This window comes from Lissotriton vulgaris, chromosome 4_1 (assembly GCF_964263255.1).
Source record: "Lissotriton vulgaris chromosome 4_1, aLisVul1.2, whole genome shotgun sequence".
NCBI lineage: Eukaryota > Metazoa > Chordata > Amphibia > Caudata > Salamandridae > Lissotriton > Lissotriton vulgaris.
This window is the reverse complement of record NC_141691.1, coordinates 124,142,762-124,719,477: the sequence shown is the minus strand read 5'-3', so window position 1 is coordinate 124,719,477 and position 576,716 is coordinate 124,142,762. Positions and strand designations below refer to the sequence as shown.

The 576,716-nt window shown below is 45.6% G+C and overlaps 1 protein-coding gene and 1 pseudogene across 1 annotated transcript; one reads left to right on the top strand and one right to left on the bottom strand.

Moving 5' to 3' along the window:
• Positions 1–68,792: 68,792 nt before the first annotated feature.
• On the bottom strand, positions 68,793–69,641 carry LOC147718454 (centromere protein P pseudogene; annotated as a pseudogene).
• A 100,103-nt stretch (positions 69,642–169,744) lies between these two features.
• On the top strand, positions 169,745–420,817 carry C4_1H8orf48 (chromosome 4_1 C8orf48 homolog). The gene is made up of 6 exons (XM_086918374.1): positions 169,745–169,876; positions 220,375–220,604; positions 259,306–259,428; positions 295,084–295,307; positions 376,236–376,388; positions 415,583–420,817. The coding sequence occupies exons 2-6, from the start codon at positions 220,379–220,381 to the stop codon at positions 415,682–415,684; spliced, it is 828 nt and encodes a 275-aa protein (XP_086774500.1). The 5' UTR covers positions 169,745–169,876; positions 220,375–220,378; the 3' UTR covers positions 415,685–420,817.
• The last annotated feature ends 155,899 nt before the right edge of the window (positions 420,818–576,716 follow it).

Below are 576,716 nucleotides of genomic sequence, written 5' to 3'. Positions count from 1 at the left end.
CGTTGGATTTTACCGAAATCACAATCGGAGAAACCCAAGGCGACGACTCAATGGGCTCAATAATATCTTTGTCACACAAATCCTTGAGCAAAATTTTAAATTTATCCCTATATGTAAGGGGAACATTTCTGACTCTGTGCCGAACAGGAACAACACCATCATTGAGTTTAATAGTATGTTTAAAACCCTGATACTGACCAAGTTTCCCACTGAAAACATTTGAAAATTCAGATTTCAATTGACTAAGCATGAGATTCCCATCCGAATCATTGGTATTTGCAATGGAATAGACTGGAGGATTGGCTCTAGGATCTATCTTAATGCCCAATTGATCTTGGTGTGGCCATCCTAACAACGATTGTCCAGATTTTGCCACATAGATCTTTCCATATGTAGATTCACTAGCAAATGTGATTTTCCCCCCAAAAAAACCTACCAACTCAATGTTATGTCCTGTGTAACCCCCTGGAGAAATGTCAGATTCAAGTAGATTTTTGTTTGGCCAATTTTTCTCTACGACATCTAAACCTAGTAAGGTATACCATGCACAAGTGTCAACAAATACATTTATCGTTTTTCCATCTATAATCACATCACAAGATGGAAATTTACTTACACCCTCACTACCACAAATATTGATAACAGTATTAATATCATTTTCATTTAGCGAATCATAATCATCAACATCATGAACGATATTCACTTTCCTGGTAGTAGATTTGCAAAACTTAGTTAAATGCCCTTTCTTATTACATTTTAAACATATTTTATCAAGGGCAGAGCAAGATTTAGAGTTTGCTAAGTGGTTTGGACTTCCACATCTGAAGCAAATCCATTGAGTGTTCTTCCTCTCATTTTTAGTATATTTAAATTTCGAATCACTCTTATTGTTAGAATAATCGTTTTTTTAAATAAAAGGTTTCTTCGATTTTTCTCCTTTTTTAGAGACACTAAAAACATCTCCTTTTTCACTTCCTCTTATTTCCTTCACAAACTTCTCAGAATGTTCAATTGACCTTGCAATATCGATAGCTGCATTTAAAGACATATCTGAAGTTGTCCAAAGTCTTTCCTGGACTTTTTTATTATTTGTTCTCATCAGTATTTGATCTCTTAATACTTGTTCATAAGTTATGTGTTCAAAGTCACAAGTGACGGCAAGTGATCTGAGAGAAGATACAAAGTCATCAATTGGTTCATCTGCAGATTGTTTACGGGAATAGAAAATAAATCTCTCCATAACAATGTTCTTTTTTGTTCCAAATCTTATTTTTAATTGCTCCGCTGCGCCTTCATAAACATCCTTCTCACCGGGATTGGTTAAGGCAGGAAGAGTGAGGAATTCTTTTAATCCAATTCCCCCAAGCCAATGTTTTAGAAGAGAAAATTTCCTCTCAGGTTCACATTCTGTACCTTCCATAACTTCTACATAGGCCAAGAAAACTGGTTCCCATATTTCCCAGTCCATAGGAGGATCACCTTTGTTTGCCAAGAATGAAGGAGGAGGAACAATGCCACTCATTGTAAAATATAATAAGTTAACTTAATAACTTGTTCAAACAATTAATGAATTCTTTTTTTTTTTTTAAATATATTTTCTTTAACTAAAACGAAACAAAAATCCAGAATAATACCTTAGGTCACTGCTCAATGGTGAAACAAATCGTAATTCGAGGATTCCACGACCATGAAGTTGAAAGAAATAAAAGAAACGGTGAAAATCACTGAAAAAAAAACCGAAGATCACCTATTCAAAATGGCCGCCGTGGAAGTCACGTTGTTTCTAAAGGCAGTAGACCTTGTTTCGCTCCCGGCCGCTGTGGAAATCACGTTGTTTCTAAAGGCAGTAGACCTTGTTTCGGGAGCGTTTGACGTCACACGCAAGCTGTGAGGAAACCTCGCGCTACACTCGCAATCGCGCTGGAGAAGATTTGCGCTGGTGAAGACTCGCGCTGGAGAAGACTCGTGCTGGAGAAGGCTCGCGCTGGAGAAATCTTCGAGGTAAAACGATAATTTAAAATAAATACCTCAGAAGATGAAAGCAATTCTTCTATAGATCAGCAGGTTTCCAAAAGCTTTGACAGTGTACTCCGAACTCGGGTATCTTTTTTTTTTTTTTAATCCGATAAAATTAAAGTTGATGAAATCCTTCTTCATGAGTAGAATAGAAAATAAGAAGTTCTTTTCCCCTCGTCAGTGTAGGAAAGATACAAGGTCGCAGGAAGTTTGTTGATGAAGGAGTTTATTGGAACACGTCTTGGATTAAGTCCAGTAGAAGAAGTTATGACCACATCATTCCAAACTACTCCCAACTCCCACCTTCAAAAGATGCAGTAGCATGTGCACCGACCAATAACAACTGACACGAGATAGACACGAGTCATACCTCGTGCTATCTCGTGTTATACACGTGATACAATATACAACAATAATAATGCGCTTGGTGCTGGTAACAAGGGTAAAAAGACTCACCTGGTCTAACCTTCAAATGTGGCCATGTACTTAACACACAAGGACAGCAGAGAAGCAATGAAGAAAGACCTGCACTGTACCGCTATAAGAATCTGCTCATTAATTCAGAGCAAGGTGAAGAAAGCCCCGGAAGGACTTCGTCTTGGGATCCGGTGCTTTCCAGTGCTCGGCACCAGCACTTAATTGTCAGCACCAGTGCTTGTGGCAGACTGCCACAAGGTGGCGCTGTCTGACTATGTAGAGATGCTCACAACAACAGTTAAGTATTGATTACATATATTTAAAAAAATGACTTTTACCTGCCACCCAAGTCATTCTTATAGCTGGGGGCAGGAAATAGTCCAAATTGTTACACTTGTAGAAGTGCGATGGTTAATAGTTTTTTTTTTTTGTATGTTCTTATATAGCGCTCGAATCACCGGGAGGCATCTCGGCGCTTGCCTTGGGAACCCGTCCTGGCTTTTCCCTGTGAGATAGCCCCTACAGGGCATCCCCAAGATGAAAGCCAGGCATCCCGCCGCAGGGGGGGTGCGGGGGGGGCCGTTGTGGAGATTAAGCAAGCTTAATGCCCGGAGTTGCAGAGTGTGAACCCATGATTAGGTCAGGCACCGAAGCGAGTATTATCGAGTCCGTGGACATTTGAGCTCAATACCCTGCCGCATCGGGAATTGAACCCTGGTCCCGGGTCGGACCTCTGCTTCAGGGTCTGCCTGCTCTAACCAGTGAGCCACACTTCTCCATAGTGAGCCACACTTCTCCTCATAGTTGAGTTGTTACCATCACTGGCAGTGCTGGCAGGGGCAAATTGTGGTGCAAGGTGCAGTAGACTCCTGGCGAGAGCCACGTCACTTAATTCTTTTTTTTACAAATTAAGCACTGATATCACAAGGCATTTATTCCATCCAGGTCATTGTGTCAGTCAGTGATGTCACACTCCCCAGTGGAATGATGATTAACAGCTGGCTGACAAGCTCTGACGTGGTGAGGATATTGATTCTGCTTGAACACAAGAGCGCGGCTTCAGTTCGGAAATTATAAAGGGTAAAAATGCTCTGCCTGAGCGATCTCTGCTCAAATTCACTATCAAGAACACAGCTAAATCTATATCATCAGAAAGATTTTTTCCAATAAATGCTTTCAACCATCAAACCAACCAATTCTATATTTCACACTTAAGCAGCATTGGCAAAGCCAATAGGCCTGAATTTAATTTGCTGAAACGTGCAAACACGAGATTGCACAGATGCTTCTTTCTGAGTCTCCTATGTTCCTCTTTTTTATTTTTCAAGCCAGCAGTGCTGCATCACACCAGCATTATAATCTTGCAGAACATATGTGTATGCATATGTTTGCATGAATAAGCACATTAACGATAATGCTACGCACCGTATTATAATTGTTCTCCTTTACATTACATATTGCATGATGATACATATTAGCCAAAGGGAAACCAATCTACAGATCTGTTCGACACATTAGCATATATCAGTGTTTAGATTATTAACATGCAGTACAATGGCATAATTATTTCCGATCTGAACTCCCATATGTGAACTCGACAAATGGCCTGCTATGCACTCTACCAATGCTTGTATGTTCATGCCAAACCTTTGGCAGAGGGCTAAGGCTGTCTTTAGCTGATGTCAAATTTTATATATATATATATATATATATATATATATATATATATATATATATATATATATATATATCGTCGCTCCAACTCGCTTCTGTTATGAAAACGTTACACGCACTCCAGGGGTATAAGCAGCAAAGATTTATTTAGCCCACAAACAAAGTGTAACAAACGCGTTTCGGACAGAAGTCCTTCGTCAGTGTTTACAGTTTTGACCGCCTAGCAGCATTATATATACGTCTTTCTGAGGCCTCTAGTTAAAACTATGCCTACATACCTCCAAGATACCAAGGACGTTCTTCGGCTAATACCAGAGGTTGAGTTCAACACCGAGACTGACATCCTTGTCAGTTTCGATGTAGAATCTCTATACACTTGCATACCGAAAGAAGAAACTCTACAGGCTGTGCGGGAACTCTTAGAAACCACCTCCCATGAGAGCATAACACCCATCCATTTCATCATGGAACTGGCGAGGCTCGCAATGACCCAAAACTTTTTCAAATTCGAAGACTCGATCTATCTCCAGATATCGGGAACTTCGATGGGCAGTAAATTTGCGCTGAGTCTGGCGAACTTATACGTCCATCTTTTCGAAACCCATCATGTCCTCAACCACAACAACCCGTACTACCAACAAACGGTGTTGTGGAAGAGGTACATAGATGACGTCTTTGTGGTGTGGCGTGGAGACAGTCAGTCTGTACTTGCTTTCCAAACCTGGCTTAACAATCAAAACCAGTTTCTAAGATTCACTGTGGAATACAGCAAAACAGAACTCCCATTCCTGGATCTATTAATCATTCCCAAAGAAGGTCACCTTACTAGCAATTTGTACCGGAAGCCAATGTCTCGCAACTCCTTGCTCAGGTTCGATAGTCATCATCCCCGTTCCCTGAGAGAGAACTTACCGTTCGGACAATTTCTCAGTGTTCGAAGAAATTGCTCTGAGAAATCCGACTTTCAAGAACAAGCCGGAGATTTGTCCATCAAACTAAAACAACGACTTTACCCAAGTTCGTTGATTAAAAAATCATGCAAAAGGGCCTCTAACAATCACGAGAGGCGCTACTTACAGTCCCTGTGGAAAAACCGCCCCTTGATAGACTAACTTGTGTCACCACTTTTAGCACGGTCTCATCATCGGTCCAAAAGATCATTCGGCACAATTGGCGCATACTCAACACTGCGGGTGAAAACATTCCATTGCCACTTTTTTTCTTTCAAAAGAGGTTCGAATTTGAGAGATGAAATTGTGCACACTAGACCGCGCTATATCTCAAACGACACACCAACAACATTGTGGAATCTTCCCCCTGTGCAAGGACACCACCCATGTGGTAACTGTTCTGTGTGCCCACAGACCAAAAAAACACTATCCGTGAACATTAGCACATCACGCCCATGGGTTTTAAAACGACACACGAACTGCAATAGCGAAAAGGTTATTTATCAAATTACCTGCCCCTGTGCCCTTCGGTATATAGGCATGACGACGAGAAAAATCAAACTAGGAATACAAGAACATAAAAGCACCATCAGACGTAACAAACAAGCGACCCGGATGACAAATCACTTTCTCACTATGAAACACTCAGTTGAAGACATGGAATGGTTAGTGCTCGAACAGCCATTCATACCCCCGCATGTCAGCGATATCTCCCATTTTCTGTTCGTCAAAGAACAGAAATGGGTTTTCAAACTTAAATGCGATACTGAGGGGTTAAACGACGAAATATCGTGGATCCAGCTCTGACACCACAAAACACATTGAAACACCAGCTCACATCAGAGCATCCCGGCAACCACTTTTGAAAATCTAGGATTTCACCTTTCGCTGAACTCTGATCGGCCCTTAAAAACTTTTCGATGGACAGTTTTCCTACTTTTTTCTATCCCCAGGATGATGTATATCTCTGGAAGGACAAAACATTTCAGTTACGATATGTTTTCATCTATAAACTGATACAGGCTTTGTTTATCAAACTCCAAAACCTGTTCGTCCGCCAAACACATGGTCTTAGGTACACAGAGTGGCATCCGGTTTTCGGTCTTTACGAAACAACCAATCATCATGTACCATACCTGTCAAGCGTTTTTCAATCCGGTCCGCCTCCGTCTGACTCTCACCAGACGTAGCAGCAGCGTTTCCGGTTCTTGTAATGAACCAATCATCGTCGGACATTTCCGGCAACACCCAAATAAGCGGCTCCTCTCTGGTCCGCAAAAGGTCGTCTTAGCCCGCCTAAACGGATATGCTCACCACCTTCCCCTCAGCTCAGATGACAGACCGAGGCAACAACGGACAGGTTGGTGATACATTATCCAGACTCTTCAAAACCTAGCTCAAGATCTCCCCCTTGTTGAGCTCCATAATAACGAATTTCCAACATGCGAGACATGCTTCTCGAGACACAGTTTCTTAAGATCAAAGCATTTGTGTCCCTCTCTTCCACACGTTTTACGCTACAATCGTACACACTCGTGAAGAGAGGTGTATGAGAATCGTTCTCATCACATCCGAGCGCCCTTAAGTCACATCAATCAGAGGCGCCATGTGTTTGTCTCTATCTCTGTGCCTTTGCTGCAATCCTGCCAGCAGCATTTGCCTACATTGAGTTACATCATGAGTATCGCACTTTTTGGCGGGATTTATACATGTTATTTTTTCATGTTATTTTTTCATGTTTTTCACCCTTGTTTAGAGCGTGGCCTCTTTGCCCTGAGCGAGCGCCAGGCGAGGTGAGGTCTTCTCCTTAACGTTTAAGGGTGAGTTAAATCAAACCGTACCGTGGTACACTGTTTTACACACATTTGATGTTTTCTATTATGCTGACATCTGTTTTGTTCTGTGTGTATTCTTTTCTTTCTCTTTTCCTTAGGAGAGTTTGTGTTACAACGATATGAGACTACCATAGAGTAAAAGTTTACCGGTAGGTCTACATCATTATCACTAATCACTGTTGCAGTAGTGTAAATCATAGGTCCTGATGAAAGCCTGTCAAGGCTGAAACATGTCGACCATTAAACATCTATGACAGATAGTAATTCCTTTCATACTATCCTCACTCTGCTTTTAATCATGCCGTTATGATTGTCACACCCAATAAAGTAGTTTTTTGTCATCATAACAGGTATTTTTAAGTATTACCACATTCACTTTCCACGCTGTCTTGAGCACTGCAACCTTTCCCTTCAGCCTACTAATTCTACCTACTGGCTGTCCTTCTCACTGGAGGATCCGACACTAGCACTCCTCGAAAGAGATCTGATGAGGTGGCTAGCGGATACCAGTTTCTAATTTCCAACCCAGATGACGAGGCTCCGCCAATGGGTGGGCTGATGGGTATTTTCACACTCCTTTCTCTCCTTTGGACTATCTCTTTTACACACTAAAACTGAGTGTTTAGTATCCTTACAGGATTTCTTGAGACCCTTAGCATCCTTCTTGTGTTGTTTATATGTAGAGATGCTCACAACACCAGTTAAGTATTGATTAAATATATTTAAAAAAAATGACTATTACCTGCCACCCAAGTCATACTTATAGCTCTGGGGGCAGGAAATAGTCCAAATTGTTACACTTGTAGAAGTGCGATGGTTAATAGTTGAGTTGTTACCATCACTGGCAGTGCTGGCAGGGGCAAATTGTGGTGCAAGGTGTAGTAGACTCCTGGCGAGAGCCACGGCACTTAATTATTTTTTTTACAAATTAAGCACTGATATCACAAGGCATTTATTCCATCCAGGTCATTGTGTCAGTCAGTGATGTCACACTCCCCAGAGGAATGATGATTAACAGCTGGCTGACAAGCTCTGACGTGGTGAGGATATTGATTCTGCTTGAACACAAGAGCGCTGCTTCAGTTTGGAAATTATAAAGGGTAAAAATGCTCTACCTGAGCGATCTGCGCTCAAATTCACTATCAAGAACACAGCTAAATCTATATCATCAGAAAGATTTTTTCCAATAAATGCGTTCAACCATCAAACCAACCAATTCTATATTTCACACTTAAGCAGCATTGGCAAAGCCAATAGGCCTGAATTTATTTTGCTGAAACGTGCAAACACGAGATTGCACAGATGCTTCTTTCTGAGTCTCCTATGTTCCTCTATTTTATTTTTCAAGCCAGCAGTGCTGCATCACACCAGCATTATAATCTTGCAGAACATATGTGTATGCATATGTTTGCATGAATAAGCACATTAACGATAATGCTACGCACCGTATTATAATTGTTCTCCTTTACATTACATATTGCATGATGATACATATTAGCCAAAGGGAAACCAATCTACAGATCTGTTCGACACATTAGCATATATCAGTGTTTAGATTATTAACATGCAGTACAATGGCATAATTATTTCCGATCTGAACTCCCATATGTAAAATCGACAAATGGCCTGCTATGCACTCTACCAATGCTTGTATGTTCATGCCAAACCTTTGGCAGACGGCTAAAGCTGTCTTTAGCTGATGTCAAATTTAATATATATATATATATATATTCACTGAAAAAACCATAGGTTATAGACCATATATAGTTAGGGATTAGCATTTACAAAACCTTATTTTACTCACACAAAACCATTGAAATTCGCATATATAGTTAGTTGCACTAACTATATATCGCGCACCCGCAATCCACTGCTGATGATGTCACATATTACATCATTCATGACATGGTCAGTGACATCACTGATGACATCACTGATGACATCATCCAGTGACTGTATGTTTCTCTAAAGTTAAAATATGTCTTATATATTTAAGAATGAGTGGATGTATAAGTGTCTGGATGAAGGATTTAGTAGGTGCGTGACAGACTGTATGAGTGAGTGATTAAATGTGTCTCACTGAGTGCATGGGTTAGTGACTAAACTGTCTTAATTTGTGCATCATTATGTCTGTTGTTCTGTAAACTGCTGCATGTGTTGATCAGTAGCTATATGATTAACTATATGGGTTATTGATTGGTTGCCCAAGTATTTGTATGGGAGACTGAGTGTGTGTGTGGGTGGCTGGGAGGTGTATGACTCTGTGCATAGATGTGTGAGCAGTTGATTCACTAGATGTATGGGTTCAAAAGTGCATGTGGAAACAGCTGTATGGGCGGTTGACTGTGTGCATGAGTGTATTGGTGATTGAATGGATATCTCAGTGCTACATGTCAAAGTAAGTACATATGTAAAACACAGTACATGTGAGAGTTGACATATATTAATAACTGTGCATAAGAGCCAGTAAATGTGTGAGTGGCTGTATGGATCATTGTGAACTTGTATCAGTGATTGTATAAGAGAGTAAATATGTGTTAGTATATGTTTGAATAAGTAAAATGTGTATAACTGTATAGTTGAGGAAATGGAGGTGTGATTGATTCTTGGCATGACTGACTAGGTGTGTGAGTAACTCCATGGATGAGTGACAGTCTGTAAGTGTCTGTTTACACTGATTGTATCTAAGGTTATATAAGAGTCTGAAGAGGTTCATTGTATTATCACATAAATGATATCATCAGTGATGTGATCAGTAATGTCAAATGAAATGTCATCAGTGATGTCACCAGTGATGTCACTGACCATGTCATGAATGATGTAATATGTGACATCATCAGCAGTGGATTGCGGGTGCGCGATATATAGTTAGTGCAACTAACTATATATGTGAATTTCAATGGTTTTGTGTGAGTAAAATAAGGTTTTGTAAATGGTAATCCCTAACTATATATGGTCTATAACCTATGGTTTTTTCAGTGAATTTTCAAGGTTTTGTAAATGCTAATTCCTAACTATATATGGTCTATAACCTATGGTTTTTTCAGTGAATTTCAATGGTTTTTTAATAGCAAATATCAAAAGCTGTAAAATGTATTCTTCTTTTAAATGAAAAATATATTTTATATGTTTTTATTATAATTGTTTTATGCATCTGCCAAACCCTGACCTCTTAATAGTGCACGGTGGTGGAAATGATTTGGGCACTATGACTGGGGTTGGTCTGGAAATGCTTTTAAAGGACACCTTTCATCAATTGATGACACTTTTTCCCCAAACTGCCTTGGTATATTCAAATATATGCCAAAGACAGAAATGGAACTGGTCCAACCAATTTTGTCCACAATTTGAGAAAGCACGGAAACATGTGAATAAATCTCTTTCTGCTTACATGAGAGACTTTAGAATGGGTTCAATATACAACAATAACTTTCGTTACAACATGCAAGACATCTACAGAGGAGATGGTGTGCACTTCTCAGATGAAGGGAATAGAATATTCCTCCTGAATTTAAAACTGTGCATTGGAACCTACTTGTAGGTATCTAAATCAGCCACAGAACCCAATAGCTCTTTTTCAGAGCTACCCTACCTCTGATCATTGTAAACGTTTTTCTTTTTCTAACTTTTTTCACTATTTTTCACCAAAGTACGCTCCCCGGTTCGCTTACCGGTGCGCGTACCGGGCGCTCCCCCGCGAAATTTTTCAAATTTTTATTTTTTATTTTTGCATATATCACCGTCCTAAGCCCCCCTCAGAAAACCTAGAGGGTCACAAAGTGTCTACCGTGCCCCCTTCTACCCATTCCGAACATTGTTTCCCCTCCATCTTGTGTCTCAATTCTACCGAGGTGTATACAAAACAATATCCCAAAGGGTATAATTAAATAAAACAGTAAACAATACCTGGTAAGGATATCTATACAGTATTATCCTAAAAAGATCTACCGATACACAAAATGGAGGACTCCCGTAACGCTGCCGGTTCGCGTACCGGTTCGTGAACCGGTAAGCGCTCGATAAAAAAAGGTGGGAAAGTAATTTACAGAACAACCACTGGAGACACTTTCATCAAATATAGAATAGGCCCTACTACATAGCAGTCCCTACCATTTACCCAAATTTGATGGAATTCCATTGAGAAAATTATGCTGTAGGACTGACTAAATATCCTGAGGTAAATTACATGACAGAAACACATATGAAGTGTTAGAATTGACAACCAATTAAAATATTACTTTCATTTTCTACTATTATTTCATGACATTTGATTGGTTATGTACCTGAATATATATAAAGAAAGAGAGAGAAACACAGCCATTTTGACTAATGCTTCCTGAAGTACATTTCAAGAGCATTTTGACTGTGAACTTTAACTTCTTTTTCAAAGGTAAGATATAATTTTAAAAATTTGAAAGGAGAACTATGTAATGCACTTTAAATTAAATAAGGAAAACGTTTTCAGATAGTTACATACTGTCCCTCTATAAGAGTTAGTCATTGAGAAAGACTTAATTATTTAAATTATTGATTGAGTTAGGCTTCTGTGGTATAATTATGAATTTACTTAGGCTTCATCACAGGCACTTTTTAATAGTTTTACTTCCTGCCTGAAACCATGCACTGCCCAAAGATTACTTCACTGTTAAAAACTCACAAGCACCTGTCTGAACTTAAACCCAACAGTGCCCTATCTCCACTGATATATTTTTTTATGCAATTTACAGCAAGAAAATGGAAGCACAGCCAAAAGAAAATACAATTTCATTTGAAATTAAGATTGAAAGAAATCCAAACCAAGAAAAAGAAGAACTAGACTTTATGGATGAATCAGTAGACCAAGAATTATTAAAATGTGCTGAAGAATGTGAATGTGATTCTTGGAATGAAAAGGAGGACATTCCTGATGATTTAATGCTACAAATTCTCTTAGATTATGAAAAATCAGAACAATAAATTTAAATTTTAAAAGTTAAAATTGTTTGAGACATTATTCTTTTTAATATGAAAATTATGAAATAGTACCCAAAAAGATAAAATATAAACTGAGACTTAAAATATACTGTGCAACTTTTTTTGTGTTACATAGTAAGTTTGCTAATAGTTACTTCCTTTCTCCCACTATATTATCTCCAATGTGTATTTAACATCTCTTTATCATCTCCTGCCTCCATGTTCTTTCTGCTTTCCTGACAGACTATGCTATGAATTCCATATACCACAATAACTTCTGAAACAACATGCAAGATATCTACAAAGAAAACGGTGTTTATTTATTTTTAGACTCTGCATTGGTACCTACATGTTGGTACTTAAATAAAAAAATAAAAAAATACAACAAAAAGAACAATCAATAAACATACAATATTTGAACATTCTTTCATTCTTTTTTCCGTATATTACGCTCCCCGGACCGCTTCCCGGTGCGCGTACCGGGCACTCCCCCCGCAAAAAAAACGATAATAACATTTTATTTTTTTTGCCCCGCGGGGCCCTTTTAAAGCCCCCTCATCAAACCTAGGGGGTCTGGGAGGATGTACTCTGCCCCCTTATGCTCATTTCCCACTTTGTTTTTTCCACCTCTTGTGTCTCGATCCTACCGAGACACAAGATGGCGGCCGCTCCGGACTGTTTAGAATGCTGACAGACACCGGAGAGCCAATCAGCTTCGCTTCGCGAAGTTCCGTTACGCATCAGGTACGCGAACCGGGGCGCTAACCGGAAAGGCATGTCGGGCAAACCATATCTACAATTTTGCCAAGTTTCGTGTAAATCCATTAAGCCATTCGAGCTAAAAGTGATTCCAACCGCCCTATGGAAAAATGAATGGGAAAAACGCGTTTTGGGACCCCCCTTTTTTCTCGGCCCCCCCTTGACAAAACCCCCCCAAATTTTAAGGGGCTGCTCAGAAACAAAATGTGCCATTTCCCTGAAAATTTCAGCCAATTCCGTCCACAAACGCCAAAGTTATTCGACATAGAATTTTCAGAAATCCCATAGGAAAAAAATCCTAACTATATATACCTACTGGCGACCGCCAGTAGGTAATATATATATGTATATATATATATATATATATATATATATATATATATATATATATATATATGTATATCGTCGCTCCAACTCGCTTCCGTTATGAAAACATTACACGCACTCCAGGGGTATAAGTGGCAAAGATTTATTTAGCTCACAAACAAAGTGTAACAAACGCGTTTCGGACAGAAGTCCTTCATCAGTCTTTACAGTTTTGACCGCCTAGCAGCATTATATATACGTCATCTGAATGTAACTGACAACGGACTAATGCAATAGTACATGTGAATATGGCGGCCATTTCTAAATGGTTCACAATTCCTTTCATACCATGTCAGATATGAGAACCACCATTGCCGGTGCATGTTTATCAATGTTGCCGTGTATCGGCATTTCACCGGCATTATGCATGTACATCATTAGTTAGCCCGTTAATAAATACAGTCATTGAATCAGCACCCACACAAATGATTAAGCATATATATATGCAACAGCAACAAGCATTAAGTGGCTAAGAATATTTTGTAAATCACAGTCACAGTGCATTTCCTTTTTGTTGTGTACTGTTGGCTTCATGCCACTCAGCCAAAGAGATAAATAATGCCGTATATAGGCTTTTTGAGAAAATTGTGCCATAGTGCCTTCATCTTGATCATAATTACAAAATATTAAAATCAATAGAAATTCTTATCACCACTCCCTACAGGGCTGGAGAGAAAGGAAAAAAGGGGGTTAGCACGATTCTTTTCATAGATTATGACATCATACAATTCAAACCAAGTCTGAAATCCAAATCATAACCTTCCACACCATACCAAATTAACATAGGTTAAACTAGATCGAACATGAGTTCATCATTTGAAGTATACATTCCCCTTTAAATGTATGCTGATTCTACCTCCCTAGGTGGGCAGTGAGTTCTTACCCACTGTTAAGACCTAGTGGGTACTTTGTCTGTATGTCAATAATATAACGGCAGAAGAATGCATCATGAGATTTCGCATAAGGGGATATGATCAGGCAGAGTTAGAGAAGACCCGCATGAAGGTAGCTAGGATACCCAGAAAACAACTAATAGAGAGTAAGAATAAGAGAGATCAATCCTCTGAGATTAGCAACAAATTTCGTATGATCACGACTTTCTCAGATCAAGCTAACAACTTAAGAAATTTACTCTAAAAAAACTGGCATATCCTCCGTACTGATCCAGTAATTGGGAATTATGTTCCCCAGAAACCATTAATAACCTTTAGAAAATTAAGATCTATCAAAGACAAAATTGTTCATTGCCATCTTGCACCAGTAAAACCAAAAGTGAGTGGGACACTTGAGGACATGAAGGGGTTCTTTCCATGTGGGAAATGCCGTGCTTGCGAAAATAGCAAGCGGGTACTCTCATATAAGATTCCAGGAATGGCCCAACTGAAGCCCATTAAGGAGTTTATTACGTGCACAACACCCTATGTTGTATATTGTCCCCCTTTCAAATACAGCGCGCTGAAGACTTGCTACCAGCCGGCTGAGGACTCGGTCCACAAAAACCCCTCCCATAGGTAAATTTTGAGAAATGCTGTCCTACGCCATTTAGATATTGGTTTGATATAAATACGCCCTGCTGACATACCCTCTTTTTCTTTTTCTATTTTTTCTTTTTCTCATTTTTTTTTAGGGGTACACAGTTCTGAAATATGACCAATTGGCTAAAGACAAACTGGTAAGCTGTGGTGGTGCTTAGGTGTAGTAGCGTTCATCAGTTTTCTTGACTTTATATATCAGATACATGGTTCCACTTGTTTTTCTTGTCTTTTTCACAGAGTTTGGCCCTGAAGAGAATCCTGAGATTGATAGGGATTCGAAACGCGTAGGTCGTTGGGTCTGCTAGTTGCATTTTGATGTTAATTTGTTTTTTACATCTTTAGTTGTGTTTATACACTGAAAATGTGATGATTATGTTTAAAACCTTATGATTTAACTGAATTTTTTTATAGTGTATTGTTGAGAATATCAGTGATTATTTTAGATCATATAGCAGATCCAGTACTTCACCTACTGGTTTATTGTTTCTCCAGAGTGTGTGAGGTACCTAGGTTGATTGTTTGAATGTAAGTGGTTTGACTGTGATATGTGTGATGAGTAATGAGTGATGGTATATATGAGGTTTTATTCCACTGGCTGTGTCCTCACTTTCAGTATTGTTATATAAAATTGGTTGACCTGTTTACACTAATTCCAAAATGTGTATTATCAAATTATTTTTGAATAAACAGCTATTGAATAGCACATCAAAGTATTGAACTGTGGTCTTTACTTTGGCTATAAATTTGAGGTAAATGGAGTATCAGTATTGGCAATTCTCTCTTGTTTCTTGGTTTTAGGCTCAGCCTTACTGATTAGAGCCAGCCCTTAATGTTATTAGTATCACTTATACAGAGCATAAACATTGGATTTGTGTATCGTCCATGTGGGCCTACATGTCATCGATAATAGTTGGATGTAAATTGCTCAACCAAAATCTACATCAGAGTGCTAGGTAAAGCTGTCACTCACGATGGAAAATATAAACCATCCCCATTAACTATACTAATATAAGGTAATGTGTTGCTCCCAGCCTACAACATACAACAGACATTAGCGTATTGTCCGTGTCCCACGCCACAGACCATAAAACATCTAGCCCATGTGGGGCTTTGTGATATCTTAGATGTTGTTAAAAAACATAGAAGGATGCGATGCTCATTGTGCTTTTCTTCAATACCATTTAGTGCTCAAAACATGTGAATATATTAAAAATAGACTAAAAAAGCAGCTCAGTAATAACTGATACAGAAGCTTCCAAAGAGATTACAAAAAAGACACAATTTTATTTACAAATACTTAGACGACCTATCGTCTGGAGGAGACTAAGGGCCAGATGTAGGTGGCTAAATACCGGTCGGTAACGCCAAAATTCGGTAAATTTCAGCATTACCGACCGGTATTTAGCCATTCCTAATGTAGGTAAGGAATCTGTAAATAAGGAATCGGTAAATACTGATTCCTTAATACCGATTCCTTTTTGCTCTTGCATCTTTTTTTATGTTCAGAATGATTTTATTGAATTTTCAAAAAGTGACAGAAATGGACAATACAGAAAAATATAATGAAGAGCATTAAAGTACTGTTGAATAACTAAGATAAAATACATCAAGCTATCATAGACCCAAAAAATACAATAAGAGAATAATCAATCAAGGAAAAATAAAATCAGGGAATGGAGGAGGGAAGGGAGGAAGGGGGGAAGGACAGAACATATCATAGTACATGAAATGTAGAGTTACTATTAACATAACAAAATTGGTCATAAGCAATTTATGAATAACAACAAATTACAATGAACAACAAAAATCATAACAGTAAATGTGAATCAATAGGAGACCAAAAAGATTGAATAGACAGTGAATTATGATTAACTCCTTGTAAAGACAATTGAGCACCTCATCTTGTAAAGATGATCCATGACCACCAAGCATGAACAGAAAGAGAAGTAGCATCTTTCCAACAAAAAGTGATTGATTTTAACGCAGCTGAAATCAAGAAATTAAACAATTTTGCTTCAATGTCATTAAGAGGATGCGTAAGTACAACTGATTTACAAATTAATAATTTATAAGAAAGAACATATTGAATCGGTAGAATCTTCAATATTATGTCCCAAACTTCAGACCAAAATTTGAAAATTATAGGGCAATCAAATAACATGTGACGTAATAATCCAGGACTTAAATTACAGTGCCAACAAACGTCTGATGGGAGCATTTTAGCACGAAACAGACATAATGGAGTCCATGATAAATTAAACAAAATGTATGCATTTGTTTGATAAAGAGACACTGGTAACCAACCAGAGATACTATTGATCCAAATAATCGACCAAGAGTCATCAGATAGTGAAATTGTCAGTTCAGTATTCCAAAATTGTTGAAATCGTAGTGATGTTTGTACCCATTGAAGCGGTAAATTTTTTATAAAACATAGAAACAGCCTTGGAGGACGAAGAAACAACATTGAGATACATCATCAAATCAGTTGTGATCGTAGATGGGATACCATGTGGAAAAGAATCTAAAACTGAATTACATAGAAATTGATATTTTAACAAATCAGTATCTGGTAAGTTAAATTTCAATTGTAGCATATCAAAGGGGATAAATGCATCATTACTAAAAACATCTTTAAGATAGAAAATGCCTTTTTTAATCCATGAGGTCCAGAAATTGACATTTCTATTTAATTTAATAAGGGCACTATGCCATAAGGATAAATGCACCGTAGAAAGTAAGGGTGAGGCAAAATTAGAATCTAAATCATTAAGGATTAATCTTGAAGATTTGATTATAGAAGAATGATGAAAAACCTTAGAAGTATGAGACATTGTCAATAAGGAGGGCAGTGGGAAAGGATCCACAAGTGATTTTTCTATATCAAACCAAATAGAGGGCTTAACAACAGGAGAGGTATTAAACCATAAGGAACTCTGTTTTATTATAAAAGCTTTATGGTAAAGATAAAAATCAGGGAGGGCAAATCCTGCAAGGCATTTAGGGAGTTTCAATTTTTTGTAAGCAATACGAGGGGGCTTATTGTTTCAAAGAAATTGGGATAGCAGTTTATCAATATCTTTATAACATTTTTGCTGAAATTGAGTGGGGATCATTGCAAGGGAATAAAAGATTTTCTGAGCAATATTCATTTTTATAGATTCCATTCTCCCCCACCAGGTAAGATGAAGGGAAGACCATCTAGAGGTTTTATTCTTGACATACTCAGATATAAAATTACAATTCAATTTTAAAGTAGCAGGCAAAGATGATGAAAATAAAATGCCAAGGTATTTCAGCTTGTGTTTTTGCCAAATAATATCTGTGGTAGGTAGCATATCGGGGGTACAAAGAACATTTAAAGAAAAGAATTCTGTTTTACTAACATTTAATTTATAGCCAGAGACTACAGAATATTTGGCAGTAATGTCTAATAAGGACGGAACAGAAGAAAGTGGGTTATTAATAAACAATAAAACATCATCTGCATAAGCTAAAGTTTTGATAGTGACATCTTTAATTGTGATACCTTGAATGTACTCACAACGACGTATGTAGTTGAGAAAAGGTTCAATTCCTAGCTGGAATAAAAGAGGGGAAAGGGGACAACCCTGTTGTGTTCCTCTAAAAAGGGAGAATTGAGTAGAAATGTGGCCATTTATAAACAGACGGGCAGTGGGAGCATAATATACAGCCGAAATCCTACGAATAAAAGAGGGACCAAAATTAAATGACAATAGAGTTTTAAATAAAAATTGCCAATGAATTTTATCAAAAGCTTTTTCTGCATCTAAAGCCATAACTCCTGCAGGGACAAGAAGGGTAGGGCTCTGTTCGATAACATGTAGTAGTGTTCTTGTATTATTAGCAGAGTATCTATTTTTCATAAAACACGATTGATCAGGATGAATACCAGAATGAAGGACAGGAGCTAATCTAGAGGCAAGGATTTTGGCATATAGTTTACAGTCTTGGTTTATTAGGGAAATAGGACGGTAATTAGAGACTAGTGTAGGATCTTTATCAGGTTTGGGGAGCACAATAATTAAAGCATCCGTAAAGCCAGATATGGTTCCCGAGGAGCCAAAATGTGAAAAAAGTTGTAATAAATAAGGTAAGAGGTAAGGTTGAAATTCTTTATAGAATTCAGCAGGAATCCCATCAGGACCTGGAGATTTATTCTTTGGGAGTGATTTGATGGCATTCAGGATTTCATCAATAGTGATTGGCAAATCTAATCCAAGTCTATCTGAAGGAGAAATTTGGTATTTAAAAAAGCATCAATTAATGAACTATCACAAAGATCTGGTTTGTTATATAAGTCGGAATAAAAATGTAAACATATTTGGACAATATCATTATGGGACACTGCAACCTTACCTTGAGGACCATGAATGGAGGTTATTTGTGTTTTATCCCTTTTAATGCGTAATTAGTTTGCCAGGAGTTTCCTAGACCTATTTGAGTTAAAACGGAATCTAGCGTTTGACTTAGCAAGTTGAACCCCAGCCCTTTTACTGAGGATAGCATTAAATTCATAGCAAAGCTTTTGAAGTTTAATTTTGTATTGAGGATCACTGGAAGTAATAAACAATCGCTCATATTTCGCTATTTGTTTCTCTAGGAGTTTAATATTAGAATTGAATTGTTTGTTCTCATGAGCCATAATAGAAATTGTAGTACCTCTAATATAAGTTTTAAAGCGTCCCATCTATTGACTACAGAAGTAGAATTTTCTGGATTAAACAAAAAGTAATCTTGAATAGCTTGTAATAATTTAGGTTTATGAGTTTCATTGAGAACAATACCAGCATTCATACGCCATCTAGTTTGTTTAGTGAAAGTGGATGATACATTCAAAACAAAAGATATTAAAGCATGGTCTGATATATCAATCGTACCAATGAGAAAACTGGGGCGGACGTCAAGAATCTAAAGAACTTTAGGCCTATCTCCCAATTACCATTCTTGGCCAAAGTCTTGGAGCAGCACGTCCTCACCTATCTCTCAAATCATCTGGAGAACAATGCCTTACTCGAACAGAACCAGGCAGGGTTTAGTGCGAATCACAGCACGGAGCTAGTGATGCTGTCCGTCTTGGACGAGTTAAGGTGTCGAGCAGGCAAGAAAATTCCCGGTGCCCTGGTGCTATTAGACCTCTCCGCGGCATTTGACACAGTTTGTCACAGTCAATTGTTGTCGCGGTTGAGGGACTTTGGCATCCAGGGCACAGCACATGTCTGGCTCTCCTCCTTTCTCCAAGGGAGAACTCAGAGAGTTCAGCTTGCAGACCTAGTCTCAACCACAGCGTCCATTACTTGTGGTGTGCCGCAGGGCTCTGCCCTCTCCCCTCTTTCATTTAATATTTATTTACAGCCCCTGATTTCGGCCCTCAACCAGATGGACTGCCAAATTTACAACTACGCCGACGACACCCAGATCGTCATCCAAATGGAAGATTGTCCGGGTGCACATGCGAGACTGCAAAACATCCTAAAATATACAGCTAATTGGATGTCTGTGAATTCCCTGAAAATTAACCCAGACAAGACCGAGGTGTTGCCAATCACCATCGCTGGCAACCCTTGGAATGATTTGTTCTGGCCAAGAGAACTAGGGGCGCCCCCAGAACCTGCAGCAGCAGTAAAAAGCCTGGGCATCCATGTGGATGGTAATTTGACAATGCAGAAGCAAGTTTCTGCGGTGGTGGGCACCTGCGTGGACCTCCTTTGACAACTAAGGAAAATCTCCTTGCTTTTGTCCTTTTCTACCTTGAGGCGAGCAGTATCTGCCGTGATCCTAGCCAGGATGGACTATGGCAACTCGCTATATGCAGGGCTCCCTCAAAAACATCTGAATAGACTGCAAATCGTCATGAATGACGCTGCAAGATTGATTTTTAAAAAACAGAGGAGAACGCATGCCTCCCCTCTCTTGCGCGAACTTCATTGGCTGCCAGTCAAACAGAGGGTAATGTTTAAAGGGCTTTGCATTACGTATAAAGCTCTGTATGGAAAGGCGCCAAGCTATATGAAAGCTCGCTTGGCCCCATACAGGCCTGGTAGGGTGTTGCGCTCATGGGAAGCCACCCTTTTAACCAAACCGTGCTTTAGATTGTCCACACTGGGTGGTCGTGCTTTCTCTAATGTCTTTCCAGCAGTCTGGAATAGCTTACCAATCGAACTGCGCAAAGAATCCAATTTGTTGCCTTTTCGTAGAAAATTTAAAACAGTGCTTTTCCAGCAAGCATGGGGTGTGTTGGAATTTGATGATTGGCTGTATGAATTCTGGTATGTACCCGACAAAGCGCTTAGAGACCCCGGGGTGATAATGCGCTATATAAGTCAAAATAAATAAATAAAAATAAATAAATAAATGAGTGGGCTAGTTGCAAATTGAATAAGAGACGGGGAGAGCAAAAAGTAATCAATCCTGGAATGGGACTTATGAGGTTGGAAAAAAAAGAAAAACATTTGTCAGTGGGAAAGTGTAATCTCCAAATGTCAGCTCATTTGGTGGTATGAAGAAAAGCTTTAAAAGCATGAAAAACCTTGGGAGGACGGAATCTAGTAGTAGATAACCTATCTAACAATGGGTCAACAATAACATTAAAATCCCCCCAACAATCAATGGAACTTTACCCAACTTCAAAATTTCAGTAGTGATAGTGGACCAGAAAGCGGGATCATCCGCTGTAGGACTATAAATATTAAGTAAAAAGAAAGTAGAGTCATGAATTTTAATTTTGACTATAATATATCTGCCTTCAGAATCTGAAATTTTACTGAGAATCTGACAGTGTAATCTTTTCGCAAAGAAAATAGCGACCCCATTTTTCTTTCCCTTGGCAGGAGAAGAAACAATAGTGTCAAACCACTTTTTACTCATATATTGCAGAATCTTATCTTCAACATGCGTTTCCTGAACAAAACAAATATCAGCTTTGCAACTACCAAGATAATCCAAATTTTTTGTGCGTTTAACTGGGTGTCTCAAACCTTTCACAATAAGAGAAACAATTTTAATAATGTGAATTTTAGCCATGAGAAAGAAGAAGGAGAGAGAAAAAAGATTTGAGACAAGAAGAGATAAGAAAAAGCATAGTAGAGATATAGATGAAAACAGCAACCCTATATGATAGAAGGGAATAGAAGGAAAAGAAAAGAAGGAGAAAGGAACAAACAAGAAATATAAATAGAAACATAGAGACGCACACCCGTTCCACAAGCATGACTAGAACCGTTGAAGCCCATGAATATAAGAAGAATGCGAATATGTGTGTCAAATAATCTCAGATTTGAAAGAGTCAAGTGTTAGGGTCGGGAGTATCCATCGATGGTGGAACTTGCTGTTCAAGAAAATGCCTCAGTTCTTCAGGACGTTGAAATGATTTGGAAACGTTATCTTTCCAAATGCGCATCGTGGAAGGATCAAACAGTCCATATTTGAAGCCAAGACTTCGAAGCTGTGGACGACAAGCAGAGAATTCCTTACGTATAGCAACAGTCTCTTTAGCAAAGTCTTGGTGAATAAAAATGTTGTTACCATTCACCATTAGTGAGGGGATTTCTCTCGCAGCTTTCCTTATTAAGATGAGGTGATGGTGCCTGGGTTTCGTATGTCGAGGGTTACGGTGTGAAGGGATTCTATGAGCTCTATCCACTTCAAATTTGTCAGAAAACTTGATATTTAAAAGGCCAGGAAGCAGAGATTCCAGATATAGACGACAATTAGAACCCTCAACTTCTTCAGGCAAATTGAAAATGCGTAGGTTATACTGTCTATTTCGATTTTCCGATTCAAGAAGCTGAGCAAGTATAGGAAGAATTTTAGCCACTAAAGGTGTGAGAGCGTCCACTTTAGTCTTATTATCTTGAATTTTGATGGAATTATCAGAAATTTTCATTGATAAAGAGGCCATATCTTTACGAACATTTTTAACTTCTGAGGCAATAGCGTCAGTATTGAGACGTAAAGCTTGAATTTCTTCTAGAATTAAAGAAAGAGAAGGCTCAGAAGACTCCACTACTTTAGACTTAACAGGAGGAGGAGAGACCTGTTGCCTCCTTTTATTGGTGGCTGGAGGTTTTGTTTCCATTTTGAGGTAAAAAATCGATAAGTAATTGTGAATACTTCACAAATGAGAAAATAATTCACAAATGTGAAGAAAAAGAGTCAATAAGCAAAGAAAACGCTGAAAAAGGCTATAAAACTGCAAGTGCAGCAGCTAAAATGAGCTGTGGGTGTGGTTAGGCCCAAGCCAGGCCCTTTCCTGGAAGACACTCCTCCCCTCAGTCACACAGAGCAGGCAGTACCTCAGAGAGCAGCTTGGAGCAGGAACCAGGAGGCAAGAAATAAGGCTTCCAGCGATGAGTAACGCCAAAAAATCGCCACACAGGTAAGGAAAAAAAGCAGCAGTAAAGCGCTCTCCTTTGCGCAAAGAATTTGACAGGAAAATCGTCGTTAAGAAGGAAAACGGGCCGTTTTATTCACGGAGCTCCGACAGCGGCGGCCATCTTGGTTGACGCGCTCGCGCGTCTCCTTTGCTCTTGCATTTAAGGAATCGGTACAACCGATTCCTTAAATGCAATGCAAGAAGCACATTAAAGAGTGCTTTTGAGCCTTAAGAAATCGGTAATTACCACCAACTTCAAGTTGGTGGTAATTACTGATTTCCCTTAAAAAAGCACTTTTTTGCTTTTTTAAAGTGCCATGTGGCGCACATCCAAGCCTTTAGGGCATGTATGTGCGCCAAATGTGCACACATGCACATTTCAGGGGTGCAACAGTCCGTTGGACACCTTGGCACCCTTGAAATATCTCCTGGTATTACCGATTTTGTAATACGGAATCGCTAATACTGAATGTCTTCACATTCATTCCTATGTGCCTCCAAGCCCATAGAAATGAATGGGTAGGTATTCCTTATTACCGAATCTCAATTACCGATTCGGTTGTAGTGTAGTTCCTAGTTTCCCACTAGGCCCTGCGCATTGGAATAACATAAACAGTAGTATCGACGTGGAACTGCTTATATTCCAGGCCTCCACTGACTATGCTAAACTTAATTGGGTTGTGTTACCAACTAGCTCAGAGGTCACTGGAAACTTTCTTCTCTGCATAGGAAGTGATCAGCTTCCTTGGCACAGACAAGAAGGGATTCAGTTTTCCAACAACCGTGCAACATGACAACTTTGCTCCTCAGATCAAGAGTCGATCTCTAGGGTCGTGTGAAACAATAGACATGTATTTCACTCAGTCAGTCTAGTGCAGTTTACTTTCACAAGATGTAGAGAATAGAGAGACGGGCGTTTGTCAATAAAGGGTTAACATTTATTGAACAGTCTTTCTTCTCGTACAAGAGAAATGTATTGCCACAATTGCAATAATTGTTATTATAAAAAGTACGTACAGTAAGATAAGTATTGCGAAATAGAACTGTAAAAGCATTGATATGGTTTCTTAGCCATACAATGGTTTAAAAGTAATAAAACATATATACAGTCATATATACATTTGGCTAACGTACTCAACTGGTGCTTCTAACTAAGCCTACCCCAGTGTGCCTGACCTAAGCCTAACACGTGAGAAGGGGAGTAAGTAAGTAGCTTTAAGTTAAGTTGGTTTTGCCAAGGTTTGTTTCAAGAATTCTCGTCTAAGGGTTTAGTCAACACCATACCTCTGAATAGAATGATGGAGGATTGGTATCTCCTTCAGGGGTCTCTCTCGATATCCCAGTCACCTGCGAGGGTAGACCGGAAGCGCCGGGACTGGATTTCTCTGCACGAGAAAGGCAGCGGCTTCTCTTCAGCGCGTCGAGGAAGGAGGGGGGACAGCGTCCGCGGGCAGCTGGAATCTGCTGGATGTCTTCGCAGAGGACGGCTGTTCAGCTCCTTAAGCGTACTGCACCATAGTTCGCGCTGTAGCGGCGATAATGGTAATCAGCAGCTTCACCACCACAGGATAGCAGGCTGCAGCGACAGAGTGCTAGTTTTTACCAACACAGGGTCATGCAGGCAGCTGGCATCAGCAACAGGCAACGAACTCACAGCTCACTTGCTTAAGGCAACGTTGGTAATATTTATACCTGACAGGTGCCGGGTTTGACGCAAGTTTGCTGGACATAAGACGTCAATTAAAGATGTCACTAGGAAGTGACAGTTATCAGTTGCTCATTAGAGTTCCATTACTAATCAAAACATAGCAAGCGGGGATTTCCAGGTTTGCTAAGTTTTTATCTTGTTGAAGAACTCGGAGTGTTATCTAGGAATATCAGATAGTGACTGCTGCTCTGTCATTGCACTAATTGGTCGCAAAGGAAGTAGCAGAGAGTCATGCTGGAATGTGGCTCTGTTCGTGTGAGGCCAGAGATGACTTTTCAGAAAATCGCACTTGAACGGTTATGCCAATATAGGGAATAAATGGATTTATAGCCGAATAGGGGCATAAGGTCACAGTATCGATCAGGAACCTAGATAAGCACGCAACACCCACTCCACGTTTTCATGTCCATCAAAATTACTAAAACTAAGCAATAAGATGCATGTGTAACATTGCCCACCCCAAAATACATAAATGCATTCGAAATAGGCGTACTTGTAATACATGGAATTTAGGTACTGTACGTTTTTTAAAGCATATTAATCATTCAAAAAATTATTGCATATGAAGTCAATGAACGATTATGCAAAAGGAATTACACATGAAGTATCTCTGACAGAAGAAAGGCGAGATAAATCATCACATAAAAATGCATTGTAATAACATGTGTGCTAGAGGCTGGTGTAATGTTGTTATGTCTCTAGATGTGTTTAGAAATAGAAGTGTGAAGCTTCTGTTCTCTAAGAATAGTTTTTACGTTAAGCAAAGAATTGTTCGTGCCAAAAAGGGTCAATATTAAAAAAATTGTCCAATTCAAAGAAAATAGATTTCCAAAGCTCCTGGCAGTTTTTGTTGATCAAAACTGAAGGCCGAATTCAGAGTTCATGGGAACGCTGTGTTGTCGGAAAGCTTCTCAAAAGTTATTGTTTCTCTGTGGGTGAGAACATCGTATCAGACAGGCTCTCAAAGAATTGGTCTACAAATTCAGGTGATAGTTCAACCAAATTAGATAGCGCTGTAACTTGGCAGGTGTGAGAATGATTGCTGTCATCGAAGGCAGGATCAGCAATGCTCACAGAACGTTGTACCTGGATGATGTTGCTTTTGTCACTCGCTCCACTGATACCACTTGGCTGTAGTACAGGAGTCTCCACAAATGCCGTCATCAGGATTGGTAGCCGCTGGGGACAACACAATGCGTGAGCCGTTATTGGACTGAGCAAAGTATCGACGTCCATTGGTACTGCTGATGGAAGTGAAAGACAGATGTCCAACACGCATTCATCGCCGCAAAGCATACACCGTAGCACAGGTAAAATGCAATTTTGCCATATCGGTCTGAATGAAAGGAACCAGGTCATGTTTAGATCTCTCAGCCTGGCCAATCCGAGGACGTTAGTTATCCTGTCCCTGTAGCGCATTGCTAGGATTGTCTCTTCCATTCCCATGGGAGCTATGTCTGAGCCGAGGCTTGCCATAACGTAGCAGGATGGTCAAAAATAGAATCCCTGCAACGAGTCCCAAAAATAGTGGAATGCCGCCAAAAATGGAGTGCACAAAATTAGGAAAGATTCCCAAAATTGCCTGGAAGGGTGTTAGCAGTCCCGTAAAGACTGTCTTAAATATGCCTGGGATGCTTGTAGCACTAGACATGTTAAGGAGTTGGCTGAACATTTCTACGAAATGCACGGGGCAATTTGTTGATAAAAGGTCATGAACTTCAGTAGCCGTCCTTGCGACTAGAAGATCATACGTCTCTTTAGATGACGTTATAGGCACTGTTGTCTGTAAAAGTACAGATTTCATTTTGCTTAATGTATCAATTCGTATAGAATAGAGATTCAGACGAGGCCAGAGGGGAGTCACTATGTCTGGAGGCCCGCTCGGAAACAATGCTTGCATACAACATTTGACCATGGACGTTACTTGTATTAGATAACTTTTCCCTGGCGTCAGGCCACAACATCTGTGATCCGTTCTAAGAATGTAACTCCCGTTTGCGAGTTGCATAAAGAAGGGCTCTATCTGAGTTGCAGGTGTGACTAGCTGGTGGCATGAAAGGTTGTTTGAATTTCCATCACATGCTCCGTGTAAATTAATACCCTGACACAAAAGTATACCGCTTAGTGAGTGTTTACAGTTGTCACCACTAAGAAATACATTTTTGTCGCTGTCACTGTAGCAAGAATGTGTGTATGGTAATTTCCATTCGGATTTTACATATCCCTTACCCAATTGTTCATATTGGCCAGCAGGTATGTACTCAAGGCACTTTTTAAATCGGAAAGTTGTTATCGGAATTGTGATAATTCCGTGTATTATCCATTCAATGACAGGACTCTCTGACATTGTCAATGATAATCTCTCGAGTTTTTCGATGCTCAGGATTGTATAGTCTGCTCCTTTCTGTGCCAAACTGATCTGTTTATCAGTAAGGTTAAAACTGGAAAATAATGACGTTGTGTTGATTAAACGCCAAGGCACATAGCCTGAACGAAGATTTTGCAGCGTCCAGCCTAATTCTATAATAGAGCGTAATTGAGATTGGCCATGTTGTAACATTAGCAAATCTCTGTCTATCACATCAAAGGCAGAGGATACAATATTGTCCAAAGAATATATTCTGGAAGACAGAGTCATTAACCCATTGTCTACTACAGAAAGTGATTTCTCCAAATTAATACGGTCAATTTCTCGTATTTTTTCAGCAGTTTCAATTTGCTTTACTTTCCAAGCCTCGTTGTAAGCAGCATAGATACTGGTCGCTATGAAACGCTTTTGACGCTGTTTGCGTGGTCCAAGAATGAAATCGCGCAAATCAGCACCATCTTTTAGTAAAGACAAGTGTTGCTTAATTTCAGCCAGTGTGGATGAAGTTAGCCATTCAAGGCAGAGTTTCCCTACACTGTATGTTGTTATAATCCCTGGATGTTGTCTCTGGGAGTATCTAGGGTCTAATCTGGTCATTTTTAACCCCTGTGTTTTATTCAGGAATCTATCTTGGCAGCTATTTGTGTCTGTAGGCCAGATTAACCACTTTTTCCAATCAGGATTCGTTCTGTTGAAATGTAAAATTTGTGACACGTCTAACTCAATATCAGCTGTTGTATTCTCAGGTATTGGCTTTGGTATAGACGGTGTTTTAAGGTCTTTGATCTTAGCTAGGCCAAGACAAGATGTTTGGTGTATAGTGTCATTTAAAAATAACATTTGTTCTGGTATCATGCAGGTTCTAAATAGTGCTTCTATGCCTTGCACCTGCCAATCTTTTGTACCCCAAATTGTTGTCGTTTCAATATTATTTTTCCAATAATCAAAACCAAATGTCATCATTTTGTCATAAAATGCTTCTGAATATATCAATTTAGAATTTGTCAGCATTGTTTTCATTCCTGTTTTATCTAACAGTTTATAATAAAACGTTTCTGCATCACTGGTGTTAAACCCTGAGAAGTATTTGAATTTCTCAAAAAATGCTTTAGAACTGCTTTTAGGTGGTGTAGCACAATGTTCCTATTGATTATACATAAAAACATTTCTAGGCTGTGCAGATTTATGCAAGTAATGATCCCCATAGTGGGTGTAACAGAATAACTGTTCATAACTAGATGAACCTTGTAAATAATCATGATCTGTGAATCTAGCTGACATTACTAAATCAGACATCATGTCATTAATACTGTTAAAGTCCCAATCATCAGAGAATGTACTAGGTGTCACAAAGTCACTTAAGGAAACCTTTAGTTGATGAGGATACTTCAGGATTTCGACCGGACCATATATCTCATAGTCTGTTTTCTCCCATACTACCCCACCAGGTATTGGAATTGCTGTGACATTTACTGTTGACAGTTCTCTTTTCTTCACGTGGGATGATCTGTGTGGTTTCAGGACTAGGTTGATGTTCTGACTTGCTGTGTCCATTGTAATATATTTTCCTTCAATGAATTTTCCCAAACACAGTACCATGATGAGCCAAAGCAGGAGGAAAAATACACCTAGACCAAACCAGAACTCTAGCCAAGGGGAAATTAAGTAGATTTCCTTCAGTTGATGAAAGAGTTCCGTTGCTTTTTCTTTAAAAGACTTTTTTGTTTCTGGCATTACTTCGGGGTCGTTAAAATCTTCAGAGAAGTTGTCGAAGTTGATGAAATAACCAGAGGCAGTTCTGTCAATTGATGGGATTGTTCTTTCAATCTGTCTCTCGGTAGCACTTTCTGATGCCACATCATTGTAGACTGGTGTTGTTTCTTGACGAACTGTTTCAATCTGTGTTTCAAGAGGCACGAGTTCCATGGCATTATTGCATAGTCCTTCATTGTGCACTGCAGGCTGATCGAATGTGATGAGTCTTTCAGTTTGAACCTCTTGGATTGTTGCAAGTTTGGGTATTCTGTTGTTTCTTGGGAGTCCACTGGGCCTACTGTTGATTATAGGCCACATGCTTGTGGTTTTACCAGATCGATAGACACGACTCTGTTCTCCTTTTTACCAGCAAGGGGCGGTAGCACAACTGATCTTGTTCCGGTGACTGCTAAGACAGGTACTGCTTTTCTGTAAGAAGGCCCAAATTCCTTCTTAACCGCGATCTTTTCTCTGACTAGATCCCCAATCTTTGGAATCCAGACAGGCCTTGCTGGGGCTGTTGCGGGTGGTGCCTCGTCAGTGGTACTTGGCTGTTGCTTTAACTTTATGTTGCTTAATGATTTTCTGGTTTCATTCAGTTCCTGTAAAACAGCCAAACGGTCTTTTACATCAAACTGCGTTTTTTCTTCTTGTACCACTGACATCTGACTATCGAGGTCCTGAACGCGCATTCTAATTCCGAACAATAGTTCGTATGGGCTGAAACCTTTTAGAGAATTTCTTGGCATGTTGTTAAGACTAGTCTGGACACTTATTAAATGTTTGACCCACCCAGCGCCTGAACCTAATACCTTCGCTGTTATAGATTGCTTTATGTCACGGTTTTTCTTTCTACCACACTATTCCCTTCGGGGTGCGACGGACAAGAATACCGCAACCCAATTCCCATGCTGGCCATGGCCTCCTTATAGGCTCGAGAGCTGAAAGCAGGACCCTGGTCAGAATGGAACGTGGTAATTGCGTATGTGCCGATAAAGACTCGCAAATCTTTTATAACCGTTCTAGCGTCAGCCGAGCGCTGGGGGCCTCATTTTTTTAGTGCTTTTCGTCTTAACTGTTAATAGGACGCAGGATGGGGTGTAGGCAGCGTTACGCTCTTTCTGACTGGTAGCCGGTAGCAAGGTTCGCTACTGCGATCCCTACTGCACTTTTCACAGTTGTTTGCATATATTTGGTGTTCTACACTCATTCCCGGCCACCAGAATACTGATTGTAATTCAGTCAGTGATTCCTTGATCTCTCTGTGCCTTAGACCCAAACCCATGTGTGCGTCTGCTATTAAAAATATTCTCCTGTTCATGTTTGGAATTACTCTGTCCCCCACTCCAGGGATTCGAGCAAAAGGAACGGAGTTTGCATCGATTATGTATGCATAATTGAGTGGATAGTTCACGGGTAGTGCTGCACAGTCGCCTTTTACGGTCAATTTTACTGCCAGCATGGTTTCCCCGTCTATGTATTTATCTGTACGCTTTTTTGTGGCTACGGAAGCCGGGTTAGTTGCTTCCGCTTTGGCTGTATTAGCCAATGAATTCCCTGCAACGTGAACGCCATCACGTTGAAGACTCTGTGCGTGAATCACGTGAGTCTTTTGTAGTTCTTTGAGTAAAAGAGCTACCTGTTTCCAGAGCATTTTATGCTTTATTGTGGCACCTGTGTCATCTTTGTAGTCGTTTTTGATCCAACTCTGCAGTTTATTGTTGTAAGAGTTGACGCAAAAATGAGAATCGCACACTATAAGTGTCGGGAATTCACGTTCTGCATTTTCGAGCGCCATCTTTAAACATCTGATTTCAGTTCTTTGAACCGAACAGTTTCTTACAGATTCGGTTTTTGTTACCTTCGGTCTAATTTTACCGCACAGCCAACGACATTTAATGATCGCACACGCTGCATTGTAGGATTTGCTCTCTACGTTGAAATGCTGTACAGAGCTATCTGTATAGATTATACAGGCGTATTGTGGGAGAGGCAGAATTTCGATTGGCAGAGGATATTCTTCTTCATATTCTAAATCATTCAGTTCTTCAAATTGCGGGGCGAAATAGTATTTCACATCTTCCGTTCCTAGAGAATCTATGCACTGTATCCATTTCGGATCCAGTGACACTGTAGGCAGGTTTACTGGGCTGAATAGCGCCTCAAAGGCGGATTCCGCTGTAAGGATATTAATCCGTTTGCCGTGTGCTAATTCTCGTTCATTTGCTAATGCGATTTGCACTGCGTTCACAGTTCTTTCTGTGCGACTGAATGTTTTTTCTGCTTGTGTGTACAAGTGAGATTTAATTGAAATTGGTACCTTTTCTCCCTCATTAGAGGTTAGGTATGTGAATCCGTATCTTCCTGGGATGACTCGGATTACAAGATCACGTGTGTTGTCACGTGTATCTAATTTAGTTTTTGCTAACATGTCTGTTTGCAGTGATCTCAAAATTTCTGTGTGTTTTTGAGTCTAATTGATTTGTTTTAAATCAGGTTTTATTAGTTCGTAGAGAGGTTTAACCCTCTCTGCGTAATTTAGTATGTAAGTTCTTCCGAAATTCAGAAAACCTAGTATGGATTGTAAATTCTTCAGCGTTTTTGGAGCTTGGAGTACAGCGCACTTCTCTAAGAAGTTGTCCGCTAGGCTTTTCCCTTCACTTGATAATTCGTACCCTAAGAACAGTACTGTCAGATGGGCAATTCGGGACTTTTTAAAGTTGAATTTGTAACCCTCTGCTGCGAACCCAAGTATAATGGTGTTCACTCTTTTCAAGTGAGTATCCAAGTCGTCGTCTGTGAGATAAATATCATCTACGTAAGATAATGCTTCATCATCATAGATTTGTAGTAACTCTGTTACCCTAGCTGAGAATAGTCCTGGGCTGTTCTTGAACCCCTGTGGGAGTCGACAGAATTTTTTCTGTGACCCAAATGCGGAGAAAGCGGTCAAATATCTGCTTTCTGGTGCAATGTTTTGACAAAAGAAACCATTAGAAATGTCTAATGTCGTTTTATATTTTTTCCTAACTATGTTATTCATTAGGGCTGCACTATGCGAGTTTTGTACTGCAAAAGTTTTGCAACACGTATTAAGATGTCTGTAGTCCAAAACTAGACGATATGAATTGTCTGGCTTGGAGACAGGAAACAAAGGATTGTTCATTTGAGAGGTGCATGTTTCAATCACCCCCTGGTACTCAAGTTGATCTAAGATCTCCCTGACTTGTTTTTTAGCTTCTTGCTTTATGGGATACTGCCGTTGGGCAGTTGGTTCACTTTTTAGTTGGATTTTGTGAGGAGGAGAATCCTCATCCCATCCTACATGATTTTTATATAATGCAGGTGCCTGGGCTACTGCCCATTTCCTTGCATATGTATATTTTTTATGAATCGGTATGTGATTCGAGAAGGCAGGCATAATCACTTCTTCGCCACGAGGGCACTCCCTGACAAACTCTGGGGGCCAATCTTTTTCAGCTAACAGAATATCATAGCCTTTTGAGAGCTTATCCCAAAATAGACCCTTAATTTTCCTAGTCTTATCACCCTCTATACGCAATGTTATTTTGTATATTTTATGGGGCTCGCTAAGTCTGGCGTCGGCAGTTTCAACCTGAATGAATTCATTCGTGTCCACTGTCTCCAGATGACTCATCAAGATCTTGCGCGCTATACTGATCTCTGCTGCACTGTCCAACATTGTCAATGCCCACTCCCCGTTTTTCAACTGTGTCCTCAGTATTCTCGGCATGGTTGATTACTCTAATACTGGCTACCTTCTTTTTCTGAAATTGAGATTTCTTATTTTGAGCAGGTTCCTTGTCTTTGGACTTGGTGTGCTCTCCTGGGTCTGACCGTCCTCTTCTTTCCGAATTCTGTGGAAAAGATCGAGAGGGACGTGTATCAATACTTTGATATCTATCAGGTTTTTTTATATTATCCCTATTTCTAAGGTTATATCTTTTCTCAGAGGGCTCCCGTTGGGGAGACTGGCGTTCTCGAGTCGGAGTTCTCTCCCTCCGTCAAGGAGACCTTCCTCTGGACTGGAAAACTTTTTCCTTGGGAGTGGATTGTTTATTTCCATCCCAGCTCTTTTTAGGAGTGTTTAAATTATTTTTAATAAATAATTTTTCAGGATTTTCGAGCAGTTGGGGCTTAACTGGTTTCCCACCCAAGCTGTCTCTACCTAATTCTTCATAGCATTTTTCTATGATTTTTGCAAGCTCAACAGGATCTTTTATATCTGTTTCCCTCAACTTCTGGCGGATCGCCACAGATGCTGCTTCTCCCTTTATGTTGGCTAATAATATAGCCGTGACCTGCTTGAAGTCTTTCAGTAATTTCATACCTAGATTTAAAGCGGGCTCTGGACCGAATTCATTTTGAATCTGTTTTAGCACTTCTGGTATTACCGCCATAGACGGAACACCGTGTGTTTTTGTGTAAATGGAAGCAAAGACTGTACCCCAAGTGTCGCAGTCCTCCACGTGTGGTGCGATTCCCATAGGAAGGCAGATGGTCAAGATTCTGTGTTTCTCAATAGGGGTAGTATCAGGAAATACTGCCTCTATTTGAGTGATTTTCTGGGCTAACCAGAAAGGAATTTGTTCCCGTTTTGCGGGTGTTTTACCAAGACATGACTGTATGTTCTGTGGTGTAATTTTATTTGTGTTCCCCTGGTGAGGGGTCAGCTGGTGTGAATTAACAGCTGGCTGGACTGTTGCAGTCCGCATTACATATTGGACTAATTGCCTATGTATTTTTATTAATGTGTTTAGCTGTGCTAACAGCTCTTCCTTAGACATTTTTGCAATGTCAGGATGTGGTGTGTAGCTGGCTAGAACCGGCCACGTGGCTCCTGGTCTACCTAGTGGACCGAGCCTAGTTATTTGATCAGTGTGTTTTAGGGCGCCATTAAACCAGAGCAGGTGCTCTTGAAATCTAAGTGGAATTTCAATCTCCTCGAAAGGAGCGTACTCTTCCGGAGGTTCCTCTATTTTGTAATAGTGAAACTCTTTTGTTATAGCGTTTACCGCTGGAAAGTTTATCCATGAATAGAATACCTCTGTCTGCCGATACTCGTGAGCCTCTATCACGAAAATTACTGTACCACCTTGTGGTGTCAGCCCGTTATCTATAAGTTTTAAAGTTATAGATCTTCTTAAGTGGACCGGGATGTTAATAGCATCCGGGTCTGACTGTAGGAGACTCGAGTCCTCCTCTATTAGTATGGAAGCCAGCCTAGCTGCTTCCCTTTCTTCTTCACTGTCTGTCATTTTTAGAAATGCAGGCTTTGCAGAGTAGGTCTCCAAGGAGACAAAGATTAGGTGCACAATATTTTGGAACACTGTATCCTTCAACGTTGAATAAACCAGAGCTTTACATAGGAATCTCTTCCTACTAAGGTCGGGCGGATTTAAACCTTTCACCCACTCCAGACGTCTATTGGAGTATTTACGGGAGAAAAGGGTGTGAAATATGCACGACTGAGTTACTCTACAAGTCTTGCGTTAGTTTATCGCCTTACCAAACGTTGGGCGCCATGTAGTGTAGTTCCTAGTTTCCCACTAGGCCCTGCGCATTGGAATAACATAAACAGTAGTATCGACGTGGAACTGCTTATATTCCAGGCCTCCACTGACTATGCTAAACTTAATTGGGTTGTGTTACCAACTAGCTCAGAGGTCACTGGAAACTTTCTTCTCTGCATAGGAAGTGATCAGCTTCCTTGGCACAGACAAGAAGGGATTCAGTTTTCCAACAACCGTGCAACATGACAACTTTGCTCCTCAGATCAAGAGTCGATCTCTAGGGTCGTGTGAAACAATAGACATGTATTTCACTCAGTCAGTCTAGTGCAGTTTACTTTCACAAGATGTAGAGAATAGAGAGACGGGCGTTTGTCAATAAAGGGTTAACATTTATTGAACAGTCTTTCTTCTCGTACAAGAGAAATGTATTGCCACAATTGCAATAATTGTTATTATAAAAAGTACGTACAGTAAGATAAGTATTGCGAAATAGAACTGTAAAAGCATTGATATGGTTTCTTAGCCATACAATGGTTTAAAAGTAATAAAACATATATACAGTCATATATATATTTGGCTAACGTACTCAACTGGTGCTTCTAACTAAGCCTACCCCAGTGTGCCTGACCTAAGCCTAACACGTGAGAAGGGGAGTAAGTAAGTAGCTTTAAGTTAAGTTGGTTTTGCCAAGGTTTGTTTCAAGAATTCTCGTCTAAGGGTTTAGTCAACACCATACCTCTGAATAGAATGATGGAGGATTGGTATCTCCTTCAGGGGTCTCTCTCGATATCCCAGTCACCTGCGAGGGTAGACCGGAAGCGCCGGGACTGGATTTCTCTGCACGAGAAAGGCAGCGGCTTCTCTTCAGCGCGTCGAGGAAGGAGGGGGGACAGCGTCCGCGGGCAGCTGGAATCTGCTGGATGTCTTCGCAGAGGACAGCTGTTCAGCTCCTTAAGCGTACTGCACCATAGTTCGCGCTGTAGCGGCGATAATGGTAATCAGCAGCTTCACCACCACAGGATAGCAGGCTGCAGCGACAGAGTGCTAGTTTTTACCAACACAGGGTCATGCAGGCAGCTGGCATCAGCAACAGGCAACAAACTCACAGCTCACTTGCTTAAGGCAACGTTGGTAATATTTATACCTGACAGGTGCCGGGTTTGACGCAAGTTTGCTGGACATAAGACGTCAATTAAAGATGTCACTAGGAAGTGACAGTTATCAGTTGCTCATTAGAGTTCCATTACTAATCAAAACATAGCAAGCGGGGATTTCCAGGTTTGCTAAGTTTTTATCTTGTTGAAGAACTCGGAGTGTTATCTAGGAATATCAGATAGTGACTGCTGCTCTGTCATTGCACTAATTGGTCGCAAAGGAAGTAGCAGAGAGTCATGCTGGAATGTGGCTCTGTTCGTGTGAGGCCAGAGATGACTTTTCAGAAAATCGCACTTGAACGGTTATGCCAATATAGGGAATAAATGGATTTATAGCCGAATAGGGGCATAAGGTCACAGTATCGATCAGGAACCTAGATAAGCACGCAACACGGTAATAAGGAATATTAAGGATTCTGTATTTTTTACCGAATCTTTACCTACATAGGAAATACTGATTTCTTAATAGCGAATCTGTAAAATTCGCTATTAATAAATTTGTATTTCTGATTTACCTACATCTGGCCCCTTATGAGTAATGCATGTTTCTATTAGCACTCCTGCATTACATTATTCGCCCAGGTGTACTGATAGTTCTTCACTGGAGTTCAGGCCCATAGGTCTAAGTCTTTCAAAATCAATGACAAACCGAGACTAAAGAATTCTCAGTTTCAGTTCTCCGTGGCCACCCCTCTCTTGTGATAGTACAGCATCCAAAACCACAAATGTCAACAGTTTGTCATTTTAAAAGTGTACTTCTTTAAAATGACGAGCCACTGGGTAGTGTTCATCATTCCGTTTGTTAGCTCATTTGTGTTCCAGAACTCTTTTCTTTGCCTTATGGATAGTACTGTCAATATTGTATTTCCCACATGAACAAATAAGGCAATAAACATAGAAATCCGTGTTACAATCAAAGTTCCCTTTGATTTTGTATTCTCTGCTGCTATTCGGACCTTGATTTTTACACAATTAAGTAATTGATACATGCTTACATCTCATACAACATGTAAATCCAGTCCAGTCTCTACTCATACTGCCTCTGACATCAGTAGATGTACTCCCAGTATGGCTGAGGTCATCCTTGAAAACTGTGCTCCTTCTGAGTGTTATCTGGGGTGTAACTTGTATATATTTGTCCAGGACCTGGTCAATTTTTAAAATATTCCAGTTTTTGTTAAAAATCTTTCTGATTTTATACGACTGGTTGGAGTATGCGGAGTATGTAAGAGTGAATCTAATCTGGCCATGTTCTGCAGGCTGAATCTTATTGCTGGGATGGAGGAGGCTGGTCCTAGACAAGGTATCCACCTTTGTACTGGCTTGTAGAATGGTTATAGTTCTACATCCCCGCTCCCTGAATCTGCTTGTCATCACCCCCTTCTCCAGTTCGTACTCTTCTTGGGCACTACCCATCCATTTGGCCCTTAACAGCTTTACAGTATGAAATGTAAAGCATGCATTAATTGCTTTAAAGGCTGTTCATCTTTGTTGCTGTGATGTGAATTTCCAGATGTCAGCTCGAGAGTATACCTGCAGTTTTTAAGAGAAAGTCCCATAAAAATCCTTAGTCTTTGTCAGAGGATTAAACTGTGCTCCTTTGATTCCACCAGCAAAGTATCCCAGCCACACTGGTCTCCATCCTCATGAAACCACAACTGAAACTGCAACAGTTCCTGCTCCTCCCAGAACCCCATCGTTTGCATCATAAACAGGGCAGGTGATCATTGCACTGTTAGCTCCATGCAGTTAGAATATGTATCTCATTCACCTTCCACATAAAACTGAAGGCCTCAGCTCACCAGGGGTTTTATCAGCGCAGAAAGAAAGATTTAACAAGCCGCAGAAACGCCGCCGACTGAATATCCCTGAGTGCACCTAAATTGTTATAAAAATACATAATTTAAAAGATTATTTGTTTCTTGTGAGGGCTCTCACTGGCGTCACATTGGCACAGAAAGGATTGTGGAAAAGGTAGAAAACAAGCCTTACTATGGAAACAGAGCCTGCTCAGAATATTTACAGCCTATAATGATTTTCATGCAAACATGAACTCATTTTTGACAGACCTTCAACTCTGTGAGAGCTACACAATTAGAGCCAGGACCATTTCTGTACATAGACAATCTGTTTCAATTTAAAAATGTGTCCTTGTGAACTTACCGTAACATAGTGAAGCAGAACTGCGCACCCACCCCCACTGCTACTGTTTTTATTAATACTAGTGCACCTTAGGATATGAAAGCGTCCCGCTTGTGCTCACTCTTTTTCACAGAGGATGGAGGCATAGACACAACAATCTGCTTCTCAGAGCTGCTGTGAGAGGTTAGCAGTCAGTCAAGATTCTTTATTTCGGTTAATAAAAACCATAAAAGCAATGCAAAATTCAATGTTACACATGTTAAACTTATAAAAATTATGCACATGATTACAATTCAATATTTACAAGAATAGAATAATAAAAATCTTTTATACAAAAACAGAATAAAATGGGTATCATAAAACCATAAACCAACCGCAATTTAAGACCGTCCACAGTGCATTATTAAATAAATAGGTTTGGTTTTTGGGCGATTTCACCCTACAAATGATTTCAGCTAGGGGAGTCTCTTTTTGTTTAGGCGCGCTGCCGCTACCAAAAAACTGGCTACACTGTAGGTGACCTGGACAGGCTACACTGTAGGTGACCTGGACATAGAGAGAGGTTAGCATTCTTTGATCCTGAGATGGAGCTTCTCACACAGACCCTGCCTTGCAGATGTTAGCAGAGCAGGGATTGCAGTGGCAGTTGTTGTTATGTGCTCTCCTGATGGCTTCCCACAGATTGGGAGCAAGCCCTGATGCAGCCAATCACCATTCACCATTGGCTCACTGCTTTCCTGGCAATGATCCAATTCAGCTCCCTATTTTCACACTAGTGATCAGTGGGGGTGAAGGTGCCTCTTACATCTGGGTCATCCCTGCCTGCAACCTGAAGATGCTGTCAGCTCTGCCTGCCAGGAGTCCAGCCGAACGAGAAGCAACGGGGCCAAAACTCATGGTTCCAGCCATATCTACAATCAGGGGTGGGGGTATGATAGTGATTCAGCTAGCCACAATATTGTACTTGTAATTGCAATCATATAGCTCTTACTACCCCATGCGAGGCACTGACGAAGGTTATGGTGAGTAGCACGCTACTCTGGAATCCAAGGTTAACGGTGAATCTAATTGTTATAGGGATTTGTCTTGTGCTCTCAAGGAAACCATTCCATGCACTTACTCTAGTCTCACTGTTGTAGAATAAATGTAAGTAGGTGTGATCATTAGCATGTGACTTTATGTACATGACGGATGGAATACATAAATGGCCTAGACTAGATTACGCATTGTTAGGTGGCAGAGGTATAGTTTAAAAGAAAAATGGGTCGTGATCTATGAAATGAGGTGTGGACAATTTGGGAAAGTTAAAATTAAGGCAGAGAGGCACACTATTAAGAATAGGCTAGATCCGAAAGAGGACACATGCAGGGGATGGAAGGTAAAGAGAGGGTCATAGGAAAGAAAGGAGAAGCAACAATAGGTCAAGATAGTTCTATACTTAGTACTTTTGATAAGCAGCAGAATCAGGAGAACAGTCTTTCTGATGCTAGGCCTTCACTTCTGCAAGGTCGGCTGATCAGCTCAGGGGTTGGAAGCCTGAACCTTTAGATGCTGGGTGCAACTAAAGAGAAACTGGCAAAGTGTTACCCTGCACTCGAAGGAACACTCAACCTTGTGATGATAGCAATGTGAGAGAATATACATGGTAAACAATACACACATCCGAAGAGGATTCTACAAAGAGTGGATGTCTTCTGATGTTCACCCTTAAAGTCTGGCCAACAGTGATCGTCACAAAAGCAGCCATGCAGTATACTTTTCTGTAAGGTCCTGGCTTCATAGAAGATTCTGATCTTAGGCAAAAGCTGGCCCTGGTTTCAGATTCTTCACTACACCAGTGTTTCTGCCACATTGTTTTCTCTCCCTATATGTCAGGGCTCTCATCCACTACAATTTTAATTGAATGGTAAGATATTTAGAATGAGAGGAACTCAAGATATGTACACACATATGCAGTCTAGAGTTCACGGCTACGAGGTACATTTTAGCGTGTTTTCTATATAGTAGGGACGGTTTTGTAAATAACAAGACAAGCTGGCTCCCCTTACTATGACCATATAGTTTTCAATAAAGGCTACAATGAGGGCTAATGGTTGTCTTTGTTGGCCATGCCTTATTTTTGTGACATTCTCTCTGCACAGATGTTGGTAGCGACATGACTCTTGGGCCCTGGATAGGATTTCGTTGAGAAATATAGAACTGACAGTCCAGAAATAAATGCACACGGCGGTTTCCAAATGCATACACCATGAAAGAGAGTTAGTTGCTAAATAGGTATGAATCGTCCACTGTTCACACCAGTGAAGCTCCAATACATTTAATTAACTGCAACGGGGGTGAGTAATAATCATGTAGTTAAATTGCCACCTGCTTAACTAGTTGGTTTAATCCTGGCCTTTGTTTGGAAAGCAATGCATCACTGTGGCCACATCACATATGTATGTTTGTATGTGGTATTTGTAATACGCAAACCTAGCCAAATAGGCAGTGGAAAATTGTTTAGGGTCAACGGCAAGTGTGCAGCCAATGAGTGACAGAGGTAGCTAGCTGGTTATTGGATTGTTACTGCATTGTGATGTAGTGTTCTGTGAAGAAACTCTTCAACCCTGTCCTAAATTGGATCAGCGTTTAGGTCATGGTTATGGGAACAGGGATGCTTTTCTATACCGTGACTGCATAGATGGAAATGACCTGATGCCTTAGTTTTCCTTTTTTACTCATCATAGTTTTCCAGTATGATGGTGGACTGGCTGCAGATGTGCCAAGAACTACCAGAGATGGTGAGCATGTCTGCAAGATATGCAGAAGAACTGGTCATGATGGCTTTGTAGGCGATGGTGCGCGCCGGCAAGCAAAGGCAATGGGGTTCCATCAGGATGAGGATGATGTTATCATATTTATTCTGGCCCTGGGTGAGGCCTGCTGTGGCCACAAAGATGTTTTAGAGTATGTCGCCATGGAATCTGGCAAGCCATAGGGCATGGTGTTACCACAATCCAGATGTGAGAGTACAAGGTCATTGACATCAATGTTGAAGTCACTTTCTGGAACAAACGGTGTCATTCTCTTTAGAAAAGAGCTAGGGCCAGGCAGCCTTTGTTTTTCTTTAATATGTACCTGGGAGTAACTTTGGTGTCCAAGGAGAATGCAACTGACTTTGCATATGGGAAAGTCCAGGTTCAAAATCATCAATGTTCATATCATTGAGCCTTCTTTTCACTACTTCTTGCTGTTGCTTGGCAAATACAATCAATTCTGTCTTGGTTGGGTTGAGCCTCTGATAGGCACTCGACATCCAGGTCTGGATAAGGTGCAGGCAGTGATTTATTCAAGAGGTACAAGGGCCATCCTACTCACAAGGAACCAGGGTATATATTATATAACAAAAAAACAATGGTACCTGTGGAAACAATGCAACAGTAAGAATATTTTTGATAATGATAACACATGTATATTGATTAGAAGGTCATTTTCTGTTTTTCTTGGAAAACCTCAGTGTATGTCACAATGTGTCACTTGTATATATAAGGTTCTAACTTCACTTGGGACACCTTAAACCTTTTTTCATTTGCCATATCAATTTTCAATATAAATAATTTTGCATTCTACTCATTGAGCAGTTTGAGGTTTATTTTGTGTGTACGCATCTCCTCTCATAAGTATTGCCATTGTGCTCAACGATTATCATTATCAGAAATAATACTGTTACTGTTGCATTGTATCCACAGGCACTATTGTTTTTTTGATATACAGGCAGTGTTTTAGGCATTGGCTCTCAGGAGCAGAGTGACTTTCAGCTACATCTGTGCAGATTTTGGTAAATCTTGATGCTCTTATCTATGAGTTCAGTCTCAAGGGGCTACATGTAGAAGTTGAAGATGATAGAAGACACTAAAGAACCCTGGGAGACTCTGAAGGTGATAGGGATCGTTTGGGACCTGGGTGTGCTTATTTGAATGAACTGGTGTTGGTTAGAAAGGTAGGAGGAGAACCAGTGAAGGACAATGCCAGAGAATCTCATTTGAGACTCCAGGGTGTTTATGAGGTTTGGATGGTGACCTTGTTGAAGGCAACTTAAGGGATCCAGCAAGCTAAGAAGGCAGGGTTCATCCTCATCTGTGGTCAAGAGGGCATTGTCTACCATGTGCAATGTTGCAGTTTCTGTGCAGCAGCATGGTCCGAAGCCAGATTAGTAGTCATGCAGGAGATGATTAGAATCGATGTGATCTTGGAGTTTAGCATAGACTGCGTATTCATTGCTCTTGCCGATCAAGGGTGTGTGAGTGATGGGCGGAAATTGTTTACGAGTGGGAAAATTTGACAACAGCCAGGGCAGAGTTCCCCATATAATAAAATAAGGGGTAAGTTCCCCATACTTTTACATAGAGAGATCTCCATCTCTGCAATGGAGTTCCCACCCTTTTTATTTTATACTAGCAGCCGGTCCCGACGTTGTCCGGGTATGAATTGCTGCCGGCCAGTAGTATATTGTTTTGTAGGATTTTGTTTTGATAGCATTTCTTATCTGTGACAGGCCTGTGAAACGCTCCGATTTGGGTTTTGGGGTACCGGGATTATTTTTTAGGGTTCAGGGCTAGGTTTGGGTTTTGGGGTACAGGGGTATTTTAGGGTTTGGGGGTAGGTTTGGGGTTTGGGGTACAGGGGTATTTTTAGGGTTCAGGGCTAGGTTTGGGTTTTGGAGTACAGGGGTATTTTTAGGGTTCAGGGGTAGGTTTGGGTTTTGAGGTACAGGAGTATTTTTAGGGTTCAGGGATAGGTTTGGGCTTTTGGGGTACAGGGTATATTTATAGGGTTAAGATGGGTTAGTGTTTAAGGGTGTTGGGGTATTTTAAGGAGTAAGGGTGGGTTATGATTATGGGGTACAGGGGTATTTAAAGGGAGCAGGGTGGAATTCGTTTTTAGGGTGTAAAGGGGAGCGCGGGGCAAGCACACCCGGAGCTGGAATGTACAGAACTTGGGATGAAAAAACAATGAAATATTGGTCACAATTCTCGCTTTTTTTCCGTAATCCCACGCCCCGCACACGCCAACGCCCCCCAGCACACACCCACAGCACACGATTTGAGACATGGCATGAAGGGGGGAACATACCACACGCCCCCAGCGTTTGTCAAGCCCCCAGCACACGCCCACAGCACAACGCAGACACGCCCACAAGGGACTACTTTGCTGGCACGGTTCTTTTACCTTTTAAATATATATGGTGGGCGTCTGCACAGCCTATGTCCTTCTGCTGCAACGGCCCTTTCCAACGCTGTATTGGGTGTTGTGATTGGTGCTGTGGTTCCTGAGATTACCCGCCTCAAATGTTTGGGCTCTCTCTTTATTATATTAGTATGGATTGTGTTAAGTACTTTTATGTACTATAGATATTTTAACAATTACTGCCAGATTTCAAACCAAAGCAGCCCAAGCCTTTAAAGTTACTGTGACAAGCAGTAAATTTACTATTTAACCCCTTCGCTGCCAGGCCTTTTCCCCCATGCCATTCTCTTTTTTTTTAGCTATTTGGGGTAGTTGGCGCTTAGGCCTTCATAACGTTTTGTCAACGTAAGGTATCCACACCAAATTTGAGTCCTTTTCATCGAACATCCAGTGGAATCAATAGGTACACAGGATTTGTAGATACCCCAGGAGTCGAAATTAGACAAAATAACGCTACATTTTGGGTTTTTGGAAGAAAATGGGAAAAAAGTGATGATGAAGAAAGCCTCTGTTTTTCCTTGTAAATAGTGTCAATGAAAGGTTTGTGGTGCTAAAATCACCATCTTCCCAGCTTTCGGTAACAGGCATACTTTTGTCAGAAAACCAACATTTTCTACACAGTTTTGGCATTTTACTAGGACATAGCCTATTTTTCCTATGTTATGTGCTTTCAACCTTCTCCAGTTAGTGGTAGAAATAGGTGTGAAACCAATAATGGATTTTAGAATGCTATGCATTTCTCAAAACATAGACAACATTCTGAATTCAGCAAGAGGTCATTTGTGCAGATTCTTCAAGGTTTTACTATAGAAAGTAACAGTTGAACCCAAACAATGTTGACATTTAAACAGCCTTTTGTGCCTTCATTTCACCTGTAACTTCTTCTAACTAAGGTAGGTTTTTGAAAGCAATAAACCATTAAGTCCATGGGACCCTTCTGGTTGCGGGGATAAATGAAGTTTGTAGGTTTACCAAGAACTTGAGATACCAAGATACAATAACTGAGTTGCACCTTGCAAATAGGTATCAAGGAGACATACATATTTCTGAAATGGGAACAAGATAGGAAGTCTAGAAGCAGTAAATGTAAATTGATACTTGTATAGCGCACTACTCACCCGCAAGGGTCTCAAGGCGCTTGTACGAATACCGCTGTGGAACCCATCCTGGCTTTCCCTGTGAGGCGTCCACTCCTGGGCACCCCCAAGGTGGAGGCCAGGCATCCTTAGCGTTGTGGGGGCCGTTGTGGAGATTAAACAAGCTATTGCCCAGAGTTGCAGAATGGGACTCCATGATTGGAATAGGCACCGAGGCGAGAATTATCAGGTCCGTGGAATTTTGAGCCCAAGACCCGCCGAGGCGGGGAATTGAACCCTGGTCCCGGGCTAGACCTCTGCATCAGGGTCTGCCGCTCTAATCATTGAGCCACACTTCTCCAGTGTGGCTCAATGTGCATCTCTGAATTTGTGGGTACCCATATCAGCATGTGAATTAGAGGGTATTGTTCAAAAGGATTTCTTTTTTACACACAGTTTTATATTTGGATGACAGAAATGCATAAAAAGACAAATGGTAATAACACTTGTTCTACTATTCTGTGTTCCCCTAATTTTCCTGATCAAAATGGTACATCAAATTTTGTAAAAACAAAGCACATTTTCCTAACATTTCTGTGATGGAAAGTTCTGGAATCTGTGGGAGCCAAAAACTTCCACCCACCCAGGATCCCCCAAAGTCTACTGATAGAAATGGTACCTCACTTGTGTAGGCAGGCTTAGTGCCAGTGGCAGGAAACAGCCAAAAACACAACATGGACACATCACATTTTTTCAGTGCAAACTGACCCTTTTTTTGCAATGTCCCTCGCTGTGAATTTCAGTCCTTAGCTCAGCCAGCACCTTGGGAATCCTAGCAAACCTGTGCATTTTTGAAATATAGACACCAAGGGGAATTCAGGATGGGGTGGGTATTGTGGCTCACATCAGGTTCTGTTACCCAGAATCCCTTGCACATCTCAACCTTTGTAAAAATAAAAAAAAAATTCCTCACATTTCTGTGATAGAAAGTTCTGGAATCTGTGGGGAGCCATAAACTTCCATGCACTCAGCATTCCCCCAAGTCTCCTGATAAAAATTGTACCTCACTTGTTTGGGTAGGACTAGTGCCTGTGACAGGAAATGGCCCAAAATGCAATGTGGACACATCACATTTTACCAGTGGAAACTGACCCTTTATTTGAAATGTACCTACTTGTGGATGTTGGGCCCTAGCTCAGTCGGCACCTAGGGAAACCTAGCAAACTTGTACATTTTTTAAAACAAAACACCTAAAGGAATCCTCGATGGGGTGACTTGTATGGCTCTCATCAGGTTCTGTTACCCAGAATCCCTTGCAAACCTCAAACGTTGTAAAAAAAACCATTTTCTTCACATTTCTGTGACGGAGAGTTCTGGAATCTGGGGGAGCCACAAAATTCCACCCACCCAGCATTTTCCCAAGTCTGCCAATAAAAATGGTACCTCATTTGTGTTCAACAGGAAATGGCCCGAAACTTATTGTGGAGACAGAAAATTATTTATCACAAAACAACCTGGTTTTGCAAGGAAGTCTCCTGGGTTTTTTGGATCCCGGCTCGATGGCCATCTAGGGAGACCTATCAAACACAGGCATTTCTGAAAACTAGACACCCAGGGCAGTCCAGGGAAGTGTAGCTTGCATGGACCCACAAATGTTTTCTTACCCATAACCCCTGCAAATGTTTTCTTACCCATAACCCCTGCAAACCTCATATTTAGCTTAAAAAATCAACTTTTCCTCACATTTCTGTGTGAGAAAGTTGTGGGATCACTGGTCCATTGCAAATTTCCTACCATGCAGCGTTCCTCTAGGTCTCCCAATAAAAATGATACCTCATTTGTGTGGGTAGGCCAAGTACCCGTGACAGGAAAGGGCCCAAAACGTATTGAGGAGACATCAAAATTATGTATCACAAAACAACCTGGTTTTGCAAGCGGTGCACCAGCGTTTTTGGTCCAGGGCTAAGCGGCCTTCTTGGTAAACCTACCAAACCCACACATTTCTGAAAAATAGACCCCTGGGAGGAGTCCAGGGAGGTGTGGCTTGTGAGGATCAAATTTTCCCTACATTTCTGGCTGAGATCAGCGCACCAGCACAAATTTAATACCACCCAGCATTCTCCTCGGTCTCCCAATAAAAATGGTACATCACTTGTGTGGGTGTCCAATGCCTAAAACATATATTAAACAAAATATAACCCTTAGAGCTCATTTTGCTATCCCTGAATCTCTATGTTTTTGGCCTTTCCCAGTCCCAGGCCCTTAACACATTAAATAAAATAAAATAAATAAACCACTGGACTTACAAATAGAACAACTGGTAGCAACTATTCTGAACATTCAGTTTGCTTGATAACCCCACACTCACATAAACGTTCAACCCATGTTTGTCACTCGACCCAAGGACGGCATTTTGGACTACGTCTATTGTGTACATGTGGCTTCAATCAATCAATAAACAATCAATCAGTGATTTATATAGCGCGCTACTCACCCCAAAGGGTCTCAAGGCGCTGGGGAGAGGGGTCCGTTACTGCTTCACATTTTCGTTTGGCAACATTTTATGTCAGAACCACTTTAGTTCATCCAATTTCTCAATAAAAATCTTGAGAAACTTCCTTCCCAATTCATGCTATATCCAAAATTACTACCTCTCCCTTCACTAGCTATGCTGCAATGGGATATTTTTCTTACCTCTTTGCTACACAATGCCTGATATGTGTGATTGAGACTCCTTTTGTTCACCCCATCCAAGGAGACAGGGGTGATCCATGGCAATGTAAAGTACCCCATCAAGATTTTACATTTCCTCTTCTCAACAAATATGTTTGGTGAATTGAGTCTGCCATCACTTGTAATTCCAACCTGATGCCCAAACTGCAACATAATAGTGCTTTACTCCTGCCACTTCCCAATGCCACCAACAAAGATTGCAAATGTCCTGTATCCTCTTCTACACTTCTAGGTGTTTCTCCCATAACTACTTTTCCTATAAATCCAGTCTGCATACTTATGCAGTGATCTTTTCCCCATATTGGAAACAGACAAACTTGGCATTGCCCAGGTGTTGTTTACTTTAACACCAGAACCACTCTATTGTGACTGTTCTCATTCTTCTTATTTCATTTCTAATATTCTTGTTTGGTTCCCTAAATTTACATTGTGATGTCATCCTTTCTTTACTCACACCTGGTCACACCAGAGACTGTCATTTAATCATTATATTTGCTGCTTGTTCAATGCCTCCAGTTACCTCTACAGTTAAGTGAGACTTGGATCCTCACTGAACAGTAGTCTTTCCTGAACTTTTTTCTGATTGTCTTCAATATTAGTTGATAACATATCATTTCCTCCTTAAATTCCATGTAGCTGTATAGGACCAATAGGGATTTAAAGCTGTCAAGTTGTCCCTCCATGGTTCACCAGACAATTGCACCCTCTAAAAAATATATCCCTCCCTAATACAAGATTCCTATGAGCATTGATTCTTTTGTCGATGATCTTTAACTCTGTGGAATTTTTGTCTATTACATCACTACCCCTTCTCTTATAGACACCTTTTCTCTAGGAAGGTGTTAGAATAGGTTCCTGCCTTTGGAACTCACACTGGTTCAGAAGCGTTATTTCTCTTTGGTATATGACCCTCAAACTCCTTTAGGTGCACCTCAAATCCCTCTTTCAATTGCTCTCAGGCCAGGGGTGCGGAAGTGGTGCTTCTAGAAAGCATGCTGATAGTACCACCTCTTCCTTGTTGAGTTTGCACAGTGTGTGGTCAAACCACCTGCAGGCTAAGTGAGGGTTTCTGCCCTCACCTCTGTCAGTCATACAACCTGCCCAATGTGCCATTCGTGCATGAGCACTCCAGTTGTATTATAATAACAAACATATGTACAGGAATACATCTCACTTTAATAGTGAAAGTTTTACAAGGCTATACCCACCATCTTCAAATTTGGCATTCAAATCATTAAACTCAGGAGCCTCCTCAATCCACATAATGTTCGCCAGGCACCAAAAGGTAACCACTGTTTCACCTACAAGGCCCAGGACCACCAACAGCGGTATCCTAAAGGTCACTATCCAGCTGTTCACAGCAGCCTCAACGTGCCACACATCTGTCCCACAGTGTGCGACTGCCCTGCCTTATCCTGGCCATGGTGTGAAAGTAACAGTTCCTGACCTGCTCATCATCATGTCTGATCGCCAATGACCTTCCCTTTTTGACCCAGAAATATTGATGCCTCTGGTGGTTTTGGTTTGGTCCTTACACAACCTCTGGGCATACGCCTTTACGTTAATGAGTCCAGGAAATGTAATATGATTAATTCAGGGAACACAACACTAAAAGCACCCTGAGTCAGGCATGTGCCAACAGCTGGGAACCAGCTGGCCTTCACTGAAGTGGTGACCACTGCATCCCCTAGGCAAGCCAGCGAAGAGTTATTCAGCAACAAAGAATTCCAGCTGCACACAACACCCAACAAGCAGCAACTGCCAAGCCTAGTATCACCAGCATAGAACCCCCACAATGTACCACAGCTTCAGACAGTCGGCGCCATCTTATAATCAGGCACATGTGCCTTTTTTCCATTACACACTGAAGAATTAAAGTGTTTTAAAGGTGAAGAGGTCATAGTTGAGTCAGACCTTGCTGGCGGTCTATATTGTCAGTGATGAATGATAACAAACATGCAATAACACTTACAGGTCATTATTGCCATACGTGTGTGGTTCCAGATGGGGCTGGTGATATCATAACTTGGAAGTATGAGGTCTGCGGACCCCTCATGTTTTCCTCAGAGATTTCAGCAGCCAAAATATGAAAAGAATGAGGAATTACACCAATCAGACCCAAAATGATCAATTCCCTCATTAATTCCACATTAGTCAGAAAATTATCACGGATCCACCCAAAATCCTTATTAATTCCGTTCCCTCAGAGTTAACAAGACAAGCAGAATTGTTAACTCCAGGGGAGCAGAATATACACCCCTCTCCATCCCGGGGACCTTGAAAGGAGGTCCTAAGTATATAGCTGAAAGTTCACTAGAGACTCCAAAACAAGAGAGGAAGCGTAGAGGTACTGATAGAATCACCCTCCTAGCAGAATTGTATAAACAATGAGATTCTATCAATGTGAAGAGGTGATAATTTTTATGATGTTTTTATTCTTATGGGGTCCGGTGAGGTACTAGGCTCTCTCTTAGGAATAGAAAGATGAGAGCACAGTGTGCTTGTTAAAATACCCCTCACACACTAAAAAGTCCTTTAGTGTCATGCTTCATCATAGGGGTCTTCCCGTCCCTATAACGGGGCGGGGCGGGCGTGCTGCGACCAAACGAACTACGCGGGAGCACTTAAGTTGTGACAGAAGCTATGTGTAGGTGTAGGGGTGTCAGTGAAAGTGTAGGGACCTAACAAGTGAGTGCAAGAAAAGATACAAAAAGGTTAAAAGTTCCCTGGCTTAGTAGAAAAATATATTTTATTCACTTCTCTAGCTGGGAACGTTAAAAAGGGGATTGTGAGGTAGAGCAATAGCTTGCTACCTAGTCGACATGTTTCGTAAGCAGTCCCCTACTGCTTACTCATCAGGACCATATAGTGATCCCTACTACTAATAGCTCAGTTCTACAGAGGTATGCCTACTGTCCTACAAACAATGCAGCAAAAATAGGCTGACTGTTTGGGCTTCAGGGCATGAGCTGGCCCGAGTGAAGCATGGTGATTTGCAATGAATACCAAAAATATTGACCTATTGCGGTCTTCTTTTCATTAGTTTTCAATACCCCATGAGCTTGCAGGCGAAGGGTGCTCAGCGCGGTTGAATCACCGGCAGGAGAACGTTTCCTTATTCCTACCCCCGTGCTGAGTCCTGCTTACGAAACATGTCGACTAGGTAGCAAGCTATTGCTCTACCTCACAATCCCCTTTTTAACGTTCCCAGCTAGAGAAGTGAATAAAATATATTTTTCTACTAAGCCAGGGAACTTTTAACCTTTTTGTATCTTTTCTTGCACTCACTTGTTAGGTCCCTACACTTTCACTGACACCCCTACACCTACACATAGCCTCCGTCACAAATTAAGTGCTCCCGCGTAGTTCGTTTGGTCGCAGCACGCCCCGCCCCGTTATAGGGACGGGAAGACCCCTATGATGAAGCATGACACTAAAGGACTTTTTAGTGTGTGAGGGGTATTTTAACAAGCACACTGTGCTCTCATCTTTCTATTCCTAAGAGAGAGCCTAGTACCTCACCGGACCCCATAAGAATAAAAACATCATAAAAATTATCACCTCTTCACATTGATAGAATCTCATTGTTTATACAGTTCACTAGAGACACCATCTTTCAAGCCCAGGGAACCCACACTGTTCATCTCCCAAATGAAGCATAGAAGCTAGTGAGGCAAAGTGCAAAAAACAATGCACTGGAATGTGGCCCATGCGATTGCCACTGACCCAGACCTTTGCAATCAATCCACCCATCATCATTTGTTGCTTTAGTGCGGAGCTGGAAGTGTGATGGGTGTTTATAATCAAGTGGGGGAAAGGATCACTAGTCCTGCGTAAACCAAGGTCTGCAGGTACGTAACGGGGTGTCTCCCAATAAAAAGACCCACATACACGTGTTTTAAAGTTCTTGGGTTCTCGTAGCGGTATATGATGTGTCCCCGCTCTTGTTTTACATGTGCGTGCGTAATCCTTGGGTCAATTCTTTGTGTGCACCCTCCGCCAGGAGGTTTTACCTTCGGGTACAAATTATTGTACCCGAATCCAGACCGATTAAAGTACTTTATCTGGCTGTCCGGGTTTTTTAAAAAACTGTCACCACTACCCCACCAGCCACCTTTCCACGATCACTACTGCCTTAAACCAAAGGTAAAACCTCCTGGCGGAGGGTGCACACAAAGAATTGACCCAAGGATTACGCACGCACGTGTAAAACAAGAGCGGGGACACATCATATACTGCTACGAGAACCCAAGAACTTTAAAACACGTGTATGAGGGTCTTTTTATTGGGAGACACCCCGTTACGTACCTGCAGACCTTGCTTTACGCAGGACTAGTGATCCTTTCCTCCACTTGATTATAAGTATCCAAACGGGGACTGAAAGGATCCTGACTCTCTCTCCTCAAATTGATCATAAGTGTGATGGGTGTGCCAGATGTGGGTTCTGTGCTTGATGTAGAAACCAAGTAGGTACATGAGGCACAAGGAGGCTGAAACTAGTCTGGGGTTGGTTGTGATCCCATTCTGAGGGGACAGTGGCATGCTACTTCAGGCTGGACTGTTCCTACTGGACAGTTCTCAAGATGTAAAATAAACAAGCATTGGAAATGCAACCGGTCGAACATTTGAGTTAGAGCTATTGGCATTGTAAATGGCAATGTATTTGACATACGTGTTATGGAGTGTTTGTATGTGGTGTGTAGTGGAATTGTGTGGGTTGGACCAGAATAGCTAGTTGTGGAATTGTGTGGCGTGGAATTGTGTGATGTTGAGTGGATTTGTGCTGTGGAGTTATGTGGCATGGTGTGTTGTGGAATTATATGGATAGTAATTATTTGTATTAGGTGTACTGGAATTATGTGGACTGGGATTGTGTGTTATGGGGTGTAATTATGTGGAATGGGATTTTGGGGTGTGGAGTGGTGTGTTGTAGAGTTTAATTATGTGGTGTGCTGTTGAATTTGTGGCACAATGTCTAATTGTGTGGTGTGGATTGGATGTATGTGGTGTGTTGTGTAATTGTGTTGTTGAGTTGTATTATGTGGTTTGGTGTTGACAGCTATTGGCATTGTCAATGTTAATGTGTTTTAACCATGTGTTAAGGAGTGGATTAGATGTATGTGGGTTGGATTGGAATTGTTTGTTGTGTAACAGTGTGGTTTGGAACTGTGGGGAGTTAACTGGAGTTGTGTGTAATGGAATTATGTGGCATTGAGTGTATTGGAATTATGTTGAGTGGGATTGTGTACTATAGCCTGTAAACATGTGGAGTAGTACTGTGTGTCGTGGAGTGGAATTTTCTGATGTTGAATTTTGTAGCATGATGTGGAAATTTTTTGAACTGTATATATGTGGTGTGTAGTACAATTGTGTTGTGTAGTTGAATTATGTGGTTTGGTGCAGAATTATGTAGTGTGGAATGGGATTTTGTGGAGCTGAATTGTGTGGCATGGAACTGTATGCTGTTGAGTAAAATTATGTTGAGTACAATTATGTGGTATGGTGTGGAGTTTATTTATGTGGATTGTTATGTGACACAGAGTGGATTTATGTGGGGTGTATTTATGTGGTATTAATTAGAGTGTAACTAGGTGGGGTTGAATTGTGCTGTTGAGTGGTATTATGTGGTGTAAATATGTTGCGTGGTTATACGGTTGTCTGATTGAATCATGGTTGTATTGTCACTTTGCCGGTATCCAAGTCAATACCTATACAAAACTGCTCAAGAATGCCAATTCGGGTACCGATCGCCATGCAGAGTTAAAAGACAGCCATTAGAACGTACAGCAAATTATGAAAGGAACAAACAGAAAAATAAAGGCTAGAGTATTTATATTCTGTGTGAAAGTAGGGGATTTGTCTTGTTATTGCACTATTTTCAAAGAAAAGCAGGCCACTGCAGTTTTATAGTAAGTGAAAAAAATAATGTGCATAAAGTCTCAGCACATGATTTATCATTCAAAAGTCACCTTTAAATATATTTTGGAAATTCAACCATTTTTCTCCAAACATCAGCTTACAAGTTCAGAAAATACACACATTTTCATCTTTGAATAAATAATTTTCACACATATGTTAATTTAAACAAACAAACAGTTCCAATTTAAAAGGCTGGGTTGCACACAGGAAATCTACTGACAGGTAGCTGGAGAGCTATCAATAGCTCACTGAGCTACTTGTTGGAAAAGCCTGAGGTTAAACCTTCAAAAAACAGTTCAACAAAAGTGGTTGGATACAGTATTTTACAGATGGGAAAAAGAATTGGTAAATGCAGGTAAACATGCTACATAGGAAAAACAGTGGTTCCTGTGGAATGATATACTATGAGATGATGATACATAAGCACAATCGAATATAGAGGGTTAGATAATGGCAGAGCGCGAAGGAACCACTAACCCGGTGTGACGAGGAGGACCCGGACTCGGGCCCTCCAGGCTTACCTTTACCTGTGTCCCCTCTTTTTGCACAGCATACCGAGACCTGGAAGACGGCTGAGGACTGGTACAACCCCGCACTGGACCCTGAGGAGCCGTGTTTTTTTAATTGGGCGGAGCTGGACCCTGGTCCCGCCCACCAGCAGGAGGTAAAACTACGCCCAGAGCACACTCAGGTGTGTATTACACCCGGAGGGAGTGGAGAGTGGTGGCGTGAGGAAGGAGCGGACTGGCGGACGGAGGAAGGAGAGTCAAGGAAGGAGATTGCGAGCGAAGGAGAGGCAGGAGGACAGCGGAGGACGGGAGAGGAGAGTGTAGAACATCGGCAGGAGGAGGCAGGAGAGGAACAGCGGAGGAGGACGGGAGAGAAGAGCGTAGAACATCGGCAGGAGGAGGCAGGAGAGGAACAGCGGAGGACGGAGGCAAGAGAAGAGGAAGACAGCGAACCACGGACCCGCGGAGCGGAAGGGAGAGGGAACCGCGACAACTGCGACAAGCCGGGAGGCCAACGAGGAGGCGCATCGCCCAGCCACACTTCCCACGAAGTGTGGCTCGAGCAGGTACGGTCAAGGTTCACGGGGTGGGCGGGATGTAAGTGGGGAAAACCACCTTGAGACGGAGCACCCGACCCTCTGTGCACCGAAACCCCACCCTTCACTTTATCGGCACCATAATCTTTGAGAGCACGTATGGTCCCTCACTCCCCAACCCTAAACAAGCATCATAGCCTGTGCCTAAATATTGGTTTCTTTCCTTCTGAGTGGCGTTCCGGACGGGAGTCGAGACGGCAGAAGCAAGACCTACAACTCCCAGGAGGCACCGGGAATCTCTGCGGTTTGGAACTGCAAAACCCGGGGCAGAAGACGCCGAAAGCCCGCTTCCCTTTTACAGAGTGCCTGTACAGAAGAGACGGCAATATAAAACAATAAAACCCTCGCTACCCAGAGCCCCTTTGTCAGTGAGTTTATTCGACAATCCGCCCAAAATCCCACAAGTGGTGGAGAATGCGGGCAAACCATTAACCATCCAGGACACAAAGATGGAAGAAATGCTCCAAGCATTGGTTAAAGGACAGGAACAGTTGGGATGGGCAGTGGAACAGCAACTCGCGGCTGCCCAACTGGACAGAGATACGTTCCGTAATACAGTGGTGGCGCAATTGGAGGGATTACATCAGGCTACCGACCCGGCAAGTAACCCCGTTAGGGAGACACGACCACCGCATACCCCTGCCGGCATTTCCCTGCAGAAATATAACGCCGGCGAGGATCCAGACGCCTTCTTACTGAACTTCGAAAGGGTGGCCTTAGCATGCGGATGGCCGTTGGAAAAATGGCCATTCTTTCTTGCCCCCCTATTAACAGGGGAAGCACAGGCCGCCTACCAAGTGGCCAACAGCAACGGACAGACCCCCTATGGACAGATCAAAGCGATCATACTGGATCATCTAGGGTTAGATGCGGAAGCCTACCGCGTTCGCTTCCGCAAGGAGAGAGAGCAGGCGGGGGACAACCCTAAAACCCTGTTCTTCCGCTTGAAAGCAGCGGCCGATAAATGGCTAACCCCTACCTCCAGCTCAAAAGAGGAGATCATGGACAAGATCTACCTGGAACAATTCCTTGAGGCACTCCCATATGGGACACAACGGTGGCTGAGACAACATTCCAACCTGACAACTAAACAGGCCATGGAGATGGCAGCTATGTTTGTCCGTGCCCAGCCCCGTCTACACTCCAGTGAACCCGAAAAACCAAACAGAGCGCCACTGAGACCGGACCGCAGGCCCAGAGCCCCTCCTGGACTACCAGCCCCCCACTTCGCCGGCCCCGAGGTTCCCCCATTCCGGGGTCCACAGTGTTTCGATTGCGGGGCCTGGGGTCATATCGCTCGCTTTTGTCCACAAAAACGCAACAGTGAAGAACCCATGGAAGTCAGGTACATACCGAAAGCAGTCATGTTTTCTGCTGAACTCGGAGGCGCCTATCACGTGAGTGTGAAAGTCAATGGGGCTATAATCAGGGCCCTTTTGGATTCAGGGTGTAAACAGTCTGTAATGCGGGATGAATATGTGAGGCCTCCCCAGGTAATGCCCGACTCCCTAGTGTTTATTAAATGTGTCCATGGGGATGTTAAGGGTTACCCGGTGGCGTATGTTCCCATTTGTTTAGAGGGTAAGAACACGTTGGTAGTAAAGGTAGGCGTGATGAGGACCCTTCCAGAACAGCTCATATTAGGGACTGACAACCCACATTTTTTAGACTTATTCGAGGGACAGGTGTTGAAGAGCAAAACCCCAGTTAATACCACTTCCCCTGCCATGCTATCCACGGATCCCTGGGAGGGAGACCGATGTTTCCGATTTGCCCAAGCCAATGATTCCAATCTGTTCAACGCGTGGGAACAAGCACATGCTGACCAGGATGGACCCCAGGTGAGATACCCCCGGTTTCTGATAAAAGAGGACCTCCTTTACCGACAAGCGAAAGCAGAAGACCCCCTACAGCTTTTGGTACCGACATGCTTCAGGGAACAGATCATGTTCTACGCCCATACCCATTTACTGGCGGGCCACTCAGGCAGTGAGAAAACAACACAAAATGTGCTCCGCAGCTTCTATTGGCCGGGTGTATATCAGGATATAAAGGCGCATTGTCAGACCTGCGACATCTGCCAACGGAAGAACACCCACCGACCCCCAGCAGTGCCCCTGCAACCCCTCCCAATCATTGGTACTCCTTTCGAGAGGGTCGACATGGACCTCATTGGGCCACTCCCAAAAACGCGGAGAGGGCAACAGTATGCCCTAGTGATTGTGGATTATGCCACACGCTTCCCCGAAGCGTTCCCCTTGAAAACCCCCACCTCGAAAAACATTGCTGAAAACTTTTGGAGCTATTTTCCAGGGTGGGCTTCCCTAAAGAGGTCCTGACGGACCAGGGCACACCCTTCATGTCAAGAGTCATGAAAGAAGTCTGCCAGCTTTTAAACCTCCACCAGATCCGGACGTCTGTTTATCACCCCCAGACGGACGGACTGGTGGAGCGGTACAACGGGACCCTGAAATCAGTGCTAAAGAAAATGCTCACGGTAAACGGAAGCGACTGGGACCTATTGCTACCTTTGGCCTTATATGTCATCCGAGGGCAAACCCAGAGCAGTTTATGTTGCTCATCCTTTGAGATGCTGTACGGCCGCCAACCCCGAAGTCTACTGGAAATGACCAAAGAGGTATGGGAGATCGAGAGAACCGGCGAAACCCGAACCCTACTTGAATACAGCCAGAACTTGAGAAATAAATTGGGAAAGATACGTGAGTTAGCCTTTACTCAGTTGGAATCCAGTCAGAAAAAGCAACAGACGTACTACGATAAAGGGAAGAAATGGCGTCATCTTCTTGTAGATGATTGGGCACTGGTGTTAATACCTTCTACTACGAAAAAATTCCAAAACGAATGGCAAGGGCCATTCCGAGTCATTGAAACGATCGGAAAAACGACATATAGACTACAATTGAGCAAGAAGAAGACACATGTTTTCCACATAAACCTTCTTAAGAAGTCTTTGGGTAAGCCCCCTTTAACACACGTACTGGCAACCACAACAGAAGCCGCACCAGAAACTACAGTGAGCGAGTTAGTAGTCAATGACGAATTGTTCCAAATCGAACAAGAGGGACTACAGAAAACCCTTCGTCCCTTTGAACATATCTTCTCCAACCTTCCAGGGATAACGACGTTAACGGAACACCGGATAGAGACCCCGGTGGGGGTCACAGTGAAGCAACAACCCTATTGAATACCGGCGGCCAAGAGAGAGGCCATAAGCAAGGAAATAGAAGAAATGTTAAAGCTAGGAGTCATACGACCCTCCAGAAGTGAATGGTCATCGCCCATCGTGATGGTACCTAAACCAGACGGAAGCAGTAGATTCTGCATGGACTTCAGAGCGCTAAACGCTGTGTCTTCATTTGACGCCTACCCCATCCCCAGAATAGACGAACTGATTGAGAAATTGGGGGACTCCAAATACATCAGCACCCTGGACCTTACAAAAGGATACTGGCAGGTCCCTCTGAGAGAGGAGGACCGAAAAAAAACAGCCTTCGCCACACCTGACGGGCTCTACGAATTCAACATGCTCTCCTTCGGCCTACATGGTGCCCCGGCCACCTTCCAGAGGCTAATGAACGAAGTCCTAAAAGAGCATCAAGGATATAGCTCGGCGTACCTGGATGACATTATCATATTTAGTCCCTCATGGGAAGAACACCTGAAACACCTACACAACATCCTACATCAACTAGACCAAGCAGGTCTGCACATAAACTCAAAGAAATCCGGAGTGGGTTATCAAAAAGTCAAATATCTAGGATATGTCCTGGGACATGGGGTCATCGAGCCTCAGATCGAGAAAGTCAGGGCGATAGCAGACACCCCTTTCCCTACCAGCCAGAAGGAAATGAGAGCATTCCTGGGGCTGGTCGGATACTATCGGAGATTTATCCCCTCATTCTCGGACGTTGCCGCCCCCTTGACGGATACCTTGAAAACCCGAGCCAAGAGTCAGGACCTACAAAAACCAACCCCAGCGATGTGGAACGCCTTTCAGACCCTTAAACGTGCTATCACGACAAGCCCTGCCCTAACCTCCCCTGACTTCGGGAAGCCCTTCATACTACATACAGACGCTTCCGATTTTGGCATAGGAGCTGTACTGTCCCAAGAAACCGAAGCCGGAGTTGAACGTCCCATACTGTATATCAGTCGCAAACTGTTCCCTAGAGAGGTGAAATACCCAACCATAGAAAAAGAATGTTTGGCTATCAGATGGGCTTTCGACAAATTACGCTATTACCTGGAGGGGCATCCCTTTGTCCTGTATACAGACCACGCCCCGCTCACGTGGATGAGCCGGAACATCTCGAACAATCCAAGGGTCATGAGGTGGTTCCTGGCTTTACAACCCTTTAGGTTCCACGTTAGACACAGAAAGGGGAAGGACAATGCCAATGCGGACTTTCTATCCCGTTATCCTCTCTCCGATCAGGGGAAACGTAGGGGGAGGGGTGTGACGAGGAGGACCCGGACTCGGGCCCTCCAGGCTTACCTTTACCTGTGTCCCCTCTTTTTGCACAGCATACCGAGACCTGGAAGACGGCTGAGGACTGGTACAACCCCGCACTGGACCCAGAGGAGCCGTGTTTTTTTAATTCGGCGGAGCTGGACCCTGGTCCCGCCCACCAGCAGGAGGTAAAACTACGCCCAGAGCACACTCAGGTGTGTATTACACCCGGAGGGAGTGGAGAGTGATGGCGTGAGGAAGGAGCGGACTGGCGGACGGAGGAAGGAGAGTCAAGGAAGGAGATTGCGAGCGAAGGAGAGGCAGGAGGACAGCGGAGGACGGGAGAGGAGAGCGTAGAACATCGCCAGGAGGAGGCAGGAGAGGAACAGCGGAGGAGGACGGGAGAGGAGAGCGTAGAACATCGGCAGGAGGAGGCAGGAGAGGAACAGCGGAGGACGGAGGCAAGAGAAGAGGAAGACAGCGAACCACGGACCAGCGGAGCGGAAGGGAGAGGGAACCGCGTCAACTGCGACAAGCCGGGAGGCTAACGAGGAGGCGCATCGCCCAGCCACACTTCCCATGAAGTGTGGCTCGAGCAGGTACGGTCAAGGTTCACGGGGTGGGCGGGACGTAAGTGGGGAAAACCACCTTGAGACGGAGCACCCGACCCTCTGTGCACCGAAACCCCACCCTTCACTTTATCGGCACCATAATCTTTGAGAGCATGTGTGGTCCCTCACTCCCCAACCCTAAACAAGCATCATAGCCTGTGCCTAAATATTGGTTTCTTTCCTTCTGAGCGGCGTTCCGGACGGGAGTCGAGACGGCAGAAGCAAGACCTACAACTCCCAGGAGGCACCGGGAATCTCGGCGGTTTGGAACTGCAAAACCCGGGGCAGAAGACGCTGAAAGCCCGCTTCCCTTTTACAGAGTGCCTGTACAGAAGAGACGGCAATATAAAACAATAAAACCCTCGCTACCCAGAATCCCTTTGTCAGTGAGTTTATTCGACAATCCGCCCAAAATCCCACACCCACCAATTCCAGTGTAGTATATTTTATGTATTTTTTAAACAATAAAGTTAGGAGTAAACATTATACATCAAAACAACATTTGTGCATAGTGTCCCAAGTGACAAAGGGAACCTAAACCTAAGTGGCAATGTGAATATTATATACAAGGTTTCCACAGTTTGTACAAGTCGACCATTATCAAAATAATTCCATGTGAACAGCAGCTATATACAATGATACGTGCTGGAAAAATGGTTTGCTTCTTCTGTTTGTCGACGGCGTTTCGACCCTCAAAACAATGTAGGGTCTCTTCAGGACTATTGATGAAGGGACATCTGAATTTATGATTGTGCAACCTTGTGAAAATGATGTGCTACACGTGAGGAATAGAGGAAAAGGGTTTACTCACATGAGGACCCGTCCTGATACTCAATGTGAGGACAGGCTGTCAATCCACGAAACGTCATCGACAAACAGAAGAAGCGAACCGTTTTCCCAGGACATATCATTGTAGATAGCTGATGTTCACATGTAATTCTTTTGATAATGGTCGACTTGTACAAACTGTGGAACCCTTGTATATAATATTCACAATGTCACTTCGGTTTAGGTTCCCTTTGTCATTTGGGACACTATGCACAAATGCTGTTTTGATGTATAATGTTTACTTCTAACTTAAAATATAATATACTGGAATCGGTGTATTAGTGGTTCCTTTGCGCTCAGCCATTATCTAACCCTCTATATTACGAGTGTGCTTATGTATCATAATCTCATAGTATATCATTCCACAGGAACCACTGTTTTTCCTATATAACTATTGCCCTGGTTCCTTAGTGAGTAGGGTTCCCCTGTTTCTCTCGAAGGTAAACATGCTACAGCAACTGAACACATTCACTTTACTCACCAGCATATTAAAAAAGCAATGCTACACAACCATGCAATCATCCTCCAGAAAACATCATCATACAAACAAGCCATTACACAGCCTTTTTGGCCTTGTAAGGCTTCAAACAAGTTACCATACACACATCCTTCCAGCTGTACAGCAAAAGTTCCAGCTATGCGAGGAAGAAATAAAAAAATCACCACACAGTGGGAAAGGTGATTATTTTAACTTAGGGCTAGGACACAGAAGATGACACAGAAAGGAAAGCATGCCGTGCTGAATGATTTGGTGGAGGTTCCGTCACACTTTTTATGGGCAAAAATGTGTTTTGAATAAAGAGCCTGGCAAAGCATTAGGGGATAAGTTTACATTGTGTAGTGAATAATAGAGTATCAGTTCCCCCGTTGATCCGGGAGAGCCCCAGTACATTTTTCCTTGTGTGTGCTTTGCTTTCTGCGGGCTCGTGCTGCGTTTTCCTTTTTTAATGGGCGCACTACTGCTTGCTGCTGTGAAAGCCGGCAGCCTTTTCTGGTGCCTGCTGCTCCAGCAGAAGCACACGAGGTCGGAGATGGGGTCCAGGCACCCTTAAACATAAATCCACCGGGAAGCGCCTATATCACATACAAGATGATGACAGTGTAATGAGGCAGAGGTGGTGAAATGGTCTTTGAAGTGGTGCGTGAGAGGAGGGGAAAATAGGTGGGAAAGCAACATGAAGGATGGGACACAATGCTCAAAACTCAAGAGTCCAAAGAGCATGTCCCTAGGGATGCATTTTAAGTAAGATGTGGACTAAGAAACCTATCTGCCAACTTTGAGCCTGGGGAACTGGGTTTGAGTCTCAGGTCGCATGGTAACATATTTTTTTTTATCTCATCACAAATAGAATTAAACAATGTTTGAACAGTTACAGGATTGGGTGAACGAATGGGAGCAATAGAAACAAGCATTGGCATAGCCAATAGATCTCGCCTTTGGGACCTTATAAGTATGTAGTTATGCAGCAGGTCCCAAAGGCGAGACCTATTGGCTATGCCAATGCTTGTTACGTCTGTTTGGGCCTCTGATTTATGTGTATGATATATATGTTCACTGCTTTCTGTATTGCTTTTTGTTTTCTGTACTTCCCAAAAACATAATAACATATTTTGGAACAGAACACAAAAATAACAACCGTTTGTTTTCGAGCAAAGCTTTTATTCAAGGTAAAATATTAATTCTACAGCGGGCAGTTTTCTAGAGCTGATAAGCGGTTGTGTTCTGGAGTCCTACCTTGCCAGAAGGTAGTCTGTCGGGAAACGAAGGTAGAAACCCAGTTCCGGATTTAGTAGGCGGCCTCCTCGGGGAGAAGTTGTTGAACTTTTGTTACTCCGAGGCCCTCCCTCCCTCCTTTACAGCGCATGATGGGCTTCTTGGGACGCGAAACAGCATGGCTGCCAATCTCTCTCTGACACAGGTAACCTTTCCCTATCGCTCGGACCCTCTGCCCATTGGGGGACCGCTGAGAGTGAGGGGCCTGATGCCCCATCCGAGCCGGGGACTCGCGTAGGCGGTGCGCCCTGTGCCGCTGCGGCTACCCCGGGGCGCACAGTTAGCTCCTATTGGAGTGACTTTCGCGTTGGGCGTTAGTCTCAGTACTCTTTTGCTGCTTGAACCGTCCTTGCCACATTATCCTTCTTGTCAGCCGACGGGAGCCTGACCCCAGGAGCAGGAGGGGCACTTGGTGAGGGGGCTTGTTTTGACCCCAAGATGTGGGCGGTTAATTTGTATATTTGTATTCCCCTGGTGGAGTAGGACGAGCACCTGCTGTGTTGGACACCTAGCGAGGATTTTGAAGGGGACAGGGGGTAGATTAGGGACTGAAAACTTGCATGTGGTTTATTATTATTATTTTTTGTAAACCCTGCATTCACGCTGGCCAAGACTGCTCTGTTAGAGCCAGGCGTTGGCTCGAAGATCTAACGCTGAAACAGAAGCGCGGCCCTGCGGCAGCGAAAGTTAACGAGTACTTGTGCATGCAGAGCGTTTGCCTTGCGGGAACGAGCAGCTGCAGGTGCGATAATTACACACAGATGGCGCCGCTGCTCGCTCCCGCAAGGCAAACGCTCTGCAAGCACGAGTACTCATTGGAAACAGTGCAAAACATGCACAAGTTTCCAAAAAGTACAGTGTGATAGCAAGAGGTCCCTCCTAAGCAGCGCTTGCGCGCTGCATAGACGAGACCTAAAAAAGGGGGGATGGAGGGTGATTGCATGGAACAGGTGCCTGCCTGATGAGCAAGAAACTAAGAAATGCAAATTCTGTGTGTGTTTGCTGGAAAGACAGAATTCAACAACAAAAATAGTGCCCACAGGACCGCAGGAACACAATGGCAGGGGAAATCCTCAAGCCCATATTCTGTGTACAGCACAACAGATTGTCACTATGTGCATAGTATCGTCTATGGAAGCATTATCACACATACATAGAGATAAGCCAGATTCTTTATAGCAGCTACGAATGGGAGCTAGGAGCAGTGGAAACAAATTGAGCCTAAAAGGGTCAACAGTCTATGATGGTAGCTAGACAGATCTATCTTTAGGTAAGGTTCCATGCCACTCACTGTTTTGACCAGCATAAAGTGATGCAATGAATGCTTAGTCAAATCAAGAGCCTCCCATTCCGCTAAGGCCTGTTTATCCCATGTAACATCAGTTGTGCTGTTGTATATCATTTCAAAACTAGGCACAAGATTACCAATTTTTTTTTCATGATGCACTCAGCACACTTTTATGCACAACAAAAATAATACAAATGAATTCTCTAGTGTCTGGTTAAGTAACCACTAGTGTGGCCGTTTTCTTGGTTTGGAGGTTGTAGAGGTCCATGCTGCAGCTAATGAATCCAATGAATGCCATGTCATTAATTGACACTGAGCAACTAGTTCAGATTACATTCCTGATTTTGTCATCCCGACAGACTGACTGTCTGAGTGACTGCATAACTCCATTTAAATAACACACGTTACCAAAGGACTCTATACATTGTTTAGACAATGTATAAACGTGAGGCACTTGTTACAACAATAAACACTTTGAGCCTAGTACAGCGTTCAATGCAGGAGTGGAATCGTGTTGTTTTATTGTTCAGTGCTTCGACCTCTTCTTAAGACAATTCCATAAGCCAACACGTTTTGTCGTAAACGGGGAAGTAGCCCCATGTCTTTCTTAAGGCTCTTATATTCCTGAGACCGTGAGCGAGGTGGTCCTCAGCGTCCTGTTGAAATGTCATCAACAATATGGCAAGTAAAGCCTTAATGTATCCCACGGAAAATGTAGTCAACGCAAAATGCTGAGAAAGCTGCTCTATTTACATCTATTTATAGGTTGGCACAGAAATATTGCCGAGTAACAGTGATATTCGCCTCTTCATAAACCACTCAAAATCACGTATAGCTCTTGCACTGAGTTGTCCAGAAATCTTTAATCAATGCGGTGTACAGAAATTTTTTGTGAGCATAGTCCCCAGAACGTAACACAGTATCCCTTTTCCCATAACCAGTGGACAGACACTGATCCGTCCTGCATGGAGTCCTGTGACTTGCGTCCGAGCGAGTGTGCTGCAGAATGGTGTTCTAGCAGATGCAAATAGGGCAGCTTTCTCAGCCGTGTGTCTCAGCCCGGGCTGCTGTGGATTCGGCTGGGCAGTGTCTGGGTCTTATCTCCAGCACTCGAGTTTTTCACAGGTCTTTGAAAAAGACCATTTCCATATTTACATACCTTTGTAAACTGGTTAACAGGGGATAGTTTGTTTTCTGGTTCTAGTACCCCATGGTCCCACACTCTACCTATTCCTTACATTTGAATTTTGCTTTTACTGTGGTAGTGTGAGAATGCATTTCATAAAAAGGAATATAAAGTAGGATTACCAAATGAAAAATGCCAGCCATTTTGTTGGTTTATGAGCCTGCAAAGGCCTCGTCTTGACAATGATAGGGTTATAAATAAAATTGTACGTACTCATTTGTAATGTCACTTTTCTGTCTTTGTTCCCTTTAATTATCAGTCATGGATAATTCAGGCAGCCCTAAAACACAATTAAAAATGCTTTTATGTATTTTTGCTGTTCCTAGTATGCGCAAATAAGTGCTGAAAATAAGCTTTAGATAATTGCTGCTTATTTTTGTCCAGTCTGGGACATCATTATTATGAGCTGGCAACCCTAATCACAAGACTGGAAGTTTGTTGCAGGATGAGCACAATATTTATTTCCTTCGCCCTCGATCCCTGAACAGGCCCAGACTGGGAACGGAATGCAAACCAGCCCTGGCAATTGAGTCGACCAGGAGTGACAAAAACGGACCGCAATAGTTAAAAAAAAAATGCCCCTGACCTTCCAGCCCACCGAGAAAACACCTGGTGCCCGCTGTGGCTAGTCCAGCCCTGTCCCTAAATAATGCCATAATAGAAAATAGTTAAACTTGTATCTGAAACCCCACGCCAGCCCTCAATAACATGCGGAGGTACTTCTCTGTCTGGGAATTCACCCTGCATTCTGACAACTCACTCCTCATTCTCACCCTTCACTTTTACACTCGTCAAGCACTCACAATGCACTCACACTGATCACCATGCACTCGCACCATTCACCCAGCACTCGCAGTTACCACACTGCACTTATGCCACTCGCCATGAACTCACACAGTTCTCCCTCCACTTACCCAGAGGTCACATGAGCACACAGCTCACTCTGCACTCAGTGATCACTGTGCACTCACCATGCACTTGGACTGTTCACCCTGTACATCAACCTGCAGCCATACAAGCACACTACTCACCCTGCACTCATGTGACACTTCACTCACCTGTCCCCTCACTGCTCACTCTGTAATCTCACTCAAACAAGCCCATCACTAACCATACATATATTCGTCCCACTCTGCACTTACATCCGCACCCAAATTCATATGGGGCCATATGCATTGTCCTGTCCAGGACAAGGGCACTAGGACCCTGGGACAGCGCAGGGGCGATGGGACACCGGACACCACATCCGGTAAAGGGGCGGGGAGGGGAAACATTCCTGAAGCTGGACCTCGAGGAAGGAGGTCGTGATACAGGCATGATGTAAGCCAACCAATAAAGAGAATACCTGTAATATTCACATCGTGTCCCGTGTGAGTTCCTGGGCGGTAGGACACGACATCTGGCGACGAAGGACGGATCCGGTCCCTGCGTGCAGAAATCGCGATTTGAGACCAGGAGCCCACCCTGGATCGCGTCGTGGCCAAAAGGAAGAGGGAAGAGTGAAGCGCCATCAAGAAATCAGCAGCGACGTGGGAGCCCACCCCGACCGCCGCAAAAAGGAAAAGCAACAAAGCCGGTAAACGCCAGCAACAGAAGCGCGAAGTTCGAAGAGCTGAAAAGTCAGCGCGAGCTCTCGCGAGAGTCTCGGCGGCCATTTTGGGGCCAGACGTGAGAGCCAATAGAAACGAAGAATAAGCGCGGCGGCCATCTTAAAGTCAGGCGGCATTGTAATTGGACAGGAAGTCTCACGAGAAGATCGGCGGCCATCTTAAGGTCGGGCAAAATGAACCAATAGGAGCGGAGAACAGCGTGGCGGCCATTTTGGAGTCAGGCAAAGGGCGAAAAACATTAGAAAGTGCCGATCAAAGAGGAGAAAAGGCACAAAGAATGATAAATAAGGACAACAAGTGGGCATAAGAGAAACACCAGAAGAAAAGGGGCAAATAAAAGGACAAAAGAAAGAAAAGAAAGGAAATTAAGAAAAAGGCACAAACAAGCACAAGCAAAGGCAAAAAGAGAAAAAATAAGAAAATAAGGGTCGAACAAGCAGCAATAGAGCAAGGAACAGAAAAGAAGGTGACAGCACAACGAACAGGTGCAAATAAAGAAGATACAAGAGAACAAAGCACAGACAAAGAAGAAAATAAAGAAAGAACAAAGGGTGACAAGGACGAATAAGAGAATCGAACTAAGGGAATTGAGCGCTAATAAAGAACAACCAAAGACAAAAACAGTAAATAAGAGAAAAAGACAACAAATAAAAAGAAAGAAAGGAAAATAAAGACACATAAGAGAAAATAAAGAAGAGTGCCGAGTTGAGCACCAGGAAAAGAAACAAGCACAGGAGATAAAGAAAAGAGGACAAAAGAAAGAAGATAACAGAAGAAATAACAAAAGAGTGCCAGGAAGAGCACAGAGAATAGAAGAGTGCCGGAAGAGCACGGAGAATAGAAGAGTAGAAAAGAGGACAAAAGAAAAAGATAACAGAAGAAATAACAAAAGAGTGCCAGGAAGAGCACAGAGAATAGAAGAGTGCCGGAAGAGCACGGAGAATAGAAGAGTGCCAAGAAGAACACAGAAAACAGAAGAGTGCCAGAAAGAGCACCTAGAAAAGAGAAATAAAGAAAAGGAGAAGACAAAGAAATAAAACAAAGAGACAAAGAAATAATACAAGTGCATACCAGAAAAAAAAGGAGAATATAAGGAAAAAGGACTAAGAAACCCCAGAAGAGGCCAAATAAAGTAAAACAAAGGAAGAAAAAGGGACAAAAGATCACAAAGAGAAAAGGAGAATATAAGAAAAAAGGACTAAGAAAGCCCAGAAGAGGCGAAATAAAGTAAAACAAAGGAAGAAAATAAGTGCCAAAAAGAGCAAAAGGACAAAATAAATGACAGAAAGCACGAAGAGTCAGTGAACAAGTGCTAGAAATAGAAAAGAAGAACAGGTGGGGCCCCACAAAGCGAGGCTCGTGCTCGACAGCGGCGCCACGAACATCTCAAGAGAATATCAGAAACAAATAAGAGGACTAGGAAAGCTGAAAGGGAGAAAATCACTAATGAGTCAAGAAATCATCGAGCCGGCAGACGGACCGACAGCGTGGGTAACACCAATGGTAGATCACCTGGAGTACAAAGCAGAAAAAGAATCACCAAGATCACCAGTAGTGACGGACCACCAATCGCTAAGAAAGATTTATGGCAACCGAAAAGCAAATATACCACCAAGGACAGAAAGGTGGGGAAGAAGGATGATGGACTACGAAGTGAAAATAATTAACAAGCATGAAAGAGAACAAAATCTAGCAGACTACATGTCCAGACATCCACGGCCATACAAAAAAAAAAGACGCAAGAATAAGGGCAGAAGATCACCTAAACTACATCCTAGAGAACAACGCACCGATATCAGCAACAACGTCAGAGCTAGAACAAGAGACAAAGAAAGACACCACCATGGAAGAGGCATGGATAGTAACACCCGACAGACTGAACAAGACTAGACGGCCACCAGTGGAAGACAAAATAAGTGCAGACCGAAGAGACTTACCAATAAAAGAAAGGAAATATCGCGATGGTCAAAGAAGGACAAGCGAGGAAATGTGGCAACGAGATCCCGGAGGCAAATTGAAGATGACAAAAGCAAAAGAACGGATGGCAAAGGCGGCAGCTTGGCCAGTGTCACGTCACAGGGCACCTGTCGTATGTCAGCAAGGCAGAAGCAAGAGAAGCGGAAAGGTCAAAGCAAGAACTGTAGAAAGACACACAAAAGGAAGAAGCTCAAGCGGACATCAGAAAACAGCGATCAAGAAGGAAACAAATGGAACCAAAGAGACTAATTGAGGAGGTGTAAATGAAGAGGCCTATGGGCCATCGAGCAACATCTCTATCTCTCTCTCTCTATCTCTCTCTTTCAAAAAGAAAAATGTTTGTTTTGCAACAAGGGGGAGATGTCCTGTCCAGGACAAGGGCACTAGGACCCTGGGACAGCGCAGGGGCGATGGGACACCGGACACCACATCCGGTCAAGGGGCGGGGAGGGGAAACCTTCCTGAAGCTGGACCTCGAGGAAGGAGGTCGTGATACAGGCATGATGTAAGCCAACCAATAAAGAGAATACCTGTAATATTCACATCGTGTCCCGTGTGAGTTCCTGGGCGGTAGGACACGACATGCATCACCACATTTTCCCATAGACACAGAATGGGCAAACTCCTTTGATGCAATGTGGCACTAAGTCACCTGACTCCCCCTGCAGTCACTCCTCTCACCTCTGTGTCACACTATTGCACGGCTCACTGTGCACTCACATGGGCACTCCTGCCACCCACACAGACCAGAGGGTTAATGTGCTTGCTACACAGAACATGTATCATTGAGATGAAAGAACGGAGTGTGAGTAAACTATGAGTAGCCCTGTAAAAAAATTAAATGTGTGTCAGAAAGGGGCTATTGAGAGATGAGGTGCATTGCAGTCGAGTGGTAGTGAGGGAATTTGTGGAGAAGGAAATGGGGGAGGGGCTCCAAAATAAACTGTTGCAGTGTGCGTAACCAGTGCTAGGGCCAGCCCTGGCTGGGAGTTTTAGCCCCCTTTTCCCCCCTCTAAGTTCGGGTCTAGCTGCGCCCCTGGGTCTCAGCAACCACTATCTGATATGAACCACCAGTAAACACCATGCACAATGTTCTCAATCCACACAGTCTCTGGTCAATAGTAGACTCCAAGCAATTAATGGGTGTCTCGATGACTAAAGGGCTAAGAGGCGAGATAGATAGTAAAAATGTACTACACTGATGGTCGTATCACAACAGAAAATTCAAACAGAATTCATTTTAGCAAAATCACAAGATATTGAAAATCTGCTGCCGGTTTTAAAACTCTATTTATAATTTTACATTAATAACTGTATTTATTGGTTTTGCCATAAATGTTATTGTTTTAACTGTGCGAGGCTAGTAGGGGGTGCCACAGTTGTAGATATAAACTGTTAAAGAGGGGGGGGGGAGGGGAGTAAATATTTGAAATGAGGATTCCAAAACGCGTTTATTCCAACAAAGCGAATGCTTGTATGAGTTTTTCAATGGCTGTGTCAATCCCGTGGACTTTCAACAGAGTTCTGAAAGCTGCAGGGGCGCGTTCTACAACTTTCTTCTTGTCAAATGCAAGCGCTTGCTCGGGGATTTTAGTCAGAAGGTGCAACACTGGAGTCACTGTCCCCTCTTCACTGACAAGGATTTGCCAGACAATTATCAATTCACTCCCGGGTAACTGTGGATTGGATATTACCATGTGATCTGCTGAAGAACCTTCTGGCAGCCGGATAAGGACAGGATACCGTTCCTTGAAACGACGAAAGGTGTTTTTACGATGCATACAACTTTCAGAGAATGCCGAGGAAGCACGAAAGAAAAGCAATAGGTTTTTCTTCTCTTCTATTCTGGATACAAATGTCCTTAGCTCGGAATCGCCCTCCGGTTCAATAATTACGATGTTTAAATCTGTAACAACAGCCGCAGAGTCATTTTGCAGATTGCAAAGGAGCTCAAACTCAAGGGTAAAAGACAGGCAGCCGCAGTTCCCTGCGAGCGTGTACTTGTACAGGGTTTGGTTGTCGTTTCTTTCCGCTGATTTCCTCGAGTACTCCGTGAATTCGGTGCCTGTCAGCTCTTTGAGATACTCCAGTTCGAATTCCAACACTTTAAACTCTCCCTCCAGATCTGTTGCATTTTCATTCGTTTCAAGCGGAGTCAACGGGAGGTGTTCACCCTTGGGATGCGTGAATTCCCCTTGGCTGCGGAACTTATCTGTCAGCAGCAGATGGATTTCCTCCTCCAAGGACCGGATTTCCTCCTCATACTGGCGCAACATTCCAAAGGGCAATTCTAAAGCGCAAATATTTCGGAGCCTGCACTTAACTCGTGGGCTTTCACGTACAATGGCGCTGCTTTCAAAAAGTGAGGGAAACACAACAGTCATAGATAAAGACAAGGGACTGCGAGAGAAAAAAACATAAAAGAAGGACAATGAAATAAACGTGCGTGCGTGCAACAAAGCACGAAGGGGGTGGGGGGCGGCCGCGAGAAGGCATATGGCTGCAGGGGGGGGGGGGCACGAGAGGAAAGCATAGCTGCCAAGGTTTCAGATTGCTGTGAGTGACATTTTCATCATTTCAGTGTAATTATGAGTGACATTTCAACGACTATGAGTGACACTTTATCGCAAGCAAAATCAAGCAAGGAAGACAAGGGTTACATATAAATAGCAGAAATTGCATCCATTTGAGGAACAAGAAAGTCTAAGAAGAACTTAAAACTGCTGAAAAGCACCAGAAATGGAAGGACACTGCCTGGAGACAGACTGCTGTTATAAATTAAAGAGGGCAGGTTGGCACTGCAGCTGGTCTGAATATGATCTTATTAATCTGATCGTTCATAACGGTGCATCAGGCCATCCTTCCTTGAAGCCACCCCGCGCCAACTGGGTCCCCTGGCTCCTACTCTGGCATTGGCTTCAATAATAATGGCATGATAATGCATTACAGCACTTTGAACTCGAGGCCGCTCTCTTGACAATCGAGTTTCCACTCCAAGAAGATATTAAAGGCCCCAAGTAAACTGAAATTATGAAAATGTCACACAGCAATCTGGAACCTTGGCAACTATGACCACGGTCTGATCTAATCATCAGCTGCTGTCTAATTAGAATCAGACTAAGTCAAATGAGTAACTCGAGCCGCCCAGTGCTGCATAAGACACCTGACATTAAGTATCGGAGAGCCCTTGTCAACGAGGTTAAGACACACCATCACTAAATTACATTATAGGTCACAGCTTAGGCTGGCTGTATTTCAAAAACTCCGAAATTGTTGCTCATGGCTGCACGGCTCAGGCGGTCAGCCAGACACAGAGGCCCGGCCTAAACTGCACCAGATCACACAAGCTGCACAGTGCCACCAGCTTGCTCGCCTCTGCTAAACTTTAGTGACGGGCGCAAATGCATTCATTAACCAGCAGCAACTGACACTAAACGTCGTTGACACTCGCGAGACACTCAGTTCTTAGCAGCGAGGCGAGAGGAGCAATTTGGTGAAGCAGGCGCCGCGCGACTTTCCTCCTCACAATAAAATCTATAAAGAAGTTAACTTGTAATGTGACTTTAAATGGAGAAATCACATTCAAACTAATTTTACTAGCAAGCCTTCTTACTACGAATTGGGCACATAACAATCATTTGAAAAAGTACTATTCGTTGTGCTTTGTTTATTTTATGTACATATCGTAATCTGCAGTAAAATAACCCAAAATTTTATAAAGAGTATCGTAAATCTTATTGCAGTCAGATTTCTGGTTTACCTGACTGGAAAGTGGCGTTGAAACGGCTAATGACACTGTGCGTCCTTGGCACATGGTTTGGGCCAGTGTAGTGTACTTGGCAGGCAGTCCCTCGCTTATAATCCCAGTGTCCTCTATAGACTTCTCCCCAGGGTCCAACTCTGCCCATGCAGTCCCGGCGGTGCTACGTTTTACTGCCCCCTGCACCTCCAGGGCCTCCTGGGACTGAATAACTGTGTCTCTGCAGCCTCAGGGTTTCTAGAGTTGGGCTGCTCACCACACTTATCACTGTGCTCTGATTTCCGACAAATGAGCAAGGAGGCCGAGGGGCGATGACTGTGACGATCCAAAGCGGGATGCATATCGGTGACTGCGAGGGCAGGTGAGAATTAGGCCGCGCTCTTCACAGCTGGGGCCTAATTGCTGGTGAAGTGATGCAGATGCCCTGCAGGCCTGGGGTGGCGCGGGATAAGGGGTGTCTCGAAACCTAGCTTAGGGGGGTGAGTGCTCCTGCCACGTGCTCTTCCAGCCAAGTATCAATAAACAGCACGGCTTCAGCAGGAGGGCTCCATATTGCGCAGTGTGATTTTGCAGTACAATAGCTTTTGTCCTCCCGATCTCAGCCTACACTTTCTAATCCTCCGCCGCTTTTCTGCACTTCCTAGTTCCGGACGTGACGACACTACCGCAGCCGGCACCTCCGGATTTAATCCCGGCCCCCTCGTGTGCCACACAATGATTGACAGCTCTGAGCTGCTGCCTGCAGTATCGAGAGAGCAGCCGGCCCCCCCTGCAGACACTCTGAGGAGTCTGGGAGTAGCCGCGCCGGCGCCGCACCATTGATTTCGCACCTTCTGTTTCCATGGCATTGGCAACAGGAGTCGGACAGCAGGCAGCTCCGACCTGGCAGAGACTAAGATACTTTGTAGCGCGCCGCTCTCAGCTACACAGAGCTGAGAGCTGCGGCAGTCTCAGTTAACTGTTAGGCACTCGGGCTCTCTCAGAACAGCAGAGAGAGCCCGGGCATAGGAGCGCCGCTGGCGCGCCGGCCCTGGCACAGGTCAAAAATGCGTGACAATGCATTTCAGTGCGGTGATGCGGATCACCGCACTGAAATGCGTGAGCGTCACACCTGTTGCGTGACTCTTGGCAGGACTGGGAAAGTAGGCTACCCAGTAAAGGCAGAGACATTTTAAGGTATGGGCAAGTGGGCTCTGGCCCAGGGCCCCAGCCTTTCAGGGGGGCCCCAAATAGATCTGCCTCTGTTCTCCGCACAGTCCTGCTCTAAAGCTTTTGAATGATTTTTGAACATAGATTGTTAGTAACATTTTCCTCTAATTTATGTTTAATATGCGTAATGTGTTGGAGTCTATTACAGACATTTTGCAGAGAAATTTTGTGTTTGTTTTTCAACACCAGTGGTCGAAGTGGGCAGGATCGGAAGGGCACGGTGTGCCCCTACTTCTTAAAATTGAAGCAATCCGTTCCCCTACTTTTCTGTTTTTAGAAAAGTGTCCCAGGACGCCAGAAATAGCAAAAACATCTAGATAAGTTTCGGCCATGCGGGGACGGTCGGGTGGGCATAGAAGGAAATGGACTCCGTCTCCCTTCTTGTCCGGGGAAGACCAGGACAGTGTCCGCTTCCGTGGTGCTGCTGCTCCCATCTCTCTCACTTCTTCCTCTTATTGCCTCTCTTTCTGCGTGGCTCCTTCTCTATTACTGAAAACCGTGACTTTTACTCTCTCTTCCCTTTATTTGTTCCTCTGTGAAATGGATCCAAAAAAAGAAGGAAACTCCTTTGCTGCAAATGTCTGTAATGTATTGAAGACGCTTCTCATAAAGAATTGAATAGGTTGATGATAAGCTGCGGGTACCAAGGGCCCTGGAGCACGAAGACCGATAGAGTTTCTATGAACACAACAGAGTTCCGAACTAGGACATGAAGGGATCCAATAGCCTTATTAATTCCAATTTACATAAAAATAGACCCAACAGAGAAGAAATAGTGACATAGCATGGCACAATGTCTTTTTCTGACATTTTTCTATTCCAAAGGGCACCCTCAGGGTGGAGAAGCAAATGATTCAAAATACAAAAAATAACTATATAAAGCAAGTCAGAGTGGTCACAAAGTGGCCAGATTGGTTTTATTCACAACAAAACACATTAGGGCCCCTTTACAGAGTTTGCTAGTGAAGCACCACTTTTGTTTTGTCATCTTTCTTTAGACAACGGGGCAAATTTACAAAGAAGTGACAGAGCGCAGCATTAGCCTTCTTAGCTTAAGGCCGCACTCCGTCACTTCTAAAATGCAGGGCTGCACTGTATTTACAACCATACGTTGCAGCCCTGCATTTCCCCCTGCGCTGGTGATAATTTCAGCTTCCTATCGCCAACGCAGTCACCCTTGCACCGTAGTGAAAGGGTTCTTGTGTTGCTGTGGAATGATTGTTTATGTGCAGGAAGGTGTCCCTTCCTGCACATAAACAATCTTAAATGGACACCTTACTGTACATAAACAATCATGGATGGGGTTTTGCTGTTTTCATGTGTGCTGCATAATACAGCACACATGAGAACAGCAAAAACAATTAGAAATTTAGCATTTCTCCTTGTTGGGCCCTGTTAAGACCACGTTGTTCCTGCTTACATTTCAAATGTTTCACTTAATCTTGCATTCCCTATGAGAAATTGTTTTTCCCAAGATGTTATTACTTTTTTTTCAGGCAGCATATTACTTGTCTAGTGCATCATTTGAATTGAGTCACATCCAGGTGTTTCTAGCGCAGCACAACTGGTTTATAGCTTAAGGCAGTGCAAGTTTCTCTCAGTGGGGCGGTATGATGTTCAGTGTGGGAGAGAATGTGGCACTATGACCAGAGCTGCCAAATTTGGGTCTGGGGAACCAAGTTCAGCCTTCGTGACCACTCCACCAAACCACTCTCCAGAGGGAGCACATTCCCATGCTAGACCTTAGAAGGCCCAGCTAAACAGTAGCAGTCCGGGTGTCTTAGCACCAGAAGGTGGGCCCTAGCAGTGGCAAGTGTGGACTAACCTTGAAGACCTATCCACCACAATCCATGCTGAAGTTCACCTCCAGTCTTTGCGGGCAGGTTTATAAAGCAACACACCAGAGAGTGACAGTGACTTGGTCACTGAGGTCACAGGACCCTTGAAGTCAGTCTACCTCACCCACTGGTACCTCAATTGGCCTTGTTTCAGCAATAGTAGTGCAACTCACCAGAGATCAGCAATGCACGATTTGCACGCACACGAAACTAAGTTCGCAAACTTCACGGCCTCTCTGATCCATGCACACGCACTTTTAACATGTGCTGCCTGCTTTGGGGCCAGTAAAATTATGCAGCAAGAGAGAACAAAATTATGCCACAAATACTTTATTATTTTTGCATTTTTCAACATACTAAAAGTCTCTGCAAATATTTTGCCTCACTAGTACCAGTGTAACAGTCAAATGCAGCAGTGAGAAAGGTTATGAGTCGACCTTTGCCAAGGCCCTCCACTTCGCAGCAATGCAAGTCAATTTTTTTTGTAATTTTTGATCCATTTGAGCTACAAACAATTTATTAGTAAAAATCATTATATTATGCAGCGGATGGTGTATTATGTGGCAAATATGGCAGAGCCTTAATTAGGTGGAAAACATTTGCAAAATGGGATATTTTGTCATTCATGTTTGTACTGCTATTGTGGAAAAAGGGAGGAGAAGTGCTGATGACAGAAACTGCATGGCCTGGAGACAAATGGCTTGTACTTCTACATTTAAGTGTATTTGCGACATTCTGTGATTGGAAACGTATCCCACTTTGTGAATAAATTTTATTGTCAATAACTCATATTCAACCTTTAATAAAAATGTGTATCCCTTGGTTGAATTAATTAATGTGATACATTGTAAATGATCAGTGACATACCCAAAAAATACTAAAAATTGGGATGTTTTGCTCTTTCTGGCCACACCTCTGACTCCGCCCACTGACCCAGTCCATGGGTTATTCCCGCCCTCTGATTCTCCACCCAGAGTTCCCCTACTTTCTTTCCCCACTTTGACTACTGTTCAACACCATGCAACATCAATAAAACGAAATCTTTTAGATCAAAACAGGACCTTACCTACAGAAATGGCTGTGGGTCGCAGAAGTCTATGTCAGGACAGGAGGCTCCGATTATGCTTTCTCATTTCTTTATTAGAAATGCTCAGCACCCAATTAGAAAACAGTAAGTAAAAAACAAACTACAGTACCCAAAAACACCAGGGTATCACATGACCAACCATAGAGACCATAGTATAAAAGGTCATGTAGATAGTATCACATCCTCTTTCTTTGCTGCTCCGCAGCCAGTTAAGTGTTTTCTACTTACTTGTTACTGTTGTGACTTACTGCCTTTTTGTGCTTTTGATGTTAATGCCATCTAGCGCTTCCACGCGCGCCTTCCTATTGCGCATTGTTGTTGCTTTGCTTTGCCTCTTTGCACGGTTGTATTGTTGCCGCTTTTTTTATTCACGCCGCTTCATTCGCGTGCGTGTTACCGGAAGCGTGTGTGCACCTCCCCGAGTCCGGGGGCCTTGCGCCCGCGTCTATTTTCCGGTGGAGCGGGAGACGGGGACTAGAGGGCTCTCGTGCTGTGCGCGAGAGCTCCTCTTTCCTGATTCTGAGGCGGCCGTTACCGCGCATGCGCGGCGGCCATTTTTGTTGCTTTATTTCCGTGTTTACACAGACTTTCTGACAGACGAAGGACGTTTCTACACGCCCACAGCCTCCATTTTTCAGCCCCAGTGACGCCTGTTGTTGTGGTTTTTTACAGCAAGCCCTCCCTCCACATTCTACTATTTGCAGTGTGTTCAGGTTCTGCCTGTGCTGCTGGCTTGCTGTCGGGTGCTTCACTCCCCCTGCATTGTGCTTTTGGCCATTATTGATTGTGTCATCTTGTGGGCATTACTGGTGCACTTTGTGTCACTATGGAAGAATACTATGAGGAAGATGACTATTATTACGACGATGACGCCTCTGGCTCCTTGGAGCACGATTTGGTTGAGGCTTTGGACCAAGGTGTGCAACATTCTGTTAATAAAGCGCTTGTGCGTGCCATAAACCCTTTAAAACATCATTTGTCGCAGTATGCACAGCAACAGAGTTGGTTGCCTTCTTCACGTAAGTCCTCTAAGTCCCCTGTGAAACCACATAGGGCAGATTTTCAGAAATTGGCCAAAAGTCTGGCCTCTGACAAGTCTTCCAATAAACCGTCGGTTGGCGCTTCGGCATCCACCAACCCTCCTACAGATACTGATGACACTCATTCCTCTACTACCACTGATCGGGATGACCCTCCACCACGCAAAAGAAGGCGTGTAAGGAGCATTTTGTTGATGCACCCACTCATCCTCCTGTACTAACTTTTGACCCTTCGGATATCATTTATCCTCACTCCACTTCCTGGCTTCCAACCTCTGCTGTGGTGGAGTATGTACAAGCACACATTCACCAACCCTTTGAGAAGCATGTGAGGGCCCGCCTTCGATCCGAATGTCCATGTCCGGATTTCGCTGACCATTTAGCTGATACTCCAGAAGTTGATCCGACGATGGTTACATACCTCAAAAAATATGCCAAGGACCCGAAGAAGGCTCTTGACAGATCTTGGCGCTCCTGTCAAGACAAGTTGCTCGATTTACTAGGTCCTCTCACGAAGATTTTGGATCTCGGCTTTCAGGCCAAAGAGTCTTCGGCCCTTGTTGACCCCCATGAACTTATTGAGTGGTTTCAGAGAGCTATTTGCCAGTTGGGGAATGCCAACTGCGCTATATCTTGTGAGCGACATCGCTCTATTCTTCTTAAGCTGGATCCCAAGCTAGCGGAGCTTTCTTCTTTCGAGTCAGGTCCTGTGGCTCAAGGTCTGTTGTTTGGCCAGCCATTCCTGAAAGAACTTACGAAGTTTGTGGCTACATTCAGTGGCCTTGACAAAGCTCAGGCTTCCCTGCGCCGAGCGTTTCGACCGGTTTTTGCCAAGGCCGGACGAAACAGGGGACGCTCGTTCGGCCGCGGCTCTCAGCAACAATCCCAGAGAGGATTCCAGTTCCAAAGAGGTGGTGGTCATGATACCGGCTACAACTCCCGTTCCAACTTCTATCCCTCTCGCAAAGGGAGAGGGCAGTATAAGAAAGGACGTTCCGATGGAATTCAAGGTGGCTACCAGGACTCCAACACTTCAGGTGAGCTTGATTTCAGCTTGCGATGTGATTCTGGGGGGCAGGATCCAATTTTTTCTGCACAATTGGCGTCTAATCTCCAGCGATGCTTGGGTGCAGGAAACTGTTCAAGGTTACAAAATAGAGTTTTATTAGCCTCAGCATCAAACCCATCTTCCCACTCCTCTACCCTTTTCCCTTCAGGATCAAGAGTTAATTTCCGCGGAAATCAACTCTCTCCTGGGAAAAGGAGCCATAATTCAGACTGTCCGCCATCCCAGCGGGTTCGTGAGCACGTTTTTTCTGGTTCAGAAAAAGGGAGGCGGATCCCGGTTGGTTCTCAATCTAAAGGACTTCAACGGAGGGGTGGTTTATCGGCACTTCAAGATGGAGGGAATCCATCTGTTGCGCGATCTTCTTCGGGAAGGGAACTGGATGGTTCGACTCGACCTCAAGAATGCATACTTGTCGATTCCCATCTTCGAGCCATATCGTCGGTTCCTGCAATTCCAATGGCAGGGGACCTGGTTGGAATACAAGGTTCTCCCGTTCGGCCTCTCGTCAGCACCTTGGTGCTTCACGAAACTTTTGAGGCCCGTCGTGGAATGTTTGCGCGCTCAGGGTGTGCATTTGATTATATACCTGGACAACATTCTGATCATGGCAGAACGTCCCCTCAAACTCCAGACGCACCTGGAGTGGGCTATCGACCTCTTACAATCTCTGGGATTTCTGGTGAATCCTCAGAAATTGGTCTTAACTCCGTCGCAGTTCATGGATTTTCTAGGCTTCCAGGTCAATTCTCTTTCATGTCAATTTCTCTTACCCAATCAAAAGATTTGTTACATCAAGAGGGAATTGACTTCGGTTATTTCCAGACAGACTGTGTCATTGAGATCGTTAGCACGAGTTGTAGGTCTGTTGGCGTCCACCATTCAGTCGAATTTCCCGGGCCCCCTACACTACAGGGCGCTTCAACGTTTGAGATCCGTCATCTCCAGAGAGGTCTTCGCTATTCCGATCTGATCCCTCTTTCCGAGGAAGCGAGGTGGAAGATGCAATGGTGGCTGGACCACATGGGTGCCTGGAATGGGCGAGCCCTGTTCGGCTCATCTCCGGAACTGGTGATAGAGTCCGATGCCAGCCTGTGGGGTTGGGGAGCCCGGTGCGGTCCCGTCTCGACGGGGGATCGATGGTCCTCCCAAGAGTTGTCTCTCCATATCAATTGCCTGGAACTCCTGGCAGGGTTCTTTGCGATCCGTTGTTTCACTCCTCTTCGCTCCCAATGCTGCATACTTTTCGGCATGGACAATATTTCGGCGGCACGAAGTTTAAGATATTGGCGGAGATCGTCAAGGATTTTTGGCATTTTTGTCTGCAACAGAAGATCACTGTTATTGCCGAGTATCTCCCGGTCGCAACAATCGGATTGCGGACTGGAATTCGCGCCACCTTCGGGACTTCAGCGATTGGAGGCTTCATCCTCGCGTTTTACGCTCTCTCCTACTGATCTGGGGTCGGTGTCAGATCGATCTGTTCGCCTCTCGCCTCAACACTCAACTTCCTCGGTTCTTCAGCTGGAGGCCGGATCCGGAAGCCCTGGCCACGGATGCATTTCTGCAGACTTGGCCGTCGGTCCTGTGCTATGCCTTTCCCCCGTTCATGATGATTCCCAGAGTCTTGGCCTACACAAAGCGTTTTCAGTCGGAATTGATTCTGATTGCTCCTCTGTGGAGGGCTCAAGCATGGTTCCCGGATCTCCTGGAGATGTTTTGTGCTGTGCCGCTCCTTCTTCCCCAGAAGTGGAATCTCTTGCTGGACCCTCTCGGCAATCCACATCCCCTGATTCTGTCAGGCAATCTCCTTCTGCTGGCATGGCGAATTTCGAGGATCGTTGGACGGTCCCAGGCCTTTCACGCGACGCTAGCAAGTTTATCAGTGAAGCCTGGTCACCCAATACTCATAAACGCTACAGAGGGTCCTGGAAACGTTGGTGTGACTGGTGTGTTCAACATGAGGTTGATCCCACTTCAGCAGATATCTCCCTGATCATTCATTTTCTGGCTTCTCTCGCTTCCTCTGGTTTGGCTTATTGGACTGTTAATAATTTCCGTTCCGCCATCTCGGCGGGCCATCTTCATATTGCTGGTAAGCCGGTGGGTGAACACGCTCTGATTTCCAAATTACTTAAGGGCATTCGTCTAGCGAAGCCTCCGTGTCCTAAGTACGTGTCTTTATGGGATGTTTCCGTTGTTTTGCGGTTTTTAGATGCCTGGCCTTCTAATTACTTGTTATCCCGTAAACAACTGTCAGCCAAACTGACTATGTTATTATCCTTGTTTCATGCAAACGGGTCTCTGATGTTCGGGCTTTAGACTTGGCAGGTCACAGTTTTATCCCTGAAGGGGTTACTTTTCTTCTTTCCAGACGTACCAAAACAAATACTACTTCGATTTCCTACCCTTCTTTTCCCAACCATCCCAACTTTTGCGTTGTTCAATGTGTCAAAGATTATGAGGTAAGTACTGCTGCTTTCCGTTCAGATATGCGAGGTCAGTTGTTGATTGCTTTACAAAAGCCTTTTCGCCCTGTTACGCCAGCTACATTGGCTCGCTGGGTTCGATGGCTCATGTCAGAAGCTGGCATTGATGTTTCAATTTTTGGTGCGCATTCCGCACGTGTGGCTATGGCTTCTAAGGTATTATCGGTGGGTGTCACTTTGTTTGACATCATGAAGGCAGCAGATTGGTCTTCTGATTCTGTGTTCAAAACCTTTTATTACAAGCCGATTGATCATATTGCTTCTGTGGTGGTGGATCAGCTTTGAACAAGCATAATCGGAGCCTCCTGTCCTGACATAGAATTCAAAATTTGAGAACATACGTGACAAGAATTTTCAATTCTATTAAGGACAAGGAGGCGAGGATTATCCCACCCGTTGTTATTATTGTTTTCTGCATATGTTATATGAATATAAACTATTGCTATTTGCATATGGACTTTGTTTATTGCAAATCCTTGTTTTTTCTAACCTTCCCCCCCCTATTTCTGATTTCATTATATACTGGGTGTGTATTACGGCTCTATGTCTCTTTTCAGGTTCTGACCCGAAGTAGAGGTTTCTATGCAACCTGGCTTATCCTGCTTTGTGATGGTCTTCTGTTTCCGGTGCTCTACGACTGCAAGCATCTTTTCTTCTTCAGCATAGATTTCCGTTGCCGCTGATTGCTTCTTTCTCCTGATGTTCTAAGTTTTGGACTTCCTGTTTTCAATCTGAACTGTTTATTCCTCACCAAAGAAAGAGGATGTGATACTCTCTACATGACCTTTTATACTATGGTCTCTATGGTTGGTCATGTGATACCCTGGTGTTTATGGGTACTGTAGTTTGTTTTTTACTTACTGTTTTCTAATTGGCTGCTGAGCATTTCTAATAAAGTAATTAGAAAGCATAATCCTCGCCTCCTTGTCCTTAAAAGAATTGAAAATTCTTGTCACGTATGTTCGCAAATTTTGAATTGATTTCCAATAATATTTGTGAGCTGCTGCTGTATTACGGTATTGAAAACACACATAATTATCCCTAGATATTAGATGGAAAGACATTAAGAAGTTGGACCAGTGTGCCTGTGCAATGTCTGTGACCTGGACAAAGAGGGCACGGAAAAGTTCAAATTGTTTTGTATATTCAAAGCTGTTCCGAACAGGGGCCCCCAAAATATGTTTGGCCTAGAACCCCCCAAATCCTTAAGATGTCCCTGAGTAAAGGGGCTGAAAGCCATGGAAGAACACAAATGATGAAATGGTCGTCATAAGCAGGGACTTAGAAGCCTACAACCAATAGGAAGGCAGCATTTTGAAACACAAGCCAATGAAAAAAGATGGGTGGGGAGTGGGCGGAGCCTCCACAAAGCTTCCAGCTATACCATATACTGCATGACTCGCAAAGCGAGCAGCACATGGCATGCGCTGCAAGCTGGTCGAGACCTAAATAGGTGCCAAAGCCCTTGTCAGGAAGCTACTGCAGCTTGCACAACCTGTTGCCCCCACCAATGCCACCAATTACAGCTACTAACTACTAACTACTAACCACTAACCATCAAAAACCTACAAGTGTGACAATTCAGACTGTTCCAGGCTCCCAAAGCTATATGAATGGAGTGGGTGGCATATATTAGTCCTTTTCAATGTATACTGAATTAATTAATAAGACTTCTGTATCGCTCGATTCTAAATTAGACAGACAGCGCCACCATGTGGCAGATGGTCAAAAGTGCAGTGTTGACAATTAAGTGCCGGTGTCGAGCACCGGAAACCACCGGTTCAAATTAAGTACTGCTACTGGAGCAGGCTAAGATTGATTGGCTTTTGGTTGCTCCATGTCTGGAGCGGTGCCGAGGCAAAAAAAAGATGAGTTTTATTGACTACCAGTGGCTGAGCCTTCTGCAATTATTCTATCTATAAATGTTTGCTGTTTTAATGAGCTCTCCCTGCGTAGTAGAATAGTACATTCACATTGGATGCATCTAGTACATTCATATTGGATACCTCTATTAAAGGAAAACGTGTATTCTTATTATCTAATATTCTCAGACCTTGCCAAGCGCTGACTCTGGATAGAGCCCATAACCATGACTTGACAGTGCCACAAAGGTGCCCTATTCTTGCAGCGCAGATATATCGGGATGGAGAGGCTCCCAGATAGATGAATTTCCCACTCTTGAGCTCACTTATCAGAATGCAGCTTACTTTGAGTGACACCCTGAACCAGCCAGACAGATGGACCACTGGTTCTTCTGAGTCACTTCAGTAATAATGTTGGAAAGGGCTTGAGCTTCAAGCAAAATGCTAAAGGGAGGAATGAGATGACTGAGTGCTTGCACACAACAGTAGTAGTCTCACTTTGTGACTGCATTTATGTGCCAAAGCAAAACAAACAAGTCTGCTAACAATAAACTTTTGTAAACATTGTAAATACATCTTTTCTGTCCAACAATTTTAGAAGTGTCAAAATAAGTGCTAATCTTTTACGTAAATGACAACGTTCTAGTACATGTTTGACCCTTTTCAAGAAAGTTTCACTTTTAGAAAGGTTGCAGCCTATCAGTCAAGTCACTTTTTCAAGATGGCTGCATCATTTTGAATAATAAAACAGCTGTCAGGAGGGCCCATCAACTTACAGACAAGCAGAGCACCAAATGTGCGCTGCAGTAGGTACCACAATGGAAGCCCTTCTCTTTGAAAGACGAAAACAAGCAAAGTGCTATGAAGTCACTACCTGTGTCCCTTTGCTGTCATACTATTGCAAATGTTGGCTCGTGAAGTGGCCCTATATCAAAACTACCTAGATTGAATGAGTGTGTTTGGTTCAAGCAAAGGAACTGCCTGGAAACTCCAAAGGAAAAACTTGTTCTTCTGAGTCACTTCAGTAATAATGTTGGAAAGGGCTTGAGCTTCAAGCAAAATGCTAAAGGGATGAATGAGATGACTGAGTGCTTGCACACAACAGTAGTAGTCTCACTTTGTGACTGCATTTATGTGCCAAAGCAAAACAAACAAGTCTGCTAACAATAAACTTATTTCACTGGAGTTTTTTCTCTCCCCATCCTGCCCCTCCATTCGTAATGGATATGTGATTACTTTCTGTAGCAGAAGAACTCTTGGGCGGGTTGATACAGATGGCTGATGAAAAAAACTTGCGTCAGTACCAACGTGAAGTCTCGGCTGGGACAAGTGATGGAGCCAGGAGTTATGCAAGAATAAGAACTCTGGGAGAACCAGGAGATGGGATTCAGACCCAGTAACAGCACTGGAGACATTGTCAACCAGCACTTGCAGGTACGTCGACATAGGACCGGGCAAGGAACATCCAGGGTAACATCCATCAGGATATTACTCAGGAGTAATATCCTGAAGATGAAAATAGAAAAAAATCTCCTCATTCGAATCAGACTGATCCCTGACAGTGAGGAGATTTCAAAAGTTGATTTGCAAAAGCATCACCCGGAAGTAACTCGGGCTACACTTCCGGGGTAAGAAGCACTGAGTAGCTCATTGACCTCAACTTGCATCACACCCCAGAGTAGGTCCCAAATTCCCTCCAAACTGAGGTCCTGTGTCCCATAGGAAGATGGTTTTGATTCCTACAAGGAGACTGGCCTGTAGGGAAATTAGCAGATTCATACATGTCCATGGGTGCGAACCTGGCTACTTGAGGAAAATGATCTTCTCACGTCCAGAAACACAGAATCATGCACTCTGCTTTCCTTTGCATTTGCTGGATACTTTAGAAGGAATTCAAAGTAGCAACACAATATCTGGGCACAACAAAATAATGATGGATGGAAATGCTTGTCCAAATGTCCAAGAAATGCTTGATTGGCAGTTCCTTTGGATAACATTCCATTCCATCTTCTCTTCAGTTCTGCACGTGGAGCAAGCCTATGCATAATATTCTTGCTGTTCAAGGGGTGGGAGTGCACCAGACACGTTCCAACGTAATTACCTCAAGCATGATGGTTCATGTAGTTCATTCGCTCAATTCATTTCAAAGTATTCATAGCCAGTGCTGTATTATTAGTTTCAATTCGTATCCCTAGACACGTGTTTCATGATTCCTCAATCGTCAGTAGGGAAAAAAAGGCAAAGTTCATAGGTTGCAGGGCGTGCTGCCTCGTCTCTCAGGACCAGTTCCACTCACAGCATGAAGGTGCAGGCTCCCGAGCTCGTCAGCTCACAAAATTTAAACTGTTCAAGGGGTGGGAGCGCACCAGACACGTCCCAACGTAATTACCTCAAGCATGATGGTTCATGTAGTTCATTATTTCTCGCTCAATTCATTTCAAAGTGTTCATGGCCAGTGCTATATTATTAGTTTCAATTCGTATCCCTAGACACGTGTTTCATGATTCCTCAATCGTCAGTAGGAAAAAAAAGGCAAAGTTCATAGGTTGCAGGGCGTGCTGCCTAGGGATACGAATTGAAACTAATAATACAGCACTGGCCATGAACACTTTGAAATGAATTGAGCGAGAAATAATGAACTACATGAACCATCATGCTTGAGGTAATTGCGTTGGGACGTGTCTGGTGCGCTCCCACCCCTTGAACAGCATAATATTCTTGACCTGCCCAAAAAAAGGGAACTTCAGCCTGTGTCCCAGGACACCCCCACGCCGCACGGCCCACCAGCTGTAGGCGCGGCTCTCCCCCAGGGCCACAGGTCCTTCCCTTACCTCGATGCCCCCTCGCTGCTGCTCGCTCTTTTCGCCCATTTTTCCGTTTTCTTTTCCCCTCTGTGCCCAGTTCTCAGTGTTCTGCATTTCTGCTGTCCATTACTGTTTATTCTGCTTATTTTTTGTATAGCTGGTGTATAGTTGGTTCATTGCGCCTTGTATTTTTGTCACTGTCCCCCTGGTGTGATTCCCCCCTCTGCTCCCCGCTCCTGCAGCTGCCCCCTCGAGGCCCCGCCCCTTTTCCTTCTGTCAACCCCATTGCCCCCCCCACTCCCCCCTCCCAGCTGCTCCACCCTCCCACTTGGCCTTAAATGGAATCCGCGCGTACGCGCAGCGTTCGCCCGCAGGGGGCGCGCCAATGGTGCGCCGAAGGCGCGCCAAAGGCAAGCCCGTCTGCGCCCGTCCATGGCTGGACCGCGCCCAGAGCCAGGATCCCTGGCTCCCGACGACGCCAGCCCACACGATGGACCTACGACGCCGCCACCCTCAACGCACTCAAACGCGACCTACACCCCGCCTGCTACCGAGCTACCCCGATTCGCAACTACGGACCCTTCAGCTGCCAAGCCTGCAAATTTACCTGCCTCCGGACCTGCACCGCACCCAAAAGACCAGGCACCAGCAGCAACCACCTCAAGTGCATCCTGCTCAACACCCGCTCCGTCCACAGACACGCCGTCGAATTCTGGAACCTGCTCGACACAACATCACCTGACGTCGCCTTCCTCACGGAAACCTGGATGAACGCCTCCTCAGCGCCCGACATCGCCATAGCCATCCCGGACGGATACAAGATCACCCGGAGGGACCGGGTCAACCAGAAAGGAGAAGTCATCGCCATCGTCCACAGGAACACCATCCGCATCACGACCGACTCCAACGACACCCGCACCGCCGTCGAGCACCTCCACTTCCAGATACACACCGATGCCAAGACCACCCTCAGAGGCACCCTCATCTACAGACCCCCGGGACCACGCATCCAATTCAGCGAAGACATCGCAGACTTCATCAGCCCGCACGCCCTCCCCTCCGCTGACTACATCCTCCTAGGGGACCTCAACTTCCACCTGGAGAACACCAAGGACCGCAACACCACCAGCCTGCTGGACAACCTCGCCAACCTCGGACTCAAGCAACTGGTGAACACCCCCACCCACTACGCCGGCCACATGCTTGATCCCGTCTTCTCCTCCAGCAAGCACATCTCCTTCAGCCACTCCACCGGACTTCTTTGGACGGATCACAGCTGCGTCCACTTCAGCTTCAGAAGAACCACAAATCACCACCACCCGCAACAGGCTCCTCGCAGGAGCTGGAGCAAGCTCACCACCGACCAGCTCACCACCTCCCTCAGCCTAACCCTCCCGCCAGCGCAACGGACCCCAACGAAGCAGCCCTCACCTTCACACAGTGCCTCGCCATCTGCGCCGACGACCTCGCTCCACTGAATAACCCTCCCAGCCGACCCGGCAGCAAGAAAGCCTCCTGGTACACCGACAAACTCAAAACATCCAAGAAAAACTGCTGCACCCTCGAAAAAGCCTGGCGCCACGACCAGAACACAGAAAACATGACTGCCCTCAAGAGCGTCACCCGCAAACACCACCAGCTGATCCGCACCACCAAAAGGACAAGATTTTAAAGAACGAATGGACAACAACACCCACAACAGCAAGGAACTCTTCAGTATCGTCAAAGAGTTCTCCAACCCCAACGCCGGAAACAACGACATCACACCCTCGCAAGACCTCTGCGACTCACTCGCCACCTTCTTCCACCGCAAGATCGCCGACATACACAACAGCTTCGGAGCACAGACCACGCACCCTACCACCGAACCAACGCCCCCCACCACCACCCTCTGCAACTGGACCCTCGTCAGCACCGAAGACACCACCCGCACGATGAACACCATCCACTCTGGATCACCAACCGACCCCTGCCCCCACCACGTCTTAAACAAGGCCGACTCCATCATCGCACCCCAACTCCGGGACATCATCAACATCTCCTTCAACACCGCCACCTTCCCGGAGAGCTGGAAGCACGCCGAGCTCAGCGCCCTCCTGAAGAAACCAACAGCAGACCCCACCGACCTCAAGAACTTTCGCCCCTCCGTTTTTCTGCCAAAGTCATCGAGAAGACCGTCAACAGACAGCTCGCCGCCTTCCTCGAAACAAACGGATCCCTCGACCCTTCGCAATCCGGCTTCCGAGCCAACCACAGAACCGAGACCACCCTCATTGCAGCCACCGACGACATCAGATCCCTACTCGACAACGGTGAAACAGCGGCCCTCATCCTCCTGGACCTATCTGCGGCATTCGACACTGTCTGCCACCGCACCCTAGCACAACGCCTCAGCAACATCGGTATCCAAGGGAAGGCCCTGGAATGGATCATCTCGTTCCTCGCCGGAAGAACCCAGAGAGTCCGCCTCCCCCGTTCAGATCCGAGGCCACCGAAGTCATCTGCGGCATACCACAAGGATCCTCACTCAGCCCCACCCTCTTCAACGTCTACATGAGCCCCCTCGCAACCATCACACGCCAACACAACCTCAACATCATCTCCTACGCCGACGACACCCAGCTGATCCTCTCCCTCACCAACGACACCGCCACCGCCAGAGCCAGCGTACACGAAGGGATGAAAGACGTAGCAGAGTGGATGAAGAACAGCCGCCTGAAACTGAACTCAGACAAGACGGAACGCCTCATCCTGGGATCATCGCCCTCCGCCTGGACGACTCCTGGTGGCCCCTTGCCCTGGGCACCACCCCCAAGCCAACGGACCACGCAAGAACCCGGGGCTTCATCCTGGACTCCTCCCTCACGATGACCAGAGAAGTCAACGCCGTGTCGTCATCGTGCTTCAACACCCTGCACATGCTCCGTAAGATCTTCCGATGGATCCCCACCGAAACCAGGAAGACGGTCACTCAGGCTCTCGTCACCAGCCGACTGGACTACGGGAACACCCTCTACGCTGGAACCTCTGCCAAACTACAGAAAAGACTCCAGCGCATTCAGAACGCCTCCGCACGACTCATCCTGAACATCTCTCGCCACAGCCACATCTCGACCCACCTGAGAGACCTGCACTGACTCCCCATCAACAAGAGGATCACGTTCAGACTCCTCACCCACGCACACAAGGCTCTCCACGACATGGGCCCAAAGTACCTCAACAACCGCCTCACTTTCTACACGCCCACCTGCCAGCTACGATCGGCCAGCCTCGCCGCCGTACCACACATCCGCAGAGCCACCGCTGGAGGAAGATCCTTCTCCTACCTGGCGGCCAAGACATGGAACTCCCTCCCCATCCACCTACGGCTGACCCAGGACCACCTCTCCTTCAGGAAACAACTCAAGACCTGGCTTTTCGAGCAGTAACGGACCCCCCCCAAGCGCCTTGAGACCCTTCCGGGTGAGTAGCGCGCTATACCAATTGCTGATTGATTGATTGTGTTTGTAAGGGAACTAATATCTAGGCCCATATGATGCTTTTTGAGTGTTTCATGTTGCATGTAGGGCTGGTGCTACAGTGAGGCAACAAGAGGTGGCTATTTAGTGTTTCAACAGGAAAGAGGTGCAATGGAAGGCTCAAATGTAGCCCTGGCCAGGTGTGCATAGTGTTTGAATGGCACTTGGCTTAGGATGTCACAGATCCTTGCAGCATCCCTTTGCAGACAGGAGTAGTTTCTCCATTGGGGTGTCTGGACTGGTATACACCCGTTACAACGCATCTTTTACTCCGCACTACCATTACAACGCGACTTTTACAACGCATACCATTACAACGCATTGCGCTGGGGGGGGCTCTAGGATAGGGAATAAGTATAATTTACTATCCAACACCTTCCCTAGGGTCCACGGGGACTGGAGTTAGAATAGTAAATTATACTTACCACTATCCAGCACCTCAAAGCGCTATGCGTTGTAATGGTATGCGTTGTAATGGTCGCGTTGTAACGGTAGGTAGTTGTAATAGTATGCGTTGTAACATGGTACATCCGTCTGGACTCCTCCCCACCACTGAATAGCTGGCCTCCACTGATGCTTGGGTCTTCCTGGGGAATTGTGAGTCAGAGGAGAAGCTTTTGTCCACTCATCTTAGCTGCCTGTAAGATCACAAGTCAGCAGACCATGAGCTGATGTACTAGCTCCCTTGCTCCAGGACACAGAGACAGAGCCAACACAGGAACATTTTACGAGTGTAAGTGACAAGTATGTACTAAAAGTCCCTATGTCTGGGGTCTCGGATGAGAAGTGTGTCTGTGTGAACGTATGTGTGGGTGTGCTTGTGCATGCCAGTGTACCGGCGAGTGTGAGTCTGCCTCATGTCTCTAGTGTGTCTCCGTAGGTCTTGTCATTTGACCCCTACTATCCTACCGTCATGGATTTGGCCCCAGTAATTCCATCCCCAGAATTATCGACAACAGGGGTACAGGTAATGCTGGGAGATAGATTTAAATAAACTCTTAGGTTCCCCTGAGAACTGAGGAATTACCGATGAGTCAGTAAATACGAATGTGATTTATCTGAGTTCCCCCCAATTCCATCTAGAGATTTTGTTTTCTTTCTGCAATCACATTTTAGAAGAAATGCGGCATTCTTGCCTGGGTGGTGCTTACTCCTGGCCCAATCCTGGCCCAGCTATGAGGATGGAAATTCTGCCTTTGGAAATGTTGTTGCGCATTTGTGACATAAAGCCGGCCCCGGCACAATGATGCACATTCTAGAGATGCTGTGTCATCTGTTGTGTGTGATAACATCCCTGGCAAGGGATGGCGATACAAGAGCAAGTAATTCAGAATCTGTCCACATGAGGAAGTAGTGCACGTGAGCATCTGATAAACATGACAAGTTAATATTCGAGGTTGCTACATGTAGTTACTAAAAATGAAAGGTGATCATTCAAAGACAAAATAGCATTCTTTCATTAAATTGATAATCTGGGGGAAATGGGTTTATTTACATAAAATGAAAAGTTTGTGCCCAACAGCAAACATGTGTATCCAGGCTGACTTCGGGACATTTACTAGTGTTGTTTTTTGGTGCCAGAGCTTGGCCGTCATTCCAAGACTTATGTCTTCTAAATTGACAGAGTGTATGCCCATTACTGCAGTATGAGCCTGTATAAATGGTTTAATTTTTCAGCTGATTTAAATTGTACGGTTTCTGTAAACTGAGTGATGCTCTAATTGTCCTAAAGCATCTCTCTTGCTCTTCTCATTGGTCTTCAGATAATGAGAGCTGTGTAAAGTCTAGTTTCCTACCCTGGCCCTTTCAAATAGACTGCCAGCCATAACATGTAACTAAGACTATTTGTCCTCGACCACTCCCAATCCGGATTCCGAAGCAAAAACAGCACAGAGACTGCCGTACTAGCTGCCACAGACGACATCCGCACCCTCCTGGATCAAGGCCACTCCACACCCCTCATCCTACTCGACCTACCAGCGGCCTTTGACACCGTCTCCCACCGCACACTAGTCGCCAGACTACACGACCCAGGCAAGGAACAGCCCTGGACTGGATCCAATCATTCCTCACCAGAAGAAGGCAAGGGATCAGACTCCCACCCTTCCTCTTTGACCCCACAAAATCACCTGCGGAGTCCCTCAGGGTTCATCCCTGAGCCCCACCCTCTTCAACATCTACATGGCCCCCCTTGCAGCCATCGTCCGACAACACAGCCTCAACGTCGTATCCTACGCCAAAGACACCCAGCTCATCCCCTCACCTAAGACCCCACTACTGCCAAACTCAACTTCCAGATAGGAATGCAGGATGTCGCGGTTCGGATGACCAACAGCTGCCTGAAGCTGAACGCCGAGAAGACAGAAGTCCTCGTCCTCTGTGCCACCCCTTCTGCATGGGACAGCACCTGGAGGGCGACTGCCCTCGGAAACCCACCTGCCCCCTCAGACCACGCCAAGAACCTTGGCATCGTACTCTATTCATCACTCACCCGTCACCTCCAGCTGCTTCAACACCCTCTGCATCCTCCACAAGACCTTCAAGTGGATCTCCCCTGAGTCAAGGAAGACAGTCACCCATGCACTCATCACCAGCAGACTGGACTATGGAAATGCACTCTACGCTGGCATCAACAAGTCCCTACTCCGCAAACTCCAGACAATACAGAGCACCCCCACCAGACTTGTCCTCGGCATCCCCCGACACAAACACATCAGTCAACACATACGAAGTCTCCACTGGCTCCCCGTGGAAAAAAGAGTCACTTTCAAAATCCTCACTCACGCCTACAAATGCATACACAAGAACGGACCCAAATACCTCAATGACAGAATCAACTTCCACGTACCCAAAAGAAACCTCCAATCTTCCAACCTCGCACTGGCCGAAACCCCGCGCATCCTCAGAGCCAGAGCAGGCGGAAGATCCTACTCTCACATTGCAGCCAAGACCTTGAACGAGCTACTGGCAGGCATCAGACGCGCCCCCTCCCTGAATTCCTTCAGGAAGACCCTCATGACCTGGCTCATTTTTAGAAAAACAAATTTTTTGGAAAATTGTACTGAATAATGCACAAGTTTTCATAGTTTTGTTGGGGGATATGACCCAACAGCGTTCCTTGGGAGGGCAAGGCATGTTTGGAATCTCATGACATATTTGGGATAGCTCATGAGTGCCGCTCCGGAGCAGGCAGCCTTTAAGGCACTTTGATGAAAAATGATACACTAAATGCACCATTTAGCTTCGATTTAAATATTTTCTCTAGAGATATAAAGGGTGTTACGCCCAACCACTTTGAAGTTTCACCAATTGCCACTGGTAAAACTGGCAAAATATTTCCCTAGGACACTTTTAATACATCTGTGTATGTGTTCGATTTTTATAGTCTGTTTCAGATTCTTTTATAACTGTGGCTTGGCAAGGTTTGATGGCAAGGTCTTTCGGGCTTTGCCTCACAAGGAGAACCCATATGTTCAATGTTGCGCTCTCTCTTTTCCCCATGAAGTGCAGTGACTCGCTCAATACCTGGTTTACCGTAAATCTCGTATCATTAAATTAGAGTCCTAGCTCTATATATAACTATGCACCAAGGTCTTTCTGCCATTAGAGTTTGGTTTAATCAGTTCTTCGCAGTTTTCATATTTATTAAAAGAAGCATCAATTCTCATTAAACGCTCACATTACTTGCATTGCCCGCGATTTCAAGGTGACGCTATAATGCCCATGAAATTAAATTTAATTCCCAGAAATGGCCAATGAATCCCTGTGTGAGCACTCAGTTATCCTATCCTATAGCCATAGCAATGTAAAATGATTACACAGGGCTGCACTAATGGCAGACTTCCAGCGCCCGCAAACCTACATTGAAATGTCCTGTTTCGACAGCATTTATCTGCACATTTACTAGTTCTTGAATTGCCAGTAATTTAATGTCTCTCATCTGTCAGCAGTTTCCCCTACAGGCCCAATTTACAAAGCTTTTTATGCAGTTAAATATATCCTGGGGGTGCAAACAATATTAAAAAAAAAACAGAAAATAATCTGAACTTAAATTGCCAATCTGAACACACAATTGCAAGGAGGAAATATTTCAAAAAGCTACTTCGGAAAGACAAAATTAACATTTTTATACCCTGAAAACACATTCATTCTTTCTTCTATCAAAATCAGGAGTAAATATGTTTCCAGGGTCGCAAGGGGAGAGGGGGGAGAGGGGGGAGGAAAAACCTCCATATGTAATTGGGTTGTTGCACAAGGGGTGTGTTTTCAAGGGGAAAAATATCACATTTAGGCATGGGCCTCGATTCACCAAGATGTCTGAGGTAGCGGAAGTGACATCACATGACCTTTGACCCCAAATGTTGTCCCAGCAGTGACATATCAAGACCTCTGGCCTGCTGATATCATAGCATGTGACAGCATGTGACCTTTGGACCTCCATGACTTCACAGAAAGAGTCAATTGTCTTTTTGCCACAGATGGGAATATAAAACCGGACTTGCCCTCTCCACAATCCCACTCTGCAGCATGCTCATTCGGGCTGGTGACCTAACTAGCGTATATTGCCACTGACTTGCATCAGGTAGTCACCAATGTATACATGTATATGCATCAGTGCATGCTGTGACCTGTAGTCCTGATAAACAAGTTACTTACCTTCAGTAATGCATTATCTGGTAGAGACTGTTTCTACCCGCAGATTCCTTATCATAGAATATCCACAGGTGTCAGACTGGATCCAGAAGATTTTTGAGAAGCACCCCTGCATGCCAGTAGGTGCATTGCTCAGCTCTGCATTGTCTGTGTCGTTAGCATCAGATATGATGTGGGCAGTACCTATATAGGTTCCACCTCAGTATGCTGATGTTGGATTAACGATTAACCGGTTCGAACTGCGGGGAAGATGGGAGGGTCGGTAAGGAATCTGCAGCTAGATAGCGTCTCTACCAGATAAAGCTTACCGAGGGTAAGTAACTTGTTCATCTGGTAGAGACTTCTAGCCACAGATCCCTTACCTTAGAATAGATACCCAAGCAATAGCTCCCTAGATGAAGGTCTGTGAACCCGATTAAACCAAATAGTCCTGCAGGACCGAATGTGCAAAAGTGCATGTCATGAAGGACCTGACTGTCCTAGCAGTAATGTTTTGTGAACTCTTTACCCCCCAACATAAGATCCACCGACAACCACCTTGTCTTCAGAAAACTACTCAAGATCTGGCTCTTCCCCACATAAGCACCATACGGAAATAGAAATTTACAGCATATCCCTCTGTATATAAGCATTTGTTTTCACTATAGATATGTACCTATCTTTGTGTATTACTTTATAAAACATGTAAAACAATTATGTTGTTAAGAGAAGAAAAAAAAAATAATAATAATAATCATCATCATCAATAAATAAAAATCATTTTTGGTCTCCATGTACATACTTCCATTGTACATCTATGTACCTTCCATGTACTTGGATCTGTGTGTCCGTTACTTTTCTCCTGAAAAAGCATATCCAATGCACTACCCTATCTTTCATCCTGTGCCTCTATCAATATATTTCATCTAAATATACTTACTTTTTTATGTATCTATATACTTTTAATGTACTTATGGATCTATATACTTATCTCTTTCTTCTAATTTAGCATTTCCAATGCACTAGCCTATTTCTCAGCCTATACCTCACTCATATCTTCTACCCCAACCTTCTGACTCCTCTTAAACTTCTTTCTACTACTCCTTCTAATGCAACACCCTATCTCTCATCCTATAGATCTATCAACATATCATCTACATCCACTCTCTCATTTAGCCCAAACCCCACACCACTACTATGATCGCCAAAATAACCTTTTCTAGACTCTCTCCTGCTCTACACCTCCTTGCATCATCTGACACCTCTTTTTTACAAACTCTCCCCTCTGACCCCTTCCCTCCAAAACTCCTTTTTACTCATCCAAAAGCTTCTTCCTACTGCTAAGACTTTTAAAAAAAAAAAATCCTTCACTCTTTTATCCCTCCACTATTCTTTTTCAATAGAAATTAACAGACTAACATGTTTCACTTCTCAAATTCCATATTCCATATTCAACTATACTAATATACTGCCCAAATAACTGAATAACATATCTACTACTCAAATTACTTCATATTTATACTATACTAATTTTCAACACTAACCCTTTATGGGTTCCGGAGTGGCGTGCTACTCGCCAGAAAAGCGCTTCAACGCCCAGCAGGGGTAACAAGTGCTATATGAATGCAAATCTTTCTTCCCCTTTTATCCATCCGCTATCCTTCTCACTCCAAGTAACAGACTAATATCCACCACTGAAATTACCTCATATTTCACCATATCAATTCACCACTAATCCTCTATACGCTCCCTGAATAGCATGCGTCAACAAGCGAGCGATAAATAAATACAAACCTTTGTCCTACTCTATCCTTCTGCTATCATTCCAAATCCAAATAACTGATTAACCTATCCACCACTTAAAATGTACTTGCATGTTTCACTATACTAATTCAACACTAATTTCTCTGTGGGTCCCGGAGTAGCGTGCTACCCGCCGAAAAAGCGCTTCGACGCCTCGTCAGGGGTAGTAAGCGCTATATAAATGCAATTACAATACAATACAATACAATAAAGCCGGCCCCGGCACAATGATGCACATTCTAGAGATGCTGTGTCATCTGTTGTGTGTGATAACATCCCTGGCAAGGGATGGTGATACAAGAGCAAGTAATTCAGAATCTGTCCACATGAGGAAGTAGTGCACGTGAGCATCTGATAAACATGACAAGTTAATATTCGAGGTTGCTACATGAGTTACTAAAAATGAAAGGTGCTCATTCAAAGACAAAATAGCATTCTTTCATTAAATTGATAATCTGGGGGAATGGGTTTATTTACATAAAATGAAAAGTTTGTGCCCAACAGCAAACGTGTATCCAGGCTGACTTCAAGACATTTACTAGTGTTGTTTTTTGGTGCCAGAGCTTGGCCGTCATTCCAAGACTTATGTCTTCTAAATTGACAGAGTTTATGCCCATTACTGCAGTATGAGCCTGTATAAATGGTTTAATTTTTCAGCTGATTTAAATTGTACGGTTTCTGTAAACTGAGTGATGATCTAATTGTTCTAAAGCATCTCTCTTGCTCTTCTCATTGGTCTTCGGATAATGAGAGCTGACTGGATCCAGAAGATTTTTGAGAAGCACCCCTGCATGCCAGTAGGTGCATTGCTCAGCTCTGCATTGTCTGTGTCGTTAGCATCAGATATGATGTGGGCAGTACCTATATAGGTGCCACCTCAGTATGCTGATGTTGGATTAACGATTAACCGGTTCGAACTGCGGGGAAGATGGGAGGGTCGGTAAGGAATCTGCAGCTAGATAGCGTCTCTACCAGATAAAGCTTACCGAGGGTAAGTAACTTGTTCATCTGGTAGAGACTTCTAGCCACAGATCCCTTACCTTAGAATAGATACCCAAGCAATAGCTCCCTAGATGAAGGTCTGTGAACCCGATTAAACCAAATAGTCCTGCAGGACCGAATGTGCAAAAGTGCATGTCATGAAGGACCTGACTGTCCTAGCAGTAATGTTTTGTGAACATGTGCAGTGATGCCCACGCAGCCGCATGACAGATGTCCAGGAGAGGAACTCAAACCTCTAACGCGATGATCACAGCCCTGGCTCTTGTTGAGTGAGCCCGCAAGCTCTCAGAGGGCTGTTTCTTGGTCAAAGAGTAGCAGATCTTAATGCACAGGACGATCCATCGTGAGATGGTCTGCTTCTCCAAAGCCTTCCCATTTTTGGCTCTGCCAAAGCCCACGAAGAGTTGATTATCCACCCAGAGCTCTTTAGTGCGATCAAGGTAGAACGTCAAAGCTCTTTGTGTGTCCTGGCGGTGAAATCTATCCTCCTCTTTTGAGGGTCAAGGCAGATCAAAGAAGGTAGGCAGGGTAATGCTCTTGCCTACATGGAAGGAAGTGACAACCTTCGGAAGGAAGCAGGCATGTGTATGGAGGACTAGCTTGTCAAGGTAAAAGGAGGAATATTGAGGGTGCGCAAAGAGGCCTGCAGTTCACTGACCCTCCTGGCTGATGTAATGGCCATTAAAAAGTGAATTTTAATTGTTAGCAGCTGAAGAGGGCAATTGTGCAAATGTTTGAATGGAACACTCATCAGGAAAGTGAGAACAATGTTATGGAGAGAAACATGTGCTGCAGACCTTTAAGGAAACTGGCTTCAACTGAGTATTTGAAAAGAGAAGGTTGGTCCGATAACCTCAGAAATGAAGCGATTGCAGAGAGATACTCCTTGACAGTGCCAATAGCAGAGCCCTCTGGTCCAAAGATAGGGCAAACAAAAGAACCTTGGATAAAGGTGCAGAAAGAGGTTCAAAGTTGTGGAAAGCACACCATGACACAAGCTGATCCCAAATGTAGGCGTATACCTACTTGGTGGATAGACGCATGGCTGCCAGAATAACATCAAAGACTTCGGGTGTAAGGTCAAAAGCTGTCAACTATCGCTGCTCAATCTCCACCCATGCAGGTGAAGAATGCACAGGTTCACGTGGTGAGAGGTGTGAAGCAGCGGCCATGGAAGCTGACTTCAAAGCACAGGGCACATGATTCAATCCCCGGCGGCAGATCAGCTCAGCACCATGTGACTCTGGGCAATAGCTCACTTAATCATTTCCACAATGGCCCTCAGCGCCTTGAGACCCATAAGGGTGAGTAGTTCACGTTTTACAAATACCGGATTTACGATTTACGATTTTACGTGCAGAACCATGCCCTGTTGCTGCGACAGACGATCCGTTCGAAGAGGCAGCCTTACCGTAGGATCAATGGCCATGCTGAACAGCTTTGTGTACTAGACTCTCCATGCCCAATCCGAAGCCACGAGAATTAATCAACCAATCAGGGATTTGTGAAGCGCACTACTCACCTGTGAGGGTCTCAAGACACTGGCGGTAGGGGGTATTTCGGGCAGCTCTGGCTCACCTGAAGAGCCCAGGTCTTGAGGCTCTTCCTACATGCTTGCAGAGTGGGGGTTCATCTGATGCTCAGGGGGAGTTTGTTCCAGGTCTTAGCCGTGATGTAGAAGAAGGATCTCCTCCCGTTCTGGCTCTGCAGATGTGTGGGATTTTAGCCAGGGCAAGATCGACAGAGTGGAGGGGACTTGGGTCTGGTCGTTCCGGATCTTGACAACTCTGGGCAGGAGTGGTATTGGCGGAAAGTCATACTGAGAGATAGTCACATTGAAAAATCCAGTGTGCAAAACTGCTGACGTTGCGTGTTCTAGGCAGCGGTGAAGAGATCTAACCTCGGATGGATATGCCTTTCTTCAGCTGTGTTTGTCTGCTCTGGCATTCAGAGATCCCGACAGATGCTGAACCACCAGGGAAATGCCCTGATGTTCTATTCATGTCCAGAGGCACAGGATCAATAACCCCACCCTGCCCTGTTTGTTGCAGTACCACATGGTGGTTGTGTTGTTTGTGAAAACCTGCACCCACCTTTCCTTGATCCCTTATATTAACTTGTCCCTTTTAATCAAGCAAATCACCTGAAGCTCCAAAAGGTATATGTGGAAGTTGGACTCTGCTTGAGACCAGAGTCCTCTGATCCACACCTATTCAGATAGCTGCCCCAGCCCGGAGTGATACATATGTCACTTCCATTAGATCTGGTTGGAGAATGGGCAGGGGCCTGTCACTGACCAAATCGTGGTTTGTCAGCCACCACTGCAGGTCTTTTGCAGTTCCCTCTGAGATCTGGACCATGTTAAAGATATTCCCCTGATGCTGCAACCACTGGAACTTCAGGTCCCACTGTAGAGCCTGCACATGCCATCCGGTGTGTGTTACCAGCAGGAGGCCATGAGCCTCAACAGCCTCAGAGTCATTCTCACCAAAATCCAGGATAAAGGCTGAAACATCAGAATCAGAGCCTGAATATCCTGGACTTGCTGCTCAGAAGCATAGGCCTGAACAGCTCCTATGAAAGGAAGCATCTGAGAGGAAGTCAAGTGTGACTTCAGTACATTGATAGTGAACTTCAGCAAGTGTAGGAGGTTCACTGTGGTCTGAAGGTGGGTGGCAATAGCCTGTGGTGATCCCGCCTTCAATAGCCAGTCGGGGGAAGACTGAAATCACCCACCTCCCCAGAAGAGCTGCAACAACCACCACCATCACCTTGATGAACACCATAGTGCCGTTAGATAGGCCGAATAGTAGCACATCAAACTGAAGGTGTCCTTGGCCCACCGCTATTCGCAGATAGTGTCTGTGGGCCGGCAGGACAGGTATGTGGAAATATGCGTCCTGCAAGTCCGTCGCTACAATCCAGTCTCCCAAGTCTGGGGCAAACAAAACTTTGACGAGCGTGCACATTTTGATCTTCTCCTTTTTAGGTCTCGTAGACCTATTGTCACCGAGTTCGCTCTCAAGGGAGCTAGAGCGGTGCACGAGCGGACCAGAGTCTGTGAACGCGCTTATGCAGGCCGGCCGACTGAAGGCACGCACACACACACACGAGCAGACACACACACATGCAGACACACACACAATCACACACGCGCACACACACACACACACGTACCAAGCCCCACTTACCACATCAGCGGCCTCAGCCACCACTCCCGACTTCTGCTGCCACCTGCCGCCACTCCTGCTCCCGCCTCACAAGAAGCCGTGAGCGTGCACATCCCGAAACCGGAAGTTCGGGGGTGTGCACGCTCACGGCTTGTTTAGGTCTCGGCCTGCGTAGACTGAGTAGGCTGCGGGAGTTCAGATTTCACTGAATCTGGTTGCAGCCCGTCTCCGCCCTCATGTTTAAATTTTCTCTGGCTTGCTTGGGTTTGGCAGATTTAAAAGTCCCACTCTGCTTCAGACCACCCGACTCACGGAGCACCCATCGTGTCCCACGTTGTTATGCAGCAGAGTTATGTTTATTATTATGCATCTGCGCTTCGGCTCACCTCCCAGAGATAAAACAAAATTGTTCAAGATTTGAACCCGATCGGGAGACGAGAGGATAGAGGTCGAAGCAAGTGAGCTGTTCAATCAGAGCTCGCACACATACCTTCTCGTTTGTGTTATTCGGTAGGTTTTCAATGGGGTCTTTGAAATAAGCTAGGTAATATTGGCAAGTTATTTTTTGTGTCAAAAGCATGTGAAATATATTCAGACATTGTTGTACACGAGGAGCTAGCACCATTTTTGTAATGTAAACAGTTGAGTCCAAAACACATCTCCTCCCTACCGAAATCAAACGTGTCTAGAAGTAAACTTAGGAGAAAATATTTTCAAAGAAATATATAAAATAAATCATAAAACAGACCCTGGCTCCAGTCTATTCTCCACACTTCTTATTGATACATACTGCCCAATGCGTACAGGCACGAAAGTAGTGAGAACCTTTTGCTCATTAAGCACAAACATGCGTAAACGTGTGTGACTGTTTAGCGCCTACAGTAGCCACAACAACAGCAAAGGCGCCTGTTCCCTTCACGCACAAACCTGAAAACCACGTGTGCCCACGCTTCGTTTCACAGTATCACAGCTCCACAGGGGGCACGACACACCCAGAGTCCGACCCAATAAAACACAACGAAGAGCGCCTTACAAATATCGGGCAGTCTTCATGGCCCGCTGTGACGTGTAAACCCAGCAGGAGGCATTGGATATTATTGTGGCTTGAAGTTTAGTTACAGCCTCATCCACTGGCAACCTCCCTAGGACTATCATTAAAAAAAAAAAAACTCTCGCACTGGAGCGGGGGTGACTGACCACATAAAATGACAGTCTTTGTTCCACACGTACTTGCTCCACTGAGACTTCCGGAAAATCTACAAATAAAACAAACATTGGCAAACACAATGGTCTTGGTCTGCTGGTGTGATGGTTATTATTATTATTATTTTGGAATTGCAAGCACATGCTGAAAAAATAAAAATAGAAAACAAAAATAAAACATAAATCCGTACAAGCCATATGCTTGCAAAACACATTCAATGTTACAACGAAATAACCTACGTATATAAGCTTAATAGAAGGATGTTCCGTTGGGGCCAGAGCTGCAGACTTTGAAGCTGGGGAACAACTTGGTTCGAGTCTCGGCGTCACCTGAACGTGATCCTGAGCAAATCACTTAAACCGCCCCGTATCTAAAAAAAAATGAATGTAGCCTTGTCTAATGTAACTGGTGCTCATGTAAAATACTCCAATAAATTCGAATCGAGTTCCCGCTACATAAAACTGCAACAACAAAAAAAAACACAACTGTAAAGGTGCTTCGTTGCTTAAAGGTGTATTTTTACACGCATTTATAATGATACCCTTTTAAGTTTTAATAAACAACTCATGGAAATATTATTTTTATTGCACAAACACTAGTAGCTTTGAATTACTGTAACCTGGAGACATAGGTTTGAAACACAATCATGCCTACACAAATGAGAATAAAGAATTGAACGGAAATACGTTTTCAACACATAGTATTGTCTCAAGGGGCCCGGCACTGAGTGTATGTCTTTTTGAGAAATAGGTCACCGTGTGATCGGGTAACATAAAAGCTGTCACTCAAAGTGCAAGAGAGCCAATGGCTGGAGTGTGCTGACCATTGTCCCATTCTTTACGCTTTGGTTGATAGAAGCAAAACGTGTATGCATTTGACAGACCAATGGATGAAGAGGGCTGACTCAAAGCCCCACGAGGTACGATATTTGTTTACGATTTTTGTTTTTGATTACACGAGAGTGGAGAGCGAGAAGTGTTTGTTGCCTTATTTGAAACCAGGATGCTTGGAGTCTGATCTGTATTTGAAAATGGAGATCCCTGGCTTGTTCAATGTCACATCTGGGATTACTAAACTGATTTCATGTTTGGCTTTTCACGGCAGACACAGGCTAATTATCCGGTAAAAAGAATGTACTCTTATTTTATACATATTCCGTATAGGTAAAGGAATATTTGAAATATACTGGGAGTTTCAGAGAAGTAATTCTCGTAAACAGCTTTTCTAGAGTTCACCGTTGAGACACCGTTGAAACACGGTTTTTCATTTTAGTAACAATGTGCATTACCACTGTAAGCTTAACTATTTTCGTTTCGAATTTCACGCTTGTTAAAATTCTGATTTAAAATTCCCTAGTTCTAAAATCCGGGTTTGATTAGATTTGAGGTGCTAATTCGTGGTTCTTAAAATTCGGGTTTCAAAACAATGATTACTATATTTCAAGCTGGAGAAAATTCACTTTTGAAAAAAATATATTGTTTTATAACTACTAAAGTTCGTGTTTGTTACAATTCACGTTTAGAAAAACTCGCGTTTTAAATTGATACCAACTATAGTTAATGAAATATTATTCAGGTTTGTAATTTATGATTATAAAAATTTGTACATGAACGATATAATTGTACATTTTTTGCAGTTACTTATACATTGGCGGCCTTTCCCAGACTCTGTCCGCTAGCCCCGGATCCACTAGGAGAAATCTCACCATGTTCCCGCTAAGCGGCCGCCCGGGAGCTTCCTTAAACCTCTCATTACAACGCCTTCCCTCCATTGGGCATAGTGTGTGTGTGTGTGTGTGGAGGTGGGGGGGGGGGGGGGGGTTCCACGTAGAAACCCTCACAGACTTTCAGGGTCGCCACTTGTGACACATTTACATACAAAGATTCGGTGTGGGAGTAATTTGCATACTCACCGTCCTCCTAATTGTCTGACAGGTTCTCGACCCTTGTGGACTGAAGTTGGACACCCCGGAAACATTTATCGACATACTTTTGAACCTAGAATTGCTCTTCAACAGCCACGAAGGGGTAGGGTAGCAACCTGGCTCAATGCCCTAAGAACACTAAGGGCCATAATAAATGGCCAAGTCACCCAGTGCAGCGCAGCAAGTAACCTTGGTGCGCTGCATTGTGTGAGAGTATTTAAGTCAATAGGATGCATTCATGCCTTTTCTGCTGCCCTGGTGCCCTTCTGGCAGCTTAGTGCCAATGCAGACACCCTTGCACCAAGGTGCGAGGGTGCCTGTGTTGTAAGGAGGATTGTTTTTGTGCAGAAGGCACACATTTCTGCACAAAAACAATTCCATTAGGCTTTTTTCTCTCTCTTTCTAGGAGTGCTGTAGAATGCAAAATGCAGCATATATAGAACGAGGAAAATACTGAGCAGAACATATCTCACCTCGTTATGCCTCTCCAGGGGAGGTGTAGGTTTTTGGGGCATTACCAGGTCTACCACTTCTGGTAAATCTGGGAATACATCAAAATCTATGGATGTTGCATGGGAACACACATGCAACACCCACGAAAATGTCTCTCTGGCGCAGAGTAATGCAACACAGCAATTTGCACTGTGTTGCATTACTCGAGATTTATAATGTCACTCAGGGCCACACAAGGTGGCCTTGCGTAGCTTCCTAAATCTCATTTTTAAGTTGCGGCACGCTTGCACCACAGTCTTTGGTGCAAGATCGACGCTAAAGGGCTCATAAATTTGGTCCGTAGGGGGCCTATTTCCGAGCCACTTTGCATTGCTCTTGCACCACACAACATGGAGTAAGGTTGATGCAAACCTGACGTGAGATTCATAAAGCCAAGCAAGGCCACTTTGCATGGCCCTGAGTGGCTCCATAAATCTGGAGTAAAGCATTGCTGTGCAAAACGCTTCATTGCCTTACTCTGCGCAAGGGAGGTGCTCCATGGGCATTGTGTTGGTGTTCCCACACCGCTCCCATGGTTTTTGACGTAATGCACCAAAAAGATACACCTTCCCAGAAGGGCATAATGAGGAGAAATAGCTTTATTTCTCCATGTTACTTCCGCTTTTAATGTGTGCTGAATTCTAAGGATTTGTTTTGTGCTGGGAGGTTCCCCTTCCTTCACAAAAACAATCCTGCATGCAACGCAGGCACTCTTGCGCCATGGCGCAACGTTGCCAGCATTAGCGCTAGGCTGCAAAAAGGACGACAGCGCAGGTAGTGCAGTGCTTTAAAGGGGAAAAAATAAGTGCAGGTACTCAGCAAATTGAGCTAGGGGTGTGGCTAGTGGGCGGGCTGTGGGCCGGGCTAGCGGTGGGACATAATGCAAAGGAACTTCTGCCATTTGTTGAGTATTCATTTTGCACGTGCATTGTCCTTGTTCGTACTTTCTACTTTCCCATATGTGCAGATTCCCTGTGAACATGTGGCAAAGCACATGAATAGTCATTAGTAGTCAGGTTGCTGCTAAGATACACTAAAATATGTATGAGCTCATTGCACTTAAAGTGATCTTAACCTATGCTGTGTGGTCTTTGGCAAGAATTGTGTGCTCTTGGCTCAGCACTTTGTGTTTTAAAGTCATCCTTGTCTGATCTTGAGCCATTACTGTGGTTTAGGCCAGCACTGAGTGATATTGGATCACCAATGTACTATCTTGTGCCATAGATGTGGGGTCTTGGTTCAGCCCTGTCTGACTTTGCCTCTGCCATTTCAGATCTTTGCTCAGTGCCTTATTCCTCACAGAGGACAAAGACTACGAAAAGATCAGGATGCGCTCACGAAGAGAAGCACTTAGCTCCTAATGGCATGCATGCAAAACCATGCGAAGTAGGAAGGAGATTTTACCTTAAATTATACTTTAACTCTCTGACCCTTTTTAGGTCTCGGCAGCGAGACCTATTGTCGCCGAGTTTGCTCTCAAGGGAGATAGAGCGGTGCACGAGCCGACCAGGGTCTGTGGACGCGCTTACGCAGGCTGGCCGAAGGCACGCACACACACGCGCAGACACACACACAAACACACTCACACACGCGCACACACACACACACGTACCAAGCCCCACTTACCGCATCAGCGGCCTCAGCCGCCACTCCCGACTTCTGCTGCCACCTGCCGCCACTCCTGCTGCCACGCTCCCGCCTCACGAGAAGCCGTGAGCGCGCACATCCCGAAACCGGAAGTTCGGGGGCGTGCACGCTCACGGCTTGTTTAGGTCTCTGCCTGCGTAGACTGAGTAGGCCGCGGGAGTTCAGATTTCACTGAATCTGGTTGCAGCCCGTCTCCGCCCTCATGTTTAAATTTTTTCTGGCTTGCTTGGGTTTGGCAGATTTAAAAGTCCCACCAGAGCTCGGCACGGCAAGGCACGGCCAGCAGCAGCTTCCCTCTGAGGGCGGCGGAGAGCGCACCAGTTACACAGTCTGCCTCCCTCCCTCCCCCTTGGACCCTCGCGCCAGGCACGTTAATGCACATCAGCTTAATGTTCAGTGTTTTCTGCAGGCTGAGGAGGCCGCCGCGCAGTGCCTTCGCTTCTCTGGGAAGGTAGGTGGCTTTCATGGTGGACTGAGAGGGGGGGATCTGAACACGCCGGGGTAACGTGGAGGCAATGCAGCCACAAGGCGCATGTTCACGGGAAATAGAAAAACATGTGCATCTTATTCTTGACACCAAGTTGCACGAATGTTTGACGCTCCATTGCTTGCACGTGTGCAAATTAAATAGGCAGCCTCTGATTTCCTAACAATGCGCTTTCCCGGACTTGGTGCTTGTAGCTGCGACTTAGGCTGCGAGTGCAGGGGATAACGCGCGCGAGAAGTGGCGGGGGCAGAGGGGAGAAATGTCACAGACTCGCAGAGGAAGGAATGCAGCCCGGGGCTTGTCCGGAGCTGCCCGAGAGGAGCGTTTATTTGTAAAATAGGAAGGTAATCCGCCGCCTGAGATAGAGCCATGGTGCCCACAGTAGGTGTTTTGGCTTGATTTGAACGTAACATTTTTTTCGCCTGGTAGTTGTGCAGACCGGCCTTGGTTCCCTGGCTTGTTTACCTAGCTGGTTTTGGTTTGCCTCCGTTTTTTCACGAGTGGTGAATGGTCTGGAAAGGGGATAGCTGTGGGACGGGGAGTTCGGCTGAAAGAAAGAAATGCCTTTTTTTCCCCTCTTGGACTCTGTACTCGGGTATTTGAATTTCAAGGCAGGAAATGCTGTGGGGGTTGGGGGATTGGAAAGCGCACATTCTGCAGCGACATCTCTTTGGGGTAGATTATCCTTTGCCTGGTGTTGTTATTTGCATGTAAATTAATCCAGGTCCCCTCACCTCTGTAGTGAGGTAGCTGAAGGGCGTTTTTGACATGAACCTGTCCTGTTGCTTCTAGACTCTCTCTCCTTTAATAGCTCTTTAATTAGGGTTTTGCTGTACTTATACCAAGTTGCGTATACATGAATCTGCTCTTCTCAGCAGCATCCTTCTGCAGGAGTCCCAGGCTTTATACTTTATTTTCAGCATTTAATGCAGCGTTCAATCCCCATTAACGCTCCTGAGGTGTATTATTTGTTTGTTAATGATGTCTGTATGATCTTAAAGAAGTTCAAATAACATGTTGTGCAAAAGCCATAAGTATGAACAGATATAACACAAGTCTCGCTCACTGGGGCCAGTTTCATACCTTACAATAGTTGTATCGCTTTTTTGCCGCCGCCATGGCCCTGAGGACTTTGAAGGAGTTTTGCAGTGTTCTGTTAAAATTTGACGTTTGGACTAACAGCCTGTAACCTCCCTCCTGTGTACCTCTGAGCCTTGAGATCACATTACAGTTCCTGGAGCATGCTGCTTTCAAAAGTCAGCCGGTGGAAGTGAGGATGATGACATTGATATGTTGTTCCAACTTGAAATGTCCTCTGAAGTACATTTTACCTTATGATTATTATTTAGATTCATAGCTGTATTCAATCAATTTTAATTCCCTTTTCTATTCAAAACGAGGACTGGATCCTTTATAATGTCTCACTGTACTAATACACCTATTCTCAGGATCTAGGTTCCAATTCGTGGTCACAGATTCAGTTCTTAGTTGGTCTGCTCATCCTGTCATCTTTCCAATGTTGATAATCTGACCATGAAAGTAGGGGAGGGGCTTGGAGAGGCAAAGCCTCGAGAGGGTCATGATGTCCCTCCCTTCCCTGAACTGTGGTAGTGAATAACGCTCTACACCTAGGGCCACTGCAAATATAGTTTTTGCCATGACATTTTTAGGTCTCAGCTAGCGTAGGCTGGCTCTGTGTGTGTGTGGCTCTGTGTGTGTGTGTGTGGGTGTGTGTGTGTGTCTCTGTGTGTGTGTATGTGTCTCTGTGTGTGTGTATGTGGCTCTGAGTGTGTGTGTGGCTCTGAGTGTGTGTGTGGCTCTGTGTGTGACTGTGTGTGTGTGTTGGGCTCTGTGTGTGTTGGGCTCTGTGTGTGTGTGTGTGTGGCTCTGTCTGTGTGTGTGTGGGTGGCTCTGTGTGTGTGGGTGGGTGCGTGTGGCTCTGTGTGTGTGTGGGTGTGTGTGGCTCTGTGTGTGTGTGTGTGTGGGTGCAAATGCAATAGGTCTCGCATTTGCGAGAGATTAAGCTATTGGCTTTGTAAATGACAATGCCATTTATTTATATGTTTTAAAAATAAAAATAATGTCATGAGCAATGCCAATAGCTCTAACTTTAACAAAGACGAGACCCTTGCATTGTAAATGCTTGCTCAAGAAGAGGTTGAGAAGGCTCAGATCCAGGATAGGACGAAGTCCTCCGTCATCCTTTGGCACCAGAAAGTAGCAGGAATAACAACCACGACCTTCTTCATATGCACACACCCTCTCTATGACTCCGTTGGCCAATAGGACCTGCACTTCTTGACGAAGAAAGGAGAGATGTGCCACCATTAACCAATCTTAAGTGGGTGGCATGGGGGGTGGGGTTGTCACAAAGGGGAGGGAGTAGCCCCTTTGGACTATCTTGATTATGCAATAGTCTGATGTTACTGAGAATGTGATGGCATGTCCTGCCTCCCACTGGATGCCCATGATGGTCTCAGGGCGGTTTAAAGAGGCTTGGCTGCAGCGACTGTCAGGGGTGGGCTGGCTGCCTGTCCCACGTGATCAATGGGACTCGTGCCCTCAGCCATAAAAAGACTGGGAAGCCAGCTGGCCGAGGAGGCTGGGAGGGTATGACCATGGTTGAAGTCCTCTTCGGTGGCCACGAAAGGTGCAGAAGGTGAATTGGAGGTTGACAAGGGACCACAGACAAGCCCAATGACAAGGCTGAAGCAATGCTGTCATTGAAGTGCTCCAGCACTGAAACCACCTTGTCTCCAAACAGGCAAGAGCCATCAAAGGACATGTCCCTGAGGGAAGTCTGAACATCCCCTGAAAAGTCAGAAGTTCTCAGCCAGGACTGGCGCGCAAGGCTATCGACAATTAAATTGCTCTGCTCATAAAGTCCATTGTGTCAAGTCCACATCAGATGGTGAATTCAGCTGCACCCCTCCCATCAGGGACAGCCTGAGAGAGTATGGTCCGGGCCTCCTCTGGGACAATGGACAGCACATGTGCAACCAAATCCCATAGTATATGAGAATAACGGCCCAATCGGCACTCAGTGTTCACCGACCACAGTGCCGGATGCTGGAAGAGAACATTCTCTTACTGAAGGTGTCCAGCCTCTTAGATTCCCTATCCGGTGGAGTGGTATGGAACGTACCGGGGTGGATACAGGATGAGGAGCCTTGAACCACCAAGCTCTCTGGGGTGGGGTGCATAGCACTGTAATGTGATGCAACTGATATTTGGCAGGTCAGTTGATAATGCACATGCAGACCACGTGGACCAAGCCCTACTCCACCATTCAGCTAATCCCCACTACCCTACACCCATGGGCTGGAAAAAAAGAAACTGAAATAGAGGCGACAGGATGCACACCTTTCTAATACTTTAATTCTGCATTGCTTTGAATCAAAAATGTTTTTAGCTTTTGCGTGTAGCCTGGACCCGTGTGCTCTGCCCTTGCAACACGCATGTATAGATGCATCCGAACTGGAGCATGATTGCGCTCCACTGCTAGGCGCACTGCTGAATTCATAACTGTTCACAAAAATAGCGTACACTTGCTTGACAATTTTGATTCCATTTACTCCAAAATGTGTTTTCTCATTCTCTTTCTCCATTCACATGAAAGATGGTTATGTTATCCCAATATTTCTGATGCAACAGATATGCCGGGGCTTTCTCTGGGGCAGGAGGGAATACATACTTCATCCATAGCAGTGTATCTTGTTTTACCCAATGCATTTCGGGCTTCCCCAGCCCTTCTTCAGGGGTTCACTATAACGTTACAAAATTGCCATTAGATTTCTATTCAGACCTAAATACATCAGAATTGATTATACCATCATTACAAAATGTAAAATCTTATGCCATGTTTTACAATCTTTCAATGAACAGCATTACCCCTCTAGATAAAGAAAACCTTCCCCCTTTATACTAGGCCGATCGCAGTCGGAGTCTCACTTAGTCAGGGTCCCAGGGAAAAAGGTTGGGGTAGGTAGCAGGGATAATTTGGCGCCTGTCAACAAATGTAGGTTTGGCCAGTACTCAGGAAGCTCACCCATAGTAGGAAGAGCAGAATCAGGCTCCACACTGTGCATTCCGGCACCAGCCCAGTTCTGTGAAGCACAGGGGAGGTCACGCAGTCTCTTGACCCTCTTCTGAACATTCTCAGAAGTGTTCCTAAGCCCAGTCAATTATTCTCACCACCCAGGCCTGGTCTGAGCAATACTACCTGGCAACACAAAGTCATTGGGTCCTGGTGAGGAGACGGCAGTTGGTCCGCCGCACAGCAGGCACCAAAGGAGCAATTGATGAATGGGGAATGAAGCAGGGGAACCTCTCAGAAGAAGGAGGCACCCCGTTAGACACTTATCAATCAAAGTAGTACCCAGGCAATCCTTGCACCACGGAACACTAATCCGCTTCTCAGCACCACAACATCTGGTGCTCATTGACGAGTCGCATCAGACAATTCAAGTTACACACAACCAAGAGTTGCAAATTCCGTACCTCCCTGGAAATGAGGCACAACATCTGGTGCATGTTGATTTGAATCACACCAGACAATTAGGGTCACACACACAGGTGCAAGTTCAGCAGAGGTAGAATGAGGACCTACTCTGGGGATGCCCTCACCTCCAAGGGTCACAACCTGTGAATCAGACACTGTACGCAATGAGCATGCTGTCGGTGTGTTACTCGAGAGAGTTGCAGCAAGATCGACGCAGTGGGCCACCCTAGGTCCTGCAACTGGTGAATCTGCTCACTACCAACAGGAGCTTATGCGCATTGAGGCCCCATGATGATGAATTATGGCACCAGTATTTATATAGTAGTGTGCCTTTGAAGTTTGGTGTGTTTCAGAGGGTTTCCCTTTGAACTATATAGGTCTCCCCTAAACTTCAGTCCTGTCTGCCATGGGGCCATGTAATGCAGATCTTAATCATTAGTGGGGCCATTATCTGACTTCCCAGAAGTCACGTGCCAAAACCCCTCCCTCAAATCTGTCATTCCAGTAGCATGCCCAATGTTTATAGATGTCTATGGGGACTGCACAGATGTGCTCCTCCACCCTCCAGTGTGGACTGGAGTCAAATGTAAAGGCACACAAAGAGTTTTAGAGAAATACCCACTTTCTAGAAGTGGCATTTCTAAGCTATTAATGACAATTCACTCTTTACAACAAGAGAGGGTTTTTCATTGTGAACCTAATGATAGGAAACATTGTGAGGCTGCTCCACTGTAAGCCACTCTTGCAGCTTAAAGTAATTTCAAACATTCCCCCATGGTAACTGTTATAATGTGCTTATTGCCATTTTCTTGTCTCTCCTCTTTGGTTCTCTCTCTGCCTGCTCAGCCTGCTATGATGTCATGTGGAATGTTAGGGTGGCTTTGTATGTGAGAAGAGCAGTTGGTGAGATGGGCTGAGCAGAGTGGACCTTGCTCCTGGTGGGGCTTTACCTGGGCTTTACCAGAGACTACCTGACTTATATAGGATCTCCTTGTAACTATATACCTGCTGACTTCTACCTGATTAAACCTACTTATACCACCTACAAGAGATGTCTGCCCCTTTACTTCATTTTAACACTGGCGACGACTTGAAGAACCTACTTTATCTACATTAATTGGGAATCTACATTGATTGGGCTTGTATATATGGAATTAAAGAATCACAAGGAAAAAGAAGCTGAAACTCCTGAAACTGAGGAAGAATTGGAACATGAAGTAACTCATCAAGAATAAGCTAACTGGCTCTCCACTTGCCCCACCAGTGACCAAAGATCGCTCGGCCCCAACGTGGATGTGCCAGTGCTTGTTGTATTTGGGTGAGTGCTAAATGTTTGTGACTTTACTTATTGACTTTGCTGCACTGGGCTGACTGTTTCCCTATGACATCAGACAACAATCTGCAAACTCTAACATGTGGAAAGCTATTCTTTAAAGTTGACTGGGAAAGCACCTCATCGGTTTTTTTTTTTGTTGTAAAGACTTAAACTGCATATGTTACCCTTTTTGGAAATTACACGCAGCAGTCTAAAAGTAGTGCATGAGGAGTACTTTTCCAGGTGTACCAACGCATGCAGGGCGTTTTCGCTATAAAGAGATTTTAGCGCGTTCTGGCTCAAGTGACTTTCTTATTATCTTTCAAAATCGAGCCAACAAGTGTACAACATGCAGCGCTGTGGGAGGAGACGCTTTTGTGCACCACTGTTTTAATTTGCCGATGGAGCGTTGGGTCTGACTAACAACGCGCTCGCAGAGCGTCTTGGCAGTAAAGTGACCCTCATTTTTTTTGTAGCGCTCATGTTTTAGAGTGGTTGGGCTCAAGAGCGCAGTGTCAACGCTGGAAAAACAAAGTATGTACAATATATATAGCGCGAACTGCAGCTCGTGACATCTATTTAACAAATCGACTCTCTGCGCGCAGGAAAGACTTTTCCTCATTTTTGCTCACCGTTTAATTCCTGCGCGTTTCCTGCCATTGGCGCTTCATGTTTCTTCGTGGACTCACCAGTGACGGTTGGTCTCTGGAGCTCTTCCCTGTTCGCCTGCCTGCCTTGCTGTGATGACGTTGCTGGAATCCTTCGTGGGGTTGGTGAAGGTTTCCTTTGACCTTTGCGACGTTAAGCGCCTAAGTGTGCCCTATCTCCTCCAGAAAGCGACGCCGAACGACGCTGTGGCGGCCATTTTGGCTCGTTGGGAAGAATCCCTTTGTTGTGATGAGAACCACGACGTTCAGTATTGGAATTTTAAGATCGTGATGTTTTTGTTTTTCACTTTTATTCTCGAGTTCAATTTAGTCACTTTTCATTTGGATTTACCTACTTGCAGGAACTCTGGATTTTCTGGGTCTTCATCTTGTGGGCCAAAGCGAGCTCCTTACAAAAACTTCTTATGGTATCATCTCAAGTTGTTTATGCTACATATGACGCTATTCTTTACACTTACTGGATTTAACCTGCACCACCTGGACTATGGATGAAGGATTATTGACTGGATTTTCGGGTGAGGTATCGCTCATCTACCCTAGACTACGGTGACCACGTTTATTGTTTTAGTTTGTTATGTTAATATTACCTTGTCTTACTTTTGCATATTCACAACTTTGTATTGGGGGCATGTTACTGTCATTGATTTGTGTGTAACTTTTAAGTGTGTTTTGTCTGAATAATGTTGTTTTGCGGAAGACGTCGCGAATCTTCCTGTTTTTACAACATTCTTTATTTGAGACAGCTCACCGGAGCTTGAGACATTTTTATCATTGCTGGTCATTTGTATTTTTGTCTCTTGTTCTCTGGGGTGGTGCTGATGAGTATGAGTGGTTTTTCCTTGACTTTGGTGGTGTGTCCCTTGTACGGTTGTGCGTGACTGTCATCTGTTTTGTGGTTTTCCTGGGTTTTGTCGTGGAGTGTCTTGTCTGCACGCTTGTGCTTGGTTTTTTCTGAATTTTTAAGTTTTGGTCAATTTTGTCTAGGATTTTTGACATTTGAGTTAGGGTTTACCTATAGTTTTTCGTGTGTGTGGCGTGGGTTTAAGCTTGCCCATAGTTTTACGAGAGTGTCTTTGGATTTAAGTTACCCTTGGTTTTTGATTAGTGTGTACATGCTGTGTGTGATTGCTTCACACATGGGGTTAAGGGTTACCCTAGGTTTTTGGTTTTGGGGTTAAGGGTTACCCTAGGTTTTTGGTTTTTTGGTTATGCTATTTGGCTACACAGTCTGTGTGTGACGGGTACACACTTGTTACCTTTCTTTTGGCATTTGTGCAGTTTTGGGTTGTAGATCCCTGTTGCCCCAGTCTATCCGGTTTTAGTTTTGTGCTTGTTTTGTTTTATTGCAGTTTTTGTGTATGGCATATTAGGTTTTGTGTGGGGTTTTGGATTTATTGGTTTTTAGGTTGGTTTTTCTTGTTTTGTTTTTCGTTTGTTTTTGATCATTTTCAGGGAGAAGGAGGTATTGTATTGTGTTGATACTGTGTCTTCTTCTTCCTGTCGGAAATGCGTTTTCCACCTGTGCATTTCTTTTTGTGCTTATGATCACTATCCAGGGGGAGGGTTGAGTTTGTTGCATTTAGTAATGCATTCTCTTCTTCTCCTTTTGGTTTTATATTAGTATATTCTCTCTTCTTCCTGTTGTTGCATGTATTTATGCATTCTCTTCTTCTCCTTTTTCTTTTGTATGGTTAGGGGATGTTTTGGTTCTATATTTTAATACATTCTCTGTTTCTTCTCTTCCTTTGTTTGTTCAGTTATTAAGGAGGGGGATGTGTTATAATGTGCTTATTGCCATTTTCTTGTCTCTCCTCTTTGGTTCTCTCTCTGCCTGCTCAGCCTGCTATGATGTCATGTGGAATGTTAGGGTGGCTTTGTATGTGAGAAGAGCAGTTGGTGAGATGGGCTGAGCAGAGTGGACCTTGCTCCTGGTGGGGCTTTACCTGGGCTTTACCAGAGACTACCTGACTTATATAGGATCTCCTTGTAACTATATACCTGCTGACTTCTACCTGATTAAACCTACTTATACCACCTACAAGAGATGTCTGCCCCTTTACTTCATTTTAACAGTAACCTATGAGAAGGGCAAACCTCATAGGTAGTGAAAACACACATGGGTATTGTTGGACTTGGCCATTTTTGCAGGGTTATCACCAAACCTTTTGCTTCCTCCTCCTATTTTTTTCTGACCTGTGTTTGTTGGTTGTAGGACTCTGGGCACTTTACCACTGCTAATCAGTGCTAAAGTGCATATGCTCTTTGTGTAAATTGTTTTCATGATTGGTTAACCATGATTGGCATCTTTGATTTACTGGTAAGCCCCTAGTAAAGTGCACTGAGTATGCCAGGGCCTGTAAATCAAATGCTACTAGTGGGCTTGCAGCACTGATTGTGCCACCCACATGAGCAGCTCTGAAAAGGTAACTCAGGCCTGCCACTGCAGTGTCTGTGTGCCGTTGTTAACTGCAATGTTGACTTGGTAAATGCACCCACTTGCCAAGCCCTAACCTTCCCTTTTTCCACATGTAGGACACCCCTGTGGTAGGCCCAAGGTACCCCTTTGGGTAAGGTGCAGTGTATGTGAAAGGTAGGGCATGTACTGGTGTGTGTGACATGTCCTGATAGTGAAATACTGCCAGTTTCGTTTTTCACTATTGAAAGACTATCTTGCCCCATAGGACAGAATGGGAGTTTATTTATAACATCTTATAAATGTAACTTCCGATTGGAACAAGATAAAAAACGAAAGTTTAGGCTCTCTGAACTCAGAATTTAATAACACATCTTTTAGTAAAAATGGTTTTTAATTTGTGTGTTTGAAAATGCCACTTTTAGAAAGTAAAAGACACACAATTGATGGAGGACGGAATGCAGAACAAATCAAAACATCACCCCCAGTCAAGAGATCTGAGTTAAAGCAATCATTTCTTTTCTCACCTTGCCACCCCAGTTTAGACCTGGCCATATGCAAATCAGTCTTGACCCTGTGCCTCATGGGAACAGTCCAGCCCGTACTGCCAAGCCAGGTCCTCTCTGGACCAGAAACAACCATCCTAGGACCGGTTTTGGGGTTTCACCCCTCATCAGCCAGGATAGCTTGAATCCAGTGGCACAGTGAGCCTGGGACCCACGTCTGGGCATAGCCAGAGCACTAGGATGAGAAAGCAAAAGACACACAATTGATGGACGGAATTCAGAACAAATCAAAACATTCAACCCCAGTCAAGAGATCTGGGTTAAATCCGTCATTCTTTTCCTCACCATGCCACCCCAGTTTAGACCTGGCCATATGCAAATCAGTCTTGACCCTGTGCCTCATGGGAACAGTCCAGTCTGAACTGCCAAGCCAGGTCTTCTCTGACCCTTTTTCGTGGATTGAATAGATCTCCATTTGTTTTTTAATTTCAAATTTGTTTTATAGGTTTCATAAGCAACAGTAGACAATACATTGCAAGGGAGGCATAGTAGGCATAAGAGGCAATCAAAACAGAGAAATATGCAGCGTCCAATAGGTGTATAAATAATCAGTCGCAAATGGTATGACAATGGTTTAGTGCCAGGATTGCAGATGTCCCCTATAATGAAGCAATGAAATCGTAGAAGGAAAAGCCCCAACCGAAACCCCCCGCTCCACCCACCCCCTCCCAGTTCCCACCCCACCCAGTGTGCCGAACCTGTGGGACAAACATAGCTATAGTCGTATAGTAGATGATACAATCACTCATATGGACACAAGGAGTCCTGTGTATTCGCAGTGAGTCGTAGAATGCGCAGGCACTTAGGGCACGTGATCTCATTAAATTCTTTGGATAGGAGGGAAAGCAGTGGAAGCCAGACCTTTTGATAGGCAGCCGTGGAGTGTGTGAGCGTGGCGTGAATACGTTCCATTCCCAAAGTGAACCATATTTTATGTAGCCAACCCGTGTGAGTGGGTCTGGTGGTGGAACCCCAGAGGGACAGGACATGTTGTGTTGCAGCCTGCATGGCGATCCCCATCTGGCGACCTCTAAGAGATTTCAGGGGGAAGGTGAGTGCATTGGGTAGGCCTAAAATGGAGTATGCCGGGAATCTGGGTATTTCAGTATCAAATGTGGAGTCAATGTCGTCTAGGACTGTCTTCCAGTATTCTTGGACTTCACGGCATTCCCAGAGAAGGCGAGTCAGGGTGCCCCTTTCCCTGCAGCCCCTCCAGCATAGCGCACTACGTGTGGGGTTGCCCTTATTGAGACGGACTGGGGTGAGGTGCCAGTATATGACTAGCTTCGTTGCCGCTTCCCTGGAGGCGGTGTTGCGAGTGGTGTAGGCGGCTCAATAATAGACATAGCTCCATTCCTTGGGTGATAAGGTCCTCCCCAATTCTGCCTCCCAACGTCTCTGACCCACTGTCTTGCCTGAAGGGGTGGGGGGGCGTAAGCATTTTGTAGAGGTCCGTGATAAGATATCTGTCCGAATCCTTTGTCACTAGCCATTTCTCAAAGGTTGTCATGGGCCTGCCAACTAGGGTGACGATGTCCGAGTGCGTAAGCCAGTGTCTAAGTTGGAAGTATTGAAATAAGTGAGGGGAGACTACATCATAGCCCTGGATTATGTCCTTAAAGGGGAGGAAACCCCTCAGGTCAAAGAGGTGGCCGGCCGAAAAGCTACTAATGCCGCGCCATTGCGGGAAGGCCCGAGGAGCGTTTCCCGGCGGGAACTCTGGGTTATCCAGAACAGGTGTGAGTGGAGAGGGGAAGGTGGTGAGCCCCCTCTTGACCGCAACCGCATTCCAGACCTGCATGACAGTGCGAGTAATAGGGGATCGCAGGAGGTAGCGCGGTTGGTGCTGTCGAGGAAGGAACAGAATTTTCCAGAGGAAGGTACCAGCCATTGCCCTGTCCTGAAATAACCAGAGCTTCTCGGATTCCGGCCTGAACCACTCTACCAGATATCGAAGTTGCGCAGCTTGGAAGTATTGTAGAAGATTGGGGACACCAAGACCCCCTTCGTCTCCGTTCCGATAGGCTAGACGTTTATGTAGGCGCGCCCGTTTGCCCTCCCAGATGAAATGATGGAGGGCGGCCTGTAGGGTTGGGATGGTGCCCGCCAGGGGGAGCACTGGGAGAGTCTGGAAAATATACAGAATTTTCGGCAGAGCTGACATCTTGACCGCCGCAACGCGTCCCAGTAGGGAGAGAGGCTGTTTGGCCCAGCGTGCAAGATCGGACCTGATTTGGGAAGAAAGGGCTGTATAGTTGAGAGTCAGCGTGGACTCCGTGGAAGCTGTAAGTGTAACACCTAGGTAGGGGAGATGCGTGGCCGAGGAGACTCCTCCCCCATAAGCAGGTGGAAGCGCCTGCTGTCTGGCGTTCCTGCCCAAGGGTAATATGAGGGATTTCCCTTTATTGATTTTGAAGCCGGAAATGGCTCCAAAGGATTCTAGCTCCATGAGAAAGGCAGGGATAGACCGGTCCGGGCGCTCCAGAGCAGCGATGATATCATCAGCATAGAGGCCGATCACATGGGGTTCCCGACCAAAGGTCATGCCTTGGATGGCAGGGTTGTCACGGATCCTCTGCGCAAGAGGCTCGACGTAAAGGGCAAATAGAAGGGGCGAAAGAGGGCAACCCTGTCTCGTGCCTCGTTGGATCTCAAAAGGGTCAGAGCGTAGACCACCCATGTAGACACGAGCCTGAGGGCGGTGGTAGCAACTCGCTATCCAGGCCTGAAACCGATCTCCCACTCGAAAGCGCCATAGGACTTGCTGGAGGTAGGTCCAGTCTACCCGGTCAAACGCTTTCTCCGCGTCAATAGCCAGCAGCGCAGAATCTGAGTTCTGGAAGTGAGCTTTATCGATCAAGTGAAGTATACGTTTAGTGTTATCGCTGCATTGGCGATTCGGGACGAAGCCTGACTGATCAGGCTCCAGGATCGCAGGTAGACACGGACCGAGACGCGCAGCTAGGATCCCCGTAAAAAAATTTAAGTCCAGGTTAAGTAAGGATATGGGTCGGAATGCGGAGCAGCATGTGTTTTTTTTGCCTGGTTTGGGCAGTACTATAATTTCGGCAGCCAGCATATCTGGGGGGATGGAGCTCGGGCCCTCGAAAGAGTTGAAGAGTCGGGTGAGGACCGGGGCCAACAGCTGGCTAAAGGTTTTATAGAACCCGGCTGAAAAGACGTCAGGTCCTGGGGCTTTAAGAGGCGTAGGCGAGAGATAGCGGCAAGGACTTCGTCCAGGTGGATAGGGGCGTCTAGGGAGTCCACGTTGTCCTGAGACAGCTCCGTGACATTCGCCGATGCTAAGTAATTATGAGCATCCTCCGGCGAGACAGAGTCGGCCTTATATAGTGTGGCATAAACCGTCCTGAATCCCTCCGCGATCTGGGTCTCGCCAGAAATGTCCACACCAGAGTCATCTGTAAGGCTGGTGATTTTGGAACGTTGGGTCTTCGCTCTCAGGGAGCTAGCAAGTAAGCGGCCCGTCTTGTTCCTCCCGACATAATAAGAATGCCGGAGGCGCAGAGTGGCAAATTCCGCTCGGTCCGTGTCTAGGCTGGCTAGTTGGGCTCTGGCGGCCTTCAATTGTCTCCAGGCCCGAGGAGCACCAGTACGACTATGGACCCTCTCGAGCTCCGAGACTTGGGTCGTGAGGTCATCCCTCTTCGCCTTGCGGTCCTTGGCTTCCGCCGCTGCAATTGCAATAAGCTCGCCGCAGGCCACCGCTTTCAAGGCCCCCCAGAGGGCGGACGCAGACGTCCCAGGCGTGTCATTATTAGCCAAGTAGTCAGTGAGGCAGACGTGTAGTTGCTTGGTGAACTCCGGCCTCTGTAAGAGGGTCTCACGCAACCGCCATGTCCCAGGGGGGTGGACGGACCTGGGGACCTGTAGCGTCAGTTCCACAGCATGGTGGTCAGACAATGCCGCTGGGGTGATGCTTACATCTTTGAGGGTGGCGAGCAGTTCAGAAGAACCTAAGTAGAGGTTTAACCTGGCGTATGTGCGGTGGACGTGGGAGTAGAACGTGAACTGAGATGTGTTGGGATGCGCAGATCTCCATAGATCCATCATGCCCCTGTCACGTAACCAGTTCTTACCGGCCGCGGTTATGACGCCAGTGTCCCCGTACCGATGACCCGATCTGTCCATGTTCATGTCCATCACTAGGTTAAGGTCCCCCCCGATAAGCAGAAGAGGGGCAGGGGAGTGAAGGGACTCGGAGATGGCCTGTTTTAAGAAGGTTTCCTGACCTGAGTTCGGGGCATATAGTGAAACAATTGTGAAGCGTTTCCCCCTATTGAGAAGGTGTGTCCTAACAGCCTACCATTAATTTTCCCCTCACTTTGTCCCCAACGCAGCCGCGGAAGCGCCTGGAGACCAAAATAGCCACCCCCCACCTTCTTTTCTGGGAGCGAGGAAAAGAATTGCTGGGGGAAAGCGCGCGATCGCATCCTACGCCAGTCTTTAGGTAAGAGATGGGTTTCTTGCAGTAAACATATATCGGCTCCCGAGTTCTCCAGGTAGGATATCACAGCTCTCCTTTCAATCGGGTTATTTAAGCCCTTGACGTTAAGAGTTAGTACCTTCAGATTAGACTCCATCATAGGAAGTCACGTGGGTCACCAGCTGTGGAAGTGCGAACCCCCTGATGGAGTTGATAACGACTCGGAGAGCATGTCAGTCCCGCTTAACCCCTCGGCACACTGGGTCCCTCCCGCAACCCCACCCCCAATACCCTGTCCCCACCGCACCCCCCCAAACATCCCCCTACCAACTGATGCCCATCCCCCCCTCCAGGACCCACCCCCCCCAACTGTGGACCCTCCCCCAGTAACCTCCTCCCTCCCACCTCCCCCCACAACAACAACTGGAACCCCAACTTCATCATAGTCCTGGGCCTATCCAGACACAGTTCAGGCCCACAGAGTCTTCACGTGGAGGAGTGTGTGGCAGTGGAACCCCCGTCGGCCCCCCGTCTCCCCCTGACCTGCTAATCCTGAAGCAGATAAACCCCCTTACACAGCTTCAGCCAAAACTGAATCCTCAAGGCTGTGTGAAGAACCCATGGGGTCACTCCGACGACGCTATGTGCCTGGATACTTCTTGGATGGCCGCTGCCTGTTCCTGCGCCATCAGCTGAGGGCCGGCTTCAGGGATTTCTTAGGTCCGCCCAGGCGCTTGACTCGCTGCCAGCCATCGACCGAGGTACGTGGGGAGGACTTGGGCGAGGGCCGCCCTGCCTGCTCATCTCCCTCCGCGGTATCGTCAAGAGTGATTCTCAGGAGTGTGCATGTATCCTGCAAGGATCGGAGCTGGTGCAAAGTCCCGTTCCATTTGAAGATTATTCGAAAGGGATGGCCCCACGAGTAAGGAACCCCATTCTCCCGCAGGAAGGCAGTGACTGGTTTGAAAGTTTTTCTCTTCTGCAGGGTAATTGCCGAAAGATCCTGGAATAATGACACTGGGTGGCTTTGGTAGAGGAGGGGTTGCTTCTTACGGGCTTCTTGTAATATAAGCTCTTTCAACGGAAAGTCCGGGAGGAACGCCAGGATATCCGGAGGAGGAGCAGGTGCACGACTGTCAATGCGTATGACAAAGCCTTCATTTTCTCCCAAAATGTCTCTGAACAGGCCCTGCAAAAAGAGAGCGACATCCGACCCTTCTGTTTTGAGTGGCACACCCCGGACCCGTATATTATTCCTTCGGGACCGGTTTTCAAGGTCCTCTGCGTGTGCTTGTAAATATACCTGCTGCTCTTTGAGGCGCACCACCTCCTGCTGTAGTTGCTCTATCTCTTCGCCTCTGGAAAGGTCGACCTCCTCCACCGCAGCCACTCGTTCCCCGAGTCCGTCCACGTCCCTGTGCAGTTCCCTGAACTCTCCGGCCATATCCTGTTTCAATGTCTGGAAATCTTCCCTTAAGGTGTTAAAGAGAGTCTCTAGGAAGGATTTGGTGATGGGGGTGCTGGCATCGTCCGGCCCTGGGATGGTCTTCGGGGTCCCCGAGGGTACGGGGCTTTTGTCTCCCTTGGGGCGCCTTTCCCCAACATATCAGTGATCGTGCGCCCCGCTCTGCGGTGTCCCGTAGCCATGATGCCCGGAGATATCGGTGGCGGAGGGTCACAAACCGTGCCCGCTGTAATGGAAGCCGAGCCAGTATGTGGCGACTCGGCGATAGCCAAGGGAGGGCTCTGCCCACCTGTCCGGGCCCTGCGAATGAGTATAGGCCGTCCCTCTCACTGCGACTTGCAGGTGCACCGGGCCAGGTTCGCAGTGCAACTTCGAGCGGTGTTCCACACCCCTGTTGCCTGTCTCTCAGCCGGTTCCCCCAGTGCTTTGGACCCTCCATACTTCCCTCTCGGGGCAGCACCGCAAATGTCTCTGCCGCCGGCCCCCGCCGCCTCCAAGTCCACGGCCTCAGGCTCTGGTGCAGCGCTATCAGTTCTGCGCAGGGGCTCACACCTCAGGTTGTGGTCTTTGTCGGGAAAGGCCTGGGACCACTTCTTCTCCCCCTCAGTCGCTGCCGCTTCCAGGCGCCTGCCGCTTTCAGCCCGACTCTCCGACAGCAGTGCTAGGTCCCCAAGCCGGGGGCTCCATTTTCACGCCCCAGGCAGCCAGGCGCAACCCCCGGCCCGGAGCAGCACACACTCACCGGGTCAACGGCGCTGGTTGCCGCCGCGCTCCTTGTTGCAGGTAAATCCGCTCCGTCTCCCGGGCCGTCAGGGCCCCGCCGGTGCAAGGAAGGTCACCACCCCAGAGCGGGCCTCAGGGCAGGCCCCAGGGGCCCGGGTATCGCGGCAGTCCGGCGGAGGTGCCCTCGGTGCGCTGTCACTCTTCACGGCGGCGGCGAGCCCCCAGTGATCGCCACAGTTCAGCGACGCCTCCTGGGCCGCCGTATATCGGGACCCAGTCTCCTCCGCGGCAGAAGCTCAAACGCCGCCGGCGGTAGCCGCCCGCTACGTCCAACAAAATGGCGGGCAGGACTCCGCTGGGGAGGAAAGTCCGCTCAAGGATGCTGCGGGACGTCGCCAGCCACAGGAGACAGCTGGAACCGGCCCTCGGGGTCTCGGGCCACAGGTGCCTACTGTCTGGGGGCTACTGTGAGGGGTAAGGGCTACTGAGAGGTCAGGACGGGGGAATTAAGCCGGGAGCTTCACTCGGCAGCGTCTATCCCGGCCGCCATCTTGACCACGCCCCCCCATTTGTTTTTTTTAGCCTCTAATCACTGTAGACGGGAATAAATCATCGAGTCTCCTTTCCATCCCTCTGCGTTCTTCTCCAGACCCACACCTGTAACCAATAGGACCCCTGTCTAAGTTACATCCTACGAGCTCCCCTCAGCTTAGGGTAGTAGCCCACATCTCTATCTTCCACTGAATGAGGTCCCAGGGATGAAGCATCCTACCAGAGGGTGGTTGAGTGCCTTTGTCCTTTAAAATAAAGGACCTGCTACCTACAGCAAAGGAAAGTATTAAAACAAGGATCTTTAACCAATAAGTGGGGCTCTTAGTGACTTATTCTCTTAGTTTAATCATCCTTACTCAATAAAGCGCCAAGACACCTTTGAGTATTCGAGCGCTATATAAACCGAATAACATAACCTAACATACAAGTACACATTCCCAGGCCCTGGTTCCTGCCTTTCTGTATACACCTCTTTTTCCTCTCCACCCATCGTGGGTTTCTCTTACCATTAGCACTATTTGTCACTAGATGATTCCATTACAGCATCTCCTGAAGCCAGTACCTCAGAAACAATGTACTGATGTAGACACTGTCTTGGGTCTAGGCTGTAATCAAAGTTCTTCCCGGTGATTTGTCTTGCAACAGCTCTTCGATCCGGTTTGACCACCTGTAAAGATTATCCCACTGATGTCCCTGTGAGAGATCAAACCTACTTACGATGTATGGACTATTACTTCTCAATACACACCTACTTGGCCATTTGGTATTTCCTCCTCTCTGTGGTAGAGAGAGATCATGGTCATTAGTTCCTCTGGTTTTAGATAAGCACTGGTCCTCTGGGCCAGTACCTTGAAGAATGACTTAAGAGAGTAGGACACCCAGTTTTGCTGTTTCTCTGAGACTGAGAAGAAGCTTTCTTCAGTCAAAGGCACAGTCAATAAAGGAAGTATTTTTATACTGTCTTTGGAGATAAGGGTGTACAGAGGGCGCATTTTCCACGCTTGCATTACAGCCCCCATGTACCCCGGCTACATCACTACACTACAACTAAATAATTTCCTTTGCCTGATGACCAGCACCTGCGTGCATCATCATCATCACTGAATATATATTGCTAATGCTGTTACCCCTTAGGCTTAGCTATTTCCCTTTCATGGTGTGGGTTTCTGCCATCCTGCCTGCATAGCAACTTTTGAAAAACAGTCATAACCAAGGTATTTCGGGAAGGCTAAAATAATCAGAAAGATTTAGAGATACCCAACTTTGATCTGGGCTCAGTCACCTTCATCACCTACCTGCAGTTGATGCCTGCACCAGCCCTTCTTATGCCACTGCTGGAGCAGCTTCTTTGGGCTGAATGCCATGCCTGTCTCTACGTTATGCACTCCTATCTGCACGAATGTGAAGACATGGCCAGGCGCCACGTCCATGGGCAAAGGTATCAAGACGGTACCAGGTGCAGTGGCACATTGGACTTGTATATTTTTTCAAACTGATTTGGCTTAAAGATCGATTTCGTTGGTTTTGGGGAAGCCCCAATATAGTTTATTGTTGTGGAAAATGTACCATTTTAAAATATATTGGGTGAGAAACATTGGACACAACTGACATGGCTTACATGGTACCCTACATGGGTTCAGAGGTCTCCAACAGGAACATTTTGTAACTGTTTGGGAAATGGTATAGTATTGCCTTATTTTCTGTAACTCATATATATTCTTGCTCCTCTTTATAATTCCCCTAGACCTATGCCAGTATCCTATTTGACTTTGCCAGAAAGCACTCTGCCTTTTCCAGAAAACAGATAAGGAATCATCACCCCTCGCCCAGATCAGTGAGAGGAGGGTGTTTGCTGCACAGGCTGGAGAATGCCATTGAACAGCATCTGTGCTGCTCACTTTAAAATGTTATTCAGATTTTGGTCATCCTAAAATGCACCAAGACTCTGGTGGCAGTTGGAGCCTATTTCTTGCAGGGTAGGAGGTCCTGTGCCCATAGAGAATTAGTTTGAGGCCACCCACTCTCTGTAGACTCTGGCTGATGGGCAGCCAAGGGGGGTCCCAGTGAGGAGGATGTGCAAGGTCTGGCAAAGATAAGGACCAAGTTATAAATGGAGGAGATGTGGCTTAAGTACAGTGTTGTGGAGAGAGTCTTGTAAGGACAGCCCTGTGGAGACAATGCTTCAGATACACAGGAAAGAGGCAGAAAATCTCATTTACAGTCATCAGAATTCTGAAATGCCTCATGGAGCTTCTGGTAGTAATAGATTCAGTGGTGATGGTGACATAAGTGCAATGTTGGTGAGTGCACCAAGCCATCTGAGAGGAATTATGAAGTCAGGTGATGTGCTCCAGTGTATAGTCCTGAGCTCAGGCGCAATGCTATGGAGACATGTTATAGGGATAGCGTTCTGGAGACAGTGCTATGAAGAAAACTCTTTGGAGACAACAGGAAGAGAAATAACTCTGACATGGCCCATGGAGCTGCAGGCAGTAGTAACACATTCATGCTGACAGAGAAATACTGGTGAGTGCACAATATGATTAATAAATTAAGTTGACCTGTGGCACAGGCTAGTCCAAACCTTTAGAGGGTCATACTTTATGGCACTGGATGGAATGTGACCAGAGAAGATGACGCGTCTCCTGCTAGGGCTGTGGTCAAGGTGATGGACAGAAGTCTTGTTACAATAAGCGGCACCAGGTAAATAGGAATTTTCCTCTTCGGTGTTAGTCAGTTTGCACTGAAAGAAGAGTGTGTGGTGTTTGGGGGCACACCAGTGTAACTTGAGAAGGCCTCATGGGAATGCTTTTCCAATATCTTGGATTTTAGATCGGGTGTCGAAGTAGAGACCCTGGCTATGTAGACATCAACATCGTGAAATAGGGTAGTGAGCACATCTTTCATTAGAGCAGGTCTTGACATGTTGAAGAAAGGCTAACCAAGGCCTCTTGGTTAATTTAGAAAGAGGAGTTGCAATATCTCCAAGGAAATTGGAGAAAACAGTGCCTGCCACATAGTGCAGGGACATGCAGGACATGCTTTCTTGGACATTGCGGCGGTGATGCGGCAGCAGTAACCGCCGCAATGTTAAATGCCGCGATCCGACCTCCGCGGTCGGATTTCACCTGCGGAGCATACTAATTGGACTGGCGGTTTTCCCGAGGTCCTAGCGGGAGGTGTTTTCCGGCTACCATGGCGGTCGGAGTAATTTTCCTAACGCCATCCTAATAAACCCCTAAGTTGTTCAATGGTGTACTGTGTCCTGAACTCATGGGAAATCAACATATCACCAGCTTATTATTTTCCCAATTACAATGTTAAATTATGGCATTCAGTTAATTAATCAGGGGGGTTATTTGACATTTATGTTGTCCGTATTATTATTCTATGTACTTTTGTTAAGAAATGTGCTTTCCTCCCTCTTACACCGAGGCTCATTAGATTGGGGAACAGTATGGTTAGGGATTCTTTGATATTAACATGTGCCATATATATGTTATCGGTAATCCATGGGTAGTTTATAAATTGATTCCTATTGTTTGCGAATTGCAGTGTATGGAAATGGTTGTGGTGTGCTGAATGCTTACTACTGCAAAACAGGTTGAGAACTTTTAAATCATCCATCTGTTAGGTGATTTTGTAGTAAAGTGTGAGCATTTACTTTCAACTCCATATGGAATCTAGTTAGCAATATGTGTTGTTTTTTAGATAGTTGCTGATTGATTTTGACATTCTACTACCACAGGAAAAGTGGGCCGTGTCTCCTACGCCAATCATGCATCAAGTAGTACCATCAACAAGCGATTAAAACCAAATATTCGGGCAGAGCCTCCGGGGGACTTTCAATATTTATTGCATCCCACCTACGGCGGCCAGGGCCGGTTCTAGGATTTGCGAGGCCCTGGGCTAAAAGGGAATGTGCGAGGCCCCTCTAATGTAGATAAGTGGCCCCTTGCAAGGAGACCATTCACAGACACTGTGGGAGGCCTATTGTCCAGCATTTTGTCGCCCCCCCACAGTTTTAACTTTGAGCCCACAAGCATTTCTCACACCTTTAGTAAAATAGGTGTGAGAATTGCTTGTGGGCTAAAAGTTAAAACTATGGGGGCGCCAAAATGATGGACAATGGGCCTCCCAAAGTGTCTGTGAATGGGTCTCCTTTCAATTGAAGGGAGCGTCTCCCTCCCTTATGTATCCAGATAACATCCCTGAGAGGCCAAGGGGAAGTGGGGGGGCTCAATTTCAAAGAAAGGTGACACCTTTCTTTGAAATGGATCGCCAGGGAATCGACAGGACACATCAGCAGTGTGTGGCCCCATGCTGGTGGGCTGAGTGCGAGGCCCTGGGCAGCTGCCCACGCTGCCCATGCCTAGCGCCGGCCTTGACGGTGGCAACAAGTTCTGATCGATTTAGGCCAAACATAGGTTCAATGTGTCCAACTCTCAATTTCGCAAGATCCAAAAACACCAAGTACATTTCACAAACACATTTCAAAATAGAGTCTTAAATTACTTTACTAAAATCATTGCAATTCACCTTTCCCAAAGCATGCATTATATGTCATGAGACTTTAACATATCATTACTCCAAACTGGTATGAATCATGCTGCTCAATTTTCCAATCTTGTCGAAAACAGCAAACCCCAGTAATTACCAATTTGAAAAGGCTCACTTGGAATGGAACAGAGTCATCTTCAATTATGGATTTCATAACCACGTTTACTACTCATTCGCCTGACCGACCGTTGAATTCCTGGCAAAGATGGGAGTCCTTGCTAACGGCACTTATTTTTAATTTCTCACACAACAGTTCACACTATCTCAACAGTTCAAGCAAAGGAGCATTGTGGTTCACATATTCGCTTTTATGGGAAAAAAGAAATCAAAACAAGGAGATTAGAAAACTCCAGAATAGAGACTCAATGCATAGTCCAGATATGAAACCACAAATTAACATTTTAAGGCACCTGTACAAAAAGGCAATCTGGTCAGTAATTTTTTTTTACTAATCAACTACCTGGACAAAGCTCCTGCACATGGGCAAAAGAAGCAATAAACCGTTTTGGGCAGAAATTAACATCATAGCCAATGGCAGCCTCTGCCTCATACCGCGGAAATTTCCGAGGCAGAGTGGATAGCACACCTGGAAATGATCAATGCAAGCCCAAAAAACCACCAAGGTTCCATTAAAATGACAACCCGCCTCTCAAAAATCTGCCTGATGGACAACAGCTGAATGAAACATCGACAATCCTGACTCTCGAAAATCAGACTGAGGGACAATGGTTAAATGAAACCCAAGTCCGTAAAGTCCAAAAAAATTGATAGCAGACAGGGCTCCAGGCCCAAACGTTCTTCCAAATGCGCTATTCAAGCTCGATCAATCTTTCTGGGCCTTGTATTTCACTCCACTGTTTAATTCTGAGTTTACTAGCAACTGCATAGCTGCACCATGGAGAGGCAGCATCCTCCACCAAATGTTCAAAGCTGGCGGCAGATTAAACCCAGTGAACTACAGACTGATTGCGCTTATTAACGTTGAGGCCAAACTGTACGCTTCCAGAATCTTCCCAGATCTGGAGGCTTGGACCACAGCTAGAAACATCATTCCAACTACTGAAACTGGCTTTAGGCCAGGCACAAGTACAATGAGGAACCTTTTCACCCTGAGCTTCCTCGTTGAAAAAGCCTGTCACAAGACTACCAAATTGTACACCTGTTTTGTGGACCTAAAAGCGGCTTTTGACATGGTGAGGTATTTACAAATGCGGATGACGAAGTCCTATGCAGACAAACCCCAATCAGTCTCTAGCGCCTGATAACAAAATTACTTGAATATACAAAGGTGCTTGGATTGAAACTAAATTACAACAAAACAAAGGTCATTTGTTTTTCCCGTAAACGCACACCTCCATAACAAAAAAAATTCTGGTAAACAGAAGGAGGGAACAAATTAGAGCTGAATCTTATAAATACGTAGGGGTGGTTCTGGACTCCAAACTAAAATTCAAAGACTATCTAGTTGAGACGAACCCAGGCGTACAAATTGCGCTTTGCACTCAACATACTAAGAACAAAGCTGGGATGTCTGCCCAAATCCCATCTATTACAAGTAATCGCAGCTAAGTTTCTTCCCACAGTAACTTATGGTTCAGAACTTTTAAAGGGAAAGGAGGCATCTACCTTGAAACCAACAACAGTCCACCCTATTTAAATTCATTTTTCACCGTCCGCAATTTACCTCCCAAGCTTAGGTTCGATTGGAATTCGGTTTATTCCATCAATCCACAATCAGCTTTTCTTCATTCAAAATATTCGCCAATAAAGCCGCCAAACTGCAAGCTTGGTCCCTCGACAAAACCGAGATGGCGCGGACGAAACATGGATGGATGGTCCTGCAATCCTCTACGAACTGGGGTCCGCAACCCTACCTCATAAGTTACATATCCCCATTAATAAAGTACTCTCTCCTCCTTATTCGTTTGGAAGCTTTTACATTAAAAGACCAGGTCGTGGAAACAAACCTTGTTGAATCCCAATTGTCGCTTATGCAGTAGCTACAATAAGGCTCTATTACATTTTCTGTGAATCTACCCTGCTGTCAGCCCGCTGAGACGGAAACTGGGCTCTTCAGATAAGATCTTGCTGACTCGACACTTTTGAACAGTCAGTCGCTACAGTTCTGCTGTAGGGCAGCACAGTTCCTCCAACAAGTGAACAAACAGCTACAAGTGTAGTGGGGTCAGAGTACCTAATCAGAGAGAGGTAGCTTGGCATGTGGGATGAAATTTTAAGCTACCATTGCACAGCCTTCAGCCAAGCTACAGGAGTACTGTATCGCGGTAGCAATTGGGAAACTTTTTAAAATGTAGTTTTAACTGCATTGATACACACTTGTAAGCGCTCTGTATAAACCAATTTGGTGCCATATCTCGTGCAGAGTTGCCGGGGAGCCCTTCCTAGTCTCAGGGTATCGTCAAGACTGAGCCTGGCTTAACAGCGAGAGCACCTCAGCAAGCTGAGTCACTAAGCGATTTCACTTTATGTGGATTCTTTTGAAATTTGCCAGATAGCTTCACTCATGTTACGATTGGCTGTTATCCTGAGAGCTTTGAGTGCCCCCAAATAGGGGATTAATGTTTATTAAGCCATTATTGAGTTTTTTTTGTTTACACTTAATGAATTGGCTGTTTTAGCATACAGTTATAGCCAAGCACTTTGCTGGCAATCAAGGTCCTTTATCTTTTTAATCAGGATTTGTTCCATGCTATGGTAGACAGCATTTTTACCCTGTGATGGGTACTATTGCATTAATTCTTTTGCCCAAGAACTTTGATGGTGACCTAGATAGGCCACTTTTAGTGGACTCAAAATCACTTGCATTGTCATGGCAGTTTCTCCTTTTGGGACACCTTTCTCCTTCTGTCTCCGTTAATGATAATTTTCTCCCTTTATTTGCTAGGATATGCTTTCACTCCAGCCAGGAGATCGATACTAATAGTACTGCCTACATTTTGTCGTTCACTATATCTTTTTACCCTTTTAAATTTGTGTGTCATTCCTCCTTTTGTAATGTGATTTAAATGCCGCTACCACATATAGGTTATTTATATGTATTTGTAAAGGTTTTAATTAACCGAACAATAAAGATATTTTGCTTGTGAATGCCCAAGTGTTGCGGATGTTGTGAAGAGTAGCACCCTCTCGCAATAGATATGAGTGTCGGACACATTTGTGTGTTGTTGCGAATATGGAAAAGAGCAGTGCCGTGTCTCTAGAGTTTGTATGTGGGAGTACACCATGGCATGTAAAATTAGAGAGGCGTTGTCGCATGTTGTGAGAAGTAGCATTGGGGCAGCAACCTGTGGTCTGATAATTTTGAGAAGAGCTGTTGAGAGAAGTAGCATGGGGAAGTACCCCATGTGTACTCCATATGTGGAAAGTAGGAGAAAAGAAGTACCATGTCCTGAGAGGTTGCTAGGGGAAGTACCCCAAGGAACAAAAATGTGGGGAAGTGTAGTACCCCATGGTGTTGTCGGTGATAGCCACAGGTTTCGCCTGAGTGTTGTGGGTGATTGTCACAGGTTTTGGCTATGTTAGAATTCTGGATACATGCAAAGGTGTGCTGTTCAGGAGGCAGAGTTGGTCTATGATTGTCTTGTGGTGAATTTTTCCACATTGCATTCAATGGAGTCAGTTGGTGTCATATTTGAATGATAATGTTTGATGTAACTCTAGTGTCTTGTATGTGAGTACTCCTTTACCTGCTAACATAGTCTGGAGTTAATGGTTGTGATAGAGCGCGGGACCACTAGCTCAATTTACCACACTCACCTGGGCCCATAAACATTCACACTCAGGGGCGTAATACATGCCCCTGCAGCCCCTGCGGTGCGGGGGGCCCTCACCCTCCAGGAGGCCCTGTCAGCACCGCACTTCTGCTGGGGAGCTCTAGATTGAGTCAGGAGGGGGCCCCTTCACGTACCCTGCAGGGGGGCCCCCTCAAGGTTTGTTACGCCACTGCTCACACTTTGAACTAGTAGTCCTGCTTAATACTATTTTTACAGCCTATCAGAACGTTGAGTCCTTTTAGGACTTATATCTATAAACCATGTCTTACCAATCTTTGGCACTTTTGCTATAAGTCCTAGGGATGGAAAAAGGAGTTAGAATAAATAAGTAGTATTAAACAATTTTACCTTTCCTGTAATAACCACAGACTCTGGAGACGTTTTAAATGCTTTATCTATGCAAGTTTAAGTAAGTCTTCATCCAAATTACAGAGACCATCAATTTCATAAGAAAGAAAATGATTAATAAGATATAAAGTTTGCAAGAAATCATGGTAGCACCTTTAGACATTGGTACCTGGGAAGGGTGAGAAAGGGAAATAGCACAAGGACATACCACATGGATTATATTTACCTAGAATGATGTGAGGACCAACCCTGGCCAAGGGCAAGGACAAACGCAGGGACTCGCGACTAGTCACGTGCCCTCTGGACAAGACAGATGAAAATAAGGACAAGGGACCTCAGCTAAGTGCAACGCCAGCGTCACGCCCCTCTCTAGCCAAATTTATTACCCCGACTGGGTAATCAATAATTCTCCTCCAGCAACACCCCGATTCTTCTGACAGAGTGCTCCGCCAGCACCTCTGCTTTCGATCTCCTATAGCATGCGTTGGGTCAGTGACAGGTCAGCTACTCGGACAATTCTCTAACTAAACCTACCTTAGTTATGCCATTTTCAGGGCAAATGTACCACCCCTAAATGTTGCAAATCTGCATGTTCCCCTTCAGAGATTGGTTAGAAAGACGAGGAAAGGTCATCACACCATGCTAAAATGAGGTCATTTCAATTGACTTATATTAATCAAGTTCCCGAGTGAGTGAGACTTGAAGCAGCCATCTTAGCAATAGTGCGCAGAAGCAATAAATTCCCACCAAAGCACAGATACTTCACCCAACGTAGATGTGGCGAACGCATGCGCAGAAAGGTTTCCGGGTTTTCGGTGGCCATCTTAGGACACTCTGGTTACTGTTAGTAAAAGCCCATAGAAAAGCTTCCCCTGGATGCTAAATATGTTGTGTAATGCAAATATTAATAGACAAAATATGTTGATTAATATGTTAAATGTTGTTTCTAGAGAACTGAGTCCAAGCAAGTTTCTGTTTGTGTGAAACCTTGCTTCATCAGTTGTATTGCTGCACTGCTCTACTATTTGGCTGTTGTATTGTGTCAATATTTTTTCAACATGTGTCTACTGGAGGCAGTCCTCTTTCTATTTTAAAAACAAATTGCTCTGGTGCAATCGCCAGTGGGCGCAGATTAAGTGCTTTCTTCAGCCTGGATCTTGGTTATGTTGGTCTGACCAGCTAGTGCGACTGGGTGTTGGGCGTGTTGGAGTGCTGGGTTGCTCTTTAGTGTGTGAGTGTCTGGTGGAGTGTTTTTTCTGTCTGGGGTTGTGTTTGTTGCTCGAAAGATGAAGAAAGTGTAAGAATGTATTGTGTCTGCCAGGGCCGGCGGTAGGCATGGGCAGTGTGTGCAGCTGCCCATGGCCTCGCGCTCAGCTCAATAACAGGGGGCCCTGCTGTCACACTTTCACAGTCAGCTCAGCTACTCCCCCAGGCCCCCTCCCCAACCCAATCACATTGCTAATGTCTTTTATAAGCGAGGTGTCTTGATCTCGCAGATCAGGGCATGGTGGCATTCCTGGGTGTGAAAGGTGGGGGAGGGTAGAGGACATGAGAGCAGCAAAGTCAGCAATTAAATCGGCTCTCAGAGACAAGGGCGGGGCAGCACCTCTGTTTCAAACCTGTGGCAAAGAACTTGTCTGCCCTTTGTGTATTCCGTTTCCAGGCGACAGAAGCCTCTTTTGTTTCAAAGAAGAGCCGGACATTAACAGGTAAGGAGAGGTTGATGAGGGGAGGAGGGAGCATCCAGCTCAGACTGCCACCGTAAGGCAATGTTTAGTAAAGTGTCTCCCTACCGCTTTGAGGCACAGGGGAGGTGGTCCTTTTCCCCTGGGCCTCGAAGCAGTGAATCAGGCTGCAGAGTTAGGTGTGGGGCCCTTTTCACTGGGACGTGTGCCAGTATCTACTGCTGTGAAGCCTAGGGCAGGTGGGCCTCACAGCTCTTCATCAGGCTGAAAGGGCCAGAGGTGAGGCCCCCCGAGACAGGGGGGCCTGTCCTCTGCCTCACACCGCTATACTGCTAGATCATTACATTTTATTTCACAAAGAGACTAGAATGCTTGTTTCCCAGCCTAGGCCACAAGTGATAAACCTAGAGGGCTGTAAATGCAGCTAAGTGCATAAAATTGATTACCACCCAATTTCCCCAGGAGAGAACTCCGTGGCCCCTCTTATCATGAATGAAGCAGATTTACTGCTTTGTGACACACTATGAGTCCCTCACTTATTTCCGAGGGGCTGTGAATTTATTGTCCATTTAATTGCTTGTAGGGGATTTCATAGATACTGTTTTGAGCCCATGATTGTGCTGTCTTGTTTAACAGGGCAGGGATGGTGGGGTGTGGTGGAAGGCAGAAGGGAAGTACTGTAGCAAGACTATGCTTTAACACATAATCATTCAGTACACCTCCAATCGGCCCCACTCTAATACACACCACCTCACCCCACACCGCTCCACCCCCACTTAATCCAATCGAACCTAGACCAATCCAAACCACCCCACTGCACCACACTCCAATCCTCCCACCCCATATCCCAATTTGCCCCACTCTAATATGCCCCAAACCAATACAATCTGCCCCACACCAATCCAATCTGCCCTACACCAATCCCATCTGCCACACACTAATCCAATCTGCCCCAAAACAAACTGCCCCTCCAAAACTATCTGCCCCACACCAAAGAAATCTGCCCCACTCCAAAACAATCTGCCCCACTCCAAAACAATCTGCCCCACACCCCAATCCCCGCCACATCCCAAATCCATGCCACACCCCAATCCACGCCACACTCCAATCCACGCCACATTTCAATCCACGCCACAATCCAATCCACGCCACACTCCAATCCACGCCACACTCCAATCCACGCCATACTCCAATCCACCACAGTCCACTCCAATCCACCCCACACCAATTTAATACACCTCAAACCAGCCCAATCCAAACGACACACTCCAATCCAATCCTCCTCACCTCACCTCACCTCCTGAACCCAATCCAATCCATCCCACTCCCTCCCCAATCCATCCCACTCCATTCAAATCCACCCCACTCCAATCCCCCAAAAATCTGCTCACAACAATCTGCCCCCTACACTCCAAAACAATCTCACCCACTCAATATAAAACAATTTGCTCCAACCCAATCCAAAAAAATCTGCCCCACTCCAATCCAAAACTATCCGCCCCACTCCAATCTGCCCCACTCCAACCCAAAATAATTTGCCCCACTCAATCCAAAACAATTTGCCCCACTCCAATCCAAAACACAAAACAATTTCACCCACTCAATCCAAAACAATTTGCCCCACCCCAATACATAAACCATTTGCCCTATTCCAATCCAAAGCAATCTGCCCCACTCCAATCCAAAACAATCTGCCCCACTACAAACCAAAACAGTTTGCCAACTCCCACCCAAAACAATCTGCCCCACTCCAATCCACTCCACCTCACATCCATCCAATCCCCCCACTTCAATCCAATCCACCCAAATTGAATCAACCCAACTAATCCAAACCTCCGTACTCCAATCCAACCCACTCCAATTCAATCCAACCCCCTCACCCCAATCCAACCAACCTCACCCAATCCAGTTCACCCCACCCCAATCCAATTCCCCCAATCCAATCCACCCCACTGCAATTCTATCTACTCCAATCCACTCTAACGCACCCCAATCCAATTCACCCAAATTCAATTGACCCCAATCCATTCCCCCATCTCACTACAATCGCCCCACTCTAGGGCACCCCCTCCACTCCAGTACACCACACTCCTGTTCACTCCAATCCACCCCACCTTAATCCAGCCCTCCCTCCCCATTTTAATCCATCCACTCCAGTCTAATCCACCACATTCAGTGCACCCCACTCCAACCCAACCCACTCCACTGCAGTTCAATCCACTCCACTTTACTCCAAACCACCCAACTCTACCCCAATCCAATCCCCCACAGTTCCAACCACCCCCCTTAGCCCAATCCCTCCAATCCACCAAACTCCAATCCACCCCACCCCAAACCAATCTAATACACCCTACTCCAATCCACCTCACCCCATTTCAATCCATCCCACCTCAATCCACCCCAACCACCCAGTCCACCTCACTCCACTCACTCCATCTCTCTCTATCCCAATTCAACCCAATCCACCCCAATCCACCCACTACCTCAGTCCACCCCACTCCAATCTATGACACTCCACTCTACGACTCTGCACTTGATAACACTGCACTCCGCGACACTCTCTGCCACTGAACCACTGAACTCTACTCCCCTCTACTCAACTGTAGGACACTCTACACCCCCTATTCCACTCTACAACTACTACTCCAACAAATCCAGTCAATGACACCCTACTCCTATCACTCCGCTCAAGGACACTCCATCCCACTAACTTTTAACCATGCTGAACAGCAGCCACACTGGTGTACAACACGGCAACTCAACATTGTCAAAGCCAATATTTTTTATAGGCGAGATCTATTGGATTTGCCAATTCTTGTTAATGGTGATTTGATTCTGAGCTTTTGCCTATAATATTTAGCATGAAAAGAGGCACACAACACATTGGATATTAACGCAGTGGTGAAATGCACAATACCCATGTGGTAGTGTGACAAAACTATTTTTAGCTGTCATTTGAATTATCAAGTACATATAAAGGTGTTTCATTCCACTTTTTCTAAGGAGTTACTATTGTACTATTTAATTACGCTCAGATAATGGATCTTGGAAGGACGATTGTGCTATGAATAGATTCAAGATGGACATTGTGCAAGGGGGTTCCTAGTGGCCTCGCATGTAAGTATGGCATTAAAGCTCACTGACTCATTCCTTAATCCCCTTCTTCTGCCTTTGGTTTTGGTACATTGGCAAGATGGCAGCCATTTGGAGCTTTCCTTTTCAAAGGTTTATCCTTGAGAAACGTAATACGTAGTGTTGTGAAAAGCAAACATTACTGTTACCCAGTTTAAGGATTCGTAGGCAGGATAGCCTGTTAAGTTAGCAATTAAATAGGTACACTTATTAAATTCTACATGAAAGATGAGAGGTCTGAACTTTCATGCCAACCTTATATCAGCTAGACTGCTCGAGGTTGCACATTGATCACAACAGAAATGACGTCCCATTCCCCCCCCATCCCCCTACCCCCCAAAGGCAGCCTTATAGACTCATATTCAATGCGGTGTAACCCACAGCAGCAATTTGGAAGCATTTCTAATTCATTTTAATGGAATGTTAGCTTTTCAAGTGTGTTTTACTTGGATGTGTCCAATTAAGATAGTGTATGGTATTGTAGCATTTGTTTAGCACTTACTACCCATATGTGAGGCGCTGAAGCACTTACCAACATAGATAGCAAGCTATAACATTTAGTTGGAAGTATGTGGTTGGGAGGGTGTTGTGCTGTTTTGATCATATGTGTAATGTTTTTTATGTCATGCATGATGGGCAACGAGGTTCAGCTTACGTTATGGAAAGCAACACCAGGCGTTGAGATGGGTGAGGGTATGTGAGAGGGAGACTCACAAACTGTAATTATAATAACGAAGTTCCCGCTTAGCCACAGTGATAGCGGAATGATGTGTGCCTGTACCTCAAAAAGGGTGATAATCACTGAAGGCCCAGTAATCCACATGAAGACATGTGCCTGGCAGAAAATAGCTAGAATGGTAATTGGTGACATAAGCTGTAGCCATGCACTATTGTATTTATTTATTTATTTAGAGGCAGAGATATGGCCTAATGATAAAAAAGTACACCTGATGACGTAGGAAGGAAGCCGAAGAGAAATCAAGGCTGACAACCTCAGCAGAAACAACACAAACTTTAAAACATCCAAATTTCACCTACTTCTACAGACCTAATGGAAGCCAACATTTTTATCAGGACTTCACACAAGCCTCGCTCAAGCTGCAGAATGCTGTCAAAAGCAGACAATCACCAGTCGGACGGGTCTTATTCGGATTTTGGTTTAGACCCCAGCCTCACTGATGCCCTGCAAGTGGAAAGGTGAGTGACAAAGCGCTTGATAGGTTTTTGCCCTGACAGCACAAGAGCAAATTGTGCTGCCTAGTGTTTTCTTGCTGGCATCACCCCTCCATCCAAGCCCAATATTTTACCTGGAGCCCCAGGGACACTTGTTCATTCTAGCTAACATGAGGAAACATTCTCCTGACCTTTAGGAATTTCCTCCCAGAAATGTTCACCTTCATTATTAGTAGTGAATGACATATCAGGGTAAAAAAGACACAACTGAAGAAATAAGACGTACCCTGCTTCCATTATTTTGTCTAGGAGAGCATAATGACACAGATTTGTATTTCTCAATTTTTTCAATCTTGGCACAGCTCATCTCTGATCCAACAAGAGTATGCAGTTCCTTTTAAAGATTGTGGAATAAGGGTGTAGAAATACTGTTTATCAGAGGGGGAATATGCTGCAAGAGGAGCAAGTGCCCCCACACACCTGTATGCGGGTCATGCTTCATCATCGGTCAAGCTCCTTCTCGGGCCAGCACTGCAATGCCCAATGGGCACCTACAAGGGGGCACTTTACCGGAGATCTGTTCATCGAACTGTTGGACCATTATATATTGTAAGGAGCTTATATGCTGGACCTAACGACTTCTGGTCCCCCCTTTTGATATACCAGCTCTTCTCTAACCTGAGAGCCTTATGAAAAACACTTTTTGTGTTTCTCCACAAGTTAACTTTACTTCTGATCTCCAATGTCCTGAGTAATATCCTGATCGGCTCAGAAGATCGTCACCACCTAATCATTGAAGGAGAAGGTAAGTATAATACTCATTTTGTTGCCTTGTATTATTTCCCTGTCAGTTATGAATGAGCTTTCTGATAACCTGTCATATGTATATGTTTGTATTAGGATGTAGGTGAAACAGGGTACATTCTACCAATAACTTCCAGATGTGTACAGGACATACTACGAAGATGGCAATTTCTTTTATTTTCACATTCCTGACCTACCCCATATTTTTCTCAAGTTTGACGACCACATAAAGTTGTGAATATAAAGATGAATACGACCATCTTTTGGGGCGATTGATGGATTTTCATCAGGATAATGCCATTCTGCCACTACCACTTTCAACTGACCTGACACTAAATGAAAAACCTTGGTATGAAAAACCACTAAAATCTGCAGCATACCTTTACTTTACACACACAGACACTAAACTTTACGTAATTAATCAATACCTGGGAGCCACCCAATGAGAATAAGCTAGAACTTTGAAGTTATTTTATTTATGTTTCACTGGAATTGTCTTTTTATGTACATATCAATTTACTTATCTCCTCATTGTTAGAGTGGAATGTTTCCTTTTACCTGCTTTTTATAGGTATTGTATATATTCCTCACATGGCTTACATCCCCTGTGTGGAGTATATAATCATTCTGAATCCTAAATCTGAAAGCTTTTTTTCAACAGAACTTTGCCGTCCTTTTTTGTTCTAGTATGATTTATGAAACTCTCAGAAAGAAAGAATGTATTTGTATCTGAATTCAACTTCATCTCGCTATACCCTGTTGCATAATTTTTACCAGGGATGCCATTCAATTAATTTTTGTCAATGCTCTCTAATTATTACTATGCACTAATTTGGTAACACACAGTTAACTAGGAGTTAGACTTACCACCTTTGTGAGACATGTGTCTAGATTTCCCATCCAATGTGACTGTGTAAACCACTTAATACAGTTTCAAAATAGATAGCCGTATTTCATTTGGATATTTATCTTTTAATTCATGTTACTGTTATCAACACTATGTCTCTTAGCAATGACAAAGATCAATCGTCTTGTGATGTTGGTTTTCTATGATGTCACTTCTTGTGACGTTGCATGCAAATTAGAGGGGCTTCACATCTTCCCTTCCGCCCAGGGCCCCACAAGTCCTAGGACCGGTCCTGGTGTCTGCCTCACCTGGGCTTTAGTTGCGTGATGTGGTAGTCTGGGAGGCATTATACCTGAGCATTGTTGTGAGGTCAAGTTTTGTGCTGGAGTCTGTTCAAGGGAGTTTTGATTTAAGGACATATATGGTTAAACGTTGCCTTTTTTGTCTGTGCATTGAATGTGAAAATTAAGGCATGATGGGTAATCTCTATGTTGATGGAAGCCAGTGAGTTCCATGCCCTGGTTGTCACATGGCTGTGCATCTGTGACTACATGTCCTTCATGCATAAATGTTGCATGGTGTCATTGTGAGTGTGAAGACCTGTGACGGCTACTAGTATCAGGCCGTTCCAATTAGACTGCCTGCAGAGGCGCAACTACACCAGAACTTGGACCGGGGTGCTAACAGGTCCGCCAGTGAAGGCAGGGCTAACATTTCAAGAAGTGGGGGATAGTAATCATTACCAGCAATACAAAACAAAAAGACTGATAAATTGAGAATTTCAAACCTTGGTCAAACGATTACAACAAACATGTTTCAGTGGATTTGATAAAGCTTACAGGCTATTGAAAGATCTTTAAACGGTGAATTAGTGATTTGGCAACTAAACAGCATCTGCTACAGATTTCAATACAAAGCACTTACCCCCACATGCATCAACCTATTTAGGAAGTGCAAACGGTGCGAATCTATAAATTCAGCCGTTTGCACTTCCTAAATAAGTTTTTGGAATGCATCATGCATTTTTGTGAAATTCGCAATTTTTAGCGATTTCCAAAAATGCGATTGCTTTTAAGGAATCGCAAATTTACGATTCCTTAAAAGCAATGCATGATTGTTTTTCTAATTGCAAATTAGCAATTAGGAGGTGCAAATTACCACGAGGTTGAACCTCGTGGTAATTTGCGAAAAGTTTTGAAAATGCTCAAAAATGCATTTTTTTACCTTTCATGTTTCAGACACACATGTCCTTAGGACATGTGTGTGTGAAACATGCACTTCAAATTACATTTCTGGGGTACAGGGGGGGGTCCTTTGGACCCCCCTCTGCACCCTTGGAATGCATTAACAAATTGCGATTTTCAAAAAGAAAATCGCAATTTGTTAAAGCCTTCCCATTGATCCCTATGGGCCTTTTGGCCCATAGGAATCACTGGGAATTGCGAATTCGCACTTTGGAATTCGCACAATATTTGCGATTCGGTAAAAATTGCGATTTTTACAGAATCGCAAATATTTTGCGAAAATATACATGCATCCCATTTTGCGAATTCCAAATTGCGATTCCCTATTTTTCGCAATTTGGAATTCGCAAAAGGCCGGGATGATGCATGTGGCCATTAGGACCTAGTCTGTGCAAAGGTTTTTCAAGACGAGGAACCTTTTTTGCCAATTCTGCAAAAATCCCTTCTGTGAAATGGCATTGAGCTCATAAAATATTTTTAATTCCATCTTCAGAAATATGCTACTGTCTGACTGTGAACCAAAGGTACATTTTCAGTCTGCTCATTGGACATTGCAACATAAGGTAATTTGAGCCCACATACATATGCAGGTCTCAGAATATTGATTCTAGTCAGTTAACACACCTGAATTCGGGATATGTGACTGGCAAGTCTTAGGTTTGATTCCTAATGCATCTTCCATTCCTCCTGATATTGAATACGTGAGTGCCAATCAGTTGTTAATAACTATGCCAAGAAATTGAGCCATTCTAGATCAAAATAAAATCTTTGTTTTTTGCACCCTACAATAAACAGTTCTCACATGAGATGACGGCGTCATAACCATGCAGGAAGCCACCAGGCATAACGAACTGGCAAAAAAGTTACTTGTGTTGAAATAAGGTTACAGCAAATGATGTTCTGGTGTGTAAATAATATAACTGTTCCTTAAAGCTCCAGGAACACATAGAATGTGTGCCTGATGTCCTGCAAAGAAAGAGTGGCTCTTAATAGCATATGTGATAAGAACAACCTTGCTTTCAATTCTGGTCTGAAGCCCCAGGCACTAATCTTGAATTCCACTAAAATATAAATGTTTATATATCCAAAATGTACATTACAAAATGCAACACTTGTTACAAATTTCTCAAAAAGCCCTTTGAGAAGAATGACCATAGTCTCTATAATACTTGTTCCTAAAGGTTAATTTTACTTTCAGCAATTAGCCTGACTTAGGGACAGAAAGGGACAATCTTGAATGGGAAGCAAGACAGGCATCAGACGGACAACATGGTTACCAGTTGTCATTGTAACACCTGAACAAGTAGTGAACAAAGTAATGTTTCATTGTGCAATACTTCTAAATTGGATCGTCATCTATACTGTATAAGGAGTATGCAGCTTTTGACAGACCCAGGCTAAGTTTGATAACAGAATAAGATTTTAACAGCATTTTGCTGACAAAAACAGGACACAGTGAGGCAATGCCAACACAAAGGGGGTGTAGATGTAGTGTGTCTGCATATATACCTTTCTGGTGACAAGCTACACAAGCCAAACATTAAAGCAAATGTTACATCTATTTACAATGCAATCTGAGAACCTGATGATAGAAGTGTTTGCTTTGGGCCACAGAGATCGCCTCTGGTTAGACATACACTTGTTCAGGCTTCACATGGTTGAGCTGTCTCTCAGTTTACCCAAAGGTCAGTCAGGAGACACCTATGCTATCCCCCAGGTTAAAATGCTCCATCATCAAAGAACAAGAGTCACACACCTTCATTTCTGGCCTATTTCTTCTAAAGTTGCCACTTGCCCTGTGTTTAAGGCCTTAGGGCACTCATTAAACATTTTGAAAACCTACATATGCAAGATACGAGTTGAGTTGTTGCTTATAAAGTGCAATGAATGCCCTAAGGCATCTTTGCATTGGACTGACTAATATAAGAATAGATATGACGATAATCGATAAAACAAATTAGACAACATACAGCCACATGCCTCATTAGAAGGAACTGCGATTCCGTCTCGCTTAGTTGGCAAGATGAAAGCGGGTCAGACACAGGAGTACGTCGCTCCTGCCTCCCTCTCCCATTGTAAGAGGAGAAAGAACAAACGCATAGGGAGAAAATGAAAAATAAAGAATGACGAGCAAAAGATGGCTTAAGAACACCCTACGAAGTGTGCTACCGTTGATGCGGACGAAGACACTCAGCAATATTCTTCATATTACGCTTGTCGAGTTTAAGGACAGTGTGATACACCCAATATCTGATACCTTGAGACTGAATTGGAGCTTCAGGATGCCACCACGAGTAAAAACTAAAGACTCCAAAGACTGCGCAAGTGAGGTGGACACCAGTATCCCGTCGGATACTCACACCATTAAGAGAATGTAGGCAGCAAAAATGAGCAGTGCCAACTCTGATACAGCCCACCAAGCTACTAAAGCGAAAGAAAAGGAGAAAACAAAAGACAAAGCTCGAGACGCTGAGATGAAAGCGGAACTAAGAGCTGAAAGGGTTGAGAGAAAAGCGGCTGCCGCCATGAAAGGAAAACAGCTGACAGCAACCCCAAAGGTTATAAGAAATAAAACTTCAAAAGTGGGTAACATGCAGCAACCTACCCTACAGGAAGCCTTCACAGGATCCACGTCACCTGCAGCGGGTAATGGAATGGGAGTCGGAACCGGGGCCGGAGATCTCGTGGTCCATGGCGGCGAGGCTGAGAGGCTGCACACCACGGAGTCATCTCTACATGCATCTCTCCCCGCAGCAGAGGTGCGCGCGCAGGGAGTACCGCACAGGTCCCTCACGGATGTGGCGACCTCAGAGCAAGACGAGCAGGACACAGGGAAACTACCGATTCCTGGAAACGGGGGAGAAGCAGCAAATGTGGCCGTAGAGACTGGAAAAGCGCCGGGAGAGCTAGAAGATGCAGAGCAACTAGAGTCGCCAGAGGTTAGCTGCACAAAGGACATGGTGCAAATAATGGAGATTCCAAGAACATCGCTAGATGCACAAAGTAAACATTTGGCTGAAACCCTGTTGGAAGGGGATAGTGATGATGGAATTGCAGTTAGTGGTGCTCTCAATATAGACTCCCCAGGGCCCCCCCTGATTGGGGATACCGAGGAAGGAGCTCAAGCTGACCCGGTAATCCATACTGTGCCAGCAAATTCAGAGGGGGGACAGCAGGTCCCAGGGTCCCCAAATGAGGATTGTTTTTTCTCAGTAAATGATGAGACAGGCACCTCAGAAGGGGCTATAACTGGAAGCGAGTCAGGGAGTGAGTCTGCTGAAAGCTCTGAAGTAAGCCAATCTATAAGAAAAGACACAGAATTGGAGTCATCGGGCTCAGGGTCGGAGGAATCAATCCAGCAGATTTCCATAACGCAAAAAAGAAACAGCAGCAGAGGAGTCGACGACGCCATAAGAGACAGGTGCCCGTTAGCCCAACACAAACACAAACTGAGGTGACAAAGAAGCTAGTATGGGATTACTCGACTACCTGAAGTCTATATCAGAAAGATGATCCGGCCCAGGGGAGCTCTATAGACCAGCATAGTTATCAGCACAGTGACACCCCCACATTGAACTTGCTGTACTCTACCCTAAAGCAGATGCAGGGAGAAGCGAGGGCAGAAAGTAAGAGGACAAAGCAAGTGAACAAGAAAATTCAAAGCTCGCTCAGTAAATTGAACAAGCTATATGCTGAGATGGCAGGCAGGGTCACAGAGGTGGAGGAAAGAACCCAGAAATTGGAGGATGAGGTTTCTAGCTGGCAGGAGTTCCAGGAGGCACAAGCAAAGGCTACTGAGGATATGAACTGGAAACTTGAGGACTTTGAAACCAGACAGAGGAGAAACAACATCAGACTTTTGGGAATTCCAGAGGGGGCAGAAAAGCAAGACCCAAGATCCTATGTAGTTATGCTTCTCAAGGGAGAATTTCCCGAGATGGATAGATGGAACTGGGATATAGAGGAGCAGAGGGGCTCACAGGTTCCCTTTAACACAAAGGAAAACATATAGCGGCTTTCAGAAAGATAAACCAAGAGCCATGCTGGTGTCCATAGGGAATTTCCTGGCTAGGCAAGAAGTTATGGATAGAGCTAAACCTCAGGATCGCTGTACATTTAACGGAATAACCTTTTTCGCACGCCCAGACTTCTGTCATGTCACCGTCGAAAGGAGATGGAGGTTACGCCAGTTGATTGACCCATTTCAGAAACTAGGATGTGAGGCATATCTGCTATTTCCAGCCAGATTCAAAATAATAGTAGATGGGCAGACAAGGATTCTCTTCTCTGAGATTAAGGCACAGGCCTTTCTGGATGAATTGAAGGAGAAAAAGAGACGCAGAGATCCCTGAACTCGGATAATAAGTTGGACATAAGGGGACACAAACTGTGTTTGATCAGATGGGGTGAGGGTGGTTCTTTTTGTTGATTTTGGGATTGATGTGAGGGTAGGAAGGACACACTTTAAAAATGCGCTAAGGCTTTGTAAACGGGAGGGGGGAGGGATGCGACACTCTGAGGGTCTAGGAAGCAACCATGCATAGGTCAGGACTGACCTATTTGCCTGTAAGGGGGGGGGGGTTGGTGACAGGGGAGCACAGGACGAGGGACAGTGGTAGGTTTAATCAGGGGCAAGCGGATGCATTTGATTGCCATGTGGAACTCCAATAGAGTTGTTAAGGGTGCGCCAGGAGCAGGAAGGAAAGGTATGACCGGTGTGATTATATCTAGCTGGAATGTGCACTAATACTAACGCTAACGTCAATATTAAGATATTGACACTCAATGTGTGTGGCCTTAATGATAAGGGCAAAAGGCAGAAAGTTGCACTGATGCTTAAGGATACGCGGGCAGATTAAATTTTTTTGCAGGAGACTCATATAGAGGGGAATAAGCCATTTCTGCTTGAACAATTAGGGTTCTGGGTGTTAGCTTACTCCAAGCAGGGCGCAAAGAATAGGGGGGTGGCCATTTTAACTAAGAGGTTTGACACACTGACAAGGAAAAAGCTAGAAGACCAATGGGGGAGATGGGCTCTGATAGAATGCTGGATCGGTGAGGAGTGGGTTACACTAGGGTTACACTCTTACCGAAGACCCGACAGAGTCACCACAGGGTAGCTCTCTTACTTTCCCCCCGATCACATTAGAGCAACTCAACGGGTACTTGGATAGGCTTAAATCAGGTTCTTGATCCCTGCCCTCTGAAGGTCTTCAAAGAGTGTAGAGATGTTCTACTCCCTGTATTCCTGGAAGTCATCAATCTGGCCATCCATCAAGGTGTTTTCCCGACCCTCTGGAAAATGGCCATAGTTAAGCCCCTTCTTAAAAAGGCCTCACTTGATCCTAGGATCCTTAAAAACTTTCGGCCTATCTCACTACTCCCAGCACCCGCAAAAATGCTAGAGGCCCATTTAAACCACCATCTGAGTGCCTTCCTGGAGAACTCCAGCCTTCTCGATCCCTCTCAGCACGGCTTTCGCAAGTCTCACAGCACTGAGTCCGCCCTGACTGTCGTCACCAATAACATCCGTGCTAAGGTCGACAGTGGCCAGGCTACACTTCAGGTCCTGCTCGTCCTTACTGCCGCTTTCGACACCCTATCCCCCTCCATCTTAGACGAACGGCTCAAGGAGATAGGAGTGGACGGACCTGCACTCAGTCTCTTAAAATCTTTCCTGGATGGCCGTGCACAGAGGGTCAAGCAGGGTGACTTTCTTTCCCCAGCCAAGCCTGTGCAGTGCGGGGTGCCTCAGGGTTCGTCCCTGAGCCCCACGCTCTATAACATTTACGTTACACCTCTTGCCAGGCTTGTAAGATCGTTTGGGCTGGAAGTTCTCTCCTATGCTGACGACACTCAGATTATGGTCTCCCTTTCTCAAACGGTTGAAACTACATCTCGAAACTTCAGGAATTGCATGGAATCGGTTGCAAACTGGATGGTGAGGAATTCCCTTAAATTGAATGGGGAAAAAACGGAGGTGTTGATTTTCGGAGGCAAGGAGGAGATCTGGTCTATGAATTGGTGGCCTTCTTCTCTAGGAACCTGTCCACTGCCCTCTCAATCTGCACGGAACCTAGGCGTCATCTTTGATACCAAACTCTCCTTTCAAAAACAAGTCAGCAGAACGACCTCCACCTGCTGTGGTGTTCTCAGAACCTTGAGGAGATTAGTTCATTATCTTTCCACCGATGCCCGTAAACTGGTTACGACGGCCCTAATCTCCTCAAGGCTAGACTATTGTAACTCACTGTACCTGGGAATTAACAAATCCCAGACACAGCGTTTGCAAACAGTTCAAAACGCAGCAGCTCGGTTTGTCACTGATGCCCCAAAACTCGCCTCAGCCACTTTTATTAGGAAGGACCTAATCCAGAATAGAGTTCAAGGTCTTATGTCTCACCCATCGTGCCTTGCACGGGCTTGGCTCTGAAGACATTAAACCCCTGGTAACTCCGTATGTCCCCGGCAGGGCACTTCGGTCAGCCAATAAACACCTTTTGCTTGTTCCTAAAACCAGCAAAGCCAGATGGGGCGACAGAGCCTTCAGCTCTTGTGCTACTAAAATTTGGAATATTCTTCCGGCTGAGATCAAGGAATTCACCTCCCACCCCCTCTTCCGAAAGGCTCTGAAGACCTGGCTCTTCAGGCAGGCCTACAACTGATCTTCCCTCCCGTCTTTCACCAGACAGCTCTTTATTCCATCTCTAGCGCCTTGACGCCCTTGAGCAAAGTAGCGCTCTACAAATTCTCTCTCAACTCAACTCAACTCAGGTTCAGTATACGGCTCTACACAGGATGATCCAGAAGTAATAGACTTTTTGGACACAGAGTTAGCAACTTGGGCACCAAAAATAATTTTAGCCGGCGACTTTAACATAAATGGAGCTATGGGGCTAGGACTAGATTTGAACGGACAGTACATAGGCAGGAAAAAAAGAGTTTGCCGGGCAATTCAGAGGATGGCTAGTAATACCTCCTTAAGTGATGTATGGGGAAGTTAAAGCCAGTGGAACCTGGATATACCTATTACTCTGCGCCACACAAGATCTGTGTTAGGTTAGATTACTATTTCACATCTGGTTTCTCTTTTTCTAAACTGCACATAGGGAGACTTCCATGTACAGTATCGGACCACAACCCACTCACCCTCACAGTTAGCGGAGAAGGCTTTAAGAGACAAGAAAGGGCCTGGACATTTGAAAAGGAGCTCTTGGTAGATCCAAGTTATGTAAACCACATGAACGAATGGATAAAAGAATTCTGGGACAATAATAGGGGTAGTACCACGTCAGGAAATGCTTGGGACGCTTTCAAGGCAGGGGTCCGCGGTGAGACGCTGAGCTATAGCCTGGCTAAGCAGAAAAAGGAAAGGGATTTATCAGAACAGTTAAAGAGAGCAGTGGTAGAGGCAGAGCGGGAGCTCGAGCGGGCTACTATGGATAGACTAGACATAGAGCAACAGGTCCTAAGGGTTATGGTAGTAAAGATGGCGGCAGAAGAAAGAATAGCAAAAAAGGCAGCTAAAATCTTTGATACGAGACGGGAGAACTACTATGAATATAATGAAAAGGTGAGCCATACTCTCGCAGTAAGAACTAGACAGAGAGTAGCTAGGGGAGTAATTAGGGAAATACGAGATACAGGAGGCAATATTTTTTCGGATGAGCAGGAGATTTTGGAGGTCTTTAGACAGTTTTATCATAAATTATATACAGCGGACCAGGACATACTACCGGGGGGAATAAACAGATATCTTCAGGATATATTAATCAAACAAATAGCGGAGGAAGATAGGGATGAGTTGGGGGCACCGCTGAGCGAAGATGAAGTTCAGGAGGCCATGTTGAGTCTGCCTTCGGGTAAAGCTTCTGGGCCAGATATGATACCAGGAGAATTCTACAAAGTGTTCTTTAAGACAATGAAATCTGATTTAATGAATACAATACATGAGGCACAGAAAGGAGCATCAATCCCAGCAAGTTGGGCGGGGGCTGATATAATAGTTATCCTTAAGAAGGGTAAGCCACTGACTGATCCAGGCTCATATCGACCAATCACTCTAATAAACTCGGATGTTAAAATATTCTCTAAATCCTTAGCAACTAGACTTTCTGGGGTAATTGAAGGATTGGTCAGTAAGAACCAGCATGGGTTTATTCCAAATAGGAGTACTACACAACATATCAGAAAAGTAATTACTCTATTTGATGCCCAGGGGATGGCACGGGGGGTGCAGGGGTCCCATGGCAGTTCTCCTTTTAGAAGCCGAGAAGGCTTTCGACCGCGTGGTTTGGGAGTTCTTATGGGCAGTAATGAGAAAATCAGGGTGCAGTGAACATTTTGTGAAAGCAGTACAATCACTATACAGGGCTCCAACGGCACACATAAGGGTGAACGCGGGACGCTCAAGCCCAATTGAAATCTCGTGTAGCACAAAGCTGGGCTGTCCGTGTACACCCTTATTGTTTGCAATGTATATAGATCAGCTAATCTCTAAACTAGAACAAAATGAGTGTATACGCCAATAATCACAAAGATGGGCCCGAGCAAAGTCTTAGCGTACGCTGATGACGTGGCAGTTATTTCATCCACACCCACTGAGGCTATAAGAGAGATAGAAATAGAAGCAGACCAATTTGGTCAGGTGGCAGGGTACGCTCTGAATAAAGCTAAAACACAAATCATACACAATGCACATGCAGAATGCACAGATCCACGGGTGGTGGCAGAGGGGGTATATCTGGGAGTCTCTATCACTGCAGACCTGGATGAACTGGTGGAACTGAATAAAAACCCGATAATAAGCAAGTTTAAACGAGACTTAGACAGGGTACATAATATCCATATGTCTATAGTGGGACGAGTGAATTTTGTGAAAATGAATCTTCTTCCAAAGTTTTTATATTTATTTAGATCAATCCCCTTATTTTTTAATGCTGGCTGGTTTAACATAATAGAACAAATATTTAATTGTTTTATCTGGTCCCACAGCAAAACAAGAAGAGCTCTCAGATTCTTGTCACTACCACGGGAACCGGGGGCTGGCCCATGCCTGATTTAAAACTATATTATTGGGAAGCAGCGGTACAACAAATGTCAGGCCTTTTGGTGAGGGGGGCAAAAAAGGAGGAAGAACACCACACGGGTTCCACAGAAATCTATGGACTGGTTTTAGGAGTGGAGGCAGAGAATGTGCTTTTGAAACACACTGAACCAGCTTCTTTAATAAAACCAAATCTAAAACAGTCGAGGCAGCCTACAAGATCTGGAGGACCTTCAAGAAGAGTTTTGGCTTGGGTAGATTTAATGCTCACACTAGATTGCCTAATAGCCCTACAATACCGCAGGATATCTTCGGGATGCAATTTTTGGGGAGTGGGAAAGATTGGGGTTTAAGAAGGGGGGGGATCGCATAGGTCCAGAGGGTATATGTCAATTCTCTGTAATTCACGAGGTATTTGGAATGAATTCAAGAAGCTTTTTAAAATATCTACAGGCAAGAGGTTTCTTGTCGGGCAAAATAGGGGGTGCACGTGGATTTGAAATTAACACGATATTGCAGGTCATTGAAGAGGGGCAAGGTTGCACAATCAGAAGGTTGTATGCAGAGCTAATTAAGAACAGAGAAGATGATCTGGAAAAGATTGAATTGAAATGGATGAACAGAATAGGGATACCACGGGGGATATTCAGGAGATCACTACAGCTGGGGCATGAAATCCTCTGCTCATCAGCTCTGCAAGCACAACATTTTAAAACCTTGTATACATTGTATTATACACCTGCTAAAATAGCTCAATGGGGGGGAACACAGGGGATAGCATGCCCTAGATGTGACAGCACGGAGGGTGATACAACCCATATGTTTGCTACTTGCCCAGCTTTACTGCCCCTTCTAGAAGCCATGGAGGTATTTATGGACAAGTCTTTAAATGTGAAAGTTAAGCTAGCAACAGAACTGATTATGCTGGGGTTCTTAAGTGAGAATTCTTGCTGCAATCAGGAATACTTTCTATTTGTAGCGATGGCAGTATTTCGTCTGTGTATTGCTACGGCCTGAAATGATAGAATACCCCCTACATTGCAACAATGGTTAGCCAGGCTGTTACACAGCTGTAATTTAGAAACTCGATTTATGCTAGGAGAGGGAAAAAGGGTAGAGTAAAGGGGCAGCAAATCTGGTCTCCGATAAATAAATGGAGGGAAGGGATGGGGTAGTGTCTGCAATACATATATGTTTTATCTTTACTTGGCCCTCTCTTTCCGGCTCATTAACGACATAAACGTCTATATTCTTTTGCTCTTTTCCCTTCTATTTCTAGATAGCTTACATTTATTTTTATAGAAATTTACTTTGCAAAATGCATTGGGAATGTAATGAAATGCAATGAAATGTTTTTTGCTTACTCCTGACCTGAGGTTTAATGGATTTGTCCTGTGGGGGAGGGGGGTGGGGAGGTTAAAAAATTGCTGTAAAAACTTCAATAAAAGCATTTTTTTTAAAAGGAATTGCGATTCCTAAATAGCGATTTTTAAGGAATCGCTATTTAGGAATCGCAAAGGCGTATGCATGTAGGAATCGCTATAAAAATAGTGATTCCTACACATTCCTTAATTGCTACTCGCAAATTGCGAGTCGCACTTAAGGAATGCTGTCCCATTCATTCCTATGGGCCTCCAGTCCCATAGGAATGAATTGGAGATTGCATGAGCAATTTGCGAATATCAGTAGGTACTAGCAAATTGCTCATGCAATTTCAAGGGTACAAGGGTGTCAAAATGACACCCTGTTGCACCCCTGAACTGGATCTGTGCACATATGTTGCACACTCACATGCCCTAAGGGCATGTGCGTACGCAACTTGAAACTAAAAAATGCACAAAAGGGCATTTTTCAAAGTTTTTGCAAATTACCATGAAGTTCAACTTCATGGTAATTTGCTACTCATATTAGTGAACTCGCTAATTTTTTTACTTTGATGCATTCCATTTAAGGAATCTCAATTTGGGATTCCTTAAATGCAATCGCAATTTAAGGAATTGCAATTTAGAGATTCCTTAAATTGCGATTTTTGCATTTGGGATGATGCATCCCAAATGCAAAAATAACGGTCGCAAAGGTCTGCCCGTTTGCGACCGGTTTTTAGCTTGATGCATGCGGCTGTTAGAACGGTCCTTTACTTTGCGCAGGCCAAGATGGAGTACATTCCAAACAGATGAAGTAACAAAAGAAAAGAACATCTCCCTCTACCCCTACTGAGTTTCTAAAAATTAGGGGACTGAAAGTAGGAGGGAAGAACCACAATAAAGAGATTGTTTAGACTTCAAAGCAAACACATATGCATCATTGGAATTGTTTCATAATGGACTCCATGTGCAAATTTGACTTAGGCGCCTTGACGCCCATTGGGCTAAGTTCGCGCATGATAAGATTCGGTTCATTCATTCATTCATTCAAAGCAGAGTGTCCTATAATGAATCATATGTGTCAGTATGGGTATCATTGTGTTAGAAGCACAAATTGGGATTATTGCCATAATTTCAAGTTATGTAGTATTTGGGCTATACTTAGTGCACCTAGTGATTACCACTAACCTAGTGAGGGATAACTAATGGGCAACACATCTAACTTCTCCTTAGTTCCCCACATTAGAATGAAGCCTACCAAGTGGAGTTGGTGTTTCCCACACCATTTTTTGAAGGTTTTGCATTTAAGTCTTAGCATTCATCCTGATATAACTTTCTCCGCTTTTTCTGGGGAAATCTGTCAAGAGAAAATTGCGCAACGTTGTAACTGATGAACGTCTCTGGAGTCAGACTTTAGTGCAAACATTCATCTGCCTGGATCAGAATATAAAACCCAGCTTTAAATCACTGTTTAAGTAAAAGGCGAGGCTAGATTAAGTCAAAAGTAATTTGTCTAGCTCTGTAAACCCCTTATTAGGATTGACAGTGCTGTAGGATTCGAGTTTGTTGTAATCTATCGTACTTGTATTTACACAGTACTTCATACTCCTAACCAGGCGCCAAAGCGTATTTGTGAAAGGGTAGCATGCTACTCAGTAGAGTGCCATAGATGGAACAGTGAGTGTTTGTTGTGTGGCCTATATGGGTAGGTTTTTGATGTCATGCATCAGGACCAGATTTCTGCTGTTATTAAGGTTTGTTGCTACATCTTTGCATTAATATGAAGAGAAAATGAGTGACAAATAGGTAGCAGTGATTTTACCTGCTGGGATTTACTGGATAGTAAAATCTGGTTTGTTGTTCCTGCATCTAGTAAATCCCACAGCAGGAATGCTGGACCTCTTACAATTGTGCTACATGGAATTCCACATGGGAATTCTACTCCCAAATGTTCCCAATCTGGGTCCATGGGCCTTATGCAGATGGACGTATTAGGCAAAAGACCCTGAAAACATGAGGCATGGGAAGCAGGAAATGAAATGAAATTAAATGAATAAAAACTTATATAGCGCGACTTAGCCCGAAGGCATCAAGGCGCCTATCAAAAGAATCATAAAAGGCAGATTCTAAAAACTAAGGGTAAGCTTTGGCAAAAAGCCATGTCTTCAGGGCCTTTCGAAAGGCTTGCATCGATGGCAGGGACCTACTTTCACAGGGTAATGTATTCCACCATCTAGGAGCCAAGCTAGAAAAAGCCCTGCCTCCCCACTTGGCTCTTCTGACTCGGGGCACTGATAGGAAAAGCTTATTGGAGGAACAGAGGTTTCTGGAAGGAGCATATGGAACCAACAAATCTTTAATTCCTCCCACCTCCTTTCTAGTCAGGGCTCCATAAACCAGACAGAGAACCTTAAAGGAGATCCTGGCTTCAATCGGAAGCCAGTGCAAGGATTTCCTAGCGACAGTGGCTGATGACCTCCTCGGCAAGTCCAACACAAACTTAGCCGCGGCATTCTGCACAGTTTGTAATCGCTGTAATAAACACTTATTTATTCCTGCATATAAGGCATTGCAGTAATCAAGCCGAGAAGCTATTAGTGCAACCACAATTTGTTTCCGGGCTTGCAGGGACAGATGGTGCTTAATCTTTCGGAGAATCTTAATGATGCCCCAACAAGTGGAGATTGTCCTGTTCACTTGTTGACCCATCGCAGGGGCCGGGTCAATCATGACCCCCAGGTTACGGGCCAGGAGCGTGGGTACAGGGCAGGAATAAAATAAAGCCTCCTATACCTGTAAATGTATTTTGATCACCTCAGTTTCTGAAGTGGGTCGGATCCATTAAAAACAACATTCCCAATCTTTTTTTAATGTTTACAATAACAACTGGCATACTTTAAAAACCAACACCATGCCAGAACAGATAATGCTGACCTTAAGGTGTCTCCAGCTGAAAAGGAATAGAGGTGGTCTCGTGTGCTGTAAGGCCAAGGAAGAGGGAGATAGCAAAAGAAGAAGCAAGCCCTCTCACCAGGGTGCCTTCTACCTGAAATAAATGTAAATACATGCAATTGGTTAATCAGCAAATCCGAAGGCTGAGTGAGAGCCAGTATACAGCTTTAAAGTCATTTGAGGCTTTTTGGTGACAAAGGATTATTCTTTTTGAGAGGTAATGTAAGGGTGTTATCTACTGTGTTTTGTAGTGTGGCTTTTGGAAACTCATTAAAAAGGCTTATTTATTTATTTATTTATTTAAGGAGTTTTATATAGCGCTAGCCTGACCGGAGGATATCGGAGCGCTTCACATTGATTACATAACATAGGAATAGGTAGCAGCACAAAGTACAGTAAGGCAAGACAGTTCAGCAATAAAAGTCACAGTGCCGAAGCGGTGGAGGATCCATATCAAGATCCTGGCTAACATCGGAACCAGGGAGGGAAGTGTGAATCTCAAGGCTCCAGCTGCTCCTATCTGTCAGTCAGAGATCGGTCAAGGAAAAGGATTTTGAGTTGACTTTTGAATTTTGCAAAGGGTGGAATAGTTCTGATGTGAGGGGGAATAGAGTTCCAGATTTTAGGTGCGTTGCTGGCGAAGGACCTGGTGGCGGATTTCTGTTTTCGTGATTTTTGCGGGATGAGAAGTAAGGTGTTGGAGCTTCTGGGGGTCCTGTTCTGGCCAGCTTTTTCGAGTTTGGCAACTAGATATTCGGGTTTGCCTGTGTGAAGGCCTTTGTGGGTGAGGCAGGCTATTTTGAAGTTCGCCCGCAGTTCTATAGGAAGCCACTTGAGTTCTTTGAGAGCAGGAGAGATATGATCAAATTTCTTAACTCCAGTGACCACTCTGGCAGCCGCATTGAGAGTTGTTTTCAGGGGAGCAAGGTGTGTTTTAGCTGTTCCGGAAAGGGCTGCGTTTCCATAGTCTAGTCTTGACAGCACCAATGCTTGGGTGGCTTGTTTGAGATCTTTGGGTGGGATAAAAGGTTTTATTTTGTTTAGAAGCTTAAGGTTGAGGAAGGCACTGTTCTCTGATATCTTAATGTGCTTGGTCTTATCCAGTTTTGAGTCTAGAGTAATGCCTAAGGATTTAACAGAGTCAGCCATGGTGAGGTTCCCGTTGAGCGCTTCAATGGCTTTTATCCACTCGACCATTTGTGCTACATATAGTCTAATTGTGTAATACTACAAATTTATATTTTAACACACTTGTTTTATTTTAAACTCAAAGTGCCTGGTGTACCAAATATAAGTGGCTGAAAATTGAGCACTGAATGTTTGCAATTAGGAAAGAACTTTGCGAGGTGACCCATGTTCTTATAGCTCTTTCACAAAATTGCAAATTATAGCGGGTCACAATATTTCCTACCTCATCAATATTCTTGAGGTAGGGAAGAAATGGCAACTTATTACAATTGGAGGCCATCCCAGGGATGCAGTGGTGCAACACAGGCCCCACAACCCTGTGGTGTGGGGGCCCCACCAAGCTCCAGGGGGCCCCCCTCAGAACAGTACTCTGGCCGTAGAGCTCCTGAATGAGTTTGGATGGGGGACCCTGCACGTATCTTGCAGGGGGGCCTCCTCAAGTTTTGTTCGGCCAGTGCAGGGATGGATAGTAGTCTGCTGGGGCCAGTAGATCACTATCTGGCAGATGCATCAACGGAAATACCTCCTGGTAAAACTGCGAATCGGTAAAACAGGCCGATACCGAACGCAAAACCAGAAAATGCTATGCATCAAACAATGAATCGCTAAAAAATAAAGAATCGCTAATAACCCCCCGCGGTAAAATACCGAATCGCAAAACAGACAATCGGAATTACCGACCCCTAAAGCGGCCATCGGAAATACCGAATCGGTAATAACGAATCGCAATGGTATGCATGAAAAATCGCAAATACCGAAAAACCCAAAAATCGCTATTTAGCATGAGCAAATTAAGGGGAATCGCAATCAGGAGGTAAAGTAAACGGAAGGACAGAAAAAAAAATTATAACCCCCTACTGCAGGTGCTCTCAATCAGTAACCCTTCAAAAAAGCCCTGGGAAACCCCACATGTCTTCCAAAATGGCTGCCCTGTACGTGCTTGCTAGGAGGAGGAGGATCAACGCCCAGGGCCAGCGCAGGAGGATGATCCAGGACAGGATCTTCAGGGTGCGCATCACTTTGCTGGGGCAGACCGAGGAACAGGTCTATGACAAGATAGACTGAACCGTGCCATGATAATGCGCCTAATAGCAGACCTGGTACCATTACTGCAGCACGAGACCCGTAGGACCCACGCCATACCAGCCCATGTGCAGGTCCTATGCTGCCTGCACCTGCTTGCGTCTGGAAGCTTCCAGGGGTAATAGCAGAGACTGGAGGCGTGTCGCAAAGCGCTTTATCACGCTTCTTCCACCGGTTCCTAGAGGCCATGCTGACATCACCTTCCCCACAACCCCCCAGCAGCTGACCCGCACCAAACGGGAATTCTACCAGGTGGCACAATTCCCCCATGTCATAGGGTGTGTTGACTGCACGCATGTCCCCATCTGTCCTCCATCAGCCACCGAATACATTTTCCGCAACTGCAAGTCATATCACTCTCTAAATGTGCAGGTGGTGTGCAATGCCAAGTACATCATTACGGACCTTGTAGCACAATTCCCCGGGAGCACACACGACGCTTATATATTCCGTCACTGTGGCCTCCACAGGCGGCTGATCAACGGTGAATTTCGAGAGGGGCACCTACTAGGTACATATTGATGCATCATCGTACTCTCCACCCACTCCATCCCCACATGTATATGTTCAATCATGTCCATTCTCTCCCCATCCTGCAGGTGACAGCGCATACGCATTGCGTGAATATCTACTCACTCCCTACCTGAACCCAGCGACACCACAAGAGCAGCGCTACAACAGAGCACACATCAGCACAAGGAATGTGGTTGAGCGTACATTCGGCATCCTCAAGAGCCGCTTCCGTATACTGCACAAGACTGGAGGTGCCTTGCAGTACGACCCAGTGACCTGCTGCCAGATCATTGCTGTGTGTGCCATCCTGCACAACATCGCCACACGCAGGGGGATACCCATAGAGGTGGACGGAGAGGATGAACTGCGTGCACAGCAACCACCCCCCCAACACCGACAGGCGCATGTGCCCAACATAGCTAAAGGGCAACGGAGGCGGACATACATCACACGGAATCATTTCTGAGACAGGTAAGAGAGAGATTTGACAACAGGGCTCGATTTGCAAGGGTTTAATGGGCATGGACACCTGAGTGGTGCAGAGAAACAAAAACAATAACATGCTGCTGCTGCAGTTAAAGTCAAACTTAAATTGCACGTCCTCAGAACGGGTGATGCGTGCGGCACTTAAGTCTGGCCATGGTTACGTCACCAAGGACAGTGTAACTCAGTCACATGTTCACTTGCGTTTGCCGCGTACCCCCAGTCTCTTGTCCTGTGACTCCTCGGCTTCTACTCGATGGGAGTCTGTGGCAGTTGCATTGCGGCCACTGCGCCTCCTCCCGCTGGTGTCCGATAGGGAGACGCTGCTGACACTGGAGGCTGCCTCACTACCCTCTTCCGCCCCCACCTTTGCCACATCCCCACAGTAATGACCTAGGTCCACTTGCAGGGACACGGACCTGCGGGACAGCACAGCCGTGGTGTTGCAGAGCTTCTCGATGGCCTTGTTGGTTGAAGTCACTGCCAGCATGATCTGCCTGTGGCGACGCCGCTCACTCTGTTGGCCTGCCACTACGGCACGTGTGAGTTCTTGCAGGCACAGCTTTATGTCATTGTTGCCGGCAGCTACGGCAGTGGTGTGCTCACGCATAGCGTCTGTCATCTTGCTAAGTTTGTTGCATAGCTTGGTCATGGAGAGTTTCATGGCACCCATGTGTCTCCCCTGCAGGGGCTGGACACGCAGCATCCGGGTCTCCACAACTCCGTACCCTCCGGACAGATCGACTGGTCTTGCAGCACCATGAGCCGGGGTCACAGCCCTCTGCCTGATGCGCTGTCGTGATGATGTTTGACTGGTTGGAGTGACAACAGCCTGGCGTGGAACATTTGGGGGTGCTGAACTGTGATCAGATTCCATCAGGGGCAGGGAGGGAACATCAGCTCTGCGGCTCTGCGGAGTGGCCCGCACTGGTGGTGGTTGTGTTGGTGGTGGTGGTGTCTTGGACTGCGAGGTTGGTGGTGGTGGTGTCTTGGACTGCGAGGTTGGTGCTGGTGGTGGTGGTGGTGCCTTGGACTGCAGGGATGGTGGAGGTGTCGACCGCCGTGGTGGTGAAGGGGAGGACATGTCTTCAGCTCTATGTGAGCACTCGGCTTCTGACAACACTGGCGTCTCAGAGATGACGAGGCGGGCACTGTCTTCTGAATCGTAGGGGGATGCATCTGTGTGTGAAACAGTGCATAGTTATAATCATGGTATATTATGTGGAAATAGCAGTGGCATCTCACAATAAATAACATTTGCAGTCTGACAATTGGCCCTTAGCTGCTGTATTCATCTCTGTGCTCTGGCATGCACCCATTCATGTATGGACTACAACTCCCATGGTGCAACACTTTGGTGAGGGTATGTGTTTAGGGCTACACTACATGGGCACTGGGTCTGGCATGGGGGATTGGGCAGGGACTTACTACACGCTGCATTGTTACGCTGCCATGCTTCTTACCTTGTCCTCCTTCCGCAGCACCAGAGGTGTCCAGACGTGTGACCCCCACAACAGCTTCCCGTTCTATGGTGGACTCCATTAGATCCTCCAGGACAGTGTTTGGCGTCACGTTGGATGTGCCCCCTCCTGTGCCATCAGCATCCTTGACCCTCTGCGCAATCTTCTCCTTGGCCCTCTTCCTTAGGTCATACCACCGTTTTTTAGGTCGTCGATGCTGCGGTGGGTGACTCCGCAGGCATTTACCTTGTCCTTGATGCGCAGCCACATCTTGCGCTTTTCTGCCTCTGGCACCTTCAGGGACAATTTGCCAAACAGTCTATCATTATTGCTGGTCACACACTCGATGAGGATTTCCAGCTCCTTATCAGAAAACTTCCTTTTGCGCTTTCGGTGTGTGTCCTTTCCCTGCTGGGGGGCCTCCTTCTCCATCTTATCCTGCTTGCCTTGTCCTGCTTGCTACAGGTTCACTCTTGGTGCTCAGCTCCTGTGCTCTACCTCCTCCTCAGTGCAACTCCGAACATAGAATGCAGCGTGGCTGTCCTACTTCCTGGTTGTGATGTCATCGGGCTGCATCCGAAGCGTTGCGTAATTTGCCCGTTTTCGCTATTACCTAATTCGCTAATACCAGATTCACTAATACCGAATCGGTATTAGCTAACTCGGTATTTGCTACTCAAGCGGGTGAACTTTCGCTATTTAATAGCTATTTTTACCGAATCGGTAAATTTTACCGATTTGTTTGATGCATCGCGGTTTGCATGTCCTTAATTGCGATTCGTTATTTTTCGCTATTACCGACGTGTATTACCGAATGTTGATGCATATGCCTGTATGTGTATAATTGCATTTACATAAAGTAAACCTTTTTTTAATGCAGCCTGGCTTTCTTAGAGAAAACAGGCTGAATTTAAAAAAGACACTTTTTTAAGTTTGAGAGTTGGTGGTGGTCTCTAGGACCACTGCCTACTTCCCAGCGAACGTTGTCTTTTACAGTCATATTTGCTAATGTATTCTCATTTTAACTCATGAGTTGGTAAACTTTTGAAACTGCATTTCAGTTGCAAAACATTGATAAATACCATAACAAATAGCTATTTAGAATGGAATTAATTATGCCTTTGTAAACCCATTTTGCTATTCAGTAACTTGTTACTGATCACAAAATGGGTTTATTGCATTAGAAAACCCATTTAGTGGTTGTATATCCCGTGAGTTTGTACTTTCAAGGCTTTCTGAGCATAAAATAGCTTTGTACATCAGTCCCAAATTATCTTTCCACATTTTGCTGCAGCCTATCTTATACAGTGTATAAAGCATTGTTTTTAGTCGCAGGTTGGTGTAAAGGGTTAGGACTCTAGGGACCCCATGCACATATAATGATTACACAGACACAGTGCTATGGTATCGGGAAGTGACCCAGGGCACGTTTTCCCGGCCCCTTTTATTTACATCGTCACATGTCCTGTGACACCTGTGATGGATGTGTGTGGGGTGATGGTGTAGGCCAGCCCGCGGGGAGTGGCTGGTACAAGCACACAATTAGAAACAATAGAACAGTGACCAGCTGGTTACTACATCCCTTCCAACCTTTATAAAAAATGGGGCAAGTCCAACCTGTGGCAGAGAACAAAATAACAAACAACAACTCCACTGAGTTCCTTCAAGTTGCTGGCAGGACAGGACATGTGGAAAAGTGCAGCAGGAATCACCAGGCATCATGGTATGCCTCCGCCATTTTGTCCAGACTGCTCTGGGCACGAATGGCAGTGTAGATGAATTCTGGATTTCACGCTCACCAGTTTGAATTGTCACAGTTCAGCTGGGCATTGTGGAAGATGTCACACCTAGACGTGGAAGTCTATATACAATGTTTATTTACATTGCTTGCTGTGAGGGTGCATGTGGAGCAATAGTAAAGTCTGTGGAGGCTACATTTTCAAAAGACGCCCAGGCACCATCAACGGCAGGCCTCCCAAGATGGATAACCTCTTGGTCCCTGTTAACAAATCTTCCTCAGATGCTGCAGTACTTCACGCTGCCCAATGGTGGATCAATTTCAGACATGCTTCTCTTTCCAGGATTTTCCTCTCATACCAGGATTCCCATCTTTCGGGCGTCCCTTGAGGTCCTCTTCATAAGGCTTCCCGGGGACTGTGTGGAATATGCCGTGTTGTTCCAATGCCGTATTTAGGAATTGCTACGAATCCCACCTTCAAGTCACTTGCTCCGCCTCGAGACTAGTTGTTTCCAGATCGGCTCCTGCCATCCAGACTCTGGTGCACTGGCATTGACAGGGCATCATTTTGGGTAGCCAACCTTGGACCAAAATCTTCGTGCTTCCTTGTACCTTCTGGGGGAGCTGCTGAAGACCCATCTCTTGTGTCAGGATTCCTCTCTCACTGGTAACCTCTGAGGCCTTTATCGTTGGATTGCCATGGGCTGGTGTGAAATGCTCAGATCCTCTTTACGCCCCATGACAGAGGTCACTCAGTATGTCTGAACAGGACCACAACCCCGTCTCATGTGCAACCCCAAAGGTGGATGTTACAGATGGTCCAGCTTGCTCTCTTCCGTAGGCATCAGGTTCACTTGGTCTAACTGAGGATTTCTGGGCGGACAGCCTCTCATGGTGCCAAAGATGTCTCACTGACCTCTGGGTGTGTAATGGGTACAGTGCTTCACTCTAGATGTCCACAGCTCCTGAGATGTTCTTGGAGTTGCATTTGAATTTAACAACACTCTTGTGCCAGCTGTCTACTACACACCCTTCTCTTCTTTTTTCTTTGGACTCTAGTGTTGTGGCCTCATGCCAACGTTTCTTCTCCTCTTCCATCTTCCTTTCTTCTACTCTTTCTCTGATTTAAACCTGTGGCCTCATGCCACTTCTACCCTCTTCACGAAGTAGTCTGGTCCCATCTTGCCATACACTCTTTCTTTGGACATGCACTTCACATAGGTCTCCCTGGCCATGTCTTACCCCTAGGACTGAACCTTCTCCCCGTCCACTGACCAGACCTCTCGTCGTAACCTTCTTCATTTCACGTCCTCTCATAGGTCTTCTTCCTTCGACTTCTTGCAAGTCTTCTTATCTGACCTCTCACAGGTCTTCTTCTCTGACCTCTTACAGGTCATCTTCTCAGAACTCTCACAGGTCTCCTCTTTGACCTCTAACCAGTGAGCCACACTTCTCCACACTTCTGTTGTAAACCTCCTTTACTTGCAAGGGTGCACTGAACTTGCTGTCACCCTTTCTTCTCAATTGGGCCAATTTGACTCTGACCCACTCTCCTCTCTCTAACGCCATCTCCTTCACGTTCCCCCGTTTGCTAAAGTGTTCTGTGTATACTCTTTGTGCTCTTTCCAGATTGCGGTGGACTACCGCAGGGGACCATTTGCTCGTGATGGTGCGTTCCTTCCATGCGGCATTGTCCTTAGTGAAAGGGTTCCGACCCCTTAGGATTTTGAAGGGACTGTGTCATGTGCTGGTTGGGGTGATCCTGTAGGCCAGAGCTTTCCAAACTCTGTGTCCCGACACAGTAGTGTGTCGCCTGCAAGTGGTGGGTGTGTCGCAGGATGAGGCACTTAGCACGTAATTGCTAATTAGGAGGCATTCCTTTGAAAGAGTGTCTCGGAGTCAGCCACAGCAGCACAGACTCCGAGACACTCTGCTCTAGGGGGGCCGGGAGATTCACAACAAAGCCCCATTAACAAGTAAATGGTCCTTTAAAGACGCCTTTAACTTCTCAAAAACGAGAGATCCTTAGATTTTTTTAATTACCTGTTCCCTCAATGTTTAAAATATAAAGTACAAACATCTGAAAGGAGAGTGCGCAGTAGTCAATCGATGCAAACATGTCCCAAAACGAATTTACTGAAAAGCAAAAATAAAAAAAACAATCTCTGTCAATAAATGTGGGCCAATTTAAAAACTGCCTGTCTGTCCTTGGTAAGAGAAATGCATTGCTGGCTCGGCATTTACTCAATTTCCTCAGTCAAATTTCAATGTAAAAATTGCTTCTTTCTATAACTGCGGCGCATTTAATTCTATGTTCCTCACTGGTCCATTTCGTATTTAAACTAGGAAGAGTATTTTTTTAAATGTGATCTTTTGTTCCGTTCCTACTTTATAAATATAAAGTAAAGCAGTCTGCAGAGGCGAGGCAGCACTGAGAGCTGTGCTCACAGATTGGTGTCACCCCCCACTGATGGGGTCATCCGGTGTGGTCCGCACCTCGCCCCCCCAAATCCCCCCCCCGCACCCCTCTAGTGACGCCTAAAAGACCTGCATGCCCGGGAGGCTGGGGTGAGGTGCCAGAGGGTGACAGGCAGAGGGGGGGAGACAGTGAGGGAGAGGGAAAATAGAGAGAGGGAGACCGAGACAGGGAGGGAGACAGAGAGACGGATACAGAGGGATTGAGACAGAGGGAAGGATACAGAGAGAAGGATACAGAGGGGGACAGAGAGGGAGACAGAGAGAGGGAGATAGAGGGAGGGAGACAGACAGAGGGAGGGAGATGGAGAGAGAGAGAGAGGGAAATCGATGGAGAGAGGCAGATGGAGAGAGAGAGGAAAATATAGAGAGAGAGGGAGATGGAGAGAGAGAGATGGAGAGCGAGAGGGAGATGGAGAGAGAGTGGGAGTGGGAGAGAGCGAGACAGAGGGAGATAGATAGAGAGAGAGAGAGCGAGGGAGATGGAGAGAGAGAGGGAGAGAGAGAGGGAGATGGAGAGAGGGAGATGGAGAGAGAGAGGGAGAGGGAGATGGAGAGGGAGGTAGAGAGGGAGGGAGATAGAGAGAGAGAAAGAGGGAGAGGGAGAGAGAGAAAGAGGGAGAGAGAGAGAGGGAGAGAGATGGAAAGAGAGAGGGAGATGGAAAGAGAGAGGGAGATGGAAAGAGAGAGGGAGAGGGAGATGGAGAGGGAGGTAGAGAGGGAGGGAGATAGAGAGAGAGAAAGAGGGAGAGGGAGAGAGAGAAAGAGGGAGAGAGAGAGAGGGAGAGAGATGGAAAGAGAGAGGGAGATGGAAAGAGAGAGGGAGATGGAAAGAGAGAGGGAGATGGAGAGAGAGAGGGAGATGGAGAGAGAGGGAGATAGAGAGAGAGGGAGAGAGATAGAGAGAGGGAGAGAGATGGAGAGAGAGAGGGAGATGAAAGAGAGAGGGAGATGAAAGAGAGAGGGAGATGGAGCGAAAGAGGGAGATGGAGAGAGAGGGAGATGGAGAGAGAGAGGGAGATGGAGAGAGAGAGGGAGATGGAGAGAGGGATGGAGAGGGAGAGAGAGAGGGAGATCGATAGAGAGAGGGAGATGGAGATGGAGGGAGATGGAGAGGGAGGGAGATATGGGGGAGATAGAGAGGGAGGGAGATAGAGAGAGGGGGGGAGATAGAGAGAGGGGGGAGATAGTGAGGGAGATAGAGAGGGAGGGAGACAGAGGGAGTGAGACAGAGGGAGGGAGAGAGAGGTAGAGAAAGGGAGAGAGTTAGAGAGGGAGGGAGACAGAGAGAGGGAGGGAGACACAGACAGACAGATGCAGACAGAGACGGGGACAGACAGAGATGCAGAGACGGGTACAGACAGAGATGCAGATAGAGGGAGACAGACAGAGACAGACAGACAGACACAGGCAGAGACAGACACAGGCAGAGACAGACAGACAGGGAGAGAGACAGACAGAGGGAGAGAGACAGAGGGAGAGAGACAGACATAGGGAGACAGACAGAGATAGACCGACAGAGGGAGAGAGACAGACAGAGGGAGAGAGACAGACACAGACAGCAGACAGACAGACACAGACAGACAGACAGACAGACAGACAGAGATAGACAGACAGACAGACAGAGATAGACAGACAGACAGAGACAGACAGAGGGAGATAGACAGACAGACGGAGGGAGATAGACAGACAGACGGAGGGAGACAGAGGGAGAGAGAGGGAGGGAGACAGAGGGAGAGAGAGGGAGGGAGGGAGACAGACAGAGTGGGAGACAGAGGAAGGGAGACAGAGGGCAACAGACACAGGGAGGGAGACAGAGGGCAACAGACAGAGGGATGGAGGGAGACAGAGGAAGCGAGACAGACAGAGGGAGGGAGACAGAGGAAGCAAGACAGACAGAGAGAGACAGAGGGAGGTAGACAGACAGAGAAAGACAGAGGGAGAGAAAGGGGGAGGGAGACAGTTACAGAAAGAGGGCGAGAGAGAGGGAGACAGACAGAGTGAGTGAGAACCCCCCCCCCCCAGCATCACCCTTAGGTAGTTTGGGCTCGATACGCTATGTTCGCTCGCTACACTGCCTTACTGTGTCCCAAAATTATGCACCTCTAAAAAGTGTGTCCCCAACATAAAAAGTTTGGAAAGCTGTGCTGTAGGCCCACAATGTGTTTCTCAATTCCTTTTCCCAGTTCTTTCCTGCTCCGATTGCACAGAGGCCATGATTACTCTATTAAACCTTTCGGCTAAGCCATTACCGGCAGGATGGTATACCGATGGGTGCTTGATCTTGATGCCGTTCCTTCCCATGTAGGTGTTCCACTTTTCCGACGTGAACTAGAGCCCATTGTCACTTAGAATGAAGCGTGGAATACCTTACCGTAAGAAAGTGGATGTAAGAAATCTCAACACATTCTCCGTATCCATGTCCTCTTGTATGTCTATCTCCGGCCAATTGGAATACCTGTCCATAAGTACCACCACATATTTCGGTATTCCTTGTGAATCTAGCACCGGACCGAGAATGTCTATCGATAACTCCTCCCACGGGTTAGCTGGGTTGTCGAACTTTCCCAAGGATGGGTGCATCAAGCTTTGCGACTTGTCCGCATTTGGACATTGAGTGCACTCTCGTACATGCCTTCATATCTGGTCATCCATTGCCGGCCACCAGTACATTTGTTTCACCCGTAGTTTCGTTTTCACAATGCCTAAGTGCCCTTCATGTAGGATGGTGAGAAGGTTTGGCACCAAGGACGTGGGAGAAACCACTGTATCTTCTCTTAGCAGGAAGGTCCCATGGTCTCCAATGGATAACTCCTCCCCCACTTCAAAGAACTTCCAGTGCTCTGCCTTCAAATGTGTCTTTTCCGGCCATCCTTGTAGCATGAACTGCTTAACCGTCATGATGTCTGAGTCGTTCTCATAGGCTTCCTTCCATTCCTGCACGCTTATCACTTTTTCGAGATCCTCCATGAAGGCTACACTGACATCCTCTTCCTCAGCACAGAGTGGAGCATCCTCCATGGCTGACACCCTGCTGAGATAATCAGCTACTTTGTTTTTTGTTCCTGGGATATATTCAACATCGTACCTGTAGTCCAACAATTTTAATGTCATCTTTGCTATGCGTGAGGTTGCGTTCGCATGTCCGCAAGACGTGAGTACTTTAACAAGTGGCTTGTGGACCGTCCTGAGCCTGAACCTCGTGCCCCAGATGAATTGGCGAAACTTCACCATGGCCCGGACTGTCGCCAGCATCTCTTTTTCCACTACGCTGAACTTCTGCTCCGTGGGTGACAAGGATCTGGACGGGAAGCTGATGGTGGACACTTTCCCTTCTTTTGTCTCCTGCATTAGGACTGCTCCCAGTCCCCTCTCACTCGCATCCGTAGTTAGTATGGACTTTGCTTGTTGATCAAACCCATGTAGAGGGACTGCTGTTCCGATGTCCGCTTTAACCCTCTGAAATTCTTCTTGCGTCTCCTCCATCCACACGAAGGATGTTCTGCCTCGTCGGAGTTGGCGCAGGTGGTGCGTCTCGGTGGCGAAGTGCAGCACAAATTTACTATAAAACTCGGCCATCCCTAAGAACGAGCAAACCTCTCCCTTGCTTTTCGGTGGTGGCGCATCACATATGGCTTTGGCGTTGGCTTGTTTGGGTGTGATGTCATGATCGCTGATCTCATGGCCCAAGTAAGTGATGGACGACATTCCAAAATGACACTTTTCCCATTCTGCCGTGAGTCCATTACGTTCCAAGACATGCAACCCAGGGGACAGCTTTGCATCGTGGTCTGCCTTGTCCTTGCCCATTATCAGGATGTCATCTTGAAAGTAATGTACCCCTTCAGTGTTCTTGAACAGCTTGTGCATAAGCTTCTGAAATACGGCCGCCGCAGATGCTAGTCCGAACGCCATCCTGCAAAATTGGTAGCACCCGAACGGGGTTATGAAAGAAGTCAGCTTGCCGCACGTATGGTGCAAGGCTATTTGATGGTATGCTGAGGTGAGGTCGATGGTGGAAAACCATTTCACCCCCTGAGTCTTGGCCAGCATTTCGTCTATTCTTGGTAGAGGGAACTTTTCGACTATGATGTTCTTGTTCAGTTCCCTCAGGTCCCCGCACAGTTGGACCTTGCCGTTGGCTTTCCTCGCTACCACCAGCAGTGCCAACCACTCTGCACTATTTATCGGCTCAATGATTCCATTATCCTCCAGCCTCTGTAATTCCAATTGTACCGTCTCTCTGGATGCTAACGGGATGTTTCTCACTTTGTGGCACACGGGCTTGGCGTTTGCTCTGAGCTCGATCTTGTGCGTGAATTTTCTCAATTTTCCAACTTTGTCTCTGAACACTGTGGGAAAGTCCTCCTTCATACTGGTGACATCTGGCTGTCGCTCTGGGCTGGTCATCAGAACCTGTGTGGTGCCTCCCGGATCCAGCTGTATGCCTAAATCGCCTTGGTCGACCCATCCTAGGACTGAAGGCCCTTTTTCAGCCACGTATAGCTTGCATTCTGCACTACGATCCTTAAACTCAAATTTCAAGACTCAATACCCCACCATGGGGATGGGCTCCCCTGTAAACGTGACTGATCAAATGTCTGGAGGTTCCAGGTGAGGTCCTAGGTGTTGCATTATGGTATACGGGGATCCTGAGTCTGCCACCATCTTTATTTGTACTCCTCCAATGGCCAGGTCACACTATGGTTTCTTGGAGCAGGTGCAGTCGATGCCCAGTATGTGTTCTTTTATGCATAACACTTTCTCTTCCTCTTCCTCACCATCTCCTTCAGTGTCAGGCTCTTGTGCGACATACTTGACTGCCGGTCTCCTCTGCTTGCGGTGACACACTTTCTCATAGTGCCCCATGATTCCACAGAACATGCATTTGGCACGGAAAGCCGGGCAACGTTTGTCATGGGCCGCATGGGAATGGCTGCCGCACCTGTAGCACATATTCTTGCCGTCACTGGTGTTTTTTTTTGCTGACGATGGTCTGGGCACCTATCTAGTCTGTGTCTTCGTGTCCCCTGCCTCTCCCTTGCTCCTGTCTGGTGGGTTTGCTTCGGTAACCTTGTTGACCATGGGCCTTGTGGTGGTTTGCTTCTTAGCTGCCTCAGCGCACCTTTTGGATAGTTCCGCTTTCTTCACCATGGCTATGACTTCCTTCAGGGATGCATCTCCATTGACCCACAGCTAGTCTTGGATTGCCGAGTTCGTGGTGTGCATGACGATTTGGTCTTTAATGAACTCATCGTGCAAGACGCCGAACTTACACGGGACTGCCAGTTTCTTTATTGCTGCTACATATTCGTCTATAGACTCCCCCGCTGCATGTTTTCTCTATTGGAAGTTGTACCTATCTATGGACGTGCACACCGCTGGTCTATAGTGGTTATTCAGGTCATTGATCGCATGTTGGAACACGTTGTCGTCATCTGCCTGTCATGGTGTAGGAACTAGATTTTGGAAAACTCCGATGCCTTCCGGGCCTAGGTTATGGAGCAATATCCTCTTCCTTCTCTTGCTGGGAAATGCTTCACCATTCTCATCTTCTATCGCCTCTAGATAGTTCATGAAATAGTCTCTCCAATCTTCCCACTTCATTGAGGGATCCCATGGACTGGGTAGGAAGGGGACCGGTGTTGTGAGCGAGGAGGCTTGGGCGCCGGAAACATCCTTTACAACGCAACTTTTACAACGCACTACCATTACGACGCAACTTTTACAACACAAGTCATTACAACGAATTGCGCTGGAGGGCGCTCTAGGATAGGGAATAGCTTAATTACTATCCAACACCTTCCCTACTATCCACTGGGACTGTAGTTGGAATGGTAAATGAAACTATTCACTATCCAGCGCCCCCAACGCAAGTCGTTGTAACGACTTGCGTTGTAAAAGTTGCGTTGTAATGGCATGCGTTGTAAAAACATGCGTTGTAATGACATACCTCCCTTGGGCGCACATCTCTGCTCGTCTTTCGGGTAGTTCTTCCTCCCCTCTGGGACTTCCTGGCACACTAGGTCTGTGTTGGCGTGTGGGGCTCTGTTGGGACGCAGATTCGCCCCCCCCGTGCTGTGCTGTGATTGCTCCGCCAGGGCCCCAGTGGGAAGGCTGGCTGCCTGGAGCGTGGTGCCTAGTGCTGCCGTGAGCAGACGGGTGTCTTGCCGCCCCGTCCTTCTACCCCGTTCTGGGCCACCTTACTCACAGTGGATGCTGCCCCCTGATGTCCGGGTGTGCACGTGGAGTCTGTGCTTGGCGCGTAGTCCTGGTGGTTGGTCGTCTCTACCTCGCTTGCTGTTGGGTACGTCTATCCACCCACAGTCTGCTTTGTGTTCTGCCCCCCCTGTTCATGGGATAGACAACTCTGTGTGGTGGAGCCGTGATGGTGGTTGCGGCCACCCTCCTCTGCCTTGCTCTCTCTTCTACGCTGTGCCTGCCTTGTGGCCTGTTGCTGCCTCGTGGCCGTGTACGGTGGTGGGTTTCGGGCGAGAAATACCGGTCTCGGTCGCTTACGGTCCCGTTTCTGACCTTGTCGCCAATTTGTAGTGTGGTGGTTACCCCCAAATGAGAGGCTAAGGCAAGGTAGCTGGTAATTACTTAATTTAATTAACGCATAGAAAGAGCGTCAGGAGCCACGTCCGCACTGTTCGTGGGCTCCGCGCTCACTGCCAACATGGCGGTCACGCTCTGCGACGTTACGTCACAGCGTAACGACTAGAGCGCAACACTACACTATCCCCGGGGCACTACATGCCTGGATGTCTCACGGGGGCTTGGAGTGTACTGCTTTCCTCCAATGCCTCTGCTTTTGCCCTCACCTCACCGCCATATTCCCAGCACTTATAGCCTCACCTCAACAAGCTGATGTTTGCTGGCAGGATTGCTAATGGGCGTCACAGCATGAATGTACACTGGGCTTTGGACACTTTCAAGATCCTGGGTTCCACATGCTTCCACAGGCACCGGCTCTACTTAGCTGCGTTGCCCCCTCTCGCCTTCCTCACAGCATCATGCTACCATCACTGGGGATCACCTTAAGCCTGAAGACTCAGCAGGCACTTTGGATGCAGGGTAGGCTCAAGCTCAGCACCTTCTTCAGGGTCTGCGTGCCGGACCTGCCACTTCACCCCTTGTTTTGCCATGGGATCACCACAGCTCTGCAAATATTTTTCACCCTGTGGGCTCACCTCACACCCTGTGGGGAACCAGGCGCTGCTTATGTTGCTCACATGTTTTTACCTTTGATACTTGCACAAGTGCCACCTTGCCTACGTAACGCCTGTTCTTGTGCCTAGCACTTATTGCAGTATTATACCTCAAATTATACTCTGTTTTCTCTTATAACTGCCCACTTGTCACTTTTCCTCTTGTGCACTTTTGACTACCTCATGTATTTTTGGTTGTTCACAATTTTTACTACCTCAAGTATTTTGTTTGCTCACAATTGTCACTATTACCTTTACTACCTCATGTATTTTTGGTTGCTCACAATTTTTACTACCTCAAGTATTTTGTTTGCTCACAATTGTCATTATTACCTTTACTACCTCATGTATTTTTGGTTGCTCACAATTTTTACTACCTCATGTTTTTTGTTTGCTCACAATTGTCACTATTACCTTATGTAAGTAACGTATGTTTTAGTAATCTGCTCTTCTGTAATGTTTCTCATTATGTTTCATTTCTGTTCCTAATGTGAAGCGCTCTGACGCCTTCGGGTAAAGTCCGCGCTATATAAAAATGCATAAATAAATAAATAAATAAATATGACTACTGGCAGGAGGTGCCCTCAACACAGGCTACTCTCCCCCCTTTTCCTCCATCAAGACAACGGCACACGCAGGTCCACCCACTCATTGCCAATGTAAAGGATTGGGGCCTCAGACCCCCCCCCCTCCCTCCCTCCCCCGCACATATGATCACACAGACACAGCATTAAAGTATCTGGAACTGGCCCAGGACCCTTTTATTGACAGGGTCACATGTTCTGTGACACCTGTTAACCTCATGGCTGCTTCTGGCGGCCAACGGCCGTCGCGTGCACTACCTTTGTAGTGCTGCGCACGTCCGTTGGCCGTCGCGACCCCTCCCGCTCAATAGAACGTTCCGCACTGGCGCGTAACCTTGCGGAGCAGTTAAGGGGTTAAGGATGGGTGTGGGGTGATGGTGTAAGCTAGCCCTCGGGAGTGGCTGGTACAAGCACACAATTAGAAACACTAGAAAAGTGCCCAGCCGGTCACTACACCCGCTTACCTCGTAAAACTATAAATACATGACTATTTCCTGGCGCAACCAATAGGATTGAATTGTGCGACTGTCTGGTTACACACATAGGTATCTGCAGTGAGCAAATTAACCAATGGAGCTTTCACCACCAGTTCATTTAAGTTGCATTTATTTTTCATCACAGGTGTGTGCGTTATATTTATTTACAGGAAGGTGAAAGGCCAACGAAATAGTTGTAGAATATTTTGTTCTTTTCTAGCGAAATCTCTGGCCGGTCCGTGGTACTCAGGTTTATAGTTCCAATAATTCTTTTATGCACTGCAGCCCAAGGAAACCGGTGACATACTTAGTACGAGGCTGCTCATGAAGCCCCAACTCAGACGCAGCCCGGAATACAGCAGCTGATGAAGCGGGCCTGTCCTTTCAACCGCGGCGACTCGTGCGAGCGCACACGAAGGGGGCGGGCTAAAGCCCTTTACGCCCAATGGGCGTTGCGTTTCTTACTCTCAACCCGTGCCTTGTCCTTCTTTTCTGTTTACGCAGGGGACTCGACGCTATTCATTGGCTGTACGTCAGTTGGACGGCGGGTCTTTCGGAACCGGAGCCGTGATCTGCGTAGTGGGAAGTCAATAATAGGGAGTGCGTCGCGGTTGTCTTGGTTACCGGGGAAACGGAAGCTTCAGCTGGTGCTGCTATGACTGCCGAACAGGTGAGAGACGCGATTGACCAAAACACACTTTCCGTAGCGCCCTCTTACTTTAGATCTTCTTCACTGGGGCCCGGTTGTGCCAGCTTTGGGCCTGGGACCGATCATGTGCTGTGTACGGGCTGTCGGCTAGCAGGAGATTATGGGGAGAGGATGTGGCGTCTTTGGAAGCGTGGAACTAGCTTCCACTCTCGGCGTCGGCTCATCATCATCCTGTGATCCAGGGCAAAGCAGTCGCATGTTTGATTGACAGGGCTTTAGGTGGGATGAAAAAACAGAGGGGTCTCTCAAAGGGGCGTGGTCAATGTAATTAAGGGCGTGGCTTAAACACCTTTAAACTAAAAATCTGTGTTTAGCAGTGTGCCGCCCGACTTGTATTTTGCTGCTCCTGTCATTGCGTCCAAATATATGATACAAGTCACATCATAAATACAAGTCAGGACTATTGGCTTTGTCAATGGTTGGTAGTTGCATAAGATAAATAAACAGCAACTATGGCTTGTATATAATATTGAAAACACTTCCACTTAAGGCCCTGGTGGTGACACCACGACAATGTTGCTGCTCCTGAGATTCAAAAAGAGAAGGGAAAAATTCAGAGAGAAAATAACTCTCTTTGAAGGATTTCCCTTCCCCTACAAAGCTCACCAAGTGCACATCGATGTGCCTGTTGTCACTGCAGTCTGGGAAAAAAACGGACCGATTGTGCCAGGGCACAAAACAGAGCCCGATAGAGACCCGTTTTGAGGCCCCCTTAAAAAAACTGCTGGTGCTCAGACCCAGTGAGACCCGGCCCACTTAAAGCCCTGGTGGTTGGTCACCTGCAGAAGACGACCTGCGGAAGCTTGGCTGATGTGATAATGTTAAAGTGTTTTTTTTCCTCAGTTCTGAGGAATACAAAGTTTAGACCCGAGTTGCTAGGCTTTAACTCTACAAGTCTAGACGGGGATTGAAATTGAAAAATGTTCTGCTGTGACAAGGTGTCTGTCTCAGAAAGATCCTGTTGTAATTATGGACCAAACTCTCAGGGTCGGGGATAGACCATTCTGCAGTACCCTGGTCCCGAGCCGGCAAATTTCTCTGGGCTGCTGTAAGAAATTGGTTTGTTGGTTGACTTACATGTGAGCCCTGGTCCAGCAACAACCACAGTCCTTGTCAGGCACAAACGAACCCCAAATTTAACGTTACTCGCCCCCTTTGTGGCTTGGCATAGAACTATCCGGCTTAACTCAGGGGCAATGTGTAACATATTTATGTAACACTTAAATCAGGAAAACAGTGAAAACCCGTCACAAAAAGAGCAATAAAAAGGTCAGGAATGAAAACAAGACCAACACAACGAAAATCCAATTAGGACCGAAGTTATGAATTTTTAAAGATTTCAGTAAAAATAACACAAAGCTCCAACTGTGGCTATCTGGTTGCACTGTACCAGGACAAAGTCACAAGTTCAGGCGGACTCAGTTAGGCCTGCTGAACAAAGTACCTTAAATCCTAGTTCAGAAGTGCTCCGAGGCTCTGCGTTGAAGAAGCAGCTAAAGCAATGCATCTGTTTTGAGATGTGGCAAGGTTGTAGTATGAGGTCCTGTTGCATTGTCGTCGAGGATCCCGTTGAGGGGCTTGCAAAGCGCAGTCGGGCTTTGGAGATGCGGTGCACAGCCAGCCGATGCACTGTTTCCGAGCAGCTGGGAGGCTGCAATGTGGATTCCGTTGATGTCGAGGCTTCCATCAATGAGAGACGTAAGGACGTGGGCTGTGGATGCTCCATGCTGTCAGGGCGATGCGCCAGTACCGAGAGCCTCAGAGGCGATGTGGATTTTTGAGACTGGCTCAGTCCACGCAGCTATCGAACCCGGGCAAAGCTGACTCACACGCCGTTGCTGTTCGCCGGTGCATCATCCCAAGCCCATGAGGAACTCTGACCTTATAAGGACCTTTTTAGTAAAATTATCAGCAACACCAATGGCGGCTCTTTGGCTATTTAATGCCAATAGGGCAATCAAGTAAAGAAGTACATATCCCTCGCCTCATCTGGTGACACAAGAGCCTCGCAGGCCTGTTCATATTGCCATCAGAGGGCCCCTTCACAATAGTAGCCCACCAACGCTATAGTGTGCCATCTTCTCATCGCAATGCTGTGCTATCCTTGACGAGCAGCCTCTCCCTTCATCTCACTATTGGGTACCCGGTTGGGTCCCATTGTGAGTATTTCTTTTCTATTCTTTCACTCACATGTGGCACACGCTACTCACGCGGCTGCAAGGCCTCACTATCAGATGTCCCTACAACCCTAGGTCCTGATGAGACCCCACACTGCACAGAGGGTTGAAACTTCGTCGACACAAAGCAAAAGCGAACCATTAACAAGCGCATATCACTGTATATAGCTGCTGCTCAACTTGTATACATTTATGGTTGACTTTTTTTTTAACGCCTTTCTTGTGGTGCTAATTACGCTGCGGTGTGGAGTTTTAATTAGGGGGAGTAAACCCTTGCGTGCTCAGGACGGCCCCTGGCCGTCCTACGTCACGCTGGGCGTGTGCTCAGGAAGGCCGGGGGCCGTCCGAACTCAGCCCACGAATTAATTCTTCCGCCTAGGCGGGGAATTTGCGCTGCTCTCAGGAATCGGCGGCGTTCGGATGGCCCCCGGCCGTCCTGAGCACACATCCGGTGTGACGTAGGACGGCCAGGGGCCGTCCTGAGCACACAAGGAGTTAATGACATTTTATTTGTCAAGTTGAACATATGTTGCAGGGCTCTGTACTCCAGAGATAACTGCACAATCGTACCATAACAGAATAAGGACTTTGACAGTTTACAATTGGATATAAAAAAATGGCGTAAATAACCATATAAAGATTGTACCACCCCCTCTTCTCCCCCCACCCCCACCTCCCCCATCGCACTAAGTCCTCATAATCCTGACCAAAGCTTGTGAATAAGCAGGGGTCTACCCCTCCGGGCACCCCCACACACAGCACTTCCGCACTCCTAACATGTAAATAGGAATTATCCCAAAGGGTGGGTCTCTGTTGCTGAAGCCGGTTTCTACAGCAGACCCCGATAATCTGCCCATCGTTTCCAAATCTTGTAGTTTTTGCGGGCACCCCTAGCAACAAAGATGGGTTGCTCCAGCCCTGTACAAAAATCCAGGCCATTCTTCCATGCAGCCACTGAGGGGGCCCTCGGCGCCTTCCATGTCTTGGCTATGTTCCTTTTCACTAGAGTAAAGCCCAATTGCATTAGGTGCCGCTTGTAAATATTGTCTCCAATCCCCTCCATAACATGAAGCAGAGCCAGCAGCGGTGGGGAATTCCCACCCCAAGACCTCTGAAAGACAGGTAAATACCCCCCTCCAGAAACGGTCTAGGGAAAGACAATGCCAGACTGTGTGAATAAATGTACCTTCCTCCTGGCTGCATTGAAGACACCTAGGAGAGGCTATCAGCCCTTCCTTCCACAGGCGCACTCGTGTTAAATATACCCTGTGTAGAAACTTGAACTGGACGAGGCAAAGTCGTACTGCAGTGGCTGCCCCCCACGGAGCAGCTAGGGCCTCGGTCCAGTCATCCTCCTCCAGCGGACCTACATCTCCCTCCCAGTCCCCCCCCCCCAGAGTTTCTCTAGCGTGGGGGAGCAATGGGTAACCAGGGATTAATACATCTGGGAGATTTTGCGGTCTTTAAGGTCCCCTATAAAAACGTTTGCCTCCAGCGGGCTAAATTTCGGCGAGTATTCCCAGCCCTCCAGGCTAGGGGACAAGGCGTGCCAATGGTCAACTTTTTAAATGAGGAAACCTTGTAAAAATACTGTCATAATTTACCACCACTATTTTTGGTTCCTGTTTTCACTTGGGACACTGCTCACAATTGTTTTGCATTGTTTCATTTTCTGATTTTGTATATATTAGTTCCTTAGTTCTATATTCTAAAATCTATTTGTGATATACTTAATCATTGGTATTGGTGGTTTCTTTGCCTTCTGATTCTACATTGCTATTACGCATATTGTTAATATCAGAATATATAGTATAATTCCACAGGAACGATTGTTTCTGGAAACACTTTACCTACCCTGGTTCCTTAGTGAGTAGGGTCCCCTTCTTCTTGGTCTCGTCAGTCCACACAGCAGCAAAGTGTTGGTTCTGCTCGGGCATGTGCCGCTGGGCAGAGAAGATGCGTTGGTTCCACTGGCAAACACCTTAGGCTCCCTTCCAAAGTTCCAGGATTGTGGTGGCACCACTTGGCAGGATAGATTCCCACAAGGCAGAGTCCAGGTGCAGGTGGAAGGGTGTTGGAAGCCTGAGACTTCAGATAGCTTTGGAGTCAATTTGGGTTATGGATTCAAGAGATGCAACTCCAGTTCTTCTTGCCCATGCAAGCAGGCAGCAGGTCTACACAGCAGGGTAGCAGTTTATTCAGAACAGCAGGCCAGCGGAGTGACATTCTTCAGCAGCACAGCAGCCCTTCTTCCTGGCAGAGTATCCACTGGTCCAGTAGAGTTGGTGTCTGAGGTCCCCTTTTTTATACCATATTGTGCTGGTTCTGGAAGTTCGGAGAAGCTTCTAAATAGTGTCTTTGAAGTGCATGGGGTTCCCTACCTCCTCTGCCCGGGCTCCTAGCTGGCTGAAGTGACAATGCACGGTCTTTAGGCACTTAATGTGAAGACAGGATGCAGCCTATTTGAGTATAAGTGAGACATGGCCCACCTCCTCCCTCCCATCTAACCAGTGATGTCCCTACCAGTCACACGTAAGCTCCCATTGTGTGTGGCTGTCTAGACGAATACTCTTAGCCCAACTGCCAGCTACACTCAGTGATGTGACCAGACACAGACTCCAGGGACCAAATGGCTAAAGCAAGAAAATGCCAACTTTCTAAAAGTAGCATTTTCAGAATTGTAATTCAAAATCTGACTTGACCATCAGTTAGGATTTTTAATTAAGATTCCAGAGACCCCTGACATGAATCATTTATCTCTTCCCATTTGGAAATGACACTTATGAAATGTAATAAGGCAACTCCTAAGTTATCCAACAGGAGAGATGGGCCTTGCAGTAGTAACAAATGATTTTAAGAGTTTTTAACTACCAATACATGTAAAACTTAAAAATAAATGTCCTGCTTTTTAAATACATTGCACGCTACTTTCTGTTGTCTGCGGTTGGGTATGCAAGGGTACCTCTGGTGGTTGTCTTGTCTTTGTGGAGCTTGAAGTTGAGATGTTCCATGGGAGTGTTGGTGTTGGTGGTGGTGGTGCACTGCATGGTCTCTTTGTGGATGATATTGAATTGGTGGAGGGTTATGAATAAGGACAGGAAGAAATGGCGCTCTAGCAAGTATGGAACAGAGTCTAGGATGCGGACGAATGAGCACGGTGCTGACCGGTAAGGGGGAGCAAACCCAAACAAAACAACCCCTGCGAGTGTGTAGGTAAAGACTCACACTGTAAATATAGAACCAAGTCCTATGCACACGTATAAGGTTGATGGTTTTTGTGTGAAAACCAAAATTGCAGAAATTATGAAGGTCGACGTCAAGAGTATCTTAATGGGGATTTTTTATATCTCAATCCAGAATGAAAAACCAGCCGACACGTGTTTCTTCACAACGTGGTACAATTGTGACTCTTCAGGGCTGGGAAGGACATAAAGCATAACATAAAACAAAAGAAGCCACATTCAAGCAAGCCGGGCCGAGGACGGCTGAAATGCCAGAAACCGGTCCCCGGTAGCTTGTTTCCTTCCCAGTGAAAGAATTGGCTTGGTAGTTTGGTTTGCCCTGTTCCCATGATGCACTGGGCCAGGGACAGACTAATTTGCATATAGCCAGGTTCTGAGCTGGGATGGTGCAGTGAGCTAAAAAACGGTGTTGGATTAAGCCCTGATCTCTTGACTGGGTGAGAGTATTCTGCTTAATTCAGAAAACTCTGTCCTTCACCACCCCCTGTTGTTTAATAATTTTCTAAAAGTAGCATTTTCAGAATTGGTATTCAAAATCTGACTTGACCATCAGTTAGGATTTTTAATTAAGATTCCAGAGACCCCAAACATGAATCATTTATCTCTTCCCATTTGGAAATGACACTTATGAAATGTAATAAGGCAACTCCTAAGTTATCCAACAGGAGAGATGGGCCTTGCAGTAGTGACAAATGATTTTAAGAGTTTTTAACTACCAAGACATGTAAAACTTAAAAATAAATGTCCTGCTTTTTAAATACATTGCACGCTACTTTCTGTTGTCTGAGGTTGGGTATGCAAGGGTACCTCTGGTGGTTGTCTTGTCTTTGTGGAGCTTGAAGTTGAGATGTTCCATGGGAGTACACGTATAAGGTTGATGGTTTTTGTGTGAAAACCAAAATTGCAGAAATTATGAAGGTTGACATCAAGAGTATCTTAATGGGGATTTTTTATATCTCAATCCAGAATGAAAAAATAGCCGACACGTTTTTCCTCACAACGTGGTACAATTGTGACTCTTCAGGGCTGGGAAGGACATAAAATAAAACAAAAGAAGCCACATTGTGGCGCATAAAACAAAAAAAAATATGAATGTTTGTGGAAAAAGGACACACCTCTGATCAGCGTAGTAGGCGAGAAATGGAAGAGTCTGAAAGTCAAAATAGATAGAAAAAATAGAAAATTGTCCAGGAGCAGCGGAAATAACAGCTGTAACTAAAAGTCAGCCCGGTTCACTGGCCTGTATTTGTTTTCAATTTGATGAATATGTATCACAGAATTTAAAGAATATACATTGACACTGAAATGCTTGTTTCAAGCTAGCTAATGTGATTAAACACTGTTCTAATATACATTGCCATTGTGATGCTTGCTAGGATTATTATTTTACCTTTACCTTTATGGGGCCTATCTCCTCTGGTCTCTTATGGAGTATGTAGGTACTTTCTCTTGTACTTTCCACAGCATAGGGTTTCCATGTAATCGGAGGCGTTTCCTTTTTCCACAAATATTCATATTTGTTTTTGTTTTATGTGCCACAATGTGGCTTCTTTTGTCTTATTTTATGCTTTGTGTCCTTCCCAGCCCTGAAGAGTCACAATTGTACCACGTTGTGACGGAACACGTGTCGGCTGGTTTTTCTTTCTATATTGATCTGGATTGAGATATAAAAAATCCCCATTAAGATACTCTTGACGTCAACCTTCATAATTTCTGCAATTTTCGTTTTCACACTAAAACCATCAACCAAATACGTGTGCACAGGACTTGGTTCTATCTTTGTGGATGATGGCTGTTCTACATTCCAGCTTGTTGGTGTAGTCTTGGTGAGTGATTTTATATCTCTCGACGATCGCTTTGGCAATGTCTGGGGCGGATATGGGGTTTAGCCAGGTCTTGTGAGGAACACGATGTCTGTTGTGAGGGTGGCGATGAGGTCTCAAAATTCTAGGGGATACTTGCATAGTGAGCGTCTGTTGAGAAGGGCTCACGCGAGTTGGTGTTTTTGTTCAGGTGGCAGTGGGTGCAGGTGAAAGGTGCTTCCGTGGAGCTTGACAGTGTTTATCACAGCATCAGGAGTCGAAGACATAGAGCTTGGGATGGTGTGTCTTCGGGGGGTGGGTGAGGGGGGGTGGGCGGGAAAGGGGTTGAGGTGCTGGGTGCTTTCCAGACGTGGATAGGTGAGGTGAATAAGAGCATGCCTGTGGTGCACCAGCAGAGCGCGTCTGCCGCACGCACGTGCTGCAGCCGGCATAATGTAGGTCCTGAGGTGGGTGGGGCTTCTGATGGCAGGAAGAACGGTCAGGGGATAACTCGCTGCCTGTGAGTCTGTGTGCTTCATCATACATTTCCTTCCCAAATTCGAGCTGAAATAGCAGTGTTGTGCACCATCTAAGCTCATGACACAAATTATTAAAATCTGGCACTGAGGCAAGGCTTTCTAGGGGATATTGGAATCCTTTTGCCTGCTTGCGAAGTTGACTGCTTGTGGGCATGCTCTAGCTGGGATCAATTGATGGCTTGTCCTCTGATGGTGGCGAAGGGAGGCCCTCCACCCATAAGGATGGGAAAGGTGGCATTTCTTGGGTGCTCGATGTTCCCTCTTAGACAAATGATCCATTATTTTGAGGCCCTAGAGTTAACCAGTCAAACTCCTCTTCAGTGTTCTCCTTAATCACTTGGATGGGCCTTTACATTTTTTATATATAATGCATTACGAGTTGGGTGCTTGTTACTGTTGGAGTCTATTAAGAGGGTGCTTTAGTGGGGAGTTCTTGGTAGTTCCGGTTCTGAATAGTAGCAGATAATTTCACCTGCAGCGAGAGTTCGTATCAAAATGGGTCAGTTTTCTGGTGGTCTGATTCACCAGCATGCTGCTTCTTGCTTTTCTCTGTTCTTTTATGTGCTCTGTGATGTAATTGCCCACTCTTGGTAAAGCCCAGGTGTCTTGAAGATATTTTTCAGCATCCTTCCAAATGGCTGGTCAACAGGCGAGCATTCCATGAGCAATAGCGTGTGCATCTTTATTACCGATTGAAAAGGTAGATCTCAGTTTGAGTGTTTTGCATATCGTTAGCAGTAACAATTTTCATGAAATGGCTGGTAGTACCATTCACTTTGTATTAGGATTTGCTTGCTTAGTCCACATTTTTTCGATTCCACATTTGAGTACCGCAAGTGTTTATCAAGTATCTTGAACAGGTGCTTTTCATTTGGTAGGTTGCAAAAGTGGTCAATCTGCAGCTACCGTGGCTTTGTGTTTCTGGATGTTGACTTTGACTGCTGCCCTAGCTGTGAGCAAGGCTGCTTGACAAAGGAAGTATTAAGGTAATACAATTTCCTCCATCCACTGTTCGAGCCTTGCAAAGAGCACTGTTTGGCCTGAGCACTGTGGTTTGAAAAATACCTTCATGTCCTTTATGAACCCTGGCAGCCAGCGAGCTAAGCAGAGAGCGTCAAAGTATTATGCTTATTCCTTAGCAGTAGGTCTTTAACACAGTCCTCTCTTGTGAATCTTTTCTTTCAGGATGCTGTGTCTAGGCATTTTGTTCACTTTCTCATGGTAGGCCATATTCACATCTTGTGACAGACATTATTTTGTTGATGTCCATGATCATGGACTTGGCTACTACCACTCACGTCTGCTTTTTCACAATCACTCATTTTCCCTGCCTGTGTCTGGACAGATAATCATGGCCATCTGGATTGCCCATTTTAGGCTAAAACTCCATGTTGAATTGTAAGAGCCGGTTCACAGTTCTTGCTGGTGGGTAGGATACCAACCTGATGACTATGTGAATCAATCTTTTTTGGTTGCTGTGAGAAGTTAGCCTGGCAAATGAAGTTCCCTATTCTAGTGGGCACCTTGCACTTGTCTAATCGACCCTTATTGATGGTGGTTGTAAAGTCAACCTTATAGAAAGCTATCCTAGTGGTAGCATGGACCAGCAGTCTCCCTTGAATACCAAATGAAAGGACACCACACAAGGTATATATAAAATATATATGTATTTATTCTAAACCCAACCCTCTGCACTCTTTATGAGGTCAGAGGTAATAGAACATCACAAGTTACTCAATTAGCATACGATAAGTTGCACAAATACAGTTATGCCCTAGGGGCCTCACAAACCATATACTAAAGAAGTGGTATAAGAACCACGTGAGAGTTAGACAGCAGGCCTAGGTCCTGTAGAATCGCTGGGACTACACTAAACAACCAAGGGTTAGAAGTAGGAGGCCCACGGGAGACATGTGCAGTGTCTAAACACAGTCGCAAGTTATCATTGACTTATAATGGGAAACAAAGAAGTTACAAAGTTACTGTTTAAGGACACTTCCGGATGGACTACGATCGAACCCCTTTAGACCAGTAGCAGCTGGTGACATTTGAAAGCAGTGGGGCGTACAATTTTTTGCCGTACTGCACTAAGGCAAGGGAAGGTTTTTAGATACTAAGCCAGAGCTCAAACGCTTAACTTCACAATTGTCCTAAACTTCACAATTGTCCTAAACTTTTTTTATGCTTTAAGGGCATATTTACACACATTTCTAAAACACTACTGCGGCCTGATGCTGATTTACATGACACTGCTTAAGAATGCATGCTTTCAAGAAATTGTACAGTGCTTATTTTCACAGCACAGGTTTCACCTTTTTACACATTAACTGCAACAGAAAATGTCTTTGTTCAGGAGCAACAGACCAAGAATTTAATCCGAGTTGGGGAGGATGAACTTGCGGGTTTGACCATGTATTATTAGAATAAAATACCTCCTACTGTATGTAAAAAGGATATTGCAACTCGCTGCAGTGTTACGCGCCAGAACTCATGCGTGACTTGCACTACGCTTTTAAAATACTGAATGGGTACTTTTTCCATATATTATTTAAGAACTAACACTATGACCGTATTGAATGATAATCCTAGATCTGCGCTAATTGTGTCATGACCGCACATAAAAATGCCTGATAAAGACCATCATGTGTGTTCTGGATCGTGCCTCAGGGCTGTTAATTACCCACAGTACATCATGACAGTTAAACGAGAGGCCACAAAAACTAAAAGCCACATGACCCAATGAGTGAAATCTTCCAGATCACATTTATCTGTCCTCTTCCCAAATGCAGGCAGCAGTTTGAGAATATTGGACTGAACCCTCGCGGCGCCGATTTGGCTCGAACCCCTCCCCCATCACTTCAATATACAGATTTTTACTCACTTGCGCAATACTCCAAACAACGAAAAGCAACTCTTAATAAAAATATAATAATATGAATAAATAAATAAACACTGTTCTCAAGCAACCCTGTAATCTCAGGCGTTCTCATTTCACCCTGCCATTACCACAGACCGCTTCCATACATTTAAGAGCACTTAAACGGTCAGCAGTTGTAAACACCGATTAGAAAACAAACAGATGAAAGACACCATGAAATGCATTTTCATTGAAAACAGCAGAAGCACTTGCCACATAGTATGCAGAAAGATGAGCGCTTCTACCTGAATGTGCATTTTCTGTCTGCAGTACCTGCCTTCAAGTTCAACTGCCGACTCCCCGACTCCCGCCGTCCTGTTCTGAATTGATTCCCATGGTGCTCGTCGTCGTCACGCTCAGGCAGGAAGGCTGCAGGCAGCCTCCCTCCCCTCCACCACAGCACAGCGCTGTGATTGGTTCGGCCGGCTGCCCCAACACCACGTAATTTCTCTGTATGCTGCAGCATACAGAGAACAGGGAGAGTGGGAGGGGTTACTCGAGGGCAGGGGAGAGCGGCTTGCCCGCTGTTATTAATACAGTTAACACTGTCTGTTTTGACAGCCTCTCAGGCTGCCCTAACAGACAGTATTAACAACAGTGGGAAAGCCACTCCCCCCTGCCCTCGGGTAATGCCCACTCTCTCAACCAGGAACTTAATCTGCTTTCTCGCCGTGCGAGAAGGCAGAAACAAATGGTAGTATTCTACTATTTGCTTCTGCCTTCTCGCATGGCGAGAAAGCAGTGGGGCGGCGCCCAAACGCCCCCATGGAGGATCCGCCACTGCTTTAGACTGACACTGCGAGAGTCAAGACCCACGGGAGCACCGGAGTACTCGTGTTACCTCACCCAGGAAATCCGGGTGCATAGGTGCCTTTTGGTGTCTGGTTTCGTTGTCGTTTTCTATGGAGATCTGAAAAGAAGTGCTGCAGGGGACCAGAGGAAAAGTGTCCGGGTGGATCCAAGGTTGGACCGACGATGTGAAGAACCTGAAAGCAGAGGGGACAGAGTCTGGGTCCCAGGAAGGAACCAGGCGGTCGCGTGCTTGAAGGTGAAGAAGGTGAGCTTGTCTCTTCAGCCACAATGACCAGGCGCTGGATTCGAGCTGTCCCACAAAGGATCTAGTTGACTGCGGTGTCGGTATCCGGATTGGACCCAACAAGCCTTTGCAACCGCAACCCACGCAGGATGTCGAGATTGGCTCTGTTGCAGACCAGCAAGGTCTGTGGCGCTTCTCCTTTGAAGGGAAGCTGGAGCAAGCCTGGAGCAACCAGGAAAGCAGTTTAGTTCAAAAGAAAAGTCTTCAGGGGGCTCACTAGCCAACAGGCAAGGAACCAGGAAGACGCGTCGAGCTGAAATGCAAGAGCGGGCCCCACTCGGCACTCGTGGAGTGTGGAGGGCTGAGCTTCGGTGCAAATGTTGCTCGGGTCTGGGGCTTCTCGTACCACAATGCACAACTGCGAGTGTACCTTGGTAGTCGCGCAGTTAGCAAAATGCAGGGTGTCCGGTCCCACATCTCTCATGTCCGCCACAGGTCTCCGCTTTGCTGTGGATGTGGGTCGGAGTTAGAGAAGTCTGAGAGTCCAGTTCCTGTGTCGCTGACTCTTCGGGTTCCGGCGGGAAGTCGACAAAGCAGATCGGCAAGTTACTGGGGGTGCCTGTTTGCACAGGGTGGTCACTCCTTGACCACAAGGGAGATGTCTTCCGTCTTCTAGTCAGAATAGAATCTCGAAGGTCCAAGAGTTCGGTTTCAAAGTTTCTTTCCAGGATAATCTAAAGTCCTGGGGACACAGCTCCTATACTTATACTAAGCTAAGGGGCTGGATTACCTGCCTAGGTCCCTCCTATGGGTGGACCTGGGAAGAGGGGTGGTTACACCCCTTTTCCTTTGTCCAGTTTCGCGCCAGAGCTGGGGCTGGAGTGCCCCAGCAACTGGTTTGAACCAGGCTATGCATGGAGCACCTTGTGTGCCCCAGGCAGTGTCTCAAAAAGCATCTGCTGATGCAGCCCTCCCTGTCCCAATACACATCTGCCTGTCTGGGGAGGTGCTGGCACCTCTTTGGACAGGAAACCTATTGGCTCTGTTTAACTTTAACCGGGTAAAGCAGTAACATACATGTCTTTTTCCCTCTAGAAGGGTGGAATGCTACCCCCGCCGCCAACATGGGGCGGGGGAGTGGGGGGGTAGTATTCCAAAGTGTTTGACACCTTACACAACATGTTTTGATAAAGCCAAACCAAAGTTAGCATTAACCGCGAAGATTATAATGCACTTAAGAGTATATGGTATAGCTATATAATAAAACAGCTATAAGGAGATGGCTCCGAAAGCTGCAGAGGGGCTCAGGTAATGCTAGGGCACCCTCTCACATAAAACAAAGCACTCTGCCTCCAGGATTGTCAAGGTCTACTATAGGAGTGACTTATAGGTGCACATATGTGTCTATATATAAGGTAGATATAGGTATACTATATCTAAGTAAGGGGTGATTACACCACCTTACCCAAGCTAAGTGATCAGCCTGTGTTGTCAGTTTGGAGGGCCAGCCAGGGGTGGCATAATACATGCTGCAGCCCCTGGTAGGCCTTGGATGCACCTATGCCCTGGGTACTTATGGTACACTATCCAGGGGCTGCTTCAACAGGAGGAGAGGTAGGGAGAGTTAAGCATCACTCTTATTCCCCTGTTGTAATCAGTAAACAAGAAAAGAGTCTCAAATGGTTATACCAGACCACAGTCAGGAGCAGCTAAGAAAGGGGTTGACGGCCTCACTCAGGATGTTAAGGAAAGCCCTCACTGGTGATGACATGTTTCATCATCTGGCCCCACCAAAGAGACCGAGTGCCTCTTTGGCGTGCTACAACGCCAGATCTATTGCGGAGCAGGATAGTGAGATTCAGACGTGTTGTGCAAAGTAAAGTAAACTAATGAGTGGTGAGGGTTTAAAAAGTCAGTAGTGTATCAGAAATAATTTTATTATTTGATCACTAAGGACCAGTTATTAAAATGATTTGTGTTTGGAAAAGAGTCCACAATTAATTGAGTGGTAGTTTCCTTACAAATCAGTCACCCCTTTCTTAGCTGCTCCTGACTGTGGTCTGGTATAACCATTTGACACTCTTTTCTTGTTTACTGATCACACTATACAGGGGCTCACAAAGGTGACCCAATACCCAATCTGGTATGTACCTAAATCACATGGTATCATTTTAGAGAGAGAACAGCTGGGCTATGGGTATGATTAGCAGGCCCACAGCCACACTAAAGTCGAAAAACCGGACAATTACAGCAAAAAGTGGGGGCGACCATAGGAAGCAGACCCTACTCTCCTACAGTTGGTGCCTAACAATATTGGCTATCCGTCCTGGTCAGGGCCTGTGAATACTTATGCAGGAGCAGAATGCTACCACCCTCTATCTACTCCTTGCTTCTGCAGCCACGGATAAAATCACAAGGCGCTCTGACCGAGAGTGTGAAGGGAGGGGGGGATAGGAAGGGGACACTATTGAGTAGATCCTGTTGAAGACAATGGACTGTTAGCATTTAGTCTTAGGAGAATGGGCCCAACAAGTATATGCTGTCTATTATTAAAGATTCTTCCTGCCTAATGAATGACCTCCAGCAGAGAATGAACTCACTAACTTTTTCCAGTGAGCAGATGAGGTTAAGGACCAGTTGGATCATACCGTTATGTAGCCGGTCTGAAAAGAGTTCAACAACCTGGTTACTTTTCACTACTTTCTACCATGTGTGACTGCCAACCAGGACACAAAGCATGCCCATGTTACTAATATTAGCCAACTCCGATCAACATAAATATTAGACCTGTGAGTCTCTCGTAATATTTCTAACTTGGTCTTTGCATGGATGTGGTTGCTCTCCGCTTTTACACACTCTCCTTTGATTTTGTAATTTTACCAAAGTTCCTGGGGTTTGAAGAAAAATTTAGTCTTTCCCTTCAGCAGTTAAAATATTTACAGCTTTATCCCATTTGAAATACAGTTTCTTTATCCTTAAAAAAACGTTGATTTACCTTTGCAATACAAGAACCGAAGCAAAAAGCTTTAAGATTTAGTTGCTCATAACAAAGTTTTTCTGTCTTTTTTCTGTAACTCATGTTCTTCCTTTACATGAGTTCTCAGCGCTAAGCATTTCTTAGGGTAATGTTTCAAATTTGTAAACACGTTCTCTATGGGGCTTCTTATCTGGACCTTCTCAGCATTAAGCATCAAAAGTCAGTTTCTTTTTCTGTAAAAAAGGATTCTATTCCCATGAGTGGCTTACCTTTAAGACAAAGGATCCTTCTTGTTTCTTTTCTCTTCTGTCCGGCATGTAGAGACTTCTGTCTTGGTAGGCGGTAATTCAATAATCCGCATTGGAGGCAGGGTGTGGTCTCCTTTTACTATGAGAAACCCTCTCAAATTTTGCTAGATTCAAGATGGCCACTGAGGCCAGCGAGTCCAGAACCAGGCCTCTGCAGAGGGACTGAAAGTTCTGTAAGCCGCACTGCAGCCTTAAACAAAGATAGCGGAAGGCAGTGATTCTACCATACCATCAAGAACATAGTAGTCACTGGAGACTTTAATCTACACTGGGACAAGGACCAGCAGCTAGCTCTTTGGAGACAACAATGTGTTTGCTTGGTTTCAGGCAACTGGTAGACTCCCCTACGCACATAAAGGGCCATATCCTTGACCTAGTCTGGGTGTTAGATCCCAAGATCACCTCAGTAAAAGTCCTCCCTTGTATCTGGTCAGACCATCACCTGATATATTGCGATGTCCCTATTGGCGCAAAACCCCCACAGCCCCCACCAAAAATTAAAAAGACTCGTCAATGGAAAAATGTTGATGCACAAACATTGACTCTGTCGCTCAGGGAATTCACTCGACCCATGGCGCCAGTCGCCGACATAGACCAAGAGTGTAGAGATCTAATGGGTGATCTAACAAGGGCAATTGATCAGATTGCACCAGTGAAATCCCAGAAAATGAACAGCGGTGGGAAGGGAGCCCCCTGGTTTACACCAGCTCTAAGAGAGCATAGGAAAACTTTGCGAAATGCTGAGAGAAACTGGAGGAGAAAAAAAGATCCCGAATCCTGTGAACAATACAGGCAGTTTCTTCGAGCCTATAAAAAACATATACAGGAATCTAAAGCGACATTCTATGAAACTCGCATTAACAAGGCAGATAACGTTCAGAAGGAAACTTTTAAAATCCTCACGGAACTAAGTAAAAGAACTCAACCTATAGAGACCACCCTCAATTGCGACACCTTTCAGAAATACTTCCTAGAAAAGGTTGAAGTTATTTTACAAGAAATAACAAGTACCAGAGTTGGCTCCACTGAACTACATCCTGCTAAAACTCCAGGTGGAATGTACTTGTCTAGTTTTCCCCCGATTGATTCATTGAGCCTAGACACCTTAATGAGGAAAACAAAGTCAGGCTCTCCAGCCGACCCATGTCCCCCTAGTGTGTTTCGCCTAGCCCGCCTCAGCCTAGAAGAACGCATTCTGTCCATGCTAAATAGGTCATTGAACACGGGACAGCTGCCAGCTAGCTTTAAAGAGGCCCGAGTGAAGCCCCTAATCAAGAAAGCTGGGGCCGATCCCAAAGTATTAAAAAAAATATCGGCCCATCTCCCAGCTTCCATTTCTATCCAAGGTGCTTGAGCAGCATGTTTTGAAGTCCCTGGCTGCGTTCCTGGAGTCTAACCATCTGCTCCATGAGATGCAGGCAGGGTTCCGTGCCCACCATAGCACCGAGTTAGTCATGCTCTCGGTGCTGGATGACCTTAGAGGGTTGGCTGACCAAAAGAAATCAAGCGCCCTGATACTTTTAGACCTATCAGCGGCGTTTGATACCGTCAGCCATACCATACTCCTGGATAGGTTGGCCGGGTTTGGGTTTCGGGGCTCTGCTTACCTCTGGCTGGAATCCTTCCTGTCTGGGCGAACCCAGAGGATTCAGCTGGGAGAGGAGGTATCAGGAGCAGGAGACCTGACATGTGGGGTACCCCAAGGCTCCGCCTTGTCCCCCTTATTGTTCAACCTATACCTGCAACCACTAATAAGCACCTTGGCTGAGATGGGCTGTCGGGTGTTCAACTATGCAGACGACACCCAGTTGTTGCTGAGCATAGATGACACCGTACGGGCCCAGTCACTGGCACACGAGATTCTTAGGTACACAGTCAACTGGATGTCCAGGAATCTCCTGAAGATTAACCCCGAGAAAACAGAGGTGTTAATTGTGTCATCCACCTGTTCCCCCTGGTGTGACCTCTACTGGCCCCAGGAATTAGGGCCCACCCCTAAGCCAGCAATCATGGTCAAAAGTCTTGGCATTAGAATAGACGGCACCCTCTCAATGACCAATCAAATCTCTGCAGTAGTAGGTACCTGTAACGGCATTATAAGACAACTGCGCAAACTTGTTCCACTTCTTTCCCAGTCCACGATCCGCACGATAGTTTCTGCCACCATACTGTCGAGGCTGGACTACGGAAATGCGCTCTACCTGGGCTTACCTAAAGCCTTAACAAACAGACTGCAGGTAGTCTTAAATGACGCGGCAAGATTAATCTTCAGACTTCCAAGGAGATCACATGCATCCCCGCTGTTGCTGAATCTTCACTGGCTACCAGTGACGCAAAGGTCGGCTTTCAAGAGCCTCTGCATAGCCCACAAGGCCATCTATGGGCAAGCCCCTTCCTATATCAAGGAAAGACTAGTCATATACAGGCCCGAAAGAAGCCTAAGGTCCTCCGAGGCTCAGTTGCTTGTATGTCCTCGGTTCAGGCTAGCAACAAAAGGAAGGAGATCCTTTTCGGTCCTATTGCCCAAAATGTGGAACGAGCTGCCAGAAGCTCTTCGCAAGGAAGGAAACCTGTTTCGCTTTAGGAAAGCCCTAAAGACAATCCTATTTAGAACAGCGTTGAGCTCAGTATAGACCTAGCTCGCCTCCTGTTGCTGCCCGAGCTGTGATGTCATTGCGGTCAAAAGCGCCCTGAGACCTGTCGGTGACTTGGCGCTATATAAACCGACATAAACATAAACATACTTATCCACAACTAGGCTGGTTTCTGGGCCTCTTCGGCTGTCGCGTCCTGGGCCATTTTGGCAAAGTTGTTACTCTCTCAGGCCCTCATGAGCAGGTCCTGACAGTCACTCTACAACTGAAAGTGTCTAAATCTCCACAGGCTGGTTATCGTCTAGCATTCAATTTGGCATGAACACTTTTATGCCAGTGTGGGCATCATGCTGGCCAAGGTGATTGTTTGGCTTTTTCATTGTGGATACTCTTGGGTGTTAATCAGAGAAGCTGCCGGCGGATGGTTTCCCCAGTGAAGTCCTGTTCCATTTTTGCTTGAAGTGTACCATTGCAGAGTTGGCTTGTAATACATATTTCAACCGCTGGAAGGCCTCTTAAAACCTTTATGTAGATTTCCACTCGATGCTTCTTTTCAACAGGTCTCTCATGGACTCAAGGCAGAAGATTCCATGCCTGGAATAGTTCAGATTGGTTCTCCCCATTGGAATAACTTTGAATCTGAGTTGAACTTTGGTTGAAGACTAATTGCTTCTAGACTGCCAGGTGGAGACCGCTTCCCATTATGATCGGTTACCAGCTCCTTTTAGGTGTTACTAACTGTTTATTGGTCTGCAACCCACCTTAGGTTACCAACCATTGCTTTATCTCATTGTGAACTGCAAATAAAAGGATGCCCCCTTCTAATTGAACTCGAAACAAGTTGCAAAACTTCTTTTGCGGTTCGGAAAGACTTTTTCGAATCGCAAAAGGGATTTAGTATATTTCAAAAAATCATCTTATGTTTGCATGTCCTCTGATTTTACAATCCGCAGAGTTAACAACTTCAAAAGGGATTCGTACATCAAGGCCTCAGTTTCACAATTATACCAATTGATGAAATACATTAAAAGCATATGACGTAAAACATTCAAAAACAATATTTGAAGAAAGAAATTTATAATTAGTACACATATTATGTAATCTATGTTGGCCATGTTGTGACTAACTCTAGATTGATGCTTTATACAGAATCTCCCCAGTTTCTTTATTTTTTAACAATACAATAAGAAGTTACAAGGAAATAAGTTACAAATGTACCTTGAGAGACTTATGTCTCTCTGGGTCTAGTGCTTGCGATTTTGCAAAACAATATAAATTAAGGTAGAAATGAGCCCCCTCCCCCGCGTCTAGGGGAGGGGGTCTTTAGTGGCATTTCGTGCGTGAGGCGGCAAAAAGGGAGGCTGGGCCAGTGCACAGGGTAGTGGGAGGAGCGTCCAACAGAAAATATGAGGAGGTAGGGTAGGCTCGTAGTGCGTCACCTAGGTGCGCAGGATGCCCCCCATCCCCAGAGAAAAGGATAAGAGCCCTGAACACGAGGTAGAAGCCCTCTTTGTCCTCTTGCCGCGGGTCGCAGCTAGAAGCAAGTTGCCCACCCACCCATCCCTGTTGTTAAAGGTAGAACTGGCGGAGTCCCGGGCAAGAAAAATGGCGGGGACTCCTTTTTTGGCAGGGACTGGCTCATCCTGGAAAAGGGAGGGCAGTCAATGGGGCTCCGGGCTGGCGGGGGAGGGGGCTGTCCTGCTGGTGGTCCTGGACTCTCCGGCCCTTTCCGGTGCTGGTGCTTGGAAGAAGCAATTTGGTGAAAGCGGGTTGAAAGCTGGTGCGCAAGGAAAATCGCAAAGCAATACCAGGTGGCCGCATCTAGGGGGTAGACGATGGGTAGTTACCTGGAATGGAAGTGAAGCCTCCCACCATTCAAGTCCGAGGCCTCTGAAATCATCTGCGGCGTACCACAAGGATCCTCACTCAGTCCCACCCTCTTCAACGTATACATGAGCCCCCTCGCGGCCATAGCCCGCCAACACAACCTCAACATCATCTCTTACGCGGATGACACTCAACTGATCCTATCTCTCACCAAGGACCCCAGCACCGCCAAAACTAACCTACACGAAAAAATGAAAGAAGTCGCCGAATGGATGAAACAAAGCCGTCTGAAACTGAACTCAGACAAAACAGAAGTCCTCATCTTAGGTAAATCCCCCTCTGCATGGGACGACTCCTGGTGGCCGGAAGCCCTCGGAAATGCACCCATCCCGACAGACCACGCACGGAACCTTGGCGTCATCCTGGATTCTTCACTCTCAATGAACAGACAAGTCAGCGCCGTATCCTCTTCCTGCTTTAACATTCTTCGCATGCTCAGAAAAACATTTCGCTGGATCCCCTCCGAAACAAGGAAAACAGTCACCCACGCTCTAGTCACGAGCCGACTGGACTACGGAAACACCCTCTACGCAGGCACCACCGCTAAACTCCAGAAGAAACTACAACGAATCCAAAACGCCTCAGCCAGGCTCATATTAGACATCCCACGCAACGAACACATCTCTGGTCACCTTAAAGACCTCCACTGGCTACCCGTCAATAAGAGGATTACTTTCCGACTGCTTACCCACGCACACAAATCACTCTACGACATCGGACCAGATTGCCTCAACTCTCGACTGTCCTTCTACACCCCCTCCCGCCAACTTCGCTCTTCCAGCCAAGCCTTCGCCACTGTACCTCGCATCAACAAGACCACCATGGGAGGCAGATCCTTCTCATACCTGGCTGCCAAAACATGGAACTCACTCCCCGCTTACCTTCGCCTCACCCAGAATCACCTAGCGTTCAGAAAGCAGCTTAAAACGTGGATATTTGACAAATAATCCTCCTCCCCTTCCTAAGCGCCTTGAAACCCTCTGGGTATGTAGTGCGCTATATAAATGTTTTGACTTGACTTGATTGTGGCCTGCTATTACAGCCCACATCCAAGGTGGCTCTGGAGATCCTGGATTGTAAATTCAATTGTAACCTGTGGTGCAAACGAATACTGCACAACCCAATGTTCATCAATGTATGTTGATTGGTTTAATAAAGTTGGTCTAATGTTGACAATGCATTAACAAATAAAGAGGGCGTTATCTGAGAATTAATAAAGACTACGCAGTGAAGACCAGACACTTTGTATGGTGTTTTTTGTGGTGGGCAAAAAGGAGGGCAAAGTATGGTGGGGACGAATCGCACGTTACATGCCTACTATAAGCCTTTAAACTCCATGGAAACAATAGAGCGTCTGAATTTCTGTTGAACGCTAATAAAATATTAGAGGATGAATATATTGCTGTATCCTCGTGGGAGGGATAATATTACAAAAGATCGAAATGCAAACAAAAGAGTAGTTACCATTATTTCTCATTCTTCATGGATAATATATGCTGCCAGGTAAGGTTTGAGTAAAACAACAATTTAAACGGAAGGTTGAAAGCGCCAATCTGCTGTGGAATGTGCAATCCACTTATGTAAAGAAAGACTCTTGAAACAGTTTGAGGCTTATATTGTGCTTTGTCTACAGTGAAATGGCGCCACAGCATTCATTTTCCTTTAATCAGTCCTAAAGAGCTCTGCAATCTAAACGCCATATTCGCCCCTTCGTGTTTGTTTCAGTGAGGTGTATTAGAATAGTGCTGTGTCGCTTCGTCGTCGTCTTTTTAACAAAAGCGTCCTCCAGCAGAGATATTTGGAACATAAACCGCTGTTAACGCAGAGGTCGCTGTGCCCTGGGTAGGCCCGCTGTGCAGGACTCGTTAATGACAGCGGGCCCCCGGTTCTGATTCCATTATGCAGTGAATCTGAAAAGACTGCTCCAGGCACCCTCGCTCCTTTGGGATCCGCCTGCGTGGCTCGGGACCTGCAATGATCGTGGTCACGTGAGCAGAGCGCCTCGCGCAGGCAAACGCTGAACTGTTTGCACAACAACCGTGGGGATGTGTGGGCCGGGGTGGGGTAGTGAGGAGTCTCACACAAAATAGCTTTGCCTAAGGTAAATGCGACAGCAGCCATTTGATGATCGGAATGGTGAACGTTTGTCTATGAATAGCTGCAGTATTAACACCAGTGTTGCGGTAAAACCGCATCGCTTACAGTGAAGGCTTTAAGTGCAATGAAAAAACTGGGGGGTCTCTCAAAAAGGGGCGCAGCCATCGTAATTGGGGCTTGGCATAAAATACGTAAACTAAAAATCTGTGCTTAGCATAGTGTGCCGCCCGACTTGTATTTTGCGCTTCCTGTCATTGCATCCAGATACATGATACAAGTAACACAATACCTGCAAGTGAGGACAATTGGCTTTGATAATTGCTGTTAGTTGCATAAAATAAATAGGCAGCAGCGATGGCTTGTATATATTATTGAAAAAGCTTCCACTTAGAGCACAGGTGACATCACAACAATGTTGCTGCTCATGAGTTTCAAAAAGAGAAGAGAAATCCAGAGAGAAAATGAATCTCTTTAAAAGATTTCTCTTTGCTCTTCTCCTAAAACGCTCACCTGGCATGTCATCATGCCGTAACTTCTCCACTAGTGAGAAGTGAGCAGTGTGAGCACGCACACACCGATGTGCAGAGGCGCAACTAGAGCCAAATTCGGGGGGGTGGGGAGGGGGGTAAGAAAAAATGTCAGGGGCGGCTGAACCTTTAATCAGTAGCCAGAGTGGAGCTGCAGGGGCTCTTAGAAGGGGTGAAACAACTGCAAGGCCTAATTAACATTCAGATGGACTTTTAAAGACCTGTGAAACGTTCGGTGCGGCTCTGTGTGTGCTCGGGATCTGTCCCATCCCGGGCTGCCACACACGACGGGGGGTAGGGGCTGAAGCCTGGTGAGTTCAATGGGTGTTGCGCGCCTGCCGATGTACCTACGGTCACTGCAGTCCCCCCCAAAAAACGGACTGCCTGTGCCAGGCACAAAAGAGCCCGATTGAGACCCATTTCGAGGCCCCCTCTAAAAAACTGCTGGTGCCCAGCACCGAGGAAACCCGTCCCACTTAAAGCCCTGGGTTTACTACTAAACTTTAAATATAACTAGAGGGTAAAATGGTCAGTTTTTAGTTCTCACCTACTACACAGCACATGCGCTGTCTGTTGCGAGATGTGGGCTTATCAAGAACATATTAGGAGGGCTTGAACCTGTCAATTTCTTACAATTGGTTGACTTTTCTGTCACTCTCACTTGCCTGCTTCTTATTTGTGTCTCAGCTTGTCAGTTGCGTGTTTGTGCCTATCAACAAGCATGGCATCTTTACCATAACCTTTGATTGACTGACTGGCTTCTATGCTTCCACTGCTTGCTTTTCAAGCACTATTTTCAGTTAAGCGCTCTAAGAGAGTGCATGTCTTTCAACTGTCTCCCTCATGGCCTTCTCTCCTGCTCGCTACACTTAGCTTTTCTGCTTGTTGCTTCCCCCTTACCACTGCCCTCCTCTCTCGCCTGTTGCTTCTCCTCTCCACCCGCTCCCTTGTTTGTCATCACCCTCTCCACGTTGCACTACCCAATGCTAGAATTAATATGAACAAAACAGATGATATTTCACGAAAATATTTTCTTTTTAAAAATATACAAACAGCTTTTGAGTGACTGTCAAACCATGTGTGGATTGCCCAAATCATTTCCAGCTTGTCCTATCTTAATCAAAAGAAGTACTTTCAACAGAGATACCTGTTCATATATTATGGGTGGTATTATTTGGGATTTTTTTTATTTCCTGTGCATTGCACAAGTGAACATCTGCACAGGATGAACTAAAGAGACCTGTCTAGTTTTAACACACTGTTTTTTAAATGGAAACGAAGGTTCATCAGTTGGGGAAAACATTAAAAGAAATGTAACTGATGTAATTTTGTAACTTGTGACTCGCTGATCCTCATGTAAATCGCTCTGATACCTCTGGGTCTAGCCAGCGCTATATAAAACTCTGCAAATAAATTCTCCTCCTCTCACCCATGCCCTCTGTGTTGCTTCTCTGCAGTGGCTTCTGCCCGTGCTGCTGCGCCTACCTTATTTTTTCATTTTCTTTTTTCAAAATGCTTTTTTTCCTTTTTATTCAGTGATCTAAGGCAGATCAGTAACTAGACAGTGAAGAAAGCACCCCATGTCCTTTTTGTAGGCATGACTACAAAATCATGTGAGCAAAAGACACACAGTTGATGAACGGAATGCAGAAGAAATCAAAACGTTCACCCCTAGTCAAGAGATCTGGGTTAAATCCATGATTCTTTTGCTCACCATGCCACCCCAAATTAGAACTGGCCATATGCAAATCAGTCCTGACCCTGTGCCTCATGGGAACAGTCCAGCCCGAACTGCCAAGCCAGGTACTCCCTGGACCGGAAGCAAGCATCCTAGGACCAGCTTCAGGGTTTCACCTCCCATCAGCCAGGATAGCTTGAATCCAGTGGTACAGTGAGCCCAGGACTCACTTCTGGGCATACCGGGCGCTCTTAGGGCGAGAAAGCAAAAGACACACAATTGAGGGACTGAATGCAGAATGCAGACGGAATGGAGAACTGGGGGTGAATGTTTTGAATTGTTCTGCATTTCGTCCAACAATTGTGTGCCCCTCTGCCTTTAAGGACAGGCCGCTCCTGACAAAATATATAATAGACTTCTGACTTTTCTACACACCATTTGTGAGTAGGACCCATAATCTTAAACTGACGGTTTAGGCGTCTCTTTTTCGTGTGCCACTTTTTTTGGGAAATTCTCCCCAAATTCTCCTGTGCTTAAATACAGGGACGGCTTTAGGGCGGTGTTGGACCTGCGATGGGCAAGCCCAGCACAAAGGGGGTAGCTTGGCTCAAGTGTCAAGGCAAGTGAAGGCTGTCGTGTTAAGCCGGCTTTGACCCAATAATATCTCCTTGAACAACCACCAAAAAGGACACCACACCACTGTTGTAGAAAAATACGATTCCTTTATGTAAAAATTCTCTGTTGTGAATGGGGGATCAATTAGGAAAGCACATTTACATTTCTTTTGGTCACAATTTGCTGGGTTTCGATTTCGGGTTGAATACAGTAGATATCTCAGGAATAAATATCATCAATAAATAGAATAAATATCAGGAATAAATATCATCAATAAATAGAATAAATATCACTTTTTGTTCAGCAGAATAAATACTGGTTCATTTAAATAAACAACCACATGTTCATTCTGGTATCGCTGCCACCAATTAATTATTTCAGGAACTTTAACTTGCAATACGTTTCAGGATGGAAAGATTACTCTTACAGTTTATGATGACTTCACTGCTAATGAATACAGGCTTCTCTGGGCACAAAAGAGTGTTGGGACTCTTTGAGAATCTCTCGGGGGATAAGTGCGTATATCTACAATGCAAGGAAACACAGTGAGCACTTCATTTATACTCGGCTGCCACCGGGTTGAGTTCTCTGTTTGCCGGTGGGGTTTAAGCGCGCCTAGGGGCTTTGTTACCGCTAGCACTCAGGCGGCACCAGTTCAAAGTCTTTAGACTGACGAACGGGGCTGCCGAAGAGGTCACACAATCTTCGCGCTCAGTCAAGTAAATGCCGGTTCACAGTTCCATTATATCACCGCTTCCCACATGAAGAAACGGGCCCACCTCACATCGGCTGCAATCGAAAAGCGATTCAGTCGGGTTCAGTACTTTTCTCTCGTCAGCGACTGGTTCTTAAGGGCTCCACGGACCTCCCTTCGACTTCCTCAAACAGGGATGGTTCCCGCCCACAGCTACAGCCGCCGATTCACTGGGGAGGGGCAGAGCCAGTAGTCCCGCCCAACGAAGGCCGGCCTTTCCCCGCCCCGGCGCACCACCTCACCTCAGTCTGCGCAGGAAGCACTCTACGCCGGTGGAGCTCGGAGACGTCCGAGCTCCTCGCTGGAGGCGTCTGTCACACAAGGGGCACAGAAGACGCTCGCGGCGAACTTGCTCTCGCCTCGTGACCCGAGTTGGTCGTAATTTACCACCGGGGGGGGGGGGGGGGGGGGGCGGGGAAGGCACACGAAAAACGGCCACAGTCTTTTGGGGGTGACGAGGCACTCGCTGGGCAGGCGCTGTAGGCGCGAGGTCACCGCACACATGGCTTACTGGAACGCCAGTCCGGATCCACGCCAGTGACTCTTGCTTGCTCTACTGCCCGCGCTACCAGCTGCCTCAGGGGTCACCAGGGCAGGTGTCAATCTGGTGTCAAGTCTGGAATCTCCTTCTTCACCTAGATCTGGAACATCATTATCCTATCTAGTTTCTGGTCATCTAAAATGGCTGCCAGGGACTGCGCGCCAAATAAAAGGGCGCCAAAACCTTGAAAGGTCAAGGTTCATGGAGGCTCCAAGGGGAATCACTCACATGAGGGAAATGGATGGCCACCATTTTGAGGTCATTCATACAGGTTGCCAATCCCAGTCTATAATGTCACAGGTTTCGCTAGGTGTCTTGTAAATAGGTGCCAAAAACCTTGTGAACAACTGGGCGTCAAGGAACATCTAGCCCCATGAAACAGCACACAAAAGGTCCTGGTAGACAAAGAAAAGCGACAAATTTTGGGAGGTACAGGGGAACAAAAGAAATCATAGTGGTGAGGGGACTCTCAGAAGCAGACGGGTCTAACAGGCGGTGTGACCCGTGCTACTGTACTGGGCACCGAGCTCGGGGGGAGGGGTATATCTGTGTTTATGCTTTTAAAAATACCTGCTGCAGAGTTTCTTGTGTGTCCATCATTTTTGAGGATACAATTAAAATGTCATGGTAAAGGGATAGTGTTTTGTCTAGTAGCAATTTTGATTCTTAATAAAGTAGCGCAGAGGGTTTGTATGCCTGCTTAAAAGTACGCATACCAACTAGATCACAGAATTGTTTTTTATGTAAATAACCCAGTGGGTTGCTGCTTTTGTCACAGACCTCCTTTTGTTACTTGCAGTTCATAATTTGCAATCCTTATATAGCATCATGAGCTATGAACTGTCACTAATAAACTGCTTTCAAACTGTAAGATATGTTAGTGATATGTTTTTTCCTTAGTCTTTGATTATCCCAATAATGTTGCTAAAAAAAGTAGATAAATTATTAGTAAAGCCAATCCTAACCATTGTGTTATATTTTAAAACCGGAGTTTATGCTTCTCCAAACCTAGCAATCATAAAGTATACTGCCAACTAGTGTGAATGACATGTGACTCCTACAAACTGTAGTCCTCTTTGTCTTGGGAAACATTTCCTGTACACTAATTTACACACGTTTCATTCATTGTTTAATACCCTATCTGAAATTTTAAGTGTTCTGCGCAACACACACACACAGCAGCAACATACTAGGCACACGACAAAAAGGAAGTCCAAAGAAGGTTATATATAAAAATAGCCTTTGTATTACCATAAACACATTAGATCATAATCACACAATTGCTCTGTGCCAACTGGCACTGGGCAGTATTTATAGGGGATTATTTACACCAGACAGGGCCACGTGGGCCACTGTCAGAAATAGCACTTAGTAGAAATAGCACTTAGTAGAAATAGCACTTCTAGAACATAGAATAATTGTAGCACAAAATAACAAGTGTAGGACACAACCAGTAATCACTGGTAAAAGGTAGGAACACACTACGCAATATTAATCATTTTAGGCATAGGTCACGCAGTAAAACATAAACTGACTAGCATAAACTATACTAGGCAAAACAACCTCCTAAGCATGAAAACACAGTTAGTGGTGTCAAAGGCATAAAGGCATTGCACATTACGCATAAATCACATTAGGTCTAACCAGGGTACCGCAAGCGAGGGCACCATACATGAGGACTGTCCCCCTGGCCAACTGGCCTTCCACAGGGGCTCAAATGCCCGATGTCCAGAATGTCCCCGCTGGCTGCGCACCAGCAAAAGCAACAAAGGAAAAGAGCAGCCTAAACATGGCAGCTGCCCACTAATTGCTGGGCAGCTGTAGAATCACCAAGAGATGGGCATGGGCTCTCAATGCGCCCTAAGAACAAATGACGACAAAGAAGCACTGGCACTACTGTGCCTCTGGGTCCCACTGGGACTCCACAACAAATGGGCCCTGAAACAACTGTGGCCTTGTTGGAACCACGGAGGCCCTGGGGGCAAGGGTACAAAAATGCAGGCAAGGATCTGAGCCCCTCGGGACACGTTAAACAATGATGTGCCCCCTCTGTGGAACCACATAGGCTCTGACGACAATTGCCCAACGTTGGAGTGGCCCGCTGCCAGGTGGGGCTGCTCAGAACCTACGCACCGGCCGGGTGCTTCTTATGCGGCCCCTCTCGGGGGCTCTTTAAATGGAGGTCCCCAGGTAGAGCACAGGGGCTCTCAGGCAAATATGGCCCCAAACTTTGCCGGTGCCCACTGTCCAGCAGGGCAGCGGGACGTAGAGATGAGAACTCTGACACAGGGGCGGGCACCGAAAGCGTGCCCCAACACACCCCGAACCACCTCACTCTGAGCCCCACTCACCGGCTCTTTCTTGGCGCCTCCTCACTGCAGGTCAGCCCAGCAGGCAGGGACTCTCCGCTTTGCGCTGCTCTGTCCCTCGCATCTCCCGGCGGTTCTCCACTCGCTCATGGCCTCGCACTGGCACAGCGCGGCTGGGAGCGTTCACTTCGGCTGTCCTTGCGGCGTCTCCCCTTTCAGCACCGCGGACAGGATCACGAAGGCGGGGTGGGCTCCCGCTGGGCCCACACGCTCCTGCTTGCGGCCACAACCGGGCTCTTCTCCAGGCACCTGGACGTCCTGGGAGGCAGGGTAGGCCGCGTCCTCCCTCTCCTCACCGCCAACTTCCTCCTGGTCACGTAGCCCCGCCCACAACCAGGCAGGGCCGCCTAGCTTCCGGGTTGCGACGGCAGCAGCCCTGCAACATTTTTGATACTCCTGGGCTGCGGCGGTGATACGGAGTAGGCACCCGTTCGAATGCAAAGTCCCTGGAGGGGTGGGCACCCGCTAGGGAGATATATCCCACAGCACAAAGCCCCTGGCGAGGTGGGCACCCGCTAGGGGTATTTAAAGTAGCACAAGGTCCCTGGCGGGGTGGGCACCCGCTAGGGATATTTAAAAAAGCAAATCTGCGGGGTGGGCAACCGGGCCGAAATCGGCCAGAATGCAGGGATCCCACGTGGTGTAGCTTCGCGCTGCAGGCCGCAGCAGTCCTCACAGCACTCCTCAGGACAATGAAGCGCCTTGCACCCAACAATGAAGCGCCTTCAAGGCGCTAAGATTGAAAAGTCCCCCAAAGTCCAGGGTAAATCCTTCAGAGTGCAGTGGGGGCAAAGGCTGGGCCCAGGGGCCAGCTCACAGGGCCCTCCAGCAGGGAGGCAGTCCCCAGTGGCGGTTCCTCCTGGAGCCCAGCAGCAGCAATAGGCCCCCCCTTTAGTTGGAACAAGAGCGAACAACAAACATGGGGTCACAGCCCCTTCTTATACAGACATTTCCTTTGTCTAAGGCTGTAGGGCAGGGGGGAAACCAGATGCAACTGGTTCTGGAGCACTTTGTTGTGCTCAGCCCCTCTCCCTATTAACAGGACAGACTAGGGACATCTGACGCACCACAGGGGGCTGAGCCAGCATTGTGGAGGGAAGGCACAGCCCTATTCAGGTCCCAGGTACAACTCCTCTCTCCCATCAACATGCGGATCTCCCCATTCACCACCGGGCAGACCCATCCTGACTCCTGGAGCCAGGCACACCAGCCAGCTCCAACCAATCACAAGCCAGACAGTCAATTCACATTCACTGCACAGACATGCCAACTTCTAAAAGTGGCACTTCTACACTAGTCTGCGCACACCGTCGCGCAGCATTTAATCTCACGAGTTCGCACATACCAAACTCGCCCCTGCACTCCTCTCACATCAGGAGCTGCCATGGACACACATATCCCCATGCATTCCTATGGGAGGGCAGGCCAGTCTCACCACACGCACTCACTGTGCACACACTTTACACTGGGACACAGTGTTAAAGTGAGCAGAAGCCAAAAACAACTAACATCAGGTCAATTTTAAAAGCAAAAAGTTTAGGGGTGAACCTGCCAAAAGGGGCCAAGCCCAACAAGTGGTAACATAATCCCCCAACACCGAAACATTTTGCAAATGGTGAAGGTTAAGCATAACATAGGTGCAAGAGTTAGGCCTTTTATCTTTAGCCAGATAATCCAATGTTTATATACAATTTCACCAGTAATTGTTGTGTGTATTGTCACAAACATTACATTTATTGAACTATAAATACAAAATGACCCGGTCGGCCCCAAACCTCTGGACTTGAATTTACAAGAACAGACCACAGAGCAGCTCCCATTAAGTACCCAAACCATTGCCATCAGCCAGGGCTCTACCAAAGAGAGTTGAGCGGGCCACTCCCTTTGGTACGAAGGGTAGGGCAGCAATTTGTGGCCTCCCCTCTCATGATCCATCCAAAGGGGAATGGCCTTTTGAAGTAGAAGTCTTTTCTTTGGAAAGTGCCAAGGGAGTTAGGGTCCCTCAGTCATTTGCCAAAAAGAAAGATATAGGAGGTAATTCAGGGACAAGAAAAGGAAAGGGGGTTTGGAACACCTACACAAGGCATCAGGAATGTTCATAGTTCGAATAACCTTACAATTGACACACTCAGTAAATGCCCAGTTAAGCACAACAGTACAGAGAATTTGATATTACCAAGAAGCACATTACATTTGTGCTTTGCCGTGGTTGAACATTAGGTTTTTGAACTCTTTGTATGGAGTTCAGACCCCAACCAAGTTTACTGAAGACCAGCTCATCCCATTTAAATATAGAGCGCGCAATAACCGAATGAAAGGTGGGGACCACAGGTGGTGGCGCTACTAGCAGCGGGTCCCAAAAGTGCTTTACAAAAATCTAGATAGTCGTGGAAAGCGCAGACATTTTGCACTTCATACTGGCTCATTGTGTCAGTCCTGGCCTGGAGTCTGTCCTGGAGGGGCTGATGAGGCTGGTTAAGAGGAAAAGCCCTCATGATTCCTGCCACCACCACCATGCCTAGGATGTATATATTGCAAAGGAGCTAAATTGTACCAAGTGAACCATTTTATTGATGACTCAAATTTTCAGCAGTTGTAAATATCTCTGAACATTGCTTGAAAAGTGTTTCTAGTCATAGAACCCCCTTCAGTATAATATTTAATAAGTGTTGTCTCAAAATATTGTGACCAGGAATACAAAATGGAATTTGGATTTATATTACTAAATTAATTGTGACATCTGCAAATGAAGCTAACATTGGTAATATGGGATCAGAAAAAAATGGAAAATTTAAACTATTTTGAATATTGTACAGGGCTGGGGTCTGGGGATATTGTACCGTAAATGACATTCAGAAAGTGGAGAAGCCTTTTTAAGATACCTATTGGCGGTCCCACGAGCTACTTCATCACATGTTTGTCACACAGAGTTGGGGGTACCCTATATTACAGACCTGATAAAAGTCCAAGCGGTATTATTATGGTACCGGATTTGGACGTCCCCAAGATCAGCATTAAATCAAAAAGTCTTGAGGCCTTTGTTTGAAAAATGCCTTAAAAATTGCATGGCTTAAGTATATAAAAGATTTTTTGACTGATCTGGGTGTATCTGATTATTTAAAAAAAAACAAAAAAACATCGATAGGCTCTATCCCTGGAAAAACTTTCAAAAAGATCTGTTTGACCCAAATGGAGGAGAATAGATTTGCCTCAGAAGCCAATAAACTTACGGTACAATATAACCAAATGATGCTGACTACAATAGGCACAGAACCGTATTGAATCAATCAATCAAGAGTATTTGTTAAGCGCGCTACTCACCCGCTAGGGTCTAAGGGCGCTGAGGGGAGTGAGGGGGGATGCTACTGCTCGAAAAGCCAGGTCTTGAGTTGCTTCCTGAAGTAGAGATGGTCCTCGGTGAGTCGTAGGTGGGTTGGGAGGGTGTTCCAGGTCTTGGCCGCCAGGTAGGTGAAGGATCTTCCTCCGGTGGTGGTTCTGCGGATCCGTGGGATGGTGGCGAGGGCGAGGCTGGTGGAGCGGAGCTAGCGGGTTGGCGTGTAGAACGTGAGGCGGTTGTTGATGTATTCGGGCCCAAGTCGTGGAGAGCCTTGTGTGCTTGGGTGAGGAGTCTGAACGTGATCCTTTTGCTGATGGTGAGCCAGTGCAGGTCCCTCAGGTGGGCAGAGATGTGGCTGTGTCGGGGAATGTCCAAGACGAGTCGTGCTGAGGCGTTCTGGATGTGCTGGAGTCTTTTCGGTAGTTTGGCGGTGGTCCCAGCGTAGAGGGTGTTCCCGTAGTCCAGACGGCTGGTGACGAGGGCCTGGGTGACCGTTTTCCTGATTCCAGTGGGGATCCAGCGGAAGATCTTACAGAGCATGTGGAGAGTGTTGAAGCAGGAGGAGGTAACGGCGTTAACTTGCTTGGCCATCGTGAGGGAGGAGTCAAGGATGAAGCCCAGGTTGCGTGCTTGGTCCGTGGGCTTGGGTGGGGGGCCCAGAGCAGGGGGCCACCAGTAGTCGTCCCAGGCGGAGATGGATGGGCGGAGGATGAGGACTTCCGTCTTGTCTGAGTTCAGTTTCAGGCGGCTGAGCTTCATCCAGTCTGCGATGTCTTTCATTCCGTCCTGGAAGCTGGCTCTGGCGGAGGTGGGGTCGTTGGTGATGGAGAGGATCAGTTGGGTATCGTCGGCATAGGAGATGAGGTTGAGGTTGTGCTTGCGTGCGATGGCTGCAAGGGGGCTCATGTAGACGTTGAAGAGGGTGGGGCTGAGCGAGGAGCCTTGAGGTACGCCGCAGATGATCTTGGTGGCTTCTGCGAGGAAGGGCGGGAGACGGACTCTTTTTGGGTTCTGTCGGAGAGGAAGGAGGTGATCCATTCCAGGGCCTTTCCTTGGATCCCGGCGTGGCGGAGGCGGGTTGTCAGGGTGCGGTGGCAGACCGTGTCGAACGCAGCCGAAAGGTCGAGCAGGATGAGGGCGGCGGTTTCTCCGTTGTCCAGCAGGGTCCGGATGTAGATGACGGCGGTCTCGGTGCTGTGGTTCGCTCTGAATCCGGACTGCAATGGGAATATACACTTTAAGCAGGCTTGATAGATTTGTTTTAACACGTTTTAGACTTGATATATTTCACAGCTTGGTAAGATTTCCCACAACGAATGACTGGGCAAAAATCCTGCCAAACTGCCCTTGCGATATGGTCTCGCCCCAAACATCTATGCATACAATCTTGTTTTGTAAATATTTTGAGGAACAAAGGAAATAGTGGATAAAACCAATACTCAAAATATGGGGCTTAAGACCATGTCGTCCAGCTTACCTCGCACTGCAATTGTTAGATACAGACTGTTTTACGAGATAAATCGCACAATTTTTAAAAAGTATTATTAGACACAAAAAGCTCCTTTGAGGATTGTCTGATACCGAAATTTGCTGCTTGGCTTTTGTCACCTTTTTAACTAGTTATTAGTTTTATAAATTATGTGATTACTGTTAAAAAAAGTTTTACATCATTTATGTTGTATAATGGAGATGAAACTGAAATATCAATTCATTCTAATAATTTAAATGTCTCAGAAAATTCCTTGATAAGTTGAAAATTGTTACTGTAAAATTGGGCTTTTGTGGTTTTTAAAGGAAATCGAATAAAGCTGAATTGATTGATTGTATGAGTGTTACACCCTCACCAAAGCAAAAGAGTCAAAGAGATCTTGTCAAACAAGTCAGTGGCTTACCCCAAAAACTTGGGAGTTAAAACAGTGCGCCTTAATTTGATAACTTAATTTAGAGTGAATGAATTGGAAGTGGCTGCAATAGTCATGATATTGTCTTCTGCATCCTGTTGCAATTTATGGGAAAGTCTGGGACTTCATGTGCAAGTGGGGCCCTCTCTCAAAACCCAAGAGGTAGACTTGGCGAGTGGTTCTGCATGAGTGACACCCAAGTGACCAGTGTTGCCCCATCCGTTATTCTCCGCTGACAATACTTTTAAGGATCTCTTTATGGCTACTAATTCTGAGACTGACTCCTTGTACTCTGTATCCAAGATGTTTTCGTAACTTCCATTGAGATTGTTTTTAGTCAACGTGTGTTGTGTTTTCTTGGACAGAAAAAGGTTTGACTTTTGTCCCAGTGTTCTTGCCTGCAAATATTCTTCCAAGCAATTGTTGTTAGGTTGGATTGCTTTTTCTGTCTTTGTGTGAAAGATTCCAAGCCTTCCTCCCTTCTTACAAGGTTGAATATTGCATTCTACAACTAAAAGAATTCTACCATCCAAGTGCGCATACTCTGATGCAATCTCAAGGTTACAGCCTTTATTATCAATCGCCAAGACAAAATTATGAGCTTCCAAAATACATCCACGGCTCAACTACTTTTTTGTGGAGTTCGATTTGTTTAAATCATTTGTAGCATCTAAAAATGCAAACTAACGGTTTTCCAGGGAAATTTGTTTTCGTGGGTCTTGTGCTGTGAGGTTGAGTTTGAATTTTGAAAAGAGAGCATGTAACTCGATTATCTTGCTTTAGCACTGGGTTTTGCATGTTTAATGTATTAATGCTAATTGCATTCTGTATGTTTGCTGGTCTTTACCTGTAGAAGTGAGGGGCAGGTTTTCGATACACCTCAGATAGACTGTTGGATCAGCTATTCATATGAAAGTCCATCCTGTAGCTTGCTTGGGTCTGACCGTCTGCAACCAGAGGAGCACTACTTTGAAATCTATGCCCCAGATCCACGCAGTGGATGAAGAACACTAGGAGATTTTGAGAAGACCGTCTAACTGATTGCAAGAGTCTTCTGGATCTAAAGTAGATTCCTACGGATCCTGCTAGTAGCTATAATTCTGAATAATGCAATGAACCATGTAGGATGGCTAAATGAGATTACATGCTGTTTGTTCCAACGGAATGTACTCTGTATACTAACACAGAAAGCAACCACTACCCTGAGTGACCAGTTAGTTGCATAATATCTGGGAAGCAGACATTATTCTTTTAGCAAAGTGTGTACGACCATCGAGTGGTACTCTCTGACCTATTTGATCTTGTAGTTTGTGAGACTTAGCCTGGCTCTGTGGACTGGAGGGGTGCACTCAATTTCCAGAAGATTACTACTGTTTGTGTCCTGGGGTATACCGATTAAGTGATGGTTGTAGTGTACAATATGCTTTTGAATTGATAGTCATAAGCAGGTCTTACTATTGTGTAGGTTGACTACCGTCACTCCCTCATGTAAAGTTCCATTTCAATGTTGTCCAGACCTGCACTGACATCCAGAGTGAATGTGATTATGTACTATGTGGTGCTGTTAGCATAGGTCCATGTTAATTGTGGGTGTATAGTTGACCAGGCTAGTGGATCCATTTTGTATGCCCACTGGTGCAACATAGCACAAATTCGAGGTTGTGGCTTAGCCTACCCAAATAAGGAAGTGTATTGCCAGCATTCCTGGGATGGAGGGAACTGCTCCCGACACTGAAGTGTGGAGGTACAGACGCCGGGCTGCTTTAGAAATGTAGCAGATTATATCTCTCAAAGTACTACTACGAAGGCTAATTGTGGAGAGGGGGGGGTGAGTCAGGTGTAAAAGTACTCTTTGAGACCGTGCCTCACCTTTTGTCTTCCTCACGTTTGATTTCCAAAAGGGCTGTTGACAGCGAGGTGCAGAGCATCACACTTGATTTATTGCTATTGTGGGTGCTTTAATTAAAGCCACCCCTCTTTTTAGTGCCTGCTGAGAAGATGTTCACCAGAGACAAAGTTTTTGAGTTTGCTTTAGAATTTGACAGGCGGGTTACTACCTGATAACGTGACTGATATTCCCTCCATCCGATTACAAGTACATTACATCTTCTGGCACTTGAATTAAGTGGATGCTATGCGGGATATTCGTCGCCTTGTGATAGTGACCCTAAATTAGAAAAGAAACAATACCCCCACTGTGTTATGTATATATATTTTCACTTAAAATAAATATTTTGAGTTGTATCACGTATATTTGTTGTGTTATGTTTTTCAATATACTTAAGGTTAAAGCTTAACTTGAGTACTTATAATTACTTCCAAAACAATTTAAAAGAAATATGTTTATATATTGATTCAACTTCATGTGTAGATTAATAATTTATGGCTAAAAATATGGCTTTCAAACCAGTTCCAGGCATTAGACAATGAGATTCACATCCAGTGTCTGGAAAATTACCATAAAAGTGAGAACCAAAATTTCCCACTTAGTTTTATCATCTTCGTTGACCAAGGGATAGATCTGCTCCTTCCCGGCTGGGAGGACCCAATCAGTCAGCATGGCACTGTACTCCTCAGATGCCTGCGACCTCCTCTGCGGAGTTCAGCAAGAATCCTCCCTCAGTCAGACCCTCTTCAATGCATACATGATCCCTGTAGCCAGCATAATCTACTCTCACAACATCAGTGTCCTTTTCTATGCTGACCACTTGCAACTCAGCATCTCCCTCACTGACAAGACGCCCAGTACCCAGATCAAGTACAATGCCGGAATGACTGAAATCGCCCACTAGATTAAGACAAGCTGTCTAAAGCTGAACACTGAACAGACCAAAATCGTGATCTTCAAGAAGAGCACATCACCGGAGACTGCTGGCCCACAAAGCTAGGACAACACCCACCACCCACGCCAAGAACCTCAGGATCATCAATGACAGCAAACGTGATATGACTGCCCAAGTCAATGCCATCACTGCCTCATTACCCTACCCTGTAGATGCGGAGTAAGATTTTCAAATTGCTCATGCCAGCTGAACCACAGTAACACCTTCTATGCTGGGATCAATAAAGAGCTTACCAGAAGGCTTCAGACCATTCAGAACTCTGCAGCCAGAATCGCTCTCAACCTCCCAAGCGGCATTCACATCACATCACACTTGGAGCGCCACTTGCTCCCTATTCAGAAACTAGCACAATTCATACTCTTCACCCACACTTTCAAGGCACTCCATACCACTAGCCCAGCATACCTCAACAATCTCATTCGCTTTCCCAAACCTTCCAGACACCTCTGCTTATTTGGACTCCTACGTGTACAGACTCCACGCATGCGGAAAACTAGATCTGGTGGTCGAGCCTTCTCTTACATGGCTTCTAAAGTGTGTAACGACCTCCCGCTACTCATAAGGGCCTCCTCAGTTTTTGGATTCTGCAAGAAGCTGAAGACCTGGCTTTTCAAGTAGTTTCACTAGGCCCTAAGTGTGGCTAAACTCACACCTGCTCAGCACCAGGATACCCTCCCCAGTGATAGTGCGTGCTACAAATCTGCATAACATAACAAGGGATGGGGTACTTCACAGAGTACTTCAAGAAATTCTGAGATGTATGGCTGATGTCTTTTAATGTCAGTCTTCCAGATGTGAAGGAATATCACCTAAACCTGTGGTTTTGATTAGAGGAGCTGGAGTTTCAGCTTTGGCCTTTGATCTGCTGAGACTGGGGTAGGGCCACCACAGGGAGACCACTATCAAGAAGATGCCCAGCTGCTGTGCCCAGAGGCATTGGAGCAGCCTCAGAAATCAGACTGCCATGGGTAGTCTAACCGGGACTGACCTGAAGACCTCTTTCAGCAAACATTTTGACTGCTGCTGTAACAATTTTTCCAAGTACATGCCGCTACAAGTGACGGTGACCTGAGACTTACTATTACAAGCTAAGAGAGACTGCTCCGACCCCTCACCCGCCCCCTCCCTAGAGTGGCTGGTGCTGACTCTGCTGACAGGCAACACTACCACACACAAGCAGAGTTTTGGAGCAGATCCGAAGCAGACCTGTGATCTGCCGACCAGCGTACTGGCATGCTGAGAGTATCCAAAGAAAACGGGGCTGCCCCTGTGCCTATCTCAAGAACCTCGGGCACATGCTCATCATAGCCATGCATCCATAGCCAAGTAAACTGTTAAAGTTTAACACGTTGAACCAAATTGGTTTGGGACAGCATCGTATCTTTCAAGATTCTGTGCTTTGACGTTTGTAAGAATTGTCCTATCGGCCACAAAACCGGGGAAGCTGTTTACACATTCAGTAGTGAATCTGGCCCTTTTCCTATGGTAAACCTGTTCATATCCGGTGTAGAAATGCCCACAGAACATGTGTAGGACCTTTGGTTATGTGTAGTAGAACTGCGTTTGAAGTGTTATCGTACTTCTATTCACCGCAAAAAGAATTGGACTGGACAGTAATTATTGTGTCTGTTGTATAGCTGCTGAGTTCTGAGTCTCTTCCCCTACTCTGCCTACCTGATTATCCTTGAACGATCACCTCACTAACTCTGAAAGTCAGGTGTAGAAAGTGTGTTCTTGGCACTCAGTTGTAGGAGCACAGTAGACCAGTCCCCCGGCAACAAAGGTAAAAGACCCTAAACCACCATAGTTGGAGGCCAATTAATTACCCCTGCTTGCTCTGTGACCCCCAAAGGGGCTCTGCACTGTTATATAGCTTGAGAGGGAAACTACCCTTACAACGCGACTATTACAACGCACTACCATTACAACGCTACTTTTACAACGCAGGATCCATTACATCGCATGCCTTTACAACGCATGACATTACATAGCAGATGCTATTACAACGCATGCCATTACAACGCATGCCATTACAACGTAAGTATAGGTAAGTATTTAATTTTATTTTATATTTTATTTAACATTATTTATTTAATTTAATTAATGTTAAAAAAATTATATATTAATTTATGTATTTTATTATAATAAATTAAATATACTTATTTTTAAAAATTACTTAAATTAATATGAGTATATGTTTTGGGGTACTGAGGTATATGTTTTGGGGTGTTTGGGTAGTTTTAGGGTTCAGGGCTAGGTTTGGGTTATGGGGTACAGGGGTATTTTTAGGGTTCAGGGCTAGGTTTGGGTTATGGGGTACAGGGGTATTTTTAGGTTTCAGGGCTGGGTTTGGGTTTTGGGGTACAGGGGTATTTTTAGGTTTCAGGGTTGGGTTTGGGTTTTGGGGTACAGGGGTATTTTTAGGGTTCAGGGCTGGGTTTCTTTTTTGGGGTACAGGGGTATTTTTAGGTTTCAGGGTTGGGTTTTGGGGTACAGGGGTATTTTTAGGTTTTAGGGCTGGGTTTGGTTTTTGGGGTACAGGGGCATTATTAGGTTTTAGGGCTGGATTTGTTTTTGGGGTTCAGGGTTTATTTTTAGGTTTCAGGGCTGGGTTTGGTTTTTGGGGTACAGGGGTATTTTTAGGTTTCAGGGCTGGGTTTGGTTTTTGGGGTACAGTGGTATTTTTAGGTTTCAGAGTTGGGTTTGGGTTTTGGGGTACAGGGGTATTTTTAGGGTTCAGGGCTGGGTTTGGGTTTTGGGGTACAGGGGTATTTTTAGGGTTCAGGGCTGGGTTTCTTTTTTGGGGTACAGGGGTATTTTTAGGTTTCAGGGTTGGGTTTTGGGGTACAGGGGTATTTTTAGGTTTTAGGGCTGGGTTTGGTTTTTGGGGTACAGGGGCATTATTAGGTTTTAGGGCTGGATTTGTTTTTGGGGTTCAGGGTTTTTTTTTAGGTTTCAGGGCTGGGTTTGGTTTTTGGGGTACAGGGGTATTTTTAGGTTTCAGGGCTGGGTTTGGTTTTTGGGGTACAGTGGTATTTTTAGGTTTCAGAGTTGGGTTTGGGTTTTGGGGTACAGGGGTATTTTTAGGGTTCAGGGCTGGGTTTGGGGGTACAGGGGTATTAGGTTTCAGGGCTGGGTTTGGTGTTTGGGGTACAGGGGTATTTTTAGGTTTTAGGGCTGGGTTTGGTTTTTGGGGTACAGGGGTATTTTTAGGTTTCAGGGCTGGGTTTGGTTTTTGGGGTACAGGGGTATTTTTAGGTTTCAGAGTTGGGTTTGGGTTTTGGGGTACAGGGGTATTTTTAGGGTTCAGGGCTGGGTTTGGGTTTTGGGGTACAGGGGTATTTTCTAGGTTTCAGGGCTGGGTTTGGGTTTTGGGGTACAGGAGTATTTTTAGGGTTTAGTTTTAAAATACATCTTTTAATTTAATTTTAAAAATTAATTTTATTATTTATTAATAATAGTTCTTTATTAATAATAGTTCTTTTAAAAATAAACTTAAAGTAATTTATGTACAAAATAATTATTTAAAAATAATTTAATTTATTAAATTAATTAAATTTAAATTAATTACATTTTTAAAAACAATAATATACTTACGTTGTAATGGTATGCGTTGTAATAGCATCTGCTATGTAATGTCATGCGTTGTAAAGCCATGTGATGTAATGGATCCTGCGTTGTAAAAAAATGCGTTGTAACGGTGTGCGTTGTAAAATTTCGCGTTGTAATGTCATACATCCAGCTTGAGACATTGGATGAGATCTAGATCCTTTATTAACATATGCTATAACAAAAATGTTCTGGTTCTGTTAACATCATGTAGAATGGAGCAATAAGCCTGCATAGGCCAATGAGAATTGCTTTTGGATTAGATGAAGCGTATTTTCTAAAGTTCATTTGGCATACAATGACATTATCTTAATGCTACTAATACCAGATGAGACAGACCTTCTGGTTGTTGAGAAAAAAAGGTGTCTTTTATTATCAAAAACATTTTTATTTTGTCACAGAACTACTAGAGGGTCACTTCTGTCCCGACATAGAACTGCTAGAGAATCGTTTCTGCCCATCATAGGACTGCTAGAGGATTAGTCAGTGTAGTCAAACCTGGGTTAAAGTAGCTTTGTATCCTCCACTATGGTCTTCATGGGTAAGTACAATGCCAGAATTAATTATAAATAAAGGCCAAAGTCTTTATTCTAGCAATTCCAGCTTTTCAACTTAGTCACGTATGTGTGCTGTAGAAATCTGTTATTGAAATGTGGTTGTCCGAAAATGTTTTCGGTAGTAGTCGTGTAAAAGTAAGTAGTTTGACCTCAGTCATTGTGATCATGTCATATGTTAAACTGAAATGCTATTGATACGTTTACATAAGTCTCACTTTTTATGATGGGTGACTTTGATGCGATGTAAAATATAATGTCTAAATTGCTTATCTGAAGCCCTAGTAATTTGTACTGTACCTTATGTGACCCCCTTCTTTCATTTTAATATGTGATTCTGTCCAGACCTATATTTTCAAAGATCTGCAATCCTATTTTTATATCACTCAAATATTTTTTACTTGAATTATAAACTGGTGCATGACCACATCATCCCTGTTCTGTAGCCCAAATTACTTCTGTAAAGCGTTGTACTGCTGAGGACTGAAGAAAGCATACACAAGAGATGTGGCGAACATAACTCTTGACTAAAAGTTCATACCTGGTGCTCAATGCATATTAATATGCCATGTGTTGTATAGATATATTGTGTCCCTCTGTGTCCTCATCTACCGGCCTTTAACCTCCTGCTCTCACTTGCAGGAGGTCTTTAAATCATTTAATCGGCTTTGTTACATCTATTGTTCTAATGCAAGTAATTGCATAATACTTCGTCTGACTTTTGTACCTGATCTTTCTTAAACTCGAAGTGCTCATAGCCACACATGTTGGTGCTCTTGATAACGCTATTTTACACTAATGAGAACACAAACTCTGGCTAACCTAGACATTTTAGCCCTCAGACTCCATCTTGTTGTGACGTTCATTGCACCACTTGGATGCATATGTATTTTATGTCTCATTAGAATAAAGTGTAAACGCGCTTCATGTGCAGTGACAGATAGCTTCATACACTGTTCTGAATAACGTGTGTCCTCTTCACGGTTGCAGCTAGCTGTTTGGCAGAATCGCACATGATGTAGCAATATTTCTACCAGCACAGGTGGTGTCCGTGAAAAGCTTCATGTCGAATTATGAGAAACTTTCCATATGTCTTCATCTGCAATTGTTTCTCTTTGCTTAATTCTGATTGGGTTTATGCGCAAGTGTAATCCATGTGTACAATCCTTTGTGTAGAACCCTATAAAAGTGTTCTCTTTTGCCCGTGTAGGAAGACCCCCTTTCATTGTCCCTAGGCGGCGAATCCACACCGGATCGATCACCCAATTTGTGCTCTTTATTTCACTGACCTGGACGCTACTGACCTCTTTGACAAATTTCTTTACTCTACCTGAGCTTTTCACTCTGATTTATTTGATTAACTGATTTTGCCTATTTTGACCAAGACTTCCCCGTCTGTCATTTTTGTAGGACACAATGGGTTCTACGTGCTGATTTGAAATTGTCAGTCAGATGCTTCAAATCGAGACCTAGGTTCAGCGAGGAGCCGTAAAATTCGTATAAGTATTACACTGCTCCCAGTCCATCAATCATGCAAAGGTTAGACCTGTAGAGCGCAACGTCACTCTCACCTCTGTTGATAAAGAAAACTTGATTTCAGCTTTGCCAAGATGGCATTGTAGGTAGAGCGGCAAATAAGTGCCCAAGGGGTCTGACTTTCGCTCTCTATTCCATAGTAGAGGTTCTGAGGATAACAGGGTTCAGCTGCTCTGGGGAGCATTTGCTTCTAGTACTTTGAGACCATCATCATTCGCCTGGAACATAAGAGGCAAGATGGCGGCCGTGACACAGGCTGTGTAAGCAGCTTAGCCTCTCGCTCCGAGTGTTTCTGGAGGAAAACCTGCTTTTGGTTCGTTTCTCGGCGGTTACATTGCTTACAATTCCAAGGAGATGTCAGCAATCATGTCTGAGGTCTTACTAGTTATCTGAGCTGTTTTTTTGTGACGCTGATCCAGGCGTTAATATGCGGTGACATTTATTTCCGTGCTGGATCGTACAGGTCAGGAGAGTGCCGGCTGATCAAAGGCATATGAACTTATCGAAAACATCTCTTTCCGGTGCACCTAGTCTGAATGCTGATTGACTTGTTTCGTGCTCGGCGGTGCGCTCCCTTTTGGCGTTTTCCGCTATTTCTGCTGCCGTTACGGAATACTATGGTCCGAGGTCGCGGAGGCTCCCGCACAAAGAAAATGCCACCAAAGAACCAAACCCAGACCACCACTACCCGAAGTAACAAAACTAAAGCGGATGCGTGTGAAAATGCTGAGGATACTGATAACGCCAGTGGGCACACTGAAGGTGAGAGCTCCGCTATCAATGCTAAGCTAAATCCAGCGAGGGAAGTTAATGGTGGTCAGAAGGGGGGAGCACCTGCATTAAATTTTACTGTATCGTTATCCGCACCAGTCTCTGTAAGCTCCTCGAAGCAAACTCCTATCTCTCTTACCCTTCCTGCAATGTTTGAAAAACAATCGTCGAAAAAGAGAATTGAAGCTGTGACACTTGAAGGGGTTGTAAAAAATCCCGGGCTCCCAGCACTGGATTCTGAGCGTACGAGCAGAGGCATTATGGGAGATAGTCTCCGGACAAACACAACAGCAGGCTCAAGTTCTTCAAAACTCTGATGCTGCCATAGTGACTGGCACTATTCCTGAATCTGCACCCTTAGGCTCCCAGGAAGCTCTTGAAAACTTTTATTCTTTATCAGACCTTTCCTCAGATGAAAGCACAAACATTAGTAAAGACTGGGCTTAATATTGTAATAAAAGTAGTTCCATCGAAGCTGAAATCGAAGGGGAACTTAACTCTAATTTGAATATTAATTCACCAAACTCAAGTGCATCTACGGTCAAGAAACGTAAAAAAAGGGATCTCAGCTACCTGCCGGTACAGACTCTGAATTTCGTCTAGAGGGTACTGTGGGTTCATCGCAAGAGGGGTATGCTCCTAGAAAATTGAAAGAAGCAGACAAGATGGCTATTAGTTCAGAACCCGTAGCCCAAGGGCACGGTATCACAAACAATAACGAGATTACTTTAACCACCATTTACAACACTATGATGAGCCTCTGTACCGAAAGTAAGGCAGAAAATTCACGCACTCAGGCAACTTGTGCTAAAGTAAAGAGCATAGTCCGACGAGCTATCAAATTTTGCTCTGAAACAGCAGCCAGAGTGACAGAAACGGAGGCAAGAATCTCAGCCCTGGAGGATTTGACCATAGCACAGAAACAAGAACTTGAGAATGTTAAAGCCCAGAAAGATGATTTTATGTATAAACTGGCAGGTCTGGAAAACCAGTCCCATAGACACAACTTACGCTTTCTCGGTATACCTGAGAGAAAAAGGAGGGGTCAGATGTAAGAATGTTTATCTTTGAGCTACTAAACGAGGCCTTTCCTGACATGGTATCCTGGGACTGGTCCAAAGAAGTGCAGAGAGCACACAGATTTCCGTTTGTTATAAGGAAACAACATCAAGCGACGGCAGAATATCCTAGGGCGATACTAGTTTCCTTTAATAACTTTCTTGCTAGGGAAGAAATTTATGCACAAGCCGGACCTGACAAAAAAGCTGAAGCCAAGAACTGTGAATTCTTCGTGAGACCAGACTTTTGTCAAGCTACGGTATCCCAGCGTTGGCATTTGCGTCAACTTATTCCAGACTTTCAGAAAAAAGGGGCTACTGTCTTCATGCAAAATCCAGCCAAATTGAAAATATTGTTTAAAGGGCAGACAAAAGTTTTTCAATCTGAAGTGAAAGCTAAGGAATACCTACAATCCTTATGAATCTGTCATTAGAATAGGAAAAGTAATACGAATATTAAGAAAATGGAGATGATGTGCTCTCCTTTTCTTCTTTTTCGTTTTTTTTTCTCTTTATTGCTAGCTTAGATGTTTCCGCTTTTTTTCCTTTTTCTGTTTCTTTTCTCTTTTGTTTGGTTTGTTTTTTCTTCCAGGATACTTGAGGGCGGGAGGACACGGCACTCCATATTCATCAGGAACTGGTTGTTCCTGAGCCTCATATGGTGGGGAGGGTGGGGGGAGGGCTCCAGGTGGGGTGTGGGTGGGTGGCACAAGGGTGGTGGTGGGGGTGTAAGGCAGAGGCAGTTGCTAGGACATATACAGCATACACAGCTTCTCTTATGATTTTTCTGTATGAATCTCCAGAAAAGAGTATCATTTTGTCAAATTTAGATCCGAATTTGGACTTGGGTTTACCTCAAAATGGATAGGAAGATTAAAGTATGTACAATGAATGTTAATGGCCTGAACGATGTTAAAAAAGTAGGGGTTTTATCCAGATTCATTCAGCTGCTTTGCCTCAACATCTTATGTATACAAGAAACCCATGTTTCTTGGGATAAACAAAATATATGGAAGAATTTGGGTCTTGAACTTTTAGTGTGCTCGAAACAAACCGTGATCAAAAGAGGAGTCCCAATTTGTATGAAACTAGGGGTTGGTAAATGCCTTAAAACATTTGCTGATAAATGGGGCAGATGGGCGATGGCTGAAATTATTGTCGAAGGTCATAAATTTACTGTCTGTTTATACGTTTCTAACTTAGACGATAAAGAGGTATTTAATACGGTTAATTCGGAGCTGGCGGTCTTTTGTCAACCCATAATATTATGCGGGGATCTAAATGTTCATGTTGATTCTAATTGTAATATTAGGACTACTAGGAAGTATATAGGTCGCAAGTATAGGACATATAGTGCGCTAAGAGAACTGGTATTAATTAGCAAATGGGATGATTGATGTATGGTATAATTAGGGCTCCCGGTTTTCCGTTTAAACTGATTTTTACATATAAATACAGACGGAAAACAAGTTTTCCTTTATCTGTATTTATATATAAAAACGGGAAAATACTAGTATATTTGTTATTGACTTCAATAAATCACACCCCCGGCCATCTGGTGTCTCCCCCCCCCCCCCCCCCCCCCCCCCCCCCCCCCCCCCTTAGAGGGTTAAGAGGTGTCAGCACAGCTGAGACAGCTTCCCGGCGTGCACACGGCGCACACGAGTACTTCACAGGTCTTTGAAAGACCGTTTACATCTTAATGAGGCTTTGTTATTCACCCCTCGGCCCCCTGCCTCTTGACTCTGCAGATTGCTGCAGCACCCGTCTTTTTCTCTCATACTGGACTACAGTGGATCTCGGGCCCGAGGCGGGGCTCGCTTCCGAGGTGGGTGGCGAGGGGTGAGAGCAGCCCCTTGGTAAAAAAGACAAGAACGAGAATACAAACTACAGAACCCAGAACTAGATGAAAGATTTACACTTGATGTAAGAAATCGTCAGGCTGGAGCAGGTTTGTAAAGCAAGCCTAAAAAGGTCTGGAACTGGCTCATCTTCAATTTAACTGCATGTGGGTCATTTCGTCAACAAAAAACTCAGAGCAGATAAGGCATTTATCACCCAAAACACCATTACAGAACAGCATAGTGCACGTAGTTTTTACACTCCAGCTGTGTGCAATACTTGCATTTGGAGTCTTGCTGATGCTTTCATAAAATCAGGACTACAACTCCCAGAATGCAAATCATAAAAGTGGACTGAAGGAGCGATTCATAAATGGGCTTGGGCAGCTTGGAACTCTGGAACAATCTATGACGTTTGCATAAAATACCCTCAAACACCTGTCCAAAGAATAACTGACATTCCGTAGTATTCTGGGGTAACTGGGAGAACTGTGAGTGGCCATGATTAAGTTGTCTTTTATCATTGAGGCCCTGAAATTGTTCTCAAATCCATCAGACTTGGGAGGGCTCAGAGCCCCCCTTCAAGTTTAGGTATCTAAATGCCTTTTCTCGCAGAGATACTGAATCTCCTGGAAATTGTGACACATCGTTTTGTGCATGTTTTTCATTTTCCTTTCAGCTTGTTAATTTCACTTTGGCATAGGTGCAATTAAAGCAAACCTCCGTGATGAAGGACATTCTTCCACAATGCATATGGGATTAGGGACTGAGTGAAAATAATTATGTGAACACTGTTCACAGAGTTTTCATTAAGAATGAGGGTACTGTTTTGCAACAGCTAGCATTAACAGTCATAAATGCTCACTCTTTCGAATAGTGTGCTGCCAGATAGCACGGCAGGTGGTTCAATGCTAGCATTTATGATTTTGAAACTGCAAGGCTCTGAGACAAATGGCTTGTGATAGCACTTTTAAGCATATTTGGGACATTCTGCAAATGGCAACGTTTTCAGACGAATGTATAGTATTGACCAATAACAACCGAGTGCATGTGTGCATCCACAATTTAAATAAATATGGAAAAATACTAGCTGTAGCGTCTTTTGCTTGTGACAAAAATAAATGTGGATAAATACAGAAAAAATGCCCAAAAAATAAATATGGATAAATACAGACGGAAATGGCAAAAAAATAAATACCATAAAACCGGGAGCCCTAGGTATAATTTACAGCCTACTGATCCTGGCCATACCTTTTTCTCGATCCCTCACAAGAAGTTTGTTCGTTTAGATTATTTTTTCATTTCCTCATGTTTGTTGGAAAATGCGAATATCGAGCTGTTACCTCAATTAGTTTCGGATCATAACCCTCTTATACTTGAACTATAATTTTCCTTCAAACTTGTGAACCTGAATAGTCAGTGGTCTTTTCAAAGGAGTCTGCTGCTCGATGAAAGCTATCTTCGCTATATGGCTGAAATTATCAAAGATTTTTTTGATCGTAATAATGAGACCGCCTCAGTTCAAGCTGTTTGGGATACTTTTAAATCTATAGTCAGGGGTGAAACTATCAGCTATTCTAATTTTCAGCGTAAAAAGATGCAAGCTGAATTTAAGAATAAAATCGATTAAAGTTGAGAACGCAGAGGTAAAATTAGCTATCAGTCTTAAACATGGTCATGCTGAGGAGGCGCAACGACTTTTGACTATTGAACGAGCTGCGGTATACTCTCATTTGGCCGACCAGGTTGCGCTTAAATATAAACAATATAAGGCGGAACGCTATGAATTAAGCGAACAAACAGGAAAAATATTGGCACAAAGGTTAAGACAGAAGGCCACTTCGAATGATATTCTGAAAATTAAAGGTCTGGAGGGAATATTGCAAGAATCTAAAACAAATGTATTGAAGGCTTTTAGTGACTTCTATAAGGTCCTATATAATAAAGCCACTAATGAAATTAATGATGATAAAAACCCCATGGAATATCTGAATAATATTGACAACGTTCAGCTAACGGAAACTGAAAATAATTTGTTAGCCGCTCCTATAACCTGGGAGGAGATTGAATTAGCCATACTCCGCCTGGCTCCAGGTAAGCTATGGGGCCAGATCAAATTCCTTTAGAATGTTATCGTACTTTCGGGAATATTCTTAAATCAGAATTGCTCAAGATATTTCATCAAGCTTACCTAGGATATCCACCTGACTCATGGTCCCTGGCTACCATTGTAGTATTTAAAAAGAAAGGGAAAAATGCTGACGAATTAGGGTCTTATCGGCCAATATCTCTCATAACCGCAGATAGCAAAATCTTTTCTAAAGTAATGTCCAATAGATTAATAGATTAAATGATTTAATGCCAGTTTTAGTCTCAAAGATCCAACATGGTTTTATAAAGAAAAGGGATACTACGGATCATATTAGACGTATAATCACCCTATTGGATTGGGCGCAGGCCACAGGATCCCCAGTCGGCGTCCTATTGCTGGACGCTGAAAAAGCTTTTGACAGGGTCAGCTGGGGATTTCTGTGGTCTGTTCTTACATGGAGGGGGTTCCTCTTAGAATATATTACTGCCATTCAGGCGTTATACACCAATCCTAAGGCAGTCATTCAAATAGGAACTGATACATCTACATCTTTCCCGATTACTAGGGGAACAAGGCAGGGGTGTCCCTGCTCCCCTATGTTATTCGCGCTATACATCGAACCATATCTGAATACTCTAATAAAAGAAACTGGAATTCCCCCTGTTGTGTTGCATCAGAACATAAAATCCTTGCATACGCTGATGACGTGGCTATTGTCACCACTGATGTCGCTTTATCTATACCCAAAATTACAGAATTAGCCAATGAATTTGACGAACTATCAGGTTATAAATTAAATATTGCAAAAACACAGATAATCCATTCGTCTGTAGGCAGACCAGAAGGTGTTATACTGGCTCCTTCTGCCACCTATCTCGGCATTACAATTTCTGCCAAAGTGGAGGATATTGTAGGGCTTAATATAGATCCTTTATTATTGACCACTAACAACACACTTGAAAGACTGAATAATTTGCATCTATCTTTGTGGGGACGTACTAATGTAGTCAAAATGATTATTTTTCCCAAATTTCTTTACGTTTTTCGTACTATTCCTCCTTTTTTCTTCGGCTTTTTTTAGCAAATTAGACCGAATTATCTCTAGGTTTTTATGGGGATACCGGAGAACTAGGAAGTCCCTTAAGTGGTGTACTCTTCCGAAATTAAGAGGAGGTCTGGGGGTTCCGAATTTCCGTTTATATTACTGGGCAATCACTCTAAGACTAATGGGTATCCTATTACTCCAAGATTTCGGTTTAGACATAGCCACGTCACCATCAATTTACGAAATGCTTCTGGGAACAGAAGCCCGACAATGTCTTGTCAGATTTTCAGAACCAAGTTACTACAAAAAACAAAATTTTAAATTATGATTGCAGCACAAGAGGTATTAATAAGAGATTTCATTTTCTGTCCACACTTAATTTTTATACACCCCTTCTGAAGAATCCGCTATTGCCCAAAAATTTTAACGATTCGGTGATGATTAGATGGAATAACCTTAAGATCTGCTCTCTTGGGTCGATGTATCGGGACAATCAATTTGTACCATTTATTGAGCTTCAGAAAAAATATAGCATCAACCAAGCTGATTTCTTCAAATTCCTTCAGATTCGTAGTTTTTCGGAGTCAAAAAACTTGTTATACACCGATTCTATGAATAAAATAGATGTGTTAGAAAGCATCAAGAAAAAAGAACGAATTGGTGTATTGTAGCAAATGATGCTAGACAAATGTCTGGATGATCTCGAAACATTTACAGATAAATGGCAAAGAAGTCTAGGGATCGATAGAATCGATATATCAAGATCTCTAGAGGTTGGTTGTAAAGTGCTATTTAACGGATCACTTAAGAGCCAGCAGTATGTCTATTTTCGATCTGTACTATACACCTTCGAAATTATTGAAATGGAAAGCTTTGAAGGGTACTAATTGTAGTCGCTGTGGTTTTTGGGCTGCCAACTTAACCCATATGTTTTTTTCCCGTCCGAAATTAATCCAATTTGTAACTAAAGTGCAAGAATTTTTAAATATTATTTTGGAATCAACCATATTTTTTTTTCACCTGATCTGGTAATATTTGGAATTCAAACTGATCCAATAGAAAGGATGATTGATGAAGAAGGTTTTATATTTATTGCTATGTCTGCATTTCGTTTTTGTATAACCTCACGATGGTTAGAAGTCCACCCATCAATGTTTCATGACTGGCAATCCAAATTATTAAGTATTTATCGATTAGAAAATGCAGTTTACAAACTTAAGGGTAAAAAAAAAGATTTTTGGTCAAAAATGATGGTCACCTATAACAAATTGGACATAATTAGGTTAGATATAAATCATTGTTTACCTTTCTCTTTTGTTTGTGATTTATCGATGAACTGCCATTTGGCAATATACGTAATACTTTTGTTTGTTTTATTCTTTATTATGCAATTTTCCTCTGCCATAAAATCAATAAAAAAATAATAAAAAAAATAGAGACTATCATTCGGCAGCTCAGTATTCACAAGAGTATAAATGCTACGGTGTCAGGAGGACATACCCTCACCTATCATGACATTTTTAGTATGGTTAGAAGACTTACATTAAACCATTCTTTTCAAATTAGGGCATTAGAAAAGACCTATTTCCCTGAAAAAGTATTTAGACATCAGTTCACCACAGAAAGGGATGTTTGAAATGATCTTTTTTTTTATCATCTCAAGAGAAAGAAACTGCACCTTTGATGGTGCTTATTTTTCAAGCAATAGAATGCATAAAGGGCTAATATTTGAGGACGAGAAATGAGTCATGTCTAGTTGTATTTATTCAGTAAAGAAAGCTGAATAGTTATATCTTTTTTCACTTCTTGCAGTGTCATGGCTGACCGGGAAAGTCGCTTTGTGGATTCTGATGTAGAGTCGATAAAGACGGACCCAAATTCCAGGAGCTCAGAGTCAAATTATTCAGATGATACATTTGAATCCATCACCAATGAAAGTGACGCTAGTCATTCATACAAGAGTGAATCCTTTGAATCATACACTTATGCGGAAGAAACAGATTCACGATCTTCCAGCATCCCTCAAGTACACCCCACTAAAGGTATGATACTTTTTGGATAGTTTACTACTTTTGTTATTATGATCATTTTTAATATTCTAATTCTTCTACGTTTACAACCAAAAAAGTTAGTAGTGTTCAGAACAGTAAAGTGTAGAAGACTTTTCTTGAAGGTACTTGATTTTGGTCTTTGGTTCTTCAGTCTGTAGAATTTCTGTGAGGCGTGGAAAAGAGAAGGTTGAGTTTGCGGCAGCATGCTGTACTTTGGGGATTGTGCGTATGGCAAGTTGCACTTGAGATTACCCTTTGGGGCATGTATATCCTTACTGCCCCTGTGAGGCGGAGAGCTATGTGAAATGAAAAGGTGATTTCTAGAAGGTTTAAAGTGATGGTCACTTTTCCCTTCTAGACAAGATGGACTATCCATGCTTGGGACCACTGAGCAAATCATGGCGCTCCAGGGAAGGGAAATAAATGAATAGCCTAAACACATTGGAATTAATCTCAAACAAAACAATCTCCCATTTTGGGAGCTTGTTTGTGTAAAAGTCAGAAATTACAAGGAGGGCAAAAACAAAATGGCATCCTGATTGCATTTCACTAAGTCAGCAGTGGAGCCACTGTTTCGGCTTCTCTAATACAGGCATAGAACCCTCTGTCAGAGAGAATGGGATCTCTAAATTTGATGGGCTATCTTGCGTCAGGAGAACAGAGGCCATCACCTGTGCTGCCAATGTGGGCTGGTAGGACATTTACTGTGATCTAATTATCTCTCCAATTCTTCTTTTTCAGTGCTATGATAGAGATGGTATGGTAATAAAGTGTTACAGGAGAATTACTGATGTGTTAAAATCACCTCAGGGAAGAATATTCTCTTTCTTCTTAGTCCCTACAATCAAGAACTCTGAGGTAGTGGTTGTGTTAATTTGTGCATTTATTCATCTAGTGATCCTGCCATGCAGTAGCATCCCCACCAAGATTTAGTGCCCGCTCACGCTGATGCCCAAATACTCTTGTGATCATACTATTTAATGTTCAGTTGCCTATGTCAGTGACATCATGAAAAGCGGGTTCATGTTATGCCTCTGGCTAGTAGTAAAGAGAGCTCTAGAAGGGAAGAATAAGGCACCAAGTCCACCAGCCTGTGCAACAATCTGATTTATTTTTCCTTTGTACGTTTACTTATGATCTATAATGGGTGCTTATCTCCACTTTTCAGTTGCATGTATTCTCTCTTCTTTGTTTAATGTTCCTTCCCTTGTGGAGGAAAAGGAGGGCACTGGCATGCTAGCTAATGTGGTTGCAGCCGCACCCTAAAAATATTGTTATCAATGTTTTCATCAGGTCACTTTTGCTAAAGTTCCCTCGTTTCTTTTTAGGGCTCATGAGTTTGCTGTTGTGCTGTATGGCTTTCAAATGCACCAGTTCACACTTCCCACGTCTGTATAATATTTTCGTACTGGGACGGCTAACTCAAACCTGCTTTTAGTATTCCTGGAAGTCTTCAATCATCTTTTGCATATGTGCTCTGCAGGAAAGATAGTAATTTTCTCATGACCTGCTTAATAGGGGACATTCAGCAGTGCCATGCCAGTTGTGTTATACTAGAAATGTGGGGATGTTCTGAAAGCAGACGACCCGATTAGGGTGTAGCCAATAACGAATAGCCGTTTCTGTTTTGTCCGATTTATAGGACACCTAATGAGTGCTTTCTGCCAAGTTCAACAGGATACATGCGCTTTTTCCAATGGTCATTAGAGGAATCATTTTGAAAATCAGAATAGCCAACCATACCAATTCTAAGTTTTCTGGTCCCTGAGGTAAATGAATACCCACCACTTTGAATAGAAATTCTGGTTTTGGTACATTTTACAATATATAAACCGTGACAAATATCTTTTGCTAGTTCTGCTAATTTTCCTGGCCTTTTTCCACTGGCCAGTTTATTTACTGGACTACATATAACAATGTACCAGTTAACCAAATGTAATCTGTTGATCTTTTTGCCTGAACCCACAAAGTAAACAGTCTAAAGTTCTAGGCAATGTATAGGGAAAGACTTTGGGTCGGGAGACCCGTTTTCAATTAAAATATTTCCTGGCTACATAATCTACCTGAGTTGCATCTTTTCCTACGACAAATTCTGGTTTAAATACAAAAATAGTCCTGCCATTCCGGAATTCCATTTTCTGCAACCATGACTCAAGCATTTTACCCACCTTTTAGTTTTCTGTACCATCCATATGCTAGCAAGCTTTTTCAATATGGCGGACTGTAAACCTTGGAAGAGTCATTTTGCAACCATGACTCAAGCATTTTTCCCACCTTTTAGTTTTCTGTACCATCCATATGCTAGCAAGCTTTTTCAATATAGCGGACTGTAAACCTTGGAAGAGTCATTTAAAATCACAAGTTTGAGATTATCAAGCGGATACAGACTGACAGCAGACCTACTGCTCTAATCTGTCAAGGGGATAATCACTTTATTTTCTAGTTACTATCTCTTATCTTTTCCTCTGGCAGATGGAATACTAAAGTGTTTGAGTCCATCACAAATCCTAAAAATTCTACGATTTCTTCTGAAGTTCATGTAGATAAACCTGGCTGTATAGTGACAAACTGACACTACAACTACGCTGTCTGAACCAGCTGTAAATTGAATTTGAGATGATCCTGAGACATAGTTCAGCTGAAGTATCTGAATGATTACATCTTTTCCGGGCAAACAACCAAATCAACTAGACTAAATAACTTTGTAAAGCACCTTGAAGTAGATGGCAAACCAAATTAAGACACTCCCCTCTATCATACTTACCCTGCAAATGCAGCTGATGCTGATGACTTATGCGGATAAAGAAATCTGAATTCTATATATCTGACCTTGCTATTCAGTCCTGTAGATTTGCATGTTGCATATCCTTCTTTCTGCCCTCACCAGGTATTTTGTTGCCTAATTTTTTTTACTGTTTTTGGACTTTTTAGGTCTCACCTAGAAGCGCATGTGTGGTCTCTTCGAGACATGCTGTATTCACTCTCAGGGCTTTTAGTCCACCCACCGCAGTTTATTTGTTAATGAGAGCGTCGTTTGTAAAAGTTTGCTTTCATGTGATTTATTTTTGGTATACGTCCCTCTTTTCTCGTCTCTTGCTCCCTCCCCTCAGCCTACTACTGCATCTTGGCAATTTTTTCTTTTTTCTTTATTTGTTGAGGCACACTTATTTTTTTGTTGCTTCCAGCCTGAGCCCAAATCCGGCGCATGATTTTGGAAGGTTCCCATTTTGTAATTTTTTTTTTTTTCATGCTACAGTGGCCCTTCATCTCCCAGAAAGGCTTTCCTGTCTTCTCATGTTTGTAATTAATGTGCTTATTTTTGCACGCTACCATGGCCTGTTCCCCGCCTCCCCTCCCCCCCCTCCCCCCCCCCCATCTGCAAAGCTTTTCTGTATTCATGTATTTGTAAATTTTGTGCTTTTAAAGATATTTTTTTTTTTCACATAGTGTAAACTTTAACCCAAGGTATTAGTATCAGTTCAATTACTCATGGGGACACAAGCATGGAGAATTAACAGAGATTTACTCAGAAACAGAGGATGTTTAGCCTCCCGCTGATACTCAAACCAATCTAGCCCTTATGTCATAACCTCTCCCATTTTGATCAAGATTTTAGATGGTTGGCACTACTTTGGAATGCGCGATTATAATGCGATCCAAAGCAGTGCCACCCATCTTGTCTCCTAATGCTGCAGCCGAGTTCTTTCTAATGTGCTGCTTCATAATGAAATGAATTATCTTGCTCCGTTGCCATTTTACAAAACGAAAGGCAACCCGCACAATGCCTATGTGGAGATTCCAGTTCAGTAGTTGTACATATGTTTCTGCTGTTCCTGGATGTGGTGCCATCTTTTTGATTCCGCCTTCTTTATTCCCGGCAGAAAAAAAGAACGATTTGTACTGGTTAAATGCACAGGTCAGCTCACACCTAATCTACACCGTGAGATAGAAATACATGGATGTGACTTGCGCCTCCAGAAATTTTGCCTAGAACAGTTTATTATTGTTGAAAACCCATACACTGCTAGAGGATTCAGGGGAAACTAGTGCTGACTGGTCAAAAAGAATTCATACTAGTATAGGCAGTGTGTGACGCGTAATTTAAATGTTAATGCTTTTGTCAGAGCGTTTGTGCAATGCGAATTTATTGTGCTACAAGATTTTTACAATTTTAACAGGTTTCACTATTTAATAACCATTTTGCATCACTCTGTACTACAAATAGAATGTCCTTCCAAAAGGCTTGCACACTAGCTTGGTTCTTTCACCTGGTCACTCACGTGCACTGCAGATTATAGGAACAGATTTTGTTGACAAGAAGGCAAACACGGGAATTAATGAACTGACTCACTTCGTTCTTGTCTCGTATCGAAGTGACTCCAAGCGTGTTCCAATTATTTGCCCTCTCCAGCTCACTTGTTTTTCCAAAATAACCATCTCGACTGCTGTCAAGATATTAGTTTCACACAGTGCCAAAAGCTTACGGGAGAGGCCATTGAATCACAGCCCTGTTCAGATTGCTGGTTATGGAAGGGACATCTTAACCCGCGCAGCCTCCTTTATTTCTGTATTTTCTTCAGACCACATATGTACTTGTTTATCCTCCTTGTTTGTCCTTATTTTACTGTTATTCAGAACAATTCATCCATGTGCTTTGTTCAGTGAAATGTCCGATGAAATGTCACTTAGAATTCCCTGCCAACCAGAACCAGCTTCTCTCCTTATTTATGATGCTATATCCTTTGAATTATTGTCCCATTTGTGCTGAAGCTAACGCTGTGTAATATAAATTTGACATATCTGGAAAGGCCCAAGCACATTCTTATAGACAACGCCAATAGCTCTCTGGTTGCCAAAACCTATTAGCTTTGCACCCAGGATAATGTGCTGAAAGGCTAAACACTTATAAAGTCCAAAAGGCGAGACATATTGGCCATGCCAATGCTTGTTGTTTCTGGTGTTGGCCCATAGATTTTGATAATATTATATGTGTAATATATTTACATAAATGGGCTCTTAGCCAGCCTTATAGCCTTTGGTCTATTGTCGTACCATTAAAATACTTCTCCTGCCCACTACAGTATACAGAGTGGGCCAGCCCACTCCTGCTGTTGGCTAATTTTACTGCCTGTTCACAAGGAGCATATCTGCATAGAAAGTAGTTTTATTCAGTGCCCCTACTATGACCAGGATTGTTGTTGGTTTTTTTTCCCACTAAAATAGTTTGCTTTCATACAATTATTTTCATATATGTATGTTGGCAGGAGCCCTGCAGATCTCCAACAAAGTTTTGCAAAAACCACGAAAAAATCAAAAAAGGATTGGCGAAGCCCAAAGACTGACAGCCAGCACCAGACCTGCTAGTTCTGCCAATGCTTGTTTCTTATTTTTTTTTATTGGAAGTATATTGCTCACCACATTTTCTATGTCATATAGGCGTGTTTCAGTTTGCTGTTTACAAAAACCACTTTGGTTTCACAATAATTTATTCTTCGGATTGAGAACTATGTAGGTAGCACTGGCGTTGAATCAAATTCTGGAAGGTGCCACAAAATGTTCATGCTGGTTAGAGAGAAGAGTTAACAGTTATATGATACATGCTTATATTAAAGCACAAAACGTCACGTTGTCACTATGCACATATAACCAGGGAACGTATAATTAAAATGTAGTCACAACCACTGCTTCTAGCAAGATGCTGTTTTTATTCCCAGGTTCATGTCTTGACATGCCACAAAGAAGGAGTCTGCTTCATTTTCAGCAGTTGCCCACAAATTGAATAAGTAAAGTTGTTGACGGAATTTGCCTGTTAGCTTAATTTTGTTGCAGCTTTTCCTAGATCAGACACTTGCACATCATGCCCGCACCAACCGGCACGAAGGTGGTATCGCCATACTACACAAGAAATCAATCCTCTGCACCACCACTGACGACTAACTCACACCAATCATGGACCACCTCAACTTCCAACTCCACACTGACAAGAATGCTACCATCAAAGGCACCATTGCATGCAGATCTCCAGGACCTCAAACCAGCTCTAGTGACGCCATCCTAGAATTCATCAGACCACTCGCCATCAAATCCCATCACTACTTCTTCCTGGGAGACCTCCATTTCCACCTGGATGACCCCACAGACACCAATCCACTGACTTGGAACAACCTTGGCCTCATGCAGAAGAGGACACATCCTAGGCCCTTGTCTTCAAGTGCAGCGAATCGACAGAACAAACCTGGTCCGATCACTCCATCCTCCACTTCACTATCACTGGACCACCCCGCAGAGCCAAATAACCACCACAGCCCCCCTTCCACAGCTGAGACAAAGTCACTCAGCAACAATGGGCAATGCCTTCGGTATCACCCAGCCTGACGTCTCTACCAACCTGAATCTAACATTAGAGAACTTCAACGGCTGGATCACCTGGACCGCCGACCGAGTTGCCCATACCAAACTAGCCAAAATGCACAGACCCACCAAACAAGGCTGCTGGTACACCCCAGAAATCAGCACGTTGAAACGCAGATGCAAACACCTAGAAAGAAGATGGCGCACCAGCAGAAGTGACCCCGTGATCGAGCCACCTTCAAGTCGGCCCTCAACAACTACCATCACCAACTCGGAGACATGAAACCTCATCGAGGCCAGTGCCAACCAGACCAAGAAACTTTTCACCATCGTCACCTGCCCATCAGCTATTGAGAACTCGATCACCACCTCACAGGAACTCTGCGACTCTGTAGCAGGCCACACTTCCACAACACCGAACACTACTGCCCTAATGAACTCCATCCATTTGGGAGCACCCTCTGACCCATGCCCACACCGACTCTTCAACCTTGGAAGCAACAAGATCAGCCACCAGCTCACCACCATCCTCTATGCTTCCTTCGACACAGCCACCTTCGCAAAAACCTGGTAACACTTGGAGGTCAGACCCCGTCCTCAAGAAACCCTCACCAGAGCACAGCAATATCCAAAACTACTACCCCATCTCGCTACTCCCATTCCCTGTCAAAGTTCTGGAGAAAGCAATCAACCTACAACTCACTGAACAGCTGGAGAGAAACAACCTGCTACACCACTCCACATCAGGATTCAGAGCCAACCAGTACTGAGCCTGATCGCCGTGACAGATGACATCCGCACCCTAATCGGCAGAGTAGAATCTGCCGTCCTGATCCTCAACTTCTCTGCATTCTTTGACACTGTCTACCACCTCACACTAATCAAACGACTACACCAGATTGAAATTGAAAAAGACACCTCATAGGTCGATGGCATCTTTCCTCAGGTGGCGCACCCATAAGATACGTCAACCCCTTTCCCCCCACAGCCCCCTTCACCGCACAACCCAAACGCTCAATGAGCGATGTCCCTCAAGGTTCATCCCTCAGTCCTACCCCATTCAACATCTACATGATCCCGCTAGCAGACATTGCCAGAGCGCACAGCATCAATATAATTTCCTACATTCACGACATCCACCTCATCCTCTTGCTCGCTTTGGACCAAACCGTTCTGAAGTCCAACTTCTAAAACTGCGCGAAAGATTTCTCCTCCTGGATGAAGGGCTACTGCCTGAAACTCAACACCGGCAAAACCGAAGTGCAGATTTTTCAGGCAGCCACACCTCTCCCTGGAACGACACCTGGTGGCCATCAGATCTCTGACCCACTGCCACACCGAAAGATCACTCCCGGAGCCTCCGCATCATCCTGTACAGCGAACTCTCCATGAAACGACGGGTCAACACCATCTCCTCAGCCCGCTTCCGCACTGTCAGGATGCTCTGCTGAATCTTCAAATGGCTCAACATTGGCTCCAGAAAAAAAGTGACGCAGGCCCTCCTCACCAGCTGTCTTGACTACGGTGACGTACTTTATACAGGCACCACCAGAAAACTCACGAGAAGACTCCAGACGATACAGAACGCAGCTGCCAGACTCATCCTGAACCTGCCCAAAAGGTCCCACATCATCTAGCACTGGAGAGACATCCACTGGCTCACCATTCAGAAGACATGCCAGTTCAAGCTACTGACTACAAAGCCCTCCATGACCAGGGGCCTGCATACATAAACCACCACCTGAGTTTCCACGAACCATCCAGAAATCTCTGCTCCGCACACCTTGCCCTCCCACAGACTCCACACTTCTGCCGTTCTGGAGGACGCTCCTTCACCCACCTCACCGCCAAGCTCTTGAACACCCACCACCTCCAAACATCACCCTCACTTACAGACTTCAGGAAGAAACTCAAGCTTTTTCCACTGAAACCTGCAGCCAAGTGCCTATTTACTCTTACGGGTGATAAGCCAAGTACCATTTGATCCGATGAACATATAAACATGAAAGAATTTGTTTTGAGCCTAGCTTGTACCTGCATTTTCATCCTTAACCCCTTCCCCGCTGGGCTGATTCCCCTGCTGTGCTGGGGGGGGGGAGGAAGAGGGGCATGCGGAGCGGCACGGTGCTTGTGACGAGCTCAGCTCGTCATGACCACACCCATTTTAATAGAACGCTCAGCACAGCGGGGGAAATTAGCTGAGCGCGTGTCATGACGAGCTCAGCTCGTCATGAGCACAGAAGAGGTTAAATATTATTGATATAGCAACCCACTTAGTACATGTGTGAAAATGAAATATCAATCAATCAATCATAACACTTGTATAGCGCGCTACTCACCCGGGAGGGTCTCAAGGCGCTTGGGGGATGGGGACTGCTATTGCTCGAACAGCCAGGTCTTGAGTTGTCTCCTGAAGTCGAGATGGTCCTGGGTCAGCCGAAGATGGATGGGGAGAGAGTTCCATGTCTTGGCCGCCAGGTAGGAGAAGGATCTGCCACCAGCGGTGGCTCTTCGGATGCGTGGTACGGCGGCGAGGGCGAGGCTTGTTGATCGTAGCTGGCGGGTGGGCGTGTAGAAGGTCAGGCGGTCGTTGAGGTACTTGGGGCCCAGGTCGTGGAGAGATTTGTGTGCGTGGGTGAGGAGTCTGAACGTGATCCTCTTGCTGACGGGGAGCCAGTGCAGGTCCTTCAGGTGGCCGGAGATGTGGCTGCGTCGGGGGATGTTCAGGATGAATCGGGCGGAGGCGTTCTGGATGCGTTGGAGTCTTTTCTGTAGCTTGGCTGTGGTTCCGGCGTAGAGGGCGTTTCCGTAATCCAGTCGGCTGGTGACGAGTGCTTGGGTGACCGTCTTCCTGGTTTCGGTCGGGATCCATCGGAAGATATTGCGGAGCATACGTAGGGTGTTGAAGCATGATGAGGAGACGGCGTTGACTTGTCTGGTCATCGAGAGGGAGGAGTCCAGGATGAAGCCCAGGTTGCGTGCGTGGTCTGTTGGCTTGGGGGTGGCGCCCAGGGCGGGGGGCCACCAGGAGTCGTCCCAGGCGGAGGGCGATGGTCCCAGGAGGAGGACTTCCGTCTTGTCTGAGTTCAGTTTCAGTCGGCTGTTCTTCATCCATTCGGCTACGTCTTTCATCCCTTCGTGTAGGTTCGTTCTGGCGGTGGCGGGGTCTCTGGTGAGGGAGAGGATTAGTTGGGTGTCGTCGGCGTAGGAGATGATGTTGAGGTTGTGCTGGCGTACGATGGCTGCAAGAGGTTTCATGTAGATGTTGAAGAGGATGGGGCTGAGTGATGATCCTTGCGGGACGCCGCAGATGACTTCGGTGGCTTCGGATTGAAACGGGGGGAGGCGGACTCTCTGAGTTCTTCCGGTGAGGAATGAGATGATCCACTCCAGTGCCTTCTCTTGGATACCGATGTTGCTGAGGCGTTGAACTAGGGTGCGGTGGCAGTTGGTGTCGAACGCTGCGGAGAGGTCCAGGAGGATGAGGACCGCTGTTTCCCCGTTGTCGAGCAGGGTTCTGATGTCGTCGGTGGCTGCGATGAGGGCGGTCTCTGTGCTGTGGTTGGCTCAAAAGCCAGACTGCGATGGGTCGAGGGATCAGTTCGTCTCGAGGAAGGCTGCCAGCTGTCTGTTGACGGTCTTCTCAATGACTTTGGCAGGGAAGGGGAGGAGCGAGATGGGGCGAAAGTTCTTGAGGTCGGTGGGGTCAGCTGTTGGTTTCTTCAGTAGGGCGCTGAGCTCGGCGTGCTTCCAGCTCTCCGGGAAGGTGGCGGTGTTGAAGGAGGCGTTGATGATGTCCCGTAGTTTGGGTGCGATGATGGAGTTGGCCTTGTTGAAGACTTGGTGGGGGCAGGGGTCAGTCGGAGATCCGGAGTGGATGGTGTTTATCGTGCGGGCTGTGTCTTCGGTGGTCACTGTGGTCCAGGAGCGGAGGGTGGTGGTGGAGGTCGTTGATTCGGTGGTTGGGTGCGTTGAAGATGCGCCGAAGGTGCGCCAAAGCTGTTGTGGATGTCTGCGATCTTGCGGTGGAAGAATGAGGCTAGGGAGTCGCAGAGGTCTTGTGAGGGGGTGATGTCGTTGTTGCCGGTGCTGGGGTTCGAGAAATCCTTGACGATGCTGAAGAGTTCCTTGCTGTCATGGGCGTTGTTGTCCAGTCGTTCCTTCAGTGATTTCTTCTTAGTAGTGCGGATGAGCTGGTGGTGTTTGCGGGTGGCGTGTTTGAGGGCGGTCATGTTGTCTGTGGTCTGGTGGAGGAGCCAGGCTTTCTCGAGGGTGCGGCAGTTTTCTTGGAGTCCTTGAGTTCGTCGGTGAACTAGGAGGCTTTCTTGCTTCTGGGTCTGCTGGTAGGGCTCTTTAATGGCGCAAGGTCGCCGGCGCAGTCGGTCAGCCACTTCGTGAGGTTGCGTGCTGCTTCGGTGGGGTCCGTTGTGCTGGAGGGTGGGTTCTGACTGAGGGAGGTGGTGAGCTGTTCGGCGGTGATCTTGCTCCAGTTCCTGTGGGGAACCTGTTGTGGGTGGTGGTGGGTCGTGGTTCTTTTGAAGCTGAAGTGTACGCAGCTGTGGTCGGTCCAGGGAAGTCCTGTGGAGTGGCTGAAGGTGATGTGCTTGCTGGATGAGAAGACTGGATCAAGCGTGTGGCCGGCGTAGTGGGTGGGGGTGTTCACCAGTTGCTTGAGTCCGAGGTTGGCGAGGTTGTCCAGCAGGGTGGTGGTGTTGCGGTCGTTGTTGTTCTCCAGGTGGAAGTTGAGGTCCCCGAGGAGGATGTAGTCGGCGGAGGGGAGGGCGTGCGGGCTGATGAAGTCGGCGATGTCTTCGCTGAATTGTGTGCGGGGTCCTGGGGGTCTGTAGATGAGGGTGCCTCTGAGGGTGGTCTTGGGGTCGGTGTGGATCTGGAAGTGAAGATGTTCGGCCGCCGTGAAGGTGTCGTCGGAGTAGGTCGTGATGCGGATGGTGTTCTTGTGGACGATGGCGATACCTCCTCCAGTCTGGTTGACGCGCTCCTTCCGGCTGATCTTGTATCCGTCTGGAATGGCGATGGCGATGTCGGGCGCTGAGGAGGCGTTCATCCAGGTTTCTGTCAGGAAGGCGACGTCAGGAGATGCGGTGTCGAGGAGGTTCCAGAGTTCCACGGCGTGCCTGTGGATGGAGCGGGTGTTGAGCAGGATGCACTTCAGGTGGTTGCTGCTGGTGATCGTCTTGGTGGGTGCGGTGCAGGTTCGGGTGCAGGAGAAGTTGCAGGATCGACAGCAGAAGGGTCCGTGGGTGCGTCTCGGGGTGGCTCGGTAGCATCCGGGGGTTCGGCCGGCGTTGAGTGTTGCAGCGTCGTAAGTCCGGCGGATGGGCTGACATCCTCGGGGGCCAGGGGTTCTGGCGCTGGGCGCGGTCCAGGTGCGGACGGGAGCAGACGGGCTTGCCTTTGGCGCACAATCGGCGCGCCCGCGGAGGCGTCATAAGAAGGGAGCCGGGAGGGAGGGTCCGCTGGGTGGCAGGAGCGGGGTGCCCAATCGGCTGGCGGGGGGCGGGCCGCAGGGAGGCAGCGGCGGGAAAGCGGGAACACGAGTGCGGGCGGCTCAGCGGCGGCTGGGTCGTCTGCAGCGGAGAAAAAATACAGCAGGAGGCAGGCGGCAGAACTGGCAGCAGCAGCAGCAGCAGGAGGAGCGTGGGGGCGGCCCGGCCTAGGAAGGCAGTGGTCGCTGTGGAAATCTGAAACTGTGGAAATAATATCTCCATTAATATATGCAAGCCTCTTCATTTATAATTCTGAAATCAAGTCAAGAAGTCCAGCGGTTTCATGGCACGTTGTCCAGATTTATCACTAATTGTTTTTCTGGTCATACCCTTGTGATTGAGCTGACCCTACCTAAACAGCTCCAAGGTAGTGCTACTGATTTAGGCTAAATGTGGCATAATGGTTAACATGGATATTGCCTATGTGCTGCTATGGATGCACTCATATGTCCCAGTGCAAAAATGTCATGTTGTGCTGCATTACTAGTAACAATTACTAGTAATGCGGCTGGATTCCATTTGCAATTTTTGTGACTGTCTTGGAAAGCAGGGATTGAGGCCTGCAAGAGATATCGGGTATTTATACTTGCATTCACATTTGCTAAAATGCCATTAGTGCAGCCTCTGTCCCACAGTGGGATGGGCGCTGCAATGAAAAAACGACAAGCATTGGCAAAATGTAAATGTATGTGTCTTGTAAAGCGCGCTGCTGCCCTGAGGCGTCGTGGCGCTGTAGACCGCTGGGGAACCCGTCCTGGCTATTCCCGTGAGATGGTCCCTACTGGGTATCTCCAAGGTGAAACCAGGCATCCCCGGCGAATGTGGGGGGCCGTTGTAGAGATGAGGCAAGCTAATGCCAATAGTTGCCGAGTGTGATCCCTGGTTAGAGTAGGCACCGAGGCGAGAATTATCGAGTCCGCTGACCCTGGTCCACGACCCTGTTGCGTCGGGAATTAAACGCTGGTCCCGGGCCGTTATCTGCTTCCGGGTCTGCCGCCTCTAACCAGTGAGCCACACTACTCCACTAAGCCAATCAGTCTCGTTTATTTTAACATCCAACTGTGACCGATTGGCATGGTCATTGCTTGTTTAAAGTAGTCTTCAATGTCTCAATCTCAATCTATCACATTTCTGCTGCAGTTTTTCTAGTGACCACTAGGTGGCAACAAAAGGCAACACACTGGAGTTGTTTAAAAGAGGAATTGTTTGAATGTTTTGTGTCGATCAGGACAAAAGAAGAATCTACCGACTACAAAACCAAAAGATCAAACTCAGAAAGGGTGGGAAGCATAACATGATCATGGCATCTGAGACTGGCACAAAAGTCATACAAAATGGAGCAAGGATTGACTCTGTGGAATATTGTATTCAGTGCTGGTTCTCGACAGAGAGGTGGAGCTGTCTGTAGCGAGAAGGGATCGCAAAAAAGAGTCCACCCTCGCAGGCATGGGAGAAGATTGTCACCTGTCAAATGATAATACTGGAACGTAACCACGTTTTAAAAATGATGACCAGAACCAAGCTAGGTACAACTTCAGGGAGAATGCGACACAAGATGGATACAAAAATTATAATACAAAAAAGCAGTATTTATCAGAAAAACAATAAATACAGCCAATTTAATTTGTCGAGGGATGCATCAAAAAGCAAAATAAACATGCAATGAAGGGGATGCCATGGTCCCTTTGACGGCCTGTCCACCAGCGGCGGCTCCTCCGCTAAGGCAGAAGAGCGTCGCCCCACTGCTTTGTGAGCAGTTGAAAAAAGAAAATGATAATAAAGCGTTGTTATTATCATTTTATTTTTCCTTTGTGGCTCAGCTGGTATGGGGCGGTGCGGGCTGGGCTGTCCCAGGAGATGGAGGAGGAGTGGTGGGCATTCTCTTAAGTGCGCATGACGTTTTGGCTGGCCGTTTTGGACTGGCCAGCATTCATGCCTACTCAGCATGTTCTCCACCAGGCTGTATTACACCGCCTGGGTGGAGAACATGCACACGCTCAGTCTGTCTGAGCACAGAACCACGGCACTCAGTCCAATCACAATGCTGCTGTCATGCAGTGTTGTCATTGGCTAGGGGAATCTGGGAGCCTGTGCGTTTCCTGCTCCGTGCTCCTGGTGTCGACTGAAGAGCCGAAGAGGACCGAGGTAAGTGATGTTTGAAAACATTTTTATCCCCACCACCCATGTCAAGCGACAGCTGCCACTGCTGTCTACCCCAATGCCTAAAACTGTCATTCACAAAGCGAGCTCCGTTTCTCATGGTCAGCTTCCACTTCGCAAGTAGAGACCTCCCTTTTGAGGGTTTGGTATCTAATTAACCGTTTGCAACTTTTTTAACTATTGCTTAGTATTGCTGCATGCCATTTTAAACGTCTAGGAAAGGGGTGTCCCTTTCACGCACTCTTTTTCTTCCAGTTCTAAGGTCTCCCAATATTGACATTATGACCAACAATTACTTTCGCAACTGTCCCTTTGGTACATTGCAATTCTGTTTTTGCACTAGCAAAGCGCACTTTTTTAAACACCACCAGTTTTGCATGTGCAAAAAATTATTAGTACATCTGGCCTCTGTTTAATGCTAATAACTAAAAACGATTTTGGTATGAGACTCAGTTGTGAGCTGAGAAACACTGGAGATATAGGGTGGACTATGTTGTTTTAAATATAAATCTGCATTGCATTCAGTATTTGGTTGTGAGATTTTTAGTTGGACAGAGCATATTCAATGATATCAAAGGTATTGTTATTACTCCTGATCAAGAGCCGATTTTAGGTTGGAAATGCTTTGGGATTTCAAAGTTTAACCCATCATTGAATGCAGGGATGGATTTACTAAATGGGTATATAGACTATTTTAACTAAAATGGATTTTTTCAGCTATGGGTATGATATGGGTGTTCACTACTTTTTCTAGTTATTGTCCCCACCCACCCCCTTCCACCATCTCCCATCATGGAAAAACCCATTGTTCCACCTCTAATATAGCTTATAACTGTGGGAATCAAGGCGCCTTGCGTATTGTATATTCATATGGTGGAATGTCTGTATTTACAAATCTACTAATCGATAAGTATAAAGACACTCACTCTTGTGAAGTGGGTTCACCAGCAAAAGTTGGTAAGCATCCACAAACTTTGAGGTTTGTGAAAATGCATCAATAATTTGTAGGGAGGTTTCCACCCTGAAAACGCTTGTTGAATTATTTAAGCTATCAGATGGGGCAAATGTGTTTTCGGGTGGGAATGGGGAAGGAACAATACAAACATTTAAGTGGATGTAGATCCTGCGATTCCTCTGGGGATAGAAAGATAGTTTTACTCGTGGAAACAATTGGAAAAAGTTTTCACATCTGAATGCACTTTGTCACATTTCCATATATGAAAATGTAGGCCAGTTACAGGCGCATGTGTGGAAATAGTTACGATTGTGATTACTCAGCAGAATCTCGATGATTCTGATCGTGTGAATAGGGGAAAAAGCCTTCTATGTGTGCAAAGCTAATAAAACAAAACCGTTAGTAAAATAAGCACAACTTTATTCATTTACAACCAATGTGGTAACTACAGTCGCAGCTAGATGATCCAGGGTGCAGCAATGATGTGCTAGAAGTTCAGCCAGCAGGGGGCAGTTTTCACAGCCCTCACAATGTTAAATAAAAGATGCTATGCTTATTAATGCCCCAGTAATCTAGTCACTGCCCAGACGGCCCAATTAGAATCCTAAATCTATAGCCGGAGCCCAATTAGTGTCCTACATGTCCACCAAGATGCATAGAGTGCCAAATGACCAGCCACAGCTTCGCATGTACAGGCGCGCCCCCAGAGGTGGAGGCAGTGCCTACTCTGCAGGTCTCCTGCTCTCTGTGCAGCATATGCAAGATCTGACCCAATGGAGCGAATATTACACCTAAATACAGTTCACATCCTCTAAATCCTTTCAATTTCGAGTTCGGTAATAAATATTGCTCTGAGAGGCCGCTTCATATTGAGTTCTAGGTCCTCAATCGCAACATACTCTTACTCTTTAGAATATCTGTAAGGCTCACAGTGATGTTGTCTGCTTATCCTCGATCACACATGCTGCCAGTTCTACTCTTCCAAGGGCTGAAGCAGCACTCTTCAGCGGGCCGGCTTTAGCACTGGTGGCGCCTTGTGCGACCATGTTTGTTTTGCGCCGCCAATGACCACCTCCCCCGCGGATTCCCTCCTTACCACCCTTTAATAGTGCCCCTTAATTCTCCCTAACCACTGGCTATCACATGTATTTCTTTTGTTTTATAGCGCCACTCATACTAGTGTAGGGTGTCTTAACACTTTACATCACTCACAATTTACACCAGAGACAATGAATCATAAGTTTGTAAATCGGTTTGTAGGCAATGTTACATTAGACAGGACTACAAGGTATAGGCGTCACAAGTCATCCATACTGGTAGACGGTGTACATGAAGAGTGCTTGGCCTGGAGAAGCACAAACAGAATTTAAAATGGAACACCATGAATGGGGTGGTCTTTACTAATAAAACAGATTTATACCAATTAACCCTTTTTACAACATTGGGTTCCATCAGGGCATCTGCCGGAGAGTGTGTTGGAACAGGCCTGGCTCGGATGGACTAGTATCTTCTTTTAACAAAAGTGATCAGCACCCACTGTTTACTCCTTTACAAATTGATAGTACATTCTAGATGACCTGAGTCAAGTAGTGCACACACTCCATTCAAATGTGTTTAAAATCTTTCTTTATAATCCTTTATTAATATGTTCTCACATAAAATCCAGGAAGCGAGCTCCTTCGTTCACTGTTAACCTTTGTTTGAACACGTGACGTTCCTATCGTTTATTCAGGGATGTTCTTCAATACATCCATTTCAGGCCCATGTTGGCATCACAATCTCGGTTACTTTTAGTTCCATCTCCCGCGGTATGTCCGACATCAGTTTGAAAAACTTCTTTGTCAGTGTGTGGAAGCAATTAGCACTTCTACACGAAACATAAGCTTAAATAGTTCAATGTCTTTGCACACTCGATCGGGAACCACCTAAGGAGTGCTAGTCACGTTTTAGCACATTTTAAAACGAATTCATGAGATGATTTAAAGGGTTGACAGCGACCCTGTGAGTAAAATAATAATCCCTCAAGTGTGTTTTTCTGCTATAACGTGCCTCGGCAGTGTTTTTGTGGTGCACATGTTCTAGTGGTTTCACTATAGCTGGATCTGTCCCCAGTGTGGTTCAATGTACTGTAACAATGGTGTGATGCTTCCAGTGAAACCAAGGGAAAGCCCATGCATGGAAGGACTCCATCCATCTACCATCTCGTCATTTCAGCAGCTTTCACCAGCTGCTCCACACACAACTTCCACCTTCTCCATCCTCTGTAAACATTCAGACAACCACAGTAAGAAATTGTTTTGTAAGTCATTTATTTATGGTTCGCATGGTTAATTAAAACCTATGCATCAATAAAACCGCAACATTATACCGACATATAAAATCGTTCAGCAGAACAATGGACATAGGATAACATTTAGGAGTGTCATTACAACTAGATTAAGAAAAGGATTTTTATGCACAAAGTTGTGACAGACCCATAGTGCAGTGATCCCAGCACTCACAAAACTGCATTAACATTACAGAATGGGTTAAAATTACTTGTATCCAAAGTCATATTTTTTTCCGAATTAAAGAGTGGAACAAGAAGGTGACTTGACACTTGAAGTGCCATTTGTGCAGTATAATTACCAAATTGCATATATGCAGGCTATTCCCTGTTTCGAGTCTTAAATATACAGGTATGCATCCATTTTTTCCTTGTCCTTATGTATCAGTTTATGTTCCACCTTGATGGGAAATCTCATGAACCGGCAGTTCAACTGGAAGTCCGTTAGGGAAAAACAGGACAATGCCGCCTGCCTGCATTATCTAATTCCTCTTTGGTTGAGCAGTGGGTGTAACATTATTTTTGTCTCAGCCAATAATTCGTTACAAGTGCATACCAAGTGCAACATGTCTTCTTTCCCCTTTCCACAAAGCCGGCAGTCGGCTGCGGTCGAGTTGCATATCCAAGCTGGTAGGTGTAGGAGTGATAGTAGGATGCCCAGTTGAGATCTCCGGATTTTTTAAAAATAAGTTTGAAAAGCCTGTAAGTAAATAGGGTTGAGGTACAGCTTTGCCCTAGCTTTGCAGCTCAAGCCAACCATCTGCTCTACCCCCCACTGCTGCCTTGTCCTGGTTCGAAAGACAAGTTTGATGGTTTTATTTACTGCCTATTTGAAGCTGGAGTGGGTTGCAGTTGTGGCCCAGAGATCTTGGTGGCCAAGTTGAGCTATTGATTCATTGAGATGGGCCTGAGTGGGTGACCTGCTTCTGGTTATCAGTTCCAGCCAGAAGTGCGAGTTTAGTGTATTTGGTTCTGCGTTCTTAATTTTGTGCCAACCGTTAATATGTGCACCTCTCCTGGTGAGGGATTGTTTCTGAAGCCAAAATTCCAGCCTTATCTGAGCTGGAGAGGTGTATTTACGGTAGCCAAAGACCATTCTATGGGCCATGGACAGAAGCCCGTCCAGCGTTGATGCATCCCTTTCACATAGCGGCTCCCTACCGTAAGTTATTGTAGGAATCAATTTTGCTTGAATTACTTTGAGCAGTAGAGTTAGGTTGGCGCCCTCCACTTTCCACTTTAAATAACTTAATACCAAGGGAAGGGCGATGTCCTTTTTTAGGTTGAGCCTGGCAGCGCATGCGCTGCTCTGCGGGGCATGCTGTATTGGAGTACGTACTTGAAGCCCTGCCCACTCTCCGCCCATATTTGTCATTGCCCTTTGTAAATGCTGGCTTCTGATTCGCTATTTAGGCTTGTTAGAACCTCATTAGTACTGCTTTGTCTTCATTTGTAACCTCCCATGAGGACTTGCCCTTTTACTTCAGTTGTTGCAGAGTACTCTTCTTTAGTCTGTAAGCACTATTTTCTTTAATGAGTTTCTCTCACTGCAGGAGGGTCTCTCGTGCACAGTTGTGACCACCAGCTTGTTTGTTTAACTCGTAGCAAATGACAAGCTCTTCAGGGGCCGTGAGAGACAAAAGGCAGCAACTCAGCGATGCCTTAAACTATTTGGAATGCAAAAGTGAGGTGGGGCCCCAACGGTGAGCTTACCAAGAACATACCAATTGAGCGTGGCGTCCGCCAAGGCTGCGTTTTGGCCCAACATTATTCTCGCTTTTTGTGAATGAGATTCCCGATCATTTAGATGGTTGCTTGAATGATTCACCGAAATTGAATGGAGAGAGGGTGCCTGCGTTACTCTTTGCGGATGACACCATTCAAATTTCGCAAACCAAGAAAGGTCTCCAGGCACTACTCCATTCTTTTAGTGACTGTTGCAGTAGGAAAGGGTTAGAAATTAATGCAAAAAAACGAAATGCATGCCTCTAAATCCCATTAAATCTGATAAAGGATCCTTATTCCTAATTAGCCAAAGGTTGGAATCAGTTGAATCCTTTTCTTATCTGGGGGTTTCGCTTGACTCTAAGTTCACGTGGAACCCACAGATCGAAAAAAGCAAGGTCATATTTGTGCAGAATACAAAACTCATTCTCACAAAGCATAATTCAAGCACCAGTAAAGCGGTATCACCAGCCCTAGAGCATTTTAAATATAAAGTACAACCAGCAGCTCTTTATGGCGCCGAAATCTTGGGGCCGATGTCAAAGGGCGCTTTTGATATTTTGGATAGTAAATTTATGCGCAGCATTGTAAGGGCTCCGAAAGGCACGCCCTTGGTACCCCTCCAGTTAGACTTGGACTTCAAGAGGACAGATCATTACACTATCGTACACCCGCTGATGTTCTGGGTCAGACTATGGCAGACTCCAGATCTGCTTGATTATAGGAATGGGTTAAAAGAGTTACTGCGCTTAGATGTATCCAACTCCAATGCTTGGCTAAAACATATCAGAATGTGGTTCATTAAAATAGGTCTTCCACAATTTTGGAAAAGCCCTGAAAGGCTGCCCCCGAACCCAAAAAACGTTGTAAAAAAGGCTTTTAGGAGTTTTATAAATAATCAAATATTCAATAGCAATAGTGGTGGGTCACTGGTTAGCAACTTCTTAATCCTCCCTCTGAGAACGCTGAGTGAGTACTAATCACACCAAAACGGAGGCTTGCAGGCGAAATACGCAAGGGCACCTAACGTCCAAGCGGACTACCAGCACTCACCACAACGACAGCTCGAGGGCGACCACGCACGCAGTGGGGAGAGTGGATGGGGACCCACACCCCCACAGCACCACGACTGAGTCCAGCACGGAGAGGCTCATGCTGCACCCAACGTCCAAGGCCTAGCTTAGGGCCTGCATATAAACGAGCGAGCCTGCCGTTATCCACGCACGGTGCGAGAGGAGAGACTGTGACACCAGTGACCCGTGCCGATAGCACCTCGAGCCCATTATAGGGCAGCGACCCCAGCTCAACTGAGTGACACAAAGCAAAGCGACGTCTCGAAATGGGGAAGCCCGACCGGAACCAACCCAAGCTCCAATTCGAGAAGCGAAGCCAAGGGAAAAACAACCCTGCGGAATCGGAGGCGGAAGGGGGCCGGGAAACACCAGAGGGCACGGGCATGGAATCAGTGCTGAGGGCGATACAGCAGAGTTTACAAGAAATGAACGGCAAGCTGGATAATGTGGTGCAGAGGGTCGACAACATGGCGGCGAAAATTGAGCAGCACGAAGGGCGCCACGCGGAAGCAGAACAGCGAATCTCGAAGCTCGAAGACAAACAGAGCACCACAGCCAAGACATGCGAAGCCCTGGTGAAAACGGTGGAGGTCCTGAGAGCAAGAGTGGAGGACCAGGAAGCTAGGTCCAGGCGGAACAACGTTCGAATTTCTGGCCTTCCGGAGTCCACGAACACAGGGAAGATGGAGACCTACATAGAAAACCTACTCAAAGAACTGTTCGGAGCAGATCATCTCTCTCAGGTGTTCCTTGTGGAGCGAGCACACCGATCCCTGGCCCCAGTGCCGAAACCCGGAGCCGCCCCGCGAATGATCATCGCACGTATGCTGAATTACAGGGACAGGGACGCGGTCCTGCGGATGGCGAGAGAGCTGGGGAAGATCACGCACCAGGGGAACACTTTGGAGTTCTACCCGGACCACACCATGGCGGTACAGCTGGCTCGAAAAGAATTTGCCCCCGTCAAGAAGAAGCTGAGGGATTTGGGCATGGAATATGCCATGCTGTATCCGGCAAAACTCAAAGTCCTTACTGGCGGGAAACCTGTAATACTGCCAACGGTACAAGCGGCGCAAGACTTCATCAAGCTACAGGGAAAGCGGAGGAAACAACAAGACCGCAATGAATCGACCAGCGATGTGGAATGAGTACATTAGAACGTTGGCAGGCTGGCGACAAGTTGGTACTACATATACGTGACACAGACCTTTCTATACACGGACACCTGCAGATAACCGCATGGACAGTGCACGCAACGTGGGTGGTAGACAATGGACCGGAAAAGCACTTACAAACATGCAATGTGTACTATCTCGGAACGTGGGAAGCCGAGGAGGTGCTGCTCCGGCCGTGAGTATAAGCAGTGCGCTTGCGGGCAGGTTGGGCTGGATACTGGGCCGAGTGGCAGGGGGTGGATGGCCATGGCCCTGACCGGCCTTCTTGCTTGACAACTGGCGGTGAAAGGAACACTGCATACTTTGCTGGGTATCACCTCGAGTTCAAGTTAGGACTAGAGACAAAGGGGATGACAGCGTAACGGAGAACGGATGCTTAAGCGATGCCGGAAAGGCCGGCGGGAGAAACGGGGTTGGAGGAAAGAGCAAGTACACTATTCACTAGTACAGCGCATGTGCGACCGTCCACATCCACTATGTGGATGGAGATGTGTGAACCTGGTGACACCCCCAGGAGGGTGTACCCCGAACTATGTTGGATACCGACATTTCTGTTAAAGTTAAAGTTAATACAGGGATGGCTTTGGCAAAGTTTGGGCGCTAAAGTGGGTGGGGGGAGATTGAAACGGCTAAGCTCTAATAGACTAAAACCTCTGTATCTGAGAAGCATGGCGAACTCCTTTGGGGCGCACAGTCCGGTGAATACTGTTCCATTCATATGTTTAGCATTGTCAATTCCACATGTTGCAAGGTACGGCGACACAAGCAAGCAACTCAGCAGGCACGCGGGGTACCCGCTGTGGTTAATACATTTCCTTACGCGTATGTATGTCTCGTAGGGGCACACTTAAGCTGATCACTTGGAATGTGAGGGGGCTAGGCAACCCGAAAAAGATTAGGCGGCTGTTTGCGTATTTTGATAGACTACACATTGATATTGTTTTTTTACAGGAAACGCACCTGGGGCGAGATGGCTCCTCAGCACTAGGGGCACGTTGGGCGGAAACAGTGGTTCACTCTAGCTACTCGACATATTCCAGGGGCGTCAGTATATTGGTCAGGAAGGGTACGGGCCTGGAAGTTACAGACATACAGCGAGACACTGCAGGGAGATGCGTAATGCTGGCCGGAAGGCTCATGCGCCAACAGATCCTACTGGTGAACACTTATGGCCCCAATGTGGACGACCCAGGGTTTTACAGCAAAGTATGGCACAATATTGCAAGCACGGCAGCACATCAAATACTGTGGGGAGGGGATTTCAATGTTGCACTACAGGACGCACTAGATAGAGCAGCGCACACTTCAGAACAACATGGGAATGCTAGGACGATGGTGGGGGACGCTATGGACGATCTACATTTGGTGGACTTCTGGAGAGTGCGTAACCCCGGGGCGACAGCAGCGACACACGTAAATGCGGCGAACAATAGTTGGTCCAGGATAGACTACTGGCTGGGCTCACAAGATATACTCTCATGGGTGTCAGATGTTACACACTTACCGCGCACACTCTCAGACCACAGTCCGGTGCTGTTAGAACTAGACATCCCTCACTACGACCCACCCCCCTTCGCCTGGCGCTTTCAAGCGTCGGCATTGAGAGACCCAGTGTATGTCGACACCATACATAATGCAATAAAGGAATATTTTGCTCTTAACAGCCCGACGACGGAGGACCCAGGCCTGCTATGGGAGGCCTTCAAGGCCACCATCCGGGGAGTATGCATAAGTACAACCTCTGGAATCCTCAGAGACATTAGGCAACAATTACGCACACGTGAACGAGCCATACAAACCCTAGAGCAGGCATACACACAAACAGGAGACACTAAACTCTTGGGGGATATCCAAGTCCTGCTAACGGAACATGCCAGCTTTGCGACAGACGAATTGAACTACGTGACTAAACGAGCAACTGCAAGGAGGTATGGCGAAGGGGGTAGACCGGGCAGGGAGCTGGCCGCTAAGATCTGCGCAGGCAGGACACCACAAAATGTCACAAATATCACCACCAACACCGGGGAGGTAATCACTGACACTAAAGGCATACTAAGAGAATTTATGAACACATACGGTACACTATATGAAGCACGCCCCTCACCGTCACAGACGGACCTATTGAAATATATGGAGGACATAGAGATGGCTTGGCTAGCAGATGGTCATAGAAAGTATCTGGAGCGCCCAATAACGATTGAGGAAGTCACGGACGCCATCAGACGATTACCAAATAACAAAGCACCCGGGCCGGATGGATTTGTGGCGGAATTCTATAAGGCATACGCTGACACACTTGCACCGCACTTAGTACGGATGTACGGATCAGCACACGAAGCCCAAACTCTGCCGGCGTCTCTAAGGGAGGCCCTGCTCATCACACTACTAAAGCCTGGCAAGGATGCTGATAAATGTGACTCCTACCGTCCGCTGTCTTTGTTAAACGTAGATACCAAGATCATAGCTAGTCTGCTGGCAGACAGGCTAAAACCTCTCATGCCAATGTTAATCCGACCAGATCAGTCGGGATTTATCCCGGACAGGGCCACCACACACAACACCCGCACGCTGTTCGCGTTAGCGCACTATCTGACACCAGAGACGAAGGCAGTGGCCGTCCTGCTAGACGCGGCCAAGGCGTTCGACACCATCGGCTGGCCGTTTATCCGCGCGGTGCTGGTGCGCATGGGATTCCCATGGATATTTCAGGGATGGATAGCGATGCTCTACACAAACTTGACGGCACGCGTCAGAGTAAACAAATATATATCAGAACCCATACCAATCTGCAGAGGCACTAGACAGGGATGCCCGCTTTCTCCAATGCTTTTTGCTTTGGTGCTGGAGCCTCTAGCCTGCAAAATTCGACAGCACTATCATCACTCAGCGTTACAAATGCCCTCCCGTCCCATACACATTTCACTGTACGCGGACGACATGGTGCTGTATGTCAAAAACCCTGAACAACACCTGAATCCTCTCCTGAGGGAATATATAAAGTTTGGTCAACAGGCCGGCTTACAAATTAACTGGGATAAATCCTTGATACTAGCGCTCACAGACAGCACGCAACCGACTCCCCTGGATTATCCGTTAGAGTGGCAGGAGGAACCCACAAAATACCTGGGTATATGGTTCCACAGAGACCCAGAGGTAGTCGTCAGGACAAATTATGGGCGGACGATAGCGTCCCTAGAGGATAAAATTAGAAAATGGAACAGACTCCCTCTATCGTTGGCTGACAGGGCGGCGATAGTGAAAATGGTACTCTTACCGAAATTTCTCTATCTATTCAATAACATCCCTATAAAACCTCCCGCTGCTGTCTTCCGAAACATCAAGACGCTTGTGCTCAACTTGCTATGGGCGGGCAAACAAGCAAGAATGGAACTGCGTACCATGACCTTACCATACGCTAGAGGGGGGTTCAAAGTGCCAGACTTTTATCTCTATTATTTATGTGCGCAGGCACAATACGCACATTTCTGGTTTCATGAAGTGCCCTTTCTGACGCACGTTGCGGTAGAAAAGGGAGACGCAGACCCAATCCCTCTGACTAGTATGCTCACGCACAAACGCACCAAACTACATGACCGTGATATTAACACAGTAGACGCAACTGTAGAAGCATGGAGGCTCCTGGGCAAAGAAGCGAACTGTCTGCCAGTATATGCACCTACACTACCACTGGCGCACCACCCAGCCATCTCGGTGACACAGGAACAGGTGGGGATGGATCTGTTCAGGCGGGCCGGAATAGACGCATTGGGGGACCTATACAGGGATGGTGTATTCCAAACACTCGATAAACTGCACTACATCACGAACCCTTCTCAGCTGTTTACTTTCAATTTTTTCAGGCTGCATAGAGCAATTCGTGAACACTACCCATCATATCCGGAGGAGCCACCTACACTTGCACCTTTACAACTACTTCTGACCACACCCAAGGCATCTCATATGGTGTCTAAACTTTATGCTAGTGCACAAGGGGCAGTGGGACATACCACACTCAAGGCAAGGGACAGGTGGAGCGCGGGGCTCGTGGAGCCTCTGACGGAGGAAGAATGGGACTCCGCATGCATGCTAACGGGCATGCTCACCCCTAACGGGAACTTGAAAATAATTCATTACAAGTATCTGCATCAGGTGTACCACACCCCACACAGACTGCACAAACACGGGTTAAGAGAAGACTCCAACTGCTGCAGGTGCAACCAAGCAGGGGCTGACTTCATGCATCTGGCCTGGCACTGTAGAAAGGTAGCGGGCTATTGGGAACAAGTTGTGCAAGTCATGAATGAGATGTTGGGGGTTGACATGTCCTGTGATGTAAAGACCTGCCTGTTGGGTATCACTCCACACCTGAGAGCATTGAAACGTAAATTCTGTGCGGTCGCACTCCTGTTGGCTAAAAGAAGAGTGTCAATCCACTGGAACAGTAAGAAAGCACCAGAGGTGAAGCGCTGGATTGAGGACATGGTGTACTGCCGAGACACGCTTAATACATATGAGGAGGAACTGCCGATCGGCTCTAGGCCCAAAGATTACTGGGGATACCTGCGAGATTACTTACTTATACATGGCGCAGCAAATTCTGTGGCGTAAGCTGTGTGAATGAACACAGGTGGATGACAACAAAAGACGATCAGTTATACAGGGCAGGCTCCTAGGGGGGAGGATGCTGTGATGCAGAGGAAGGGTTACAGAGGTGAAACTACAAGTTGGGGACTGTACAGTTAAGTTAAAGTTTTAGTTGACTATACAAAAAAAACCGAGAAAAGTAAGATTATTGATGTATAAGGTCGCGAACATAGCACTGCTACGAGACGGACTTCTATCTACTAATGCGCCGCCGGTCCGCTGGATGTCGGCTGATGGGCTGTGTAGTTCAGGAACAGTTGCTCGTAACCATGGTTGCAGGGGGCCGGCCCGATGTGGTTGTAGGCAAGTGCACCATGGATGGTAAACGATTTGTATTCTGTATGATAAAAAAGTGCAATAAAATTCTTACACCAAAAAAAAAAAAAAAAAAAAAAAAAAAAACTTCTTAATCCTCAAAGATGTACCCCTATTTGAGAGTTTCCTTGATGAAATTGAGCCCCCGCTCGCTAAAACTCTTTTTATGAAATTTAGATATGGCAACCTCATGACTAATTCAACTCTTGCACGTTGGTCTAGGAAAAACGCTAGTGATATTCCAACTGTAGGAGATTTATGCACCTTGTGCGAGGGCAATCACAAGGAGTATGACATGCATATCCTTTTCTTCTGCCCAGCATATATGCTGGCCAGAAGAAAGTAGATTAAACTTTTGTGTAATCTTTTAGGAATCAGGTCAGGTATGACGGCACTTAGAATAATCAAATCTGATACATCACAGACCATCGTATTCAGTGCCAGTAGATACCTCTACTCCATCTACTTTGTTCGTAGGAAAAAAGGCTTAAAGTTGTAATGTCACGGGGTGTTTCTATGTATTTTAAGAGTTGGTTGAGTTATTCGAATTAGACAGCAATGTTGCAATATTTATGTTACTTAACTTATTCATTTTATATATGACAACTATTATTGCTATATTTGTATGTAAATTGGATTTTGGATTGTTTTAAAAATGTAATGTTTGCTGCTCAAATCTTTTATGGCAAAAGAGTGCCGAAACAAGGAATAATGAATGAATTGAATTTGCAATGCAATAGGTCTCTCATTTGTGAGAGTTTAAGCTATTGGCATTGTAAATCACCATGCCTTTTATTATGTTTTGAAAACCAAAACATCAATAAAAGCCATTGTCATTTACAATGCCGCTAGCTCAAACTCTAGTAAATGCGAAACCTATTGCATTGAAGATGCTTGTTCTTCAGGGAATCATTCTGCGGCTTGAATAATCCCTTTCTATCAATGATAATTCTTAAGTATTTATAGTCAGACACAGAATGTAAGCATTGAGAGGCGATGTACCAGCTTGATACTTTTCTTTTCACGCTGTTTACAGACATTCCTTTTGTTTAATGCAGTTGATTTCTAAGCCATTTTCTATTGAATAGGCATTGGTGGTGTCAATAAGGCGCTGCAGACCAACCGGGGTGCAGCTTATTAGCTCCATGTCATCGCTGTAGAAGAGATTGGTGATGGCTAATCCGCCCAGCTTTGGGGCGTAAGAATTCCAGCAGTTCAATTTTATTGTTCGGTCATCAAGAAAGAGGTTGCCCCCCTGCTTCAGGCCTTTAGCGGTTGGTATCCGCCTTGAGAGATGCGTCCCAATCCCTAACTTGACCTGCACCCAGGTTTCTGTGTATAACCTGATCAGTAGCTTCAAGGGGGTAGGTAGAATATTACATTCGGCCAATTTCGTCCACAATTTACCACGATGAATGTGGTTGAATTCAGCCGGGAAGTCGATAAAGCAAAAATATAGAGCAGACTTTGCTCCTTTGGGCCCGTCTAGTAGCTAGGACAGGGCCATTATCTTAGTTGTAGTCCCCACATGCTTGCTGAAACTGGACTGATTTAACAGGATAATGTGGTTGGCTGAGGCCCAGGATGTTAGCTCCTCTAAAATGGTGCCGGCAAAAATCATTTTTGATCAGTGCCACAAGCCAATAGTTTTTTTTGCGCTGCTTTTGTCTCTGTGTTTGACGCATGAGATTATGGACCCTCTCCATGAGGCTGGAATCGCGGCGTCCTCTGAAATCTGCTGGAGTAACTGCTCCAGTTTCTCTGACCAATAACCAACGTCCCGCTTGAAAAGTGATGGTTGAATGAATGAATGAAGGAACATTTGTAAAGCGCGTGGTTACCCAGAGGCCTCCCAGCGCTAAGACGTCAAGTGAACTACGAGGAAACTAAGCTACCATGAGAATAAGGAAAAAAAAGTTTTCAGAATTCTTCTGAACTTGAGATATTCGGGTTCAGCACGAATGTGGAGCGGAATGCTGTTCCAGAGTCTTGAAGCATTGTATATGAACAGTCGGCCTCCACTACTTGCACGTTTAATCTTCGGGACACAGATAAATCCTTTTTTCCCGGACCTAAGGGCTCTGTTAAGTACGTAAGGTTTACTCCAGGAACGAATCGGGGTGGACAATTTCCTGAAAATGACTTATGGATAATACAGAGGGCCTTAAATTGAATTCTTTCCTGGATAGGCAGCCAATGTAGAGTAGCATGGGTAGGCCTTGCCGAGGAACGTTTGGGAGTGTTCAGAAGCATGTGAGCCGCACAGTTCTGTACTGTTTGTGTTCTTTTAATGGTAGCCAGAGGGGCTCCCAGGTATATAGCATTGGCGTAGTCGAGCCGTGAGAGTACAAGGGCCTGCACCAGCAGCCGTCTTGCAACAAACTGGAGTATGGGGAGTATCTTCCTAAATCTTCTTAGTATGCCATAGCAACTCGCCGCCACTATACGTGATTTCTCCCTAAATTCAAGATTGCAATCAATCCATACTCCTAGACTCTTTACTCGTTTTTTTGGAGAAGGAGGGGGGCCTAGGCATTTGGTCCACAGATGGTCCAAGTTTAAGGGAGCAGACTTCCCCAGGAGCAGAAGTTCAGTCTTGGAACCATTAAGTTTCAGAAAAGAGCTGCTCATCCAGTTAGAAACTTCCTGCAAGCAAGTGGCTAAATCAGGGTCGAGTTGGTTAGATTGCTTCAAAGAGACAATAAGTTGTGTGTCGTCAGCATAGGTAACAATCTGTACTCCAAATGGGAGTACTAATTCAGCCAACAAACTCATATACACGTTGAACAACGTGGGGCTCAGGGAAGAACCCTGTGGAACCCCACTTGTCAACGAAATGGGTTTTGAAGAGCATTCCCCTTCGAAAACCGAATAAACCCTGTTTTGAAGGAAGGACTGTAGCCACTTGAGTGCCAGCCCAGTCACTCCAGCATCACTCAGTCTTTGTACAAGGAGCTGGTGATTGATAGTATCGAAGGCTGAGCTGAGATCCAACTGGCACAGTCAAGTATAACTGGTGACACCACCTCAGAAATTTTATGGAGAATGGTAGGGGTAGCAACATCTATGGGGGAAACCTGATTTAAGTTCTCGGTCTTTGCAGAGTGTTAAGATCCAGAGAATCCAATTCTTCCAGTGAAATAGGGAGGTCAGGAGTGATTGTATCACTTGTTTCACGCCTTTGTAGGACGATAACAGGCGGGAAAGAATTATAGATGGTTTGTATCTTTTCTGAAAAGAAATTGGCAATATGCTCACACTGTGATTGAACATTATTGGTATAAATAGGGGGGGTAGGGAGGGTAAGAAGAGCGTTGGTGATTTTAAAAATCTCACAGGAGGAGTTTGCAGATAGAATCTTTCCTTGATAATAGAGGGCTTAAGTGTTTCTAATTTCATTTTTATATATTTTAATAGCTTCTCTGTATTTAATTGTACTGGCGACCGAGAAGTCCTTCCTCCAACTTCTTTCATGCGTTTTACATGTCTGTTTAAGCTGGTGTAGTTTTTTAGAATACCAAGGGTTCTTCCCCCCCCATCTTTTCTGAGATGAACTTTTTCAGGAGTACACAATTAAGTGCAAGATCAAGCCAATTGTTAAAATGATCATTGGCAACAATAGGGTTAGGGTGAGAAAGGGGAACGGTGTCCTTGAGATTACTAATAAAGGTTTCTAAGGGGAGTTTCGACCATTTGCGAGCCATTTTTGTTGGGGGTTGCAGTTGTTCTGCAGATGAAGTTGTCCTTGTGTATTATGGCTAGACCGCCTCCACGGCCTATATTGCGGTCAAGCCTTTGAATAGCATAATTTGGGGGAAGTGATTGAACAATATCCTATTGGGTGCTGGAGCAGGAGCCCCCTCTCATCTCCCCATCATCTATCTCTTTATTAACTGTCTAGTTACTGTAACAGCATCTACAGTCAGATACTGGGGACACCGTTGACCTTAGGCTGACCTTAACTCTTCCATCTTTGATGTTCTGTTAAAAGGGACTGGTGATTTCCTCTGGCTCACCCTGTGTGGCTTTGCACCTCCTAGAGAAGATTGAAGTGCTCCTGCAGGAACTTTGCCCTGGTTTAGTAGGTCAGGTAAGAGCTGATATCTTGGTAAGTGGGGCGTTGTAACGGGTTTACTTTGTGCCTGAACTGTGCTTGGTCATTGCCTTTTATGTCAAAGAGCTTTTCCCAGAGCGTGTCTTCTTCTCTTTTGAATGTCCAGCTTAGCTTTTTTAGCGCTGCCTTGTCCTGTCTCAGTTCTTGTTGCAAGTTGTCACACGGGTACCAAAAAGCTTCCTGAGGGTTATGTTTATGATTCTCTTGTGTGACTATACATGCTGTAATTGTGGCAGAGTGAGATGGCCCCTTCCTTGCTGTGGAGTGTTCCTCCCCTTCACTGTAGTGGCAAATGTGTCTCCTAGCTCTTTAGTGAAAGCATCCCATGCGGCTAACTGATTTGAAGACCTATCTTGCTGTTCTTGTATGATGATCTTCACCGACTTCAATAGTCTGTCTGTCTGTGGAAGTGATGTTATATGTTGTTCTTGTGTGGTTGATGGTATATGGGCGGCTGCAAGCCTTATTTTTATTTGTGATTACCTGTGGGAGAATATCGCTGGATTCTCCCTGTACCAGTTGATAAGTAGAAACTTTGATACAATGACAATGTAGCCCAAGTATAGTCCACGGTTGAGGTGGCCCTCCTGGAGAGAAATGTTGCTGGGGGGGAAGTGGGGGAGGGGGGCGGGAAGAGTTATTCTCCGGCAAGCGGCCATTTAGTGCCCGAAAGTGCAAAGAACAGCCTCAGCAAGGCATAGCTAGAATGCTGAGCTTGGATACCACAAATAGCATTTAACTGAGTGAAATGTAGCTTTAAGGTCAATAAAGATCAAGGCCCTGATTACTATTTGGTAGTTACATTCCGACGCAGGAATAAACCCCTATTTACGCATGGGTTGGAATTATGAGTTTGAAGATATTTACCGCATCTGATAATTATCGAATGCGTTTAATAACTCCATCTTCATTAAAGTTTGACAGGTCAAACCTGCTGAAATTTAATCGAGGAAAGGCATACGGTATTTACTGTATCATGCTGATTTTGGTGCTTTTAACTCCAAAATCCGCATGTTATTCCCCACAAACTTGTAATAGCTGTTCTTTATAGCACCCGATAAATAACATACTCGATGATATCGTTATTTACCAGGTGGGTTAAATAACATATAATCTCATAATCAGGCCCACAAGTATTTTTCTCTTGTAAAGCGGTATTTGTTGATAATGAGAAATTTCCTAGCTTTCGGAACAGGAAGTTTCAATTTTATGTCAGGATTAGGATTCGGCACCTCTTTCTACTTTTAATCCAACAGCAGGCATTACAAGAAAGACCAAACAACAAGAGGACTTCATATCCAATGAAGCCTCAGCAAAACCATCAAGTTCAAAGACGACAGTGACTGTCCCATCAAGAGGCTTCCGCCTCATTAACTGGTGTTGATCCTCGCTGGACTCCCTCTTTTTTCCTGCGTCTAGGCCGACAGTGGAAGTTTATCACTCCTGCTTCGAGTTCTCTGAACCTATGAACAGAACAGGAGCCATAAAACACTGTTTGTGTTGTGAAAAATTACCAACACAGCATCTATGTTTGAGAACAGGCGAGTAAAACCAGGGAAAGGCATTACTTGCATGCAGACGTAGATGCAATAAACTGCGTTAGTCATGATTAATCCTCGCCTCTGTGTCCCTAATAGAATAAAAACTTTCTGTTACGAAAGCTCTGAAGTTTTTCATTCTCTGTCGGGACACGGAGGCGAGGATTAGGCTAGTTTAAAGCTTCTCCACCACTAGAGACAAATTGGAGGAGACTGGTTTAAAATAAAACCTCTTAAAGTTTGAATCTGATGACCAATCAGCTGCATTAAGGATATCTTCCAAGTGGGCTCCTAACACAAAGGCCCTTGAAGACATTGCACCCCTCGTTGAGTGCACTTCAAAGATCTTCTTATCGATGCCTACTTTCAGCATCACCCCTCGGACCCATTTTGCAATTATCAAGGATGAGACTGCCCTAAAGGGCTTTCCTCAAGGCGATAAGCAACTGTCTTTCTCCATGAGGTCTCGATTCCACTGTCATGGCGTCATTGGCCTTGATACATCTTAATACACAGAGTTTGGGTACCTCCGGAAATGCCGGGTAGGATATCACCTTATACTGGCATTTGGTGTGCCGAGTCACATGGAAGGTGAAATATCCAGGTCTCTGACATCCGAAAACCTGTCTGCAGGACCCCAGTCACAATAACATGGCCAGCTTAGCTGACCGCTGTTTACGAAACCGATATTTATTGCTCGGCCATCCAGACAGTAACTTCAAGACCTTATTGACGTCCCAGAGGACTGAGTACCTTGGTTCCGGAGGGAGAGATAAGCGTACGACATTCCAAAGCTTCCTGACCAATGGATGTTCTCCCACCAGGAGATTTGCCATGGATTCATGGGCAGCCGAGATCAGGGACTGAAATGTATTGACGTCCTGTATGCGAGTCCCTCTGAGGCCTGAAAGCCTAAAAAATTGAAGATGTAGACAACGTCTACCCCCACGGGATCCAGACTCCGTTGCAGGCACAAACCCATCCAATGAGACCAAACCGTTCGGTACCGCTTAACTGTAGCGTACGCCCAAGCGCAGGAGAGGTGGTCCGCATCGTCTCTCAAAAGGCCGTGACTTGCACGGTAATCCTCCACGCCATGAGCGGGAGAGAGCCGTTTGCCACAAGAGGGTGAGGATTGCCTGCCAGATTGCTCAGGAGATGAGGCAACAGGCGTAGACAGATTAAAGAAGCCCAAAAAAGGTCCATCAGAACTGAAAACCAAACTTGCGATCTCCAAACTGGGGTGTTCACCACCAAATCCGCGTCCTGTCATCGCACCTGCATCATCAGCCTCATCGTCATGGCAAAGGGGGGGAAAGACATTGCCCCATTCCGCCGCCCAATCCTGCTGGAAGGCATCTTTGTCTCCAGCTAAAGTACCGGGTAAGCTGGTGATCGAGGCAAGATGCTAACAGATCGACCGTGTTAAGAGCCCAAAGTGCCTACAGGGACTGGAACATCGTGGGAAACTATTTACATAGGCTCGAGTCCCGCAAGTGATGTGAATGCCAGTCTGCTACCTAGTTGGACACTACCGGGAGATGTTCCGCCGTCACTGAAACCTGATGCTCCAGCAGTACTCGCAGAAATTCTTGGCGAGATCCGGCAAAGACTTTGAACGACTGTAGCTATATTGTCCATCTCCAAAAGAACGCAGGACTGGGCTCAGACTCTTGTCCAACATCGGACCACGAAGGTACCCGGCATCAACTCTAGAGAGTTGATATGCATTGACCGTTTCTCTGCAGACCAGCCGCCGCCTGTGGTGAACTCTCGACAACAGGCTCCCCAGCCATGACCGCTCATGTCCAATTCAATCGCCTGTTCCAGTTGGGACCCAAATATAGCCTGTCCCTTCCACGTGTCCATATGCGAGAGCCACCAACGAAGGTCGTCTATTACTTACTCGCTGAGGGGAACCTGTTAGGCATACGTTAAACCCCAACGCTGGTGTGATGCCTTGAGTCTCTAAATGGCTCAAACGGAGGGGACCTAAAAGATAGCTTGTATCTAAGTCTACAAGAGGCCTACCACTCTGGCAGTGCTGCGCTATGAGGTGTGAGGTTTCCGCAAAGTCTACTGTACCTCGTGACTGATCTTCACCATCTTCCTGGAATTGATCACTTTATCCTAGGAATGTGATCGAACGAACTGCTAGGAGTTTGGACTTTGCTTGGTTGATCATGAATCCCATAGACTTAGGGAGCTCTACTGCGAACTGCAGCTGCTGTGAAAACGTCCAGGGCATTGGTTCATAAACAGCATATTGTCCACATATACAATAATTCAAATTCCTGAGCTCTGTCCCTCCACTACCGAGTGTAAGACCTTGGTGAAGCACCAAGGCGCTGACGACAGGTCGAACGGAAGAGAGGTGAACTAAAAGGTCTGGCTTTGCCACTGAAACTTGAGAGAAAGCAGCTTAAAAATGGGGACCAGGAGATACACATCCTTGAGGTCTAGCCCGATCATCCAGTCGTTGGGACGCAAGAGGTCACCCTCCATCTTGAAGTGGCAGTAGACCAACCACTCATTGAATTACCAGAGATTTATCACTGGCCGCTGCCCCTTCCTGTTTTTGTACCAAAAAGAACAAATTGCTTAAAAATCCCCCGGGGTGAAGAGAACAGCGGCGACTAGCCAGTTTCTCCAAGAGTTATTCCAACTCCCGCTGAATAAGGGCAGACTCCCTGCAGGAAAAATGAAGCGGAGTCAAAGGGTTAACCTGGAAGGGAGAGCCATAGAACTCCACAAAAAACCCTTGCACCATTTGTAGGGAGTTATCAGATTATCAGAGGGCTGAGGAAAGGCAGCCTAGACCTGTCAACCGGGGGCCTTTAGGTCCTGCGGGGTGTCCGCTGGCGGGGAGTTGGCTTGGTCCCCAAGAACGCCTGTTTTAATGTATCAAAGGCGTCTTGGTCCACCCCTTCTGGGTGTGGGCGCCTACGATGGGTCTCATCAGGGGGAGCAGTGACCTGCTCTGGAGGTTTGGGGACCCCGGCGCGAGAGGTTGCAGGCATCGCTGTGCCAGGACCATTAATCTCTTCTCCAGAGGTGCCACTGCCTCTGAGATCGCAAAAGTAATCTGTGACCGGGAAATATTGCATGTCCTCCTCCTCCTCCTCATAGTAGTCAAAGTCTTCCATGAGGTAAGTATCCCAGGGCTTAGAGAACCAGAGGTAGGTATAGGGTAATTATATCTTGGTGGTCACCCACCAAGTAAGAGGGAATATATGGCTTGGCCTGGGTCCAAAAATCAGTATCCCCATAGAAGGGGAGAAATTATAGAAGGGGGGGGTGGAGGGCTAGCCAAGTCCACGCGCGGGCCTTAAGGGAGGCAACATTAGTTTCCTGCACAAGCAGGGTTAAGGGGTCTAGATGACTAAAGCAGACATACGCACTTTATTTCACGTGGGCTAGGGGAGTGACCGTCTGGTATTGTCTGCTAAAACAAGGCACAGACAGCCTGCAGCCTTACCCAGGCCCAAGTCTAACTCCAGGCTGGCCAGGGAGAGATGTACTCATTTGATTAACGTGGGACGAGGCGCTCTGCTATGGCCTTAACTGACGCGGTCTCCGCCCCGCATTAGAGCGGAGACCGAATGTCCTAGAAGGATGAAGGAGGCGCGCCATCTGGTGGCCGGCAGACCACCGCGTACTCTGCCTTGGGCTTTATCAGAAATCAGTTTGAGGCTGCGTAGAAGTGACAAAGTGTTCCTGCGGCCGCTGAAGGGAGCACGAGCACCAACTTCGCTTTACCTGTAAATCAATGATGGTAACAGTGAAACCAAAAAACAAGCCCTGAGGAAATAATAACATGAGTGCACTACACCACTTAACTGACATCGACTGCAGCAGCGAAGAAAGGAGTCCGGTGAGGGTCAACACCAGTTAATAAGGCGGGAGCCTCCTGTTTGGACAGATTGTTGTCTTTGAACTTGATGGTTTTGCTGAGACTTCATGAGATATGAAGTCCTCTTGTTGTTTGTTCTTTCTTGTAATGGCTGCCGTTGGATTAAAAGAAGAAATATATGCCTAATCCTCGCCTCTGTGTCCTGACATAGAATTGAATACAACTTGAAGCAATGATCTACGGTACGCTTTCCTTTTTGGAATCCCGTGTTTCTGGCAGATAGCACCTTACCCTCCCCACTCCATGTATAGATATTATTCAGAATAACCCCCCCCCCCCAAATACTTAAGATAAAGTATCCATTCAAGTGTTAAGGCAGAAGTTGCTTGATTTTTTTTTTTTTTGATTTGACCATTATTTTGCGCAATTGAACGGTTATCACGCAGCTGTAGTTATCTGGGTTACTGTAGTCCTCTACAAACTTGAAACTGTTAGACACCGATAAAAAACCTGAATCTGAAAAGAAGAGATCAGCTGTTTGGAATCAGGCCCCAGTTTTTGCTCAGCTGTTTAATGCTAGTCCTACCTCTAATTCTATGATTCCAACCCAGTCCAAGAAGTGTTTGCTACCTTATTTGGGCAAACCATTGTGCTATTAAAAAAAAAAATTGTTTTCTTTCTGTTAATATGGAAAAAGTTGTTGCTAATTCATTTATGAGAACGAAATTGAGTCTTTATTAACGAATTCGCCCATGTGAACTCTACATCAACCCGGCTCGCAAATACATAGTCAGGCAAGCACTAAGACCTAGGCCTGAGGTTATTGATTGATAGGTCAAGGGTGGGATGGCACGTAGCCGGCAAACAAACGCACAAACAGAAACCTTAGATCAATACCGCAGATAGGCGCAGCGACAATACAATAGTCAAGGGAGATTGGCCTCAGTAAAGCACAGATGGCCGGATGTGGTCCGTGCGCTCCTATAACACCACAAAGTCAGATGTCACATGAGTTAGGAACCTCTAGCCAATCAGGACACAGCACACAGAGTGATCACGCTCTCCCCATGCCGGACATCTGGACACATTACCTATCGGCCGCATTGTGTCCACGCAAGGTCGAGCCCCATCTGTTTTTTCCATTAGACAATTTATGGCTCCAAAGGCAGCAACTTACATTCCTCACCATGGATAACCGGAAACCTTTTATTATCTACGATGAACTTTATAAAAGGAGGCCATAGACCGATTGTAAATTGGGACAGTCCTCAGACCCTCTGCCTGGAACTGTTCTCCCGGCCACTACATTTAATTAAGCAAACTATTCCTGTTTTGCCAAGCGCTTCTTGTCTCTCCTTTCCTTAAACAACGCTAAATTGATAGCCTCCATGCTCCCTCAGCAGTTCTCAGTTACGCTGTATTTACATTGATTAGGTATTCAATTTAGGATCTGCAATACACCGACATGTGTCCTTTTGTACATCTCTTATGCAGCTGAAAATAAATAACATATCCCATTATGAACAAATCGGGGCCATCTCCTCGCCCTATCATATAGTCCTTTCTTCACGGTGGTCTGCTATTCAGGGGGGTCTAGTACTTTAGATCTCAACCCACTCCACCAGGTCTTCAGTTAGATTTTTTGTCTCTTCATGTTGTCTTAATATGTTGCTCATCCGCCAGAGTCCATTTTTGGAAATCTTTTTCCACTTCCTATACTCCGGAAGTCCTGTGAATTGCTATGCGTAATTTCGCTAACCCTGTCATTAAAGATATTCATATTCTTTCATTTTTTTACATTTACATGAAATATACCTATAGGCATTTCTTAACATATGCATCTAGCTCTACTCCAGTCATATGTGACAGGCACCTACACACCTGTCCTCAAAAGGTCTCCCGCCTCAGGCAGCTCCAAGTTACATGCAGAAAGCCTGCCCTCTCTTCCTCACATTTCCCACACATGGTCCATTTAGCTGGATAAATCTGTGTCTGTCTTTGGGTTTAATTAAGTTTTATTCAATAAGTGGAACCGAATCAATTTGAAGAGGGCATTAGCGGAGATTCTCTTGGCTTGTTCACAAGCCTTTTTCCTGTCACTGAGGGGAAAGGAATCTGGGACACCCTCCTCATTTACTTTATGCTTTTTTCCATATTTCCCCCTCTATCTTCTATTAATGTTGTAGACAGTAGTGTAATCAGTCTCCTACAGCCTCCTAATTCCAGGATTTGTGGTATAATTGCCTCAGGAAAACAATTTCATGTTCCCTAAACTGTGTGTGCTGTCTTTGCATATTACAAAAAGTGCATGGGCCTATGCCAAACAGTTCTTTACTTTGGGCAAAAGACATACATTTACAGTTGAGGTATAACTCTCTCACCCAGATGCCAGTTCCGGAAGGACATGCCACTCTTCTAATCTGACATTGTGTTAGCGTCCACAGTGGGATATTCAATGTAAACGGGGACTTCTTCAAAAACATTTCTGGTAAGATGTAGTCTCTGCAGGTTCCCGCTAAAAGGGACTTTCCCCAGATTGGGCTTTTGTGTTATTTAAAGTCTAAGCACTATTCTGTTTGTAGCGGGGCTTCTTCCAGGAGCATTATCCGTAGCAGTAAAGTGTTGCACCCAGCAGACATTGAGACCACGCATTGGATAATTGTAGAGCTGTGTCCTTCAAGCTCTGTTACACTCTTTGCCAGTTATTGCTCGTTTCGTTATTTGCTTTTTTCCAGACTGACACATGCTCTGGTTTGATTCATCCTTGTTATGCTTTTAGTATGATTGCCTTGCAGCTGTGAGTTTGTGCTTGCAGTTGACATACCCCTTTGCCCTGGTGCTGCTTTCTTTTTGTAATACGGCAGTACTCAACAAACCAGTCTGGTGATGACTGCTTTGGATTAAGTTTACAAGTTCTGTCTCTGAGTGGCTTATTGGTTTATTTTTGTTATTGTAGATGAACACTCTGGTTTTGGGGATGCTCCATCCGTTGAAAAAGAAAGGATCACTAAATGGATTGGAACTTTGCAGGAGAAAACTGGCAATAGACAGTCCAAAGAAGTTATTAAGTCACTCTCAGGTGAGCCAAGAATCATGTTGAAGTCTTTTACTAGTTACTCAAAGATGCATGACCTTCCTTTTGCTGCGCTACTTTTGTAACATATCTATATCGTTATGGCCTTTGCAACTAATCATTATAGCTTATATGTACCCTTTTATAAGTATGTTTCATTTGGGGGTACTTCTTGTTGACCACTTTTATTCAAACCTTTGCCTCCTCTAAAGGATATGTTTGTAAACTATCGATGTTCCTAAAATGATTATTGTTTGTATCTAATTCGTCCTTGTAGACCTGCGTTGTAGTGCTCGTGCGCTGCTCGCTCTGCGAGGCTTCGAGTAGATTTCAGAAGTGGACTTGAAGCCCTGCCCATCATTCCTATTGGCTGGTGTCATCGTTTATGCTAAATGCTGGCTTCCGGACTGGATTTTCACTTGCGGCGTTACACAGTCTCCTTCATTAGTCGGGACGCACTATAGTCACAATGCCGACAGCTTGTTTAAAATGCGCCTCAAGCGGGCTTTCTTACCTCATCCTCGGACCCCAGGCGGCGCAGCGCCCTCTACCCACACCGCTCTCCTTCCTTCGCACAGCTCGCCAATGATCTCTTGATAAGCGAGGCTCCTCGGGTGTCTGCAGTTCTCAGGCCCTCTCCCTCAGGGAGAGGGCCCTATTGTTGAGACACCCACCCTTCCTGGCAGCCCCTGGTTGGCTTGCTGCCTGCGCTGGCCTGGCTCCAGGTGCCAGCTTTGCTGCATTCCGTCGTGTGAGCTGCCTCCTCACTGGCGGAGAGGGCCTCTGTGCGCAGACAGGGAGAAAGAAGGCTGCAGCCTGGGGTAACCGGGGCCCGCCATGCATGTTCCAGGTGAGAAGAGTACCGGACCTACACCCGTCCGAACCGTTCCGCACCTGCTGGGTCAGCGGATTTGGGGCATTTGGTCGTGGTTACTGCATCCCGAGCGACCTCTGGGTCCCCGCTTCGCCTGAGGTTTCCTGTTGCATTGTGGGGTCTCATTGGAACCCCTACTGTGAGCTGGGATCTCCTCAGATTCCGCGAGGCACGCTATGGGATCTTTAATGGACTTTCCTTGTCCCTGAGGCACCTTAGGGTATCTATTCTGCCGAGGCATTGTGATAACTTCATGATGCCTTATGTCACGATTGCCTTCTGAAGGCATATTTATCAGCACAGCACATTGGCGCTTCTCCTGGGCCTTGAAGGCGTCTTGCTGCCTCTTCTCAGTGCCACGTGCACTTTGGATTTTCATCTGTGATATGAGGGTACCTTGGTTAGTCCACAGGCGCATTTGTTGTCCCCTCCTTCAGCAGTGGTTACCTTGATGTCTCTTCTGTATCTTCGGAGTGCCTTGCGTTATAAACCCTTTTACAAACCAGAGACACCTTGGTGAAACCGGTCACCATGCAGACGCCCGGAGACCCAAATAATACTCATTCTCTGCACTTAAAGCAGTGTGAGGGTGGTGTAAAGGAGGCTCACTGGTCCACGAGGAAATGTCCCTACTGACCATACTTACAAATGCCCATACATCACCATTGGGGCTGGGGTGGAATCAGTCACTCATCAAGGCGCCTAAGCATTAAGCCGAGAAAATTAGTACCTTTGACTAACCGCACTTGTAAGACGTTCACATTCTGTTTGTGCTGCTTGGCGCAGGTGTCACAAGGTCTACCTAGCCAAACACCATAGGCTGGTTTTCAAATGCTAGCGCAAAGGGCCCACTGGGGTACTGCACGTGTTACAAGTTAGTCAACGCCACCGGTACTCATTTTCTTGGCGTCGAGTTGAACCAAGTTAAAACACGGAGAATAATTAAGCAGGTCGGTATCTGAAGGACGTCTGTTTTAGGTGCTCATAGGCCAGCAGCTCTGTCCAGAATCTCACCGAGCAACCACCGGCATACCACAACCGAGCTCTGCCTGATTGTTTCTGTGGTGCATGCACTCCCAGTGCGTCCATGCGTGTTCTCTGTTGGCTCACATGTGTGTTTGTGTGTGCACATGTGGTGCACTTATGCATACTTTGCTGCTCCTTATGAATGTGCTTTCATACCTGCGCTTTTTATACTGTCTCACCCAGGACTTCAAGTGGGAAGAAAAACCCTCAAAGGGGTGCGGCCTATGTAATTAAGGGCACGGCTTTAAAACCCGTAAGCTTAAAATCTGTGCTTGCCATAGTGTGCCCCCCACTGATATTTTGCTGCTACTGTCATTGCATCCAGACTTATAATACAATAAGTAATACTACACCCACAACAAGCCATCTTTGTCAGTGGTTGTTAGTTGCATAAGATGAATAAGCAACAACTGTTGCTTAGTTGCTCATAATATTGAAAATGCTTCCGTTCTGAAAGTACTTTAACCCTTTCGCTGTGGCGGCTATTCCGCCGCAGCGCTAAAGGGGCGGGGCGGCCGCGCGGCCGCCGCATGCTGGTGACAGAACCGCTCCGTCACCAGCTACAGTTGAGCTGTGCTGGTGACGGAGCGGTTCCGTCATGACCCGCCCGCTCATTAAACCTGCCGCGCAGGCGCGAAATCAGCGCCGCGCAGGCGCGGCGGCCGGGCCATGACGGAACCGCTCCGTCATCAGCACAGCTCAACTGTAGCTGATGACTGAGCGGTTCCGTCATCAGCAGGGGAGGGGTTAATGAGTCTCTTTGAAAAGACATCGGAGCCAGTGAAGGGTGGCACTGCTGCAGAGTTAAGATTTGTATTTCACCCTGATGGTGAGGGAAACAAGCATTTGCAACGCAATAGGTCTCATATTTACTAGAGTTTAAGCTATTGGCATTGTAGATTACATTGCCTTTTATTTATGTTTTAAAAATGAAAACAAAAATAAGAGGCATTGTTATTTGCAATGTCAATAGCTGAAACTCGTATAAATGTGAGACCTATTGCATTGCAAATGCTTGTTTTTATGATGTGCTCTTTATTTCTTTGCATAATCTTAGCTTAATTGAATGTCCTCTTAGAGAAGATGAAGTTTAAGCACTTAAAATATGCAGTCACATACACATGAGTTGACGTGACTAGCAGCACCCAGTGTAAAATCCTTCTGTACAGTTTGCGAGATGGCTCTGAGTTTATGCAATGGTGGGATCTTGATGGTTGTGTAGCAATACAGGCGGGGGTAACACAGCCATTCTTCTTAGTTCAATACATTGAATAGCATTACATTGGATGATAGTAACATCTGGTTCGAGGCATTTGGGCTGCAGATGGTACATTTATGAGTAGTACGCCATCTGGTGTTGGGCTCGGATGATTGCACTTGTTTTTCTCTTGGAGAAGTCTTTTGTCGTCATAAGACTGATGACTCCTCATTTGGTTGCTAGTGCGCATGGGCATCGGCTCCATCCTTAGATTGTTTTTTTCCGCCATCGTGTTCGGATGAGGATCGAAGCGCTCCAGATCGACTTCGGGAGAAAGTGATATTTCGGCACGTATTCCCTTTCCAATTCGACGGTATTGTTATTGAACGCGAGTTCATTTCCATTTCGACGCGTTTCGACGTCCACAACAAAAGTTACAACTTCTACGTTGACAAGACCGGGAGGCCTATCTCGACGTAGTCCAGCCCGGAGTCCATGGAAAGGACTCCATTCAAGAGATGTCCAACGTGTGGTGCTAAGTTCCCACACAAGGACCTACACGAGGTGTGCAATCTCTGCCTCTGAACACGAATCCAGGGACTGTGAAGCCTGCGCAGCATTCTCCTCCAAGTCGACGATTAGAAACCATCGAGCCCGAAGATACGAGGTGTCGAGAATGCAGTCCGAGGCAATCCCGGAGCTGTTCAAGGCCCAGCACCCTGAAGAAGAAGAGGAGGACGAGTTGGGGTCGGAAGTGGACGAGTCTGATGTCGAAGAAATCGACGCTCATCAAACCGTGAGTGACAACGCCCCCTTACCAAAAAACCGACCCCGTTTGGTGTCGACCCCACCTTCGAGCCCGGTCAGACTACCGAAAAAAGTTTCCGACGCCCCGCCTTCGGGCCCGGCAACGAAACCGAAACTGAAACACTCGGCCTCCCACCCTGTCGGATCCGAGAAGCGATCGACATCGACACCGAAGCTCCATACGAAGGAAGGCTCGCAGTCGAAACATTCCATGTCGAAACCAAAACATACTTCGACGTCGAAGACTTACTCACCACCGAAAAAATCTGAATCGAGCAAATTCTCGGTACCGAAAACACAGAACACTGATAGTCAGAAGCAAAGGCACCTTTCGGAACCAAAAATTTCGGTACCGACATAGGAGCATCAGACAGATCCAAAACAAAAGACTTTGTTTATCGATCCGCAAACTGGCAAAGTGGTGACAAAACTACCTAAAAAGAGGAAGAATGAACAGTTGGACGACAAAGCTCTTCCTCCTAAAAAGAGAACAATGGGGACAAATAAGACTCCTCCCCTTTCTCCTCAACCTAGAGACACACCCTCTTCTCCTCTTCCTCACACTCTGCCAGCTATTCCTACATCAAGACCATCACACCTCAAACAGATGTAGAAAGTGATACAGGGGAGGGAGAACTTCATGGGGATGACAACACTGCCCCAGATGAAGCAGACCCATGGGAGGATTATAACGCAGGGTCAGATAATGATAACGACCCCAAACTATATCCCTCAAAACCTTCACCACCTGATAATACAGGTTTTGCACAGTTAATTAATAGGGCAGCAAAATACCACAAGGTAGACTTACACACGGAACCTCAAATAGAGGATTTCCTTTTAGAAACACTACCTGCTGCCCAAAGAACATCAGGAACACTACCAATGCTTAAGGGTCTTCTCAATCACACATCAGACATATTCAAAGACCCTGTGAGGGCTAGGGTATTAAACACAAGAATTGATCAAAAATATAAGGCAGCCCCAAAGGACCCAATCTTCATCAAAGGACAGGTTCCTCTGGACTCGCTAGTTGTCACAAACGCTCGTAAGAGAGCAAACTCATTAACTACAGGAGAAGCTCCTACTCCTGACAAGGGGTCCAAGTTAATAGATGCCTCTGGCAAGAGAGTAGCATCCCAAGCGGCAAACAGCTGGCGCATAGCTAATACACAAGCGCTACTTGCATGCTATGATAGAGCTCATTATGATGAGTTAGAAAAACTCATTACACATCTCCCTAAAGAACATCAAAAAAGGGCAGACCAGCTCATACAAGAAGGGAAGATAATAACTAACACTTCCATTAAGTGCGCCTTAGACGCAGCAGACACTGCAGCAAGATCCATCAACACCAGTATCATGTTAAGAAGACATGCATAGCTCAGAGTCTCAGGGTTCAAACAAGAAGTACAAACATCCTTATTGAACCAGCCTTTTGATGAAAAAACACTTTTCGGCTCAGGTACAGATGAGACGTTAGAAAAGATGAAAAAAGACACAGAAACGGCTAAATCAATGGGAGCATTGCAACAGCCAACTCAAAGGGGTTCCCTTCGTAGGTCCACCTATAGAGGCGGGTCAAAGAATACAGGCACAAGCCAGCAATCTACCTCTTTTACACCAACATCACCCAGAGGTAATTCAAGAGGCAGTTACAGAGGTAAAAACAACAAGGGTAGAGGTCGCAGAAATAACAACAACCGCAACTCCCCAACCCCAAAACAGTGACTTCATACAGCTCCCCCCAGACCATATAACACCGGTCGGGGGACGTCTATCACAGTTCCTACCTGTCTGGGAAAACATCACATCAGACAGGTGGGTGAGACAAATTATCCAACATGGTTATTGCCTAGAACTCACAGCTACCCCACCAAACATCCCCCCCAAACAGCGTCCAATGAGTCAATATCATCTAACATTGTTAAAACAGGAAGTACTATCACTGCTACAAAAGCATGCTATAGAGTAGGTTCCACAACATCAACAAGGAACAGGGGTATACTCTCTATACTTCCTAATTCCCAAAAAAGACGGGTCTCTAAGGCCAATACTAGACCTCAGACCTCTCAATGCATACATAAATTAAGAACATTTCCACATGGACACGCTCCAACAAGTAATTCCTTTACTGAAGAAAGGGGACTTTCTTTCTACACTGGATCTAAAAGACGCTTACTTTCACATCCCAATTCACAAAGCCCACAGGAAATACCTCAGGGGTGGTGATGGACAGAGTATCTGAATTAAACAGAACACTCGTACCCAGTCAACAGATCAGGGCTTGATCCATCACCGTTTTTTAGCTCACTGCACCATCCCAGCTCAGAACCTGGATACATGCAAATTAGTCTGTCCCTGGCCCAGTGCATCATGGGAACAGGGCAGACCAAACTACCAAGCCAATTCTTTTACTGGAAAGGAAACAAGCTTCCGGGGACCGGTTTCTGGCTTTACAGCCGTCTTCGGCCCGGCTTGCTTGAATCCTGATGGTGCAGTGAGAAAGGGACTCACATCTGAGAATACCCTTCCACGCTTATGGTGGACAAAACGGGCCAGGGACAGACTAATTTGCATGTAGCCAGGTTCTGAGCTGGGATGGTGCAGTGAGCTAAAAAACGGTGATGGATCAAGCCCTGATCTCTTGACTGTGTACGAGTGTTCTGTTTAATTCAGATACTCTGTCCATCACCACCCCCTTTTCTGAATCGTTTTGTCCACCATAAGCGTGGTAGGGTATGCTCAGACATGAGTCCCTTGTTCACTGCACCATCAGGATTCAAGCGAGCCGGGCCGATGACGGCTGTAATGCCAGAAACCGGTCCCCGGAAGATTGTTTCCTTTCCAGTAAAAGAATTGGCTTGGTAGTTTGGTCTCCCCTGTTCCCATGATGCACTGTGCCAGGGACAGATTAATTTGCATGTAGCCAGGTTCTGAGCTGGGATGGTGCAGTGAGATAAAAAATGGTGATGGATCAAGCCCTGATCTCTTGACTGGGTACGAGTGTTCTGTTTAATTCAGATACTCTGTCCATCACCGCCCCCTTTTCTGAATAGCAGTGGTTGCAGCGCACCTAAGAAGACAACAAATACATGTCTTCCCTTACTTGGACGATAGGCTAATAAAAGCCAATTCACAAGAAGAATGTCTTCAAAACACACAAAAGACCATTCAGTTGCTGCACCAACTAGGGTTTACGGTGAACTACACAAAATCCCACCTGCAACCAAACAAAGTTCAACAATATCTAGGGGCTACTATAGACACAGAAAAAGCCAAAGTATACCCCAATCCAATCGGGATCCAAACAATGCTCACGTTGATCCAAAGATTTCAACCACAACACTCACTAACAGCTCGAGTGTTCATGCAGCTATTAGGGATGATGTCCTCTTGCATACTGCTAATACCATATGCCAGACTACAAATGCGTCCGCTGCAAGAATGTCTAGCAACACAGTGGAATCAGGCTCAAGGGCAGATTACAGATCTGGTGTTGGTAGACGACCGCACACATCGCTCTCTGAAGTGGTAGAACACAACAAACATTTCCAAGGGGCGGTCGTTCCTAGAACCAATTCCACAAGTGATACTAAAAGCGGATGCATCGCTCACCGGATGGGGAGCGCATATGGAGAAATATACTGTGCAGGGAAGATGGAGTGTACAGCAAAAAAGACTGAACATCAATTATCTTGAACTACTAGCAGTATTTCTAGCATTAAAAGCTTTTCAAATGCAGATTCTCAACAAAGCAGTCCTGATCAGAACAAACCACATGACAGCAATGTATTATATTCAAAAACAGGGGGGGACACACTCTCTCCAACTATCCAGACTAGCGCAGGACATTTGGAGATGGGCCATTCCTCAATAGATCTATCTGTTAGCCGAACACCTACCAGGAGTTCAAAATCAGATAGCAGACATCTTAAGCAGAGAGTCAGAACAAATACACAAATGGGAACTGCACGACCAAATACTGCAGCCATTCTTCCAAAGATGGGGACAACCAGAGATAGGTCTCTTTGCCACTCATCAGAACGCAAAATGCCAAACCTTCGCATCCAGGTACCCACACCACCTGTCGCAGGGCAATGCGTTATGGATAAATTGGTCCAACAAATTTGCATACGCTTTTCCCCCTCTCCCACTAATTCCATTAGTGGTTCGAAAACTGCAACAACATTCAATGACAATGATACTAGTAGCACCCACGTGGGCACGACAGCCGTGGTTCACCACGCTACTGCAACTCACAGGTGCCACATCAAGTTAGAAGTATTACCCATGTACCTTACAGAGAACCATGGAGAAATAATGCACCCAGATCCCAAACAATTGAACCTAGCGATCTGGCTCCTGAGGTCCTAGCATTTGGATACTTAAATTTACCTCCAAACTGTATGGAAATCATTAAGCAAGCAAGACGTCCTACCACCAGAGCATGCTATGCAGCAAAGTGGAAAAGGTTTGCTGTATACTGTAACAGTAACAACATCAACCCTCTGGACGCATCCACTAAAGAGATTATTTGCTATTTACTACACTTACAGCAATGTAACCTTGCTTACACCTCTATTAGAGTACATCTTGCAGCTATAGCCGCGTACCTGCAAAACAGGCAACATCTATCCCTGTTTAAAGTGCCAGCAATAAAAGCTTTCATGGAAGGCCTCAAAAGAGTCATTCCACCAAGACTACCGCCTTCCCCGGTCTGGAATCTCAACATAGTACTTACCAGACTAATGGGACCACCTTTCGAACCTATGCATAGGTGTGAAATACAATTCCTTACATGGAAGGTAGCTTTTCTTATAGCCATTACTTCACTCAGAAGAGTAAGTGAATTACAGGCATTTACAATACAAGAACCATTCCTACAGTTACACCAAAATAAAGTGGTTCTTAGAACAAACCCAAAATTCTTGCCTAAAGTTATTTCAGCATTTCACATCAATCAACCAGTGGAACTACCAGTCTTCTTTCCAAAACTACAGATGGTAGCAGAAAGGGCCCTACATACATTAGATGTCAAAAGGGCAATTTTGTACTACATAGAAAGAACACAAACTTTCAGAAAAACCAAACAACTATTTGTAGCGTTTTCTCCAACACATAAGGGCAATCCTATCTCTAAAGCAGGCATTGCCGGGTGGATTGTAAAATGTATACAAATATGTTACATAAAAGCAAAAAGGACATTAACTGTTCCTCCTAGAGCTCACTCGACACGTAAACTAGGGGCATCTATGGCATTCTTAGGAAACATTCCTCTAGATGACATATGTAAAGCAGCAACCTGGGTTACACCGCATACCTTCACAAAACACTACTGTGTCGATGTGCAGGCAGCACAACAGGCTAGAGTGGGCCAAGCTGTACTAAAAACTTTATTTCAAACTGTTGCAACAGACACTGGTGACCACCGCTAGGGAGGTAACTGCTGTATAGTCTATTCATAAATGTACCATCTGCAGCCCATATGCCTCGAACGGAGTATGCTACTTACCAGTATGCATCTGTTCTTGGCATAGAGGGCTGCAGAGTGGTACATGCCCTCCCAGCCTCCCCGGAAACCTGTGTCTGTTCCAACACTATCTTATTTAGATACACTTACATGGGCATTTCTCTCTGTATTCTATCATACTTCTCCATCTAACCCTACTATGGCAAAACAGTCTAAGGATGTAGCCGATGCCCATGCGCACTAGCAACCAAAGGAGGAGTCATCAGTCTTGTGACGACAAAAGACTTCTCCAAGAGAAAAACAAGTGCAATCATCCGAGCCCAATCGCCAGATGGCGATCTATTCATAAATGTACCACTTTGCAGCCCTCTATGCCAAGAACAGATGCATACTGGTAAGTAGCATATTCCTTATTTACAATACGTACAAAAACCTTATTGTTCTGACACACATTATTTGAAATCTTGGAGGGAAGGAGGTTACTTAACAGATTATGGACCAAAAGTCAGTTCTGATTTGTTGTCTTTTTTTATTAACGTTATCTGACATTACAATGCAACCGCCACTGTGGTGGTCGCATTGTGCATGTTTACCATTGCGGCGGGTGCTGCTGGCTGCAGCACCCGCCGTAATGGTAAAATTGCTTGTTGTGCATATCCCTGCACTACGTGGCAGGCACCATGAGGTGCCTGCTGCCTGGTGCAGGGAACTGTAAGGGGCACCATAGGTGTCCCCCAAGTGCAAATTCCCCATGCCCCTGCACAATGGGGACCCGCAACTGGCCCCCACGTACATCCCCGCCAGCCTTTCAATGGCTGTTGAACCGCCATAGACAAGCTGGCGGAGATGCAGCATCCAAATCTGGCGGGCACCACCACCATTTTGTGGATGCGGGGTGGTTCAGACAGGCAATCGTAATGATTTCCTCTGTCGGACCAGTGGCGGACTGGCTTTCTGCCTGCCAGGCACACCGCCCGCCATCCTGATCTGGCGGGCGGAAAAAGGCCTTACAATGACGGTGAAACTGCCACCTGCAGAATCAGGCCCTATATTTCTATAATTCAACACAACTTTTTTTAATTGCTTTTATGATACTACTGCAGAAATTATTGGGGTACCTAAAGCAACAGTTAAAACTGTAAGGGCAAAGCTGAAACAAGTCATCTTTCACCTTACCAGAAGCATGAACTTGTACTGCATGGCTGGTATATCTCTGTCAGCTGAAGGAATGGCTGCACACAAGAACTGAAACCTATGTCGCATAGTGGATGCAGGATGGCACAGTTATGGCCCAACCAGTATGGCGACTTTTGAAGGCGCCCTCCTGTCCATTTAATATGACCAACCATCTTAGTGTTTTCTCTGAGGTTGTATTATGCTGCACCAACATACACCTCCTGTTACACTTAAAAATGTAACTCAGTACGGAAAAACTAAGCATACCCACAGTATACCCAAATGCGCCTTACATGTTTACAATGTACGCCAGAACTCTAGAATATGTATCAGCATACATAGATGGCCTTCTTCAGGAGTATAAGCAGGAGAAAGAGGGCAGTGTTGGAGGAGTGATCAAGGAGTTGCATAACCAATTTAGACTTACAAAATCTTTGGTGTTTGGAAAATCATGGGTGTTTGCTAAATCATCTGCTGGATGGAGATCAGTGCAGGTCTTTGAGGCAGGAGACTCTGGTCTCTGGCGGAATCCGGACTCCACATCAACTTGCTCGAACTCCGAGTGATTTGCTTGGCATTGAAAGCTTTTCTTCCATCAAGGGAAATCTGGTTCAGTTATTCACGGACAATACCACTGCCATGTGGTACTACAATAGACAGGGCTGGGTGGGGTCGTGGATCCTTTGTCAAGAGGCCCTGCATCTCTGAATGTGGCTGGAACAGCAAGGCATATCCCTGGTGGTTCAACACCTGGAAGGTTCCCTGAATGCCAGGGCAGACTAACTCAGCCGTTGATGCCAAGTGGATCATGTACAGTGTCTCCATCCAGAGGTGAAGCAAGGTGTCTTTCAAAAAAGGGGAGAGGCTTGTTAAGATCTGCTTGCCTCTGCCGAGAGCACATAATGCCAGCCGGGTTTCCAAGGCGGCACATGCACGGAGACACTTTTTATTTCACGTGGAGCTCAAGCCTCCTGTATGCCTTTCCGCCAATACCACTCCTATCCACAGTGCTCCAGAACATCAGGAGCGACTGGGCCCAAGTCATTCTTTTGGCTCCGAACTGGGCATGGAAATTCCAATATCCCAAGCTTCTCCAACTGAGCATTGATCCTCCGATCAGGCTGCCCCTTTAGGAGGATCTTCTGTCGCAGCAGGGGAGGGTCGTCCACCAGTACCTGTCAACTCTACTGTGGAGATTAAGCGGCAGCAGTTGACAGCATTCGACCTTCTCTCTGAAGTTTGTGATGTGATTTTGGCAGCTAGACGTCCCTATACCAAGACCATGTATGCCTGCCGGTGGCAGAAATTTGTAAAATAATGTACAGAAAGGTCTGTTGATCCTCCCTTTTTTTTCTTTTTTTTTTTCTTCCCTCTCTCAAGTCCTTCTCTTTATTTTGACCATTGTCCAGCTGGGCTCTGCACTGGACACTCCTAAAGGGTACCTTTCGACCTTGCCTGCCTTGAGGCTGCCAGACCAACCTTCTTTTTTTCAATCCCCTATTGCAAATCAATTTCTTAAGGGGCTTGTACACATGTTCCCACCTGCCCCATTCATCATGCATCAGTGGGACCTTAATTTGGTTCTCACCTTCCTGATGTGCAGTCCGTTTGAGCTTCTGCACAACTGCCCACTCCGGCTGGTTCCCATCAAAACAGCCTTTTTAGTGGCAACAACTTCTTGCAGGAGGGTGAACGAATTGCAGGCTCTGTTATCCAAGCCTTCTTACTTGACCATCTTCCATGATAACTTAGTACTTTGTACTAGAGCCTCTTTCTTACCGAAAGTGATAACCCCGTTCCATGTGGGGCAATCCGTCACCTTCTCCACTTTCCATGCTCCTCTGCTCCCCTCCAACACCGTCTGGACCCAAAAAGAACATTGTTATTCGACCTTGACCGTACTAAAGCATTTCAGGTGGACGTCCCACTCTTTACGGGGTACGGTGGATCTAAGAAAGGTCATGCAGCTTAGAAGAGGACTATATTGCGATGGGTAGTCTTCTGCATCAAAATTTGCTACGCCATGACCAAGTAACAGCTCCTGAATGCTTAAGAGCTCATTCTTACAGAACTACAACCACAGCATTGCAACGTAGTGTTCCAATACTTGACATTTGTCAGGCAGCAATGTGGGCATCACTGCACACGTTCACTAAGCACGGCTGTCCGCAGGTATTTGCTTGTTGGCCGCTCTGTCATGCAGGACTTCCTGGTCTAAACCTAATGGTATCGCTTGGGCATCTATTCTAGGGTAAGGAACCGGAGGCTAGATGTTTATCAGATGGACAAGTTACTAACCTTTAGTAACGCCTTATCTGGTAGAGAGATAATCTAGCTGCAGATTACTTACCGACCGACCCATCCTCCCTAGATTGCAGACATGTTTTTAGGATCAGGACTGGTCCCTTTTCAGGGCCTTACTTGTTCGAAACACACAACTGTCTTGGCACTTCATGGCTCAGCGCTCCTGGCGTTGAAAGTCGTGAAAAGTAACTGACGTCAGCGCACTGAGGTGGGTGCGGTTGTCACGTCTGGCGCCAAGCTGAGCTAAGCGACCCCATCTACTAGCACACAAGCAAAAGTCTTCCAAATACAACCTTACACCTGGGATATTCTAAGGTAAGGAATCTGCAGCTAAATTATGTCTCTACCAGATAAGGCATTACCGAAGGGAAATATCTTGTCCATCTCTAACTATACATTCTTGACACTCCTGAAACTTTTTCACCTCATGAAAGTCAAGACCAAGCCACCAAAATTACAACATAATCCTTTCCCTGGTCTTGCAAATTCAAACACAAGGAGATGATGGACGGAGAGCTGAAACCTTTCAGACACTCACCCCCACTCACAGATCTAGGTTGAATCCATCATCTTTCTTTAGCGCACTTCGCCACCCCAGTACCGACCCAGCCATATGCGAATCAGTCTTGACCCTGTGCCTCAAGACCGGTCTTCCCTAGACTGGAAACAAGCATCATGGGCCGCAACATAAACCGGTAGTTATCGATATATGGAAGGAGGTCACCCGGTTTCTGGGCTGGAAAGGGAAGCTCACTGGCCTGACACCGCTGTGATGCAGCCAGAGGTCAGAGGGTTGAAAGGATTCCAAAAATGGAAACTCATTGGGATAGAACATTTGGGAGACGTTTGAAGAAATAAGGCTTGTATAACATTCCTGACGTGCAGGGGTAGTTTGACCTACCAGAGAAGGAGGTTTCTATGTATGTGCAGTTAGGACACACCCTATGGTGATTCCTCTTGCATGCAGAGTCTTTGCTGACTCTGAAGATGCATGGCCACAGAGCTGGACAAACTTGGAAGAGCACAGATACCAAGTTGCAGCAGAAGTCTTCCAACCAAAAGCAGCATTGTCTTTGGTCCTAGCTCGATCCAGCAGCCGAGTTCCAGTGTCCAACAGCAGAAGTGTCTTCAGACAGGTCTTGACAAATCTTGACGAAGTCCAGGACGTATTTAAGGACACACCCACAGGGGAGCCCTTAAGCAACCCTAAAAGGTGGAAGGACGTCTTCTGTGGTGACCCACCTATCCGCAGCGGCCAAGAACACTACTCAGCTGGCCTAGCCAGTCAGAAGCTTCCAGGGGCCAAGATTCAAGATGGCAGAATCAAGTGGTCACCTGGAGGAGCTCTAGGCACGTCCATATGGAGGAGCTGGACAGGGGGGTGGAGAACTCTCCCCTATCCTTTGCGTAGTCTGGCACCAGAGTTGAAGCCAAGGGCTCCTGAACAAGGAAAAACTGGTTTATACAAGGAGGGCACCAAATGTGCCCTTCTATGCGGTCTGGTGGCACTCTACGTGCCCCCACCCTACCTAATTCTAAAGGAGAGGTGATCACACCTCTCCGTGGCATAAAATCCTTTGTTCAGCTTCCGCTGCCAGAGTTAAGCTGATCAGCAGATGGGTAGAACAGTGTCTGGGGTCAGCAGCAGCACGGAGCTGGCAGGCAGACCCTGTAAGCTGACACAGGTAGGTATAGGGAGAGTCTTCTAAGGAGCCCCCAGTACATGGTATCGTGCAGCTAACACTGAAATCAGTGTAGTTGGATGATTCCAGCACGTTTGTTACCAAACTACCAGGTTCCGAGCAGCTGTTCTGTAGTTGATCTTCTTGACCTAGTCAGTGTTTACTACATACCTTCAGATGGCAGAGAATGGGCTCCGGGGTTTAAAGTGAAGTGACAAGGGTATAAGGAAAGCCTTATATCTAAAGCAAAAGGTGCATGCACCATTTTATGTCCACTGCGATAGCCGCTCTGCAGACACAGTATACAGGGTCTCCCATGGGTGGCTTAATACATACTGCAGCTCATGAGCGAACCCTTTTGTACCAATGCCTTGGGTACCTTAGTACCATATACTATAGGGGTACACAGTATGCCAGTTGTGGGGTATACAAAGTACTTACCAGGAAATTTAGAGGTGAGAACACTGCCTCTGGGATCCTGGTTAGCCGATTCAAGTGTAATAGAGTCCAAACACACTTGACACCAGGCAAAAAGTGGGGGTATGTAGGCATGATAAATTATGTCAAATTCATGGACTCAAAGTCTCATTTGATGATAAATGATGCCCTGACCTAAAGTGAAAAAAAAACTTGCACAATCCAATTGTGTCCACATTTCTGCTATGTTGGGGAGTGGGTGTCTATCAACTACAACTGCCTTGTTTAGTACTATCTGAAAGAAACACGTTAGTTATAGATTCCTTACGCTAGAATTATCCCCAGGTGTCAGACTGGATCCGGAAAGTAGCAGCAGTATCTCTGCGCATCAGAAGGTTGTGTTGGTCTGTTCCGCGCTAGTCGTTGGCGTCGTGTTGCTGGGATGACGTCACAGCAGATTCTGACACCGCCCTCGCGCGCTGACGTCAGTTTTTTCTTGTTCCGCACCAGTCAGCACAGATCCGGGAAGAGCGGTACCTCCAGTCACTTTTTGACTGACTTTGTCTCGACTTTTGTTGCCTTCTTTTTTGAGTCCGTTGACTCGTGGTGCACGAGGGATGCCCGGCTTCAAGGCATGCTGTTCCTGTAACCGACTGATGTCGATGACAAATCCGCACCGCGTGTACCTCTTTTGCCTGGAGAACAACCACAACCCCAAGTCGTGCTCCGACTGCCGGTAGATGGCGCCGAAGGCTTTGCAGGAGTGGTCCCAAAAGCTACTTGAGCGCCTGGCGTCTGCTCCGCGCCATTCGAGATACTGGTCTCAAGAGAGAGGTCAATGGACCGGTCGCGGAGCCCCCACCATTCGTCCAAGTCATCGAAGTCTTCGCACTCTGGGTCAGGTAAGTCGAAGCATAAGAAGAAGTCGAAGAAGCATCATCGCTCTTCGACTTCTCCTTGTCGGTCGGCTGACCCGATGAGGGATGCGCGTGGTGCTCAAAGAGTAGACTCCACGTTTCCCTACCTTCCCGGGACCCGGAGCGACTTCCGCCCAGCTTCGTATGTTCTACGAGGTGATGCATGCCATCTTTGGGTGGCACGAACCCGCTGGTGCGCCTTCGGGCCCGCGGAATCGGTTGGAGGGCCCAGGCCTTCTCCGCCAACGGCGCCGCAGGCCTCCTCCTCAGATGGTGCCGCAGGCCTCCCTTGAATCTGGGTCTACATCCGTATCGGCACTAGTTGGCATGATTATACCTCCACCAGCAACGCTTCCTCTGGTACCATTACCGCATTAGACGCCGGTCGGCACCCCAGTCGCCTTCAGCTCAAGTCTCCAACCCGACTTGGACCCAAAGTCAGACCGGCGTCGCCCGACGCCTGACCCAGCGCAGAGAGGGGTTTTTGTGCCCCTGTTCACTCATGGGGTCCCTTTTCGACCTGATTGGCACCCACAGGATGAGGAGGAGGACTGGGAGGGGTCAGGTCACCCTCTGACTGAACATTTGGACAGTGAACAGGACTGGAGAGAGGAACTGGGGGACGCCAGTGGTCTGGACACCTCCCCTGACCTTGGCATGTTGTCTCCTCCTACCGTGGCTACGAAGGAGGGAGCTTTGTACGCAGTGGTGCTACTTAGGGTAGCCGAGGTTCTCGACCTCGAACTCCCTAACGTGGCAGTCTGGACTAACCTCCTGACAGAGGTGCTTCAGTCGGCGGCGAGCTCTTTGGAGCCTCTGCTTCTGTTCAACGAAGTCCTTACTGACGTCCTTTTGGTTACCTGGCCCAGGCCCAACACGGGGGCTCCCGTGGAAAGGATGATTGCCCTACACCACAGCCTGGCTCCGGGAGACCCAACTTTCCTTTCCCAACACCCCACCCCTAAGAGCTTGGTGGTCCAAGCTTCTACTTCCAAAAGTGCGTTGCCTATCGCTACTGCGGAAAGGGAATCCAAGAAGCTGGATCATCTTGGAAAGAAGATGTTCTCTTCCGCCAGCTTGGGACTGCGGTTGATAAACACCGCATGACTGTTGGGCCGTTATTACCACTCTGTGTGGGACTCGGTTGCGCAGGTGCTGCCTCAGTGTCCGCAGGAGGCCCGGACAGTGCTCTCCGAGACTATTGCCGCCGGGAGGGATGCGGCCAAGTTTACCATCCGTTGTTGGCTGGATACTGCTGACTCTGGGTAGAACGATGAGATCCACTGGCTTTTCTGGGGATGTCCAGAATACCCTCATGGACATGCCCTTTGATGGCTGTCCCCTTTTCGGTGACAAAGCGGATAACGCTTTAGAGCTTTTCAAGGCCTCACGAGCTACGGCCAAGTCCATGGGACTCTCCATGTACCCCGCGCAGTCTGCTTTTCGCCCCTTTCGTGGCTACAGAAGGGGTGCCCCTCTACATCCCGCCCAGAGCCACAGGCCACAAGTTACCCAACCTTTGCGCGGCCGGGAACGTGGGAACAACCGTTGTGGTTCCGGGTACCAGCATGCCAGTCCGCCAACCCCCCCCCCCCCCCCCCCCCCCCCTGCAGCAGCCTCCAAACCTTCCTAGTCCGACATTTCAGGGCCATCAAATGCCAGTAAGCGGCAGGATATGCCATCACCTCCCCCACTGACGCACCATCACGTCGGACAGGTGGGTTTTGCAGATAATCCGAAAGGGCTACTCCCTCCCCTTTGACGTGCGGTCGTATTGCGGTGGCATGGCTGGAGGGGTAGCCTCAGAGGATCACCTGACCCTTCTACAGCAGGAAGTTATGGCTCTCTTGGCCAAGGGAGCCATTGAGCCCGTTCCTGTCCCAGAAGTAGGTTGTGGTTGTTATTCCCACTACTTTCTGGTTCCCAAGAAGGACAAGGGCCTGCGTCCTATCTTGGATCTCAGGAACGTCAATTGCTTCCTCCGGAAGGAGAAGTTCAAGCTGTTGACGCTTGCTCAGGTCTTGTCTGCCCTCGATCCGCAAGACTGGATGGTAGCGTTGGACTTGCAGGACGTCTATTTTTACTTCCCCCAACCCTGCCAGCTCACCGGCGTTACCTGAGGTTCACGGTAGGCCACAAGCATTTTCACTTCACCGTGCTCCTCTTTGGCCTTACCTGCGCCCCTCTGGTGTTCACGAAAGTGATGGTGGTGGTTGCAGCTCATCTGCGCAGATCAGGAGTTTGTCTTCCCCTATCTCGCCCCAGGCAGTCGTCTCCCACCTCCAGACTATGGCCTACCTCTTCCATTTGCTGGGGTTCTCCATCAATGTGCCAAAGTCACACCTGAGTCCCTCTCAGAAGCTCCTCTTCATCTGAGTGGTTCTGGAAACAACGCTGTTTCGGGTCTATCCTCCCGAAAAACGTGTCTGGGATATTCAGGCTATGATTCCGATCTTTCAGCCCTTATCTCGGGTTTCAGTCAGACTGACCCTGAGGCTGCTGGGTCTCATGGCCTGCTGCATCTTGCTGGTAGATCATGCCAGGTGACAAATGCTGGCTCTGCAGTGGGACCTGAAGTTCCAGTGGGCGAAGCATCAGGGGAATCTGTCCAATTGCGTTCAGATCTCGGAGGGCACTGCGCGACAACTGCAGTGGTGGCTCACAAACCTGGATTGGGTCAATAGCATATCCCTCTCCTTTCCAGAACCAGAACACAGTAGTGACGTACGCATCCCTTCTGGGATGCGGCGGCCACATGGGAGAAGCGGAGATCAGAGGCCTCTGGTCTCCAGCGGAGTTCAGGCTCCACATCAACTTTCTGGAGCTCCGGGCGATCCGTCTTGCACTGAAAGAATTCCTTTCCTCTGTCCGGGGAAGAGTAGTGCAGGTGTTCATGGACAACACCACTGCAATTTGGTACTCCAACAAACAGGGCGGGGTGGAGTCATGGACCCTGTGTCGGGAGGCCCTCCGCCTCTGGACATGGCTGGAAAATCAGGGCGGGTCAGCACCTGGCGGGTTCCTTGAACACCAGGGCGCACAAACTCAGCCGCAGGTGCATGATGGATCACAAATGGCGTCTTCACTCGGAGGTGGTGCAAGTTCTCTTTCAACAGTGGGGAGAGCCTTGGTTAGATCTATTCGCCACCGAAGAGAACGCGCAATGTCAGCAATTCTGCATGTTGGAATTTCCAAGGTGGCACTCGCTCTGCGACGCTTTTAGTCGCTAGTGGAGTTGCGGTCTGTTGTACGCCTTTCCGCCTATACCACTTCTGCCCAGAGTGCTGAAGAAGATCCGGCGCGACCGGGCCCAAGTCATCCTGGTGGCTCCCAATTGGGAACGAAGACTCTGGTATACCGAGCTGCTCAACATGGCCATCGATCCTCAGACCCGTCTGCCTCTTTGGGAGGATCTTCTGTTGCAGCAGCAGGGGACGTTCCTCCATCTGAACCTGTCCAGCCTCCACCTCCTTGCGTGGAGATTGAGCAGAGGCAGTTGACTTCATTCGACCTACCCCCCGAAGTCTGCGATGTAATCTTGGCAGCCAGGCGTCCCTCCACTAAAACTGTATACGCCTGTCGGTGGGACAAATTTGTGGCATGGTGCACCATAAAGGCTGTGGATCCCCTTGCTGCCCCTCTTTCTGAGGTTCTCTTGTTCTTTCTTTGGCCCAGCATAGCTCTGCTCTGGGCACTATCAATGGCTATCTCTCAGCCATCTCTGCTTAGCTTTGGCTTCCAGATCAGCCGTCCCTTTTCAAGCCTCTGGTTGTAAATCGCTTCTTAAAAGGCATAACTCCTCTCTTTCCTCCTATTCCTTTCGTTATGCCTCAGTGGGACTTGGACCTGATTCTAACTTATTTAATGTGTGCTCCCTTTGAGCTGCTTCACAACTGTCCTTTAAGGCTCTTAACATTCAAAACTGCTTTCCTGGTGGCTCTCATGTCTGCCAGACGAGTGAGTGAGCTCCAGGCGCTTTCTTCAAAGCCTCCTTTTCTGTCTGTGCATCCGGACAAAGTTGTTCTTACGACCCGTCCATCCTTCCTGCCCAAGGTTGTCACTGCCTTCCACATTGGGCAGACCATCACTTTGCCCACCTTCTTTCCACCTCCACATCCTTTGAAGGAAGAAGGGAGGCTCCAGCGTCTGGACCCAAACCATGCGCTCTCCTTTTATCTGGATTTCACAAAACTGTTTTGGGTGTATGGCCAGCTCTTTGTTGGGAACGTGGGCGCCAAGAAAGGTTGGGCCGTACACAAGCGGCTATCTCCCGATGGGTGGTTTTATGTATCAAAGCCTGCTATTCTTTGGCAAAGAAGGAGCCTCCAGTGGGGCTGCACGCCCATTCCACCAGGGCGACGGCAGCAACTACTGCTCTGGGACAAGGCGTTCCTCTGAATGATATCTGGCAGGCAGCTACGTGGGCATCGCTGCCACGTTCACCAAACACTACTGCCTGAACAGTCAAATCCGGAGAGATGGCTTCTTTGGTTCTCCGGACTTCCTGGTGTGATCTAGGTTCGCAGACCCACCTCCTGGAATTGCTGGGGTATCTATTCTAAGGTAAGGAATCTATAACTAATATGTTTATTTCAGATGAACAAGTTACTTACCTTTGGTAACTATATATCTGTAAGGAACATTAGTTAGTTATAGATTCCTTACCGCCCCAACAATCCTCCCCGTTCTGCGAACTGATTTCTAGGGTTAAGGTTCTCCTTTCAGGGCCCTAGTTTTGTTTGTTTGTTTTTGTTTGTTTCTGTACTTGTATAGCGCACAGCTACCCGCAGTGGGTTTCCCGGCGCTTGTACGAATACCGCAAGGGAACCCCTCCTGGCTTTCCCTGTAAGGGTCCACTCCTGGGCACCCCATGGTGCAGACCAGGCATCCCTCGCGTTGTGGGGGCCGTTGTGGAGGCTAAGCAAGCTATTGCCCAGAGTTGCAACGTGGGACCCATGATCAGAATAGGCACTGAGACGAGAATATCCGGTCAGGGGAATTAATGAGCCCGAGACCTGCCGGGGCAGGAATCGAACCCTGGTCCCTGGCCAGAGCTCTGCATCGAGGTCTGCCTGCTCTAACCATTGAGCCACACTTCTCCACTTTTGTGCACTAGTGGTCAGTGTCTTGTATGGCTCTGCGTTTCTGGTGCGGAAAGTCGTGTACAGAACTGATGCCTGCATGCGAGGGCGCTTCTAAGTAGCTGCTGCGACGTCATACCGGTGACACAATGCCAACAACGAACGTGAAGGCGACCGATGCCAACTTCCGACCCGCAGAGGTACTGCTGATGCAAAACTTTCCTGATCCAGTCGGACCCCTGGGGGTAATTATAAGGTAAGGAATCTATAGCTAACTAATGTTCCCTACAGATATATCGTTACCGAAGGTAAGTAACTTGTTCCTCAAGGCCATGCATAATCTAACATCCCAATGCCTTACGTGCTAACACAACTGGAGCCACCTTCTCTTTCATTTCTATGTCCTCTATAAACCCCTCCTTTTTATTTTTTTTATTTTTTTTTTTAGATTCTCAATTTGATCATACATTGCATGTCTCCTCGCTAACGGAACACCTCTCACCTTACTCACACGGGGATTTACATTTTATGTTAGGACCAGGAGGCGAGGATTAGGCAATTCTTTCTTCTAATAATTAAACAGCAGCCATTTTAATACTTTAACATTTCAAGAAAAACACTTCCTTTCCCATAACCACAGGGAACATGGAGTGTAAAGTCATAACCACAGTCCACCTATCAGGAGTCAGCCTCGCTGATAACCAATATTTTCCCTCGTCTGAATCCCTCTTTCTTTGCTGTTGCAGCCTCCAAGTGTTGAGTTCACTCCTCCTGTTTGTTTTTTCATGATGATTGTTTAATTGGGTATTTTTACTGGTCAATTGAGATGTTTCAGTAATTGGAGGCTTCAGCTTCGTGTCAACGGCCGTAGGAACTCTGTCATCCCTTCGCGGCCGTCTCTGTGGTGTTTGTGTGACGGGATCTAGAGGCGTGGCAGTCCGCCGGCCGCTAGAGAGCGTGCCTCCCTGCTGTCAAAATTTCCTCAGAGAAGTGGGAGGAGAGCGCATCAGTTACGGCCTCCATCCGAACGCCTCCAGCCGTGTTCTTTCCTCTCTAGTCCCGGCCGGCCTGGAGCTTGACACCCCTCGGGGTACGACTACAGCTAGGAAGCTGCATTAGTGTGCAGACACGCCCAGGCTGGTTTCCCTAACCCGTGTAATTCTGAGGGTGCTAGTCTGCCTTTTCACTGTCTGCAGCCAAGCTTTTCCTAACCCTTGGGGGTGCCCATATTGGCTGGGTTTCGCCCAGTGTTTGCTGACTCCCTCTTACCTGGTGGTTTCTCCACCCTTGCCTTACCCTCCTCAGTACTGCCTAATCTGCCCATGGAGGAGGAGAATTATTATGAGGTGAAGGATGTCCAGTATTTCCCTGTCACCGATGACTTCTGTGATGCGGTGGACGCCTCTATAGTGAGGGCAGTTTCGGAGGCAGTGGCCCCCCTTGAGAAGCGGCTCATTGAGCTGTCAGAAAGGTGCCCTCCACCCCTCCCTCAGAGGGAAGATCTTCCGGGGCCTTCTGCCCAAAACCTCCGGAGCGGACCACGGATGCTTTCCCAGAGAATTCCCGCAAACGAGCCCATTCGGAAGGGGTTGAACTGGACGCATTTGCCAGATTTAAACAAGCCTATCTGAACACTAGAACCCCCCTCCCCCTCAGGTGGACATACAGGCAGAACCTCCTGTATTGGAAACCACCCCCACCCTTCTGACCACTCACCTTAGGGTTGGACGGAGTCTGACCATCAGCGGTCATGCCGCCCCGCTCCCGCATCAGAGCCCCCCGTGAGGGCCAATCGGATCTTCTGAATCCAGAAGAACTTCTGCACCCCTGCTCTTTGGAGTGGGTCCCTTCTGATATGGTGGTGAAGTACGTGGCCAGTAGGCTGCTCAAGCCTTTCGACCAGGAAATTCGTTCTAGGTTGAGGGCGGAGTGTCTTGGTCTCTTTTTGGATGGCAAGGTAGCAGTGGCACCAGAATTCGAAACCCGGATGGCAACCTTCTTGACTAGATACAGCAAGGATCCCAAGAAGGGCATCAACTGGTCTTGGCGGGCTTACCAAGACAAGCTCCTTGACATTACAGGTCCGTTAGTCAAGATATTTGACATGCCGGAAGACACCAAGGCCTCTGGAACCCTGATTCAGCCTGACATCCTATCCAGATGGGCCCAGAGAGCAACTATATTTCTGGGAAACCCCAATTGCGTGATTTAGACCGAAAGGCACTGGTCCATGCTTATTAAGTTGGACCCCAAATTAGGCGAGTTAGCCACTTCGCAGGCAGGCCAGGTAGCTAGCTGAAGGGGGATTTTTTGGAGATCGTTTTGTTAAGGAGCTCAGTAAATTTGTGTTCACATTTAATTCATTAGATCAGGCCCAATCGCCGGTCAAGCTCATTTTTAATGCGCGTTTTCCTCCGGGGCGGCCGTGGTAGGGGACCTCAGCTGGCCATTCCTTTCAAGGCGCCTCCAGCAGAGGACAACCATCTCAGAGAGGGCAATGACCAGACTCCTCATGATTCGGAGACTTCTATCTGACCAGGGGACGTGGTCAACAGAGAAGACAGCAGGACAACCCCTGTGGGAGTGGGGTGGGGGGTGGAGAAACAGCAACTCTTCCCTAGGTGAGTTCTTTAATTCTCCCAAGTGTCTCCTTGAGGGGGGTTGTGGGGGGGTTGATTGGCTCAGTTTCTCTACAGTTGGCGGTCCCTTACCACCGACACATGGGTCTTACAGACAGTACAGGGCTTCCACATAGATTTTTATGGGTCGCCCTTTCAACCAGTACCTCCCAGGTAAATTCCCTTCTCGGGACGGGAAGCTTGCCTGATTCAGCGGGAGGTAGAAGAGTTGCTGAGGAAAGGAGCAGTTTGCAGGTCTTCCCCTTGTTTACAATATATGCATTCACTGTAAGAATGTCAGATGTGTTGGTCATTCCCTGTATTTATACAAAATAAATGTATTTTATATAGTGCTTACTACCCCTGAGGAGGCATTGAAATAATTTAAGCATCACTATTTTTTTCTTGTGAAGCACTATGGGTAGAGGAAGTTTATGCTGACAAAAGGCAACATTGTTTTATGTGTAGCTTACGAAAGTGAATCTTCTTCCCAAATCAGGAGGGGTTGCTTGTATCCTCGAAATGTGCTCATGATAGACCCGCTAAACATATATGTGAGGGCTTAAGATCTGATGACACTTCCTGTGATGTCACGCGCCGCAATGTCACACGCCACAATGTCACACGCCGTGATGCCATACGCCGTGATGCCATTTGCATTCTGATTAACTAGGTCTGTCACCCCACTTCTTTTTAGGTCGAGCCTGCGTGGGCTGCGCATGTGCAGTCTTGCTGGTGAGATTTTAGGTTTTAAAGGTAGCTTCAGTAGCCGGCTTTAAGCCCCGCCCCTCTTTCCCATTGGCCGAGTCACCGTTTATGCTAAGCGATGGCCAGCCATTGGGAAAGAGGTTTGTGTGATGTACACTTTTCTCTTTCACAGACGGCCCAAATGGACGGGCTCGCCTGATTTACGTTTGTTGCAAAAGGTTTCTTATCTTTATGGGGCCAAACACATGGCCCCATAAGGATAAGAAACATTTTACTTCAGAAGAGAAGTCTACGTCACAAACAGCTTGCTGATTTCGATTACTGGCACTTTTATATATTGTGTTACTCAGTACGGCCTTCAGAAGCAGTCCACATAGCATGTTATTGCGCTTTGTAATCCACTACTTTAAATAAAATAACAAAAAGATGTAATAAGTTCATACATTTTTGTGAACGGAACTTATGTCCCGTAAGAACTTGGACAGATTCCTAACTCAATAAATTGCTGCAAAAGGGGCTAAGCCTTAGTGATGGGGTGAAAGAATAACAAAAATCATCTAATCATCGAAGAAGGCCAGAGTTTTCTAGTGTTTTAAACCGTAGGCAACAAATATACTCTTGTTAGCAAACCTATTTGAAAGCAAATACGAGCCTCAAATTTAGCGCATCGATTGAATTTAAAAACAAAGCGCAGAATTTTAATTGGAGATCTTTTCATACGTAACAGGAAGCACAACTTTAGTGCAAACCGTTTTACAGGAGAAAAAGATATTGTTAGTGGGAAGTAGAATATGGCTAATGGCTCTAGTACATAAACCACGAAGGAAGCAGTTGGAGCGCCCAGGAGCCAAAGCTGTGGGATATCATCCGGCTCCAGGGACCACTAGCGATGACCTGCTGTAGTGCAGTCAGTGATAGCGTTCGGCTCCAGGGACCTCTAGTGACGACCTGCTGTACGGCAGTCATTGATGGTGTATAATTCTGTGGACCTCTAGTGATGGCGGGTGACACTGCAATTTATTGCAATCAGTGCTAGCGTCTGGCTCCAGGGACTAGAGGTGGGCGAGCCGGCAAATTAATAGCTAGAGCGGAGCTAAGGGGTTGGTTTATGTTTAAACACAACAGTTTGGCTCTAAGAGCGGTACATGAGATCAGCCACGAAAATGTTTAGCATGTAAACCATTGCAACAAAATTCATGTAAACGTAGTCTTAAGAGGCCATGGACCGTGTCACTTTAGTACATTAGATAATATAGTACGTGGTGTGGCAATTATTAGAAGTGAGTTTCAAAAGATTAATTTAGAAATAGGACCTCTAATAGCAGCCTGTGGTACTGCAGTAACTAATAATCAATGCTACTAATAATGCCTGTCACTAGAAACCATGTTGCACTGATTACAAATCTTTTATTCCCTCTGTCTGTTTTTGCCTTTTCTCATTTATAGCCCCTGGGTGTGCGCTCTATATTTGGGTGCTGTCCGCATGTGTTCTGTACTGTCAGGTGTTATGAAAGGTGGAAGGCGCTATTTAATAACCTTTAATCTTCACTCGCAGCGCATTGACGTAACCCTGGTAAATTACATAACTTTTATAACAGTGATGAATTTCCAAGTTTCCTCAATTTCTTTTTTGTGGTGTCTTGTTATATTCGGAGCTTTTGACTGCAACTTGACACTTGGGTACATTGCTTGAGCATAGAGGCAAGCGTGCAGACGGATGCTGGGCCATGCTGACACTATGCAGTGCTGGCGTCCGGCTCTACTGATCTCTTGCAACTCGCGCCCCCTGACGCACAAGTGCTGCACTTCCAACGTGGGTTTCTTGCTTGACGCACAAACGGGAACTTTGTGGAAGATCGATAGAATCCCCTTCTTAAGCCCTCACAACTCTGAAAAGAAAGAATAGCACTGAAGTCAAAGCACTAACCGGGCTGTACGGTGGCAGGTCAGAGCATGTCTTTGCCTTCAAAAACTCAGCAGTCCTGAGATACGTCGCTGTCTCTGTAAAGAATGAACCCACTTTGGTATTGTTAGAAATGGGATTTCTGGTTGGCTGAGGCTTGCGCCAAAGCCAGGCAGAAACCACCATTCTAAGTCAGGGCAAGGAAGTCACCCGCCAAGACCACCCCTGCTCACCCTCTTGGTAGCTTGGCACAAGCAGTCAGGCTTATCTCAAAGGCGATGTGTAAAGCATTTGCGCACGCACCCACCAGCAACAACATTCAAGGCCCCCCACAAAAGGAACTCCACTCAAGGTATATGTAAAAATAGACTTTGTATTGCAAAACACATTAGATAGAAACACACACCTTACAATGTGCCAATAGGAACGGGCAGAATTTACAGTGGATTATGTACAGGACAGGGCCACACGGACCACTGTCAGGAATATGCACTTGTGGATTTTAGAATAATAATCACAGTAGGACAAAAATGAAACCGAGCACACAACCAGTAACTACTGGTAACCGGTAAGTACCACCTACGCAACCCTAACCACCTTAGGAGAATATTACGCAGGGAACCTGGACTTCGCTAGCAACACCTGTACTAGGAAGAACAACCACCTAAGTATCACCATACATCTAGGGGTATAAGCATGAACATATTACACAGGATGCTTCACAACATTCAGAGGTGTAGGTAAGGAAAACACATGATGCATAAACATACATTCAGCGGTGTAAGAACAAGGCACATGACGCATCAAAAATACATTCAGAGGTGCAGCAAAAGAACAATTGCGCGGAACTCACATTAGCCACAACCTTTGACGGTTCCTAGGCCAACTGGCCTCTCTGGGGCTAGGATGCCCTGTGTCCCTATGTCGGGGGGCCTAAACAGAGCAGCTGCCCACTAAGTGCTGGGCAGCTGTGTAAGACCATGCTGGGGCCAATGCTGGAGCCTTGCAGGCTCTGCCCAACTGTGACTGTCCCCTGAGCCTCTCTGGCTCAACCAACAAGCTGATTGCCCCCTAGAGCCTCCGTGGCTCTGAGCAACTCTGTGGGGCAAGGTGGGAGCGGCCCACTGCCTTCCGGGCCCGCTCTACCACTGAAAACAAAGGTGCCCCCCCGAGCCTCTATGGGCTCTAAACCAATGGGGCCTTCTTGAGCCTCTCGTGGGCTCCGAGCAAACAAATTGCCCCCTGATAGGTGGAGTCCCCCCCCCCCCTCTGGGGACTCTAGAACAAATGGCGCCTTGAGCCTCTCGTGGGCTCAGAAAACAAATGTGGCACCTCTGGTAGGTGGAGTCCCCCCCTCTGGGGACTCGGGAACAGCGGAGTGCCCTGAAGCCCTCGTGGGCTTAGCAACACTGCGGAAGGAGTGGGGGCTGGCACCGGCAATGTGCCCTGACGCCCCCTTTCTCTCTAGTACAGCCCTGGGCCCCACTCACCGGTACTTGGCGTGGGGTTTCCTCTCCCTTGGCTGCGGGGCTCTCTTCACAGCCCGGGGGCCTCGCGGCTCTTGCGGCTGGACTTCTCTCTCTCCCCGGGGCTCTCCCTTCAATCGGGAGCACGGGCAGGACACAGCAGGCTGCTTCCGGCTTCCTGCTTCTTCTGTGGGCAGCGCGGGGCTCTCCTTCCCACAACTGAGCCCCGCCTGCACCTTCAGCCGCCTCTGCTATGCTCGTGCTGCCCTGCGAGGGCGGGACTTCTGGTCCTGGCCCCAGAACTTCCGGGTCGCCTCGGGCAGCGCGGCGGCCCGTCCAGGCACTGCAGGCAGCTGGGGGATAAATCAACCGAGGGGTAGGCTAATGGAGGGCAGGCCTATCTCACCACACGCACTCAGAGTGCACACGCACTTTCCACTGGGACACAGTGAAAGTGCGCAGAAACCAAGAATCGCCATCCCTAGGTCACATGTAAAAAGCAAAAAGTTCAGGGGTGAACCTGCCAGAATGGCCAAGTCCAACACTACCGCCTTCCAGCCAAAACGCAGGGTAGACCAATCACCACTGTGATGGACTTCCCTGCTTTGGGCGATAGAACACGGATTCAGGCCCGCACTGCAGGGACACCCTCCGGTTCTACGCCACATTGATCCATAAGACAAGCACATACTTAAAATAAAAACCGGCCCAACTAGGCTACCCCACTGGTACTCCTTAGTTGTCCACGGCTAGGACCAGGCCCTAGGCCACCCAGATACCACTGGTCCCTGCCAATCCACAGAGTGGGGGATTGTAACCCCTGGCATACAATAGCCATTCTCCACCCTTCTTCTCAGTGTAGTTCCAAACTACCACTGATCCTTCAACCTAGGGTCCGCACCCTCAGGCTGACCAGAGGTCACAGGCAAGAATGCCCCACCCTACCTCTACTTCTGCAGCACCCTCCAGAACACAACTCTCCCACCTGGGATCCAAATTCACCGGATGCACAGGGGCCAGACTCTCTCTGACCCCCTTCCAGAATCCTGCACCCTCCCAACTGGAGCAGTACTGCCAGACACCAGAACTACTGAAACCCTGTTCACCGATGTTCCACGTTCTTCAAACACTCTGGGAGATCCTCCTCAAATGACCTATTGGTACAGCCTAGGTCCCCGACCTGACGTTCCCTTCAGAAACATTCCAGGCCCTGAGACTGGGTTTCGGGCACCCTGGAGACATGCAGTCCCACCCACTCCTTCTCCTCTGAGACAGAACGTGAGCCCCTACACCGAGACCTAGCTGGGCTACACTGAACCTCTTCCACCACACTGGGCTGGAATATACCTCAGCCACTCCTTTTGGAATCACTCCATCCCCTATGTCTCCTCCCAGAACCTTACCAACTCCAAAATTCTGTCTCTAAACAGACCACAGAAATCAAAAGTAGGCTCCACTTCTGCAAACGTTCTTGGGAAATGTTTAACACACGGAACTTGGGTATCTGAGCAAAACAAGAGTACACAAGTATTCAACAAGCTCCCCATCCAGAGAACTCACACCATTTATCCACACACGCGCCCCCCCCCCCCAGACTGGTAAGGCAGTTTCTACCACCCCTGCCCGCGACGACCCGGAAGTTCTGGGGTCAGGACCGGAAGTCCCGCCCTTGCAGGGCAGCCCGAGCAGAGCAGAGGCGGCTGAAGGTGCAGGCAGGGCTTCGTTGTGGGAAGGAGAGCCCCGCACTGCCCACAGAAGAAGCAGGAAGCCTGAAGCAGCCTGCTGTGTCCTGCCTGGGGCTCCCGAGTGAAGGGAGAGCCCCGGGGAGAGAAAGAAGTCCGGCCGCAAGAGCCACGAGGCACCCGGGCTGTGAAGAGAGCCCCACAGCCAAGGGAGAGTAAGCCCCCGTGCCAAGTACTGGTGAGTGGGGCCCAGGGCTGTACTAGAGAGATGGGGGGTGTCGGGGCACATTGCTGGTGCCCGCCCCCCTCCTTCCGCAGTGTTGCTAAGCCCACAAGGGCTTCAGGGCACTCCGCTGTTCTCGAGTCCCCAGAGGGGGGGGACTCCACCTACCAGAGGTGCCACATTTGTTTTCCGAGCCCCCGAGAGGCTCAAAGCGCCATTTGTTCTTAGACCCCCGAGAGGCTCAAAGCGACACATCTGTTTTCCGTGCCCACGATGCGCCATTTGTTCTTGAGTCCCCAGAGGGTGGGACTCCACCTATCAGGGGGCAATTTGTTTGCTCGGAGCCCACGAGAGGCTCAAGAAGGCCCCATTGGTTTAGAGCCCATAGAGGCTCAGGGGGGCACCTTTGTTTTCAGTGGTAGAGCGGGCCCGGAAGGCAGCGGGCCGCTCCCACCTTGCCCCACGGTGTTGCTCAGAGCCACGGAGGCTCTAGGGGGCAATCAGCTTGTTGGTTGAGCCAGAGAGGCTCAGGGGACAGTCAGTTGGGCAGAGCCTGCAAGGCATTGTCTTACACAGCTGCCCAGCACTTAGTGGGCAGCTGCTCCGTTTAGGCCCCTGACATTGGGACACAGGGCATCCTAGCCCCAGAGAGGCCAGTTGGCCTAGGGACTGTCACAGGTTGTGGCTAATGTGAGTTCCGCGCAATCGTTCTTTTGCTGCACCTCAGAATGTATTTTTGATGCGTCATGTGCCTTGTTCTTACACCGCTGAATGTATGTTTATGCATCATGTGTTTTTCCTTCCCTGTACCTCTGAATGTGTTTTGATGCGTCATTTGCCTTGTTCTTACACCGCTGAATGTATGTTTATGCATCATGTGTTTTCCTTCCCTACACCTCTGAATGTTGTGAAGCATCATGTGTAATATGTTCATGCTTATACCCCTAGATGTATGGTGATACTTAGGTGGTTGTCTTCCTAGTACAGGTGTTGCTAGCGAAGTCCAGGTTCCCTGCGTAATATTCTCCTAAGGTGGTTAGGGTTGCGTAGGTGGTACTTACCTGTTACCAGTAGTTACTGGTTGTGTGCTCTGTTTAATTTTTGTCCTACAGTGATAATTATTCTAACATCTACAAGTGCATATTCCTGACAGTGGTCCCTGTGGCCCTGTCCTGTACACAATCCCCTGTAAATTCTGCCTGTGCCTGTTGGCACATTGTAAGGTGTGTGTTTCTATCTAATGTGTTTTGCAATACAAAGTCTATTTTTACATATACCTTGTGTGGAGTTCCTTTTGTGGGGGGCCTTGGATGTTGTTGCTGGTGGGTGTGTGCGCAAATGCTTCACACAACGCCTCTGAAATAAGCCTGACTGCTCGTGCCAAGCTACCAAGAGGGTGAGCAGGGGTTGCCTTGGTGGGTGACTTCCTTGCCCTGACTTAGAATGGTGGTTTCTGTCTGGCTTTGGCGCAAGCCTCAGCAAACCAGAAATCCCATTTCTAACATTGGTGGCAGCGGTGGGATAAATCAACGGAGGGGGTAGGCTCCCTTGAGTGAAATAATAAACGGGGCCATACAAGGGGTAGGCTCCCTCTTTAATTTAAATATAAAGCGGGCTGGCCACCCGCTAGCTAAATTATGCCACGAGCGGCACAAATGCGAGGTCGGCACTCGCTAGGGGGCACAAAGGGGGATCCCCACGCCGGGGAATCCCTCGAGGACGGGATCACAGCGCCGGGCTGCAAATGAGACCAGCAGCGCTCCTGGGCAGGGAAATCCAGTGCTGCCCTGGTGCTTTAGGAACACATACCCCAGTCCAGGGCAAAGCACAGCAGAGAAAATTCCTCCAGGAGGTGGGGGGGCAAGACTGGGCCCAGAGCCAGCTCACAGGGTCCTCCTAGGCAGGGAGGCAATCCCCAGTGGCGGTCCTCCTGGCGCCCAGCAGCAGCCCCCCCTCAGCAACAGGATCCAAGAAGAGAACAGTCCACCAGGCCTCCAGGATATCCAGGGGCTGGGCAGGGCCCAGGGAGGCAAGCCTTCCCCTGGGTCCCAGCAGCAGCACGCCACTGGTAGATTCCAGTCAGAAACAAGAACATTTTACACGAGGTCACAGCCTCTTTTTATACAGTGAATCCCTTTGTCTCAGGGTGCAGGGTGGGGAAAACCAGTCGCAGATGGTTTTGGAGCACTTTGTGTTCCTCAGCCACCCTTTCCATTCACTAAGCAGGCTAGGGTCATTAGACGCACCACAGGGGGCGTAGCCAGCATTGTGTGGGGAAAGCCTAGCCCTATTCAGGTCCCAGGTGTACTCCTCCCTCAAATCACTCATGCTAATCTCAACACTCACCACTGGGGCAGACCCATCATGACTCATGGAGCCAGGCTCACCAGCCAGCTCCAGCCAATCACAAGCCGGACACAAATTACACAAACATGCCAACTTCTAGAAGTGGCACTTCCACACTAGGCACAATCACGCTGCACACACCATTGCGCAGCATTCAATCACACGAGTCCGCACACACCAGACTCGAGCCTGCACACCCCACGCATCAGGAACTACCAGGGACACATACATTCTCCATGCATTCCTATGGGAGGGCAGGCCTATCTCACCACACGCACTGAGGTGCGCACGCACTTTTCACTGGGACACAGTGAAAGTGCGCAGAAACCAAGAATCACCATCCCTAGGTCAAATGTAAAAAGCAAAAAGTTCAGGGGTGAACCTGCCAGAAGGGCCAAGTCCAACAGGTATGTTTTGTATACCCTAGATTGGCTCTTGGTTAAGGTGACAATAGCATGTCAAAAGCACTCTGGTACATAAGAGCTTAAGTGGCAGTGACCCACAACCGGGTGTCACCACCTTTACAATAAAATGCACACGCCTGTTTGCCGCAGACTCCTTTTGCTTGTGTGTCATTTCATTTATTATACTTACCCCTTAAGTGCTGCGCAAGTTCACCGGCCGACGGCACCACTACCCTTGCAAGGTCTTTTGCAAATTGAAAGGCAATGGTTTTATTTATTTTTTGCACTTGAAAGCACAGTATTCCACGTGTTGTAATTAAGGACTATGTCATGAACGCACATCAATAGGGTATTTTGCTTTTTTGTTTTAGGTTCTTTTGTGAATTGGTATTGCAGCGCTTTACTTCATCAAGAAAGGACAGCTAGCGGCACATGTTTCCTTGGCAGCTTTCACAAGGGACATCTGTTGGTGGATTGGTGCCATTGCAGCCTCTTTAAACAAACGACAAAATACCGGCTATCAGTTAAAATGTTGTTGACTTTCAGAGAGAAGTAAGCATCAGGCAGCAATTACACAAGCCTATGCCGTTTTCACGGACATATGCAGAGTAAATTAAATTCCATTCCATTAATATACATTGATTAGTTTGAAAGATAAATGGACCATGCTGATGCCCAGTGGCACACTTCCCTCTCGAACTGAAACAAAATGAAAGCATGAGTGCTTGCCATTATCTCCTACCGTCTGAAGTGAGTAACTGTCCTGGTCTCCCTGCACCTATGCCAAGACATTGAATGAGAAGCTTGCACAAGTTTGAGTGCACTGTGAGTAGGGATACTGTATGAGTAATGTGCTTTCAGGAGTGCAGAGTGAGTGAGGACGCTTTAGGAGTGCAGGGTGTGCGTTGTGCCTGTGTGAGTGCAGGGTAAGCGGTGTGCCTGTATGACTGCTGAGTGAGCAATGAGTCCACTGGGCGTGTGTGTACACTGTATGAGTACAGGATGAAGGGTTTGCAAGCGTGAGTGCCGGGTGAGCAGTATGCGTGTGAGTGTGTGTGAGCAAAGCAATGTGCGTCTGTAACTAAAGTGAGGGGTGACTTGTTTGAGTGTAGGGAGAGTAATATCTGTCTGAGAGCTGGTAGAACGGCAAAACTGAGTCTATGTGCTTCCTTAAAAAAATGGTCATACGCTTTATTGAAAGATATACTGAAAATACTTCTTTGGAGGGGAGAACCTGCTTGAGGAAACCTTGGGCTATCACATGACACAGAAACCATTAGACATAATGACCAATGGGAGTGGTTGTTGAAATATTAAAGCATAAGGAAAAATTAAAGCCTCTACTTCTAGATTATAAGGCGCAGAAAGATTTACATATTTAAGACTGTGAATCTCATCCACCACGTTCACTAGGGGGTGAGAATGAAAATGACCAGTAAGAGATGAGGAAGCTTAGATTTGACAACACATAGAAGTACATTTCCCACTGAATGATACAGAATTATATTCTACAAAACTCGTTGAACAGAAAAGTTTGTTACCTGTTAAAAAAACGTAAAGTCTTATGTCTTGGAGAAACTGATACCTATGTTACCATAGGTTTTACTACAAAGTAGGGAAGCAAAATCAGCAACTTTATGGAGCAGTCATACTAGAATTGAGAAAGTATTTAAGACGTTTCTACACAACCCACAATACATCTATGCTTCTGTGGAACCAGACTCCCTTACAGTCACTACTGCAAGAAAGTGTCTGTAAGAGGTAGGCCTGAGAATGAAGAGAGCAGTAGCTATAGTGTATAACCAATTCCAGAGCCCTTTTGAACGTTTGAGTGCATGAACAGTGGGAAAACTGGATAAACTGTTACAGTTGCCGGAGCAGCAGCAGAAGCATTTGCAATGCAATCGGTCTCGCAGTTAAGCGAGTTTAAGCTATTGGCATTGTGAAGAGCAGTGCCTTTCATATAGGTTTTTAAAAAGAAAACAAAAAGAAAAGGCATTGTTATTTGCAAAGTCATTAGCTTAAACTCTCGTAACTGCGAGACCTATTTCATTGCAAATTCTTGTTTAGGACTTGTGCCCTGGTAACACATCAGCCTTGCTCCAGAAGAAAGTGCATAAGTCAACGTGCAACGTGACAATCAGACTGCCGGGAAACGTATCTGCGTAGAGTGCTGAGCAACAGAGGTGCACTCCGGTTAGTCACACGTGGGTCGTGACGCAACAGATCTTGTGAAGATGCTTGTTCCACGCTCGCTCCTAAGCATGCGCACTGATCCGCAAGAGGAGGCTTATTCCAAGATGCTCGCTCCTCTACATGCCCAGCCTCCTCACCCGCGCTTTGAGCTTGGGTTGTTGTTTGACCTACACCCCCAGGGCCTGGGGCCCAGACCTCTGTTAGAAGTACATAAAAAAGTACATGCCAATCTTAATGTCCACGTTCACTTTCCAAAACAGGCGTTGAGACATCCCTCCAGCACTTCCACAACTCCATTAAAGCCACTCTTTATCTTCGGCATACAAAGCTGCGCCAATTCAGCAATGCACAGTAGGTTGTTCCAACTAGTCGCTGATGTGGAAAGGATACAACTCTTCCGAATTGGTTTTAAATAAAAGCAAAATATTTTGTTTATGCAAAGTTACTTCAGATAAAGAGGAACGTCCAATCCACCTCAAGATACATATTCCAACTGCTCCTTTATAGGATGCACATTCTAGACTTAGCATTCCTTGGTTCCCCCTTGCTCAACATAAATTATCTAACTGTTCTAATACACTTTTATCTACATGCCCCAGGCTATACCACAAAGCTCTTGTCTGATACTTGCAAGCATCGTGAAATTGCTCTGTGTTGCACGATTCACGAAGCCTTTTTGTACAAAAGCGTGGTTACTCCCCGAAACTGATGGCCCCCTATACTCTATAGCTCTTCAATCAGCCACCGTTAGTCTTAAATCAACAGCCAAGGTTCAGAACGATGAAACATGGAGGCAGGACCCTTGGACTTCTGAATACAAGACTATGGAATAATATGGTCCCTGTAGCCAACACCAGAGATTCAAGAAACGCCTTAAAACTGAACTCTTAGGTTGGCGCTAGACTGACAACCTGCCATGAAGATTAATGAACAGTAAGGGGGTCAGGCTCTGAATTTCCTGCCCGACTTCCACTAATACTTCTGTATGCCCCATGAAAGCGGACACAAAAACCGGTTATATATAAATGCATGAACAGTACCTTGGAAGTTGCATTGATTCTTGTATTCTCTATTAACAGATTGCTCAGTAGACTGCACGCCAATGCTACAGAAGTGCCAGGATATTTCATTTGATTAAATTGTTGATGCTCTGCCGACAGGGGCCGGTGAGGAGGCAGCTGATGAAGGCCGGGATGCCTTGCAGACATTTTGCTTCAATAAGATAAGGCAGATCCGTCACTCATCGTCATCCAAGAAGCACGACTGCAGGAAAAAGAAAACCACGCAATCAAGAAAGGCAGCCACCGGTGATGTGAACTCGGCAGCCCCCAGCGCACTTGTGAACAGGATGTACCTGAACAACATCATGGCGACGATGAAACAGGTACAGTCAGAAGAGAAGCTGCTACATAGAGATGTATTGAAACAGAAGAAAGGACTGTGGCATTTCATAAACAGAAATACATTGTACGAATTGGGCATACATTTGTAGTGATGAATGTCTAAATCTATGACTTTGAGTCCAGTGTTGTGCTATAGAAATCTTGTCACTGAATCAGCGTGTTTCCTCTCCGTTGTCCTTTGGGGTCTGAAAAGCATTGTAGTCTTCTAAAGGTGTGAGACCTTTTGTCTGAAATATGTACATTCTGAAAGTTTGTTTGAAAGCATTAAGTTAGAAAATAGCAAATTTGAGTGTAAAAACGTCATTAAATATTTCAGAATCTTATTTTAATAAAGAAAATAATATAGTAATTCTGAATTAGATTTGCATATAAAATAATGAAATCAATCTAAATATTTAGCCAACATTGGAACCCTGATTTGGATTTAAAAAGTGTTATATTTCAACATAAATTTACTAAAATCTATTATTTTAATGTTAGAGGGCAAAAGATTTTGACAGCATATTATTTAGTGTTCGCGTGTACATCCAACGTTGTGAGCCTACTTCCATTTGAAAGGAGAAATACTCCAAGGTAAAGTCCCACATATCAGAGGAAACTGCTACTTGATATGGAAAGAAAAAAATTAATTATATTTCTTACTAAGACTTTTTTGAAGAATGGTAGTGCAGAATCGGAGAGCATCTTCATTCACCTCCCCACCACCGCATGTTTACATCCAGAACCCCTGGATGTCGGTAAAGTGCATTGCAAAGGAGCAAGATGAGGATAGGGGACCATATTATGTATGGAGCGGAGGATTTCCTGGTTTTGCGTAGGGGTTGTGGAGAGGAGAAACAGATTTGCCTGGTACCTGCCAGCAAGTGTTGGGTACCTCTATGGTATGACTAGACTGCAAGTCCTGATCATAAGACTTTCCAAAGTTTGTATGGTTGTAGATACTATGATCCTTGCATACGCTGGATTTTTCCAACATGTTGCTGCCCTTTTCTAAAAGCCTAAATTCTCTCGGGCATTCATCAGGGTTAATCTCTGCCTCCCTTGCCCGAACATAAAGTGAGGGTTAAGTGATTTGTTTATAAAAGCAGAGTGGACCTAACTCTCTGAAGGTAAACATCTATATTTGAAACCATTATTCAAGGAGACAAAAAAGGGATATATTGCAATAGCATAGAAAATATCAGGCATATTTCTGGTGTAGATTTTCTGATAATGTTGACCACACTTCCAGCGTGTAGTGCGGTAATGTGGCCAGTAGCGGCTTTCAATTAAAACAAGACTAATATATACATTTATTTCTACAAACATACACCCACAGTGGCACACATGGGGCAAATGCAAACTCACACAAGTGACGAAGACACACATGAAAAAATAGGAAGGAACATGTACTTCTTTAGCGTATGCCTGTGCAACTTTACCTAGTCACTGGGGGTGTTTGCCTCATGGCCTATTGAGGGGGTTGGGGGGGGGGGGGGGCACCTCAAATAGTCACACACTGAAAGAATGTTGCAAAAAAACACAAATAGGTTCAAAAGTAAGTCTGATGTGTCGAGGTACCTGTTCCCACGAGGGAAGTTTTGGCTATGATCTTGCTAAATCCACAAGAAAATACAGCCACAATGTTGTGGGGGGTTTTAAAAACCGACAAAACTTACTTTGTCAAGGAGAAATACCCGCTTAGATCCTGTCCCTCCCCTACCAACAGCGGTCTGTTAGGATAGGAATCGTGCATCATGTCCACTTATTTAAAGAGGTGAGCCTAATCACTGGCAGCTGACTTCATGCGTCTAAGCTGCCAGTAATTTCGGAATGGGAAAACCAGTACCTCCCATTCCCATGGTACCCGAGGTAAGGGCTTTCCATTGAACAGTTCCTTAGACTGCGATGGAACTGCACTGAGATTGTAAAATACAAGGAAATCTTGAGCAACAAACTAAAAGAAAAAAATTGCAAGTAAAAAACCATTACAAAAGCAAGGAAACGAACCAGGAACAATGGCACAAATGACTTACTAAGCTCATACAAAAAGCCATGGCATCCAAGACCTGTCTGTGTGAACACTTCCTCTCCAATTCTAATCTAGTAACGAAGCAGATAAAGAAAAATTGTGGTTTTCTAAATTCAGGGAGCCTAAAAATTGAAAAAACAATGTTTTCATTCAAAAGAAGCCAAAACCTATGGGATGCTCTAGTGCATACACATCCAAAGAGAACCCCTATGGACATGCACAAACACTATGAAGCATTCTCACCCCCATGGGCCACCTAACTTGCGGCGACTGCAGAGTTTGCCAGTTCACAAAAAAGTGCACAACAGTGGATCTTGGAATGATAAACCCTTGGGTACTAAAAATTCTCACAAACTGCAATTCTAGTCACGTCATCTATGTCCTGAAATGCCCGTGCAACCTACTATACGTGGGCATGGCCACAAGGAAAATACAAACAAGGATCACAGAAGCATGATAAGGTGCATGAGAGATAACACAAAGGTCACAAGGACATTTCAGACACAAAAAACACACTGCAGACAATATTAAATGATATGTTATTGAGAAACTAGAACGCAGACATGAGCAGGGCTCTTCTAGAAATATGAATACCACTGAGCATTTTGCTTAAAGACAAGCCCCCAAGGCCTGAATGACAACATCCTGTGGGCCTCTTTAAGCCAGTAATCTCAAACACCTTTCCCTTGACAACAGGTGGTCTATTTGACTACATGTAGGGAAGTGTCCCTTCTCACTACGGCCCTTGTAAGCCCACATTTCTATGTCACCACCACTGTATATAAAACAGGTACAAGATATGCCCATCCTTAGGACCAGTTCAGGCTTTACCACATCTCTCAGAATACATGTCTGTGGATTGGACAAGAGGACATATGAATTACTTCCCTATGTTTAGACTTAATACTTGCTTCACAAATGGTGTCTTGGGGGGCCCGGGATCTATCACAACTATTCCCGGTCCACATTGTGTGTTTGGATTTGTGTACATTTTCATAGGTTTCTTTTCAGAGCTTTTTTTCTTTAAGGCTCCATTGTCATGTCCTTTAGGATAGCCCTGTCGTTTATATTTAATTGTACATACATTATCTCATCCGCATGACTATAACGATTCGAAACAGGTGACCTGATTTCACACCACATCATTGGACACAACAATATACAGATACTTTCCGTTTAGTTCAGGCTGACTTGATAGCCTGAACACACACGTGTAAATTCTACAAACTTGGTCATCCGGGTCGTCGCCGGTTTATCAGGATATGCTTACCTCACTTTCAATGAAGGTAAGGCCGTTCCAATTGCATACAAATCACATTTATACACAAATGCTGAAATGCGATTTGCGGTAACAGAAAAAATACTGACCGCAGTACAGACTGATGTAGTGAAATAAAGAACACTTGCACAGGGAAAACACATTATCGTTGTAACCCCGGTACCATATTTAGAAGCTGTTGGCAAAGCAAGCATTCCAAATGCGAAAGCACTACATCCACAATGGATACAATGGGTTAATTATCTCACTGCAACAGATAGATTACAGATATGATTCTACAGTGAAAATGCAAGCGTTCCTGCAGTATGAACAAGAATGCCCTCTCCCAAATGAAATCTTGCCTGTAGAGAAATATGAATACATCATTTACACTGATGGATCTGCTCATCCTGCTATGGGAAGTAAACCGCAATATAGCGTTGCATGTCCTATAGTGAAGGGTCGCATGCCGGATGGTAAGTTCCATCCCAGTAAAACAGCTACATAATCTCTTGGAGATTGTACAGCGCAAGTGACAGAGCAGAAAGCCCTGATTTTGGCCCTACAGTACACGTATCTGAAATTCCTCACACTGATGGTGTGCGATACGTTTTACTGTGTGCAGTCTTACAATGAATAACTTCATAACTGGGACAATGGGTTTAGAGATTCCAAGGGTTGCACAATTAAACATAAATTGTTATGGGAACAAGTGGCAAAGCTGAAAGCATGCCTGCCACGGGCTCAAGTTATTCACACTTTGAGTCATCCGCCTGTTGGTGTACACGTTGAAGGGAATTCACTGGCTGTTGAAGCTGCCAAGGCGACAATGCTAACTGCTGCCGTTGCTGCAATCACTCGTTCTAGCACGAGGATAGACTGAGACGTACAGATAGCTGTCAACGCCTCTGCCATTCCGGTAGGCTTTTGACTCCAGTATTCCTATAAATTAGATGCGCAAAACACACCGTATGTTGAAATTCCAGGAGTAGGGGGTAGAGTTATACCAAACACAGATCGCAGATTAGGTTTAATTCTAGCGGCACACAAGGGTCTGAGCTCTGCACGTGCAGTAGTCACTGCTAGAGTTTTGTTACAAAAGTGGTGATTCTGGTGGCCAAGTTTGTCTAAAGAAACAAAGGCTTATGTCTTAAAGTGCGACATCTGTCAGCAGATGAAGGGTTTCACCAAAGCACGGCCACCACAACACCCTTACTGATTTCAGACAGACCTCTCGCATGTGTCTATTTGGACCACTGCGGATACTTAAATTCAGACGGGGCTTACAAGTACACATTGGTTGCAGTGGATTCATGCTTTAGATTTCTATGGGTTTGGCCTCCGCGCTCGGACTGTTATAAACTATTTGTGAGTCTTCATTGGGACATACATAATTGGCACATTAAATTCAGACCGTGGCCCTGCGTTTAGCTCTCGGTCTTACAAGGAAGCCATGGAAAGTATGGGCGTGGCCTTGCGGTACTCCTCCCCCTACCATCTCGAGGGTATTTCAGTGGTGGAGTGGAAAAAACGGGTCCTAAAGTAATCCTTAACAGCAGGGGTATTAGGTGCATGCAGTAGTTAGGACAATAACCTATATGGGGTCTAGAAAATAACAATTTTGACAATTTTATCTCTGGCTGTAAAAGATTTACTTAGTGTACTCTTGGTTGCATCTTTGGTTTGCATTTGGGATCTTTTTCCTGTTAATTTGGATTGGCATAGTAACTGTCTTTTTCCTACTACTGAATGGACATTACCACCCACAACGCTCTGCACTACAACCTGTAAACTTGGTCTTTAAACCACATACGTCATCGCAACGTAAACTGAGAGACCTATCCATAGTGAACATTTCAGCAACTCCAGCAATGGATGGTATCGTTTGGGATAGGGTTTCATATGATGTATTTGGTCCCACTGAACATTTGAAAATTCCACACGTGTTAAAAATTTCAATGATTTCATTACCCCGAGTACACTCTCTGATGATTGGGACATTGAGACTGTAAATACTATGCTTTCAGATTTAGATCAATCTGCTGCATTTTCTTACAGGGAATTGTATGACGATACACCTGACTACAATAGCATGTTTTTTTTACCAGCGTTAAGGTTATCACTTTTTGCACAGAGCTAGTGTTCCACGCATTGTAAACACCACCAATGAAAATGTTGCCTGACACCACCTAAAGGGGAGAGGATGTGGTCTCATGGTTAGACTGCCAACTTTGGAGCTGGGATACCAAGGTTTGAGCCTCGGGTCGACTCCACATCCTGTGATTCTGGGCAAATCACTTAATCTCCCAGTACCCACATAAGAATGAATGTGTCCTTGTGTAACGTAACTGGTGCTCACGTAAAGTGATCCAGTACATTCGGCACGAGTTCTCACTGTTTAAATCTGCAAAAAAATAAAAAATAAAATAAAGGTAGTTCTGCCTCATTCGCACAGAAATGTGCATACTTTTCAGGGTTCAACACATCAGCAAAACACACAAGATGATGGACGGAATGTTGCACAATGGCAAAACATTCACCCCCAGTCACAGATCTGGGTTTAATCCATCGTTATTTTGCTCACCAAGCCACCCCAGTTCAGACATGGCCATATGCAAATCACTCTTGACCCTGTGCCTCATGGGAACAGTCCAGACCGAACTGCCAAGCCATGTCTTTCCTGGACCGGAATCAAGCACCCTAGGACCGGTTTCTGGCTATCAGCCGTCTTCAGCCAGGAAAGCTTGACTCCAGTGGCTTAGTAAGCAAGTGACCCATGTCTGGGCATACCCTTCCCACATAGGGTGAACAGCAAAACACACAAGATGTTGGACGGAATGTTGCACAATGGCAAAACATTCACCCCTAGTCACAGATCTGGGTTTAATCCATCGTTATTTTGCTCACCAAGCCACCCCAGTTCAAACATGGCCATATGAAAGTCTGTCTTGACCCTGTGCCTCATGGGAACAGTCCAGACCGAACTGCCATGCTCTCCACACCACTGGAGTCAAGCGATCCTGGCTGAAGACGGCTGATAGCCAGAAACCGGTCCTAGGATGCTTGATTCCGGTCTAGGAAAGACATGGCTTGGCAGTTCGGGCTGGACTGTTCCCATGAGGCACAGGGTCAAGGCTGATTTGCATATGGCCATGTCTGAACTGGGTTGGTGTGGAGTGCAAAAAAACTATGGATTTAGGCCCAGATCTCTGTACTGGGGTGAAAGTATGACCTTGTTCTGCATTCTGTCCATCAACTGTTGATTTTGCATTCTTCAATACATCAGACCCAGTGTCCTACTACAAGTTGGTACAGACGAATACAACTGCAAAGAAAATGATGCTGACTAAAAGCTCATATATTCAGCACCTTTCATATCCCAATTGTCTACACAAGGTTTCGACTATTTCAGGGACACGATAGACACTAAATCACTCTGGGGTACGAAAGATTGGCAGGTTCAGGGAACTGAGGCTTTATTTAGAGCTTGCCTCATACCGTTACAGATAATAATCCTGAACAGAACAGTGCAACAGACTACCTGCTACAGGTTTGCAAAAATGAAATACCTGAAAACACCTAATATCCCCTTATCTGTACCTATTGCAGGTATATAGAATTGCACACTGATTAGTGAGGAGGCACTGGGTGCAATGCTACAGAATGGTACATAAAATTCTTCAGCTCCCAATTGGAAGGGATGGTTGGTTTGGCCTATCGACACAAATAGGTGTCCAGCGAGATTCAAGGGTAACACCAAAGGGTTTAATATCCATAGGCCGGACCCACGCTATGTACACGCAGACGACCCAGAGGTAGTGACTTCTTATAGTGTTGGGAAGTCTTGCCTAGAATGGCTAAAAACCTCAACTCTACAACAGGTGAAACAACTATTGTCCATTCTAGGAGACTAGATGGATCTTGGGGATTTCTTGTTAGGTCCCAAGACACTGCGTAAGAAATGCTTCTTGTATGCCATCTACAATGAACTATGAAAAGTCTCCCAACAGGATGCTGCTGAGAGATTACGTGAAATTGATAGGATTAACAACAAAAAGGCCCTGGCTGTGGTACAGTGGCATGACCACGCTTTCTTCACGTATTTACTCACCTGGGCAACATTGTGTCCTCGGCTATCGACATAATGGAACAAGATTTGTCTATTCCACAACATGGGAAATCTCATTTGTACTCCTCTATGCTTTTGAGCTGAACGCTGCAATCATTGCGTTCAGGCCACGTTCCATGGAAATACATTAACGGCACAAGTTTGTTTTTGGATTACAATGTGAATGACAGACAGTGGACTATGGCACGCAGAGATGCAAAGTACACCATGCTGCTCATTGAGATATTTGAGAAGTTACCTTTCACTGTAGGAGAGTTGCCATCTACTGAATGGTTAATTCATGGCTATGTCAAACTGCCTTCGGCATTTCAGTTCCATACTTCCTTTGCTACATCCAAGCAGGCAGATATGAAGCATTGGGTGAAGGGTTCATACAGGAAACCTGGGAGTTACTGTATAGATATATGTACAGAATTAAGGACACTGAAGTTTTTTATTTTTTTTATGCCTTTGAGTTTTGCAATGAGAGATACCTTCACATAATGAACAGTACCACTTTACCATAATAACATTTCAGATAGACCATGTAAACAGTATGGCAGTTGGTATTGAGTCGAATGATGGAAGAAGCCAGTTTCCTGAATGACCAGATGTCCTGGAGCATGACCCCGTATCGATCTCGTACGTGGGGGGTAAATGTCTTGTTCACATGGATGTCCTTCAGTCTCGGGAGAGCGTGGGTCAGTAATATTGTGATTAGCAATTGGATGCATACAATCAACAAGAGAGAAAGGGCTCGCGAGGCCACTTATACCCCTTAAGAGTAATAATTACAAATCCAACAGAAAAGTGACTAAAAGGGTAAAGGGATAGTCAATAGCTACCACCAAGTAAAGAAGTTATTCCAAACAAAGAGCAGTCAAACAGTAAGGGTTGCAAGCAGAGTGCTACGAGAAGAACCCTCAGGCACCAACAAGACAGTCGGTTGCCATTTGTCTTCATTGGGTCCTTTTCAGAAAGTAGTGATTGGAAAATTAAAAGAAGTATGGACTACTCCCCAAAAGTAAATATTTTATTAAGGGGGTAGCTCTAACTTCGTTAAAAATCTTAGTGAGAAGAAGTCGGACTGGAAAGTGGTTGTGTTAGTTTGAACCACCCAGTCCTAAACAAAAAACAACAATATAGGTCGACATGTTTCTGGTAATACGAGCCCAAACTCGGCTCAGCATTCATCAGGTCCATACGTAACTACTTCACGTGGGCGAAGCACGCTAAGGCTTCACTGCCACCTGAGGTAGACAAAGTATCTAAAAAAGATTACGACCTTCTGTGTAATCAGGACACTGGAACTTCCAAGTGATTCTCCTCCTATATGTGAGGGATTTAAGTCTGTAAGTAGAGATAAACAGAACAAAAAATCCAGAATATATATGTGTATATAGAGAGAAAAGCACTCTGTTTTAAAGTGTTGTACTCTTTGCATGATATAAACACCATTATTTAGGGTGCATTCACCATAAACCACTTTCAACCATAAACACCTTTTGGATATTGAATTATAATACCATCATTATATCTAATAGCTCACAATATGTAGTCTAATTGGTAATTCAAAATTGTATACATATATCACTTTAAATTTCTTACAGGCCTTCCTGATTCATTTCAGAAGACTTACAAAGAGAGCCAAATGGTTTTTGAAAAATCCACCAAAAAACATCTTTTATGCGCAATCAACTTTTAAGGAGTAAAGGAGCGCTATGGAAAATATTTCAATCCATGCCATTTAAACAAGTGTCCAGTACAGTTAAAAACGACTCTGCAGTCAATGACCATCGATCGTCAAGAGTACAGATTACTCAGCATTATAAAAATACACGTTCACCAATTGGAAGAAACTTGGAGTGAGAAAGGCTCTTTGTGTGAGATACTCACATGCGTGTCGTTTCTACAGCGCTGCATGGGCTCGCGGCTGGGGAAAACTCTTCATGCAAGGGAATCTAGAAAAATGACAGAGCCTTAGCGTTACAAAGTTCAGGGGCAGCGTGCTTGGGATTTTTTAACTGGCGAAAGGAGCTGTTAGGAACGGGATCTCTGGCTGGCCAAGGCTTGCGCCAACGTCAGTCAGAGACCACCACTTCCACGTCAGGGCAAGGGAGTCGCACACCAAGATAACCCCAGCTCACCCTCTAGGTAACGTGGCGCGAGCAGCAAGGCTGAACTTGGAGGCTATGTAGGTTAAGTGTTTGCGCGCGCACCCAGCAACAACACCCAAGGCCCACCACAAAGGAAACTCCACACAAGGTTATATAAAAATAGCCTTTGTATTATATCAAAAACACATTAGATAAAACACACATATTGTTACACTGTGCCAACAGGCACGGGCAGAATTTACAGGGGGGATATTTACAAGACAGGGCCACCTGGACCACTGTCAGGAATCATCACTTTTTAGGAATAGTAATTAGCACATAGAATACTTTTAGAACCAAATAGAACATGTAGCACAAATTAGCACACAACCAGTAATTACTGGTAAAGCATAAGTACCTCCTACGCAACCCTAACCACCTTAGGAAAATATTGCGCAGGGAACCAAGACCTCACTAGCAACACCTGTACTAGGAGAAAAACAACCACCTAGGAATCACCAACATCTAGGGGTATAAGCATAGGAACATTACACATGATGCATTAACATTCAGCGGTGTAGGGAAAGAAAACACATGATGTATCAAAACACATTCAGAGGTGCATGCCAAGAAAACACATGATGCAGAACCTACATTCAGCGGTGTATGCAAGGAAAAACACATGATGCTTCAGAACACATTCAGAGGTGCGAGCACAAGCAATTGCGCAAAACTCACATGAGCCACAACCTGTGGCAGTCCCTAGGCCCTCTGGCCTTGTTGGGGCTAGGACGCCCTGTGTCCCAAAGTCAGGCCTAAACGGAGCAGTTGCCCACAAAGTGCTGGGCAACTGGGGCAATTGATGAGGGTCAACGCTGGAGCCTCGCAGGCTCTGACCAAATCTACTGTCCCCCAAAGAGCCTCGCTGGGCTCTTCCCACGCAATGCTCCTGAGCCTCTCTGGGGCTCTACAACCACAATGGGGCCCTGGAGCCTCTCTGGGCTCTGAGTATGAAATGCCTCTTAGAGCCTCTCTGGCTCGATAACCAATTGGGAAGCCTTGAACCTCTCGGGGCTCTAAATACTCTGGTGCGGCCCGTTGGAGTCCCGCTCGGGGGACTCAGAAGGAACAACTGCCCCCTCTCCCTACTAGGGAGATTCGTCGGAGCGGCCCACTGCCAGTCGGGGCCGCTCGAGGAGGAATGCGAGGGGCCCTGCGCCTCCCAGAACCCAGGTCTCCACTCACCGGGACTTCTGCTGTTGAGCCGCGCGTCTCTTTGCACGGCGGCGGCTCCTCCCCTCAGCGGCGGGTCTCGTCTTGGGTTGTGGTGCTCTCTCTCGCTCCCCGGGCTTTCCCTCGCTCCTGGGGGCCTGGGGGGGTACGACGACGCTGCCTCTTTCGCCACGCGCGGCCGCACCTCTGTGTGCACTCCGGGCAGTGCAGGAGCACGGGGTTGGCTCCCGCTGCTTCCTGCTTCGTGTAGAGATCCTTGGGCAGCCAATCACCACGCAGGTCGCCCGGCGAGCCTCCCGCAGCCTGAACCAATGGCAGCGCGGCTCCCGGGTGACGTCAGCGGTGGTTCCCTCGGCTTCTCCGTTGCCCCGGGGCTGCGGCGGTGATTTTCACGGGCAGAACAGTATTTTAAATATAAGGCGAGGTAGGCACTCGGTCGGGGCAATAAAAACGGCCACAGGTGCGGCGTGGGCAGCCGCGAACCAGCAACAACACGCAGGGTGGGCACCTGCTTTCCCCCACGCAAAATGCGGGGCAACAGAGCGCTCCAAAGCGCAGATGGACAGTATAAAACGCTCTTAAGCGCTAGAGGCCAAGCGAAGCGCTTCCAGGCGCTAGGGGAGAAAGTAAGCACTTTCAGGTGCTTGGCAAAATCCAGCAAAGTCCTTAGGTAGGCAGGGGGGCAAGGCTGGGCCAGGGGCCAGCTCACTTGCCCTCCAGGCAGGGAGGCAGTCCAAGTGGCGGTTCCTCCTGGCCCCAGCAGCAGCAACAGCCCCCTCAAGATCCTGGAAGAGAACAGTTTCAGTGGGGACACAGCCCCATTTTTATACACTGAAATCCTTTGTCTGTAGGTGCAGGGTGGGGGAGAAACCAGTCGCAGCTGGTTCTGGAGCACTCTTGATGGCCCAACCACCCATTTCATTCACTGGGGAGGCTAGGGTCGTTAGACACACCACAGGGGGGCGGAGCCAGCATTGTGTGGGGAAAACCCAGCCCATCCAGGACACAGGTACACTCCTCCCACACATCACTCATGCTAATCTCCCACTCACCACCGGGCAGACCCATCCAGACTTCCTGGAGCCTGGCATGCCAGCCAGCTCCAGCCAATCACGCTCCAGCACCCTCACTGCACACATATCTCAATGTCCAGAAGTAGCACTTCCCTTCTAGACACATACATGCTGCATACACCATCTCGCAGCATTCACTCTCACGAGTTTACACATACTAAATTCGAGCCTGCACTCCCCACGCATCAGGAACTACCAGGGACACACACATTCCCCATGCATTCCTATGGGAGGGCAGGCCAGCCATACTACACACACGCACTTTACTCTGGGACCCAGGGAAAAAAGTGCGCCAAGCCAGAAATCATGAACGCCAGGTCGCCATCAAAAGCAAAAAGTTCAGGGGTGAACCAGCCATAAAGGCCCGGGTCCAACAGGAGCAGTTTTCTTAAGCTCCACCAGTTCAAGTTACATAACACGCCAAAGCATAGGCAGAGCCTCCGGCTAAATGCGTGCAGTTATAGAACAGACCCGCTGTTTTTAACAAAGCACGCCGCTTGACTCTTACCTAACACCCGGCGACTCCCCGCAGATAAACCTGCTTCTTGCCAGGTCCATGGCCCAAACAATACGGAGCCGCTGTGGTCACTGGTTAATAAACAGATTTAGTTACGAACAACTACCGGTCACATGACCAACAGTGACGTAGGTCGAACACTCTTAGTTATTCTTAAAGGGACAGTGTTCCTTAGTTGTTAACCCTGGGCAATCTACCTTCATTCAACTCATTTGAGGCTAATGATAATTTTTTAGCTAATCCCTCGGCTCCAATCGCAAATGGAGGTGGCTGAGGAAAGCAAAAAATATATATATATATATATAAAAATATAGAAACGGAGTGCCGTGATTACCTATTTACAATCCAACTTAGTTGAAAGTGGCATTAGTCAGATTTTTGCTGTTATTATAGATTTATCATTCGAAATATAATAACCCCGCTAGCTCAATATCAAAACAGCCTTAGTTCTTTTTTAGATGGACTAAAAATTAATAACCCCTAGGTTTTCAGAGGATGCATATAAAGGTACACACAGAACCTAGAAGTCATAGACAGTAAGTCCACTCCCTATTTGTAATAACCTAATGTCAAACGTCAGATGTTGCGGTATTGATAGTAGGATAGTGTCAGACAAACTATATAGTGTACACCGTTTTATTGAAAGAAAGGAAAAAAGTCCCTTCCTTCAAAAAATTACAGCTAAAGTCAAACGGCTGAACAGGATGAGCAAGGGAACTACCGTTGCATCACTGAACCCCAGGGTATGGCATCGTTCAGACCTGTTAGGTGCGTTGAAAGACGGTATATCCATCTTTGTTCCCGCTCAAAAATGCTGTTTTCATTTGTTGAGTTGAGCTGCTCTATAACTGTCCATCTAAGATCATTTAGACAATGGCCATGCTCAAGAAAGTGGGCAGTTAATTTTGTTGTGCTCTTGCGACACCTCACATTACTGCGGTGTTCGGTAGTGGCCAGTGACCCGGGGCAGGCCCCAAGTTGTAAGCAAGTTATTGTCCAGTGGTGTCTCTGTGGTTCTTGGACGGGTGTGAACAAGTGCGTCTTGCAGGCTTCTCTCACGTTTATACGAAAACAGAGGTTTTTTCCATTTTCGTCCATTGCTCGTTAGTATACGCCAATGGTTTCCCACACAACGGCTCACTGCATTAGAGATTTTACTATACGTTGTCACGCATGTTAGAGGTATTTCTGCTTCTCTGTCTTTATTATAGTCCTTCAGGAGGGCTTCACGATTTTGGTTCTTCGCCCTCTTGCGACTTTTTCTCAGAATGCCTTTGGGGTAACACCTTGTTATTAGTTTGTTTGTAAGGTCGTCTGCCTGTGTATTGAAATCCTCCAGGTTACTACAATTTCTACGGATCCGCAGATATTGTCCAAAAGGCAGATTCTCACGCAATGAGGATAACATTGAGAGTGTAGGGATTGGTGCGGCCCAGAATGTGAGTCTGTTCAAAGTTATGAACATACAATCCGGCAATGCTGGGGGCAAAAGTGCTGCCCATTGAAGTACCCGTCTTTTGCAAGTAGATAGTGTCCTCATATTGAAAAAAGTTACGCTTCAGGGCTAAGGTGGCACACTCGATAACAAAGGTGCGGGAGGTGGTATATTCCCATGTGGTGTTTTCTAGGACGTCAGCCAGAACTTTTAAAGTTGCATCCTGCGGAATGCAAGTATACAAACTTTCAATGTCTAAAGAGACAAGAAAGCATGGCTCGTTGGGCATTCTGACATTGAGAAGTAGGGACAACAGGCTCTTTGTGTCCTTGACATACGTGCTGGTCGACTGAATTAGTGGCTTGAAGAAGAAATCACAGTACTTAGATAATGGCTCCAATAATGAGCCAATACCCGAAACAATAGGTCTTCCCGGAGGGGGAACACGGTTTTTATGGGTTTTTGGCAGGGTATAAAAGTACGGGATTTTACCTTCTGATTTTGTGAGGAAATCTGCTTCATGCTTGTTTATGTAGCCATACTGTTCAGCAATTGGATGCAACAGGAGATATGATTGAAGAGGGGACCAGATATCACGTGGGCGGGAAGAGAGTGGCAGAAGATCTGCATACGTGTGTAATTGTTCGTGATAATATAGAAGGTCCTGCTGACAGTCTTTAAATTTGGGGGCCCGTCCATTACCCCAGCGGCAATCGATCCACCTCTTTGCAAGAAGGAGCGCCAGGGAGACTTAGTGTTGCGCGGATGTAGCTATTGCCGCCGTGTGTGTCCCAAAAGCATCACTATAGGTGCCTCGGGTACATGCAGGTCAGCCATTTGGTCAAGTGCCGCCAGTAGCTCCGTATAGGAGGGCAGTTCCACGCTAGGTGTCGAAAGTCAGCCCCCTCGCAACCACAGCGGTCGCAGCGGTCCGAGTCGCGGATTTGGAGGCGTTTTAGACATGCAGGTGTATAGAAAGTTGGTGAATATATTTATTGTGCATAATATTCAGTCTGCTGTTAGCGGATATTGAACCGGTCTGCTGGCAGCAAAACGTCCATTGTTCATCAGTCATAGGGGATCCGAATTCGTCCTCCCAGCGGGAGCGAGCCGGAGGAGGAGTGTGTGTGCGGTCACTCGGAGTGGTGCGGTAGAGCAGCGAAATCACGTCTGTGGGGGTGATTTGTTGAAGGAGGGGGCTCCTGCTGGAAGCATGGGGTGAGGGCTTTTACCTTCTTGCCGCAATCTGAGATAGAAAACCGCTCCAGGGGGTGGGTGTGGCAGTGCCAAAGATTACCCCACTGGTGCATAACATTCCCTTGTTATATAATTTCCCCAGTTTGTGATGGAGAGTTTATGCAGGAGCCGGCAGCAGCCACCTCCTGTGTAGCAGGAAGATCCAGTCGACCCTGGAGGGGAAGTAGGGAGGGGAAGTATAGCGAAGGCGCGTGGAGACTGCAGGACAAAGCTTGCCAGGTGCTGACTGTGCATTCCACCATAGTAGAGGCCAAGCGGCGAGAGATGGGAGGCGCGCTGAGAAACTCAGAGCAGGGGGTCGGGAGCATATAGTCTTTGTTGGACTTGGCCCTTAAGGCAGGTTCACCCCTAATCTTTTTGCTTTAGATCTGTGATATGCGTGGATGATTTTCTGGTCTGTGCGCACTTTTTCTCTGTGCCCCAGAGTAAAGTGTGTGCATGTAGTTAGGCTGGCCTGCTCTCCCATAGGAATGCATGGGGAATGTCTGTGTCCCTAGTAGTTCCTGATGCGTGGGGAGTGCATGCTCGAATTTGGTATGTGCGTGTTCGTGGGAATGAATGCTTTGCAATGGTGTATGTGGCATGTGTGTGTCATGAGTAGAAATGCCATTTCTGGGACTTGGCATATTACTGTAAAATATGTCTGCAGTGTGATTGGCTGGAGCTGGCTGGTGAGCCTGGCTCCAGGGAGGCTGGATGGGTCTGCCCGGTGGTGAGTGTGAGATCAGCATGCTTGATGGCTTGGGAGGAGTGCACTTGGTCCCTGCTGGGCCTGGACTTTCCCCGGACAATGCTGGCTCCACCCCCTGTAGTGCGACTGATGGCCCTAGCCCTGCCAGTGAATAGAGAGGGTGGTTGGGGTAAACAGAGTACTTCAGAACCAGCTGCAACTGGTTTTTCCCCCACCCTGCACCCTTGAGACAAAGGGGTTTTGCTGTATAAGAAGGGGCTGTGTCCCCATACAATTTGTCCTGTTCTTGGTTTTGCTTTGGACCTTGCCAGAGGGGGCTGCTGCTGCTGCAGGGGCCAAGAGGACCGCCACTTGGCTGTCTCCCTGCCTGGAGACCCAGTGTGCTGGCTCTGGCCCTGCCTTGCCCCTCTGTCTGCCTCCAGACCCTGCTGGAGCTGTTGCTGTGCCTGGAGGCGCCCTGACCGTGATTTGTAGCGCTAGGAGCGCTTTCCTTATGCCCCAGCGCTCAATAGCGCTTTGCTTGTCTTTCTAGCGCTGAGCGCGCTGATCCTGTGCTCCCAGAGCGCTTGGGAGCGCTTTGTCGATATTGCCGATGCCTACCCGGCATTGGCGCCGATTTGCCGATTTTTGGAGCGAGCGAGTGCCCACCTCGCTTTATTTTTAATTTGAAGGCCGGTGCCACCCGGCATTGCCCCGTTGTGCTGATTTTATTTCAAGCCGGTGCCCACCCGGCATTGCCCCGTGTTCACCGCCGCAGCCCGGGAGCCCTGAAAGCTGTTGCCGGGCCGCTGCCTAGAGCGACCCGGAAGTCCCGCCTCCTGACCCCCAGGGCCGCGCTGCCATTGGCGGCCCCGGCGGAAGTCAGGCAGAAGGACGGTGCGACGAGGCCAGGCAGGAGACCGAGGAAGCCTGCTCCCGTGTCCACGAGGCTCCCGAGGAAGAGGAGCCGTCCCGCCAGCAGACAGCCGGTGAGTGAAGGAAGGGAGGAGGGCGTCGGGGCACGCTGTCGGTGCCGCCCCTCCCATTCCGTTTGCGGACCAAGCGAGGTCCTCGGTGTGATCGAGCCCAGAGGCTCGTGGGGCATTGTCCATTCCTCCTTGTTTCCCGAGCGGCCCCGGTTGGCAGAGGGCCGCTCCATTGTGGGCAGTAATTGTTCATTTTGAGAGCCACGAGGCTCTGAGGGGCCACTTTGCTCTTGAGTTCCCCCTGAGGGACTCCAACGCCCCTTTGTCCGTTGTGCGAGCCCAGAGAGGCTCATGACCCACAGTTGATCCCGAGCCCAGCGAGGCTCATTGCCCACATCATTTAGAGCCCTGAGAGAGGCTCTGGGGCACTTGGATTATTTTGAGAGCGCTGAGCTCTTGATTGCACATCTGCTTTGCGAGCCCCTGAGAGGCTCTAGGGGGACACAGGCAGCTAGTTGGTTGTAGCCCCGAGGCTCCCACACTGTGTCTCCCCACCTTGTTCCTGAGCCCTCCTGGCTCCAACGTTGTGCATCTCTTATTTACAACTGTCCAGCACTTAGTGGACAGTTGCCACGTTTAGGCTTGTGTTCTGTGCTGCCTGCACAGACCCCCCTGACACTGAGACTCAGGGCATTCCGCCCCTTTCGAGGCCAGTTGGCCTGAGGGACCTTTTGAGTGTTGTGCTTTGTGCACCCCGCGCATTGTAATCTCTTATGTAATTCTTGCGCATGTGTTCTAACCTGCACCTCTTTGCTAAAAGTAACCTGCATAGAGGAATGTTGATTCCGCTTACCTTTTCTAAAAGTGACCTGATTAGGTATTCTTATGGTTATCCCCTTTTGCTAAATGTGACCTGCATAGAGGATTGTTTATGTTTATTCCATTATGCTAGATGTGACCTGCATAGAGGATTGTTTAGGTTTATCCATTATGCTAAATGTGACCTGCATAGTGAATTGTTTATGTCCGCTTACCTTTTCTAAAAGTGACCTGATTAGGTATTTTATGTTTATCCCCTTTTGCTAAATGTGACCTGCAGAGAGGATTGCTTAGGTTTATCCATTATGCTCAATGTGACCTGCATAGTAGATTGTTGATGGTTCATTTTATGTTTAGGTTTCCTTCCCTTTGCTAAGAGTGAACTGCTTAGGTGTTGGTATTCCTTCCTTAGGTCCTAGTTACCTGCGTGATGTCCTACAGTGTTTTAGGGTTGCGTAGGAGGTCCTTACTTTTCCAGTGATTACTGGATGTGTGTTGCATTTATAATTTTGGTGCTACTCATTCTATGTTAACGACATAAGTGTATATCTACCAGTATTATTTTCTGACAAGTGCCTACCCCTGACAGTGGTCCATGTGGCCCTGTCCTGTACATAATTCCCCTTGTAAATTCTGCCCATGCCTCTGGCACATTGTACAGTTTGCGTGTGTTATCTAATGTGTTTTGTTTATTATAATACAAAGGCTATTTTTTTTTATATATATCCTTGTGTAGAGTCTTTCTTTGTGGTGGGCCTTGGGTGTTGTTGCTGGGGTGCGTGCGCAAATACTTAACTCATACCGCCTCCAAGTCTAGCCTAGACTGCTCGCGCCACGCTACCTAGAGGGCGAGTGGGGGTTGCCTTGGTGTGTGACTCCCCTGCCCTGACTTTAGAAATGGTGATCCCTGACTGACCTCGACGCGAGTCTTGGCCGGCCAGGGTCCCGTTTCTAACAGTCTTCGACTGCGAGGTGTGGCATGTAGGGGGGGAAGTTTACCCAGTATGCCGCAAAATGAGCTTGGGCACAACTAAAGTATAGTTCCAAGTCTGGGATTTCAAAGCCTCCCTCCGCAAAGGGGCGTGTGAGACTGTCCCATTGCAACCTAGGGTGTTTCCCTCCCCACGTGAGACGAATGAGTTGAGTTTTGAGAGCTTTGAAAAAATGTTGGATGGGGGCGTAGGGACTGCACTTATTTAGAAAAGCATTGGTGATGGTTTTCAAAACATTTATGATTGTTTTCAAAACATATTGATTCCAGAAAAAACCCTGGAATGACCACTTTATTATAAAAGACCCTCATTCCCCCCCTACAAATTAGAGGAGAATTCCTTCCAAGCTGAGACTGGGGTCCTGCATGCCGAATCTCCGACAAGCAGTGGTCTGACATCCCTTGCAGTTGTCATCCGTGACGCAGAGATGAGGATGACAACCCGCAAGGGATGTCAGACCACTGCGTGTCGGAGATTCGGCATGCAGGACCCCAATCTCAGATTGGAAGGAATTCTCCACTAACTTGTAGGGTGGAGTGAGGGTCTTTTATAATAAAGTGGTCATTCCAGTTTTTTTTTCTGGAATCAATATGTCCTTTGTTCTAAACCATCAGGTGAGGGGGTTGGTTCATCCCTAGGGGTATCTTGGCTGACCATACATACAGCTACACATTCAGGTTAGGCTTGGAACATTTAGCAAATTACTGAGGGCACGTATTTTAGGGATATGCAAATTCTACTGTTTTTAACTGAACTGTTTCTGTTCATCTTATTAGCACTATGTTAGAAATATATCTACTATTCACTATATTGGTACTAACAATCTCTTTTGTATGCCTTTGTCTCCTGCTTGTTGCAGCACATATGTTTTAAACCAGGCTGTCGCTGGACCAATAAATTCTTATTGAAACGTCCCAATTGCCATCCGGTGTGTTCTCTCATGGAAAGCAGGCCATAGTGTCTGAACAAAAAGTACTGCACTGTTTTCCACGATCCCTGAGGAATTGGGGTTGTCATGTTCAGTGGTTGCCAGAGACTATCTACACCACTGTAGAATACAGGGGGCGTCGTAGTGGCACTGTAGAGCTAGCTGGCATATCCTGTGGGGGTGCCCAGAAGCCGTTGGGTCACCAAGCCTTCAGTTTGTCATCCAAAACGCGCAGGTCCTGAGGCACTCCTAGGAACTACACAGCACCATTCTTTGGGGCTATACTCTTTATGAGGTTATACAGTCGTACCTTTGCATGAGCAATGCAAAGGCTTTACCCTAAAATATATCCCATCTTATATGAGACAGCTTAACTAACAGAGGCTTGTCTCATTCGAGACTCACTGAACGCACACACATCGGAAACTCACATGGGAAAACTGCATGTCCCTTCTCCCGTGACATAGTCATATTTCACACACCGGTCTTGGTTGCCATGGATTTTTGTATGAGCCCAGCAAGTCATTTGTGCCACTGTTCCTGCCTTGTTTCCTTGCTTTTGTAATGTTTACTTGTAATTTTTTTTTAGTTTGTTGTTCAAACTTTCAGCGTGTTCCTTGTATTTTACTATCTCAGTGCAGTTCCCCCGCAGTCTAAGGAACTGTTCAATAGGAAGCCCTTCACTCGGGTACCATTGGAATGGGAGGTACTGGGTTTCCCATTCCGAAATTACTGGCCGATGTGACACATGCAATCAACTGCCAGTGATTGTCCTCACATCTTTAAATAAGCGGACATGATGCATGCTTCCTGTAGACCAAATCTAAGCGGACATTTCTGGTTAACGAATTAAGTTTTGTCTGTTTCTAAAATCCTCCAGACCATTGGGGGACATATTTTCTTGTGGATTTAGCAAGTTCATAGCCAAATCTTCCCTCTTAGGAACAGGTACCTTGACACACCTGATTTACGTTTGGACCGGTTTCTGTGGGTTTTTTTTTGCAACATTCTATCAGTGTGTGATTATAGGAGGTGCCCCCCTCAAAAGACCATGAGTCTAAATGCCCCCAGTGACTAGGTAAAGTTGCACAGGGATACTCTAAAGAAGCATGTGTTCCTTTCTTCTTTCCACATGTCTTTGTCATTTGTGTGAGTTTGCTTTTACCCCATGAGTGTCAATGTTGTTGAATGTTTGTAGAAAAAAACTTATAGATTTGTCTTGTTTTAATTGAAAGCCACACAGCCAGATTACTGCACTACATGTTTGGGAGTGTTATCAAGATGATCAGGAGATTTACACCAGAATCATGCCTGATATTTTCTATAGTATTGCAATATATCCCTTTTTTATCTCCTTGATTAAAGGTATCAAATACATATATTTACCTTCAGAGTTTTAGGTCCCCTATGGTTTTCTTAACAAACTACTCAACCTCTCTTTAAGTTGGGGTTAGGGGGATAGAGATTAACCCTGATGAGTGCCCAAGACCATTTAGGCTTTTAGAAAAGGGCAGAAACATGTTGGTTTTACCCAGGGCTATGCAAGGAGCATAGTATCCACACCTATACCCTGCCAGTACCTAATGGCACTTTTTAACTATACCCTAGGTGCCACCTTAATAAGAAAGCATACTTTTGTGGTATACCCCGATGTATTTTTAGTTTAGTAACTTGGCCCATGCTATCCAAAACCATCTCCAATAACTCCATCGGGATAGCCCAACCCGAGGTAGAGTCCTCCCAGTATCACCTTATCAGGGTGGGACGAGGTATCCTATTATGAAGCATGTCACATTATGTGAGTGAGCCTTATCCAATTCTTGGAATTGCCAGTTTCAGTAGGAGACACTCCAGCATTAAATAAAAACACAAAAAAAACGGGATCATCTTCTCCTGGTATTTCCCCCAGACTCTCCCAACGCAAGGGCACCATGCCATTGTTGTGTTTTATAGTTTAGAGGCAGGCTTGGGCCCTGCTCAGCTTTTTTTTTTTCTCCCTTGGTGTTGTATATCAGCTGGACAATACTCATAAGTGAGACATCTGAATTCAAAATGTGACAACTTGGTGTCTTGCGTGGGCGGCACTTCAAAACACTTGGGTTTAACTCATGCTGGAGAAGTTGAGGAACTCCTGCTCTGCCTTTAAGTTTCTGGCCTGCCTGATCTGGAAAATGAGATACTTCTCTGGCTTATGCCATGCTATTAATCAACACCTAATTGCTCTATTGAACTTGTTTGCTTTTGTCTTGTTGCCTGTCGCTAGAGGGGCTCAGAACTCGTACCTTTCTGTTTAATTCAGGTCCATTTTAACCATTCCGGAGTTGCTGTCTTGGAAGATAGCGTTCCTGATTGTCATCATACATACAGGGTTCTGTAGAAAGTAGAACGTCCTAGGCACTAATGAATCCATGACCGGCTTCTATTGAGACATGATTGTTCTGTTAACTCATCCTTTTTTTGCCCCAAACATGGTGTCAGAATTCCATTGAAATAGGAGATTTCTTTCTTTTTTTTGTTTTGTAGGGTTCCTGAGCTGTAAACTTACGACATTCATATCCGGTGTGGTCTACAATTTTGTTTGAACAGGATAGAAAATGACAATCCTCTGACCAGTTTGCTTTTCTATATGGTGGCACAGACATGGCTTCCTTCAAGACCAAAATTGCCAAATTGAATGTAATCTGTGTGTCTTATTATTTCTCTTTACAGAGTTATTTATGCAGTTGCATGTCCCTTTGTTACGGTCTGCGGGTATGTGTGCCTGTCAAAACAAAAATATGTGAATACTTTGTTAGTTCTTCTTCCAAAAGGCAATGCTCACTCTAGGCAAGAGGTTTTGAGTAATGCATTTGCGTAAATGTTTGGTACCAGGCATCATCTGCTGACAACCAGGCCACAACATCGGTGCCTACTCTGCAAACAATAGACCCTTGAATCCTCAATCTGTGGTAAGATGTCCAAAAAGAGGCATTTTACTGAGCTCAAGAATCTGGAACTCTTGGGTTCCACCAACACATAAAGGTCGCAACACACAAGGTTGGCACACATTAGACTTGGTTTCCTCCCATCAGTCCACAAACCAAATACCGCCAACTTTTGCAGCAATATTGTGCCATTTTTAGACATCCATCCAGAAAAAGAAAAGCAGGCTGTAGAGCAACTGTACAATGTACAATGTTGCAGGGTCTAATTGTGAGCCGTTTCGGCTATGGGGAATGCCTTATTAGCATCCCTAAATGAAGATCTCTTTTCCAAACAGATCCTGCAGAACACTGCTGCCAGATTTATCTTAAATTTTCCACGTAGATCCCCCTCAGCCCCCCAGTCTGATGTCCCCCACTGGCTTCCGGTGAGAGAGAAGCCATTTTAAAATCCTATGCCTCACCCATAAGATTACATATGGAACTGGGCCCTGTTATTTAGCGAAAAAGCTCAACCGGTAGCAGCCAGGAAGAATGCTAAGATCTAGTTCAAAATCTCTTCTTACCCCATTACGAGTTCGCACTGTACGGAGTGGGAGACGATCCTTCACGTTTCTTGCCCCCTACCTCTGGAAAAAGCTTTCGTCTCATCTCTCCATCACTGATCACAAGCGTTTTCGGAAGGAATTAAAAACGTGGCTATTTGATCAGAAGTAACGCTGTCTAGATTTGACCGCCTGTCTACTGGAGTCTCGCAAGCGCCATGAGACCTTTTTGGTGATTTGTGTGCGCAACAAGTTCCTTTGACTTTGACTTTCTAATTCTGTGGAGGAACTTTATAACTAATCTGACAGGAATCGGGTTTTGCTGCAGGATCTGCCACAGAGACTACCATGCCTCTGGAGAGCTGCTAAACAAACAGTACACTGTCAGGATTCTGGACACAGTCAGGCCCTCAACTGATTTACTCCAGTGTGTCAAGTATACTATGCATTTTGCTTAGCCACATCATATCTCATTAGAGCGTGGTCCATCCGTACCCACCAATGACCAGATTTGGACTTCGACCACTCTCTGATGATCCTCTGCTGTAAAGCTATATAGTATACACGAAAGTTCAGGGATGATAGGCCTCGCATATATTAGTTTACCTCATAATTTGTTACAGGGTTTGGGTTTAGCTCTCATCTGGGAACATTTTAAGATGAAAGAAAGCTTTGACAGCAAAAATTGGTAATGGCAGGAAGATCTACAGTACCCTTGGTAAGGTCTTTATTTTTATTGTATTTAGACAGCCTATCCACGATAAGCAGGAGTTCAGGCTCTGCTTTCCCGCTCTGGGGGCTTCCTGCAGATACATAGACATACAGTATTGACCCGAGGCACAATGATGTATTTTCTCAAACCAGTCTATCCGTCATTCCTAAGTTACAAGCCTTTTGGAGCCGCCTTGTGCGGTTCAGGGTAATAAATCAGGTTCACGGTCCTATTAGCATCTCGGGGAAAAAATGCTGTTCTTGGAAGGGCGCATACATGCATTTTATTCTGCCACGAAAGCGACTGCTTGTTAATGCAACCTACCTCGTGTGACTTTGAGAAACAGCCTCGGGACGCAAGGAAATGGAAAAACAAAAAGGCATTGCATAGTTCACGTCATTAACATTCAATCAGTCGATTTCTATAGCGCAGCCAATCCCCCTGGAGGGTATTGAATAAAATAGCACATTACTGATAGACCTATGGCCCGAAATTGGTAGCAAAAAGAAAATGTAGGTCCGTGCTGAAATGTTTGCTTGAGCCAGGAATGAAGTTATGATTGGCTTTGTGGTTGGGCGTGATTGTCTCCTCCGTGTACAGCGGTATTCCTGTGCGAGCATCTGGTTCTCTGGCTAGGTGAAGCCTACCAGACATAGCAGCGGCCTGGTTTTCAAAGGCTTCTTGGGGCCCTTCTGAAAGTTTCTCTGGGAAGGCATTCAGCCCATGCCTTACCTTCGGCTTTGGGGGCTGGCTTGCTTGCTTTTCATTTGCTGACTTTATTTGTTTTAGGCTGTCCAGCATGTTGTTGCTCCTCCTGTGTAGCATTGTCCTTATACCATTGCTCCTTGTATTCTCGCTTTCTGTAAACAGGCCTTTAAATGTTGTTCTTATCGTGTCTCATTTGCAGTGCACTCAAGACAGTGGTCAAACATCAGGCTCTGTCTTCGGTGGGAGCTTGGTGTTTACTTTTGTTTCGCTCCACCTCGCTCTACTCCACCTCGCTCTACTCCACCTCACTCCACTCCATTTCACTCTACTACACTCTACTCTGATTCCCCACTCTATTCCACTCCACTCTGGTGTAGAGTGATAAAGAGTGGAGCACTTCACTCCATTCCAAGTCATTCCATGCTATGCCACTCAACTCTATGGCACTCCACACCACTCTTTTGGCACACCACTCGATGGCACTTTACTGCACTCTACGAAACTCCACTCTACTCTACGACACTACACTCCACTCTCTGCCCTTCCAATCTATGCCCTTCCATGCTATGAGCCTCCGCAACACTTCACTCGACTCTACTACATGCCACTCTACTCCCCTCTGCGCCACTCCTCCCTGTCCATGGCTCATTCAGTGATAGCCATGGCTTAATACTGTTGTTGGTTTTGAATTTTGCTGGTGTATGCAGCAACTTAGCTTCTGCATTTTGACATTAGGGAGTAACATTGATGAAGTCCAAGGTCTCATGTGGACACTGAAGGGCTCCAACTCAAGTTGTCAGTGATGCCTTTTCTTCAACTGTGATGGGCAATATCAAAGCTGGGCTTGACGAGCAAAATCAAAAGTCAAGGGAGGAAAAGAGTGAACAACAGAGTTTGAGGGAGTTAAAAGCAGACTCGAATCGGGTTTACGGGAGTGGTTAATTGAATGAGCCACACAACTCTGTAACTTAAGTGAAGCCTTTAGAGTCCCTTGCAATCATCTCTCAAGGTACCCGCTCAGTGTCCTTCAAAAAGTGGGGATCTTTTAAGTGTCTTTGAGTGTTTGAGTAGAAAAGGCAAATCATTCCATGTCTTAACTTAAGAGACTTTGTGGGAATCCATGTACTGCACAACCCAATAATCCAATCAACAATAAATGATCAAGGTCCAAACAGAGGATATGTGTATAGAAGGTTCTATGTGAAATATATTTTCAGTATAAACTGAATGGAATCAAACGAAAGATATTCAGCGCAGTGCCCAACAAAACACTAACCAGTGTTCCATAGGATGTTTGAATGGATTAGAGCTCTCATTGTTAGTGGCAGAATGAAGGAGAACTAAACACAAGCAACAAAACGAAACTACTGTGTAGTTCTATGGACGGGACTACTCGTTAAATACTATGTAATTTTTGCAATACGTTATAAGGTTCCATGCAATGCACTACGAATGCACTGAAGGTCACAAACCTATTGTTTGCAATGACTACGGATACAGATGTAGGTGACCAAAATGGAGCATCATAAATGCCTTCCCTACATAATGGGACATTTTTGATCTCTTAGTTACTCTAAGCTGTTTGCAAACTACCAATAGTGAATATATTTAATCCACAGCCTGTAAATATAACGGCCACAAGAGTGTCATGGGAATCGGTAAGATAGGATTACAGTATCTGAGAGTTTTGAAACGTATGTGGGGGAGGGTGTGGGTACTCCGCCCTCATGGCTGCCACTTGGTACGTGGGCTTACGACGCTAAGAGTGGAACAGCAAGATCCCTGGAAATGGAGCAAATCCATGTGTTAAAAAATATATAATACAGTTGTGCTCAGTAGACTTGGCGGCCAAGACATGGAATTCACTCCCCACTCACCTCCGCCTTACTCAGAACCACATCTCCTTCAGAAAAGAACTTAAAACCTGGCTATTCGATAAATAATGAACCCCCCTCCCTAAGCGCCTTGAGACCCTCTGGGTGAGTAGTGCGCTATATAAATTCCTGAACTTGAACCATCTCGTCGATGTTCAATCTCCTGGGCAACCCATCTCTGTCACCTGCACCAAATGGAAGGGGTTCTGTAGATGTTCACAAACTTTATTATAGAGTTCAAATGCACCACAGCCTGCCTCTGTCTCCTTCAGGCTCTGTGAGTGAAGGAATCACTGGGGCCGTCTTCCAGACTGGTCAAAGACCGAGGCCGGGTTGGCAAGGAGAGAGGCAGAAAGGGCATTGCTTAGTCCAAGCCAGGAGGAAATGGCCAGCACACAGACCCCACTGTACAACAAGGGCTCCATGCAGATTCAAGTTCTGTCATCAGGAAAATGCTAAATAAGTACCTCGAGGTAACACTGGATAAGAACAGCAGTGTTCAAGCACATCACTGTAGCCACAAGAGCAGCCTCTATCCAAATGAATCTTCTCAGGCAGGTGAAACCACATATACCACTTCCAGATTTCAAGACCGCAATACAATTCCTAGTCCTCTCTTGTACTGGGATACAAGAGTGCAACCTTAAAAGGTCTTCCGAAAGCTAGAACAGCACTACTTAAGGTGACCCTCAACGCAGCAGCAAGACTAGTTACAGGTTTGAGACCTTTCGACCACATCACTCCATTATCTCTTAAATCTCTCCACTGGCTCCCTTTCGAAGCCAAGATCCAGCCGAAGATAGCCTCCTAAACTCGCAAAGCCCTACACCATAAGACCACCTTATATCTGGCGCAACCGCTTAGGAGTGCTAGCTCCCTCTACTGGAATCACCCAAATTCAGAAAAAAGAAGACCTACGACCACCTCTTATGGGGGTTTGCCCCTAGAATTTGAAACTCTTCCTCCTGAAACACGTGAAAACCCCACAACCTTGGCTTTTAAGAAAGAAGTCAAAATGATCTTATTTAATAGATTCTTCTCATGAGGTCTCCATTTCAGAGTCAGGCCTGAACATTCGGACACCTTAGTCTCTAGAATATTTAAAAAGAGAATCCCTGCACTTCATATGCAAACCGCTATTGCTGCACGAGTTGTCCCCTCCTCACCCAAGGTGTTATATAGACAGTGCAAAGTTCGCTTTAAAAAAAAATTATATCTTGCAGATTATCTGTGTAATAACGAGATGGAGTTTTCTCGTTACAGCACTCTGATACCCCTGGGTCTTGTTCACACTTAATAAAACTCTCTAAATAAGTAAATACTTTCAGAAGCAGTTGAGTGAAGTACTGGGCAGTTCTATGTTATATACAGAAAGGCTGCAGTCGGCAGCAGACAAATGCCCAATCATTACCAAAGCATTCTCTATAAATTCAAAGGTGCGGGTGTGCAGTCCAAGGTACCTACCTACCGACCTGGCTGGGGTCAGTCTTCCCTCGACAGACGTGCTCGAGACACGAGGAGCTTGAGAAAGGGTTGCATTGACAATAAGTCAGCAGTGTTGATAGCGCGCGCAGGTCACCCGACTCTTATTTACCAAATATACACTCCTGGGCCCATAACGTTTTTTATCACTGTATTTCATGAATCAGGTAACCTACACACCACCATCAGTAATTAGAGTTTCCTTTCTATTTATTTCCGTGTACCTGACTTACCATTCCTTGAGAACAGGTACCTAAGATCACAATGGATCAGGAGCTAGCTGTAAGATTTAAGCAGAAAATACCAATACCATGTACATTTATGTTTTCTCTATAATTTTGTAATAACCACAAACACAAGAAGTTTTCAAAACTTTATCTAATCATCAAATTCATCGTATGCCATGAGAATGAAATTCACACAGATCAAAACATCTATAACCAAGATTAAGAAAATTGTGTAACTATGTATCAAGGTAAGGATCATCTAGTATTTCGGGAAAAATAATGGGAATGGGAAAAGGGAAACCCGCTAATTGTGTCTAACAGATTTTACCACGTTACTAAGGGTGGGTAAGAACAAGGGAACATTCTACTAAATGCTAATTTGAATATACTAAACGATTTAGAAGAAACGATACTTTCGAAATGCACTTATTTTCTATAGGGATGGTAAGAGTGGAACATACTGGATAAGCAAACAGTTCAGTATTTAAGTAAAGGTAGGGAGAAGATGAGGAAGAATGCTAGAATAATACTTTTCATGAGTTAAATGTCAGAGATAATCACATAGGCAAGGTTGCTTTATTTAGAAAAAATAGGAGAGGAAAGATTTAGATAGACAAACACCCACATGTAATATATTTACCTAGGACAGAATGAAGACTAACCCTGGCCACGGGTCAGTTGGGAAAGGCGGGAAAGGACCCTCAAGGACTTGGAATGCCAGTAGGCGAGCAAGTACAGCTCATGGACAGTCAGGACAGGATAACCCCAGGATTTGGATCAGGACTGGGCTCATCAAAGGGTACGACCAACACCTGCAGCTTCGGATGCAACGCCTGTGCTAGGCCCGATCTGCAAGGAATCTGCCAAAAACCCTGATTGGGTTCTCGAATCTCCCAGCAAAATGCTTCGCCAGCACTTAAGGTTTCCCCACCCCAGACTGAGTTTGTGGAAATTACAGACAGAGTGCTCCGCAGCTCTCTGTATTAATCACCTATAGAGTTCGTAGGGTCAGTGACAGGGCAGCTATTCAGACAAGTCGGACAATTTCTCTAGCTAAACTTAGGCTAGTTATACTGTTTTCGGGTCAGTGTACCACCCACCAATGTTGCAAGTGAAAGACCCCCAACTTCGGATTGGACAAGAGAGGCGGTTAGGTCATGACACCACCTATAATTTGAACTTTCCCATACTAATTATTCAGTTTTCGAACCCACCCCTTACATTCCAGTTCCCATGGAATAGAAATTCAGAAAACAATAGCATATACATAAGTTAATACAATTGTATCAAAATTAGGTACAAGTTAGCTTGTCTTGCTGGGTAACAGATCGATTCCCAGGAGCATCTTGGCTTTGGCTGCCAGCTGGCTGGGTTCCACTACTGCAAGGTTCTCGTTTCTTTCATCACGTGATTAGTACCACACGGGCTTCAAAGATGGAGTGGCACACCGCTCCCAGGCCCCCCAAAGATCGATACATGAAAAGTAAGCGAAAACAATTTAGAAACACAGAAAAAATGAATACACTGTATACCATGATTGGCTAAACTACACCCCTTACTGTAGAATATCTATAGCATTAGGAGTTAAGCAGAACAAAATAGCTGTGCTAAAGCAGCAGTGCAAGCGAAGAGCATGTTAGAACAAAGCGGCCATATTTAGCTGTACTGCGCATGAGCGAAAAGTTTCCCTCCAGAACTGCGAGTGCGTCACATCACATAGGTATGACCGACGCATGCGCAGACTAGAATCCCGGTTAGCAGCGACCATCTTAGATGCAAGCGTAGTTAGGATTAGTAAACACATACGTAAGCATCACTGGGACACCCGCGTGTAGTGTAAAAGTGCAATATTAATAAGACAAACGTGTTTGTTATGACGTTAATGTTTATTAGAGGTTCATGAGTACAAGCAAGTCTCGTAACGTGCGAATCCTTGCTCCATCAATCCCCTCTTTGATAATATTTACTATCATCACTATTAATGGAACCAGATGCCAACTTTCTCTTTCACATTTCACCCATTTCAATTTCTACAAACTTTTTGTTGAGCCTTTTTTCTGCATCCTTATTAGGATGGTAATTCTTCATTTTCTTATAGATCTTATTATTCAGCTCTTCCAATTCAAGCTCATCAACATTCCGTTTCACTCCTCTCTTATTCACAGCATACTTCTTTTTGCATTTTTGACATTTACAGCAAATTATTATTATCACAATCAAACTTATTCCTGCTATTGGCATCAGTATTTTACTCACAAGACTTTTACCTATGTTAGAAAACCAACTACCTACAGAGGAGAGACCATCAGTCCGTCTCTTCCAGGCACTGTCAACCTCCAGTGGTTTGAGTTCCTTTTCCAAATTAGTTATGTTTCTCACATATTTCTTAATTCCAACACTTTTATCAGGAATGTAAGTGCAACAATGTTGCGCTTTCAACATTTTACAGACTCCGCCCTCTTTTGCCAATAAGGTATCAAGAGCAAGTCTATTTTGTAAAACCATTGATCTGATCGCAACCATTTCAGTATTGACCAGCAGGAAACCAGCAGCAGTGTCAGTAGATAACCGATCCACTACTGTAGACAATTTGCAAATTCGGTGTGTATTCAGAACCACTCCCACTCCAGGTATCAATGCACTAAATATATCACCGATAATTTCTCCTACACTTTCTCTTCTACTACGCACTAAACTATTAGTAATTAGTATTTTCATTGCTTCCAGCGGCGTCATTCACATGGTATATTTTCGGGAAGACAATGCCAAAATAGCAGCTTCCATACCAGTGATCTGGCAATTTGAAATAAGCCTTGTTTCCACAAATATAATAAATTCCAGGAAACACAGGTTCTGACCCATTTTTGAAACCCCAACCTCCAATTACCTTATAATTGTGTTCGCATTCACTGGAACCGATGAATATATTATTATAATAACTGGTCTTTTCTCTATGAAGACAAAGTTTCCCCTTTCTTTCGAAATCCAGTAACAGTGCAGCGTTATTGTAAAGAAGATATCTTCAATCCAGGTTATATAGTTGAAGTAAGTCTTTATTAGTCAGAAGTGAAGAGACCTCCAGCTCCTTCCACAGCTTCCTCTGTACTGTCTGCTATTCACATCATAACATTCTAACCTCCTAGCAACATCCCCACAATTCCAAGAAGCATAGATCCCAACACATCTCCCCCCATTACAATATCAGAAGAAATGTACAAATGAAATATATAAAGAAAAATAAAGCATACAGGAACAAATAAAAGTCTATGGAGCATTACACTTTGCAACATTGCCACAGCTCCAAGCAGAACCATCATTTAGAATGAGAACATTTTTCTTCACAAACTTTACTTGTTTAGGTTGAGAATATTTGCTTTCACTTTTAGTTACAATACCACATTTCTTTGTCACCACCCAATCACCAACACATATATTCGGATCTTTCACCCTCATTCTGAGATTGTATGAATCTGTAGAATCACGCTGCCTACTGACAACACAATCTTTCACACTAGATCGGTCAACCCACACACATTCTTTGTTCTTCAGCCAACCCGGAACTTCCTTCAAACCAGGCTCACGCCCTTTTAGGGAGACAAAAGGAGAGATACCGGTGACTGAATGTGGAGTTATTCTATAAGACCAGACCATTTTCTTAAGCTCCTCAGCCCACACCAAACCATTCGCTAATGACAACTGAATGTTCTCCATCAATAATCTATTGATCCTTTCCACAAGGCCATTGGCCTGTGGCCTAAACAATGCAACCTTCTCATGACAAATCCCCATGCCATCCAAAAACTCCTTCATTTGTCTTGATACCAACTGCACACCATTATCTGATACCAAAGTTTTTGGAATACCTTCATTTAAAAATGTTCTTTCCAAAAAGTTTATCACTCTCTTAGTGTCAATACTTTCAGTGGACTCCATTACAAACCACTTAGAATGATAGTCCACAAGAACCATTATGAATCTATTCCGAGTACCGAATTTAGAAATTGGTCCCAAGAAATCAATCGCTAATTTCTCCCAGGGCCTTACCGGAAATTCAACACAGGAGAGAGAAGGCTGCCTAATGACTTTCGTTTTATCGCTAGCAGCACACGCATGACAATTCCTGACTAACTCATCAATGTCACCATCCATCCCTGGCCACCAATAGGATTCGCGAATCCTTCTCTTGGTCATGTTCCTCCCCAAATGACCTTCATGAGCAATATTCATGATCTTTGATCTAAGATTACACGGTGGCACCAAACGGTTTCTCCTCCACAACTTGCCCTCAGATACACTCAATTCAGCTTCCACATTAGAATAACCCTTCAAGCGAGTGTCATTGGAGGATTCCTTAGACCACCCCCCAGAGACAAGTTTCATAACCAAAGGAATTATTTGATCATCAGCCATGGCAGATTCCCAATCACTTATCAAAAGCAAGAATCTCATCACAACTAATTGCAGGGTCTTCAACTTCTACCAGATCTACTAAGTCTACAGGCATCCTGGACAAACAATCCGCAATAACATTTTTCTCTCCTCTCACATATTCCATCTGAAAATTATAATCAAGTACTGATAAAATCCATTTCGATATCCTAGGGGTGACATTACCCTCCAAGCCTCTACCTCCTTTAAATAAATGTACAAGAGGCTTATGATCTGTACGCACTTTGAAGGGCAAACCCCAAAGAAAATATCTAAAGTGCTTAATTCCCCATGTGCAAGCAAGAGTCTCCCTCTCGATCACCGAGTAAGACACTTCTGCACCCTGTAACCTTCTAGATGCAAAACCTATAATCCTTTCCACACGATCAGATACCTGAGAGAGTACAGCCCCAAGTCCCACAGCACTAGCATCAGTGGTAACCAAAGTTTTGGCCTTAACGTCAAAATGACCTAAAGTAGGTGCATGAATAATTCCTACTTTCACGCGCTTGAAAGAATTCTCACATTCTTGATCCCATTCAAAAACCACACCATTCTTCATTAAACGCCTCAAAGGCTCAACCACATCTGAAAAATTCCTAATAAACTTAGAACAATATTCAGCTAACCCCAAAAAAGATCTTAGCTGATCTTTAGTTGTTGGCGTAGGAGCATCATTAATTGCAGAAATTATGCTTTTTTTTGGTTTAATAACTTAACCTGATATCTCATGACCTAGATACGTCACACAATCTCTCTTCAATTGACATTTTTCCTTTTTTATGGTTAGACCATTAACCTCCATACGCTCCAGAACTTGTGTTAAAATTTTATCATGATGTTGACAATCCTTTCCAACTACTAATACGTCATCCTGAAAACATAATACATTCTCACTACCTCCTAAGACTCTTTCCATCACTCTCTGAAACACCACTGACGCTGAAGCCAACCCAAATGGCATCCTGCAATAGCGAAATGCCCCCAGTGGAGTTACAAACTAGGTAAGGTGTCTTGATTTCTCGTCTAAGTCAATTTGGTGATAGGCTGCAGACATGTCAATTACACTCATCAATTTCACTAACATATTGAGTCTTAGCATTGCAAGCTTTAACTACGTGACCCCTCTTTCCACATCCTCTGCAAAAAGCATTTCTAGCTGTACAACGAGGACTCGATGCAATGTGTCCTGGAGATCCGCATCTATAACATTTCACAAGACGTGAATTCCCTTGTTGCACAAAATTTGGAGGACGATAATTTGGAGGATGGTAGTTAGACAACTTATTGCTTTTAGAATCAAACTTCTTAACAACTTTAGTTTCATCAATAAATGCTTGTGTTTGAGATTTTACACTAGACTCTGATTCCTTTGCCACACTATCTTTAGATATAGAACCAGAACATTTATCCATTTCTTTTATCCATAAGTCAGTATTTTCTATAGCTTTAACGATCTCAATAGCTTCTTCTAAGTTACAGTCTTTACTAAGTAACTTCTCTCGCACCCTTTTATTATTAGTGCACCTGACGATCTGATCACGGATCAGAGAATCTGTCAAATCTTTAAACTGACAATTAAGTGACAATCCCCGCAAGGCTGCCACATAAGTTGCAACATCTTCATCTGCTTTTTGAACCCGACAAAAGAACTTATGCCTTTCTAAAAGAGTATTAATTTTTGTGATGAACCTTTTCTCTAGCATCAACATACTCATGTCATAGACATTAGCAGCATGACCATCTCCCACACCTAAAGATATCTCGGGCAAATCTTCGTATAATCTTCTACCTTCCACCCCCAAATTATGAAGAAGAATGGCTTGTTTGCGAACAGGACCATATTTGTCCGCACCAGATGCTAAAACATATGTGAGGAACAATTTCTTCCATTCTTTCCAAGGTATTGGGGGTTCACCAGGAGTAGGGAGGAAGGAAGGGGGAGTAGAAAAGGTTTGATCACCCATGGTAAATAATCAATAGCACCTTTGTAAATAATCAATAGCACCTTTGTAAACAATTAACAGCACCTTTTTCCCTTCCTTTTTTTAAATCAAAGAAGATTAATACAGTAAATAAGTAAATACTCAAAGTAGAAGTAATTGCAATCCAATCAGGGAAGAAATCGGCAGTTCAGCAGTATTGCAATCCAATCAGGATGACGTCTTCAACATCACGGTGGTACGTAATCAAGCTGGTGATGTCCACAGGTTCGGAAGCGGCAGCGGGTTCTGAAGCTTCTTAAGGCGGCGGTTTTGAAATCGCGCGAGCAAGTAAGCAGGCACAAGTTGAAAGATGCGATTTGAGGAAAATGTAGAAATCTTTAAAATCTTCCTTAAACATTCAGCGTTACCAACATAGAGATGAAAAACGCTTTAGCAATGTTAAAAAATAAAGCGCAAAGGTGGCAAGATAATGAAATGAAAATCTTGTCGCACAGCTGCCAGTCAAAGAATTCGAAATTTGAATAAAACTCAATCTATCTATCTACTTCCAGGATTTAGATAGAGAGCAGTATATAGGGTAAAATGTACATACCACAAGTTGCTGCTGCCTTGAGAAGAAAAGTAAGAAACAAAGTTGGAGGAGTAAATTGTATACCACAGTCCAATCCAGTTGTAGTATCCTCCAGGGGTGGAGGTCAATTCCAATCTCTGCCCTTGCCAGAGTATAGGGTTCCCTCGTCGCCAATGTAAAGAAGATATCTTCAATCCAGGTTATATAGTTGAAGTAAGTCTTTATTAGTCAGAAGTGAAGAGACCTCCAGCTCCTTCCACAGCTTCCTCTGTACTGTCTGCTATTCACATCATAACATTCTAACCTCCTAGCAACATCCCCACAATTCCAAGAAGCATAGATCCCAACAGTTATCTTCACCATTTGAGGTGCTTTCCTTGTTTTCTGCCCATTTAGGAGTTTTCTGACTTTTATCATTTGCCTTTCTTTGGAAACTTTCCCTTCTTTTCTCTGCCATGTTCAGAAACATTTTCTCTTGTTCATGTAATGAACAGGTCAAGTTATCTCTGTGTGCTTCACCTAAGTCTATTTCACCTATAGTCAGAAAGTATTCTCCCATATAACGAGTCACATCGCTCTTGGTGTGTACAATGTTCAGATTTCCCCGAATAGGAAGTTCAGAAAAAATTACGTCAGAGTTAGAATAGTAGTACTGTAAAGTTCCTCTATAAAATAAGCTTGCTAAAATACTACAGGAAATTCCATAGGTTAGGGGTAAATGGTGATAGGTCACACCTTCAGCTACAGAAGTGGGTAGCTTCATACAGACATAAGTCTTCTATTTCCATGGCTTCTACATAGTGTACTAAAAGGTTTGCAAATACATGTAAATGCGTCCTGGTTTTGATTCTGTGATAATGTAGTCCTCCCTCATCTGGTGCATCTACGTCCATTTTTGTCTGTCTAAGACAAGATGTTGTCTCGCGTCTTTCTACACTTCGTGGTGTCTCTTCTGTCGGCAGAATTTCTGAGTCTTTTGTCACTAGTTGAGTAGGATACAGGTTAGAGTCCTTGCTTATTATGAAAGGTATTGAGATTGTTAGTCCTATCCAAAATATCAGTACTATTGCTACACTACACAAACATATTTTACAGCATGTTTTACAGCAATTCTGTCTAGGTCTTCCATTCACATTTGATTCAGACATTGTGGCTTAAAAGAAGTTTTCCAACCCCTCTTTGTAACTTTACACAGGTGGCTTACGCAGGTTAACTTTCAGGTTGGGTCTTCTTCTTCGGAACCCTGAACAGCAATCAGTTCTTCATTACTTTCATCACTTATCTCGAGGTCTTCAAATTCCTCTAGCACTAGGTAAGTCCATTCGGGACTCCGATATTTTTCGTTTTGTCTTTTTATTCTGTCACTTCTTCTTTTAGGCTTGGCTCCAGCTTTCTCTTTTTCACTGGAGGCCCTTTTCCTGTCTTCTAGCTTTTCCTCTACAGTCTTCAATCTTAGTTTCAGTCTTTTTATGAATCTTGGTTCACTTTTCATCTTTTTAAGTCTTTTAACTGGCACTGTAATCTGGCTTTCCTCACGTGCTCTTTTATTCTCGTTCAGTTGTGGCACATTTATTTCAACGTTTCCTTCTTCCCTTCCTGTCTGACTAGTCCCAGGTCTTACTTCAGTTTCTTCTGCCTAAGCTGGCCTTGTTCAGGTTATGCTTATTTTGACTTTCGTTTGTTTCAAATTCTGTTTCCTGAACACATTCGTCTATTTCTATCTGATCCTGTTCATGCACTTCGAACCCTTGATTTTCTTCCGCATGAACTTCAGCCCTAATTTCCAACTGTCCCTTTTCAGTCTCTGGAGTTCTTGGAGGTGTGTCGATAACCTGCCCTGTCCCTATCTGACCTTCCTTATCAGATTTGACATTGATTTCGATTATCTGATTATCTCCTCCTAGTCCTGTCTCGTCCTCACTATCCCACTCTCTATCTAAGTAGGAGTATTTTCTGGTTCTTATTGGATCAAGAGTCAGATCGTCTGCTGGGACCCACTCATCTTGACTGGTGCTCGGTTGTTCGTCATCAGCTATTTCAGGACCCACGTCTGGAGACTCCCTCAGCTGCATAACCTTCAGCCTCGGTTGCTTCTTCTTCTGTCACCCTCTTGGTATGACTGGCATGGATCCACTTTGGCACACCTGCACACTTCACCTCAGTTGTGGTGACAAGAATCACTTGACTCGGTTTCCCCCACTTCGGTGCTAGGCAACTCGACCGGGTGTGTTTCTTAAGAACAACCCAATCACCTGGGTTCAGATTATGGACTGGAGTTGTTGGCCTGGCGACGGCGTCTTCCCCAATCTGGTGAGAGAGAGAACGCACTTGGTCACCCAGCTGCTTGCAGTATTCTAGTACCAAATCATCAGAAATACTTAGCAGTTTGTGTCCTGGTACCCATGCCTGCCGCATCACTCTTCCCATTAGTATCTCACGGGGGCTCAGGCCTGTTTTTCGGTCTGGGATGCTTCTCAGTCCCATCAGGACAAGGGGTAAAGCGTCTATCCAATTCAATCCAGTAGAGTTACACATTTTTCCCAGTCTTGACTTTATAGTGCCATTCAGCTGTTCTACTACTCCAGAAGCCTCTCTGGCAAAATGCCCACCTCTGTCTGATTCAACTGTGACCGAGAAACCAAACCTAGGTATCAGTTCCCTTAGTAACAACTTGGCTACAGTAATTGCATCATTTTTCTTAGCTGGGTAAGCTTCCACCCATTTTGAGAATAGGCAGACTATGACAAGGACGTACTTCATTCCTTTGCAACGGGGCAACTGTATAAAGTCAACTTGTAGTCTGATAAAAGGACCCATTGTCTTTCCAATTGTACTTGGTAACACTACTGTTTTCTTCCCAGGATTAAACTGCTGACAAGTTAAGCACCTCTGGCAAAGCGCCTCTGCAATGTTCCTGAACTTCGAATTGTACCATGTTTGTTTGAAAACACGAACCATTGCTTCTCTCCCTATGTGTGAGTCTCCATGTATCAGTCTAGCCATAGGAGCAATCATGCTGTCTGGTAACACAGGCATACCATCAATATAGACAATGACACCATCTCTATTCCTTGGTCGACAACCAGCTTTCTCCCAGCTTTCCTTTTCTTCTGGTTCTGCTGCCTGTTGCAACCCTTTCAGTTCCTCCCAAGTTGATACATCCTCAAACACCATAAGTTGGCAGCTGTTTCCGACTCCCCCCAAATTGATATTCAATGACATTCTATGTCGTGCACAATATTGGGCTACTTGGTCAGCATATCGGTTACCAGCTGTCACATCGTCATTGCCAGATTTGTGAGCAGCACACTTGACCACTGCTAATTCTTTTGGTAACTGGATTGCTTCCAGTAGGTTCTGTACCACTTTTCCATTTCTGATAGGGGTACCCGAGGAAGTCATGAATTCTCTTTGCAGCCACAATTGGCCGAAGTCATGCACAACCCCGTAACCATACTGGCTATCAGTGTATATGGTTACTCTTTTGTTTTTCCCATTTTTACAGGCTCTTGCCAATGCAACCAATTCGGCTACTTGTGCAGATTTTACTCCAAATAGGTAGGATGCTTCTATTGTTTTTTCTAGAGTGACCACAGCATAGGCAGCACTTAGACCTCCATCCTCATGTCTTAAACATGAGCCATCTACAAACAATTCAACGTCTTCTATTGGCAAAGCTGTTTCCTTGATATCTGGGCGTGGTTTTGTACTAAATTCTGTCAGATCAATACAATTATGCTCGACCTCTTCCTTGACATCTGCAAACAGGGTATTCGGTAATAGAGTTGCTGGATTCAGTATATTACATCTAGTGATGGTAACATTTGCTGCACCCACTAGGATTCTTTCATACTTAGTCAGCCGACTAAGTGTGAGGTACTGGGTCTTGGTTAGGGTCAGTAGGATTACAACTGCATGTGGGACATACACAGTTACCGGATGTCCCATGACAATGGATTCACTTTGTTCAAGACTCATGCAAGTTGCAGCCACTGCTTTCAGACATCCAGTCAATCCTGCAGCCACTGGATCTAAGGTAGCAGAGAAATACGCCACTGCACGTCTAGTCAGACCATGAATTTGGGTTAGGACTGAGAGTGCACAATTGTCTCGTGTGTCACAAAACAGGGCAAAGTCTTTGGAATAGTCAGGCATTCCTAATGCAGGAGCTGAACATAGACAGTTTCGTAATTTTATAAAGGATGTCATGCTTTCATCATCCCATTCAACCGGATCCTTAGCTCCTTTCCTGGTCATTCTTATTAATGGTTTTGCCAGGACTGTAAATCCCACAATCGACTGTCTACAGTATCCTACTACTCCCAGGAACATTCTGACTTCTTTCTGAGTATGTGGCAATTCCATGTCTCGAATTATCCTAATTCTTTCTGAAGTAACTTTCCGGATACCTTTTTCTATCTGATGCCCCAGATATTTCACTGAGTTTTTACAGAACTGCAATTTGTCTGGTGATACCTTATGTCCTCCTTTACCGGAGTGATTCAACAATGCAATGGTATCAGTAACAGTCGGTCCGACTTTTAGACGCCACCAAGAGGTCGTCTATGTACTGGACCAAAACTGATTCTCCAGGTAAGACTAGTGATTCAAGGCATTTTTTCAAAATCTGATTGAAAATAGAAGGACTTTCTGTGTACCCTTGAGGAACACGATTCCAGACATAGAAATGACTGTCGAATTCAAATGAGAAAAGAAAGTTGCTGTCTGGATGTAATGGGATAGAAAAGAATGCGTGACATAAGTCAATGACGGTAAACCATCCAGCATTCCATGGAATTTGGTACAAAATCACTGCAGGGTTTAGCACAATAGGACAACAAGGGACAACAATCTTGTTTACCTTGCGCAGGTCTTGCACTACCCTGTACTTCCCACTAGGCTTTTTGATTCCAATTATGGGCGAATTACTTCCTGTATGATGTTTGCTTCTAGCAATCTTTTTATTTCAATGGCAACTCCTGCTTTCACTTCTGCATTCATTTTATACTGCTTGGTATTTGGGTAAACTGCATTTGGTTTTATGGCTATTTGAATCGGGTCTACATTTGCCATTAATCCTACATCTCTTCCAGTGAAATCCCACACCTCGGGTTTCACGGTCTGTTGAAGTTCTTCAGGTAAGTAATGTATTGTCAATTTCTTAGTTCTGAATCAGGCCTTAGTAACATTAATTTGTACAGTCCGTCTTCATCTGGGGTCTGAATCTCAACGCCCTTTGGTGTGCAAAAGATGGTACAGTTCATTTTGCACAGCAAATCACGACCCAATAAATTCACGGGACTGGAATCACAGACAACAAATCTGTGCATTTCTTTAAAATTCCCTATTGAAATCTCCATTGGTTCGGTTACTGGGGTACTGATTATCTGATTTGACACGCCCACTACTTGGATAGCTTCTCCCGAGAGGGGTAGCTTTGGAACGTCTGCTGTTCTCACAGTAGAACGGGTAGCACCAGTGTCCAACAGAAAGGTGACGTCATTTCCTTCAACCTTTCCTTCAATGTATGGCCCTGTCTGGTCTACCGGTAAGGAGGCGCCAAGCACACACTCCTCGTCCTCCCCCCTCAGGCCCCGTCAGTAAGGTTCATCACAGAGGAATGTATCATTCAACAGGAATTGCGAGGTTTCTGCATTTCTATCCTCCCTTCCCATACCTCGACCTCCTCATTCTGCTGAGTTCTGTTCCTATAATTAGGTCTAGGTGCACGAGGCAACTGATTCTGTTTTACCTGTTGCTGGGTCTTTCGTGGCCCCTCTTTCTGCACCTGTGGATTTAAATAATTATTTTGTACATTACCATGCTGTAGCATTGGACACTCGTCTCTCCAGTGCCCTGTCTGACCGCACCCGTGGCAGGGAAATTTCTTCCTGGCTTCCTCCCGACTCATCTTCGGGGCTTCCCTCCTCCCCCAGGGCCTTTTGTTCGGGGTGTTACTATTCATTTTACCTAACTGCTTTTCTTGTTGTTCCGCCAATTTCACTTGAGCCCACATGACCTTTTCCTTTAATGCTTTCCGTTTGTTTTCCATCTCATCTTCGCAATATTTGGCGTACTTCAGGACCTCATCTATGGGTTTTCCCTGCCAACAGATTTTATTATCTCTAATCCATTGTGAGATTTCATATCACAACCCCAACACGAATCGATAAATGAAATGGGTCATGACCTTCATTTCAATGTTATCGATTCCACTGTAGGTTTTGAACACCTGTAACAATCGTTCATAATATGAATGTACAGTCTCATCACGATTTTGGGTAGTTCTATCTATGCGGGTCCAATCAGTTTCTTTGGCAGGCACCTTTCCTTTCAGGTGCAGTATCACTTGGTCGTATTTCCTCATTACCTCTGCGGAGGGGGCTCCTGTCCGCTGGTCTCGAGGGTACTCCTCACTTGGCCAATCGACAGCAATTTTACATTCTGTCCATAGGTCTACGGGAACTACAATGTCAAAGAACCCATCTAGATCTTTCAGGAGGCATTTTTGGACTTTTATAAACCTCTCAACCTGTCTATACCATTCTACAGGTTTTTCTCGTAATTTCGGGAAATCATTTGTGAATGACACAATGTCCTGTCGGGACCATGGAACATGTACATATTTCCCACCTGGTACTTCTCTCATGGGATACAAAGTCTCTGTCCTATCGACTTCTTTAAGAACATATTCAGAAGTCCTTTGTCTGGCCTTACTGTCTTCCTTTTTCTTTGCCCATCTGGCTTTCCATTTTTCTAAATCTCGCCATTTCTGTAATAGATTCAGCAGTTCCCTTATTTGTACCTTTTTCCCTGACACATTCATGTTTTCTAGATCCTTATCCGAAAATCCTGCTCTGTAGGGTTTTTGTAATACTTTGGATTTGCTAACATCTATTCCCATATTAGCTGCGGTGTCCATTAAGTTCTCATGGAACACCCTGGTGTTTCTGGTAATGCTTTTGCATATAAACAGCAGCTCTTCTTCACTAAGGGTGTTCAGCCTGTCTAGTCCCACGTTTCCGGCCATTAGTTCTTCCAACTCTATTCTTAGCTTGTAAATATCTAATGGTTTGGGCTGAGGAGTTTTCGTTTCCAATTCTCTAGTCCATCGATCTAGTTCTTCCGGAGTCACTACTGTGGCACTTCGGGTACCTGAAGCTGTTTCTATCAGAATTTCCTTTGCACTAGTCTGAGTTCTCGTCCATGGTACAGTGCTTTCCGGTTCCCTTATGGGCAGATCCATCAGGGAGATCACCGATTCGCATTCACTTGCCTGATCATCAACTATGAGAGGCTCTTTTCTGGGCTGTGCTACAGCTGGTGTAATAACTGGTGTTTTTGGACTAGCCTGTCTATCCCCATAAACAGGAACAACGGGGCAAATAGCTACTGGAATTGTCAGAGCTTCAGCGCTGGGATTTATCTGAGCTATTGTCTGAATGAGTTAATTTCGCTGTTTAATTAAGGCTTCCTTTTCTCGTTCGTGTAAAACCCTGTCAATGGATGTGTCATGTAACACTTGCGGAACTAAAGGAGGGTACAGACTCGGGGCAGTTGGGACTGTCATAGCTGATCTCTCCTCACCGAATGGCCTATAATTTGGGACAGTTGTATCAGGTCTACAAAATCCGTCTTTACTATTTTGCCTATTACCTATACCTGCTGTATCTGTTTAACTGGCACTTCTTCTAGGATGTCTGAAGAATGGGTTTTTCGAGCTCAGGGACCTAGAATCCTCATCATATGGGGGTGGATTTTTCATAAAGAAATCCTCCAAATATTCATCTTCCGAATCACCCATAGTCATTAAGTGTCGGGTTTTCTCTGTCCTTTTTTCTCCTACAGGTTCGTCTATAGGAAGTACTGGAAATAGTCCCTCGACCATCATATTCTGTCTCCACTGTCATCTTTTTTTCTTTAGTCTCTCTCTGCAATTTCGGGTACAATTTGCTTACGCCCTTATCCATTCTGGGTCTGTCTCGCTCCAAGGCCTCAATTTCCCATTCTTCTAAAGCCTCATATTGCGTTAATCTTGGTCTGGGATGTAAGTCATTCATTCGGGTCCTCAAATTAAACAGGATCCTACTATTAAAAGTACCATCTAGGGGAAATGCTAAGATTCCATCTTTTTGGGTATATTTTACTCAATTTTCCAGCCATACGCAGGTATGATAACCTTTATCAAACATCATAAATGATGCGGGAGTATTAGGTGGTGGAATAATTACACCTTCCCTAGTTTTGATGGGCTTGTCTTTCTTGAAATAATTCTTGACCTTGTCAGCAAATGACATTTTCCTCTTGCTTCCGTACATATTGTAATGTCTGCCTCTTAGCATCTGATCCTTACGAAAACCTAAATGTTGTGGATCATGTAAAAATACAGGATACCACATATACTTCGTAACTAAAGTCTCCGTGTTTAACTACGTCTTTTTTTTTTGTTTACAAATCCTCTTCCAATGCTAGTGCGTCTTTTAACTTTTCAATAACCAATCCACACTGGGATTGCAAATATTCTCGACCAATGAGTGCGCGGCCTTTTCGCGAGACGCGGTCTCACGCTCCGGCACTCACCCCTCCCTTACAAATACCATCTCCGTTACACACCCGCTGTTTCAACCAATACCAGCGCGGCACAGAGTGACGTCAGCGCAGCTCCGCGACCGACTCCCACCTTCACAAGGTAACGGAAACTTTGAATTTTTTCTTAAAGTGCAAGTGCTCAATTTAGTTTACAACGTATAACATTCGCCACTGTACTTGAGTGTCTAAAAGAAAGATTTGTTTCGCTGCAAGTAAACTTCTCCTGTCTACTTTTCATACACTACGGATAGACCCTTCCGCCTACCATTCATACCAGCATTAGAGAACCTGTTACTTCTTTTGACTCATCCACTCTTTCCGGGATATATACTAAGTCTAAAGTTTCTCCAGCGAACTCCTTTGCTATCACTCTAGCTCCGATGAACCTACTACTCCTTCCTCGTGTGACCCTTACTAGGTAATATCACAACTGAAGTTTTGTTAGCGGACTCGTCACTATCAGTTATTCAATTATGCATACGGAAAAAAGAAACCCTAATTAGCGCTTCCAGTTCTGCCTAACCATGCACTAATTTTCCTCAAGCCACTGACCTCACTGCAATGTGGATTATCCTCACCACCCGCTATTCTGCCCCCGGGGCTTTTTCCAGACAACATATAACAATCACTAACAAATTGTTAATACAAAAACATCATATAGCAGCATTTTTATAAAAACATTTAAAACATTTCATAACATTTCAAACCAATATTTTTGCAGTCGATCGATCTCAAGAAAAAAATATTTTTAGCAGCACATTTAAATTTTCACGGTTTATCAACAATTAATTTCTCTACTTATCTAACTAGTCCTAACCATCCTTCTGCTACCAGAAAATTACTGATAGCGCGCGTAGGTCACCCGACTCTTATTTACCAAATATACACTCCTGGGCCCATAACGGTTTTTATCACTGTATTTCATGAATCAGGTAACCTACACCCCACCATCAGTAATTCGAGTTTCCTTTCTATTTATTTCTGTGTACCTGACTTACCAAACCTCGAACAGGTACCTAAGATTACAATGGATCAGGAGCTAGCTGTAAGATTTAAGCAGAAAATACCAATACCATGTACATTTATGTTTTCTCTATACTTTTGTAATAACCACAAACACATGAAGTTTTCAAAACTTTATTTAATCATCAAATTCATCGTATCCCATGAGAATGAAATATACACAGATCAAAACATCTATAACCAAGATTAAGAAAATTGTGTAACTATGTATCAAGGTAAGGATCATCTAGTATTTCGGGAAAAATAATGGGAATGGGAAAAGGGAAACACGCTAATTGTGTCTAACAGATTTCACCACGTTACTAAGGGTGGGTAAGAACAAGGGAACATTCTACTAAATGCTAATTTGAATATACTAAACGATTTAGAAGAAACGATACTTTCGAAATTCACTTATTTTCTATGGGGAGGGTAAGAGTGGAACATACTGGATAAGCAAAAAGTTCAGTGTTTAAGTAAAGGTAGGGAGAAGATAAGTAACAATGCTAGAATAATACTTTTCATGAGAGTTAAATGTCAGAGATAATCACATAGGCAAGGTTGCTTTATTTAGAAAAAATAGGAGAGGAAAGATTTAGATAGACAAAAACCCACATGTAATATATTTACCTAGGACAGAATGAAGACTAACCCTGGCCACGGGTCAGTTGGGAAAGGACCCTCAAGGACTTGGAATGCCAGTAGGCGAGCAGGTACAGCTCATGGACAGTCAGGACAGGATAACCCCAGGATTTGGATCAGGACTGGGCTCATCAAAGGGTACGACCAACACCTTCAGCTTCGGATGCAACGCCTGCGCTATGCCCTCTCTGCAAGGAATCTGCCAATAACCCCGATTGGGTTCTCGAATCTCCCAGCAAAATGCTTCGCCAGCACTTAAGGTTTCTCCACCCCAGACTGAGTTAGTGGAAATTACGGACAGAGTGCTCCGCAGCTGTCTGTATTAATCACCTATAGAGTTCGTAGGGTCAGTGACAGGTCAGCTATTAGGACAAGTCGGACAATTTCTCTAGCTAAACCTAGGCTAGTTATACTGTTTTCGGGTCCGTGTACCACCCACCAATGTTGCAAGTGAAAGATCCCCAACTTCGGATTGGACAAGAGAGGCGGTTAGGTCATGACACCACCTATAATTTGAACTTTCCCATACTAATTATTCAGTTTTTCGATCCCACCCCTTACGTTCCAGTTCCCATGGCATAGAAATTCAGAAAACAATAGCGTATACATAAGTTAATACAATTGTATCAAAATTAGGTACAAGTTAGCTTGTCTTGCTGGGTAACAGGTCGATTCCCAGGAGCATCTTGGCTTTGGCTGGCAGCTGGCTGGGTTCCACTACTGCAAGGTTCTCGTTTCTTTCATCACGTGATTAGTACCACACGGGCTTCAGTGATGGAGTGGCGCACCGCTCCCAGGCCCCCAAAGATCGATACATGAAAAGTAAGCGAAAACAATTTAGAAACGCAGAAAAAATGAATACACTGTATACCATCATTGGCTATACTACACCCCTTACTTTATAATATCTATAGCATTAGGAGTTAAGCAGAACGAAATAGCTGTGCTAAAGCAGCAGTGCAAGCGAAGAGCATGTTAGAACAAAGCGGCCATATTTAGCTGTACTACGCAGGAGCGAAAAGTTTCCCTCCAGAACTGCGAGTGCGTCACATCACATGGGTATGACCGACGCATGCGCAGACTAGAATCCCGCATAGCAGCGACCATCTTAGATGCAAGAGTAGTTAGAATTAGTAAACACATAGGCAAGCATCACTGGGACACCCGCGTGTAGTGTAAAAGTGCAATATTAATAAGACAAACGTGTTTGTTATGACGTTAATGTTTATTCAAGGTTCATGAGTACAAGCAAGTCGCGTAACGTGCGAATCCTTGCTCCATCAGTGTTGCAGAGCAGTGAAAGAGACGTGTACTAACGGGTGACTGCAAAGAGGTCCAATATGGAAAGGCGACCCAGAATGTAACAAAGAAGCTGAAAAGAAACCTAGGGAGGCGCCCCAGAAGGCTCATTTAAGAGCAACGTAAACGACAGAAGCTAATTGGGAGAAAAGCCAGTTGATGATAAAAAAGAACTGTGTAATACAATTTACATTAGCTATTATACTCGAGGCTTGCCTTTGCATAAATTGTTAATAAAAAATTTAACTATGATTGTAAATTGAAACAAGTGCCTGGCTTGCCAAAGAAGTGTTTTCTTCATAAGACAAGACATATGAGTCTGGCAGTACTGGTACATTAATTTAGCGAGCCCAGAGCAGGCAGCTATATAGTTTATACAGCCTTTTTAGGCAGCTATGCGAACGCTTTTATTCAATCGCGTCACTGTTAATTTTTGCGCGCCAGGACACTTATGAGTATTTGTGCGCGGTACAAATTAATTATAACATCATTATAACATAACATATAATGTGCATTTCATGTTATCTTTGTTATGGTGGCTTTGGAGGGTGGGAAGTTCGCCAACATTGGAGGGGAGTAGTATTTCAAATTATTGGGTTCTGTAAATTAATTTTCTATTTAATGTGACCTGTTGGCAATTGGAATTATTGTGTATTGCTCTCCTTTGAGCATTTTATATGATTATTCACTTGTGTGCAATTGCAGATGAAAGGATTACACTATGACTCACGACGCACTAAAAATCATTAGTTGGATTACACATTTAATTAAGAATGCCTACAAGGCCTGTCATACCTTGGCTTATCTAGGTCATCTTAAAGTTGATATTGAATTGTTCCAGCAGACTAATGTTTTCCCTACCCACCCGTTTCACTTATGGTTGTGCATGGGGACAGCATAGCTACTTCTGCTTGTAATTTACATGTTCCAGGGAGTGTAAATTCGTATAGGTAAGTCAGTTAAATTTACGTTGCAGAAGTGTGTGGATAATCCGCACGGGCGAGTGGTGGGGCAAAGTGACTCGGAGCCTCTGGTCTTCACAAATCTTTCAAAATTGTGACATCCCTGAGTTTTTTGATGATGTTATCCTTAAATGTACTAAATATTAAGATTAACAAATGTTGTGGGGCAGGGATTTTAAGTGTCATACATTTTTAGGTCTACCAATGTTGGGAGGCCAAAGCAAGATAAGTCATCCAGTATAGATAGAATTCCCCATAGAGCCAGTCTTGCTATGCCCCACACTATGCAACTATTTAATTTAGTCGCTGAATGGAGAGAAACTTACACAATGGTTGGGAGGTTTACCTATTGTTTGACTGTATACAACACGAACTCCTGTATCAATCCATGATTAGCATTGCACTCTTTCTTGGATCATATTTCGAGGGCATGTGTTCTGTTTAGAACTTTATCAGATTGCTCACCAGTTGTGCTAGAGGTGTGATGTCTTATCCCCTCATCAAAGGGGCGATTTTGGAGATTGGGAGCAATTGAACTATTGGCCGCGGTATTTTGATCCGACATGAAAACGAGCATCCAAGAGTATTTTGCCTTGAATGAAGGGACCGTATCAGAAGTGGAAGCCTTATGGGAAGCAATCTGGGTGTACATGTGAGGGATTTGTATTCCAAAGGATCATGCATTCTCAGATCATTGTGTACTGAATTGAAAACACTAGAGTGGCAGCTAAAAGCATTTGAGATGACATAAGAGGCATCTATAGATAAATAAATACTATGTTACAAAGGTTTAGGAAGGTTGCTAATAGGAAGGTGTTGTATTTGGACAAGAGGCTCAGGTGAGAACATTTGGATAGGGCGGAGTGTCCAGTTAGGATGCTGGCATGAATCACTAGAGCCTGGAATAATGATGCACAGATCTCAGGTACACTTACTGATGAGTGTGTCCTGCACATCCTCATCAGACCTTTTAGAAGCATTCAAACAATATTATGGGAAGTTATACTTCCACTCGGACTAATTTTGTTTCAAGCTGATAAAAGAATTCTGGCCAAGATATTAGTGTAGAGGTTAGAACCCTTAATGCAGCTTTTGGTGCATCCTAAATGTTAGACCTGGCATCATTGACGTGAGTCTCCCTTCCATTTTTACTGATTGCCTCCTCTGTTTTGATATGTTTTTGCTGGTTATATGCTTTGGGCACTGTGCCACTGCTATTCAGTGCCACAGTGCAAGAGTTCCCTATGTTAAATTGATGTACTGATTTAGTGATTCCATGATTGGGTTATTTGATTTACTGGTCAGCCCCTAGTACAGTGCACCATGTGTTCCCAGGGCTTGTAAATCAAATGCTGCTGGTGGGCTTGCAGCACTGGTTGTGCCACCCATAGAAGCAGCTTGTAAAGTGTGTCTCAGGGCTGCCATTGCAAGGCCTGTGTGCAGTCTAGTACTTAGGGCGGAATATGCAAACACAACAGGTGATGGACCGAATGTGGATCAATATCACACACTCAACCCAGTCCAAAGATCTGGGCCCAAATCCATCATTTTTTTGCACTCCACACCACCCTGGGTTAGACAATGGCGATATGCAAATCAGCTCTGACCCTGTGCCCCATGGGAACAGTCCAGTCCGAACTACAAAAGCCATGTCCTTACCAGAACGGAATCAAGCATCCGAGGACCGGACCGGTTTCGAGGTAACACCTCTCATCAGCCCGGCTAGCTTGACTCCAGTGGTGTGGAGTGCCTGGGACCCACGTCTGGGCATCCCCAGCGCACTTAGGGCGGAATATGCAAACACAACAGGTGATGAACCGAATGTGGATCAATGTCACACACTCAACCCAGTCCAAAGATCTGGGCCCAAATCCATCGTTTTTTTGCACTCCACACCACCCTGGGTTAGACAATGGCGATATGCAAATCAGCTCTGACCCTGTGCCCCATGGGAACAGTCGAGTCCGAACTACAAAAGCCATGTCCTTCCCAGAACGGAATCAAGCATCCGAGGACCGGACCGGTTTCGAGGTAACACCTCTCATCAGCCCGGCTAGCTTGACTCCAGTGGTGTGGAGTGCCTGGGACCCACGTCTGGGCATCCCCAGCGCACTTAGGGCGGAATATGCAAACACAACAGGTGATGGACCGAATGTGGATCAATGTCACACACTCAACCCAGTCCAAAGATCTGGGCCCAAATCCATCGTTTTTGTGCACTCCACACCACCCTGGGTTAGACAATGGCGATATGCAAATCAGCTCTGACCATATCGCCATTGTCTAACCCAGGGTGGTGTGGAGTGCAAAAAAACGATGGATTTGGGCCCAGATCTTTGGACTGGGAGGAATGTGTGACATTGATCCACATTCGGTCCATCACCTGTTTTGTTTGCAGTCTAGTACTGCCATGTCGACTTGGCAAGTGCACCCACTTGCCAGTCCCTAAACCTTCCCTTTGCTTCATATCACACACCCCTAGGGTAAGCCCAAGGGCAGGGTGCCTTGTAAGTATAAGGTAGGACATGCCCTGGTGTGTGTAGCTTGTCCTAATAGTGATTTACAGCCATTTTCGTTTTTCACCATTGCAGGGCTACCTGTTCTCCATAGGCCAGAATGGGCTGTTACATTATGACATTCTTCTAATCCTAACTGACTCAGGGAACATGGTAGAAATTCGAATTTAGTATACCTGAATGATAAAATACATATTTTAGTTAAGTGGGTTTTAATATTCTGTGTTTGAAAATACCACTTTTAGAAAGTAGGTATTGTCTTGCCTAACTGTCCAGGCCTACCTCTACTAGGTTGTGTATTCCTTAGCTGGAGTTTTGAGTGACAGGGATGGGGGAATTCCAAGAGACCATGCTCGGGCAGCCCAGTGGTGAATAGAAAGATCTGCATCTAGATGGGAGGGAGGAGTTGCACCTGGGACCTGAATAGGGCTGTACCTTCTCTCTAAGTTGCTGGCTCCACCTCTTATGGTGTGTCTGATGTCTCTGCCCTACACTGTGAAAGGAGAGGAGGAATCTTGTCAACAAAGTGCTCCAGAGCTGTGCCTTCCCTTCCGTGTGCTTGCTCAACCTCCTGTGGGTGGCTGATGTCTCTGCCCTGCACTGTGAAAGGAAGGAAGGAGTCATGTAAACTAAGTTCTCAGGAACTGGTTTGGACTAGGCAGAGGCCTCTCTGCCTTCAGAGAACAAAGGATTTTGGGGTATAAATATTGGGACCCAGTCCCAAGAACTTTCGATCACTTCATGAACATGAAACCTTTTGCCAAGGAGAAGAACCAAGGAAGCTGCAGGAGTTTGACTGCCCCTCTGCCAGTGTGCAGTTTGCTGGGTTGGCCTGCAGTGGTTGCTTCATTGCCAAGGAAAGGAGAAGTAACTTTTTAAGGACTTTCATTAGCTTCAGAATATTCTCCAAGGGCTTGAACTTGAGGCTTCCTCCTGCTGAAGTCTCAGGGACAAAAGAATTTCCTTGCTGGGAATTCTAACTGCAGAAACCTGCGTGTCGCTGGGAGCTGGAAGCGCGACGCATCGAGAAGAAGCGTGTCGCTGCTGCAGTTGAAATTGTCGCACCGCCAGAGAGGCGTGCCGCCGCCACATCTCCCAGAAAGCGCGTCTTCGTCGAAAGTTGCCTGCTGTCGCATCACCAGAGAGGCGTGACACCAAAGAGAGAGTCGCCATCGCATCACCGGAGAAGCATGTCGCAGGGCAGTTGCGGCTCCAAAGTACAGAGTTGTCGCAAGGCTGCCAGGGCGTCTACGCATTGTCATCGTATTTCCACGTCAAGGGCGCCATCTTCTCACATCACAACCGGATCATTGCATCGCATCAAGGCGCCATCTTGCCCATTGCAATGGGCCCGCAGGCTGAGAACCTACGCATCAACCCCACACCGGTAAGGATCACGACGCATCTCCTACTCTGCGCAAGCATTGAGGCACGATGCTTCATTTCCCCCAGATCACGGAACTGACCCATCTCCCCTTTTGCGAGCCTTTTGTTCACTTTACGTTATGCATCCAGGTACTTTGTTGAGAACTGTGTCGCATTTATCATCAACTTGAACTAAGCAACGTTTATCATCTTGAAGTCCACTTTAAGTCTAGTATTGTGGATTTTTGTCGTTTGTGGTCTGGTGTTAAGCCTATATAAAGAATACTTATTTTTATAAAACCTGTGTTGTCCATCTGTAGTGTTTTCACTGTATGACTGTGTATATTCACAAATGCTTAATACACTGCTTCTGAGATAAGCCTGTCTGCTCGTGCCAAGCTACCAAGTGGGTGAGCAGGGGTTGTTTAGAAGTGTTATCCCCTTATCCTGACTTGGAATTAAGGGTCCCTATGTGGACAAAGGTGAATACCATTGCCAACTAGAGACCCCCAGATCTAACACTAAACAAGTAGGATTAATACAGCAACACTCAACTGCTTTTAGTCTGCGAAACCGAATGGCTATTTGGCATGGGCCTTACTACAGCGGCTGTTCTGTTAGATGCTGAAAAAGCATTTGACGCACCTGAGTGCCTTTCTATGGAGGTCACGCTGCCCATGGGACTCAGCAGGTATTTCTGAAACTTAATACATGTATTATATGTAGCACCTATAGGTCGGGTGAAGATTATGGATCTTTGCTCAGATTTTATTCACGTTAGCAGGGGCACTCCTCAAGGCTAGCTGCTATCCATCCTTGGCATGTCTGCTGCATGAGGATCGCCCGCATCATATTATTGATGTGAGGGCAGATTTTTGTTGGCATCTCTATCTGCTGATATTTTTCTCTACATTCAACCACCGAAGAACAACAAGACATGCATTATTAAAGATGTAATTACATTTGGAAGTTATTCCAACTTAGGGACAACACATGTTTGACTACTTGGTGGGGGCGGGGGTGTATGCAGAGATACAGTAGAAATGCTCAGAAGAAATTTTGGAAAAGCCATAGACCAGTTAAAGACACTAGTTGAGTGTTGAATAGTTTTTTTGGGGGGGGGGGGGAAGGGGCAGTGTTTAATGCTCTAGGAGGTGCTTAAGCAGCTGAAGCAAAAGGAGGCTTGGCAGTACAGTCCGCCGTTTTGTATTGCCTGGTTGCCCAAGCACATTATATTAGCTACTGGATTTAGGAGCAAATCTCTCATATGCAAATGAGGCTTGCACATAGAACGGCTGAACCACATTTGTTACGGTATGAATACCTGTAGAATGTGCATCTCACCCAGGAGGGTATCCAAATACTAGATAAGGAGGTGTCTGTGCAGCCCAGTCTGTGGTCTAGGTTAAGAGCCAAGTTTTTAGCTTCTTGTAGAATTTGAGGGCTTTGGGAGGCAGCTCTGATGTCTGGGGAGGTCGTTCCAGGAGCTCTTCCCTGCGACACTTACATTTCAAAAGGCTTCTTCCAGCACACTCACAAATAACTTAACACCAGTCTATTGTCACCCTAGAACACTTGGAGCCTGGGCAGGGGAAGGATGGACATTTCCACTGGTGTCGCGTTCTAATCTAGGACCCTGATCGATACTGTGACCTTATGCCCCTATACGGCTATAAATCCATTTATTCCCTATATTGGCATAACCGATCAAATGCAATATTCAGAAACTCGTCTCTGGCCTCACACGAACAGAGCCACATTTCAGAATCGCTTCCTTTGCAGCTCATTAGAGCAAATGACACAGCAGAAGCCACTATCTAAGATTCCTAGATTAACACTCCGAGTTCTTCAACAAGATAAAAACTCAGCAACCTGGGAAAGCCCCGCTTGCTATGTTTTGATTTGTAATAGAATTCTAATGAGCACTGAGAGACAATCACTTCCTAGTGACATCTTTATTGACGTCTTATGTCCAAAAACTTACGTCAAACAAGGCACCTTTCAGGTATAAATATTACCAACGTTGCCTTAAGCAAACGCTGCCTCGCTGATACTGATGCTAGCTGCTTCATAGCCATCGCTGCCGTTATCGCTGCTGATGCTATCGCTGCGAACGAGCGAACGATGTTGTGGTGAACACAGGAGCTGAACAGCTGTCCCCCTGCAAGAGCCCAGCAGATGCAAGCTGCCCGCAGACGCTGCCCCTCCTCCTCCTCTTTGACGCGCTGAGAAAGACGCTGTCTTTTCTCCTGCCGAGAAAATCCAGCTACGGCGTTTCCAGCCTACTCTTGCGAGTGACTGGGATATCGAGCCCTGGAAAGAGATACCAGACCTCCAACATTCTATTTCAGAGGTATGGTGTTGACTAAACCCTTAGAGAGAATTCTTGAAGCAAACCTTGGCAAAACAAACTTAACTAAAGCTACTTACTTACTCCCCTCCCAAGTATTAGGCTTAGGTCAGGTACACTGGGGTAGGCTTAGTTAGAAGCACCAGTTGAGTACGTTAGTCAAATGTATATATGAATGTATATATGTTTTATTCATTTTAAACCATTGTATGGCTAAGAAACCATATCAACGCTTTTACAGTATTATTTCGCAATACTCATTTTACTGTTCGCACTTTTTATAATAACAAGTCTTGCAATTGTGGCAATTCATTTCTCTTGTATGAGAAGAGACTGTTCAATAAATAATTCCTTTTATTGAAAACGCCCGTCTCTCTATTCTCTACATATTGTGAAAGTAATCTGCACAACAACTGACTGAGTAAAATAACTGTCTATTGTTTCACACGACTCTAGAGATTGACTCTTATCTGAGGAGCAAAGTTGTCATGTTGCACGGTTGTTGGAAAACTGAATCCCTTCTTGGCTGTGCCAGAGAAGCTGATCACTTCTTATTCAGTCAAGAAAGTTTCCAGTGACCTCTGAGCTAGTTGGTAACAAAGCCAATTAAGTTTAGCATAGTCAGTAGAGGCCTGGAAGATCCGCACTTCTACGTCGATACTACTGTTTGTTATTCCAATGCGCAGGGCCTATTGGGAAAATAGGAACTACACTACACTGGCATGTAGGAAGTGGTCTAGAAGTTTCCCCCCACTTCAAAGGCTGGCACAAGGTATACATATTGGATCCTCCAAGCCACTCTTCAGTGCACTCCTGGACCTGTGGACATTACAGAAGGACTGCCATGACTGCCCTGCTGCTTGAGGCCTATCTTTTTCCCCTTGGACTTCCTTGCTGCTACCAAAGGACTGCCCTGCTCCCTGAGGCCTGCCTTCTGCCCCAGGAGACTGCCCTGCTGCTTGAGGTCTTCCCTGCTCTCTGAGAAGGAAGACTGAACCTGATCCCTTCATCCCAGGCTTACCTTAGTCAGTCCAACTGTCAGTTGGCTGACCTCCTGTGCAGAGCTACAGGAAAAACAAGCTCCAAAGGCTTTTCTACAACTGCCCAGTTGCCCTGATGCAACTGGACCTGCAATTGGACATGCCTGAGCCCTGCTGGCCTCTGCTAGAGTGAGTCCCTGATCCCCAATCGGTGCCTTACCGGGTCCTGGACCTTTGTTTGGCATCAGAGTGCACCCCTCCCTCTTCAAATAATTAAGAAATGCTGACGGTTTAGGCCCTTTACAACCGTGAACGGGCCCTTTCGCGTTGAGATCTTGCCGCCTGCATCGACCGCCAGAGCAAAGCTCCAGCGAACTCAGTTCTTCACGCTGTAGCGACTGCCACCGACTACCGGCAATGCAAGATCTGCACTTTATGTTATAGCAATGATGGCCCTCCATGACGCCAATTCGAAGCTCCAGCAAGGACTATCCACAACACCTGGCTGGATCTTCACGATACAGTGATACCAGGCCTTCAAAGATATGGGGCAGACTATCGCCTTTATGTACACCGGGATGATGGATTACGGAACGAGACGACCATTTACTGCTAGACAAGCATGGAAAAAAGAATTGGGAAAATCACTGACTGATGGTTGGAAATATTGCTGTACCCAAGTTAAAGAAATTCCATTCATTTACAGGTATAAGTGATGTAGCTTAAGTTTGTACATAATATCTGCTACATGCTGGAAGGTATGGTGAGATTTTCTCTGGAGTAGGTGGTTGACTGCTAAAACAAATGATGGGGGGTTTCTACACATGGATTTATGTCCAAAAGTACAGCGGATTTTGTGTAAAGTATTTTTTACTACAAGTGAAATGATTGAAATAGTTTTAGATCCAGCATCACTCATGGCTTTGGTAGGACTTACAGAAAAGATGACCAAGAACGTTGGGAATTTGTATCCATGATATTTTTAATAGCCAAGAGGGGGTTTGCAATGCATTGGTTGAGCACACCACCACGCGGAAATTAAACCTGGTTTAAAAACGTATTATATTGAGATGAATGGTAAAATAAATATGCTGATATTTCGCATGCTGCTGCTCGCCGAAAATACTGTTGGGAACACCTGCGTTCCTATTTACTGCGTGATGAGGACTCTGACTTGTAATACTATGGTTCTTCCTCACCAGAATTGTAGATATTCGTCATGAGTATCTTTATGGCGGATCAATGGATATTGATGGATTTGAAATGAGGATGGGTATCTTGTCCATTGACTATCTAATGGGTAATCTAGTAATGCTATGTGGTTGCTGTGGCAAATGTGCATGTAGCTATTACAAGTGTCACTGCTCTGTATGCTGGTATATTGTGAATGTTTAAAAATAAAAATGTCTTCTCAGTCATCTTGCTGCTGCATTCTCAGGCGAAGAGCCTGTCTTGCTGCGCATAATACCAAGAAGCCTTTGGGTAAATGTGCTCAACAAATTCTCATAAAAATCATTTTCTTGGCTAAGCCCAAAGGAGTATCTCCCTCTCACCTAATTGGCTGTTTGGATGTATCCTTCCTCCTCTGCGCTAGTGCTTGTATTGAACTGCACGAGGTACTACTTTGCGCCACAGCGTCCTCTACTGCTTCTGATTCCCTCCTGTGCATCTTGTTCTTTTGCACATGAAACCCAGACCTATTGGTTTTTGCTAGTGTTTGTTCACCGTCTGTTATCTGTGTGGATGCTCGTGTGAACCACAAACTGCAATGAGCATTTGTACAAGCTTCCAAATATAGCAAGGAAAGTACAATATTCTTCATTTTTACCAGAATGTTTGTTCTTGGCTGCCTGATAAACGCCTGCACTGCCCACCCTTTCCCCCAACTCCACCGCCCACTTCCCTCTCGGAGTCCAACAATCTGTTCTCGTCTTCTGTCTTTCCAGGCCCCCCTGACACGTGCACTGACACGTGCTGATGCACCGTAGGAGTGTCGTGTTTCTGCTTTAACCTATGGATCTGCAAGTCTAACCCGGCAAGATGTTGCCATGTTGCCTGACAGGGGAAGTGTGGGCCTCTTGCAGTAACTCTGAGTGGATGTGATTAAACACTTCCATCTGCCACAGCTGCTGCCACATATGCCTGCTTTAATTCACCAAGAGAGCTTGTGTATAAAATAGTGATTTCAATATTCATCAAACATGTATTCACCAAACCCCAATGCCGCTGTTGGAAGTTCTGGAATTATTACAGTATTTTCACACATACATATTCATGTGCTCCTGCTTATAAAATCCGATTTTTAAACCTAGGCAGCAGCATCGCCTGGGGTTGTTCATTATAGTATTTCACATCTAGAAATTTAAAAATATGAAAGCATTTTAAACAACATATAAAAGAATCCTAGGATTGGCACTCCTGGCACCATCCTAGAATAGTTGAAATGATTCTCCTGCAATGCATCCAAGAAAACACAAATTCATCAGGCGCATCTTTGAAGGAAGTTTCTGAAAATACTGGGAGCGTACGCAATATGTAGCACATTTGATGTGCCCCAGAGGTAGTATTATTCAAGTAAATTGTTGGTGCAGTAAAATGATTTTTAACCCTTGGAGTAAGCGACTAACTGCTGAGACAAAACACATTAAGCATTCTTTAAGTACGAGTACATGTTTTGTAAGAATAGGAGTTATTTAGAAGGCATATACTATCGTTCATATGGTGATGCAATACATGTACTGCTATATATCGAATGCTTGTGGAGGTGTGATATTCCATATATCTGTGAAACAAATTACCATTGGAAACAGGCGGAGGTGAAACCCCTCCTCAAGTAACCTACGGCCAACCCCATGGACCTGAAAAACTACAGGCCCATCTCTCTTCTTCCCTTCGCAGTGAAAGTCACAGAGAGACTCTTAAACACCCAGCTAACCACCTTTGTAGAAGAGAACTCCATCCTAGACCCCTCCCAGTTGGGATTCCGCAGCAACCACAGCACCGCGACCGCCCTCCTAGCTGCCACGGATGACATCCGCATGCTACTGGACCAGAGACACACGGCTGCCCTTATCCTGCTAGACCTCTCCGTGGTCTTCGACACCGTTTCTCATCACACACTCACAGCCAGACTCCATGACGTAGGGATACAAGGAACCACCCTCGACTGGATCCAATCCTTCCTCTACGACCGAACCCAGAGGATCAGACTCCCTCCCTTCCACTCAGAACCCATCCAGGTCAACTGCGGAGTACCTCTGGGATTATCTCTCAGCCCTACACTCTTCAACATGGCCCCCCTCGCCGTCATCGCCAGACAGCACGGGCTCAGCACCGTATCCTACGCTGACGACACTCCGCTCATCCTCTCCCTCACGAAGGACCACGAAGACACCAGACTCTGCTTCCAGGAAGGAATGAAAAATGTGGCAGCCTGGATGAAGGACAGCAGTCTGTAGCTCAACTCAGAGAAGACCGAGGTCCTCATCCTCGGACCCTGCTCTACCGCCTGGGACAGCACCTGGTGGCCGTCCACCCTTGGGAGCCCACCCACCCCCACCGACCACACCCGAAACCTCTGCATCATCCTCGACTCCTCCCTCCCCATGAACCGCCAGATCAATGCTGTCGCTTCCACCAGTTTCAATTGCTTTCACATCCTCTGTAAGATCTTCAAATAGATCACTGCCCACTGCAGAAGGACCGTCACCCGTGCACTCATTACCAGTAGACTTGACTACGGCAACGCCCTCTACGCCAGAATCAACAGGACTGTTCTACACAGACTCCAGACCATCCAGAACGCCGCAGCCAGACTCTTCCTCGGAACTCCGCGGCGCAAGCACATTACCCAACACCCTCATGACCTCCACTGGCTCCCCATATAGAAGATAGTCACTTTCAAACTCCTCACCCATGCCTACAAAGTTCTCAACCACATCGGACCCAAATACCTGAACGAGAGTCTCCTTCCATGCACCCAAGAGAAACCTTTGCTCCCCCGACCTCGCCTTGGCAGAGGTTCCCCGAATCCGAAGAAACAAAACCAGAGGAAGAGCCTTCTCCTACATTGTGGCCAAGACCTGGAACAAGCTCTCAGTGAACATCGGGTGCTCCCCGACCCTGCGCACGTTCAGGAAGAACCTCAACACCTGGCTCTTCGACTGATCCAGAGCCGCTCGCCCCCACGCAAAGCGCCTTGAGACCCTCACGGGTGAGTAACTTGCTCTACAAACCCATGATTGATTGATTGAAGTAGGAGCAAAATTGCTTGTAGTGTAGTTCCTATATTCCCAATAGGCTCTGCGCATTGGAATAATATATCATATAGATTTTACGTAGGACTTGTCAATAGGTCTCTATCGAATATACAAAACTTAATAGTTAGTGCCAGCTAGCTCAGAAGTCACTAGAAACTTTCTTGAATACACAAGAAGGGATTCGTTTCTGACAACTGCATAAACATGACGACTTTGTTTCCCCAAGAATAAGAACATATCTCTCAGTCGTGGAAACAATAGATAACCAGGATCTCATACTTCAATTGCTGATAGTATGACCACCCATTTAGTTGGTATGCACAGTGTGTAATTCAAGCACATGCAAATAATGTAAATTGGCATGCTGCTGAGGAAGAAAGTTTTAGGTTATGTGAAAGAGAGACACAGATACAAGTATTGGAACAGCAGCAACCTGTGCAGTTTAAGGCAAACTGCAAAAAAATAAATAAGGATAAAAGACATGAAAGATTTGGTGATTGTTACTTAACATGGATTAGCTTTAGAGAAAATGAAGTTACGATTGCCAATCAAACTAAATTTTGCATGTATGCTAATTATTAAGTAAACTTCTGCTACAGAAAAACAGTGAGAATGCAAGATGTCAGTGATGTAGAAGTTCTGAGTCAACATGTTAAATAGGCAAGGTTGTTGTCCGGTCCTGCTAGTTTTAGTTAAATAACATGTAATGCACTCGCTGTTGCAGTTATTTACATAAATAAACGTTGCAAAAAGGAATTGCGGAAGCTGTGTGTCACATTATAATTGCCACTCGGTTGCAAGGTTACCATTGTTATCCTGCTGTGGTACGTCCTCCAACCTGACATAGAACATGGAAAGAGAGCCCAAGCAGGCTGACATTAACAAAAACGCAATAAAGTTGTAATTGTGATGAAGGTGGGCTAACCGGGATGCAACAACAGGGTGGACGTTCCACCAGATGGAAACTGGTCAAATGTGAAGTGTCAAATAAGAAAAAGAAAAGCGGCTAGTGAGAAGAATTTGTGAGAACAAATTGGCACAATTTAAAAGATATATGAAAGGGTAATGGACATGGTGTAATTTGAAACCTTTTTGCAGAGTGGTCAGGAGGGGTGGCTTTTGTACCTCTAACTGGGGGTCAGGATTGTCCGTGGAGACATCCTGGAGGACCATAGGGGTCCGGTGTACGCCCAATGACCGAGCAAGGCTCTTATATCCACACTTGAGGCAGACTAGAGATGTGAAGGGGCAGTGGAGCCTGCATAGCCCCGGGAGGTGCTGCTTGCTCCGGTCACGGTGGGACACTCCATGGATGCAGTGAGAGCATGTGAAAAGGCACAAAGTACTCTCCACAGGAAGCTGCACTGGTAGGATCCTCACAAGCAGAGCCCCAGCACCACCACACCCTCTCCCACTTCCCCAGTAGAGAGCGGGCCCGGCATGGGTGACCAAGGATGTCGGCCACGCTCCTGGTATTGCGCCATCTCGGAAGACCTTACAGGCGTATCGGAAGACCAGTAAGTCGGCCTTAGGCTCGAGGGGTGTGGGAGCCTTAGGCTCGGGTGCAGCTGCTGGCCCCACCCCCGGATGCTTCATAGCACTCTTCTTTGGCCCTGCTATGATCATTGCGGCGCCTGGATAAAAGAAAGTACTGGCCCGCCGCAGCGGTCACCTAAGAACTGCACACTTCACTGCCGGAAGTTGTTGACGAAAGTCAATATTTAGACATTTTGATTTAAGACCCGTTTCCCTGAAATAAAATTACCCATTAGATGCACATGCGTATAATCTGCCATTCCAGAGTCAAGCAAGACGTCCCACTCTCTTCAAGTCTGTTAATATTACTTGCTTGCCACGAACTCCCAAAACATTATACGTGCGTGAAAAACTTGGTAGGAGCTGAACTATTTCAAGAATGTTATTATGACGAGCTTGCCTAAAAATAAAAATAAATGTATACGTGCCTGGGAACGCACTCGACTGGGAAACTTTTCAAACGTATCAATTACATTACGCGCTTGCTGGGAGCCGCTGCCGGACAGTCTCTGTAATGCAAAGCAGAGCGCCACATCCACCCACCCCTAAGAGGAGGGAGGGAGCGAGCAAGCATGAGCTAAAAGGACCATGCGCAAAAGTAAAACTAGCTTCTCTGGGCTACCAAATGGGGGGGGGGGGGGGGGAGTGCGAGAGCACACACAGCGATTCCCTTGCGGGAGCGAGCAAACATGTTGCCCAAGCTCGCTCCCGCAAGGGAATCGCCAAACGTGCACGCATTGCCATTGAAAGCAATGCAATGGTGCACGTTTTTGGCTGAAAAGCAAAAGCGATTTCTATAGGTCTTTTACTTATGCAGCGCATGCGCACTGCGTAGGAGAGACCTAAGGAGTTTCATAACTATAGAAAAACAGAGAATGCCAGCAGATAGACAATGAGAAAAAAGACTTCTGCAGAAATGACAAGACAAATTACATCTATAAAGGATTGAAAAGGTTGCCATGTATATATTCAAACAATTTAAAACACAAAGCGGGCAAAGGCCTCAGCCGATTATTGTATTGTAGTACTAATTCTTAATATCAAGCTCTCATAAGAATATAATGAAAGAGTCAAACTGAAGTAATTATTCTTTTCCACATTTGCTTTTGTTTATAGAAAACACTGTCCTCCTTTGGACTGAAACACATATTTGAAAAGAAATTATAGAAGAATGAATGCAGGGAAACAGGCATCCCAGAGAAGAACTACGACCCAGATAGCAAACTGTGGTTGGCAGAGGAGCACAGTTGCAGCACACAAAGTGCAGGCTTTTCCCACACATGGACAATGGCATAGGTTGGTTATGGCCCCACCTTAATTTTGGAACCTTTCCCAATTCGAATAGTGAATAGACCTGTGAATTGTCCTCTTTGAAACCAAATCCTATTTGTTGACCTTTGTCCAGCTGGCACCCAGGGTACTCTTTAGTACTATGCCCTGGCACAAATTTTTGTCATTGATCTCTGTCTGGTGTCAAAATCTGGTTGAATGTGTTGACCCTCTAAAAATCTTTCGTCATCGAGAACTACACCCTGGGGTCCAAACGATCGGCATGTTGTACGGCGTTTTAGATTCCGAATGGATTTTCCCCGATTCATGCCCTTATATAGGTACAATTCTTGTTGCCCTTATATAGGCATCAGAAATCAAGCCCTTATTTAGGCATAACCCATGATACCCAAATACAGGCATGGCTACTTCTATCCGTTCACCAAATGTCACAACGATTTCTTGGCAAACCCGCTTAAGCAGTTAGGGACTTCCCCTTGCTTGATTATTGATTCCTCCAAGAACTCAGTTACTTTACAATGAACAACTATTCCCCAGGGGTTCATTCATGACATTCATATGCCCGACTTTACCTCAAACGTGGCATTCCTAAACACCTTCAAGGTATAAATATACCTTCGCTTGATATAGTAAAGCATGGTGGTTCTGAGCAGTTCGAAGACCTACTTGCCTGACACAGCTCGCTACAGCAAGTGCCGAAGGAAGCCGACTCTCCAGCTGACGCACTGATCAGGAAGATGCCATTCTCTGCTGAGAATCCAGCTCCAGTGTTTGACTCCCCTTGCGGGGTGTTGGGAAATCGAGTCTCCGAGACAGAGATACCAGACCTTCTTCATTCTAAAAAGGTATGGAGCTGATTAGAACTTAGAGAAACCTTTGGTAGATTCTTGGCAAAACTAAACCTATGCAAAAGACCATAGTTACTTCTTCCCACGTACTAGACTTAGGTGAGGTAAATTGGGGTTGGAGTATTTTAGAAGCACCAGTTGAGTATTTTAATCTGTTATTTATGTATGTATTTTTATATGGCTTAGAAACCATACAATGCTCTTACAGTATTATTTCATATTACTGTTTACGCTGTACGCATTATACTTTGCTTTCTGCCTAACGATTGCAGCAGTTCCCACTCTTGCATGAGAAAGAAGACTGCTCAATAAACGCCTGTATCACTATTTCTCTGCAAAACTCTGTAGAAACGAAGCATGCATGATTAAGTAAAATAGTCAGCCCTGCTATAATTCACACATTTAGCCCTGCGAGATTTGAATGGGCCTTCAGTCCCATGCGCTACTGAAGTTTCCGGTAGGCTCTGTTAATGCAGGCTTTTCCCCCATATTTAATGCATTTGTAGGCCCATTTAAAGCACCGGTTTGCGCTATATAAAAAATATTCAGAATGCCTTGATAAAATGGCGCTTTGGGGCGATGCGCTTTCTTAACCCGCCCTGATTCATTCATAAAGCCAACCTTAACTTGCTGCTATTCTCATGCCGGGCAATAACTGACTTAGAACTGCCAGTCAATTTGTAAGTAGTAGAGAGCCAGGGCTGATTGAGGCGGCAGGCAGTGCAGTCAAAGCCAAGCAGTAACATGCTTGAGGTTGGGCAGAGCCTCTCTCGGCTGTTAGTCTGTACCGCTTCTCTCCCCAAGGCACTGGGCCCCCGTGACAGGTAGGAGAGAGGCGGCCGGACGGGGCCCCCCGAGCTGGCATGTATCCGGCTTCTGAAGGTTCACTGCTGGGAGGAAAAATTTAAAATACCACAGCAAGACGTAGCTCCAGGAGGGCATTTCGGAGTTGTCCATTCCCTCTCTTGCTCCTCTGGTAAATGTGGAAGGTCTCTATTGCCTCATTGGTGATTGTCCCTTGAGGCTGGTATAGTTCTGCATGATGTTGCGTGCCTCATGGATGTCCATCTGCGTGGACCTCACTGCTCCCCTTCTGTTCTGATCTGCAAGGCAGGAGTGCCTCGGTCATATGCCTTCACTATCCTTGCCAGTATTCTACCTGTTTGCCTCCTTTGGTATGAGAGGGGTCGAATACTCCAGCTCATGTGCTGGCAATCGGATACTATTCCCGTTTATCTCCTAGTGTTTGACTGCTCATCGTGTCGTGTGGAGTGGATCGTTCCAGTCGTACAACGTTAGCCTCTAATTACAGGAGGTCACCCTTTTGTTGGAAATAGTCCCAAATGGCCTCAGCAATTATGTCCAGGGTGACCGCTTCATGTAGAAGCTCACGGGGGTAATACCATGTTGGGATGGGTGCCCTGCTTCTGCCCTACTGCATCCGCATAAGTAGCAGATTGTGGTTGGAGATTGTGCAAGAAAGGTACTAAGTTGTGGTAGATGCTCCCAATGCATTTGTACACAGCAGAGCATCAAATCGTACAGTCAAGTATAGGGGAAAAGAATGAGTGGTCCCACTGTCCAGGGTATTAGGTGCACCATGGAAAATCTAGCTCCCAGTTTGTCATCCATTGGCCAAAGACCTAGGCCAACCGAATAGAGGGAGAATCTTGGCGCTGCGGGGTCGACCCATCCAGGTGCACATTGGCTATACTGTTCTAGGCCTCCCCTAGTAGTGTGGGCAGGTCACCTCTCTGGACAGGCTCTTAGCGATGGTCTGAAGACATTTTTGTTCAACAACAATAGGGCTGTAAAGACCAGCCAGGAGCACCTGGGTGCAAACTAGTCTCCCATACACTAGCACATACTTCCTCTATTATCTCCACCTTGTCTATCTGTGTGATGATGGCCCCTGATTAACGCCCTATTAACATGCCCCTGACTAACGCTGAGCATCCCATGGCAAACATCTGTCCTCTCCAATGTCTCCCCAGTTTTGATATCTCTGTGTTCAGCAGATGCATCTCCTGTAATGGTGCAATGTCTACCCCTCTCCGCCGAAGGTAGACCAGTACCTTGCAGTGCTTCCCATGGATTCCGATCATGTGTATTTTCCAAGTCAGTATATTGTATTTACCTGGTGTGTCTGCAATGTGGGTGGTATAATATGGTATGTGATGGAGGTTTCATGAGCAGCCCAGGTCTCGTTCATGTGTGAGGCATGGTGGAGCAACCAAATAAACATAAATATTTCCCAACTGCTGCACCCCAGTGCAGTATGGTCGATGCCAACTGCCCAAACTTAGTCAACTTTCCCAATGGTCTATTCATCCTTCCACGCACCTGTGCACAGTGGTCAATCGAGAAGGGAGCCATCCATCAGAGGACATCAGCTCTCACCTAAGCACCGGTCACAAAGTCCCTAGAGGGTTGCTGCAACCCTCTAGGGACATTGTCTAAGGTGGTTCAGTGCGCATGCCTGGGGCCAGCACTAGGATCCGTGCCATTCCGGGTCATAGGCTCTATTTAGAGTTCTGCAGCATCTTGTGTCTGACTTGACATGTTGGGCACCATTCTAGGGCTTAAGGCTTGTATGTTCCAGTGTTCCTTACAGGATGAGTCCATTGTGAAACCATCTGGTTGTACATCCTCTAGCGTGTCACTGAGTGAGGGCGGTGTGGGGCGCATACAGTGGCGGACTGGTACCATCACATTTGCCTGGCATTGGGCCGTCTGTCTTCTCGAGATATGGTGCAGTATTTTATTTTTCTGCTGCTGCCATTTAGGTTTCGAGCATTAGCTGGTGTCACACTTCTTGTCTGTCCTGCCTTTATACTGTTCTAGGCAGTCCCAGCCTTCAGATGGTTTCGTGAAGAAGTGGGCCTGTCCATCGATTATGATCTTCAGGCGCATTTTCTTGACTTCTAGAATGGAAGTCCTCTGGCGTTGGACCAGCATTGTGCAATCTGCGAAATGTTCACCTTACTGTTTTCCACTCGTAAGTTACCAGTGATCCGTGCCTCCTGGATGATCAAGTCCTTGTCCTTGTAGCGGAAGAGGCAGGCCACCACAAGTGTGGACTGGGCCCAGGAGGCAGGTTTCGTGCCGGGACCTTATGGGCACATTCCAGTTAGAACAAGCATTGGCATAGCCAATAGATCTCGCCTTTGGGATCTTATAAGTGTTTAGCCATGCAACAGTTCATGTTGTTGCACCAAGGATATTGTGCTGCATAAGTAAATACTTATAGCGTCCCAAAAGTGAGACCTATTGGCTATGCCAATGCTTGTTTCGCTTGCTCCTCAAGAAGTTTTAAATATTTGAAGGTCAGTTGAATTGCCAAGATTGTTTAGCAACTTTCCGCCTAGTTTAATGTGGCCTGTGGAGCAACATGGTTATACATAGGTCTTTCATGTGGAAGGAATTTTGAGTCCAAAGTGCAAGTATTCCATTTAAGACTGTAATGTACAATGTCAATAAATCTATAGCACTATGCCCCTCCTCCCTGATTAAAACCCACTATTTCCTCTGGTAGTCCCTGAAAACTCTGTAAACGGACAACACTGGGTTCACCTCTATTTTGATGGTTAATACCTCCTTTACAGTATTTTATTTTGTTGCATTTCCTGCCCCTCTGATTAGCCAGATATCTTAATTATTTATTGAAAGGAATATGCCACTATTCTCTGCTGCCTTACTTTGCGTTCTACCAAGCAATGTCACTGCTGCTAGAAGAAACCGAAAGTAGAGCCACACTTAATTTGAGTCACTGGAAACAAGCTTATTAGTCTTCACACTCCTGATTGTGGGATTCCTTAAACATCCAGTTACACCTTATTTATGTCACTGGGGTTCTGTATGTTGGTGTTTGCCATGTCAGGTATTCCAAAGACTTTTGGCTCCAAAATGTTGGATGGCTGTAATATCAGATTGCCTTCTAGTTAACTATTACATGCCTGCCCCGATCTTTGTGGTGAGGAGAAAGATGAAATATGTCATCCTCCCTATCCACCACCAGAGGTCTCAGACTCTGTTTTGTTGTTTGCACACTCTGACTTCAAGGCTAGGGCTAACTCTAGGATTAGCGTCCTTGTCCTCCTTCATGGAGGAGTAGCTGGATTGCCAAGTATGAAAATAACTTTGCAATCCTAAGACTAGGGTAGAGTAAAGGCCCAGCCTTCTGAAACCATTGTGATGGGTGGGGATTGAAGTGCACCAGTGCGAACAGGAAGCAGCATGCATTGCTTTGTAAATATAGGCCTCCTGCAGTGACAGGTAAGCATAACTGTGTATTGTACCCATATTCATGTAACTAGTCACAGATATGTCAATTGCTCTCATTATGTTAATTCGCATATGCAGGTATGGTGCCTCCGATAATCCTGTTTTGTTACAAAATCTAAGAAAAACAAAGATATTTAAACAAAAAAAAATTAAGTGATTCAAATCGAGACCCTCGTGACAAGGATCTGAAGCAAGAATGACCTAGATTGATCCTGAAGAATCAAGATCATCAGCGTCCTGTTGAAAGTGCGCTGGGGGTGCAAGATGGCAGGCGTATTGGCGAGCTTGCCTTGTCTCATCAATCTATCTCCCTTCCCTCCTCAAACATCCCAGACCCAAGCATTACAATCCGGTATTATGCTAGTGGGCCTGTGAACCATTTTTGAACAGGGAATGAGGTATTGAGGGCTCACTACAACTATTTGAATTATAATGGTGTCTCTCAAGTTTTGGAATTTAGGACCAAGAGCTATAGCATGGTTCCTTCCTTTCATCAGGGTTCTATAAAAGTGTCCTTATGTTGACCTCATTGTACTAATCTCAGGCCCTTTTGAACCATCTCACCACAAGTATTGATTCCAGGTCTTGGTGTTACTGCAGTGCCCTGCTACCGATGAGTGGTTGTTGTAGCCTCCACACTGTGTGACACCGAAAATCATGGCCATCACTGAATCATGGTGCTGTCCTCTGAACAGCCATATTTTCGAACTATGAAGAATTCCTTTGGAGACTAAGACTATTCATATTTACACTGTTTGACACAGCAGATCAATCTTAGGGACTCCTCCAATAATAATAGTATAAACATGTTAATGCAGAATGCAAAGAGCAAACTTATGAAACATCAAACAGAAATAGATACAGTGGAGATCGCAAATCATAAGTGAAACTTATAACAGGGTAGTATCAGAATTTGTGGAGCATCTGACCTCCAAATGAAATTGTAAACACAGATGTCTGTTTGTTTGGGCTATTAAAGGGAAAAATATATATTTTTGTTTAAAAATGTATCATATTATTCAAGCACAGTTAAAAGAAAAAGCCATGAGAAGCCACAGATAACAGAAAGACCCATCTGGGAGTTTTTGAAGAGTAATTAAAACATTCAGAACTACAGCTTTTTCAGCCGAGTTCAAGTTTAGGCTACAGGAGCCTAGCTTTCAAAAGAGAGGAAAGAAATATCAGAACGAAACCGAGCAAAGGGAGACATATCCCAAACAGGACACTGAAACATAAAATCAGTGTAATTACTTATGGAAAAGATAACAGGGAAACGCATAATGCCGAATCAGAGAAATCATTAATGGTAAGTTTTTTTGCCACTACACTCTCTGTTAAAGAGATGGATATCCTGGAACATTTGGGGACAAGACTACATTTGTTGATATATTTTAAAATTTAAACCCAAAGTTTTATTTGCACAAAGACATAAATGTCCCATACAGATCCACTTGATAATCGCATAGAAACTGTGGGGCCCTAATGAACATTTTCACACAAGGAAGGGAGCGACATAAAAAACTTTAAAGACCATTTATATAGGACATCATGACCTGCCAGGACTGGGAAAACTTTGGTTTATTAAGATAGGTTCATGTTTTCTTCATATTTATTTATTGCTTTTTCAACAACATATTACATGCAATAAACTCACATGACATAGCCTTAATAGTTTTGGTGTGGTCAGTGCGATGTCTAAGGTGTCAGTTCGTTCCACTGCCCTCCGCCTGCATCTTTGTTGGAAATCGTGCCCCATCGCTGCTGCTGAATCTGTGATTGAAATCGTGCCCCATCGCTGCTGCCTGCTTACCGCCGATAAGTACATTGTGCCTGCATCTTAACTTATAATTGTGCCTGCATATTAACTTATAATATTGCCCCTGTAACTATAGCACAATATTGCACCATACTCGTGCTTGCGCTCAGCGTCCGATATCACCCTCCGGGCCCCTGTAATCACCGTGCCTCCATTTGTTGTGATCCCTCCTCTGCCCCGCTTCCTGCCGCTGCTCCGGCCCCACCCCCGCTCCCTCCAGCTTGACCGCTACCCTCCCCACTCGCCACCCCGCTCCCGCCTCCCAGCTGCTCCTCCCTCCCACTGAAACCAAAAGCAGAGGTCCTCCAAGCGAGGGGAGCTGTGACCCATTCTGACCTAGTCAGAGACGGTCGCTCCCTCCGCCTGCATCTTTGTTGGAAATCGTGCCCCATCGCTGCTGCTGAATCTGTGATTGAAATCGTGCCCCATCGCTGCTGCCTGCCTACCGCCGATAAGTACATTGTGCCTGCATCTTAACTTATAATTGTGCCTGCATATTAAGTTATAACATTGCCCCTGTAACTATAGCACAATATTGCACCATACTCGTGCTTGTGCTCAGCGTCCGATATCACCCTCCGGGCCCCTGTGATCACCGTGCCTCCATTTGTTGTGATCCCTCCTCGGCCGCTCTTCCTGCCGCTGCTCTGGCCCCACCCCCGCTCCCACCAGCTTGACCGCTACCCTCCCAACTCGCCACCCCGCTCCCGCCTCCTAGCTGCTCCTCCCTCCCACTGAAACCAAAAGCAGAGGTCCTCCAAGCGAGGAGCTGTGACCCATTCTGACCTAGTCAGAGACTGTCGCTCCCTCCGCCTGCATCTTTGTTGGAAATCGTGCCCCATCGCTGCTGCTCAATATGTGATTTGAAATCGTGCCCCATCGCTGCTGCCTGCCTACCGCCGATAAGTACATTGTGCCTGCATCTTAACTTATGATTGTGCCTGCATTTTAACTCATAATATTGCCCCTGTAACTATAGCACAATATTGCACCATACTCGTGCTTGCGCTCAGCGTCCGATATCACCCTCCGGGCCCCTGTGATCACCGTGCCTCCATTTGTTGTGATCCCTCCTCGGCCGTGCTTCCTGCGCTGCTCCGGCCCACCCCAGCTCCCTCCAGCTTGACCGCTACCCTCCCCACTCGCCACCCCGCTCCCGCCTCCCAGCTGCTCCTCCCTCGCTCCGCCCCCCTCATTTCTCTACTTATGGCAGAGACGCGTACGCGCAGCGGGCGCGCCGAAGGCGCGCCAAAGGTAAGCCCGTCTACGCCTGTCCGCGCCCAGCGCCAGACCCCCTGGCCCCCGCAAAATCCACCCCACCCGCCTAACGTACGACGCCGCAACCCTCTGTACACTCAACACCGGCAGGCTCCCCGACTGCCACCAAGCCGCCCCAGGACTCACCCATGGACCCTTCACCTGCCAATCCTGCAAGTTCTGCTGCATCAGGACCCACACTACATCCACAAACGCCATACAGCGCTCCGACAATAACCACCTAAAGTGCATCCTGCTCAACACCCGCTCGGTCCACAGACACGCCATTGAACTATGGAACCTATTCGACACCACAACGCCGGACGTCTCCTTTCTTACAGAAACCTGGATGAACGCCTCATCAGCACTTAACATCGCCATAGCCATCCCGGACAGCTACAAGATCATCCGAAAGGACCGCATCAACCAAACAGGAGGAGGCATCGCGATCGTCCACAAGAACACCATCCGCATCACGACCAGCTCCGACGACACCCTCACAGCCGCCGAACACCTTCACTTCCAGATACACACCGACCCCAAAACCACACTTAGAGGCACCCTCATCTACAGACCACCAGGACCCCGCACACAATTTTGCGAAGACATCACTGACTTTACCAGCCCACACGCCCTCCCCTCCGAGGACTACATTCTCCTAGGGGACCTCAACTTCCACCTGGAAAAGAACGACAGCAACACAACCACCCTTCTGGACAACCTCGCCATTCTCGGACTCAAACAACTGGTAAACACCCCCATCCACTACGCCGGACACACGCTCGGCCCAATCTTCTCCTCCAGCAAGCACGTCTCCTTCCATCACGCCACAGGACTCCACTGGACGGACCACAGCTGCTTCCACTTCAACTTCAGAAAGACCACGCCCCACCACCACCCACAACAAGTCCCGCGCAGAAACTGGAACAAAATTACCACCGACCAACTCACCTCATCGCTAAACCAAATCCCTACCACCAAATCATCGGACCCAAATCAAGCAGCAATCAATCTCGCACAATGGAATTTGCACCCTTGAAAAACCCTCACAACAAGCCAGGCTACAAAAAAGCCTCCTGGTTCAATGGCGACCTCAAGAACTCCAAAAAGAACTGCCGCACCCTGGAGAGCCTGGCGAAAAAACCCAACTACAGACAACATGACCGCCCTCAAGGATGCCACCCGCAAACACCACCAGCTGATCCGATCCACCAAGAAAGCTGCATTCAAAGATCGACTCGACAGCAAAGCCCACAACAGCAAGGAACTCTTCAGCATCGTCAAAGAGCTTACCAATCCCAACGCCAGCACCAGCGACCTCACCCCCTCTCAAGACCTCTGCGACTCTCTAGCCTCGTTCTTCCACAGCAAAATCGCTGACAAACATAACAGCTTCGGCGACCAGTCCACCCCCCTTACCACCGAACCGAAACCCCCCACCACCACCCTTCGCGCCTGGAACCCGATCAGCACCGAAGACACCATCCGCTTGATGAACTCAATTCACTCCGGATCACCAACCGACCCATGCCCCCACCACATCTTCAACAAGGCCGACTCCATCATCGCACCCCTTCTCCGGGATATCATCAACTGCTCCCTCAACACTGCTACCTTCCCGGAAAGCTGGAAACATGCCGAACTCAGTGCCCTCCTGAAGAAACCTACAGCAGACCCCACTGAACTTAAGAACTACCGCCCCATCTCGCTCCTCCCTTTCCCTGCCAAAGTTATAGAGAAGACCGTCAACCATCGGCTCGCCGCCTTCCTCGAGTCTAACGGATCCCTCAACCCCTCACAGTCCGGCTTCCGAGCCAAACACAGCACCGAGACCGCCCTCATCGCAGCCACAGATGACATCCGAACACTACTCGACAACGGGGGAAACAGCGGCCCTCATCCTCCTGGACCTCTCCGCAGCGTTTGACACAGTAGGTCACCCTTATACAACGCCTCAGCAACGCGGGGATACAAGGAAAAGCATTGGACTGGATCATCTCGTTCCTCGCCGGAAGAACTCAGAGTCCGCCTCCCCCCTTTCAGATCAGAGGCCACTGAAGTCATCTGAGGCGTACCACAAGGATCATCGCTCAGCCCCACTCTATTGAACGTCTACATGAGTCCCCTTGCATCCATTGCACGCCAGCACAACCTCAACATAATCTCCTACGCCGACGACACACAGCTGATCCTCTCCCTCACCAAAGATCCAAACACCGCCAAAACCAACCTACACGAAGGGATGAAAAATGTAGCCGAATGGATGAAGAACAGCCGCTTAAAACTGAATTCAGACAAAACGGAAGTCCTCATCCTAGGATCATCCCCCTCTGCATGGGACAACTCATGGTGGCCACCGGCCCTGGGCAGCGCACCCAAACCAACGGACCATGCTCGCAACCTGGGATTTATTCTAGACTCCTCCCTCTCGATGACCAAACAAGTTAACGCCATCTCATCATCATGCTTTAACATATTACGTATGCTCAGAAAGATCTTCCGATGGATCCCCACCGAAACAAGAAAGACGGTCACCCAAGCACTGGTCACAAGCCGACTGGACTACGGAAACACCCTCTACGCCGGAACCACAGCCAAATTACAGAAAAAGCTCCAACGCATTCAGAACGCCTCCGCCCGACTCATCCTAGACATACCCCGCCACAATCACATATCCAGTCACTTGAGAGACCTTCACTGGCTTCCCGTCAACAAGAGAATAACGTTCCGTCTCCTCACCCACGCACACAAAGCTCTCTACGACCTAGGACCCAAATACCTCAACACGCGCCTGACCTTTTACACCCCCACCCGCCAACTACGATCGTCCAATCAAGCCCTCGCCACGATTCCACGCATTCGAAGAGCCACCATGGGAGGAAGATCTTTCTCCTACTTGGCGGCCAAGACCTGGAACTCTCTCCCTACCCACCTCCGCCTTACACAGAACCACCTCTCCTTCAGAAAACAACTCAAAACCTGGCTATTTGATAAGTAGAGAACCCCTCTCGCTCAAGCGCCTTGAGACCCTGTGGGTGAGTAATGCGCTATACAAATTTTGACTTGACTTGACTTGACTTGGTTAGTGTAGACTCTGCGAGATTCGTCGTTGGCCGTAACAATAAATGTATGTTTGAAGTAGAGGCACATCCAAGCAATACCTTTCGCATGGCTCGTCAGTGTGCACTGGGACACCATAAAGTGTTGAATGTTAGTTGTCTTAGCTGATAACAGCTTCACCCCTCTGCCTAGCTGTAGTTCATGGCCTGGGGGCTGTCAATCATAAGAGTTTCTATTGACCAGCTGTGTGGTTATGGTGCTAGCCCTTCAAATGAGTGTCAGTTCATTCCAGGGTTCTGATGAGTGCTGACATAGCCCCCTGCGTTCCTCAGTTTGGAGCCCTCACTCTTCTGCTGGATTCTACCTTCCAATGGCATTGAGGGGGATCCCTCGGGGTACCTCTGGTGCATCTTATTGCTTGGCGGGTCATGACCAGGCCCAGGTCTGTAAACCTAGACTGCACCTTTGGCGGCGATACAGACCCAGTATGCAGCTCTCTATGGTTAATGCTGGTGTTCTCCCAGTTGCTCTCCTCAAATCCGCTGTGACCTCCTGCCAGAAATTGGCCACGGATGGGTACGCAAATGCCATCTGTATGAAGTCTGTCCTTTGTGTGGCACAGAGGGCATTTTTTTAATCTGTTTACAAAAAGATAATATTCAGCAGTGAGGTTCATTGTGTGTTGGTAGGTAAATTGTGTGTAGCGCAATCTAGTGTTTCTGGAGACCTTGTGTGGATGAGCCATTATGTGTTTCCATTCTTTATCCCTCTGTTTCCGTCTTATTGCCATCTCCCAGCAGGACCTCTGTGTCAATAGCGGGGTTGTGGACATCATTTGGATAGATTTGTATAGCCAAGATATTTTTGTGGACCCTGTCGAAAGTCAGCAGGACATTGTGCAGCAAAGGAGAGCAGTGGCCACTAAGTTAGTGGCTTTGGGCTCATGAAGTTTAAAATCCAGCATTAGGAACCAAAAAGCCCTCCCATTGTTTGTCGCTCATCTGTCCCAGTTTGGCAAGTCTAAACCCATTTAGCAACTTGGCCACCCATTGCAGCTGGTCGGCATGATAGTATAATTCAAAATCGGGCACCTAATGGCCTACCATTTCGTCAGGGCACTGTAGGATGATCAGTGATACTATGTCTGCCTCCATCCCATACCAGGTCTCATAGTAGTGTACTTGCTGTCTTGAACCACGTCTAAGGGTTCCAAACAGGGAGATTTCCAAAGTGGGAGCATCACCATTTTGGATAAGGTACTACGTACTATTATCAGTTACGTTTACGTTAAAAATCTAAGCTGCCATATAAGCACCATAACACACCTCCCAGATTCCCTTCAAGGGTGTCCGCCTCCCCATGATAGAGCCACACTCCAAAGTACTTGACAGGGACTGGTTCCCATCGTAGTCCCATACAAATGACCTCCAGTGGAGCGCATTGGTGATTCAGAGACCGCATGAATGTGCATGATGTAAACCAGTTTGTGCAGAGTCCTGAAATCTTACAGAGGTTGTCTATGGGTCTCACACTCCACAGTATGCCTATGGCTGCCACTTGCAAATACAGCAGCATATCATCAGTGTAGAGGGATATGCAGTGTTCGCTGTCACATAGTTGACTCGCCTGCCACGTGCCTCCATCCACCTTAGGCTCCAGTGCTAGAGCGTGCAGCTTTGGGGACAGCGGGCATCCCTATCTTGTTCCTTTGCGCCAAGATGCAGTCGTTCATGCGCATTCTGGTAAATGCATCAGCATAGAGGAGCGACATCCACTTTTCCAAACCCACTCCTGAGGCCATCCATCGCATTACTGCTTTCAGAAAGTGCCAGTGTATTGTGTTGATGACGGCAGGACCAACAAGTCTGAGTGCCTCTCTGGGTCTGACTTTCTCCAATATTTCGGAACAGTGTTATGATTAACCTGTTTTGACCCGGGTGTACTCGAGCCCGTAAGTGCAGTTGGAGTCTGTCATCAAGAACATTACGGAGTATTTTATAGTCCAGGTCCAGCATGGACCTGGACTCTGTAGGAGTAGACATCTAGTGTCTCCACTCCCTGGCTGGGCGACCTAGACTAGGCGAGCTCTCAAGTTGTTGCCGGTAGGGTTAACCTTGTGAGTACCTCCTGGTGCGTCAGCCAGGCGTGGAGGAATATGATTGGTAAAATCCCACTGGTAAAACATCAGTTTCTGGGGATTTGTTACACACCAGAGATTTCAATGCAGCTTTTATTTCGTTTTCAGTTATGGGCTGCCTAATGCTTCCATAGATGTCTCTGGTAGGTTAGGCAGCTCTGACCTATCCAAGAAGGAAGCAATGTAGTGGACCAAGGCTTGTATGTGTGGCACGTACAGGTCGGTATAGTACCTGCTGAATTCCTTGTGCACCTCAAACTGGGTGTGTACTATCTTACCTGTCGGAGTTCTGATGCTAGTGACTTGGGGGGAGGAGATTTACTCTCTGTGCGTATAAGCTATACTAACCGCTTACCTGCTCTGCCCCTCTGTATGGGACAGTGCTGTGTACGTACGGTAGGAATAGGCATTGAGGCTCTACTGTGTGGCCGCAACTCCTTTCTTTTCTGTTCCGAGGCCTGTCCACTGAGTTCTCACCTCTGCACTCTCTTCTCAAATGCGTTGATGGTCCCCTCTATCGCGGTGTCCCCTAACCGTCACTTTGAAGCACTCCCACTCAATAGTGCGTAAGGTTGTTGTGTTTTCGTTGTCAGAAAAATATATACTGATACTTTCTCCTGGAGGGTCTCTGAAAAGACGGTCCTGAAGAAGTCGCATCTACAATTATCATGCTGGTATGGGGGTTGGATGATGGCGCCAGCGGAGAGTCAATATTAGAGGATTGTGGTCTGATGGGGAACTTAATGGATATTTATCTGAGCGTTTGTGAGAACACAATATTTTGTCCATTTGGCATGTCAATCCTAGATTGGGGAGTAAAATGCGTTGTCTTGTTGATGCCCATTGTTTATTTAACAAGCGTCTCTCAGTCCCCAATGTGTCGTACAGGCCTCAAACTCGTGGTCAAGTCGAATGGTAGGTGTGTCAGGGAGAGTTGGGTTGAAGCGGTCAGCTTGGACTTTCCCTATGCACTTATAGTTGCTGCCAAGTATCCATGTCAGTTGCTTTCTATCTGATAGAATTGGTGCCAGGGAGGCAAGGAGTGGATTCTGACCTGTGATCAGCACGTAAATTCTCCCCAGTACTATGGGGACCCCTTCAAGCCGTCCCTGCAAGATCACATACTGGACCTCTTTATTTGTTTGGACATTGGCTGAAAAGGTATCCCAGCCTTTATCTAGATTAAGGAACCTGGATATTGAAGGAGAACCGCATGGTGTTGACCTGACCCCGTCTTCTCCCCTTCAGCTTGGGAATCTCATTATTTATCAGGTGCATCTCCTGCAGGAGGGCCATATCCACACCCAGTCTTTGAAGGTATCTCAGGACTTTGTGTCTTTTAGATGATGTGCTCATGCCCCTCACATTCCATCTCAGGAATGAGTAACTATTGGTGTGCTGTATCATGGTGCGTAAATGGTGTTGTCTTGGGGTTTGGCCATGACTGGGGGGCTTGCGTAGTCTGTGATATAGTGCGGTGCCACCTAGTGGGATGCAATGTTAGTGTTATGATTATCACAAAGTCTGGGCCGAGCTATAATAAAAAAAAAAGAATCCCCAACTCCCTCTTCCAAGGGTAGAAAGACAACAGCCATCCGTCCAACAACATTAAGCTGTCTAGAAATTGTCCTTTCTTCCATATAGTGGGTGTACAGGGAAGAAATGGAGGGGGACGTAAGGGTCGCTCTCTGGAGCAGTCCATTCTGCCCATCACCTGAATCCATCTTGATGTTGTAGGAGCTCCACACACCTTTCCACGGGTGGACCAGATGCCCTAATACACAGTATTGCCCCAGCACTGCCATGGGGTTAGTTCGACTATGGTAGATTCCACAGTCACTGGCCATCTGCAGCTTGCTGCATCAACTGCAGGCCCCCGCAGATCGCCTCCATCCGGCAGTACATATCCGAGTCACTCCGGGAAGTGCGCACTCAGGTCATGTGCCTCTAATATTCAAAAAACATTTGCAGTAGCCACTGCTGCAGCCTTCCCTGTTCCGCCTGCTGCCTCGAGAGTCCCCTTGGGGCGCATCGAGATTGCCTTCATCTCATAAGTAGTGGGGGCTGGGTTCCAGATGCACTGTCCGTGCTTGCCCTGTGCATTTCCAGCCAGTCCCATGTAGTCTCAGTGTTGTCAAAGAACAACGATGAGCTATCCGCTATCACTTTTAGTCTGGCAGGGAACAGCAGCATGTATTTGTTGTTGGCGTGTCAGAGCTTCCTTTTGACTATCAGGAAAAATGCCCGTGTGCAATGCACTATTAGGATAACTTTATAGTAGTGAACAATCCATAGGAGCAGAGGACGCTGCACTAGAATTGGTAAAGAAGTGATCTCGGAGAAAAGTTTGCAGTCCCTCCTTACCTCTCACCAAGAAACATAATTGACCTATTGTATAACAAAGCGAAGCAGTATCTTGAGCATTCAACTGTCAGTATAACTCTAGAGGTAAGTCTTATCCTATAATCGCACAAGAAGAGCTCTAGCCTTACATTCAAACCCTCATATTTTGGTGAAATAATTTGGCAAAGGGGGAAATATATTTTTACAAACAGAGGACCAAATGCCTTCGGTATCACAACAACTTAATGGTTCTCAATGTAATTTGAGAAATTTGATGTCTACTGCATGGAATATATCCCTTATCTTAAACAATTAGCTGAACCACAGGGAAGAAAGTACAGGATTTAACCACCCCCAAGTAGAACAGTATGACACATCTAACAACTATATTCTACATTAAGTGTGTAACAGTGGGTACACCCACTGCCAGGAAAATCAGTAAATAATATCGGAATGAACTGTAAAATGTCCAAGATTTTCTAGTGTATAGGCCATTGGATCCAGTCCTTTATCAAGACCTACGTGTATATACAAGAGATACGAAAAATGTGCTCAGCTATTTCCACGACATGATAACTTATCTGCTTGCCACACATGGTGTAGTAAGCTTACATAAATCTGTTCAAGAATCCGATGGAATCACTGTTCTCTGTTCTTACCTGCAAATTTACCAGCCTATTATATAGCCTCTAACAATATAGCCTACTGCTGAGAGCTTACCAGTTGTTAAAGGCCCTAAACCAGAATTATAGGCCCGAGTCATAGTGATGGTGAGGGTCTTTAACAACGGGTATAACTCAAGGTAGAAGGGCTATAAGGCTACTAGAACTTTCCACCAACTAAGGGTAGAACGGGAGTAACGGAAAAACAAAAATTTGGATGTTTGAGAAGAAGGCTTATACCAGCCATTATAAGCCCGGAGCCACTCCATAGTCTGAGGGTGAGCTCCCAATATTCCAATGTTCTAATATAATAACGGATATGTTGGATTTGTGTCTAACCAGCATGCTTCGTGCATGTGTTAATTATATTTTTCAAAGCTCCAAGGAAGTGCTATGGCTCTCCTATTTGCTTCGACTTACACAAATATATTCATGGGCATGTTTGAGAGAAATATGATTAAACCTTTGCTAACTACTTGATCAAACGTTCACTAAATACATGCAATGGGTTCTTTTATTGATTATGGTCCAATGATTTGGCGATGCTCAGGAAATTGTTATTGGAAATGTTATCTGAATTTTGCTGAACAATTGCTTCAATCCAAAACACACAAACATCATTGAGAACGGTGTTTCGTCTGTGATACTGCATGGGCCTAAATCTAAACTTCAATCCAGACTACATGGGCACATGATACTATGTTAAAGTCACCTGTCGCTCTCGCTCGCTCTCCACCAAGTAAGAATATTCCTCAAACATTTTATTTTGAGCTTTACGTCTGGGGTATGTAAAGAAACACCAGGACATCCCCCAACTACTAGGCTCAGAACATCCAGATAGTCTTGTAACAGTAATACTTTTGAAAGAATGTGAACTGGCTCTATTCTGTTTTCTGTGATCTACTGATTTTTTTTTCCCATTGTTGACATTTTTTATCAAGAGAAAATGTACTTTAAAGCCATGACCTGTATTTGCACAATCTTGTTATGATCCTAGCTTTTAGTGGAATTAATAACCTTTTGACGAATAAGAGGAATGTAAGTCAAATGACTAGGCATTAAAACCATTGTTGCCTATAGAGTGCTATGTACTGCCCATGCTTTCTTTTTTTTTTTAAATATAGGGATTCTTTATTATTGACTTGAAGCATGTTCAACTTTAATAAGCATGTACTTTTAATTTTATTGCTTGAGTCACTTTATTTGGTTAGCCAAGTCCTTTTGATTTTAATAGAATATACTAGGCAGTCGCATACACTTACACTCTGTCTTATAGGAGCTCTGAGACATCCCTCTTCATCCATTGGTCAATTTTTGTGTGATTCATATTTTTCTTTCGCACTGCAGCAGTGAGCAAAAGAAAAATATGAATTATTAGTGAATGGTGGATTTCTGCTCTTACACAAACTGCATATCCGTAAATAAAGTAGTTTGCGTTAGTGCCAGCGATTAAGTTTGCAATGTATGTGTTTTTAACCCCAAAAGTATTTTTGTCTTAAGCTGATTTTGTTTTTTTTTGCGGCACGTGGCCGACAGCTACCCATTAATAAAGTGATTTTTAGTATTGTTAATGAAGCATTGTGTATGAATGAGTGAATAGTTTTACAAAACAATCCTCTGTCAGGCCAGTGCCAGACCTATTGGCTTTGCCAGTGCTTGTTTCTGGTTTGTTGTGCATACTTTCGCTATGAAGGGCGGACTTGTCTGTTTATACCTGAACTATGTTGGTCCGAAGTAGGACATTTGTTTTGATTCTATACAATTAGAACGGCCTCCAGCGTAATGAATTTTAATTATGCAATAAATTGAAGTTCTGTCTGCAGAGTACTTACAGTGGTCAATGCTTAGGTGGCATAAAACACCCCCAAACACATTTATGTTGGCATTAGTCTCGGTTAGCGTTTGAAAGTGTTGTCCCTTCAAACAGGGCAACAGCTGTCAGTGTCGTGGAGTCTGCCCAATGGATATGGGCTAGTAGCCCCAAGACTTAATCCAGCAGGAATGATCGTGCACGGAGCCCTGTCAAGGCTCAAGAATCGTTTCCATAGATTCCGCTTGAAAACCTTCCCTTTAAACTTGGTAGCAACACCAATAATTGGTTACTCTGCGACCCCGATCTATAAGTACTTGTACTTAGAAAAGTCTCCACACCCAGAGAGCCACAACAATAACAGCCACTTGATCAATTACTGAAAGTGGTTGGTCTCTGATACTTTGAAAGTACATGGAAATATTTTTTTCTTGATTTCAAATCACGTATTTGTCTTGGTCCTGTGATGGTTTAGCGAAAGGCTTATTCACTGATAGTGTTTATAAAATTAAAACACTCAGAGTCCTACCTAGAAATTCAGAGCAATGCTGATCAATAAAATATCCGTATAATTAACTAGTAAATATTCCTTACTGTGGGCATAAATATATTAGATCTCCAATCGACAGCCTGTTAGTAGGATTTTGTTTGTAATTTATCCTCCTTCTATTTTATGAATGGGGACTAATAAAGGCGTCCTCGCCCTAACGTTTTATGAATTGGCTTTAATATATATATATATATATATATATATATATATACATATATACTCTTGAGTATGTCAAAGGAGACCAGTCTTGAAGTAAAGAACTTGCATCATCATGCTTATTGATATATTGTAAAGCGAGAGCCACTGAAAGTGAATAGGATTCTTGCAAGGCGGGTGGCTGAATGAGAATGTTGTAGTAACATTATTATGCTTGGTGTTATTTCAAGTACTTTGGGGGAGTCAGGACGTAGTTTACTAACTGTAAAATTGCACAGTCCGTGCTTGTGACCAGATGCCTGTCATTAGATGCTATTTTATTGGACTGTATTTATTTTACTAAGATATTTGTTTTCTGGAATTTAAATGGCTCTTCTAGCTGTTCGGTGGGTTGAGCTGCAGCCCTTACAACACACACTGCATGCATGAGTATAATGTTGTGTTTTTTTTTTCCTGTAGGCCAAAGAAATCAAAATTCACGAGCCCTCTAAGTGTCCTGACTGTTTGGCAAAAAAAGCTAAACTGGCTAAATTGGACTTTATTAGGCGACGAAAGACCGCAGTGGAGGTGATCTTGCTTGAAGAGAAATTGGAGGAACAGTTGTATCTTAAGGTAAGACCAGTAAATGATTGTACAAACCAAAAATGTCCTGGTTTGTCCAGACTTACCTAGGTGAATGTTTTGAAATGTTTAGTGACATACATTTACTTTGAAACTTTAGGCTAACACATTTCTCTTAAATGATTGTGGTGTATCCGGTCCCCTTTTAGTTATTAGTGGCCAACATTTGATTGAAAACATGGTCAGGAGAACCAGAGAAACATTAGTGAGTACTGAGAAACATCCAGTCCAGATGCGCAAGAACATCTTTCAGAATAGTGGATTCAGGTCAGATATTGTAATACTGGGACAAGTGTCTGGGAAAGCTATCTCTTTGAAATGGTCAGAAAGTTAAAAACCTGTGAATAATTTTCGATCTGAACTTGTTCCGCATCAAATTGAAAGTTATCAGAAGCACTACCTTTCAGTTGATGATGCTCAATAGGGTCCTCCCACTCTTAGACCTAATCATCCAGTTTAAATTGCAAGACCCGTAAGCCGCTCCGGTTGGATTCTGAATCCAGCTGCCAGACTTTACTTGCACTTGAAATGATCCAGCTTACATGGCTGATTTAAAGTCCTGATTTCACAAGTCGCACACATGAGGATAAAAGCACTAAAACGGCCTGGACTCAAAGCATTTCCCAGTCTGCAGACATTTTTGAGCCTAAACAAAGCTTTTTTCCCCTCTTGATCAGATCACACTAGGATCGTCACTCACATACTCAAGGAGATCGAATGGACTAGACTTTTTCCTTCTGAACCAGTCTCATTCAGGCAAACATTATGAAGTTTTGCATGTTCCAAATGTTTGTTACATTTTCTGTAACACAACGTTTGCCAGCAAAATTTAAATTTCTCCCAGGTCTAGTTAAAGCCAGGCCTGTTGGATTTGTAGGAAAATGGGGTTCTGTTGCAGTAACTCCCCACTTTTTGCCAGATTTCTGATGCACTTTGACTGAATGTGCGCTGGGTCCCTGCCAATCAGGTTCTCAGGGCCTGTGTTCTTCCCCAAAACTGTACCTGTGCGTCTGTACAATTGGCACACCTCTGGGTATCCACTTGACTCTGCGCACAATATACCTTACTTTGGTATATACAGAGTCCGCTTCCTACACCATTTCACTGGTCAGTGTTGCCGATATATTTGCAAATTAGGCCTGCACTAATGCAATAGAACTCAGTGTGATTTGGAATTGACAGAATTGCAGTTATTATTAGCAGTAGCATTAGAAGTTTGTGGCCCCCTTACTGTAATCACAGACTTAACAGTATTAATATTCATTTTCTGACAGTAGTTGGGTAGTACTGAGTATCTCTGTTGCCCTTCATGTCTAGGTGTCTGCTTCTTTCTCTGGAGGTAGCCCTTCATGGCCCAGTGGTAGATTGATTGTTTCTTAGCAGTATGAATGACCATAGTGTCGGGAGGGCTGTGCCTTCTAATGTCTAGCAGATAGTGTGGTGCAGCTTTGCATTTATGTTCGGAGATAGGCGTTAGATAGCCTGTAGTTGCGGGGTTTTTTAAAAATGTCTAATGAGTTCTTGAAGTTAGTTTTCAGCATTGGTAAATAGTGCACTGTTCAATCTGTCTTGGACAATGCTTCTCGGAAAGAATTCTTCTCTACTTCTAGCTCCATTTTGTAACACTGCAGGTTGAGTTAATACGGGATCTGCTGAAGTCTCATCTGGAGATGATTCTCCATATGAGATTCTTTAGTGTCAGACTCCACTACGCATTTTTTCAATGCGTCCTCAGGCAATGGAACAGAGTCCTCACATAGTTGTGCCCGATATTCTTTGGTTTTGTCCTGATGAACTGGCAACATAGATGGAGAATATAGAGTTGTGCCATGTGATGTTTCACAAATTAACCCTGTTTACCTGGTTCACTAGTGTTTGTACACTAAGGACTGTAGTAATGACATACATCCGGGGAAACTGATTCCTCAAATGTGATTTTACTTTTAATACCAGTCGTTCCTAAAAATGGTAAGCTGTGATGAAGGACTTCTTGATTTGGCGGTGTTTATTGGCTTAAAGAAATTGTTCTGAGATTTTGCTAACCTATGGCATGTATCTAGGCTACACTATTTCCCCCAGAGCGCAGTTTTAGGAGTAGGAATATCCAAATGCTGCCCTGGAAAGAGAACACTGTGACTGTGTGCGTGCTTGAGGAGGAGGTGAGAACTTTGAGAGGAGTCTCAAGTAGACGAAGCAGGATGTGGATACTCTAGCCCCTTGCTGCTTGGAGAGCTCATTGTAAAAAAAAACTGCTCGATTCCTTACTGTCTTGTTGGAATTGGGCATTGGCCTCGGTTGTCTGGCACCAGGCCTAAGGCCAGACTGTAGACCCCATTCCAGGACCACCTCTGTTTTATCATGGTCATTTTCAGGCAGGTGAACAACATCCAGTCCGAGACTGCTGGGCGGCAGCTTTGAAAGTTGCTCTGTGCCAGTCAATGATCCAATTCAGTCATAAACTCAGCTGTATATCCTCTGCAAAACACCTAAGGACATATTAACGGACTGTATTATAATGTCGAATAAGGTCACATATAGATTTAATCATGTGAAGCTTAAAGAAGAGCATTGCAGCGCTCTTCAGGTCATACATTTAGGTGATGGCACATTGCAAGGCTTGACAGTTGACTTACGGGGTTCTGTTTTTTTCATATGCTAACGGCACTCCGCTCCCAATCAGTACATTGCCATGCCTTCTTGCTTAGGACAGCTGAATGAGCTATAATTCGATTACAATGAACACCTGAAGGCCGAGATAATACTTGTGGACAAGCAGAAAGGTGGACTAATATTTGGCCTCCCAAGCTCTACAGCACACAGGCGTCTATGGGCCAACCTTCGAGCCTGGGACTGGATCAATGATAGCTGCTGAATTCTGCATGACTCTCATGGCTCTCAGATTTCTGCTGTTAAGCCTGGTTAACCATCTGTGCACCCTGGTGTAATGAGATAATTTTAACCCCTCTTAAAGCAGACCGGAATAACCCTGGTGCTGTCTCGGGTCAACTAAGTCAAATAGCGTTTATTGGCGCCCCACAGTATATGTTTCAAAAGCTTCAGCACTTATAAAGTGCTCAGTCTTGAGGACGTCATACACTGAGGTGTAGTGGCCACGTTACCCCAGCGCTTGGCACTCTGTATGGGTTGCCATTCACATATTAAACCTGAGAGTCACTGTGTATGGTGCACCGGACAGACCACAAGGTTGTCCCGGACTGTGTCAACCATTTTAAACTGTACAGTCACAGAACCACCCTAATCGATAGAAAGAGACACATTAGGAGGTTGTTAAACAGTAGTGGTGCGTTTGCTCTGTTCGGTCCAGCTTCAAAAGTCAGTTTGGGTAGTGAGGTCTACAACAAAAAAGCTTATAACACAACTATGATTCCGGACAAGGTAATATAGATTTACATGCTGGATTGTGTCATAGGTAGCCTATATGTTGAGTTGGATAGTCACCTCAGGTTGTCTGTTTCCAGCATTGATAGGAGTCCTATATTAATGGCAGCAAAGGTAGTCTCCATACTCCTGTACATTCTAAACCCTCAATGCTGTTAAGTGGGGAGTGGGAGGGAGGGGTTGCCCTCTGAAGTTTCAGAGTTGCTTCTTGATCTCCTCTTCTATGATCTTTGTTACAAACAGGGCTCAGATTGGGCCGATAATGTTTTTTTCAAGAATGTTATTGTACTATCCTGTTAAGGCTTTTGGGGCTGTGCGCTGCAGTTGGGAAACGTTAAGCAGCTCGGAGATACCTTGGGTGAGGCTTTCCAGCATTCTTGGCAGATGGGCCAGCTTGTTGGAAGCCTTGAAAACTTAATGATGGAACATGGAGAAGTCAGGAGAGTCTTAATTGTCCTCTACTGATTATAGAGCAGGACTCAATCTGATGTTCAGTAATGACCTACCAGATTCTCTGATGTTGGGGAAAACTATCACAAATTCATATGTTCGTTTTCCACCTTGCATAGTGGGCTGTTTTGTCATCATTAACTGCCTCATGGTATTGCCACATAATTATGTTTCTTTTTTAAATTAACTTTTGTTGTTTTTCATGTTTTTCACAATACAGCGACAAGCAGAACATGGGCATTGTTCAGTGACATATTTGACCATTTAGATACGACCTAACTTCGCGTTGTTGACTATAGAACTAGACGCAATCAATAGGACAGTATCAAACCTAGGGCATGGTTCCACCAAGGACACCCAGATCTGTTCATGCCTCTATAGACCACCTTTAAATGTATATACTGTCTCTTCACCCTCAGTATAAACCTCTGAGGCACTCCCTGAGACTGCTAGTGATGAGCAAGGTTATTCCCTCTATCGTGAGCGCTTTGGACCCCATTAGCTATACATTAACCCATGACTGCCAGTTTTGAGTCATGACTCAATCCGAATAGTAGTTAGGAGGGGGCATGAAAGGACACCCCCTCCTATTTGAAATGCATAATTGGTTTGTGACTACAGCAGTAGCCACAAAGCATCTGAAGATTGGAAAGCTAGCTCTTTGGGACCCGTGTTGAGCGGAATCTAGGGTGTGGTGGAGGTGTCTCTGGCACCACTGCCTAGTCTCCGTAATGTGCTCCAAAGAGGAAATCCTTTAAAGCAGCACTTGTTCTGTTAAGAACACTAGCTCCTTTAAGAAATGTTTCTTGTTTGCAAATGCAAGGATAATGGCTTGCTGTTGCTTGCAGACCACCATTCCTGTGCATGTAATCAATCACATGATGCCGTAAATTGCTACATGCCTAATTAAGGTTCATTAGGTAAGTCATTGCACAGCGTCCTACAAATAGGAATTTTGGCATGCAAACTTTTATTATATGGACACCTCGCAAAATTACAGGCAAGTCGCAGAAAGTTGCAGCACAGTTTGCACCAACATTTTGTGCCGTCCGCTGAGCACATCGGTTCATAAAAACATTATTTATTTTTATAAAGTAAGCATCTCGGGAAGCAAACGTAGGATGAGATGTTGGTCTAACTGTTTTCCTCCATTATATGCTTAGAGACGCAGCAAATTCCCATCTATCAATGTTTGCCTTTCCTGGTTGGAATCTGTCATTTTTAGGTCTGGTGCTAGCCTAGGCCTTATAATTTTGCTCAACTTGCATACATATAATTTAATAAGCTATAGGGTTTTTAGCTAGCCCTACTCATCAAATGGTCTGTGCACACCAGCCGTACTATCTCTGCCATCCCTCACTGGTGGATAGTCATGAATACGCTGTGCGAGTATTGCTATGGGATTTTTGGTGAAATAGCTTGTTCGTCTACTGTGGCAAAAACTAAAGGGCTGGTGCGGTCCCCAATCTTTGCTACTTGCAATAGTTCAACACCACTCCGAAACATGGACAAGAATCAAGCTGGGAGAAGGTTCCCATGATTCTAGGAAGATCGAGACCAGCAGCAGACTAAAACAAGGCTGAGTGCTGGCTCCACTCCTTTTAATTTTTTCAAATCTGATCTTTCGCCAATTCTTGATAGCGTTAATTGCCATCCCACGTATCAGTAACCTCCTATACGCCGACCATCTGGTGCTGCTCAGCCGCACGAAGGTGGGCGTACAGAGGCTACTTGATGAACTGCTCCCTTATACTAAAAACAACCTCCTAGAGCTGAACTAATCAAAAACAAATACCTTTGGGAAGCAAAAGAAGACGCGTGGAGAGTGGCATTTTAATAACGTGAAAATCCATCCAACACCTCACTGCAAATATTCGGGAATAATCCTTGACACCAGAAGCTCATTTGTCAAGCAAAAAGAGTTACTGAGGACCAAAGCCCTGGCATTAGAGGCCGCTGCTATAAAATTGTCCAAAAAACAACTTTGTCCCAGTTTTACCTCAGTGTTGAAAGTGATGAAGGCAACGATAACTAACTCATTGACGTATGGCCACGCAATCATGAAGGGAACCACAAATACTTTTCTAAATAAACTAACAATCAAAATTTTTAAACTTGCATCCACCTGCCAAAATCAGCATCGCCGTCAGAATTCCGCCAAGCCATAGTAGAAGCCTTTAATCCAGAGAACACGAAGTTGAATGTCTGGTTAACAAAATTTGTTATCAAGGCGTTAAATCTTTTGCAAGCCATCGGTGCCGCTAATCACGCCCCACTACAGAAGCGCGATACCCCATCATTGGACGCGTTAACAGTTTGTCGATCATTCGCATCCGAAGGATGCGTCCAGGGTCGGAGACTTATAGCTGCCTGACACCGGGGAATGAGGGACAAGAAACTGTGACGAGCTTATCCTGGCTGGATTGAGCTGCGTGCACGCGCGTCAACATTCACGCATGCGCACATCACAGCCACACGCATACACAGCACTCACGCATGCGCACATACACACGCATACACAGGCACACCCCCGTCACCTACACGCATACACAGAGACCCCTCCACACACACCAGCCCCTCTCCTCTCGGCTCCACACACACGCACACGCATTTACACTTACACAGACACGCAGGCACCCAGACAGGCAACCCCCCCCCCCCCTCTCACACACACGCATACACACAGACTCCAGGACACATACACACACACATGCACGCTCACACACATACACAGCCCGCCGCCGCGTGCGCGCGCGCACACAGATGCCCCTCCCCCCCCCCCCCCCCCACAAGGCGAAGCCCCACTCACCGGCTTCCTCAGTGCAGCGGCTCCCACCGGCAGCAAGACTCTTCTTCGGCACCGGGGCGCAGGGTAGGCTCCTGCCTGCTCCGGTGCTCCAAACAATCGCGGCTCTTCCGTGGGAGGCGGGGTAGGCTCCCGCCCTCCTACTTCCGGTTGTCCCGCCCGGCCTGCCTGACTTCCTGGTCGCAGGCCGGCGCAAAACGCTGAAGAGTGCTTGTTTGGATTTAGAATAAGCCCCCGCCCCCGTGTTCTGGGAAACTGCGTGTTTTTTAGGTCGGTTCGAGTTCCTGACGGTGAGGGAGAAGCAGAAGCAGCCTCGAATACAGATTTCCAGTGTTCGGCAGATTAAAGGCCCCCGGTGCATTGTTCGAATACCACGAGATTAGTTTCCAAGGAGACGGATGTCCGTTGCTATAGGCACCGGGGGCCAGGAATTAGGATTGTGGTTTTTTTTTTCATCTTGATCACGCAAACCGGTTGCTCACGCTCCACAATTTAAGCGTCCGTTTACAAAACCCGACAGGAAAGCTGAAGAGCGGATTGCTTCCTGGAATTTATTTTCCTCTCCCGCCACTCGTTTCCATGTACACAGCGTTTGGTATTAACCCCCCACCCCCCAACCAAAGTCGCTCCTCTTTCTTTTTTGTTGGGGCCGAATACCTGAGTGGGTCTGTACTTTTCAACAGTATTATGCGCACACATACCATTTTTGTAAACAAGTCCAACTGCCCTTGGAAAATCCTTTCCATCATACCCTACTGATCGCAAATCCGAGAGATTTCGGCTCTTAACCAAGGTATAAGCAGAGATTGTGGGTCCATATCTTCAGAATATGAGACCCATCGACATGCTTGAGCCGCAAGGACCGAAAGTGAATGCATATTGATTGTAACTACAGTTTATTAAAACTTACAATAAAATAATGCTCGTTACAATAAAAAACACAGTAAAAGAGCTATTTAGTCTCGTGTTAAGATCACATAGCAGACATCGTTCCCTGTTTAAACACAATGCTAATTCGATAGCATTATTGCTGAATCCGTGCTCAGTCAAGAGGAGCGTGCTAGGTGCATTGTTCCATGCCAATAAGAACATGAAGTAGAGTGCGGAAAAAGTGTGTGGTGCATGTTTTAAAATGAGCAGAAATAGGGCTGGGGCAGGAACAGGACTGATCATTAAATAGGGCTCAGAGACGACGAAAAGTGCATGTTATAACATCAGAAGTTAAACACATGAGAGCTGTTGGACCGTGGCCGTGGTTTGTAGAATAATGAAGTTGCTTGTTGGCGAGGAAAGGCATGAATAATGAAGAGAAAACTGAACCACCGTCATAAAAGGCCCAGAACCGTTATGCACTCGGAATACGGCAAACGTGGACAGTGACTTGGCGTGCGTGCTCTGCGGTGCCAGCGCGGTCAGGGCACAGTTATCAGGTACCCCTATTCTGTGATGCCAGCAAGGTCAATTTTGATTCAGCAAAGGTCATACATTTTGGGAATTTCCCAAAGCATAAGATCTTCTTGAAGTGAGGCTATAATACCTTCGTACATGTGCGGGTTCCGGCTGTTTCAAGAACACTCTCTTCTCGGACGGGGCAAGTGCAGATATGGCAAATATCTATCTTTGGGTAGTGGCAGAGCCGGCAAGCGGTCCCGCCGGCATTCCGGCTTCTCCAGGCCAGGAGATTGCATGCAGTGTGAAGAAGCTGCCTTATCGACAATTCAACAGTCTGAGTTTCGCCTTTAGACTAACAGTGAGTGCAGAGTGCGTGCAGAAACAGTGAGTGCAGAGTGCATGCAGAGTGAGTGCAAAGTGACAGTGAGTGCGGAGTGACAGTGAGTGCGGAGTGACAGTGAGTGCGGAGTGACAGTGAGTGCGGAGTGACAGTGAGTGCGGAGTGACAGTGAGTGCGGAGTGACAGTGAGTGCGGAGTGACAGTGAGTGCGGAGTGACAGTGAGTGCGGAGTGACAGTGAGTGCGGAGTGACAGTGAGTGCGGAGTGACAGTGAGTGCGGAGTGACAGTGAGTGCGGAGTGACAGTGAGTGCAGAGTGACAGTGAGTGCGGAGTGACAGTGAGTGCAGAGTGACAGTGAGTGCAGAGTGACAGTGAGTGCAGAGTGACAGTGAGTGCAGAGTGACAGTGAGTGCAGAGTGACAGTAAGTGCAGAGTGACAGTGAGTGCAGAGTGCGTGCAGAGTGACAGTGAGTGCAGAGTGCGTGCAGAGTGACAGTGAGTGCAGAGTGCGTGCAGAGTGACAGTGAGTGCAGAGTGACAGTGAGTGCAGAGTGACAGTGAGTGCAGAGTGACAGTGAGTGCAGAGTGACAGTGAGTGCAGAGTGACAGTGAGTGCAGAGTGACAGTGAGTGCAGAGTGACAGTGAGTGCAGAGTGACAGTGAGTGCAGAGTGCGTGCAGAGTGACAGTGAGTGCAGAGTGCGTGCAGAGTGACAGTGAGTGCAGAGTGCGTGCAGAGTGAGTGCAGAGTGACAGTGAGTGCAGAGTGACAGTGAGTGCAGAGTGCGTGCAGAAACAGTGAGTGCAGAGTGACAGTGAGTGCGGAGTGACAGTGAGTGCAGAGTGAGTGCGGAGTGACAGTGAGTGCGGAGTGACAGTGAGTGCAGAGTGACAGTGAGTGCAGAGTGACAGTGAGTGCAGAGTGACAGTGAGTGCAGAGTGACAGTGAGTGCAGAGTGCGTGCAGAGTGACAGTGAGTGCAGAGTGACAGTGAGTGCAGAGTGACAGTGAGTGCAGAGTGACAGTGAGTGCAGAGTGACAGTGAGTGCAGAGTGAGTGCAGAGTGACAGTGAGTGCAGAGTGAGTGCAGAGTGACAGTGAGTGCAGAGTGAGTGCAGAGTGACAGTGAGTGCAGAGTGCGTGCAGAGTGACAGTGAGTGCAGAGTGACAGTGAGTGCAGAGTGACAGTGAGTACAGTCACTCAGCACCACCACATTATCACTCAGAACCACCACAGCATCACTCAGAACCACCACAGCACCACTCAGCACCACCACAGCATCACTCAGCACCACCACAGCACCACCATAGCACCACTCAGCACCACCACAGCATCACCACAGCCCCATTCAGCACCACCACAGCATCACTCAGCACCACCACAGCACAAATATGTTCTCTCAATGTTTCAAGCTTTATTACAAATGTCACAAAAAGATGTTAATATTTCACTTCTGTTCTTGGATTTTGTTACAATAAAATACACTGAACATAATCTTCACAAAAGTTATTTACAAAAGTTTAAGCTATTGCCATTATAAATTACAATCACTTTTATTAAGTATTAAAAAAAATTAAAAGCCATTGTTATTTGTAATATCAATACATCTAAGTCACGTAAATACAAATGTTGCATTACAAATGCTATAGGTGTCACATTTGCGAAAGTTATAACTATTGGCATTGTAAATGACAAAGCTATTAATTTAGCTATTTTCAAAACCAACACATAAATGAAGATTTGGTGAATTTCCATTAAAATATTTGACTTTTTTACTAAGATATTATTATACTGTTTTATGCAAACAAAATTTAGATACTGCATAAATAACTTTAATAAAACATATTTTAAATGTAGCTTTTTATGTAAAAAAAAACTATAGCATAAAGCAAAAAACAATTGCCATTTACAATGCTAATAGCTCAAACTTAAATAATGCGAGACCTATTGCATTGCAAATGCTTGTTCAAATCAGCATGGCATGCAGTGATTGGGGGGGGGGGGTTGAAGTACCGGAGTTCCAGAATCTTGTGGTGCTTCCTGAAAATGATTGGTTCATATATCGTTTTTATTTTAATAAAGGAGGCTGCAGGAGAAGGGATTGTGCATTCTTTTATTTTTTTATTTTTTTATAAATGTGTTTATTGGCATTTTCATAGTTGCAATACAGATGCGATACTCATTAAGAATGTGAAGACGTTTCAATAAGAATACTTCAACATCAAATTCTGTGTACAGTGATTTACAAAAAGACAGTTGTGGTGGGTCCCTTCGGCTCCCCTCACATCCTCCCTCCCTTCCGAACCCATCTCAAGACCCCATTGGGAGTCAATAAGCGTAAGGGGATTGTGCGTTTTTAAACCCCGTTTTGCCCCAGAGATTTTCAGTTAGGTGAGTGAAAAGAAATGCAAGGCTTTGGGTGTGGTGCAGACTGTTTCAAATTGAGCTCTCACCTCATAGGAAGCAATTGGAAGGAAAGCAGACTGGGCATGAAGAAGTCAAATTGCTTGTGTCCATTAACTAAGAACTCTGCTCTGAGTGGAGCTAAGTAAGGTTTAGGGATGCCTGAAAGGAGTGAGTTCCCAAAGTCTAGCCTGGAGAGAATTAAATGCTGTACTACTGATTTTAAGTCTTGTTCTGGAATGAGCTGTCCGATTCCCCCAGAGCAGCCTTGTTTGGAATCTGGTGCTCTTCACCAGGACCGCGATTTAACTATGGAGGTTGAGATGATTAAGGAGAATGAAGCCAACCCATTTGGTGATCTGAACATTGATGGGTTGACACTCCAGGGGAGGGAGGGATTCTGTCCACTCTTCCAAAGGTAGATTGCATGTATTTGGAGAAATAAGAAGGAATGCAGTTTTTTCAGGGCTACGTTTAAAGTGGTGAGTTGACATCCATGTTTAGATTTTCTCTAGGATGTTGGAGAGAAGGGTAATGTCATCTGATCACAAGACCTGCAGGTAGATCTGAGTATCATTGGCATACAGGTGAAAGAGTATCCTAGAATTTCTAAGGCTATCACAAAGCGGCTCATGAAAGAGGTTCAATTTGGTTGGTGAAAGGATCCTGGCTTGAGCAACCCCCTTGTAGCATGCTGACTTGATTAGTGACAAAGGTTATGAACAGTTCACCAGATAAGAGGTAAACATGTCAAGAACTACCCCTTCTATGCCCATTTGATTCCTAAGGATGCTCATCAAAACATGGTGGTCCACTCTATCCAAGGCTGCTGAAAGATCAAGAAGACATGAGTTTCCAGTGTCAACGAAATGCAGTATTGTTATCTCAATGCTGTAGCCATGCCTGAAGTCAGGGTGACTTGTAGGTTTTTTGTACAGACGTGAGATGAAAGTTGGGAGGCTATGCAGCTTTATATTATCTTACTGTAGCATGGTCGAGGGGCCCTCGACCCCGGTAGGCAGCAGGGAACCAGTAACGTGTGACCCCCCCCCCCCTCTTATCTCCCCAGGCAGCGGACGCCCCTACCTGGCACCGAGTGGAAGAGACTTACAGCTGCGACGAAGAGGAATGGGAACAAGGTCCCTTTAACTGGCCAGGTATGCTGAACAAGGGGGCGGAGCCAAGACCGGACATAAAAGAAACCCTGCCCCAAGACCAGGTGTGTCTATACACCGGAGGAGCGGTCAGAGAGGATTGGAGTGGCGGTGAGGTGTGGAGCAGTGGAGTGTCGAGGAGCGGTAAAGAGGAGGAGGCGAGGTATCTGGAGGATGGAGGAGAGTGCGGAGAGGAGGAACGACGGACGGCGGCGTGGGACGATCCAGGACGAGGTCAAGCAACCTTAGAGGACGGAGACGGAGACTACGCGGGAGAAGTACAGGAGACGAGAGCCACGTCCGGACCAGAGGCAGCAACAGGAGGGATTCCCCCAGGGAGAGAGCAGCCGACGCACGGAACCAGACGCCTGAGGTTCCTAAGGCGATCAGCGGGACCAGCAGAGCCAGGAGGCCAACGACCCCACGCATCGCCCAGCCACTCCCCTGGAGGGGCGTGGCTAACAGAGGCGGGCCACGATGGAGACCGACAGAAGTGGACGCAGGGGAATCAACCTGAGACTGGAAGAAGGAGTGATCGGAAAAAGCCGGAGAGAAAGAAGCCGTTCTCCACGTCGTCCTACCACCCGCCCTACTTGTACTGATAGACTGTATCGCTCAATAAAGCCCAGTTTGAACCCTACAAAGACTCGTCTCCTACCTATCCCCGTCCAGCCGATTACACTTACCTAAGAAGAGAAGGATGGAGGTTGAACAGAAGTTCTTTAGGTCACCAGGGTCTTTTATTAAAAGGGGAGAGATTTGGGTCACTTTTAGACAGTCCGGGAATGTACCTTGTTTGAGTAAAAAGTTGACCAGGGCGTCCTAAAAGGGAAGTAACTGTTTGGCGAGATCTTTACCGATAGAACTGGTGATAGTGTCAGAAAGGTGGTTTGATGGTTTCATCTTAGTTATGGTGTCCATTAGTGACTCTGAAACTGGGGTGCAGAGGACCACAAATGCTGAGCTTTGAAAGTTAAGTTATGCTCCGCTATATTGTCAAAGGTGGCCTGAATGGAAATGCCAATGGCCTTTACTTTTTTGTTGAAACACTCAATACAATCACTGCTTAGGACCTCAGAGGACATGGGTGCAATTTTTAGATGGAGGGAAATTTGCTTGCTTGATTACTTTGAATATAAGTTGAGTTGATTCTTTGCTTATGTCAAGGACGGATCTAATATGCATTGACCAGGCTCTCAAAATATGGTCTTTGTAACTTTTTCTCTAGTTCTCAGTCTAGCCATACTCAGTGGAGATGATGGTCTCCATTCTTTCTCAAGATTTCCGATGTACTTACCTTCTTCCTAAAAGGCTTTTGACAACCAAAGTAGAGAAGGCTTGGATCTTCTGCATTTGCTCCAGAGAGACTCCTATTCCTCTATCCAGGACCTCATGTAATTATTAAAATTGCCTTTGGCAGCGTGGGTGTCAAGTTGGGGAACCACAGATGTGATTTTTGGACGAGCCTTGTTTGCAGGGGCCTTAATATTGGAGCCTTAATATTGAATACAGATGTTCACCATGTTTATTTATTAATTTATTTATTTATTTAGTGTATTTATTGAGCGCAAACCTGTCACCCGAAGGGCACCCTGGCGCTTTGATCAAGAACCATAGACTTTAGCAACTCAGGGCAATTTTGGAAATAGGTGGGTTTTTAGCGCTTTTCGGAAAGGAAGGTAGTCCTTGTGGCTTCTCAGAGAGAGTGGCAGGGAGTTCCAGAATTTGGCCGCTGCGACACTAAAGGAGCGGTCACCCATCCTCACTAGGTGAAACCTCGGAACCACAAGAAGATGCGCGGAGGAGGAGCGGAGGGGACGCGATGCAGAGTACCATGCAAACATTTTTTGCAGAGGGATAGGGCCCTGTTGGTGAACAGCTTTAAACACAAGGCAAGCAGCCTTGTATTGTATCCGCAGATGAATCGGGAGCCAATGGAGGTCTCTTACGGCAAGAGTGGAGGAACTGGACCTAGGGCGGGAGAGAGCCAGCTTGGCGGCCATGTTCTGCACCCGCTGTAGCTTACCGGTCAGATTTTTTGGGGCCTCCAAAAGAAGCCCATTACAGTAGTCGAGGCGACTTAATATAGTTCCACGAACTACTTCCGGCCTTGCTTGGGCGGGGAGAAGAGGCAGAACCTTGCGCAGCATGCGCAGCAGCATCATACATGTAGAGGTGGTTTTATTAACATGTATGTCAAGCTGTAGGTTAGAGCCAAAAATCACCCCTAAATTACGGGCTGATTCCGCCGCCAGTACTGGCTCAAGAAAGGTACTGGGCCAAAATTTGTCTGGGAGTGCCCGCGGAACCCTGTCGGTGGAGCAATGGAGTACCTCCGTCTTGGAGCTATTAAATTGCAGGGAATTAGCTCGTAGCCAGTCTGCTGTGGCTGCCATGCAACGATGGAAAGTGTCCAGCGAGACCGCATTGTGCCCCTCCAGTGAAAAGACCAACTGGGTGTCGTCGGCATAATTGAATGCCGAGACGCCAAAAGATTTTATTCACTGGAGTAAGGGACTGAGGTACAAGTTAAAAAGTATAGGGCTGATGGCCGAGCCCTGTGGGACCCCCTGTCCTACCCTCCTTGGCTCAGAGGTAAATGGTGGAAGTGAAACCAACTGTTGCCTGCCCTCAAGATAGGATGTCAGCCAGTCTCTTGCCCCCTCAGTGACCCCACACTCCTCCAGTCTCCTGACAAGGGTCCGATGGCAGACCGTGTCGAACGCGGCCGACATGTCGAGCAGCACTAAAAAGGCTACCCGACCACTGTTGACACGCGAACGAAGATTGTCCAGCACGGTCACCAGCGCGGACTCCGTCCCGTGACCGTGGCAGAAGCCAAACTGGTCCTCATCGAGCCAGCCGATGTTTTCCAGGAAATGTTTGGTTGACTGGGAGTTTTAGTGCAGGTAAAAGTCACTGTGAAGGGAGTTAGTAGCTGGTCAGACCAACATACCTGGATGGTCTGCTGTTAAGTTAGGTACTTGGACATGATCAGATCCAGAGTGGTAGCATTTGTAGTGTGTGGGTTTTCAGCAATGTTGCAGGCGATCATTGTCGCTCAGAAAAGAGGTGGAGGTGTCCATTGGTTTGCTGCCCTTGTTACCCCGTGAAGATTGAAGACACCCAGGAAGATGAAGATGTTGTATTTAATTAATTTTGATGAACTCCATGCATTCTTCGACAAAAGTGTTACCCACAGGGTGTAAAATAACATTCACTTCGAGAATTGAAGCAGTGATCAAGGACCACTAAACCCTCACAGTGTGTCTTCTTAGTCGCCGTGAAGAGTGGATTAGACAAAAGGCTGAAGAAGATCCAGTATAATATTTGTGGCATCATTGAGCCATGTTTCAGAGAGAAACCTGATGCCCAGGTTGAAACCTTTGATAATTTCCAAAATATCAAAGCAGTGTTTAGCTGCTGAACGGCAGTTATGGAGCATGCTTCTGAGGGAAAAGTTGGTGAGTTTAGGCACAGTGGGTCGGGTGGTGCAATGGCCACTTGGATAAGGTTTGTGCGATTTTGGGTGAAAATGTGAGGTAGGTCAGGGTGTGTGCTGTCTGTGATGTTAGTTTAAATGGGTATATAGTCTTGAGCTTGGGTGAGTGACTACTTGTTGGTGGATTTGGGATTTTCGTATTTTTCAGTGAGTGTGCGTAGGTCTTTGTCATCAAGGGCGAAACGTGCCTGAATGAGTGTAGGTGAGCGGTTGTCTCTGGAAATACCGGGCACTGTGGTCTGTTATTTAGAGAAGGGTGTTGATTCTGTAGTAGGCAACGTTTGTGGATTGCAAGCGAATTTACTGTGTAGCAGAAAAGCTTGTGTTAGGGCCTCGATTTTCTTCATCTGATGTGATAGAGATAACAGGAGATTCACGAAGGGTGGAATTTGGGACCCAGGAAAAAGTAGGGGCTTGTGTTAAACATTGAGCTGGGTCTTGAGTTATGGTTGTGGTTCAGATGTACCAGCGGTAGGGAAAATGAAGGGGGAAAAGAGGAAGAGTCCAGCAGAGGAGGGACAGGAGTGGAAGGGTTAGCTGCTGGTAAGGCAGGTAGGAGGACGAATGGATACTATGGGGAAGTTCAATAATATCAGGAAGATCAGAGCTACAAGCCTGTGGTGCCTCCTCTTTGTGGCGCGGGAACAATTGGAGTAACCTGAATACCAATCCAGTGTTTTTATTGTTCAACATATTACTTTTGTAAAGTGGGTACAATCTAATAACTATGTTGAGAATTCAATGCAACATTTTTCATAATTTGCAAAGTGATGGAAACTCAGGCTCAGCAGAAAGTGGACTTCTAAATTAGCTAGAAATATTATTCAAAATTAATGAATCCGGTAAAAAAAAATCTCTGAAGGGCAACACCTTAAGTTTGAAATGTACACGATCCTGGTCACTGTGCATGTGTGTAAGTAAATAATCTAATGCATTAGGGCTGACATGTCCGAGGTCATTGGTATGAGTGATTTTGTATATGCAGTTGTGAGATTTCTTTTCAGGGAGCCCGGCTTCTGGTACTACTGAGGTACTTGCCTACCACTGAACATGCCACACAAAATACATAATGATAAAGGGAAATTTTGTACGACCGTGGTGAATATGCATTTCATTCTGGTATTGATTCATGTACTCTAGATGTATATAAATACATTTCCGGTTCTAGCATGCATTTCTTCCTGAACCTGTGCACCAAGAGGGATTATGCCTCATGTACTCTGGATGTATATAAATACATTTCCGGTTACAGCACGCATTTCTTCCTGAACCTGTGCACCAAGAGGGATTATGCCTCATGTACTCTGGATGTATATAAATACATTTCCGGTTCTAGCATGGATTTCTTCCTGAACCGGTGCACCAAGAGGGATTATGCCTCATGTACTCTGGATGTATATAAATACATTTCCGGTTCTAGCATGCATTTCTTCCTGAACCTGTGCACCAAGAGGGATTATGCCTCATGTACTCTGGATGTATATAAATACATTTCCGGTTCTAGCACGCATTTCTTCCTGAACCTGTGCACCAAGAGGGATTATGCCTCATGTACTCTGGATGTATATAAATACATTTTCGGTTCTAGCATGCATTTCTTCCTGAACCTGTGCACCAAGAGGGATTATGCCTCATGTACTCTGGATGTATATAAATACATTTTCGGTTCTAGCATGCATTTCTTCCTGAACCTGTGCACCAAGAGGGATTATGCCTCATGTACTCTGGATGTATATAAATACATTTCCGGTTCTAGCATGCATTTCTTCCTGAACCTGTGCACCAAGAGGGATTATGCCTCATGTACTCTGGATGTATATAAATACATTTCCGGTTCTAGCATTCATTTCTTCCTGAACCTGTGCACCAAGAGGGATTATGCCTCTAGTCAATTCAAAGTTTTTCTCTAAACGTTTCACTAATAAAAATTGTGTTTTTTGTTCGTAATCAAACATCAAATCCTATAATCCGTGATGTGGAATTCCTATAGCCTGACGCCCAGGACATATTGTTTGGGATCTAAGGCAACAACAAGTTTTCATGTGTATTTTATCCTTGGGACAAATAGGCCCAAGCCCCTGCAGCACAAACCTTTTGGCTGCCAGTCTGCAGTAGCACATTATGGATCAGGGAAGGGCACTGTCTGCAGTTAAGATAATATTTTTGTCCATATGTTAATGCTGCTCAAACGTGTATTTATGGTTCCTTCATTGAGAGCCTTTATTATTGGGGTGAGTGCTTTAAGTAAATGCTGTTAGTTCTGACTGCACTACTGACAGTGGTTCCAGTATAAAAATGTGTAGACACATTTTCAAAGTTTAGCAATATAAGGCTATGTATAATGCTCCCAGAATGCTGTCTGATTTTGATGCAAATATTTGCTGAAGCCTTAAAGCAAGATTGATTCTTTTCTTTCAAAATAAAATGCTCATAAAAAAAATAAAAGCAGGGAAAAAACATTTTGCTAAACTACTGTAAATTTTCTGATACCGTTTCTTTGCAGCATCATTTAGTAACGTGTTAATGCATGCTAGTATTCCCCAAAAATATTCATAATGGAAAGTCAGTGTAACCAGTTTCAATAAGATTATGGGCAACAAAAAGAAACACGCATTGGCAAAGCCAGTAGGTCTGAAATTGAGTTTCAGCTTTTTAGTTTTGTCAATGTGTGAATTGTTTTTGCATTATTTTTGTAAAACCTTATTGGCGTGGGAGCTGCCGGACCCTCACCATTGTAACCAACATTGGCAAAAGCAAAAGTTGTTTTTGGTCTCAAGAAGCAAACACTGCCACAGTAGTTACTGGCACTGAATAAACCTACTTTGTGTGCCGATATGCTCCTTGTGAAAGATCAGAATGCTGTCACTCACAGTGGAGCCAGCTGATTCAGAGAGCGAAAAAAACAGAAGTTTAATAACCGCAAAAGGTCAAGGTCTAAGCTAGATCAAATTAGGGGCCCAATTATTAAAGAAAGTCTCAAAAGTGCACCCATGGTATATGTCCTTGCATTAAATTCAGCTACACGGCTTTAGTGAATGCCCAAGAATTTACAGAAGTGGGCCAAGAAATAGTACTCATAGAAAATATTTGGGAAATGCATTTTAGCATGAGCTAATGTGCATGTGCAGATTTGCTCATGCGAAAATCTGAGTGTTTGCAAGATTAGTTTCCCTCCAACCACTTTTCCCCCAAACTCTGGAAGAAGTTTTACATCTTCCATTGTCATCAGTAAATTTCCTAAAAATGTCAGTATGGGAAAAGATTAGATAAAAGTTGATAAACCCTTAAAATCCCTTAAAATATGCAAGTTAGTAGGTTTGCACAGACTCAAAAAGGCATTCTAACCCTGGAACTATTGCTTACCATTACCCCCTCCCCCCCCCCCCCAGTATGTAGATCTGCGGAAATGGGGCAACATAAGGGGAATGCAAGTATTCAAGCACTACTATGGTGTGAGCCCGGGCATAATCGGAATGGCTAGATCAGAGCTCTTATAGAAAGATTGCTGTCATAATTTGTTGCCGCACTACATGGCACTAAAGAGACAAGTGTTGTTTTTTTTTTTACAGGACAAGTAGATTTATGAAGCAACCTGCCTTATGGACAAGTAGATTGTTTATATAAATTCCACACCCATGTATAATTAAGACTGACTGAATACCCCTCTTTGTTTTTGTGCGTGTGTGTGTGTGTGTGTGTTTGTATGGGCATGGGTGATGGGTGAATGCAAGAATGAGTCAATTGGTGGACGAACAGATGCTTGAGAACAAGAATGAGTGAGTTGGTACGTGAGTGAATATACTGGTGATTGCATGGAAGGAAGCATCCGGACACATTTAAAGGCCAGACCAATTGGCTTTGCCAGTGATTGTAATTGATTGCAGGAAGTTATGTTACCATCTCGTTTCCAAGCGGTGCAGTATTTGCCAATGTAATGGAGTCTAGTAGATCGCAGAACTTATGTTTAAAATAAGACTAGTTACCAGGGCAGTTGTTCACATCTAAACAGGTTTAATGGAAAAATGAGTCCTATATTTACTTTTATCACCAAACCAATATTGGAATTCTCAGCAGCCGGTTTTGGAGATTTTCCTCTGAGCAGTCCTAGCAGCCTGGATCGAGGAAAGGTATTAACTCCCTAAACTGGCCCGCTACTCTCTGTAATGCTTGTTCAAATAGGGCAGAATTAAGATTCCGTGATCTGATCCAACAGAGATATTATGAAGTTTATGCACGCGTACAAGTTTCCATTTTGCCTTGCAACCACTTCACGCAGATGACAATTCATGTCAGATTCTGTTGGATCAGCTGAAATGTTAAGTTGTTCTGGGGCTGTTTAGAAAGCTGTTAACACAAAACGATTTGGAAATAAAATGTACCTCCTAAGGTTTCTGTAGCAAATTATCCCTGTAGCAATCAATCTTCTTTCGATGCATGCATGTTTTTAAATATATTATTTGTAGATGTTTGACAAACGTTATAGAAGCTTTAAACCTTTACAGTGGTTCCCTGCTGGAGCAGTGGGCGAAAGAAAACCTCACACTGCTTTGTCCTATTGTTGTGTTTCTGAAATAGGTAGTATTTTTTATTAATGCATACAGTTTTTGAATGCCCATCAACGATGTTTGTGATTTGAAATTAAGAGGTTGTTTCTTCAGGCTCCAACTCAATAATTTGAATGTATATCTTGTTTTGTGAGTGACGTGTTTTCTTTCCAAGTTTGAGAATTTGAATCTAAAGTTTGCAGTACCCAATGCATTGTTTTTAATAGTTTTGGGTTATTTAGATGCTATCTTCTGAGGGAGCAGGGACATTGCTTACATTGGGCTTTCTAACTGTAGTGCAGCGCCAGAAAGGTCAACAAGTGTTTTGGTACTGAAATAACAGATGCTTGTACCCCAACTCAATGGTCCTCATTTTGTCAACCTCCGAGGAATGAAAGGCTGAGTGGACCTGCTGGGAATAGAACCTGTGACTATGTGGTCAAAAACAGATCCCTGGAGTGGATGCATCAGTTTGAGACACCAGACCTGGACATTATGGCAAATATCTGCTGTTGTGACCCGATATGGAAAAGTTTATACCCAAAGTGTACTGTGCAACAAGTAGTATCCAACAAGCAGGGTCCAAATCTTGAAGATAGAACTAGCTCATTCTCTGACAATGCAGTTATTTATGCACTATGGACCAACTAGCATATGCATAAAGTGATTACACACCCGTGTCCGCATATTCATTGGCGGACCTCGGTCCACGATAGCTCCCACCCTGCAAGACAAAAGCAGAAATGCTGAAGAAGGCCCTTCAAGTTTTAATATCTTTGGGATTGGAGATTCACTGCTCATGCACCTGGGCTGTTTAGCAAGCTATGCCTGATAATCCACCCAGCCTTACTTTGATTACATTTCGTGAAGCCCTTAGATAATTTCTTTCCACTAGTTGTGTATTGAGTTTAGGTTACTGCTGGATTGTCATTGGCAGGCTTTGCAAAAAATTCATGGTACAATTAATATAAAAATCAGATTAAAGAATTGACTGAGAATTTTATACAGAAAATAATTATTATACTTGCGGTGTATCGGGCACTGTGGAGCTCCTTTTGTGCGGACTTAAATAGAGCTCCATGGTGTTGGCAGTAAGAGAGAGGATGGAAATAAAGGAAAACGTGAAAGATACGAAAGCTTTGACAAAGGGATAAAGCAGGGATGAGAGCAGCTGCAACAGTGAAATAACTAGAAGACAAGAGTAGAATGGTGCTAGGAAAACGCATGAAATGGAACCAAAAATAGGCCGGGTTTTGGGGACCCTGACATTCGGCATGCATTGCAAGGCTCCTAAGAAAAGCTTTGGGCCCGCACTTTTTATTCATTTTACGAATTAATCACCGAATAGGTCATTACCTCCAAAACCCTGCATGTGTTTCATACCACTTTCTGTATAGAGTGCGACTATAAGATAATGACTTTAATATTTCATGATTCTATGTACTTTTAGGATGTAAAATAGTCCCTAGAAAATCAACAAAGAACCGCTCCATAAGTGGTAGAATGCTACCCCAACTAACCAATCGCATGCGCTGAGAGGATATTGTGAATTGGGTGGAGATAAACCCACTTTATGTATATTTAAAAAAAAATAGTAACACTTAGCCACCGAACAACTGCACTGGCAAGGCAGTCCTAAAAGGGAACTTTGCGGGGAACAGCGCTTACAACACAACTTTTGCCACGGACTACCTTTACCACGCAACTTTTACAACGCAAGTCGTTACAACGACTTGTGCTGGGGGGGCGCTGTAGGATAGGGAATGGTTTAATTTACTATCCAAAACCTTCCCTACTATCCACGGGGACTGGAGTTGAAATAGTAAATTAAACTATTCACTATCCAGCGCCCCCCAACGCAAGTCGTTGTAACGACTTGCGTTGTAAAAGTTGCGTGGTAAAGGCATGCGCTGTAAAAGCATGCGTAGTAACGACATACATCCGAACTTTGCTATTGCCACAAATAGAAGAAATCAGACTGTGTCACTGCATTTTGGATTAGGCAGATATGTAGCGGAGAAATAATTTCCAAAGCTCCAGGGGCTCCATCCAGCAAGAAAAATAATGAAATTACTTTTTAATACGCAGAAAATGTCACTAAAGGACCTGTCAATCCACCAAACCAGGGTTCTCAAAGCTTTACTTTTATATGAGCTATTTAGCTTCAATGAAAGTTTTCCAGAGTTGCTAATACTAGTTTCCACATCCGGGTAATTTACATTATAATTCCATCTTGATATCTATGAATTTCACCAACCAAAATCTTCTATATAAGTAGGCCGGGCTAAACAGGAGAGCTACTTACAGGTATATGTTGAGGTACCAGTAGCCCAAGAGCTACTGTTTGGAAAAGCCTGATTTAAGGACATTGAAGTATTGATATTTACCAAGCATGTGTGTTGGTGTTTGGTGTTTTTCTGAAAGCAGTGTAGGGACGTTTTTACAGCTTGCCATGTGTGACAGTTACACACAACACTTCTCCTTTGTATTCTGTGCAGTGTGCACGATGATAGTTTTTTTTGTCTTGGAAGGAAGAATAAGCACAGCTCAATGATTCCATCAAATACAGTCACAGAATTTTGTACAAGTGATGTTGTCAAGTGTCAAGCCTTGTTCCACTCGACTTGTTAGAAAATACTTTAAAGAACTTACAAAGTCCCGGTATTCAGTCTTTGAAAGGACCTCTTGTATACACCCCTCATAACTCAAGAAACCAAAATTGATAACAACCACACAATCAAAAGATATACAATTATAAACATAGAGTAAAAACAATGAATTCAAAAAACAGTTTTTCAAAAAAATGAACAATTTATTGCAAATAATTAAACTGAATGTTTGATAACAGCAAAGCAGTGCCATTCATTAAAATTTAAAGTTGTCTTTGAACTTTGTAATTTTAATGTTCTTCATGTGTATTGGCACATTTTTAAATTTTAATGAATGGCATTGCATTGCTGTTATTAAACATTCAATTTAATTATTTGTAATAAATTGTTCAATTTTTTAAAAACTGTTTTTTGAATTCATTGTTTTTACTTTGTTTATAATTGTATATCTTTTGATTGTGTGTTTTTTATCCATTTTGGTTTCTTGAGTTATGAGGGGTGTATTCAAGAGGTCCTTTCAAAGACTGAATACCGGGACTTTTTAAGTTCTTTAAAGTCAATCCTCCTTGTCCCCAATTGGACTACTAAGGAGACCTCCCTTCTTTTGTTATTTGCCACTCTAATTTTTGACATAGAGGCAGTAGAAATAAACGTGGTGATCATCTTTTTGTGTGGCGCATGAGCACAGAACATGTTCATGTTATGACCTCTGGTCCTTCTGTATGAAAGGATTCTGTTCCTATGGCATTCATTTTTAGACCATAACAATGTAAACCTAAGAGCCGGAGTGTTGAGTATTCTGGGAGGACATTGATTCTGACACCATTTACATGCACAGTGACCTTTCTTGCCATAATCCTGGTACCTGAGCTCTCTGAAAGCAAAGTGTGTTTTTTACAATACCTCACTCCGTATTAGTCTCTTTTGTAACCCATGAAAACCACAATGGACCCAACATAGAGGTCTGCCAAATAATAAATTAATACTTTATAAGTAAAATGTCAGGACCCCACCGTATAGCCTGGACCTACTATCTCACTATAGGTCAGACGTATGATTTACTGGTCACAAAATGCTGCTCTCAATTTGTAACCAATAAATAAGTTTCCAAACCGATTTATGTATAAATCGTTTTTTTAGGAACTTCAGATTAGAAGTGGGTTGCAGTCCAACCTACCATATTAACATTCATGAAATGGGTCAAAAAGTGTTAATCACCCTGATTAGAGACCATCACAGGGATGGCGGCGTCCAGCACTCAGAAGGCCACATCTGTGTTTGCCTTTCAATAAAGTATACAGAACTTTTTTTTTTAATGCAGCCTTTTTTCCCCTTAAGGAATGGGGTTTCATTTAAAAAGAAACAAATACTTTGTGTTTGTTTGTTCGAGAGTTGGTAGTGGTGCAATAGATCACAGCCTACTTCCCAAGAACTTTTTTTTTCTAAAATCACCAAGGAGTATGGGTCATAACCGGATCCCTTCCCTTCTGCGAATGGGTTGCCATCCCAACTTGAAGGTTGTTAAAATGTAATTGTTTTGCCACCAGATTTCCATCGCTAATCATGAATAGAGACAACGCCCAAATTAAGCATTTGCAACCGTTAAAATGATTCTTTGTGACCTCTTATTGTACACCCTTGAGTTCATAGTTCCTTGCCTTTATACAGCCATGAATCGGTATAATGGCAGATTATATGTAGAACATATATTGCCCATGTGTTTAATTATGTCTGTCAGCATGCCTATAACCTGCATTCATAGTGGACCATATATTTCAATCACTTGGCCACAACCACAGAATACGGAACTCCATGCATAATTCTTACAGTATACTCTTAGCCAGTTTATGTGTATAGTAAAGCCACCAGAAAATCAGAGTTTTCCTCCAGTGATTTGCCATGAATATCTTTGAGTGATATTGAATTGTTCTCCTTGATTTATCAATGATCCCGATACTTGATGCACTTTACCATAACTTACCATACTACATGTATATTGAAACGTGCTTCTAAACTGCAAATATTTTGATTCACGTAGTGCTTTCTTTCTTTTCAGTACCCTCCCCTTTTTTATATCTTTAGTTGTCTGTTAGCAAGACCTATTGTTTCCAGTAAATTACATATGCTAAGAGTGGGCTTTGGGTAAGCCCCTTGCTCATTCATGAATAGCTGTGTTTTCTATCATCTCTCAACTCCTGATTCAATGGTTTTTCTTCCTAATCATGTGTATATCTCACTCATGAGCATTTAGCTCTCACAGCTTGTATCCGCTGATAATATCTGCTGTGTGCATACCACACCCCAGACGATGTTGTTGATGAACATCTTCATGATGAAGAACAGGAAAGGATTAGCCCTCAGAAGTCTGCTCCATTTTCCCAGTTTATCAGCAAAGAAAAAGTGAGGGAAGAAAATTGGATCTGAAAAGGGGAGGGCCCTTGACCCCCACATGATACCCCAGGAGGTGTTCCTCTTAGAACTGACTGGTGAGCAAACATTTTGATGGAATTCTTCTCTGAGATTTCGGCAGAGGTCTGGTGTCCATGTTCGTGGCAATACAGTATCATAGTCACAATCTGCAAGAAATGCCAGAAAAAAGATCTGATGTCTGATAGACCAATTACCAAATAGATATAGATTGTAAAATATCTACGACATTGATTGGCCCAGCACTGGATGACTGGGTCAGTAAAGAGAACATCCTTTCTCCCATTGAAAGTGGGTTCAGAGAAGGACTGTCGACTATCAATCAGATATTTGCATTTCTTCACATTGTGCACAAATTCCGCCCACCCAAAAATGCCTCTTTTGTAGCATTCTTAATTTCACTTTGGCTTTTGACCTTGTGCCAAGACATCGCCTTCCAGAAAAACTAAGTACTGTGGGCTTTGACACAGCCCACTTGGCTCTAATACAACTATTGTTCACTGACACTACTTCGCAAGTTAACTATACCAGAAAGGCTCATTAGCAAAATAATGAGCCTTTCTGGTATAGTTAACTTGCGAAGTAGTGTCAGTGAACAAACATTAATCAAGGGGATGCTCTCTGTGGCCAATCTTACTTCCTATAAGTCGTTGATACATAGGAAGAAAAAAGAGGGGGCTCAGAAGGCCTCCTTGTTTACTACATTCTTAATGTTAGTAAACAAGGAGGCCTTCTGAGCCCCCTCTTTTTTCTTCCTATGTATCAACGACTTATAGGAAGTAAGATTGGCCACAGAGAGCATCCCCTTGATTAATGTTTGTAAAATACCAGCTCTTTTATATGCCGGTGATTCAATTCTGATCTCTAAGATCCCTAAGGGTCTACAGGCACAATAGGCAGCCATGGAAAAATATTGCCACACAATCAACTAAAATTAATAAAGGAAAAAACTAAATTTATAACTTTCAAGACAAACCAAAAGAATAAATCCAGTCTTCTTTATGAATGGTAGCAAGATGGAATAAGTCAAATCTTTTAAAGACTTAGGGGTAGGATTCAACAGACACCTCATCTGATCCACCTATACCGAAAACACCCTTGAAAAGGCTTAGGAACCAGCAAATACAATCATAAGGAGGCTTGGAAAATATGGACATCGATTTTTTAACCACATTGACAAAGTTTTACAAGAAAAGATAGGAGGTCAAATCTCTTATGGCGCAGAACTTTGGGACCTGGATAAGATTAAATGCTGCGTTGGGCATTTGAGTGCAGATTTGGGGAAACAATCCTCAGTCTATCATATTTTCATGAAATCTGACCTGGGTTATACTGCTAGTGGATAGAGCTGTCAGATAGCCCCTATAATGTATTGGCTAGATAGACTAAACTAATCCCGTAAGAGCTTGGTCGCCTGGGATTTGGGGGGACATTTTAAAATGAACGTCAAGCCCTTCTTTGCAAAGCTTTGGCTCAAAGAAAGCAAGAGACTCAGCCTGTTATTGACTCGAGTAATCTTCACTTTGAATCGTTCTCATTGGTATCATTCAAAAAGGAATGTATATTTTAAAGATTAAATAATCTCATGCAATCAATGCTTTTGTGACCATGAATTAACACAAGACCACCACAAATAAAATTAAAAGTAATTTTATCGTCTCAATTATGGAGTCCCTCCAAGAGACAAAAAAACAGAAAAACAGGACCATGCAATATGACCCCTGTGTAGTGCCCACCACACAACAAAACAATATACTTCAATGAAAATATAAAAATGGGCTAATGTGCTAGTAGCAAACGACCATCTATAGTTCTCAAATCAGCTGATTAAGTGATACTTCCTTTATTGGTTTGTTTGTTACTCCTCTGTGTCGATGACGTTTCGACCATTACTATGTTATAAGGGTTTCATGAGGACACATATAATATAAGGAGATCTGCAATAAGGAATGGAGAACCATTAGAAAAAGTGATGGTCTATATTGAACCAAAATTCTATGTTTGTGAAGGTATTTTACCTAGATTATCCTAATTAATAGGGAGGAAAGCCTAAGTTAGAGCATATCCCTGGTAGTAACTTGAGTTACCTCATAGGGCAGGAAGATTGCCTCCAAACAGGATAGATGTTGAGAAGCCTTGTGAGGAACTGTTTGTAGCCAGAATCAGCTAGACCACAAACCTCAAGCCCTGCTGAGCAATTTGAGCTGACGCTGAAGTTGATGCTAGGTTCCATAAACAGGGTTGGAAATTGTCCCTGGCAGGGAAAAAGTGCAGTTGCAAGCTCAGGTGGAGTGTTTATTCAGGTTCACTCCACAGCAAGGCTTGGACCGCAGTATGCATTCCAAGCCGTGACCTGATGCCGAATGAGAGACACACATTTCCCAGTTGTGGCAGGCATAAATAACAGGTGTGAGGAACCTCAAGGGTAATAATTCAGAATGTGGAAAATGATCCATTTTAGGGGAGTGTTTATTCAGGCTCACGCCACAACGAGGCATGGACCGCAGTATGCATTCCAAGCCTCGACTTGATGCTGAATGAGACACGCATTTCCCAGTTGTGGCAGCCATAAATAACAGGTGTGAGGCACCTCAAGGGTAATAATCCAGAATGGGGAGAATGATCAATTTAGAGGGAGGGTGGATACAGAAAAGTACAGAAGAATCCCAAAAATAACAAAGGGAGCATAAATCAATAGCAGTTTAGGAAAAGTATGAACAACCAGAGAGACTGCTCATCGAACAGCTGATATAGAGGTAGACTCCGTTAACCTTCCAGGGATAAAATCGCATTTAGTGGTACAGGGCCTGGAGTAAGAGAAAAAATATATATACTAATAAATAATAAACAATAAAGGGTAAGAAATAACATTACATACTTATTATATAAATCCACCACGAATACAAATAAAACATTAGAGTCCATAATCTCACATCAGCGATTGAAGTCCTTCTACAAACTGTTACCATAACTATTCCATAAGGGATATCCAAAACAGTCTCTCTCAAAAACAAGCCAGACTCACTCTTGGAGTGATGAAACAAATCACCTCCATTCTTCAATCAAATTAACTCCATTTGAAATTGAGTCACACACAGTGATCCATTTATATTCAAGCCTTCGTAAAATGAAGGAAATACCTCCTCCTCTTTTCTTGACCACATACACTACTGGCCATCTGATGTTGCTGGCAGTATGTTGCCTTTCCATGTAATATGTTACTAATGGAGCAATAATACCTCAGCAGCAAATCCTGCTCTGGTGTTGCCCAATGTGTGTCTTTACATGTTGGGTAGTCTGTCCAATGTAAATCAGGAGCATGGTCACCAAACACAATAAACCGCATTTGTGGTATTACAAGTAGAAAAAAATAATTCCAGATTATTGAAATCACGTTCAAAGAGTTTAGTGTTGGTAATAAACTGGGAAATCACATATCTGCCGCATTTTTTTGTCAAAAGTATGTTTATTGGTATTTTAAACACAGAAATAAAACTATGACAATCCCGCACATCATCCCACACAGGGGGTAGCCGTGAAATCAGCCCACACGCAGCACGTGAAGCCGGACAGAGCTTTCTTCACCCAGGCTCTTAACATATAGAGTTAGCGCTCCAATAGGTGCAGTTCCTGATGTAGGCGAGGTGTATCAAACGGTCTGTTAGGTGGTCGGGGGATCAATGAAAGTCAGGGCAATCACCCCCATAACAAATCGGCTGAAACCTACATGTCCCAGACCGAAGCAAACAGCCGCCAGTTTTATGCTAAGTCAAATGGCGAGCTTCCACGTACCAGATCTGTGGTGGGTATTGTCTTGGAAGAAGCGATAGGAGGGATTTACATTAACAGCAACGAAATACAAAAAGCCCCCCCTCCCCCTCCCCCCTATCCCTCTCCCCTTCCCCTTCCCAGTGGTGGTAGCGACTCTCAGAGGACAAAAAGCAAGGCACGTAAGGTTTGGGGGTTTACAGTTGAAATAGGTGTAGGGCTCTAACGCTAGCAGGACACATTGCAGATGGTAGACCTTTGTTGAGAAAAGTGACTAAAGGGCCCCAGAGGAATTCAAAGTTCTTAAAATCATCCAGGAAGATGTCAGCCTTCCGCTCCAAACTCAGTAGCTTCCAAAGGCGTGAATGCCAAAGGGAGATGGCCGGGGCCTCCCTCGGTTTCCATGCCGCAGCGAGGGTAAGCTTGGCCGCCCCGATGCTGAGCCACATAATCTTCTTGTCCGCCCTAGACTGATGTTCGAGACTAGGATCACGGAGACCCAGTAAGGTCGTGGCCATCGAGGTAGGAATGGGGTATCCTAGCATCTCCTTAATTTGGGCAAGGATTTCCTCCCAGAAAGGGCGGATGATAGGGCAATCCCACCAGATATGCTGGAAGTCCGCACCCCCTCCAACATCTATCGGAAGTGTTGGGGAATATCTGTCGCAGTTTGGCCGGATGTAGGTACCAATCCGTCATGGTTTTCATGTGTGCCTCCCTAAGTTCCACAGAGTGGTTAAACTTGGCTACGTCTGTCCCTTTGAAGGACCCCCTCCCACATGGACAAGTAACGTGGCCTAGGTGAAATCCTAGTGGAGAGTAAGAACCCATATATAAAGGTGATAGCACCCTTCATGGAGGAGGATTTGGTCAGAAAGGCTTCGAACTTCGTGAAGGGTCGTATAGCTGCATCTCTCACTTGAGGAGATAACGCCCAATGGAGTAATTGCACATGGTGGTAACATTCAGTCTCTTGAACCCCATAGTCCCTCTTACAGCTGTCGAAGGAGAGCGGGTCAAAGTTATGGAATAGGTGTGTTAGTGCCAGACAGCCCCCTTTCTTCCAAGTATCAAAGGGGCCCTCCGTTAACGCTGGACGAAAGGCTGGATTAAAGTGTAGTTGCGTAAAGGGGGAGGAGAAAGTAGTCCGCCTATCATCCTTGGAGACTTGAGTCCCAAACCTTCAGAGTGGTGCAAGTGGGGGTACTAATGTAGGCATTTTTGGGCCTGTCGCTCTTGGGTTTCCACACCAGGTCACAGATCATCCTCCCAACCACACTCCAATCCATGTGGAGCCAGTGTTTTTCTGACTCTTGTTGTGACCACTCTACTAGCACTCGGAGTTGCGCCGCTTTATAGTACAGGTGAATGTCTGGTAGCCCCACGCCCCCCTCCTTCTTTGGTCTGCGCAGTCTGGCGAAGGAGAAGCGTGCTCGACCCCCCTGCCAAATAAAGCGTAGCCTCATAGATTTCATTTTCTGAAAAAATTCCCCCTCGAGTTCAATGGGAAGGGCCTGGAACAAGTATCGCAGCTTGGGAAGAAAGGACATTTTAACTGCATGAATCCTCCCCAGCCATGATATGAACATTGGCTTCCAGCGGTTCAGGTCGGCCTGAATCTTGGTTAAGAGCGGGGGGGAAGTTGGCGGAGTAGAGTTTCCCCAGCGTGGGAGTCAGGTGGATCCCCAGATATAGAATAGAAGAGTTGGCCCACGGAATGGGTGTGAGCGGCTTGAAACGGAGGACTACAGATTGGGGAAGCGTGAGTTTGAGGACGTAAGATTTATCAAAGTTGACCTTAAACCCTGCTACCGCCTCAAAGCGCTCCAGGTCCGCCTGTACATGGGGGAGAGAGCGGGCCGGGTCAGAGAGGGAGAGAAGGACATCATCTGCGAAAAGAGTGATCTTATGCGTCTCTCCAGTAAAGGGTAGGCCGTGGATGCCGGAGTTGGCCCTCACCGCCAGTGCCAATGGTTCTATGCTTAGGGCAAAGAGCAGAGGCGAAAGGGGGCACCCCTGCCTAGTGCCCCGTGAGTGTTCGAAGAAGGATGACGTATGCCCATTTACCGCTACTCTGGACCTGGGGGAGAGGTTATTTGCTCAAATCATTGTCAAAAATTTAGAGGAGAAGCCAAAGGCGGTCAATGTCTAAAAATAAAACCCCCCAGTCCACCCTGTCAAATGCCTTTTCGGCATCAAACCCCACCAGAACCAGGGATTTGGAAACTATTGGCCTATTCAATCAGATGTAGCGCCCTTCTCGTGTTGTCGTGGGTCTGTCGCCCCTTGATGAACCCTGATTGGTCCGGGTGTATGAGTGCTGGCATTAGGCCATTGAGCCGTTGGGCAATGATGGAAGAGTAAAGTTTCGCATCTAGACTTAGAAGGGCCATCGGCCTATAGGAGGCGCACTTGCTGAGGTCTTTCCCGGGTTTGGGTATAACAGATATTAGGGCTTCAGCCATTGTGCCTGACGTCTCGCCTTCGTCCGCCATGCTGTTAAACAATCGGACTAAGTATGGGCTAAGTTCAGAGGCAAAGGTCTTATAGAAAATGGCCGTGTACCCATCCGCTCCCAGGGCCTTATGGGGTTTCAAGGCCTTAATGGTGCCATCACATCTTCTCTGGTGAAGGGGGCAGAGAGCACCTCATTCCATTCCGCCGACACCTGGGGTAGTGGCAGCGTCTGCAGATACTCTTTCTGCGTGGCGGCATCAAGAGACTCCCCCGCATAGAGAGTCTTGTAGAAGGATCCGAAAAGCTCGGCTTTAGCCTCATCGTGGTACGTCGGCACTCCCTGAGTGTCATGTATCCCCCCAATGTATTCCCTTTCTCTCTTGTCCCAGAGCTGCCTGGGGAGATGCTTCCCCACCTTGTTGCCCTGAGAGTAGGAAAGATGACTTAATTTGAGCAGAGTATATTCTGCCCTGTTATTGTAGTGTGCCCGGAGCTTACCCCTAACCGCCGTGAGCTGTCGCACTGCGCGCCTGGAGGGGTTTGCCTTGTGTGCTTCCTCTAAGGTGGAGAGTTCCTCCTCTAATTGCTCCCTTTCCCGACCTCGCTGTCTATTAAGAGCAGCATTCAGGGCCAGGCACTGCCCACGAATGCAAGCTTTAAAGGCGTCCCATGTGGAAAAAACGGAAGTGTCTCCCGTGTCATTAAGTACAAAGAACTCAGTTATAGCTCCCCTCAGACTGTTACAGGAAGTTTTGTCCCGAACCAAGGATGCCGGAAAGTACCATCTAGGGCTAGTCTTGCTCTTCACGCCCCAATGGAGGCACACTGCATACAAGCTATGGTCTGACACGGACAGTGGGAAAATCTTGGCCTCTCGAAGGTCGCCTCGGAGCAACTGACTTAAGAAAAAGTGATCCAGTCGGGAGTAAGAGCGATGAACGTGCGAGAAAAATGTGTAGTGTTTAGATTGGGGGTACAGGGACCACCAGGCATCAAAAAGGCTCATATCCAAGATCTTCTGCTGCGAATCAGGGGAAAACGAGCCCATGTCGGATCTCTGTGAATGAGTACTATCCAGGTCTTTCTGCCAAGCCAAGTTGAAGTCCCCCATAATAAGCAGTGTCCCTTCAGCAAAATCTATGACCTTCCCCAAGAGAGTTTGGAGGAAACCATTCTGACCAGTGTTAGGGGCATACACCATGACAAAGGTGCAAAGTCTACCCCGTTGGAGGCCCTTTACCATGACCCAGCGACCCTCCCTATCACTCTGTACTCCCATAGGCTGGAAGTGCAAAGCCGAGCGGGACATAAGGGCCACTCCACTCTGCTTCGTGGAGGCAGAGGACCTATAAATAAGTGGAAACTGTTTGTGCTTTTAAGTCCGATTTAGTCAGGTGGGTCTCTTGAAGGCCAACAACATCCAACTGGTGGTCAATGATATCTTTCCAGATCTTTTGGCGTTTCTGGGGAGAATTTAGCCCCTTAGCATTCCACGTCCCTAGAGTTAGCGGCATCATATATGGGACCTACGACACTGCTCTGCCGGGGCCATCCACCCCAACCATCTACACTGGGCTATGGAGTGGATGTCAACCCCACCCTGTATCCCACCCCAATTGCCAGGGGTGTCATGAAGCCGCTCCACCCAGCTAGATCCATCTCCCTTTACGTAATCCATCTGTCCCACATGCTCTGCCCCCTCGCCTACCCCCCCATGTGTGTGAGGACCCCTCCACCAATGCTGTGACAAAAGTGATCAATCCCCTGCTACCACCACTACTCCCCTAACCCCCATCCCCTCCACCAAAATCCCAAGAAATAAAACATAATACAAGAAAAAGTGTGAAACAATTCCCAAAGCAAGGGGGACATGATACTAATCAGTAGTTCTCCAGATCATGATGCAGGAGTTTGTCATGAACAAGGACATAGAGCTCAAGATATTGATCCCTCCTGGGCATTCATATTAGTGTCATGGAGCTGGATCGTTTTCAGTCACTAGCGCCACAGAGGAGACGGCTGCCTCTCTTTCCAGAAGGCTTGCAGAAGGGTCAGGCTTCCCCATCGGTAGTGGTCTCCCCACTGTTTGCCATCCGCTAGAACGCTTGCGTCGTCAGCGCGGGGAGCAGTCCTTAGTCACCGTAGGTTCCGGTCGTTCCAGTCCCAACGCTTTGAATACTGCATCCAGGGAACGTAGCTGCAGAAACTTCCCCTTGAACTTAAAAACAAGGCGAAATGGGTGGCCCCAAGAGTAGGGGATGCCCTGCTCCTTCAGATACGAGGTTATTGGCCTGAAGCTGTGGCGTTTGATGAGTGTGGAAGCCGCTAGATCCTGTAAGAGGGCAGGTTGGTCCCCCCGAAACTGGATGGTGTCGAGGCCCTGCGCATTACGCAGGATTTGCTCTTTAATTTGGAAGTCGTGGACACAGACCAGGATGTCAGGCGGCGGGGCCTGGGCTCCCCTTGGTAGGCCAACTCTGTGGACCCTGTTCAGTTGGAGGTCGAGGTCATCCCCTTCATTTAAAATTTCACGGAACAGAGCTGTGACGTACTCACGGAGACTCTCACCCTCACCCTTCCATGGCACCGCTCGTATCCTGATGTTCCGCCTTGAGCGGTTTTCAAGGTCCTCCGTATGCGCCTGCAAGTCCAAATTTTGCTCGGCCAAGCGGATAACATCCTGCTCTAGCTGATGCACCTAGTCAGCAGTACCCACATTGTGCTCCTCTAGGGTGACTATTCGTTCTCCAATGGAGTCCACGTCTCTGCGGATTTCACGCAAGTCTGGGAGCGGACTGCCAGGATGTCCTCTTTAATGGCGGCGAACAGCTCCATCATAAAGGCCTTAGTGGCCGGCGCTTATACATCGTCCTGCTGCGCCGTTGTTTGCCGGGGGCTCCCACTTCCTGGCTTGGGCAGAGGGACCTTGGCGGGCTTGTCCTTCTTGCCCCTATTTGTTGCCATAGTGGGGGTATTCCAGACCCGAATGCCAGCCTTGTCTGTCTCAATGGGGGGCTTAGGTGATGAAAAACCCCTTGAGAAGCGTAGGCTCCAAGGCATTCCAGCGGCCACTACCGCCGCGGGCCGCCCTAGATGACTCGGTGTTGGGGATGCCACCCGGGCCCCGCTCAGGCCGGTGTGTACACGATGGCGTGCGGGTAGTTCCACCTCTCGTTGAAGGCCTGCATGGAGCCCAGCGGAGGGCAGAGTGACGCAGGGGCCCTCACTCGCTGTTCAGGCCATCACCAGGCAATCATGCCCTCAGAACACCAATAGTCCCCCAAGCACACATGTCCTTATGGCTACCCTGAACCCACCTCCACTCCAGATCCAGATTCGCCGAAGGCACTGCAGGGCAACAGATCAGGGGGAGGGGAGTCTGCCTCAGTCCATGCGGTTGCGGCCTACTACACCGCGTCTTACCTCGGGCCTACCACGTCCGCTGAACCGCGGACCGATACTCCAGGCCCCCAAGCGGCTAGGTTTTAGCTGGTCTCAGTCACCTCACCCCAATGGCCATGGTCCAATCAGGGGGGGGCCCGCTCAAGAATGCTCAGGGACCTCCGCTGGGCGCCACCAGGCCTCAGTCCTTTACTCCGGCAGCCGCCGCGGCGAGTCTAGCCCTCCCGTGCTCACTGGGCCACCCCCCCTTCTCACCGTCGATGTAGGCTGCCGTCGAGTCTGTCCTCACTCCCGGTGGGGCCTTCAGGCGGCTCCGCTGCCACTGGGGCTTCCACCGCAGATCACCTCTATCTCTGCCGCAGGGGCGTCACCGCCCCGGCCGGGATCTCCAGGCCCCCCCGCTGGATTGGGGCCTACCTCCTCGTGGAGCCGCACCGCTTACACTCGAGCACCGCTCTGCAGTCCGGTGCAAGCATATAGCAGGGGTGCGCGCTGGCCCCGCAATCGGGCCCCGGGTCAGTGCTCGGCAGTCCGCCGGTGTGCGGACTGATCAGCCCTCCGCTGTTAGCGGCCATTGTGTGGCAGGCGTCGGAGGATTAGATCTCACGCCCCACTCCAGGACACGCATCGAGTCCGCCCAGGGCACCACAATCTCTGTGTTCCACTCAGCCCTTCAGATCAGGGGGTATACAGGTTCTGCGCCAGCCTCCAGCCGGCCTCGGTACTCTGCTCCGTCACCAGCGGGGCTCCTGTTGGGCGGGTCGCCAAACGTCTCGCGGCGGGCTCAGCGCGGCGAGCAACCAGGTCGTGCCCGCGCCCCAATGCGTTTTCCCAGCGCCCAAGTGCAAAAGAAGGGTATCACCCGCACCAGCTCGGTATGGCGGTCGTCAGGCTTCTCTCCCTGCACCCAGATGGGCCCCAGGGACTGCGATTCCAAAGCTTTAGACCAGGCGGTGCGGGAGGGACAGAAGAACACGTCTTACACCGCCGCCATCTTGGCCACGGCCCCCATCTGCTGCATTTTTAATGACCTCTTAGTGGTCTTGGATGGTATATAGATTGTCAAAGGTATTGGTTTCGGAGACTCCTGGGGCTGCTGAATGCACTAGGTGATCTGCAATATTTTTACCTCGTTTGAAAGAGAACAATGGTAGTTTTAAAAAAGGATCCATGGTTTGTATAATGTTTCACTGTTTTCTAATAGATGCTATTAACGTATTGCTTTATGGGGAAAATGTGGTGATTTAAACCATTTGATTAAACTCTTTCTTAAGTTTAGTTGTTAGGAGATCCTGTCCGTGGTTATACGAACCCCTTTTGAGTGCTGATTTCACAATGTCCTAAGGTGTCTTCTTTCTAACAATTCCAGCATGTTGGCATTCTTTAAATCACTTTTATTAGCACAGTTGCACCACAGTCTTTGAAATTGGCCATAAAGGAAGCCATATCTGAGGGATCATGGATGGAAACTGTGATATGACAAACAAGTGTTTCTCTCCGTAGGTTTTCTGTATAAAGATGTAATTAATTTGTCTTTATTGTATTGGATTAAAAGATCCATAAAAGAGATCTGTTGATTTTCACTGTGACATACCTTTTAGGTTGGGCTGAGTCTGATTTTAGATACGAGACAAACTCCTTTTATTGAGGACCTATATCGATTGCAATCATTCAAGGCAAATTAACTTTCAAAATCTTTAACATAATTATTTGCCAAGTTTGGTGCAAAAACCACACCCATTGAATTACCACCAAATTGTTGGTGGTACTGGTTACCGTAATTAACATAATTAATTTGTCAAGGCAATTCTTTGGAGATCAATATTTCATTTGGTGGGTACCTCATGAGGTCTAGGATGGGCTTCTAGAGTATGTTCAATGATAAGTATACTCTCATTTTGGCACATGTTAGAATACAAGGAGATAATATCCAAGATAACTAAGAGCTCTTTGTTGGGATTGAAGGGCAAATTTTCTATCCGGTTAATCGCGCAGATTGGTCTCCAGTGTAAGCAATATGTCTTTGATGATGACATTTAGATATTCACCCATAGGCTCAGAACAGAGCCACAGTCTTATAAAATGGGTCAATCTGGTGGATTATCAAGGCTCTTGCATACCTTGGGGAGTCTATGTATGCAGCGCGGGTACCATGGGGTGATTTTTGTTGAGAAATTCAAATTCTTTTGTAGTGGAGATTCCATCCTTTTTAGCTCTATTGGTTCTACCAATTGTGTGCCAGGTTGAAGTAATGGTTGTGTTGGGCAATTGTTTTGTAATTTCAGTATCGTAATCATGCTAATTTTGCACCACTATTCCTCTTCCCTTATTTGCAGGCTTTATCACATTGCTGGTGCCCTTTTTAAGATGTTGTATTGCATGTCTCTCTGCTACTGTTATAGTAAAAGTGTAAATGCCCTTTCATGCTTCAATTGGATTATGTCCCTTAACACCAGTTTCTCAAACGTGAGAAGTTCATGGACATTCCCACCATAGGTGGGTAAAAGATAGATGAAAGTCACAGCCCCGACTGACTCCGCGAGGGATCGATCCTTATTTGCACAAAAGAAATTGAGTCATACTTTACAGAAGAATTGAAATAGTTCTATGTGTAAAGAATTTTTTTTTTCAGTGATAAAAAGATAGGCCATTGCTGACAAGAGAAATCTCAACGCAGGAACGGACATATCATGACTGGTTCAAAATAGGTATTGAATGATCATTTGATTGCATCACCGCGTATCTCTTATAGCAATGTCAATTACAGATCTTCTGGACCCCATCTGTAATAACTTCCTCCTCGTTTGGAGGTCCTCCCAGGATCAGCCATAGTTTTCCTCTGCCTGCTTTCCCTCTCTGTCTTCTGACTAAAAGACTTCGATGTGTGAAGTTGGCACCAGTGCTAGAGCCAGGCGATCTTCAGTCAGTCTCTAAGAAGAAAATACAACTCCATGGTGGACAGACAACGTGCATGTCTAGCTAAAGAATGCAAAACAGGAGCATTAAAAAACGATCTCTTAGACACCAGATTGGGATATGCGCCCCCTCTTAATCCTGCTCTCTAACCAGAGAGGACGGAGGCTTTTCGCCCCAGCAAGAGGAAGTTGTCCATTGTTAAATGGAACCTTGGGCAGAAGAAATGTAACAATTATGTGCAAATGCTTGTGTGGCGCCATAGAGCATTTGAAACATTTCATGCTGAACTGAACCCCCTATAACATGATAAGATTGACACTATCAGCAAGTTGCTGCATAGAGAACAGCTAGGTGACCCAGATGAACAGGTCTTTTTTCCCTTACTGACCTGTAGGAGTATGCAACAAAACAAACTGGATTGTATATGAGGAAAAGCTGGGACCTTAGGTCGAGAATTGGTGCAGAAGGAGAACACTGCTAAGCTTTCTTGTGTCCCAAAGTGAAGCACTCGGGTCTTGAAGTCATTTAAAACCCTTTCTTAGTTGTCTAAAGTCCAAGGTGGGACAGTGCTGTCTTGGCAAGAACTTGCTTTTTAAAGTATTTTATACATAATGACTTTTTGATGTTGTTTTTCTTCCATTCTTAATGTAAGTGTTTTTTTTATTTTAAAACTTTAGTGTTTTCTATGTGCATAAAAATGATATTTTTGTGTTAAAAACATATATGCTTTGCATTATGGGCCAAAAACACTACTAATACAATTCAGAAATTCAAATTCTGTGCATGCCAAGGACTATTTTGGCCCCCTCATTCTCTACCACCATTGCCCACATCTTTTGAACCCACACGTCTTTTTTACCCTTTACACATTACCATCCAAACCTGAGACTCCTATGGAGACCCCGTAATAAACCTTGGTTGGCCGCCATGCAATGAAGGAGTGGCCATTTAAAAAACATTTTTGTACCATTTCAAAATAGCTGATATAGGTGGCAAGGATATGTAAATCGTTTTGTTTTCTTTTAATAAATCTAATTCAAAGATGCCCACCTCGGATATGTACCTATCCACAACTACTATCTTTGAATGGTATTTGTGGAAACATTACAAAATACATTCAAAGACGGTTTCCGAGCATGCACGCGCACCTGTGACAGCCATCTTTAATGCAACTTGTATTGTTTTAGAACCTGTTGCAAGTTGGCCCACTCAGATGCATGTGGATTCACTGCTGCTGTCCAAGCCAAAAAAGAGCATTGGCAAAGGTCATGACTTTAACTGGCGAGACCTATTGGCTTTCTCAATGGTTGTTTATCCTTCAGCCTTTGAAAATGCAATAAATCCATATATTAAATTGCTTTACAAGAAGCTTTGACTGATTGACATTTTACTGTAATATATCTTTTGTTTTTACAAAACTGTTATTAAAAAGATTTGAAGGCAGACAATGCAGCAGTAAAACAATTGTTAATCTTAAAAAGAAAACCACTTCAGTTGATGCTATTTTTAAATTTACTAGCAAATATTTAAACTTATGCCGTTTGCGCCTAATATCGTTTTTGTACTTAAGTAAATGTTCAATAAGAACAATTAAATGTGTTTTTTTTCCCTTTAGGACTCAATCACACTTATTGGTGAAATACACAGAACTCTACCCAAACTTTCGGATGACCCACAGCTCGTATGGCAAAGACTTTTGGAGTCAAGAACAACGTGACCGGCGCTCGTGGCATGGATCCAACGTTCTACGTCCTCAGTTTGCTTGGTCGGTTTCAGTAGCAGAGAGCTGACTTCCTGCTCGACTTTAGGCTGTGTGCAAGTATGGTTGAGGACCTCACTGTTAAGTATAATCTTTAATTGAGAACTTTAGGACATAAAGCTGCTAAAACTCGAAAAAGGTGAAATTTCAAACTGGCATGGAAATACAATTACACTTCCCCACACAAATCTTCCCTTCTTTAATTACTGTCATCGGAACTTTTCTCTTCCAAGGAGTTGCACTCAAAACTTTTAGACTTTACAAGGATAGCTGCAGATCAAAAGAACATTGAAAGAACTTCAAAGGTGTTTTAAAACATGAACATTACTTTTTTCTGGTCATTATGTAAACATTAAATATAGTAAAAAGCATGCACACAGTTTTAAAAGATTTAATAAATGACCATATGACCTCATTACAAACATGAGACACAATCATCTGTTACAAGCTCAGCAGCCCGCACCTTTGATTCCATAGTCTCCCACCTAAACCTCATCAACCATGATCCATCTTAATGCTGTGATCTGCGAACGCCGTCTTGCCGTGCCCTTCAGTAACACTTAACTTCCTCATCATTTGTTCTGCTCTACAGGATCACTAAGCTGGTGACCCTTTGCTCTGGTTAGGAGGTCCACTTCCCTTCAGGACATTACGGGCACTGGTTCCAGTATTAGACCTTTGTGTGATGACCTAGTGCATTTTAGATGTTGTAGTCTTTTTGTCTTCCACAGCTACCCCTTGAGAGCTGTGGTTATAGGGGACAACTTCTACTGTCACTTAGGGTGTCTGGACTCAGTGCATGGTGCCTCACCAATAGGTGTACACCATATACTGAACCATCCTCCTACGTTGGTTGTGCAGCGGATGAGATAAAGACTTGTATTGCTTTACCACTTTGTCATCAGTGACGTTTCCACAAGAAACCACTACTAACTTGGGAATACACTATACTGGATAGGTGGTGTCTTTTGCTAAACCTTTGGATTAGGCGTCAAAGGACTAGCAGCACCCTTTCTCCAAACCCTTTGGAGGTTTAGACTACAATGTAGATACAGACACTGCACTAGTACAATGTCTACTGTTGGGGAAACTAGCCAGGCCCAATGGTCTGGGTACAGTGTCCTTGGGTTCCAGGAACTTGGGGGCCTGTGTAAGACTAGAAAACTGAAGACAGATCGTAATCCCACTAGGACTTATCTCTTAGAGATACTCTGTCAAGATGACTTCCAGAAAACATTGAGAGACACTTGGATCAGGGAGACTTTTTGTAAGAGAGATGGCCCTACAGGACAAGAACAAGAGATACTTAGTACTGCTTGCTCTATATCTGGACATGGCCATTAGGAGTAAGAAGAGACTCCTATGGACAACTGATGGTACAGACTGGAGTCACAACAGTAGGCCCATTTCCTCTCCCCATGGGTTGGTACAGAGGATTCCTAGGAGGAACAGGTCCTCCTCATCCTCATTCTCCATAGCATAGAGAGCTTCATGTGAACAGCCTGAAGCCTTACTTCGACAAACCTGACATGAGCTTGCTTATGGCAACTGATGAGGAACAGGAAGAAGAGTGACCCGCTCCCTGATTCTCTCACACAACCCTGCTGATGGTTCAATAGATGTTGTAGTCTTGGTAGACAGCCTCACTCACCAGCAACAAACTGATTGTCAGTCAGTTCGTACAACTTTTTTCTCTGACTTTCAGTCAGACTACCGGGTGTACCCATGAAGTGGACACAGTTGACAACCTGCCTGTCGAGTAAAATCTACAGGCAACTTGACCACGTTAGAAATTGCATTTGGACAGAGGTCCAGTAGATGATAGATGTAGGGGTCATTGAGCCTTCTGACAACTCTTGGACTAGTCCAGTAGTCCTTGTGCCCAAACCTCATTCTAAGGACAAAAGAAGAGAAATTAGGATTTGTGTAGACTCAATGCAGTCACTAAAATGGATATCCATCCTGTCCTCAGTGCAGATGAACTTATACATTCACTGGCTTCTGACTAGTATTTTAGCACATCTGACCTGACTGCGGGCAGATCAGGCTCTCAGGGGCTGCCAGACCCAACACTGTGTTTTCAACTGTTCATGGACACTCCCAGTTCACAGTAATGCCCTTTGGTATGAAAAATACACCCGCCACATTCTAGAGGTATGGTCGATCAAGTTCTGACAAGTCTGGAAGACTTTAGTGCAGCATATCTAGATGATATTGCTGTCTTTAGCTCCACCAGGCATGATCACCTGGCCCACCTCAGGAGTGTACTTGAGGTCCTGCAGAAGGCAGGCCTCACTATCAAGGCCAGTAAATACCAGCTAGGGCAGAGGAAAGTTGTATACGTGTGCCACCTGGTAGGTGGGCGCCAAGTTCAACGTTTGGAGAGTAAAATCCAAACCATTATGGATTGGATTGCTCCCACTACCCAGACTCAGGTCAGAGCTTTCCTGGGCCTGACTGGGTATTATAGAAGATTCGTTACAACCCTCCATGTTCTCAGCTCTTAGAAAATACCTAAAGAAGGTGAATTTGACAGTTAGCTGTCAAGGTCTTTGATGCCTTGAAGTAGGCCTTGTGCTCAGCTCCCATTCTGCAGAGTCCTGAGCAATCCAAACGATTTATTGTTCAGACAGATGCCTCCGAGATAGAAACAGAAGCAGTGTTATCACAACTCAATGAAGAGAGCTGGATCAACCAGTAGCTTTTATAAGCAGAAGGATGACTTCTCAGAGAGCTATAAAGAGGGAGGCCTTTGCGGTAGTCTGAGCCTTGGAAAAGTTGATGCCATATCTATTTGGCACTCAATTTATTCTCCAGAGAGCTCACATGCCCCCCCATATGGCTCAAACTGATAAAGGGTGAAAATTCCAAACTTTTGAGTTAGTCCATTTCCCTACATGGGATGGACTAGTCAGTGGAACACAGACCTGAAAGTAAACAAGCCAATGCAGGTGGACTTTCCAGATATTTCCACTTAGAACATTAAGACTCAACTGTGCAAGGTTAGTCTAACCTTCTTTCATTTGAAAGGGGATTATGTAGGAAGGTAGGATCTTTCTGGCATAGTTACCCCCACTTTTTGTCTGGTGTCAGTGTTTTGACTGTAATATACTAGGATCCTGCTAATCAGGACACCAGTGTCTGCGCTGTCTCTCCTCAGTTTATTGGTGTAACCACCTCTTCTTTAGAAATAGGTGTCTTAGGCTGGGTTGGGGGTGCTTGAGTGCCTGCAGACGGCTTTGAAGGGCTCATTTGGTGCCCTCCTTGCATAAACCAGCTTTCCCAAGTCCAGGAGCCCTTGGCTCCTGCTCTGGTGCGATACTAGACAAAGGACAGGGGCGTGACCACCCCCCTGTCCAGCTCCTTCACTGGGAGGTGCCCAGAGCTCTGCCAGGTGACCACTTGATTCTGCCATCTTGAATCTTAGATGGTCAGAGGCCCCTGGCAGTATCTGACTGGTTAGTCCACGAGTAGTGTCCCTGACCCTCCCTGGTAGGTGGGCCACTGCAGAAGTATTTCTACCCCTTTTTTGGTTTACTGAAGGGTTCCCCTGAGGGTGGATCTTTAGATTCATCCAGACTTATTAGAAACCTACCGGCTTCGCCTGAAGATTTGTCTAAAGACTCTTCTTGTGTTGGGCAGTGAACTCTGCTGCTGGACCGAGCCAAGAACCAGGACAAAAACTGCTTCTGGTAGGAAGGCTCCTAATGCAACTCAGTCTCCATGCTCTTCCAAGTTCTGCAACCTCTGTGGCTGTGCATCCTCAGGAGTCCCCCACGTCTCTGCATGCATCACAATAGCAAGTCAAGGAGTCACTCCCCTGCATCCACAGGCACATTGACAACGACCAACTTGTGGATCCTGCTGCCCCACAGGGGTGGTTTGGTGGCTCTCCAGAGGCCTGACCAGTCTTCCCTGAAACCTGGAAGACTGTAATCCCTCTCCAGCCTACCAGAACTGCATACCTGTGCACTGCGTCTGTTTGCCATTACCAAGGCTTCTTTTCTCTCCTGTCTGAAGATCTTCAGACTTCAAGAAGCCCCAGCCTCCAGCACCGCACAGCTCCAAGAGTGATGTCCTCCTTGCATCTCCTGCAACATAGGCATCCATCCTCTGTGTGTGGCAGAGGCCTCCCTTCGACTCCCTCTGCCTGCTGCCATAGGGTCCTCCTGTGGTCTCCACAGATTCCTGCTGGCTCCCCTGCTTGCTGAGGCTGGCCCGACTCACCCTTGTTGGATGAGTCCCACAGACCGTGCTGTTCTGCAACTAAGCATTGTTTCCTGCAACATGTTTGTTGCTTTTGCAAAGGCTTGTTGGTGGTGGTCCTGCCAGCCACTGACCCTCCTGCATTCCTCATCTGTTGTAGGACAGCTTGTAGACTGCTCCTGTGCTCCTGCATCGTCGCCTGGGCTCCACAGCTGCATCTTCAAGACTACTGTGTTACAGCAAAGTATCTCCAACAAGGGCTGGCATTGTGCTGCTCTGGGGCACCTCCGGGTGGTTTGGAGTCTGTCCCCTCTTTTTGCACGCACTTCTCATCCAGAATCCACATCTGTGTTCTACTGACCTGGTCAACGAGACTCTGTAGCAGTTGGAAATGGGCGGTTCCAATACCACTATGCACCTATTAACCTGGGCTCCCTGGTGTAGGTATCCTGGTTCTCTGGGTATTCACGGGTGAGGGTGTCCTCCCCACCCTCCCTGGTTCCAACAGGTTTCCTCGCCATCCTCTGGTAAGGGCCCCGAAATAGTAAAACTCCATCTGCAACTTCCCCACGTTAGCCTGTTGACACTGACCAGAGGTATTACCTCTGCACACGGGCACCTAGCAACTATTAGTTACTTACCCGTGGTGGTTCCTTGCTCCCCCTGGGCCCTAGTTTCTTGGATGTTAGTCTTGGTTTGGTACTCACCTTGCATTCCATTTTCCTACTATATGGTTTGTTTGTCCCCCCCAACCCCATATGGGAACATATGTTTTATGTGCTTTACTTACCTGTTTTAATGTATATTTGTGTAATGTTATCTCCGGGTAGGGAATATACCAAAGTAGTTTTAGTGTTGGTGTATAATAAATAAAAGGTATTTTTCTAACACTGGTGTGGTTCTTTCTTGTATGTCAGCTTAACTGTGTGGGAATGTACCCGCTTTACACCTTCCTACTTAGCTGCTCTCCACAGTTACCCCTTAAAAGCTTTGATTATCAGAGACCACTTCTACATCACTAAGGGTTGCCTGGACTCTGTGCCTCACCAATAGATGTACACCATATAATGAGCCAGCCTCCTACAAGGACCACCAAAGAAGACCCTCAATGACAAACCCTTAATGACACCCAACTACATATTTTACCTATAAATTTACCGGCCTCCTCCGTATCCAAACTTCCACCTTCAAGAGCACACAAGAGAACCAACCACACTGCTTCCCACCCTACACCAAATCCCTTTCTCCTTGCAATTGGTCTAGCTCTTTGAACCAGCCATCAGTTGGGATTCTGCTCCCTAACAGACCTATGCCCACCTCCTACCTAATAAACCTCCTGCATGACAACCATGTTGAGCTACCCTCTGGGGTCTTTAAATACCCTGCTTGAAAACAACATAGTCTCTGCTGCATTCAAAACTGCCATCAGAAAACCAACATACCTGAATAGCTACAGGCTCATGTCCTTCATACGCTACCATGAGAAAGTCCTTGAATGAGCAGTCCACCCACAATTGATGGAATTCTTAGAACTCACCATCTGCTGGGTCAAGATAAAGTCGTACACAAACAACAAAGTGGAAGTAATTCCTGGGAAGGATTACTGCTAAATGTGGTATAAAAAGAAAGAAATCCTTTTTTAAAGAACCCTCACCCACTAACCTAGTTGGTGTCATGCTTCATCATAGGGTTCCTACCCAAGGGGCCCAGCTCCTCTCAGGTGTGCTTCGACACCTGAATTACAGCAGAGCGTTTTTTTTTGTGTGCAAGGTGAGTGGTAAGTGAAAGTGATTTTTTAAGATTGCCTCTATGATTCCTTAAATATTTTTATTAGTGGGGTCATAGGACAAGATTAAAAACATAGTTGGTGGATGTCTTCTGTGGCTTTCTTGGTCACAGACCTCCGTGGTATAATAGTGATAACGTCTACATGTTTCAGCCTCTTTGTTTGTTGCAGCAAGGCTTTATTTTACTGTGAATTCCGTCTGTAAACATTTTCTAATCACTGATTTGCTTATGGTTATTTGTCAATTTGTCTCATGACATGAAATTGTAAACAATCGAGGTATGGTTCTTGTTATATCACCTCCTCATATTTTATTGTAGCCCACTACAACGAATTGAATTTGGGTAATAAAAAACGTTTTTGTCTTTTAAACTTGGTCTCGTATGTCCAGTTAATATCTCCTCTGTAACATTTTCGGGCACATATGTTCATTTGTTTTTAAACAGAAATGTGTTGACTAGAAGCTTAAGTTTTATTTTTTTGTGCTCCGGAATATTTAGTATTCAGCTTGCTTTTCACTCCTCTTTACCTTGCTTTGAAGTCATTCTGTGACACAGATGTTTGGCTCTTTGCATGACTATTAAGGCATGGTTGTGTAAATAAATACATTTTTACCAATGAAGGGCCATTTGTAGGTTATTTGTGAGTCTTCTGTACGAGTCTCCATGTTGGAGTGTGTAGCTCGCAAGCAACTCCCTATGAATCTAGGTTTCTCCTCGTTATTTTGGACCTTAGCTCAATCAATCAATCAATCAGTGACACTTATAAAGCGCGCTACATACCCGTGGGGTCTCAAGGCGCTGAGAAAGCTCAGAAATACTGCCCTAATAAACCCCACCCCGCTCTTTACTCCTTCCTACCTCAGTTCAACCAATCCCTTTGATTGGACTGCATCGGGTAGGGGGTCAATCATAAACTCTTGTGAATTATCTAGGGACTCCGATACCTTTCCAATGATTACCAATGGATTCACCAATTTGTTATACTCCTTAACCAAGAGTGAGTTTAGAAGCCTATTGGGCATAGCCAAGATGGCGGCCGGAGTGGACGCTCGGTGAAGAGCTTCGTCTTAGCCTGGGAATAAAATCCTGTAAATAGCAAAGGGACAGCCGCTCTCACCTGCAATCATAGCGGCCTGCCTCCTGATCTGGGCCTCCTAAAGACAACAAAGGGCTTCGGACTCAAGTGAACCCATGGGAAAGCCAGTCAGTATACTGTGGGCGCAGATGCCTGGGTCTGCCGGCAAGACCAGAGCCCGAGAGCAGCGCTGTGGCTGCACGCCCCAAGGGGGAGATGCAAGTCCAGTGGAATTACACCCCTGCCTGGGAGTGAAGTCCGGCCTTGCCCGTGACTCGACGGGAGAACCGACCAAGACCTGTGCCATAAAATATCGGAGCGTTAGCACGGGCCATCGCCGAGATCGGCAAAGGGAGCAGAGAAAGCCACAGCAGTTGAAAGGTGAGACCCGCTGGGCCCTCGGAAACCAACTGCGAGGACGCAGGTGGGGCTGTTGCCGCATCTGGGGCCGGGCTGTGATGTAAAGATGCAAAAAGAACAATTGATGGACATAATGCAGAACAATGTCATACATTTAACCCAGTACAGAGGGCTGGACCTAAATCCATTGTTTTTTTGCTCACCGTGCTATTCCAATTTGGACCCAGCCATATGCAAATCAGTCTTGACCCTGCGCCCAATGGAAATCGTCCAGCCGAACTGCCAGGCCAGGTCCTCCCTGGACTGGAAACAAACATCCTAGGACCGGTTTTGGACTTTCAGCCCTCATCAGCCAGGATATCTTGACTGACTCCAGTCGCATGGAGAGTACGGGACCCACGTCTGGGCATGACCGTCCCATTCAGGGTGACTCATGCAAAAAGAACAATTGAGAGACAGAACGCAGAACAATGTCATACATTCACCCCAGTACAGAGATCTGGGCCTAAATCCATTATTTTTTTGCTCACCATGCCATTCCAGTTTGGACCCAGCCATATGTAAATCAGTCTTGACCTTCCATCCAATGGGAACAGTCCAGCCTGAACTGCCAGGCCAGGTCATCCCTGTGCTGGAAACAAGCATCCTAGGACTGGTTTCAGGCTTACAGCCCTCATCAGCCAGGATGGCTTGTCTCCTGTGGCCTGGAGGGCACGGGACCCTCGTCTGGGCATACCCGTCACACTCTGGGTGACAAATGCAAAAAGAACAATTGATGGACAGATCAAGAACAATGTCATACATTCACCCCAGTACAGAGATCTGGGTCTAAAAATAAAATAAAACTTGAGACTGGGAGAATTGCCATGTCCGTGGCGCTTGGGCGAGCGGCCCAGTATAAACAGCTCAAAGCCTATTTTGGAGTGCATTCCCCTGGTCTCTCCAGTAATTGCAAGATGAACAGGGACTGGGCCAACATTGCAAACAACCTGGGCGTTGGCAGAGCGGAGAGGTGCCTTGACGGCCCCGGGCCACTGGGCTGACGTCACAGAAATAGATGCGAAAGAAACGCAACCGCAAAGGCGGTAAGGAGAACCCAATTGCAAGGGACAGAAGATACTAAGAGGCTGGAGGGGGCCATTGCAGAGCCCGCAACAGGACCGCCTGTTCACCAAGAGACCCGGTGGACCTCTGGAGCGACAGGAGTCCCACTGTATATGGGACAGCCCACCCCGATGAAAAAAGTGAACCGAACTGTCTGTTGAATAGTCTGGAACTAGTCGGGCCGCTGGAGAAATTTGGTAAGTGCTCTTGGATACCAGTAGAGCTGAGCGGGGAACAGCAGAAGTGGCCAATTGGGAATCTGATAAATAAACCCTGCGGGCTCTAAAGGAACGAGCAATTAGACGTGGTGGTCCCAAACACACTGCACATATGGTGAGTTTGATTGGCACAAACAACCACTGATCATGTAAAGCACTGAACCCCCTGTGCACCTTAATGTATAAATATGTTTGTGGCTGCCATTCGCTCCAGACCAGGAGAGAGATCTTAACTGACGAAGAACCTGATCAGCATTGCCAAGTCCAGGGAGGCACTTATGGAATAAAGACAGTTGTGAATTACAAGAGAGAGGCTGTTGCATATAACCGGATGTCGAACCAGTCTCAAAAGACCTAGTAGGGAAGGTACGGAGTTGTCAGGGCCTGACCCAAGAGTAGTGTAGTCTCACTACAGCACAGTGCACCAACAGGAGGTCTAACCTTACAGCTGAATAGACACTGAAGAGAGAGCTGTAATCTGCGCATTAGTGGGCAAGATGGGCAAACCTAGACCAAAACAGGGGAGTGGTCCACCGGACAGAGGAGAAACCACGCAGGGCACCATGGTTGCTAAAATGGAAGAGGTAGAAGCACAGTAGCAATACATACATACACATCTGAACAAAATACTGGCTGCCATATAAGGCACAAAAAACACTTTACAGCAAGGTATGGGTAAAGTTTTGGTGGGGTACAAATTGGTGGAGGGAAGGAAGGAAGTGGAAATAGGACTGGAAGAGGTACAACCAGAACAGAAATGGCAGCTCACAGACTGGACTACTCAACCACCAGGGTGACAACACTTGAACGGCGGGCTGATGTCGCGGAAAGTCGTAATAGCCGCAACAACATTAGGGTGATGGGGGGGTCCCGGAGGGCACAGACGGAACAGATATGGGGGCCTTCTTGGAAGATTGGCTCCAGAAGACAGGAAATCCAGGATCACTCTCTAAATTCTTTGTACTAGAAAGAGCTCGCAGGGTCCCGTTGCGTCCTCTGGCACCTAGATGACCCCCCCCCCCGCCCCCTCCCTAAACCACGTAGTGGCAAGATTGTTATATTACAGAGGCTTCAATGCCATAATCCAACACTCACGCACGCAGGGCCTGTATATGATGGATAATAGCAAGGTGTCTGTGTTTTCCGATTTTATAGCAAAGGTACAAACATAACAAGCCTAATTCCTAGAGGCCAGGAAAGCACTACAAGCAGAAGGGATACAATACTCTCTGCAGTTCCTGGCCCGGCTTTGAATACAGTTGGGCGAAAAGGCATACTTTCATGACTCCCCTGATCAGGTTTGGTCATGACTGGAAAGCTACAAGACAGAGGCACAGACTCCAAAACCACAGCAAGATATGATGATAGATATAAGCGAAAACAGAGGAGGCTGCGGAGATCTGTTTGACGAATCACTGTGCAAAAGCCTAGCTCATCTCAGACAGCACAAGAACGACAAGCAGCTCTGAAAGTAGTGGCAGAGGTGCTGTCGGCACCACCAGCGGAAGGTGAAGTTGCGGAATCCTCAGACCACAGAACTGGTCGTTCAGACTTGGGGCGTCAGCTCAGAATTACATGCTACTCCCGGTAGTGACTCCTGGTTCCTTGGACAAACTAATAGGAAGATGATCTGGGGGGCAGGTAAAAGGTGAATCACTTGGGGAAAGAGGCAAAAATAGGGACTTCCTCTTGAGAGGGATGGCGATTGTTGGGCGGGAGCAGCTTAAAGGTGCTGGGAACAACAGTGGTATGGTATTTATTTTTTTGCCATTTCCGTCTGTATTTATCCATATTTATTTTTTGGGCATTTTTTCTGTATTTATCCACATTTATTTTTGCCACACGCAAAATATGCCGCTACAGCCAGTATTTTTCCACATTTATTTAAATTGACAATGCACACCAGCGCCCGGTTGTTATTGGTCAACACAATACAGTCATCTGAAAACTTTGCCATTGTAGTACAAGCACATGTGCGTTTCAAGAGAGTAAACATTGAGGCTCTTTCTGGTTTGTTAATGAAATGAAGAGCACTGAAAACCCGTTCAATATTTGCTGATGACACTGGAATGGCCAGGAGATTCAAAGAAAGATTACACAGTGTTGGCCATTCTTGCTTCTGAGTATGTCATTGCACTGATGTCTTTTTGTGGGATAGGGTTTTCTTACTCTTTCTGTGTTTTTCAAAGCAAGTAAAGTTACTTTCAGCATGTCATGCTTCCCTTGATGAAAATGTATTTACAAATGTTTTCTTTTGTGTCAATTTGCAGTACATGATGTCTAGCTCCAAAAAATAAATTACGAGCTGCATGCAAATTGCAAGGTATAAGTTGGAGCGTTATTGTTTTCCCCAGTCTTTGATTATCCTAAGGGGGTAAAAAAGAGTTCATTTGGGTAGAAATCATTTCTGATTATTAAAGAGACTCCCCAACCATGGTAGTACGTTTTAAATTCTGAGTTTGTTTCTGCAGACCAATCACTATTAAACTATGCTGCCTACTATTATGGTTGTCATGTGACTCCTACACCTTGTAGTCCTTTGTTGCAAACTAGGATATTTTGCCTTTTCTTGTTTGAACTACTCTTATGGAAAAAGGGAGGAGAATTGCTGATGACAGAAACTCTATGGCTGGGAGACAAACGGCCTGCAATTCCACTTTTAAGGATATTTAGGACATTCTATGATTAGAAATGCATCCCACTTTGTGAATATATTTTTATGTCAATAACTGATATTAGCCTGTAAAATATTTCATTCTGGGGCAGTTTAGAATAAAGGCTGCGTGATGTTTTATATCCACAACTGAACAGCAGAACTCTTAATTTACTCGAAAGAGACAGACTACCAGCCAAGAGGTGCTGTATGCTTTGTTTGTTTTTCTCTGTGGTGCAGGTAATACTGGCTTCCCCAGCTCACTGTTTGTCTGCCCGAGTTTAGGAACACAAATCTTGCTACATTCTCATCCTTGGCTGCAGCAGGAGGTTGATTAAAGCTGCAGGGAGGCATCGCAGAGGGACAGAAGTATGACTCTCGAGTCTATCCGACCCCCATCCTTCACACCCCAGTTTGTTAACCCTCATGCTAACTAGGCAGCAATCAATCATGGAATGGCACGATGATGCACCCTTTCCCTCCACCCCAAAACTGTTTTAAAGTTTGTAGAGAGAAGCAAAATAAATAATTCACAACTTTTATTCCTCAATTATTCAAAACTCGAAGCATGTAAGAACATGGGCTCAGATGTGAGGCATTCATTGGCTATTGAGATGCATCGCCATCCAAGCTCTACACAAGAGAATGTCTCTATACGAGAGAATGCAGGTGCTGAGCAGCCCCAACCCCCCCAGTTTGTTAACCCTCGTGCTAACTAGGCAATCATTCATCATGGAATAGCGCAACGATGGGCCCTTTCCCTCCACCCCGCAATTAACCATTAAGCAGCCCCCTTGCTTTTCTCTTCTTTAGACACTGCAGGCTCCCTTAATGAAACTATGGGACACATGGCACTGTACTGTGAAGGAGGCATTCAACACTCACAGTAATTTAAAACAACGACAACAACCCACACCTCCCCCCGCCCACATGACGGTGGAGAATACGATCCCCTGAATAGCAGAACTCGTAATTCACTCGAAAGAGACAGACTACCAGCCAAGAGGTGCTGTGTGCTTTGTTTGTTTTTAGGTCTCGCGACCTATCAATGCGCATGAGAATTCAAGTGCTCAAAATACTCGTGAAACCACGGGTTTTTTCGTGCGGTTTTCTTCGAGTTCACGTGAATCACGTGACCAAACAAGCACGCGCATCAGCCTCCCTCCCTCCCTCCTAATTGAATTTTTTTCACGGCCGCCACCACATCAAAGGGCTTCTCCCAGCGTGTGCTCTGCGGCTTCTCCTCCCCTAATTATTCATGGCTGGCCGGCGGCCGGCCGTACTTTCAGTTTCCCGGCCGCTCCCTCCTAATTATCTGCTTTTAAGCCAGCTGTATGCCCTAAAGTGATCCTACCCCGGGCCGCATAGCACGTGGAATCACAGTGTCTTTATTTTGTTTATTTATGCCTTTACATATATCGCGGACTTTACCCGAAGGCGTCGGAGCGCTTCGCGATAAGAACAGTAATGATACATGTTACGAACAAACATTCACTCCTCTGAAATTTTTGCGCGCCCTATTATGGCCGGCCCTTTCAATGCAATACGAGGCGTGAATGATTCGGCAATCGCCACTGTTCGTCCACATCACAAACCCCCCCCTACACACGTGACTGTACATCCCAGCAACAATACACATTGACAAGCTGTCGAGTGGTCAAGCGCCATGTAGAAAGCACCTCCCCCTCTTACCTCGGACTCGCATATCACAGGGTTCGGTGGTCAAGGACATTTGCTTAGAAGGGGAACCACGAATCACCCAAAATAGTCTCGCATGGCTGCAATCTTGTACTTTGAGAACCATTTCAGCATTATACCTTTTTCGCCCATTGAGAAGGAAAAACGACAATCGCCACTGTGCCCAAAGAGCTTCTGTCGAAATCCACCCTTCTCTCACCCACAATTTATAGAGGACGAAATCTGTGGGGGCCACATTCCCAGGACCACCCTTCGTGAGTAGCACCCCGACCCGCATCGATCCCTGAGCACCCAAGCTCTTTAATTCGAGCTGCATCGTACTTAGACGGGGTAAGCCCCGTCTACCAATGCAGTCACACCACTCACAATTCTGGTGACTCGAACGCACCACACGCCTACCTATGCGCCTGCCGAGTGCTCCCAGGCACCTTCCTCAGCCCCGCTCGGCAGCTTCCTTATCCTCATTGTCCTCCCGACAGCCGAGGACCCGCGCTGATGACCCTCGTAGCCTCAGCTATCTTTAAACAGAGCATACTTGTGTCATGCTCCTCTGTTGCAGCTGCGTGAACCATATCCATCATCTGCCATGACTGCCTACATACAGTGCATACCTGTGATTGACCTCTGGTGTCCATAAGTGGGCTCCAAGTAGTGTTTGCCATGACTGCATTACTTTGCTTAGTTACTCTGTTAATATAGCCATAGCTTTTCTGTATAATTGCTATAAAAGCTTATAATATGGTATGGTGTGAACTTTTTTTCTTTGTTCACTCCACCACAACAAAAAAAACATAAACATTGCCATTTACAATGCCAATAGCTTATTTTAGCAGATTTTTTAAGCCAGTTTATTTTACCAACACATAAATTAAAAAAGTGTCATTTACAATACCAATCGCTCAAACTTTCCTAATGCGAAAAGTTAAAAGTATAGGCATTGTAAATCACAAAACAAAAAAATAAAATGTCATTTAGAAAACCAATAGCTCAAACTTTCCTACTGCGAGACCTATTGGCAACGCCAGTGCTTGTTCTCTGTGGTGCAGGTAATACTGGCTTCCCCAGCTCACTGTTTGTCTGCCCGAGTTTAGGAACACAAATCTTGCTACGTTCTCATCCCTGGCTGCAGCAGGAGGATGTTTAAAGCAGCAGGGAGGCATCGCAGAGGGACAGAAGTATGGCTCTCGAGTCTATCCGACCCCCATCCCCCGCAGTTCGTTAACCCTTGTGCTAACTAGGCAGCAATCAATCATCATAGAATAGCGCAACTGCGTTCCCTTTCCCTCCACCCCAAAACTGTTTTCAAAGTTTTAAAACTTGTATTCCTCCATGTAATCAAAAACGAAGCATGTAACAACGTAGGGCTCAGATGTGAAGCATCCATTGGCTATTGAGAGGCAACGCCATCCAAGCTCTACACAAGAGAGAATGCACGAGCTGAGCAGCTGAACAGCTTCTCCAGAAGTATGGCTCTCGAGTCGGTCTGACCCCCATCCTGCTGCCCCCCCGCCCGCAGTTCGTTAACCCTCGTGCTAACTAGGCAGCAATCAATCTTGGAATTACATGACGGCGGCCTTTTCCCTCCACCCAGCTATAAACCAGTCACTTAAGCAACCTCTTGCTTTTCTCTGCAGGCCCCCTCAATTAAACTATGGGACACATGGCACTGTACTGTGAAGACGACAACAACCCCCCACCCACATGACGGCAGAGGATACGATCCCCTGGAGCCGTGGATGCTGAACTAAAGAGAAGGGCCGGTGCAGGAACAGAAGCTGATGGAGGCAACAGGAAGGCATCTTCAAGGCTGGTGGTCCGTAGTGCAGGGAAAGAAGAAATACAGTCAGGTGAGCCCCCAAAATGAAGGGCAAAAGTTATGAGGGCGAAGCCGGAGGTGTTGGCATGCCCACACACTAACGCTTGGATCCGACAAGGATTGGCTCAGGGGAACCGTCCCTGAAATACCCTGAGCCAGTAGGTCCACATGAGGGCGCTAAAAGGCCCTGATTGGAAGGGATTGAAATAAATTTTGGCTTGCAAAGGAAACTGCATGCAGTGGCAGTGCGGCAACATTTGGTAGTGTTTTGCCGTTTCTATATATAAATACAGACATAGGAAATATAGATTTCCGTCTGTATTTATATGTAAATATCCGTAAAAACGGAAAACCAGGAGCCCTAATTAAGATATAAGGGTGGTCTTTAAGTGTTGAGTTGGGCGGCCTGGCTGCCACAATGCTACCAATGCAATACGTTGTAACATGGGTGGAGAGAGGAGATGCACAGTCTTACCTAGTGCCACACCCCCAACTAAATTGGCTCTACCACAGTGTGGATAGAAGTCCTCTACCTTTATTAATTTCTCTTCTTTTTACAGGTTTGGGCAGCGAGCCATTGCAAAGCTGCCTTAGTACTGGGGAGTTACTTGTTTAAGTTGTTGAGTGTCTGTCCAGTGGTTGTCTTGCCTGTGATGCCTTGATGGGAGAGAATTGGGAGGGGGAGGGAGAAGCGAAGGACTCTGAAAAATGTCTGAGTCGAATATAAAACGCTCATGTCAAGAGATCAAAATGCTATCCTGGAATGTAAGTGGAATGGGGTCACCCACTGAGCGCCATAAAATACACAGCTACTTCACTAGGAGGGAGGCGCAAATAGTCATGTTGCAGGAAACACAACTGCAGAGGAAGCAATAAGACTACGGCATAGGTGGCGGGGTCAATTATATGTGACCTCCTATTCCGCTTTCTCCACGGGCACATAGATCTTGATTAGAGCTGGCATATCATTTGAGTTGCAATGCGCACACACAGATCCGGAGGGCAGATTCTTATTGGTACAGGGCAGACTATTGGGAAGAGAACTCACTTATATATATATATATATATATATATATATATATATATATATATATGTGTGTGTGTGTTTTTGAGTATATATGCTCCAAACCATGACCAATTAAATTTCTGGGGACGCTGACTACATCTCTTTACTCCCTGAATGCGACTTACCTGTGTTTGGGTGGACACTTTAATTGTGCAAAAAATATGGACCGGGGCAGATCAACCCCCCCCTCCACTGCTCGAAACATCGGTTTCCAAGCTGGCGTAGAGATCTAGAGAGTGGTTGGCACAGTGGGAGCTTAATGACGTTTGGTGAGTACATCACGGATTGCTGCGGGATTACTCTTATTACTCACATTTATATAACTTCCACACTCGACTCAACTTGTTTGTCTGTTCCAACTGACTAGCTAGAACACCCACGCCCACAGAATACCTGGGGCGCACCCTTTCAAACCACAACCCGCTCTTTCTCTGTTTTCACCCTTTGGCAGAACCAGCAGTAACCTCTACATGGCACCTCTCAATCCCACCCTTTTGTCTAATGAATACTTCAGAAATACCCTATCTGAGATGGTCATGGAATACTTCCTACTCCACCAGAGCTTGACCGAAACTAGGGCTGTAATGTGGGAAGCATTTAAGGTGGTGGTAAGGGGGGTCTGCTTGGGACAGTCGGTGGGTCTGACAGAAGAACTGTTGATAGAACTCACTCAATTAGAGTCTGCCTTACATGACCTGGGCCGTACACTGTTGAGGGACGTAGAAACACATAGACAGTTGGACAGCACAAGAAGGGAAGGGAGTACAGTATGGCACTGGAGCTGTTGCGGGGTTTAGACCTACATGGAGAGGGTGGTAAAGCAGGTAGACTGTTTGAATGGCTAGTACGATCCGATACAAGAGGGTTGCCCATTACACAAATTACAAACGCAGAGAGCGGGGGGGGGATACTATGCTCCCACAAAATTATAAATGAAGCATTTAGTACATACTATGAGAAACTATATGACACCCTAAACCCACAACCTGTGGAAGATATATGGGAGTTCCTGGTGCCCTTGCCACTGCAGACACTAGACCATCATTTGAGGACTGGGTTGGGAGGTCCAGTGATGACCCACGAAATACGAAAGGCCATCCATGAAATGGCCACTGGAAAAACACGGGGACCATATGGTCTACTGGCGGAATTCTATTTGCCACTGGCGCAAACTCCGACTCCTAAACTGGAAACACTATATGCGGAGGGCCTGGGTACGGGTGCACTTCCGGCCTCTACTAGAGATACCTCAGATTCCCCTCCCAAAATATAAGCAACGAGGGCAAATAGGAGAGGGGATAATGGCACCCCTGCCTGGTGCCTCTGTAGATGTTATATGATCATAAAATCACTTCCCCTCCCCCCCCCCCACGTTTTCACCCGAGCCGTGGGGAGGGAATACAGTAATGTAACCCATTTTATCCGTCCGTCACCCAGCCCCATTATAGCCATTGTAACGCACAAGAAATCCCATCTCACAGAGTCAAAGGTTTTTTCCAGATCTACCGACCTTATAAGAGCTTCTGGCTAGCATCCCTTTTCTGGGTGATGCATAATATAGAAGAGCCTACGAATGTTGGCAGATGTGGCCCAAGTCGAGATTAACCCGTTCTGGTCTCCATGGACAAGGTTTGTCATATGTGGTAGTAGTCCCAACGCTAAGACTACTATGAATAAAACATGGGGCCATATGTGTGTATATGCTATGGGATTCTTAAGGTCCTACGCAAGACCCTGGACTCTCTCCCTGCGAATAGCGGGAAAATGTTAATCCATACCTTGGTGACGCCACACCTAGATTACTGTAATGCCTTATACTTAGGTCTGAGTAAGAAAGGATTACATAGGTTTCAGTGTGTCCAAAATGCAGCAGCGAGACTGGCTCTCAACCTCTCTAGAAGATCTTCAGGGAAACAAGCTTTAGTTCAACTTCATTGGCTCCCTATACAGGAGCGTATCATCTTCAAGAGCATTTGTCTGACCCATCGCATTGCTTATGAGAGAGGTCCTGCCTATTTGCAAAAGCTACTCACCAAATACCATCCCAATCTTCCACTACGATCTCAGGGCCGTATGCTCGTTCAGGTGCCCAGAATGCAACGGGCACGGATGGGGGGGACGGTCTTTCAGATATTTGGCTAGCAAACAGTGGAATGACCTCCCCATCGAGCTTCGGATGGAGCCATCAGAAGGAAGTTTTATGCGTAAACTGAAAACTCACCTCTTTCCCAAATCTTGAGATTCTTCTGATCTTCCCTGCAGTGGCCTCCCTTCCTTTAGGTTGAGTGCTGGCAATCAGTTTTAGAGCGCGGGGACACACTGTTTCCTAGTGTAACCAGGCGCTATATAAAAGGTGTTATTATTATTATTATTAATATTATGTATGAAAAATGCGTTTTGCGATTCTCAAATTGCGATTTATAGGGAATCTTAATTAGAGGATCGCAAAATGCAATGTATGTAGGATTTGCTAAATATTTTGCAAATCCTACATATTCCTTATTTGCGAATGGCAAATTGAGATTTGCAAATAATACCTTCCCATTCATCCCTATGGGCTAGAAGGCCCACAGGAATGAATGGGAAGATCTTCTCAATGTGTGATTCCCAATTAGAGAATCACAAATTGAAAATGCAATTTCAAGGTTGCAAGGGTGTCAGTAGAACACCCTGTTGCACCCCTGAAATAAGTATGTGTGCACATGTGGGGCACATACATGCCTTAACCCCTTCGCTGCGGGGTCTTTCCCCCCCCCCCCCTCTGTGCGGGGGGGAGGGGGCCGCGCGCGGCACCGCTGTGCTTGTGACGAGCTCGGCTCATCATGAGGCACAGTGCCGCTGCACTCACGACAAGAAGAGCTAGTCGCAACCACACCCGTTTTGGAACGTTCAGCACTGCGGGGGAAATTATACCCGCGTGCGAACGTTCCAAAGGTCATGACGAGCTCAGCTGGTCATGAGTGCAGCTCAACCGTGCCTCATGACGTGCTGAGCTCGTCATGAGCATGGAAGAGGTTAAGGGCATGTATGTGCCCCACATGGCACTTTGAAAAATGCAAAAAAAAGTGCATTTTTCAAAGAAATCGCAAATTACCACCAACCTGAAGTTGGTGGTAATTTGCGATTCCTTAAGCCAAAATCGCACAACTTGGGTGCTTCCTACATTGCATTTAAGGAATCGCAATTTTGGATTCCTTAAATGCATTCACAAAAAGGGAATCGCAAATTTTGATATTCCTTATTTTGCAAGTGTGTTTTTGTGTGCTACATTGCACACTGCCTAAATTGCGATCGCAAACACTGAAATTCTGGGAATTTCAGCGTTTGCGGTACATATGGCCCATGGTTACTAGATGCACAGACAGGTGTGACTCCCCAGATTACATAATATTACTTTACAACGGGAAATATTATGAGTAGGTAAAACTGTACCAGTAAACTGTTGAATAAGGGAAAAAAGGCAGAAATGTAAGTTCATGTTGTATAGTTCAGAACTTATTAATGTGCCTCTAGATACAATCTATGTACTTGGTAAGATAGTTTGTATTAACAATACCTTTATGTATGCAACAGTGAAAAGCTGGAAATACTAATAAAGACATCTTAAAAAAAAAAAGTAAGTTTAGAATCCTATTTTATCCTGATCAAATAGGCCCAGTGCCTTGTGTCAAGTAGAGTGCTATGTAAGCACACTGGAACAGATGCCTGCAAATTTACATCTATTCACATATGCATATGAAATCAAAGAAAGGAGAGAGCTGTCATTATCTGTAACTTATTAACATGGCAACAATGGAGACAATCAAAGATTGACACTTTCTATCAGGAAGCAACTTGTGTTTTTCAACTGAATGTACAAGAATAGAACAACTCTATGTAATAAGGATATACTGCGGAGATACGCACATTTATGATTGATATATTTCATTCTATGTTGAATGATGAAACTTAAAGAATATAATTATTTCCCAGACTTTTATTTGCAAATAAAAGAAGCAAGTCTCCAAGAGCTGCCTTCAGATTATCATCTATCACCGCATTCCGAGAGGGGGAATACGCAAAATTTGGTATTCTCCTCTTGTAGCACGGCCAGCGTCGGGAAGGGGGTGGGCGCCCTAGTTACAATTATTACCCGAGAGACAATTGTGTCTATTGATTGGGTAGGCACCGACTTTACCCGATGTTAGTAGACGCTCTCTGCTATAGTTAATACGACGATTAAGAGGGCAGACATTACCTGGTGGACAACTGGCGGCGTTTACGGTGCCAGACGCCTTTTGTGCGCCCGCTGCACGCATGCGCAGTGTCCCTTTTTATCGCCATCAGTTCCAACAACTAGACCGCACTCTGAGCAAGATTGCGGCCAGGGAGTAATAGGTCTAGATTCTGGTATCGAGTCCCGCCAGCCCCAAACTTCAAATTCAAATTCCCCACAATTTCAATTTCAACACATTAAAAGAATAAAATTGACTTTGGCGCAAATTAAAACAATGTCGCCAGCAATTTTCAGCGTGCAAAACAGGAGCAGAAAAATGAACTAACTGGGCGATTCTAGCGTGGAAGTGCACCAGAGATTGGCTGATGCTCAAAATAAGCACAGCAAAAAGATTAGCCGATACCCTGGTGATACAGATACAAACGAGTGAGCAGGGATTTAAAACAGAGGTACTGCTGGCCCCTTATAAATGTAAATTGGAAGAAGTAAACTCCGAACTGGGGGAATACAGGGAGTACCTCATGTAGTCCAAAATCAGCAAGCTGCTAAAAGACCTAAAGAGATTTTCAAAAGAAAAAGTCTATCCAAACACGAATGAGGAATATGTACAACCGAAACTGACGGAGAGGAGGAAGGGTACCCAACAAGGAAAAAGAGACCAGCATATTTTTAGTAGCAGCAGTTAAAGTAGTGACTATGAATACCCACAGCATAGGAGAGGGATGGGCAGAGGTGACCGAGACCTTTCTTCCCTGGCCCCTTCCAAGGCTACCCCAATCAGGGTTAGCACCGGCCAGGAATGGGGTTTCCCCATACCAATGGTTCCAGAATCCACAATTCCCACAATCCCAATTCCAACAGCCTCATTCCTTTTTTAGGCAGGGGCAGAGGGAGAGGCAGGGGAAAACAGAAGGGCAGCCGAGGGTGACCTGGGACGGCTGAGACCAAGGATTGGATCAGCGAGTAACCAGGAGTATGGCCCAGAGCCCATCACCAGGAACAAGCAGGGATCCTCACTAGTGGTCAACCTCGCCTCTTCGACCTTGACCGACTCACAAGGAAACCTTCTCAACTAGGGTCTGGGTTTTGTCCCTACCAATATGCTGGATCACTTTCAGATCCGCCAAGAATTAGCGGCTTTCTTCAGAAGTATCAGATTGAAGATCTTTTTGAGGGTGCAGAAGAAAGAAACAACACTTCGGGGGACACCCCACTGCGCCCAAAATCTACCTTCACACCCCAGATTGCTACTTTACCACAGGAGGTTGCTACCTTTGAACAAGCAGTCATCTATGACATTGAGAACTTACAAAGATGGAACACATCCTCTTTTGTCAACATGAGCAACATGGAAAAGGAGGCACTCAGACAATTGAAAGAGAATGATTCCATCATCATCAAGCCAGCCGATAAAGGGGGAGCAGTCGTCATTCTGGACAAAACAGCATACACAAACGAGTGCTTCCGCCTCTTGTCGGATGAGAGGAATTATAGGGTCTTGAGAAGGGACCCCACCGCTGAGATTGCAAAGGACATCAATCAATCATAGCATTTATAAAGCGCACTACTTACCCGTGGAGGAGGGGACGGTAAACGATTGGATTTCCAAACACGAGGCAGACTACCTGACTATGGATCAACCGATCAAACCTTACTTTTACATATGACCTAAAATCCACAAACCAATGAGGCATCTATATATTTTTATATGTTGTCTTGTCTTCCCCTACCCTACCGCTCCACCCCAGGCCTTGGTCTGCGGGGGGGGGGGAGGGAGGTGGGTACTGAGCAGCCCTATGATGAAGCATGTCACACAACTGTTTGATTGAGGGCAGTTTTTCCACACAGAGCACATGCCACCACAAAGACATATTTTATCACTCTCTACTCCTTTTGGTGTGTTTAACTTGTGGCTAGGGGGGCAGGAGTAGAGGGGTCTTAACCCCTCATCCTGTCACTTTTTTGTAAGAATATATCTTCAAATGCTGAAATGTAGTGCACATAATATTGGTTACATCACAGAAGAAAATAAAAATCAGCTTCGCTTTGCAATAACAGTGAAAACGGGGAAAAGCATAACATAACAATTTATAGCGCTTACATCCTCATTGTGCTATCTTTATAGTAGTTCTAGCAGATGAATAAATATTAAACCTACGTTTTGGAGGTGGTGCTTATACCCAGACAACAGGGTTTGTTGTTTTGTTTGGAATAGCTTGTCAGCTATTTCAAGCACTAAGCTTGGAGCCAGGAGTTGGCTTCTTTTCAAGAAGACAATCCTGGCACCGGTTGTGAACGCAGAATGGAATGCTTCGCAAAGCCTCATGGAGTCTTGCTGGAGGCTTCTTCTGTAGAGATGTAATCTGGTGCTGTACTCGCCTGGGTCTGCAATCTGAATCTGAATCTGTGACCTGGCTTAAATGTATCTCCTAACTAAGTAGTCAAGTGGTAGTCCTCATATATTGTATCTTCAGGAAGCAGCTCAAGACTTGGCTGTTCGAGCAGTAGCATACCCCTCTCCCCCAGCGCCTTGAGACCCTCCCGGGTGAGTAGCGCGCTTTACAAATGCCGTGATTGATTGATTATCTTTTCTGAGATGGAATTTGCAATGTCATCTTTGAAATGTTTTGTATAATCGTATACGTCAGTGGATATACTAATAAGGTAAAAATATGTCAATAATGACTACATTGTGTGAGTTATGGTGTTATTTGACCTTTGAAAAAGCACCTGTCCCAGATTGATGGCGCACTGAGGGTTTTGTTGATGTGTAAATCTGAATGACTTGACACTTTCACTACTTTTGGAAAGATAGCCACAGAAGACATCTGAGTCAAAGGTAAATCAATAACAAAATAATGAACAAGGCAGTACCTTAGTGAGTGAACAGGAGAGGTGGAATTTAAAACCAAGAGGGATGACCTGGCCTCTTCTGGACATTGATGGGCCCGCCCTTGGCCCGGGCTACAGGCAGTGCTATCTAGCACTTGTTGACTCCGCCCTCTTCTGCTGGGCTCACACTCCCTCCTGGGACCTGCAGTTCCCACCACCACCAATGGCCAGACTCTCAATGATATTCAGTTCTGCATACCTGTTAGCGCGGGGGATCCGCTGTGTTGGGTCTAGTCTTGTTTCACTATTAACTGCACTGTGAGGCGCAATGATCAATTGGAGTAAGTTATTCACAGACCGGTCTGTGCTTCTCAAGCACATATGCGTGCACCCACCTTTCATTTTGGCCCGGCAAGTGGGCCAAAGATGTTGGTGTGGATTGTAGACTGCAGTGGGAGAAATGAGCCTGGGATCTGTGCTCACCATGGCTCATGGGCCAGAAGGCAGTGTCCGGATGTCAGCTCCCCTCCCCTCAGCACCCGGACAGAGGATTGGTTTGGAACCAAGCAAGATGTCAAGTCTCCCCAGCCCCTGCAGGGGTCTGGCCCGGTGTGCTGCTCTTGCACCTTCGGGCCGATCAGTCCACTGCTGTGTTCTCTCTAGGGCAGCCCATGCCGGTCTCACCGCGGTCTCTTTCTCAGGGACAAAGAGTGTATCCCACTCTGCGGTTTGCTCCCATCCCAGTGCACCGCCAGTCCAGGAGCTGGTGCGTGACTGTCACTGTCTGTGATGAACAGTCTAGGATGCAAGTGAGACGTGAATTTCTTTGGAAAGCTTTTGCTTGCTTTATGCCTTCTTGGAGAATAACCGAGGTCCTGGTGGGCTCAAAACTGGATACAGCGTTTCTATGTAATGTTGGTTTAGGCAGGTTGACTGTAATCCAGAATGCAATCGCCTGATTTCTTTTTAGGGTAGATGATTTCCACCTGCTTTTCACCACCTGCCTGTTGCTGCCAAAGTGCCTCGTCCACCGTGGCATGTGTGACCAAACACCCGCCTTCCTGACCAATAATCACCTGAGATGTATTCCTGGACATGTTCTCCATTTTGAGCCACTTTTATTAAAGACTTCTCCATTTCAAAATCGACCAAAAGCTGGAAGAACCTTTTTGGTGCAGGCTCAGTTACCTTGGAGTGTAGTTCACGGACCTCGACCCCAAACATCTGAATAAGATTTCGAAAACTAAAAAGAGTATTTCCATGAAATTGATATTCCTAGTAGACAGTGGCCATGACTATCCGGTTCAGTGTCAACAAGAGCCAAGATACCTCTAGCGGTGTGCCAGAGCTATATAAAAGCGAACCAACATAATCTAGTCAGACCGTATATGCGAGTTATTTTATGTTATTGTATTTCTTCATCGTGTACTAGAAACGTGCACCAAAGCGTCTTGGTGCTAAGAATAAAATATAACCCAAGTTAATGAAGGTGAGAAGTGGAAGAAGTTACAGAGTAAAAAGCTTTATTTATAGCAGTCCAACGTCCTTCTTGATCATTTTGCCAATTATGTGGATTCCAGCACTCAGACCCTTAGAGATAAAAATTGCCACCAGCCTATGGACCGTGTTCAAAAAGGAGAAGCATTTGCATCCCATCCAAGATTTAAACATAGCATACGGATACTAGTGTATGGGTTTCCTGCAAAAACCATAATGGCTCGATTGTGTGTAAGGACCCATGCTGCAATAACGTGTATTCCGTTTCGGTTCAATCCTTACATTGAATGAGAAAATCTTTAACTTATCGATCATTCAAAAACAATGGTATGAAGGTATTGAGGTAATTCATGTTACTTGTATAATACTAATTAAATTGTTTATTTAAAATGCAATGTGCAGTATTAGAACACTGGAATGTTGAGAGCTCCAGTGAAGGCAATGAAGTCATTTAGGGCTATTATTGGCTGGTATAAGCCTTTTGCTCCAACATTCCAATATTTGTCCTTCTGTTTCTCCCTTTTTAATTTAAAACATTCTATCCTCAGTGTGTGGAATGGTCTAATAGCCTCATAGCCCTCCTGACTCGGACTATACCTGTTATTAAAGGCCCTCACCATAGGCCCGAGCCGGTTCAAGGCCTTTAACAGCCGATATAGCCCTTTGCGCCAGATTGCGACTTGGAGCAGAGATCGGAACGGGATTAACTCCGTGACTGACACAATAGAATAGTATCCCAACCTGAATGCTACGTAACACGATTCCCGCCGGACGTGTTCTCTCTACGGCCTTTGGATTTTATTTTATCGATGGTATCCAGGACCTCGAACGACTTCTGAACAACTATAATCAACGTTTGTTATAAACTACGATCCTTCCTCAATATCGACCCTGAACCTATACAACATCGGGTCCTGTCTATACCACGTCTGTGGTTACGTGTCCCCAACCTTCCAGTCCTGAAGAAGACCCCACAGCAAGATTAGTACCACTATCTGCACCTATGAGGGTCGAAACGTCGACAACCAATTGCCTTTGAATATCAACTCCACACCCTATTGTTTTCATTTATTGAACTCTTGGAGTATGATTTTTGTTTGAAATAATGGCATGAACCTGTCGGTCCTGTTCTTTGTACATAGTTTGTAACTTTGACAAATGAGTCATAATTGTTGATTTTACTGTCACCTAAGAATCTTCTTTCTCTCTTTCACTGTTTCCTCACACTATCACACCACCCTCCCCCTTCCATTGTTTTGGGGCACTGTGAAAACCACTGATTTATTGCTCTAAAATACTGTATATCCAATATACACTCCCATTGTGAATAAAACAATGTGGACCAAATGTATGGTTGTTTGATTAATTTTTATCTTTGTGGTTAATGTTCCTATGCTACTGGGACCCCTTCTTTTTACCAGAGTTAAAGAGAGCAGGACTTTCATGGCCGGTATAACCCAGCTACGAAGGGCTATAAGGCTATTAGAACATTCTGCCACTAGAGGGCAGAAGGCTCTAACAAATAAAAAAAAGGCTTCAGGAGCCCGAGGGGATTGAAATCCCCTTGGTCTCTGAGAGGCCTTTATTCAAATAACATTGGAATGTTGCTCTGCGGACATTTACCGGCCAGTAGAAGCACGGAGCACTCCATTGTATTCAATGGAGTGCTCCACATTCCAACACATCAATTAAGATTTACATTCTTGCTCAAAATCCATGCCATATCATCTTTGTATTAATTTGCTCGGCCCCTGGCAAGTTGAGAGTAAACATGAAGTACATAAAGTAAATAAAATTTATGTTGCAATGCTTCTAGTTCAAAAAGTGCATGTATGTATAATATCGTCTTAAATCAGCTAGTAGCTGAACATTGATGAATTACCACCCTCTATCTCCTTGTTTTTTATGCTTACTTACTTATTATTTATTTGAGAGTTTTATATAGTGCTAGCTTGACCCGGAGGTATCACAGCGCTTTACAACATATATTGTGAAGCAATTAGCTATACAGTATTACAATAGACAGCATTGTTTTGTGTGTGCTTTTAGGCACCACCCACCCACCAGCCCGCTCACCTCACCCCCTTGTGAGCCCCCGACACCCTGACTGTGTGTCAGGCAGTCAGTCAATATAACTTTATTCGGCACAGAGCCATAAAAGATAAAGATACAATCTTGCCATACAGATAAATATAGAAAAATACTGGAATAATAAAAAGTTAGAGGATATTGCAAAGATAAAAACTCAGTGATGACAAATAGAAAAACATTTGAATGTGTTTTGGAAGAGCTAGAAACAGTTCTCAAAACACGAGATATCCGGGTTACATGCAATAGTTAGAAAACATTAACATAAATGCAATAATTCAAACGTGCTAAAACTGACATACCTTTTCACCTCATGGAATTTATAATTTTGACCGCTTGACAAAAGAATCCTCCAAATTTAGATTGTGTCTTCAAGGTAAGAGACGCCAGACCCCAAATCGCTGTCTTTGTCCTTGTTTATTCTGATTGCCTCCCCTCCCATCACCCCTTATCTTTTGTTTTATACTAACTGAATCATTCTGTATTCACTTGACAAATGTCATTCAGAAAGGTCTGCACTGTCTTTAACTCTGGGAAACACATGAAGCGTCCCCTGAAAAAGAATGTTTAATTGGCTAACTGGGCAGGGGACGCCGGTGCACCCACATCTCTGGATACACAGTGACATTTTTGCATTGTCTCCATCGGTATGCCTTCTCAGCTGTCATATCGGAGTAGATCCGGAACGTATATTCCTTTCTTCTATTATAAGCTTGTGTCCATACCAGGCGCGTAATACGCATTAGGCTCACGGGGCTTCAGCCCCCCCGCCCCCCATCGTGTGTGTCAGACCGGGCGGAGACAGCTTCGCGGGCTGGCGAGCATCTAATTGCAGCCGCACCCGAGTACTTAACAGGTCTTTAAAAGACCATTTACTTGTAAATGAGGCTTTTGTTATGTGTTCACCCCTTCTTACACTCTGTCTATGGTTGGAAGAATTAGACCCAGTGCCGGTCCTAGGCCTTCTGAGGCCCCGGGCGAAAGGGAAGATGTGAGGCCCCTCCAAGTGACATCACAGAAAGTGACTTCGCAGGACTTTTGATCTTAGTTATTTGGCAAAAGTGCCAAATAAACACACATTGGAATGGAAGTGCACAAATCAAGTAGGGCAAGAGCTACAAAATAGAGACACCTTCAGTGTAATAATCATTGCGCAATAGGTGATCGAATGGCATAAGCACCATAAAGTCACAGGATCATGATCAGACACCACTACCACCACCACACTTCAACTCATACTAATGCAGACAAAGTGAGAGAAGACCTCACTGGCGGAGAAGTTGAGCACACATGAAAAGGAGGTGAAGAAAAAAGTAACACTACAGGACGTATCTGACTAGGAACACGTCCCTTGGTGACTCATCTTGTTCATAATTAAGGCTTCCTGTTTTCCGTTTTTACTGATTTTGACAGATAAATACAGACAGAAAACATTTCTTTTTTTGTCTGTATTTATTTTTAAATGTGGATAAAAAATGGAAAGTGGGTTGCTTTTAGAGTAACTCTAAATACTGTCTGTCATGGCTGCCAGGCCTGTGGATTGATAGGTTATGGGGCTAAAAAAGAAAGGAATTTTAGTAAAGAGCCTTTAACAGAAGTAGATATGCACAAGGTTCATTTTTAAATTAGCATATTTCCTTTTAAGTGCATTGATTTATCTTTTGCGGCCAGTGTTTACAGCATTGAAACATGAAAGGCATTCAATTATGACAGCATATTTACTGGTTAAATAAATGTGGAAATATAGTAATTTCAGCTTCATTTTTCCACAAAACCATAAATAAATATGGATAAATACAGATAAAATTGGCCACAAATAAATGTGGATAAATACAGACGGAAATGCCCAAAAAATAAATACCATAAAACCGGAAGCCCTATTCATAATGTACCACATCTTACTGTAGAAAAACACACCTCACACCATACAAATTGTATTTGTACCTTTCACTGTAGTTATCAGAATTAAAATACACATCATACCCTGTCACATAACCATCCATTGCAATATACTTCCTTTGGTGGAAACATCAGAAAGTGGTGACGAGAAAATGAAAGGGGTTCGGATCACACTTCTGTTACATAAAAGGCTTTTTTTAGAGATTTCGAAAATTTAGTGCCTGGCGAAAGGAAAAAGAAGGGGGAAACTTCACTGATCTTTACAATACGTAAATGGACTTTATTTCTGGTGCTCCCTAGTACAGAAACAGTGGAATGTTCAGCTCTGCTGTGCTGAGAATTGCATGAATGTGTACCAACCTATAGTTACTTTGCTGGAAAAGGCCTGTCATTCAAACCTATAATTTTTGTATATCACAGCAGTTCTATTGATGTACCCTCTCATCCGTTTTTATTTTGTTTTAATCATTGCAGAAAATGATTTAACCATGTCACCTTCCGTGGCTATTATGTCATCTTCCAGCTATGATATATTCATATAATTAGGATTTCATATAATTAGGGCGAACGGCCCTTGACTCAATGATGAATTGAACTGAAGCAGGTGCTGACTTAAAAGTAGCAGCAGGCTCTGCTCAAAGATGGGACGCAAAGACCCTAGGTGAAGTAAGAGAGAGAGGGGGCCCAGGGGGCAGTGATGCCTAATGAATAATGGCTGAATGAATACAGAGCTCTAAGCTCCAAGAAGTCTCCTCTCGCACTTTCTTTGCAGCCAGCAGACACCCTTGAATTGAATATCACAGAAATGCCGATTGTAGGCACACGCATCAGAGGCGGTAACAGATGTCCCCAATGTCAAGTCAGAGGTGAGGCTGGCAAGGACGGTCTGGAAGTAAGTGAGCGATGTGTTCAGTCAGGCACTTCGACCTCAGGGCCACGTGCAACAGAGTGTGGAGATCGAGGCTTGGTAACTGTCTGCAAAATAAACACACTCGATATTATTGGATGGAAGAATGCAGAAATAAATCTGAACCTTTGATACCAGAGCTCCGCCGAAGCAGCAGGCACTCTCTACCTTCAGCTCCAGCCATCGTTCATAATAAAGACTGGACTAGCCTGTCCTAGGGGCCTCGCATTCTATGCCCCTATCTTTAATACCAGAGCTGGACATGCCTGTCCTAGCACCTCGGATCACTGTTCTCCCACTGCCTTCATAACCGGAACATTGACTTCTCCCAGGCCTCCTTCCCTGCCTTAGTTAGTTACTGCCTGCAGCCTGCGGGCCTGCGGCCCGGCCCCTGCGCGAGTGCTGTGCTCAATGCGCAGCACTTTTCCCCCCTCATCATTTATTTATTCCCGCGACTGCGGGGCCGGCGGCGGGGCCCCCCTGAGCGCGAGGCCCTGGGCAGCTGCCCATACCGCCCATGGCTAGGACCGGCCCTGATTAGACCCCCCTGAAATATTTTTCAGCCCCCCCAATTTGGCTCTAGTTGCCCGCCTGGTCCATACCCGGAACACAGTGAACTGCCGTGAGGAGCTCGAGCGCACACGCTACGGATCTCATACCTGAAAACGATTACATCAGCATACTGAAACTCTCACAGCACCCCGACGCTGAGAAAACCATCACCACGGTTACTCAACGTTATTGTCCAGCACTTCAGGACTTCGTTTTGGGCCAGCCGGGTGAATATTATCACCGGCTGAGCGGCGTTTTTTGAGACAGTAACTACTCCTGAAATTATTTTGCCCAGCTGGGTTGGAATTATCACCAGCTGAGCGACTACAGAGTTTCTTATTCCATTATACATCCCTGAGGAAGTCACGGAATTAATTTACACATGCGACAAAACATGTGTCGGCTGGTTTCTGTTTTGGCTCAATGCAAACTGAATTAAAGACAAAGCAACACCCTACCTACAAGAATATGGATCATTGTTTCTATTTTTAATTAAGATCTTGTCAACATATACACATTGTTTGATTACTCTTATGTGTGCCTAGGTTTTTGCAGAAATTTGTAATTGTGAGGGATTTTCCCACGCTAAATTGAGGGGTTATAGGGCTTATCCAAGACACCTAGTAGCACCATACAATTGTTGTGACTATTTACACTTGCGTAAACTATCAGAGCGCCAATTTTTCCCGAGCCACTAAAAGCCCTTCATCAGAGACCCTTTGTAAGGATAAGTTCTTTAACCCTGCAATCGGAACAATTAACCAAAATCACTCTTGGATACTTGGAATTGGGGGAGATCTACAAGCGCACTGTGTGCTCTTGTTATTGTAAGGTCTCGAGTATTTCCTAGGATGACGTGTGTCCACATACACAGGTCTGGAGACCTGACCTACAGAGTCCTACTTGTGGTCAGGGACACCTATAATTTGGAGATTACAACTTCCTTGTGTACATTCCATAATAGGGGTAACTCAGACACGAGGTTGGCCTCCCCAATTTTCGGAAGTCGCTGGATCAATTTATTTGCCATATTGTCTAAGTGCCCATAAGTAGGGTTCCACTCTCTCCCTAAAACTATTTCAGCTCTCTATTCTGCCCAAGAATGTTTTCTAATAGCAGTCTGAACCACATTCAAAGACTCATCCAAGTTAGTGACTCTTGTATGACTTTCTTTGCTTTAGGCTGCTGAACCTTGGCTTCATTTCTGAGTGAGACAATAAAACATGCGGCTCCTGTGAAAAGGAGGAGAGTTGTGAAATTGTCTCAGGAATCCAGTTCTATTTACCAGGTTATGATTCTTGCATTTCACAAAAAGAGAAAAGGGAATCATATGTTTCGAGGGCTTAAGTTGGTTATTTGTCTCCCTCACCACATCTAGTATTTGGGTGAGCAGTTTTATTCTAGCCTTAGAACCTGATGTAGCGCACTCTACCGGCCATTAAAATCCCCTCCAGCTTTAAAGACCCATGCCTAAGGCACGAGCCTTTAACAAGGGAGGGTATTTAATTGTTGATAGAGCCCCCTATGGAGGTCAGTGGCATAGCTAGGCACCTTGCTGCCTGTGGTGGTCCCTTGCCTTTGCTGCCCGTGCTGAAGAGAGGGGGTGGGTGGGTGTGCTGGCGATAAATTCTGCATTGGAAGAGCTGGTGGGGGAGGAGAAGTCGCCATCCCAAAACCGGTGCCGCCCAGGACCGCCCCTGCACCCTCCCCCTTGCTATGCTATTGTCTAAGGCTATTAGAACATTCCACTTTAGAGGGCAGAATATTCTAATTTGTAAAACAAAGACCTCACAGAGCCAGCGGGTTGAAATCACCCCTAGCAGATTTCCCTTAATGGCCACATAAATCGGATGCAAATATGTCTCTAATTAATAATAAGATATTGGTGACAAAAGCACAATAATCTATTTCATTCTTTCAAAAGATATGAATTTTATTTCATTTTTTTCTTTAATTATCATTGCTTTTTATGTATAGAAATTTCTTTACTAGTTTTTCACAAATAGAAAATTACCATTTAAAAAAAAAAGTTTTTTCATACATAAACTTTTTTAAATAGAGTAGAGAAAAAAATGAAAAAAGAAAGCATAGTAAAATACATACAATGCATTGCTATATACAAAACTAATTTCTTATAAATTTACACACAAATCATTATGGCCCTGGTAATAGACAATCCATCACAACATTCTCACCCTATCTACATGCATCACCACACCATCTGAAACAAGGAAGTTAAATCGTGAATACAGGTCTCAAAGTTCAATGTTAGACCCCGCACTTGGTCGACGCGCGTTTCGGCGGCTCAAGGCCACCTTCTTCAGGACCTCTTCCAATAGAAACAACCCAGGTATCCAGGGGACATGAAGGGGCTAAATTTTAAAGGCTATGGGGAGATTCCTGTGATAATATCCTGTATTTGTATTGGGTTTTCCTAATTTGTGCGTCTTCCAGTATGGTAGTCCCTATGGAGGATGTTCAAAAAGTCACGTTAAATCTCTTCATGTAGTAAGATCATTGTATTCTCTTCAGCTCTATAAGCTGGCTAGTATTTCCAAAGTGTCTTTTATATGCAGCTTATTTTCCAATTGTACGTGAATGGACGCCTACCAATACCTCCCAGTGTCCTGGCCTCAAAAAGTATATGCGTGCCGGCGTGTCCTTCTCCTAGTTCGCCAGGCTTTTGGAGTGTCCTTCTCCTAGTTCGCCAGGCTTTTATCAGCCTGGCTTTTATCATTATCAGCATGGCTGGAGCAATGGGTGGTACAAGCTTCAGTGGCCTCCTGACGAGAACCCAGGCATTATTATTAAACAAATTAACCACTGGAACAAACAAAACACGCAGCATGAAGAGAACCGGCTTCAAACCATCAAAGAGGGGTCCAAGCATACAACCCTGCTTTTGTCTGATTTAAGTCATCGCAAATTTGATGTGGATGGGGAATCTGAGCCAAGGGGATGCTGACATGGGTCTCAGCGCCATCGTGCATACTTCGACTGAGGGGCAGAGACTTTATAATCTGGATTTAAGGGTTGGGGAAATTCTGGCATTATGGAACTGAGCCCATTTTACCAATAAATTAAGTTTTTTTTTATAAATAATAACCAGAACTACTGTTATTAAGTTCTTTAGATACAAGGCCTCTTTCACAAAACATGAAACAAACAAGCAGCCCATCCCGACCTTGTCCGGGAGCAATCAGGCTTCCCCGACCCCCGCCTGCCCTGACATTGGCCACCAGCCCGGGCCCCTGTCCGCCCCGTCCCCCAGCTGCCTCCCCCGGAGCCTTTTTGTTGTAACTCCCTGTCCCCCGACCCCCGCCTGCCCCGACATTGTCCCCCGGAGCCTTACCTCAGCCGCCGCTCTTCAGTTCAGTGCTCCTCGCCGCTCTGCCGGTCCGCTGCTGCTCACCGCCTGTGTGTCGCTCGTCAGTGCTCCTCCCCCGTGCCATGTCCGCTGCTCAGCCGCCGCTCCTCAGTTCAGTGCTCCTCGCCGGTCCGCTGCTGCTCACCGCCTGTGTGCCGCTTGTCAGTGCTCCTCCCCCGCGCCAAGTCCGCCGCTCAGCCGCCGCTCCTCAGTTCAGTGCTCCTCGCTGCTCCGCCGGTCTGCTGCTGCTCACCGCCTGTGTGCCGCTCGTCAGTGCTCCTCCCCCGCACCATGTACGCCGCTCCTCCTCGCGTTCCTCGCGCTCCTGGACGACGTCAGCATGCAGGTCGTGGCCGGCGCTACTTCGAGGGGACTACTTTTTTTTACATGTAAATTTTTTTAATATAGCGTATTTTTTAAATTTATATAGCCTATGTCCATCTGCACACCCTGAGGATTCCAACGATGTATCGGGTGTGTGGATTGGCGCTGTAGTTCCCGAGTTTACTCGCCTCAAAGCCTCAAAGTTCTTCCTTTATAATAGTAGTATAGATAGGTTCTTCCAATAATTATTTTGATGCTGTGAAAAACAAAATAGGATCTTGAGTATTGGATCCATGAAAAATAATCTGATTCACAAACGCTTTAGTTGACAGTATGTGAATAAAACTGAATTCCAGATGTAAATTAAAAAATCATAGTTAGGAGCCAGATGTACAAAGGGTTTTTGCAGCAACAAATCCTCAGATTCCGTATAAATGCAAGGTCTGCGGATGCAGAGATCCAGTTACATATGTAGTACCCTCACTGTGCGATTTAGAAAGGTTTTTCCAAATCACTAAATGGGTTTACTGGATCACATTTTGGAATGGTGCTCCTTTCAAATTGGGAGAACCTCACGTGTGTACCAATGGTTTGCTACCGTGTTTGTGATTGCAAACAATTTACCAGTTGCCGACTCCCAAGTTGGGGTTCTAACTGATTTGTAGGGGTAAGCGGTCCTGTTTGGCACAATAGCCCTTTGGTACTCAATGTAGCAGCCTCATGGAGAGCAGGTTGTGGTCCAAAATAGGCCTTTAAGGTACTTTGGCTTCTAAAAAAAAAATAGGTTTTACATCTTGTAATCCAGCCACAGGGATTGTCATATAGATGCTGCTTTTCTATATACTGTGTTAAGTTAGCATGAGTTTATTAAGTGTTTAAACGACATATTTTCCTTTGGCTTCAGTTTGCACACAACACATAATTGTTATTGTAGCTTTCAACCTAGACGAAAGATGTGATTTATTTGAGAATACTATGTTATTGCTCTGATGTCAGTCGTGCTTGGTACACTGTCTGAACAGTGAGTGCTGAACCCTCTAAGAATAACCTAACACAAGGTTGCTGGGAGCTCTGATCCTCGCACCACTAGACATAACACAAATGCAGTTGTTGCCAACATTGGGCTCTAAGCGGGTTTAAGATAGAGTTACTGAGAATGCATAAACACCCTTGATGGTGCTTCGCATGCAGAGAGCTGGTAGCTGATGATGTGATCTTCTCCTACTGACATTTAGAGGTATGGGCCCGCCCTGCTAAAACCCAAATGAGACCTTCTTAGATATAATATAGTATGGTAAATAGGGTGCGCGAAATATAGGTGATAGTTTTCTATTGATTTTTGCATTATAATATGCTATCACCGTTTGCTTATTATGGATTAGTGACAATGCTGATAACTCAGATTTTTATAATATGTATTCTGGTATTATATAAGATACTGCGTTTGAGAACCTTGCATTGAATAATAAATATTTCAAAATTGCACGTGTCTTCTTTTACTCCCCGTTCTGGTTTGAAATGATTATAGAGCGAAAGAGTGTTCATGTGTTCCACGATACCTGAGGTAATCTAAGTTCATGTTCTGGTTTGTCTAAGTCATTGGTAGTTTGTTACGACCAATGAGACACTGTAGCTAGCCCGGTAAGGGGATTTTGGATACTGAGGTGAGTTTTGGGTCACCCTAATTCACTGAGGTTCCTGATCTTTATGCACAGTTCTGTAAGAGAACGGAATCCCTGCTACATGGGGCCCTTACGTTGTTGGCCTTATATCATGACACTCGAGTAGTATATCATTCAAACCTTAACCCCTTCATTCCCGTTTCCGGAAAACGGTGGTGTCGGAAAAACCTACCTATTTTTTAAATGGGTCTTTTCAAGCTTGAATCTATCTAAAACGGTTTCCTTGAATTACTACCCAGCTGTGCTACAAAGTAATCTTTGTTTTTTCAATTTCCTGTGCAGTCATGGCACAAGCCGTGGACATCCCGCTGCATAGTCGCATTGCGGTGCGTGATCATTTGCGGGCTTATGATGTTCCTGTGGAAGGCTTGGCTGTGGTTCTGGTGGTGAGTGCGGAACATGCTTACCCATACGAATTGTTTTATTCGTGGGTGACATTTCCGGCGGTGGACGCTAATACTGGTGTGTTCCACTCGTACACTGCGTCACCTGTACCTGCTGAATATGCTCCGTACAGAGCACAGGAAGTACCTATTGATGCAGCATGGTGAAGGACTGGGCTATTCTAAGGCCCAGCGGTGCCAGGGGACAACACCTGAAACCTTCGTGGGTTACCTGTTCCGGCGTACAAATTACAGAGACACGGGACACTTCCTTCGGCGTCAAAGATCGAGGTTTATTTACTGCAGGGAACACAGAAGTCACAAGAAGTACAACGCATGTAGGTTCTAGGAGACTGCTTCGAATTGCAACTGTGGATCGCTCCTTTTATACATATTTCTGTCATAGCACAACATAGCGAACAAAAGGTTACAACTCAGTTCCCACAGTAAACTTCAAAAGGGTTGCTTTCATGTATTCAGGGTCCCGGAACATAATTACTGTAGCATCGCCGGTTCCCAACTGTAAAAGTACGTTATCCCACCATTAAGTACATTCCATTCCGGCTGTAAACGAGTTTAAGGAAAGAGTCAGAAACAGGTGCAAGGGAAGACAAAGATAGACAACAGATTGAAAAGAGTGCAGGGGGGTGATATCGGAAACACGATTGCAGGATCAAAGGAGACATGCCTAATGAATGCACGGCTGAAACAATAGACCGGCACGGCAAGATGAGCCTCCAGCGGGGCCATCGGCCTTTGCAGTGTCATCCCCCTCGTCATAAAGACACCCTCAAAGGAACACGTGTCTTCCGCAAGAGCTTGGGAATCCCAGGGTCACGAAGCGGACGATGTCCGTTCGCTGGCTACTTGAGGGCAAGAAACAAAATGGATGCCGTATCTAAAATGGAACCCGTGGGTTCAGATGAAGAAACCCACGAATAAGACGAACGGTTCAAGTCAGCGTAGCAAAAACGCGTACACCCACTAAACTCGTCATTTGCGGTTCATAGATACCAAACTCGTCCATATTCGAACGAGTCGAAAGCACCACTTTAATTGTCACGGAACCTCAGACGCTCCTTTTGCCCTCATGTAGGCAAGCACTAGTCGATATCAGAATCGATCTCGATATTCATTAGATCATTCAGATGTTGCTGGAGCATCATTCTATCCATCAATGCTTCCTTGGTAACAGATGGCCGTCTTATACACGTCGTAGCACAGAGGCCACATAAGGCAGGACCACACTGCACACAAAGACAACACGTGAACAGAAATGCTACAACAACCCCGATAATCATCAGAATCTTCCAACCCCACGTCGACATCAGGCCCCAAAACCATCCTAGTAGCGTCCACTCACCTACGTCCACGTGTATGGACTCGGAGATCTTATGCAACTTCGAGATGGCTTGATAGACAGTTGGAGCGTTATCCGGGATGAAAATACAGCAACTCGAATGGATCACCTTACATACACCACCTCTATCTGCAAGAACAACGTCTAAAACCATACGGTTTTGCAACGTCATAAGCCTGTCCGCCTGAAGCTCTGCTGTCAGATTACCAAGAGCACTTACAGTTATATTAGCAGTCGATTCCACCACTCAATTCAACTGTCTCAGGCTCCTACTATTGATCATAGGTCCCCAAAACGGCAAGAAACCCTTAAAGAAGTCTCCTGCTTCTTGACCAGCAGTGTCCTCTTCACTAATAACACCTCTCACAACTCTAGTCTTGTGATAGTCCGAGGCAACTGTAAAGTCGGTGGCAACAGATTCGCAATATAACAGGTGCCCGAGAAGTCACGAGGCAACCATGTGTATGCGCGGTCGTAACATACAAAGTATGTACCCCTGGCAGTCAAAAGAACAGGGGAAGAGAGCGTTGGTAAAACATAAGTTTCAGTACAAGCACTCCTCCCAAGCTGAGCTCGCGGGCTTCGGCCAAGACCTTTCGAGCAGAAATTACCGAGATGGGGTACGATCCAGATCGGAGACGAGCTTTTAAGCTGTCTATCACCCACTGACATGCTATACTCAGCCTCACTCAGATCCCTGTATGCTCGCACCTCTTCCTCTGGGATAAGCGATGCATCGAAAACATCTCTATCTAAGTCAGCAATCGCTCTTGCCAAAGGCTTGTGGTACGGGCCGGGACCATGATCTGCAGTGCGTGGCTCTCGATGGGGGTAGGAATCTAGTGCGCTACGAAACATAGTTTGGAATGCTCGAGCTGACCCCTGGGAACTATAAGGAAGAACCAAATATGGAATTCCCCTATCCATGGTATGTGGCATTAACCCACACACCCAACAGTTGGTAGTATTCATCGCCAACTGATGTTGATGAAGAAGCTGAACAAAGGAGTTATTCATGAATTCCGCACGTCTAACCTGTTCGTGTTGGGGTAGAGGATGAAAGGAATGTGGGGAAACAGTGGGAATAGATTTTGGTTCAGAAGAAGAAGTAGGTAAAGCAGAAGGCAATAACGACTGTAATCCGAAATACACTCCACCCACCAATAACATGGAAACAGTCAAAAACAGCAGGAACACCTGAAACAGAAAGCATTTTGTTCGTACTACCCTGTGTAGTGTCTATCTTTGGGCTAGAGTTTTCTCCACTTCCGACAACTTTGAGAATTCCATCCTCTAAAAACCGTCCGCAACGTTCTTGACGCACTTAGTGCTGAGTGGCGATTATCAATTCCCAGGAGTTCCCAGGAATCGACAAAAGTACCAACCTAGTGTCAGGAATCTGCTAAACAGAAGGAAGTACCCGCGCGGCCCTACGGTCAACCCGGAAGTAAGGTTCTTTAATCAAGCATTCAAGTTTAATACAAAATCTCCTAGCTGTGGAAAAAACGTACGTGGAAAAGAACTCAAAAATTAATAGAGGATGCAATTGTTCATAATGTTCAAAATGACAATAGGGGTAATATGAATTCAAAAAGGGGAAAAAAACAAAAAGTGTTTTATTAGTCTTTGTTGTGGGAACGAAGAAAATATCTGCTTCTTCCAGGACGAGTCTGCTCTTCGAATAATTGTTCAGGTTGCGGAACAGAGTCCTGTCGATCAGATGAAAGTTCAAGTCTCGAGTTCTCTAATGATAAAGGTTCAACAAATGTATCTGACTGCAATGAAGTATCTCCTACAAGTTGAGCATCACTGAACGGCACAAATTTTACTGGAGTTTCTGTTTCCGTTGCGGCGATTCCTGTCCTCACCCACAAATCTGCTGGTAAAGGAAGAGGCACGTTCTTGGTGCGGGTGGCGTGCACCCAGTTTTTCCGGCCTTCCAGACGAACTGCAGTTCTTGTGGCAAGGAGGACTTGGAACGGGCCCACGAATCTCGGCTCCAAATTGCGCTTCCTGCCGAAATTACGGGTAACCACCCAGTCACCCGGTTGGAGCCGATGTCCAGGACCCTCTGTCTGTGCCGGCAGTGCTTCAAAGACCTGTTGATGAATTAACCTCAGTTTAGCAGTCAGATCATGAAGATAATCAATTAACATTGGGTACTCAAGACTATCGAATGCCTTAGGCCTAGGGACTCCCCAAATATTCGCAGGACGGCCGAACACAATCTCATATGGGCTAAGCCCTACTTGAGAGTGTACAGTCGTCCTGGTCGACAAGAGAGCCAGAGGCAAGGCATCAGGCCATGACAAACCAGTCGTAGCTTGAATCTTAGCAAGTTTCAGTTTCAGAGTACCATTGTACCCTTCAACTAAACCTGCTGACTGGGGATGATTGGCACTGTGGAATTTTTGTCGAATTCCAAGGCCCTTACACACACTCTTCATCACACTCCCCACAAACTCACTTCCGTTATCTGACCATACAATCCGTGGCATTCCATACCGAGGAAAGTATTCCTTCAGTAGGACTTTCGCTGTGGACAGGGCAGTATTATCTTTGAGAGGGTAGGCTTCAATCCATCTGGAGAACGCGCAAACCACAACTAAAACGTACTTCAGGTTATTACATCTCTCCATATGGATGAAGTCCAGTTGGATAACCTCAAAGGGACATGTAGGAGGAACAAAATGGCCAGGTGGAGTGGGGGTGCCCTTGCCTGGATTGTACATCATGCATACCATACAATTCTTAACCACTCTCTCAGCACACTTAGCAATACCATCATTCTTCCATACAGGGGACAGCAACTTGCATATACCTTTCGCGCTAATATGTGACAAGCCGTGCGCCATAGTCACAACGGCTAGCACATATGCATCCGGCAACATCCACTTCTGACTTTCCGACAAATCAATCCAACATCCGTGCGCATCTAACTTTCCTGTGCTCTCCTTCCACTTAGTCTTTTCAGTTTCGGTGGCCTCATTCTGAATCGCTTTCACGCTCTCAATAGTGTCCTCGCACATACCAGTCTCTGCCGGCCACCTTACTGAACTCGTAACATACATTCGGGTTGCAAGGTTCTTAGCTGTCTCTTTAGCAATCTCATCTGCAAACGCGTTACCACGACCAACATCATCCGTAACTTTTCGGTGCGCGCTGCATTTAATAATCGCCACCTGCTTAGGCAAAGTAAGTGCATCCAAAAGATCGTTCACGAGCTGTCTGTGTTGGATCTTCGTGCCATGCGATGTCATAAATCCTCTTTCTCTCCACAATCGACCAAAGCTATGTGCAACGCCAAATGCATATTGACTATCAGTAAACACGTTCACTCGCTTTCCCTTCGACAAAACACACGCTCTCGTCAACGCAATCAACTCTGCCGCCTGCGCGGAATTCTGACTCAATCTCGCAGTTTCCACAACCGTACTCAACGTCACCACAGCATACGCAGTCGTCACATCACCATTCGGCAACTTAAAACACGAACCATCAACATACAAGGTACCATCGGGATCTGCCAATGGAGTGTTTTTTAGGTCAACACGACCCTTCGTTTCTTCCTCAGTTCGCAAATAGCAATCATGTGGTGGTACATCATCTGATTCCATATTGGTCGGCAACAGCGTCGCCGGGTTTAGTACATTACAGCGCTTTATTTGTATATGACTTGCCAAAAGCGTCAACTCGTAACCGGACAACCTTGCGCTCGTCAAGTGTTGAGTCTTTGTACGATTTAAGAGTGTCAACTGCATGCGGAACCATTACCGTAAGCATATTATCCATGACCAATCCTGCGGATTGTCGGATAGACACCGCAGCTGCCGCTGTCGCTCTTAGACAACTCGGCAACGCTCTAGCTACTGGGTCCAAAGTCGAAGAAAAATATGCACATGGACGCTGCTTACCACCAAAGTGCTGCGTCAAGACACTCAACGCACAACCCTCTCTCTCGTGAACGTATAGTGTAAACGGTTTACTGTAATCAGGAGTACCTAATACAGGAGCCGAACACAACGCATCACGCAATTCAGAAAAACTTTTCTGACACTCCTCAGTCCATGGCAAAGGAGTTGGAACATCCTTGCACGTGAGGGCTACCAATGGCTTTGCTAGCAATGAAAAATTTGGAATCCATTGCCTGCAGTATGACGTGATACCTAGAAAGGCACGCACATCTCTCTGAGTTGTTGGCACAGTCATTCGAGCGATCGCTGCAATTCTCTCTGGGGTCAACCTTCTTCCCTCCTTTGACAATAAGTGACCTAGATAGGTTACTTCTTGACAACAATATTGCAGTTTAGAAGGTGACACCTTGTGATGTAAGTCACAGAGATGCTGTAACAGCGATACCGTAGCAGTTTTGCAGATCTCTTTAGTGTCAGCAGCCACAAGCAAGTCATCAACGTATTGGCTCAAGGCCGCACCAGCCGGTAACACAAACGCATCGAGTTAACTCTTCAGGGCTTGGCTGTATATCGATGGACTCACAGTAGCCCTGAGGAGCGCGTTTAAACCTAAAGCTGCGACCACCTAATGAGAAACCGAATAGATCTCTGCTTTCCTCAGCAATCGGAATGCTAAAGAAAGCATTCTTCAGATCGATCACTGAGAACCAAGAAGCAGAAGCTGGAATCAGAGTCAGTAAAGCCGTAATGTCAGGCTAGGAAGAGAACTCAATTCCGGTGGGAGTTTTTCAGTTGACAAGTACATAGGAGAGATCACTCTCTGACCCAAAGTAAGCTCCACTCCCGCAGGAGAACAGTACAAGGTCGCATATAACCGTTTCAGCAAATCCAGGCCCAAAAGATTTTCACCACAACCAGTAGTCAAAATCAAAGGAGCTTTCAACTCACGAGGCCCAATTGTGAGGGGCAAAGGGCTAGAAACCGGATTGCTAACGGGGGCGCCAGAGAATCCAACGGAAACATTTGTTAAGCCAGACAAAGGTGCGCCAGGGAGTTTCGAATGCATGATGGAACTTTTCGCTGCACCAGTGTCCAACAGAAAAGGCTCAACTACGCCCGATGTGGCAACTGCGACGTAAGGCCCTCTCTGATCAACCGGAACTGATACTACTCCCGCTCTTTGTCTGTGGCTGTCCTAGTAGTTACCGTCATCAATATCATGCTCGATGTAACAGTCATCCACATGAAACTGTGCAGATCTACCTGACGATGAACCACGCTTATCAAAGCAGTTGTTTGAATCTGATGAATTATTAGAACGCTCATTCAGATTCTGGGTAACACCACGACCTCTACCTCGCGAAGCCTGTTGAGGACCACTACGACCTCCTCTAGCCGAACCACCACTATTTCGGTTGCGCAAAACCGGACAATCAAACTTTAAATGGCCCTCACCTCTACAGTATGCACATTGGTTATATCCGAGCATAGATCTCGGCGTGGAGGAGTCATTACGCGACTGTGACCTAGCAGATTGTGATTGCGATCTATTCTGTTGCTGAGAGGCATTTTGATTTGAGCGTGGAGGATACGCTTGCTGTAACAGAACTTTAGTTTTGAGATCCTTTGTTTTCTTATCCGCACGATCATTTTCCTCCTTCTCCCTATTTTCGTAATATTGAGCCGTAGCTAATATCTGAGCAGAGGTAGAAACAGCCCACGAACTTTCGGAATTTTTCAATTTGTTGCTAAGGTCAGGCAACAAATTCGATACAAATTTATCTACGAACAACCACTGACCTCCCTCAGTGCTCATATCCTGACCACTGTGATCGATGAATGCCTCCTCAAATCTCGTAAAGAAATCGGAGACACTCTCGTCCTTCTTTTGCTTGCACGCAGACAGTTTATCCCAATTAACTCTCATTGCTGGCATAAGTGTCTTCATTAGCGTAATAATCCTCTGGGGCAGATTCTCAATAAGCTGTTCAGGCTTAGCCTCACCAACTTGTCGACCGTCGGCCGCCGCAAGAGCAGCCCAATCACCGCCCAACTCGGCTATGTGATTCTCTTGACGGATTTTTGCCCAAATTGGTTGAGGTACTACGTTGCCGAACAACATATCGATATCGGCAAGATTCATGATAGTAGCATCCACTAATTGGGACAACTCTTTGTAATAACCGGCAGGATTTTTGCGTGGGTCAGGCAAAGTTTTTTCACCTGCAAAACTTCCGACCGCTTCCATGGGAGGTGTATCCAAACTCTCTGGAAGTGTGGCGGAATGGCAGGATTAGCCTGCGCATCACCTGGCATCCACACTGGGGGAACTTCTCGCATGGGATACTGACCAGGTGTTGCCATCCACTCCTCAGTTTCATCTTTAAACAATGCTCGAGGTATTACAGTAGGCCGAAAAGATAGAAGATGTTCTACAGCACGTCGAACATTACTACCCACAATCATACCACTCGAAAACTGATGCTGAAGTTCAGTCACTTCGGGCGGCACATTGTCTACCTCATCATTATCCATCACTTCTCGTAAACATTTACACATTTCCTCAAACGCAAATCTCTGTGTGGGCTCATTAAATTGAGAGAACGTCTCAAAAATTATGCGTGGGGTGTTTTTAACGGGATACCTAATCCAATTACGTGCCATTTTAATTAACGTATCACTCTCCCGACCACCAGGAATCTGACTTCGTCGTTGAGGGACATCGGAAACATCGGACCCAAGGATCGGTCCAAAAGGAGAGTAAAGGTTAGCAACAGCATTAGGTATGCGACTACGGACAGACGGAGAAGAGGAGAGAAGTACAGGGGCAACAATATGGGGACTAAACACAGGTGCAGTAGGAGCAGTGGGAGTAGCCAAAAGAGCAGAAGTAGCAGGAACAACAGATTGAGAAGGTATAGGCAGTGGAGCAGTAGGAACAGGAGTAGGTAAGGCAATAGGGACGACTTGAGGAGCAAGGGGATTTGGAAGGACAGGACCAACGACAGGCTGACCAGCAGCTGCCGGAACAACAGGTTGAGGAACAGGAGGAACCACAGGAGCTGTAGTATCCTGAGCATATGGAGGTAGTTACTTCAATAGGTAGGACAGCAAAGGGTCCTCTACTGCTTCCTCTCCCTTCTTATCAGTACTCGACGGTAAAACGGGATAACACTTATCCACCGCCATACGTTGTAATCTATCAAAAACTTCCTTTTCCTTCTCTTCTTTGTCTCGCTGAAACTGCTCTGCATTTCTCATCGTTGTAACGATACCTTCCCTCTTATTTCTCTTAAGCTGTTTGATTTCTTTCTGCTTGGCCTCTTTACGCCATAACCGGAAGGAATCAAACATGGCCGGCCTAGATTTCTTTTTGAACAATTTTGCTTCGAGATTATCCAAAATTGCTGTTTCGAAGCTACCATGAGGTGGCCAACTAAGGACACCATCATTTTTTGTATAGCGGATCCAATAATCATTATATGCGATCGGACCCACTCCATGGCGTCTATATAGCTCATAGACCGGAGTTCCAACTGGAGGTATCGGACATGAGTCCTCCAGTCGGGAATCCGCACCGCAACATTTAAAGCAACTAAACAAAGTACTTCGGCCAGGCATCGTGCACACTAACCGAGTTTCACAAACTTCAAGGGTTATCGATTTACGATATCCTCGCAAAAATGCAAGACCCTCGGTTTTTGGCAATTGCAATCGTCAAATAAAACCCAACAACTAAGAACCAAATACTAAGAACCACAAATGCAATGGAACCATGCAAACAACCAAGTTTCAACAACAACCAAGGACTCTGGGAGTGACCCACAAATACTTAACTGAAAGAGCAATGGCGTCACCAGGAAGGCCCGTCAATCGTCTCGCAGTACAGAGGACTACGCCAGGCGCCAAAACAGGTCGACAGTCAGGGCATCAGTCCGTCGCAGCCGACAGGAGGCGGGGATCTTCGCGGGAAAAGTCTTCGGACCACTTATTTCGACAACCGGATCGATGAAGCGGGGTGCACCTTCCCTCTGAGATTTCACACGAAGTTCCTCACGATCGTCGGGCTTTGGACCGGTACCGCTGATGTCGCCCCACGTTGGGCGCCAACTGAAGGACTGGACTATTCTAAGGCCCAGCGGTGCCAGGGGACAACACCTGAAACCTTCGTGGGTTACCTGTTCCGGCGTACAAATTACAGAGACACGGGACACTTCCTTTGGCGTCAAAGATCGAGGTTTATTTACTGCAGGGAACACAGAAGTCAGAAGAAGTACAATGCATGTAGGTTCTAGGAGACTGCTTCGAATTGCAACTGTGGATCGCTCCTTTTATACATATTTCTGTCATAGCACAACATGGCGAACAAAAGGTTACAACTCAGTTCCCACAGTAAACTTCAAAAGGGTTGCTTTCATGTATTCAGGGTCCCGGAACATAATTACAGTAGCATCGCCGGTTCCCAACTGTAAAAGTACGTTATCCCACCATTAAGTACATTCCATTCCGGCTGTAAACGAGTTTAAGGAAAGAGTCAGAAACAGGTGCAAGGGAAGACAAAGATAGACAACAGATTGAAAAGAGTGCAGGGGGGTGATATCGGAAACACGATTGCAGGATCAAAGGAGACATGCCTAATGAATGCACGGCTGAAACAATAGACCGGCACGGCAAGATGAGCCTCGAGCTGGGCCATCTGCCTTTGCAGTGTCATCCCCCTCATCATAAAGACACCCTCAAAGGAACACGTGTCTTCCACAAGAGCTTGGGAATCCCAGGGTCACGAAGCGGACGATTTCCGTTCGCTGGCTACTTGAGGGCAAGAAACAAAATGGATGCCGTATCTAAAATGGAACCCGTGGGTTCAGATGAAGAAACCCACGAATAAGACGAACGGTTCAAGTCAGCGTAGCGAAAACGCGTACACCCACTAAACTCGTCATTTGCGGTTCATAGATACCAAACTCGTCCATATTCGAACGAGTCGAAAGCACCACTTTAATTGTCACGGAACCTCAATGGAGTTTGGTTTGGTGGCACCCTACCCCACTCTTTAACCGCTCCGAGATTAGGTCCTTTGTCCATTCCGGGCGCAAATTGGCCCTCTTTGGCTGGATTTACTCCTCACCCTAATCACGGCGATTGTAACTTAGGTGAAGTTAGGCGACTTCATGTAGTCGCTATTGCCGTGATTAGAGCCCATGTACATTACACAAGTCGTAATGTTCAAGGTGCAGCCCCTAGAGGTGCAGCCCTTCCGGCAGGGCAGGCTGGTTTGAAAATCAGTCCTGTCATGGTAAATTCAGTAATGGGCAAGAAGCCCCAGGAAAAGGATGATTTTCCTTTCTGGTTTGCCGAGAAATTTGACCATCTGGAAGCAGTATTTCCGAATATGACTCCTGGTGAAAAACACCGGATTCTAACGCTTAGCTTGCCGAAGGATTTAGCCCTGAGTTTTGTGACTGTGAGTCCTGGGGTAAGACTTTTGCAGCGGTCTATTCGAGGTGCTATGGCCCCCCCTTCTATGTCCAATCTGTCTACGGTCCTTAAACGTGTTCAAGATTACCACAGACCGGAGTCTGCGGTTGAATTGGGTATGCGGCTGTGTGGCACCATTGATGTGGTTTGCGATCTGATCCTTGCAAATGTCAAGGGAGATGCGGTGAACTTTCAGGTGGCTAACGCGTTAAAGGCGGTTCCTGATCCCGAGAAACCCCGTCAGTTAGCGAGGATAATTGTGGCGGCTTATAAAACGGTTGGCCGCAATGCCAAGGGTCTTAAGCCTTTTTCTGATAAAGAGAAGAAGCAGCCCCAGGGTCAGATTTCGGCAGCGGCGGTTCAACCCAATACCAATAAAAAACAAAATTGGCCTAAAAACTGAAACAGGGTAAGCAACAGCAACAACAGGCTCAGACATCTCGCCCTGCGTCTCCCTTGCCTGCGCAGTCGGAACGTGTTTATGATTTGCGCAACCGCGCGATGATTAAATCTCCTGATCGGTTTCAGGCTTCTGACCAACGCTCTCCTCGTTCCTTTCAGGAATCATCGGCTCCGTCAACTGGTGGTGGAGGGGGCGGCAGGGGCCAGGGTGGCCAGCAAGGACGTGGTCAGCCCCGCCCGCGCAACGGTGCAGACAAGCAGGAGGGCTCTACGCCTCAGAGACTGCAGATTGCCAAGAAAAAAGTCGCAGCCTTAACGGCGCATCGATATGCCCCAGATTGTGAGAACGCGGCTTCGGAATCTGACGTGGGCTCTGACCTTGCGCGGTGGAGATTACCATAGTGAGAGAGGACCTCCGTCCACTACTGAAGGTGACAGCGACTGACACTTATGTTGTGATTGAAACAGCTGATACAAGAGTTGCTCCCCCTGATAGACTTTTTGAAATTGTCCTGTTGATTGAAGGTGACATACAGCGTACCATAAAAGGGGTATTTTGGGAAAATCTTTCGTCCACGTATGACATTTTGCTTTCGGAGGCTGACTGGCCCCCACCTTTTGTGCTCGCAGCTCCGAGAGGGGAGGAGGTAATCCTCCCCAGTTTCGCGAACACTGTTTCGAAAGTGGAAGTGCTGCACTTTGCAGAAGAGTGGGCTGTGGCGCTTGCACCGGCTGTGTACCGCAATCAATGTGGCTGGGATAAATTGTCCCCAAGCCACGAGATTCCTTTAAGGTCTCAGCCGCAGCCTCAACCTCAAAATCCCTTATGATGTGAAGCCAAAGCTTCGGTCGCAGCGATCCTTGAACAATTGGAATATCAAGGTGTAATTGAAACATGTGTGTCACCGATGAATAACCCCCTTTTTACTGTGAACAAGCCGGACGGCTCATATCGTTTGGTTTTGGATTACCGGCATTTGAACTCGCATTGCCGTAACTGTGCAGTACAGAATACTCACGGCTCTGCCCTTGTAAATAGTCTTGTGCGTAAGCGGTTCAAAACAACGCTTGACATTTCCAATGGTTTTTATGCCCATTCATTGGACAGTCTAAGTTCCCAATGGACTTCATTCACATGCGGCGGTGTCCAAAAAATGTTTCGGCGTCTCCCAATGGGCTATAAGAATAGTCCTGGAGTATTTTCCGCCCGCATTGTCTCTCTGTTGGAGAGGGTCGACCCAGATGCTTGTTCCTATGTGGATGACATCTATCTCACAGACGACGAACTTTGGGAGCATCTGTGTCGAGTGAACAGTATTTGTAACTTTGCAGACATGGGTTACAAGTTTAACTTTGCAAAATCGCACATTGCAGAGTACACAGTGTTGTTTCTAGGCTATGAACTGAACAATGAAGGAAAAGGCTTGGCTCCTCACTTCCTGGAGAAATGCGCACAGTTGCGCTCTCCGACAACACTGAAAAAATTACAATCTTTACTGGGCTTTTTGAATTTCGGGAGAACATACATTCCGGAATATGCCCAGCGTATCAAGCCTTTGTATGCTTTGATACAACCATCTTTTTCCAAATCATGCTGGCTGCCAGAGCATTCAGCTATTCTGCAGTCTTTGCAAGCTGATTTGCTCGCTTCTGAATATTTACAGACTCGTGATAACCAGACCAACCTGGTGTTAAGAATTGTCCCTGGGACGGTAGGTTTCACGTACCTAACTTTTAATGAAGGAGATACAGTACCTATGGCTTACAAGTCACACTTGTACACTTTGGCTGAAATGCGCTTTTACACTGTGGAGAAAGTTTTGACGGCTGTGCAGATGGCAATTCTCAAGGAACGTGCCCTGTCACCAGGAAAACGCATGTTGGTTGTTACCCCGTGTCCTGCCTTGGAGGCAGTTACGAAAGCCAGTGTACCAAATTCCAAAGCTTTGCACCCTAGGTGGATTCAATGGGCTGCATCCTTGACATCCCAGGATGCCACGTTTATTTTTGACGCCACTTTACGGTCGCAGGAGTATTTACAATATGAATTTGTTCATCCTGCTCCTTTAGCAATGCGGCCATTGGAGGATTTCCATTGCATCATTTACACTGATGGTTCGGCGCAGGTTGCGCATGGCTCTAAACATGCCTACGTTTCCGCGTGCGCCATTGTGGTCGGTGCCATGGTGAACGATGAGTTCAAGTCCAGTGTCGTGCACACGCAGACACTTGGGGACTGCACCGCGCAATTGGCAGAGCTTCGTGCTCTGATGCTTGCATTGGAGTACGCAGATCCTAGTGTGACGACTTTGATCGTAAGTGACTCTTACTACTGTGCCCAGTCTTACAATGAAAACTTGTTCTTTTGGATTCAGAATGAATTTCGCGATTCCAAAGGTAGCACAATAAAACATAAAATGATCTGGGTCTGAGTGGCTGAACTTAAAGAAAAGTTACCACTCGTGTTTGTGATTCATACTCTTGGCCATCAGCGCGTGGGAGTCCACGCTGTCGGTAATTCGCTTGCTGATGAAGCGGCGAAGTCAGCAGTATCAAAATACTTAGTTGCAGCAGTCACGAGGTCCAAAAGAAAGATAGATGATGACATCTTGGCGGCTGTTGCTGCCACTGAGAATGGAGGTAAATATCCTGCGGGGTTCCCTTCGAAGTACACATACCACTTAAGTCCCGATAAGGTTCCTTATGTGAAAATTCCTGACGTGGCAAACGTTTAATTCCCAACTCGGATCGCAGAGCTACTTTGATTACAGCGGCTCATGAAGGTGTGGCGTCTGCGCATGCGGGCGTCTCAGCCACTGTAACTCAGCTACAACAGAGGTTCTGGTGGCGGGGACTGTACAAACAGACGCGCGATTATGTCCTTCAATGTGACATTTGCCCGCAGATTAAGCCTTCAACTGCTGCGCGTCCGCCTCAGACACAGTTGTACATTTCTAATAAACCACTGGGGTGCGTTTATTTAGATCACTGCGGTCCTTTTTCTTCTGATACTGCGTACAAGTACATCTTAGGAGCAGTTGATTCATGCACACGCTTTGTGTGGGTATGGCCCCATTGGAGCGCTGATTCACGGACTGTCATTAAGGATTTGCGAGTCTTTGTAGGGATTTTTGCCTGTGGTACCTTCCATTCAGATCAGGGTCCGGCTTTCGCCTCTAACGCAAATAAGGATGCTATGGTTTCGTTGGGGGTCCAAGTCAAGTTTTCGTCTCCGTACAGACCTGAGGGTAAGAGTGTAGTGGAACGAATGAACCGTGAGTTAAAGCAATCTTTGACAGCTCGAGTTATAGGCACTGGCAGAAACTGGTTGGCCCATCTCAATGGCGTGCAGCGTGCGCTTAATAATCTCCCTAGAAGGTCTCTTGGTGGGCGGACCCCATACGAAATGCTCTTTGGTATCAAGATGTACGTCCCTGACCTCGACGGTCTAGACTGCAAGGCCCAGGCCGGGGCCTTTGACGTAGATGAACATTGCAATGTTTTACAGGATCTACAAGAGACCAGAGACAGTCTAGCTAAGGAACATTTGCCCTCCACGACGGATGATGCGTTGCAGATCCTGGTGGTTGGCTGGCTACCCCGAGTTGGAGAACTGGTTCGAGAGAAGATCGATAACAAGAAAGAGTTTGGTCCCTCATATCGTGCACCGGTTCGAGTTCTTGGAGTGAAGGGTACAAGAACAGTCATATTACCACCACTTCCAGGTCGTAAGGAAAACAGATTTATCTCAGTTGACAATGTCAAGACACACAGGGTGGCCGATTCTTCATAGCATGACACCGGCGGTTTCCTGTCCTTCCATGGTGAGGCACTCTGTGTTGGCTATTACTTCTGGTGGTGAGCCGGAGGTGTCCCTCGAAATGCCTGCAATTTCCAGTCCTTTATTAAATACTATTCCTGTTACTAACATTGATGAGCTGAACTACACCTATCCAACTGATTTATCAATGCCACATTTGCAGACTCGTTTGGCCGGCCAGTCCAGATTCTCTTTTGACTCTGTTTCGGAACAGTCAAAGAAACCCTCAACTATTGCAAAATATGCCACTTTATTTAAAAAACATTTTTTAATTCCCCCTTGAACATACATTTGGATGATTCTATTTTCATTTTATCTTTTTATGTCAATTGATTTTGTGTTTTATTTTTTCGCCTGATCGATGGCCACTATGTCAAAGAAAGAACAGGAATTCGGTACCTTAATGGAACATTGGCTCCTCTTTCCTCTTCACATTCAGCACACAGACTGAAAAGAGACTTGAATACGGTTAACATCACTGCCTGGCCTGTCCTTGATGGGATTGTGTGGGATGCGGTTAGGTTTCAAATACATGGCCCCACTGAAGTGATTAATGTCCCAAATGTGCTTAGAGTAAATATGGGGGATGTGGTAAAACAAAATATACGTTCTGATGATTGGGATATTCAGGCCGTTGAAGCATTGTTTTCTGATTTGAAATACTATGCTGCATTTGATGCTGAGGATTTATACTTAGATTCTGTGAATTATGGTGATTTGTTTTGCTTTCGACATTATGGTAATCATTTTCTGCATAAAACAAATTCCAGGAGGGTTGCTGTAAATTTCACACAGTGGGAACATTGCCCAGCTCCATTAGGAGGCAGCTTCAGTACATTTCTGAAAAAATACACTTACTTTACAGATTTTAATCAATCAAATCCGGAGTCATTTTATTTCAAAATGACACAAACGTCCATGTCCAGAGTTAGACTTACCGATACAAAATTGTTGTATTCGAAGTCCTTTCTAGACAAGTTAGCTGTAGATGGCTACGAGCTGTGGAAAGGAACAATTGACCTTAAATCGGTTTCGGGTACCAAAGATTGGCAGGTACAAGGCACTGAGGCTTTGCACCGTGCATGCTCATTTGAATCACATATTGTTTCTAAATTCTACTATTTTCCAAACAACATGCTTTGGATTGGCTACTTCTAAAAAATTCAATACACCGATTATCCCCGAATTGGAAGAATATTCAGGTTGGGGTAATTATACTGAATTGTCCATTCGTGAGTTACAAACTCTATTGCATAATTCATCCTTTAATGTATCCAGTTTGGATCCGAAGGGTTGGCTGATGTGGCATAGAAGTGCTGATTCCTGCCAACGTCGTTTTCTCGGTTTGGCTGAAGGTTTTACACAAGTCAGACCTGATCCCCGTTTTGAAACGGATTATACTGTCACAACTTACTCTGTGGGTAAACTGTGTCACAATTGGTTACAACATTCCACGTTAGCTGCAGTTAAACTACATCTATCCCAGTTAAAAGATAATGTGGATTTAAATGATTTTATAAAAGGCCCGGCTAATGGTAGATCTAAACGGTGGATTTATGCAGTTTACAATGAAATTTGGAAATTTTCACAAATTGAGGCTGCTAAGCGCCTAAGGGCGATTGACCAAGCAAATTTGGAGAAAGTGCTTGCAGTTGTCGATAACAGTATTAACATGCTTTCTTCCCGAATTTACACGTTGAATAAAATTGTCTCTCCTGTAGTTGACATTGTGAATGATGAGGTGTCTGTATTGTACCATGGTCAAAATCAATTGCGTTCTGTGATGCAGTTTGCGTGGACACTACAGACTCTTAAGGCGGGCCGCGTGCCCTGGAGTTACATGAACGTGTCCTCCCTATTTGCCCCATTTAATTTGACTGACAAGCAGCGCATGCTTTCCATGCGAGATGCATCATTTTCTATGTTACATATTGAAAAGTTAGAATCTTTGCCCTTTTCTGTAGCTGAGGCAGCTGCTGCAACATGGCTTATCCATGGAGTTATTACGTTACCATTTGCTTTGTACAAATTTACTAACTGTATGCGGTATATTGCAATAGGGCGATATGAACCACTAGGCAGTGCTTTCCTCCATGAGGCATGGTATTTATCATACACGTACAGAAGTCTAAAAGAAGGAAAGGAATTGAATCTAAATGGTGAAGAATGCACACAGTCGCCTGACCGTTCACTGATATGCAGACACATCCAGTTGCATGGTTCTTGTAATCAGGACCGGCCTAATTTAGCCTGCGTTTTAAAAGGCACGGCAGCTCCAGCAATAGTTACCACATTTACATTATTAAAAAACGGTAGTTATTTACTTTTGAATAACGAGGAGTGTTGTGGGTTAATGGTCGTTATCGCTTATGTGGTTACTGTATCAGAACGTGTGGTGTGTTGCAAAAATGTGCTATATCCTCCCACACATGGGAATTCAGATGTTTCCATCTGGCCGCGCATCCCAACCTTGAAAGCGGAGTTCAATGGTATGAGTAGAATAAGGGCTCTTTTGTCTCAAAAGGAAGTGGCCCTGAGCTCGGCCCGTGAAACTTATGTCCTTCACATAGCTAACACACGCACAGAGGTGCAGGCACTTTTAAATACTGACTTGCCGTTTCATTTCTGCGAATTAGTTCATCAAATCTTTAATGCCTCCTCCACGTCTGGCTTAGCTCATTTTTTTAAATTGGTTAGCAGTGGTTTCGTGACTACATTTGAAAAGATTTTTGGTGTCATCCCCGCTTTCTTCCATTCTATATTTTCCAGTTTGTTTGGCGGATTCCCTGTTTTGCTGGCTTTGGCTGCAGGCATTTTGATATTATTCTGCTTCCTAAAACATGGATGCCCATCCTGCGCAAGAAGCCGCTCAGTTCCTTCTGACACTGTTTCGCAACCGGATGCTTGATTACTATGGCACCCTGCCGCTTGCGACTTTAAGCACGGCATTTGGATTATCGTTTCGATTTTCCTATTTCACATGTGTCCAGCCTGTGTTTCATTGCCTGAGCTGCGATTTTGACTGGGCCATTGATTTGTGTCTCTGCATGCCGATATCTCCTGACGTCGATTTTAATCACCTGATGGGCCCCGTAGTTGCTCACGAGTTGGTTTGTTCTGGCGAAAGGATTATGGCCTTGGCAGCCATTCTTGGACTAATGGGTCAGTGGGACATACCCGCAGCGGCGCATGAGTTTCTGGCACTTAGCGTTCTTGAGAACCCACCGAGTTGTCCTCTGATGTTGCTAGAGGGTCCGGTGCTGGAGGAGCACGTATGTTCTTTTTTTTTTTTTTTTTTTTTTTTTGGTGTAAGAATTTTATTGCACTTTTTATCACATACAAGACAAACCGAAAATCACCTACAGTGTGTTTGCCTACAACCGCAATGGGCCGGCGTCATGTAATCACAGCTTTCTGCCACAGTGCTAGTTGTACACAGCCCATCAGCCGACATCCAGCGGACCGGCGGCGTGTTATCAGATAGTATCCAGCCGTTTGTCAGTGCTATGCTCACTGCCTGATACATCAGTAATCTTACGTTTCACAGTTTTTTTTCCTTAACTGAAACTTAACTTAACAGTGCATTCCCCAACTTGTAGTTCTCCTCCCGCATCCTTCCCTCTGTATCACAGCATCCTCCCTCCTAAGTGTCAGTACTGTACGATTGTTCGCCCTGTGTTGTCACATTCAGACTTTCATTTCACTCAATTTCCGTTTCTGAATCCGACGTGCCATGTTCTAGTAAATAGGCACGGAAGTACCCCCAATAGTCTTTGGGCCTAGAGCCTACCGGCAGTTCCTCTTCGTACGTGTTAAGCGTATCTCGACAGTACACCATATCTTCAATCCAGCGTTTTACCTCTGGTGCTCTTTTGCTATTCCAGTGGATTGACACCCTTCTCTTAGCTAGCAGTAGCGCAATAGCACAGAATTTACGCTTCAAGGCTCTCAGGTGCGGGGTGATACCCAACAGACAGATCTTTGCTTCACATAGCATGTCAACTCCTAGCATTTCGTTCAACACTTGTACCCAATATCCCGCCACTTTACGACAGTGCCATGCTAGATGCATGAAGTACGCTTCCTCTTGATTACACCTGCAACATTTTGAATCTTCCCTTAAGCCATGTTTATAGAGCCTCTGAGGTGTGTGGTAAACCTGATGCAAATACTTGTAATGTATGATTTTCAAATTCCCGTTGGGTGTCAGCATGCCCGTAAGCATGCAAGAGGAATCCCATTCTACATCTGTTAGGGGTTCTGCTAGTCCAGCGCTCCATCTGTCCCTGGCCTTTTGTGTGTTGTTCCCCACCGCCCCCTGTACACTCGCGTAGAGCTTGGACACCAGGTGAGATGCTTTGGGTGTGGTTAGGAGTAGTCGTAGGGGTTCAAGGGTGGGTGGCTCCTCCGGATGAGATGGGTAGTGTTCCCGTAATGCTCTCTGTAGCCGATAGTAGTTGAAACTGAACAGTGGAGATGGGTTGCTGATGTAATGCAGCTTATCAAGTGTCTGGAATTCGCCATCTTTGTACAGGTCCCCCAATGTGTCTATTCCGGCCCGCCGGAACAGATCCATGCCAATCCTCTCTTGTGTTACCGAGAGGGCTGGGTGATGTGCCAGTGGGAGTGTGGGTGCGTATAGTGGTAGGCAGTCTGCCGCTTTGCCCAACAGTCTCCATGCTTCTGTGGTAGCGTTAACTGTGTTAATATCACGGCCATGTAGCCTGGTGCGTTTATGTGTGAGTATATTGGCTAAAGGGATCGGGTCAGTATCGCCCGCCTCCACCGCCACATGTGTCAGGAAGGGCACTTCGTGGTACCAGAAGTGCGCGTACTGCGCCTGTGCGCATAAGTAATATAAGTAGACGTCTGGTACTTTGAACCCCCCCCTGGCATACGGCAATGTCATGGTGCGTAGTTCCATCCTCGCCGGTTTACCCGCCCACAGCAAATTAAGGACTAGTGACTTGATATTGCGGAAGACAGCAGCGGGGGGTTTTATCGGGATGTTGTTAAATAAATAGAGGAATTTCGGTAGCAGCACCATTTTTACTATTGCAGCCCTGTCCGCCAATGATAGTGGAAGTCTGTTCCATTTTTTAACTTTGTCTTCCAAGGTTGCTATCGTCCGCCCGTAGTTCGTCCTAATGACCAACTCAGGGTCTCTGTGGAACCATATTCCCAGATATTTTGTGGGTTCCTCTTGCCACTCTAATGGATAATCTAATTTTGTTGGCTTTGTGCTGTCTGTTAGTGACAGTACCAGGGATTTATCCCAGTTTATCTGTAGTCAGGCTTGGTGACCAAATTTTATGTACTCTCTCAGGAGCGGATTCAGGTGTTGTTCAGGGTGTTTAACATATAACACCATGTCATCCGCGTATAGTGAGATATGTATAGGTCGGGAGGGCATTTGAATCGCTGAGTAATGGTGATGTTGGCGGATTTTGCAGGCTAGAGGCTCCAGCACCAAAGCGAAAAGCATTGGCGAGAGTGGGCACCCTTGTCGAGTGCCTCTGCATATTTGTATGGGTTCTGATATGTACCTGTTCACTCTTATGCGTGCCGTCAAATTTGTGTAGAGCATTGCTATCCATCCCTGAAATATCCATGGGAAGCCCATGCGCACCAGTACTGCGTGGATAAAGGGCCAGCCAATAGTGTTGAACGCTTTAGCAGTGTCTAGTAGCACTGCTACAGCTTTTGTCTCCGGAGCCAGATAATGCGCTAACGCGAACAGTGTGCGGGTGTTGTGTGTGGTGGCCCTGTCTGGGATAAATCCCGACTGATCAGGCCTGATCAACATCGGCATGAGTGGCTTTAGCCTGTCTGCCAGCAGACTAGCTATAATTTTGGTGTCTACATTTAACAATGAAAGGGGACGGTATGAATCGCATTTATCTACTTCTTTGCCCGGCTTCAGCAATGCAATGAGCAAGGCTTCCCTCAGAGATGCCGGTAGTGTCTGGGCCTCATGCGCTGCCCCATACAGTTGTACTAAGTGCGGGGCGAGTAAGTCAGCGTATGCCTTATAAAATTCCGCTACAAAGCCATCTGGTCCCGGCGCTTTGTTATTAGGTAAGCGTCTAATGGTGTCTGTGACTTCTTCTATGGTTATGGGGCGTTCTAAGTATTTCCTATGGCCATCCGCTAGCCACGCCAGCTCAACATCCTCCATGTACCTCAATAATTCAGCCTGTGATGGTGAGGGGTGTTCTTTGTATAGTGTGCCATATCTGTGCATAAATTCTCGCAGTATACCTTTTGTGTCTGTGACCACCTCTCCGGTGCTGGTAGTTATGGATGCGATATTTTGTGGTGTTTTGCCCGAGCATATCTTTGCGGCCAGTTCCCTGCCGGGTCTACCTCCTTCCTCATATCTCCTCGCAGTAGCTCGTTTAGTTACATACTGCAGCTCATCTGCCGCAAATTTAGCATGTTCCGTCAGTAGTGTTTGGATGTCTCCCAATATTTTGGTGTCTCCCGTCTGGGTGTATGATTGTTCCAGTGTTTTAATGGCCTGTTCGCGTGTGTGCAGTTGCCGTCTAATATCTTTGAGGATTCCTGAGGTTGTACTTAGACAGACTCGCCGGATTGTAGCCTTAAAGGCCTACCATAATAAACCTGGGTCATCCGTTATTGGGCCGCTAAGATCAAAGTATTCCCCTATTGCCTTATGTATTGTGGTAACGTACACTGGGTCTCGTAATGCCGCTGCGTTGAATCGCCATGTGAAGGGTGGTGGGTCGTAGTGCGGGATATCTACCTCCAATAGTACCGGACTGTGGTCTGATAGTGTTCGCGGCAAGTGTGCAACATCTAACACCCATGAGAGTACATCTCGTGTGCCCAGCCAGTAGTCTAACCTGGACCAACTGTTGTTCGCCGCGTTTATGTGCGTCGCTGTCGTCACCCCCGGGTTACGTGCCCTCCACAAATCTACCATATGTAGGTCATCCATGGCGTCTCGCAACATTGTCCTAGCATTCCCATGTTGTTCCAAAGTGTGTGCTGCCCTATCTAGTGCATCTTGCATCGTGACATTGAAATCCCCTCCCCATATTACGTGAGGCGCCTGCATGTCCGTGATGGTATGCCACACCTTGCTAAAAAACCCCGGGTCATCCACATTCGGGCCATACGTGTTCACTAATAAAATCTGTTGTCTTCTAATCTTGCCAGCTACAACCACGCTCCGCCCGGCTGTATCTCTGTGTATGTCGGTAATCTCAAAGCCCGTACCTTTCCTTATCAATATGCTCACTCCTCTTGAATAAGATGAGTAGCTTGAGTGAGTTACAGATTCAGCCCATTTAGCCCCTAGTGTGGAAGTGCCGTCTCGTTCCAAGTGTGTTTCCTGCAGTAAAACGATGTTAATTCGCAATCTATCAAAATAAGCAAACAATCGCCTAATCTTCTTCTGGTTGCCCAGCCCCCTCACATTCCAAGTGAGTAATTTCAGCGAGTTACTACGTGACATGTGTATGTATTGGGTGATGTATTATCCACTGCAGACGTTGAGTCTGCTTTCCATACAGTGTGTGCACAGTGGTATACCTTACAACATTCAGACGTGACAATGGCATTCGTTGCTTGTGAATCTTATATACATGATAGTACATGACTAAGGAGTTCGCCATGCTTCTCAGACACAGAGGTTGCAGTCGGTTAACTTCTGAATTACCCGCCCTCCCCCCACCCACTTTAGCACCCAAACTTTGCCAAAGCCATCCCTGAATTAACTTTAACAGTAACTTCAGTGTCCAACATAGTTCGGGGTTCACCCTCCTGGGGGTGTCACCAGGTTCACACGTCGCCATCCACATAGTGTATGTGGCCGGTCGCATGCGTATGCTTTAGTGATACTCGTGCGTGACATCCTCCAACCCCTTCCACCCACTTAACATATGCAGCGTCGCTGCAAAGTCTTAATTCTAGCACTTTAATCTCCTCTTTGTCTCAAGTCCTAGCGTATAGGTGGGGTGGCCCCATGTTATGCATTTAGTCTCTCGCACTAGGCAAATAGCTTAATAACAGGCCCGGCCGGGGCGGCAGCCACTTGCCCGCTGCCCCCCCTCTCCATTAGCCAGCCCACATGACCAACCTCGCTTACAGCAGCATTACTTGTACTTACTACTTGAACACCCCTTCCGCGGCATTGTAGACACAAGGTCCGTACTCACAGTAAGTTCGTAATCGCCTTTCCAGTCCAGTTGCTGCCACCAACGTGGCCATCATGGTCCGTGTGATTGTCTGCAGTCAAAGGCGTCTACAATTAGCTGCATCTTGCTGGTGAGATTCGTAGTGCATTCCGGTCCGTCCGCGGTTAATTGCAATCATTCCACATCGCTTGTTGGTTCATTCCGGTCTTGCTGTTTTCTGCGTTTCCCTTGTTGCTTGACATACTCCTGTGCCGCCTGTACCGTCTGCAGTATGACAGGTTTCCCGCCGTTGATGATTTTGAGTTTCGCCGGGTATAACATGGCGTATTCCAGACCAAGTTCTCTTAGCTTCTTCTTGACCGGAGCTAATTCTTTCCGCGCCTGCTGTACAGCCATGGTGTGGTCTGGGTAGAACTCTAGTGTGTTTCCCTGATGAGTAATTTTCCCCAGCTCTCTGGCCAGTCTCAAGATCGTGTCTCTGTCCCTGTAGTTAAGCAGGCGGGCGATGATCATGCGTGGGGCAGCGCCAGGTTTTGGTACGGGCGCCAGCGACCGATGCGCACGTTCTACAAGGAATACTTGGAACAGTTTTTCGGCTCCAAAGATCTCTCTCAACAGTGATTCTATATAGGTCTCCATTTTCCCCGTGTTCGTGGATTCCGGCAGGCCAGAGATCCGAACGTTGTTCCGCCTGGACCTGGCTTCCTGGTCCTCCACCCTGGCTCGCAGGCTTTCCACCGTTTTTTCCAGGCCCTCGCAGGTCTTGGCCATGGTCTTCTGTTCATCCTCTACCCGCGAGATTCGCTGTTCTGCTTCCACGAGGCGCTCGTCGTGCTGTTCAATTTTCGCCGCCATGTTGTCAACCCTCTGCACCACGTTGTCGAGTTTTCCGTTCATCTCTTGTAGGCTCTGCTGTATCGCCCTCAGTACCGACTCCATGCCTGTGCCTTCCGGTGTCTCTTGGCCTCCATCCGCTTCAGGCCAGTCGTATTATTTTTACCCTGATTTCGCTTTTCGAAGTGGAGCTTGGATTGATTTCGGTCTGGCTTCCCCATTTCGGGGTGCTGTTGTGGTGCGTGGCTTTCGGTCGTTTTAGGGCTGCTGCCCGGTGTCACGTTGGCCGTGGGGCTTGCGCGATGTGTTGTTGTCGCAGCCCCCCCTCGCGCTGGTCGTGTGGTCATCAGCCGGCTACTTGGAGCGCAAGTGCAATCTGGACCGTTATGGAGTATCCCCTAGCAGGTTCAACGGTTGTTGCCGGTCGTGGGTCGTCTGGGGCGCAGTGTGAGCAGCACCCTACACCCACACACCCCACTGTGGGAGAGGTGATCCCCGTGTGGTCAGTAAAGCTGGCGTTATGCCAAGGGCAGAGTGTGCAGATATATGGCGCTGCCTCGTGCGTCTCACTGGGCTTGGGTACCTCTGGCTCCGCTCGATTTACAGAACCCTTCGTGCTCGCCGCGGGAACCCATCCACCAGTGTGCTGCCTATGTGCCGATGTGCTGCGCGATGTACAGTATGCGCCGGGTTCTTCTCACCGCTACTGGTCTACTGCGGTACCTGCTTCTGACATACAGTTACGGGGGTCTGCCCGGCGGGATTGTTCGCCGCCGCCGCCAGCCTTATGCGTTCCACGGGCGCCGCCATCTTGCCTCCGGTGGAACGCATGGCGAGTCTTTGCGGCGTTTCGTCCCGGAGTTGCTCACTGACCTTGTACAGCCCCAGATGGTGATTGGCAACCCCTGTCCATGTGGCGCCCGGTATTCCCTCAGGCCCGACTCTGCTGGCTGCCCCGCAGTCTCATTGTCGCCGAACTTAGGGAGCGGCCATTTTGTGGCGCTGCGGTGAAGTCTCCGCGAGCCGGGCCGGATCTTTTGTTTCTCGCACACTGGGCCACCTCTCTCCGTGCGGTGCTGTCGGCCTAGTATTCCGATGTTCGAATCTCCATTTGCTGCCGCTTTTGGTGGGGTTTGAAGGGGTTTAAGGACGCTAGGCGCGCGACCGTCCGGCGGAGCTGACACGCTAGCCAGCCATTCCGCAGTGCGCCCTCTAGCGCCCCCCGAGCACGTATGTTCTTTCCCATTACTTAATTGGATGGCTGAACTGTTTTCGGATGATGACAGTGATTTCATGTTGGAAGCTGTTGCTACCTATTTTGCATACTCTCTCCACCCATGAGTTGCTTTGGAGACTTTCATTATAATGGCACGTGACTTTTTAGTAATTCTGAATGGTGCCTTTTTCTTACGAACATTCAACTTTATATGATCTAGGCCTACGCTTTTATATTTGTCCTCAAGTTCAAGACTTTTTATTACATTTTGTTTGGCCACTATAGGCATTCATACATATTTTTATATACATTTTATATACATTTTTTAGCTTGGCTCAATATTGTTGAACTCTGCTTTCATGTTATGCCTGTATTCTAATATTGGCTTGTGAATTTTGACCGTCCTCGGATCATTGCGGGGGTGTCATATAGCTGCTTTTCTATATACTGTGTTAAGTTAGCATGAGTTTATTAAGTGTTTAAACGACATATTTTCCTTTGGCTTCAGTTTGCACACGACACATATTTGTTATTGTAGCTTTCAACCTAGACGAAAGATGTCATTTATTTGAGAATAATATGTTATTGCTCTGATATCAGTCGTGCTTGGTACACTGTCTGAACAGTGAGTGCTGAACCCTCTAAGAATAACCTAACACAAGGTTGATGGGAGTTCTGATCCTCGCACCACTAGACATAACACAAATACAGTTGTTGCCAACATTGGGCTCTAAGTGGGTTTAAGATAGATTTACTGAGAATGCAAAAACACACTTGATGGTGCTTCGCATGCAGAGAGCTGGTAGCTGATGATGTGATCTTCTCCTACTGACATTTAGAGGTATGGGCCCGCCCTGCTAAACCCAAATGAGACCTTCTTAGATATAATTTAGTATGCTAAATAGGGTGCGCGAAATATAGGTGATACAGTTTTCTATTGATTTTTGCATTATAATATGCTATCACCGTTTGCTTATTATGGATTAGTGACGATGCTGATAACTCTGATTTTTATAATATGTATTCTGGTATTATATAAGATACTGCGTTTGAGAACCTTGCATTGAATAATAAATATTTCAAAATTGCACGTGTCTTCTTTTACTCCCCGTTCTGGTTTGAAATGATTATAGACCGAAAGAGTGTTCATGTGTTCCACGATACCTGAGGTAATCTAAGTTCATGTTCTGGTTTGTCTATGTCATTGGTAGTTTGTTACGACCAATGAGACACTGTAGCGAGCCCGGTAAGGGGATTTTGGATACTGAGGTGAGTTTTGGGTCACCCTAATTCACTGAGGTTCCTGATCTCTATGCACAGTTCTGTAAGAGAACGGAATCCCTGCTACAGGATGTGGTCAGCTGAACCTCCAAGGCCACAATCCCTGTGATTGTAGCCAATCCCAGGAGGGCGCAAAATGCAACCTGCGTAATGAATATTAATTAGGCAGGGTATTCTGTGACATCTTGCAATCATCACAAAAAGTTAGTGTGGAATGTGAAACTACTTTTTGTGACCACTATGTTAGTACATATGGCCCAGGTTCTGTGTCCAGTTAGCATGGCCAGACTGGCTTTAGCGGGCAGTGGGCGTTTTCCCAGGAGGCTGGTAGGGTGGGGGCGGTTTTGCAGCAGTGGGGTCCTTCTTTTTGTTACTGGGAGCCGGATTTGCAGCGCTGCTGCAATTACGGCCCCCAGTACCAAAAACAGCAGTGCTTTACCCTTGCACTGCCCCCCCCACCCCATCAGGGCTGGTCTACAAAATTGCGAGGGCTGCTTTGGGTTCCCAGTCGGGCCCTGCCAGATAGATATGCTGATTGCATTGCCAATTGCCTGTTTGAAAACAGAATTTCCGTAATAAGCTTAGGGGCAAGGGAGTAAAGGAGGGATGGAAGTGAGAAATACATGGTACACTAATAATTTCACAAATTTGAGTGCTCACAAACTTTTTGCAAGTCCTTTCCTACCTTGAAAACACATGTACATGTACTCCTGTAAAAGGAAATGATCTATGTGTGTTCACAAAGTGGGAAGTGATTGTGAACACCCCTATATGTTGTGCTTTTGTAGAGGAATTGGATTCATCGCAGGAAGAGGAAGCAACTGTCCTCCTGCAAGTTTACTGAAGGTACTCATGTTTTTTCGCCCTTTGCAGTTCTCCTCAATGTGAAGCATCTCTTGGATTATTACAAGTATTATTTTTATTATTGTTGCAGAGAGTCTCCAAAGACTGGAGCATTGGCCGATGGGAATTATTTACTGGCGCTGGTCTAAGCCTGTACGCCACCCCAGATATTACAAAGAAATGTTGAACAGTAATTCTAGTGGCATTAGGCTGGCCCAGGAGGTTGTGGTGCTCAGTTCTTCACCTCAGTTGGGACAAGTTGTGGGGTTTGTCAGTATGCCCTCTCACAGAAGGAGCTCCACAGAGCTCTTCCGTCTCACATACATTGCCTACAATTACTTCTTCGTTGAGCTTCTCAGGGTCATTGTGGGATCAACAGAGCCACTTATTTGCCTAGGTTAGGTTGAGGTTCTATCCCTGATGTGACAGTAAGGTTTTCGCCGAGTGTCTTTCCTTTTTTTGGGGGGGGGCGGGGGAAGTTTGACCTTGCTCTACATCTAAGACTGCAAATGTCTAGTGGGCGTGGTTATGTTGGGGAAGAGATGCTGCCTCGTACATATGCTGCCCACATATATGCATTTGACTTCTGTCTATCAGACTTTATTGGTTTCTCAGTTCCTCAATTGTTTGCAAATATCCTTTTTGCTCTGTAATTTCCCCAATCCTCTACATAAATGTGCAGAGACATTTGTCTCTCCATACACTGTTTTCTGTAGACAAACCTACTATGAAGAGATAGTAGGTTGCAGGCTATTGACTGTTTTCTGAAGACAAATATTACCTCCAGTGTTAAACTGTATTTCTTGTCCAAGGGTTTTACAGATTTTCAAATAAAACAGTATGTTCCGCTGTAATCTTTCTTCCCACTCCTTTACAAGAGAACTGATTTAATGGTGCGACCACATAAAATATATAACTAAGGAAATTACAGGTCATGTTTTATTCACAATGAAATTTTATATCTTAACACGCACCTATTTTAATGTTCATATATATTTGATTGTGATGGCCGCTTTCCCTGTTCATGTTCTTTAGTTTCATTATTTTCATTGGTTATTGGCTTTTGACCTGTGGCGCATTTGAATTTATTTAATCCCGAAAGCACTTTGGGCCTCTTTTACGATGCCCCTAGCAGCACTTTATCTCCACCGGAGCGTCACTTTTTTGACACTCTGGTGGCGCATTGTACTGCAGCATATTTACAAGGCCACACAAAGCCTCTTTGCGTGGCTTTTCATGGCCTTGTAAATATGTGCTCCTTTCATGCAGAACACTGCGTGAAAGGGGCGTTCCATAGGTGTTGCTATGGGTGTTCCCACACAAAACCCATGGAATATGAAGTATTTCCAGATTTACGAGCAATCGTCAACCTGGGAATTAAATTCCCAAATTACTGTGCCTACATTTATTTCTCTTTGTTTTTCCTCTTTCTGCAGCAAACAAAGAAAAAGGAAAAGGTCATCAATTATTGTTTTATTCTGGAAGGTGTCCCTTTCTGCACAAAAACAATCATCCATGCAACGCAGGCACCCTTGCACCATGACGCAAGAGTTACTGCGTTGGCGCTCGACTGCGGTTTTTGCACCGGCGCAGTGGAGAAGGACGGGAATGCGCCGTATCTTGTAGATACGGAACGTTCCCGCCCCTTTCTTTTGACGCGCGGAGGCGCAGCAGGAAGGTTTGCTGCCCTGCGTCAAAATATGGTAAATGAGGCCCTGTGTGTATATAAATGTATATGTTTGTTTCTGTTATCATTATTGTATTTAGAAAGGATGGAGAATAAAAATACTTATATAACTTGGCTCTGCAGTAATAAGCCCTGCCTGTACAGCTAGCTTGTGGGAATTCTGGCCAGCTCGCAGTCGCTATTAGTGAGAGAAAAAATAAATACTACATCTTATTTTCGAAAGTGGGTGGGGGTGTTCGCAATATATCCAGCCCCCGCCGCCTCGCGTTAAATTGAAAGTCGAAGCCCCAGGTGGAGCAGGCAAGAAAGAGGCTGCAAACTAACCAGAGAAGCGAAATGAAAGCGAGTATTTATAGAGCGGAGATAATGAGGAGAGGGAAAGAAATGAATCAGGAACCCCGAGGTTCCTGGAGGAAGGCTGGAATCTGGGTTCAATGAACCAGGGCCGCCATTGCCGAGAATTATGTGAAATATTGTGCGCCAGAAGTTGAACTGCGTAAAAATAATTTCATGCTTGTTTACAGCTGGCTTGGAGTCTCTGTTTTCTTAGCTTGTCCTATTTTGTTGCGCATTAAAAAGCATATCGCCATTCTTTTGAAATACAAACTTCTTGCACCAGTCCTTTGAACTAAAAATGTCTACCACCATTATTTTGGAATAAACATATTTTAGGAGCCGCACCAAGGTTAGTGGGCCCCATTTAAAAAACTTTTTCATGCTTCAAAAAGTTGCATTTGTGCAAAAAAATGTCAGACACTGAGTCTGAGTGACAGATTTAGAGGGATAGTGTGTGTGTGTTTGTGTGAAGTAAAAGCATTTTAAGATAGTAAATATGCAGGGGGCTGGATATTCCATTGATGTAAGTCATGGTCCAGGAGGGGAATGGAGGATGCCATTGTGATCAATACCCACTGAGCCTTCACTTTGTGGGTATCTGCCTTCTCTCTCACTGAAAGGTGCAAGTTGAACCCCTTTGTACCCATTTTTCTGGAGTTAGGGCGCAATAGATTACATGGAAAATGAATTTAACACAGAAACAAATCTCTTACTCTACCCTATATTGTGTGCTCTATGTATAATACACAGTGAAAGTGCCAGAGCTACATATTTCCCCCTACAATAGACCTGTCACTCACAACCAGTGCGCCAATCCACACAATTCATGGGCATGGCCCTCCGCTTGTCTTGGCGCAACCATGTTTTCAGAGCCTGGCCCAGTGTTTAGAAGCAGATCTGTGTTCTTGAAGGACTTTACATTGCCATATGTGTGGTGTGTCGTGGATATGGTGTGAAAGGAGGCTTGCTCTAATCTTTAAGGCTTAGACAGACTACATCATTTAGGCCTCGTTTCCTTAGGACAATAATGGCTGCTAATGTCCCTCTCTGCAATCAAGGGGCCTAGTCACCAAGTGAGCGGTGACTCCGGCTCAAAGGAAGGGCGGTTTCTGGATCCATTGCATCTGGACAGACAGCTAAGCTGTGAGTTGGACAGACAGCCAAGCTGTGAGGTGGACAGACAGCCAAGCAGTGAGGTGGACAGACAGCCAAGCTGGGAGGTGGTCAGAGAGCCAAGCCGGGAGGTGGTCAGAGAGCCAAGCCGGGAGGTGGTCAGAGAGCCAAGCTGTGAGGTGGACAGCCAGCCAAGCTGTGAGGTGGACAGACAGCCAATCTGTGAGGTGGACAGACAGCCATTCTGTGAGGTGGACAGACAGCCATTCTGTGAGGTGGACAGACAGCCAAGCTGTGAGGTGGTCAGAGAGCCAAGCTGTGAGGTGGACAGACAGACAGTCAAGCTGTGAGGTGGACACACAGACAGTCAAGCTGTGAGGTGGACAAATGGCCAAGCCCTGAGGTGGACAAAGAGCCAAGCTGTGAGGTGGAGAGACAGACAGTCAAGCTATGAGGTTGACAAACAGAGAGTTTTTCTGCGACCACGGTGTGCTGGATTCGCCCACAGATAGAACACATATTAGCCATATCTGCCAACTTTTCAAGACCAAGGGAGGAGCGGGAACAGAGGAGGGCGGTCTCTCCAAGGCATTTTTGTAAATTGTGAGAAAATGTTGCATTCTAAAGCTTATTGTACAATGACAGTCACCAGAACTCATCTTGCTTAAGGAACACTTTACAGGGAAATATTGTGAACATGGTGCACTTTGGCAGGTAGTTAACCAGCAGCATGAATTCGAATTAATGTGGGTTAAAGACCAGTTTCCAGAAGGGGCTTTGGGCTATCTCCTCAAAAGAAGGATTTGTAGAGACTCTCACTCCTACACTCCTGTAGACAATCATTCTTAAAATTATACATTTCCAAAGACACTACCTTCACTTTATTTTTTTGATCAACTTCCCCTAACTACTTCTTCATTTACTCTCTTTTTAAACTTGCTGTTTCAGTCATTTATTGAATGCATTCTCATAGCCTAACCCCATTTCTCCTGTGACTTCTCCTTTATTTCACTTACTCATAGTCATTTCATTTGCCTGTTCTATATTACTTCACTGTCTATGCTTACCCCTCTTTCTAGATTTTTTTCAGTTTCCACTCATCTTTTAAATCCACACCAACACTCAGACACCCACTAACACAGGTATTCAGCTGCTCTCCTATTCACTCACAGACCCACTCACGCACCCACTAAGAGAACCATACAGTCACTCACACAGCAAGTCGGTGACCTACGCAGCCACTAACACACCCACTCTCCAAGCTTACAGGTTACAGTTAGGATAAATGTTTTTTTTTAAAACCTCTGAAATTCATAAAAAAATTAAAAGGTTACAGGCATGTTATAGTTAGGAAATAGAATGTAAAAAAACCTTTGAAATTCACAGAAAAAAACAAAGGTTACAGTGATGTTATAGTTAGGAAATAGAATTTAAAAAAGCCTTAGAAATTCACTGAAAAAACAATGGTTACATGGATGGTGTAGTTAGGCTCACATTTCACTCATATAAAAACATAGACATTTAGCAGTTCTAGTTAACAGAGCTAACTATAACGAATGGCCCGAAATGCACTGCTTAAGACCTCACGTATTACATCACTTATTACATGGTCAGTGACATCACTGATGACATCTCAAATGACATCACTAATGACTTCACCCACAGACCAATTCACGTACCCATTCTCAGACCCATAACATTACTGACACACATCCACTCACTCACTCATTGAGCTACCCACACAATCACTCACCCATATGGCCACTGACACAGCAAGTCACAGATCCATTATGCCACTCACACACCCATACAACCACTTACATACCCACTCACATACCCACACAGCCACTCACACAACTACCCTCACACTCATACAGCCACTCACACAGCTACCCACTCTCCCATGCAGCTACTAATATAACTACTCACTTACCAATACAGCCACTCACATATCCATTTAGTCATCTCCAAAACCTCTTATATATTCCTTAAAACATCGATACAAGCACTCAGAGGGCCACTCACTCATGTAGACAGCCACTCACATAAATACCTACAGTGCAAAGCAGCCACTCACCTACCTATACTGCCACTCGCATACCCACCCACCCACTCACCCACTCATTCACCACTACAACCACTCTCACAGTCACTCCCTTCATAAAGCTACTCACACACCCACTTATTCACTCATACAGCCATTCACACACCCATTTGCACACTCATTCAGCCACTCACACACAGATTTAGACAGTCACACAACCACTCATATCATATATGTTATAAATTACATCACTGAGTAGTACATAAAAAATAGTCATTTAACTTATGCAGTAGCTTAGTATATATATCTTTAGGTCTCAGAAATGTTTACTTACACTCACTGGATGATGTCAACAGTGATGTCATTTGAGATGTCATCAGTGATGCCATCAGTGATGCCACTGATGGCATCACTCATGAGTGATGTAATCTGTGAGGTCATAAGCAGTGCATTGCGGGGGGTTAAGTTATAGTTAGCTCGGGTAACTATAACAGCTAAATTTCTATTATTTTGTATGAGTGAAATATGAGCCTAACTGTAAAGTCCATGTAACCTTTGTTTTTTTTTCAATTAATATATATATCACCTACTGGCTACAGCCAGTAGGTAGTTATAGTTAGGAACAAAGTTTCCATAGGAAAAGTGTTTTTTATTTTGCCAATAACTTTGGCACCGCTTGACGAATCTCCACAAAATTTTCAAACAACTACCCCTTTTTGGTTTCCCCAGCTGTGTTAAAGGTTTCGGGGTGATCTGTCAAGCGAGGGCCGTGAAAAAAGGCGGGTCCCAAAACACATGACTCCATGTTATGTCAATGGGGATGTTTCACTTTTTGAACACAACTACAGCCCAAACCGCTGAACGTAATTACACCAACTTTGGCAATGAAACTAAATGTTGGTTCAGAAAATGTGCTTTTTGAGAGTTGGTGTAAATCCGTTCATTAGTTTCAGAGATATTTAACTTTAAAAAATATAGATCTCTGAGAGCCCAAAATCCAACTGAAATTTGATTGGCTGCCAAAACTTCAACCAGGAAGTGTTGACAGACATCTTAAAAAGTATATAATAAAAAAAAGGGGGCAGGGAAGGAATATCCTATAGGGGCCGCCAAGAGATTTTCTTTCCAATTTTCCCACAAATTCGTGAGTGGATCTGCGAATTCGCAGCAAAATTGGGAAAAAAAACAGCGCAGGCTCCCACTATTCTTCTAAAGTAAACCCTTGGGTGGGCTAAATCACAGGGTCATATGAAAAATAAAGGGGGGTGCATGGAGCACCCCTCTTAGGGTTTGGTCAAACCTCGGGGACCACCACCCCGGGGCTTTTTTAATTATAAGATGGGGGCATCTCAGATCCCTCAGTCCCGGGGACTGCCAATGACCAGGGGGTTTTACGAGTAACACTGTAGGAACTTAGAAAGGCGTTGGAGAAAATCTTACTGCCCCACAGCCAAGCAATCCTACAAAGATGCCCTGACAATATATAAAAAGGCTATTACTGCTCGAAAAATGACCTTTTTCTCGGCCCAAATAGAGAATGCCAGGAATTCTGCCAGAGAATTGTTTTCAGTAGTTACCACCCTGTCCACCCCTTCTTCGGGTCCGGGGCTGAACCCTCCCAGTCTCTCTGCAACGCTCTATCCAGCTTTTTCATCACTAAGGTGGCAGATATCTACTCATCATTTGCTGGGGATGTAGGGACACGATCCAGAGTCTGCAGTAATGAAGAACCTGTTACTGACCATGATCCCTTCTCCTCTTTTGTCCCCACCACGCAAGACCAAATTAGCAGACTCGTTGCTACTATTAAGTCTGGCTCCCCCTTGGACCCCTGTCCCCTTTCAGTGATGGCCAATCTAAGTGAGGTGATCTCTCGCCCACTTATGGAAATTTGTAACACCGCATTTCAAACTGGTCACTATCCTGCCCCGTGGAAGAAGGGAGTGATTAAACCTCTTCTGAAAAAACCCTCCCTGGATCCCACTGCTCTGACCAGCTATAGACCTATTGCGTGTCTCCCCTTTCCCGCCAAAATATGCGAAGCACTGATGAATAAACAACTCTCAGAGTTCGTCGACACTCACCAACTTCTCGACGAAACGCAGTTTGGCTTCAGGAAAGGGCATGGAACCGAGACCGCTTTAATAAAGGCCTCAGATGAGATCAGAGCCATTATGGACCAGGGAGGTGTGGCCGTTCTGATTCTTTTGGACCTGTCCACAGCCTTTGACACGGTCGACCATGCTATTCTGGTCGACCGTGTCACAGCTCTGGGGATAAACGGCATGGCTAGAGATATTATTTCATCCTTTCTGGCCAACCGTACCCAGACAGTGAAGTTGGGTAATTTTTACTCTCCTGTCTCTGCACTCCCATGTGGAGTCCCACAGGGCTCCTCGCTAAGTCCTACGCTATTTAATATCTATGTAGCGGACTTAGCGAGGGTAATGAAGGCCCATGGGTTGCGACTTACATCTTACGCAGACAACACCCAACTGGTTCTGGCGATCCATAAGGACGGCCCAGTGGTGGCAGCCAATTTCCAAAGGGCCATGCTCGCTGTCAGTACCTGGATGTCCTCCAATTGTCTGAGGCTGAACTCAGACAAAACCGAGGTCATGACCTTCGGCAAACTCTCCCCGGAATGGTCCTCCATCTGGTGGCCCAACCAGCTGGGCTCTCCACCTGTCCCAGTGGAAAAGGCTAGAAACCTGGGAGTTATTTTTGACAGCAAGCTGTCATTTAACCTTCACGTCAACAAGGTTGTGTCATCTGCCTTCTTTATTTTAAAGAAAATCAGGAAATTGCTGCCTTACCTCCCTACCTCAGCTGGGAAGACCCTGGTCTCTACCCTAGTGTTTTCTAAAATTGATCACGGGTATGCCCTCTTTCTTTACTCTCAGAAACTCGTTTTGTCTAAGCTGCAGTCCATACAGAATGCGGCTGCTAGAATTCTTTTAGACATCCCTCGCTGTCAGCCTACTACTCCCGCCATTCGTCATCTTCATTGGCTAAGAGTAGAGGGCCGCATTAAATTCAAGGCCCTCTGCATTGCCTATAAGGCAGTGCATGGCGTCGGACCTAAGTTTCTGACTGAAGCATTTCAGCTGTACACACCTAAAAGGCAGCTGAGATCTGCCAACACCTGCCTCCTGCCGGTACCTCGCACAAGAACAGCAACTTGGGGAGACAAACGTTTCCTGGTTGCTGCGCCCAAGCTCTGGAACCTTTTGCCACTTACTATCAAAACTGACCCCAATTTGATGAGCTTCCGTAGGCTCCTAAAGACATGGTTGTTCAACCAGTGAGCTTGCTGTTCGGTCCCTCTGGCCTCCACATGCGCCGAGACACCTTCGGGTATTTGTATGCGCAATAAAAATATTGTAAATAAATAAATAAATAAATAAATAAATGTGGGGGGCCGCCACCTCCCCAGTGCTTTAATTTTTATTAATGGGAGGCACGTGGACCCACAAGCCCAGAAGACTGACACCTCTCCAGGGATTTTGACTAATTAATGGCAGACACAATGCGCCCCAACAGCCCAAGGGACTACTACCTTCCTGTGGCAAATTGAAGAAAGTAAGGGGGATGCGTAGTCCCTTCCTACAGCCATAGATGGCCCTGGAGACTGCCACCCAGCAGGGCTGGCTCCTACTATGTCCTGGGGTGCCCACGCCAGGTATAGCTGTTTGCTATGGCTTGGCGGGAACTTTACCCCTCCCATCAAGCCTTAGCAAATGATGTACCGCTTTCAGCAAGCGAAGAGCATTAAAAATGCTCTTGCTTACTGGAAGAAGAGCAGAATTGTTTTTGGTCCGAGGGAGCTGCATGTTCAGCAGCTCCCTTTGTCCAAAAGGAATGCTGGCTCCCTCAGGATGCAGTGAGCCAGCAGGGACCGCTGGGACCTTGAGGCTCCCCAGGCAGTCCCCATCTGTGACAAGTGGGTGCCCTTGGTGGTACCAGGGAATCCACAACAGAGGCCGGGCCTGTGAGACCAAAATCAGCCTGGGAGGGAGGGCTACTCAACCCCCCCCCTCACTTTAATTATATTTTTTTTCAAAGGAAAAAAAGACTGTGCCTCGGTTGTTGGGCTCTCCTGGGCCAAAATCACATAGCCAGCTTCCTCATTCAAAAATGAGCCGTCCCCAGGAATGGAGTCCCAATGCCAAAACAGCTAATGGAAGGGGAGCCAAACACACCTCATGTCGCTCTCCTGTTACCTCCAGCAAGTCCCACAATGTGGGATTGCTGAGAGGTCTTTGGACCCTTCTGGAAATACTCCTCCTGGTGCATAAGTGGTTGGGCGATGAGGTCCTGTATGATGCTTGGGGACAAGACCTTGGGGACAAGAAGTCCTCCTGTTACCTCCAGTAAGTCCCTTACAGTGAGATTCCTGAGAGCTGGTCAGAGGCCCTGCCCCCTTTCTCCACCACTCTGCAAACATGACTACCAGTTAAAAAGAACATAGAAATTCACTTAAAAAAACAAAGGTTACAGAGACGTCATAGTTATGAAATTGAATTAAAAAAAACCTTACAAATATATATTATAGTTAGGCTCAGATTTCCCTCGAACACAACCAGTGAAATCCAGCAGTTATGGCATCATCCACAGTACCATTAATTGTCTACCCAGGGTATGACTTTTTTGGATAGCACTTAGAGACTGCTGTTCTTTATAACCATTATTTGAAACAACAGGATGCTGTTCATAAACGCGGGAGCATTCTGTAACCTCTGGTGTACTTAATCATAGTAATATTAAAAGGACATTTGCTTGAAAATAAAATGTTTCACAGTGTGTACTAACACAGACTCCAGTCTGCCGATGAAATGATTTCCACTTGCTCACTAATACGGTTGCCTTTAACCAGGAAGGCAGATAGTGTAGCTAGGAATTACCAGCCCCCCTCTCTGGCCATTCCTGGTTACACCAGTTAAGTAAAGTTTATAATTTCAATTTACATTACTAATTTAAACAGTTTACTGTTTGGTATTTTAGTATTTAAAGTAGATATAATAGTGTGTATATAGGGCTCAATGAGGGGGGCCTCATTAGGCCATAACAGGTGCTCACTATTTGATTTACCTGGTCTTTCATGCATAGTTTATCATCAATTTTTATTCCAAGGTTACGCACCTTGGGTTTAGGAGAAGGACAAGGGCCATGACTAAGAGACCAGTGTTCATGAGCCTTGCCAAATAAGATGATCTCGGTCTTATTGGCATTAAGCTGTAGATATTTAGATTGCAATCAGAGATTGATATGAATCATACCGGTTTTGAATCTGATTCCGGTGTCAGCTGGGTTGGGACCGAGGGTGATTAGTAGCTGGGTGTCATCACCAGTGTAAGATAATATGTCAAACCCATATGATCTAATCGGCTTGGACAGGGGTGCCACATAAAGATTAAAAAGCATGGGACTGAGTATAGATCCCTGAGGTATTCCCTTGTCTCCCATCCGGCTACATGAAGCAAGAGTGCCCAGTTGCACTATGGTAGTTCAATCTTTTTAAATAGCTTCTTAGCCAGCTTAGGGCTGTTCCTCTGATACCCATCTTCCACAGTCATAGTTCTAATATACTATGGGTGTTAAATTGGTACTAATGGTGTGCAAACCACTCTTGCTTCTTTCTGCTATCTCCTGTCTCTTACTGCATTTCTGTTGCTTTTTACTGCACCTTTCTTTCTTTTTCTGCCCTTCTTTTGCCTTGTTCTGGTCATTCCCTCCCCTTTCTGCACCTCTCTTGCCTCTTTCTGCACCTTTGTTGCCTCTTTCTGCACCCCTTTTCCCACTTTCTGCACATCTCTTGCCTCTGTCTGCACCCCTGCTCTCCCTTTCTGCGCTTCTTTTGCATGTTTCTGCAACTTTCTTGCCTCTTTCTGCATTTTTCTTCCCTCCTTCTGCACCTCTGTTGCTTCTTTTTGCACTCCTTTTGCCTCTTTCTGCACCTCTCTTGCTTCTTTCTGCACCCCGTTGTCTCTTTCTGCACCCTTCTTGCCTCTTTCTGCACCCTTCTTGCCTCTTTCTGCACCTCTTTTGATTCTTTCTGCACTTCTCTCGCCTTTTTCTACACCCGTCTTGCCTCTTTCTGCACCTCTGTTGGTTCTTTCTGCACTGCTCTTGCTTCTTTCTGCGCCTGTGTTGTTTCTTTCTGCACTTCTATTGCCTCTTTCTACACCTCTCTTGCTTCTTTCTGCACCCCACTTGCCTATTTATGCACCCTTCTTCCCTCGTGCACCTCTCTTGCCTCTTTCTGCACCTCTCATGCCTCTTTCTGCACCCCTCTAGCCTCTTTACTTATCTCTGTAGCTTGTTTCTGTTCTTCTTTTGCCTCTTTCTGTACCCCTCTTGCCTCCTTTTGCACCTCTGTTGTTTCTTACTGCACTGCTCATGCTTCTTTCTGCACCTCTCTTACAAATTTCTGCACCCCTCTTGCCTCTTTCGGCATCCCTCTTCTCTCTCTCTACACCCCTGTTCCCTCTGTCTGCACCTCTTCTGCCTGTTTCTACACCTCTGATGCCTCTTTCCGGACTTCTCTTGACTCTTTCTGCACCTCTGTTGCGTTTTTATGCACTTCTCTTGCCTCCCTCTGCACCCCTCTTCCCTCTTTCTGCACCTCTGCTTCTTTTTCTACTTCTCTTGCTTCTTTCTGTACCTCTCTTGCTTCTGTCTGTATATCCCTTGCCTCTTTCTGTACCCTTCGTCTCTCTTTCTGCACCTCACTTGCCTCTTTCTGCACACACAGGGCTACTTTTAAACTGACCTCAGGTTCAGCAGTGCACACATGCAAATGCAGGAAAGGGCTGCTGACCTCTAAACTGCCATGCCCTATCATATGCTAGAGTCTTAGAGGTAGTTGTAATCCCCCTGCCCTATTATGTACTAGTATTTACAACAAGGGGTGGTGAGGGACAGAGTCTCTGAATTAAGCAGAAAGCTCTCACCCAGTCAAGAGATCAGGGCTAGATCCAACACCGTTTTTTAGCTCACTGCACCATCCCAGTTTCAGAACCTGGCTGTATGCAAATTAGTCTGTTCCTGTCCCAGTGCATGATGGGAACAGGGCAAACCAAACTACAAAAGCCAATTCTTACACTGGGAAGGAAACAAGCTCCCGGGGACCGGTTTCTGGCATTACAGCCGCCTTCCCATGATGCACTGGGCCAGGGACAGACTGATTTGCATATAGCCAGGTTCTGAGCTGGGATGGGGCAGTGAGATAAATAACGGTGATGGATCAAGCCCTGATCTTTGGACTGGGTAAGAGTGGTCTGCTTAATTCAGACACTCTGTTCATCACCACCCCCTTTTGTAAATCGTTTTTGGCCACTATAGGTGTGGCAGGGTATACTCAGACATGAGTCCCTTTCTCACTGCTCCATCAGGATTCAAGCAAGCCGGGCCGAAGACGGCTGAAATGCCAGAAACCGGTCCCCGGTAGCTTGTCTCCTTTCTGGTGAAGAATTGGCTTGGTAGTTTAGTCTGCCCTGTTCCCATGATGCACTGGGCCAGGGACAGACTGATTTGCATATAGCCAGGTTCTGAGCTGGGATGGGGCAGTGAGATAAATAACGGTGATGGATCAAGCCCTGATCTTTGGACTGGGTAAGAGTGGTCTGCTTAATTCAGACACTCTGTTCATCACCACCCCCTTTTGTAAATCGTTTTTGGCCACTATAGGTGTGGCAGGGTATACTCAGACATGAGTCCCTTTCTCACTGCTCCATCAGGATTCAAGCAAGCCGGGCCGAAGACGGCTGAAATGCCAGAAACCGGTCCCCGGTAGCTTGTCTCCTTTCTGGTGAAGAATTGGCTTGGTAGTTTAGTCTGCCCTGTTCCCATGATGCACTGGGCCAGGGACAGACTGATTTGCATATAGCCAGGTTCTGAGCTGGGATGGGGCAGTGAGATAAATAACGGTGATGGATCAAGCCCTGATCTTTGGACTGGGTAAGAGTGGTCTGCTTAATTCAGACACTCTGTTCATCACCACCCCCTTTTGTAAATCTATTATGTACTAGGGCCTTACCGGGGAGGTCATGCCAATCAAAGGGGTACCCCAACCCATAATGTACCCTAGTATATGTAGGTGTTTTCAGTGTATTCTAAGTGTCTTTCAGCATAGCACTGGTTCCGGGCCTGGTTAGGCAGAGCCCAGGGTCAGTCAAAGTCAGTTACCACCAATACTAGGCCGCAAAAAGTTGGGGAGTGCCCAGGGCACGGGAGGATTTTGCAACAAGGCCTCTTTCCTAACCACTGTTTGGGTAATTCTCTTGCTTCTTTCTGCTCCTTTCTTCCTCTTTCTGTACACGACCTACGTCTGTAGGCATAGTTAGAAATTAGCATTTAAAGAACCTTTGAAATTCACTGAAAAAAACACAGGTTTCAGGGACGTTATAGTTAGTTGAACATTTCACTTGTACAAAACCAGAGAAATTCAGCTGTTATAGTTAGTTGAGCTAACTATAACTCACGCACCTGTAATGCACTGCTGATGACGTCACATATTACATCATTCATGTCATTGAAATTACTGATGACATCACCGATGACAAATCAAATGACACCATTGATGACATCATCCACAGGATAATTTGATGCACTTCCTCACACCCCAATATAACCTTTGATATACCCACTCTAAAATATAGACTACCGTTTTCGTAACCATAGACACACCAATACCAGTTACTACATACCCCCTCACTGATTCCTGGGTCTACACACACACACACACACACACACACCCACTCATTCACCCATACAGTCACTCATACATGCCGTCACTCCTCAATACTCAAGAAACAGCATAGGGCCTTGACTCTACTCAGTAAGGCTGAGTCAATATAACCAAAACCAAAACACATGCCAATACTGAACACGATTTACCATGCTACTTCATAATAGGACCAATGAAACTAAATCAAAGGTTCCACACTGATCAAATTCAAATTCTTCATTTTATTTGCAAAATCCTTTGAATTACTTTTGGATAATACACAAACTTTGATTTAAATAAGAAATCAAGACACACACTTAATGCAACTACACAGAGACACCACACTCACTCAATACTTTACTGCAATCACTCAACACTCATTAATTCAGGTCATTCCAAGTGTAAAGTTTTAATACCAGTTACGTGTATCGGGGAAAGCCGTCCCCTTGCTCACACACTGGACAGTGGTAAGCATGAGCGGATTTTGCGGATTGGCAATCCGCGAATTTGCGGATTTGCAAACTCGCAATCCGCAAAATCCGCGAATTCCCGCGAATTTGCGGATTTTTTTTTTTTTTTGTGTTCGCCCGTGTTTCTGCCAGTTCGCGAGGGTTTTTACAATTTCGCAATTTGCGAACTTACCTGTCGGGTCGCAAGTTTTGCGAACTTGTTGTTTCTACGTGTCCAACCTGTTTGGGACACTCTTCTTCATCACTGCCACTCTCTGTCACCACTGCCACTCTCTGACTACTCATGCCACCCTCTGGCCCACCCATGCCACCCTCTGTTTCATCACCACACCCTCTGGTTGTCCAGTGTACATTATTTTTGGCAAAGCAAAGCACACCTTCCCTGCCTCAAGTGACCTGAATTAATTTGGGGCTGATTAATGTGTCACAGAATATTTTTTTAGCTGGCACCTGCTTCCTTAGTGCGCCCTGATTAGTGATCTTTTGCACTTGCTAAGTGCTTTCATTGTTGCAAAATTAGTTACAACACCTGCCCTGCCCCAACTGACAATAATGAATTAGGGGCTGATTAATGGATTTTAACTTCCAGCCTGGCTCCTGCTTGTCTCCCTTAGCTGTAATTCAGGACCTTTGTGGCATATGTGTAACTATTCTGAGGTTCAGAGCAGGGTCAGATAATAGTTGCAACTGGCAACTGAACTCTGGAGGGGCCCCTCAGGAAGCACTACAGGAAATGGCTACTAATGATGAGCCTGAACTTTTGAACCTGGTAAGTAGTTACTTTCAGTTTTGCTAAAATCGTATTTCTGCAATTTCGCACTTATTCGCGGGGCGCGAACTCACGCGAACAGTGCGAGCAGTGCGAGCAAAATCCGCTGCTCGCGGATTTGCGGATTTTTCAGGAAATTCGCAAATCTCGCGGATTGCGGATTTCCCGAAAATCCGCAAAATCCGCGAGCGGAACGGATTTTCCGCCCATGCCTAGACAGTGGGTAGAACCGCCATACATATAATAACTAGACATGGTAGAAGGACAATCCACTTCCATTGACCTGTTTGTTGAAAACACGTTATCCATTTTGTAATGGGTTCTCTTAGCATAGTATGTGGATACCACTTGCACGCATACATATTATTCCTTCATAATATTGGATACAATCAGTATTTCTATACATTTCATATGTTTTTTTAAAGTACTCGACGTAATACATGTGCAATTAACCTGGTACTGAAATATGACAATCTGAGATCCTAGATGGGCATTTTAATACCATAAAGGCGGCATCCATAGTGTGATTGGATGCTCTACTGTAAGGATTGGTACAATTATTACTGTTACATTTCTCACACATTGCCCATTGCACTAAGAGTCCAATTTAAGGCCCTCTGTATCGTCTTTAGAGCAATATATAAAATTGGACCAAAGCTGCTGCAAAGGAAATTCACATGGTACTCTCCTGCTAGATGCCTGCGTTCCTCCTCAGCTAATCTGATCTGTGTTCCATGTGTGAATAGGGCCCGTATGGGCGGTAGATCCTTCTCATTCACAGCATCCAGACTTTGGAATGCCCTACCCTTGGAGCTGAGACTACTAAATACCTTGTCAAGTTTCAGAAAAGCACTGAAAACTAGGCTGTTTCCCAGAGATTAGCTCCCTATTGTTGTGGTTAGTATTCACAATAGCTGATTGGTAACTCTAAGCGCCAGGATACCCTTTGGGTATAGTGCACTATATAAGTGTACCTACATTACATTACATTACATTACATTACACATATGTTAATACATATAGATACCATTTATCTCAGTTGGCATTGCAATTTTTAGTTATGCGAGCAATACATTTATTAATACAATTTACTTGTCGTTATGTTAGTCCCTATCGAGATAGCACCATCTATGGTTGAATACCAAATTAGATTCCAAGGTGGAGGTTGCTATGCTATAACATGGTACGAGAGGAAGGCAGAGAGGTGTTGTGCTCGCTCTAGTGGCAAGGGCCTACGCAGTGTTCTGAAAAGTACCTCATAGGACAAGTGCAATCGATACTGTTATATGGCACCAAGTGGTAAACTGGTCCTTGACGTAATGTCTATATGTTTATAGCCTTTTGTCTCTCTAAGATCACCTAGCATACTCAGTATCTTCTGTCTAAAATGGAAGTGCGAGTTCCTATATAGCAGGGAAATCAAGGTAGGTGGTTTACCCAGCGTCAACAAGGATATCTGAAAACTCTCTCACTCACTGTATATCTTGTGCAATTTTCTAAAGTCGTGATAATCAAAGTGCAAATTGTGTCGAACTATCAAGATTAAAATAAACGAAAAATAGTGAATTAGTCTTCTCTTTAACCATAATGAATACTGGTACCTCTGGTTCTTGAAGAAAGGGTAGGTGGCTTTTCCTGCTACATACAGATAAGAGTCTGTCCCATCCTTTCCTCCTGTAAATAAGAAAAAAGTGAAAGTTAAAAAGTGAATACGCAGAAGAGGAACCCAAACAGGGGTAAGCAGACGGTTGTCATGGCTAGCGTGGTGAAACAGACCTAAATCAGGGTCCCCTCGTGTTCCAGTGGTAGCGGAATCTGCACCATCCTGCACTTGGGTATCTTTGGAAGTAAAATAACTGTTGAGTCAGGCCAGTTCCATTTCATTCAGGGAGGTTTAGGGGGATGGTCTGCCAAGGTTTCCCAGCACCATTCAGGTTGTAGCCTGATTTTCAAAACAACAGGAAATATTCAGGAAAATAAGGGGCATCTCCCTGTTGAATTTGGGTTATCATGTCATGAGGAGCCGCCATTTTAGGGTCAGGCATCCAGGGTTACGTGATCGTGCCTCGTCGTTGCAGAGTCCAGCATGACTGGGGTGGATGACAGAGGTGCCAGTGTGAGAGGGAGCATTCAGTGGGAATAAAGGAGTCTGGAGTCTTTAGAAGCCTCACCTCATTGTTATTGTGGTCTGCACGATGGAGGTATCAGGTCGCAAGGGGCCGCCATCTTGGGGAAAGGCATCGGGAATTTCTTTACCGCGTCAAATTAGTTGCTGAGTCCGGTACGTCCAGGTTTGTCGTCAATTGAGCCGGGGTGAAAAATAAGCACTGAATCACACCACGGGGTTCCTAAGAAGCCGAAATCAACAGAGAGCCTCATCTCGCCGTCATTGTGAGCCACACTGTTGAGGTGTCTGGTTTTTCAAAATCTATTTCCTAACTATGACATCCCTGTAACCTTTGTTTTTTTAAGTGAATTTCTATGGTTTTTTAACTGGTAGTCGCGTTTGCAGAGTGACGGAAAAAGGGGGCAGGGCCTCTGACCAGCTCTCAGAAATCTCACTGTCCGGGACTTCCTGCAGGTAACAGGAAGGCTTCTTGGGCCCCCAGCATCCTAGAGGACTTAATCGCCCAACCAGTAATGCGCCAGGAGGAGCATTTGCAAAGTGGTGGAGAACGGGGGTTTGGCCTCTGAAAACCAGGAATCCCACAGTGTGGGACTTACTGGAGGTAACAGAAGGGCGACATGAGGTGTGTTTGGCTCCCCTTCCTTTAGCTGTTTTGGGCACCAGGACTGCATTCCTGGGGCCAGCTCATTTTTGAATGAGGAGGCGGGCCATGTGGCAGCACCTCCCCAGGCTGATTTTGGCCCAGGGGAACCCAACAAACAGGCCACAGCCTTTTTTTCCTTAAAAAATAAATGTAATTAAAGGGAGGGGGGGGGTTGAGTGGCCCTCCCTCCCAGGCAGATTTCGGTCTCACCTGCCCGGCCTCTGTTGTCGGTGCCCTGGTCTCGCCAAGAGGCAAGTTTGCAGAGTGGTGTAAAAAGGGGCGTGGCCTCGGACAACCAATCAGCAATCCCACTGTGTGGGGCTTACTGGAGGTACCTGGTGGTCGAATTGGCCCCTAAGGACCCTTAGGATTGAAGGGGACTTAATCCCCCAATTCAGAACGTGCCAGGAGGTGCGTTTGCACAGTGCTGCGGATGGGGGCAGCCCCCCGGCGAGATGCCAGCTTTTCATTTTTTTATATTTTCAAAAGGGTGGCTGTGTGGCCCCCATTCATTTAGTATTTTTTGGGGTCTGGCGACCCCATCCCCCAGGGCCTGAGCATTTTTTTCTTCTTTTATTACGTAAACGGGAAGGAGCCCGCGTATCCCCCCTTCCCTGTGCCACCATTGGCCCCATGGACCCCATCCCCGGGGCCAATAGAGAGAGAGAGAGAGAGAAAATATTTCTTTATACCAATAGCATTTTTCATTCACTGTCTTGGTAATTTACATATAAAGTATATCATCTTGATATTTTATGGAGATGATATCCTGGTTTCACAATAAAGTTATTCTGATATTCTGTCATACAACCAAAACCAGTGTGGTCTACAGCCCTGCAAAGGAGTGGACCTCGGGCTGGATCGCATAGGCCACTGAGTAGTAAGGGAGGCTGCAACAAACTAGTGGGGTGTAACCTATGATATATGTTCACACGGAACACTGGTATAACATCTTTTGGTGGGCTAAAATAGTTTTAGTAGGGTCATCAGTGAGTGGGAATAGATATAAAGGGCGTCATTCAATCCTTACTGAAAGGTTGGCATGTTTCAGCCCTTATGATAGCCCTCAAGGAGTATTTATAGGCTTTCATCAGGACCTAACCTCTCTGTATTGATTACCCTAATGGACTGGGTTGGACTTGCTGTAGTGGGCACCGGGCGTTCGCCCGGTGAGCTGCCAGGGGGGGACCAGTTTTGGACCCCTGGGGGCCGGCTTTGCAGCAAGATTGCCCCCCTGTAACAAAAGCAGCTGCAGTATTTTCCACGCACCCCTCATTCCCCCGGTGGCCGGCCCGACTCAATTGCCAGGTCTGATTTGCAGTCCCAGTTTTGCCCTGCTAATGGATGTATATCAATAAGGCGCAAATACTAAGCCTATGTTCTCATCGGTCGGATATCTAGTATTCCATCATCTCTGGACCTGGTGACAATAAAAAAAATGTAAAAAACCTTTTAAAATTTGTATCAGTTTTCAGAATTCTTATGACAATGACAAGCTTGATCGTGTAAGAAAGACACTGTAAAACAACAAAGAAATTTGAGGAAAAGTGACATAAAACCAGTAAATGGGGATACAAAAAACACAGGAAAAGAGGCAGTTGGAAAAGAGGTCAAGATTATTGCACTGTGGTAAATATTTGATTTACCGTCTTAATTTCTATGCAGGTAGGTACTTAAACAAAAATAACTCAATCGGAAAGAAAGAGGCAGAGTCCGTGGTGTTAGAGTTCTTAGGGGTTTTATTCCTTAAAAAGGAATGGTCATGGTACCAGATCGGATATCTTGTTCCTGCCACCACTGGGGTGCAGGAAGGGATAGAGCATACTTTATTGACAAGACATAACTTTTATACTTAAAACATATACTGGAAACCAATACAGTGGGCGTAACAGCTGAGAGAAACAAGATAAGAACATATACGTGTTAACAATACGTAATCAGAAGGCGTGAACATAGGCGTGAACATAGAGAACGTCATAGGTAAGTGTCACAAGTAGGTGGGTACTTGGCAGAATTATGCAATGTCAGCAGAAATCTGAGGCCTGGATGCGCGCGCAGCTGCATGACGTGTGATTGACGTGGAACTGGAAGGTGCAGGGGACTTGACATTTACACTAACGGAAAGAGACAGAAGTCTGGCATGTCAGATCAACTCGTACCTAGATCATATCTGATATCTGATGTTTGGGAACCATATTATCTAGAGGGAAAGGTCTCTTGGGCAGAGGCCACTCTATACTGACTGTGAGTGCGTGTATAGGTGTCTACGTGTCTGCATGAGATGCGAGGGGGCATGGGCCTACCATGGTAACAGAGGCTATGAATTACTTGCACGGAGACAGTGAGGCCGGGCCCTTTGCTCTGCAGCTGGAAAGATGTTTACTTGAACTAGTAGGCAGGAATGTATGTTAAGGAGCGGAACAGATAATTCGAAGGTTGAATACAGTCTTGGCAGGCAGCAGGCTGAGCTACGCGCCGTTAGCCGCGCAGGGAGTAAGGCAGAGTTCAGAGATGCAGGTGGGGGCTGCAACTTCGGAGCGTTTCAGGAGGCTTGGGGCCTGGACTTGCATCTGGGCCTTGCGGAGCCTTAGAAACGGGTGCAATTTGACCATACATGTACCATATAAAGACGTTGGCATGGCATACTTAGGAACTGAATTATCGATCCATTCATGGCGGATCTGAAAGAGGACATGTTAACGTTGGACGCAAATGTATTTGCGTCTTCATAGCTGGCACAGGAGGGAAGTTACATGCACTTTAGGCTGGTACATGGAGACGGTGGGGTACACGTTAGGGAACATTTCTTGACCATAAAATTTATATTTCCTCATTCCCTCCTTGTTCCCTACGGACCCTTCATGATATATCGATTCTCATAAACCGATCAGTCTGTTCTTGTAACATTATTTGCTCTTCTTTCTTCTTTTTGCGTTTTAAGTGAAAACTGGAATGTTCAATACATGAAGTGACGCACAGGCCACAAATCGCTGGCCCACACTGTAGGCACAGGCAGCAACTGAATACTATGACAAGGGCAATGCCCAGGAAGGATAGGAGCTTCCATCCCCAAGCGGTCAACGTTGTCCAGAACCAACCGGACCAAGTCCAGGTGCCTGGATTCTGATGTATCAAACTTGCAATTTTATGAAGACGTGTAATAGCTTTATATACTGTTGGCGCGTTTTCTGGAATGAAAACACAGCAGCTTGACCCGATGACCTTACAGGCTCCGCCCCTATCTGCTAGGATGACGTCAATAACAAGACGATTCTGGAGAACAACAACCCGCATGGCAGATTGCTCCTCTGTTAAGTTACCTAGGGCGGAGGCAGTTTCATTCACTACTGCTTCGAGTGTTCTAGTTAATCTGCGTATTAGTTTACTATTTTGGACAGGGCCTGTGAAGAAAAAGAATCCTTTATTGAAATCTGTGTATTGCTCCCATGCCGTTTCAGTATAGTCGACAATCAGGAAATCTCTTCGGAGTCTATCCTTTACTAGATTTGTATTTCTGTGATAATCAGGAGGGGCTAGAAAAACAGGTGGCAGAAGGAATGCAATGTAACAGGTACCATCCCAATCTGGAGGTAAACGTATGTATGCGGTATAGCCACAAACAAAGTAGGAATGACGAGTGGCTCTGAAGGAAGATTTGCCTTGATCACTGAATTCGACCACAGTAGTACATTTACTATGACCTAAGTGTACTGAACCCTTCTTTCTGACACATAAATCACCCGTGACTGGTAATACTGACATAGCAGGGAGAACTGGTGCAGCTTCAGACTCAACAGTAAGAATCATAAGGTTAATTGTATAATTACCTAATCCATATACTTCATTTTCTAGATCAGTTCCTATTCTTATGGGAAGTCCCTTCTTGTCAGGATAACAGGCGTTAAGCAGAACTAAGTTCAGGTTTCCCCAAACCCAATTTCCTTTGAAAACAGCAATATCAGAATCTAGAGAATTAATTATTCTAAACCATGCTCCACAGGAGCCATTGTGAGTGAACGGGTACGGAAAGAGGGGCAGAACTCCCTTGTATTTCTGATAAGGAGGGAGTCGGCCACATATCCAACAGTTTGTAGCATTATTAGTCTGATGGGAGTGATGTAGCATACTAATGAATGTATTGTTGCGCAGCGCAAGTCTGTAAGATAATTCATGGGGGGGTAACTCACTAAAAGAATGTTCAGCAGTGACATTGTAAGCAGATTGTTCACGCTTGAAGATAGGGTAGTATATAGGAAGCAATATACTAGCAACAATAATCAGAAGACTTAGAAAAAACATAATCAATAATGTCACTATACAGTGACTATGGAGTGATTTACAATATGTACGTTTCTTTAGTTGTCTCTCTCTCTCTCTATCTCGATCTAGGGGATACATGTCAGAAACTATTTAACCGATTCACCTAGGGGAGGACTTAAACAATTAAACTGTCTGACTTGCTAGATCGAAGCTTTAATCAATACTCTTCTTGGGGAGTTTTCTCTCTTTTTGGAACTTTAAAGTCTTTAGTATCAAGGCAGTCCTTGGAGGGGGTGGACGAGTCAGTCTCTGGCAACAGTTCATTACATTTTTTAATATGACTCGTGTGGATCCACCCCTTTCGGCCTTCCACTTTGATGGCAGTCCTCGTGGGGAGAAGGACGATCTTCGGCTCTTTCCAGCGGGGCTCCAGCGGGCTTTTCCTGTCGAAGTTCCGAATTAGGACTGTGTCCCCGGGACGGACATCGTGGGGCTTTACATCAGTGTTGTCGGGGAAGGCTGCAGCAACCTGTGAACGACATGATTGGAGTGCAGACATCAAGGAGGCAAGGTAATCTGTCAGCATATTACAATCAACATCGGTTATTTTCTTAGGCATGGGCGTCCCCCACATATTTGGTGGGCGTCCAAAGACCACTTCATACGGGGATAGTCCTGATCTCGAATGGGGGACCATTCTCATGTAGAACAGTGCAACTGGCAGGGCGACTATCCAGTCGACCCCTTTCTCTTTACATATTTTAGCAAGGCGTGTTTTCAGTGTCTGGTTATGCCTCTCTACAAGGCCGGCGGCTTCGGGATGTCGGACGCAGTGGAATTTCCACTGATATCCCAGCAGAAGGGAAACCTGTTTCATGAGCTCGGATGAGAATGGCTGTCCGTTATCTGAGTACACGACACGGGGCAAGCTGTACCGTGGGAAGAATTCACGAACCAGCTGCCTGGCAGTGGTCGGAGCAGTGTAATCTGAGACTGGATATGCTTCGGTCCAACGGGAAAGTGCACAAACAACTACGAGGACGTACTTAAAACCTCGACAACGGTCCATCTGGATATAATCCATCTGGAGGACTTCAAAAGGGTGATCAGGAGGATGGAATCCACCTTGCTCTACAGGGACGCTTTTACCTGGGTTGAACTGACAACAGATCATGCAAGTACGCACTTTCTGTTTTGCTGCTGCTCGTAAGTGTTTGTTGTACCAGAGATTCTGTAAACTGTCTAACATAGCTTTTTCTCCTAGATGTGCTGGACTATGTGCTGTATTTATTATGACTTGAACCATAGAGTCGGGGAGAAACCATGTAGATTTTCCCTTTGTCATCCAACCTTGATCTGTCTGGATCCCTCCTAGTTCAGTCCATTTCTTGATTTCGTCTGGAGTAGCATGTGTCTGAATATCGATTACATCTAGTGTGGGATCCTTAACTGTCATACAATGTGTCGGTACTATTGTCTTTGTCATATCAGTTGTCTGGGTGTGAGTCAATGCTGTATGTTTTGCTGTTTGGTCTGCCAGGTCGTTACCCTGGGAAACGGAATCTGTAACTTTAGTATGTGCTTTACATTTCATGATGGATATGCCTGAAGGCAGATGTATTGCTTCTAACAGTGCTTGAATGAGAGGACCATGTTGGATCTTGGCACCGTGAGAGGTCAGGAAACCTCGTTCTTGCCATAACACTCGGAAGTCGTGTACGACTCCGAAAGCATAACGTGAATCTGTGTATATATTAACATTTCTGTTCTTGGCTAGTATACAGGCTCGGGTCAGAGCGATGAGCTCTGCTGCTTGAGCTGACAGTGTATCAATTCGATATGTTTCTTTTACTTCAGTTTCAGTGGTCACTGCATAGGCGGCCACTAATTCTCCTGTGTTTGTTCTCATACATGAACCATCCACATAAAGTGTCAGGTCTGGATTTGTCAATGGAACATCGGTTAAGTCTCGTCGGGGCTTTGTTACTGCATTAATGATCTCTATACAATCATGCGGGGCTGAATTAGTCATAATCGAAGGTAACAATGTTGCAGGATTCAGGATGTTACAGCATCTGATTTCTATGTGTGGCTGGAATAGTGTCAGTTCATAACCTGTCAGTCGTGCTATAGTCAAGTGTTGAGTCTGGGTTCGATTTAAAAGAACCTCTACAGAATGTGGGATTTGTACTGTTAATTGATGTCCTAAAACAATTGAATCGCTCTGTCTGATTGCTAGGGCTGTCGCCGCGACTGACTTTAAACACGCAGGAAGCGCCTGGGCTACTGAATCCAATGTACTTGAAAAATAAGCGCAAGGCTTATGTGAACCTGCTTGATCTTGAGTGAGGACAGACAACGCTGTACCATCACGTTCTGTAACAAAAAGCGTAAAAGGTTTGCTGTAACATGGTGTTGCTAAAACTGGTGCTTGACATAAAGCTTTCTTTAATTCCTCAAAGGCCTGTGTATGTTCCTGAGTCCAAGGGAGGGCAGTCGAAGTCGCTGCCTCCTGTGTTGTCAACTGAATGAGTGGTTTAGCTAGAAATGCATACTGGGGAATCCATTGTCTGCAGTACGAGGTGAGGCCTATAAAGGCCCGCACTTCCTTTTGTGTCTGGGGTTGTGGCATATTTACAATTAACTGAATGCGATCAGGAGTGAGCTGTCTCCCCACTTTGGACAGCAAGTGACCCAAGTACACAACTTGCTGAACACAGAATTGTAGCTTCGAAGGAGACACCTTGTGTCCCTTGTCGGCCAGAAAATGTAGAACTGTCAGTGATGCTTGTTCACATTCGGGTTCACTTCGTGCGGTGATCAGCAGATCATCGACATATTGCAGTAAAGCGGTGTTAACTGGCATTTGAATACAATCGAGTTGTCTTTTCAGTGCTTGACTATAGATGCTATCAACATTCTATCTTCTTTACCGGGTACGGGATCGTATCTGCAAACTGGAAGACGTTCTTTTAGTATGTCGAGACGGGGTGATTGCAGTGTAGGGTGCTTCAGCAGGTCTCCAAGGTGTAATCTGTGTGTTGTCGGCGGGGTCTGGAGACCCCCTGTCGCACCTCCTGAGACGGAGGCTTGAGCATTACTTCTCTGTGGAGTCTGTATCTGTGTCTGAATTTGTCTCTTACTAGGATCGGGCACAAACGGATTCGGTATATTAATCTTGAGTGCGGGAAGTGGTGGAGGTGGAGGAACAGGTGGAACAGGCAGTCGAACGGGGGAACTTTGTGGTAATGGCGGGATATGGTTTGGAGGCGGGTTGCCACCTCCGTCACCGTCAGTAGGCGGGACGCGGGCACGTGGATTGGTGTAAGCGGGTGCTACATCGTCTAGATAGGCGGCAAGGAATATATCTTTGGTGGTCTTGTGATTTACTTTAGTCGGAACTAATGGTGGCGGCAGGTTTTTCGGTATTTCTGAAGTGGCTTCAGGCGAACCCTCGGCCACAAGATACATGCCATTTAAAAGATTGTTTCGCGCGCGGTCTACTTGTTCTGCTTTTACTCGGATTCCTTCATTAACTAATTCATTCTCTCGGGCTCTATCTGACTCTTCTCTATGTCTGTCTTCTCTACGGAGTGCTTTTTCAGCACGTTTATGTGATTCTTTACGCCAAAATTCTATGGCGTCTTTCTGAGATTGTCTGGATTTCTTTTTCCATAGCGCTTCTTCTACCTTCATGATGCACTCGGCATCCCATGTTCCTGTGACTGGCCATCTGTGTCTCTCGTCTAAGTGCTTGGTATAGTCAGCCCATAAATCTAGATACAATATGGCATCTAAGCCATGCTTATGGTACATAAAATTTCCAGGAGTGTCCCTAGGGGGGATAGGAATTTCTTCCTCTAGTATCCCTTTCCTAGTTATGTCTGTCTTCTCTTATTTAAGAACGGCATCTTGTTACTTAGTACTGGATACTTGATACGAAACACAGCTAGTTACACAAAAACACAATAATGTACATCAAACAGTCACTCATACCACGACATTAATCACATAATCACATAAAAAGCATTTGGAACATATATCTCTACCCTAGATACTGATGTACTGCTAAACAGCACAGATACACTGCCGGAGACAGTGCAAGAACTTGAATAACTGATGTACTGCTAAACAGCACAGATACACTGTCTAAAAACAGTGCAGACCGCATTTGTGTACCCAAACACGTCTTTACCGGATACATAATAATGCACCCGTCTAGATACGACCCAGCAATGGTACTCACCGGGAAGCACGGAACGGGAAGGCCTCGGAAAACTCGACTGGACTGGACCGGACTGGACTGGACTCGACACGTGGATACTTCGGAAAACTGGTGGGCCTCTTGACACCTCGGACCTTGCTTCTTTCGGCTAGGCTCTGGTCGGGATCCTCCGCACTCCTCACCGCCTCGTCTGGGTGCTGATCGCAGTCTTCGTCACCTCCGTGGGCCAGAGGGAGATACAGGAAATCCTGCCAGTACGCGTAGTTCCGTCTAACTGATGGCAGGGGACAGAGCTTGCAACGCACCAACCGGCGCGTGGGGTGGGGGAGGGGTCCCTGTTCGGGCGCCAAAATAATGTGGTAAATATTTGATTTACCGTCTTAATTTCTATGCAGGTAGGTACTTAAACAAAAATAACTCAATCGGAAAGAAAGAGGCAGAGTCCGTGGTGTTAGAGTTCTTAGGGGTTTTATTCCTTAAAAAGGAATGGTCATGGTACCAGATCGGATATCTTGTTCCTGCCACCACTGGGGTGCAGGAAGGGATAGAGCATACTTTATTGACAAGACATAACTTTTATACTTAAAACATATACTGGAAACCAATACAGTGGGCGTAACAGCTGAGAGAAACAAGATAAGAACATATACGTGTTAACAATACGTAATCAGAAGGCGTGAACATAGGCGTGAACATAGAGAACGTCATAGGTAAGTGTCACAAGTAGGTGGGTACTTGGCAGAATTATGCAATGTCAGCAGAAATCTGAGGCCTGGATGCGCGCGCAGCTGCATGACGTGTGATTGACGTGGAACTGGAAGGTGCAGGGGACTTGACATTTACACTAACGGAAAGAGACAGAAGTCTGGCATGTCAGATCAACTCGTACCTAGATCATATCTGATATCTGATGTTTGGGAACCATATTATCTAGAGGGAAAGGTCTCTTGGGCAGAGGCCACTCTATACTGACTGTGAGTGCGTGTATAGGCGTCTACGTGTCTGCATGAGATGCGAGGGGGCATGGGCCTACCATGGTAACAGAGGCTATGAATTACTTGCACGGAGACAGTGAGGCCGGGCCCTTTGCTCTGCAGCTGGAAAGATGTTTACTTGAACTAGTAGGCAGGAATGTATGTTAAGGAGCGGAACAGATAATTCGAAGGTTGAATACAGTCTTGGCAGGCAGCAGGCTGAGCTACGCGCCGTTAGCCGCGCAGGGAGTAAGGCAGAGTTCAGAGATGCAGGTGGGGGCTGCAACTTCGGAGCGTTTCAGGAGGCTTGGGGCCTGGACTTGCATCTGGGCCTTGCGGAGCCTTAGAAACGGGTGCAATTTGACCATACATGCACCATATAAAGACGTTGGCATGGCATACTTAGGAACTGAATTATCGATCCATTCATGGCGGATCTGAAAGAGGACATGTTAACGTTGGACGCAAATGTATTTGCGTCTTCATAGCTGGCACAGGAGGGAAGTTACATGCACTTTAGGCTGGTACATGGAGACGGTGGGGTACACGTTAGGGAACATTTCTTGACCATAAAATTTATATTTCCTCAGCACAAGGAACGAGAAGTTAGAGGGAGGGGAGAGACATAACGAGATAGACCGTGTAAAGAGTCTAAGATGAAGGTCGGAGTGAAGACAGCTGAAGGTTTGGAGGTTAGATTTATTGAAAAAAAAACAACACTGAGGGCCAGATTACTTTTTACTGGTCGGAAAATACTGGTTGCAATCTACAACCAGTATTTTTACGACCAGAAAATCATTTTTCGATCTGACCTATGCACAAATAGGTTGGTTCGGAAAATTCAGATTTGGAGAGGATCACAATCTAACCAAACTCATTATTATTCATGAGTTAGGTCAAAAACGGTGACTCACTTCGATTGGAGGCCATCAGAGGGATGGTGGCTTGCTGGTGTGAACAGGCCACCACGTTGTGGTTGCCTTTCAATAAAGTAAACTTTTTTATTTTGAATGCAGCCTGTTTTCCTTAAAGGTAAAAGGAATGTGATTAAAAAGAAACATTTACTTTTTTTCTACAAGTTTGTTGGCAGTGGTCCTGTGAACCACTGCCCACTCTGCAACAAGCTTTTTTAAGGGTACCTTTTTCCAAATAGCTTACTACTTCCACTTGGGGTGTGTAACTTTTCAGTGGTTTACGACTACTATTTAATCCTACATCATTGTTGCATATAAATAGGAATCCCTATTTTGAAGGGATGCCCCTTCCAAATGTCAGTCCCTTATCCATATACTGGAAGCAGGGGGTAGGGAGCAAAGATGCTCACACCTCTGAAAGAGAAGCGCTGGATGCATGTGAACTTGGAGTGGAAAGAAAGACTGCTGGGATTTTTGTTGACATGATGGCCATTCGTCAGCTGGCCATATGGGATATTTAAGAAAACGGGGGGCATATTTTCACGGCCCCTGTGTCACCATAGCATCACTTTTTTGGATGCATAACTGGCACACAATGCTGAGCCATATTTACAAGACGACGCAAATCCACCGTGCGTGGCTTTTCATGACTTTGTAAATAGGGCCCCCTTTCACGCATTACTCTGCGTGAAAGGGGCGTTCCATCGGTGTTGCTGTGGGTGTTCCTATGCAACACACAGTCCCAGAGTTACAAGGTTTCGTCAACCTGGGGATGTGTCATATTCTAAAGTCTTCCAAGGGGAGGCGTTAAAGTGATGCAATGAGGAGAAATACCTATATTTCTCCTCCTTTTTTGCTCTTTCTATGTGAACTGCATTCTGCAGCACACAAAGAAGGAGGAAAACACAATCAATGATTGTTTCAGTGCAGGGAGGTTTCCCCTCCTGCACAAAAACACCCATTCCCTGCAACGCTGACACCCATGCCCCATGGTGCAAGGGTGCCTACGTTGGTGCTAGGCAGCCAATTGTGCGCCAGCGCAGAGGAAAGCACAGGGATGCGTCATATTGCAGTAAATATGGCGCATCCTTGCACTTTCCTGATAAAGCAGCTTGGCGCAGCAAGATGGCTTGCAGAGCCATCCTGTGTCACTTCCTAGTAAACATACCCCCCGAAAGTTTCTTCACATTAGGTTTCATTAAGTATGTTTTTCTCCAGAATCAGGTCATGTGCAAATGCTTTCTCACCTTTAACTTATTTTGTTCCGAATTTTTGATTGTAAAGAGTATTTAACTGTACACCACTGCATCCCTTTCTGCTTGTGAGCATCCCCTTTGATGAGAGCACTTTTGGAAAGTAGATAAATAAGTAATAATCACACGATCCTATGCACCATCCCGAAATTACGGGACACTCATTGTAATGCATAGCTGTCTCAACGCCCTTTGTTAAACTATGACAACCACTGCAATAAGTCCTGGCAGCCATTTGCACTTAAAAGTTCCAGATACCTCTGACAGCTCATGTGCATCTGGGTCATTGCTCACACTCTGCAGCTATGTGACTGCATTCACACCGGATTGTGCTTCTCCTCCGAGTCTTGAAATCAAGTCTCTCCTTTAGCTCTCATATTCATCAGTAAGTCATTATTTCCCAGGGCACTCTTTTCCTTTGCTACATTCATGGGTGAAGAGGCCTGGAGCAGATGAAAGAGTGTTTCTGACGACAGACCTGCTTAACAACCCACTAGAGAGAACAGCAACAAAAGGGGTTTTGTTCTTTTTTTATTCCTGGCTCCGCACAAGAAGCTCACATTACCTTCTCCCCCAGGACATCTGCTACAGAAATCCCTTCAAAGTTCCTATTGAAATCGTAATTCATACCATTTACATGTCTTCTTTCATCAGAGTATTTCGCAAACTAGATTTGGGTTAATTTAAAAGACCATGCGGTCTATCAGCATTGCAAATTAGCACCTTCTTTGTGCTGCCTGGAAAACTTACTGGTGTCTTCCTCTTCAAACAACTTCTTGTGGGACCCTTAGTTGTTCTCTTGGTTCCGGAGGGAGTAGATCTCTTCATTCAGAGGGTCAGCCAAGAAGCTCTGACCTGGGGGTGCAAGAGAGGCTACATGGATATTGCTATGTACGCAGGCAAAGTAATGCCGTACAAGATGTGCACTACAGGAAACTCCTTGTGCAGCTCTGAATAGCTTCATATATCACTCGAGACATTACTTCACACACCACACCAACTTCTGGCCACTTAGAATGGTAATCCACTATTACTAGAGCAAACTTTTTTCCACATCCTTCAAGCTTAAACAGTCCACATATATTCATTGCTACCTTTTGCTATGGTTTGCGTGAAAATGCGTTCTGGCGCTACACACCCAACTCATTCAATTCCTCATATATCTTTATCCATCCTGGTCTACTACCGGCCACCAAAAGTCTTCTCTTAACTTTCTCTTCATTTCTGTCATTCCTCTATGACCAAAATACCAATTAAGTTAGGATGGGGTCCTTGGGCTCGTTTAGCGACACACCAGATACATGCCCTACTAACACTTGAACAACTAGAAATAGTGTCTGGGAGTCGAATAGGCCAAATCAGAATCTACTTTGAAAACAAACAAAAACCATATTGTGTGGTGATTGTAGTGACATGACTATGTGTCTTACTGTACACTAATTCTCCTCTTTGGAAAAAAGTGCCCATCAGTTCCCGCCTGAGTCCGCCCTACATCATCTGGGCTCTCCTTGCCCAGGAGAAAATGTGGTATTACTACCAGTTTGATAATGGTAGTATAACTTAAGAAAATTTCTAAAGTATATTGTGAGGACTGTCAAGATGTTGTGTATGCGGGTAGCCAAATTACAGTGCCAAAATAAGGGGTCGATTAGGATCGCGGACGGACTTGCGTCCGTCCGCGACCCCAGAGCAGGAGGGAACCTCCACATGGCATGCGGAGTTCCCTCCTGTGCAATTAGGATGTGACCGCAAGGGTTGCTGTCACATCCTCTATTTTTAACATTGCGGCGGGTGGAGCTTCAAGCTGCACCCGCCGCAATGTTAAAAATGCACGCATTGCATTTGCATGCAGTAAGAGGCAGGCACCGCGCGGTGCCTGCCGCTTTCTTCATGCAAATGCAGGGGGGTACCATAGGTACCCCCCCATGTGCACCCCCCACCCCCCTTCACCTAGGGGGCCCGCAACGGGCCCCCGCAGTGAAGTTCCGTATGCTTTTCCACGGCGGAAAGCCCGCCGCGGAAAAGCATAATTTAAAGGCCATCCTAATATGGTGGACGGTGTCTGGAAGACACCGTCATCATATTAGAGCTTTTCCGCCGCGGTTGTAAGCCGACCGCGGCGGAAAGGCTTCGGACGGAAACCAGGACCCACCAGCCATCCTAATGTGGCGGTGGGTCTTTGGTCAGTCCGCTGCGGTTTTTCCGCATCCTCGGGGCCGGCGGTGGCTTCCGCCGGCCCCGAGGATGCGGAAAAACCGCAATCATAATGACCCCCTATATGTGAGAAAAAGTGATATTAAAATTAGGTAACTGTTGAGTGGATGCATATATTTATTCAGTTCCCTCAAAGCTCCCAATATTAAAATGTGAATAAACAAACAGATTTAACAAAATATCTGTTATTCAGTATGGTCAACATGTTTCAGCAAGTGTGATGTATTTTATCACTGCTTTCTTCAGGACCTTGTTCTTAATGGCTACTGTCTAAATAAATAAAGGAAAAATATCACCTGTATATTTTCACTTTTGTTCTGTCTTCTCCACTCAAATTATTGGAGGAAAAGCATCACCCCACCTGGCCACTGCTCAGGTATGAGGAGCACCGCACTTCCTGTCGATACTCCGAGCGTCCTTCTGTGCAATCTGGGCAGAAAGCAGTGATAAAATACATCACACTTGCTGAAACATGTTGACGTAAGAGTCGAGGAAAAATGTCACCCATGCGCTCGTCAGCAACAGATTCCACTACGGCAATGCACTCTATGCCGGCACCACACAGAAACTCCTAAAGAAACTGCAGGACATCCAGAACACCTCCACCAGACTCATCCTAAACATCCCATGCCAATCAGATCACCGGCCCTCTGAGAGAGCTTCGCTGGATACCTATCAAAAAAAAAAGAGTGACCTTCAAGCTCCTCATGCATGCCGACAAAGCCCTCCATAATGCTGGACCTGTATACCTCAACCACCGCCTCTCCTTCTAGACTCCCACCAGACATCGCTGCTCCGCCCAACTGCACCTGAGCACCATCCCACGAATCAGCAAGACCACGGCTGGTGGAAGATCTTTCTACATCGGTGCAAAGACCTGGAACTCCTTGCCTCTGCACCTTCGGCAATCACCATCGCTGCCACAATTCAGAAAGGACCTCAAGATCTTGTTTTCTGACTGAACCTCATATCCACCCCCCACACTCAGCATCTTGAGACCCTTACAGTTGAGTTCTCAAGCTTTATACAAAACCTGATTGATTGATTGACTTCACTGTAAATGTGTACTCCTGTTACCTATTCATCCATTTTGCAATCCTTGGAGAAGCTCAGCTTGCACTTGTAAACGCATCAACCAGAGGTTTGTGTTTGGTCCGCAACTCAAACTTTCTTCCCCACACAAAATTCCTAAACCTTTCTCAATAACTCATCATGCATCACTTTGTTTTCAGCCCACACTAAGATGTAATCTTGAAAAAATTACTTATTCTTCACCTGAACTAGTAAATTCTGCATAATTCTTTGAAACACTGCCAAAGCAGATTCAAGGCCAAATGGCACGCGTAAAAATTGGAATACTCAGTTCAGTGTTATAAATGAGGCAAAATGCCTTGAATCTGGGTGCAGCAAGATCTGGTGGGATGCACTTGATAAATTAAGCGTTGAATATACGTTTTGCCCCATTGACAATATTTCATTATTATTGGGTGTGGGATGGCGGTCCACCCATATATTCTCATTTAGATCTCTTAAGTCCATGTACATCCTAATATTTCCACTGGGTTTATGTGCGATCACCACCGGACTTAACCATTCTGATGCTTCAATGTGTTCAATCATACCCAACCCAAATAACCTTGTCAACTCTGCTTTCAGCGCATCCTTCTATACAACAGGCACATTCCTCACTTTATGAGCGTTTGCAATTACACCCTCCTTTAACACAATTTAGTGTGCAAATCCTCCAAACAACTTTGGGAATTCTCTTTTCCATACATCAGCATCTTCATGCGTTACTGATAACAATTGTTCCACAGTGTTTGAATTGAATGCAATATTCAAGGCTCTTTGCTCTCTCCAGCCTAGTAAACATCGCGCCTTTTCTACCATGTAGACCCAGCATGTGTTTCTCTTTGCTTAAAAGACACCTTGGTTAGGAAACATCCTATAATAGGCAATTTGCTACCTCAGTACCCAACCAACTCAACCTTGGTTGTAGATAACTCTTTTTTTTCCCCAACCCCCCCCCCCCATATTTCTTTTTTATTTTTTAATTTTAAAAACCTTTATTTGCGTAGATGGTGACATACAAATACGGGCCTACAACCCAGAGGCCGGCCACGGAACAAACTGGAAGACACCAATAGCAATAAAAAGTACAGAATGGTCACGCAATACTACCCAATGCTGCGAGTCTATAATGCTAACTGAGTGTAACCCCCCCGGTAAAGGATCACTGAAGGTTAATTTTATATATATAAAATAAAGGATCAGTCGTATAATAAGCGTCTTGGTACACACGACGGGGAACAGAATCAACATCATTATAATAGGGAATCCGTAAGTCAGTTATCAGAATAGTCCAAAGCGGTCAAGCCATCGATGCCCTTACTATTCTTCTTCAGTCAGTGTCCACCCTCAACCTCATGTGCCCAAAGACAAGCAAAACAGCACTCTCATGATGATCAAATCATCAATGAGATGGAAAAGGGTGCAATCACTATACAACCCAACCCGGAGAGTAAAAGAAAACGAAAATATTAGAAAAAAGGAAAGGAAAGGAGGAATCCACGTTACTGTACCCGCCCCACGGCGATAATGGCGATCCACAATCCAGACAGTAAACACTCCTAGGGGCGGGGAGGCTAAGTCAGGAAAAGCAAAAAAAACCCCGAGAGTACCATACCATATGGGAATACCCAAACCCCCCCCCAACCCCCCCCCCAGGGAACTCATCCCGCGGGGATCACGCACAGCAATGGAGACCCAAGAAAAGGACAGATAAGAGCCATAGAAACAAAGAACTATCTAATAGACCCCCATCCACCCGCCCCACCCTGCACCCCTGCAGAAGGCTATGGCCTACCCCTCCCAGCAGCGTGCCTGTCGCCCTAAGCGTGAACCCGAAATATAGAATGAGATAATGTAGGGAAAGGAGAAGAAAACAGATAAAAAGGAAAAAAGGAAAGTCAAGGGGGGAGGATACCATGTAACAAGGCGCACGGCCCCCACCCCCCGCCCATACAAACATTCTAGTGTAGCCCAAGACGAAACTGGCATGGTTTCAAGTAGCCATACATATTAAGGGTTCGACAAGGTATCACACTTTGTGGCAGTCCATAAATCTGTGCATCGAACAGCAGTCCTCCGGGTGAAAAACCCCCGGGTTCACCCCAGTCCTTTCTTAGCCATCGCCGCGATGTATGGAAAGGTAGCAAGCACAAAACAAAGCAGTGAGAAGAGGTCATGGAGCCACCTCTGGACGGTCAATGGAAGCCACCCACTGGATCTCCACCGCCGAAGGCAATACAAAAGCTGTTCACGGAAGTCGTGTGAATCAGTTGCACTGATCGCCAGCAGTTCTTCCCGCATGCGGTCCAAGCCGTCGCCGCCCCCGCCAAAGTACGGGAAACCAATAGTAACCACCTCAGGCCCATCCGCATCCCTAGGGGACGGCTCGGAAGCAATGGCGATCCCCACGTCGACCTGCACACAAAAATCCCGGACCAGGGTCGCCTGCCAAATCCTTAGTGCCCGCAGGACGTCGCCAATCGTGGGTTCACACTCCCCGGTGCAGGTCCCATCACGGCACAGAGGTACAGCACCAACATCCCAGGGCGTCCCACAGCTTACAGCATCAGCCGCCATTTTGTGATTACTATGCAGTCTTTTCGTGACCGACTCCTGGGGTGGGCTCACAAGCGGGGCCCACGCGGGATCCCCCTCAATCGTCCACAAAGCAGCCACGGTGCAAAGATGAGAGCCACCAAAAAAGAGGGACCCGCCGGCGCCAACGCTCCGCCGGAGCCCATCTCCACCACCGAGCGATGGAAGTCAGGATGGCCGAGCGAGGCAATAAGGGGGGGAGCCACCAGCACGGCTTCCCCCACACACAACTTGCCGAACCTCACCTCTGGACCACAGGAAGGTAGACCCAGGCGCGTTCAGTTGCCGTCTGCTTTTTCGCACAACCCCCTCCTCCGGCCGGCATCCGTCCTCCACCCGAGGCCGCCGCCGACTCGTCTCCGCCGGCTACTCGCTGAAGGCAAGGCCCCGGTCTCCACTCCACAGAGGCCGCACTTCCTGGGAGGACGCCGCTGCGGGCCCACTGATCTCCGGAGCCACCAGGATGGGTGGTAAGTGTCAGCAGACCTTCTTCTGTAAAATGTTGTCTTTTCTGGGCAGGATGGGCGACAGGATAGATTAGTTTGGGCAGGGAGGCCGGCGGAGCCGAGCTACCGTGCGGCCATCACGATGTCGAGCTAGGCTCCTCCCCCCCCCATATTTCTTGATCGAAGAGCCTGATTCACAGAACTAACTTACTAAATGCTAACTTACTAAACTTAACGCTATGTAAAATCTGCCGGCTCCTCCAGCTTAGCTCTTGAGACTGAGTACGAGTCTCACATCCCCATTTTAAAATTTGTATTTGCGCCTCCTTTCTGTTTAAAAAAATTGACTACTAGTTTTTAATCTTCTGGCACATTTGTAATTCCACTCACCTGCTTACATAAAGGGCACTCTCCCCCGGTCCACCACGAGAAGTCTTGTTTGTGTGGAGGGAGTCCTGGCCCGACACACTTACGGTGGACGTGAGTTGGCAGTCTAGTGCCCAACTCACTCACATCCACATAAATACAGATGCCTTGGCAAACACGCAGCAGTCGCGCGTAGCGGGCGCGTCGCTGGTGTGCCAAAGGCGCGCCAAAGGCAAGCCCATCTGCGCCCGTCTGCGCCCAGGCGCCTGAACCCCTGCCCCCGCAGCACACCACCGGTACAAGTATTCCAGCACGTTGCTGAGAACCATTAATAAACGACCGGAGCAACAATGTTTACACTCTATATCTATCCAAAGGTCCCACAACAGATGCCCACACTGTCATTATGAGATTCCCTCTCCTCTGGCCCCTCACCCCCGGTGTAACACAATCTACAAACTTTTCTTGCTCAACTGCAGATCCCTCCAAAACACAGAACCGAAATCTCAATGCTGCTAAGCGAAGAGGACCCTGAAGTACTCTTTCTTACCGAAACGTGGCTGAACACTTGCTCAGACCAAGACATAGTCCAAGCCCTACCGCCAGGCTACTCCATCCAAAGAGTACATAGAGAGTCAGGAAAGGGGGGCGGAATTGCCATCATACATAAAAATCACTCAACCTGCCGTCTGATTGACAGCCCGCTATCGGACTGTGAAAATACCCATTTTGTGATCAATTTTACCCCCTCCCTCACACTTACGGACATTCTTGTCTATCACCCCCAGGAATCCCAGGACAGTTTGCAAAATCACTACTAGAAACTATCAGCACCCTTGCGAGCCGCTCGGCAAACTTCACCATTCTAGGGGATTTTAACCTACATTTCAAAGACCCCCGCAGCCTCACTCCCCACAGAATTTGCCCAGGACTTAGCATCCTTCCAACTTGTCCAAAAAACTCTCACTCCCCACCCATGGGAAAGGTCACCTACTCGACCCAATCTTTTCTAACCTCAGAAATTTGGTTGGGCTCACGCCTTTCCCTCTACCATGGACTGACAATTTTTTAATCCCTCTCCTCAGGACACACCCCCATACCACACCTTGCCCCTCCGCCAAGATTTCATCCCTGGTCCAAATTACCTGTAGAGAAATGGGTACACGAACTGAACAGATTATAACCCAGCCCCACTACCGATCCTGCGATAAACAATGAAAATTTTCACAACTGGATCGAGGGTTCTCTCAACCTGGTGCTACCTAAAGTATCAGCCCAGGAAAACGGGCTCTCCGCTCCCCATGGTACAAACCCAACTTGTGTACCCTAAGGCAACTTTGTAAAAAAGCAGAGAGAAGATGGAGAAGAGACTTTTCACCCACAAAAAAACTAGAATATAAATCAACCCTTCGCCACTACAAATCAGAAATTAAAACCGGACAATCCTCCTTCTATGAGGGAAAGATTCTAGCAGCTAGCAACTCCCCATGTGAAATTTTCCATATTGCCACCAAACTAATGAAGAACCCTGACCCTCCAGCACCCTCGGATTCCTCCAACCACCGATGCACTGAATTGGCAAACTTTTTCCACTCAAAAATTCAGATCATCCTCTCCCACCTTCCTCAAAAAAGTCCAGATGAACCCTCATGGATACATGATTGATGACTCGCAACCCAACAAACCAGAACTTAGTTCGTTTCCCCCTGTAACCAACGACTCCTTCCTTACCCTTCTATTGCCACTAAAAAGCGTCTCGCCCCTAGACCCTGGTCCCCCCAACATCCTGGCACTGGCTGGATCCACCATTGGCCCTAAGGCCACTGAGCTTATTCATTCCTCCCTTAACTCTGGTACGGTCCCCACTGAGTGAAAAAAAGCAATGGTCCACTCCCTCCTGAAAAAAACGAATCTGGACCACACAGATCTGGCCAACTTTCAACCCATCTCTCTACTGCCTTGCATCAGTAAAATAACAAAAAAACACATCAATTGCGCCCTTTCAGCATTCCTCGAAAACAATGGCGTCCTCCAGCCCTCTCAAACTGGGTTCCGCCACGGCCAGGGGACAGAAACCGCTATTTTGTCAGTGGTGGAGAAAACAAGAAGATCTTGGACGCAGGAGGCACAGCCGCAATCATCCTCCTAGACCGAAGCGCGGCATTCAACACAGTCAATAACCCCCTCCAGGTTCACCGCCTCAAGTGGCCAGGAATGTCCGGGACAGCGCTTAAATGGCTGCAGTCCTTCCTTGAGGGCAGGTCCTTCCAGGTCTTCCAAGACAACCACACGTCTCAAAATTTGCCATTAGGGTGTGGAGTGCCACAGGGCTCCTCACTCAGTCCCACCCTTTTTAATGTTTATATGGCCCCATTGGCAGAGATAGTGTCCCCATTCGGAATCCACGTGGTGAACTATGCTGATGACACGCAATTGGTAGTAGCCCTGAACCATCCCTGCCAACAAGTCAAAGACCTCCAATCCTGCCTGGAGGAAGTAGTGAAATGGATGAGTCTCTCCCATTTGAGACTTAACGGAAAGAAGACCGAACTCATGATATTAGGCGACCGTTCGAGTATTGATCTAAACACGCTCTGGCCACTCTCAATGGGATCACCACCTACCCCCAAAACAGAAATAAAAAGCCTAGGAATATGGTTAGATAAGAACCTCACCTTCAAAATCCAGGCTAGGAAGACAGCCGCCTCATGTTATGGCCTGATCAGAATTATTCGGAAAATGATTCCCCTCCTCCCCCCGCTCGGAAAAAGATTAGTCACTAAGGCCCTCATCCTATCCAGATTGGATTATGGCAATGCCCTATTTTGGTGCCCCCAAAGAATTTATTTCCAAGCTACAAATTATACAGAATTGGGCCGCACGGCTGCTCACCAACACCCCAGCGCGCTGCTCAGCGAAACCAGCCCTACATTCTCTGCATTGGCTACCAGTCCAGCAGAGAATTAACTTCAAAGCCCTCTGCATTGCACACAAATCTCTGAATGAACAAGGACCCCTAATCATCAGGGACATGATTATCCCATACAGAGCCAACAGGTCACTTAGCTCCAACGAGCTCCATCTTGCAACCATTCCCAGAATAAAAAAGGCCGGAAGCGGAGGTAGGCTTTTCACACTCAACGTATCCAAACTATGGAACGCCCTCCCAATCCTACGGAGTGAGCATGATTTTCTAAAATTCCGGCCCGGAGGTGGAGATTCCGGCCCGGAGGTGGAGATTCCGGCCCGGTGGTTTAGATTCCGGCCCGGAGGTGGAGATTCCGGCCTGGAGGTGGAGATTCCGGCCTGGAGGTGGAGATTCCGGCCTGGAGGTGGAGATTCCGGCCGGTGGAGGAGATTTCGCCACCTGCCAAAATCTCCGCCATCGGGTCGGAATCTCCACCATCGGGCTGGAATCTCCACCACTGGGCCAGAATCTCCACCACTGGGCCGGAATCTCCACCACTGGGCCAGAATCTCCACCACTGGGCCGGAATCTCCACCACTGGGCCAGAATCTCCATCACTGGGCCGGAATCTCCACCACCGGGCCGCAATCTCCTCCCCAAGTGCAGAGATAAAGTTAGTAAGAGTAAGTGCATTCTGTGAATACCAAAAACGAGTAAGTGCATTCTGCGAATACCAAAATGAGTAAGTGCCTTCTGTGAATACCAAAATGAGTAAGTACCTTCTGTGAATACCAAAATAGTAGTAAGTTTAGGATTTTGTAGTAAGTTAGTTCTGTGAATCAGGCCCAATGAGCATATATGGCGAACATGAATCCACCCATTTTTGTACTTGAATTCCATTAATTGACACAATACTTTTTAGCAGGACTACATTGCTCATAGTTTAACATATTCACTCTTTTTCCACATACTTTCTCAATTTGGAATTTCTCATCTTGTGACACTTCTGTGATATCACGCGACATTAGTACTTCAATATCTTCGTCGGATGAACTTTCTCTATCATCATTGTTATTACTTTATACAAAATTCACACTACCTTTACTTTGAAATTTCCTTTGATTATACATCTGTGTAAAATGCCCAATTCCATTACACTTAAAACATTTGCCCTTCATTGCCGGTTAGTTTACAGATGATGCCACATGTTTATTCTCCCACACCTGTAACAGGCCTTTTTCCTCCTTCATTGCTCTTTCCAGACCTATTTCCCCCTTTTTTCTACTTATCCTCTTCATTTATCTTTTGTACATGTCCCTCATCCACACTTCTTTTCCAATTCTTAAACATATCGAGAAGTATCTTCTATGCGTTTTGTAACTGCAATAGCTTTTTCCAGACAGGGATCTTTTAAAGGTAACAATTTTTCTTGCACCCTTATATTCCTTGTACGATTGATGAACTCACCTCTTACTATCTTATACTTATGTGATAGCCAATGTATGCAGCCCACTTACATATTGATCAATTGGCTCATTAGATACCTGCGCCCATTAAAAATATTTGTGACGCTCCACAACCACACTGGCTTTCTTACCATAATGCACTTCTAATGCTTTTATAGTAATACTATATACACCATTCTCTTCGCCATCCCCATCAGACTCTCCATTACCTGCTATATTAACATTCCCACATGGTAACGTCTTCAATACCTTCTTCCCTTCTTCTCCCAGACTATGTTTTAATAGAGATAATTCCCCTTTGCCACAAAGATGGCTCCACCTAAAGCTTCTAAATAGGTCTCGAAAGTTTCACACCAATCTTCACATGGCAAAATTGGATTACCTGGGGCAGCCACGAAAACAGGCGCAGAAGCAATAGACTGCATGACTACACAAACAATTTCACCAATACTATTATTAGAATGTGAATTACACAACAAACGAAAACAACAAACATAGTCGTAGCAGTCTCAGAGAAATATGACAAACTAATATATACACATATTTTTTTAATCAACTTTATTCGGTTTCAGAAGTATAAAACCATAAAAGTTATCAATATATCAAATTTTCATAAAATATCAACACAATTTATCACTGTTAAAATACATTCCACAATGGTCCATGGTAATTTATAACATAAGGTGCAAAATTCAAGTGCATATAATCTTACCCTTTATTAAAAACTCTCCAGTCAAATTATTTCATCCCACTGGGGTATATATGTCTTAAAAATGATCTTCGACCCTGGTCCTTGTTAGCAATTACTTAAGGCAAGCCCTAGACTTCACCACAGATTTCAAATAACCAAGGACAAAGAAGATACATTCATCATTCAGCAGTTGTAGGTACAGAAGCTTTGGGTGAGCCTGCTTAAAATTCATCCTCTTTAAAGTTAGAACAATAAAAAACTTCCGATGGACCTCATAAAATTTACAAAATAACACAAAGTGTAGCAGATCCTGTGGAGATCTCTGTCAAAGCTACAGGGTGCTAGCAACTGACCTCTACTGCTCCCCCTAGGTATGGCAAGCAGGAGGTGAAAGAGATCCAGGTGATACCTGGTCAATAGAAATCGTTCATCTATATATATACTAATATGATAAAGAGAGAGCCCAAACCTTTGAGGCGGTTAATCTCAGGAACCACAGCACCAATCACAACACCCAATACAGCGTTGGAAAGGGCAGTTGCAGCAGAAGGACATAGGCTATGCAGTCGCCCACCATATACATTTAAAAGGTAAAAGAACCATGCCAGCAAAGTAATCCCTTGTGGGCGTGTCTGCGTTGTGCTGTGGGTGTGTGCTGGGGCGTGACAAACGCTGGGGGCGTGTGGTACGTTCCGCCCTTCATGCCATGTCTCATATCCTGTGCTGTGGGCGTGTGCTGGGGGCGTGGGCATTTGCGGGGCGCGGGATTACGGAAAAAAAAGCTAGCGTTGTGCCCAATATTTCATTGTTTTTTGTTCTCAGGTTCTGTACATTCCAGCTCCGGGTGTCCACCCTGCTCCCTTTAAATACCCCTGCACCCCATGATCATAACCCACCCGTAATCCTTAAAATACCTCAACACCCTTAAACACTAACCCATCTTAACCCTATAAATATACCTTGTACCCCAAAACCCAAACCTACCCCTGAACCCTAAAAATACCTCTGTACCCCAAAACCCAAACCTAGCCCTGAACCCTAAAAATACCCCTGTACCACAAAACCCAAAACCTACCCCTGAACCCTAAAATACCCCTCTACCCCAAAACCCAAACCTAGCCCTGAACCCTAAAAATACCCCTTTACCCTAAAACCCAAACCTAGCCCTGAACCCTTAATACCCCTGTACCCCCAAACCCAAACCTACCCCTAAACCCTAAAACTACCCCTGTACCCCATAACCCAAAACTATATCTGAACCCTTAAAATACCCAAACACACCAAAACATATACCTCAGTACCCAAAGACATATACCCCTATACCCATACTTACCTTATCCAAACATTTAAAAAAAACATGCTTTTACCATTCATGCATTTACAACGAATTCCGTTGTAAATGTATGCGTGGTAAAAGCATATAAAATGTAATGCCATGCGTTATAATGGCATTGCGGAGTCATGGTACTTTCATAATGAAAGTATGCGGAGTGATGGTATGCGGAAAGAAAGTTGCGGAATGAAAGTTGCGGAATAATGGGTGTTTACCCTCCCCCGGTAAGTACATTGGTGGCACGGCGGCCCACATCTCCAGCAACATACTCATATTTTTTCACCACCGATTTCAAAAATGCATAGGTCTCTCTCATTGATGGCCAGCACCGACATACACTTTTAGACACACATCCAGCCACAAGTTCTAGAATTGCGAACTTTAGAGCTGGGGAGCTACGTTTGAATCTCGGCATCAGCTCAACATCCTGTGATTCCAGGCAAATCGCTTTGGCCCACATGCATCAAGCATTTTTGGAGTCGCAAACGGTGCGATTCCTTAAACTCGGCCGTTTGCGATTCCAAAAATGCTTTTTTGGATGCATCAAGCAATTTTAGAAATCGCAAAATTTTAGCGATTTCTAAAATTGCGATTGCTTTTAAGAAATCGCAAATTTGCGATTTCTTAAAAGCAATGCATGATTACTTTTTAAATTGCGAATTCGCAATTAGAAGGATAAATTTACCGAGTAGTTGAACTACTCGGTAAATTTGCAAAAAGTGTAAATAACGCAGAAAATGCATTTTTAAAACATTCATGTTACGGACACACATGTCCTTAGGACATGTGTGTGTGCAACATGATGCGAAAACAACATTTCATGGGTGCAGGGGGGGTTCATTTGAACCCCTCTCACCACCCTTGAAATGCAATCAGGATTTGCGATTTTCAAATTGCGAATTCGCAATTCCCATTCATTCCTATGGGCCTTTTGGCCCATAGGAATGAATGGGAATTGCGAATTCGCAATTTGAAAATCACATTTTTTATGCGATTCGGTAAAAATAGCGATTTCTACCGAATTGCATAAAAAATGAAAAAAATAATCATGCATAGGCTTTTGCATTTTCTAAATTGCGAATCGCTATTTATTGCAATTTAGTAATCGCAAAAGCCGATATTGATGCATGTGGGCCTTAGTGTCCCCATGCCTAACACAAATGAATGTGTTCTACTGTAATGTAAATTGTGCTCATGCCATGTTGTCGAGTTTGCGCTATATAATATTGCAAGGAAAAATAAAGTGGGGAAACTCGAGTTCGCACACTACTGAACGCGCACTCTTAAGTGCATCAGCAGTGCACTGTGAATCGGAGCGTTTCACAGGCCTGTCACAGATAAGAAATGCTATCAAAACGAAATCCTACAAAACAATATACTACTGGCCGGCAGCAATTCATACCCGGACAACGTCGGGACGGGCTGCTAATAAACAGATAAAAGCCCCAGAAGATAAAGCTCAGCCAATGATGTTGTCTTTAAAATTAGAAATTTATGGACACTAGGTTTCCGCAGTTCAGTTCCCCCCTCTTCAATTTCCTTAGACTGCTAAAGGACTCGCTTGTTATCCCCCCATCCTTTTTGGTTAATAACTAATAACATGTATAAGAGCACAGTGGTTCAAATCTTTTCTTAGCGTCGCTTGAACTGGTAACAAAACAATATTGCCACCTTATTTCCGCAATGATTTTCCTGCATAGGCTGTTCAGCGCGATCTATGCAGTCTGATGGGCTCTGCACTGAACCGCACATGCTTAGGATGTGTCCCGCTTCACTTCAGCACGTGGAATCCTCACGAAGTCTTACGCGTTCTGCAACAGCATACACGTGCAGCACCACGCTTGTGCTGCACGGATGCACAGGCTCTCCACACTGTCTATAGAGTTATTAAAACCCATCCCTTTTCTTCAAAACCACTGAAACAAAACATCGCCGCTCACTCTTACGCGCGCTCACATGTGCGCTGACCATTGCCGCTCGCAGAACCAGCTCTCTGCCAACCAAACTTCACATAGGGTTGGTCCTTGAAGGGGTACATCCCACCCTCGGTGCCATTTGAAAAAGCACACTGCACGGATTTCTCACATTCTTGTTTATAGACATTAACTATAAGTGGGTGGCCAACCCTGGCAGATCCTTGCCAGCACCTGCCCACACTGTCTTCAACCACTCATCATTCTACATTTCACATAATAACATGTTGCTAAGCTATTGCTACTTAAACCTACCATAGGCCTCTTCTACTAACATACAAAAAAGACCTCAGAGTCATGCATTGGAAAACTGTTGTCATTACTGTTGCAATCATCTGATGGATGATGGTGCCTGCCTTGAAGTGAACTGGAAAATCTTTGTGCACACTAAGGGCCTGATTCCGATTCTGGATTTTTTTTCTCCATACAAATAGGATTTGTAGTTTTTTTCCATACAAATTGTACAAGTCCCTTCCAAACTGTGTAGTACGATTCGTACGGGAAAAATACATACAGATCGGCCCAATCCTTACAAATCGGATCGGGAAAAGCTGTACGACACGGACTTGTAAAAAAGACCATACAAATTGTAAAAAGGTTGTCCAACCCGTCAAGTACGATTCGTACCAGTTTGTCAGCATACGATTTGTATGGAAAATGGCCTATATACGGGGAATGACTCGTACCGGGAAATAAAGCGAACCCCTATACGCCTCACACCCTGGTATGACTCGTTCTAGGGGTACGACTCATACCGGGGTACGGGTCGTATAGAGGTATGAGGCATACAGGGGTCCCCCCACATGCGAGGCATGTGTATGGTGCGTACACCAAATTCGCATATGTGCGCACCGTACCCCAAAATCGCCCATGTACGCACCGTACCCCAAAATCGCCCATGTACGCACCGTACCCCAAAATCGCCTGTGTACGCACTGTACCCCAACATCGCGCATTTACACACCGTACATACGCAATTTTGGGGTATGGTGCGTACACAGGTGATTTTGGGGTACGGTGCGTACATACGCGATTTTGGGGTACGGTTCGTACACAGGTGATTTTGGGGTACAGTGCGTACATACGCGATTTTGGGTTACGGCTCATACACAGGTGATTTTGGGGTACGGTGTGTACATACACGATTTTGGGGTTCGGTTCGTACACAGGTGACTTGGGGTACGGTGCTTGTACGGTGCGTACACGACCAGTACCCCTTCATCGCGTATGTACACACCGTACCCCCCTTTCCGTGTCATCCGTACGCACTGTGCATACGCACCGTACCCCTGTATTCATGGGGTGTACGACGCGTACATGGGGGGGTCTGTCTCGTACTGTTTTAGGGGCGTACAAGGCTTTTCCCGCACCTTTTGGCTCTTGTACAAAAAGAGCCGTACCGGATGCCGTTTGTACGAATCGTACTTGCCGGGTTGTAAACTGCTGCCGGGAATACATGGGAACGTAGCGTACAGAGCAATCCGAATCGGAATCGCTTGTATATACGAGTTGTATGGTCTTTTTTACAATTTGTATGGAGTGCGTCTATTTGTACGGATCGTACTTCCTAGGTTGTAGGGGCCTCCTTACAAGTACGAGTTGTATGGAGAAAACGCTCCATACCACGGTTTGTACAGCGTTTTTCCAGGATCGGAATCAGCCCCCTAGAGTCTCTATTATAGATACTGAACTTTATTAAAGTAGTGTCACAGTGTCTCCACACTTGCACTGACTCATCGAAAGTAGCCTTGTGGATGACTGTAAAAGCAGACCACAATAAACAGAATGTAACTTGGGTGCTCGTCGTAAGGGTGGGCGTAGTTCACGAAGTAGCACTACGCAAAGCTACGCGAAATGCAATTTTAACTACGCGATCTTCACGTAGCACTACGCGAGCTGCGTATTAGCATGTTCTCACTGTGCAAGATGCGTTTTTAATGATAGCACAGTGCGGACAAGCATCCGGCCCTGTGCAATCATTGAAAATAGCATCTTGCACACTGCGAGCTGTAGTTTTCTGCTGCTTGAGTAGATTTTTACTCGAGCGGCAGCTTTCTCAACGCGAACTAGTAGTTTCTCAATGCGAGCGGTCGCGAGCATGCGCAACCACTCGCAATGAGAAACCTGACCTCCCCGCGTTGAGAATCTCGCCAGGATGTCATTTTGCTTGCTCGCGGTCCTGAACATGACGCTGAGGACCGCGAACAAGCAAAAAATGACCGCTGCACTATGCTACGCTGCACTACGGGTGTTCGCACTGTGCTACGTGCAGCTCGCGTAGTGCGAAGTTGCGCAAACTTCGCAAACTACGCGAGCGTAGCGTAGTGCTTCACCCAGGGTTAGCTTGTCCCTAACTTCGCAACTTTCTGGCTGACCAGGGGGCTCACACTTACTTCTCCTTGTTCCTCAACTTGAGTGGTTCATCCCAGTAATGGACAATGTGACTTTGTTGCCAACCCTCTGGTGCCACTGCACTGCAAGTCTCTGTCCACACACAAAGGAGAACTGCCATATTGAATCAAGGACTTTACACAGTGCTTAGCCTCCAGCAGCACCAGCTCCAGCTCGAAGAGTTCAACATTTGTGGTCAAGATCCTTGATGACTAGCTCCTGTTAGGCTAATCTGAGAGCATGAAACTATCTTCATGCACCAAGATGGCCATGCTAGGTCAAAACATGTGCAATTACACAATAACATGACCTATCCTAGAATACTACAACATCACATGGTAAGCCACCACCTGCTTGTGCTGTAGTCACTTTTTGCTTTTTTGCCAGACACCTGCTTGATAAAGAAACACTAGGCAGAATACCTTATCTGGCTTTCACCTTTGGTAGTGTCTTCTCGGCCTAGCAAGAGAACGCTGTGCAATGTGCCTGGAAGTGATATGTGGGTGGGGTATGGTCAAGAAAACACGTATGTTCCATCACACTTATCTAGGACTGAGGAGATAATGGAAAGTAGCATTGATTATGTACCAGTTCATATCTAGGACTTTGGGGACTAAAAGGGGTCATCCACTGTGACAAAAATTGACAGATCACAGAGGACAGGAACAGCACACATGAGCACTCAAAAAAGGCTTCATCTGGATTAAGCACACATTGATGCACATGAGAACGAGTGGCCAGATGCACTAACATAAAGGTCACAACACTGGGTCTCCATTTGTGACCAGTATCTTTGTGTAGAATTTTGCAAAATTACTTATGTACCAATAGGCCGGTTCCCGAAATTCTGATCGGATTGAGCCACAATCCGAACATTATAATTCATTTTCTTGAGGTAAATCAGAAATTGCGAGTCAATCTGATTGGATGCAGTCATATGATAGTGGCCTGCAAGGATCAGCAGAGCTCCAAGTTTATGACTGCTTTAAAATGTTTTTCGTAAAGCAGCTCATTTTCCTTTAAATAAATAGCGCTGTATTTTAATTAAAAAAATACGTGTTTTTTTTTTAAGTTTCTTCAAGATTTGTTAGTGGTGGCCAGGACTACTACCTACTCTCCCTGAAGGTATTTTCCAGATTTACATAGTGGAAGAGACACAAAGGGAACCTGTTGCCTTTTGCGAAATGGTTACCACTCCATCATGGGGCTCAGTAGCTTTTCGATGGTTTGCAGCCCGAATTATGGTTGCAAAGCATTCAAACATCTCATACCAAATTGATATTTTCAAGTGACGCCCAGAACAGACCTCTCCAAAATAGCAATTAGGGGCAAGGCTTTGCGTCGCCCTTGCTCCATTTAAGTGGATCTATCCAAAACCTAAATGAGATTTATCAAGCCATGCAAAACCACCTTGCGTGATCCTGCATGGCTTGATAAATCTAGTTTAAAGAAAGGAAGTGCAAGTCGCTGCTTGCTTTGTGTTACTCTTACCCAGGGAGATGTTCCATAGGTGGAGCGGTGGTGTTCCCATGCATCCACCCATGGATTTCGGCGTATACCCAAATTTACCGTTAGTGGTAGACCTGGGGATGCACCAAAATGCTACGCCTCACCAGGAGAGGTGTAATGAGGAGAAATATCTTTATTTCTCCTCGTTTTCTCCTCTTTCTACGTCGGCTGCATTCTGCAGCACATGTAGAAAGAGGAAAATGCCTCTCTGGATTGTTTTTGTGCAGGAAGGTTGAGTTTAATGGTGGTAAAGTCAACAGGTGCACCATACTATATATTCTGAATGTACAGCATACGTTATGTTATGTTATGTTATGTTATGTTATGTTAGTGCTATTTGTATTGCGCACGGCTGCTCCAGCGAAGGAGCGTCCCGGCGCAAGTGTGAAGTGTGGCTACGAGTCACATTACAGTAGGCATAGTCTACTTATGTGTAAGATATCCAAGCATGTGTCACATATTGAGTGAAAAAGTAAAATGAGTGGATACACATAAGTGAAGTGATGTGAAGTGACAGGTCCTGTGTTACCTACCATATGTGTGTACTTACCTCTATCCCAGGTTGCTCAAGGGGTTCAACAACATGTTTGATGCATGTGTAGACCTAATACTAGTTGAGGGTATGGGATGTAATGACTAATTACAGTGTTTTAAGTGAAATCAGCTGGTCAGAAACCCATTTCATAGCCAATGGGTCATTCTTACGCCTGGGTTTTCAAGGCCTAGGAATTTTGGCGCTTTACATGACTCCACGATGCCGACATACAGGGAACTTCCCTAGACTGGATCCGCTCCTTCCTCACTGGCCGAACCCAAAGTATCAGTCTCCCACCCTTCCTCTCCGAGCCCACAGAAATCAACTGTGGAGTACCTCAAGGATCCTTGCTCAGCCCCATACTCTTCAACAACTACATGGTCCCCCTTGCTACCATCGTCAGAAAGCACAGACCCAGCATGGTATCCTACACCAACGACACCCAGCTCATCCTCTCCCTCACCAAGGAACCCAACATTAAAAGACTCCGCTTCCAGGAAGGAATGAAAGGCTTCTCATCCTGGATGAGCAGCAGCTGCCTGAAGCTCAACTCGGAGAAGATGAAAGTCCTCATCCACGGATCCACCCCCTCCGCATGGGGCAATACCTGGTGGCCCACTGCCCTGGGCAACCCACCCACGGATCACGCCGGCAACCTCGGCATCATACTCGACTCCTCCCTCAAGATGAACTGACAGATCAACGCTGTTTCTTCCATGTGCTTCAATATCCTCCGCATTCTCCACAAGACCTTAAAATGGCCCCCCCAAATCCAGGGAGTCCGTCACCCACGCACTCATAACCAGAAGACTGGACTACGGAAACGCCCTCTACGCTAGGAACAATACATCTCTACTCCTCAAACTCCAGACCATCCAGAACACTGCAGCCAGACTCATCCTTGGCCTCCCACTACAAGACCACATCAACCAGCACCTGTGAGACTTCCACTGGCTCTCAATCAAAAAGAGAATGACCTTCAAGCTGCTCACTCAAGCCTAAAAATCCCTCCACAACACAGGACCCCAATACTTCAACGAAAGAATCTTCTTTTACGTACCCAAGAGAAACCTCCGCACCGCCGACTTTGCCCTGGCTGAAATCCCACAGATCTGCAGATCCAGAACGGGAGAAAAAGCCTTCTCCTACATCACGGCCAAGACCTGGAAATAACTCTCCCTCAGCATCAGACGTACCCCCACAATGCAAGCATTCAGGAAGAGCCTCCAGACATGGCTCTTCGGATGAGACAGAGCTGCACAAACTTCCTCCCAGCGCCTTAAGACCCTCATGGGTAGGAAGTGTGCTTCATAAATCCCTGATTGATTAATTGAGTGATTACAGCTGTATGTGATGTTTGCAGATACTGCGTCACTTTCCCTAAAACTTGTAAATACTGCAGCATCAGTTTTTACGATAGAAAATAGAAGGGAATGCCTACCTTGCATATGATTAACACAGCCGATTCAGACGCAGGAAGAAGCCGAAGCCGTATGACGAAAAGTGATGCATCTGCCTAAATGTTTCACTTTCTTAATATGGAGCAAAGAAAGCGCGGCCATTGAGTCAACAATCTTATTATCTGTTATAGATGGTATGTCAACCTCTATTAACAGATCTTTGTACAGAAGAGTCATTGTGATGATTCCATGCTTTTTTATCTCACTAGGAAAGTATCTCTAATTTGCGACTTCATCTGATCCACATGCCACTCTCTAAAACTCAAATGTTGCGTCTCCTGCTGCTGATGTGTTGACTGCTAAGGGCTCAGTAGGTCCAATGTTGATCAAGATGGGTGTTCTTGATTATTTTTTTACAGAGTTTTATATAGCGCAAACTTGATCCAAAGGTATCGGGTATCAGAGCGCTTTACATAGTGCCAGTTGCGTTACATGAGGACACATTCATTTTTGGTAGGCACGGGGAGATTAAGTGATTTGCCCAGAATCGCAGGATGTTCAGTGTCATTGCCAAGACTCTAACCCGGTTCCCCAGATTCGAGGTCGACCGCCCTAGCTTTTAGGCCAACTCATTAATGCTCTCAGCTTACTTAAATCATGCTGTCCTGAAGATCCTTGCCACATGTCAGTTCTGGAAGCCATTGCCCTACTCTTATTAATTATTAATGTCTCATTTGCCTCTTGCTGTTTTTAATCTGTAGCTGGAAAAATAAGTGAAGGTTTTTATATTTTTTTTGTTGGGTAATGTTTATTTTTCTATGTTAAAATTATACTTCAAAATGTATTAAAATCAAATTTTTATATTTGTTTATGTCATAAGTTATTATAATTATTTTGTATTGTTTCTTCCATAGAAAATACAATTTAGGTATATGAATTATTTTATATGCATTTAATTTTGTGTGTGATTTAGATACTTATATGTGTATTTTTTTTAATATTTTGTTGCAAACATATTTTTCGATATTTTGGTATCATTTTATTATTGATATGGGTTTAGATATTATATTTCTATATTTTCTCAATTCATATTTTGTTAATATTGATATTTAAATATTCAATTTTATTGTATTCTTTATTTATGAATTTTGTTTAAACTTATCTTTATTGCCATTTTTGAAAAAGTAAATAGCACAGTGTTCCACAGTCAGTCATCTAACCTTGTATACATGAGATATACAGACATTCTGTGGTACTTAAGTCGAGTCCCACATCCTTTCACCCCAGTGTCTATTTTCTCAATTTGGAGAATTGTTTGGGCCCTCTACCTAGGTGTTAGGGTGTATCCACAGATTAATTTTATCCAATACCCCCCCCCCCCAACCCATGCTGCCATATTTTGTCACATTTACCAGGACATTCTTTACCCTCATACATTGGTTTTTCAGTGAGCATACACCAATCCATGTCTCTGCTCCATTCCTCATTTTTGTCATTTTCATAGGCTTAATTCAAAGTTTATATTGTGGTTCTTGATATTTTTGAATCCATATTTTTAAACCATAACATGTTTGTGGTCAACAGATGTTTGTAGATTATAGTGTAATGGCATGCATATTTAGTGCCAATAACCCCACTGGGCTCATTTTCAAAGCACAGCACATTCATAAATTAGTCCCTGTGAGTATTCTTCATTAAGAAACGGAGATTGCAGGAAGTGGAAAATTGAGATGAGAACTGATTGCTCCTACCTTTCTGTTGTAGTAGAAAGAAATGTTTTGCGGTCAGCAAACACAATATCTTCTTATGTGCGGAGTACCGGGCTGACCCCTTAGACATTCGCACTGCGACAATTAGAGAAGCTGTTTCCAACACCTCCTGGAAGGTATTGATTTGATCCGCTTTATGGTTGGACTCGACTGATTCTCAGTTAGACTTCCACATTACAGCTGATTTGTTGGTTCTGCTTTTATTAAAAGCTTACAGTTGTAAGTGTGGTAATCATGTTCTACTGGTCACTTCTTGTTCTGATAACAAGTTATATTGTATATGTTAGCCTGTCAGAAGTAATTGTTGCAATTAGGGAGAGCCCCAGGAGTAAGGAAGCAGGCCCAGATGGGGGGCCTAGGGATCTCTTTAAATGCAACATTGATTGGGTTGCTCTGATTACTAGTGTCCTTAATGCAGCATGGAACTCTACTACTCCTGCTTCATGGTCAAAGTCCATCATTATCCCATTTTTCAAGAAAGGAAATAAAAAGGACCCCATATTTATCATCTCTCTTTAAGTGACCAGCAGAATTTTAATAAATAAACACCTCTCCTGAGTTTTCAGATGAAGTTGTGCCTGAAAGCCAGTTTGGATTCAGAGCAAGCCATGGTACTCTAGAATAATGTTTAAATCCACTGAACATGCAGCAAATATGTACTGGATAAGAAGGATTGTCTGCACTGAGCCTCTGTTGATCGCAGCTCTACTTTCAACAGTGTTAGTAGGACTCCACTATGGAGCATCTTAGAATACATGGGGCTGGACCGCCCTAGTACCAATTTTTTGCAGCGTGTATATAGATATCTAACAGCTAGAGGTAGATCAAGACCTGGAGATTCAGCTCTCCTACTATTTATCCCATAACATAAATTCGTTGGATTTCACAGGAAATTCCTAGATTGGGCAAAAAACCCATCTTCTTATGGGTCTGCATGATTGTGCCTCATTTGGGCTAGGACTGGATGGGTGCAAGAACCTAATTAATGTTTATAAATCCTTTTTGGATTAGTAGCTAGATTTAATTACTAATTCATCCAAACTGTATATTATAACACTGGGCCCGAAATTTACTAACAATAAACCCATCTCTATCAAAGCTAAAAACCTGGCTTTTGCAGCAAGTGGCTTAGTACGTTCATCTTTTAGTGTGCAGGTCATCTTACTCTCTAGTGCCAGGACACTCCCCGGAGGATGCATGCGCTCTACAAATGACTTTTCATTCATTTATTTATTCATATCAAGGGCCAAGTGCTGCAGCAAGCTCCAGCTTCTCTTATCTTTGCCTTTCCTCTGATAACTCCAATAGATGGATCTCTGTCTGTCCTACAGCGCAGAAGGCTCAAATGTGTTCAGTTTCTGAGAGTCATCTTTAATGTTGGTTCTCGCTTGGCAAACAAGCCTGTTAAATACATGACGATCATTCACAACAATGGGTTGCTGTATCACAATGAAGAAGGTCCCGCCCAAGGACAGTACAAGAGTCAATGATTTCCCCTGCCCTTGTACACCACGCCCAGCAGGCAAAATAAAGAATGTCCCCCTGTGTGCAGCGAGAAATTACACCCATTTCTTTTTATTTAGAGAAAAGAAACTGCTGCTTTTGGAGTTTGTTTTCAGAATAAAAGATTTGCTGATTAACTGCTTAAAACCTTGTGCCCTCTCTGCAAATTTGCAGTGTTGGAATGAAAATGTTTTCGTTACCTTTGCTTGCACATTATTCTATATAAGTTAGCATTCCCGGCACCATTTTATGTTTGGCTGCCATTTTGAACCACGGTCAAAACAAATGTCTGTCTGTCTGAAAAACGGTTTCTGGTGATGTTCATTTCTCCAAGGCCTTCCTCCCCTAATGCATACACTGTTCTTATTAGCGCATACATTTCCCACTAGACAGAGGCCTTCTCCCACCAGTCTAGTGGCGGTCACGGACAGAGTGACCTAAGGTAAAAGATACTGTGTGCCGGCCTCAGAATCTAAACCCATCCTACTGTACTTCTTTGTGTTAGCTGCACCTGCTGGGAAAATTCAATTTTGGGTGTGCCTTCCTTGATTCTGAAATGCACATAATGTATCTCTATGTTTGCTGATGTCAGTCCCTCTGCAGCACTCCTAAGAGACTGGACAGACCGGGCTCCGCTCGAATGTATCTGAATAAACATATATTGGTTTGTATTCTCTACTGAATGACCGTCTCTTCATTTTGGATGGAAGGCTGAGAGGTGGTCACGAGTGACCCGGGTGACCCTAAATGGGCCACTCCCTTCAGTTGGTGCCCGAAAAGGGACTACTTCGGGTGAGTGACCCATCCCCTCCCGTGGACGGATGGGGAGGTCGGGGCCATCGCCGAGTCGGACGGATCAGGGATCCCTGCACAAGAGAGTTCCTGTACTCGCAGCTGCCCCTTCTGTCCTGCCGGACGGTGCCCCGCCCAGTGGTCATCCTGACTGGAGCCCTGAACGGTGAAGCACTTGAATTTGACCGTTTGGTCCAAAGAGTCTGCAGCGGAGAATAAATATGTTTGACCAGCATATATCAGGTAAGTTTGGTTTGGTTCTTTGTGGATATGGTACCATTTTGGTTTGTATTTGGTGCGGTCTGAGGACCGATTTTGAGTGAAAAGTGTTTGCAAATACTTTGCCAGGCATAAGTAGTGATCTTGTTTTCTTTTGAGAATGCCTGGTCTAAGCAAACTGTTTTCTTTGTGCTGTCGTTGCTGTTCTGCTGATGCTTGACTGAAAGAAAGTCAGCCAGCGCCTCCAGAAGGCACTCCGAATTTTGATATGAATTTGAAGCATGGCCTTGGCCCTATTATGTTTAGTACACTATGGCACAAATATACGCGGGACAATGCTGAGTTGCAGTGGCCATTGATGTGTACTTTTAATGAACAAAAGATTGGTTTCTTACAGGAAAAATTGTTTGTGAAGTGAAATAGGCAGTCTATGTTTGATTCTCTTCGAACTCGGTAAAAGGAAGCTAAACAGAGGCGAATGAAAGCAGAGAAAGAGGCCTAGAAGTGGAGAATGCACACATTGACTCAGAAAGCTGTAGCACATGATAGAGAGAAACAGGAGATAGGGATTAAACGTAAAGATAGGAGGTTTCGATTACAAATTGATAAATCTGATGTAGCCTGAGAAGAAAATGATACCTTTGTGGAAGAATTGTTAGATACTCAACCCCCACGTCTATATGCTCCACAGGGGATATCGCCTGCTATTCCCTCACAGTCCTAGCCAGCCGCTCCTTCTGTCTCTGTTGTTTATGCTCCTGCTACTGTTGAGCAGACTGCTTTGGCCTCAGCTCCTCCTGTCTTTTCTTTGTCCTCGCCATCTGCAGCAATGATGACTGTTAGCACCCCTGCCACACCTATTCTTTCAGCGTCCCTTTCGCCAGCCCTTAAACCTACGACTCATCCAGCAGCGACTTTAGTGTCTGTTACTTCTGTTGCTACTCGCGCTCAGTTTTTTCATCCTCCTACGTTACTGAGTAGTGGGACACCAGTACGTGGACTTGAGGATAGAGGGTGGACAAAATTTAAGGAACTTATGGGACGGACATTAGTGCGATCCGATGTGGAAGATGAATAGAAAAGGGTGGTAACTAATCAGGCTGCCCAGTGGGCTCAAAATGCCATTTATGGTGTGGAAGACGTGTGGAACTTGATGAAAGATTATGAGCCTTATGTACAACAGCATGCCCTTAAGCATATGTCTCCTGCTCTGTGTGGTCTTTGGGAGCAGTGTTTCAAAGATGCAGCACCACAGATTTTATATGATATTAAAGACCATGTATATGTCACTAATATGGGGCCTGATCAAGTTTTTGGCAGGGTAACGACCTTGATTGTTTACCAGGGTAGGTTATTTGAGAAGAGCCCTACCCCAGTATCTCAGTTTCCAATGCAGGAGGTTCATTCTATATACCACCCCGAAATACCAGAGCTAAGAGATCAGCACAATGCTGTTATTTGACCAGGTATAGCAGCCCGTTTCCAAGAAGAATGGGTTTATACTCCATGGAAAAGGAGTGAAGTTTTGTCTCAAGACTCATATACCTGATCCTAGGAAAAATCCTACTGCATATTATAAAGAATTGACCGAAGCAGCCTCTTCAACAGTAATGACGCTTGCGGACATTGAAATGTTCTTTGGTTTACTGGTTCCAATTGATACTTGGAGACAAATGTACACACAGGATCATGTTGTGAAATTGGGTAGTATCTGGGATCAAATTAAAGTATGGGATCAGGAGAGGAAGCCCAGTGAGAAGCCTAAGGCAGAAAAACTTTCTTTCCCTGGCCTCATTATCATGTACCTGCATTCTCTTATTCCACCAAGAAAGGTTGATTGGGACAAGTTGTCGGCTTGTCGCCAGAAGAAAGATGAGAGTGTGTCTGATTTTTTTCACTCATTTTGAAGATGTGTTTCTGGATTATAGTGGGCAGGATTTGTCTATAGAGGGAGGCGTTCGGTTGTTTGTCAATAGATTTTTTTCTAATTTGCTTCCTGAAATAGCAACTTGATTGCAAGCTTCTGAGAGCACCTGGTCCACCGCTTCCCCTTCTGTTATTTTGAATATGGTTCAGTATTATGAACACAGGGAAAATGATAAGGAGAGGATGGAGAAGAAGCATAAGGATTTGAAGACAAAGGTGTTGTTACAGCAGCTTCTAGAGGAAATGGTAGAGGACGTGGTGGTTTAGCCCAGCAGCCTAACACTACACCTTTAGGACTGAATGAGTGTGCGTATTGTAAGGAGGAGGGATACTGGCGTAGCAAGTGTCCTGTGTTATTGCAGAAGGTGGCGGTCCCTAGAGGATATAGGGGCAGATGTACCAAACAATTTTTCTTGTCGCAAACGCTGCGATTCGGTAAAAAGCAGCATTTGCAACAAAAAAATCAAACGCAATGTATCTAAAACGCATCGCAATATTAAGGAATCGCAAATTTTGCGATTCCTTAATATTGCGTAAGCATTTAAGGAATCGCAAATTGCGATTCCTTATATGCTATTTAAGAAGCAATAAAGATTTGCAAATTTACACTTAGAATTTGCAAATTACCACCAACTTGTATTTGGTGGCAATTTGCAAATTCATTTACAAATGCACTTTTTGGCATTTGTAAAGGTGCCATGTGGCGCTCATACCTGACCTGACCTTTTCAGAGCCGGTCGCTCCATCCGCCGCGTGGCTCCTCCTGAGTGCACCCGGTGTCCCTCTATTCCGCCCCGTTCGCCACTGCCCCTGTGGCCGAGGTGCTTGCTTTTTTCCCTGTCTTCTGCTTTCTCTGTGCCAGCTTTTTTCGGATTGCCTTTCCCTGTGTTGTGCCCCTGAATTAGCGTTTTTTGTTTCCTGCCGCCTTTTCCCGCGGTTTACCCCGCTCCCTGCCGCTGCTCCCCTGCGGCCCGCCCCCTTCTTCCTTCCGTACCCTCTCCCCTTCCCTCTCGCCACCCCGCTCCCGCCTCCCAGCTGCTCCCCCCTCTGGCCATTTATGGTGGAATCCGCGCGTATGCACAGAAGGCGCGCCAAAGGCAAGCCCGTCTACGCCCATCCACGCCTGGACCGCGCCCAGCACCAGGAACCCTAGATCTCGACGATGCCAACGCATCCCGACGAACCTGCGACGCCGCCACCCTCCGCGCACGCAACACCGGCCGGAACCCCGCATGCTACCTGGCAACCCCGAAACGCACCCATGGATCCTTCACCTGCCAAGAGTGCAAATTCACCTGCAGCCGCCCCGGGCCGGCACCCGCCAAGCCTACCACCAGCAAGAATCACCTCAAGTGCATCCTGCTCAACACCCGCTCCGTCCACAGACACGCAGTCGAACTCTGGAACCTCCTAGACACAACAGCACCCGACATCGCCTTCCTCACAGAAATCTGGATGAACGCCTCTTCAGCCCCCGATATCGCCATAGCCATCCCGGACGGCTACAAGATCACCCGGAGGGACCGCACCAACCAAACCAGAGGAGGCATCGCCATCCTCCACAGAAACACCATCCGCATCACGACCAACTTGGAAGACACCCTCACAGCCGCCGAACACATGCACTTCCAGATACACACCAACCCCAGGACCACCTTCAGAGGCACCCTAATCTACAGACCCCCGGGACCACGCACTCAATTCAGCTAAGCCATTGCAGACTTCATAAGCCTGCACGCCCTCACCTCCCCAGACTACATCCTCCTAGGAGACCTCAACTTCCACTTGGAGAACAACAATGACAGCAACACCACCGCCCTGCTGAACAACCTCGCCAACCTCGGACTCAAGCAACTAGTGAACACCCCCACCCACTACGCCGGCCACACGCTTGACCCAATCTTCTCCTCCAGCAAGTACATCTCCTTCAACCACTCCACCGGACTCCACTGGACAGACCACAGCTGCGTCCACTTCTCCTTCAGAAAAACCATGACCTACCACCACCAGCAACAGGCCCCCGGCAGAAGCTGGAGCAAGATCACCACCGACCAGATCACCACCTCCCTCAGCCAGAACCCTCCCACCATCACGATGGACCCCAACGAAGCAGCCCGCAACCTCGCACAATGGCTCACCAACTGCGCCGACGAACTCGCACCACTGAAGAAACCACCCAACATACCCCACAGCAAGAAAGCCTTGTGGTTCACGGACGACCTCACGAACTTAAAGAAAACCTGCTACTCCCTGGAGAAAACCTGGCGCCAGGACCAGACAACATGACAGCCCTCAAGAACGCCATCCGCAAGCACCACCAACTGATCCGCACCACCAAGAGAACTACATACAAACAATGTCTGGACAACAACACCCACAACAGCAAGTAACTCTTCAGCATCGTTAAAGAGCTCTCCAACCCCAGCGCCTGCAACAATGACATTACACCCTCGCAAGACCTCTGCGACTCACTCGCCTCGTTCTTTCACTGCAAGATCGCCGACATACACAACAGCTTCGGCGCACAGACCACGCACCCAACCACCGAACCAGCGCACCCAACCGCCACCCTCTGCACCTGGACCCCGGTCAGCACCAAAGACACCGCCGCAACAATGAGCACCATCCACTCCGGCTCCCCTACCGACCCATGCCCACACCACATCTTTAACAAAGCCGACTCCATCATCGCACCCCAACTCCGGGACGTCATCAACAGCTCCTTCGCTTCCGCCACCTTCCCGGAGAGCTGGAAGCATGCCGAGCTCAGCGCCCTACCGAAAAAACCCACCGCGGACCCCACGAACCTCAAGAACTTTCGACCCATCTCGCTCCTCCCTTTTCCTGACAAAGTCATCAAGAAGACGGTCAATAAACAACTCTCCGCCTTCCTCGAGACAAACGGATCCCTCGACCAGTCTCAGTCCGGTTTTAGAGCAAACCACAGCACCGAGACCGCCCTCATCGCAGCCACCGACGACATCAGGTCTATGCTCAACAATGGGGAAACCACCGCCCTCATCCGCCTGGATCTCTCAACAGCCTTCGACACAGTATGCCACCACACCCTGATACAACGCCTCAGCGACACCGGAATCTAAGGCGCGGCCTTGGAGTGGATCATCTCGTTCTTTACCGGAAGAACACAGAGAGTCCGCCTCCCCCCGTTCCGGTCGGCAGCTACTGAAGTCATCTGTGGTGTCCCACAAGGATCCTCGCTCAGCCCCACCCTCTTCAACGTCTACATGAGCCCCCTCGCAGCCATCGCACGCAAACACAGCCTCAACACATCATCTCCTACGCCGACGACACCCAGCTAATCCTCTTCCTCACCAACGACCCGGACACCGCCAAAGCCAGCCTCCAGGAAGAAATGAAGGACGTCGCGGAATGGATGAAGCTCAGCCGTCTGAAACTGAACTCAGACAAGATGGAATTCCTCATCCTGGGACCATCCCCCTCTGCCTGGGACAACTCCTGGTGGCCACCTGCCCTGGGCACCGCCCCCAAACCCACAGATCACGCACGCAACCTGGGCTTCATCCTGGACTCCTCCCTCACGATGACCAAGCAAGTCAACGCTGTCTCGTCATCCTGTTTCAACACCCTGCGCATGCTCCGGAAAATCTTCAGATGGATCCCCACCGCAACCAGGAAGACGGTCACCCAGGCCCTTGTCACCAGCCGCCTGGACTACGGAAATACCCTCTATGTTCGAACCACAGCCAAGCTCCAGAAAAGACTACAGCGCATACAGAACGCCTCGGCAAGACTCATCCTTGACATCCCCTGCCACAGCCACATCTCTGTCCATCTGAAAGATCTGCACTGGCTCCCCATCTGCAAGAGAATCACATTCCCACTCCTCACCCACGCACAGAAGGCTCTCCACAACCTGGTCCTAATGTACCTCAACAACTGCCTCGCATTCTACACACCAACCCGCCAGCTCCGCTCCGCCAGCCTCGCCCTCGCCACCGTCCCACGAATTCGCAAAGCCGCCGCCGGAGGAAGATCCTTCTCCTATCTGGCAGCCAAGACATGGAACTCCCTCCCCACCCACCTCCGGCTGACCCAGGACCATCTCGCCTTCAGGAAACAACTCAAGACCTGGCTGTTCGAGCAGTAGCTCACACATGTACATTTCAGGGGTGCAGCAGGGTGTCCTTAAGACACCCTTGCACCCTTGAAATGATTCTCATTTTGTGATTAGCTAATTGCAAATCGCAAATTGAGAATAACTTCCTGTTCCTTCCTATGGGCCTCCTGGCCCAAAGAAATGAATGAGAAATTATTCCTTAATTGCGATTAGCAATTTGCTAATCGCAATTAAGGAATTTTAAGAAATTGCTAAAAAATAGCGAATTTATATATACATACCATTTTGCAATTCTCAAATAGCGATTCTCATAAAATCACTATTTGAGAATCGCAAATAGGTATTTTGATACATCTGCCCCTAGGTTCTTGTGGACAAGGTTGTGGAGCTAGTGAGGCTGACAGGGTTTCGAATGCTACAGCCTCACAGGGTTGTTCTGATAATAATTACTCGGATGGCCCTCCGGGCGGACTGTATTATCATGATGACTATGACACAGCTGAGGTGACAGGAATGTTCTACAGCTAGGACATCCAGGGACAGAGTGAGGGACCAGTTCCAATACCTGTCGATCAGTGCAGTCCTTGCGTTACTGCAGATTTGAATGGCTCGGCTAAGGAATTTTTGGTGGATTCAGGTGCAACGATCAGTTCTATTGTTCGTTCTTTGGTCTCTGGCACTCTCTGGCCATAATAATGTTTTGGTAGGTGTCTCTGGTGTACTGGTTGTGAGCCCCATTTCGAAACCTCTTGCATTGTTGTATTGACTATTGTTCCTTTTACTGTAGATTCGCCGTTCCTATTGACGTCTAATTGTGGAGAAAATGTGACGGGTTTGGACTTGTTGAAGAAATTGCATGCTATGATGGATTTTTCCCCGGAAGGTGTTTATATGACAATAGGTCCAAATGTGGCACGCGCTACATAGTGTCTGTCCAAAGATGCGCCCCTTCCTGTTGAATTCAAAGATGTGCCGCCCACTTTGTGGGCAACAGGTGACACAGATGTGGGACTGTTGCAGATGCAGCCAGTTTCGATCAGAGTTAAAAACAATCTATTTTGCCTCGTATCCCTGAGTATAAAATACTGCAGGCCGGTGAGCGAGCCTTATTGCAGATTGTACAGGATTTGATTGAGAAAGGTGTGGTTGAGTAGACGACTGCTAATATTTGTAATAGTCCTATTCTTCCCATTCTTAAAAGGACACCTCCGGGTTCCTCGGATGATCATGAAGATGTTTATCGATTTGTTATTGATTTGCGCAAAGTTAATAAAACAGTGGTTCCCCAGTTTCCTGTGGTCTCTGACATTACTACTCTTTTGACAATGATTCCTGCCAATGCCAAATTCATTTCTGTCATTGACTTGACAAATGCATTCTTCAGTGTCCCTATCCACCCAGATAGCAGGTATTTGTTTGGTTTTACACTAGCTGGAAAAAGATTTAGATTCTGTTGAGCTACTCAGGGTTACACAGAGAGTCGAGGTATCTATCGTCAAGCTTTAAAGGCCCAATTGGATTCCCTTTCGCTTCCTACAGGTAATATACTGTTCCAGTATGTTGATTCAAGCAAGCCGGGCTGAAGACGGCTGGAATGCCAGAAACTGGTCTTCGGAAGCTTGTTTCCGGTCCAGGGAAGACATGGCTTGGCAGTTCGGGCTGGACTGTTCCCATGAGGCACAGGGTCAGACTGATTTGCATATAGTCATGTCTGAACTGGGGTGGCAGAGTGAGCTAAAGAACGGTGATGGATTAAACCCAGATCTTTTGACTGGGTGTGAGTGTTTGATTGATTCAGATGCTCCGTCCATCACCACCCTCTTTTTGTACCACTTTTGGCTGCCATAAGTGTGGCAGGGTATGCTCAGACGTGAGTCCCTTGCTCACTTTGCCACTGGATTCAAGCAAGCCAGGCTGAAAACGGCTGGAATGCCAGAAACCGGTCCTCGGAAGCTTGTTTCCGGTCCAGGGAATACATGGCTTGGCAGTTCGGGCTGGACTGTTCCCATGAGGCACAGGGTGAGACTGATTTGCATATAGTGAATATTGAGGTTAGAGAACTGGCCTCAAGACTTGGCGCCAAATTTACAATGAAAACGACGTTTTCTTATCCAATTCAATAAAGTTTATTCAATTCATTTGGTAGGATTCAAAAGCAAACTCTCTGGTGAGTTATTCCATACACATCTTTGTTGACATAATCTCCTTCTTATGTCACAAGTTAAATAGACATTATTATCCACTTCTTAGTAACACCCAATGCATTTCGGGTCAAACCAAAAACATGACCCTTCGTCAGGGGTCTGTAAAGGAAAATCAGACAGGACCAAATTAGTCACCCTCTGCAATATACAACCAAACATTGCTCTCAAGTTCGCTACTGTTTCATATTATTAAAAACGGCACTCTGCGTGATAATTGTGCTCAGGTTTTACTAACAAAATCCAAAGTATGACATGTTAACTATCCTCCGTAAAACATATAAAGCACCACAGATTGCGGTGAACCTATGAGCCTCTAAAAACTTTTACGATTCTCAGTTACACACAGTACATTTACTTACGAGGATTGGGACGCGTTCGCGCCTCCGTGGATTATGGAGTGTAATCGACAAAGTTACACCAACGGTTCTCATAGGGTAAAGACTCAGTCTCGTGACCGCGACCGCAACCAATCATGTTGCAGCAGCCCGGTCACGTGAGCTGAGTACTGAGACTTCACAACAGTACGGGTGACAAAAGTCGCAAAATGATCGTAATCACATAACATGAGTCTCAGTGCGAACAATATAAAGTTCATCTGCGTAAAGAGCATTAATTTTCACAAAATACATGTGGTGAATGACGAACATCGAAATATACATTACCAATCGTCTATGGGGTACAGAATTTAGCAAAAGCCAGTGCTGAAAATCAGTCCATTATAATACCCAAGAATGTTCAATCCTATCATTCAACCCCGATGGGTGTGCGGAGTTCAATTTTTTTATCCAATAGTATTCCGCTCTCAGTCTTTGTTTTATTGGATCCATGTCGGGGCGCTGTTGGATTGCCTCGATCACCATAAATTTCAATTGTGAAATTTGGTGATTCTCCTCTTTCCAGTGATTTGCCACGGAAGATTTGAGATTGTTGAGTCGAATATTACTCTTGTGCTCTGTGATGCGGATCCTTAGTTTGCGCTCAGTTTGGCCTATGTATATTTTACCACATGGGCACTTGATGAGATACACACAATTAGCAGTGTCACACGTGCTGGAATGTTGCAGTTCTATGGGAAAACCTTTAGTTGGATGCATTAAAGTTTTACCGCATATGACATTGTTACAATGGGTACAGTTAAAACATTTGGACATTCCTTTCCATGTTTTAGTCTCCTTAGATGGAGTATTGAGAAGTTCTTTAAGGTTTTTGGATCTTTGATAGGCAAAAGTAATGTGCTCATTATATAATCCTTTGAGGTCAGGTTCTGTTTGTATCAAATGCCAGTGTTTCTTGATAGTATTTTTGATCTTTTCAGAATCCGACGAGTATTTTAGAACACACACAGTTTTCTGTTCCGTTTGTTTGATTTTGGGTGCCAAAAGATCGATTCTCTTGATTTTGTCAACTTTCATTATGGCTTGTTTTAAGACATCATCTGGATAACCTCTCTGTTTGTACTTAAACGTTTGATGTGTGATCACGTTTTCAACTTCTTCTTCCACAGATGTGATTCGCTTAAGTCGTATGTACTGCGACAATGGTAGATGTTTTTTAAGTGGTTCAGGGTGAAAACTCTGAAAAAGTAAACAGGCATTTCTATCCGTAGGTTTCCGGAACACCCTGGTCCTGATCTCATTTTGGTTCATTGTTATATGCACATCGAGAAATAGTATGCATTCATTGGAAATAGTATAGGTGAATTTTATTCTTTCATTGAAGCAATTGAGATTCTTGATGTTACTGAGCGCAACTGAAGATCCGCATCACAGAGCACAAGAGTAATATTAGACTCAACAATCTCAAATCTTCCGTGGCAAATCACTGGAAAGAGAAGAATCACCAAATTTCACAATTGAAATTTATGGTGATCGAGGCAATCCAACAGCGCCCCGACATGGATCCAATAAAACAAAGACTGAGAGCGGAATACTATTGGATAAAAAAATTGAACTCCGCACACCCATCGGGGTTGAATGATAGGATTGAACATTCTTGGGTATTATAATGGACTGATTTTCAGCACTGGCTTTTGCTAAATTCTGTACCCCATAGACGATTGGTAATGTATATTTCGATGTTCGTCATTCACCACATGTATTTTGTGAAAATTAATGCTCTTTACACAGATGAACTTTATATTGTTCACACTGAGACTCATGTTATGTGATTACGATCATTTTGCGACTTTTGTCACCCGTACTGTTGTGAAGTCTCAGTACTCAGCTCACGTGACCGGGCTGCCGCAACATGATTGGTTGCGGTCGCGGTCACGAGACTGAGTCTTTACCCTATGAGAACCGTTGGTGTAACTTTGTCGATTACACTCCATAATCCACGGAGGCGCGAACGCGTCCCAATCCTCGTAAGTAAATGTACTGTGTGTAACTGAGAATCGTAAAAGTTTTTAGAGGCTCATAGGTTCACCGCAATCTGTGGTGCTTTATATGTTTTACGGAGGATAGTTAACAGGTCATACTTTGGATTTTGTTAGTAAAACCTGAGCACAATTATCACGCAGAGTGCCGTTTTTAATAATATGAAACAGTAGCGAACTTGAGAGCAATGTTTGGTTGTATATTGCAGAGGGTGACTAATTTGGTCCTGTCTGATTTTCCTTTACAGACCCCTGACGAAGGGTCATGTTTTGGGTTTGACCCGAAATGCATTGGGTGTTACTAAGAAGTGGATAATAATGTCTATTTAACTTGTGACATAAGAAGGAGATTATGTCAACAAAGATGTGTATGGAATAACTCACCAGAGAGTTTGCTTTTGAATCCTACCAAATGAATTGAATAAACTTTATTGAATTGGATAAGAAAACGTCGTTTTCATTGTAAATTTGGCGCCAAGTCTTGAGGCCAGTTCTCTAACCTCAATATTCACTTGTGTAAAGGCACGTCCCTTGACTACGTGCGACGACTGGGGCACCTACCTGAATCATTTATAAACTTGGATAAGTGTTACAGAAACTGAGTGCTTAGGATAACATTGCTTTTGTACTGATTTGCATATAGCCATGTCTGAACTGGGGTGGCAGAGTGGGCTAAAGAACGGTGATGGATTAAACCCAGATCTTTTGACTGGGTGTGAGTGTTTGATTGATTCAGATGCTCCGTCCATCACCACCCCCTTTTTGTACCGCTTTTGGCCACCATAAGTGTGGCAGGGTATGCTCCGACGTGAGTCCCTTGCTCACTTTGCCACTGGATTCAAGCAAGCTGGGCTGAAGACGGCTGGAATGCCAGAAACCGGTCCTCGGAAGATTGTTTTCGGTCCAGGGAAGACATGGCTTAGCAGTTCGGGCTGGACTGTTCCTATGAGGCACAGGGTCAGACTGATTTGCATATAGCCATGTCTGAACTGGTGTGGCAGAGTGGGCTAAAGAACGGTGATGGATTAAACCCAGATCTTTTGACTGGGTGTGAGTGTTTGATTGATTCAGATGCTCCGTCCAACACCACCCCCTTTATGTACCGCTTTTGGCCGCCATAAGTGTGGCAGGGTATGCTCAGACGTGAGTCCCTTGCTCACTTTGCCACTGGATTCAAGCAAGCCGGGCTGAAGACGGCTGGAATGCCAGAAACCGGTCCTCGGAAGCTTGTTTTCTGTCCAGGGAAGACATCGCTTGGCCGTTAGGGCTGGACAATTCCCATTAGGCACAGGGTCAGACTGATTTGCATATAGCCCTGTCTGAACTGGGGTGGCAGAGTGGGCTAAAGAACGGGGATGGATTAAACCCAGATCTTTTGATTCAGATGCTCCGTCCATCACCACCCCCTTTTTGTACCGTGGATACACTTAAGACACAGCACTTCAACAGTGCATGTCTGATGAGCTACGAATTAAACATTGTTCTCCAAACACATCACGATCAAGAGATGTGCCACTCTGAACCCAGGCACGTTATTGCCCCTCCCTTCTGAAAATGATGAAATTGAGAAGCATGATTGCATCTTTCGGACGGAACACAAGACAAAGGGACTGGTAGACTTGACTGATGTTCCCTATCTGACCCACAAGGGGAACTATATGTCAATGGCTCTTGTTTAAAATTACCAGACGGCACCACAACAGCTGCTTATGCTGTTACCACATTGCGTACAGTCGTAGAGACGTCATTAGCCCCTTATCAGTCAGCCCAAGGAGCTGAGCTAGCTGCCCCTATCCGAGCTTGTGAAGTGAGCGAGGGGCTGGTTGTCAATATTTATACTGACAGCCAGTATGCCTTTTAGGTCGCTCATAATTTTGGGCAACTCTGGGCTGAGAGAGGGTTCCTTACTTCCCATGGTACAAAGATCCAAAACAGTCACCTTATATTGAGGCTTTTGTCCGCGCTGACACTCCCTAAGAAGTAGGCAATACTAAAGTATAGCACGCATAGGACAATTACTGATGATGTAGGTAGGGGAAATGCTTTTGCGGACCAGACAGCTAAGGAAACAGCACAGACTAAAATGAAGAGAATGTAGCAGGTCCCGCTAGGTGGGAGCCTGAAGGTCCTATGTTTGAGGATACGCTTGAGAACATAAAAGGGATAGAAAGTTAGGCTACAATAGCAGAATTAGCAACATGGCAAGAAAGTACAGCACAATTGAATGATGAGGGATGTTGGATTGATAAGTCAGGAAAGCAGAGATGGATGTTACCATATGCATATGTTCTTCCTGTAGTCACAATGGCCCATGGCCCAGCTCATATCAGTGCTAAGGGTATCTGTAAGTGCTTAGACCCTGTGTGGCAGAATGACAACATTTCAAAAACAGCTGCTCATTTAGTGAAATGTTGTATGGTATGCATGATGCACATTCCCGGGAAAAGGTACCCCTACACCACCTGGTAATTTTGCACCCCTACTTTCCCCTTTGAGGTCCTCCAGATGGTCTATATAGAGGTAGATAGGTGTAATAACTTGAAGTACGTGTTGGTGGTTGTCTGTGCATTTAGTAAATGGGTTGAGGCTTACCCCACTAAAGACAATTCCGCTGTTATGACTACAAAGGTACTCCTGAAGGAGTTCTTTCCTCGTTTTGGCTTGCCTCGTTTGATTTGGAATGATAATGGAATTCATTTTAATACCAAGGTCATTCAGCTAATGTGCGATGGTTTGCACATAAAACAGAAGTTTCATGCCGCAAACCACCCGCAGTCTACAGAGAACTACAATGGTACTACAGAGAACTACAATGGTACTCTCAAACTGAAATTGGCAAAGATTCAGGAGACAACAAGATTGCAGTGGCCAGATGCTTTAACATTAGCTCTTTTGTCGACAACAACAATAGCACATTCTAGGACATGATTGTCAGCATACCAGGTCGTATTTGGGTGCCCGGTAAATGTATGGGGCGTCCCGCGTCCTCGTAGATTTTCAGATATTGAGTATCCATTGTTGATCGATTACCTTTAACAGTTAACTGAAAATTTGCTTTCTATTTACCAACAGGTCTGGAGTTCCTGCCACCCACACCAGAGGGACCCGAACATGACATTCGGCCTGGGGACTTCATACTCGTCAGGGACTTTTAGTGGAAGAAGAGTTTTGAGCCGCGCTGGAAGGGACCAGAACAGGTCCACCTGGCTACCCGTACCGCTATGAAGGTCACCGACTGCAAGAACTGGGTGCACGTCACCCACTGCCGCAGGATACCTTTGCCCTTGCCCTATGATCAGTGGGTGAGGGACGGCATGGGGGACCCTGAGTGCGAGAAGGTGCCCCAGTTCGTTCCTTTTAGTGACGCAAAGCTGATTTGGACCCAAACGGAAAAAGAAAATGATGAAGTGCTGAATGCAGCGGTTCCGCCGGAGATACAAACTATTAAGGAGCCGCTGTTTATTGATCCAACTGTGCCTGAGGCTCCCAGGTATAATTTGCGGCCCGACTTGGGAATAGTGCACAAAAGGAGAAGTGAGATTAGACAGGGATGGTCTGTGCAGGTTACGGTGTACTTTGCTGTAGTTAGCTTAGGGTGAAGTGAGATTTGTGCACTGTTCTTGACATTGGACAGGATAAGTTGAACGTGCTCCCTTGGAGGGGGTACATTATCCTGATCGGCGTGGGATACGCCGTGAGCTTAGGACGGAGCAAGTTCCACCGCCGATGCTCAAGAGCGCCAACATTTGATGAACAATAGGAGCCTGTACCAGTGAGGCTTGGACGGTCCCTGGGAACACTTGCATTTACTATCGTTTTTGTAGCATTTCTCTACTTGCCTAATCATGCATCCTTTTGGTCGGCCTATTGATGAGGAGGAACAGCCATTTGGTCGAAAAAAAGAAAAATAATTTGCATATTAATTGTTGTGATTGCATTAGCAACAATACTTGGGATATCTTGGTTTCTACAGAAGAGATTTCCTGTACACTCTTTGGTAGTTACTACTATCACTCCCCCTGAGCACATTTGTTTTACTCTAGCTCTCCACAAAGAAGCACATAGACTGTCTTATACGGACAATGTATTTATACAAATGTTGCATCAGGCTCATAATGTGTCCAATACAACTAATTGTTGGGTTTGTGGATTGCTCCCCTCGGTTACTCATAAGAGCGCCAATTTGTTGTCCATGCCACTGTCGTATATTGGTAGCTGCGAAGGTTGTTACGAATTGTTTTGACTGGTGTACTTCTAATTTCAACTTTCTACTTTGGGTATGACACCCTCGGATTCTCACACTGCGGTTGAGTATTTACGCTTTTACAAAGGGTATACACCCATAGGACCGGCAGCAGTAGGGACCCTGGGGACATTGTCCTTAAAGTCCTGTGTGAAAACGTACCGTAAAGTGAAGAACGATGCCTGGTTTCAAATGGAAATGGCTGATTTCCAAAGGTTTAACACCTCTGAGTATTTTCAATCCTTCCAAGCCCGCAATATTACTAAGATAAACCGGATACCGGTGTCAGTGGTCAATATGACAGCTGGTTTTTGTGTACAGGGGTTTGGGGAGATAAGGGTGGGGGAGAATACATGTAATTTCACCTACAAGCTGAATACAACTAATCGTCCGCCTTTGATACTGCCCCATAATGTCTATTTTGTCTGTGGGTCTCATGCTCATGTCTGGCTCCCGAGGGGATGGTCAGGCACATGTTATCTTTCTTTCCTTCCCCCCCGTATATGTTGCCCCATCCAATTATCATAAAAATCATCAGCTGCAACGTAGGAGCACCTACCTGTCCTGAGACAAAAGGGTTGTTGACACAAAGCATATAGATCAGACAGACTGCACAGCAATTCGGGGGTGCTAAAAAGGGTCTACTACCTTTTTGGGGCCCCATGGCTAATAGCCTTCGACTTCGTAGGTTAACAAGATTTGTGGAGGGGGTCATCAATACAACTGCTGGGATAATGACAAACATCACTGCTGAGCTCCAGACTATGAGATTAGTCACTTTGCAGAACAGGATGGTGCTAGACGTCATACTTGCAGTTAGTGGAGGGGCTTTTCGAGTCATTGGCAGCAGCTATTTTGTTTACATACCTGATCACACTCACAACGTGTATGCAGCAATACAAACATTTCATAGACTTTCGTCTGACATACAACATGAGACAGGTACTTGGACACTATTGGGGTTGTTTTGGAACACACTCACATCTTAGGGTTGGAAGATCCTCACTATCCTGGCTGTGGTTGCCGGTATCTTCTTCACATGTTGCCTCTGCATACAATATCTCCCAGCTTGTTGATCCTATTGTGTCACTATCCTCACTCCCAAGCAGAAAATATCTGTTCCTGATACTAATGCAGCAATAGGTTTCAAAAGGACATTGATGATTTGATGCAGATTGATGAAGAAATGTTTGAGTCTACAGCTTTCCTTGCAGTCTCTATTTCTGACACTAAATATATGGATTGTTCCGAATACTGATTTTCTTTTGTCCACAAACATGTTATTTTCTTTGAAAATGTCCTGAAATTTGTTAGCTCATGCTAAAAGGAGGGTCTGTTGGAATGAAAATATGTTTGTTACCTTTGCTTGCGCATTATTCTATGTAAGTTAGCATTCGCAGCACCATTTTATGTTTGGCTGCCAATTTGAACCACGATCGAAACTAATGTCTGTCTCTCTGAAAAACTGTTTCTGGTGATGTTCCTTTCTCCAAGGCCTTGCTCTCCTAATGCATACACTGTTCTTATTAGTGCATACCTTTCCCACTAGATGGAGGCCTTCTCCCACCAGTCTTGTGGTGGGCCCAGACAGAGTAACCTTGGGTAAAAAATACTGTGTGCCAGGCCTCAGAATCGAAACCCATCACACTGTACTTCTTTGTTTGGCTGCATCTGCTAGGAAAATTCCAAAATGGGCGTGCCTTCCTTGGTTCTGAAATGTACATAATGTATCTCTATGTTTGCTGATGTCAGTCCCTCTGCATCACTCCTATGAGACTGGGCAGACCAGGGCCCGCTCGAGTGTATCTGAATAAACATATATTGGTTTGTATTCTCTACTTTCTGACTGACTCTTCATTTGGTATGGAAGGCTGAGAGGTAGTCACGAGTGACCCGGGTGACCCTAAACGGGCCACTCCCTTCAGCAGTGCTGTAAAGGGAGCAGCGCTGGTTAGGCAGACGGGGATCTCTAGATAGGGTAGATGGTTCCTGTGCCTGGGTGGTGGAGGCAATGGTCTCCCCTCCATTAACAGATCATCCACCAGGGTCTAAAAAGACCCATTAGATATGCATCTTCAACAATTTTCAATTCTTATGTCTGCTGATCACGGGAATCACAACCTTCTAAAAATAGAGGGACATATTTACCAAGAAGTCCCCTTGCTGTGCAGCGTGACAGGAAAAGGGCAGGAATGTGCTGTATGTAAGATAATATTACGCATTTCTGTTTTCATCGCAAAGGCGCACAATGTGCAGGCACCATTGCACCATGTGTAAGGTGCCTTCGTTGCAAGCAGGATTGTTTTTGTGCCGGAAGGGACATCTTTCTGCACAAAAGCAATCCCCTGAGGCATTTCATCTTTCTCTGTATGCTCCATTCTGCAGCACACTGAGAAAGAGGAAGTAACGAGGAGAATTACAAATATTTATCCAAAGCACCAAACTGTGGAAGTCAATAGGATGGTGACACAACTGAAGGGTTTGGAAAGTCGCCTTCTCAAGAATCCTACTATCAAGAAATCGAAATCAATAAAGCAATCCTACTCTGCAAGTGCCTATATATTTGGTACTTCACCCTTCAGTATCAGAATTATAACATCCACTGAGATATTAAAAGAGTTCAAAAGCCTCCTATTCTAATGCAACGTTCACCTAGTGGAGAAAGCTGGTTGTGTAGCTGAGACCCAATGGGGAAAGGTAAGGAATGAGGGCGGTGGGGACTGGACTGCATAGGGTCAAGGACTGGACTGTGAAGAATTCCGAGGGCTGTGATTCCCCTGTTACAGTCACACATCTATATGGCAACCCCATAGTCCCATCATCCCACTCTGCCCCCTTTTGTTTTTATCCGAACCCTCCTCCCTCAGCTGGCCCTACTTCTGCACAGCACTCGGTTTTCACTGTTTAAGAACCTCTACATACATCCATAAATACATGTAGGTTCTTTTTTTGGCCATTGTTTATTTACTTAATGGTTTCTATTTGTTGTGACGGTGAATTATGACAATTTCAATGTCAAATGTTGGGATTGTAACAACAGCAAGGTTTGGCATATGGATTTCTTTGGAATTCTTGAATATTTTCCATGTTACATTACCGACATCAGATAATCGGAGGTTTACGTTTATTATGCTAAATCATTGTCTTCAGGTAACCTGTAGTTTGAATTTTATGCCACTCCATGAAGGCTAAAAATATACCTTTCTCTTTATTCCTTTCCTGCCTTCCCTAATCCCTTGTTTGGGTATTTTAATTTACTTAGACCTCGCCATTTCAGCCTGCATACCACTGTTTACTTTTGTTTTTCTAGCTTGTAAGCTTAATTCACCCCTACAACTCCTCAGTACACTCTTGTGCTCTCTGTATTTTTTGGTCTCGGTTACAGACCGCTTTAGCTGTCTAATGGCCAGACCTATTGTGTCTCCAATATACATACTGTGTGCTTTGGGTCAACCCCTTTCTTACGACTAGATGGTTTTGTTGTCTGTCTCATTTAATAGCTCTTGATTTGATGGCTTTCCTCCAGGTGTGAAACTGGGTTAGTAATTTTTGGAGGGAGTGACTCTTGCCACCCTAATAAACACAATCTGGTGAGGACAAAGCACAGTTTTGAGAGAATTTCTGATCGATCCCTGGTAGTGGTGATGCAAGCAGTATGCACAGGAACTAATGAAAAGCCGGGAAAGAGAGGGGGCGGGATGAAAGCCCCTTTTAAGTGTATAATAATAATGATAGATTTCACAAGCACAGTGCAAGTGCTGTGCAGCAAAACCTAAAAAGGAAGGTTTGGACCTGGCAAAAGGTTTTCTTTGGCAGGTAAAAATGGTAGTTTAAAACTGCACACACAGGTTGCAATGGCAGGCCTGAGACATGTTTGGAAGGGCTATTTAAGTGGGTGGCACAATCAGTGCTGCAGGCCCACTAGTAGCACCTAATTTACAGACCCTGGGTACATTTAACACCATTTTACCAGGGACATAGAAATACATTGAATATGCCAGTTGAGGATAAGCCAATGTTACCAAGTTGTAAGGATTGAGCACATGCACTTTAGCACTGGTTATCAGTGGTGTAGGTCACGGAGTCCTAAAGCCAGCAAACATAACATCAGTAAAATATGGAGGAGTAAGGCAAAAGGTTTGGGGGAAGACCACCCTAAGGCTGACATGTCCAAAAGGAGTCCTTTTACTTTTTGTATCCGTGAAGCAGTCAAACAGGATGCAAAACACTTGCCCCCTTTTAGAGCAGTTGCAGCCGTGAATGCCAGGAGTTAGGAGTTCTTGAGTTGTTGATTCAGTCCTCGTCTAACAGCGGGAGTCCGGATTCTGCTACCAGCAGGGCACTTCTTCTTCAGGGTAAGTCTTTCAGCAATGTTCTGAAGCTGTGGTGGCAGATGTGCCAGATTTATCCTGTTCACTAGCCAGCAATTAGAAAACTTCTGTGACCTGATTCAAACTATTTTCTTGCAGTTCCTTACCTTCTTCTGCAGTACTCTGTTTGCTGTAGTGCAAAATTACCCAGGTTTCACTGTTTTCCTAAGGCAGAACCTATATTCCACCAAACAGGTCTTTTTTCAGTTCCTCAGCCACTCATCAATTTAGGTGAACTCTCCCTCCACTTGGCACGGCCCAAACTGGTTCTCCCCTCTTCCCTCTCTGTGACTGGTTCCTGGGTATCTAGAAAGGTCCTGCGTCATCAATAGGAGAACCCTCCCTGGCATCGCCAAATCAAAAGAGGTAGTGCTCAGGCAGTCATTTGTTCTGCTAATTGTTCACGTCCACTCCCAAATAGCTAGTCCCTGCTAAGTGATGAGCAGCTAATACCCCCATCCTTCCTGTGCTCAGAGGTAAGCCACTGTCTTCTGAGCCAGGGTTGTTAACTCTTCCAGTCAAGGATGTGTATTCCAGTTCTTGAGGTCTGATGAGTGGCAGAACTGGGTTTTAAAGTCAGTTCTGACTTAGGGAGCCTACAGTACATTTCAATAAAGTAACTTTTCCTCACAAATTATCAAAAAAATTGATTTCACCACTAAATCAGATTGTGCAACTTAATTAAGAAATAACTTTGAAGGCCTTTGGTTGCATTTTCTAATGTGGAGATACGAAAATATTTATTTTAACCACACCTCAGCCTGTCCTAGGAAAAATTAGGGTGGACCTACACTGTGAAATTGTTTTTAGACATGCAGTCACTTTGAGGGTATACTTTTTATATATGGAGTATGTCACTTATATATTGGTGACCCTGCCTTGTAGGCTCACAAAGTACTTTGAGCTAGACTTAAGAAACCCGATAAACAGGTTTGCCTACATGGTCAAGGCAATTTTCCTTTAAACTTTAGACCAGCCAGCTTCTTTAAACGGCAGACCAACCAGAGTACAGCAGGGATTCTGGAAGCCATATATTGTTGGTCATATATGTGGTGGTTTAAATACATACTGCAGCCTAAATATGATGTTTATTTGCGAAGCCATTTTTTACCATGGACTTTCAGTACAGTTAGATCGACTAATTGAGTGAAAACAATTGTTTAAATCCTATTTTAGGACCAGATGCACTGAATAGCAGTCTTAATGGTTATATGTATCCCTACCAAAATATTAATCTGAACAAAATGTTTTTGAGTAAATGGTTTCATTGAATCTTTCATGACAAATTTTTCTTTAACAATAATTTCACCAGGTTGAGAAGCAAACGTGACCAAAACATTTCTTGAAGAAATATTCATTTTTCAGGAGGGGGGAGGGTTGTGTCTTTTAAAGGGGGAGGGCCCTCAACCTCCTTAATCCCTCCTCTTTTCATCCCTAGTCCTTTTTTTAAAGGGAGGGACACCTTATACACACCTCCTGACTGCCTTAGGTAACCCTTGTGCTGCTCCACTCCCAGCTTTACCCCACTTTCTTTTCTAATCTCTAATATCCCTAGCAATTTTCCCTAAACAATCCACACCACCCCCATCTTCTGTATCCACCACCTTTTCCCTTCTTACCTTCGTCTCACTGTTTTCTTTTTAGTACTTGATCACGATTAACATACAAGAAGTACTATTGCTATAATTCTATAAAAAAACATTTAACCTTTCCATGTAAGCATATTTGCAGAAGAAACTTATTTTATAATTTAGCAATGTCTCCAAACTGAAGTTTCGCCAGCTTAATTTCGTCGAGTTTACATTTTTTTCACGTTGTAAATGTTTCTTATTGAAGAAATTTCGTCCTAGTGTCAGCCAAGCTAGGGTGCAGAAAAATATGAAAATGTTGCACCATGCTGAAAAGGCAAATTTGCTACACTCCCTATTTTTGTGTTTGTCCTGGTAAGGATCATTTCTGACCTGCATTGTTCTGAGGGGCTTTTATTTTCTTTTTATGCATTGTTCTGAGGGGCTTTTATTTTCTTTTTAATGGACTGAGATTGCATGTGTTTGCTTTCTCTCTTCTCCCTCCGCTGCTCGGTGGCATAACGAGACATGAAGGGGCACCCCCTGCAAGGTACATGGTGGGGGACCCTCCAGCCTCAACCAGGAGCTCTCATGCCAGGATACTATGTTACGCCACTGCCTCTGCCCCAAACCCTTGTCCTTGCCCACTCCCCATTGTTCCCGCTCCTGTATCCGATTCTTGTGTTTAAGTGCTGCTTGGTATTTTATCTTCCACCTCCATGATGCTGGCTACCTCTCTCTCCCTCCGACTCTTCAACTGGACTTATATTTTTTGTTGTTGTATTCTTTTTACCATAGGATGGCAGCTGGAAAGCACTGTTGGGCCACTTCCTCACTTTTTCACACTTTGCATGAGTTGTTTTTATCTTTTTATTAATTTTGATCTCTCGGTTTAACATGGCCATCTGCCAAGTTAGATCACTAAATTAACAAGCATTTGCAATGCAATAGGTCTCACATTCACTCAAGTTTGAACTATCGGCATTGTAAATGACAATGCATTTTATTTATGTTTTAAAAACCAAAACATAAATAAAAGGCACTGCTATTTACAATACTAATAGCTTAAACTCTCACAAATGTGAGACCTATTGCATTGCAATGAAGTGCCTTCTCGACCGCTTGTTAGATTATAAATATCAGAGGAAGAGACCGGCCAACGACGTCTTCAAAGTAGTGATAAATAGTGCAGTGAAGAAGATGTGTAAGTGTTGTAAATTACACAGACACAAAGTTTGAAGTGAGAGTTACATATGATATGAGATATAAAGACTACCAAAGCACACCAACACCTTTCGCTCTGTGATTACACTGTGCCAGCTCAGGAGGAAGAGCGGGAGGGGGGCTATTTCCTGCCCTGTCAGTGATTTGAGTGTGCAGTTTGGCATTGCGTACTGTCATTGCTATCTTTGGCCTAATAAAAAACACTCTAGCTGTAGTAGGGACCTGACTTCACCTCCTGGTACATGGCGGGCTGTGCTTTATGGCAGGCATGGAGGGAGGGAGGGATGGTCTCTGCTGCAGCTCTAGCCTTGCACAGTGCCCCTGCTATTACTAGTGAGCAAGAGGCGCTGAGGTGGTAGTATTGGTATTGGTGGTGGTGGTATTGGTTGTGGTGGTATTGGTGGTGGTGGTATTGTGGTGCTGGTATTGGTGGTGGTATTGGTGGTGGTGGTATTGGTATTGGTGGGATTAACGGTGGTGGTATTGATGGTGGTATTGGTGGTGGTACTGGTATTGGTGGTAGTTGTATTGGTGGCAGTATTGGTATTGTGGTGGTGGTATTGGTGGTGGTGGTATTGGTGGTGGTGGTACTCGTATTTGTGGTCGTGGTATTGGTATTGGTAGTGGTGGTATTGGTGGTGTTATTGGTGGTGGTGGGAGTATTGGTGGTGGTGGGGTATTGGTAGAGGTATTGGTGGTGATGGTGGTGGTGGTGGTATTGGTATTGGTGGTGGTACTGGTATTGGTGGTAGTTGTATTGGTGGTGGTATTGGTATTGTGGTGGTGGTATTGGTGGTGGTGGTATTGGTGGTGGTTGTATTGGTATTGGTGGTATTGGTAGTGGTGGTATTGGTGGTGGTGGTGGGAGTATTGGTGGTGGTGGGGTATTGGTGGAGGTATTGGTGGTGATGGTGGTGGTATTGGTGGTGGTATTTGTATTGGTGCTGATGGTGGTGGTATTGGTGGTGGTGGTATTAGGGGTGTTGGTATTGGTGGTGGTGGTGGTGGTATTGGTGGTGGAATTAGTGGTGGTATTGGTGGTGGTGGTGCTATTGATGGTGGTGGTATTGGTGGTGATATTGGTGTTGGTGGTGGTATTGGTGGTGGTATTAGTGGTGGTATTGGTGGTGGTGGTGGTATTAGTGGTGGTGGGGGTATTGTTGTGGTGGTATCAGTGGTATTGGAGCTGGTATTAGTATTGGCTGTGGTATTGGTATTGGTGAGGGCGGGATTTGGATTGGTGGTGGTACTGGTGGTGGTGGTGTTATTGCTGATGGTGTTATAGGTGGTGGTGGTATTGGTGGTGTTGGTATTGCAGCACACATGAAAATTTCAAAATGGCATTTTTGAAAAGGTTTGTTTATGTACAGGAAGGGACACCTTCCTGTACATAAACAAACCATGGCAGCACACAAGGAAAAAGCAAAAACGAGGAGAAATAATGCATTTCTCCATCTGAAGACCATGGTTTTCCTGGTCCTAAATTTGGCGCTGCCTCCTATGTACGCCACCCTTGTACATAGGGGCAGCGTCAAATACAATTGGTGTTGATGTGGAATGCCCACTACAACACCCACTGCACGCCACTTTCACGTTAAACATAAAGAGAAAGGGTGCCTTATGTACAAGGCAGAGTTAAGCCACATTAAGTGGCTTACCGCTGCCTTGTACTTAAGGAAAGGCCCCTATCTCCATGGGAACGTCACAAAAAGTGATGTTCCCGTGGCGATAGGGGCTTGTACATATGCCCCAAAGTTTTTAACGATCATATTTGCCTGCTCTTGAAAAGCTGCAATTGTCACTTTCCCAACAGTGGCTCCAGTACCTAAAGACATTGCTAGATGTCATTTAAATCAGACACCTCTTTGTTATGGTAGGCTCTTGTACCTTAAGCTGGTACTAGGGGTATTTGTGAATGGTCTTCTTTAAGATCTTTCCACAAAATGTGCCATTGTAGGCAGAAATCCTCTTCTGCCTTGAGGAGACGGTCCCGCTCCTAACACTATACCCTGAAGCCAGGCTCTTCCTTCTCATTCAAGCTGATTCCAAGAAAGTCAGAACTCCTGACTCCATCCACAGATGCCATGCAGGCTGATCCTTTTGTCAGACTATACTGGGTATTTTCAGGACATCCCCATTCCCTCTGGCCCACTCCTTAGTAGCACTAGGATTGGTGGAAGCAGCCTCTATCAGCACTCACAAAAGCACTGGAGGCTTTTGCTTTCTCTAACCCAGCTGTCTGAAGATAGCTGGGTTAGAGAGGTTTAAAATGTGCATGCTTGGCTGGCTGTTGTACGAAGGCAGGCTAAAGAGACATGCATATTTTAACCTCATGAGCGCAAAGCTCCCTGCTGCAACTCAGCAGCACAGGCCCGACCCATCCTGATGCTCAGTTCCGGACGAGTAGGTTCCTAAAAAATAAAATGGTAATAAGTAAACTTTATTACCAATTTATTTTTCAGCCCTGGCTTGGGGCTTTTGTTTGTGGAGCGATGCTCCTCCGCTCAACAGAGGAGCTGCCCCTGGACCTAACAAGAGAGCAGTGGACTGCCGAATACAATTTAGGATTTATAATTGGCAGGTTATATGTGGGATGCAATTGTGCTGAGTGTTGGTGTTGTATATCTATTTAATTTCTTCATGAATTGTAGGGTGGTCAAAGTGCTTTTGATGGATAAAGAGATGTTGTCCAGATCCAGGGCATGTAGATAGAGATGGCCTGCCTTCTAGTTCTTTCCTTTGTGCATTTTGTAGCCTTCAATATTGCAATGTCCTGGTTTAGTTTCTCAGCTAGGTAGGTGGTCATGCCACTTCGGATTGCCTTGTAGGTAATGCAGCTGTTCTTGAAGATCATGTAGCCCTGCAGGGGGAGCCAATGTAGTTCCTTCATTGTTGAAGTGATGTGGTGTGCTGCATCATTTTTGGATGCCCTTCAGGGGTGCAGTGTTGTGTCATGGAATCCACAGAGCAGAGTGTTGCCTCCATCTGGCTGGAAGAGGGCTGAGGCTAGCACTGTTGTACTGAAGTTTTGTTTTGGGTATGAAGCGTTTCACTTTGTACACTAGGAGGGAGATCTGATACTGGAATGTCTTGGTTTTCTGAGAATCTGTGACAGAGGATCAACTCTGTATGGGAAATATAATTGTGTAAATCTCCGCTTCGCAGCCGTGTATTGCCTCACAACATCCCCCATAATGTATGTCTCCGTTGCTCCGTAGCTAGGTTTGGGTTTTTTAAATACCTTGGTAAGGATTAAAGACAATTAACACTGCTCAGGCATGCAGAAGATGCATGTCAGGCAGGATAGTATCTAATTTGTATTGTGGAACATTCATTATTTGCTCAAATTATGAACATTTATTTAGAACCAGCAGAAATGTGGATATATCATTGTGTAGAGATATCATTGTGTAGAGATATCATTGTGTAGAGATATCATTATGGAAAGATATCATTGTATAGAGTGTTGCGGGGATCTCATGTTGGCCATACGTTAGACTCTGGGAAGATAATTACGGGCAGACATTGGAGTCGTTTTTGAAGGGTAGAAATAAGGGTTTCCCAAGATGGGTTGAAATATGCAAACATTATGAGGCGCAGATATGTAGAAACTTCATGATTGACGCTACGTCAGAAGTTTAGTGGAGGATTAATGTTGGTCAAAACTGTGGACTATTCATGCTCGCAGAACCATGGATGATTTAATATTGAATTGCCTGTAGGACCCTGTATGATTCTTATTGGTGGCAGGACAATAAGGAGTACAAAGGGGGCAGAAACAAACAGCAACTGTCATTGACAGGTGACTAGAACTGTTGAAGAATCAACTGTGGACATGAAATGTAAAAGATTCTGGGGCAGAGGTGTTCTTGATGGACAGCGATGTGGTGATTGACTGTAAAAAGCTCTGTGGGAAGTTCAAGATAAGATAATATATGAAACACCCTGGTAGGTAGACATTCAGAAAGCTCATAGTGAAGACAGCTGCTAAGAATACATTGTAAACATCACTTTAGAGAATTAGTCAAAAAATGGTAGGAATTCCTTGTAGACCAAACTGTGAATGATTGTCTTTGGGTTACATTGAGGAGATTTTATGAAACAGTGAACTGAGGCATGGTCAATGCGGGCAGTGACAGCAACTCACAGTGATGAGGAATACAGCGTTCTGGTCATAGAATTATAGCCTCGTACATTGTTCGGAACTCCATTGATTCCCAGCTCGGTTAAATACCTTTACATGCATTACTTGTTCCTTGGTGAGGACTCAAGATAATCTGTGGTGCACAGTTGTGTAAAGGGCAGTTGGGCCAATTGGAAAGGTGAGAATGAGGCTGTTCTCAAAAAGGAGAGACCAAAACTCCCTGAATGAGACTTTGCTTTAAGGTGTGGGTTTCTTATCAAGTGAGTGACATTGTGCACCAACTTGAGGATCTCATACTCAGATGATTGTATCCTTGCCCTTTTCCCTTGCACTAGTACAGAATTTGCTGCCTAGTGGTAAGCATGGGCGAATTTTGCGAATCTGGCGTTTGCGAATTTGCGAACTCGCAATCCGCAAAATTCGCGAATTCTCGCGAATTTGCGTCTTTTTTTTGTGTTTGCAAGGGTTTCTGCCAGTTCGCGAGGGTTTTGTACCAGTTCGCAATTGCGAACTTACTTGTCGGCTCACAACAGTCGCAACTATGTTGTTTCTACGTCTGGTTCATCATCACAGGTTCACAGCACCCTCTGTTTCACCACTGCCACCCTCTGTTTCACCCATGCCACCCTCTGGTACATCAATGCCACCCTCTGGTTCATCACTGTAGATTATGGGGGGAAAAGCAAGCACACCTGCCCTGCTTCAACTGACATGAATTAATTTGGGGTTGATTTATTAATGTGTCACTGTTTTAAAATTCCAGTCTGGCACCTGCTTCCTTATCTGTAATTTGCTTTCTGTTGCAGTACAATTTTTTTTCCCCAGGACCTTTGTGGCCTACTTGTAGCTATTCTATGAGCCTGCTGTGAGGGTCAGAGCAGGGTCATAGAATAGTTGCAAGTAGGCAACTAAACTCTGGAGGGGCCCCTCAGGAAGCACTACAGGGAATGTTTACTAATGATGAATTTGAACTTTTGCACCTGCTGAGTGCTTTCAGTTTTGCAAAACTCGGTTTTCTGCAATTTCGCAGGATTCGCAGGGCGCGAACTTGTGCGAGATCGAATTCGGAAGCCGCAAATTTGTGCGAATATGCGATTTGTTTTTTTGCGGCGTGTTAGTTCGCAAGGTTTTGTGCGTTTTAGCGAGCCGCTTGTAGCGCAACGGCGCGAAGTTACCCTCACGGTCGTTCACGGGCGCGGCCATCTTGTTTGCATGATGTATTTCCGTTTCCGGGCGCGATGTGTAATCTCGCAAAGTGTGCGGCTCGCTAGTACAATTTTGCGTATGATCACGAGGAAAATCTCGCGCGAACTTACCCACGCGGTCGTGAACGGGCGTGGCCATCTTGTTTCTCATTCATTGCTATGGTTCTGGGCATGCTTTCTGTATCCTCTCTGAATCTCTGCCATCCTTTGCTTGTTTGAAGTTTTTTTGATCTATTTTACTTAATATCTATCCCTCTATTTTTCTAGCTCTATATTTTTGTGTTTTCTGCTACTTTTGGTTAATTTTAAACTACTTTTTTAAACTCTTTACTTTTCTTCTTCCCTATTCTATTTCTTCTTTATTACTTCCTTTCTGCCCAGACCATGGTAAAGGGAGCCGGGAAGCATCCTGAGAAGGGGAAGGGTCCCGCACCCTGTGCCCGGCTCCCGTGCGGGCGTTTGAGGGGGGAGCAGGTCACAGCCCGGGAGATCTTCAGCGCGGAGGAGGTGGTCGCACAATTTTTTTATGTTCAGCGCCGCCTCCCCAGGACCATCATGGTAGGCGGCAAGATCGCTAGCGGGTACGGGATCCAGGAGCGCCGGAAGCGGTGGGAGAAGGTGTGCCGGGCCATGTACCAACACTCTCGGGTCCGGCGCACCTTCAACCAGGCCACCCACCGTTGGACGGATCTCCTGGACCGGGAACGAGATCTGCTCGACCTGCTCGGCCTTGAGATCCCCGGGCTTGGTGAGTAGTAGTAGCTATTTCTTTACTACTCTGTTTTCTCCTGCTCTGTGTGTTATTATATTGCAAATGTTTGTTTTTTACCAAGAGCAATAATGCTGCTGATTAGTTACATTGTAGGTAAATTATATTTCAAAATCTTCTGTGCATTTCAGGTGCACTGCTCTCCTTCTCAGTAACGTTGCTACTATGCTTATTTGTTTTCGATTTTGTGTTCATTTCATTGGCCTGTGAAATTATGTATGAGTGTAGTTTAAAGAACTGCGTAATGCTAGACACTAAGGGTCAGATTTTTAATTACCGGCGCATCGCTGCAAAGTAGCAGGGATGCGCCAGTAATTGTGCGCCACACCACCACCACCCATGGTGCGCCGTATTTACAATGCGGCGCACCATGGGCCCAAAACGTCACCAAAGCGTTACGCATCTGTGCCGCAAAGGCGGCACATTGCTGGAGTTGCGTCGCAAGGATGGCGCAGCTCCAGCAATGCTCTGGGGTGCCATATCTCCCCAATGCTGCGTCAAGCCGTACATCTGCTTCAAGCAGGCGCAGGGTTTGAGTCACGCATCATTGTCCTCAAAGTGACTGATTGAAATCTTGTAGATTTCCCTTAGCCACTTTTAGGATGCGTTCCTGCGCAGGAACGCCCTCCCTTGCGCCGGAACGCCCCCTGATGGCGCAGGGCTTTACAACGTGATGCATCTCCCATATGCGTCACGTTGTTAATATACGCCGCACCATGGCGCCTCTTTTGCTCTGCCGCTGGGTCACAAAAGTCACGCAACAATGGAGCAAAAGAGCCGCAAGGGGCTTCTAAATCAGACCCTACAGACTCAAGTCCAGTCCTTCCTTTGTACACATGGCGATAAGAAGAAATAGTGGTGGTGGATTGATAGTTTGAGTATTTGAATGACTGGTTAATGTAGTAGGAAACTTTTTAGTGTTGTTGCTGTTCTGCAATCACGATGGACTTTGTCTGTCACTTCGCGTGCTGCGGACTGCTGCCTGAACCTTTTTAGTAGTTTGTTTAGTGAGTTACATAAGAACTTTCCAAGTCGACGGTCCGCAAATCAAGCAATACTAATAACCTAGTAGACCACATGAGATCGGTCAATATATCCGTGGAATAGTTGTCTATTTGCTATTTCGCCAAAATATTCTGTTATTGTTCTTTTGAAATGTTTGATTTGGTTGACAAATATCATCCATGTTTTCTGGTCTTTCTTTCTTTCATGTTGTACATCAGCTCCCCCCCAGGAGCAAGAGGGCATTGGAGGAGGCTACTGCTGCTGCTGAACAGGATCGGTCAGGCGAGGGCTCCTTTGCTGCCCCGGTAAGTTTTAATTTTAATATAAAGTACCTATTTTTTCCTAGCGTTCCTCATTCGATTTTTTTCTAAATCGTCTTTGATCTTCTTGTAGACTGTATCTAAATTCTTATCCTGCCTCGACTAAGACTCCCTGTGGTATTACTAGATTATTCTTATTAGTCTGTCTGTGTAGCTAAGTAAGATTGCACATTTGGCAATTCCATTGGACTCCCATTCTAGTCAGCAATAGCTCAATGCAGTGCAGTCCTCTGGGATTGTCCATAATGTCTTTTCAAGTCTTCTAAATGTTTATGCTTTGACAATTGCCAACAATAAAAAGGTGAATGACCACCAAGAAAGAATAAGATACTACTTTACTTTTGGTTTGGATAGGAGGACAATCCATTCTACTACTGTTGCAGGGACAAATCTGCACAAACAGAACTATGGACGCTAAATAGTGCATTGTTCATCAATTATAATAGGCGCAGGTAGACTTTCCACATACCTCGGTGATATCAGACTTTGAAGAACCCCCAATCTCCTTACTGACTAGATAGTGTGGCAGAGTCATTTAGCTCCCGAATTCATCGATGATTGATCCCCAATGATCATTATCCAACGCAGGACAAGAGTACGTAGTCAGAGTCCAGAAGTGTTAGAGGCACGGACTCATGCTTGCAAATTGCAAAACCTTTTGCTCATTCACTCATGACCAAAAACCACAGAGTCTATTTAAGTTTTAAAGCTTTATTAAAATTTAAAATATTTATTAAAATCAAGCTTGTCATCAAACATAAACGGTTGATTAAAACTGGAAAAGTGCTTATACTCATTTTTTATTTCACACATTTATTGTGGGCGAGCCGAGCCCTCACCTGGTTTGAACTTTCATTTTTCTTTTTGGTGCGGAATCATTGGTCCCTTCGTCCTAATGATTTCTTCTTAGAAGTGAAGCTTCTGTCTGTTATGAGGAAAATGGTGCGTGTTAAAAACCAAGCATTCATCAGTTGTGCCAAATAATGCTGCAAGACAACACCCTTCCCTTGGTTTTTGTATTTACATTTCTTCATTCCTAGACAAAATACTACTCAGTGGTGTATGTCTATGACATCTAACATTCTTAAATGTACTTTGTAGGTGGAACATCTGGTGCTGGGCCCAGCGCCGAGGTGGAGGGAAGCTCTGGGGAGGAGGCGGTGCAAGTGCCGGACCAAACTGCTGTGCGGGTTGCCACGGTAGTGGCGGGCAGTGGTAAGCTCTTATATCCCTTACTTATTGAGATTGCAGACTGCATAGTATGCTGCTCCCCGTGAGAAAACGTAAGGTTTGTCCAGATGAGAGACATGAAGAAGAATGATTGACATTTAGGGGCCTATTATGATGGCGGACGGGCCTGAGTCCGTCCGCCACAATAGAGTGGGCGGGACCGTCCGCAGGGGCAGTGGCGGTCCCTCCGTGGTAATTAGGATGTGACCGCCACCCTGGCGGTCACATCCTGTATTTTTATCATTGCGGCGGGTGCTGCTTGAAGCAGCACCCGCCGCAAAGATAAAAATGTAAGTTGTGCATTTGAATGCACAAAGCGCAGGCACCGCGTGGTGCCTGCCGCTTTGTGCAGGCAAATGCAGGGGGGTACCATAGGTACCCCCCATGTGCACCCCCAACCCCCCTTCACCTCTGGGGGGCCGCAACGGGCCCCCAAACAAAAATCTGTATGCCTTTGCACGTCGGAAATGCCGCCGTGTAAAGGCATGTGTTCCTCCAGACATCCTAATATGGCTGGCGGTGTCTGATAGACACCGCCAGCCATGTTAGTGCTTTTCCGCCGCGGAGGAAAAGCTGCGGACTGAAAAACGATCCCCCAGCCATCCTAATCTGGCGGGGGGTCTTTTTCAGTCCGCTGCGGATTTCCCGCATCCTCTGGGCCAGCGGTGGATTCTGCCGGCCCGGAGGATGCAGGAAATCCACAATCCTAATCTGCCCCATAGCTTGAATGGATGGATGCCTGGATCATGGTACTATCTGACTCTTAGATAGCATATGTGTATCTAGCGAGAGTAGACGGTCACTGGATGAACGAAGTGTTACTTTGAAGAGCATGTAACACCGCAGCCGCACGTCCGTCCCAATGGAGGAAAGGCAAGGAAAAGAAGTTGTAATTTTGTCCGAATACTACCATGCATAGTAGCAGTAGTTTGTATTGCAAGCACAGCATATATCAGGCTATTACGATGGCCATTCACTACCTCTGTTAATAAGTTTAGTAGAACTCGGTCATTCATGTGTGAATGTATCACTGTTCACTCAATAAAAAGCAAAGCACCTAAAGTCATCCCATATGTAAGTAAATGCATACCATGTGCAGTGATAGATAATCAGATTATTTATATTCTTCATTTTCCTTTTCTAGTATTCATTGGCAATGTAGGGTGAAAGTTAAATTAATTAAGCAGTAGCCCTTGTAACAGTGTATTCTCAGTGCCACCCATAATAGAAAAGTAAGAGCATCACCACCTGCATGTACTGGACTGGTACATTAACGCAAGTCTGTCTCACTCATCATGGCGAGCGTCTTTTTCCTCGGGTGCAAGTTGACTGCGCTGGCATTATGCCGGCTTGCAGAAGTTAACGTACCAATTTTGATAAACAAGAGAGAAGAAGAAGAATAAGACTGGTGTACTGTCATAGTCGACTCTAATGGAGTGAGTCCATAGTGCTCGTAGAATTGATTCCTTAAACTCCCACTAATGTTAGAGCAAGGGTGAAGAAGTGGGAGGTTAGATAGATACTGGCCACAATAGTTATGTACTGCACTTGCAAGTTGCTAGTTCTACTGTGACACAACTTTCTGCTGAATCATTTTTTGTTAATCTTAAAGAGCATTGGTTACAGACTATGTCTTTCTTTCTTCATATAGATGCTCCTTCCAAACCAACCCGGAAGGAGCTGGCTAGACGTGCCCGGCAACGGAGGCTGGAGGCCACTGTCGCTGAATATTGGCGGCTGGTGGCCCAGGAGGAGGGGGACACGCAGTCTACCACAACATCTACCGGGACAGCTGCATCCTCCTCCGCGCTCCCTGGGTCACCCAGACGGCGCAGGTCTCCAGCGGTACGGAGCCGGGGTACCGCAGCCACCCGCCACCGCCGAGCAAAGAAATCAGCTGCCCCCCACAGCAGTTGCAAGAAACGCATGCACCGCCTTTCCCTGAGGGTTTCCTACCTCGAGCAGGAGCTGCTCAACACCAAAACCCTGCTCGAGACCCTCCGCAAGGAGCATTCTGACCTGGCCCGGAAATTCAACAGCAGCAGCCAGCAGTAGGAGTAGACTGTCCCTTGCCCCTTTTTTAAAGACTTCTGGGGGGTGGGAATTGGGAGTTGGTTTTTTTTCACTTTTTTGGAATTTTCATGGACATTCGTTGGGGTTAGGGAGTGGGGGTGGGTTGCGTCTTGTGGGAGATTATTTTTGTCAGGGATATAAATATACTTTAAACTTTATCTTAGTATACGTGTTTTTTTTACTGCTTTTGAGGCTGGTGGGTGGGGATTTAACAGTAACTTTGTTTTGGTGACATTTAAGTGGCATCTTGATTCAAGTTGTGTAATTAATTGCCCAAATGTTTTCAAAACTAAGTGCCTCTCACAGAGTAAGTGAATTCAATAGTCCTAGGACTTTACTAGTACTAGCGTCAGTCTCTCGTCTCTCCTAATACTCCATTATACTTCCTCCCCCCAAACGCTTATCTTACCTGTAATTTGTGTTTGGAAGTAGGGCTAGGCACAGGACTGGCTGCACGTCAAATGGCGATATGGCAATCCTGGGCGGATGAAATGTCATCATTGCGTTGGTACTAGTGGTGTTACACAGTGGCAGTTGCAGCAGCTGAAAAAAAAGAAAATGAAACCTTGTTTGTCCTTACCGTAGCATTAGAACGGTACGATAGAGAATATAGCAGGTGACAGTACACTAGAACAGTGCCACAATGTAGCCTAACAAATGGTAAAGTATTGAAAGTATAACTAGTGTACTTGCGTTGAATTTCTTTGACATTGGCTACTACTACAAGAAATAGTACTGAAGGTGAAGGACACAGCAGTGTAATAATTTGCCACTTCTAGGAGGAGGATGTTCTTGATGACCTTACCTACCAAGTTGATGGCGGCATGGCGCACATGAAAATCTGCTTTCATTTGCCAATAGTGACTGAGTGTGAAGCTGAGTAAGTCTAGAATATATCCTCGGATTCCTTCACCAGCCTGTTGCTATGACCTTTTCCTCCCCAGCAAGTGTGTGGAATTATTGCTGTCATTTAGTCACACATCAATCAAAACCACACAGCCCGGGGGAAGAGGGTTAGGGTTTGTAAAATGGATGGTAATGGGGGATTTTGGGAAAGTTTTTTTGAGAGAAGAAAAAAAAAGCACAGCATGGACAAACAATAATTGAAGATAAAGAAATCTTTGGGTACAAAGCTAACCATAAATCTTTTAAGTGACATAAAGGAAGTACATGCACTACTGCATGCATTGTTACTGAAAAGTAAGTAGTACTTTCGACAACCGTGAATGACAGAATGCGACAGTACAGGGCTGCAGCGTTTTCACTTGCCTATCTCTGCACTCAGAGAAACACTTCTTACATTAAATTAGGTTTAAAAAATAGCCGAAGTAAAACCTATAGAATGGCTGTAGGAATCAATTTAGAAGCAGAGAGAGATCCAAGAAATGCAGAGTCACACTCATAGAAGTTCACAGCAATAACATTACTTAAAAAATAATTAGAAAAGAATGGATACTGTATCTGTATGTTGTTGTAGTTGTCCTGTTGAATTTGGTAAGTAAGTTGCACGCATCAAACCATTCATCTTATTAGTGGCACTCCTCCATTCCAGATGACGCTTCTTCCATCAATGTTGGTGACCAGAAGACACCCTGTCCACTGCCTGCCTGGCGGATGCTGAATTGCGGCTCGCTAATGTGAAGCCTGACTTCATCCTTTTTTTCCCATTGCACACACTGAAACCCGGCCTGTAATTATTGATGGAAAAACAGGAAGTGATATTAGAACACCACAGACAAATAAATATAAGGTATGTACGCTGTGTAGTGGAAAAAGTCACACTTTAAGTTTCCTAATAGACAGTACAATATTTTTGAAAGTGCATACTCTGTCTGAGTCTCCTTTTGAAGGATAAATAAGTATGGGCAAATTAATTTAGCGGATCTTTCCCCTCAAGCTAGGTGTACTGTAAACTGTGTTTTAGAACAAAATTAGACCTTCCCAGCAGTGCTCCCACCCAGACCCTTACTAAAGCCAGTCGCAAAAATGTAGAAGACCCCCAATCAGATCTCAAAAAACGAGGCCTAGTAGAAAACTGGTGACAAAACATACTTTGAAAGCAAAAGTAGGCCCAAATACCCCCTTACCCACCGTGGATTGTATTCAAACAACTTGCAAGCAAGCAAAAGTATCCATACCCAGCATCGCTCCAAGACTCGCAAACCTCCCCACAAACAGCCCCCCACCCAAACACATGCAATACAAATACTGCTAACCCTAACGAGCCCTAAGTTAAGAATAGTGGCAAACGCTTTCTTTAACTATGCCAAATCACCCCTTTCCCCCCATGGATTTTCTTCAAATCACTTGCAACCAAATTTACACATTCCCACGAGTGCTCTAAGACCCCAGAACTCAGTTGCAAAAATCTAGAACACCCCAAAACACATGCAATCCTGCTGCTAGGGCTAACCCTAACGAACCCTAAGTTACAAAAAGTGCCAAAAGGCTTTTCCGCATGGATTTTCTCCAAACCAGTTTTATCCGGTATTAGACCTTCCCAGCAATGCCCCAAGACCTGCCAACCCACCCGCAAAAAAGCACAACACCCCCAAGCAGCCAAAAAGGAAAATCTCATACTTACAATATTTATCGGCCTTCGGTCCAAACGCGCTGTGCAGCTAGGTCATAACTCCCGTTTTCCGCCATGGATTTCCTGAAAAGCAAATGCAATCAAAATTAGACTGTCCCAGCTGTGCTCCCAGACCCCAAAACCCACCCACAAACACCCCCAAAGAGCACCTCAAAGACAAGCAAGTCAGCAAAAAATAATTTCGCCTCCGATTTGGTCCAAACCACTTTTATCCGGTATTAGAACTTCCCAGCAATGGCCCCAGAGCCGTCAACCCAGGCGAAAACAAGTAGATGACTCCCAAACAGCCAAAAAGCAAAAGTACAAACATGGGGACTAGGCCCTAACTCCCCTCTGCCACCATGGATTTGCTTCAAACCTCTTGCAATCAAAAGTATCAATAGCCAGCAGTGCTCCCAGACCCCGAAACCCACCCACACACACCAGGAAGCCCCCCAAACAGGCCCCCGAAAACACTACATTGAGCAAAATGTCAGAAATAGCAAAAACCTTTTCCTCATGGATTTTGTCCAAACCACTTCTATCCGGTATTAGACCTTCCCAGCAATGCCCCAAGACCCGCCAACCTACTCGCAAAAAAGCACAACACCCCCACAAGTGCAGAATCTTTCTTCATTGGGCGTAATCCTGCCCTCTGCTTTAAAGGAAATAGGAGTCTGGAGGAGGAGGATAGAGGAGCATGTTCTTGTGAACTTGTGAACCTGAGGAATGCAGACTGCGGCACCTTCAAATCAATAAGCAAATAAGTGAAGACAGTTCTGCTGATTGGCTTGTTGTTGTGATTAGGTGATTAAAGTTTTAATTATATTAACTGTGCAAAACAAAGAAAGACAGACACAGGAATAAAAGTGAATAAGGATGAAAAAGAAATTTATTGATTCATTGGCTCATTTTCAGGGCTCGGTGTCAGGGAATAAGAGTTTGTCCTCAAACTCTGCGAATTCAGGCAGGAGTAGGTCAGGGTCACCTAACAGAGAAGAAATTCCCTCATCTAAGTTGCTGTCCTCCTCGTCTTCTTCTGGCGTGTATTCTCGTACTTTGTAATCTGTTGGTATGAGGTGCTGATTCATCTTGATCATTGTTAACCTCTCCACATTTTTGGGCGAGAGGCGGGTCCGTTTGCAAGTTACAATGCCACCAGCAGCACTGAAAACACGTTCAGAAGACACGCTTGCGAGTGGGCAGGACAAGTAGTTTATAGCCAGGTTGGAGATCTGTGCCCAAAATTCTTTTTGCCCATGCCAATACGCCAATGGGTCAGCATTAACATAGACCTCTGTTGAGTCATTCAGAAAGTCCTGCACCATCGACTGAAGGTTCTCCAAGGTTCCTCCACTTTGCTTACTTTTTCTGGGACCTTTTGAGAACCAAACCCAAGCTGAGTTAGCCAATCCTCTTCTTCACCCAATGTTACTATTGTGTCTGGTGCAGATGATCCGGTTGCCGGTGTCTTTAACGGCTGAGAGGTCACTTGTGCCACAGCCACAGGTGCAGAAGTGGATTCTTTTGACTGGGGATGGCCTGCTGATGCTGATGTACTGCCTTTTCCTTCAATTTGCTGCCGTCTCTTTCAAACCTCATAGCTGACAAGGCTAGCCAACGTTTGTACTTTGTAATATCTTCATCACCAAAAGGAAAGAATGCTCTGCCTGCCAGCGCTTTTTGTTGCGTGGATCCAGAATAGTAGCACAAATGTAATGCTGTTCTGAGTGGATCATTCTAAGACGTTCATCGCCAAGTAGGCGCTCTAATAATTTCGCTGCCAAAACAAAAGCGTCTTGCTTTTCTTTATCTTTTTGAAACATAGAAGACACCGCCTTCAGTTGGTGCTCCAGCATGCGCAACAATGGGATAGCTTTTCCCAAATTACAGTCCTCCCTGCTGACTGCACGTGTGAAGACCTCAAAAGGACGAAGCATGTCTGTCAGGCTTTTAACTAGCTTCCGTTGCTCCGCATCTAGCCTCAGGTCCTTCTGAGCTGTACTCTGTGTTAAGAAATACTGATCGAGTACCGTATACTGCTCATACAGACCCTCAAGCATGTAGAACAGGGGTCTCCAAACCGGTCCTGGAGGGCCGAATCCATGCCAGAGTTTTTGGATATCCCCATTGAGATACATGTAGTAATTTAAAAAATCTGGCATGGATCCGGCCCTCCAGGACCGGTTTGGAGACCCCAGATGTAGATGGTTGAGTTCCAACGTGTTGGCACCTCCTGGATGAGTGCTTTCACTGGCATTCGACGTTCATGTAGCAGGCCCCTCAGGTGCTTCCGGGCCTTAAAAGAATGGCTGAAATGGTTGCACATTCTTCGGCAGGTAGCCACTAACTCGCACGCTGGACTGTCTTCACTCAAGAATTTTTTAACAACCAGGTTTATATAGTGCGCCAAACTCGGCACTCTGAAATAGTTACCCAGCTCCATGGCCTTAACTACATTGGCGCCATTATCTGTGGAAACATAACCAATCTGGCGGTTTTTTTGGGACAGCCAGTGAAAGACCTTTGTGTTAAACTCATTCAAAATGTTTTCTGCTGTATGACGTTTCTCCAAGCCAAACATGGCTAGTGTTGCATGTTTCCGAGCAGCTTTAAAAACTTGGTCCGGGTCAACACCTGCGTTTAGCTTTGCTTTAACCCCTGAAAAAGAGACCCAGTGTGCAGTGATGCACATGTAATCAGTGCCTGCGGCACTGGTCCACATGTCTGTTGTCAGATGTATAGTGTGAACAGCACTCTTCTGCAAAGCTGCCCCAATCACCTCCAGCACATCTTCATGTAGTGCTGGAACCGCAACTCTGGCAAAATAGAACCGGCTAGGAACCTTCCATTTAGGGCAGAGCGCTGCCACTAATTCTAGAAAACCAACCCCTTCTACAAAAGAAAAAGGGAGAAAGTCCAGAGCTAGCATTTTAGCCAGCTTAGTGTTATACAGACAGTGGGTGGTTGCGTTCATATGGCGCGTCTGAAAAAAACATGGTTCTAATGTTGGCCTGGACCATTTTACGGGATGATGATGATGACTTCTTCGACCCAGTTACGCTCGCTGATGAACTTTTTCGCATTGGTGTCTCACTCTCTCCCACACTCTTAGTGTGGCTCACAGGGGGTGTGCTGACAGGGGTACTGGGTGTAAGTGAAGTGTTTGACACTTCTTCCTCCTCGTCATCATCAGATGAAACATCAACGTTTTCTTGACTTCCAATTCGGGCTTCCTTGATCTCCTTTAGGTGCGCAAACCATTGGACAGCGTGCTGTCTCTTAAGATGACCTCTCTGGCCTCCAGTCCCATAGTTGGTACCAAACTTACCACGACTAACTGCAAACTTACAAATGGCTATGTTTTCCTTTTTTGGGCAAACACTAAAGAAGTCCCAAACTGCAGACTTGAAATGTCTGTGGGGGCCAGAGGAGGCGATACTGGTGGTGGTCATGCTGCTAATGCCAGATGAAGTGGAGGATGTGTATTGCCGAACTTTACTACGTTGTGCACTTTCACCACCACTAATTGAGGTCGAGGTGGATGGAGGTCCCTTCTGGCGAGGAAGAAATATGGAAGCGGTAGGTGGTGGTGTACTAGTTAATTCCAATGATTGTGCTGTTGCCATTGCCTCCTCGTCGACAACATCATCACGCTTAGCAGCTTTTTGGGCTAGGGTCAAAATGTCTGTTTGCTGCATGCCCGCTGAGCCTGGAGTCACGTGTATGATGACTGCGTCGTCGTCGTGAGAGTCTTCATCAGCAGGAGTATACGCCACTTCTTGTTGAGCGTCATCATCACACTCCATAAGTACTAGACTTTCGGGGACCTTCCTTTTACGCTTAGCTACCTTTGTCAGATCATGGTGTGCCTCACTCTCAGACGGCAGTGGTGGTGGTTCCCAATTTAGATCCGTATCATCAGAAGAAGGTGGGCTTGAAGAAGATGTAGACACCACCCTTGATCTTTTCCTTGCTAGGGATGTGGAAGACAATGAATGATCATCAGGAGGAGTGGCTTCCTCAAATGATACCTCGGCTTGATTGTCTATTTCCTGATGTGCCCCTACTTCGGGAGGAACAACTATTGTGGGCACTTGTGACCCTCCATGAACCTCTGCTTGATCATCTCCTTGCGCTGCCTCTTCTTCCACATGCACTTGGGCTTCTACTTGCACATGTGGTTGTTGTTGCGGCTGTGGTTGTTCAACACTCGTCAGATGAGTTACAACAACCTGTGTTGATTGAAGGACATTGCTGCTACTTTCTTGCGATGAGCCAACATCACTGATCGATGGTGATTGAACAACTAGACTAAGTGCCTCTGCAGCACTCAAGGGCTTGGACTTAAGTTGGCGTGGTGGTGGTGGCACTGAGCCCAATGGAGCGGGGGTGCTGCTCCCAGCTTGGTCCCCCGCAGATCCCGCTGATGCTGCAGGAGTACTTTTTTTTTTACTCCCAAAAAATGTGGCGGGTGGCACACCAGTCTCCTTGGTAACTTGCTTCTTCTGCTCCTTACTGGCAACTTTCTTGCTAGAGGAGCTACGGGGAACTTTTTTTGGGGCCATCTTCTTCAGAGGTCAGAACAGCAGGCCGCAGTTGCACGAGTTGCTGAGTTGTCTGTGGCCAGACGTGACGTCGTGTGGCGTTATGTGCACACACACACCGCTGCAGGACTTCTTCCTGGCACCGGTGGTTCTCTTGAGTCTTGTGCACTGTTAGACCTGTCTGGCTTTTTGACGTAGTCCCTCCTATTTATTATTTATTTTGTCCCCTTTTTGCCCCTCATACCCTTGATTATTTTTTGTCCACTGACTTTTTATAGGTGTTGGCCAGGGGGATAGGTGTTCTTTCCCCCCTCATAATTTTTCACCTCAGGCCCAGAGGCCTGTTCTGACAGGAAAGTTGGCACCACACAAAATGGTGGCTACCAACTGCCCTAACTGTCACACTCAGAACTTGGCCATAGCCTAGCATAGGGCGTTCTAGAACCTTCTGGTCCATTCTGGACCACTGAGGGTCAGCCTATATAAGGCGGAATGCGGGGCAGCCATTTTGTCTACCTGAGAGAGTCAGCTGGAGGACAGGCTGTAGCTAAGGGTGGGAAGAGGCTAGACTTAGGGTTGACCTCCTGGATAGGGAAGCTGCCTTACTGAATCCCCTCACTATCCCCCTTTTGAGTTACTTGTCCTGACCCCGCCGTTAAGGGTTACTGGAGACCCTGGGCGCCTAGCTTGCCCTTGTCTAAACCATACAAGGGAAGTCAAAGGAGAAGGAGACTGCAGTGCTGCGGTGCGCAGTCCTCTGCCCAGCAGAAAGAGACTCAGGAGGAATAGCCCTCATCCTTAGACCTGAACCTCCATCAAAACTTAAGTAGTAAAAGGACTTTGCAGAAAGGGAGAGTGGGGGCTGAAGTAAAGAAACGAACTAGCCCTGTCTCCTACCTTCCTGGGTGCTGGGGAAGGCTTGTGCCCTGGTTTCCTGAGAGGTCCTGGTTAATCGTGCAGTTGGCCGGTCCCTGGAGTTCCTGGTGAAGTGAGCCGGTTTCTTGGAAGCAGCGCCGTCCCCACTGTGAGGGGACCCCTGGGTACTGATCGCGTTCGCTGCCAGCGCCTTCCCCGGGATCCACTGAGCCTGAGAAGCTTTGCGAGGCTTCTCTCTGTGAGCGGGACCCCGGGGGCGCCTTCAGCGCTTCTGGCGCATTGCCTGCAACGCATTGTCTCCCTTAGAAAGGGGAGGGCGAGACACTTCTCGAAAGCGCCTTCGCGCATGCCCGCTGTCGCGATTGCAATCCCCACAGGAGGGGCCTAGGATCGAGCAGGCCCGGACGAGTAGTGTCCTTCCTGAGAGCGGCCGCCGGGAGAGGCGGTAACAGAGCGAGCGCTTCCGCGCATGCCCGCTAAAGGAGTGTCTTCATTGAGGAGAGGCGCTGGTGGAGTTTCTATCGATCGCCGAGTGATCCTGCCTTCTCCTCCTGCTCGAGCGCCACACTGAGGAGCTGGCCCGAGCAGGGAGGGGGAGCTAAGAGGCCCGGTAGGGGCCTGGGGGGGATCGTGGATTCTGTCCCTAACGCCTAACAAGAGAGAGCCTCCCTGGAGAGTTGGCCTGAGCTGGGGAGCGCTGAGGAGTCCTCTGAGGCGAGGGAGCCTCTCTAGCCTCGGTTCTTTGGCCCCCTCCTCTTCCATGTTACCCCTCCTTTTGGCGCAGGACAACTACAGCATCAGCTGAATTCAAGTAAGGAGGTGTACTGCAGGGGGAGAGCGGCGCTAGAGGTCATCTGGGAAAAACCCACATTCTAGTAATTTCCACAGCTGAGTGACACACAGGAGGGAGTAACTTGGGGGGTTCTTCAGCAACTGTGTACTAGGAAGTGGGGGTGGTTGGTGCTGTAGAGACCAGTATTGTGCACAGTATAGTAACCAATTGAAATTGAGTCTGGAGTCTTGTGAAATGCACAATTGATGTTGGTCATTGATTTGGGGAAGCAAGTCTGAAGTGTTATTATTAATTATTTGACAAGTGTACTGTAATATTGAACAGGTTAACATCTTGGGAAGTGGAATACTGATTTGAAGACAACTAAATGTAATGTACTAAAGAAGCTAATTGATAATTTGCTAGTAATTTAAAAGGTATAACTGCTGATTCTAAAAAGTAACCTGAAATGTTCTAAAGCTATATATTTTGAGAACAAAGAGAATATTATTTTTATAAAGCAGTACTTATTTTTCCACATTTTTGGTGTAGCGTTTTCTTTTTGTGTGCTATTGCGTGGTTTTACTGTTGGGTGGTCTGCAACCTTTACACTGTGCCTCTGAAATGTTAGTCTTGCCCTAGGCCAGGCTACCCCAGTTCCAACAGATTGGTGCCTAGCGGTGGGATACTGACTTGGTTGCAGCTACTCAATAGTAATTCAACGTAATACACTAAACCTACACCAGGAGTTTTCTCCTTGCGGCCCTCCTAATTTGTCTTTTTGATTTTTCCAAATTTGTTCCTGGTGGTGGGTGGAGGTGGCTTTAGGTTGCCCTTGCAACTCTGCAATTTCTGGTGTGCTATCTAGGTTTGCCTGACTCAAAATGGAGTTCGCTGTGGAAAACCTAGAGGTCTATTCTGTGTCACAGTTGAAAATGTTCTGCCAGCAAATGGGGGTATTTTTCAAACATGGTGCCAGGAAGGGGGAGCTCCAGACCAGTCTTAGGGCTTGGGTGGAGGCACACCAAGAAAAGAAGGAGGAGGAAGAGGGGGTAGACCAGGACACGGTGGGGGAGATAGATGAGTTATTCCACACTGAAGGGGAAAACTTACTCCCAGGACCAGTGTCCTACTCCAGAAGGGGCAGTAGCGCCTCTGGGGGAAGCTTAACTGAAGCCGAGCTCACGGATAGGAGGGAGAAAAGACAGTTGAGATGGGAGTTGGCTAAGTTGGAGCAGGAGAAAGAGGAGAGGAGGATGGCCCATGAGTTCAGACTGAAGGAACTGGAGCTCCAAAGCCTGCGACGGGGGTCCTCTCCTGAAAGGAATGGTGGCAGCGAACCAAAGGAGACAGCCAGGGAGACCAAACCCTATTTACCAAAAGACCTGATAGCGAGCTTCAGTCAGGGGGACGATATAGCTAAGTGGCTGGCTGCTTATGAGGTTTCTCTGAGGGTTCATGGGGTGCAGGAGAAGCACTGGGGGGGTAGTTTGTACAAGTACATGCCTATTGCTGGTCGGGACACCTTGCTGGCCCTGGAACCAGAGGAACAAACTAACTACCCCACCATGAAGCTGGCGTTGTTAAGGAAGTTCGGGCTTACCCCAGAAAGGTACCGACAGAAGTTCAGGGGGAGCCACAAATTAAGCACCCAGAACTGGGTGGACTTCCTTGACTACGCCAGAAAGGCCTTAGAGGGTTGG

Coding starts and splice junctions, on each gene's coding strand:
- C4_1H8orf48 (XM_086918374.1), top strand. CDS start 220,379: ATGGCTGACCGGGAAAGTCGCTTTGTGGATTCTGATGTAGAGTCGATA. Junction 295,308..376,235: donor TCATGGCGACGATGAAACAG/GTACAGTCAGAA, acceptor TTTTTCCTGTAG/GCCAAAGAAATCAAAATTCA. Junction 376,389..415,582: donor AGGAACAGTTGTATCTTAAG/GTAAGACCAGTA, acceptor TTTTCCCTTTAG/GACTCAATCACACTTATTGG.